The 576716-nt window shown below is 40.5% G+C and overlaps 14 protein-coding genes, 1 long non-coding RNA gene and 4 other non-coding genes across 30 annotated transcripts; 15 read left to right on the top strand and 4 right to left on the bottom strand.

The window, feature by feature from the left end:
• Positions 1-20923: 20923 nt before the first annotated feature.
• On the bottom strand, positions 20924-41088 carry gdap1 (ganglioside induced differentiation associated protein 1). Its single transcript, XM_074693363.1, has 6 exons — positions 40927-41088; positions 39799-39991; positions 39146-39316; positions 38828-38922; positions 22482-22596; positions 20924-22353 (listed from the first exon to the last, which is right to left on the bottom strand). Exons 1-6 carry the CDS (start codon positions 41086-41088, stop codon positions 22001-22003), a joined length of 1089 nt encoding a protein of 362 aa, XP_074549464.1. The 3' UTR covers positions 20924-22000.
• Positions 41080-88374, top strand: LOC141807391 (junctophilin-1-like). The gene is made up of 8 exons (XM_074693362.1): positions 41080-41228; positions 42714-42807; positions 42928-43434; positions 46015-46783; positions 70709-70827; positions 83496-84235; positions 85629-85725; positions 85878-88374. The coding sequence occupies exons 3-7, from the start codon at positions 43056-43058 to the stop codon at positions 85707-85709; spliced, it is 2088 nt and encodes a 695-aa protein (XP_074549463.1). The 5' UTR covers positions 41080-41228; positions 42714-42807; positions 42928-43055; the 3' UTR covers positions 85710-85725; positions 85878-88374.
• An 8594-nt stretch (positions 88375-96968) lies between these two features.
• eloca (elongin C paralog a) lies at positions 96969-101449 on the top strand. The gene is made up of 4 exons (XM_074692957.1): positions 96969-97081; positions 97473-97500; positions 97667-97810; positions 100977-101449. The coding sequence occupies exons 2-4, from the start codon at positions 97497-97499 to the stop codon at positions 101165-101167; spliced, it is 339 nt and encodes a 112-aa protein (XP_074549058.1). The 5' UTR covers positions 96969-97081; positions 97473-97496; the 3' UTR covers positions 101168-101449.
• A 1273-nt stretch (positions 101450-102722) lies between these two features.
• On the top strand, positions 102723-116664 carry ube2wb (ubiquitin conjugating enzyme E2 Wb). Its single transcript, XM_074693767.1, has 6 exons — positions 102723-102749; positions 103556-103647; positions 108764-108866; positions 112871-113026; positions 113118-113193; positions 114445-116664. Exons 1-6 carry the CDS (start codon positions 102735-102737, stop codon positions 114456-114458), a joined length of 456 nt encoding a protein of 151 aa, XP_074549868.1. The 5' UTR covers positions 102723-102734; the 3' UTR covers positions 114459-116664.
• A 3552-nt stretch (positions 116665-120216) lies between these two features.
• Positions 120217-232338, top strand: stau2 (staufen double-stranded RNA binding protein 2). Its single transcript, XM_074693725.1, has 15 exons — positions 120217-120367; positions 121994-122201; positions 123800-123930; positions 124222-124381; positions 126331-126466; positions 149761-149920; positions 155901-156008; positions 163555-163767; positions 164017-164154; positions 168782-168913; positions 172118-172175; positions 180786-181147; positions 197805-197918; positions 229829-229894; positions 230947-232338. Exons 2-15 carry the CDS (start codon positions 122003-122005, stop codon positions 230980-230982), a joined length of 2013 nt encoding a protein of 670 aa, XP_074549826.1. The 5' UTR covers positions 120217-120367; positions 121994-122002; the 3' UTR covers positions 230983-232338.
• Positions 232339-240305: 7967 nt separating this feature from the next.
• Positions 240306-250952, bottom strand: rdh10a (retinol dehydrogenase 10a). Its single transcript, XM_074693903.1, has 6 exons — positions 250342-250952; positions 249754-249989; positions 243963-244061; positions 242718-242863; positions 241897-242028; positions 240306-241792 (listed from the first exon to the last, which is right to left on the bottom strand). The coding sequence occupies exons 1-6, from the start codon at positions 250625-250627 to the stop codon at positions 241669-241671; spliced, it is 1023 nt and encodes a 340-aa protein (XP_074550004.1). The 5' UTR covers positions 250628-250952; the 3' UTR covers positions 240306-241668.
• Positions 250953-252505: 1553 nt separating this feature from the next.
• rpl7 (ribosomal protein L7) lies at positions 252506-257757 on the top strand. Its single transcript, XM_074693641.1, has 7 exons — positions 252506-252583; positions 253086-253185; positions 253320-253486; positions 253803-253940; positions 255775-255884; positions 256354-256569; positions 257710-257757. Exons 1-6 carry the CDS (start codon positions 252513-252515, stop codon positions 256560-256562), a joined length of 795 nt encoding a protein of 264 aa, XP_074549742.1. The 5' UTR covers positions 252506-252512; the 3' UTR covers positions 256563-256569; positions 257710-257757.
• LOC141807879 (small nucleolar SNORD12/SNORD106) lies at positions 253639-253727 on the top strand. Its single transcript, XR_012599876.1, has one exon. It is a non-coding gene; the product is annotated as a small nucleolar SNORD12/SNORD106 (small nucleolar RNA).
• On the top strand, positions 254078-254169 carry LOC141807878 (small nucleolar SNORD12/SNORD106). Its single transcript, XR_012599875.1, has one exon. It is a non-coding gene; the product is annotated as a small nucleolar SNORD12/SNORD106 (small nucleolar RNA).
• LOC141807875 (small nucleolar SNORD12/SNORD106) lies at positions 256049-256140 on the top strand. Its single transcript, XR_012599872.1, has one exon. It is a non-coding gene; the product is annotated as a small nucleolar SNORD12/SNORD106 (small nucleolar RNA).
• Positions 256607-256699, top strand: LOC141807877 (small nucleolar SNORD12/SNORD106). The gene has a single exon (XR_012599874.1). It is a non-coding gene; the product is annotated as a small nucleolar SNORD12/SNORD106 (small nucleolar RNA).
• A 120-nt stretch (positions 257758-257877) lies between the features above and the next one.
• Positions 257878-262047, top strand: cunh8orf89 (chromosome unknown C8orf89 homolog). The gene is made up of 7 exons (XM_074693642.1): positions 257878-258440; positions 258538-258583; positions 258747-258838; positions 259205-259343; positions 260497-260604; positions 260705-260760; positions 261336-262047. Exons 1-7 carry the CDS (start codon positions 258236-258238, stop codon positions 261473-261475), a joined length of 786 nt encoding a protein of 261 aa, XP_074549743.1. The 5' UTR covers positions 257878-258235; the 3' UTR covers positions 261476-262047.
• Positions 262048-273520: 11473 nt separating this feature from the next.
• sbspon (somatomedin B and thrombospondin type 1 domain containing) lies at positions 273521-277557 on the top strand. Its single transcript, XM_074693125.1, has 5 exons — positions 273521-274193; positions 275361-275555; positions 276188-276266; positions 276735-276911; positions 277218-277557. The coding sequence occupies exons 1-5, from the start codon at positions 273965-273967 to the stop codon at positions 277333-277335; spliced, it is 798 nt and encodes a 265-aa protein (XP_074549226.1). The 5' UTR covers positions 273521-273964; the 3' UTR covers positions 277336-277557.
• A 165-nt stretch (positions 277558-277722) lies between these two features.
• terf1 (telomeric repeat binding factor (NIMA-interacting) 1) lies at positions 277723-283870 on the bottom strand. The gene is made up of 10 exons (XM_074693124.1): positions 283606-283870; positions 283161-283256; positions 282685-282812; positions 282405-282491; positions 282139-282288; positions 278874-278977; positions 278752-278778; positions 278558-278661; positions 278414-278460; positions 277723-278285 (listed from the first exon to the last, which is right to left on the bottom strand). Exons 1-10 carry the CDS (start codon positions 283790-283792, stop codon positions 278124-278126), a joined length of 1092 nt encoding a protein of 363 aa, XP_074549225.1. The 5' UTR covers positions 283793-283870; the 3' UTR covers positions 277723-278123.
• A 460-nt stretch (positions 283871-284330) lies between these two features.
• On the top strand, positions 284331-377391 carry LOC141807259 (uncharacterized). The gene is made up of 4 exons (XR_012599836.1): positions 284331-284685; positions 314916-315007; positions 351538-351613; positions 377036-377391. It is a non-coding gene; the product is annotated as an uncharacterized LOC141807259 (long non-coding RNA).
• On the bottom strand, positions 286814-391707 carry kcnb2b (potassium voltage-gated channel subfamily B member 2b). The gene is made up of 3 exons (XM_074693123.1): positions 391260-391707; positions 389439-390147; positions 286814-292522 (listed from the first exon to the last, which is right to left on the bottom strand). Exons 2-3 carry the CDS (start codon positions 390021-390023, stop codon positions 290564-290566), a joined length of 2544 nt encoding a protein of 847 aa, XP_074549224.1. The 5' UTR covers positions 390024-390147; positions 391260-391707; the 3' UTR covers positions 286814-290563.
• Positions 388368-440649, top strand: trpa1b (transient receptor potential cation channel, subfamily A, member 1b). Of its 2 annotated transcripts, XM_074693120.1 has the most exons (29): positions 388368-388502; positions 412647-412834; positions 416435-416602; positions 417046-417208; positions 417327-417502; positions 418106-418213; positions 418402-418510; positions 420106-420251; positions 421475-421611; positions 424374-424422; positions 426986-427085; positions 427172-427272; positions 427772-427947; positions 430913-431077; positions 431857-431971; positions 432448-432614; positions 432947-433037; positions 433214-433273; positions 433366-433461; positions 435175-435245; positions 435406-435562; positions 437207-437296; positions 437542-437711; positions 437815-437944; positions 439053-439235; positions 439379-439447; positions 439576-439677; positions 439756-439874; positions 440180-440649. In XM_074693120.1, exons 3-29 carry the CDS (start codon positions 416507-416509, stop codon positions 440391-440393), a joined length of 3360 nt encoding a protein of 1119 aa, XP_074549221.1. In that variant the 5' UTR covers positions 388368-388502; positions 412647-412834; positions 416435-416506; the 3' UTR covers positions 440394-440649. The 2 variants fall into 2 exon arrangements, with proteins under 2 accessions (XP_074549221.1, XP_074549223.1); XM_074693122.1 differs by lacking the exons at positions 388368-388502; positions 412647-412834 and adding an exon at positions 413739-413835.
• A 4870-nt stretch (positions 440650-445519) lies between these two features.
• On the top strand, positions 445520-446368 carry msc (musculin (activated B-cell factor-1)). Its single transcript, XM_074693825.1, has 2 exons — positions 445520-445951; positions 446131-446368. Exons 1-2 carry the CDS (start codon positions 445520-445522, stop codon positions 446212-446214), a joined length of 516 nt encoding a protein of 171 aa, XP_074549926.1. The 3' UTR covers positions 446215-446368.
• Positions 446369-457297: 10929 nt separating this feature from the next.
• On the top strand, positions 457298-544573 carry eya1 (EYA transcriptional coactivator and phosphatase 1). 11 transcript variants are annotated; one of them, XM_074693638.1, is made up of 19 exons: positions 457298-457470; positions 485216-485288; positions 511618-511745; positions 512368-512433; positions 513734-513811; positions 515677-515743; positions 516122-516267; positions 517122-517259; positions 521581-521663; positions 522197-522383; positions 524096-524238; positions 524976-525059; positions 528364-528453; positions 538201-538259; positions 538369-538529; positions 538745-538859; positions 539174-539295; positions 540020-540120; positions 542553-544573. In XM_074693638.1, exons 3-19 carry the CDS (start codon positions 511622-511624, stop codon positions 542631-542633), a joined length of 1845 nt encoding a protein of 614 aa, XP_074549739.1. In that variant the 5' UTR covers positions 457298-457470; positions 485216-485288; positions 511618-511621; the 3' UTR covers positions 542634-544573. The 11 variants fall into 11 exon arrangements, with proteins under 11 accessions (XP_074549739.1, XP_074549741.1, XP_074549732.1 ...); XM_074693631.1 differs by lacking the exon at positions 457298-457470 and adding an exon at positions 478259-478533 and having other exon boundaries at positions 516125-516267; XM_074693632.1 differs by lacking the exon at positions 457298-457470 and adding an exon at positions 478259-478533 and having other exon boundaries at positions 517137-517259.
• The last annotated feature ends 32143 nt before the right edge of the window (positions 544574-576716 follow it).

Here is a 576716-nt window from a genome sequence, read left to right as displayed (position 1 = left end):
TGAGGGAAATTTTTTTTTCATAAATCAAACTCTTTGTGTTTCTGTCATAATCACGCTGCGCACGCACTCAGGGAGTCATTTTAAAATCTTCATCAATGCAACAGTTCTGGATCCAAAATGCAAAGCAACAAAAAATTTCTAGAAGGAGCTCCTTTTAGAGTACCACTTAAAGAGCATGCCTCGTGGGTGCCTTAAGTCGTCCTTGCAGGTCACCAACATTTGCCTCTTCTTCTACAACTTTTTTAAAATCTCAAAGTGTGTTCCAGTTTGCTTCAGTCTGTTCTGCTGATTTTGCCAAATGCATGCAGACGACGTATAAAAGTGTTACCTAGATGGCAGCAGTGTATCATGTTCTTAGAGGTCTGACTCAGAGGATGGAAAACACTGCTTTGCACTTTGTTGGTCAGAGTGTGATTCCATATCAGTGCAAATGTTTGTTAGTACTGTCCTGTCATCCTGAAATGGAGCCCTCACACCAAAGCTCCAAAAGCGTAGAGCCCCTCGATGCGGTTCTTCTTCTCACCATGAATGCCATGGTAATAAACACAAACACACACTGCTAATTTCAGCCAAGTGACTTGTGGTATAGACACTATTTTTCCTATTTATTTTTATTTTCACTTATCTATCATTTAATTACCTTATTCTTTCTTATATTGTGAGATTGGAAGAAACTGACTGCACTTGAGCTTAATTTCTCTCCAGAGTTGCAAAGAGGCTACTTTTTCATATCTGTGACAAAAAATGACTTAAAGTAGTATAATCTTGTTTCTTGACTTGTTGCTACCTAAAAAGTGATGTTACTGATACCCTCTGGAGTGCACACTTATATCATTTAAATCATTCAAAGTTGATTGAATTGACAAGAATCAGTCCAGACCAAACTCTAGTCTGGCTCCTTCAATCTCTCCCCCTGGAGGTTGGATTCAATAACTGCAGCAAGTTTCTCACAACACATCCTCTAACTACTTTAGACTTATGTGTCAGTGTTTTGTAGGGGTCTTATTAACAACTGTGTTTTCCTTTAGATTGCTTGATAAACAGACTCCAAGCACCCGTCCCTCATCCTCTGATCAAATGGAGTTATAAACTACAACAGCCTCCCCCGAAGCACCTGAGAGGAAGTAATTCACTGCGAAATCATTACCATCACTTGCCTTACCCTGTGGGGTCAGATCACTTCATTTCCTTGGCTGTATTCTCCAGTTTGAGAACTTCAAGCCGTGGAAAAAATGTCTCCTAACACTTGGCTGGTGTTAATGGGTTCAGACTACTCCGAGAAAACAGACCTCTCTAATCCTCCATGGATACAGCCATGTCAATAAAAGCCTCTCCCATTTAATGCCTTTCTTTGTAACAGTGAAATACTGCTGAGTTAGAAAGCCTAACAAGAAACTTTACACGCTCTTTTTATTTTCACTTCAGGCAAAGTTTTCAGCCCTCTCTTTTGTCTCACTACAAGCACATTTCAAATTGGCTTCTGATGAACAAACAGGCTTGTGTGATGATCTTTTTGTTTCACTTTAGATGGACTTCACTGTGCAGAGAGCCTCTTTTTGTAACTGCTTCAGCCTGGTGTTAGCATGGCATTGACATTCGGGACCACAAAAACTTCTTACAGAGAAAATGTGCTAATGTCAGCTCTTATATTTATCAGTTTTGCATTTCATTCAAAATATCTACCATCAGAGAATTATTTTCCTTATAGTTATGTTGATTTATGTTAAAGTTGTTCAGTCACAGAGAAACGTGTGAATTGACTCATCCTCTCTGAAACAGTAAATCCTTTTAGTTCTGTATTTTGAGAAAGCTTTCAACCTTCACAAGAGAAAATGCAGACTTCCTTAGAAGTACTTGTGATGAAACTTTAAAAAAGTGACTTATTTTACTGTCCTATTTTAAGTTTGTTTCCTCCTTGAAATGCTGCACTACTCACCTTCACTTTGCCAATCATAACCTACACCCCTCAGACGTCTATAAAGCAGACAGATCTTTAATCCTTATGTGAAATGGTGTATGGGAATGTTTCTATAGCTCTGAACTGATGCCACTATGCATAATCAATGTTAATGATATGCAGTAAAATGTGAGCTGGGCTGCTTTCAAATGCTGTGAGGCTCAGTGGATTGTTCATTTCGAAACAAGTGTTTCTCATTATGTTGAGTATTGTGCTTGGCAGTGGAACCGCAGAAATCCTGCCAATGCAAAATCTGCTTTCCAATGCCTGCTTAGAATACCATATATAGTTTCACCTGTTATCCAGCTCAATTCTCAGAGATAATCCACACAGTCAGCATGTTTTCATGTCTTTGTTAAGTTCTTAGACACGTTGAGGCTGATTTTCTCTGAAAGATATGGGTTTCTTTTTTTTACATAAAGTTAATTGATTTCAAGTGTTCCCTTTTTCATCCAGATTCAGAACTTAATCCTTTTGAGCTTTTGGTTTGTCCCCAGTGACCTCAACAATTTGTTAGTGGCAGCACCATAACACAGTTCCTTACGCTCTGGAGCTTTGATAATTATGCATGAAACTTAGGGTAGAAACACTAAGACCAAATCAATGAAGATGAGATTAACCCATGTTTTTGAATAAGTCTTGTTGTCACTTCCAAAAAAAAAGAAAAGAAAAAGCAGTAAAAAGTTATTAATGCTTTCTTTTTTGGCATTGTCCTGTCGTCTTGCTGTTTTAAAGTTTGCAACAGGGACGTGAAGAGTTTTTCAACTTTGATCCATCTCTGTGAATTGATTTTGAGACACACAATGTACTACCCTCCTTAAAGTGGATTTCCTGTCAAATCAAACTGTCAGACAAAGTTACCCTCAGGAAAGTATCTTCTCAACTAACAATACCCAGATTGCACTCATGTGTTCAGTCACTGCCTTTACAAAGTCACTGAGTACATCCAGTTAGGTGGAGCACCAGTATGACTCAGCTAACTTGATCTGTTCAGTTCCTGACACAAGTTTTCTTTGCTCTTGATCTTCAGTTTTTAAATTGGTACCATGATTTCACACTTGGCTAACAGTAACAGTGTTGATAAGTAGAGAAAAATGATGCAATACAGCAGGATTGGATCTAAAAATAAATCTGAACAAGTTTTACGTTCTTTCTTAGTTAGTAATGTGATGTTATGTAACTATTTCTTGGAAGAGAGATGTATGGACTAAATTTATCCATTATACAGAGAGCCACTGACAAGAAACAGCACAGATAGGTCCAAGCTAAACAACTGAAACACTAGCTAACGTGACTTTGTCAAGTGCTGTGTGTAATGTTAAAAATGCTTTCATTTCACCTGTTATTGGATAGCCCTCTCAGTAATGGAGAAACTTTTGAGCTGTTGTCCAACAAACAAAGTCCTTGACAGTTTGCCAACAAATATCACTTTCTGTTCTTTGGAAAGAAAAAAGTTGTAGTTTGTTGCACAGCATCAGAATGGAACTGGTTACAGACTTATATCAAAGCACCTGAATATTCCAGCCAGCACTGTTAGGGCCATTATTCGCAAGTGGAAAAAGCACCACCTTACCATCAACAGGCCACGCACAGGAGCTCCTTGCAAGATTTCTGACCAGGGAAACAGAAAGATTGTCAGAAGAGTACTCAATGAGCCAAGAACCACCCTGAAAGTGCTCCAGAAAGACCTGGAGGCAGCAGGTACAATTGTTACAGAGAAAACAATAGGCAATGTACTCCATTGCCATGGCCTCTATGGACGCTCAGCCTGCAAGACCCCATTCCTCAAGAAAAGGCATGTTGAAGCTGTTTTAAAGTTTCCTAAACAGCATCTTGACAAGCCTGTAAAATTCTAGGATAGTGTTGTCTGGTCAGATGAGACCAAAATTGAACTTTTAGGGTGTCGTACTACATACCATGTTTTGAGGAGAAATGGCACTGCACATCACCAAAAAAAAAAAAAAAACAACAGTGAAGTTTGGAGGTAGAAGCATCTTGGCATGGGTTGTTTCTCATCTCATGGTATTGGCAAACTTCATATAATTGATGGAACAATGAATTTATATATATATATATATATATATATATATATATATATATATATATATATATATATATATATGTCTAAGAAAGGTACAAATGAGATATAAATCAGAACTTATCCTAGAATTTACTTTGCTGTCATATACAAGGAAGCAGCGCTTCTTGGAATCAGTATTGTCAAAAAGAAGAAGAGAGCAAAGTGACAATATCTTTCAAAACCTTAGAGACAACCACTCCTGCCTTAGAGGCCAAGATGCTACAACACAGAGATTGATCATGCAAATGAGAGATTACATGCAAAAAATAACAGCAATTTAATGTCACTGATGGAAACCACACTAGTATGTCATTTTATTTACATGAACTAGTCTACAACAACCCACCTTTGCAAAAGACTTAAACTAAATAAAGTGAAGTGCCAAAGTTAACATTTCAAGCAAAGGCCATTTGGCTGTATGAGTAATCACATGCGATCTCAAGCCATGTCTGTTGATGTTATTATTGGCCCTGTCATCCATCTGTGATTTAAGAGAATTTTTCTCTGTGCAAAACTAAAATCGGCATCAAATGAATTAGTCTTTGTGCTGTGTTTGTGTACATCTTGCATGTTCAGCAAAAGCAGTATCTGATTGGCCTCGCTGGATTCAAACAAATACACTGCTCACAAAATTAAAAGTCTTTTTTTTTCCCTAAGACTCTGGCATTACAGCCTCTTTCTAAGAAATGAAAACCAAAACACGATCTGGTTTCGCCAAAAAACAAGTGTCAGCAGTAATCTTACTGACAGTGATTAATGCAGATGTGTGTTATTTTAAAAACCACAATGTTTTGAGCGAGAAAATATTACCTTGTGATTGTAACTGTGTGTAAAAGTCTGATGGAAACATGCAGAATTAATTATGTTCCTCAAAATCAGCCTCCATGTAGATCAGCTCTTTTAAATTTTGCTTTTTTTTATGTCATATTCTCTCACTGGGGGTTTAGTGTCCTGGATATCTCATTGGAAGTTAAACCACAAAGCCCATGCTTCCTCTGTCAGCTGACAATCAAAGAAAATACCTGGCAAAATCATCCCTGCTCTTATTTATGTCCCTGTGCTGCCTGTGAACGAGCGCCAAACACAGAGAGACAAGCTGGACAGATTACCTGACCTCTTTAAAGAGCCACTACAGGATCATTCAGTGTCTCTTCCTTCTGCCCTTCCTGTTTGAAATGTTTGAAAAGTACAGCTGCAAATCTTCCGAGCTGCAAGCCAAGTATGTTATGGCTACTCTAAATATATTGGACACCGACATTTTTGACCTAAATATGCAAGAGAGTCAAGAGACAGCGCAGACATTTTTCAGGGTCTCTGTTAGTTCTTGTCAGTGTTGGGAGAGTTTAAATGTGAACAAAGTGGATGTCTAGTCCAGCAGGGTTTTTTTTTATTGTACGTACAAGAAATGAAACTTGAAATGAACAATACATTATGATCTGGCAAAAAAAAAAAAACTGAACAAAGCAACAAACAGTGACATTAGGAGATGTGCAGGAGGGGCCAATAAAACCCATAGGGGCTTGTCAAGTGGCCCTCTGAGGGACAAGAACACAAAATACATATACATACACACAAACACACAAACATACACTCACAGGCCACTTTATTAGGTACACCTTGCTATTACCGGGTTGGACCCCCTTTTGCCTTCAAAACTGCCTTAATCCTTAATGGCATAGACTCAACAAAGTACTGGGAGCACTCCTCAGAGAATTCAGTCCATATTGACATGACAGCATCATGCAGTCACTGCAAATTTGTCGACTGAACATCCATGATGCAAATCTCCTGTTCCACCACATCCCAAAGGTGCTCTATTGGATTGAGATCTGGAGACTGTGGAGGCAGTCTGAGTACAGTGAACTCATTGTCATGTTCAAGAAACCAGTCTGAGATGATTCCAGCTTTATGACATGGAGTGTTATCCTGCTGGAAGTAACCATCAGAAGATGGGTACACTGTGGTCATAAAGGAATGGACCTGGTTAGCAACAATACACAGGTAGGCTGTGGACTTCAAACCATGCTCATTTGGTACTCAGGGGCCCAAAGTGGGCCAAGAAAATATCCCCCACACCATCACACCACCACCACCACCAGCCTAAACCATTGAAACAAGGCAGGATAAATCCATGCTTTCGTGTTGTTGACGCCAAATTCTGACCCTACCATCCTGTCATGATTGGGTTTTAAAGATCATGTTCAAGCTAGTTTTTGGTCACAGTCTAAATGTAATGAAGAGATACCATAGAGAGGACAGAGAGGGTAAAGCCAGAGAGAAAAGCTTGTTTGGATAAAAGCCCATCCCAACCTGGGTAGGCTGAATGCTATACCTCCCTTCTTTGTCTCTAGATTTTAATACCTACCCCTACAGACTCACTTAAATAAGGAAAGAGCAAACTGAGACAAGTGAAAAGAAAGAGAAGAGAGTGTTGTGGGATTTTTAAAATGAAGACAGAGCTAGGGGGGAGAAGCCAGCTCTCCCATTTCTGAGCAGCCTGGATGCTCTACTGTTATTTGAACATCGGAAGAGAGCAGAGAAGGAAGAGAGAAAGATGAAGTTGAATGTTTTTTTGTCTTGTGTCAGTTTTGGTTCCCACTTACAGAATTCCCCCTTATTCAGATTTACTGGAGAACAGTTTACTACTTAAAGAAGCCATCAACATACCAAAAACAAACCTCCTCTTAAATATACTGTATCTAATGTATGCAAAGGTTGGCATGGAAACCATGAAAGGTCCCATTAATCAAAAACCAAAGTCAGAATCTGATGTGTTGGATTCAAAGGGCAACATCCGGTTAGTAAAACTGAAGCCTATGCGAAAGTGCTTAAAGTCGCTGTTCTTTGAGCATCTGCTTGAGGCTGGCTGCAGACAGACCAGAAGTCACACCCAGCCATGAAAACAGACTTTTTGGGCATTAAAAAGCATATTTACAGCCTGGTTCAAAAAACAGCTTGGGTCTAATAATAAACAGCCGGCGTCACAGCGAATGTGGCTGCGGTGTATGGTTGGATTCAGGATCCCTCAGATCACCAGTATTTTTCATGCACAAACCGACAGAGATGAGGGAAATTCATGCATTGACATAGTCTGTGACTAATTACTTTCCTGTTAAACAATGAGTACCTGACTAACGTTATATAATCCCTTAGCATAATCTGTTAAATCACAGGTGTGTGCAGGTGGCTGAATGAGACATTAATGTAAAGGGAAATTTGCCTCCTGAAACAGATTGACATGAGCTGTCAAAAACTGTATTCAACATGCAAAACAGCACCTGCATCAGTTTATCACTCTGACACATGAACAAACCACAGTCACCAACATCAATGTTTTAATGTTTAGTTGGAGTAGAAAGGAGTGCAGAGTCACCAGTGAATCTGAAAGAAGGAACATCACTGCCAAACCCTGCGAACCAGGTGGGTGATCACTGATAAGGTTTTAATTTACAGATGGTGTAGTGAGACAAACCAAAACTGAGATTTAGAGAGAGTAGATTTTATCAGTCCTGAAATGAAAGCTCGGAACAAATTGTAATGAAATGTCAAGCATGTAGTCTTGCTTCCTCTTAATCTTTGTGATAACCTTTTAAAGGTTTTTTATAGCACAGTACTTTATCCTCTTTCTGTTCTTTCGTCAGATCTTGATCAGCAAACATCTGTCATGTCAAACAACTCTTCTTACAATCCAGTGAAGTCCGCCTGCACAGTTGGTGTTGCAGTGGTTACTGCATACAATTTTACCAAGATGGCTCTTCTTGTCCCTCTCTACACAATCATCCTCTATCTGGGTGTGCAAAAATGGAAGCAGCAACGCTCCTTCACAACCTCAAGCCACTCGGACATCTTTACCTACCATCTGTCTGCTTTTGCATTTTTTGGTGTGTTGGCTTCAGGCCTGTATATTTATACTATGATGGCTTTTGGAGTTCCCCCGCCAGCAGTGAGCTATCTTGTTTACATGAACTGGTATGGAGAGAACTACATTCACATCCTGACCTGTGTGGAACAATACCTGGCTGTTGTTCACCCCATCGTCTACATGAGGCTAAGAAATGCTCGTGGGGTCAGGATCAGGAACATCAGCATTGGGTGTGTTTGGCTGCTGTCTTTAATAAGTACTGCCTTTGCTTCTTTGAACCTAAACCCTCATGTGCCTATCATGTTCTTGGTACCATTTGCCATCGGTTTGGTTGCTGTGTCCTTCTGCTGCCTCTCGGTTCTCTGTGCTCTGCTTCGTACGAGTTCTGGGAAAAGAGGCCGGGTAGACCAATCAAAGCAGAGGGCGTTCTACACCATTACAGCCATACTGGTGGTGCTGTGGCTGTGGTTGGGTGGGATTCTTTTTTGCTACACTTTGTTCCCCACACTTCCTGTAAGACTTGAGGTGATATGTGTGATGGTGAGTACGTTTTTCTGGTTCAACCTGCCCAGTGGTTTGGTGTTACCTCTGCTGTATCTACACAAAGCTGGAAAACTCTCATTTTGCCGTCATAGTTGCTAGGCGCCGCTCTGTTGGCTATGGCTGCCTTTTGCAGCAGCTCTCTCTTCTTTGTCCATTTCTTGATTTTTTTTTTGTCTCCTTTTTGTAACCTTTGTATTTGGAGTGGATCATTACTTTGTATGGCTCATTTGTTGGTCATGGACACCAAACTTTTTGTGGCTTCAGCAATATTTTTACTACTTTTGCTCCTGTGTTTGTCTGGAGATCCTACGTGTAACCATGACTGCATTGTTTACATGTGAACTCAGTTGGTAGCAGCTTGTAGCATAATGCTAATTGGTGTAAGGCCTGATGTCTTCCCACAAGGTGAGGAGAAGGAGGTGAGGACAACATGCTGGTTCTCAGGTGTGAGCTAAGAAGTGATGACATGGACCTGTCCCTCCATCCATCGTTATTGGGAACAAAAGATGTATCTCCAATAAGATGGACGAGCTAGCCATGCTAACCCAGCAACAGAGAGAATACCAGAGGGCATAGTAGTATCATGCTATTCACAGACATGGCTAATGGAGCTAACATCAGACACCAACGCCACATTGGAAGAGCTTCACCTGCTGTGAGCAGACACGATACGGGAGACAGAGATGGAGCATGACTGAAGAAGCTCAGTCCTGGACCCTGTGGAGGTGGAGGCTGGCTGAACTGGAGAATGATGGACAAGCTGTCATCATCTATTTTCTTATGGACCTTTTTGCACTTTCTTACTTTTGTTTTCTTGATTGCTGCTGTGACTTCAATTTTGTTGTACTTGTTATAATGACAATAAAGTTCTATTCTATAATAATGGGTAATGTGACATGTCAGCCAGTGTGTTCCAACTTTTTTGCCCTGCTTTGATACATCTAAACAAACCGTGCACTGGAAATTACCTCTTGGACCAGCAAGACACTACCAACTGGATCAAACCCCAATCCTGTCCTGAATATCTTAAATTTGTATTCATGTGCTCAAGAATTGTTTATTTTCCTCTAATTGTCATAATAAATATGATTGGATCCTCGAACTCTGCTTTGAGGTTTTCTTAACACTGGGAGCGCTGGAACTCCATCACTACGAGAATCGCCACACATGGTCATTTTCATCACTAGATTCCAAACACTCCAATGCGTCTTTCTGAGCGTGTAATTAAGTAATTTGCACATCTCAGGCCCAAAGTAACACCAGCTTTAAATTTGATCACACTTAATAACACATTTATCTCCGACATCATGTTGACAAAGACTCACCACCGTCTAAAGCTCACAGTATCTTCAAGGCCTGAGCAACCGCCATCTTTCCCAGCGGATCCACAGGAAAACAACATGGTCCTTGCAGTCTGACTAGGTGGCAAAACAAACTCAGTAGTAGTAGTAGCAGTAAAAAATTATTCAGTCTGTATATGTAATACATCATTTTTCACAAGAGAGACATAAAAAAAAACTAAAAAAAAACGTTTTTTGGAAAAAAAAGAAATTTCTTGTATTAAGTATTGCCTGAAAAGGCATTGGCAGAAGTAGGTTGCTTATCACGGCCTAGCCTATGTTTCAATAAAATTAACAAAATTAAGCCACCAAAAAACAGATAAACGTTATAAGCATTATTCTGTAATAAAACAAGTCAGAAAATTTCACAATATGTGAATTCAGAAATACAGGGTCTGTGTTAGCATAACAATCTGTCTCTGTACAGCCCTTTTTTGTAAAACAACAATCAAATTTAAATTTGTTTTACAAGTAGATCCCCTCAATTCTACACAGTAAGACATTTTGGCAAAATTGCCACTGACTTTGAGATTTTACCTTTAATATAATCAATATGTTGATTTCATGTTAACTTACAATCAATCACAATCCCAAAAAATTTTGTTTGGAAAACTCCCTCAATGTCAGCATTACTAATACTAGTTGTAATACCCTTGTGTACTATTTTGGATTTAAAAAAAAAAAACCACATATGTAGTTATTTTGATTTTTTTTAAAAACCCACGAATTTAGGGCTTTTTTTGTATTGTTATTATTTAGAGATACTTTATTAACATCAGAGATTTTCCAGCTCACTTAAAATGCCAGTCAAGGAAATGTGGAATATGACATGAAATTAAGAACGACTGGACTTGACATTGATCCATACAAGCTACCAGAGAGCAACTGTGACACTTTGCCTTCAAAGAAATATGCATCTGAAGTTGCACTTCAGCTTCATATCTTCACAGATTTGTTTGACATTGTTGTTTCAAACCAAGACTTTACAGTGCTTTCAGCGTTATCTTTTTCATAGGTATTTCCCCAAACTATTTTCATGTTTTAAGTCAGAAAGTGAGGCATAAGCATATCTAGACTGACTTGACAGTTGTGTCAAAACTATTTAAATGATTTTCAATATAAAAACTCTTCAGAGTTTACAGAAAATCACTTTTATTTGTCAGTTTTACAGTCTAGGAAGTTAAGATGGATACCATCTATATGACCACTTACGGCAAAATGAGGTAGATCAAGTGAAAATTTTTGCTTCTTAAGTGAAATCTCCATAAAATCAATGGCATATTTAAATAAAGACACATTTACCAAAAATTCAGAGATCCTGAAGGTTGTAATTCTGTATTTTGAAAGTTGTGAAAAATAAACGCAACAGTCAGAATGACCATTATGGCAGTTTTATTGTGAAATAGGTGTCATTAATTTCACTTATATTTTGCCCAACACAGTTTCCTTCTTCCCTCTTGAAGAGATCGAACTGTATTACTCTGGAGAGAAAGTGTTTTCAAAGTGAGGGGTAAACTTATGTATGTCAGGATATCTGCTTAAATGGCCTCAGCCCCCTGACATGATATGTTCACTGCGACTGTCACAGCAGGTGGAATAACCTCCACCAGCCTCAGGGACTAGATAGATGTTACGTCAGAGTGGCAGAAACATTAATCAGTGTCAGGCCAACGTATTGATGCTTAAGTGCACACACTCAGACACGTGCTGACTTTTTTAACTGAAGTTCCTTTTTCATGATTTCATTTTGCAGTAGCTACTTTTCAATGCAGAATTTTTAGTAGAACTCAGATTTTCTAATACTGTGTGTTATCTTCTTATAAAACAGCATAAAACATCTGTCAAATCATAAAGCTCAAAAGCTGGGGGACCAATCCCTTCTCAACCTCTAGACTTCTGTTGTCATAACTGTGGTTAATTTGTATGGTAATGGCAAACTCATCATACACAAAAAAATTCATTAGCACAATAAAAAGTCTGTGTGGTGTTTGACTTGGCCACATCTGTCTAGTTGAACAGAGATTTATACTGCAGCAGACGACGTTGGGTATCATCTCTCCTGCGCCGCTGTGTTTATGTAGGCCACGTTTAAATATTTGAGGAGCACATGTGGGGATGAATAGTGCCACAGGATTTCATCATAAAGCTGTGAAGGGCAAACCTCGCGGGGGGTCATTGTAACAGAAGTGTCAACATCACGAGATACCCCACCTCCGTCGACTCAGCAAACAGTGTCGCAGACGCTGGAAAAAGGCTGTGAAGGCTGCTTTCTGGAAAGGTCTGTAGGTGTTTCTTAGAACACCTTTTGTAGTCCTCAACAGGCTTTAGACATCTTTTCTCTTTGGCTCAGGGAAGGGCGTCTAAAGTAACCATGAAAAAAAGACTCGGTGAGATAGAAGAGAGTACATTCAGAGAGTGATGCAATAAAAGAGCTTATTGGAAAATCGTGACAAAGAGTAAAACAGCTGCTGCCCTGTTCCCAGAGGTAGCTCATCCTGTCAAGTCATCCCTGTGTCTAAAGGGTCATTACGTAACTTTAGGAACAAATGAAGCTCAGTATTGTTTCCAACATCTTTTCTGTTTGTTTTGACTAATAAAAAGGCAGAAATAGTGTTGTTTGGTCAGATTTTTTTTATATCATTTGTAAAACAGATTGCTTAAATATTGCTGCTCCTCCCTAATGATTCATTGCCCATCAGCATTGGTTCGATCTCTGTTGTTGTTGCTTACTGTTACCATTTTTGTGTTGGTGTATCTTACACTGTTTATTTGCCTCCATCTTGCCTTCTACTCCCTTAATCATCCTCATACCGATGGTCTTTCCTCATCTGTTATTTGCAGATGGCAGTCCATCATTAAGTCTGGTTCTACTAAGTTTCCTGTTACAAAATATATGAATAAATAAACTTCCTGTTGCCAAACACTTGTGCCATCTATTTATATATATATATATATATATATATATATATATATATATATATATATATATATATATATATATATATATATATATATATATATATATATATATATATATATATATATATATATATATATATATATATATATATATATATATATATATTAGGGCTGGGCAACGATTAAAACTTTTAATTGTAATTAATCGCATGATTTCCCTGATTAATCATAATTAATTGCATTGTAAATTCAAAATCTAATAATGAATTCAAAAGCAGTGTATAGTGCACTTTAATTGGAATGTTCTGCCATATGAACGAAAGTGCCATAACATCTGTCATGCAAACACTAAATCAGTACTTGTTATACAGTAATAGTTAAATCACATATTTAGTGCAAATCAAATTTATAAAATGTAAATACAAAATTAAAGCTTATTGCCACTGTCAGGGCATTAAAGTGATACTCCAGGATGGAACAAGTTGGGTCCTATCACAAGGTTTAGTGCAGAAATTACCCCTACAGCAGTGTTTTTGTGCAGCAGAAGCCCAGAGCACTCACACCAAACACCCCCTCCCTGCTCCTCTGCTGGTTTCCTCTGCACTCAGACGGGGCCATTTTTTATTTGACCAAAAACACAAATAAACGGACTCCCACCGAAAAAATCTGATATAGGTCTGCATTCGCGCTTTATTTAGAGAATTTTCAGCACATTACTTTCACACAAAAATACCGCTAAATAAGGCTCTAATTCTCATCCTGTCTCTTCGTTCTGGCAGACTACCTGCGTTTGTTTATATCTGGCACGCCGTGCGCCCAGACTGATACACTAAGCGGCGAGCGCCTTTAAGTTCAGTGGCGTTGCCCCTCTTCTCCATGCTTGTTTTAGTTACTCGTGTTTTTCCGCCAATTTCACCTCCGGTTCTGCCGGGGTCAGCAACAGACATTTACAAAATAAAAGCATGTGAGCAACATGCACTAATGTGCGATAAAATATTCAATGGCGTTAATAGATTGACGGGTTAACGCGAAAATAACGCGTTAACTTGCCCAGCACTAATATATATATATATATATATATATATATATATATATATATATATATATATATATACATATATATATAAAATCAGAGCCCATTTTTTTGGCATGGCTCCCATACAGCTTCTGATTATGTCTAATTCGTAACCTTACGTTTTAGCCAAACCTTGCAAATATGAATGATTTGTGCATTCAGTGTTTTTATAAGAAGCCTCATTTTGTGCATTCCTTCTGATGCAAAAGCAGGCATTCTTACCGTTGTTTCATTTGATTTTTGTAATAATTTTAATTTTAGAGTGAAGTAACTGTGCTCTGCTGTTCTCTCTGTCTTTTAACTGCACCCAGAAGCTGCTGCATTTGCAGGTGTCACTCAGATTAATGTGTTTTGGTGACACAATTCACTCACTATACCTGACTGAGTCTGCTGACACACAATGGTATGATCCGATATTTTCACATGTGATTGGCTGCATGGCTGCCACGCTGATCAATCAAAACAAAGTTCTGCTGTGGGCAAAGCTGAGGTACTGAGTGAGAGCTGAGCAACGAAAGGCAGAAAGTTCTTCAGATTCACGACCAAGGTCCAGCTTTTAGAGCTGTTTCACTTGCACATGACACATCACCAGGGCAGAGACGATTATGCATTTTTTTATGGGCGCAACCCAAGTAGTCAGTTTTACTGCTCATCCCACAAATCCACAAATGTATGTTCTTTGAAAATCTGTGAAATTATCCACCAAACATACATTTCCTGACTTGTAAAAGTTTTTTTCTGTTTTTTGTTTTTTTTTATGGTGACCTGTGTACATTTTCTTTTTTTTGTCTTTTTCTTTTTTTTGAATTGGACATGGTAACATTTATTTTAACTCCCTCAAATTTTATTTGAATTGATCATTAATTTTCTCAAGATTTTCAGGGAGTTTCAGTATATAGACAGAAGTCAGAAGACAAAAACACACCAAAAAAAGTACAAATCAGGGCTTAGGATAGTATGCTGCTTTGCATCACCTGTTCAATATTTCTTGAGACAAGGGTTTAAAGAGAGGTAAGCGGTGAGCAATACAATCAATTACTGTCCAACTCAGTCAAACTGGGCAAGATAATCAATAAAGGCTGCCAAATGCTGAAAAGTTTTGTAGGGTTGCCCATCAAGCCTTACTGGATTTTCTCCATGTGCAGTCCAGATGTTTGGTTAGTTAGCCAGGTCCTGAACTGGGGCACAGTGTCAGACTTCTACAGGTTTAATACCACTTTCTGGGCAATTTGTGCATTTTCTGCTCCAGGAGGTATGATCAAAAAAGTGAAGTCGAACATACAGGCTCAGTCTATCCATATTAATAGCACTAAGCCTGCTAGCCTGCTTGCCTGGCTCTTGAAGGGAATGAGAGCAGGAACTCGTCACATCCAAAACACACCTTTAAACAATTGACAGATTTACTCCTGCTACTTGAGCCTCACTTAACATCTAAGCTGTGCACCGCTTCACATTTGGTTGGTCGCACTCTAACCATTGACCCTGCACTTTAGATAATGTCGGTTAGATACTTGCATTTGGCTCTTTCTCCTTTAGTTGACTGTTTTGCTTTTGCTGCTTGCGGTCCAGTAATAAGTTTGGTCCTGTTGAGGTTTATACTTACTAAAACAAAGTTTTCCTTGCCAATATGACCAAGTGCTCACCCATTGGTGGACTTTTGTTGGATCTCTGTTGATCACATTTCAAAGAAGTACAGTGGTGCTTTTTATGTTAAGTGTTGTGAGAAAACTGTGATTTTGAGCTTTATAAATAAAAGCCGATCAATCACATTACTGCAGGTAACTCGGGTCCAACTCAGAATCCTACATCTCGTACGTATCATAACCACTGCAGCTTAAGGCATCTCATTTCAAAAAGCGTCTGTGGAAGTTTCCATGCTCCCTCTCTCACACCCTCCGGGGTAAGAGCCACATCAAGCAAGCTTGGCTGTGAGTTTGTGCTGCGTGGGTTTCTGTTTACCCAGCCTGCCTGTCTGTGGTTGTCCACCACAGCTCGCACATCATCACCCCACTGTCCACCTGACTCAGTAAGAAAAGACGGCTTGAAACGCTGCTCTGAAATAACGATCAAACTGTACACTACAGTCAAGAAAATTACTACTTGTCTTATTTTCTTGTAACAGGGCAATTATAACTTTGATTTCTCCCTCAGAACCACACTTTCGTGCTTTTTCCACCCACCATTCTCAGCCACCCATACCACATTGTACCACAACCTCTGTCTTGTTCCCCCTCAATGTTTGTTTGCCTGTGGAGATGCTAGTCTGCTGGGGTTTCCATGCAACTATTCCATCACCCCTGACGTAGGCAAAGAAAAAAAGATTTTAGAGTAAGGGCGATAGAGAAAGACTCAAATGAGTCAGTGATTCCTTCTCACACAGTGGAGAGTGTTTATTTGAATGTGGGTGGAGAAACTGCGTATTACTGTCTATTAGCGGTCTGACCTCACACCTCTCATGTTCTGTAACGTACACAAAGTGGGGTTTAAAGACTCTCTAATTGGAATACAAATAATCCACCTGTTGTCCTACGCTTTACAGTTAAACATTAAGACCCCAGCACAGTCTGTGAAAAACAGTGAAACAGTCTCCAAGACCTCATCCAATGGATTTTGGGGAGGTGTTACGAATGTGTTGGCTTTTTTGATGTGTGAATTCTTCATTTTTCTGTCTTGTGGATTTATCTTGTGCTTTTATGTGTCTTAAGTATCCTCTGTCTTAATCTAACTGAATTTAAGCCAAAACTTGCCTGCTGACTGAATGAATGAAGACATCAAATAGCATCCTTTGTGAAACAGACTCTTGGTCATTTCGTCCTGTCTTTGGGTCCTCACCTCATCTCGTCACGTCACGTCATGTACTTCAGTGTCTCTTTTCTTGTGTGTTTGTGGGTATTTTGGGTCTAGATTCCATCTGTGTTTTTGGACTATTTTTTTAAATCTAATCTGGACCTGGGTCCTCCCACTTCTGTGTTTTGCGTACGCTGACAATTTGAAATGCTCCAACTAACTCAGAGCTTGTTGGGACAGGTTGCTGTTTGAGCACCAGTCACTATATTTTCTGTCTTCATTAAAGCTAACATAAGGCTATGGGACCAATGCAGGCCTTGATGCTTAAATCCAATTTTTGAATTTGGCAGTTTGAACTACACTTTTAAATGTGGCCTGTCTGTGGACTGAGATGTAAACAGATGTAAACGGAAGAGTGTTTACGGAAATGAACATGGCAGCAGCTGGCAAATTTGTGAGCGGGTTATGTTGAAAAGTACTTTAAGTGTGACTCCTGACTTCTCCTTCTTCTTCTTTTGGGTTTGTTGGGGTGTGGTTATCCAACTTATCCATGCATTACTGCCACCAACTGGACTGGAGTGTGGATCAAAAGATTAGGTGTGGCACAAAACTCACCAGAATTACATCAACCTGGCTGTTCAGACCGCGGCCGCCTTAAAAAAAATCCAACATTTATCCAAGTCAGTAGCACGGTTGAAAGTGGCCTGAGGGGCCAAGAGGGGTCGTTTCAACAAAGGTTTCAGGATGAAACACAAAAGCTGCTCAATTACACAAAAACTGTGTTTTAGGAAAACTTTCAGAAACAGCCTCCAGAATGGAAATTTTCTACAACACCTTAGCCACCATTGCTGGGTAAACAGCAAGCTACAGTTTTCACTGGAACAATGACTTCACGCTTCACTTTGCGCATACAACAGTTCAACAGTACTGTTGTTATGATCATCGTAGACTATCATGTTGTGCCTGTTGCTGCTGAATCTACTGAATGTGTGGAATTTACTGACTGCCTTTCAATAACATGCCCTTATGTTGCACCACTACGGCTCTTATCATTCACCAATATGCCAGGTTTTGGGGTGAAACGTGAAAATGAGGCATGAATCAGACTCAAAAATGTCAGATTCATTGTTGTGAACACAGCCTTAGCTTGGGCTTATGATGCCCAACCTTTTAACCAGATGAAGCTCCCCAATCCTACAGCAGAGGTAAATCCCTTAAAGCCCTGAGAATACTTTTTCTTTTTTTTTTTTTTTTTTTTTGGGGGGGGGGGGGGGGGTTAATGGAAACAAGAGGAAGAAGAAGAAGAAAATTTGCAACTGTCAATCGGACAAGCTCAACCAGAAGACAAAATTGCACTTAGCTGAGAGAACTCATTCTTTTACCATGATAGGGAGCAGGCTTACTGACTCTTCTTTTGCCCTTAAAATCATTTTTGACAATTACTGAGCTGAATTCTCAGCTGGTATTGTAAAATGAAGAACTTGAGCTTGAAAATAAAAAAGTGTTGGTTTAAAATGATTTCCTAGCACTGACCACAATGTCCACATTCAATCGTTTTGCTACCAAAAATAGTAATGATCATCACTTACAGGAAAGGCAAATTCATTGAAATGTGAAATTCCTGTCGTCATCCAGCCCCAACACTGCTCGACAGAGCTCCTTTCTGAGCCCGTGACTTGTCTTTATTGTGCATATTGCAATCTGGTGATTCCTCCAAACTAACATTTATAAACATACTTTTGGCAGCGAAAATGAAAATGATTGATAGTTCATCAGGAAACCAACGTGTTTTTCCAGATTGCGTCTCACAGTTACGGAGTTGGTCTGGGATAATAAATGGTCCGGGAATCACACATTAGTAAAAGCCTGAGAACTGAACATTTATTACAAATACGGGAAACATGTCCTGTAAATGTCTTTGCTAATCCATCAAACATGTCATGAGCTACAATAAACAGCGTGCTCTGTTTGGAGCAGTTCACATATTTTGTTGTGTGTGTCTGGCCAAAGTGTGCCAAGGCTTTTAATAAGTTCTCAGCTTTTTCTAATGTAACACTGAGGCAGTGACAATAGAGATATTATTTTTGGTTAACAGCGTGAGTGTGAAGCCCGGCTGCAGTGAACCACCTGTTTACAAGAGGTCAGATGGCTCCAAATGCAGCTGTGACAGACAACAATCTGAACTCAGATTCATTAAGTATGGATCTGTTCATATGACATGCAAATGTGTTTTCCCCCTTTCTCCTTAATACAAATCAGAGGTGAGGGTTGTTCAAGGAAACACTGCCCTCTAGTGGAAACAAGCAGGTATGTCTATTTTTTAACAGTCCAGATACAAAAAATGTCTTTGAAAACTGTCATCTGATGGAAAGAAAAATAAAATTGAAATGATAAATTGTAAAGATAACATGGAGTGCTATCATTGAGCTGTTGTTCTGAACTCCCTGTGGCATAAAATAGTCAGCAGTGTGTGAATGTGTTAATGGATAGGTTGACTTATCCCAGCCTCTATCTTCAGTTGAAGAGTGTGGTGTAAATGGGTTGAAAAATAAAATTAACACATAAAAATAAAACCTGTCATGAGGTTAAAAAAATTACTTATTTAGTTTCTTATATTATTTTTTAAGACATTTTTATCATTTACTTTCAAACCTTAGAAACACAGCTTAAAACTCTTTTTTTATTCCTTGGCCTTTAATTGTATTCAATATATTTTCTGTAATGTGTGTCTGCTTGTCTTGTTTGTTTTTATCTTTTTAAATTTTACCTTTCTGTTTGTTGACAACTGTGGTTGTTTTAAACTGCCTTATAAATCAAGTTGGTTGGTTGGTTGGTTGGTTATCTCAAGAAACAGTTATGATGTCCTTGATGCCAACATGGTTCAGATTATGTTGCTGCAAACTTTCAAAATCATAGGTATGACTTTTTAAAAAAACTCTTTTAGGGGCTTAACATAGAAAACAAACTGTGATCAACACAGGTGTAAAACATTTGATGCTATAGCCAAAGATGAAGAGCTTTTCAGAGGCACTTAAGAGTCATTCATACCTTCAAAGGTTTTTTTGCCTCATGTATTTTTTTAATGCATACTTTTAATATTTATTTTCTATACAAAGGTCAGGACTTAAACAGTTACAGACCAACAAAGCTCATTAACAGATTCACAGCAACAGAACATATGCGGAAGATTAATGCATACTCATACTTAAATATTCAATTCATTGCCAAAAGGTTTCATTTTTACGATAAAGGGATACATTTGGTTTCACAAACAAGACAGAAACAAACACAATACTTCTCATATTTACCCAAAAAAGTCCATCAAATCAAATCCAGTCAAGTCAATACTAGGGACAATGATTTGTGCCCCACACCTGCTTCCAAATGGTTTCAGACCTAAGCTTAGTGTTATTTGATGTATCCTTTATTCACTCCATAGCTAAAAGATTAAAAAAAACAGCTATCTATGTTTCTATCGAGAAACATTCTGGTTTGTGAATTTTTCAGTTTGACATATTCATTCTTCTGGCAGCCAATGAGGCTAAACTAACTGTCTTCCTTTCTTTTTTAGTTTTTATTGTGCAGCCCTGTGACCCAACAGACACACAGATAGACATGGAGCAAAATTTACATTAACAATCACTTAAATTAACTTACATAATTCTAAATAATAATAATAATAATAATAATAATAATAATAATAATAATAATAATAATAAGTTGAAACAAACACCATTTTTCAGGCATATCTCAGTTAAAGTGCTGTCAAACATCTTTGATCTGTCAGGGAAAAAAAAGACTTTTTATGACGTGCTTTCTTCATAATTTGACAAAATTAATTCAGGACCTTTGCAGATTCACATCCTAAGAAACATAAACAAGCCTATCCTGTCACTCAAAGTTATTCAATAGTATTCCTGTTGTGAAATTACTCCAGATTACCCTCTGTCTTCACCCATCAGTGAGTTTATGTTGAATTCTAATTCAGTTTCCAAACTTGCACATACCCCAAACCTATCTTGAAGTTCTCTCACTCTGTCAGTGAAAAACAGTCGAATTTGTATACTTCCACTTTATTTATGACTTTGACAGTTATCCCTTAAAGTGTCACCCTGGTGACACATCCCTGAAAGAAAAATGATGTCATTTTGGTTGCCATTTGCAGGGGTACGATTTTCCAGAGCTGACACACCAGTACGAGCTTTTGGGGCCTTTGACAGCTCACCTCACATGCGGCTTTAACACGTGTGAGGCATTTTCTTTAACAGCCACAAAACTCAGCCCTCTGGACCCTGAAAAACAAAGGCCAGACTTTGTTGAAAGATCCAGCAGGTCGGTCTGTGCTTTATGTGAGGCTGAGCTCACGTGATGGAGGGGGGGTTTCCCTTGGAGCTGAGCATGTGTTAAATGTCAGTGTTGGCCTTCAGGTTGTGACTGGGCAAACGAGTGGGTGTTGACTTACATCCAGACCCTGGCAAACGTGATGACTGAATGTAATATCCTAAACGCTAGGATAAAATATAGCCTCATAAATTGTGCTGATTTAGTTCTTTTTAATTGCATTTGAAATCCAAGTCACGGGAAACACTGCAGGATGTTTGGGAGCAGTTTAATTTTTAACAGACATTATGAATTATGGAGACCTCGAAGTATTTATTCAACTTTTGCTAGATGGATCATTTCAAATTACCATTCAACAGTCATAAAGTACACCAGGGGTATATATGCAAGTACAAGAGCTCCTATAGGTCAAAAATCAAATGTGGAGACAAGTTTTGGTGTATAGTATTTTAGCAGCTTCATCACAGAAAACAGGTTGCGGGCCTCTCGTGTCCTTTGAACATATGTAAAATAAGAAATAAAAAAACACATATTGGGAAAATTAAACACATTAGCCTGAATAATAATCATAAGACCCACAAAGATATTTTTTGTTACCTAAAGATGGATGTGCCTAAGATTCACTCTGAAAGCTTCAAAAATAATTCACATTATAGATTTGTTTTTCCTCCAGCCAACTATTTATTTCCATTAATTTCAGTACACTTCCATTTTGCTATTTGTGGTGTGCAGAATCCATTCATTTCTCTTCATTGACAAGCAGTCAAGAAGTGAATTAATGTGTTGTCATATGGGTTATAAAGAAAACTGCACATCTAATTCATCCATACTTGTAACCTTATTGAAAACAGTGCTGTCTGGAATTAGCGTCTTACCTTTAAGAGCAACAAAAACACATATTTGGTTTAAGTGATTAAAAAGTAAACTGTGAAAACATGTAAAAATGCTCATTTAAGTGATCCTATTTCAGCAGTCACAATCAGGAGTTGTTCAACTCTTCACAAATGTAACCATGATGTAGTCGACATTTCTTATATAACTCTGCTTCTCTTTATCTTTGTCTCCTTTCAGTCTACACAAACCGCGCTCAGCCACCTCAGCAGGTGACAGTCAGCCTCTTCTTCATGTACAGGAAAGCAAGGTAAGTGGCTCCTCCGAGGATACCAATCAACAGAGTGGTGCCGACAATCACCGGTGCATTCTTCCTGGCCACGCGAAACGCCACAGGAAGCACAGCAGAGATCAGGATGTTGTTGACGTGGCTGAGCACTCTCCTGAAAGCTGGCCGCTCCACCACACGCTCATAGTATGTCTCCAGGTTCACGCGGTTCCCGTTGCCCCAGTAGCGACGAGAGAGGCCAAGGAACTTGAGGCGGTGTAGGGTGACAGCAAGAGAGACGTCAGCCATGCTGAAGAACTCACCACACAGCCAGGACTGACTGCCTTCTTCTACAAGACACAGAAATGAACAGAGTGTGAGAGTCATAGAAACACACAACGGAAATTCTGCCTTCTAAAAATATATTGTATTGTTTTGCTCAATAGCTGCTGGATGATGAGCGATTGTGGTTGTGTACCTGGTGTTTCTTCAACCCTCCTCTGTAACTCAGTCTCCACCTGGTCCATCACACTCTCCAGTTCATCCAGAAGCTTCTTCAGGTACTTCATATTGTCATGATCAAACAGCTTAGACTGCAGAAACATTTTCATGAACTAATCAGTTTTATTTCATTAGACACTATAAACTCATACCATGGAAAAACAAGGATTTACATATTATTAACGGGCTGTTAAACTGAGTGATACATAAAAAGGTTGCGACACTGATTGTTTACTTAAATTCTCTTTAAATTCTTGTCATTTCATGTTAGCTAAAACAAAGCACTAAGAAAATTAAAGCTGCAAGCAGCATTAGACGGGTCCTCGGGCTCCTGCCGGTTTTCCCTCCAATGTGTCCATCAAAATAAGACGAACATTTCGGCGTTGGTTTCATCTCTCTACGACCTTCCTAGCCCCAGTTAGGGCTGTTTTGGTGTGCATAGGTGGAAGTGAGCCTTGTGGTTCTGAGAGAATATTATGGGATGTTGGGGACTCAGTTGATACCATGGCAACGTATCCTCTGCTGTGCTGAATGACATCACCTGCTGCATGCTTGGAGTTCTAATTAGCGTGACAGAACCCCAAACAGAGTGGAGACTGAGAGTTTATCAGGCACCTAATGTAAAGAAATCCTCACAGAGTCCCCAATTTTATCCCAATCTGTGTCAGAAATATCGTATTTGATAGAAGAGCTTGTCAGGAATCCATCTTTGGCATTTTTAAAGCTGTACGAGTTATACTTTTTTGTCTAGAAGCCCAAATGCGTCACTAAAACGCTGGAAAAGTGCTAGAAATGGATTTTGAATTTTAGAGAAACGGCCGAACTACTTGTCCTGTAGGCCACAATGTTGGCTTAATCTGTGTAAAAATATCACATGGTTGTAGGGAATTTTGTCAGGAATCCAACCATGTAATTTTTAAAGCTCTATGACTTCTAGTTTTTTGTCTAAAGGCCCAAATGCGGCACTAGTAGAAGTACTAGTAGTGAGTGTTTTGACCTGAAATCTGTTCTCCTCATCTGCTAACATGGAGAAATCCTGAATTGGCCAAAAGCGGTCGGCGACTTTGAGGGCTCGCCATTCGAAAACCGGGCCCGAAACAACAACTTCCTTCACAACTTTTGTAGAGCAGGGTCTAGTCTGTCATGTGATGGTAGTCTCAAACCTGTACCATTTTTGGTTTGAGAGGAGAAAATTTTTGCAGAAAGGGTTAAAAAAAATTTTTTTAAATTTTGTGAGGCAAATAGCCGGCTTCTTGTTGGAGATAGGTCCAGGGTAGCAGCGTATGATTTTTGCGTCTCGATGACACGAGCGTTTTGGTGTTGGTTTCATCTCTCTACGACATTCCTAGCCCGAGCTAGGGCCCTTAGCGTGTGCCTAGGTGGCGCTATAGAGCTTATTATGGGATGTGGGGGGTCATGTTTGGTATTAAACGAAAATTTTGGGCACATAGAACCTGTGTGCCAATTTTGGTGAGTTTTTGAATATGTTTAGGGGTTCTAATAAGCGATTTACTGGAGGAGGGAAAAAGAAAAAATTAAAGCTGCAAGCAGCATTAGACGGGTCCTCGGGCTCCTGCCGGTTTTCCCTCCAATGTGTCCAAAGAAATGAGACGAACATTTTGGTGTTTGTTTCATCTCTCTACGACATTCCTAGCCCCAGTTAGGGCTGTTTTGGTGTGCATAGGGTGGAAGTGAGCCTAATGGCTCTGAGAGAATATTATGGGATGTCAGGGAGTCAGTTGATACCATGGCAACGTATCCTCTGCTAAGCTGAGTGACATCACCAGCTGCTGCATGGAATTCTAATTAGCGTGACACGAGTGTGACTAGAGGCTGGAGGGAGTTTTTATCAGGCATCTAATGTAAAGAAATCCTCACAGAGTCCACAATTTTACCCCAATCTGTGTCAAAAATATCATGTTGATAGGAATTTTTGTCAGGAATCCATTTTTGGCATTTTTAAAGCTGTACGAGTTTTACTTTTTTCTCTAGAAGCACAAATGCGTCACAAGACAGATGGAAGAGTGCTGGAAATGGATTTTTTATTTATGAGAAACGTCCAAACTACTTGTCCTGTAGGTCACAATGTTGGCTTAATCTGTGTAAAAATATCATATGGTTGTAGGGAATTTTGTCAGGAATCCAACCATGTAATTTTTAAAGCTCTATGACTTTTAGTTTTTTGTCTAGAGGCCCAAATGCGGCACTAGTAGAAGTACTAGTAGTGAGTGTTTTGACCTGAAATCTGTTCTCCTCATCTGCTAACATGGAGAAATCCTAAATTGGCCAAAAGCGGTCGGCGACTTTGAGGGCTCGCCATTCGAAAACCGGGCCCGAAACAACAACTTCCTTCACAACTTTTGGAGAGCAGGGTCTGGTCTGTCATGTGAAGCAATTTTCATACCTGTACAATTTTCTGTTTCAGGGGAGAAAATTTTTGCAGAAAGGGTTACAAAAAATTTTTTTTTAATTTTGTGAGGCAAATAGCCGGCTTCCTGTTGGAGATAGGTCCAGGGTAGCAGCGTATGATTTTTGCGTCTCGATGACACGAGCGTTTTGGTGTTGGTTTCATCTCTCTACGACATTCCTAGCCCGAGCTAGGGCTCTTAGCGTGTGCCTAGGTGGCGCTGTTGAGCTTATTATGGGATGTAGGTGGTCATGTTTGGTATCATTACGCAATTTTTTGCAATTGTGAGGTGCGTGCCAATTTTGGTGAGTTTTTGAGTATGTTTAGCAGGTCTAATTTGCGTTCAAAGACGGTGCGGAATAATAAGAAAAAATTAAAGCTGCAAGCAGCGTTAGACGGGTCCTCGGGCTCCTGCCGGTTTTCCCTCCAATGTGTCCACAAAACGAGATGAACATTTTGGCGTTTGTTTCATCTCTCTACGAAATTCCTAGCCCCAGTTAGGGCTGTTTTGGTGTGTGTAGGCTGGAAGTGAGCCTTATGGCTCTGAGAGAATATTATGGGATGTCAGGGAGTCAGTTGATACCATGGCAACGTATCCTCTGCTATGCTGAATGACATCACCTGCTGCATGCTTGGAATTCTAATTAGCGTGACACTAGTGTGATCAGAGTGAAGAGGTGGAGTTTATCAGCCATCTAATGTAAAGAAATCCTCACAGAGTCCACAATTTTACCCCAATCTGTGTCAAAAATATCATGTTGATAGGAATTTTTGTCAGGAATCCATTTTTGGCATTTTTAAAGCTGTACGAGTTTTACTTTTTTCTCTAGAAGCACAAATGCGTCACAAGACAGATGGAAGAGTGCTGGAAATGGATTTTTTATTTATGAGAAACGTCCAAACTACTTGTCCTGTAGGTCACAATGTTGGCTTAATCTGTGTAAAAATATCATATGGTTGTAGGGAATTTTGTCAGGAATCCAACCATGTCATTTTTAAAGCTCTATGACTTGTAGTTTTTGGTCTAGAGGCCCAAATGCGACACTAGTAGAATGTGTGTTTTGAGGTGAAATCGGTTCTCCTCATCTGCTAACATGGAGAAATCCTGAATTGGCCAAAAGCGGTCGGCGACTTTGAGGGCTCGCCATTCGAAAACCGGGCCCGAAACAACAACTTCCTTCACAACTTTTGTAGAGCAGGGTCTGGTCTGTCATGTGATGCAATTTTCATACCTGTACCATTTTTGGTTTCAGTGGAGAAAATTTTTGCAGAAAGGGTTAAAAAATTTTTTTTTTAATTTTGTGAGGCAAATAGCCGGCTTCCTGTTGGAGATAGGTCCAGGGTAGCAGCGTATGATTTTTGCGTCTCGATGACACGAGCATTTTGGTGTTGGTTTCATCTCTCTACGACATTCCTAGCCCGAGCTAGGGCTCTTAGCGTGTGCCTAGGTGGCGCTATTGAGCTTATTATGGGATGTAGGGGGTCATGTTTGGTATCAAATTGCAATTTCACGCGATCCTGATGTGTGTGCCAATTTTGGTGAGTTTTTGAGCATGTTTAGGGGGTCAAATTAGCGTTCATTGACGGGGCGGAATAATAAGAAATTAAAGCTGCAAGCAGCGTTAGACGGGTCCTCGGGCTCCTGCCGGTTTTCCCTCCAATGTGTCCAACAAAATAAGACGAACATTTCGGCGTTGGTTTCATCTGTCTACGACATTCCTAGCCCCAGTTAGGGCTGTTTTGGTGTGTGTAGGCTTGAAGTGAGCCTTATGGCTCTGAGATAATATTATGGGATGTCAGGGAGTCAGTTGATACCATGGCAACGTATCCCTCTGCTAGGCTGAATGACATCACCACCTGCATGAGTTGAACTGTAATTAGCGTGACAGAACCCCAAACAGAGTGGAGACTGAGAGTTTATCAGCCATCTAATGTAAAGAAATCCTCACAGAGTCCACAATTTTACCCCAATCTGTGTCAAAAATATCATATTTGATAGAAGGGCTTGTGAGGAATCCATTTTTGGCATTTTTAAAGCTGTACGAGTTTTACTTTTTTCTCTAGAAGCACAAATGCGTCACAAGACAGATGGAAGAGTGCTGGAAATGGATTTTTTATTTATGAGAAACGTCCAAACTACTTGTCCTGTAGGCCACAATGTTGGCTTAATGTGTGTAAAAATATCATATGGTTGCAGGGAATTTTGTCAGGAATCCAATCATGTCATTTTTGAAGCTGTATGACTTTTAGTTTTTTGTCTAGAGGCCCAAATGCGGCACTAGTAGAAGTACTAGTAGTGAGTGTTTTGACCTGAAATCTGTTCTCCTCATCTGCTAACATGGAGAAATCCTGAATTGGCCAAAAGCGGTCGGCGACTTTGAGGGCTCGCCATTCGAAAACCGGGCCCAAAACAACAACTTCCTTCACAACTTTTGTAGAGCAGGGTCTGGTCTGTCATGTGATCGTAGTCTCAAACCTGTACCATTTTTGGTTTCAGAGGAGAAAATTTTTGCTGAAAGGGTTAAAAAAAATTTTTTTTTATTTTGTGAGACAAATAGCCGGCTTCCTGTTGGAGATAGGTCCAGGGTAGCAGCGTATGATTTTTGCGTCTCGATGACACGAGCGTTTTGGTGTTGGTTTCATCTCTCTACGACATTCCTAGCCCGAGCTAGGGCCCTTAGCGTGTGCCTAGGTGGCGCTATTGAGCTTATTATGGGATGTCAGGGGTCATGTTTGGTATTAAACGAAAATTTTTCACGATTCAGGGGTGCGTGCCAATTTTGGTGAGTTTTTGAGCATGTTTAGGGGGTCTAATTAGCGTTCAAAGCGCGGACGGAATAATAATAAGAAAAAAAAAAAAAAAGAAACGCAGCAGGAACAATAGTGCCCTCGGCCTTCGGCCGAGGGCACCTTCTAGCTTGCTAGAAGGTGCCCTCTTCCGTTGGCCGAGGACCCTAAAAATTAAAGCTGCAAGCAGCGTTAGACGGGTCCTCGGGCTCCTGCCGGTTTTCCCTCTAATGTGTCCAACAAAATCAGATGAACATTTTGGCGTTTGTTTCATTTCTCTATGACATTCCTAGCCCCAGTTAGGGCTGTTTTGGTGTGCATAGGGTGGAAGTGAGCCTAATGGCTCTGAGAGAATATTATGGGATGTCAGGGAGTCAGTTGATACCATGGCAACGTATCCTCTGCTAGGCTGAATGACATCACCACCTGCATGCTTGGAATTCTAATTAGCGTGACACGAGTGTGACTAGTGCCTGGAGGGAGTTTTTATCAGGCATCTAATGTAAAGAAATCCTCACAGAGTCCACAATTTTACCCCAATCTGTGTCAAAAATATCATCTTTGATAGAAGGGCTTGTGAGGAATCCATTTTTGGCATTTTTAAAGCTGTACGAGTTTTACTTTTTTCTCTAGAAGCACAAATGCGTCACAAGACAGATGGAAGAGTGCTGGAAATGGATTTTTTATTTTAGAGAAACGTCCGCACTACTTGTCCTGTAGGCCACAATGTTGGCTTAATCTGTGTAAAAATATCATATGGTTGTAGAGAATTTTGTCAGGAATCCAACCATGTAATTTTTAAAGCTCTATGACTTTTAGTTTTTTGTCTAGAGGCCCAAATGCGACACTAGTAGAAGTACTAGTAGTGAGTGTTTTGACCTGAAATCTGTTCTCCTCATCTGCTAACATGGAGAAATCCTAAATTGGCCAAAAGCGGTCGGCGACTTTGAGGGCTCGCCATTCGAAAACCGGGCCCGAAACAACAACTTCCTTCACAACTTTTGTAGAGCAGGGTCTGGTCTGTCATGTGATGGTAGTCTCAAACCTGTACCATTTTTGGTTTCAGAGGAGAAAATTTTAGCAGAAAGGGTTAAAAAAAAAATTTTTTTATTTTGTGAGGCAAATAGCCGGCTTCCTGTTAGAGATAGGTCCAGGGTAGCAGTGTATGATTTTTGCGTCTCGATGACACGAGCGTTTTGGTGTTGGTTTCATCTCTCTACGACATTCCTAGCCCGAGCTAGGGCCCTTAGCGTGTGCCTAGGTGGCGCTATTGAGCTTATTATGGGATGTCGGGGGTCATGTTTGGTATCATTACGCAATTTTTCGCAATTGTGAGGTGCGTGCCAATTTTGGTGAGTTTTTGAGTATGTTAAGCAGGTCTAATTTGCGTTTTCGGAGCCTGTGGAATAATAAGAAAAAAGAAACGGACGGAATACAATAGTGCCCTCGGCCTTCGGCCGAGGGCACCTTCTAGCCCTTGCTAGAAGGTGCCCTGGCTCAGGCCGAGGACCCTAATTAAAGCTGCAAGCAGCATTAGACGGGTCCTCGGGCTCATGCCGGTTTTCCCTCCAATGTGTCCAACAAAATGAGACGAACATTTCGGCGTTTGTTTCATCTCTCTACGACATTCCTAGCCTCAGTTAGGGCTGTTTTGCTGTGCATAGGTGGAAGTGAGCCTAATGGCTCTGAGAGAATATTATGGGATGTCAGGGAGTCAGTTGATACCATGGTAACGTATCCTCTGCTAAGCTGAGTGACATCACCAGCAGCTGCATGCTTGGAACTCCTAATTAGTGGGTGACATCATCACAGGAATGCAGCAGCCCAAGGGGAGGATCCCAAAAAAGGGACAAACTTCTCATCCTCTAGGCCAGAATGTTGACCTAATCGGTGTTAAAACATTGATTTCTGGTATGACATTTTGTGAGGAATCCAACCATGTCATTTTTAAAGCTGTGCGACTTTTACTTTTTTGTCTAGAGGCCCAACTGCTTCACCTAGGGCTCCTCTCCCATCTGTTAACATTGCGTGGTCGGCAACTTTGAGGGCTCGCCATTCGAAAACCGGGCCCGAAACAACAACTTCCCCTACAACTTTTGTAGAACAGGGTCTGGTCTGTCATGTGAGCCACTTTTCATGCCAGTACCATTTTTGGTTCCAGGGGAGTTAATGTTTGTAGAAAGGCAAAAAATTCTGAAAACTCTTATTTTGGCGGGCAAATTGCCGGCTTCCTGTTGGAGCTACGCGAAAATACCTCCTATATTTTTTGTGCGTCTCAATGAGATGAACGTTTTGGTGTTGGTTTCATCTCTCTACCACATTCCTGGACCGAGCTAGAGCCATTTTTGTGTGTTTTTGAGTGGTTTTTAGAGGTTTTTTGGCTCTAGAGAGATTATTATGGGATGGCGGTGGTCATGTTTGGTATCAAACGTAAATTTTGGGCGCCCATAATGTGTGTGCCAATTTTGGTGAGTTTTTGAATATGTTAAGTGGACCTAATAAGCGATTTACTGGAGTGCGGAATAATAATAATAATAAGAAAGAAACGCAGCAGGAACAATAGTGCCCTCGGCCTTCGGCCGAGGGCACCTTCTAGCCTTGCTAGAAGGTGCCCTGGCTCAGGCCGAGGACCCTAATTAAAGCTGCAAGCAGCGTTAGACGGGTCCTCGGGCTCCTGCCGGTTTTCCCTCCAATGTGTCAAACAAAATCAGACGAACATTTTGGCGTTCGTTTCAACTCTCTACGACATTCCTAGCCTCAGTTAGGGCTGTTTTGGTGTGCATAGGGTGGAAGTGAGCCTAATGGCTCTGAGAGAATATTATGGGATGTCAGGGAGTCAGTTGATACCATGGCAACGTATCCTCTGCTATGCTGAATGACATCACCACCTGCATGCTTGGAATTCTAATTAGCGTGACACGAGTGTGACTGGAGGCTGGAGGGGGAGTTTATCAGCCACCTAATGTAAAGAAATCCTCACAGAGTCCACAATTTTACCCCAATCTGTGCCAAAGATATCATATTTGATAGTAGGTTTTGTCAGGAATCCATTTTTGGCATTTTTAAAGCTCTACGAGTTATACTTTTTTCTCTAGAAGCCCTAATGTGTCACAACACCAGTGGAAGAGTGCTCAAAATGGATTTTGGTATTTTAGAGACATGTCTGAACTACTTGTCCTGTAGGCCACAATGTTGGCTTAATCTGTGTAAAAATATCATATGGTTGTAGGAAAATTTGTCAGGAATCCAACCATGTAATTTGTAAAGCTCTATGACTTTTAGTTTTTTGTCTAGAGGCCCAAATGCGGCACTAGTAGAAGTACTAGTAGTGAGTGTTTTGACCTGAAATCTCTTCTCCTCATCTGCTAACATGGAGAAATCCTAAATTGGCCAAAAGCGGTCTGCGACTTTGAGGGCTCGCCATTCGAAAACCGGGCCCGAAACAACAACTTCCTTCACAACTTTTGTAGAGCAGGGTCTGGTCTGTCATGTGATGGTAGTCTCAAACCTGTACCATTTTTGGTTTCAGAGGAGAAAATTTTTGCAGAAAGGGTTAAAAAAAAATAATTTTTATTTTGTGAGGCAAATAGCCGGCTACCTGTTGGAGATAGGTCCAGGGTAGCAGCGTATGATTTTTGCGTCTCGATGACACGAGCGTTTTGGTGTTGGTTTCATCTCTCTACCACATTCCTAGCCCGAGCTAGGGCCCTTAGCGTGTACCTAGGTGGCGCTATTGAGCTTATTATGGGATGTAGGGGGTCATGTTTGGTATCAAATTGCAATTTCACGCGATCCTGATGTGTGTGCCAATTTTGGTGAGTTTTTGAGCATGTTTAGGGGGTCAAATTAGCGTTCATTGACGGGGCGGAATAATAAGAAAATTAAAGCTGCAAGCAGCGTTAGACGGGTCCTCGGGCTCCTGCCGGTTTTCCCTCCAATGTGTCCATCAAAATAAGACGAACATTTCGGCGTTGGTTTCATCTCTCTACGACATTCCTAGCCCCAGTTAGGGCTGTTTTGGTGTGCATAGGGTGAAAGTGAGCCTAATGGCTCTGAGAGAATATTATGGGATGTCTGGGAGTCAGTTGATACCATGGCAACGTATCCTCTGCTGTGCTGAATGACATCACCTGCTGCATGCTTGGAATTCTAATTAGCGTGACAGAACCCCAAACAGAGTGGAGACTGAGAGTTTATCAGGCATGTAATGTAAAGAAGTCCTCACAGAGTCCATAATTTTACCCCAATCTGTGTCAAAAATATCATATTTGATAGTAGAGCTTGTGAGGAATCCATTTTTGGCATTTTTAAAGCTGTACGAGTTGTACTTTTTTCTCTAGAAGCCCTAATGTGTCACAACACCGGTGGAAGAGTGCTCAAAATGGATTTTGTATTTTAGAGAAATGGCCGAACTACTTGTCCTGTAGGTCACAATGTTGGCTTAATCTGTGTAAAAATATCATATGGTTGTAGGGAATTTTGTCAGGAATCCAACCATGTAATTTTTAAAGCTCTATGACTTTTAATTTTTGGTCTAGAGGCCCAAATGCGGCACTAGTAGAATGTGTGTTTTGACCTGAAATCGGTTCTCCTCATCTGCTAACATGGAGAAATCCTAAATCGGCCAAAAGCGGTCGGCGACTTTGAGAGCTCGCCATTCGAAAACCGGGCCAGAAACAACAACTTCCTTCACAACTTTTGGAGAGCAGGGTCTAGTCTGTCATGTGATGGTAGTCTCAAACCTGTACCATTTTTGGTTTCAGAGGAGAAAATTTTAGCAGAAATTGTTAAAAAAAATTTTTTTTAATTTTGTGAGGCAAATAGCCGGCTTCCTGTTGGAGATAGGTCCAGGGTAGCAGCGTATGATTTTTGCGTCTCGATGACACGAACATTTTGGTGTTGGTTTCATCTCTCTACGACATTCCTAGCCCGAGCTAGGGCCCTTAGCGTGTGCCTAGGTGGCGCTATTGAGCTTATTATGGGATGTCGGGGGTCATGTTTGGTATCATTACGCAATTTCACGCGATCCTGATGTGCGTGCCAATTTTGGTGAGTTTTTGAGCATGTTCAGGGGGTCTAATTTGCGTTCTCGGGGCGGGTGGAATAATAATTAAAGCTGCAAGCAGCGTTAGACGGGTCCTCGGGGCTCATGCCGGTTTTGCCCTACTATCATGGTATTGGCCCCACTGTGTCCAACAGAATAAGACGAACATTTTGGTGGTGGTTTCATCTCTCTAGGACATTCCTAGCCCCAGTTAGGGCTATTTTGCTGTGCATAGGTAGAAGTGAGCCTAATGGCTCTGAGAGAATATTATGGGATGTCAGGGAGTCAGTTGATACCATGGCAACGTATCCTCTGCTATGCTGAAGAGAAATAGCCAACTTCCTGTCTGGGGAAGGTCAGGGTGTCAGCAAGTAATTTGTTCGTCTTAATGAGATGAACATTTTGATGTTGGTTTGATCCCTCTAGGACATTCCTACTGGCTGCTATGGCTGTTTTAATGTGTCAGAATGTGGACAGAGGGAATATTATGGGATGTTTGGTATTATATTAAGGAGTTTGATGCTTGAAATGTGTGTGCCAATTTTGGTGAGTTTTTGAGCATGTTCAGGGGGTCTAATAAGCACTTTAATGGAGGAGAGAGTCATTGTTGCCTCTGCTGAGTCATGTGACCAGCTGTGTGGAACCCCTAATCAGTGTGTGACATCATCACAGAAGTGCAGGAGGATCAAATTCCCCAAAGGACAAACTTCTCATCCTGTAGGCCAGAATGTTGACCTAATCTGTGTAAAAATATGATTTTCTTGAAGAGCGTTTTGTGAGGAATCCAACCATGTCATTTTTAAAGCTGTGCGACTTTTACTTTTTTGTCTAGAGGCCCAACTGCTTCACTGAAGCTCCTCTCCCATCTGTTAACATTGCGTGGTCGGCGACTTTGAGGGCTCGCCATTCGAAAACCGGGCCCGAAACAACGAATTCCCCCACAACTTTTGTAGAACAGGGTCTGGTCTGTCATGTGAGCCAATTTTCATGCCGGTACCATTTTTGGTTATTGACAAGTTAATGTTTGTAGAGAGGCTTAAATTTCAGAAAACTCTTATTTTGGCGGGCAAATTGCTGGCTTCCTGTTGGAGCTACGCAAAAATACCTCCTATATTTTTTGTGCGTCTCAATGAGACGAACGTTTTGGTGTTGGTTTCATCTCTCTACCACACTCCTGGCCCGAGCTAGAGCCATTTTTGTGTGTTTTTGAGTGATTTTTAGAGGTTTTTTGGCTGTAGAGATATTATTATGGGATGTCAGATTTTATTTGTTTTGTTTTATCAAATTTTTTGGCAGTCACAATGTGCGTGCCAATTTTGGTGAGTTTTTGAGCATGTTAAGGGGGTGAAATTTGCGTTCAAAGCGCGGACGGAATAATAAAAAAGAAACGCAGCAGGAACAATAGTGTCCTCCGCCTTCGGCGGAGGACACCTTCTAGCCCTGCTAGAAGGTGTCCTCTGCTCAGGCCGAGGACCCTAAAAAAAGAAACGGACGAAATACAATAGTGCCCTCGGCCTTCGGCCGAGGGCACCTTCTAGCTCTTGCTAGAAGGTGCCCTGGCTCAGGCCGAGGACCCTAATTAAAGCTGCAAGCAGCGTTAGACGGGTCCTCGGGGCTCATGCCGGTTTTACCCCACTGTCACAATATTAGCCCCAATGTGTCCAACAGAATGAGACGAACATTTCGGCGTTGGTTTCATGTCTCTATGACATTCCTAGCCCCAGTTAGGGCTGTTTTGGTGTGTGTGGGGTGGACGTGAGCCTAATGGCTCTGAGAGAATATTATGGGATGTCAGGGAGTCAGTTGATGTCATGGCAACGTATCCTCTGCTATGCTGAGTGACATCACCAGCAGCTGCATGCTTGGAACTCTAATTAGCGTGACAGAACCCCAAACAGAGTGGAGACTGAGAGTTTATTAGGCATGTAATGTAAAGAAATCCTCACAGAGTCCACAATTTTACCCCAATCTGTGACAAAAATATCATATTTGATAGTAGAGCTTGTCAGTAATCCATTTTTGGCATTTTTAAAGCTGTACGAGTTATACTTTTTTGTCTAGAAGCCCAAATGCGTCACAAAAACGCTGGAAAAGCGCTGGAAAAGTGCTAGAAATGGATTTTTTACTTTAGAGAAATGGCCGAACTACTTGTCCTGTAGGCCACAATGTTTGCTTAATCTGTGTAAAAATATCATATGGTTGTAGACAATTTTGTCAGGAATCCAACCATGTAATTTTTAAAGCTCTATGACTTTTAGTTTTTTGTCTAGAGGCCCAAATGCGGCACTAGTAGAATGTGTGTTTTGACCTGAAATCTTTTCTCCTCATCTGCTAACATGGAGAAATCCTAAATCGGCCAAAAGCGGTCGGCAGCTTTGAGGGCTCGCCATTCGAAAACCGGGCCCGAAACAACAACTTCCTGAACAACTTTTGGAGAGCAGGGTCTAATCTGTCATGTGATGGTATTTTCAAGCATGTACCATTTTTGGTTTCAGCGGGTTTAATTTTTGCAGAAAGGTTTAAAAAAAAATTTTTTTTATTTTGGCGGGCAAATTGCCGGCTTCCTGTTGGAGATAGGTCCAGGGTAGCAGCGTATGATTTTTGCGTCTCGATGACACAAACATTTTGGTGTTGGTTTCATCTCTCTACGACATTCCTAGCCCAAGCTAGGGCCCTTAGCGTTTGCCTAGGTGGCGCTATTGAGCTTATTATGGGATGTCGGGGGTCATGTTTGGTATCAAATCGCAATTTCATGCGATCCTGATGTGCGTGCCAATTTTAGTGAGTTTTCGAGCATGTTTAGGGGGTCAAATTTGCGTTCTCAGGGCGGGTGGAATAATAAGAAAAAAAAAAAATTAAAGCTGCAAGCAGCATTAGACGGGTCCTCGGGCTCCTGCCGGTTTTCCCTCTAATGTGTCCAACAAAATCAGATGAACATTTTGGCGTTTGTTTCATTTCTCTATGACATTCCTAGCCCCAGTTAGGGCTGTTTTGGTGTGCATAGGGTGGAAGTGAGCCTAATGGCTCTGAGAGAATATTATGGGATGTCAGGGAGTCAGTTGATACCATGGCAACGTATCCTCTGCTATGCTGAATGACATCACCACCTGCATGCTTGGAATTCTAATTAGCGTGACACGAGTGTGACTAGAGCCTGGAGGGAGTTTTTATCAGGCATCTAATGTAAAGAAATCCTCACAGAGTCCACAATTTTACCCCAATCTGTGTCAAAAATATCATGTTAATAGGAATTTTTGTCAGGAATCCATTTTTGGCATTTTTAAAGCTGTACGAGTTTTACTTTTTTCTCTAGAAGCACAAATGCGTCACAAGACAGATGGAAGAGTGCTGGAAATGGATTTTTTATTTATGAGAAACGTCCAAACTACTTGTCCTGTAGGCCACAATGTTGGCTTAATCTGTGTAAAAATATCATATGGTTGTAGACAATTTTGTCAGGAATCCAACCATGTAATTTTTAAAGCTCTATGACTTGTAGTTTTTTGTCTAGAGGCCCAAATGCGGCACAAGTAGAATGTGTGTTTTGAGGTGAAATCGGTTCTCCTCATCTGCTAACATGGAGAAATCCTAAATCGGCCAAAAGCGGCTGGCGGCTTTGAGGGCTCGCCATTCGAAAACCGGGCCAGAAACAACAACTTCCTACAGAACTTTTGTAGAGCAGGGTCTAGTCTGTCATGTGATGGTATTTTCATGCATGTACCATTTTTGGTTTCAGAGGAGAAAATTTTTGCAGAAAGGGTTAAAAAAAATTTTTTTTATTTTGTGAGGCAAATAGCCGGCTTCCTGTTGGAGATAGGTCCAGGGTAGCAGCGTATGATTTTTGCGGCTCGGTGACACGAACGTTTTGGTGTTGGTTTCATCTCTCTACGACATTCCTAGCCCGAGCTAGGGCCCTTAGCGTGTGCCTAGGTGGCGCTATTGAGCTTATTATGGGATGTTGGGGGTCATGTTTGGTATTAAACGAAAATTTTGGGCGCCCATAATGTGTGTGCCAATTTTGGTGAGTTTTCAAATTTGTTAAGAGGACCTAATAAGCGATTTACTGGAGTGCGGAATAATAATAATAATAATTAAAGCTGCAAGCAGCGTTAGACGGGTCCTCGGGCTCCTGCCGGTTTTCCCTCCAATGTGTCCATCAAAATAAGACGAACATTTCGGCGTTGGTTTCATCTCTCTACGACATTCCTAGCCCCAGTTAGGGCTGTTTTGGTGTGCATAGGGTGAAAGTGAGCCTAATGGCTCTGAGAGAATATTATGGGATGTCTGGGAGTCAGTTGATACCATGGCAACGTATCCTCTGCAATGCTGAAGAGAAATAGCCAACTTCCTGTCTGGGAAAGGTCAGGGTGTCAGCAAATAATTTGTTTGTCTTAATGAGATGAACATTTTGATGTTGGTTTGATCTCTCTAGGACATTCCTACTGGCTGCTATGGCTGTTTTAATGTGTCAGAATGTGGACAGAGGGAATATTATGGGATGTTTGGTATTATATTGAAGAGTTTGATGATTGAAATGTGTGTGCTGATTTTGGTGAGTTTTTGAGCATGTTCAGGGGGTCTAATAAGCACTTTAATGGAGGAGAGAGTCTTTGTTGCCTCTGCTGAGTCATGTGACCAGCTGTGTGGAACTACTAATCAGTGTGTGACATCATCACAGAAGTGCAGGAGGATCAAATTCCCCAAAGGACAAACTTCTCATCCTGTAGGCCAGAATGTTGACCTAATCTGTGTAAAAATATGATTTTCTTGAAGAGCGTTTTGTGAGGAATCCAACCATGTCATTTTTAAAGCTGTGCGACTTTTACTTTTTTGTCTAGAGGCCCAACTGCTTCACTGAAGCTCCTCTCCCATCTGTTAACATTGCGTGGTCGGCGACTTTGAGGGCTCGCCATTCGAAAACCGGGCCCGAAACAACGAATTCCCCCACAACTTTTGTAGAACAGGGTCTGGTCTGTCATGTGAGCCAATTTTCATGCCGGTACCATTTTTGGTTATTGACAAGTTAATGTTTGTAGAGAGGCTTAAATTTCAGAAAACTCTTATTTTGGCGGGCAAATTGCTGGCTTCCTGTTGGAGCAACGCAAAAATACCTCCTATATTTTTTGTGCGTCTCAATGAGACGAACGTTTTGGTGTTGGTTTCATGTCTCTACCACATTCCTTGACCGAGCTAGAGCCATTTTTGTGTGTTTTTGAGTGGTTTTTCTAGATTTTTAGGCTCTAGAGAGATTATTATGGGATGTCGGGGGTCATGTTTGGTATCAAACGAAAATTTTTCGTAATTGTGAGGTGCGTGCCAATTTTTGTGAGTTTTTGAGCATGTTTAGGGGGTCTAATTAGCGTTCAAAGCGCGGACGGAATAATAATAAGAAAAAAAAAGAAACGCAGCAGGAACAATAGTGCCCTCGGCCTTCGGCCGAGGGCACCTTCTAGCTCCTGCTAGAAGGTGCCCTGGCTCAGGCCGAGGACCCTAATAAGAAAAAAGAAACACAGCAGGAACAATAGTGTCCTCGGCCTTCGGCCGAGGACACCTTCTAGCTCTTGCTAGAAGGTGCCCTCTGCTCAGGCCGAGGACCCTAAAAAGAAACGCAGCAGGAACAATAGTGTCCTCCGCCTTCGGCGGAGGACACCTTCTAGCCCTGCTAGAAGGTGCCCTCTGCTCAGGCCGAGGACCCTAAAAAGAAACGGACGAGGAACAATAGTGTCCTCCGCCTTCGGCGGAGGACACCTTCTAGCCCTGCTAGAAGGTGCCCTCTGCTCAGGCCGAGGACCCTAACAAGTGTGAGGCTCTATTTATAGACTGCAGTTCATACAGGTTCAGTGTATCTTTGATACACTGGGCGGTCCAACGAAATATTAGAGTGAATGACCTTTTTGTTTGGTGGCAACTTTTTTTGGGCTGGGCAGTGTATTACCTGGCCCTCACCACCCAGAAAAGTCAATGGTGACACAGGCTCCACAAAGTCCAGTCTTTAGCCAGTTCTAACCAAAAAGTAGAGTTCTCCATGGGGTTGTCATTTCAGCAGTTTCAGTGAACCGGCCCTCTGCTGAGTTAAGTTGCTCACCTTCAAGCGCCTTTGTTTGGCTACATAAGCGTCTTTCAGCTCTGGGTTCTCCTCTGCAAGTTTCTTCAGCTCAGTTTGCGTGTTTCCAATCTGTGCTGTCGGACAAACAAATCAAGGAGAGAAAAAGAAAAATACATTGATTGTTTTTATGATTTTCATGATTAGGAAACTTAGTTTAGGAAAGAGTGTGCGGAAAAGTTTCAACACTTCCCTTTTATGCAAAAGACAGCTGAATATCACAGGACTCAGTTATGGCAAAAAAGTCTTGGAATGTTCTTGAGTAGTTTACAACTGATAAGACCAGGCTGAATGTCTTACTTCGTATACATGTTGCTGCGTATGCAGGTATGTGGGAGTCCACAGTGATCTCAGGGTGGAGGAGGCAGCCATGGGTGTAGGCATCCATCTGTAGGGAGTCCAGCAGCTCTCTGTAGTGCTGCACTCTGTGATAGTATGTACTTCCTTCTTCAGGGATGAGCTTTGGAGTGCCTTTAGAGACAAAAAAAATATTGCAATAATCAGAGTCACACTTTGTGAGGCTGTGGAGATGCAGCCAGTGAAGAAAAGAGGTCAATGTACGCTTTCAGATTGTCTTAATGAGAATATTTAAGGGTGACGCTATGAATGCCTTTTTGGATGTTACAACAGATGATAATCACACAGATCACTTTTAATTGCACAAATAGTTCCAAGCTTACCAGATTCTCTCTTCTTTTATGTGCATTGCAACTGGATGACACCCTTGAATGAGTTATTATGGATTGGCAGAGAGAAACCAAAAAGAACAGAAAATCAAAAGAAAGTGTTCAATGACAAAAAGAAACACAAAAACAAAGCAAATCTAAAAAATCAACTTAAAATGTAAAACTTGTGTCAAATGGAAACACAATAAACAAACAGAAATAATAAATGTCCAAGCCCAGCATGGTGCTGCTGTGGGAATTCTCCAGCATATCGAATCAGTAAGTTACCTTCATTGAAATTCTGCTCCAGGTAGTCCATGATCTGTGTGGGGTCACAGATGACATTGTCATTGTGGACTAGGACTGGAACCTCTCCAGTGGGATTCAAACGCATGAACCAGGGCTCATTGTGTTCACTAAGAGGTAGGCTGACGTCATACTCTTCACAGCGCAGACCTTTCTCTGCTATGGCCAGACGCACCTGTGAAAAAACATGTCTGTTAAAGTGCTCATGTCTGCAGCATAGGTACATCAACAACGTTTAGTTTTTTACCGACAGCAACACACAAATGTAACTCTTTTATTGTATTGTATGAAGAGATAACTGGCATAAAAAAAACAACATTTTCTTCAAACGGCAAAAAAGTTCAAGTTGAGTTTGTTAGAGGTTAAAAAACAGCACATTAGAAAATCAACAACAGAATGACTTCAACATAACAGGATATGCTTTCTGGAGTGGCTCAGTCAGAGTCCCCACCCCAACAGTTGTGCAGGTCTGATCAGAAACTACAGGAGATTTTTGATGAAGATGACTGCTTCCATACTTTTCCCATCCTGCTCTGCAAATGTTTACACTCTGTTTTCAATAAAAACACGAAAACATCAAATAGTTTGTGTAGTATTAGTTAAGCAGACTGTGTTTGCCTGTTGTGACTTAGATGATGATCAGAACAAGTTTTATGACCACTTTATGCAGAAATCCAGGAAATTCTAAACAGTTCACATACTTTTTCTTGCAACTGTAAATACTACACATAAACTTAAACAAAAGTAAATAACAGATTTTTTTTCAGGGACACGTACTGTCACACTTAAACAAATAATGACCCTTTGTTTAACATTATGTATGAATCTCTTATAGTGGATCTCTTTAAGGAGGAACAGAGCCTGCTCTCAACACAGGTAACTATAAATTCTCTAAGTCTCTAACAGGCAGCTTTTGCTAACAAGCTGAAACTCCTGAACAGTAAACCAAACACTAATGTTCCTGCGTGGAATGAAAACACTCTTTTAAAGATTCAGAAAACCGTTAATGGGTGACATGGATCTAGAACATTCCCCATTTAACAGCAAGTACATTAAAGCCCTGGTGGGGAGCTGTCCATTGATTCGTGGTGCTGAAACGTCAAGACTCACCTTTTGAGAATTAAAAGACTGCGTCCAGTGGTAAAGCGTCAACTTTGACTCGCTTTGTTTTGCAACTGTATCGCATTGTTGCTCTAAACCTTGTTCTAAATTCGTCTCAACCAGAGCTGCTTTCTCGTCTTGGGTTTCAGCTAGGCTGCCTTCGGACGCCATTTTATCTGTTAGTGTTTTAGGGGACAAGTGAGGACAGCACACCACACTGACAGTCAACAGGAAACACCCCCTATCGGCCGGGAGGAGGACAGCCGTTGTCTTCGTTGAGACATTATCGTACCCAGAAAAAAAATAACCAGGCAAGATTGACGAGTTATTATTGTTATTGCTGTTGTTTTGGTTGTTGTTGTGAATGTTATACTTTGTCTTTTCTGCTCCCTTTTTTAAATGTTTGTCTTCTCCTCCCCTCTCCATGTCATCGTACTTGTTTCCGGTCGAGTTGCTCCGGGCATTTGAATTATTGACTGTAAATAACAATTTGTTTGAATTTAACATATAGTCTTCGGTTAAAATTCACATTTTTATTAAGATTTTTTTTTTTTTTTAAGTGTTTAGAAAAGGTCTCCCCCCCCCCCCCCCCCCGTCCATACACACACACACACACACACACACACGCACACACACACACACACACACACACACACACACACACACACACACACACACACACACACACACACACACACACACACACACGAAGAACAAAAAGCAAATAAAAAACGAACAAGGATATAAACAAACAAAAATAAAACTACATTTATAATAATAATAATAATAATAATAATAATAATAATAATAATAATAATAATAATATTGTCGTCATCATTATTATTTTCATTATTTTCATAAAAATAAAAATATAATAATGTACAGGGTGAAATAAATACGAGTGCATCAATAATAATGGTTGTTAAATTCACATTTTCAACGTGCCACTTTAAGCCGTTGAAGTTTCTTTTTACTGAAACTACGGAGTCAGTTTTAAAAGCTATACCTTAAAAGGAAAGACCAGACCAAAATCTGAAATCATATGTCACTCCAACAGTTCAGCACTTAACAGCACTTAGACAGCAGAGGTCGCTGCCATCTGTTCCTTCAAGCCACTGTAGGTCAGCACAAGTTGGCTTCTGGTCAGCTGTGAAACAAAATCAAATTTTAAAAGCTCGGGTTGTGTAACGTGAAATAAAGTATTGCTGACTAACTGAACAGATTCATATTTTTTATGTTTTTTATGTAAGACTAAGACAACGTTTTTTTCAAGCGACACGTACATTTGCAAACGATGCCATTCATCCTTTGTAGATGCACTAATGTTTATTATGAACACATTTTGAGGTAAATACATTTTGAAAAGGAATAACGTCTCTGAATACAGCCAGCTATGCCACTGTTTGAAATCTTGTATTCTTTTTTAAAGTTGTGGTAGACGTAAAGGCATTTAATGCTACATGTTTGGTGCGTAATGCTGTAATTTCTACTACATATTAACGCATGACAGAAACCTCAGACGCTGCTGTTATATAATTATGGTCAGTATGGTCGAAAACATGAATCCCATCCATTAATCAAATCACCCACTGAGCCATGATAAACAAATGAATATCATATCTTAGTTAGCAAAACGTTTTCTATGTTGCCTGTGAAAAGACATAAAGTGAGATGCGTTTTAGGATGACTTGAAGAGGTGTCTTATTTTGGGGGAGTTGAGGTTTCCAGAGAGAGGGAGAGGAGAGTGGGAGGTCCCTGTGGTGTGACGTTGCGATTGGCCCTGTGTCTTTCTTTAGCAGGGATTCGGCGCTTCTCTCTCTCCCTGTGTGATCAGTGGGTGAGAGGGGGGAGACAAGCAACACACAACGGAGAACCCGGCGTGCGCCTCCGGTAAATGACGCCCACCATTCATACCTTTACACTTACCATTACGCATGCCTTTTGAATTGCATGTCAGTGTTTGGAAGCACCATCCTGTTTCCTCATCACCCTATTTTTGTGCTCCTATAGTCATCTTCTGGCTTCTTCTTGGCTCATCCTTACACCTTACCACCGGTCCTGGATCCCTCAACCTCGGTCCTGGAGACGCCTGAGTCTGCAGCAGCGCACGATCTGCTTTATTTCCAGCCTTTATCTGAATGACGGGCGGAAGGTTTGATTTCGACGACGGCGGCACTTACTGCGGGGGGTGGGAGGATGGCAAAGCCCACGGACACGGCATCTGCACCGGACCCAAGGGCCAGGGCGAGTACGCCGGGTCTTGGTCGCACGGCTTTGAGATAGTTGGGGTGTACACCTGGCCCAGTGGGAATACCTACAAGGGCTACTGGTCCCAGGGAAAGCGGCATGGGCTCGGTGTGGAGAATAAAGGCAAGTGGATGTACCGCGGGGAGTGGAGTCACGGTTTTAAGGGTCGGTACGGCGTCCGGCAGAGCCACAACACACCTGCTAGATACGATGGGACTTGGAGCAACGGACTGCAGGATGGATACGGGATCGAAACCTATGGAGATGGCGGTGAGAAACTCTGTCTTGTTTGTGTGTGTGTCGCTTTAACGCTGGTGCTTATCGGTGTGTTGTGTTGCCTATGTGCGAGGATGCTCGGAGTCATACTGAGGGAGGCTGATGGAAATACATCAGTGCATGAATCTCCATCTGATATCATCTGACTGGAAACTGAGATTGCGCACTGCGCACTGTGGTCAAGCATCATCATTAACTTCCCCAGCCCCCCAAAGATATGATTTATCACCCCAATGATGCACACACTTTAAGAGACAGGCTTCTGTCTGATTCCGATAGCCAACTCATTTGGCAACTACCGGTTGCTCCTCATATGACAGAGAGGGAGGAGAGAGACTCCTGCCAACTCAGGGGCACCATGTCCCTACTAGAAGGAGTTTGGAAATCATAGCAAATCAGACTGTGTGGAGCCAGTTACAGCCTGACTATCACGCACTCCTCTGTCACTGTCACATTGGAGACTTTATGGTTTTACTACAGCTGTTCAAAACTGGATATTCTGTGTTGATCTCTACACTTTCAACACAATTTCTGAGCCCAGAAATACTCAAGTCTAGAAATTATAGCCCAACTCTTACTTTCCTCTCTGACAGTTTAAAATTTCAATCTCGAATGACACACTTGTTGTAGACTACTTCTATAAATCCCAATGGTTTCAGTGAAACAAAAATCTGAGTGCAAGTGTCAAGAATTTCTTGGAAATTATAGCCTGACCATCATCCACTTTCTTTCACTTTCACATTTGAAGCCTGGTTAAGTCAAGGTTTCCTGCATAAATCTCATCACTTTTCATGAAAGAGACTTTTTGTTTTGTTAAAATGTTTGTACAATTTCACTTCCCAGTTTCTATCAAGCTTCACAAACTTTGAGTAATCCAGCACTACTGAAAATACTCAAACTTACAGTTCACACAGTAAACCGTGGGAAGTAATGTAATTGATAAACTGCAACCCAGAGGTCAGTGCATGCCTCTCTTGATCTCCAATCAGTGGTGTTTTCGCAGATCGTCTCAAAGCCTCATGATCAGTGAACAACCATCCTGATTGGCCCACAATTCAAGCGCTCTCAAGCAGTACTGTTGGTCTGTTACGACTCGTCCTCTGGTTTTCAAACATCCCAGTCGGTGGGTGATTTGTGAGCATCATCTCTCTAACAGAGGCCTTATGGTGCAGGATAAATGCCTCACATATGACAGTTCCAGAGGGGCCGGGCTTGGGAAATCAGCTGATCCTAGAGGATCTACAGAACATCTGGCCGTCTGACCCTGCAGCATCCTGATAACTTGATCTGCAGGGTCACTGATTTGAACTGCAGCACAGAGCCAGCCTGTTAATCTCACACTGTTTATCCATCTAAATTCCTGCTGGGGGCTAGTATATCATTCTCTGTTCTACAATCAGACCATTATGGCTTATTTCATTGTGTTTGGTCAATGAGATTGGAGCACAGGATTAACAAGCCTTTCTTATTATCAGGATTGGGATTGTAATATGATGCTACGAAGAAGCTACAGTAGGCTAGCACATGCTCATTGGGCTCAGCAGCGCCAAATGGGATTAATGAAGTATTCCTCTCATTATGTGACTCACAACGATTCCCTGCCGTCAGAGACAAACGGTGAATGTGCCTACTGTCAGTGGGGGAGTTAGAGGCTGCCTGAAAATAGGCTCCTAGCTGAGTGATTCAGATTCATCCCAAGTGATCCTCGGTATCAGTACCTTAATCAAATTTCTGTGATTGAGTTAGTTATGCTCACAGTCCCTGATCTGTGGGGAATCAGGCAAACATTTCATCCACCGACATACTGTGCTTCACCCTTACAGTGAGGCTCCACTTTGTGCTGATGTAGAGATTAACTGTCCAACAGAATGCAAGGTAGGGAAATGAGAAAGCCTGTCAGTGTCTCTAAAAGTACCAACACAAGAAGAGCCTTGCTGAGGTAAATGTTCCCCAAGTTCAGCAATTCCGACATATGTAGCCACAATTGTATCCAGGACTTTAGAATTTGTAGTACCTCTGTCTTCCTCGAAAAGTTGGTTGAAATTCCCTCACTGCAGATATTTTTGAGGCTTTCAGGTAATTCAGATAAAAGACAGTCCCTTTTCTGGAAGTGGGCCCGGTGAGACAGGCAGTCTGCACACAAGCAACAAAAAACACACTGAGGCAGCAAATTCAATGTCGTTTGTTCTCTCAAAATCATTTTGAGACCACTGGTGATTGTGCTTTATGATGCTAGCCAATTCTGAACTTCTCTATTTGGATTAAATCTGTGATAGAGAGAATATCTACCAGAAAAGTGAGGCCCGACCAAGCAAAGCAGAAGAATAAATGAAAACATTTTCACTGAAAGGCACATGATCTGTATGAAAATAAAGGTATTGTGAGTGACAAGGAACTCAGTCTACAATGTTCTTACCTCTTTACACACCAGTAAATACATTTCAATACATTACCATAAATCAAAGACTGTGGGCTATAAAATGAGATATATTGGAAATGCTGTTTTATGTGACCAGCTGTGCCCCATAGTTGTTGTTTTAATGATAATCTGACCCGTGTCTGCCTGTCCCTCAGGTACCTATCAGGGCCAGTGGATGGGTGGGATGCGACATGGCTATGGCGTGCGTCAGAGTGTTCCCTATGGAATGGCCACAGTTATCCGCTCTCCTCTGCGTACGTCTCTGGCCTCCCTGCGCTCCGAGCAGAGCAACGGCACGGTGCTCCAGGACCTCTCCTCCCCTGCAGACACACCGACAGGCAGCCGTGGCGGCTTCGTCCTTAACTTCCACTCAGACAGTGAGGTCGTCACTGGCAAGAAGAAGGGCCTCTTCCGCAGAGGGTCTCTCTTCGGCAGCCTAAGGCAGTTGCGTAAGTCTGACTCTCGGACCTCAATCTCAAGTAAACGCAGCTCTGCACGCAGTGACGCCGCCATGAGCCGCATCAGCTCCAGTGACGCCAACTCAACCATATCCATCGGTGATGGCGAGCTGCCAGATGAGGACCTACCTCTGGAGGACCATGTGGATGCCACCACAACTGAGACATACATGGGCGAGTGGAAGAACGACAAACGCAATGGATTTGGTGTTTCAGAGAGATCCAACGGGATGAAGTATGAGGGAGAATGGCTTAACAACAAGCGCCATGGGTACGGGTGCACAGTTTTTCCAGATGGCACCAAAGAAGAAGGGAAGTACAAAAATAACGTGCTGGTTCGTGGAATAAGGAAGCAGTTGATTCCTCTTAAGAACCCCAAAACCAAAGAGAAGGTGGATCGGGCTGTGGAGGGGGCACAGAGGGCTGCAGCCATTGCCAGGAGTAAAGTGGAAATAGCAGCTTCCAGGTAAAGTGTTTACGTGTTCACGCTTCTGTGTGTTCATGAGGGTGTGTGCTGTGTAAACAGAAAACAGACAGGGTGGACATTCTTAAGAGTTTGTTGCCACCAATGAAAAGTCAGAGCAGTGGCCTTTTTGACAAACATCTCCTGGTCTGATTGAAGGCTCAGTCTTGTGTAAGCAGAGCCCCATGACAACAGCACCGACCTTTATACATCAGCAGCACTCAAGGCTTTTGTTTAGCCGGTGTGATCGTCCCTGGAAAAGGTTCTGTTTCTATTCTCTGCCCATATCTTGCATTCTCAGGGAGAGGGGTGAGGCATCTTGTGTAAGGGAGAGGTTTGTGTGTCTACAAGTTTGTGTGCGTGAGCGGTAAAGCCATACCTGCGCCCTGCCAAGTGCGTCTCGTGTGCCCAATAACGATACCTGCGCCTCCTGCCAAGCATTGCTCTGATGTGGCATCTGCTCTTTAACAGGTGGATGAGATGTGACCTTTTCATTTAAAGCCTCCCTCCTACTGGGACACAGTTCAGCGTACGCAGCATCACTTTGACATCCTCTGGTTCCATTGCATCAGGGAATTATTAGACTCAGGGCTGCAAGGATGTGTACAAGCTGTGAAAAGGTCTCTGTGCAATCAGGCGTGTTTGATTTTTCACTCTCACTGTCTCTCTCGCGAGGTGCAAATGAATTTTTATGCACAAAGAAAAACAAAAGGACAACTGATGCTGCAAAACATTAGTCATTTTATTTTATTTCTTTCAACACAAAGGATGTTGATTAACATACTAACAGAGACTGGTAGTTATGAGGTAATTACCCAGTCAACATTAAAAGCAAACTCAGTGGTGCATAATTTACTTGATCCCTATTTAGTCTTTAACTTGCTCAGCACAGTTACATTTGAATTCATATTTTGTAAATATTTTTCTCCATGACTCAGAAATGTGTTTGATAAATAAGAAACCTACCTATTCACAACTTTCATTCACTTGTTTCACACATGCTGACTCTCACTTGACCCATTTCTCAGATATTTTGCCATGGACCAAATAAAATTGTTTTGGTTTTTTGGGGGGTTCTTTTGGCATTGGACAGGGCAGCTAATGAGAGGTGATAGCCATGGAGTGTAGAGCATGGAGAATGACATCCAGCAAAGGGTCACGTTATTTACACTGTAGATTCTGCACATGAGCAACATAGTTTAACTGCTAGGCTAAACCACCACCCCATAAACCAAAGGCTTTGAGAAATTCGACCTAGTGATGCTAATCAGGATTGCCTAAGATCATCACGCTGGAGCATGAGTAGCTGAACTAGGGGTAGTAATTTTCACATTTAAAACGATACAGTAAAAAGCATTGGTACCATATTGTTTCGTATCAGCACTTTTGTGTGTTCATGTGGTAATAAATATATATTTTTTGATAAAAAATCCTCAAAGGTTTTCAATTGAACAAACTTATTTTTTAATATGTACTTCCTCACAGTCACAATGATGCATTTAGGTACCTTAACATGGTAACGTTTGATTTTATGTGAATGGATACTCAGTATGACAGACGGAAATCGGTCAGTACCAAGCGGCAACCTCCAGTCTAAGAATGGAGACAACGCGGAAGCGCTAAAATCTGCGGTTCCTTGAGTGTTTGCTTGAGGCTCGCTCCGGAAGTACCGGAAGTCACACACCAAGCCAAAAAAAAGCCATTTTCAAAGCAGAAATTAACCTATTTACAGTCTCTAATTTTACAATTGGCACACACTGTACGGGGGGTGAATTTTTTTCTAACCCGGCCGTTCAGAGGATATTAAGATCGCGAGCTCCCCCAATAAGAGGCAAAGCTCAGGGTCACGTGACCGACAGGCGCCCTGTGGCTGGACATGTAGCCCTTGCCACTACCAATATGGCCGCTATAGCCGGTGTGCTTCATTTTTCGTCTCAGAAACAGACAGGTGACGTCAGCGAGACTACCTCCATGTTTTATATAGTCTATGGTCCGTACCCATAAAAGTACCAAATTTGGTACCCATCCCTAAGCTGAACTAAATTCCTTAACTATCTGATTAAATGTTTTGAAATGGTCATCAAAGTTGTCATGGAAACATGCTGAATTTTCTTTTTTTATGACAGTCAGCCATTGGTAGGCTGGGGATGCACCGATCCAGCTTTTTGAGTCCCAAGACTTACACAGATACCTCAGCTTTTGTATTGGCCAAAACTGATGTGATCAGATACTTTTATTTATGTAACATTCTTTATTCCTTAATTTGAGGATGAAACTGAGAATTATGTTATGCTATGGTTTCGGCTATTTATCACTGAGATTTGATCTTCACCGATATTGATACTTTGAGTCTGACTGGACCGATACCCGATACCAGGAATGAGTCGCTGCATCTCTATTTTTAACATGAAAAGTGAAAATGTGATCTGCTGGTTAAGCCAAAGAGTAAACCAGGGAGTCACCACTTTTTATAAGGTTCATCCCCTGGGCACATTGAGTCTCATTATCACATCATCTCACACCAGTCGTACCGAGAGTTGACAAAATAGAAGTTGAAATTTCAGAGATTGGTCGTCAGTGAGGTACATCATCTGGGGACCACAAGCATCTCTGATCAACCGCAACGTTCATAATGACACATGAAAAATCAGGGGATTACCAAAACATCAGGGAGTGAAATTTCGAGACAATCCATCAGAATGTTTTCAAGATACAAATAGAAAAACAGGGCAAAAATGAGTGTTTTAGGGCATTTGGCTGTTTTTAGGACATGCTACACAACAATAGTTCATCACTGTGTGATTTGATGAATCAAAATGTGTATCATTTGATCACTGTTTTAGGAAATGATTAATCTGTTGATCCAGTTTTCTGTGAATCTGCAAACTAATCTATTCAACTGATGAATAAAATATACACTCTCAATATTGCATAACACCGGAGACAATGAATGGTAATATTCTGTCTCGGTGATGAACCTGCTCATTTACTGTAATACAGTAGCAGAATCCATGAATAACTGCTTTTACTATAATATCCAAAAATGTTTTTTAAATACAATAAATCCTATCCTGCTGAGAGGAAGAGAAAGGCTTAAATCTGCAGAGTCCAAGCATATAAGATAGAGATTACATAAGGTGGATTTAACACACTAAATACTTAAACTACTGCATACTGTTTGTTTCACAGGAAAACAAGACACAGTTCTGAAAGACAGAGGAAGAACTATGCATTACAGGAACAATTCACAGCCGAATAAAAGACGTGACCTGATGCATAGTGCGAAAGCAGCAACAGTGAAAGCACTCAAGCTGATACAAAGTGTTTATGGCAGCAAACAAGGTCCCCTGTACTGTTGTAAGTGATCAAATTACTGTCTGGTATTTGCTGCTCCATCATGTGCTCCTGAAAAGAAAATCTTTCCTTTTAAGAGGGTTTTTTGTTGTTGTAAACAGCCATGATGGCAGACTGTAACTGTTGTGTGTAAGCAGGTTATGTAAGTCTCATTATACAGTGCAAGAGGAAAGATGCACTCGTATCGATCCAGCTCTGGTCACATGATGCTCAGTCTTTGAATGTGGAGCGAATGCGAAGGGGAAAGAGGAGAGGGAGACAGGGATGGTGGAGGAGACAGAGACAGAGAGGAATGGATTGAAGTGAAGGAGTCAGGGGACAAGATGTGATTCAATAAGACAGGGGGTGCAGCGAATTTGCTGAGCAAGTACTTCTGGGGCAAATGAAAAGAAGCAGAAATTTAAAAACCTTCACAGAGTGGACACAACTGCCCCTCCCTTTACAGAAGAGCTATCCCATCAGCCTCCAGGGTGGATCTGATGACCTCACGCCTGTGACCAGCCAATCGATACAGAGCTGGCGAACGCTCTGTGGCTGTGACCCCCATTCACTGTTAGTTTGTCAGCCTTATCTATGTCAAATGGACTTCTACACACACACAAACGCAGTATGCTCTTGTGTTTGTGAGTGTGTATTTGGGTGTGTGTGTGTGTGTGGTGGTGGTGTCAGGGGCCTGTGCACTGAGATAAGTGGCTGTGCCTTTGAAACGTTTAACGTGTCATGATGCTTCCCTCATAGAGCGTTTTTGTTACAGAGCAGCATTTTAGGTGTCCTGGTGGCTCAGCAGGATGATAGTTTATACTCAGTGGAATCTCCTGTTAGATCTGTCCTCCACTGAAAACCTCCTCAGGCTCACTCACGGTGCTGTCCTTTTAAAGCAAAAGGCATTTAGACAAGTGTTAAAATCCAGTCCTGCAAAATTAGCCAAAATGTCTACATATTTGATTTCGAATGCTTTTTCTGACTTCCTTATCTGAAGTTGATGAGGCACTCTTTCCCACCCTACTACACTAAACATGGTTTAAATGCCAAAACAAATACACGCTTAGCCAGTCCATGCATGCAGGCCAAGAGTGTATTTCCATTTGAATTCACTGTTTACCCTGCAGGCCCTGTGAAAGGTTAACCAACATCAAACAGCCTCCACATAGAAAGGCATTAAAATGATGCCTCTTTCTATGAACAGCAATCAGCAAAACTAATGATTGATTAACGTATGGAGCGTTTGCCATCCTGTTGTTTCTGCCCCTGCTGTGACAGCTGTTTGGATCCTTTGTTTGTCTCACACAGATGGATTCATGCAGAGGGATTTTAATACTTTGGTGCATGAAATAAAATAGCTCTTAGCATTGCTCCCTGCTGTAACCCAGAGTAATATAAAAGGAATAACGCTGCTTCACCAGATTGTAGAGGTGTGAAGAACAAAACTACAGGAAGACCACCAACAATGCAGTTTTTACTGTCATTAAAGTCTCCTTGTACTTAGTGTATAGGGAAGTCAAAGGATTTTGAGTTTACTTTATGGAAAAAAGTTATATGACTACCACTGAGGTAATTAACCATATTTATGGTTTCAAAAGATGACTTTATAAGTATCAAAGTGCAGCAACTATCAACAATTCAATCAACCATTATATTGCACCACATGCAAAAATAATTTATAACAAAGTGCTTTACATAAATAAAAATCAATAAAAGAAATCTGACTTTCCCATTTCCCCATTTTTATACAAGGCATGAAAAATACGTCACAGTTTTTAGGCTTGATTAAAAAACATGAGCTAACTAATTAAGGCAAGTGTTGGAGTTTGTATTATTCCAAATTTTGATACCAATATTTTCACTTTTACTGCAAATGAATATCGGCTCCAAATATTGGTTATGGGCCTCCTTGACTACTAAAAATCTGTATCCGTATCGGCCCTGAAAAAAACATATCAGTCTGTCTCTAGTTTGAATAAAAAAACAAAATAACAATGGTAATAAAATCCAGAGGTAAGAAAATACTCATTGATCAACCAGATTTCAAACACTTATAGATGATCATGTGAAATTAAAGACGATATGATGATAATACTCTGATGGATCCAATGAGATGGAAAAATGAATCAGTAATATTAGAAACTTATAAATTTTACATAGAATTAACAGGTAACTGATTAACAGATGGACTTTAAAGTAATAAGATTAAAAAAAACTGTATAAATCATTTGTTAAGGAAAAATTGAAGCATTTATGAGGATGTTAATGTTTCAGCGTAACTCTTTTCAGACTGAATTTTTACCCACAATGCAATGTTCAACATTTAGTTTGTAGTCATGAATTTTAAGTTTACATGATTTATTGAAGAAATTGGGCTGAACTGACTCAGTTTTACTGTATCTATCATACAGTAAAACTGAGTCGAGAGAAGTGATACCTCTGCTTGTCTCACACACTCCTAAATACATATACACACATCGACTATCTATGTACCTTCAGCAATGTAGAGCCCCCCTCTCTCTGAACAGAAACATCTTACACATATACACACTTAAGACCGATGCACACACTGAGGGTACATGGGGTGTCTGCTGCTCTGCTGGTGTGTCAGCAGTGAGTACTGACTAAATAAGGCAAGGCATCAGTTGGCTTATCAGCACCAGCCAGGAATATATACCCGTCCCACCACTGATATAGCAGCCTGCCATCTCTCTCACACTATCATCTCTCCTGAATGTGCATGTGAGTGCATGCATGTGTGTGTCCATTAAACTGAGAGGAAGAGATTTGAAGAGAATAGGAGAAAGTGTGTGTTTGGATATGGGAGGTGATAAGGTTGCTATCACTTGGCAGGAGAACAGTGAAAGTGTGCAGTGTGTGTGTGTGTTTTGAGGGGGTGTTTGTGTCCAGGGATGTTTGTTTATCACCTGCTGTGTGATGACCTCAGCCACTCAGCACCTGCCCTTTTTGGAGAGAGTTATAGATCAGCCTGTGTTTTAACATGTGAACAAAATAATCCCAACCCGCAGAACATCATGCAAGATTCCATTTCTGCTGTCCCTTGATGCAGATGACTTCCTCTGCTCTAAATACGGGTCGTGGTGCATTCGGGTTCATTTATTCTGTGTCTGCATCTGCGTCTGTTTGATGTCAGTGCTTGAGGTGCCACTTATGGACTTCACATGAAGTGGCGCCACACACCTTTTGAAAGTATGTCAAGTTGGTGCCTTTATGAAGTGACAGAATGTACAGTAGCAACAAGGCACCGAGCATATAGTTACTGTAACTGTGGGGAGGATCACACTGAGATTGAACCAAACCACAGCATTCAATATATTTGCTGCTGACATGTCTCATATTCATTGCAATATGATCATGTGAGGTCAGACATTTATTGCTGACTTGAAAAATAACCACCCACATGAGCCACAATTTATCTTTAACAGTAAATTTAATGACCGCAGTCAGTGCCATCTTGTACATAAGCTATAAATAATGACGCTGCTGCAAAGGCCCATGCATCAGGACTGAGTTGTTTTATCAAATTACAGGTCGTAACATAATCTTATTCTGTACTTCACCACATTTACCTTCAATAAAGTTATAGTTAGCCGGCTGAGAGATGTCAGTGAATGAAACCCTGTAAGCATCTTAATGAAAGCCTAATGATGTGTTGAGCTGTGAGCGGTGGCTTGGAGTCATTATGTGTAATGAACATCAATCAAAAACTTCCGTTATGTAGTTTTTCCCTTAGACTTTGGTCCTGCTAGCAGCATGATTGGCTCTGATTGAATTCATTAAAATATCCAAGGTCAGCTGTTGTGAAGCAGCACCTGTTTTCTATAAGTTTGCCTTCACAGCACTAACAGTGGGTCACATCAGGTGTTTTTCAACCACAGGAGTTTTCCTTATGTTATGACCACAGGAACTAGGGTCCAAATTTAGGTCTAGGGGAATTGATCTAGCCCTTGAAACAGTCCTGCCTCAGGAGTAGTACCTAGACCTCCAGAGGTCTAGGAACTATGGGGGCCAGGGCCTGCAAGCTGAATGTTTCTGAATGGTGGAGCCCCCACAGTGTTTTTATTTCTCCCTCCATCCGGTCACACTCATCTAGGATTGTCTTGGGGTTAAAACCTCCTAAACAGGACATATTTTGAACTTTGGAAGCTTTTAGCTTAGAATTAGTGTAAACATTAATATGCCTCATATGTCTTTACTTTATTGATGCCTTAATTTCTGTCTAATTCCATAATCACGTCAAACTTTCTCCAGTCTTTGGTTTGTGGCTAGGTGTCTTAAAAATGAACAGTATTCTATTCCTACCTGGCACATTTTTTTTTTAATTCATAGAATCACAACGCACTTAATCAAGATGTATAAAATGAAACCTGGTGAACATGCGATAGTACTCCTTTTAATTTCTAGCCATCAAAGCCACTCAGTTTAAATGTGCATCTCAACATGCTACCATCAGCCTTCACCCCAGTGCTCCACTGCAAGGCGGCTGAGTACAGACTTATTCAGACCACTGTGACACAATAGTGGCACAGATTCATGCAACGGTGTAATATTGTTTATATACACTTTCTGTTTCTACTTAGCATAGGTCTGTCTATTTTAAATATTTTCAATTCAAGGATTTAAGAATGTGAATTTAAGTCCAATCTGTTGCAACAGAGTGGTAAATATTTCAAGCTTTGCTCAATAAAAACTCAAAAAGAAGAGGTATTTAAAAGAAATAGACCAAAGTTTTAGTGAAAGACACTGGGCTTTATTCGCTAACAGTGTGTATGCGCAAATATGTCCTTAAACCGAGCATATGAACTACTCTCTGTAAAAGAAAAAGGGCTTTATTAGAATTCAAAAATAAAAACTGTGAATTGACCGTGTATGAAATAATCATTACACTGATGCCTTTTCACCCTTATCATACTTAAAATAATGAATCTTAAATTATTATTTTTTTTTTTGCAATTAAAAACATGACAATGTTCATACTGGAATGCCACGCACCCGCCTGTCAATTTAGAGCGATTTTGATTACCTAATATACTCTAGGTGATCAGAACAAAATTAGCTGGTGTGTCAGGTTTTTCATGTGCAGAGTGAATTAGGCCCAATGTGCTTCATTGAAACTGAAAAAAAGCTACAAGACATATTTTCTGCCTTTGATCACAGCTCAGGATTCTTTAGGGGGGCTCTGGGATGGACATTCACTTTTCAAGAGGGGCCGAGGCACCCCTTGCCAACCCTTTGGATCCACCCCTGCCCACAGCACCGTAACATAGCATTACAGACATGACAGGCATGGCTGTAACCTTGTTATTTGTTGATCATATCATTAAAGGTCCTAAATATAAGAGAGAGAGCTGAGTAGATACAAAACAGTTAATATGCGTCATTATGTTTTAATTCATCACTGATGTAGAAAGAAGTCAGAGAAGAAATTTTAAGAGTACGTTTTCAGTAGAAGCGGAAGATGCTATTTTTCTCTTCTTAATATTTCTTCTCCCTGGTGGGAGGCGTTGGGAAGGCGAGAGGAGAAAGAAGCAGTTTAGCAGAAATCACCATCCTACATGTCCAGTAGCAGGACTTACCACAAAAAGAGAAGGTTTCATGAGGGTAAAGAAAGTGCCCTGGATGTACAGAGCGTTGTATCTCTGAGGGTTTGGAGGATTGGAGGATTTGCTGCTTTGTATTTACACTGTATGGCAGCTTTAGTCCCTGGAGAGTAGAGCAGAATGGCCTGTGGGAAATGTCTGTGTGTAAACGTGAGTGTAGCAGTGTGCCATGTCGACAGCGGCGGTGATAGGATTGAGTTTCACCGACATGCCTTTTGCACTGTGTGGCTGTGGTTTGTAATCTCTCTGAGAATGGTACATAGTTTTGCAGCTTCTCAAGAAAGGCTGCGATGAGTCAGGCAGGCAGGCGGGCGGGCGGGTGGACAGGGAGAGGTGGTGGAGGGGGGAGTCATGTGAAGTCCAAAGCTTCTATAAAGAGGTTAACTCATGTAGTGGTATGCCTGCAATCATTAAAAATTTAGAAGAGCGTCTTGTTGAGAAGCTTTACTCCATTTCGTCAACAATCTACCATTCACTTGGTTTATAAAGAATTTTCCACAAGACCATACTCCCTGCATTATGTAACTGTGAATGTGTTGCACTGCTTCTTTCTTGTAGTGCACTAACTGTGTATGTGAGAGGTGTATGAGAGGGAGAGAATCAGTGGGGTGAGTTAAATATTGCATTAGATACACTGACTTGAGATGTAAAGACATTATTTAGTATGCCAGAGCTCCATGGAGATCTGTCAATGTGTTTTTATGTGTATTTGAACCCTGATTTGACTGGGGAAAGGAAATTATGTTAAAAAAAAAAATCTAAACACTCTGCAAAACCCATCTCAGAAACACATTAAGATGAATTGTGTGCCTTGTACGTGAGCATATGTGGTTCCTGCAAAATGTGACAGCTACTATAGATAAGGAAATAACACTATATGGCACATGGTAAGATTAGAACAGGCATTAGCTAACAGTGTGCTATCTTAACTGTATGTAAAGTAACTCTGAAAGACAGAGAGCTCTCAGATTTAGTCAAGCGGCCAGGCTTCAAGTGCCTTTTACTATCTATGATGAAGATGATTTTGTTAATGAGAAATGTTTCACCAGGCCGTGGGCACTTACATGTAAAGCCAATAACTCATAAAGTAGCATCTCTGTAATGTACTGAAGTTTTCAACCAGTTGTCCTCTAGAGCAGTGATTCCCAACCAGGGGTATATGTATCCCTAGGGGTTCGCAGACATATTGCAGGGGGTGTGAGGAAACATTTAATAATTTGTTTTCAGCTTGAGAGTACTGAGATAAGCCCATCATTACAATGGTACTTGTGCACTACAACTAGGCTGTTTTCCAAACCACCCACTACATACTACATGTGAATGTAGTATGTAGTAGACACTACATACTACCTACTGCTTTTGCATGTAGTATGTAGTATGGCTGTTCTGTTGGGTCTGTTTTGTAGTATACTATTCTGGTTTCCAGAAGGCCTTTGGAAGGCAGAGCTACAGATGATGTTTTGGGGGGGTGCCTTTAATATAAATATACAAAACAAGCAATTGGCAGATCTTGGCATTTAGTTATTTTGTTAATCATACAAAACAGAATCATCATTCTTGATTTCTAATCTTACGCCAAAAGTTATACGGTTTACTGAAAATAAATCTGAAAGGGATTTTTATTTTTTACAGCTGATGAAAAATTACTTCTATATAATCCATGTATGGTTTGAAAAGTGAATAAGTGGTTTATATGGGATAATGATGTGTAGAAGTAATCACCTCTTTACGACCGAGATGACAAGATTAACTGGTGTTTCTTCGTATCACTTCACTTCTACCTCACAGACCGTCTAACGTTAGTGTTGTGTTGTAATTGTAATGCTGATAAATTCCAGTAGATGGTGGTAATTCACCAAAACCTGTCACTCGCATAGACAAACAGCGTTAGCGCCGTGCATTATGGGAAACAGTATGCCAGGTAGACTGGTCCGTTGCATACTGAGAAATTTTCCTGGATCAGTAGGACATCTGAGGATTTTTAGTATACAGCAGATTTTGCAAGTTTTAACATAATACCTGCTACAAACTGAATTTCAGCCATAATAGTAGGCACCGCTAGTGTAGTAGATGGTTTGGAAAACAGCCTTAGTTTCCCCAGGGAGACAATAACCTGTTGCACAGCTGCACCAAGATCAAAACAGTTCTTTACCTATTATCCCTTGGTCCGAATATTACTTTAAGTGTTCTGTTTATAATTTTGAAAGTTTAAATGCCTGTTTAAAGGAGACTTCAACAAAGCTCAAATTTTTTGTGGTAAATTGTACAAGAGTAACATATCAAAGGTGGGTTGATTATTTTGATTCTGTGTTTATTCATTTATTTATATAACTTATTTATTTTAAGGCAACACATTATTTATTTTTATGTTCAGTTTGAGTTAAAAAGAAGAAAATGCCACTTTTTTTGTCAATAAATAACATCCTAACTCAGTCGATTTTTGTTCTGATTTTTTATCTCTAATGTATCAGTCAGATTTTACAAGCACTGCCATGAGAGAGGTTTCCATGGCAATGCACATACATGAACAGAGTGTGTTTTTCATGTAGGTTGGAAAAACAACATGCACCCTCTCTGCCAGAGCCATCACCACTGATGGGGAATGAACCTGTTTACCTTCTTTTTTTTCCAAAACAAGCAGACTGACGTGAATAAATTCACGAGTCATTAATCTGTAGTATTCCTGTGCAACGGAGAGTTAGAGCAGACTTCCTGTTGACCTCATCGTGATTGTCTTTCATCTTGATCTCATGTAAACAGTTTTTATTAAGGAAGTTACCCACAAGGGTGTTTGAAGATTTGTGATATATAAAGGACATTTTCAACCATGACATTTCAAATTTTACATTGAATAACAATGATGGGTCATTGTGTAAGCATCATGATTCTACATTTTATTTTCCGGGACACTGGTCTGCTCATGTTGTATAAAGTGACTCTTTTCCTGCTTATTCTTCCTGTTTTTTTTTTTTATTATTGTGTTTTTATGCCTTCTACCAAGGCCGTGTGACTTTAACCTCTGGATACTAATGTGCCCCGCTAAATCTGTTCAGCCACTCTGATTGGCTAGCTAGGCAGCTTGGCCTCCAGATGTTCACGGATTGGATTATGGAAGTATCACTTCTCTCGTTGTTGTCAGAGTATTGCTTTTTCCATACACGCTGAAAACCCTGTCTTATACATGCAACCACTCTTGTTGTGTCACGCAGACATGAATCTGTGGATGTGGTCTTGTTTGATGAGTGCTGATTTTTGTCTGTAATCGTTACTCCAACTCCAGGATATTTTATTCATAACTGTCCCTTTTTCATTATATTCTACTGTACTATAAGGTTGCAGTGTTTTAGAACTTAACCTACAAATAATTATCTGTTACAGTTGATTTTAGAGCCATGGCTGTGAAAATGCAAATATTCTAGCTTTAACGTCACTTAGTGTTGTTCTTGTGGTTGTTCTTGTGTGTTGTCCACTTGGTCTGTGTGGGATACAGCGTACGAACATTGCATCACAATTTCTTCTCTGTGGGCAGATGTAACCTAACACTAATGCTTCCTTGGCTTTGCACTGGAGAGGAAATTGATGGTTGTGTGTGTATATGATTGTGTGTGTGCACACACTCGGCTGGATGGTGGTGGGAGATTGGAGGAGAGAGCACAGACCATAATTAAAACTATTCCTTAAGCTCAAGTGGTTGCCAGGCAATGTGACCTTTACTCTCACAGGTTCAGCTCGGATGTTGAGCCTCGTAGTTAAATTATACCCACCACGGAGTGGCTGTTTGTGTGCCTCCGTCTCTCTACCTGTGTGTAAACCCTCTATATTATACGCACTTGTTTACATTTCCATCCAGACGTATCAAATTGTTGCTTATTTGTGTGTAGTACATGTAAGTACAGTAGTGTGTAATGCCAGCTTGTTCATTTGCAAATTCATTAATACAGCCAGGATGCCTAGTTGGACAGCTTGCTCAAGTGTCTCTGCTGGTTACCATAGTTACTGCCTCATCGCCGTCATCATCGTGTCAACCATTTGTTGATTTTCTTCATGAGGAAGTGGAGTGAAGAGGCGTTGTTGGTTTAACATTGTGTTTATTCATCCTATAAGGCTTGTGCAACACATTCGGCTTTCAGATTTACAAAGGAGAAATTACATTGGAGTCACCTTAGCGAGTCCTCAGTGCAGCCCAAATCTTTTATTCCCAGTAGACCTCATTATGGACCTTTCTGCTAAGAGTCCTCCTTTTTTAACTTTTAATGCAGATTTGAGTCATTTGCATACAAGGTGGCTCACATTTCAAGCTTCTGCCTGTATGTGTCTTTGCATGTGTATGCATAGTAGATATGAGACATTTGCATAGTCGTGTGACAACATTTGCATCAGTAGGGCTCAGTGAATATGACTGCATTTATGTTGAGCATGCCCATGTTTGTTTGCCTAAACTATCTGAATCTTTGGGTGATGATACGATAGGATGTGATAGAGCAGGAAATTACAGTATAAGATGGTTAGAGTAAAATACAATAGGGTAGGATATGATGATGCAATATAATTACGATTTTTGGGGTGCCGATTTGATTTAAATTATGATTCTTTGATATTTCCGTTTTTTTTATTTTTTTATTTTCAGGTTGCTTTTTTAACACCAGACCATGTGTAAAAGTTAAATGATGATGATAATGTCTATAGACTATATCAGGAGCCATATTTTCCCATAAAATATTTTCCCACCTGAGTCAGAGAGAAGCATTTCACCCTCTGCTGGAGAAAAGTGGTAACTTTTTTTCAATCCAGTTTATAAACAAAGACTGAAATGAAGAATTTGAATCTGAAAAAATGTTTCTTTTTTGTCAAAGAATCCCAATTTTGATGTTGTCAAACAAAAATTCCTGATATATAGATTTTTGGTTTTTTTCTACCACCCCTAGATAGCACAGAATACAATAGGTTAGAGTAGAGTGTTAGGGTAGACTATGGGAAATGATTAAGAAGGATGCAATAAAGTAGGAGACAATTAAGTACAATATGATAGTGTAGGGTATGATAAAGTACAATATCATAGGATACGATAAAGTAGGATATCATAGGGCAGGATACAATAGAGTAGGATATGGTAGGGAGGAGATGATAAAGGAGGATACGATAAATTAGGATATTGTTAATAAGGATATGTTAGGGCAGGACAGGATTGAGTAGAACATGATAAAATAGCACAATACAAAGCCTTATCAATACCAGAGGTGTAATTGGGATAAAATATGACATAATATTATACCATACACTATGTTTCTTTATTTTATGGATACATTGGATCCTTTGAATACAGCATAATAAGGTGTTTAAGAGTTTGATACGATACAACATGGTATGTTATGACATGGTATGTTATGATTGTCACAGTATGATATGATCCAATATGGCAAAATAACCTTATTACATTTCCATGATTTTATATTGGGATACATTAATTCAGCGTCAATTTTAATTGTAAAATTATGATATACAGGAGCGCAAGTGGCCCAGCAGTTTGGGGTGTGTTCCATTAAGGTTCGCCCCACGTGGGTGGCCCCGGGTTCGAATCCAGCCTGTGACCTCTTTCCCACATGTCATTCCCCAGTCTTGCCCTGTTTCCTACTGTATCCACTGTCCTGTCCTCTCTGATTAAATAACTTTGAGGAAATAAAATCACTGCTACATCACAGGATTGTAACTTGTATTTTTTTACGGGAGACTATAAAATTCTCCTCATTGGTTAAGTGCAGTCAACTCAAATTGGAAAAGAAATTTTGCTTCTGCAAAATTATTGATAGATGGATCATTGTGTTGTATAGGATGATAATGTATTGCTGTATAGATACCTTGTCCTTCTCATGATCTTTAAAGACTGCAGAGGTCTGGCCAATGAGAAAGAAGGGGGTCTGTGGAGCAGGAAGCCTTTTTGGAGTGTTTGTGAGAGAGACTGAAAAAAGGATTGTCTAAAACAATGTGAGGAAAAAATACTTTTTTTTAGCTATAATCATGTGAAGCTACTACAGGGGCATCAGGGAGATAGTGTAAAGCCTATAAAAAAAAAAGACACAATACCCTCTCTTTAAAGTAGATTTTGAGCTGTGACCATTAACTAGTAATCTTTGCATGCAATGAGGCTGTAGACAGACACAAAGCATAACTGAATGTAGTTATTGGAAAATAAGTTATAAATTATAAATTATATAAAAACATATGAGTTAGGATTGGGTTTAATCAATAGAAATGAAGTTCACAGTGTTGACAAGGCTAACTCAGGTGTGGTGCCTTGAGATGCAGTTTTTGTTTCTCTGTTTCTTTGCTGCTATGAGAATAAATTCACTTTTGTGTTTTGTAACTTTTGCTAAATAAATGTAAAAGCTTTAATAGAGGCATATTTAAGGTTGCACTGCCTTGATTGATAGGTGCCTCCACTTTTATTTAGTAGCTGTTCTCTCATAAGTGTTATGGATGGTACGCCTACAGTTGCATTAAAAAGCAAATCCATGCTTCAAAGGCTCATACATACTCCATCCCTGTTTCCTGCAGTGTGTGGTTTAGCCAGCATTGCCCCCCTCCCCCTCCGGGTCATTAGCTGTATCAGCTGTGGCCATGTTTCACCAGCAGTGTTGACACAAAGAGCACAGAGCAGAGGTCTGAATCCCTGCCACTGCCCTTCACCAAAACCAGAGGGATCATCTCAGAGAAGGATTCTGTGTCACTCTCTCAGCAAACTCATGTCAGCACTCAAAGGAGAGCTGAACTTGTACCACACGTGCATGTTCACATGTGCAGAATTGATATGTTATGTATCATTATGTTTATGCGTTCTCACAGCCCACAGCCATATAAACAGGCATATACCTGTAACTGTGTGTTTTTGGACAGAGGCCAGGTAAGGTCTCAGGGGACACTTTAGAGCAGAGTTTCTGAGTAAAGAACACACGTAGGAGATTAGGTCTGTTTATAATCCATGGTGAAAATGTTCGTGGAGTTGGGGGATTTCTTTCCTGTTTAATCAAATACCAGCTCTGCGTATTCGTCTTCCTAGAAGTGAAGTCTGTTTGGGTGCTGGTCTTCAATCTGTCTCGACCCGCTGGTTCATATTCAGAACAGATTATAAAGTTTTGTACCAAAGCTAGGAAAAGTTGGCATCTGGTTAGGTTTATCTGCACCAAAAATTATTCATTGGCAAGGATTTTTTTTTTTGGTGAACTAGTAACCTGCAGTTATGACTTCATATGTAGCATACAGACCTAAGAGTGGAATAAAAACCTTATCTTGTTGTCAACAAAAAAGCGTAGTGTCTCATATGGTCTTTTCTTTTTTTCTTTTTTTTGCATTTTTTAAAATTACATAATATAGTTATATTCCGCTTTTGAATGGTTATCGTGTCTATTACTTTCTCTTTTGTCCTCTTCTTCTACAATCTGACAGGTCTATTCATTTCCTCATCATTGTACTGTATCAGTACCTTGCACCCTGCCAGATGCTTTCATCCTTTCATTTCATGTTTTTCATATTCTCACAGGCTTTATTCCATAGCCCTTATCTAATATTTATCAGTATCTACAATGCTTTTTTTTTCTTTTTGTGCATTCAACATTGCACAGTGCCCTGCTGCACCAAACAAATCATCAATTTAAGGTAAAATCTTAAAGAAAACATACTACTCCTGGTGTACTATATGGCCATGCAAATCACATGAATTTCTACCAACTGATCTTAGACAATGCTTTTTTTTTTGCTTCTGCCAAAAAGAGAAAATGGATAGAAAGAGGGAGACAGTGACGGTGAATCTGCCCAAAGCCCCAACTTGCCAAACAAGGATGTCCTTAAATCTAAAATTCTTCAAGTATAGTACATAACCAAAGCAAAATATCCTCATTATACAGCACCATCGCTCTCTCTTCAGGATAAAGTTGGCTTATCTCATAATAACAGCCACTCCATCTCCCATTATAAGCCTCATTTGCTGGAGCCATTGTCCCCCCCACCACTGCTGCCCCTGGTAATGTGAGCCCAGACCTCGGCCCAAGAATAATTCCTGAATAATTTCAGTGTCGGTTTTAGCTAACCACTAATGGTGTTAGTCATGCTTGAGTAATCCTGAATTAACACCAGCCGGGAATTCAATAGCATTGCCTGCACAGATATGAGAGATGTGTGCAGGGCAAGCTAAGTGCTAATTTGTGCAGATTTTCTGTGATGTTGTGGGCTGCTCTTTTGGACCTGGGGACTGTTTGGGCTAGATACAGGGCAGTAATTTTTGTTGATGTATTATTTCCTTTCATAGCAGATTAGTGAAGTCAGACAGGGATGGAGTCTTCACTGTGGTGGCTGTATCTAGTTAACATCATGCTCAGGGTGAGAACCCTGGTGCTTTTTCATGTTCTGCTAAGATCATAAGCTTTGTTGGAAGTTGTAAACCTTATTAATCGCTATTATTCGGGGATGTCTACTAAAAGAGGGAGCATACTTGAGACTTAAAGTTAGCTACGGTTAACTATTAGCTAACAGAACCATCAACAACATATTGTCACATTGTATTGTGTTGTCAAACAATAGGGTAAGAAGGCATGTATGTCTTTATAAAATTTCTTGGCTCAAATGATGAATTACTTTGCAGAAACTAGATAGCTACAGCACCATTAGCAGGAAATTAAAGTCTTTCCTCTGGTATCAAAAAACAATGTAAAGCTGTAGATAATATTAGGCTATTAGTGTTGCTATGTTAGCTTGCTAAGTAGATAGCATGTGCTGAAAAAAAGTCACTTGCCAAACAGTTAGGTTAGAGGACTAAGTAGTTTTCTTGCAACCTCTATGGGCTAAATGTTACTTAAATATCTCAGGGCTACTAGTGCTGCTGTTGCTAACCAATTTCTTTGCCTACTGTGGTGTTACTCTCTTAACTTGTATGAATATGCTAACAATTCAGTGTCCCCAAAGCGTGAATTCCTGGTTTAAATCATGTGTAAGGAATAAAGACCTTTCCCTCTGTGTCCTGTAACACTGTTAAAATGTTGCTAACTTTACCTGGGCTATTGCAGTATTACTGTTTTGGCATGCTAAGTATGCTAGGCAGCTTCTGCAGTTTAAAATGTCCAAAAAGAAAGATGAGGAGGATGTTACAAATTCCAAGCTAACAGCAAAAGTGAGTTTAAACCTCTCTTTTAGTCTCAAGTAGCTAACAAGCAGCGTTACTGGGTAAGCTATGCTAACAGTTTAGCCTGAGAAATAGATAAAGATTACAAGACAAGTATTAACTCATACTTCTATTAGCTGATCAACAGTTTTGGAATATGACACTTTCTCTGTTTGTGGGTAAGAAATAAGGGGTGAGAGTTTAAATGAATATTGTTGACTCCTAATGTTTACAAGGACAAGGTCAAGCATCATCTTTTATCTTATTATACACCATACCAGTCAGCATTCCAGTTACTAAGCTTGGACAGAGGAGACGGGGAAAAAGGCACAGGGGGTTGATTGGAAGACACAAAGAGGGTGGAGGGGACCCATAGACGAAGAGGGTGCAGATCTGTGTCAGCATATGTGAGGGAGATTCTTCAAATAGGCCATAGCTTGGGGTTTAATGGACCGAGGCCTTACACAGGGGAGTGTGCGCACAGGACACAAAATTACTCACACACTCATACACAAATAGGCACATAATACACATACTTTATTCTGTGCATGTGAAGGGGTAGACAGACCTTTGAGAAGGATGCACCGTGCAGCATGGGAGCTTGGGTTTGAAATTTAAGCCTGCAGTAAAATTAGAGGAGCTGAGATGCATGCCTCAGCAGTTCTAAATACCCAAAGGTCTTTGGACTCCTATTTACTGTCTCCCCTCTCCAGTTCTGTCTTTATCTACTTTTCATTTCCACATTTTTCTTTTAAAATGTTTTATTTTCCCCTCTTTTTCTGCCTCACACTCATCCTATACCCTAAAAACACATTCTGTAGAGAGAAAAGAGCAGCCGCTGCAAAGCCTGCCAAACTGACTCAACACTTTTCGCACAATTCATTTGTCACAAGTGATGAAAAAAACATTGATCTCACCAGTAATCAATGTAATCTCTCAAAGCCTCGGTCCAAGAGCTTCAAAGTCTCTACTCTCTCTGCACTCCATCCAAATTTCTCCAAACTGCTGCGTTTTGTAAGATATTTTTGCATTTCAGCCAGCAGGTGCATTTAGGGATTCAAATATCTTCATTTGCTTAAAGTATCCCCAGCACTGAACCGCAGAGGAGCATTTGCAGGACCGCAAACTAGACATGAACAGGTGTTGCTTTATATGCAGCGTCAGATTGGCCGAGAGTAGGGAAGCTGCAGACTGTCTGGCCAGCTCAAGAACTTTTCAAAGGTCAGTCATGAGCTTGCACAATGTTGTTTATCCAGACTTTTCAATTTGCAATTAACGGGACAATGATTTTGGCAACATATCGGATAAATTATAAAGATGCTTCAGTACCACTCTATACTCCAGTGTTACTTAGAAGACATTGGGGGTTCAACAAAATATCCATATGACAATACATCAATGTTTTGGGGAACAGACCCAAGTTGATTCCAGCACAATGATTGCACATTTTATTGAAAGCGTCGGGGAAATGTATGATACTGGCATGCTTTGGACAATGGACAATTTGCAAAATGTAGATTCTAATACTATCCATGTATTAGAGATAGACCTATATGGATTTTCCAGGGTCAATACAATACCGATTATTTGTAGTCAAGGAGGCTGATAACCGATATTTGAAGCCGATATTCATTTGCAGTCGAAGTGAAAATATTGGTGTCAAAATTTTGAATAAAACAAACTCCAACGCTTAACTGCTTTCAAATGCCTTCAAGCGTATGTTTATTTAACAGCTCCCAGGCTCAGAAGAATGTTTTATAAAGTTAAAGAAAATATAAAAAAATAAATAGCTATACTTTTCTACAGTAAAAGAAGTTTTCCAAAATTTCAATGAAACAGCAATAACTGTAATAACTTCACTGCTGAGTGACTGTTACCCAAGCCATGGCTCTGCTTGTAAACAATCAGATGGTACTGTGGGTAGGACGATGCTGGGGATTGAGTAGTGACTACAGACAGCGGCGTGGCTGCATCAGAGCTGGTACTGACTGTATGTATGAGTTTTGAAGAAAATTATTGGCAGGAGCCATACGGGAAATGTGGCGAACTTTGAGCCTCCTCACTGACGGTTATAGGGTGCCTGCCTGTCGGTCAGCTTAGCATCTTAGCAGATTGAGAACCCCCCACAGTGTGTGCCAGTAGAGAAACTACCTTGTCAAAAGGAAGACTTTTTTGTCCCAGGCTGTAAATATGTTTATTTCTACTGTGAAATTGGCTGTTTTGGCTTGGTCTGGTACTGCCAGAGCAAGCCTCAACGAAAAGCAGATTTTAGCACCACTGCATTGCTTCATATTTTTAGACCAGAGGTTGCAGCTCAAATGTACCATATCCTTTGGTATTGTATCACATTTGATCGTGACACAATGTATCGTTTTACACTATATCGAATATCCTGTTGCAATGAATCACCCTGTATCGTATTATTGTGTTGTATCAAATCATATCATACATCAAATTTCTATTCCTGTCAGATGCACAACTTATAGAGGTGCAATAATCTTTTATCTTTCATTCATTTTCTACCCCTTTTCCTGTTCAGGGTTGTGGGTGGCTAGAGCCTTCGCTGCAAAAACTGAAATCTTATCAAGTGTTTTTGTCTTATTTTCAGTAGAAAATTCCTTTTTAGACTCAATATGAGCCAAATTCACATGACCAATCCAGAAAAATGTCTTGTTTAAAGTTATTCAAGGACAAAAATGAGGTCTGAATTGCTTGTAACCAGTAAAAAAAATCTGCCAATGGAACAAGAGAAAAGTTACTTGTATTAAGACATTGTTCTAGTCTTAAGGAAATTTTCAAGCAATTTTTTCTTGTTCCATTGGCAGATTTTTTTACTGATTACAAACGATTCAAACCTCATTTTTGTACTCTAATAACTTGAAACAAGACATTTTTCTGGATTGATAAGTTGAAAGTGGCTCATATCGAGTGTAATAAGACAATTTTTACTTAAAAAAAGACAAAAACGCTTGATAAGATTTCCGTTTTTGCAGTGTTTCCCAGCTGTCTTAGGGTGAGAGGAGAGGTACACCCTGGACTGGTCACCAGTCAATCACAGGGCTGACACAGAGAGGCAGACGACCTTTCCTATGCACACTCCCACCGCAATTTAGAATCACCATTTAACCTGATGAGCATGTTTTTGGACTATGAGATGGAGCTGGAGTACCTAGAGAGAACCCATGCAAGTAGGGGGAGATCATGCAAACTCCACACAGAAAGGCCCACCATGATCAAACTGGCGGCCTAGCTATGAGGCAATAGAGCTAACTACTGCACCACTGTGCAGCCCCAGGAGCAGTAATCAAATTCTAAATGGTTTATCTTTGTAATTGTTTGTCTCAGGCCATGTCACTGTCATTTTTGACTTGTTACTTGAATAGAAGAAGAAATTAGGTGAGCCAGTAGCCTAATGATAACACAATTCAGCTGCAACTCTGTCAGCCCAAACAAATAGCATAACAGAGAGACGCATTCAGAATGTAGAGCAGCTCTATTAGGTGATCTGGTGAATGTATCTGTTATGGGCACAAGGAGGCCTCAGAGGAAAATTCACCTGCATGTAAAGTCATCTGAATCCTGAGCACTGAATTAAATTTTGAAGGACTGATTTTTTAACTCTACCATCAGCTTTGCTGTTGCTCCTCTATTTCTTTGTGCACAACCGTGCAGCAAAGAGAGTGGAGCGATCTCCCCGACTGACGATTTAAATTGTGGACTGTAAGGTGACAGTCCCAGGTGAAGCATTTGCTATTTTGAATTAAGTGTGTTTAGATTTAAGGAAGAAAACCTTCCAACCCTTTTATCTTTCCGCCTCACATGCCCACGTTTTCTCGCCTCTCATTCCACTCTCCTCTCGTCCCACTGCTCTATCACACTCCCATCATTCTCTGCCTGTCACCTCCCGCCACCAGACATCCTGTCTGTGCAGAGTCTGCAGTGCTTCCTGTGTCTGCCCGTGACTTTCGGCCTGATCCTCCTAAAAGGAACTGTTAAGATCCTTTAGGATATGTCACGGGCATGCTGTATGCATCTGTGACGCATTGATGCCGCCTTTCACTCAGCTGCACATTTCACACATTTCAGAAATAGAAGCATGTATGTCCTTGTGGCAGCATGTGTGGCAAGTGAGTATCTACAGTTTGTATGTTAGTGGTGATGTAACAGGAATGCTTTCATGTTCATTTTAACATTGGAAGCCATGAAGCTAAAATAAACCACGAGTTATACTCCTGTATCCTGTGTTTGTAAATCATGGCAATAAGCTATAATTGGGTGCCATAAAAATGTCTTCAATCACAATTCTTTGTGAGCAGCTGGTCAGTCCTGCTCGTAGTCAGAGCCTGAAAGTGTCCTCTGTATTTGGGTGATACAGGGGCTTATTTCTAGAGCGGAAATGGTCTGTCTCTCTCGCCAGCATATGGCTCCTCATGCATTTTAATATCCCTCTGTCCTGGCCCCGTCAAAAACACGACTGCCCAGAGTCCAAGGACAGAGAAGTATGGTCTGAAATGGAGACATCTGTCCATTGGGGTCACTCTGGCAGAAAGACAGAATGAGTGAGAGGAGGGAGAGAAGGGAGGAGGAGGAGGATGCAGGGGGTGACGGGATGGAGCATCAATAAAGAAGGATGGAAAAAAAGCAGGCAGCATTGATTGAAAGAGAGGAGATAGTGAATGAAAGAGGAAGATGGATGAGTGGGGTTAAGCAGGGCGCGAGCCACAGCTGTCAATACTTACAGTGATACTCGGACAGCACATCTGGGCGCTTATCATGTCTCGCATGTTGCGCTGTCATGAATTGTGTAAGTGCCCCGTTCATTATCAGCCTGCTAAAGTGATAAAAACTCCTTTTTTACTCATATTCTGTTAAATTTGATCTTTTTTTCAACGAGGTCTGGCGGTGACACAGCATGTGTTACCTCGTATGGCTCTCAAAACTGTGTTTTTGTGTTTGTGTATGTGCACGGGCATGTGTACATGTGGCGTATCTTTCGGTAGAGTTTTCAAGGGATTTGTTAAGCAGGTCAGCGCCCTGGCCTCTGTTTGTCCAGCCATGCTACCCTCCCATAATACCTCTCAGTGCTAATGCTGCGCTCACATTGATTCCAAAACGTATTACTCTTCGCCCTTGTGGTTTCGGAGCATCAGTATTTTTGTAGTAGAGGTGGATGCTAGGTTTTTTATGGCGCTGTCGTTTAGATTCTGGGGTTTCTGCATGTTTTGATGGATTCATGCATTTTTGAAATCTTATTTGTTTTATTTGCTCTCCATGTTTGAATGTTCTAATGCGCCTCATCATGAGTCACCTCTAACAGTCACCTTTAGTTGGCGTGGGATTCAAACCTAAGCCCTCACCACACCACCTGCTGTTTCTACATGATATAATAGGGTGTAATACAGTCATATGTGTCCGCATGTATGTGTGTGTGTGCGTGTGTGTGTGTGTCTGTACCCTCTGGGCACTGCTCCCATGTGGTTCAGCAGCAGCAGCACACTGCTCCAGACTGGATTAAGGTCTTGCTTGGATGTGGCCGCGCTCCATTTGGAAAATCAGGATTTGGATTTGAGATAGAAGCACAAGGGGAGGTGTTATGTCATCCCCAAGGGAGGGACAGAATGGTTGAAGAGCTGCTCAAAGATGAGGCGCAAGAGGCAGGGATTGAAGAGGGGTCAAAGAGAGTAGCACCAAAAAAAAAAAAAAAAAAAAGGAAAGAAAAAAAACATAGTTGAGGAACTACTTGGTGTAGTTCCTTGAAGTTGGTGCTTAAAAAAAAAGAATCTGAGTTTCACTTCACCTTTCTCTTTGTCTTTTTCTTTACAGAACGGCTCATGCCAGGACAAAAAGCGAGGCCGCAGAGCAAGCCGCCATCTCTGCTGTGCACGACTCTGAAATCGCCAGGGCAGTTGCTAGGGAGCTTTCTCCAAACTTCTACCAGCCAGGTAACCATTAACGACACACACCTGATATTCAAAGCGTGCCCTGAGAGTCAAAGTGTGGGCATGGAGCAGCTTTAGCAGGTGAGGTGTCCGACAGAGCTGTCAAAAGCAGGAGAAGTTGGTCTGCTGGTGCACTGTGGGGTCAGGAGGTCAGATGTGTTCACTGCTCTGAAGGGAAATTAATATTTTGAATATTTCAAAGGGACTTTATTTGCATACTCAATTACCAGAATGAAAGAAGGGTTTTTAAGCTCAGTTTTAAATATGTTATGAAGGGGATGTAGAAACCAAGTCTTTGCAGTATTTAGAAATCATTTGCAACTCATATATTCTTGCTTCACAAAACATGTCCCGGTGATGTTATCTCGCCAAGTCTAGGAATAGGTGAGGAGGTGGAGTTGGAGTGATGGCCTCAACACTTACAGCAACAGCAACAGAGCTCCCATTAGTCAAATGAGCCAAGCTCATAAACATCCCTTAAAATGCATCACTCACTGCCTTCATTCAATCAAACACGAGTTAACTCAAAGTTAATTAGCCAAACAATTAGAAATAAGGTCTCAAGACCAGTATATACTGCACTAATCTGTTAACATGTTTGATTCTGCTATAAAAACCCACCTTTAAGTTTCAGGTCTACTTGCCTTTAGAGGAACTGCAGGTTTTGCACTTCCCCACTGGCTTCATATTTCATCACAACAGGTTGCCGCTTACTTGGTTATGATTTATTGGACTTGCAAAGGAGATTTCTGTGTTTTATTGCCTCATGCAGTCGAGTTGTGATCCAGCTTTATTACTTTACAAAGACTCAAGCTGACACCACAGGTCTGTTTGAAAAATAGAGGTAGTGCATTAGATAGTTTAAATGTTTCAAGAAAAAAGTTAAGAATAAGGTTAAAAAGTAATCAGAGAAAATACACTGTAGAGTACTTAAAAAATGTATTAACACCTGTCATAAAAAAGAGGAAACCACCCAGCATCAAAAAGTGCTTTAACTCTATTTTTTTAGAGATTTTCTTTGCTTTATCGTTGTTATCTGGACTGAGGAGTTTCAAACAGATTGTATGTTTTATTCCCAAATTTGAGTCAGAAAACTGGAATTCTAAAAAAGTCAGAAATTAATTTCGAACAGATTTTTCTGTTCTGTTCAAGGACACCGGTTAATAAATATAATTTGTCAATTATTAAATTAATATGTGATTTATTTATTTTATATATAAAAAAATTACATCTAGAAATTATAGATAACAACAATTATATTTTAGTTCTGGAAATATTATTTTGATTCAAGAGCTGGCACATCCTAGAGGATTAACCATTATAGAAACATAAAAAGTGTTTTCGTAGTCCACTAGATTGTGTTAATTTAGGGCAGTGGTCACAAACATCTCATATTAGGTGAAGGACTGTATTTATTTTTGTGATTTTTTTTTTCCAAAAAAACAAGTATAGATGTGAATATTTAATTAAATATAATATATTTATATTTATATACAAATACTGTGAATACAAAATGAATGTAAAAAAATAAATAATAAGAATAAATAAAATAAAATACAATAAATGTTATAGTAATTAAAAAAACATATGTTAATGTGAAAATATAGATAATAATAATATTAGCAGAAAATAAATAAATAAATAAATAAATGACAGTGTTAAAGCAAATAATAAATAAATAAATAAATAAATAAATAAATAATAATAATAATAATAATAACTTTATTTATATAGCACCTTTTAAAAACACAAGTTTACAAAGTGCTTTAACATAAACATAAACGTAAGCACACACACAAAAAAATAAATAAACAAATAAAATAAAATAAAAATAAATAAATAAAACCAAGCACAAAAACAAAACACACAGTTCAAGACGCACTTGTGGAGAAAGACATCATGTATGAGGGCAACAGGAAGCATAGTCAGGGACCCAGACTATACAGGAACCATACAACGTAAAATGAGACCATGAGGACTGGGATAAAAGCTAAAACATAAACTCAGTGAGATAAAGGAGGAAAAGGCAATGGAAAGTGCAATAAAAGACAGTTACAAACATCAAATATAAATATAATAAAAAAAAAAAATGAAAGATAAATATAAACAGAATAATGATGTTAGATAAACGAAAAATAAGAATAAATAAATAAATAAATAAATAAGTAAGAGAGCAAAAAATGAAAGAATGAAAGAATGAAAGACGAAAGACGGCATCACATAAAAGCCAGCCTATAAAAGTGGGTTTTTAAAAGTGATTTAAAAGAACCAACAGACTCTGCATGCCTTATCTCCTCTGGCAGGTCGTTCCAAAGTCGAGGAGCTCTGACAGAGAAAGCTCTGTCACCTTTCGTTTTGAGCCTCGACTTTGGAACGACCAGGAGACCTTCGCCAGAGGATCTGAGGCTGCGAGCTGGCTCATATTTAATTAAAAGCTCAGAAATGTAAGTAGGAGCACGTCCTGTGAGAGCTTTAAAAGTGATCAATAAAATCTTAAAATCAATTCTAAAACTGACAGGAAGCCAGTGGAGGGAGGCTAAAACTGGTGTGATGTGATGCCGTCTATTAAAACCAGTTAAAAGCCTAGCTGCTGCATTCTGTACTAGTTGGAGGCGAGAGAGAGATTTTTTGTTTAAGCCAGGTAGGAGGGAGTTACAGTAGTCCAGTCTGGAAAAAATGAAGGCATGAATTACTTTCTCAAGATCTGGAGGGGTGAGTATTTGTTTCATTTTTGAAATGGAGCGCAGATGGAAGAAACAAGACTGGGTGATTTTATTGATGTGGGTGGAGAAGGTGAATAAATAAAACCCATTACCAGCATGCAGAACTACAAACTACAGCTGTATGTTACATCTGAAGTCCACGGAGGCTCGTTAGAGAGGAATCCCAAGCTTTTATGACAAAATCTTTGGCTCCATGGACTCCAGCTATTGACAACTTGAAATAACATTGTCCAAATACATCAGAACACATACTCAGAAAATCACTGTATACTTATATAAGCTGCAGTTACCTAAAAACTCCATAATCAGTAAAGTAACTGAGTATTTTTACTTCTTTTCTTTTCCACCTCTTGTTAAAAAAGTGCTTCATCTGAAACAAGCAACAACAACCAAACCATTATAAAACTCAGCTTCCCTCTCTTCTCCATGTTCCTTCTGCTCGTTCCTCAAGAAAATGTTTTTTTCCACTGAAACCATGTGTTTAGCAACTTGGTTACTAGGACTAAGTTGGGTATAAATAATGATGTTTGCACCATTTTCAAAGATGTTTACACAGGCTGCGTCTGAGTCACTAATGAGCTTGTTCTGGGTGCACAAAAGCGTAGGGTTTGGTTTTCCAGGACTGTAATCCAAGACTAGAGGAAGTGAGGATGATTTACAACACCACAATGAAGGACTGTGTCTGTGCTTAGACAAAGCAGAGCCAGTTTGAAGCTTGGTACAGTAATCTGGATGAGAGCCTTGTCTGTGCTTTCAAAGGCCTGTTGTAGCTTAAATGTGCAGAAATTTGCAGCCATAAATCTTGCCAAAAAAGAAAAGTGTGAACGCATTTCTGTTCTTCTCCTGGTGTTCTGTTCAGATCAAATCAAACTTGTGTCCAAGTAGAGGCACAGGAATGTCTTAGAGGTATATGTGTGGTGTTCAAGCACCTAGCGCTCCTAATACCGAGCTGATCTCATCTTTCCTCTGCCTGAAGGTTTAACAGGCAAGCTGCCATGCTTAACTGCAGCTCACACAGTCCTGGTTGTCGACTCTACTCTGTTTAGTTCATTTACGAGGTAAGCTGAGTTTTACAAGGCAGAGCTGTGAATATGATACTACATAAATAGTGAGGGGTACCAATCCTTTTTTGTTAGAGTTTGTGATGCAAGCAAAGGCAAAGGTGGAGGAAGAGGGCATGCAGAGGGCACCCATATGTTTCAAAATATGAGCTTTGCTTCAAGAGAACATGAATCTGCAGATTTTAATCACCAGTCTTTGGTCACATAAATTTCAACATTGCCCCAATATTTTAAGAGCTGTTTTACTTCTGTCACCTAAATGTCATGTATATTCTGCAGCTTTTAGTCTCAGTCCTATCATTTAGGCTCATTCTATCTAACTTTATAGTGTAAGACTTTGTAAACTAGCCTCACCTCTTCCACCCTGGGTACAATATATTTAGTCCTATGAGCTAGCCGACCTTGGGCCCATGCCAAAAGCTGCTACAAAATAGTGGGTGACAAATAGATTGACAATGGGACCCATTCAAGCATGCCCAACCACTAAGCCTTAGAAACGGTCAGCCCAGGCCAGAGACATCCCGCCGCTTGTTTGTGTTGTGGAAAACAGTGGTCATGCTTGGCAGACCGGGGGATCTCTGGGGTTCACAAGTCTGTGCGTCGAGTGTCCTTACCTTATAAGTCAGATTATGAATGAGAAAGTGGCTGATGTCATGATAATGTGCGGCGCAGGGCGACATCTGAGCCGTGAGCGAGTTTGGTAAGCCAAGCCAAAGGCCAGAAAGGCACCTGCAAAGAGCTGAATACCATTTTCCATATGTCAGTTTTATTTCCAGTGTATGTAAATCTTGGTCTTGAATGGCCTACTTTGGCTGAACCTGCTGCTTCATGGTCTGCCCCCTGCCTTGTGTCGTGTTTTAGGATAAACAGTGTCCCCTATTTGCAGCTTCCTGGCAAAATGACCGCCAAAGCTGTTTACCTGAAGGAAAAGCGTTTTGTTCTATGATTTAAAAAAATAGCCAGTGGGTGTAGAGTTGGGTTTTATTATTCTTCCACAATTTATTTCATCCAAATTCCAAATGTTAGAGTGGGAACAGCTCTTTGTCTCTAAACTCAGGTTTCTCAGATATTCCCCAGGACAAACCCCCAAATATTCCCACTGAACCTCATCCCTCAGCGTCTTTTAAGTCCTCCAGAGTAACAACAAGAAGTTTAAACCCCTTGTTGTTTGTAATTGGCATTTCAGACTCATAACAGATTGTCACCCAGACTGGGAGAGTGCACTACAAAAAGGGGGTAGGGAGGGTGGGGGGGTCACAGGGAACAGGACCCTGACCTTTACAATTGGTTCACATACAGCACCCTGGAGTGGTGGGGAGCAGCAAGGGTTAGCGAGGCAGGGCCTGTGCTGTGACGTTAATTGGGCTATATTTGGTGCTTGCTTGGGTCTAATGGAGACATAGCTGAAATCCTTATGCACTGAGAGGAACCCTGCCTCACGCTCGCCCCCTCTCAAGGGCTGACGCTGAGCAGCTGTCCCTTCCGTCAGCCGCTCACCAGGGGAGGGGTTGGGTGAAGGGTTGAGGTGGAGGGGGTTGTACTGGGATCCTGCTCCGCCCTGTTTGACCCACTGGAGGTACACTTTACCAGGTGGAACCATAAAAGCCGGAGCCTGTCAGGGGCTAAACCCAGACGTTAGCAGGTGCTGCTTTATATTCATGGCGGCAGGTGTTGTGGCGTAAGTTTCAAGACAGAAGATCAGAAGTTTAAAGTCATGAGGCAACTTCATGAACTTTCAAGGATACAGAATCCTAATTAGCACAAAGCCACTGATGCGACCCTTTATCAAACATCTTTTAGATGCTTTGTTTTCTGTCCAGTTTGTGGAAAGGGAAATCATTAATTGGCATGAGGAAATAGATCATAATGCATTTGCATCAATAAAAGGTCAGATGTGTTGTATAAAGACAAAAGGTCTGGAGTGTTTGCCTCTGATTCCTCATCTTTCAGCATGCCACCTCTCCATCAATCATGTTATTTTCTTGTAAGAAAAAGTGCCCTGTGCATCTGTTTCCTCTTTCTAACATTAACATGAAGACATCACAAAGACTTTACCCTGCCAAAAACACTCGAGTGCACCTTGTGCGTGTCTTTGCAGAAAAGACAAATGTAAGCCTAAACATGTGTATGTATCTCTGAGCAGTAGTACAAGTAAGCTGTCCAAACAATGACAGCTCTCTGTGTCCATCTGTCTGAGTGAGTAGGAGGATGAAAGAGAAATCACAACCCACAGACATGACTAATACTCATATTTTACAAAAGAATACAAACCGGGAAAAATGCAAATGTCATTCAAAGTCAACCCCTAAGTCATGTTTCAGATTTTTTATATGTGACATACAATCAGCGAAAGACTCGAGCAAAGTGTATGCCTTAGGGAATCTGTTTATCTGTCCCTAAACTTCTCATCTGACAATAATGTTACACAATAATGACAATAATGCGTTTCTGCGTAAACCCAGATTTTTTCCTCTGCGCTTTTTTCATTCTGGGGTAAGGCGTCATGTAAACAGGGCTTGAATCAAATCACGTTAGCATCTAACACCTGACGTTAACATTAGCACTACTGAGGGAAATGGGTGTGAGGTAATATATTCATTTGTGTAGTTTTGTCTTTAAATTTGTAGAAGGTTCTTTTTTTTTGCTAGCCACTAAGTTTGGCTGTGTAATAAATTGAACACTGGCTAACAGTACACAGCGATGAGCTTTGCTATCATAAAGGGTGAGAAGAAACAAAATACATGTACTTATGTGACTGCAACTTTTTTAGCATTATTTCACCTTACTACTTTTAACATAGCATTAATTACTGAGTAATGATAACACATCAAGGTTTTATTATAATTAAAAGAGCTGTGAATATTTTCAATCTAAGGCCCTGTTTACACGGAGACTCCTGCAAAGATTCTTCCTTTGCATATCCAAAAGCCACCTGGGTTTACATGAGGACGGCGTGAAAACAATCTGCGTTCATACAACTCCAGGAGGACAAGTCACAACGATGTAGTGGCCATGCCAGGCCAGTAGTTGGCGATGTGGACAGTAAGCAGCACGTATGTTGCTCGGAAATCCGCCATCATTGTTGTGGTTGTTCTTTCTTTTTCTGACGTTTTGTTGTGTGAGACGGTCGGCAATCCAACCATGACGCGCATTACTGCCACCTACTGGACCGGAATGGCTCAACTGGAAATGTGGCTGCGCACGCAGCCTTCACCTGAAACTGCGAGTGCGCATGCGGTGACATCAGCGTTTCACCCTGAAACGCTCTGCTCTGTGTTTACACGAGGCTGGATGGAGGAGCGGATTAAAATCTTTCCACTCTGGGGAACGTTTTCAAAAGATTGCGTTTTCACTGAAAACGCAACGTGGTCTCATCTAAACAGAAGGCCAAAACGCTACGAAATGTTTACGGAATTAACCGTTTTCGGCATTATGTAAACAGGGCCTAAGAATGCATTTTGTGATCTCTCGATCAGTGTTTCATGACCTCCCAGGGGGTCCCAGTCTCCACTTTGGGAACCATAGGCACAAGAAGTAAATTTAGTATGGAGCAGTCCAAATAGGCAAAAGTAGCACAGACTCTGACTTTAACCCCTCAGTATTGAAGAAAATAGCTGTAGGTGAGAAATCCTCTTTTTGCAGTGTTGCTGTAGCCTAGCTTCAGACATTTCATTTGATCTGTAAAGCTTGATTTAAAGGTATAGTCACTCTTGGCTTAGCCTAGCTTAGCTTAGCTTACTACATTTGACAAGTAGTTGCCCAACACTGACCATAGCTGTGCCATAGCATATGATCATATGATCTGCCACAGTACACAGTTTGGTTAAATAATACAAGGTGGCAAAATATTGTGTTTTTGTAAGCTAGTTTTTTTTTTTTTTTTTTAAAGCTAGGTTTAAGCTAATTGTGAAATGTAATTATTGCTTACATCATTTTGAATGCTAAATTATTTTTTTCATTTTCAATATAAAAAAGCACTATTATTATTTAAGTCAGAGGTTAGCAGCTCAAACCCGACATAATCCACACAGCAACAGCAGCCTGTCACCAGTACTTGATTGTGAGGGTTTCATGAAAGGTAAATGTAATTGACATACTCAAGCTGAAGCTACAGAGTGACCTTTCACCTCTAGGGTCTATAAGCTTTAGCCCCCTGTGATCAACCGTTGACCTCAGAGTGATGCTCTACCAGATGTGGTTAGAGCACATTCTGTACTCCTGTAAACACACATACACATATACACACTCATACTGTAGCTCCCTTTGTGTTACTGCTGTTCATCTTATATTAAGGTCAACAGGGGTTAGGCTGGGACTTAAACAGCTGATCTGTTATGTTTTGTACAAGTATCTGATAGTGTATGTGTGTGTGCGTGTGTTGCTCAGCGCATGTGCTTTGCTAAGAGATCACTGGAGCAGAAAATGTGCTGAGGATTAACATGAGCAGAACTGGCAACCACAGCTTAAACAAAAGCCTGTATTCTTATATCCTCAAAGAGATAATGATGAGGGGAGAGATAAAAGAACAGTAAATATTCAGAGGAGATTTTCTTAAAAAGGAACAAATATGTTATTATATTTGAGGAAACAGGAATATTAATGATGTTTTTATCTGTGTTTATTTAAGTTCATATCAAATATTTTTGTCTTGATCATGACCAATAACAAGGCCTACTTTAATGACTCCACTGAGGAGGGGTGGGGGCTGCAGACTCAGCCTAGATGATCAATGTTCAGATGAAAGAAACACCACAGCCATTTGGGTAATTGAGTCCTTGTACATGTTCCAGCTGACCTAGCGGGATTCCTTGGGAGGGTACATCCAATAGATCTTCACTCAGTCATCAGAGTGACATTTACACACGCTTCTGTGTTTCCAAAACAACAACAGCTACCCATAGTCTGAGATAAATCTCATCTTTTGGAATTGAACAAAGTTACAGACGTCTAGTGTGGTAGATTTTATTTTGCCAGTGTAGCACTCTTTTGTGGGTGTGAGCCCGCGGGTCCTCTTAGTGCTGTGAACCATTCAGAAAATGCCTGGAACCCCTCGCAGGAATCTGTCCCCAAACAGAGCGAAACTGCTTAGGCCGGCCCACAGAGGCCTAACTCTTATTGAATTATGGTGTGAAATGAAGCCCAGCAGATACATTAAGCCCTGCAGATGTTCAAATGTCCCCTTGTCTCTTTGTAGTGGGTCTTATTAGTTGTTGAGGTTATGAAATAAATTAAGAATGACACGCAGCCAAAAAATACTTTGGGCTTATGAATGCCAGGGCCCAAAAAGACTTGGCGATACGACTGTTTGCTCTGGAATGGGATGGGATGCACTTGTTCTCTTCTGGATATTAGGCTTCAACAAATGCCCCTGGGGTGATTTCTAAATAAATTTGAATTAGAGATAGACCGATTGTTTTTTCAGGGCCAAAACCAAAACATATTATTATGAGTCAAGGAGGCCGATTACCAATGTTTGGAGCCAATATTCATTTGTCGGAAAAATGAACAAATATTGGGGTCAAAATTTTGAATAATACCCCAACACTTCACTTTGTTTAAATGCCTTTAATCATATGTTTATTAAACAGCTCTCAGGCTCAGCAGAATTTCCCGTAAAATTAAATGAAAATTTTAAAGCGTTTTAGTCTACCCAATAAAATAAATGGATCCCTAAAGTTTTCTATAGAAAATAAACTTGAAAAAAAAAAAAAAAACAGCTCTGCATGTAATCAATCGGACAGTATGGTGAGTCAGACAATGCTTGAGACAGAGTAGTGAATGCAGACAGAGAGGCTCATCTGCATCAGAGCCAAAGTAAAACAGTTTTAAATTTGTTGTTTTTTTTCTTTATCGGCTGTTGGCTTAAAAAAAAAAAGGCTGATGCCAATTTGCCTCAAAAGATAAAGAGCAGGATGAAAACCATCCAGTCCACAGTGAGGAAGAGTCATGACAGTGTTGTGTTGAGACAAATTAAAGCACATTGTTTACATCAGCTGCTATTGACCCCCTAAACCTGGGGTCTGCAACCTTTACTATCAAAAGAGCCATTTTGCCCCCATCTTCCACCAAAGCCGCAAAAACATAACCCGGCTTGTAAAGTTTTATAAGTTTTATTCTTTGTCTGTTTTAACCTAATATAACAAAAGAAAACCCCAAAAAGAAGAGTTGTGTGCACGTATAGGCCTACTTTGAAATTAACTTAGCACTGAAATATGCAGGCTTACTTGATTTACTTCCTTATTTGTGTAAAATATGTGAAATAAAAACCAGCACACTTGAAAATATATACAGCCACAGCTTAGTAGCTTTATAAAAAGTAAACGGAAAATTAGGATTATTTGTGACTTTAGTCCATTTCAGTGTGCTGTGTAATCTTCTCTATGTCAGGGCTGTAGGATTTGACTTAGATCTCAATTTTTCCAAATCAATCTCTTTTATTCCTCTTCAGTTTGGTGCTTTTTGGCAAACACAGTGATTTTTTCAAAAAAAAGAAAAAAAAAAAAGTTACATTATTTTTGTTGTATGCTAATTTCTCGTTACATATCATATGCATATTTTAGTTGACAAGCTATCAAAACTTTTTTTTTTTTTAAATTGATGATAAAAAGGTATCACCTTGACCTCTAAGAAAATTGTACAATAAAATAAACAAGAATTACATTGAGAAGTAACATTCATTCATATTGATGTTTTTTTTTGTTTGTTTGTTTTGTTTTTTGTTTTTTTTTTAAAGCCAGAGGGAGCCACTACGAGGAGGCTAAAGAGCTGCAGGTTGCAGACCCCTGCCATAAACTGACAGCATCTATGCACCAAGTTGGCAATAAGCAAAATGGGCCTTGTATTGCTTCCACCCTTGCAAACTGCTTTGCAACCGAGCCACTAGCCCAGCTCCTTGTTTTATGCTGCACCTGATTGATATCCACTCTGTTGTGTGCCTTTGGGGGTCTTTGCTGCTGCTCTCCCTACCCTGGCTTTGGCATTTTTCTCAGATGTGGGGGTGTAGGGAGCTCTGAAGACAAGGCCAAACTGCCACGATAACTTATTGTATACAAAATTGAATTATTTTCACAAAAGTGGTCCTGACTGAACTGAACTGATATTATATTATTTGATCCCTGGTGACTGCGCACAGTGGACCTGACAGAGTTTTTAAAAAGTAGAAAAGAAAAAAAGAAGAAGCTTCGAGTTAAGCTCATTCATTCAATTTTAATGTCTTTCTTCTAACATTTACATTTAAAGTAGACTTTTGTGAAATTCTGCCTTTCTCTCAGTTCGTAGTGGCTGTATGGACCGCAAAGGATCCTTCAGCGCTCGCACCGTCTGATGCACTTCACACAAAGCAGCATTGTCTCTGTGTTAGTCACACTGACGCTGCCTATTTTAGACAGAGTGAAGAAAAACAGGAAAACAAAGAGCCTGATGTCTCTAATAAATATTAATTCAAAGCAGAACAAAGGAACAGATAAAGTGTCATTTTTCTCACATTCAGAAAAGCATTGACATTCAGATTCAAGCTCTAATGTCCACACATTAGAGAACACAGCGTCTATAATAGAGATTCAAAGGTATATAATGTGAAAAGAAGTGCTCCTTTATCCCAGCTGAAGTAATTCACTGTAATTGTGTTAAATAACCAAGGACTACAGTCCATAAACTCCTGATTGCGTGTAGCAACAGCAAGAGCTTCCTCAAACAAAAAGAAAGGCATAATTGCACCTTAAGGTCGACTCTTTTTCTCTGTACAAGCGTGTTGGTTGGATGCTGGGAATTGATGTGACAAGTGCTTTTCCAGGAAAACAACGTACTGATGAAAGAGAATAAGTGATGATAAAGAAGAGCCTGCAGAGGAGGCTTGTTTTGTGAAAAGGGTGTCTGTGACCTTGCATTAATCAGCCTATTTCCCTGTCTCCCTCTTTGCAGGATTATTGAATATATAATGTTGATTCATGAATATTTTAATTGAAAGTTCAGCTCTGCTTAGGGCCAGCTCTGGTCTATATCTAGCTAATGGAGCACTGCAGAAAGGCAGGATTGGGAGAAAATTAAGAGGCCTCTGTTCTGTTAATCTCGGACAGTTACTTCTGGATGGGGGATGTCAGAGTACTGCAGTGGTTTCACAGGAAGTGGTTGAATCTATTGCAGTATTGCTGAACTATATTTGAACCTTGGATAATAAGGCATTTGCATTTTTGTTAGCCTGTATGTTTTACTGCAATTTGTGTGAGCTACGCAGTCGTTAGACCTAGTTTGTGGGGGGCCCAGCTACATTGAAGTCAATGCAGTTATTCCCCAAGCTGGTGAGGTGTATGGAGGGTAATGAAGCGATTAATCTGAGAGCCTTTTTTTGATATCTCATTTAATATCTATCATGTAAACAAGGGCATTTAGTTGCATTAAATTATTTTAGTTCTGATACCAATCAAATGACTCTTGAGGTCGATGCTGTCTGATAGAATAGAATAGAATAGAATAGAAAAGACTCTTTTAATCGCTGAAGGGGAATTCAGCTTGCAGGGAACATCAGGCTTAGCACTGGTTAGCATCAAGTTGACTGACTGGCTACAAGCTGCTAAAAGCTGATCTCATATGTAAACAATGTGACCATGGTTCCATGTAGGATCTCCAGACAAACACAGAAGCAAAAATAGAATCACCACTGCAGACGTCGTTTTTTTTTGTGTGAAGATGTAAAGAAGCTTTTACAGTTTTACTATAACCACTGAAATGTTTTGACCAAACGGGCTCTCAAGGGAGAATGTTGATTCTCCTTTTTCTCTGACTTTATCAAAGGTAAAGCAGACACACAGGTTAAGGTGTGTTTTCAGGTTAGTGAGAATTAGAATGAATGTAGGTTGCTTATATGTGTCCTCATCTCTCTCCTCTACAGGACCTGACTACGTCAAACAACAGTCAAAGGAGCCTGTGGAGATTAAAGAGGTCCCTGTGGAAAAGAAGGACAAGTCTCCGAAAGATTCTCCCCACTTTTATCGAAAAGGTACCACCCCTTCTCACTCCCCTGCGACCAGCCCCGTAGCCACCCCTCCCCCCTCGCCTCACTCCAGCAAGAAGAAAGGTCAGCTCGCCAACAGCACCAGCCGCAAAACCAGCAAAGAGGAGAAACCTTCCCGCAAGATAAGCAAAGAGGAAAAGTCAAGTCATAAATCCACCAAGGATGAGCGGTCTAGTAGAAAGCTGAGTAAAGAAGAGAGGCCGACTGTAACTGATGGCCCTAAAGCTTCCCAAATACACCTCGAGGCTCCACCAAAACCTGCAAAGATTCAGCAGCCTGCTGCAGCATCCGCTCCTCCTCCTCCTCAGCCTCCTGCAGTTCCAGTGAACGGCGAGCTGCACACCGAGTACCACAGTTACTATGTCAAGGCCCCCACAAGGGCCCCTCCACCCCCCGACCCTGAGGAGGATATAGAGGAAGAGCCCAGTGCCCTGGCCCTGGCACGCATGCCCCCTCCACCCGCTAAGTCTTTTAGTACTCCCACTCCTCCTAAGCCAGCCTCCATACGGGAGGGCAAGAGTGAACCGAAACTCAGGAAGCAGGATTCTCTAAAGCCAAAGAGCCTCGCAGACACAAAGAAAGCCAGTATGGAGATTGCTGAAAGCATGGAAGAAACAGTAAGTATGAGGGGAGAAAAGTTTTACATGGAATCGTTCGATATTCTAGCAAATAGGTTACTTCTGATAAAAGAGTTTAAAAACCTGTATGAGATGACAGCTCCTCAGAAGCGAAACCAAAACACGTGAAGCTGAAAGAGAAAATGTAACAAGAGTCTTTGAACCTTCCATGACCATGAGTGTCTCCTTCACAATGACACCACAAGATGTGGTGCAGTTTTTTACTGTCGATACAGCAGCCCAGAAAGTTAATCTCTGCTGTGCAGGCTGTAGTAATATTGTAATGTAACATTAGCAAGAAGACAGTGCCCATTGTTATGGGTATTTTGGCTTCACTTCTCAACGTCTTTCTTCACATAAAGTGAACAGCTTACCTCAGCACAAAGACTGGAAAACAGCTGGACCGGCTCAATCCAAAAGTAAAAAAAGATATGCTGGATCAGACTGAAACAAAAAGTTTAAGAACACAAAAACAAAAACTCCTGATTTGACAACTGAATTTCTGGACACTTATATGCAACATTTCAATGACTATGTTAACATGCGCATCATATTCCTGAGTTAATCAGAACAATGACAATATTCTGATTGTGTAGGAGGTATGTAAACACCTTATTGTAATTGTAATACCCTGATTAAGCTAATTTTCAGATTATAAAAAAGGGCCTGTCATATGCCTGTATCGACCTGAATATCAGGTCATGTCACGGAATATGCTCCTAAGTAATGCACATGTTCAACATGGCGAGGAAGCAGAAGACCTTACACTTTTGGAGACAAACTCATTCAAAATAATTAAAGAGTTGCATCAATGTGTGAAAGCACCACAGCAATGATATTTTTCAAAGAGTGTACAACAAGCTTTGGTTGAGGAGATGAATGAGATCAGGAGAGTTCTAGTCACACTTTGATGAAGAATAGATAAATATATTACACAGTACAGCGCAAAAGCAAGGATCTTGCATTATTTGGTGGAGATGTCAACACAGTGCATGCAAAAAAAAAACCTAGATGACGTTTTGTCACGACGCTGCTACTACTGCTGTTTATTTGGAATATGCTGATTTACATGTAAACAGTATTATTCCAGTAGCTCAGAACTCTGAGGATCATTTTTTGGGATATAGCCTTGACCAGAATATGGACCTTAATAGGAACATGGTGTGGTGCAAACATTGTCAAACACTAGTACAAAGAAAAGATTAATATGTTTGAGTTCTTTTTTTCAATTGTGTTTCCAGTCTGTATGCAAAGCTAAGCTAACACCTAGCATCAATGTCATATTTCTATAAATGAAATGTAGGATGTTTTTAATTGTTCAAATGGCTCAAAATACGCCTGCTTATGATAACGATGTTTGTTGAATTTGTTTGTTTGTGTCATTTCTTCACAGGGCCCTAACTCAATCCTGGTTGCTATGGTAATGCTGTTAAATATTGGCCTTGCAATTATATTTGTCCATTTTTTGACATGATGATGCTGTTTCTCAGGTAAGTCCATTGATTTTACCTGCCACTTATACCATTAAACATTAATAGAGATGAATCTGGTTTTACTCATGTCTCATCTGTCATGTTACAATCTGTGTCTGAAATGTGAGCGTTGATCAGTCAAATCTAAGCAAACTGGTTGTCTGTTGCAGTGAAACCATGGCAACCAGTACAGTTGCATCACCGGCCTTGAAAATGAAAATGGCGCCAGTGAGACACGGGGTGGCCGTGGGTGTTGAGGAATCAACGTGACACCGAAGAAAGAGAATCGGGAGGGAGGCAACAACACCACCAACCTGTCATGGGCCTTCTTTAAGGGCCAGCCCCGTGAATTAGCTCTCCTTTGGCTTCTCTAACAGCTGAGGTGAAATGTCGTGTCTAGTGAGATTTAAAAAAAAAAAAAAGAAAAAAGTTAAAAAATGCAACCAAACATACACAAGCTGAAAAAGAAGTAATTGAAACCCACACGTATGCTGATCCCAGCACTGGTCTCTGTAGCCCACTCCCACTGCCTTGACAGGGAGAGCGGTGGGCTGACGGACTTTGTTGGAAGAGTGTGGAGATGCACTTTTAGATGACGGGAGCAAACAGCTGCCTTTCTATTTTGCCATCTGACGTTTTGATGGGGAGATGTGAGCCCGGCGGCCCAGAGTAAGCAGAGGGTGGGTGGGTGGTGGGGCACAGTCGCAGCGGGAGCGTGCGTTTTCTGGGGGTTCACACCACTCTTGCAAGAGAAAGCTGGGCATGGCCGTCGCCTGCAGTCAGTGCTCGCACGGTCACTTTCCAGTCTTACTCTGTTTACCCAATCATCACTGCAGCTTTCTCAAGCTCCGTCCATTGTTACCCTGGACACTCTGCTTTGACACACTCCCCCATGCATGGTACAGTTTTTAACATTTTTGTTTGTTTTCTGTTTTATTGTAGCTTTTTTGTTCATTGTTGTTCTCTGAATGTCAGTTACCTGCAGTCATATGTTTGTAGTTCAAAAGGAAATTTGAGTAAATATATTTCCCCTTTTTATTTTGAAATTTTACTCATTTCAACCATTAAGTTGTAATTTGACATTACACGTTCATGCCACAGAAAGTGCAATATGTTTTATTTTTTCAAGGAAAGCTTATAGTATATTTTGCCAAAAAAGTAGATTTGTACCGTCATCAAAAAAGAAAAAAAAAATCCAGTGTTCCTTTTATTTTGTCAGACTCATAATTTGAATGACTGGTGTTGAGAGGTGGTGTCAATTACCAGCTGGCACTGTGTGTAGGAAGCAGGATCACACTTTAAAAGCTACCTAGCTCTGTGAGAGTGAAGTAACAGATGTCTTATGTTATTTATTAAATTCAGAAGGAGAATTATTTCATTGTACATGCCAAGACCATTTTGCTTGAATTCCTTCATTTTATTCTTTGCTTTCATTTTTTTTCATCACACCACAAGAGAAATGCAAAGACGCAGTCCACGCAGCTGCTTCTTTCAGCCCAGCAGAGCTCGCGTGCTTGTGAGACAGGATTGAGAGAGTCCTGTGGACGGTTGAAGGTGAATTTATTCAGGTTAAGGCCATGGGGAATGTGGCAGCAAGGAGAAGGAGAGATGCCTTTTTAAAAGTCTTTAACAGTACTACTGTTTACCTCAGAAACAGATGAGGAAGGGGGGAGGGAAAGAGATGCCATCCTTGTCTTAACTTTGTCGTGCGGGGGTATTTTGACTGTTGCCATCACCTGTGTCATGCTTTTATCTTGCCTCATCGTAGCTGTTTGTAGTCTTTGTTGCAGGTATGGCATGAGTTTATTGATTTATGAAAAAAAAAGTGGTTATTTATATGATTGACATTTAGTGTCATCACTACCAAGATTTATTATTTATTCATTGTACAACTGATGTGTTTGTGAACATTGGTAATCACAAAAAAGGGCTTCAATATGGCTTTTATCTTTGAAACTATAACTGGACAATGTTGTGTTTCACACTGGGCAGCACATAGCCTTGTAGTTTGCAACCTGACCACACAAAAAAATAAAACATAAAAAAAACTGGAAACTGTATACTCAAAATCTAAATCGTCAAAACACACAGACCAAGATATTAATAACTCAAAAGAATTGTAAGATTTTAAATGTGATGCGCCGTAAAACAACTTTTCACCCTTTCTGTGCAACACCCTCTTTTTCTTGTTTGAACTGTCTTCACGCAAGCATGGTGAAGACCAGAGTTCCTGGAGGGTTTAACAGAACAGCCTGTTTATGGGGATATTTTTTGAAATGCAACATCGCATGTTGGAGTCATTTATATATAGATTATTATTATTATATACTATTTGTAAGGATTTTTACAGAGCACAATCCAGAATCTGGTATGAGTTGGTATTTTTCTAACAATTTGCACACCTGTATTTTGACAATGAATATAACTTGTTTGTAATTGGTAATGTAATGCACATATGATAATGTTTGACAGTGGAAAAACAAATACTTTATTTCTAATTGGTTGTACTGTATGTACCATTTGGGGATGTGAAAGGCAGATGTACTTGTTTAAGTATTTAAGGATATAAAGAGGAACTGCGGGAGACTTTTGATATCTCAAGGTTCATGTTACCCCACTGATTTTGTGCGAAGTCTTTGGAGATGAAGTTATGTGTATAACAATAAAGATGTTATGCCTTGGTAAACTACATTTTGGTTATATATTTGTGTTTCATCACTTTACGTATTGATGAAAGCAGCGGCTGTTGACACTCACTACTCTTAGTTTTGATGATGTCACCACAAACCATGAATCAACAAGGTTATCAGTGTATAAAAAAGCGGCCTGCAAAGATTATACTAGAAAAGCACTCAAAGAGCGCAGACCTCTGCCAAGCATATTGTAAATGTCATGCAACACTATAGTCCTACTTTAATGTTATACTCCCTTTGAGCAGACTGTCTGCTACAATTTGGTGTCAGTTGCAGGTTTCTATAATAATTTGTTACCTGATAGTGCTGAAAATTATGATGACCCAGAACATATTTCATATTCCAGATCTTAGTCCAGAATGTTGGCAGGATCTGGATCGTACTTTTACATTTGCCAGAAACTATTGTTACCTTATCCCTTGGAGGCTTAAAATCAGTTTCAAGTTTACCACCATAATCACATGCCTATTATTTTATCCCAAGACATCAAGCCATTATTACAACCAAGAGTGAATGAGTAGATAAATGACTGGACAGACATGAAAAACTACATGTGTGGAGAATTCATTCAGCTGCGACTGAAGACCCAGGTCACAAACAGAGCATTCATGTGCACACATGTCCAGGATGTTCGGCAGATTAGAACAATTTGCTCTTGTTTTGTCTCATTGTGGATTCTTCACTTACTCTTGCTTGAAACTGTATTGTGTAGAGATTATAAGGGAAGCCCTTGGAACTGCTCCTGTCCGTAACTTAACATGAACATAATGAGGTATAAACTGAAACTGCCAAGTAAATATTTAGTGATAACCAAAGCATGGCATTGTGATTTGGAATTAACACATTTGACCTATTACTGCGTGTATTTATTTATACTTATATATTTTCTTTAAATGTATTTTGTGTGTTTTTTGCATTCTTACAGTTGCTAAATTGAGTGGTGGTTGTAAATTTAAACATAGCACATACAGTAATTTTAAAAAAGTTATATGGGACAAAAGCATTTGATACGATCCTTGGTATGTGTAGAATAGCCATTGTAAGTAGGCATTGGTGGGATACAAAGGTCATCTCAGCTGCATCAAGATCTGACAGAGAATGTTTTAAAAAAAATTGCGACAACAAGCATCAAGGGGTTAAAATAAAAATAAAATTGCTATGTGGTCAACTTTAACACAATGGTCTCAAAGAAGTTGAAAAATTCTGGTTAACTTCAGGAAACTTTCCTAAAAAATCCTTTCAGGGTTTTGTTGCGGTCAACTTTAATGAATAATTCTAAAAAATTTTGGCTCAGAAAATTTTGAATTTTTTTCTTGTTATCAACTTGAATGAGTTCTCAAAATTGTTCTTAATGATCTTGAGCTTGATCTAAATGATAGTACTGGGTCCAATATATTTGAGGATATGGTTTTACTTTAAGTAATGGACACGTTTAAAATAAACTAAAAAATGCTTATCAGAATGTGAATAAGTTACAGAGGCTAGCTACAACAAATATTTAGTGTCTATATTCATGACAGCTAGACTCAAGACAAATTCCTGAAAATTCATTTATAATGTCATTTAAAAATATTGCATTAGATGTATTTGCTTGCATGTCTTCTTATAACAAACCAAAATATTCAAGATTTATACATTTATATGACCAGGTAAATGCAGTTAATATAAATTTTCAAAAAATTCTGTTAATTTTGAAAAATTCCCCAATTTCCTGTATCTATTTCCAAATAATCACATATTCTAACCTCCTGGGTTTTGTGATTAAATTTAATGTTTTTTGTCTAGTGTATCCAATAAATTATTATCTTAAATTATGACAGTGGTGTTAACAAGCCAAAGTAATCCAAACGAAAATAACAGTATGTAAACTTGCATAACATCCTGCACTGAATCAGTTAATGCAAGGGTTTCCATTTGTCTTACAGCAATGTTTTAAATTCCAGTCTTGTGTTCACTTCTCAGAGGTTCGTCGTCTAATCCGTGCTTAGCCTCGTCCCAATCGTGGCCCCATGTTGACCTTCTCATAATGAGATCTCGGGGGGAAAGAGGAGACACGAAATCAAAGTGTCGTCATCGGGGGTCTCACATTAGCGGAGCGTTCGCAGGCTGGTGCCCCAGTTTGTCTGGGGTCAGTTTGTTCTGTTTCCACTGTTGATCAGCCTGGGATTAGTGTCCTGTTACAGCAGCAGCGGCACCTGCCTGGAATCAGCGACGCCATGTCATACACTTGTCATGACCTCTGACCTGACAACCACAGACACTATCATTTATTCATTTATCTTTTTAATGTTAGGGCATACAGTTGGAGAAAATTAAGCTTCAAGTCATTCAAAATTCTTGGCTTATCCTTTTTGACTCCATCCCTTTTTTAGTCATAACTTCCTGTCACAAGTTGCTACATTCTTCTGTTGCTTACTTAGTCGACCAAATTAAAACATCTGGTGTCATTACAGCCACTGTTGGTTACAGTATCATAGCTTCATTAGATCTTGGCATGTGAAACCTCTATGTTAATCAGGACTTGTCAGTAATAGTATAGAATATCTGTTACTATTCTGATAAGGCACAACAGGCTGGCTGAAAATGTGATTGGCGAAGCAGTCCAGTACAAATATAAACCAAACCCTTATAAGTGTATCCTTCCCTCATACAGGCCTTTGACTTATTGCATCAAGAGCTATAATCCTGACCTAAAGAGTCTGCTTTTTCTGTAAAAGGTGGATGTAGATCAACTGTCTGTTAAATAAATTTGATATGAATTAATTACAGCAGAACAATGGTCTGACACATACATCAGCTCAAACCTTATCAATCTTAGTTATTTCTGTCTGTATTTAATACACTCAGGGATTTCGAAGGCTGTTATCTTGTGGGCCAGTGAGTGTCCTTACAGCCTTGTCAGTCAGGTTTTGAGATTTTCTATGGAAGCAAATTTGTGTTAAGAAGAATAACAACCAAGGGCTTTTTCAGTTTACCATATTCAAATAAAGCCATGATAATTTTATTTTAATTTTATGATTTATTCATCTATTTCTCAGCATTTTCCAACCTAAATAAGGGATTTGACTTTAAAATTTGTAAAGGGTAATCATTTACATCATTTTCTAATTAGCTGTATCATGCATACAACTATAAACCTCAATGATTTACTCATTATCAACAAATTTTAAATTGAACTTAACCTAGGTTTTCATTTAAATATCCTTTATTTCATTTGTAAAACAAGTTATTGGGCCTGTTTTTGTTGTCAGTCATCAAATGATCAATGAACATGTAATCCGTGATGTTTGACCAGTTAATCACAACATACTGTGTTGTAAATTCCCATATGCAGACACCAAGCATCAACCTCTGGTCTAAGAAAAAAAAAAAGCTCCTGAAAAACTTCTGTTGCAACTATTTGCAACCTGTTAAAGCACACACTGTTATGTACACTGTTCACTGGGTGAATTTTTTTTTTAACGCATTCATTTTCAAAGCTTGGAAACCAAAGAGTTTTACCAATATAAGGCCCAATCCCTTTGCCTCATCCAAACTCAAACTAAACTTTTTAGGCTCCAAAACTCTATAACATAAACAAATAGGCAACGTCATACTATACATTCTATTGTAAACATGCGTATGCTAACACCCCTGGCACGCTGGCAGGTTTCTACAGCAGCATGGAATGGATAGCATAACAACACATGTGTTTGTATTCTGTGAGTAGCTGTCAAAAACTGAAGGGTAAGGAGACCAGATGAAAAAGGAAAAGGTGACAATTTTCTTTGTTGTTGTTGTGTGCGCTACAGTATTCAAACTGATGGATTATGACATTAAGACTTGAAAAATTGAGTATAATTTGTTCACTTACTGTCTTGTTCACTACTTACTTTAATGTCCCTGTGGGCCACCATAATTTCACCAACAGCAGGGCTGAGTAAGTGTGTTTCAATCCACAAAGTGACTGCTAGATATCTTTGAATATTCTCTTTTCTGTACACACTACCTGTAATCAAACAAATTTTCTTTAATCAAGAATATGTCATTTTTATAAATGTGACATTGAAAACATGTAACGATCACAATTTCTGTGATGTAGATAAATCCTTGACTAAGTTTTGCTTTTTAGTTTGGCAATTTTTGAATATTAAGGCAGACTTTGATTCGCTGTGTGAATCTACTGCTGATTGGCTGAGTGATAATAATTCATTCAAGTGTTAAAAGCTTAACATTCTCATATGACGTCATCTTAAATTGATTTTTTCATGGAGTACAGGTATTTTGCTTCATACGTAAACCTACTTAGAGTGAGAGGAGATTCTCGTGTATATATTTAACTCCTGTCACTCTGACACTGAGCCTCCACCTTTAGACTAAATGAAACTTGGTTGTGTTTCTAAAATTGGATTAGGGCTCGTAAGCAGTGAGGGGATATCAGTGCCCGGCGTTTTTTAAAAACTGTTGCTAAGACATCAGTATTAAGGAGATCCCCTTTCCATGCCTGGCATAGCTAGCTTAGCTTAGCATCACTTCATCTGTTATATTTACACAAACAAACCTCAGCTATAAAACCTTAAACCAGTCACTCTGTCATTGAAACTATTATCAATGCTTTATTATTCAAACATACACATGCTTATAGTCCCAAATGTTGTTTCTATGCATGTCAACAACTGCAGAATAAACATGAGTCACTAAAAGCCTTTTCAGCAGTAAACTTAGCATGCCATGTTTACTTAATGACATCTGAATTATGGCAAAGGTTTTATCATAAAGGACTTTGTTGAGTGACTCATTACAGTTCAAACATGTAAGGCCTCAACACAGAGCATTAGCCTCAGGCTGCTGAATGTAAATGGTTGTCACATCCACTCATGTGTCTGTTTTGCCATTTGAAGCTTTCATCATGTGTGGCGGAGGGCGGATCGACTCTCATTCTTTCTACAGAACAAACAGGAGCATCTTTTCGAGCACTTTTTCAGAGAATTTCACAGTTTAAGGTTTTTCATTATGTTTCATTCCTCTGTTTGAGCAGAGCACTCCATCTTAATGGCTGCATGAGTTGGTGGCTTTGAATCATTATTGTACTGCAGGGTGCACCATTAATCACGCTCATACTAATGCTGCTCCAATGACTCAGAGTACATTGTGTTACTACTTTGGCTTCTGTAGGTGTCATTTTCAGATTTATTTTGATAAAAGACATAAAAACAGTTATTTTTTCTGTGACTTTCAATGTTTGTTTGGTAAACATCTCTGCTACCTGTGCACACATTCATCCAAGAAACACAATAAAGAGATTCCACCTGCTTTTGGGTACATAAGTGTGACACACTACAGGAAAGCAAACCCACTGTTCTGTTTTCACACATTTTGAATAAATGCATATTTTAATTGCATTATATATCATTTTTTTAGCCTTTTGTAATAGGAGTGCCATGGGTAAATGATGCTCCTTTCCAAAGCAGGTTCCTGAGATTAGGCCCAGCATGAGAATTTCAGGGCACCGTGACTCGCTGCAGGCAAATGTGACAGCACCCTCAAATTCATTGTGACAAGCCTCTTCCTCTTTTCACTGAAGAAAAGCCCAGAGACACTCCTCCCCCATCTTCCCCGATCATGACTCAAATTCTGACCTGGTTTCATTCAAGGCCCCCACAACTTGGCTATTGTAATGTTCATTAATGATCCCATGTATAGACATCTGACCGACTCTGGGTTGTTCAGGGCGGCAGGGTTAAGAGGTGAAGGCTGGTGAAATCAGGGCAAATCATCGTTCACTTACCTGTTTTAGTGTGCTACTCTAATGGTTTTAGTAATTCTGTACCAGTGAAAAAAATATGCAAAATATTCAAACAACATATCAGCCAAGTTTCTGCAAGTTTCTTCGAGACCGATATCAGAATTACAGGAAAGCAAATACAATAACCACTAATGTGCTGGGTATCACTTTGGGAGGGGGACAAGTTGATCATCTTTGTGTTTTTTGCACAAATATCATCATGTGCAGGTAGCAATGTATGAAATGTAGCATTTCATACATTGTTGACTGATTGAAATGCAGTCTGCTGTCTTTTCACTTACTAAAATGATCAGAGGAAGAAGTTGAAATAATTTAAAACATTTATGCAAATTCAGATTGGATTATAATTAACCCATATTAGCCTCATATCAGCCCACTGATATATTCTTTGGGCTCTAGCCTGTACATTAAGGCGACAACAAGAAGGTTTGTGGGTCTCATCCAAAGCCAGGTGGTGGCCTTTCTGTGTGGAGTTTGCATGTTCTCCTTTGTGTACAACAAGTTCCTCCTACAGTCCAAAAACATGCTCACCAGGTTGGATGGTTGCTTTAAATTTCTCATTAGTGTGTGTGTATGCATTTGCGTATGTGTATTTGTATCACAGGCCAGTGTGTACCAGTCATTTTGACTTCTTTTGAATACAGTTATGGCATTCTCAGATTAGACCTGTGCTTTTGTAAATTTACTACTTTGATTTGGTTACTTTAGGATTTCATTATTTTTTGTCAAAACTTAGTTTTCCAGCAAATGTATTCTGTTCTGAATAACAACTTTGTTTCTGAAATCTTATTTCTTTCTTCTTGTGGGCATGAGACTTTGTCAAAGTGTTTAAACCCACCTAACCACACATAAGAAACAAACCAACTTTTAATTCATTATGCTAACAAATAAAGATGAATGCAAGCCTTTTTCAAGGTCAGCTTTTGTGTCCACAATAAATATGGCAGGAGTTGCGTCCACTCTGATTTATATATCAGCTTGATAATGTTGGCTCACTGAGTTATAAGTCTTGCTCTGAGTTGTTTATGTCTTTCCTTTGAAGAATTAAATGCATAATGCATAGAGCATACTTTAGATGCACACCAATGTTAAATTGATAATAAAAAAAACAAAGAGCATAAAGATGGACATGTGCCTTTTTCCAAAACAGCTCAGTGCGTGCAACAAAGTGTGATCTGTGTTGAATGATATCACTTGGCATGACAAGAGACTTTGCATGCATTGTGTGTGTGTGTGTGTGTGTGTGTGTGTGTGTGTGTGTGTGTGTGTGTGTGTGTGTGTGTGTGTGTGTGTGTGTGTGTGTGTGTGTGTGTGTGTTCAGGAAGCCCTGTTCTGAGGGCCCACAGGCAGCCTCCCCAAAATAGAGCCGAGAGCAGCTGCAGCTGGGTTGGGTCGTATCAGGGAGACATCAAAGCGGCTGCCGCCACCCGCCCTCTCTGATCATAAGCACTAATGGTGTAATGGGGGACTGGAAGGTCAGTGATTGTTTTTGGTTGTGAGTGTGTCTCTGTAAGTGTCTGTGTGTGAGTGTGGGAGAGAAAATCAACTGGCAAGAGGCTACTAGAACTTTCTGGAACATACGCTAAGAGCATAGCTAAGCCTAGTATTACTGGAAGACAAATACCAGGTCAAGTGTCACCTCTGCAGAAGCCAATGTTTGTTAATGTGGTGGCAATGAGCACTTTCAATTAAACACAGTGTTGAACCATGTCTCTTGACCCACCTGTGAGTCAGACTTTGATCCCTTTTATTGAAGTGTACATAAACAACATTATAAAGGTAAGTCATCCTCGGACTCCTTATATTACACCCCTCAGAGAGCACCTTAGGGTCAAACAGCACAATTTACTGGCATGCTTGGTACTCTTCTCTTAGTGTCACAGCTCAGATGACTCTGAGTCCATTTGTAGGTCTCACATTTCAACAGTCATCACTTTTCCTGCATGAAAAGAACTCCAGGCAGGATCAGGGCAAAGTCACAATCTGAACCTGACCGTGACTACAGTATGTGCCCACTTCTCAGCTGTCTCTTTACCTTACAGAGGACGTCTTATGGATGGTAATGTGTGGTTGTGACAACAAATATGTCCCTCATCTCTTTAAATTCAGAAAATGTGTGGCTCTGCATGGTCACAGTACCATAACACAGGTGGGTACTCAACTAAGTTAAGTATTCATGCTATTATAATCAAAACAATGTTAACTAAGTTCAAGTGCTTGCCTCTTATAAACTAGACAGATCGAAGTGTGTGATAGTGCAGACTGCATACCTTCTACCTTGCTCATTCTTTCTTGAATCCAGATTTATGGCCCTGCTAAATGTCTCTGTCATGTCCAATCAGCACCTGCTCTCGCTCATCACAGTCAATGGAGACACTCAGCAAGGGTAACCTGAAACACAGGCGCCACCTAAAGGTTTCATTCGTCAGTGTACTTTCTCTAAAACCAGTGCAAATTTGACGAGTCATCTTATCTCGTTATTACCATTAAAAATTAATCCTCTTATTTCCCCTCTTTCGCAAACTCATTATGTAGTTATATTAGACGGTTATGGGGTTGGAAATATTCGACATCCAAAAATACCCCCTACAAAAACTATAAACTTTAGGTTCCCTAATTAAGGGAATTATTGGTGTAATTTTATCAAAACATCAAAGCCCCACCGTAGAACGAAAGTCGATCACTGACCAGACACATTAAGCTTAATTTAAAACATTCAAGTAGACATTTTCGACAAAGTGGGTTATGTTATGGAACAGTTTCTCTGAGCTTGTGTAGTTCCACGGAAGTCCTTTATGAAGCACTGGTGTTACAACATAGTCATTCCGGGTATCAACAGACTGGGGGCTAACGTTAGCAGAACCGTAGTGTCCACTCCTTTTTCTTCTACCGAGTGGTAAGACACATTGTATTGCTTTTATTTCATGTTGTTGCGTATCAATGTATCTCTGGGCTATTATTCAACGTGGTTTTCAAAGATTAGGGCACAAAAAGAGGAATTTATGACGTTAACTCCCTTTTTTGCTATGCGTTAGCCAGCTAGCATATGTTAGCTTTCAACGACTGCTTAGAACCCGAAGGGAAATGCAGACATATAACACAAAAAGAGGGCCTGGCCTCTTTAACATTCTCTGTCCTTTGTTGACAAGTGTATTACAACCATCAGGTGGCAGTTTTTTAACTAAGGTTAAGAATTGGAGCCGTATTGCTGTCATCGTCTGAATTCGTCAGCTTAAGTCGTTAATTTAATGATGCTTGATGAGCTGTTTTCACTTGTGTTCCTTCAGGGTTATCAGACATCCCGAAACAGGATGGGTAAGTAAGACACCGCTCTATCCTGTTAGGTAATCTTTGCAATAGCTATACTTTTAAAAGTTACTCCACGTCATTTCCTCGCATCGTTCAGCACGGTTGATTTAACGTTTGTTTTGCACATTTGGCACACACCTGCTTGAGACTGTCAGTGTTTGTTGCTCAACAGATGGTGAAGAGAGAACCTACGGTGGCTGTGAAGGGCCAGATGCTATGTATGTGAAGTTGATCTCTTCAGATGGACATGAATTTATCGTGAAACGAGAGCACGCCCTGACATCTGGCACCATCAAAGCCATGCTAAGTGGGCCAGGTGAGGAATCAGATTATAAACCGTACTACAGTGTAAATGTAACAGGCAGCACCTACTTGAATTTTGGAATTGGTTTGAAAGTGAGTCTGAACATCCAAGACCCAGACCAACCAGTTTTCAGCCTGCCAAAGTGCTGTCTGTACAGTGACATAATGTTAAAATACTTTTAAAAATACAAAACCACAACATTGTAAAACACTGTTATAGTAATATAATTTAATCACTGCGCATGCACTGCAAGAAGCTGAAATCTTATCAAAGTGTTTTTGTCTTATTTTAAGTAAAAAATTGTCTTATTCTACTCGATATGAGCCACATTTAACTGGTCAGTCCAGAAAATTGTCTTGTTTTAAGTTATTTAAAGACAAGAATGAGCTCTGAATTGCTTGTAAAAAGTGAAAATAATCTGCCAGCATAACAAGAAAATTTTGCTTGAAAATTTGCTTTAAACTAGAATAATGTCTTAATACAAGTAATTTTTTCTTATTCCACAGTCAGTTTTTTTTTAACTTGTTACAAGTGATTCAGACCTCTTTGTCTTTAAACAACTTGAAACAAGACATTTTTCTGAAATAGTCTTCTAAAAAAACTTTTTCCACTGAAAATAAGACAAAAACACTTGATAAGATTTTTTTTTCTAGTGTGGGAGATGCACTCCCAGTAGACATTTAATTTGTGTAACTATATGATGAACTTACAGTACTTACTGTTACAGAATCAGATACCCCCATGTCTCTAAAAGTTTATTAGATTACTACCAAGTTGGTGGACTTCTAAACCAGTTTTTGACATCTAGTCGAAGGTAGCCCAGTTCTTTTTCAACATGGTTTGAATGGAAAAATGCTGGATTTTGTTTTCTCCTGAGAGAAAAAATACATGAAGGTCAAAGGGGGGGAGGTTTCAAGCTGAAAAAAATGTTATGGTGTGGTGTTTTGGTTGCTGCAAGAATTAAGTAGGAGATTAGCCTGCTGGGTTTACTATCCTGACTTGAAAACTACAGTTGTTCTTTTCAGCTGCTTAAATGAGTTTCTGGATTTAAACTCACAGAATTTCACTATAATTACAAAACCTTTGAGTTCCTAGATGGCTCAAATTCACTAAGTAAGGAAAACACATGTTTGCACAGACTGCATTCGTTATAGATATGTAGGGCATAAAGTCAGGGACAATGTTTAGGAATGTGTAGGTAACAAGGACTTGTTACTTTCAAATATGTAAGCTGATTGGCTTATTTGAGAGTACAACTCATTTAAAAAATGCAGCATAAAAGTAACATTTAATTTTCCATTTAGCTGACTATTTACCTAATAAGAAAACTGTAAGTTTGATTTTTTTTGTAATGCACAGCTGAGTCTAATTGGTCCCCGTCAGGATCCATTTAATTATGGTTTATGAAAACTTATCATTAGAATGGAACTCAGACTTTATTTCAGACTCATGCCTATTGCATGTAATTGATGTGTTTTTTTTTAGCTAAACAAATACTCGTGCTTTTAGTGCTCAGTGAACCCCCCACTACTGCCTCTACCAACAAATCACCCACTACGTAGTGCCTCAAGTCTCAAAAATCCCAAATCCTGAAGATATATATTATATTAGATATATATTTGAAAATTGGCATTGGCAACATGTTTTAAAAAATCTTCATGCCAATAAAGCTTATTTTGAATTTGAATATGTCCATCAAGAGCCAGGACATCACTCTTGTTATGAAGTGGGCACCTCTTTTCGCTGGTTTTATGTTCAGTTAAGGCCACAAAACCTTGGAGGGGCTAAATAGTGTCCCAGAGCAACCTCCATTCCCAGTTTTCACTGTGTCTACAAACAGAACACCTCAGTTAACAACCCAACCCCCAATCAGTACTGTACCGTATAAAACATGGACGTAGTGTCTGCAATATCACCCGTCTGTTCCTGATACAGTGAAATGAAGCCAATCCATGGGCTCAGGCAGATTTGATATGATACCAGCTGTGAGCTTCCTTTTTAACAGCTACAGAGTGACTGTCGGTCACATGAGCTGAGCTGTGTCTCTGATCGGACAATCAAATGATCTAATTATCTTCTAAACCGTACAGTGTGTGGGGATAGTGAAATCAGTGTTTCAGACCCAAGCTGTTTTGTTTTGTTTGAACTAGGCTATGTGACCTCCGGTCTTTCTCCAGCTAGCCTCAAGTGGATCCTCGATAAACAGCAACTTTTATCACTTCTGCACAGGCTTCATTTTTCTTAACTAGATGTGGCCCCTTGGTACCTACACATTCAACAGACCCAGGCTATGTCAGGCCTCAGATTGGCACAAACTATTTTCTGCAGCACGAGAATGTTTACCCCCTGTATCTCCCAGTCATTACAACCCTTTAGGGTGTCCTCACACTGTCCTACTTCAAAACCTACTTTCTCTCCTCCACTCCTTCTCCTTCATCTCTCATGGCTGCACTCTTCCTTGGTCACACCCTGAATTAACCTGTCGTCTCCTACTTTCAATCCATGCGGCTAAGCTTTTCAACACCTGTATTTGCAGCCATGTGTAACGTCCTTGGAACAGACTAACATGACTGTGCTTTCTTTGCCAACACTTTGTTCTGATTTCAGAATTTATTTACCCTGGAGGGAATTTTCTGTTTGTAGTGACCTGGAAAGCAGCAGTGCTGTATTATTGTACAATGCCTATATTCAGGTGTGAGAGTTTATGTTTTTTGAAGCCATGACCACGGTTGCATTAGAACTACCATTCAGGTTGTTTGGAAGGCATTTCTGGCCAATTCAACCATGAACAGAGTTGTTGCTCAGCATAGAATAGAGCCCTATAGAGTGCATTGATTGTATTAAAATTGGTGTGAGATTGGGTCTGTTTTGGTTCAAAATTAAGTTTCTATCTACCCGTCCAGTTGGTGGCACCATGCTCCTACCATTCAAAATTTTGCCATCTCCTCTTAAATACTCCAAAACTTTTTATCCTTTCTTTTTCAACATCCTCATAAATAATAAAAAAAGTGCACAGAAAAATTTAGTTAACTAATCATTAATAGTTTCTCTGTAAATTCCAGGGGGAGATAGTGTTGTGTATTCTACTATATTGTGCTCTATTATTTTGACTCATTAAATGCATAACCTCAAGTTGTACATGTTCAGAATTTATCTTGACTTTATGACCCTGCTGCAGGTCAGTTCGCTGAGAATGAAACCAACGAGGTGAACTTCCGAGAGATCCCCTCTCATGTCCTCTCCAAGGTCTGCATGTACTTCACCTACAAGGTCCGTTACACCAACAGCTCAACAGAGATACCTGAATTCCCCATCGCTCCGGAGATCGCCCTGGAACTGCTCATGGCTGCAAACTTTTTGGATTGCTAAAGTTACAGAAACAATGTAGCAGCTTAAAACACTTTTAGAAGTTTTTTTGGGATATTTAAATTGTTTGCCGTACACATTAAGAAATATGTCACTTCAGTTTTTTTTCTTTTTGCACTTGGCTTTTTGTCATAATTTTAGTAGTACCAAGATTTCATTTTAATGTAATAAATTGATATGGCAAGCTGCATCACTTGCCCCAGAATGTGATAAACCTGCCCTTGCCCCATACCTTTTTCCTCACCTTTCCAGCCTAATAAAGATCTGTTTGGTGAGCAATTTCTATTTTGAACTTGGTTCTTAAAGAAGTACATCAGAAATCCTACCCACTTATAAAGCCATACCAAAGTAATACTTAAGATCAAATTTTATCTAATTAGTATCTGAAAAAGTGGTGAATACTGGTAGGGATTCAATGTGTAATGCTGGTACAAGGGGTGTTTGGAAGGTCCTTTCCCAGAAGGGCATAAGACAGAAGAAAACATGTTTATGACTGTGAAGACCATGCTGATCTGACATTTCCCCAGAGTTGGATTGGATTTTGGAAGACTGAGGGTCAAGACTTGACCTTTAAAGCCCTCCCTATGATAAAAAGCTAGACAGTGCCTTTTTTTTTAAGTGTTACTTGGTTTTACAGTTGCAACATAGCTCATGATGTGTTGGGTTTTTGCTAAGCTAATTTTTATTGATATTTTTTTTTTACTTAACAGGGCACGTTACACACATTAGATACATCAGAAAAAATACCCCACCTCCATCCCATACACAAAAAACTGACAAAAAAAACAACATAAAGTTAAAAAAAAATACTAAACGGTTATGAAAAAACAGAGGACATACTATGCACTGCACACACTCAGAATAAAATAAAGATAAATAAAAGCAAAGCTTAAATTGGCTGTATTTCTAAAACAATTTCAGGGCTAAAAAATGCATGTGTAGTACATACACATATACAATAATAAACTAAAAGCTGTGCTTACAAATATAAATACACATTCACACTTGCAACACATTTTTTAGGGTCAATAAATATGTGGCATTAGCATTATAGCCACACGATTCCAGCACTTCTTTAATGGCAACATTTCTGACAAATTAAAAAAATTTCACCCTAACTTTAACAGACTCAGGGGCCTTATTCAAGAGTAAATAGATACTGTAACCAATTACATAACTGCAGTTTAAAGGTCAACTGGGGTGTTTTTCATCACTAGACTGCAGGTTGACTAGTTTGTTTGGTTTTACTGGGTATCAGGGATGTGAGGCAGGTCTTGCCTCCTCCTACTATAGCAGCGGTCATTGACCTCCGCCTCCTTCATGTCCTGTGTGACCTCAGCGGATTTGAATACCGCTGGCATTTACTCAGAATTATTTAATAAAGAAACTATGGGTGGACATAGGACATGTCTAACAGTCCGACGATAAAAATAAGCGCGAACAGACCGGAATCCTTGCTGTGACGGTGCACATCAGCGGTTTGTTTTCTTCTGTCAAAACAACTTCTCGTGTCACGTGACTCCCTGACGTACAGTCCTCCACTCTGCGCTGATGCAGGGGGGTTTCCATCATGGCGTCGATGCAGGTAAGAATACAATTACCAGCGGCCGCATATTTACTATTTACCTGACCTTCATTGTTGACTTTTCTACAAGCTCATTACCCACTTTATCCTCGTTCCCGTCTTTCTTCGAAGTAGCCGTGACATGTACGTAAAAGCGATAAAATTCATCAGCCAAGAAGCGCTAGGGCTTTGCTAGCAATACAACTAGCCCATCATCATCACCCACAACACCAAGTCAAGGCTAACATAGAAACCAGCTTCCTGTATACAGGTTGGATATATCCAGTGGGGATGGGGTTTATTCGTCGTAACATATAGGTGGTAGCTCAATGATTACGATGCTTCATGTCGAAATTCATTGCGATTTCTTAAATTAGTGCTACTGCTGTTTGGGTGACGTTGACGTAAGCTAGCTAACGAGACAGTGCGCAGATTGAGTGGTTACAGTTTGAGCTGAACAGGTGCATCGCTGTCACATTTGTCTTATCTGAAAAACAATATAGCCGACTATATGAAATAAAATGTGCTGATGGACTGCTATCGGTGCTTACGTATGACCCTTATCCTTACATGTGTCATAAATAGTTTAATTTATAGATGAGATGAATGAGTCGTATCGGTGAGGGTGGAGTTTGACTTGTAGGACATTGGCAGTACTCGTGCCGGCAGTAAAAGCAATAAAATATTAATAATTTACGTCGATACAGTCACAAAATGAAGGATGGACGCTTATTCAATGCTATTTTTTTTTCTATATGATATTTATGATTGGTTTGTACATTGTCCTGTTGATGTCATAAGTCAACATCTCACTTTGTCTCCAACAGAAAAGGCTACAAAAGGAATTATTAGCCCTGCAAAATGATCCACCCCCAGGAATGACGCTAAATGAAAAAAGTGTACAGAACACCATTACACAGTAAGTTTTATTCAAATCATCTTTTTCATATCCCAAGACAGAAAGCACTGACATGAACACCTCTACCTGCAGCTTTCTTGGAGTCCAGTGACTAATATCAATGACTAAACACAAATCGACTGTGGCTCTGTTAAATGTCATGTCTCATCGTCATGATGGGGTAGTGTGGTGAGCATGCTTGCAAAGAAGGAGTTATGACAGAATCAGTAGGAGGTTTTAACACACACACGCACACACGCACACACACACACACACACACACACACACACGCACACTGACTGGTGAGGAGGAATTCGGGTCATTCCAGACACTGGCAGATCTGGCCTCTCATTGGAGAGTCTCTAATGCACAGTGTCACTATTCATCCTCATGAAATATTTAGCTGTTGGCATGCAGGAGTTGGGCTAGGGTAGCATGGAAAGGAGGCTACTTAGCTGACCTTTCTGTCTGGGGTCCTTGATGTTCCCTTAAAAGCCCATGATCATATTGACCAAGTGAGTCAACTGATGTGTCTGTGTGATAGAGAGAAGAAAAAAAATGAAGTCTGTGGCCTTTAAGATGAATTTCTTTCTGTCAGTTAAATGCTTTTTCAGCTGCTGGACGGCAGCTCTGACTTGGAAAGTTGCTACCCTGGTTGCACTCTTCAACATTAAAAAGTGTTAGTATATTTCCTCACTGTATTCTGCTCCTGATTCAAGAACATTTCGTAACAATGCAACAACCATCACGTCTCCTGATGAGATAACAATGGTCTGATTACAATGAACAAATGTTTTGTTTTTGTAGGACTGACAAGTCCCTGAAACCAGTTTGGCTAGCTTCCGTGTTCTGTGCATCCCAGGTTTGACTTGGTATTTCTGGGGTGTGGCTTTTAATTTTTTCACCTCTGTGGTTTAAAGGTCTATGAAGCCCGAGGGTAGTGTAGTGTCATTGTCACTGACAGGAGTCAGGATCTACTTGTTTTACTTTGGCTGGAGTCAGATACAGATACTGTGTTCCTGCTTTATGTGTAAACCAAGCTAATCTCCCTTTTTTTTATAAAAACAAACAAGACTGTTGTGCATGAGGTGGAGATAAAGTGTTCTAGGTGTTGCTAGACTTTGTGTTTCAATTCTGGCTTTGCCGCTGGCTTAGCTTGGGGCTGTAATGGGTCAGTTATTACAAACAAGGAAACAGCTGTTTTTTAAGCACTGCTTGGAGATGTTCAGATGCCATTCGTCTTCCTGAAACGTTCACCTGGATTGAAAACCTGTTGACAGTGAGTGCTCATCCAACATCAGTGTTACAACCTAAGGAAAGGAAAATATATATTGAAGAAAGTCACATTATTCCATTTGATGCAGGGCTGCTTCTTAGGGTACGAAATACATTTTACTGAATAATGATTTTAAGTTCATTTTAGAATGAATTCTCCTGTTAACTCTCACTTTGAGCTGCATCCAAAGTATAGTTTAACTTTGAAGCTCTTTTAAAATAAAACAGGTAGGAGCACCACTTTGGTGAACAGAGGTTTTCCTTTCTCTCAGCTTTCCCCTTTTCTTAACTCTCTGTTTTCTGACTCTCATCTGACCCCATGTAGCATTAGAAACAGCTGAAACAACTCTTATTACTCACATAACATATTCTGCACAGCCTTTGTGTCGTTTGTGGGGTTGTTTTTATTTCCATACCGCACTGATTTCAGTTTACTCCTCCAGAGTCTGTGATTTCAGCTGCATCCCTCATTCTGTAACAAATATTCCTGATCTTGATTCAGATTAAGAATGCTAACAGAGCTGTTGTTGTTACCACAGTGTCAACAGGCAGAGATTGTGCGTCCCAGACTCCTTTCTTGGGATTGACTCAGCGTGTGAGATCAGGTTGTTCCTTGAGTTGGTTTAACTGTCATGGTGATGATTTGCTTCCAAGAAATAGCAGAAGCATTGACTGATCAGAAACAAGTATAAAAGACAGTAATTCACTCGTTCATGATAAGATGCTGTCTTGACTTGGCAAAATGTAAACAAGTAGAGAGAATAAACACTGAGGTAATTTAATTGTCGACGTTAAGAAAACAAAAATAAGCAGGTGTTGAAAAAAAAATAAATTTGGTGTGCAGACAGTTTGTTATTCCTTCTGCATCTCTGTCAGTAAAGAGTGTCAGAGAAATTTGAATTTTTGATGTGAAACTGAATTGTAGAATTCTGCTAACTGAAGAGGAGGATAGCTGCTGCCTTATGAAACCTTGTTTACACGAACAGAAAACCTAATCTATATCAAGTGGGGCACTTAGAAACAAGCAATGCTAACCCTAGCAACAGCAGGGCTTACAGCTGCTTGTGACATTTTGTCTCCTGTTTGAGAGTCAAAGAATCTTTGAATTTTAATATGAATTTGATTTTTTCTTGCTGTCATTGTAACATTATGTTGTGCAGATTCATAATTGATTGGTGTATTTTCCATTTCCAGATCATGCATTTCAGGCTGTATGAGATTTCGTCCCAATATTTGCCCCCTTCTCTGATGCTTCAGTGTTATCTCACTTTGCCTGGTCATGTAATCTCCAGGCTATCTGGGCAATTTGAGCATTGTGTCCTCAGAGTCCTTGGCTGTGTTTAGCGGAGCTCCATCAGGTGTAACTCTCATACAGTAAGGCTGTCTTCATTTAATCCAAGCTGCCCCAGCTGGAAGAAAAATGAAGTTCTTTTTAGATGCTTTGACCGCTGGACTTTATAAGGGAGCAGTTACAAGCTGCACTGACCTTGCACGCTGGCCTAAATGATCATATGCCTGAGGCTAGATTTGAAGGAGACATCTACCAGAACAACAGCCACAAGTCTCTTTGGTGTCCTTTTTCTGGAAGAAATTAGGCCAGAGATTGTGCTGCTGCCATGAGTGTTCCTTTTTCTTCTCCTCAGAGGTTTCTGCGATGAGAAGCCACTGTCCATTTTACCACTAAAGCAACATCCTGCCTGTTTTATGGCTCCAGAGAGGCTGCGCGATGATCAGACAGGTTGTCCTTCAACTGAATGAGCCAGCAACCCACTGCGTTCACAGCCATCCCTCATTCCCAGCAAGACACTGAATCCCTCGCAGCTCTGTCAGCACAGTTCTGTAGCAAGGCCACGGAGGCGAAAATAGATTTGTCCGCCAGATCAATACGAGTATCACATTATTTCTAAACCACTGTCATAACCCAGCTGGCTATTCAATGGCACTGGAATGAGTCAGACTTCAGGCTTTTGATTACACACCTACTGCAGCATTGGCAGCTCACACAGTGTGTGATGCTTTTATGAAGATGTGCTCCATGCAAGTCATGTTGGTCTGGTTTCTAACTGAATGTACTTCACAATGAGGAGATGGAACATACAGAGCTTTATTTATCATCAGGGATCAAGACTTAAAGACTGTAACCATGACAACTCTGAGAGGAACGACTTTTACAACATTATATGTACACATACCTGTTGACTTAGAACATAGGCTGAATTTGTTGAGAACATCACTTGTTTTTTTGTTGGGATTAGTTGAAGGTGATATATTCTTAAATGTATTGGATTGATTGATTTTTTTTTTAAACTAAAAATGATTATAGAAAAAGATAAAAAATCAGAGGGTGCGTGGGTGGGTACGATGAATGTCCCTACCAAATTAGGACACAACCAAACCTGTAGCCCTTGAGAACATTTAGACCAACGGACATATGGATTTTTGTCATCTCTATGGAGATGCTGCCTTTCAGTATCACCAATAAAACAACCCCTCTGTATCAAAAGTATAGTGATGGTTTGTTGTCAGAGGAAGTGATTGCTGAAATTGTGAGCTAGGAAATTGTATAACTATGGTATAGTTTGCTCTATATTCTTGAATACTGTTTGGCAGGAGATGCAAGTTTAATGACTGGTATTTTGAAGCAAATAAGTCATTTTGAAAGACGAGAATCCAGCTGGAGTCTTTGATATAAAGTTTATCTGCAACAGGGTTATCAGCATCTCAGAGAGCCGAGCTCCCTCATGGTTTAAGGTCATAAATGATAGCCTGAGCTGTTTGAATCTGAGCTGTAAATTAAGTTTAAAGGGGGCATATCATGCTGATCTGTGATTTAATACTTACATATAAAATAATAAAGTTGAAAACAAGACCTTTCACCCCCTGAATTCTCAAAAAATGAGATATTGTATTTTTTCTGATATGCTAGAACGAGATTTGATGCCTCTGAAAATAGGTCATTGACATTTGGCTTCGAGATTTCGACCTTCATGACGACAAGAGGATCCTTTCTTTTTATTGGAGTAATCTGATAAAGCAGCTCCTCCTCTGTGATGTCAGTGAGTCACACAACCGCCAACGAGGGATACACCCACCAAGAGCCGAGTATAAATAAAGCTCCCTACTAGCTCTGATCAACTTGACTGAGTGCTAACATAGTGACGAACTGACGATAGAGGCGATCTTTAGACTACACTTTCAGCATGATGGATAAAACAGACAGAGAAAAGTGAAGGAGCAGGATTGAGCCCTGTTATAGAAATAGTTTATTGGTGAAGTCTGCCTATATTTCCACGTATAAACTATACATGTTACAGTACCGGTCTGACTCACCACACTGAAGCGTCCTGAGATGATCTGTGTCGAGGTGGATTTTCTTCCTCCTGAGCTGCAGAACCGTCCGGGTCTGACTCGGGGTCCAATACAAAAGGACGTATCCTACACTGCCATTTTATTAGTGCTATCAATGCCTTACGGTGAAGTTTTGGCAAACAGCAAACTCGCTCGGTCTGCTTCATCCAATATGGCGATTTTGTAAATACTGCCATGCTGCAAAAACCGCCCCCTGGCTCTACCCCCTCTGCCCCTCTGATAGAACTGACCAATCAGAGCACAAAGGGCTGTGACGTTGCGAGGTTACTTGAGAACGCTATTGTGGGGAAATGAAGGAACAAAATGACTTGTACTGAGGGCAGAAATGCTTTACAGGCATCCTAGTCTGGCATAGTGAAAAGGAGAAACAAGCATGATATGTCCCTTTTAACATTTTGTGTGTGTGAGTGTGTATGTGCTTGGAACTGAATGGACTTAAATCACTGTATGCTCGTTTTATTTGAAACTAATTTTCTTCTGCCTTTGATTTCAGGTGGATTGTAGACATGGAGGGAGCCCCTGGCACACTGTATGAAGGAGAGAAATTTCAGCTGCTTTTCAAATTTAGTAGTAGATATCCATTTGATTCACCTCAGGTAAGAAGAACTTTCTCCACTGAAGTGGTCAGCAAGATTTTGCTTTTGTTTTGTCTCATCTTAGAAAGCACTACATCAGTGTAGACTGTGCCATTGCTTTAAAGGCTGAGCATGCACCTCATTAGTCAGCAAATCTTGTTAGGTGTTGAATCTTTTTAAACACAAGACTGAACAAAAAGTTCTCAAGTAATAAGAATAAAACACCAGTTTATAAAGAAATTTTTCAAAAAGCATGAACAAGTATTTCCCCAGCTCAACAAAAAAACCATCCAAATACAAAAGACACCCTCACTGTGAAAATATTCAGGAGAACTAAAGTCTTGAAGGGTTTTTTTTACACCTCTTTCTCTACTATAGACCATAATGCACTTCATCCATCCAATCTTTGATTTCAAACATTTCCTTCTTGAATTGTTGAGATGAATTCATATATCACATTAAGAAACGTGTTCATTTAAAACAAAATTCATAACAACTAAAACAGTCGACGTGGATTTTAGCACTCGTTAAAAGTTAAGAAAGCTTTTCTGTCTAAATGTCCCTTATCCAGTCTCAGTAATTCAAAGAACGAACGTTTACATCATAAGAGAGGTTACAAAAGCGTTCTTGCAGGTGCACTGAACTGTGCCCATTTCCAAATTAGATCAAAAGCTATGAACTCTCCTCTGTGTCCACCGTCTGTCTGCCTGAAATAATCACAGGAACACACAGTGGCTCTGCAGTTGTTGCTGGAATGAATTTAGGCTCGGAAACATTGGAGCCAGGAATCACTGACGGAGACACCGGCACACAGCATCCGCTCAAGCCACGTTTGAGGGGATTAGTTTAACTCAACAATCTTGTTTCACTCATCAGGAGCTTGGCCGTCTATAAATAGAGAGTGAGTCGGTGTAGAGAAAATTAGATAAACTTAGTTACTACGCTTTCGAATGGGAAGGACAGGTCATCTAGGTCTTCTGTTGGACAACAGAGTGAAGTGCGGCGCAGTGCGTCATAAATACTCTGAGGTGGAGCTTTGAACATGATGTGATGATAGATTGTGTGCTGTGCTGCTTTCTTCTGCATGTTCAACTTCGAAACTGCCACACAAAATATATTTTATGCTACTTATATCACGTACATTTACACAACCATGGTTAAAGATTTTGTAATAATGTGAAAATGAGATCTCTTCTTTAAGATAACACAAATGCACCGAAAGGATAAGTTTCGTGGCTGCTTGCAAAGCAAAGCCAGCAAATTGGAAGCATGTATTTATTAGATTATTTTCTCTACCAAAAATGTAAGTAATTGCTCCTTTGTGACTTGTTTAGAATTTCAATTTTTAAAACTGTCTTTTCTCTTCCCTCTGACCCTCTTTACCTCTTAGTCGCTTCCTCACAGTGTGTCTCAGAGTGTCATTTCAATACCTTCAAAAACAACTTAAATTTATTCATGTGGTCTCCTGGAATCTGTTTAACAGCATCCTAAACATCCTAAAGAAGGCTCATTGTTTTCTGTGAAACATATCAAAATGCTTACGTTGATCAACTTTTACCAAGACATATTTGATGAGCTGCATTCAGAAGACAGTCCGTCTGTCAGTCTGTCCCTTTACATGGGGACAGTGAAATAAGTCTTCATCAAACACAAGGTGCAGATTGTGATGGGCAAGCAAAGTTGTTATTCAAAAATAAAAATATCTAGTGCCAGATTGAGTCCCAGGGCGTACCTGCCTGTGATGTAGGGCTGCAACGATTAGTCGACATAATCGACGACGTCGACGAAAAAAATTCATCGACGCAAATTTTAATAGTCGACGCGTCGTATTATTGTTTTTATTGTTGTTGTCACATGGTGAAATCAAATACCAGGGGGTAATACTCATTTGTAACTTCAGTTCACAGCATGAGGTGCTGTGTTATTGGATACTTTTATGGGAAAAGATCACTAAGTTCATACGTGAGGAATATTGATGAGGAAAAATCTCCACTTCCAGAGAGCGCTGTGCGCTGACCGAGGCTCTGACGGAGCCTGTCAGCTCCCGGAGTTTAGCGTCTGATAACGTGATTTAGAGAGTCTCCTTCACTCTCTGTTACAGACAGTTTTTCAGGATCTAAGCCACAAACTAGTGTAAAAAATTCCCTTAACTTTTGAACAGAGAGGAAATTTATCACTCTCAAGCTCACACTGCAGCGGTAACACTCAACGGGGAGGAGGAGGGGCGGAGTGCGCATGAGCGAAGTGGAAGTAGCGCATGTAGAGAAACTAAACAAAACGCGTTGTCATGGAGAGCTGGGAGAGAGTCAGACGGGATCATACAGAGCAAAGCAAGCCCCAATGAGCAAATTAACATTAGAAAACGAGCCCAAAGTCACTAATAAGCGGTCTGTCCAACACTGCGTACAACAACTTAATTTCCCTGTTACCTGCTTCATTCAGTTTGAGATTTAGCCTATTTATTTTTTGTATAGCCTAGTACTTATATTTTTTCACGTCATCATGAATGAAATAAAGACAAACAAACAAACAAACGTGACACAGGGCTGACCAATCAGAGGTGAGAACCTAACTCTGGGTAAATGCAGTGAAAATGCAACACACAGGTTGAATTATAAAGGTCTGCACCTTTTAAAGGCCAAATTAGGTTGAAACTCAAAATAATCGTGATTAATCGACTAATCGAAAAAATAATTGATAGATTAGTCGACACTAAAAATAATCGTTAGTTGCAGCCCTACTGTGATGCTTAGGTAAAGTGTACTAGTTGGAAACTCTGGATGTTCATATTAATATTTAAGATGTTGCAGACACACAAGCATGACTTATAAGCAGCCTCCTGAGGGCCAGGGCAGAATTGGAAAGGGATGAATCCAGCCTGCTGGTTGACTAAGCCGGCTTTATACTGTCTGTTACACTGCCATTGAGAAACGTGATCATTAGCCAAGTCTTACCAGTTAATAACATTTTTATGGCGGTGTTTTAACATTGTTATTGACTTTTTTAAAACTTTTTTTCTTGGTTGAATTTTTGGCTTGTCTGAACTTTTGTGAATATCTTCCAACTAGAGTTTGTTTGTCCCATGACTTCACTGTAGATGTGTCCTTCTGACTCTAACTTAACTTAGTATTTTATTGAGGCTATGAACTCTCAGGCGATGTGCTCCACAGAAACATGGTGATTATGGGCTGCTTATATGAGGAAGCTAACTTTCCCCAAAGTATTAATAAGGAATCATCTAATATTTCAAAGCTCCTTGTTGTTATATCTTTTGATATAGAAATAAAATGTTAAAATAACCAAGCTTTAATGCAGCTTTGAATTTCAAGCACAGCATATATTACCTTCAGGGCCTGTCTGCTCGGGCTTCAGAGCTTTAAGTGAATCAGACGTTTCAGTAAATATTTTAGCTTTTTGTAAGCAGGCTTTGTTCACTTGTCTTGATGTTTTCATTGTAGTGCCAGCTCCACTTTGTGCTCCTATCTGTAGCACTCATCCTGTCAGCTCAGTGATGTAGACGCTGCACTCTCCTGTGAGGCCCTGTCTGGTGCCACACTGCCTCAACCCATTGTTACCCTTCATCACCCTCTTTACTCCCTCTTTCTCTCTACCTCAGCACTTCAATCCAGAGTTCCTCTCCTTTCATCACACGCTCTCTATCTACATGTTCAGCCTGACTCCTGCTCCCTTTAACTAGACAGTGTCCCTGCTACTTTGTGTAGACCATAGCGTCTTTTTACATAAAACATGCCTCCTCTCTCACCCTACTCTGGCCCCTGTGTCCTAATCCCAGAGCCTCGTGTCATCACAAAGAGCCAAACCTGAGCTTAAACTGCAGCCATCATTATTTCCTGTCGCAAAAATCTCATATTTCTTACAAGTGCTCTCCAAAGTTTTCCACTTTGGAAAGTACTTGTCCATGCCAAAAATGGATTTTGGAGTATGTGCTCAAACAGTAACTTTTCCCTGCTCAGTAGCTGATCTCAATAACCCCTGATGGATCTCTCTTTGTGTCACTTTTGCAGGTAATGTTCACAGGAGAGAATATACCTGTCCACCCTCATGTGTATAGTAACGGTCACATCTGTCTGTCTATTCTAACGGAAGATTGGTCGCCAGCTCTCTCAGTGCAATCCGTTTGTCTTAGCATTATCAGCATGTTGTCCAGCTGCAAAGAAAAGGTAAGAAACCTGTTGTGATGAAAATGCTGTAAGTTTTCCTTTTTAAAACAACGCTTGAGTTAAATGTTAACAAAGTGTTCTTTCTCTACAGAGACGACCGCCTGATAACTCCTTTTATGTAAGAACGTGTAACAAAAATCCAAAGAAGACAAAATGGTGGTATCATGGTGAGTATTTTACATTGCTCATTGGTTTTTACTTTTTATTTAACTTGAGTAAAGCATGAGGGCCACCTAGGAAACAAATGTAAACATTGTGAGGATAATGTCTTTATAAACAATTTGAAATAAGACTTTCCATCTTTTGGAATAGACTTAGGTTCATATAAAATGTGAACCTGATGCACCAAAATATTCTTTTTGATATTACATTTGTGAAGTAAAAATAATATCTAAGAGGCTAGGTGTATGTAGAAGCTATCCTTAAAGAGGGGTATTGTGTTCTATCATATTTTAAAAATGGTGATGAATTGACGATGCTTGATGTCCTTACTAGACCCGTGTAAAGTTCCAAACCACTGCTTAATCTGAATCTGTAAACGGCTCAAATAGGCCATTCTTTAAAAAAAGTAGAATATAGAAAAGCAGTAGCACAAGATCTTCACAAGATCCTCACAGGACTTGCTGAAAGGATAAGATCATTGTAAAACTATCTCCGAACTGTTTTATGACACATTGGAGAGGCAGGCTTCAAACATCACAGTCTGCACATGGCTCTAATCTCTGAAAGGCTTACAGAGGGCTGACCAGTCATAGAAAATGGGGTCTGTAGAGCAGGGAGTCTTAAAGAGACGGCAACTAAAATGAAATGTTCATCCAGAGGCTGAATTAAAGGTTTTCTAAATCATAAGTGTGGAAAGAAATAGATTTTTAAAAGCTCCAAATCCTGTCAAGCTTATTTAGGGCACCAGAAGGACAGCATCAAGCATGAAAAAAGAGCACAGTACCCTCACTTTAAGTTTAACTGCAAGATGCTCAACAATCCACATGTAAGGACAGGCTGCTTGCTGCTTTTGTAATATTCCAAACCAAAATAACATGAAGCCTTGTCATAGCCTCAAACTATGGCGTTTTCTTAATATTCTGACTGTTTTTTTTCCCCTTTTTTAATTGACTTGATTCTTATATAACTCTGAAAGCCTAACAGATTCATTCTACTATAAACTCACTATGCAATCAATACAAGACTTTTCTCTTACAACTCAGTTCTCATGAGATAACACCTGTTTTTCCTCATAACTTTATTTTAAATATTTCAACTTTATTCTCATAATGTTTTGAGTTTCATCTTTAACTCTCTTTATCTCTCATTTAATCTGGCCTTCATGTTAAAGTGTACGACAGAAAAGTAATTAGTAGTAGCAAGTTGTTCTTACATTTAAGCATCTGTATTGATAATTGCATTATTTCTCTTTACAGATGATACATGCTAATGTACAAACTTTGTAATAGTCGTAGAAGAAAGAAGTCCTACTGACCTACGTAAAGCACTTTTTAATCATTCAGTCTTTGAACTCTGACCTTTGACTGGAACAATGGACACCATGCGCTGGAGGCTCTTGACTGCATTTCCCCCAACGGATGGTTGGATGCATGTTTCAGGCGGTTGTAATATATGAAGAGCGAAAATAACGTTTAGAAGCACCCGAGATGGATCGTTATTTGAGCAAAAAGGTAAAAGGTAGTAAATGCAGCACCAGACAAGGTGGATTTGTGGTGAGATAATTATAATTCCTGTTTTCAGATTATTATTGTTACCTTTTTGTTTCTGTGTGGGTGCATTTTAAGGTCCTTGTGTTGTGCAATAAGAACTGATGGATGCATGCTTGGGCCTACAAAGAGAAATCCAAATCTGATTGTTTTCTGGAAGGGATCTGACCATCATAACCCCGAGAAAATGCTTCATCTGGTTTTAAATAATATGCACTGTGAAAGTAGTTTTTAAAAAGGCACTAGTGGTATGGTATCCCTGAGTTGCAGTTGTTCTCTGAGCAGTCCTCCACTTATTTATCAGGTTTAAGGGGTTTGAGTTTGCAACACTGTAACAAGAGAAAATCAGTCCAACTTGAGACCCAGCTGCAGCTCTTCGTGCTGTTGGACAGAATGTCAGTACCGATGGGAATAAAACGGATGTGATGACAGATCCTTAAGCTGAGAACATCCCCTTGTAAAACATAAGGCTGAACTCAAGCGGCAACCCCAGCCCTGAAGACGTGCAGCAACCTCTCTTCCATTTTTAAGAATGTCCGTACAGAGAACGTTGTCGCACAACCCATTTTTATTTGTATGATACTTTAATTTTTTAATTTCATGCTTTAATCTTCTAAAATGTTTGATTTAATGTCTTGAGTTGTATTTTTTGTACTGTTTTTCAACTAGTTGATATTTTGAAAAAGAGGGGGGAAGGTGTGTGTTAATGGGTCAGTATATGATGATTTTCTTTTTTTTTTTATTGTTATCTTATTTAATTACAATCTTTGTTCTCCAGAACGGTAACGAATGACAAAAATAAGGAGTGTCTTTCTAGGAGAGGTAGAGACGAGGCTATTGTGATTCCCCCTGGTCAGAGTTTTGGCTCAGGTACTTTTTTCAATATAAAGATCACCTCTTAAAAGATACCTATCAGATATTTTGAATTTAACTATATTTTCACCAAAAGAGACTGTTATGTTGTAAAATTATAACACGTCTGAAACTATTGTATATAAGTCTTGAAATTGTTGGATGCCGTGAAAGAAATTAGCAGAGGATGCATTTACTTTATAGCAGAATGATAATAGGAGTGCTTTATTTCATTGGACGTTAGCCTGCATCTTTTGCTAATTAGGATGTGTACAGACAGCAACAAACACTACTGTTGGTTCAAATAGAAAAAAAAAAGTTTAGTAGTTTTACAGTGGGGGTGCATGCAATTTTAGACCCTACTTTTTCTTATTGGCATCAGACATCGTGACAACTTTTAGTCTTTCCATAACTTAGATAATGGTTTTATGGGATGGATATTACAAAGCTCACCTCCAGAGGCCGTGCGGCTCTGTCATTTCAGACTGTAATCGCTCCATTCCTAAACAAATGTTTTATTGCCATCCAGTCAGAAATACTTGAATTTTCCATCTTGGGTTGTTTGTATTGCGTTTTGCTTTTTTTCCAGGGTCTAGGTGAATTTCTTGAATGAACATGAGTGAATGTGATGATACTCTATACTGTAGAGGAGATTACCACAGCACACCACTATCTCAAAAACTATATTGATAAAGACATCTATTTAACCAATGATTTTTTTTTTTTAAAGCTTCATAGTAACAGTCTTGTCTGCTGTCACCATGCTAGGAGAAACAGACGGTTGGTTGTGTAAATGCAGTCACAGCAGCATTTGTGTGCGGGGACACGAAGCCTTCATACTGTGGCTCAGTGGAGATTTGAGACACATGCAAGCAAATATGTTACAAGGGTTTGGTTGTGACCTTTTTTTTTTGTTCCTAGGTTTTTATTTTCCTTTTTTTCAATGTGGTTTGAACTCTTAGCTTGCAGGTTGTTGTGAGTGATCAGCACTAATGAGGGTGTGTTATTTATATTTGAAATTTTGTTCTGGGATGTGCAAGCTCCATGTAATAGGTGCCTGTTCATTTTCATAATCAATAATAAAAGCAAAGATTCACTTTTATTCAACCTTGACTTGAATGTTTTCCTTCTTTTGGTCTGTGAAAGCCTTTTACAAATTTTATGCATACATGGATTAATACTTAAGACTCACTCTGATGGGACTGTGGGCTTAACTAAGGGTGTCGGCAGCTTCATTAAAAATGCAACTGAGAGTGTTTCCGCCATGTTTCAAGGCCTGAAATTACATCAAGGATGTCAGGACACTCCATACAGAAAATTGAGCTACTTTGGCAGAATCCATTTCAAGGTATACATAAAGTAATGTTTTTTTTTCATGTTTATCATCAAAACAGGCTATTTGTAGAGTGTTCTTGCTGCCATAATGTGTAATGAGGGGTTGAAAGAGAAACAAATCACCCAGATGCATCAACCAGATGTATGTTATATTATTGAAACAGCAGTTTTAAACCTGCTAAATCAATTCCTCAGGTAAATAATCAAATGTGACCAGATTTCAGTAAAATACCTCTAACACTCAAAGCAGCGCTTAATCTGAAAAATAAGAGTGATTAGCAGAAGAGTATAAATTGTAACTGGGTTTGGATAACCTTTCTCCCTCTGAGGGAGCAGTCTCAACAGTTACCTAAAAAAAAATAACTGCTCAGTTCTTGATCCCACTATCTTTTAGTCACACCGGGGTCTCACATCGTCATAAGTGATTGTAATAAGTGCCAGCCCTTTTCTCGACAAGTAATTGCACATAGGTGAGATCTGTCAATCCTTTTTGTGTATGTAAGAGATAAATGCAGACCTCTTGCACCATCTTCAGTGTGCATGTCAGGATCTTTTCCACCACGTTGCAATATCTGTCTCATTATCTGAGTTGCGAGAATCTAGAAGTGCATCAAGGGAGGAAATGAATTGTGTGAAACCTGTCCTGTCTATACTCCAATCTCAAAACACCATTGTACATGAAGAGGCCTGTTAGAGCCCAAAACAGTTATTGCATTTTGGTTTTTATTACATTTTTCTAAATTACATTTTGGGCTCAGCAATTTTGTTACATTATCAAACACTTATAACATCTTAGGATTTATTACATTTATTTCATTATATTTTAGGTCATTTATTACATTTTTGTTTGTTGTGTTTTGAGAAAGGCTGACCTATAGAATGATATATGACACTTCCCTGATGTTTTTAAAGATATATGTAAATGAACACTGTTTGGCACTGTTAAGCACTTTGAGACCCATCTTACCTTATCGTCATGATTTTAGACCAAACGCTATTGACTGTCTCACAGATTGGTTTCTTACCCCCTCTGGTGTTAACCAAGGTGATGTTTCATCTCCAACATCATTTTTCTGTCTTTATCAGTGATTAAGCCAGAGAGGTTAAGGGGTTTGGTAAAGTTTGATGTGGTGTACTGTTGAACATACTTCGTTATGTGGGGAATATTTATCTGTAGTCAGAAACATGAACAATACACCCATGTTAATAGATAGTGCAAAAAAAAAAAAAAAAAATTGAGACGGTATGAGTCGAGGAAAAAGTTATGCCTTTTTTTGCTATATGGAGAGAGGGATACTTTTCTGTTTGATGCAGAGGAAAACCAACTTGAGTTTACTGATAAATTACAAATACCTTGGTCGTTTTCTAGTTGAACGAATGTCTTTCCTACATGGTATAAATTTTAGCTAACTCAGCAAGAAGAGTTTTTGTGGACGTTATAGGAAAAACAAGAACATTTAAAGATCTGGGAGCCTATATCCAAACTATCAACCATGTGTATTTCCTATATTAGACCATGTGTATGGTGTATGGGATTGTGAAAGATATCATAAGAGCATACAAGTTCATGATTGGGCAATTTGTTTCTTTTTCTGGGACTCCATAAATATGCACCTGTTCTGGCAGTCAGTCCGGCAGTCATTGGAGTGGGACTCCTGTGAAGTATGATGGAAGGTCAGCATGGTAAACCTGTGGTACAGGCTTCTTGAGTCACTCTACTATAGAGTGGATACTAAAATTTTGCATTGGGAGTTCTGTGTAAAATATTTATGTGCACCAGAGTTAATGAACTAAACTTTGTTAAAAGTAATTTAGCTAAAGTCAAAACTGAGAACTGATTGCTCATAAGAAGGACTACAAATGGAAAAAATATTTTATTATAATTTTGCTTTAGATCAAAGAGTACCATGTGCAAAGATAAGATATGCTGACGCTACACATTGAGAAAGAGGTGTATAAAGGGGTGCATAGAGGTGTGCCTGAAGATTAAAGGGTCACATTTGGATGCTATAAGGCAATGGAAACATCCGTTTCTCTTCTTCTTGAAAACTGATACAACATAAAAAATAATAATTGCATGGTTTGCCAACTCTTGTTTTGCAAATTTTTGTGTCAGGTTTTATGCACATTAGTCTTCACACAACATAGACTTAAAATGTCAAATACCCTACTGCAAAAACTGGTTTTTCACCAAACAGGCACCTGAGGGTGTACTAAGGACAGGTGTCTAACTTCTACCAAAACAAGGTTAAGCTGTAGACCAGAGGTCTTCAACAGGGGTCAACAGCCCCTAGGGGCTCCATGACAGTTTTAGTTATTTAGGCAAATTTTCACATTTTTAAATATTTGTCACTCCCTAATCACTGTACCCCACAAATATTTCAAACGAAAGTACAAATATATGAACCTGTGTATTTTCTGGATAGCTCAGTATTGAATGCACTACAACGTTGTGCATCTATACATGGCACTAGGCCCAGTTCAACATAAAACACAATTTAATTTACAATATTTTTGTGTAATAGGGGGTCCCTGCTCCATTTCTCCATCAGTAAAAGGGTCCTTGTTAAAAAAAAAAAAAAAAAAACATTGCAGACCCCTGTCATGGACTGTGTATATAGAAAAGCTGGTTGGTGGCACCATCTTGTGGTCACAGTGCACAAGTACTCTTGACAAACTACCATTTCTTGCAACTCAAATCCCTGAATCCACTGGAGTGGATGTGGACCCTTTCAGTGTCGACCCATACTCAACGCAAGCTGTTATCAGGGAACAGCGGAGTATTTTAGGTTTTTGTTAAAGATTTTGACCAAAATTAATTAAAAAAAAAGACAAAACTGGTGACATTAACATTTGTTTATAATAATTTGACTCAAAGAAGAATCCTAAACAAGTACAGAATTAAATTTAAAAAATCGAGTAATTCAGAATGCGTGGTCTTTATAAAAAAAAAAAAAAAAAAAAAGAAAAAAAAACTAAGTATTTAATAAACTTATGTTATGGAACTTCAGCTATATAGCAATGCCTTTTTTTTATTTTATTTTATTTTTTTTCAATGCATGTGTAAAAATTTAAATGAAAGTGTGCCAGGATGCTAAATGCCATTTGCTGATAGTGTTTGCTCTGAATCAAAGTTACAACTGTTCCAGCCTCCGAGGAAGCAAACCGGGACTAAACCATTTTCACCACCGTGGGGGTGGTTGATTCATTCAGGATTTATCTTGGCCGTAATGGTCTTGAAGCGACGCCAAACAATACTTACCATATGCGAGTCAATAAAACACGAAATACATGCACAAATAATCGGAAAGGCCAGTCATTTGCCTGAAATTTGCATTTCAACCTTTTGCCCAGAAAAATAACGTGGTCCGTTCCCTCTTCCATCCAGTTCTCTTTAGTGTTTGCCAATGTCGGAGGTGTAACTGGGGTCTGGCCCTGGACAAAGGTAAAAAATACCCTAAATTACGTGTCCATTTGTTGTCAGATAGTCACTTTGTTCTTCGTCACATCGTGGGCTGTCTGCACACGCTGTTACCGTGGACTGAAATTCCCCAGGCTTTTTGTGAAGGATGGGGCGGTACGGAGATGCTAGCAAGAGGGGTGCTCGGCCGATCAGCCATGATGAGCGCTAACCGGCTAAACTAGCTTTGCTGGAGGAGGCTATGGGGTGTTTATTCATCATAGGAAATCACAGAGACAGCGTCATGACAGCATACGTGCTTGCAAGTTCTGTTAATTCGTTTTCAACAGCTGACATTTGCAGGGAACGCCGATTTCTTCTGGGTAATGCTAGCTTCCTGCTAAGCTGGACGAAGCTGTATTATGAAGGTTCAGGGGTTGCAGACAGCCCTGTTAGTCATTCAGTCAAACCAAGCTAAACACCACCTCTATGTTCCAACTAGATATATGTGTATAAGTCGGACATGCATTTATCTTGCACTTTTAAGTCTTCCTAATGCATGTTGCGGTGGGAAATGAGAGAAAAGCAAGACAAATTGTGACCTCGAGAACCTCAGGGCATGCAAGATGCAGATGGACGTAAATAATCGATAGTATGCAATGAGTAAAGGCGACGGATCAGATTAAAAAATGCATTGGATTTTCAGGTAATAGTAGATTTCAGCTGTGTTATGGAAACGCCTCAGCCATAGTCTTATTTGTATGCACTGGATTCAGCTGACACCTGTTTTCTCAGCCTATAAAAACACTTTTTTTCATTCAAGAGTAAAAGATGATTTGCAATCTTAGTTTGCTTCAACACTAAATGTCGATCTAGGATTATGACATTTTTCTGGAATTGCAAGAGTTAAATTCCATCCTTACGCTTGACATGTAGTGTAAGGTGCTGCATCTCTCTGGGGTCTCTTTTTCTGACTCTGCTCTGACCTCCCTGGCGATGTGAAAAGAATTTCCCTCATTTCCCCTCAGAGCCTTCTACATATTTATCTTGACCTGTAGTGACGCCATCACAGCAAGACCCAGAAACAAGGACCTTGTCTTTTAAATGCACCTGTTTGAATTTGATGCTTCTATTGTTTCACTTCTGCTGATGAAAAACACATAGAAGCATATAATGTCTCTGCAGCAGTAACCTTGTGTGTGTGTTTGTAACTTTCTGTCTCTATTTTTTGTATCAACCTGTTCATGTTCGTGCCTCTCTTCCCTTGCACATTTAAAGCATTTGAGTGTCTTTTTTTAGGCTGCTATCACAGGAATCTCCTTTTTTTCAAGGAAGCTTAGCAGCAGTAACATGAGCAGAGCTCCTTCAAATAAAGCTTCATTGTCTGAGTGTATTAGCTGCCAGTGGATCAGAATGTGAGATAGGCCTAGAGCTGCTCAGTTTGAAGTCTGTTTTCCCGGCTTTGCCCACAGAAGTCTGTTAAATGACAGCGAACAGCTGTAAATCCTGCAGAAAAAGCTAGTGCAGACAGGTTACTTGAGTACATGTGCAGACAAATACAAGCTTAATAAAACATTTTGAAACTTCTTTTTTATTTGCAGAGCACGACGTTTGCTTACAGTTTTGGTCTTTCTGACAGATTTAAAGTCGTTCATTGATGTCTGCTTCTAGGAAAAGAGCATGGCTCAAGTGAAAGTACAGACCTCAGCACCCCTGGCTGGTCCTGGCCTCTCCACTGGAGTCCCCCCGCCGGCCATGGCCAGCCCAGGACCCCTGGGTCTGCAGCCCTCCGTCAATGGCACAGGCCCGGCCCCCACACCCGCCTGCCCTGCTCCTGCAGTCGGATATGGGGACGCCCCTGTGTCTGCCACACCGTCAGGTAATAGTAATCATTATTACTTTAAAGACACATCTACATCCATATACGGCTGGGTGACTGCCTGAATCCATTTCATCCCTTCTCTCTAAGTCCTGATTAAACATCCAATACACTTCAATACCAGTTTGTTCCAACATGAGAAAGACTCTTTGTGAGCTTTTAATTGTACCAAGAACCTTCTAGCCTGTTGCAAAACTAGAAATTTCAACACATAAAACCAAACCCAAAGTCATAAAATATTTTGTGTTCAGCCTTATGTCAAACACACAAGTAGGAAAAACTAGTTGTCCACTGAGGTTGCTACAGACAGAATTTCTTCCCTAAAGTTCATGATTTGAAACATTGTGCCAGGCTTTCATGTTCAATACTGATATGTGGGCTTTGGGTATCAACTGATACCAATACCATTCCAATACCAGTGTTAAATAACAACCTGCATCCCCTACTGTGGGATAAGAGTCTTAAGACTGGTAATGTTTTGGGTTAAAGGCAAAAAAATGAGCATATGGAATTACTGAAGTTAATGTTTATTTAAACTAAAAATGTTTCAATGTTTACCAGCAGATTGGTAAAAACACAGCTTCTGAATGTATAAAGAAATTGCTTGATATAATAATTGTAATTGTAAACTTTAATACCCTGTAGACCGGAAATGTAGCAAAAAACAAAGAAAGTGGATCCGAGGTAACAAGGTATAAAAGGCACAGAGCTGGTTGCCTGGATCGGCACCATGGATCAGCACCAATACCTGATCCAGCTTTGAGGGGCTTGCTCAGGCCATATCCAATACCAGGATCGGGGGCGTTGCATCCCTGTATAGAAACATCATTGGTTAGAGACCTTAATGTCAGTCCCACTGAGTTCTGGCACAAATGTATACCGTGCATTTATTCAGCATTTTACACTCCAACAATTTTGTAGTCTGTACATCTTTACCTTTGTGTTGGATATTTTGGATTCAGTCTTCTATCCTGCTCATGTCTACAAGATTTGTGCTTTTAAAGTTCTTCAGTCCCCTCAACAGGGCAGCTCTATTTACTGCTTTTGTACCAACCTCTCATGTGGCAAAGGTGGGTTTTGGTTTTAGGCGATCAGTCTCTGGATTTAATGATTCAATAATTCAATAAGAATCAAAGGAAAAAACAAATTGAATTGAAAAAAATGTTTGTTCTAGCCCAGCCCTTTGGAGAATGTGTGTTTACAAAATGATAAGACAGACAAATTGAAGACAGGGGTTCTGAAAGACAACAGAATACACACTCTGCAGTCTGACGTAACTGAGAGAAGTCAAGAAAATGTATCATAAAAGAAAGAACAAGTTACAAAAGATCAACAAGAGAAAATGCATATGAAAGGAATAAAAGTGGTAATATGGGGGGAATCTCAAAAAGTAGTTAGAGCAGTAACATGAAGCTTTAAAATTAAACAAATAAATGCATAAAATGTGACAACAGCACTGTGTAACAACAAGATAACATCAGAGGAAATGTCAATAAGATGCAGATAAAAACATAAAAACAGGTGAATAAAGAAAAAGGTGGCTCAAATATATCTCAAATAATTTTGAGCTTAATGTTTTTCACTGTTTACCGCTGCAGGCCCGCCCCAGGAGAACATGGCAAACCCTAAAGAGAAAACTCCAATGTGTCTGGTGAATGAGTTAGCCCGTTTCAATAGGATCCAACCACAGTACAAGCTCCTCAATGAGCGAGGCCCTGCACATGCTAAGGTAAGGCATGGAGACATGTTACTATGGTTGATTCTGTGTAATATGAAAAATAGGATTGTGTTTATTTCTGGTATAAGATTCATGTAACAAGACAATAAATTCACCTGATCTTGAAAATGTACAGTTATTTTTGATTTTTAAACATCCCTGTAAGTGGTTTTGTTTGCTGGTTTCATGAGTGGGTCTTAGTGTATTAAGCGTATTGAACCTTACTCTCTGAGTTTATGAGGGATTTTGGTTCAGATGATGATAGTAAGTGTCTCCCTCTGTCTCTGGGTGTCACTGTCGCAGATCTTCACCGTGCAGCTGACTCTTGGGGAGCAGGTGTGGGAGGCAGAGGGCACCAGCATTAAAAAGGCCCAGCACTCCACAGCTGCCAAAGCTCTGGAGGAGAGTGTCCTTCCCAGGCCAGCGCCCCGCTCCCCAAAAGTGGACATCAACAGCAACCCAGGTACATCAGCTTGGAGAGAATCAGTGAAAGATTACATCAAACCACCTTTTGTGTCCACTTCTTTTGGCTGATGTTACAGAGATACACATTTGACTCTTTTAATGATCTGTGGTAATGAGATGTTTGACTAATTAGTTACTAGTGAATGTTCAATACTTTTGAAAAAGTGATGAAACTTAAGCACTTCTTGGAGCATGAGTGCTGCCTCAGCTTCAGCAATTCAAAGATTTTGGCAGAAAAAAAGAAATGGACCCATTCAACATACCATTAAATGGTCAAGATGGAGCAGAATTAATCATAAAAAGAAATCTGGATATAACTTTGAATACCAATGGTAAGAAAAACATATTTGTCAAGTTTCTTGAAATAATAAGAATGTCTTAAAAAAGGAAACAGGTAAATCTTTCTGAACACACTGACAGATATTTTTATTTTTTCTAAGCAATCCAGGTGTCATTTTTGAAATAAGACGTTTTTCTAGACCTGCCTGTGACTCATATTAAGTCCAATAAGACAATTATTACCTAACAAAACTGAACAACTCTAGCATGTATTTTTGCATTGCCATAGTTTTAAACTGAACTCAGGAGTCTCTGCATCATGCAAACATTAAGCCAAGTACTTGATTCTTGACATAACCACTAAAGGCTGACTTTTCAAACCTTCACACTTTTAGAGACTGCACATTTGATGATAACCAAAGACAGATTCTTCAGCAGAGTATCCGCATCTTTTTGCGCATTATGCCAAATCTCGCGTGGTAAACCGTGGCTTTGGTGTAAACAGACATAGATGAGCCAGAAGAAGCTATGACCGTGTTTTTGGCCTCTAAAATTTTTTTTGGAAAAAAAAACCAAACTATTATGAAATAAAGTCATGGAGACGGCAAGAACATGGGCTGTATGCAGTACTCTACGGGTTGGTGGTGAGTGAAGTCCTCACAAGTATTCCGGATAGATTTCTTACTTCCTCTCTGGTCAGTCAGCTGGTACATGTGACATGACATGCTGTACCTGCTCGGCTCCTCTCAGAGCACCCCACATATTACAGGATTTCTAGTCACAAATATTAAACATTTTCATTCATTCACAGGAAAGTAAGACACAATGCCATTTGCAAGCACCAGACAATCAGGCCTTTGCTGGATTTGACCGTAAGGGGGAGATCGGGACAAAAATCAGCCTGATAATCCTGTGTGTACCCGCCTTAAGAGGGAGGAAAGTATCAACCTCCTGATAATTTTGGGGTTGCATTCAGTTGAGGGTGGTTTTAACTTTTCTTTCAGGTTGCATTGGCACCTACAAAGTGTTCACTGAATTACAGAAATGAAACATGAATTTGGAAGAAGATTGTGAATCAGCTCATGAAGAAACTGTTCTGCTTTGGGTGGCTTGACCTTTGTATGTGATCACACAGATGATGGCAGGTGTCAAGAATGCAAGAGAGAAAATAGCACTTCTATCTTTTCTTGCTGTAGCTTCTCTCTTCATCATTTATGCAGGGCTTCAGTTTTGTGGACTTTTTGCCTCCAGGCTTGATTAGATTTCAGTGACCCATGTATAGAACAAAGCAGGACAGACTCTTTCACCAAAGGCTCAGTACTGGCTTATGTTTTTTTCTGCTCAAATTAATTCCCTCAGTCTGTGTCACCTTATCTGCTCTCTGAAATATTACTACTGTAGTAGTTTAAGACCTCATAGCAGTCACTTAACAGGATTAGTGAAGCTCTGTGAAAGGTTATGCAACATCCGTGCGGATCTGAGGGATTAACAGTGCATGAATCAGACAGGTGGGAAAGGTACAGATACCCTCATGTTGTCCCTGTGTAAAAACAAATAATACATGATTTTATTTACTTCAGTGAATCTCAGCTTATGATTAATTATTCAACTTCTTCTACAAGTTTTATTAAATGAGTTTTAATTTTTCAAAATCGATTTGACCAACAGGCAGCATAACACCCACAGTGGAGCTGAATGGTCTGGCTATGAAGAGAGGGGAGCCAGCCATCTACAGGCCTTTGGATCCCAAGCCCATGCCCAACTACAGAGCCAACTACAACTTCAGAGGGATGTTCAACCAAAGGTGAGCTCCACAAAATTAACTTGCAATGCCGGCTAAAGTGCTGACTGTGTCACTCCCAAAGCTGCAGGATGTAGACTCTGGCGTAGTCCACAGCAGGGATGAGCTGCCAGCAGTGTCTATTCTTAGATAAGGTCCTGTAATTCTTAAAGAGAGTCTCTGTGTCACATTCACTTTGGTCTTTTAAAAGTTATGAGGCTTAAAATTATTGAGGCAGATGTGTATTGAGAAGAAAAAAATGTCTAAATCTTAAGATTTTTTACAACTTAGACAAGGTAAGTAGTGGCTAAAAGAGGTTTAAGTGACCAGTGAAAGGGTCAAAGTAGGGCAAATCTCACTGATGTGTTAGGGTAGTGAAGGCTGGTCTGTGTGATGTGATCTAACGTACGAGCTAAAAGAGTTTAGTTGACTCCAGAAATATTTGATGCTTGCTCTGATGGAAAGGTGTCAGTGCTCTCAGTGCATCACAGCTTGTTTAGTGTGACTGTGTGGCGTCAGACAGGTCAGCGTGACCATTCTGACCCCCATCCACTGCTGAAAAGTCTGATACATTGAGGCTCCACGTCTCAACTTCAAGGACTTGAAGAATGTGCTGCAAAGTTCTTGGTGCCAGAACCACAGCACAACAACAACTTCAGAGGTCCAGTGGAGTCCATGTCTACTCAGATTAAGGCTGTATTAGCATTGACCTGATGACAGGGGGCCTGTCAGTACAAGGCAGGTGGTCTCACAGTCGCGTTATGGCAAAGTGGTGTATGTAGCAGTATTGGCTAAGTTTTTATTTTAATTTTTTTGTTTTTATATTTTTGTGAATAGTCTCAGTTTCACTGTAAATGGTAGGTTTCACCGAGGCTTTGTCCTGGCTGACTGCACCACACTGGGCCCGAGATAAGAAAAAAGGTTGGTTATCCTCTACATTTTAGGCCCTAGTGTCTAGAAATCATAACATCATGATGAGGATTTACTTCGTCAAGTCTCAAGAAGAGAAAAAAAACCTTTCAAAATAATTGTTTTTATTATGAAATGTAGATTGATCATTTCTGATGCATTCCGGGGAGCTAGAAAATCTAGATTCTCACAATCCTGGTCACATGACTTAAAGAATTTAGGCCTAAGTTGATTTTTTTAACCTAGAATGTTAGATGTAGATGTTTTTTAACAGTCCTCAGGTTACTGCCAATGGGAGTTAGGGTTCTCTAACTGTGTTGCTTTCTCCCTCTGTTTTGCTTCTGTTATGAACTATTTCCCCTTCAAACAGCTTGTCTATACTACTAAGATCACAAATGTGTAGTGATGAGTTGGTTTTCTTTTCTTTTCTTGTTTTCACCAGCCTCTGGCTCTAATGGGATATTTCCGCTAACAGTGGTTGTAGGGCACCTGGAAACTGTTTACTTTTTGCTTGTAGAATATCACAAAACTCTCACATTAAAAACCTCTAGTTATCACCAGTAAGCATAACTGCTAGTTGCCAGTACAACAGGTGCAGTACTGTGATATTTACTGTTGGAAAACAGAGACTTCTTCTCACCCAAAGCCATCTGAGAGTAACGTCTACAAAACTATAAACAAAAAATGTAATTAAGTCCATGCTTTGCTTTGTAGAACTAGAAAGTAAAAGAAGCAGAAGTTGTTCCCTCAGATGCTTTTAACTTAGTAAGGACATGGTCTTGATTTATCTCTGATGGCCTCAAACTGCAGCGTTTCTTTGATCCCAGAGGCTCAGATGTGTGTCAGACGTGGTCCTCCGCTCCATGTGTTTCCTAAACTGATGAACGTGGTGCCCTTACAGGGTCCCTCTGCAACTTAGTCTCTGTCAACTTTCTGTCTTCCCTCCGTTTTTTTGCTTTACTGGAGTCATCCAGCCATTTCCAAAACTCCATAAACATGCCACCGAAGTGCAATTAATGATTTCGCCTCCCTCTGTGAAAGAATGTTACTGAAGGCTTTGAATGTGTTGACTTACCTAGAATGAAATTGAGGTACGGCTTTCCTCTGTTTCAAAGGCATTCATTTTACAGCAGTCCTGTGTGTTTAGACAGATGGTTTCACTATAATGTCAGCTTTACATAAATATTATTCGATCACTGGAGTTTATGCTGTTATATGTATCTAAAATAAGGTTGGGTGATTATGACAAAAATCAAAATCACAATAATTGCACCTTCTATCTCGATTTCGGTTAATGCATGATTATTACAATTTCAACCCAGTTTATTTTGTAAATATTTGTATAATCTTGAAACAAGGCACTGAAATGAGCATGCACAGATCAAAAGTTAAGGTTTATGTATTGAAACAATGTTACTAAAAACACACATCATCTAGAATAGAAATGTTTTCGGCAAAAAAAATCACATTTCCTAAAAAAGGAGAAAATTTAAAAAAAGATTTCTTGCTAGCAAAATAAGTAATTTTAATACTGTGGTGTTGATATAGAAAATAACTTTCTTCTGCCGGTTTTCTGGCTTCATGCTTTGCAATAGTGTATTAGCAGAGGGAGGGAATTACAAGGGGGAATTTGAAATAATAGGCATAAACATGAAAGTTTTAAGACAGAAGCGCGAAATGTCATTTCCAATTATTTTTTTATTAATTGCCTAGCTTTTGTCTAGAATATGATATATTTTTAAATGCAGAAGTGAGATGATCACAGTTATGCTTCATAGACACTTAGAGCTCACATACTTAACCTGATGGAGTATTTATTCTTGAGGTTAATATGGATCATGTCATTTTCAAAGATGGCCTCCAGATGGCAGTATTTCCTCACTTTCAAAACCTTAAACTGCTGCTTTTCTCAAGTATTTGAGCACCCATTTTGTAACAGGCAAAGATGAAATTGTTCATATAGCGCTAAGGTTTTAACAGTGTGGATCTATGAGACTGATTCTGCAGTCTTTACATATGAAGCTCTTTAAAGTAACAGACAGAGGAACTTCACAAAGACATCAAAGTCTGCTGTGCTTTCTCCCTAAACTTTGGCTCGTGAAAGTCTTGCTGTAAGGTTTTCTGGTGCCAGACGTGTGGGTCTTATTTTTAAAATGTGAGCATCTTGCCAGGAGAAGTCAGTGATTCAGTTAGTGTGTTGGGTAACTGAGTCAAGTCAGCAGACGGTCTAGCATCTGGCTCACATCTTCTCCTATCTGATCCATGCATGAAAAAACAGGGGTGAAAGACAAATGTCTGCATGCTAGAGGAGAAAATCTGTTTCCCAGCGTCTGTCTGTCAATGTCATATGTCACAGTGATGAGTTTCTAAACACACACAGTGTCTCTGTTCTTCATGGTCTCTTTTGTTTTCCTATGCCACTTTAGCTTTACAGTGAGGGGTGAGGGGACGTGTGTGCATCTGAAACAGAAAAGACCTCGGAGCGTATTTTATCCCAAGGTCACTTATGTTTCCACCAGGTGTCTTTCTTTCACTGAAGTCGAGCCCTGGATTAATGAAAGCGAGACCTTCTGAATACGAATTCTCTTCGTCAGACGACTGACTATGTGGTGGAGTGACAGGCCAAATCTACAATCAGTCACCTTAATGATGCTGCAAGGAAACGAAGGTTTCCATATGCCTGTGTCCTTACCTATTATGATGAATAAGAGTGATCCGGAGTCATGTTGATGGAAAATCTGCCCATTAAAAGGGCAGCCTGGCTCTGATCCATCAGCGCTCTAATCACCACAAAGACCAGTATTGATTCATTCAGAAAGTGCCCTGATGAGGAAATATGGCGTTAATATGAAACGTGCATTTATCAGTGTCTTAATGAATCTTATTTATGGTGAAGGGTCCGTGCATAATTTCTTACCATCCAAGTCTACTTTTGCGATGAGTGCTTAATCCTTAGATCAGATTCAATAACCACGTCTTGATGATTTCGAATTTCTGACTTTTTCACATTGGTTTCTTCTTTCTTTCTCTCTTTTTTATTTATGCAACCTTTTTTGGGAAGAAAAACACTTTTAGGATTAAAATAGTCATTTCTAAAAGTGTTCCAGTCAAGACAAACAGCAGCACTGTCAATGTGACTAACAATACAAAGTCATACATGCTAACAAATTAACAAAATTGCAGAATCAAACTAACCTAACTGTAACTAAACCGTCAGTTTTAGTCATTTTTAAAAAATGCACCAAAGTGCAAAATCAGCAGTGTAACTGTAAATTTTCCCTGGCTTTTTAATATTGTCTGGAGAGGACCTGGCGCACATACTGTGATGTCAAACCACAGCAATGTAGTGCCAACTACTGGTGAGGAGGACTTACTCAATGAAAGTTCATTTTTTTGCCTTGAGTATCTGCTGCTGGAATTGGCACCCGATACTGATACGAGCACTTGCCCATCCCTATTGGTTACAAAGGGCCAATCCATAGTGCAGATCTGTTCAGCTAAGTTCTATGCTCTTGCTTTTGATTTACGGAGTTAGAAAAGCTTGAAGTTTCCATAACATAAACATCAGTAAAGAGTTTTAAGTTAACACTTGGAACAACACGCATTTTGTGGCGTTTCCACTGACTGAACCCGGGACAGATGCCCAAATAACTGAGATGAGCTGTCCCACTTTTTAGGACTCTCCCGTTGGGGTGCCAGACTAAACTGATCCGATCCAAAAAGGTGAAGCTACAATACTGCAGACTGCTAATGTGGGTCTTCCATCTTCCATCATTGCTCTTTGTTTACTGTGTTGCTTTTTTCTTCTTCATTGGATTTTTTAGCAGGGTACACTGTGTCACTCAGCTATGGCGTCCCACTACTACGTAGCTGACATGGCTATCGGCCTCTGGCTTACACGCCACCTACCACGAGGGGGCACGGTTGGTTGTGGAAAAAAAAACAGGATCAGGCTCAACCGATCCAACCCGTACCAAATTGTACTGATCCAAACAGAACTGCTTAGTGGAAACAGGGCTCAAGAAAGGTTCCTGGGACTTAAGATTTGAAGTTCCTGTACTCTAAAATGTAGATTAGGAAGGGACAGAGGTAGCCAACCGTCTTTTTTGGACTCCAGAAAACCCTCTTAAAGGTTTGATTCTGAAATGGAAAGCCTTGTGTCAGTTTTAATAGTTTTAAAAGCTTCTTAACACTGCTGAGAAGTCCCCTCTAAAATAGCAAGATATCAGGCATGAGATCCACACTTGGCTCGTGATATAAACAGAGGTTGAATTTCAACTTCTGAAAAGCATGACTTTTGTTTTGTCTGCGTTTGAAACAACTCATGACAATAAAATGTTAAACTGTGTTAAAAGCAGGCTCTAACTGGATTTACTGAAACAGTCATTGGAAATTTCTGCCCACATGATTCTCATAAGTTATCAATGAATCAAGAAAATACTTTGGTTATTAAGAAATCCGGTGACATCAACTATCTCTGCAGACAATCCCAGATTCCCTGGTTATCAGTGGAACACCTTTTCTAATGACTCATCCTGGGCTCTTCCAGTCTGTCCATGACGCTCCCAGCTTCCCTCCTGCTCCTCCGGTCCCAGGGGCATGGGGGTGCACGCATCCTGCATTCTGTCACAGCTGGAATTTTCAGAGAGGACTTTCCCTGTGTGGAGAAAAGGAGAAGAGTCAGAGGCCGCCCACCACCACCCAGCCCTCATTTGGTTATGACCAATACGTAATGTCAGCTGGAGGAATAGTGGGTTGAATGACTGGGGGTGCTTTGCTCTGTGACATTTCCTCCTGTGATGATGCTCAGATACTGATCTGGCAGTTGCTGCTTTCTCTGCAGGGAACAGTATGGATCATGTGCACTGGGAAAGATTCTGTACAAACAGTTGCAGTTTTTGTCTGGTTCAGAAGCATTATAAGACAGGTTCTTTTTAAAACATTGACCTCACTCACTTCCTCTGACGAGTACTGAGACTTCATATCCTTTTTCACCCAATTTCTTTCTTTTTTTGTGTCAGTTTTGTTGCTCTTATCAAACCTTTCTTCTGCTCCACATGGAAGCAGTTTTCAGTAAAAAGCTGAAGACACACAGTAAGATACCTGGCATGCATAGAACAGCAGAAAGACAACAATAAAAGAAAGACAGATAGAGCCGGCAAAAGCAGTCACATCCTAACACTTCTTGAAACTTCTTGAGTCCTGGGTCTTGACAAAGTCTTGACAAAGAACAGCAAAATTTGCCTGTCATGAAAACATGTTGGTAATGTACGAGCTTTCAAAAAAGGTTCTTTTGGATGTCTCTTTTAGATATTTTAAGCAAGAGAGGCTTTGTTACTGCAGATTGAACTCAACAATCCAAAGTTACAGTCATGCTTTTCTCATTTTTCTCTCATTCACATTGAAAATCTTTCTCCAACAGTTCATCTTTTCCCCTCCCTCTCATCCCTTACCCCACTTCTTTCAAGCCTCCAAGCAAAGGAGAAAATTCTCAACATGTCACCAAGACATGTTACATGTTGAAAATGGAATCCCATGAACTGCTTTAGGGCACTAGTATGGCTTAGCAGTTAGGTAGCCCTCAACTGGCTGGCTTGGGATTACATCTAACTTGTGTAGGGATTGGTACCTTTCAAATTTTTGTGTGTTAATGTGTTAATAAGTATTAGTTTTTAAGTTTTTCTATTTTACACATCTATTCTTCATTATATAACCTTGCAAGGTTGTGTTCATGTCCATCATGGAAAGTCGCCTACTCTACCACTCTCACAGTCACAAGGATGCGTTTAGGTACCAAAACATGGTACCCTTTGATTTTACGGGAGTCATTACTCGGTACAGACAGAACTTGGTCGGTACCTATAAAAGTACCTAATTTGGTACCCATCCTTAAACTTGTAGCCCCTCTCCTGCGTATGATTTCCCACTCTCACCGTGTTTCCTGCTTGTTGCAATGTCCTGTCCTTTCTGGATGAATAAGAGCTATCGAAGAGCTGTTAAGGTGTTGTGAAGTTTGTTATCTAATGATCTATTCAACCTAACCAGGAAGTCCTTACCAGCAGACCTTTCCAGAACATCCTTAGAAGGAGTTGTATCACCAACCACCTTAGGATCGACTGTCAAGCTGCTTTGCAATTATTTCCCCAAAAGAGAAGTTTGGCAGGACCACTGGCATTGTGCAGGGTTCAAAACTGTGATTAACTGGTGCTCTCATACTCTCGCTTAAATGATGTTAACTGTTCAAGGAAATATGGATAGGAACTCCAAAAGTAAAAAAATAATAATCATGGAAGAGGATGTGCTTCCTTTACTTGAAAAAAAGGTGTAAGTTTGAGGTTCTCTGGATAGGGGTACATTAAGTCTTAAACCCTGTCTCCATCAAGGGATTCAGTTCGGTTTGTCTCGGTTTGTCTCAGTTTGGTACGGCATGCATTTTGTGGTGTTTCAACAGACTAAAACTGGGACAAGTCCCCAAATTACCTATCTGCACTTTTCAGTACTCCTCTGTTGGGGTGCCAGACATACTGAGCCTACCCCAAAAGGTGGAACTAGAAACACTGAAGTCTGTTGATTGGTTGAAAGAATTCTCACCTCCTATGAAACAGAGGTTGCTGTATTTCTTCTCATTGCACACAGCCTTCTCAGAAACAAAGCTTGACTGTGCTTTGTATGGAAATCACTAAGAACCACTAACGGCCTGCTTAGGGGCCGCTACACAACAACGGTTTTAGGATGATATGCAAAAGTACTGTTGTGTTTTGGCCTTTGGTTTACATGGAAACAGCGTTTTAGCTAACCTAAAAAGGAAACTTTTTTAATACTCTGCTCTGCTTGCACTCTGCTTTGAGCATTGGCATGCAAAAGTACAACAGTACTGTTGTTACGATCATTATGGACTACCATGTTGCGCTTGTGCTGCTCAGTCTTCTGAATCTGCTGACTGTCCTTCAAAAACATGCACCACTTCTGCAATTAGCATTAGCCAGTACACCAGGTGAGTGGCCCAACTCTACTTCAGTGTAGATCTACCAAAAGCTGCTTCTAGACAAGTCAGTTATAGCGCCAACTACAGACCTGCCATGCTTACTACAGCATTTTCACTCCCTTAGCGTTTCCGTGTAAACAGAATTTTTTCACTGCCTTTTTTGTGTTTTGTGTTGAAATGTTATGTAAACGGAGCCTTAGTGACAGCCTAACATACACCGTAGTAAACTGCTTGTGTGTTTGCATGCTTGTGATAATGATTCATAGAAGCAGTTGCCATGGGAAGATAGTTATCCTTGAAAAATGAATGCCCTTCTCATGCCTGCAGGATACCAGAGTGATACCAGACAGCAAAACTGCAGCATGGACACAAAGAGCACACACATATTCTCAGACACACAATCACAGGTATACCCTGTCATCTGTATCTCTTATAGGGACGAATGGGCTCACTGAAAAGGCAAATGTGCCCATGAGTGCTTTTCTATAGTGAACATTTCCTCTTATCTTTTCATATGTCGTGGGATCAGATTTCCCTCAGGTCTGCAGAATACACACAGTCATCTTTTTGATTCAGTTGTTCGTTTACAGTTAAATTGATGATTTTATAACTGTCCTCTCAGACTTTAAACCCCATATAGCCTCATCAGGACTCTCTGTGCTCTTTCATCCACTCAGGCACAACACAGATATGGTTTTTCTTATCCATCCCATCATCACTGCTGTCCAAAAACAAAAGAGTCCTGCCAAAGATCACAAGGTAGAAACTTCAGGCAAATAACTCTTTTATTACATTATGCTCTTTGAATAAAGAAATCACTTTATGTTAGAGTAAATCAGATGCACTCTCTCAGATATTTCATAAATTACTTCAGGCGACTTGCCAGAACAAAGCATAATCTGTCCAAATTGTACAAATGGGTGTAAACTCATAAAGCAGTGTTTTATTGTGCAGCCTGGGGGTGGAGGAGTGCAATACAGCTCCAACATAAACAAATGCTTGGAATGATTTGTGCTCAACAGACTCAGTGACACAGAAGTCTGGTTTCTCCTTTCATCTCCTCTACTTTGAGTGGAGCTTGGTGTTTGTGTATCCATGTGTGTCCTCCTCTTCTCTTTTTGCCTTGATGTATTGAGCATAAAAACCAACTTGAGACTGCGATGAAAGACGCAGGTTATAAGAGCAGAAATACCTTTTTCAAATCCTGCTTTCCATCAGTTTCCATCACAGAACTCTTGTCTGCATGTTTGTGCTAAAACTACTCAGTGGTATTTTCTAACCAAGAAATGAATCATATTCTCTTGGCGCCCATTTTTCTCTTTCAGAGGGGTGACACTAAGACTTTGGACAACGTGCCTAGCAACATTTTCTGATCGGCGCTCTTCCAGGACAGACTAACATTAAAAGTATCATTTCAATTTATGGCCAAGATAAAAAGTTAGCCTGCGAATTTATTTGCTAACAAGTTACATTAAACTGATAATTTACACTAAAGGCCTTTGCACACAGAGTCTTTTTTTTAGTCTGAAATGGATGCACGATAAAAAAGAAATTTAGATCCCATGATGTGTCAATCATGTTTGTACACTCACCACAAAACTTTTGTCTGTCATTACTTTTTTTTTGCATTTTTTCGCATATGCCCAGTTCTTTTCCAGAGTACTATTCCGAGACACTGTATGCTACTAGTAGCATCACATTTTTGAACTTCCGACACCATCTACCTATCCATCTATCCATCCAGCCATCCATCCATTTTCTGCCACTTAATGGGGGTCGGGTTGCGGGGGCAGCAGCTTAAGCAGGGAAGCCCAGACTTCCCTCTCCCTAGCTACTTCGTCCAGCTCTTCTCGGGGGATCCCGAGGCATTCCCAAGCCAGCCGAGAGATGTAGTCTCCCCAGCGTGTCCTGGGTCTGCCCCGGGGTCTCCTCCCAGTGGGACCCTGAACACCTCACCAGGGAGGCGTCTGGGAGGCATCCTCATCAGATGCCTGAGCCACCTCATGTGGCTCCTCTCAACGCGGAGGAGCAGCGGCTCTACTCCGAGCTCCTCTCAGATTGCCAAGCTTCTCACCCTATCTCTAAGGGAGAGCCCCGCCACCCTACAGAGGAAGCTCAATTTGGCCGCTTGTACCCGTGATCTTGTTTTTTCGGTCACTATCCAAAGCTCATGACCATAGGTGAGGGTGGGAACGAAGATTGACCGGTAAACAGAGAGCTTCGCCTTCCGGCTCAGCTCCCTCATTACCACGACACGTCCGCATTACTGCAGAAGCTGCACCGAACCGCCTGTCGATCTCTCCGGTCCTCTCCGCTCCATCCTTCCCTCACTCGTGAACAAGACCCCGAGATACTTCTGCACTTGGGGCAGGATCTCATCCCCGACCCAAAGAGGGCACTCTCCCCTTTTCCGGCTGAGGTCCATGGACTCAGATTTGGAGGTGCTGATTCTCATCCCAGCCGCTTCACACTCGGCTGCAAACCGATCCAGAGAGAGTTGAGGGTCACAGCTTGATGAAGCCAACAGGCCAACTTCCGACACATGTTCTGTAATTTTGGGAAAAGTTTGCCTGTGTATGTGTACACATGTGCGCACATACCTTAAACATAGAGACAGCCGCTGCTCAGGATCTAACACTTGATCACTGCTTGATGGTTCAATTTTCATATCTTTCCCTGAGAGGTTGGTCATGGAATGCCTTCCAAAAACAAAAAAATCTGTTTACAGGAGCATATTTTATCCATTATTGTGAAAACAGAAAAAATAATAAGGGTTAGATTTGAAATATAACAATGAGAACAGAAAATGTTAAATTGTATTTGTTGTATTTTCTTTGTTGCCAAAAAACAACCAAGGGGTCTCATTCATGTTTATTGTAGCATCATTAATATAGGAACTATAGCATTATCTCATGATAGGTAGTCTAATTTTCTCCTGATAAGATAACTAAAGTATCTTACTCCTTTCCCATTAGTGTAGGGTTAGGGGGCCTCCGAAATCATATTTTGTGGGTCATGGGCAGAAAAGTTTGGGGACCTCTGGACTGAGCAAGAGTTGTATATCCAGGAGCTTCATTACATTCAGAATACTTGATTTTGTGAACGTTTGAATCAATATTGAAATAAAAATGTTTCCAAGCATTAATAAATCTTTTTTTTTTTTTTACTCGGGTCCAATTGCTGACCACGGCCATGCAGTAACTAAAGTTCATTGAAGCTGTCAATGCTAACCACTAGCATATCAATGCATCTTCCCATTAGCATCAAGCTAGCACTATTTTGTTCATGTTGTTTTTGGTAAATAATGTACAACTCCCAGGGACGACCCTTTTGCTGCATGTCTTCCTCCACCATCTACTCCCCACATTCCAGCATCTCTTCTTCTAATATTTCATCAAGTATCAAAGTATTTGTAACTTCTCAATTTGATAAGCAACCCATTCAACATTTCGTATGCATTTATTTGATGCATTGCTGTTCAAAACTTTCAGTTTTATGCATTGTGTTTCTACAGAAAATATGACTTAAGGAAAAGAAAAAATAAACACTTTGTATTAATTCTGTAATATTACAAATCTAGTTTTTTTTCATTAATAAGTGATCGTTAACATTTCCAATGACTTCAGCTGTCCTATCAGTAAAAGCACAAAAAACATAACTCAAAGAGAAGTACTAAAATAATGCAAATGGTTTATAAAATTTAAAGTTTGCATCAGTATATTTCCCAATTCATCTTTTGCTTGTTGAAACAGTAGCTGTTACATCACAATGAATTCTTTCCCTCTTTTGTTGTTATACTACAAGTGTTCAGTCTCAGTTTGTTGTGTGTCTTTGAGCATGTATCCATGTAGCGTTGCAGTATTGGTGCTGAACAGTTAGTGCTTATCAAGAGGAAAAACCCTAATGTGTCAGATAGACTGCTTTCACATTTCCCAGCACTGCTGCCCATAAACTCTGCTAAATAACCCCTACTTGATAAGATCCATCCTCCGTATTCCCATGTTTAAGATACTTCTGGGAAATTCCACCTGAACAGATAAGAGACACCCTAAATGGATCTTGGGAGCATCCTTGTGACTCAGAAAGCAGATGCATGAAACACTCTTCTGGTTCTGTATGAAGAAATGCACCATCAGCTGTTCTTTAAAACAGCATTCATTTTCCAGTTCAAGTGTACAACCAGGTGTTTGGGAGGCAGGAAGACTGTTTTCAGACTCTTGAGTTTTACCCACATTTTGAACTCACTCCACATCCCAATCACCAGCACTACCCTGTGGTTGTATGTGCCACTAGAAGAGTGATGAGGAAAACAGAAATATCACGAAATCTCTGACGAATGTGTACTTAAGTTTGAATCTGACCAGCAGCAGTCAGACTGTTGTATAACACCTCCAAGGGTTCACACTATAATATTACCCTTCCAGGAGCGATCATCTTGTCTTTTTTAAATACTTTCTAATGCACACCAAAATTTGTTCTGTTAAGTGATGCTGCTCTTTTTCTTTGGTGGTCTGACCAGCTTAGTGCTCACAAGGAATGTGAGCAACTGTATTTTACATTAAGTGACTGGTTTGTGTTGCCTTGTCAGCAAAGCAAACCACACTCCAACTCAAAAAAAGTTGTGTTAATGCTGTCTTAGCACGATGGGATGTTTCATTTAAGTTTGGAGAGGAGTGTTTTTAACTGATCTTCAGTAAATCAACATGAGGGAGTACAGAGAATGGAAGCAAATGAAATAGATTTTACTAGTTTTGTTGACGGATTAACTAATTCTCCAATTGTTGACTCACAAAACTGATTAATTTGATGACTTCTCACCATTTGTGTTTCTCTTCCAAGACTTCAGAGCTAACAATAGAGTACAAACAGTCTGACATCATTTATGCTTGAAAGCTGGCAACAGAATCAAGAGCAGAATTTAATTTCTCAGAAAAAAGCAGTGATGTTTTGATATGTTACATGTTTTCCACTAAAGCGTCCTTCAATAACACAGAGGGAAATCATTTGCAGGCCAAGCAGCTTGCATAGAGACCAAGTCAGAACAATTTGGCAATAACAAATTCATATTATTCCTCTCAGAAAATGGCACAGGAGCATTTTTCCAACAAAGCAACCCGTTTACCCCTCTTTAATGACAATGCATTAAACTCAGCAGGCCACAGTGTAATATTGTTAATAAGGGCAGCAGGCTCTGATTTGAAGCTGAACCTGATCCAGCTGAGGCTGAGCGGTTGGCACAAGAAGGGCACAGAGGAGTTGTTTTTAGTTTGATGTGTCACAAAAATGCACGCATGGTGTAATTTTTTGCACAAACTGGCACGTTTCCTTTCACTCCCTGATATTTGTCAGCGCTAAGCAGTCAGAGCTATCCACGCAATGCCTGATTTCTGTAAAATGATTACAGACTCTTTTTCCAGTGGTTGCTTTTATTACCCGTGTGTTGATATCAGCCCTTCTTTCCTGACTTAATACGCCAGTTTGAATTCTCTCATTTCCTCTGGAGCATGCTACCTGTCAGACCCAGCACTGTAAATCTATCATGTTTGGAAACAGTACTTGATGTACGACTGTGACTCAGCTGTAAAACGGACAGGAGGGCCGGGGTTAGTTTACACGGGGCCGTGACTCCCTGTGAGCTTGGCGTGGAGGGAGGGCACGAAGGCAGCTCACTGATCACAGAGCTTGCACAAAGAAAGCTGTAATCTCTTGTTCACTCAAAATTGGAAGCACAACAAACAGTAAACTCAGAGAGCACTGTCAGGTTGGACAATTTAATTAAAATAAGTTATGAAAGCTCCACTTTTATCCACTATGTCTGCGAGTAATCCTTGATAAATAGCTGTTGTGGGTACAGGCAGGGACAGGAGGAGTGCATGTGAGACTCCAGCTGTCTGTTGTATACACACGCAACTACATTACAGAGGAGGGACAGGAGAGGGGATGAGATAGCACAGCGTTCCCAGTGTGAGGAAAAAAAGCAATAAATGAGAGCACATTTCTCTCTACTGATTCATTAATTCTTCATTAATTGAGTTTCTCCTTTATGATTGACAGAGTAATGCTCAGACACTGATGTTTTAACAAAACAGAAACCGTTTTGTCTCCCTGCACCTTTTTCTGTGAATGAATGTGAATCTGTGAGTCAGAGCTGCCTCAGGAGGCGTCTGATTAAATAACATTTGTTGCGGTTTCTCAGGGACCGCCACAGCTTTTCATTATCACTTTGAAAGTGCCTTCAAACAGGCTGAAACACCTTTTACCACTTTTCTTTGCCTCCTTTGAAAGGTGTTGCATAATGAACATGTGGTGATAAACACTGTAAAAGTTTTCGCTTCAGGAGCTTTTTTATGCAAGGTATTGAAGGGCAGGGTGATAAGCTGTCTCATTGTGTCAGTGCAATTAAAGGTTGTGTTTATTAAAAGTGGATAGAAAAAAGTTAACCGACTGAGCCTCTAGAGGGCTGACCAATCAGAGGGAAGGGGGTTTGAGTCTAATGGCTGAAAATACACCAGGTTTGTCTCCGGTTAGGTCCAGCTTAGTCACAGCACTTGATCAGATAGATTTCTGTTCAAATCAATTTACATATACGAATCTGCTCTGTTGCGGTCCAGCTGTGGCAGGTCGCAGAAGATACGTAGCCATCCAATTTCTTTTACGCATCAATTCACTGGTAGGCAGATTGAGTGGAACAGGAAGTTGTGCAGGGAAACCACCTAAAAGAAGCTCAGTGACCTCCAAAATAAAACAAACTGTGTCAAAATCAGATTGTATTTAGTTTTACTACAACAACAAACTGACCTAAAGAGTACAACCAGGCCACGAGTCAACAGGTTTGAGGTTTTACTGCCCAACATGGATGAAGAGAGACTTATCAGTGGAGTGAGAAACGCGAGAACTCCTCAGTCTTGCAGCTTCAGTTGTCTGTCAGTCATGCGGCTTGCTGGACTGAACACATCTGGTGTGACTTGACATCTGTAGTGAACATGCAAAGAAGCGGGATTTGACCTGACCTGGTGTATTTGAGCCATTTAAGAGACAGCAGCTGAAACAAAACATTTCAGACAGAGGTTAAACTAGAGTTTTCTACAGCACCACTGGGAGAAAAAAAGATATTTTATTGAGCTTTGAAACATGTGAATCTACTACCCGGGTACCAGAAGTAGGGTCGGGCGTTAATCAAAAAATAACAAAAATCAGCAATTTGAGATTCTAATCGATGTAAAACTGCTGTGGCAATTATTTTAATTATCCCCCTCTTGGTAATTTCCGTCTAAATTTATTTATTTATTTTTTTTTCCCACAAATCGTCATTCAAGCTAATATGTTTTATCAATTTCATTGCTTCAGTAAACAACCCTCTACTTTACATCTATGCATGTCCATTTCAGTTACTTATTTCAGAATTACAGAATAAACTGAGTTGAGAGGAAGATAATCATGAGTTAACCAAAATCGAGATAGGTTAATTGTGATTTTGATTTTTACCATAAACAGTTTAAAGCCCCTACAAAAGCACAGTACCCCCTCTTTAAACTATGACTCCTTTAGCTTCAGCAGAGTCTACAACTGGCACTTCCTGTGAACCTGTGTAGGTCTTTGTCGTACAATTCATACAGAATTTGTAATCCTGCTTTCGACTAGTACTTTGTTTAACTCAGCCAATGCTTACATTAATAGTTACGATGGTTGTAACTGCCTCATCAATGTCCACGTTTACATCCATGGTATTGCTTTTGTTAGCTTATAGCACCATCTCCTGAGTAAGTTCCTGTAAGATTATAAAATACCTCTCTCTACATTTTCTATTAGTTTATTGGTGAAACTGGTTTGTAGGATGTAGCTCACTTTGAAGAGGGATCTTAAAAGCAAAATAAGAGATTTTTCTAAGATTTATTCATCTATATGTGGTGATAAATATCTATGTCAAACAATACTGGAAAAATTCAGCCAAGCTTTTTATTTTTCTGAATTTTTACCATTCTCTTTGTCTGAGCATGTCCCTTATTCATTGTCAGCCCAAGGCTCTCAGTGCACCTACGACCCAGTGAACTGGGTGGGATAAGGCTTTTCAAAAACAAATGGACAGTGTCAACACTCCCACATCTTGATTAGACTGAAAAGGCAACAGTTTTATCCATCCAGGTCTCATCAGGCTAAACAGCCACTATAACAAAGGAAAAGTACTGTGTTTACACGGGCACAATATTGGTTTCATTCTGCTGATGTCATTGTCAAATAATCCAACCCAAAAGAAGCAAAACACAGCTTACAGTGCAATCAAGATCAACAGATGTTTATTTTCAGCATTGTTGTCATGCTAAACGCATTGTTTGTTTTTCAATCTGAAATCTGATTTTATTTTTCATTCATTTTTAAACACCACTCGTCTGCTTTTGTTTCATGTTTCGAGGAGAAATATTGCTTAACAAGCAATCACTGACAAAGACATAATTTGATGTAAAACCACAGCTCTGCCATCACACTGAATCAGCTTCTCCCATGTGGATCAGCGGTCTCTAGCCCCAAACAGAGGCCAAAGGTTTTTAAACCCCCCCCCCAGCACCATGACAGTTGATGTTTGAGCTCTGTGTTTACTTGACTACATGCTCTTTTTTCTCACACCATTGTGTATTTTCTACATTAGTTTTTGCGTGAGGCAGAAGGAAAGAAAAGCAATCAGTGATGGACACCGGGAATGAAGTATGGATGTTGGGAGGGAGAGAAAACAAGTGAAGTTCTGACAGGAGATTGGAAGAAAGTGCAGCTGGTGGAGGAGAGAGACTGTCCAAATCTCTGTCACCCTTTTGCTCCCAGCAAGCTCTGTCCCCTTTACAAGGCTCTGACTTTGGAAGTGTGGGTTCATGTGAGTGTGGCTTCAGTTTTGTTTGTGTGTGGAGCTGGTAGATTGTTGGTGGTCAGGCTCAGCGACACTGAAAGATGGAGTTGGTCATCAGCTCCATCAGTCATATTCTGTTGTTGTTTTGTTTGGTTGGCCCACATTTTCCTGTCTGCTGCTTTTGCAGTTGTAGAAAGCACATGTTTCTAATCTTAATAAAAGAGCAGACCACAGATATTCTTTAATTAACCACTTACAGTAGTCAGAGGAATTGGAGGTCTTAGCTGAAAAATGCAGCTCAGTATTTATGCAAATGCACAACCAATTACTTTGTTTTGCTCTGGCTACCAAAGAAGTTGCCTCCCCTTTTTAAGCAACTTTTCTGGCTTTTCATGGATCTTTAATGGAAGTACTTTATTCACTGATCAATCAAAATACCATATGTTTACGCTAGCAAAATGCTGCAACCAAAACCTAAACATGATGGAATAAAGATTAGAAATTGACATTTTCAACCATGTACTATTTTGACCCTGACAGCATGCCGTAGTTAAGGTGCCACAGCAGTGTTTCCCCCTACCCTTATAAAGAGAAGGTCGTGTTAATTTTATTTTCCATATAGCGCCAGATCACAGCAGAAGTGATTAAAAGTTACCTCTGTCATAAATCAGGTCTATACCTTGTTTTTTTTTTTATCTAAAAGACTAAATAGCCTTATGATATTTATCTAATTTTCATGATGGGATGTTGTTTGTACATTGTTGGGTTTACATTTCTTCTCACGGACCTTCACCAAGCGTGAAAAAGCACGTTCTGCCCCACAAGTTCACGGACACACAAACGTGTGCGCATTTACACGCACATAAAAGCTCATTCTGTATAGTGGACAGAGAGCTGGGAAAACCACCTGAGAAATATTTGTCAACGCTTTCTTTGTGAATATGCAACACTCACTCTTCTGTGCTCACACCACCAAAACATGCTACCCTTTGATTTTATGTGAATTTGTACTTGGTTCTTCAGACAGAATTTGGTTGATACCTTGAAAATTACCTAACTCGGAACCTACCCCTGCCATGAGCTGCTAGTTGACCATGAAACGACTTTAACTACTTTCACTTTGCTTTTATGTAAATATTCAAGTCATTTTCGTCAGTTTGTTAGTTTAATTGTGTTTTCTATAATGTCTTGCTATAGGGATGGGTACCTTTCACATTTGAAACGATACAATACCGATGCCCGGTACCTGACAATCGGTACCTGTACTCAACGGAACCAATTTCCGGTACTTTTTTGTGTTTATGTGGTAAATATATCAATTTGTTTATTGATGAAATCTATATTTTTCAATCTAATATATTTATTCTTCAATATATAACCTTGCAATGCTGTGTTCATGTCCAGTATGGAAAATCGCCTACTCTACCACGCCTTCACAGTCACGAGGGTGCACTTAGATATCTGAACATAATACCTTTTGATTTTATGTGAATCGGTACCCGTTACTTTTGACAAAATTCAGTCGGTACCTTTAAAAGTACCTTTGGTACCTATCCCTAATTGCTTAAAATGACTAATTTATTTCCATTGAATATAACAGTGTGCTGCAAAAACTGAAATCAGTGAGATGGTGGTAACTTGTTTACTCATGCAACACATCTGACATGTGCTCTAAGGGGGAATGAGTGTTTTCCTTTCTATGAAAAGTTTCCTACGCCAAGAAGAAAATAGTTTCCAGCCAAAATGTCACCATGTCCTTTATAGTAATAATTACAATACCATGTCTCTCTATTCCCAGTCGAACTGCGTGTGGGCTAAGGAGCTCTGGTGCTTTTTCCTGCATCCGTCTCTGTGTGTGTTCGTAAAAGTGTCTTTGAATGATTAAGATGAAATAGTAACCTTAACCAACGTATCCCACATAAAAGAGAGCTGCAGGGAAGCTTCTGCCCTCAAAGTCAAATTCATTACTCACCGCTGAACGCTGATGAGTTATCATTTGATTGAGCTGCGGCATCCGTCGGTTTTTCTTTCCCTCACACATTCGCTCATCCCCAGAGTGGCTGCAGATCCGCACATACACACACGCACGCGTCATAAACCAGACACAGCAGTGTTTTTTTTTTCTTTCTCCTGTTTTTTCTTCACACCCTCCCTACAGGTGTCCTGGTCCAATTCCCTCGCTGCAGTAATAATAATAACAAAAATAATAATTGATAACACAGACCAGGCTGACCCAGCCAGCATGTGCTGATTTTTGTTCTAACCACAAAGCGCTGACGTGATTTTTTGGCCTTTTTTTCCTGTCTGCGTTATTTTGATGTGTGTGCGTGTTCTTGCCTGTGCTCTTGGCTGGCTCTCTTGTGTGTAAGCCACCACTTTCCCACGTTGTAGAGTAGGGTCTCCCACAGGCCTCTCTCCATGTCTTTCTCTTCTCTCCTTCTTTGCTTCTCCCTCTCTCCTTTCCTCTCCGCTTCAGTTTCTCTCCTCTCTCTTACTTTCCCTCTCCTCCTCTTTGCACCTGTACTCGGCGCTCCGGCCCCAGCTGCTCCCATCTCAGCTCAGCGCTGTTGGCCGGAGCCCATGTTGCACTTGGCATGTCCTCTGAGACCCTGGGGCCACACTTGACGTGCAAGGGCCAGGCGGGCCCCCGCCCAGGGAAGACTGGGAGCAGACGGATGAGAGGAGGGCTGAGGGCTGGAGAAAGACCCGCTGAAATGCTGGGAGTAAAACGCTGACTCATGGTTAGGCCTGCTGGGGTAGGAGACGGAGCAAAGACATGAAAAGGTGTTTCCAGAAATGACAGATGTGTTCTCAGGAGTTATCTTGTCAGCCTTACTGTAAGTGGGGGAGGCAGTGATTCTGGTATTTGAGTGTAGAAACTCTCAGTCGGTCAGACTTTCAGTTTGAAGCTCCTTTGAGTAAGACAAATACTACTGTATTGTCATTTTTAATTCTTGTTACAGCTGCCATCAGGTTGGTGTCAGAGTGATTACTACCACACTGACAAAGTGTGGATTTGATGAATCAGCATGATTGGATGTGATTCTCAGTGCGTGATTAATCACTGATGATGAATTTTACAATGAAGGTAAACCAGATTATGTTCAAGGTAAAATTTAAAATGGGCTCAAAACATTTTTATTTGTGATGCTTTTGCTTGGTGTTTCTACTACCCTAAGGCTTTGATATGTAAGCACCTTTTATTTTGAAAGGGTGTCAATGAGACAAGATTAAGGATTAAAAACACAAAAGAATAAACAGAAACACCAGAAAACACTGCAAATGAAATATCAGCAAAAATATGTGGTCCAAAATGCGTAGCTTTTGCATCATCACAAATATGTCTTCTACATCTTTCTTTTTTTCTTTGTTACCTGCAAAGTCTTCTGCTTCAGCCCTGTCCATACCAAGCAGCAACTTCCAGCCTGAAACTTTAAGTCAGTGCGGAAGTGCTGAAGTCTGCGGTTTCATGAGTGACTGCTTGAGGCTGGCTTCAGAAGTACTGCAGCAGAAATAAACATTTACAGCCTGGTATCAAAAACGTCTCTCATCTGAACTGCTAATTTCCCTATCAGCACACTGTACAGGAGGTGGATTTTTTTCTAACTCAGCAGTTTAGAAGATATAAAGCTTGCAAGTTTTCCCAATCAGAGGCACAGCTCAGTTCATGTGACTGACAGGTGTCCTGCAGCTGTTAGTGTGGAGACTCAAAGCCCGCCCCACTTCCAATATGGCCGCACCAGCTGATTTGCTTTAAAAATCAGTTTCAGAAATAGATGGGTGATGTCAGGGAGGTTATGTCAGTAGTTATAAACACCAAAGAGATGGTAACTAGGCCTGTTAGAGCCTGATATGTAAAAACTGGTGGATGGTATAACAAAAGTACTGTGTCTGAAATATAATTAAAAAGTCATAAAGCCCAGAATGTAACAGCTTGTTACATTTAGGGTGAGATATGGCAGCACTTTTGTTAAATTATTTACCAGTTATAACATTTCGGACTTAAAACTTTTTTTAAAATCTTTTTGTCTTGTTGTTATATTTAAAGTCATTGTTACTGACTGTGCTCTAATAAGGCCTCCACTGCTAGAAAAGGATGTTCTGATTCATTTTTACTCATGGTGAATCATCATGAAGTGTAACGAATTATGAATCCCCATCAAATAATGTAACATCCCTATAGTTGGCCACTCTACCAATAGGTTTTCAGTGGCTTAACCATTAGCAGAAAGTAGGATGGCACATTTTCAGAAATGCTTCAACACATGTACCGGGCAGGATTAAGAGATTAAGATTGAGAAATACTGCTCTGTCCAAAGCACCTGCCATCAAGGTTGGCACAACCCAAAAGTTCCTTGAAGGGGACTTCAAAATACCCTGATCAAGTTAAAGATCAAAACTAGTTTATGAAACTTAATTTATCTAACTCCTTTTTTTAAAAATAGTTTCATATTTAAACATTCAATACAAATCTTAAATTCAACGTAAGGATAACAATATTTTACATTTTTTGTCAGTGATGTGGTGTCGGAAAAATGAGTCCCCCAACTATGTGGCATTAAATAAATAGATACATAAATAAGTAAATAATTGAATAAATATATTTACGATAAAAAATACAAAAATAAACGTATTACAAGTATTCAACTGTGTTAAAAAAAAAAAATCTATCTAACGCTTACTTTTGCAGTGTTGGCCATATTTCCTGTCATTTCTGTGGTAACTATAACTACACTAAAATTACTGTTGAGATCCAGGAACATAACGTCATTGCTCCAGCAGAGATTCATGACGCAAGATGGAGCATCTCATCAAACAGCTTGTAGACAATCCAACAATTTAGTCTCATTATCTTTCAATTTCCTTTGGGATAAAATACTAAACTCAGTAAAATTGTTCTCTAAAGCTTGATGGATGTTAACAGTGGACAGTTTGGATCATAGTTTTAATGATGCCTTTGTTTTCTTGGTTTCCATTTGTCTAACAGTCTCTCTGCTCATGTTTCTCTTCCCATCTGGGAGAGACTTGGGCTCATGTCCAAATCAAAACCACTGTACTGCTGATTATAGTGGTATTATGTTGCCAATAGGGTGGATGCCTAAACTGACCAAAATAAGAATCAAATTCATATTTTATGAAGATTAAAGTATTACTCTGTAACATTGGCAGACCTTATTATCAGTGTGAACATTACCCCAGGCCTTTCCCTTAGTAGAGCTAAAAATCCCCATTTACAAACATGTGTGACAGCAACAACATTTTTATTAATGTTAAAAATATCATTATGATGTGTTTCAGCGTAACATTCCACGAAAATTGAGGTATGGCAAGAAACGTTTATAAAAGTAGATGTTTCTTTTTCACATGACTTATAAATACATTGATATCAAGGTTGTAGAGTGATTTGTCCATCTTCCTGAGACTAGCTTTTAATAGCTGATGTATATGAATTTAACAGCTGATGTTGAGTTTTTCCAAAGCAAACATTCAAACTCAATATCAATGGTTTAAAAGGTTGAGATTTTTGATGCAGAAAATATTAAGTTTTACATTTGGTGTCATTTTGACACTCATCGTTGATCTCAAACATAATAACAAAGCGGTCACTGGACTTCTCGTCTATGTGGATCTGTGTCTTGAGAAAGTTAAGTTTAACAACACGCATGTGTTCTGCTGTGAAGAGGACTGCAGGAGTTTCCAGTGCACACTCATTCCCCTCTCTTACATGTTAGAGCTCCTAGGATTTTAAAGCTTCTTGGGTTCCCCAAATTCCAATTAAGTATTAAATCTCACATTTCAGTGCCAAGCAGGATGTTTTGCTATGGCTGAAAATGAATACATATGTACACTGCATTTATGTCAGGCTTGTTTTAATTTTCCTCAGCATGTAGTGAAGTAAGCTCTGTTAAAATATTGAATACATTTTGGCAGTGGTCACAGTTCCATAAATCCAAACTGCTGTTATCCATTTGTTTTCACCACATATGCTGGCTGTGTGTCCTTGTGTATGTAAGCGTATACTGGCAGAAAAAAAAAAAAAAAAGAAGACGGGAGACGGATATTAAAAAGTTTGGATTCCTCTCTTGTCTTGTTAGCTTTCCCACTATTTCTCTTTCCTTGTCGTCGGTCTGGCAGACATTCTCTGCCCTTCTACCCCCAGACCCAGGAGGGGGTATGACACACGCGGACTCGCAGACCCCTAAATCTGCTCTGTGACGGCTCAGTCCCGCTCTGTCAGGACCCAAAGAATGAGAGGAAAATCTATGATCGGGGCCAGAAGAAAGAGAGGAGGATATATATTTCTCGGGGCTTTGTTTGGCAACACTAAGATTAGATTCAATAGCGAGACATCAGTCAAGTGGTTGGCCAACAGGCTATTGTGCAGTAATTGACCCTGATGAAGTGGTGGGCCTTTAATTTGGGAACAGTGTAATCGGTTTGGATTGATAACTTGGCTCATAAAAACAGGGACTCTCCCATCTCTTGTTTTTCCCAAACATGTTCTTTATCAGTAATTGTGTTTATTAAAGAAATTTACAAACTATTACGCACATTTTTTAAATAACGTCTCCTTTCTCTCTGTCTTAGGTACCATTATCCAGTTCCTAAGATCTTCTATGTGCAGCTCTCTGTGGGGAGTAATGAGTTTATAGGCGAGGGACGCACCCGCCAAGCAGCCCGACACAACGCTGCCATGAAGGCCCTGCAAGCACTGCGCAACGAACCCATCCCGGAGCGGCCCCCACAGGTAAACAAACAAACATTAAACACTTATGTGGTTATTGTCTGAAACCCCATTACCACCAAGCAGTCTGGTTTAGATCAGTCCAGTTTGGTATGGGTTTGATCAGTTAAGCCTGATCCTGTTGAAAACTGTGTCCCCTCAAGGTAAGTGACTTGTTAACTGGATGCTGATCGCCAGTTACGTAATGGCGTAATGCCATTAAGGCACGATGCAGTGTACCCCGCTAATAAATCTAATGAAGAAGAAAAATTAGACACAGTTAACAAAGAGCAACGATGGAAGACATTCAGCAATTCTGCTTCTTTGTGATTTCCATGTGGCTCTTTATTTCAAAGTGGAGGAGAGGGCAATGTTGTAGCTCCACTTTTAGGGGTTGAATTGGTATATCTGCAGAATGGTACCAACAAGTGGAATGGCTTGTCTTGTTTATTAGGGATCTGTCCTGGAAATATTAAGTTGAAACAAAATGTGTCCCTTATCGAGGCAAACTGAACTGAACTGTTTGGTGAAAATGGGGCTTAAGAATTACTGGGACCTGGTTGAGTAGATTTTCATCAATCAAACACAGTTCAGACTGCTAAAAGTCAAAAAAAGTTTTTTTTTAATTTGTCAGTGGACTGCATCAATACATTTTCTACGGGGTTCAAGTCCAGCAAGTTGTCAGACCACTTAAGCACAGTAATATCACGGTCACTTAACCAGCTTTTGGTACTTTTTGGCAGTGTGGGCAGGAGCCAAGTCCTGCTAGATTATGAATTCAGCATCTCTGTATCAGCATCAGCAGAAGGAAGTATGGAGTTCTTTAAAATTTCCTGGTAAATGGCTGTGTTGACTTCTAAAAACACATTGGGATCAACACCAGTAGATGACATTGTGCCCTAAACCATCACTCAACTTTAAAAATGTTTGCCTGAACACAAATACCAAAGCTATACAGTCACCAGCTTTAAATTGTGCTACACAAGACATCCTGTTGCATGAAAACAACCTCCCTCAAGGAACTTAAGACCTAACATTAACTGTCAAGGATTCATTTTATAACAATTATAACAAAACTTATCAAACTTCAGGAAATCACCATACACACCTGCAGGAATTTTTTTGTATCTAAGATGTTGTTCTGTCGTTCATTTCATTTCTGAAAGGTCATTCCACTTTCCACTCAGATTGTCCTCAATCATCCCCCGCTCCTGTTTTCAGCGCTTCTGTCACCTGTACAGATTTTACGCCAAACGACCATCCCTCCACTCGGCTCTTCTCTTAATGAAAAGTCAAAGGATTTGTGCCTCGGATTTGTTGCTGCTCTCATCAGAGGGATCAAATGAAAGTGTTTTTCAGCCCATATTTTTTGCAGATGTGTGTGTAACAAGCTTTCGTGAGATTTCATCTTAATCCACTTCAGCTCTTATTACTCTGTGTGATTTAAGTCTTTCTGTCTCCTTGGTTAAGTTGACACCTGGCTCCAGTGCTTCTTTCCCTTCCAAGTTTCTCCCTACTTTGTCCTTTTTCTTTCTGCCTCCTCCCAGTGTCACTGTACCTTTCCAGAGTTTCCCCTCAGGCATGGCTGTTAACTGTTCTTATCGTCTCCCACCGGAAATCAAATTACCCCATATCCTCACAGCCTGGCATCTCGGATGGTTATTCAAAACGCTTTGGCTCTTCTCACTTGCCTGACTCGCTGTCTTGTGGCGTCGGTCTGCATAAATACGCTCTTTGTTTGCTGCTGCTTCTGAGTCTTGCTTTACAAATTGAGGCACATTGTGTCTACGGTATATGTCTGTCATGTTGTGTGTGTGTGTGTGTGTGTGTGTGTGTGTGTGTGTGTGTGTGTGTGTGTGTGTGTGTAAACCATCTTGCATGCGTAAACGCTTAGACACCCTGAGGCTGATGGTGTTCTTTTATTTTTACCACCACGACTTGTCAAACCTTTGATTTACAGAAGACCACAGGTAGATATCAGTGACGTGCAAATTGTGTTGTGTTTATACTAAGGTAGAGCAACAATACGTAATCTTAGGGAGCACAAAAAAACAACTTTGCATGGCTTCAGGCTGTAAAGACAGGGAAATTGGTGACTAACCTTCAAATCCTGCAAATCAGTTTACATGGTGCCAGTTATGTTAAAGGCATCATTTTAGGCCCCCCGGTGCTATATCCATCAGCCACAGAGGATAATGTATAATGATCAGGTGGTTACTGCCAGGATATGGCCTAAAACCAATTCCTCATTTTTTTCCAAGCTATATTGCAATACACAATATACATCTCAATATTCTGATTTTCTGATATATAGAAATTTTAAATTCAACCCTTTGATGCATAAAATGTCACCAGTAACGCGTTTCAAGCTGACCCTCAGATGGATATTAAAAAATTACTTGCATATCCCAAACCTGCGATTGACAAGATATGAAAGTGACTTTTTTCCTCCACCAAAAACACTCTTGCACAGGAGAGTTTTCTGGGTAAGCGGGAGAGTGCGCTGCTTGCTGTGGCGGAAGCACCTGCAGAAAGTGACAACGTGAAACTCAAACAAGAATTAAATACCAACGTCTTAAAACATATACATGATGGTTGTGATATAGTCATTGCATACTTCTCACCTGCAGTATATCTAGAGATGGGTACCGAATTAGGTACTGTTATAGGTACCAATTGAATTCTGTCAAAAGTACCAGTTACCGATTCACATAAAATCAAAAGGAACCATGTTTAGGTACCTACCGTAAATGCATCCTTGTGACTGTCAGGGTTAGTGGAGGAGTAGGGAATTTTCCATTCTGGACATGAACACAAGGTTATATATTGAAGAATAAAAATGTTTAATTGAAAAAAATATGTTTTATTATTAAACAAATTGATATTTTTTACCACATAAGTACAAAAAAGTACTGAAAATTGATACTGTTAAGTTCCGATATCAATTGCCAGGTACCAGGCATTGGTACTGTATTGTTTCAAATGTGAAAGGTACCCATCACTAGATCGAATATACTTGATCAACCCCCCACCTCTGCTTAAAAGTCATTCAGTCCAATCAAAATGATTGATTGGGAAAATATTTAATTGATTGAATAATTATGGTACCTTATATGTGAGATCAGTCCATAATGAAAATGAGAGAGCACTCATCCAATCACCATATTAAAATTCTTTTTATGCCCTTCTCAAGCATCATTGATACTGTGTTTCCCACATGGGTATGAAATGTATCCCATGTAAGAAAAGGCAAGAAAAGGTACATTTTTGTCTATAGGGGTCACCAAAACTGACACAAACCTTGAGCAGAATCTACATCGAATACTTGCACTAGAACATCCCATATTTTTGAAGTAATTTGATGTTAGCACTTCCTATTAATAAAGCAGTTTATTTAACTTCACAATACACAGAATTTTAGGCTGTTTGTGATGGGAAATCTGCATCTGGAGTTTCTTGGACATTAGTCGAACAGTTCATCTGAGGAAAGATACAGTAAAATCTGTGAAAATTGTGATTTGACATTAACAAGACTTTTCCAAGAACTCGTTTTCTCAATCAGCTGGGAGCCTCATCTTCCCATCCTTTGATGTAGAATCCTTTAGCCATGCTCATAGACATAGACAATGTGAAGCTTTCTGTACACTCACAGTCACTTTTTATGCACACAGCGAGCACTAGACTGAATGAGTTATTCATTTGCTTATACTCTCCCAAGGACTCTTTGTTCAGTCGACCAATAAAGAAGGGGAGACTCCAAATTTAGAGTAAGCCCTCTTTGTCTCTGTCAAAGGAAGGTTGCTGTTCTGCTTGGTCATTCCAATGTGCTAAAACAAACCTGCAGGCAGATGCTGACACTTTTTATTCAGCCTTGAGGAGAAACAGGGATCATAATTCATTTACGTCACAATCGTGAAGCTGTGGCAGAGGGAACTGTAGCTGTTAAAACAATTAATTCACAGCAATGATCTGATTATACAGTGTATAGATGAAGAAGACCCTGAGGACTGATTCCTCCTTGCTCATGTCATGTCTGCATGTGTTCATCAATAAAAAAAAACTTGTGACTAACGTCTCGTGCCACTGTGAGGTCTCTTCCCCAGTGCAGTAGGTGCATCCACCACGTGACAGCGCTTCCTGTGAAATCTAAGAGATCTCTTGGTATGATTCATGCGTCAGATCAGGTCACACAATGAGGAGAGAGGATGGAAGAAGCCCAAAGGGAAAGACAGCAGCCATTCAGACATAATCAGACAAAGAGCTGGACATGAGAAGATAAGGATCGAGAGACAGAGCTCTGCATTCCCATAGACAGTCGGCACCGAAAGCCCCTGTGGTGTATGTCTGATGATATGATCTGTGTGGCGTGAACAGGGTTGCTCTTCTTCAGGACTAAGAGCAGGATTCAGGGATTGATAGTAATCAGTCTGGAAACTTTTAAGAATCCATAGATTCAGTTCAACTGATCTAAATTTACACCAAGAAAGAAAGAAAAAGCAAAACTTTTAAGCCTTTTCCTTTTATTGTTTGTAACCAGCTCCACCTTGAGCCATTCATTGTTTTCCACTTCCAGTGGCAAAGCGTTTCTGGTTCTCACAAGTAACGATCCGGCTGTCTGAAAACAGAGAATTATATACGGATATTCTCTTATTTAACTGGACCACCCTTTTTTGAAAAACTTCTCACACAGTCCAAGGACCACCAGTCGTGTCCTGGAATAAATCCTAATCCCATATCAGATAAAGATCAAATCCAAAAACAGACAGGCTTCTCGTTGTAGCAGCTTGGCTGACACACACAGTGTTGGTGTGTAAATCTTTGTTTTGATACAGGGCTCAACTTTACGTTCAGTTTGGTCTGTTTTCTCTGAAAGGTAGAAAGACCAAATGTCTTATTTATTTAGAAACAGTGGCTCTTTGGTAGTTTTCTGTGCATTTGGTATGGGGAGTACCAAATGTATTGCCTCACTTTTGTGGAGCTGTCATGTTGTCTATCTTTTAAGAATAGAATAGAAAAGAATGTACTATATTAATGCCCGAAGGGAAATTCAGAGTCTTAACAGCAATGAATGCGTTTAGCCCCAAAAATTCAAGAATACATAAATGGAATGATAAAATAAGTGTTAACTTGAAGAAGAATGTTCATCAGAGACGACAGCTTGGCTAAACTCTCCACTCATCCTCCACCTCCACAGACTGGCCTTCTTCACTTGTTTCCTCTCCACTCTTAAGAGGTGAAAACCTTCCAATGTGGCGTTTGTGTCTGGTGTCAGCTCCGCTAGCCACATCTCTGTGAATAGCATGATGCTCCTCTGCCCTCTTGTATTCTCTTTGGTGCTGGGTTAGCACTAATAGCTCGTCAATCTAATTGGAAAAAGATCTTACATTCCCCATAACAATGGATGGAAGGACATGTCGATGTTGTCTCTTCTAAGCTCACACCCCAGCACCAGCAGGTCCACGCCTCCTTCTCCTCTGCTCGGAGGGAAACATCAGGCCTAGCACTGGTTAGCATCGACATGCTACAGGCTGCTAACAGCTGATTTCATATGTAAACAATGTGACCATGGTTCCATGTAGGATCTCCAGACAAACACAGGAACAAAAATAGTAGAAACAGCACTGCAGATGTTACCAGTTTGGTGTCAGTGGCCAACAAATGAAACATAAAAAGTTATGATGGACTCCAAATGTAAAGATGAGGAAAAAGAGAAGAAAATAGAAAAAATGGACAAGGGAGAGAGAGCTCCTGCAATAGGCAACAACAAGCAACCAGAAAGAAAAAAACAATCTATATTTGAGCTCAAGTAATGCTGTTTCTGTGTTAAGCGAAGCTTAAAAGTATGTAACAACAAAATAAACAGGCAAAACTTTCCTTCTTGGGGGGGTCACATTTTTAATTGTTACCTTAAGTGCGATTTTACTACACAGTTAATGAATACAAATCATTACTTACTAAGTCCTCTTTTACTTTTGTAACCCCTGCTTTTCTCTTTCTTCTTCAGAGCCCAGAGGAAAAAGCGGAGAGTGAGGACGGCAGTGATGCAAGCAAGTCAGAGATCAGCCTGGTCTACGAAATTGCTCTCAAGAGAAATTTATCAGTCAACTTTGAGGTGAGACACTTGTGCTGTAAATTACTACTCATGTTATTCCTGTAACAAAGAATGAATGAAGATAAGAACACGCAGATAGCAAATGTGTGAGTACTTGTGATTTATAGTGAGGTTTGGAGAAATGTTGTAATATGGTAAGTGTTACCAAAACGCAAAGGCGTATAACGAATTGAAGGAGTCATACTGATAATACTTTTCCAGTTTTTCTTGAATGATTACATTAGAAGGGCTTGTTTAGTCAGCTTTGCCTAATTTGTTCAGAGAGCGTCAAAATAATCTGTTCAGCTGTATATATTTCAAAGTGTTTCCAAGCTGATGAAGGACGTCAGAATGATGTTTGGTTGCCTGTGTTGGTGACTCAGCTGATAAGTTTCCTCAGTGATTCAGCCTGGTTAAGAACAGTATCTTAAGTGTAATTACACATTCTCTGTAAGACAGTGTGCTTCAGTTACAATCCTTTATTTTTCTTTAGAAAAAAAGATAGTAAAAGGATAACAAAAGAGAGTAAGAATGCTGTATATGTGATATCGAAACATTATATTCTCGGGATGTGACTGTTGTCACTGTTGGACAATTGAGTGAATAAGAAGACAGCTGACTTTCTGGTGATTCCTGTACAGGCACTCCTATCAGTAATACTTTTTCAACTCTTCAGCCACTGCTCCCAACATTTTCCAAATTCATGAAGTAGTGTTGTGTGTCCTTACATGACCTGCTGGGTCTGTTCCCCTTGGCTTTCGGCGTGTCTCAGCTGACTCACCCAATATTCACTCCCTGGTGGCCCCCTCTTCTTCGACTATACTCTGCAAGGTGCCAAAAACAAGGGAGGCTCAGTTTACTCTGCGTGCACCCTCCCTTCCTCCATCAAAACCTCTGCCTTCCACCTCTCCTGCTATCATCCCAAGAATCACAGTGAAGGGCGGATGCATGTTGAGGCTAGAAGGACAGTGTTGAGGGAAAACCAAGACAAGGATGGAGTGAGAGAGGGATTTTTTTTCTCACTTCTCTCCCTCCCTCTGACTTTGCTTGCAAATAAAAGTTTACACAACATTGAAGAAATTATTTGGAAAGCTGTCCAATCCTCCCTCTCATACCCTCCCTCCTCTCTCCCCTTTGTTCACAAAATGCATTTACTAATCGGAGCATGACATGTCCGTCCTTCCTGGAACTACTATTAATAATTTCAGCCAGCCAAATCTGGATTGATGCGACTCATCTGTCATGTCTTTGTCGCTGTAATTTACTGCAATTACGCCACTTTCATTTTCTGTCCTTCCAAATTGGAAGCTGACAGCAGCAGGTTTTAAAAGAAGCCAGATTCCTCCGACAGTCGCTCTTCTGCTTGCTGTTGATGTGGAGACTGGCTGTTCATTACCGCTGTCTGATGAGCAGTAAATCATTAACCACTCTCTGTTCCTCACTTTGTCTCACTTAAAGCTTCTCCAGCTAAATTTGATTGCCCAGAGTTTTACTCACTTTGTTGTGCTTTTTCTCTTTGTTGAAATTAAATGATTTAACGTTATACAGAGATTTGGAAATGTCTCATCTGTTTGGCTTGTGAAGACAATTTAATACCCTTCTTTCTTTACAAATACTGATTCCAAAACCATGATGATTAAATAGAGACAAATCCCTTACATTTAAAAGGGAAAACTACAGGGTTAATTGTGTTGGCCATAGAGATGAGTACCTTTCACATTTGAAACCAGAAAAGCACTCAGAGAGCGCAGACCTCCGCCAAGCATATTGTGATTGTCACGCAACACTTTAGTCCGTCTTTATTTTTATACTCCCTTTTAACAGACTGTCTGCTACAGTTTGGTGTTAGTAGCAGGTTTGTACGATAATTAGTTACCTGACAGTGTTGAAAATCATGATGACCCAGTACATATTTCATGTTCTGGATCTTAGTATCTAGAATATTGCCAGGATCTGGATTGTACTTTAACATCTGTCAGAAATAATCGTGACCTTGTCTTGTATTGTTTTGCAAAGCAATCCGACCATTTATCGTGGAGTTATAAACACATATGGTGAAAACAGCCCTATCTCACAATGATAGAGAATCCTTTAAAAAAAATTGCTGGATCCAAAAGGTGATCTGAATCACCTCCAGAATTGAATCACTTCTTCCTTATCCTGTTTTTGAAGATTTCCTGAAAATTAATGAAGATCCGTTTGTAACTTTTTGAGTTATTTTGTTCACAGACAAACAAACAGACAGACAAACTGCCAAAAACATAACCTCCTTGGCATAGGTAACAATATGGTATCATTACTTAACAGCACCAACTTTACTTTTTTTTGTATGTGTGTGTTTATGTCATAATAAATATTAATTTGTTATACAACAAAATCTCAAAGTTTTTCAGTTTAACATATTTATCTCTAAATTTATAAACTTTCAATGCCGTTTTCATGTCCAATATGAAAAATGGCCAGCTCTTCCACTCCCTTATACTCACAAGTATGCCTTTAGATATTGAAACATGGTACCATTTGATGTTGCGTGAATCAGTTCTTGGTACCTAATCTGGTACCCATCCCTAGTTGGCCTTCCTGAGTTTCCCTCCAGTACCAGTGACTGAAAAAAATAGACTAATTTGGGGGAAAACCACTGCTTGTTAACATAATGAACTACTATAAACATGGATGTAGTTTCAGTGTTGTCAAAGATGGTGGTCGCCATATTGGAAATACTGACTCCAACTTATTTTTGCCTTTATAGATCCGGTCAAAAAATTAAACCAGTTTTTGCTCTAACTTTGTGTAATTCTTCAAAACTGGAGGCCATTAAATAACTTCAATGTAGATGAGTTCTAAACACATTTGATTCTGCTGCTTTCATTTTTGGCTCCAGTGAGCTTTCTTTGGTTTTTGGAGCCGGCCCTAAGTGGACACTCAAGGAACTGCAGCTTTTTGGATCTTTTCCTTGGCTTCATTTTTCAGCACTGGCTGCTTCTCGATGTCGTCCTCCTGGCTTTAACAAGCATAGCTTTCTCTCTGCTGGCACCACTGCTTCTTTCCTCAGAACCATGAGATAATGTACCTGAAATCAGTGAATTTTCAGTAAGACTCAGTGCTGCATTCTGGAGCATGATGCGGTACAGAAAAAAGCTATCACAAACTTTTTTCTCCCCTCCATAAAGTGGACCTGATTTCATTTACATTCCCAGCATGTTTCATGTAGAATGCTCTCACAATACTGTGGCTAGAGATTGAGAGTGAACCACAAATATCTCCACAGGTCTCTAGATTATTTTAGTACTTGTTGGCCAAAGTCTGGCCTTATCTCCCACCCTGCCGTGTTGCTTCCATTTTCCTGTCTCTTTGTTTAAACACTGAGGAAAATCATAAAATATTTTCCCCCAACAAAAAATAAAATCACACTCGTACACCTCAACTTAGGAATTATTTATCAATGCACCTTACTCAAAATGGTAAACATTGTCTTTTTCATGAGAATACCTTTTACAGCAGACATTTTTGCTTCTCATCTCATCCTCCCTTTTACCAGAGCATGAAATTACCCATGAGTCACTGTTCGCAAGTGTCTGCTTTCCCATCCAACGATGCAACGATGAGGGTCGCCACCACCCTGAGAGCCAGTTGGCTCACTTAATCCCCCCGTCAGGCAATATCAAACAGATGTCAGCATCAAAGAGGAACCAATCTATAAATCACAGCTTGTGTGTTGGATCAGAGGCTTCCTATTCCAAGGAGGACACAGGAGAAGAGGGTCCGAGCCAAGAACCACCCATCTTACAAGGAGCAGCTTCCCCGAGGGCTTGTCCATCCACTGTCCTTACAAAAGAGCCTTTCTTCCCTCTACCAGTCCTCGCCATTGTTCTACCCTGCTCCCATAGCCTCCTCTTGCAGTGTACCTGAGGTCTCGCATGCACGGCTCCTCAGACTGCTCAAGGTATTAATGTCTCCCTGAGAAGCCGGAGAGCAGGCCTCCCATGTTAGAGAAGAGAAGAGATGAGGAGACAAGAGAAGGGGATTGTAAAAGAAAAAATCAACATTGAATTACAGAGTTTCCTGTGTACAACCTGATCCTCGTCATTAGGTGCTACATGGGTGTGTTTGTCTGTTAGTATGTGTGAAAGTGTGTGTGCACGCTAATGAATAGTGCTGAAATCCCATCGGCGTGGCACAGATCCTGTATCGTCTGCCAGGAGACTGACTGCAGCTCGTCTGCCGCCATCCTGGGCCAAGAGTGTGTGACATTTGTGCACTGACACACGCTTTGTTTTTGACTGCACTGTATATCTATACAGGCCATGATATCTATACACGCCACGTTTGAAGTTTGGATTAGTAAGTAATTAAATGACTCATGTTGGAGAGTAAAGATGAGTCTTAGTGCAACAGATCCTCTCCTTCATTTCTGCAAGTTCTGGGAAAGGAACAGAAGGGACAGCAGACGATTCAAGAAGGCAACAAAAGGCAGAGTCACTAAGGAGACATTCGAACATGCAGATTTGATGATCATCAAGGCATGTGCTGTATAGACCTGGACTGTTAACTAGATCATGTATTACAGTGGGCTTATTATGACAACTTTATTACTCTCTTTTCTCTTCCTGCCTTCAAAAACACTTTGGATTAAACAAAAGGCACTGTATTTTTGTGTTTTCATGCACATTCTGCAGTATGCATCGGCTAAGTGTTTAGATGTTGGAATGAGGAACTGAAAAGATGGTGGATAAAGATTAAATTAGTCATAGGGTAACTGGTGCTCTGTTATCCCACATGATTGTTGCAAAGGAAAACAGGACAGTATTTGATTGTGTATACAGACAGTTGTTAAAAACTGTCAATTTGTGATTGGATTAACTGGGAAGAATCTGTGTCTGCTGTGGCTGTTTGTTTCTGAAAAGAAAAGTCATTATATGTTACGTCTGTTTAGTTTATTTGATAGGGGCAATGCACAGTTCATCGTGCAACTTCTGTCCATCTTGAACAACCATAGTAACCCATGCTTTATTATCAAAAATAAATAAATAAATAAATTTTAAAAAAAGCAGAAAGAGACTGAGCTCATATTATATGCATATATTTAAAAGCCTTTTATGGAAAAGTCGACTGCAACAGATGCTATCTTTTTTGCCTGATCTATCTACTTAAAATTTGCTGCAAAGTTTTTCAAACATTAAAAAAAAATTCAGGTACAGGAATTTTGTAATAATATTAATAATAATAATAATAGTAATAATAACAATAATAATAATAATAATAATTATTATTATTATTATTATTCTCTCTCAAAGAGATCGTTAATAAATCGGGCAAAGCAAGAGGTAAGTAAGGGATATGCTTTTTTAAAGGTTTTTTAAAACCTGGAGAACCATTACTTATTTGTTTCCATCACTTAATCAAGCTTTCACTTGTGTAGCACCATTTATACAAATCATATGCAACTAAAAGTGACTTACAGCAGCTAAAATCAAGGAAACATTAAAATAATAACAAAATATGACGTATTAAAATAGAAATGGGAAAATATAAGTGGGACGTTTATTGGGTTGCTGGCTTTGTCCAGATGTAGCTTAATTTAACAAACATCACCGCTAATTGGTTTCACTGAACACATTAGAAGTAATTTCTTGAATCTGCGGAAGAACCAGGATGGAAACTTGATGATATGCAGTCTCACTGAGAGTGATGCTCTGAACCGTTTCTCAGCCAGGACCGGTTTCCAGTTTCTGGAATCCCCAATTGTTGCCTGCCAAATAAACAATGGCAACTGAGGTTTTACAGAGGAGTAACAGAGGTTTGTGGTCGGAATCAAATCAGGCGCATTGTGGTCACCCACCAGGAAGCAAATTTGTTCCTGTTTTTTCAGTCTACCATCTTTCCCAACCACTGAAGTGGGATAGCCTCATGTGTTTAGATGAGGCTGTGATGGACGAGGAGGGAAAGAAAACCTGAATGAGAGATTGATTTAGTGACTGCAGCCACAGATCAGCTGAGGACGCTTCCCGTCCTGCACATCCCATCATTCACTGCAGCAGAGACTTCCACAGCCCTACTTACGTCTTCATTCTGTAACTTGCTCTTTTTTTTCACAAGTGTAATCTCAGCTGGCCACTGATGAGCTGTGTCATCATCAACCCATTGACTGACTTAAAAAGAGTCAGATGTATCTAGTCCCATTGAATGGCGTAATGCACTAGAAGCTGCCATGTTACATTTCCCTTTTCTGGTGATGAGCAAGACCAGAGCACATCCCTTGGGTGGGGGTGAATTTGGCTGTTAGCATTGACAGCTAGTGCTACAAGGCTTCCCTGTATCACACATCTTTCCAGTCACAGTGCAGGAATGCTGACAGCCTAACAGGTACGCTGACAGCAAACATAGGCTCTTCACTTACTCTAGACCTTAAAAGAACCTTCCTCTTTGGCCGTTATGTAAACTTTCAACATGCAGCTTCACAGCAACTTCTAACTGCTGCATCTGCATTTCTGCAGAGGTGTGCATGTGCATCGATTTTTTTTTTTTTTTAATGAAGAAGTTTTTGTGAAGCCAAAGAGGGTCTGTACACATTACCCTTTGTTCTCCACGAGGTCTGGTATTAGTCTGTGTTGATGTGTAAAGCATTTGGGGAATGCTCAAGGTTCCGCTTATCAGTTTAATCAGTTTTATCGGTCACTGGGTTCAAATTAACTGTTTCTAGATTGCATCTGATTGCAACAATTTGTGCTGTCTGCACCACAAATTGAGCTCAAATCAAGGAGGAGGTGGAGAAGGAGGGGGCTGAGAAAGAAACATTAATAGAAAGTAGCCGCAGCTAGAGGAGAGTGAAAGAGGAAGTGTGCAAGCCATGAATTCATCCACATTAGCCGAAACACATTCTGCTGGACTCAGTAAGTGTGTGAAATCTAATTCTTCCTCCAGTGTGTTTGTCCTAAATAAGGTTTGGGAGAACCCCACCTGCTACACACACACTCATGTACACACATGCACACTGTTCTCGGACTTCACAGGAAGTAGATGTGATTGCAGAAGCATGACCTAACGCCAGCCGGTGTTTGTTTTAGGTCTCCCAGGTGACCAGAGGCTGGAGGAAGGAAACTGAGCCCTCAACACTAGAGACTGTCATCTAGAAACATGTTCCTCTTCATATGTGTGTTTGTACGTCACCCTGTGTGTGTGTGCGTGTGTGAGTGTGTGTGTGTGTGTGTGTGTGTGTGTGTGTGTGTGTGTGTGTGTGTGTGTGTGTGTGTGTGTGTGTGTGTGTGTGTGTGTGTGTGTGTGTGTGTGTGTGTGTGTTCTGTGTAAGAGGAACACGCGCAGATGGGTGGGTAGCACTGTGACCATCGAAAACAGATGTTTTGGACCACCTGGTGTAGCTGCTTGCACACTGCTTGCACACACTCCCTCACACACATCATGAATGACAAAAACACATTTAGAATTTCTTTCTCTCTTTTGTTCTCTGAAATCATTTTCTGTCTCTGACTCCTCAAAAAAATTGAGATCAATCATGTATTACACTCACTCTCCCACATCCCCTGCCTGTTCCTTCTGTCACCTTCTCCAGGTGTTAAAGGAGAGTGGCCCGCCGCACATGAAAAGCTTCCTGACTCGTGTCACCGTGGGGGAGTTTTCCGCCGAGGGCGAGGGCAACAGCAAGAAGCTGTCCAAGAAGCGTGCTGCTCTGTCCATCCTGCAGGACCTGAAGAAGCTGCCCTTTATCCCCGCTGTGGAGAAACCCAAGACACACTACAAGAAACGCACCAAGACCATCCTCAAGGTACTGCAGCTGGATTTGGACCTCCATCTAATTTCCTGTTATTCCACTTGTCTCTTTATCTTTTGCACCTGTCCACGACAGGAGACTATATAATCTCATATCCGCTAACTCTTATTCAGTACTGTTACATATTAGCAGCTAATACACTCACCTACCTTTTTATCAGTAGTTTGCAGACCATGCTGATGTTATGATAACGATTTGTGAATATTGGAGTTAACCATCAGGTGTCTTCTCTTTTCCACCCAGACGGGACCAGATTACGGTCAAGGCATGAATCCAATCAGCCGTCTGGCTCAGATCCAGCAGGCCAAGAAGGAGAAGGAGCCCGAGTACCTGCTGCTCTCTGAAAGGGGGATGCCCCGGCGCCGGGAGTTCATAATGCAGGTTGGCAGTAGACCTTAAGTAGATATGTGCTGCTTAGATAAATACATTCTACTCCAAATGGTCTGAGATTGAGATGGGGAATGTTTAAGGGGTGGAAAATATGAATGTACAAACAAAAAACTTTTACCCAATAGTTTACTGTCATGTCTGAGGCTGGCAAAGATACTGCAGCTCCAGCGTTCCATCCTGATCCACAAAAGGTGCATTTAGAAACTGTGTTGTGTGTAGTATTTACAAGTTTTTACAGGTTTCAGTGCCTAGAACATAGCCATTGCGTCAAGTATAAAAAATGGACTTGCATCAAAACAGATATGTCAGGAGCCCTTCTTATGTAATTACTCAGTCAAATACATAAATCAAGAGAGGGAGTTAATGGGAATGTGGATTATTCTCCAAATCTAGGAGTAGTTGCACTGAACCGCAGATCAAAACAGCATTTCTTGAATTTTTTTGTCTCTTAAGAACTGTAGCAATTACAGTAACATTAGGTTAAAAGACAAGAAAAGTTTGAAAAAGATAATTCAGAAAGTTCAATTTCTCTTCATTAAGATTCAAATCAAGATATCTATAAAAGTATATCTTGCCATTTTAACAATTATTGATCAGACTAAAACTACACAACATAACTTAAATGCATTTTTTCCTTTTCCAAACACACAGTGCTTATCAAATTATTAGACCACTTGTCCTAAAAATAAGACAACCACCCAGCATCGTGAAGTGTTTTGACTCTAACTCTTATTTTTCAGAGATTTCCCTTTTCTTCACATTTTTGAACAGGAGAGAGGAGTTTCGAACTAAGTTTATGTTTTTCTACCCCAAATTAAGCCTGAAAACTGGAATTCTTTGATAAGTCGGAAATTAAACAAAAATAAACCACGAAAATGAATCTTGTTCAGGAACATAAGTAAATAACTATAATTTGTTCATCAAAAAATAGAATGTGCTTTCGTTTTTTAGTCCTTTTTTGGTTCAGCTGATACTAGACAGTTATTTTGGGTTTAGTCCTGTGCACTTACATTTTTTGACTTCATTTGTCTTCTGTAGAAAACAGGTGCAGACTTAGCAATAAATGCTGTCAATGGACAAAGCCTCCCAAACTTGCATCAAATGTGGATATCCGTACTGACAGTGTGAATTGGTTATTCAAAATTAATTGCTGATATCTGACCCCCCCAATCACCCCACCCCTTTTTTATCCATTTAGATAATCTGACTCTATACATTTTGCTTACCATGCTTGTATTTGGGTTGTGGTTTCTCAAAACTGAAAGTTTTTCTGGGCAGAATTCTATTTTGGATATCCATGTTGTTTATTCTGGATAGGAAGTGGATCTATAACTTAAGGCCCGATACACATGAATGATCAGTGGCTACTATTAAAGAAGATCATTTAGGATAACTGAAGTGACAGTTTGGGACAGGAAGACTGTTGTTGTAAATACATGACAGAAAAGAACAGAATGTGTGTCCAGTCTATTTGTCCAATGTGAAACAAATGTGTAAACCACAGCTAATGGCAGAAAAAGAACAAACCCGTGTGCTCGGACAAACACAGCCAGCAGCTACATTATATAACCTCTTCACAGTAGAACACAATTTACATGGTTTTCTCAAGAGACTATGTTCTGCTATCCTATTTCAGTCGTGTGTCCCACTCTAACACTAACACAACATTCTTCATGTTGTTGAGCATAGTTGGAGTGGACTTAGTCGTAAGAACACTTTCATGAACTGCACAAATATTTCTGATGTCCTGAGGAAAAAACCTTCGTCTGTCTGCACTTTGTGATCATAGTGTGTCTATTATCAACCCACTAATAGACGAAAACAGCACAAGCTTCAACACACACAAACATAGCAGCAGCTCCATGTCATTTGTTCTTCATTCATATGAAAGGAGAGAATGAGAGGCTGTTATGTGAGGTGAAATATGAATGTTTAGACAGTTTAAATGGTTTTAGTGGGGTAATTCCAGTATGTAAGTAACAGCTGTAACATTTTGTATGTAGTAGATGATTTATATTTTAATTCCTCTTCTGTACGCTTTTAGTATCTTGGACCTCCCTGTACTTCCTCTCACTCCCCTTTCTCCCCCTCTGGCCCTTTTTTCTCATCCTCCTTATTCCCTCTCAAACCGTTTCTGTTTGATATTTATTATTTTTATTGTACGCATATAAAGCTCAGAAAGGCTGAGAATCCGTCTTTACAGCTCCATTTTTTTGGTGGAGACAGCCAACTGTTGTTATTTTATTAAACTGCCGTTTCAAGCTGTTGTTTTTTGCCGATGAGGCCCACAGACTGTCTTTTGCACGACTGATAGATAATAGAGTGTGTTGTGTAGTGAGGAGGAGCCAGAATCATTAACAGGGAAAATTTTCACAGTACTACAACAACAACAACCTTTCACCCTTAACTGAGTTGTGGATGATTTGCAGTTTATCAGTAATCCAGTAAAAATAGCAGCACTTGTGGGGAAAGGGGAATACCAAAGTCAACAGACACAGAGTGATTCAGCTTTTTTGCCTCTTTTAAATCCCCCTGTGAGGACTTCCTGAGTGAGCTTGAAAAAGGCTCACCTCTCTATATATGCTGGATCTTAATCCACAATTAATATCAACATCAAAACAGGTTATTTCAAAGAGTCACATCTTCCTGACACTGTGTGCTCGTGCTCATGGGAAATGTCTACATCCTGGAGAAGCACTAGCTTTTCTAGAAAGTTCTCCCAGCCCCTTTAAAGAAGCTCTCTGCTACTGAATGATCTGGAAAATTTGAAGTTTAGTAGGCAAAAGAGCTGGGACGATATGCTTTTCTCCTGCTTTGATTCTTTTCCCATTTGTGGGGTGCCGATTCAGTTAAAATTGTGATTCTTCAATATTCTGTGTTTTGGGCTTTTTTTAAAAATTATTTTTAGTTTGCTTTTTTAACACCAGACTATGAGAAAAAGATGAATGATGATAATAATGTCCATAGACTATATCAGAAGCCTTATTTTCCCCCAAAAATGCACATCACATGTGAGTCTGTTTTTAGGATTAATCCAGGGGAGCTGACATCTCTTTTTTTTTTCCAACACAGCTTATAAACAAAGACTAAAATGAAGGATTTAAATAATTAATAAGAAAGATTTTTGAACAAAAAATCACAATTAAAAATCTTTAGACAAAAAAATCCCAGTTCTTCGATACATTGTTTTTTTTCTCCCACCCCTAGTAGGCAAGTATAATCCAGAGATGTCATGTGAACTCTGAAATGTGGTTCCTATCAGATTAAAACAGTTTGTTCCAAGAAAAAAAGAAAAAAAAACTGCATCAGATCTTTATAGATCGTCACAAGACTTGCTGATGTGATAAAGCTGCCTCAAATGCAGTGGTCTGCCGATAGTCTGCCCCCTCCCCCCGACAGACCTCCAGAAGGCTGGCCAATCAGAGGGAAAGGGTTTTTTTCATAGCATTTAGCTTTAAAGAGACAGAAGTTGAAATTGAGTCTTTCATATAGAGACTGAAATAAATGCTTTCCATAACACCTGTTTAGGAAAAAAGTTGTGTGGAAACAATACCAATAGCCCCTGTTTAACATAATACTGTTGGAGTCACTGTGGAAAAGCAAGCTGAAAATCTTACTATCTGTGTTTTTAAGAACTACAGTTTGTATACGTCTCTCTTGTATCTGATGATCTTGTTTCCTTTTGTAGGTCATAGAATGGCTGCACTGTTAATATTAGTCTGTTTCATAACCAGCAAAAAATGCAGGCTTTGAGAAAATATTTTCTAAACCTCAAACATACATTTAAAAAAAGTGAATTTCTTTGATGGAGTTCCCTCCCTGAAAATTGGCTTTCAAGAAATCATGTAAGTAATTCAGTGAAGCAGCTAGTGAAAGGTCAAAAGCCCTGTACACTGTAAGGGGTAAAGGGTCATTTTGAGCTGTTCACATAGAGAATATGAATATGGAGTGTTTTGAAAATCTGCATGTTTAGCTAGAACATCCAGCATAGTTACTTTGTGTTCCTGTTTGGCATAGCACTCCTTTAAAGAACAGGCCAAATTCAGCCTCAAACCTATTCTGCTTGTCTCTCGCACACAAGAGGCTCTGTGAGTGTGTGTGTGCTTTCACTGAGGTTCCCTCACTGCTATAACTTCAACATTTCTTCAAATGATCTCGACAAAAAAGGAAGGACTCTATTTTGTTTGAAATGTTTTAGAATGTGTGAAAATCTTTTGAAATAAACAGAATAATGACAAGGTTTATTTCAGCGGTTCAGATATGTCAAACCACTTTGAGTAAGTTCACAGAGGCTCTGGCTCTCAGGATGTTATTTGTAGAGCCTAATAGTTTGTTTGCACAACATAACAAAGTTTGATATTCACTGTGAAATATCTGCTTACATAATGTGTGGACAGATTAAATGTTTCAGGCTCTCCGAAAAACAAACATCACCTGGAAGCTATGTGTGTAATGGGGGTTGTGTGAATGATGCGACCCAGAAAGAGAGCCGTCGCTAGAGAGTTTGGAGAGTGCGATGGAAAGAGGAAATTCTCGAGAAAACATATTAAGCAGAATGTGTCTGTGCAGCCATAAAGTCGAGTTTTGGATCTAAATTTTTTTTTTCATGTGTGTGCAGGTGAAGGTGAATAGTGAGGTCGCAACAGGAACAGGACCCAACAAGAAAGTGGCCAAACGGAACGCAGCCGAGGCGATGCTCCTGCAGCTGGGATACAAGGCCTCCACAGTGTCCCCTCAGTCTCCCACTGAGGTACGAACTCCACTGCATTTGAACTACTTCAACCAACTTTTAGCAGTTTGTATACAAGCTTTCCATGTGTTTACTGCCTGATGACATTAAGTGCTGGTAGTTTCTCATAAATTTTAAGACTAGAGCTCAACGGGGCTGCCTAGTTTGGTATCCAGCATTCTTTGAGCTGGAAAGCGGCCAGTTGCCTCTTTGAGCACCATCTTCTGGGTAAAATCTTTGGTGTCTGTCTTTGATAAATGTTATTATTTATCATGGGTATCGCTACATTTTCAGCTATGTAATTAGCATAATGTAAGTAAAAGTGATGCCCTCTTAAGACCTGCAAAAGTAAATTGAAATACTGGCAGCAAGATTGAAAATTTTTGTATTCTTACTCCAATACCTGTTACTACTTTAGGAGGCAAGGTGTCAGACCAGACATTTAACAGCATGCCTCAGCACAACCTTTTTTTTTACCACAGCAAATTGTCATAATGAGAAAACAACAGGGTGAAAGCTTTTGCCTGAAAACAGTCATCATAGAGAAAAGCAGTAGTATCACTTTCTCACAGGGGGCGCTAAAACTGACACAGAAAGTTCCAAACAGGAGCTTTAAATGCTGCAGCACTTGTGATGTAACCTGAAAACAGGAAAAGAAGCACATGGGTCTCAAGTCGGAGACTGTTGTTTGAGACTGTGTCCCACAGTTTAAGTATTTCTCTAATTTTACGTTAACATGACGTTATTAGGTGCATGATAATGTAATTTGTACATCAAATTACCTGCATGTCAAGGAACATGCATCCCCTCTGAATGAATTCCTGACATGTTTGAACACACTGAGATGAATACAGACGTTTGCAATTGGTATTCAACCCCTGCTACAGGGCAGCACCTGTGCAGCTGTGTGCAGAAGATTACATAAATCTCCACTCTCATTTTGTCTATACACTATCTCATCTCTCACACACCGTGCAGAATCCGACAAGAGCTGATAGCCAGCCAGTGTTCAGATTCATCACAGGTCCCCATGCTGCTGACCTGTTATGCAACGTGTTCAGCTTCTCTGAACCAAGTGTGTTTTTTTGTGAAGCATCCATTGATCTCCATCATCTTCATTCACCTCATTGGTTTTCAAGCTCAAGGGAGCAGATTCAGATAGACGACGTTACATAACCAAGCTTTGTGTAGAATATTCGCTGCTCCCCCGACAGCTCATTAGTCTGATATGTGCTGCTGCATACATCTAACTCAGACAGCTATACCATAGAGCCAAAGGATGGCATTTTGCTCTTATCGGGAAAACTGTGGAGACAACCCAACCCAGTTTAAAGTCAATATTCCCCTTTGTTTATATTCCCTACCATATATCATGACACATTACAATTTTATTTTTAAAATAATTCCTGAAATAAAAAAGTGTCCCACGTCTTAAAGAGGCAATCCTAAACAACACAAACAGTTTCCCTTTGCATCCTCCCATGTTTGGTTAGTTAGCCTCTTCAAACTATGATGGTTCAGTGCCTACTATTTCAGATTTATGAAAGCGTTTGGGAGGGATTTTATGATAGATTCAAATCAAACACAATACGATACAATATGATATACTGTATGATGTGATACTGTATGCATTGCAACCAAGCAGTCTAAAATATTTTGGCAAATCTGCAGTTCGTTGCTAATTTCTCTAACAGCCCGCACTGTGCAGGGGAGATTTTTTCATACTCAGCAGTTTAAAAAATATTAAGATGATGAGTTTGTCCAATCAGAGGCACGCTCTGCTGATTGGCAGGTAGGCGCCTTGTAGCTGTTAGCATGGAGGCTCAGTTTTAGAAACAGATGAGTGATGTCACAGAGACTATGTCCATTAATTATGCAGTTGATGATCCCAATGCAGAGAGTGAGGATAGATATTTATGATACAATGCAAAATGTCAAGCTACAATACATCAGGATGGGCGAGGTCACAAAAGGGTACCATAGAAGAAGGTATGTCATGGTACAACATACAGCATAATGAATGCAATGTGTGATGATACAAGTCAGAACGATGTTTGTTAGTTAATGTTGTGTTAACATATGGAATGATACTGTGTGCTGTACTTGGAATTGTACACCATACAACACGTGAACATGGTACAATACAGTTAGATACAGTATGATATGATACAATACAGTTCGACAACTAATGACAAGATATGATAAGATACAATACAAAAAGATATGATACAACAAAATACATTAGATATGAAAAGGTTTGTTAAGTATTGTATCATTTACAGGGCCTTGTATCCCTGGTGGCCATTATTTCATTATTTTAAGGGTGTCTTTAACCAAGTTTATGTCTAGGCTCCAGGAAAGAGATTGCCTCACTCATAGTTACTTATGTTCCTGTTCTGATAACATAATTGCTTTTATTTTGAAAGGACAAAAAAACAGCATCACTGAACTGGAAAGTTATGGTTGCAAGTTTTCTTTCTTTTCAGCTAAAGAGTAGATGCGACAATATTAAAAAAATAAGAGAAATCAAAGAGAGTTGTAGTGCCTCTGATGTTCAAAAAAAGTATTGCAACTCATTTTTCAGATGGAACATCCCACCTGATACATAGCTGTCCCCAGGCCTGACAAATCAGAAAACATCCCTAGAGTTTCTTTTGGTGGTCTCCTTCTTATTAAATTCCCAGACAGCCAAGCCTCCACTCCGTGGGATGTGTCGAACATCCTCAGATCTCTCTCATTCAGTCTCACCATCCTACTCGTCCTCCCTCTCTGTTTGGGAGCTCTGCTACGCTACATTCCCACCGTGGGATCGATGGTGATCTGTGCTCAACTGTGAAGACACTCAAGGGGGGCGCATGCAGTTGTTTACAGCCATGTCATCTCCTCAGCTGTCACACACATCACACATGATTTGCTCTGCAGTTTCACACACGTGTGTTTGGGGCTGTGTGTGTTTATGCGGGCAGACATGCATACCACAGCAGAAGTAACACTGAATAGGAGCCTTTTTTCAAGCAACTAAACACTGACAACCCCCCTAATTAAGTAGCTGGCGAAGTTAGACAGACACAGGCTCCTTAAGCATCCCCTCCTGTGAGTGCTCGTCTCTTTGTGGCCTGAACAGTAGGAAGGAACTCGTCTGACATGCGTGAAGAAGCTGTCTGTTCAAGAATCTACATCTCTCTTACCTCCCCCTTCTCTCTTCTTCTCTCTGCTTTGCTACAGATGGACAACAAAGGCTGGAACGGACAAAAGGCGTCATTTACCGAAGCAACGAGTAACAGTGAGTATCCGCACGTCTCCCTCTGTCTCTTTCCATTTCCTCCTCCTCCTTCCTCTTTCTCCCCTCTGTTCTGCAGGTGGTTTTAGCCGCCGAGATGGCCCGGCGTTTAATCTCTGTGACTGGTCAATGGGCTGCTGACTGTCAGCTTAATGGGCCGTGCGTCCTCGTGGGGAGCCTGCGAATTCAGGCTCATTCACGCAGGCTTACAGGGCCGGCACACTGGGGCCCACCAGGGAGTCCCTCCACTGCCTTCCTGTGCAAAAAAAATAAATAAAAAAGAACACCATAGCCTTTCACTCAGGATTAACACACAAGCACACTGCAGCAAAGATCCTCGCACACATAGACAAAATCCTACAGAAAGAGGCAGAAAACTGCCGGGCAGGAAATTTTAGAATAGGATAAGAGGATACACATTTAAAAAAAGACATATCTGAGTTAGCTGAGTGTCTACTTCAGCTGCAGACAAAATAAAATGAAATGGTTTGATGTGTTATCAAGCTATCAGCTCTACTGAAGTTGTGCAGAGAACAGACACTTCTAACAGGTTCACTGAAAAATGGAAAATTGGAAAATCCGAATCCTGAACTTAGTTGATAGATACAGTTAGCATGTAGCTGACAGTAAAAGACAAGTTACTTGTTAGTTAACACGCATTCAAACTGGGCTCCTCCTTCTTGACTCAGTGCCAGCAGCAGCACACACCCACTGCCTCTGACCGTGATTACGTGAACACACTCACTAGCCCAGCAACCACCTGCAGCATCACGTTTCTTACCTTAGAGAGACCTGAGAGCCGTGCACCTGACTTGGCATTTAGCACAAGCTAATCATCTGACACATGCCTGCTCAGCAGGAAGCCAACTCGAGTCGCTCATTCTCCTGTTCTGCTTTCTAAGTGCTTGAAAGCAAATGAAACACAAGCCAAGCTTCAGCCTTGTTAAATAGAAAGCTTTATCTGTTTAGATTTTCCTTTTCATTTGGTTGTGTTTTCCTTGCTCCGTGCTACGTCCACTATCAAAGCTGATCGGCATAACTTGCAAAGTCACTAGCGCACTAGGCGCTCTGTGATTGGGTGATGTAACCACACCTACTCTCCGCCCAGAAACGTCCTGCTACAACCAAAACATCAACATACAGGCTGAAGGTTTGAGGCAGACACAGACACTGACACACATGCATAGAGACCCAGAAGTTAAGATTAAGCAGGATTATTCCTGTAAAAGTTGACATTTTATTTTTTAGGGAAATCCTGCAGGATCTACCTTTAAATACTGCCCCAAATGTTTGCTTGGGTGGCTGTAAACCCTCATATTGCTGTAAAAATTGACATGTTGAAGCACTTACTGCCAGATTCCCTTCGTAACTGTTACATAATTCTTATAGGACCTCCACTTCTGCATGGTTTAGATCATCTAATCTTACCAGTTGGGCTCTGTTTGTAAATCCTTGTCGAAGATGAAAAGAAGCCTGGAACAAATACCACAACATGGATAAAGCAGCCTCACTAGTCACTGCCTAGTTTGATTTTATTTTTTAACTTGTGGATTTTTTTTTTTCAGGTAAAGACAGAATTGCTTTATGACAGGATATATATCAAATTTACATGGAATGTGACGGCCAGTTCATTTACAGCAATGTTCTGACTCTTCACTAAAAAGCATAAGGATGCAATTTTGTGGGAAACAGCTGGTCTGCATCAGCTGTCTCTGTAGTTAAGTCGGCTGTCTTCTCTGTAATCAAAATAAAAACGATAAAAAAAATCCTTCCTCTCACAAACGCTATTTCAAGACTACATGTTCTATTTTCAGTTTCCTGGTCTGCGGAGTCTGGCTTCAAATTTGTTTTTTCATTAATTTCTCATGAAGTTTAGCAAGTTGTTTTCATTACAAGTGCAACAAGCTATGCAAAGAATTCGTCGTCATGATGGTTGCTTAAGCAGATTTATGTGCATCGTAATATCCGAGCTTGACTTGCAGTGATGGCTCAGCTCGATGAAAGGACACACTGCGAGCGGCTTCGTGCTTGTTGCCAGCAGAAGTAAATGCCAGCAGCTTGAGAAAGAGCAGTTTAGGGGACGAATGAGCAGTCTGCAGTGTGGAGCAGCAGAGTGGAAAACAAACAGATAGCCTTATTAGAATCAAATGTGCTGTTGTCACTCGCCTCTAATGGGGGCTTTTGGCAGAGCTGCAGTGCTCTAACATGGGGTATCCAGCTTCAGTCAGGAGAGAAGAATGGATGTTACGTTTCAGCTTTCCCATGTTTAGAAGTACAAAACAGCCTGGTAAGACTAATCACCCTGACTTATTTAGTTTGCTTATTGCTGGTCCAGAATCTAAATCAAGGATCCTGAAAGAAACTGATACAACCTCTGCAGACGTCGTGTGTGATTTGTTCTTATTTCCTAAAAGATAGATCATCTAAATGATGTTTATAGATAAGTGCTTCCTGGCTGGGGTAAACTATTTTGCTGCTTGTGGTTTCTATGGTAGCCCAAGCTTCAGACATTGCTCAATACCTCCAGAGCGGAGCCCCCTGGGAAACGAAGTCTTCCTTTTTTGGTCATTGTTCCTATTGTTGGCTTTAAGCGTCGCTTTGGTCTTGTGCCATTCTCACTCATAGTTTATCTCACACGCAGCATGAGACCTAACTATCTGCTAATTTCCCTCTTTGTAGTTGTCCAAACCACACAACACTCACACGATGATAACGTCTGAATAACGTTTATTGCATAAACACCGTTTACAACTCATTCAAGCAGATACAGCTGCTCGCAGTTTTCTGTTTCTGTCTCTAGTTGCTGAATGAAAGATGTTTCTTGTTTGTCTGTTGTTTTGATGGATTGGGAGTTTTATTGAATAGAAGTGGGAATAACTGAATCAGTGTGCAGAACTGCAGCCTGTAAAGTAAGCTCTGGCCTCAGCGTGGTTATCATGTGATAAACAGCAGTAAATGTGTCAATTTGTGCTTAAAAAAATTGGGTTATTTTAGAAGAAACACATGACGGAGAATTATTTCTCTCTTTTTTCGTTCACTCAAAGCTTCTGGTTTGCTTCTTCTTCTTCTGGATGTTTCAACAACTTTTATAAGTGTTTAAATTACAGGCATTGTTTTACAGCTCAGTTCATTTAGCTACTTAATAAAACTTTACAAGAACTGAAGTTTAATTTTACACCAGCGAAGAAACTCTCTGGTGCTTTGAGTTTTCCAACTGTTTCAGTTTGCAAAACAAGCAAAGGAAGAGTCATGTTGCTGGTCATGAATAACTGATAAGGGTCAAATTAAGAGTTACTTTTGCTGAAACCTTGATGAAACGTTGCTCCTCAAAGTCCTTGCTGATCTTTCATGCAGCAAGTGGATCTCACTAACATAGGATGTTTCATAATGACGAGGGCTGGGACGATAATCTATTCTCGTGATTCAATTCTGTTATGATGGGGATTCGTGGATATTGACTACTTTTGGGATTTATAGTTTGTTTTTACACCAGACCATGTCAAAAAAGTAAATGATGATGATAATGTCTACAGACTACATCAGGAGAAATATTCTTCCATTAAATGCACATCACCTGAGTCAGCAAGAAACATTTCAGAAAAGTGGTAACTTTTTTCTATCCAGTTTCTAAACAAAGACTGAAATGAAAATTAAAAAAAAAAATTGACAAAGAATCCTGTTTTTGATATTGTAAGACAAAAATCCCAATTTATTGATTTTTGATTTTTTCCTCCCCCCAATAATGACTCATGTGCCAGTCATGAAAGTGATTACCAACAGAGGAGAAACTTGAGTGTTTGTGGTATTTAAAGAGGTTGCGTTGGGTTGCGTTACATTGTTGTGCTGCATTGTGTTCTGTTTTGTTGTGTTTGTGTTAGTGGCAGGCCTGGAGTAGCACTGGGTTAAAATGTGTCACAGAAGCTGACCATGCTGACCCTGGGCCGCCTGCAAGGGCAGCTTTTTTTTTCACATATGCTACGCCAAGGCCTGTCACGATAATCAATAAATCAATTAACTGAACGATAAAGAAAAACGTCCTCAGTAAGTTTGCCAGCCTCGATAAACTGACACGTGCATGCATGTTTGTTTTCCTCCTCTCTTTCGACCAAAGAGGCTGAATGAGAAAATGGCTCACTACATCTATCTTTCTTAACATCGGGGTGCATAGGTTCTATAGCGGATTTATAGTGGAGTGAGCATCTGTCAAAAATGCGATGTTTCGGGTGAAGACGGGGCTCCTCGCGCGTACACACGAAGAGAGCTGAAGCGAGTGTCCTGAGGGGTAAGGAGGAAACACACACTAATATGAGTGATGGCACGAAAGATTCAGTTCTTAAGCAGCCTGCCACAGTCCCAGTGTGGGAATATTTTGTTTTTTATCAGAATGAACAAAGTGTGAGCTCATGAACACCAACGAGCTGATATGTCGCATTTGTTTGAAAATAGTGGCGTAGAAGAAGAAGAAGAAGGGGAGGTGCAGCGGAGCCTTGTTCTTTGACAATCCACTCTTACTGAGGCTTTTGGTCTGCAGAGTAAATAGAAATAAAAGCGCCAAATGGTGGGCGCTCAAAGACAGCTACATTGCCAAAGAAATGCTGCCCTTCAATACTGTTGAAAGCCAGAAATGTTAAAAATGTTTGACAGACTGTACGGATTGACTGGGAAAAAGTACATGTTACTAACAATTCAGGTACTGTATAAACTCCCTTTTATTTAGGCTATAGTTTTTATTCTTGTTGTTGTTTTTTTTGGAGTTTCGTTTTAGACAGGGTCTATGTTTTATTGTTTTTGATTAGTATTAATTATTTTCATTGACATGTATTTTTTTCTAAAAGAGAGTCCATTTCATTTTCATTGTATTTTTTTTTCTTTCTTGTTTGTTAAATGTTTTATATTTTTTGTTTAATTTATTTTATTTAAAAGGTTCTGACCTTTTAATTACAGTTAAATACTCTTAAGAAATTAAAGTTTCTTGCTTTTGATATGGTGTACTCACTTTATTATCCCATTTATTGTAATTACATCAATAAAAAAATGGAAAAAAAAACAAAATAATATTGACAATAATATCGTTTATCGGCAATAATATTTTGGAAAATTATCGTCTAGCAAAATGTGTTATCGTGACAGGCCTAGCTGCGCCTGTTACTTTGACAACATGTTTGTGCACATGCACAGCAGTGATTGTAAGAGGATCATGAGAATGAGTACGAACCTTTATTATTGCATAGTCTATGGTACAAAGAATATGGACAGCAAGAAGAGCGAGGGTGCTGCTGAGTAATGATTGTTTTGGTGGTGACAAATTTTTCATGAGGACAGCGGGATGAAAAGAAACTCCAGATGGAGGGGATGAAAGGTTGTTTACATGATATTTGACAAAAATCTGCAAATATTTGGTCTAGTACTAGACTAAGACAAAAACTTGAGACTAGACTAAGACTAAAGGGTTTGGATGACTAAAATATGACTAAAACTAAATGTTGTGTTTATCAGAAGACTAAAAATAAATCAAAATTGGCTGTCAAAATTAGTGCTCACATGAAAAGCAGAGTAACATTTTCCAATTTCCTCAAAAAAGCATGTGTTCAGTTGTTTCTGGTGAGTCTCAGTTTCACTGTAAATAGTGAGCTACACAGAGGCTTTACCTGGACCAACTTCAGTGGAACACAAATTCATCAGTTTTCAAGGCCAAAATAAGAATATGATGCAGATTAGCACAAAGAAAAGATGAAAGCTGTATCAGGTCTGTCCTTAATAAGAGACGTGAAAAACTTTCTAAATGCTTGATTGTTGAATGGCAGTTGTATCGATCATTCCTGATGCATTCTGGGAAGTTGGGTAATCTAAACACAGATTTGTTTTGCAACACAGCATCAAGCAGACTTGTTGCTCAAGTTGAATATTTTTGATCAGGAACAGGCTGTTAGCTGCATTGCATGCAGAAATCTGTGGATGGGGATAAATGAATCCTCATCACATCACCCCCAGGGGGAGCAGAGATGTTGTTGCTTTAGATTTCATTCTGCCTCATTTTGCTCGCCATGTGTTTTTTTTTTTTTTCCTGTGTACACCAAAGCCTGATAATACAGGAATCAGTCATACTTAAGACTGCAAATGCACTACAAAGAAAAGCAGAACAGCTGTGATCCAAACAAAGCACATTCCTGCTTTGTGTGAGGCAAAGTGGAAGAAAATAGGTAAATGTGTCACAGGCTTTTCAGCTATGGCTTTCGTCTTTTGTTTTTACTCTCCAAATCAAACACACACCATCCTTCAACCACTTGCACGTGTGTGTGTGTGTGTGTGTGTGTGTGTGTGTGTGTGTGTGTGTGTGTGTGTGTGTGTGTGTGTGTGTGTGTGTGTGTGTGTGTGTGTGTGTGTGTGTGTGTATGGTCCCGTCCTTTGCCTCCTGCAGGCTGTTGGATGTTGTCCTACAACAGACAGGGTGGCTTAGAAACAGGAAGATAGGAGAAGAAAAAGAAGTAAGAAGAGAGTGATTTTTCTCCCTTCTATTCCCATGGGCATTGCAGCAGGGCTTTTCACTCGAGTTGCCACATTTCATTTCCTGCTGTGCATATTTGTGTGTGCCTGAATGTGTGTCTGCGCGTTGTCTGTGTGCATGTGTGAACTATGTGAGGGTCTTGCTCCACCGTGGTGATTTATAGCAGTGGGCTCGGGCCCTATCTGTTTTCGATCAGTCTCATGCTTGGCTCTGGCTTCCCTCCAGCGCTCCCCTGGCCCACCGGACGCCGAGTCAGGGTGGGACCCCTCAAAAAAAAGAAGAAGAAGAAAAAAAAACTGCCTGGAACCAGCACCACAAACACACTCTCCCTTTCCACTTCTCAGCCTCACTCTTACTCTCCTCTTTTCTGACTGCTTCTCACTTCACGTCCGCGGTTTCACAATCACACTTCGTTGATTTTACTTAGTCATTCTCACTTTCTCTCTGCCTTTGTGTCTTTCTCACTCTCCATCACTGCTCAGTCACATGCAAACATGCAAACATCCTCACAGAAACACCCACACACAAAGACACACTAGCATGAGCCACGTTCACCGCTGCTTTTCATCCCCTTACCACAAAAATCTTTGACCACAGCTGATGTCAGGTTGGCTAACACCTTTCTGTTTCTGTGTTACATTGGGAGCGCACAGGCCTACGATTTCTACTTGCGTAAATTCAAATTAAAGTTGTCATCATGATTGGGAGGGGGGTGGAAATCCTAGCAGTTGTGTCATTGCTGGCATGGGGCAGTTTGTTGTAGTATGAGTAATAAGAGCTGGATTTCATTGCTGTTTCCTTCAGCTTTTCTTCTTCTCTGGAAAGGAATGCAAACTTCATTGTTCACAATGGGAAACACTCTGTGCAGGTTCCCAGAAACCTTAGACAAGAGTTAGCTCTAAACCGCCTGTCTTTGTATGTGTGTTTCTAAGTGTGATGGTAATGTTAACTCAAACAGGAAGCGGCCTGTCAGTCATGCGCTCACTCCAGCGCTTTCTCCCAGCTGTTGGTCCATACGCACACACAAACAAGCGTGTGCAGACACACACAGCTGGTCTTCCTGTCTCTGGTGACCTTGGCTGGACTTTGGAGGCTCTGCATGGTTTTCACATCCACTCATTCCCACTTCGTCTTCTATCCGAGCCGGCTCCCAGCTCATCCCTCCCTCTTTAATCCTTCACATCTCTTCTCCTTTCACATCTTTTATTCCTCCCACTCACTTACACTGACCTCAGCCACAAAGTGACGAAAGTATTGAACTTCAACCTGTTGGTGTTTCCTGCTTCCACCTGTCATGACCATTTCGGGGCAGTGATGTCAGAATGAAGTCGGCCAATACAAACAACTGAGATTCGTCCAAATGGTCTGGATCGGAACAAAGTCTTGGAGCGCTGTTCTGCTCAGCTGGCGAGAACCAGAGAAAAATCTGGACGGAAACTAAAGCTGGTCAAAGGTGCTTCAGTCTCTGTTATCCAAATCACCCAGGATGTTTCCCGGAGCCACTGAAATATTCCCAAAAGAACTTTGATCTGAGGCCGAACCTGCTCCCGATTTCTCTTTGGTCTGCATTTCAAGAGACCTTATAAGTGAAGCATGCCCCTTAGCTGACGCTGCTGTTTCCCATCAAAGATGAAGTCATAGCCGCTCTGTTGATATTGGTGGATGCTCCGTTTGTGTCTCAGTGTTTGTGTTTGAGGATGAGAAAGAAAGAGGCCATGTGTGTGTTTCCCAGCAGACAGTTTGATAGCGCTCGGAAGCGCCAAACCGCATGAAACTGTCATCTACGTTTGGTGATGGTATGCCAGTTTGGAGAGTCAATATGCAAACTTGTTCACTCACAAATGGAGAGTCAGCAGCGCACACACACACATTCACAAACACATCCTAGCGTTGTGTGAAAGTGCATGGCAGAAAAATGTGTGCAAATCATTTCTGTGGCTAAAACTGACCTGTTTATTCTCTTCTGCCTTAGTCTTTTACCTTTGTTACACTCTGCTTAAAGTGGCCTCATCTGTTGTTTCAAATCATTTTTTTCTTCAATTTTGATTCATTAAATTGTAATCTTCTCTCCTCCTCTTCCCCCTTCCCCTTGTCTCCATCTCATCCAGCCCAGAAAGGCCTCCTCCACCTCAGCCCAGACGTCTACCAGGAGATGGAGGCCAGCAGGAAGCAGGGGGGCAGCAGCGCTCCAGGCCCCGGCAGTAACAGCAGCGGCTCTGTCAACTACATATCCAAAGACATCGGGCCTTGCTCCGCTCCGCTGCCCCCCGGACACACTCCGTACTACAGCGGCTCTGCCTCCTCACCCAGCCCGACCGCTACCATGGCCAGGGAGCTGCTGCTAAACGGTCAGTCGCCCACAGCTGACGCCTCTCTGAACATGAAGGGGAAGAACCCAAGCTTGCCCTGCGGCGTGTCGGTGCAGCCTGCACAGCAGCTGGACTACCTGGCTCGTATCCAGGGTTTCCAGGTAAGAAAGCAGATTTGCAACTGCAGCTACTGAAAAAAATAGGTTGCAATCAATAAGGTAACAGCTGAGATGTGGAAGATGTAAGAATAGGAGAGTCAAATATCTGACAGGTGGAATTCCCCAAGCCCCTCATCAGAAACATCTATGACAGCTTTACAGAGTTCAAACAATAGGAATCATAAATGTGAGCTGAGATGATTCAGACACATCATTTATTTTCTTCTGTTTCACTCGCATGAATTGATTTTAATCTTAAAAGTGTTCACAAGAAAAAATATTAGGATGAAAGCATGATTAAGAAAACAGATGCAACAGAGCAGACATACAAAACAAACATAAAGAGAGCATAAAACAAACCAAAAAAAGCAAAAGCAGAAATGTCCCTTAAGCCTTCTTCCATGAGAGGAAAACAGTACATTAAAATAAAGAAAAAAACAAAGCACATGACAGTTCCCCAAAATAGAAGCCACAACATCAATTTCCACCCCCTCCATGCAATCATATGGGACAGAATCAAACTTTAAAATCAACAAACATGTTTCTCATGAGCTGTCTGTCACAACAGTTAGTCCATATTTATCGATTTTTAATTTGAATCATTAATTTGACCTTGATGTCATGATTGACAGCTCTGTTGGAGACTCTCGCAGGATTCATTACCAAAATAGCAGAACAAAGGAGTCATTGCACAAGATTCATTGAGATTTTTACTACATACACGACTTAATTTAAACTTGATGAAAGCATCACATGCCCATCATGTGACATATGTTACATTGAAACACTGAAACGACAGCCCAGATGTTAGCGTGACCAGGTTTCAAGAGACCTCTACATACCTTTTGCTACTGCTCTCATTCAGAATGTCACCTCAGTTGATATGAGATTTTGCGAGGACAAGAAGCTGCATGCAGTGACAGACACACACATACAGACGTGTTTTGAGGTGAAGGTTGAGATTTTGTTAAACTATCACAAAGATGGGTGCTCCACCAGGACGAGTACATGAGACTTGAGAGAAAGTCACACCAAACAGTTTTACACAGAGGGGTAAAATATGAAGGAAAATGTTCATGAGATGGAACCAGAGATGTTCTGGGAATGTTTTTTTTTCATACTAATACCCATTTATACCCATTTGCAGAGCTTCTCTCAGATAACAGTGGCAGGATAGCAAACAGAATGTATTATCAGTAGAAAACCATTGATGTAGGTACCAGATACAAGAACAACTCTCCTTGCTCAGCAAATTTTTATCTTCTTTTTTTCAATTGCACCCAAAACCTGCACGACAAAAGTCTGTTTTAGAAAATGTACATTTATGACAATGGTTTGGATCTTCATCTGTACAGATGGGTATGCAGGAGCTGCAGGACTTTATGTCAATTAGTGTGTCGCAACTATCTTAGCTTAGCAGTGAGATAACATTTTCCAAAGAAAACTCTGATTCAGGATTTCCAGCTTAAAGTTTTAATAAAGAGCTGAACACACTAAGAAATGTACATCACTATCTTACGCAAGATTCTTATTCAACACATTCAACATGGTATACATCTCCTTATTTACCAAAAATGGTACAGGTAAAAAATAGTGCTAGCTTGATGCTAATGTATATGGGAAATTGCATGGATATGCTAATGGTTAGCATTATGGATTTGAAATGACACAATACCATTGCCCAGTTCCTGGCAATCAGTATCGGTACTTGATGCTTCCAATTTTCTGTACGTTTGTGTGTTAATATGGTGATAAATATTAATTTGTTTAATTTTAAATTCTCAAAGTTTTTCAAATAAACATTCTTATTTCTCAATATATAAACTTGCAGTGCTGTGTTCATGTCCAGTATGGAATATCGCCTACTTTTCCACTCCCTCACAGTCACAAGGTTGAGTTTAGGCACTTAAAGGCAGTGCCGTTTGGTTTTATGTGAACCTGCACTTGATACTACAGACTGAATTCGGTTGGTATCTGTAAAGGCGCCTAATTCGGTACCCATCCCTAGTTAGAAATCACCAGTATAACTTTGGTTTTACAACAGAATTTCAACTTTCATCACAGAAACATATCACAATTACTCTCTATAAACAATACTGAGAACTCTAAATGTCAAAATACCAACAGGCAAGATAGAAGAAACGGTTCATGCGGACGCATGGCTTCATGACTTCATGACTTCAACATAACTACGACAAGCTCAGTGTTCAACTCAAAGCGTTGCTACAACCACCTCAAGACACTAGGTTGCCTGTTTTAGCAAATAACATAACAAAACAGGACATCAGCGTCACCAGACATACAATTTTCACTCAATTTTATTTTATTAATCAATAAAATGTTGGCACAGAAAACCTGTAAAACCCACTGCTTTTACACAGAAAATTTGCAGGAGGAATTGATCAGGGACTCAATAAAGAATTGATAAGCAGAATAGATAAGGGCACTGGTGTCACTAAAATCTTATCAATAACTGTCCCAATTCATCAGGCAAGGTCCAGCACTGAAACAATGCTGACAGATGCCTTTTCTGTAGGACAAGCAGTGCGGGAATTTATTTGGTCCTCTAAACACCTGTCTTGTAAACATTTGTAAACTGAAGATGATGAGTCAGTTTTTCAGTGCAGATTTTTCTGGTAATATCACATTTGGATAAACTTGAACTGGAATCAAAGCTCACAGGTGTGAGCAGTCACACACACTCTGAACACCCTCACACTCTGTGTGTGACTTTGTGTCCCTAAAAGAGACTGGCCCAACGTCTGCTGGAACCAGTCCCTGCTGCATGCCATGCCACTGAAACCAGCGCCTGTTCATTTAAGCTGCAGATGCTTTTTATCAGTTTGAGCGAAAACATTTTATCTTAACCTGCTGAGGGTTTCTTTGAAAGGCCTTTGTTATTGCTCTGAGCCTTCCTGTGTGTGTGTAACCTGAGAGCTCTGCTGCCCAGCCAAGCCCCAAACACACTCGTACATATGCACTCACACACACATACACACACAGCAGGTTCTGTTTAGGGGAAATGGAAGAGTTGGGCTAAGACTGTGTGAAGTTTAAGCCTCTGCTGTTCTCATACTGCACAGACCACTTGGCATTAATATGAGAATATTCCATGTCTGTGTTTTTTAATGATCCAGAGAAATACATGCAAAAGCATCAGTGCTCTGGTGTGTGTGTGTGTGTGTGTGGGTGGGTGTGTGTGTGAGTGTTTGTTCTTAGTGAGGAAATCAGACTGTAATAGAGACTTTTGGACAATTTGCCTTTTATTGAGGGTATGTTTTGTATCATGTTGGTTTGAAATGTGAGTCTCTGCTGACCATGTTTGGCCGACTTTTTAGGTCTTATTTACCATAAATGTTTTGCGGTTTCAGCTTCACAGATTTTTAATGTTTATGTTAAAATGTGAAGTAGCCTGCTTTATCACAGCACGCCTAAAGTGCTGCTTTATGTTAAGCTGTCTTTTTTTGTCAGTTCACTCTGAAACAAACGGGCACTCGCATCAAATGCTTGATTTTTTTAATGTAATTTGATAATAATCTCCTCTCCTGATTAGTAACTTTCATTTTGTAATTTAACTCTGTCATCCAAGCGTGCGGATTACAGTGACTGCCCAACATGAACTAAATAAGCACTGAGGACATTCTCATAGTGTCTGTTTCATCTGCAGAGCAGCACAGACAAAGGCGCGGGCCTACCTGCTAAGCCCTTCTTTTGATTTGATTGGAAAATAGCCTCTGGTGGAAGCTCCGACTGGAGCAGTGTGTTGTACTCACGCCAGCTTGGAGCAAGGATGCTGGCACTTACTCCACTTTATTTGTGTGTGTGTGAGAGTAAGTGTGTGTATGTGTGTATTTCCTATTAATTTGGCTGGCGTGTTGTTGGCACAGCGGGTATGTGCGCTGGAAGTAGGGCAGAAACAAAGAAGCAGGAGGTAATAGACAACACATGGACTCAAATGAAGCACTGAGTAGGAACCGCGGAGAAGATTCTTCCTTTTTCATTTCCTCGTATCTCTTCCTTTACTCGTTGTGGTTAATTCAGACAACTTTGTCTCGTCATGATCCCTCCCTACAAAAAATACCTCAGCGTCTGCCTCTATAAAGAATCTGATTTCGTTTCTTATGTCATTTTTGAAGCATCAAGGGTTTGACCCTGGCATTGCAGTCACCAACTTCCCATTTACCCTGCCATCACATCACTTAATAGAGTTGTTAAAGACTGCCTCCCTTTAAAGCAAAATCTGAGGTTTTATATAGAACATTAATGATTGATGGAAGTTTAATGATATTTTTCCCATGATAAACACCTGGACGAAGACATTTCTCCTGCTCCAGAGCTTTTTTCATCCTCTCTTCATGCACCACACCTGCTTCCCTGCACTTGATTTCAAACAACCTGCTCTGCTGTCAGAAGATAGAAATCATTATTGAGCTCTGGCTGTTTGTCCTCATTGAATGTGGACTGGCAGTACTGGAGCAATTTAGTGGTTGAGCGGGTTAATGAAGAAGAAGGATGTGAAAGGGGCTGAGAGAGAAGGGAAGTGTGGATGAAAGACGTGAGCGCCTTTGTGTGTCATCTGATGCTCCTTTTATTCATGCACAAATTATTCCTCAGTCACTGTCAGAGAAACACAGATACATCAGCAGTCTGTTTCACAACCTATAGTGTCACTTGATAATAATGATAATAGTAAATTAATTCGTAAAGCAATTTTCACCAAATTTGTTCCAAATTGTTTCCAGTTTCAATGAATTTTTCCCATTGAAATGAACTGAAATGGATAATTCATACCAGACCCCCCAAAAAACACCATTATTTTCTTTTGACATTTTTTTGAATAAAAAAAGTGTACTTGTATATAACAATTTGATAAAAGCGCTAGCGGTGGGGTATTTGAAGGCTCGAAACACCCAAATTCATCTCTCAACTTGGGACACTCATAAGTCTAGGTACCACTGTACTCAGGTAGGCTGTTGACTTTAAATCATGCTCAGTTGGCTCTAAAGGGCCCAGCGTGTGCCAAGAAAACATCCCTTACACCGCAACACCACAACACCACCAGCAGCGGCCTAAACCGTTTTATGCAAGGCAGGATGGATTAATGTAATCATGTTGTCTACACCAAATTCTGACAATACAATCTGAATGAGGCAGCGGAAATCTAGACTCATCAGACCAGGCAGCGTTTTCCAATCTCCTATTTCCCAGTTTTGATGAGTCTGTGTTGCATTTTTTGAAGCATTTTTCCATTCTTCCCCAATCTGAATGAATTAAGTTGCTACCATATTATTCCCTAATTAGACATTTTTGGTAGCGAATAGTTGAACAGGCGTGGCAGGTGAGTGTATTTGACTAAGTTTCCAAGACTCATTAGTAAGATTGTTCCAAATTAATCAACTTACAAGTCATTGAAACTAAACTTTTCTTTTAAACTCAAAATCATGAACAGTTGTACCTGTATTTCTCTATTGTCTTTAGTGATTCTAATTTTATTTGTTTGAATGTAATATTGTGCAGCTATCATGCTCTGATCAAATTACCATACAGTACTTTGTTTTAGGGTTAGGGTTAGAAACACAAGAAACAGAACCCTAGAGCTTTAATTTTGACTGAGTGTATCATGTTAAGATGTTGCATTGCAAATTGAATTAACTTTTTATTTGGGAGTGGAAAAATGTTGTATTTAACCTCTTAATGATTCCTCACTCTGAGCCATGGCCTCTATAAGAACTCCTTGATTTGGCATGTGAACTGAATGCTGTCACTCCACCTTTGGCTATACCACAATATATAGATGAACCTAGTAAAACCACAAGTGCTTAAAAAACAATGACACAGAACAGTAAGCAGGCATCTCATTATTTTTCTTGCAAATGATACAGCAAGCCATATTCTTAAGTAACTGGCAGGTACAGTGAATGTAGCACCAGCATGAATCAGAAATTACACCCCTCCTGAGGTTGTGTTCTGTTCGTGTAAATGGAAAATATGACGGAATCACTTTGTGTATTGTAGTGGAGATTTAGAGCAGCCAATAGTGTCTCCATGACCTGCATAAAGCATAACCTCATATATTAGTATTTTATCGTCTTATTTATATAATAATTTTTGTGTGGCTGAGTGGAAAACTAAAGGTTCTCTGTGAAACATGAATCATCACACATCTACATGGGTCAGATGATAACTTCTAATGACACCGGAGATTGCAACGTTTAAGAAATTAATATCCTCCTGCACATGGCCTTCAAAGGTCAGGGTACTGTACTCCAACAATCCAGGTTGTGTCTGGGAAAGTTGAATGGTATCTACTGTGTCCATCAGCTCAGTCCACCTGTTAAACCCAAACGCAATAAGACAGCAGAGATAGCAATCAGCTGAGTTATGTTATCTCCCCGTGACGGGCTTAACTGGAGAGGTGGATTTAGAGAAAAGGGAGGGCCTGCGCCCTTCGCCATGCTGGAATCAGAACTTCTATGTTGGAAATCCCATGTTAATGAAAACACTATCCTTGGCGGGTGGCTGGTGTTGAAATCTATGCAACACAGTTCCCAGGATTTCTCACACGTCCTCGGTGTTTGCTCTTCTCTCTCTCCCCGCTTCCTTCTTCGGCTGTGTCAAAAACCACTTCAAATGGTGCCGACTACACCTTCCACCCTGCCTGGTACTCTCCCTTTTTTCCCCTTATTCTTTTTTTCAATGTGTTCCTGATCTCCATGGCTGACTCTCATCTCTCTGTATCAACATCAAACGCTTGGTTTTGAACAAACGTTCAAAGACTTCAACAGTTTGTTTCCAACTTCCATGTCATCGTCTCATTCCTCTACTCTCTGTTTACTTAAGGATTTGCTTTAGAAAATACATTTTGGGATGCCTAATCCCACCAAGTTTGATTTCTGCGGCAGGGTGATGGCTTCCAGCTGTGCTCTGCGGCATATTTGTGTGAAGAGCGATCTTCGAAAACAAGTTTTGTCGGTGGTATAAATCAGACCGTGAATGCTGTGCTGGCTCGGCGCGCAGTCTCTCTACTTACATGGTGGCCCTCTGTGTGCGTGTCGGTGCATGCGCCTGTGACTGTGTGTTTGGCAAAACTGAATGATGATGTTCTTTCACCACAATCAAGCCCATTTGCAAACCCTTAAATCAAATACCCTGAAGTGCCAGCACAGCAAATTGCAAATTTGAATATGCAGTGTAATCTGTTTAGCTCGCCTTTGTTGTTTGTATTTTGATAGTATTGATCATATTTCATGCTTTTCTCAATGCTAAGCAGGAATAGCAGCTTCGTGCCAGCACAGGCCCAGAATAGGCAGATGGGGAGGTGCAGGTTGTGTAAACATGGCGCTTTGTTTAAAGTCCAAACACTTCACATTATTAAAGTAGTCCAACAACAGTAATATTTCACATTATCACCTCTAGACAGGCAGCCTTGTAACATCTGAAAGTTATAAAAACTAAATCATTTTTGTTGCAGGCTGCAAACGTGCTTATTTTAATTCTAAAAATTGTTGTTTTGAATTGTTGTGCGTGATGATATTGGTACTTCTGAAGCCGACCTCAAGCAAGCACTCGATGAACTAAGGGTTTGTGTCTCATGGCTTGGCGATACCGCTCAGTGAAGTGATTCAGACTCTTCATTTTTCATTCCCAATGTGCTGTAGCAGTGAGTGACATCTGGTCATGAAGGGTACACGCACTCTACAGAGAAGCAGGGACATCCATTATCCATCATCTTGACATTTGATTAATAAACCCCAAAAATAAAACAGTCCCACTTTTTTTGTACTCCATTAAAAAAATTGTCACATATCAGGGCTCCAGAGTGCGACCAAAAATTTTAAGAGCAACTAATGTCTTTTGTTGGTCGCACCGGTGCACCTGACGCTGCTGGGTGAAAACTTGTTTTTTCTCTGTGTTCTTCTTTGACTAAACTCAAGGAAGGGTTATACCATGGTCTAAACCAAAAAAACTGCTCCTCCTAGTGATTGGCTGCAACATAGGTAAAAAAAAAAAAAAAACCTAGCTCTCCAGTCATTCCAGATAAGCTGTGGTCAAACTTAAAAAAAAAAAAAATCACCTCGTAGAAATGTTTCTCACGTCCAATTGTTGTGGTGATTTGAAGATATCATTTGGCTGTCTTGTATTCAAGCCCTCTTTTTTATGAAAATTTTTGTTTTCATTAGTTATACGAGGTTAAAACCAAGGTTTTACGTCATGTTTAACGATGATGATTGTCTTAGTTTTGTCAACTGGCTCCACTCAGATTCTCCCAGTATCCCTTACAGTCTGTACTGTGTAGACTCTGGCTGCACAATTGCTACCAATGGCTGCGCCTGAGACGGGGTATTTTGGCTTCAAAACCGTACAATGGTAAATGGCAGAGCCACGCTGTCCACTCTATATACAGTCAATGGTCCCCATGTTAATATCCCTTGAGTCACGTAGAAAACTTTCATCTCTATCTCAAGGATTGTATCCACATATAAAGTCAGCTGATATTTACCTGAAACTCCATCCTGACCAGTTTGTGCGGATTTTAATAGTGATTGTTGCGGCACTTGCGCTCTGTATTACATGTGTGTTTTACACCAGCTGATCGTTATAATGAAGGCAGTGGCACAGGTAGGGGTGACCAGGGTGTGCACAGCACATGTAATTACCATTTCTTCTCTTCAACTTAACAATCTATTTTAACAACCTTAAGAAAATATGATTGTATAGATATTATATCCAACAATGATTTTAGTTTAAAAATACATTATACATAAATGTGCATCAGCCAGTCTAATAAATTAACAGCAGTTTTTGAGCCCAGACTAAAAGATGGACCTTTAGATTACACAAAAACTTGCGAGGCCTTAGGGAAACACTGATGTTGTATACAACATTGCCAAAGAGGAGTCGCAAATTTGAATTAAAAATTCCTCTCATGAGAGAAAAATGGTTTAATGTGAATTCAGTTCATTGAAGCACTTTAGGAACAGTCACTTTGTTTTAGAAATGTTTTATTTTTCTTCATGTTTGGGTTTAAATTGTTTAATTTCAGCTCAGTGAAGTACTTAAAACATTTTATACATTAAGACAAATATTTCTCAACACCTTCTTGTTTTAATTTGGATGCACCTAAATTTTGTGCTGGTGCACCTTAAAAAATGCTACAGCATGGTTAGACTTAAGTGATATATAAAACTCAGCTTTTGGCATTAAATAAGATATTTTCCTTCATGAAAAAAAAGTAAAAAAGCAGTGCTGTTTACTTTAAGTTCGTATGCAGACAGAAATGAAAGCTTGCTGCGCTATAGATGACATACTGTTGTTGATTTAGCTGTGACAAGCTAACTGCTGTTAGAAAAGTATAACCCAATTATGATCATTATCAAGAAAATATTGTCCCCATGCTTACTTTTTGACACTTTCTGTTTTATTTTAATGATATAATAAAATCTAGGGAATCAATTAAATTTATTTGAATAGTATTCTTCACAAGCAGACTATTCAGTTCTCCAGCCAGTCTAGCCAGTCTATGAAGTCATGAATAAAGGGCTTGCTCACTCAGAATTTGGAACTTTTCTCATCCACATTAGTCTTCCCCCTGTGATTAAGGGGAAGTGCCCTTAAAGTTTTGAAGTGGCAGCTTTGTTTGCCCTTAACCTTCCGCTATTAAGAGAAGTTTGAGGTATATTAACAGTGTGCTTTAAACACTCTTGACCCTTGAAGTTCCACTGAAGTGGTTCAGACTGGACCTCTAATTGCTTCGTACCAACAATGACAGCATTCCTCAGCTGAGAGGTTGTGTTTATTTTTGTCAAATCAAAGTTATTCCCGTGCTCCTTGACTCTTTGCAGCCTGCACAACGCTTAGTCTGGAATCAAGATGAAGTCCTGAAGTGCTTGTGGCTTTTGCTTGAAAAACATCACAACATACCTAATACGTATTTGTTTTTTCTGTTACCTTGGCAGCATTGCGTAACAGAGTCCCGGAGCACCACCGTGCCATTTGCATCTTTGTTCATTGTTTATTTGTTTGCTCAATTTTGGGTGTGTACATACATATCCGAGCACTCAACATTGAGCATGGCTGCATGAGTGCTACGAGTCTGATTGCTTTTTAGTTTGTGCATGTTCATGTTTGTTCGAATGAAGAGGAGCATTTGAAGACAAGCCATCAAGCTTGAGAAGCCAGATGTCAGAGGTCGTTCCACATTAGTGCCGCCGATCAATCGCAGGCCTTGCGTAACTCTCCCGCTCCTTTGTCTCCAAAGGAAGTGGATTAGAGGCTGTTTTCTGAGCGGGGACCTGGGATGATTAGTTCGGCCTGTTTAGAATGCATGCACTCACAGATGCATACAAACAGGCACTCAAAACAGACGGCCGGGATGGGAGGAGAGACGGTTTGTTTTCGAGATGCTCGTTATTTCAGTTTCTGCCAAATCATGGCGAATGAGATGATGCCACAGTTTTCTTTGATGCCTTCACATCAGGCAACTTCCTTTCCTGCCTGCAGGTCAGAGTCACTGGAAAATCTCCTAAGTAATCAGAACTTTGATTATTTCATCAACAAGCCACCAACGTAGTAGGACCTCCAAGTCAAATTTGGTGAATGTCCAAATTTGTTGTTTTATCTCGAGTTTGGCTGACGGAGGGAGCAAGTCTTGTTTATAGAAGTCGCATGCAATATAATCATTTCATATTAGAGACCAACGACTCTAGTTTTTCAGATCTGGATCAAGGTCTCAAAGATGATGATGAAGATGGATTAAAAAAAACACAATAGAAACAAGATTAAGAGTTGAGAGTCATGCTAATAGTTTAAACAAGCCAGTGGCTCTGCACAGCATTTTCCTGTAACGTAACACTAACTTTAGAGTGCCAACAGGCCAGGTGTTACCTTAACTTCAAAGTAAATACGTTACAGTGTTACCCAGCTCACCATCCTACTTTAAAATTATAACATTTAACATTTATTTAAACCTAGCGCAGAGTATGATGGAAGTGGGCAGGAAACGAGGGTTTGCAAGTGTTACCAAATATGTGAAAACTTGTGAGCTCACCTGAAAAGGGTTCGGGTTTTAGGTGGAGCCACAGGGGGATCAACATCTTTAAGTTTCAAAGAAATCTATTAAGGAGTCAATGAAATATGCCACCTGAACTGACAAAAATATTCTTTGACTAGTTACCAGCAAATATAGAATGGCGAATTTGCTTGATATACCCATCTACACTGATTCTTTTTTTAGATTGCCAGAAACTACTTTTTTTTCTCAATATAAGAAAAGAAATACTTTTCCCATCATCATTGTAAACTTAGTAAAACAATTGAACTTAACTTCTTATCTTGAGAAATCTGGGAAAAATAGTATTCTGCCTTTTACAGCTTCTGTAGTTTCAGACAGACAGTTTCTCATCTAGGTTTAAAAAGGGGCTGTGAGGACTTTCTAAGTGATCTTGAAAAGGTCTCCCTTCTTGATATATGCCTGATTGTAATCCACACTTTAGAATGAGATTTTCAGCGCCAATATAGGTTATTGCTAAACGCTACTTCTTAATTTCAGATTTACTGTCTCTGTGACAACACCACGCCGGCTGACAAAGTTTAGAAGTGAGAAGAGAGATCTGTATTTTCTCTGCTGAAAACAATTTCTAGGATTATTTTTGTAGTAATGGTGGACACTGGAGCCTAACTACCAGACAGAAAAAAGAACAGAAGAGCGGAAGAAAGCTAAACAAAAGAGCGATAGAGCACGGGCTCAAAGCTAAAACACAAGCTAAAGGCTAAAACATGGGCCAAGCTGGTTTTGATAATGTTCTTTCCAACCCACATGCAGCAGTTATTCTGCAGTGGTCTGTTCAAACTTGAGAGTCTATCAATAAATTGAAGAGTGAGGTTACGTTAGCAGGACATAACCAGGATTCACTAACATTACACAGTATGGACATGTCTCAGAGCACCAGGCTGCCAGTATCACTATACATAGCTGGCTACTTAACTCTGGTACAAACTGACAAAGTTTACTTGTTGTCACGTCCGCTTGCAAATATGTTGGAGCATTTTGGCCGCTACACATATCCAGCTACTATATTGGGGTGTAAACTAACAATGTTTGCTTGTTGTCATGTTTCAAACAACAGCGCTACATAACTATTGGTAAATACCTTACCTTATTGTGTTGTTTACAGTAATAAGTTGTCTAGAACAAAGAAAATTAGACTTAAAAAGAAGTTGTGATCTCCATTCATTTCAAAAACAAATGCACAACTTAAGAGTCAAGTCTTAACAACAGTGAGTGACTCCAGGCCAAAAGGTGGCGCTGCAATCCAGTTAAAACAGATCCTCCTCATAGCATCTTTAAAACAATATTTCCTCAAATGTGGAAAACAAGAAAAGAAAGTTGATTCTATTATTTCTACTTGCTATAACATTGCGGTTTTGGTTACATAAGCTAGTTTGCTTAGCTATACTGAATTCTCATAGTCAAAAGTACCTATAGTCACATGTTTGTATCAGCTTTGGTGAATACACCCTCTCAAACAATGGGAGACGTTGGAAACTCTGGGAAATGTGATATTTTCAAGCATATATCTCTTTCCTTTGTGAGGCTAAGAGGGAGCGTCTGTTTCCTCCTTCACCATCCACGGGCCTCACCGTCGGCTGGAGTCCTGACAGCTCGCGATAGATGAACTGACCAAGAGTGCCCTCTGATCAGACACCATGATTACACAATACATCACCAACCACAGGCCTCTGTGCTGCCTCAGTGAACCAGAATACTGGAGAATCACACATTAACTCTCAGAGATTCATGTCTCTATTCCTCTCAACAGCACAAAATCTATCCTACACCTCTTCACACAGGTCGAACATTGAGTGCTGCAGTGCTGAATACTGTTATGCGTTTTTAAACATCTGGAGTAAAATCCTGTTTCCAAACAATTATAATCTTCCCCCCTAAAAAGACCCCCACTTTGTTTTTTCCACCCTTCTGTCTTTCTTTCTTTCTCCTTAATGTCGAACTCTGGAGAATTTATTAGGGATTAACATGTCAGAGAAGGCTTTTTCCACGGCTCACTTTACTGCATTCATCATTTATACACATAACAGATAGCATTCCACAATTTATCGCTGTGGGCCCATCTTCTCAGCAGCAGGTGTGTGTGTGTCTGTGTGTGTGTCTGTGTGTGTGTGTGTGTGTGCACACATATGTCTGTTTGTACATATATGTGCATATCTTTGTATGCACATGCCCATATCTCCCCGTGCGCGTGTGTTATAAAAGAGCTGCTTTTCAGTGGGCAGACATCGATGTGTCTGGTCGACTGGAGCGTGCTCACTCTTCTCCACATATGATCATAATTCATTTTGAGAGGAGACACACACACACACACACACACACACACACACACACACACACACACACACACCTTGTTCTGGAAGCTTTCAGTCACAGGTCATATACTGCTGTGTCCACGTGTGTGCTGGTACGTGCACACACAAACTTACTCAACAAGCACACATGGTTGTTATGTATAGCAAGAAAATTACAGGCTACATAACAAAAAAAAAAGATTACAGACTTAATGTGTGGTGTGCTGCACATTTTCTGCTGATTAAAAGAATTAGAGATGAAGCAGAGCCAAATCAATATCCACAATATTTATTTATTAAACATATTGAGACATGAGTAATTTTTTTAATATGAGCTGTTCTGGAATTTATTCAGTAATCTAAAAAAACAACTATAAATCACTTAATGCACCTCATTTGCTATTGATTCTTATTTATGTATGAAATGTATTCATTTTGTTTGATTTGTCGTGCATGGTAAAACTAGGAAATCCTTTTTCCATGATGTCTGACTTGTCTTTGAAGCTTAAACCACAACCCCTTTTTTAATGCCTTCACTCAAGCCTAGCCATCTTCTTAGTTCAACAACCATGACCCACTCTAATTAGATAATCAGTTTGTGTAGGATTTTTCAGACAACACTAATGGAGATAGACCGAAATGATTTTTTCAGACAATCAATACTGATCATTAGTAGTCAAGGAGGCTGATAACTGATATTTGGAGCGGAAATTCATTTACAGTAAAAGTGAAAATACAGGGGACAAAATTTTGAATAATACAAACTCCAACATTTAACTTTGTTTAATAAGCATATGTTTATGAAACAGCTCCCAGGTGCATCAGCATGTCTTATAAAGTTAAATAAACACTTTTAAAAAGGTAGCTCCCTAATGTTTTCAGTAAATGGTTTTCCACAAAAAAAAACACCAACTCTGCGTGTAACCAATCAGTTGGTGGGTGACTGTGGGTGGGACAATGCTAAAGACTAGAGTACTGACTGCAGACTAAGAAGCGTGGCTGCATCAGAGGCAAAAATAACACCATTTCAAATTGATATCTTATCAGCTTTTGAATTAACAAAAAAGGCTAGTGCTGATATGCCTCAAAATGCAGAATTTTGGCCCCTATCTATAGACAGCAATGCAACATATGCTGCATTTGAAAAAGCCATATCACAGATCAACATGTGAAGTAAAGAACATATTACAAACAAATGACTTGATTTTCTTACAGTACATTCGTGATGATAATTATGACTTGTAGGTGCCTTATATCATGTATCAGATGGCACAGGTTATTTGTTCGATCCAAACCTGGAATCTAAGAATATGAAGCCTGTGCAGAAATGCTAAAAACTGTAGTTCTTCAAGATACAGCTTGAGGCTTGCTGCAGAAACACCAGAAACTACATGTATACTAATCCAAATAAACAGATCATTACAGCAAAAATAAACATGTTTACATCCTGGTCCAAAATCCCAGCTTGGTTCTTGGAAGCCATTTCTGTACAAATGTGGAGAATTTTTCTTAAAACTCCTAAACATATGCGTTTTGCTTATATAATGGTTGAAGTGACTAACAAGTAGGCACACAGTCGGTGTATGCAAAGAGACTTCGGGCTCCCCTACTTGCCTCATCCAACTCAAAAGAAGCTAGGCTCAGTTCAGCTTTTTCAATGTGTCGACGACAGGCTTCAAAACAGTGTATCAGAAACCAACAGGTGACATCACAGACATGGCATCCCCCTATTACACAATCTGTTGTTAGAGCCCAAAATGAAAACAAAATCTTCACATTTTGAAACGTTTACACCTTCACGGCAAATAAGCAAAACAACATGTTAAAAAAAAAAAAACTGATTTTGAACCAATGTCCATTGCAATGAGGACAGTAACTGATGTATCATATGCCATACCCACTGAGCTAAAGTGATGCCGTTGAGCTTTTACAGTAAACCAGCATAAAGTTATTGATGTTGAAATTAGCTGTTGGGGGCTGTGGAAAGAAAACAAGTGTCATGGATTCTTGTTGTTGTGCTGACTGTTTTGTCACAGAGAAACACATTTTATTAGTTGTAAATGAGAATTTTGATTCAGTCCCTTTTGTGTAGACACTTGTTTTATTTTAAAAGTTAAAAAAATCCCATACTTTTAAAGGTACTTGATTCTGTGGCTTCCCTTAAATCCTGTTTTAACTGGCTGAACTTTTTCCAAGGCCAATATATGTTATGTGATTGAAATTGTTGCGTAAAGTGGTAGGCCTCAATAGTGCCAATCTAATTCCAATTAGATAGTACCAATCTAATTAAAAAAAAACTTGTTTCATTCAAGGGCATTTGGCCTCTCCTACTTCTACTTTCCACAATCTGAGCTTTGTAAACTTTATGAATGATCATTTGTGGGGGTTTTCTTGTGTAAAGTAATATGTAATAGTTCCCATTTAAACAGGTGATGGCAGCATAGTGTAACCTGTTGTTTTACTGTTGTGGTGATTATAAAGAGGACATTTTTCTGAGGAAGAACATGTTTCTAAAGCCATCATGGTGTCCGATTGATACAGACACAAAGAAGTTGTATTCTACTCGATAGTCAAGATGCTGCTATCTTCATCAGAACAATGTGTTTTGCACTGATGTTTTCACTTATTATTTCCGTCCTTTGTCTCTCTGTGTCAGTCAAATTCATCTCCCTTTAAACTTCTCTTCGCTATTTGTGCCATTCATCAAGATGCACGCAGCTGTCCTTGGCATAAGTAGGCCAGGCCAACACATGCACACGCATCCGTACATAGACATGCAAATACACACGCATGCACGGAGCAAGAGCCAGTGAGAAGTAGGGCAGAGAAGCAGGCAGCGTTACCAGAGCCCTTGGATCAGAGGAGCAGCCTGTCCCAGAGGACCATCATGTCATAACAGTCCTGATTGCACAGCATTTAGGAATGCCTGCAGTGTTAACCTCTAAATGATGAGGGGTCGCCCACTGATGTCATCGCCACCCCCTCAGATGCCCCCCTCTAGCTTCACACACACACACACACACACACACACACACACACACACACACACACACACACACACACACACACACACACACAGTTATTCTTACATGCGTCTTCCATTGCCATCTCTGATGGTGTGGGGTAATTGTCCACAAATGCTCTGTGGTGGCAATTAGACATGCAAGATTTACTCTCCAGCCGACCATTTCCCTCTGAAAGCTGGAGATGCTTCAGTGTACTTGTCTGTTGTGCTTTGACTGATCTTTCCTGTATTTACTTTGGGGTTACTCAGTTTTCCCACCTTTGCCCTCTCCCCCAGGTGCAGTACAGCGATGCTCAGAGCGGTAAGGATTTCGTGACCTATTTGACCCTCTCCCCTGTGCAAATGACTTTCCACGGCACCGGGAGCACCCTCCAAGCCAGCCATGACCAGGTATATCTGTGTGTGTATGTGTGTGTGAGAGAGAGTGATTTATGGGAAAAGAGTGAGTGTCACAACAGACAGAGAAAGATTTCTGTCAGCAGATCTGACCATTACTTAATATGAATCTGTAAAATGATGACCTTTGTATTAAGCTGGCTGCATGAACCTGACACACATTTAGTGTTAGTTTATTATCCTTACATGATGAGTTATGGAATATATTAAAAACATAGTATTGTTCTTCATTCACCAATACTCAAAGATGAAGGGTGGTATACAGTGAAAGAGTGGTTATGCAAATTAGAATCTCAGCAGGGCAAGCAGACAGTTGATGTCAAAGATGTCTTACCTTGAACTCACCTGCACACTATGCATTATTCCACTTAGCACAGAGATGGTTTGGGCCCAGTATCTTCTGAGGCTGCCTTACTGTCATTAGTTCTCACTTAAATGACACAATGTTCACTTGTTTAGACTGTGAATGTTTGTGCCACAGTGTCAACAGACAGAGGTGAAATGTGCTGGAGTCCTTTCTGCAGATTTTTTTTGGCATTGCTTGTGTGATCAGATGCCCTTGTTTTTGCTAATGACCGTTGTTGTGGGGTTAAATCCAATCAGAATCAAGTATTTCAGACATTCAGGTAAACAGTAAGAAAGCCAGATTTGAAAAAAGGAAAGTAAATTGTGATCTTCCCAGAAAACCAAGTATAAGGCTGTATTCAGACCAGAAAAGTCCTTTGGTCCACTTGTTTGGTCCGGACCAAGAGCAGACTTTATTTTTTTCGTTTGGTGCGGTTCGTATTCAGAATGCACTTTCTGCAAGTGGACTATATTCTGTAAACACATCCACGTGTGTGACGATCGGTGCTCACATTGGACAGCACTGACAAAGGCGGCACACAGAATACAGACCCGGAAATGGAGGTAAACATGTGAGTTTGTTGCTCTTATTAGAGCGGCAAAATCATTGTCAGTTTCAAGAGCAGCTCCTTCAAAGCAGACTTAACAACACCGTTTCAAATTTTGGAACAGCAAATGAACGAATGCACGCAGCAAGGATACGCTATGCTCTGTGTGTCCTGACCCACAACATGCTAGCAACAGCGTGGCTAAACAGAAGACGGAGGATCAGGTATGAACCAAAGACGGTTAGGTTACGTGGCTTTACAGGCCCAAAAGGTGCATGTATCCTGTAGTTAGTTCGGATGGACCTTGGTTTGTATTCAGACCTGCACCAGAGAACCGCGAACCGCACCAGAGTTCGTTTGGAAGCTGACCGAGACCACCTCAAAAAGTGGGTCTCGGTCCGGTTGTTTGGTCCGCACCAGGGTTCGTTTGTGTCTATTCACACCTGCATGAAAAGTCCACACCAGCGTGGGAAACGAACCCTGATCCGTTTAAAGTGGACCAAACAGTCCAGGTCTGAATACGCCCTAAGACACTGATGTGTACAATGTGTCAAAGAAACTCACACAGAGTGACTCCTTAGATCCAAAACAATTAAAAAAATTGAAATTATTTTTTTTAAAACTATGACTTTGTACTTTATAGTGTGTACAGTACTTATTTTAACTACACATGCAAATCAGCAAACAGTTTAACCACTCGTCTAATATAACGTGTCTTCATAATGGTGGTGAACACATTTTCCACTGACTTTAATAATAGGTCTAAAGCACAGCTGTCACCTAGCCATGTAATTGAAAATACAGAAGTTGAATCACATTCAGCTTTAGGCTTACAATAAATTGATCAGATAGTCATAATGTAGCACCTGTTAGGTGTGAATTTTTCTATGCATCAGTTGATTGTTTATTGATTGATAAATTCAAACAAAGCTTGATGTTTTAAGTAATTACTGTGAATGCTGCAATCATGACTGGAAATGTCACCAAAAGCAGTGTTGGCTTGTCACTTTGACCTGACATTACATATTGTTGAAAAAATCAATAAATAGATCACAAACCTGACAAGTTATAACTGTTAATTTTTTAGAGTTTGATGATCCAATTAAAAATGCAGAACATGGTTTAAAAACAACAGCGACAATGACAGAAAGCAGCCTGTTGGTCTGCCTCATGGCACACAACAATACACGTACAAGTAATAAAACCACACCCAGGAGCAAATAATGAGGAGTACAGTGTACCAAATATTAGGCATTACACGCAAGGTTCCTATTGTCAATCAAAATAATTTAATATATGGGAAGACCATAAGTTATGTACCAGTGCAGTGTATGCCTGCAGGTCTGCGATGGCCCAGTTATCTAATTCAGGTGGTCTCTCCCCTCTGTCCTGTTTTTATGCCTTAGTAAAAAGTAGCACATTCTGTGCATATGTTGCACTGTATATAGGTCATATTGTCAGACCATTGCAGGAATCTCCCTATATTAAAAGATAAGCCTTTGCTCTGCTGCTGTGTTATTACTCATGAGGACATCAGAAGCACCTGTGATAACAATCATTTTTCTGTGTTTATCATGACAAGCCCCTCTAATACCAACACACAGACATCAATTTTGATTTGCACTCCATCAAAGGTATTCCCATCTCAAAATCAGAGACAGTACCTCTGCTACGTTTGGCGTACCCCCCTGCCCCCCTGGTTTCTTACTCTGTCTCACATACTCTCTGTATTCAGAAGGAGGCTCTTTGTCTTGTGTTGCCCAAGCAGAAAACCAGTTGCTTACATTCTATCATCTAAACATAGGACGCCCCTTTTATTCAGCAGTCTTCAAAGCTTTAATAAAGCGCCGACCGGGCCCTGAATGGGACAGCTGACAGGGGGCTAGTGTCGCCACCACTAGCTGAGAGCCAAGCCAATATAGGGCAGGCAGGTCTGCGTCCTCAGGACCTGTTGTTGCCAGGAGCACTGGGGCATGACCGACTGTTAGAGAGGGCCTTTCTTTTTCTGTTCTCAGTACAGTGAGGAGGACGACCACAAAGGGAGCACCTAACAATAAGGGGTCACCCTCAGAAGCCCCCAAACCCCAACACTTGTTAAACAAAGTAGGCCTCAGGGGGTCACACATGTGGTCAGTGGAGGACACTAGTGCCTGCAAGGATGGAAGTGTTATTGACACACTTATAAGACCAGCAGAGATACCTGTGAGTCAAGTGAAGGTTTTTATTTGGCCTCCTGGTATCTCGTCTCGTCAGATCCACATGTTCTCTTTATCACTTGTTGACCTTGGCACCCATGCACACTCTCAAACACACACCTTCCTCTGTTATCTGTGCAGTTAGACACATTATCTGATAAGGTAGAGTAGATCTCATGGTGTAGTGGTGAGGAGATTTTTGTCTACAGTGTGTCTCTGTTGTTTTACCTACTAAACTAAAAATGTGGTGACTGAAGTATGAATCTGGAGGAATTTTCTGCACCATCATGGAGGTTTATGTCCGGGTAATGAAGGTCATTAAATCAAGGAGAATTTTTCTTTTTCTCACGAGGTTGGGGGAAGACATGTGGTTCCTGCAAGTACAGTGCAGGGGAGGGGCAAACGTATAAAGGTTAGCACTGCAGCTACATAAGCCACTTGTTTGCCTCCCTCATTTGCTTTCTCAGTCAAAAATGACCTCGGCGAAAAGGTTTTCTGTCTGTGACCCTGATCACAAGACATCCTCATGATGAAAATGGGACCTAAACTGCCTACCTCCCTCCCTGTTGTCTCTCTTGGCCTGCAGGCACATTGCTGTCCAATAAAAAGAAGCTGTCCTGATCTTTCTCCCAGTTTGAATGACAGCATGAACTTGGTTGTGCTGATGCCATCACATAAGTTGTAGGCCCACACCAGATATTTTGTCAGCCATGACCAAGACATAAAATCAGCAAGGATATACTAGAGATGATAACTGTGGAGAAAAAGCACATGTACAGGTTTAAACTGGGCAATGTGTTAAGTTATTATAGCTTACTCTGCTTGTGTTTTTTTCTACATTTTTAGGGCGCGTATTTAAATAAAATTGCGATCCTTCGATACATCTGACTTTTGCCATTTTTATTTTGCTTTTTAAACACCAGACTATGTAAAAAAGTTGAATGATGATGATAATGTGTACAGACTAAATCAGGAGCCATATTTTCCCAAAAAATGCACATCACGTGAGTTAGAGAGAAACATTTCGCCCTCTGCTGGAGTAAAGTGGTATTTTTTTCCCAATCCAGTTTACAAAGAAAGATTGAAATAAAGGATTTTAATTTAAACAAAAAATATTTTTTTGAAAAGAGAATCCTGATTTTGATATTGTAAAACAAAAAAACCCAATACACACATGAATCAGTTTTTCTCCCTCCCCTAATATTGGAGTGGCGTCTTGGATCTTGGAAAGATTTTAATTTGACCGACTTTCAGGTTTACTTTGTGTTGCTCATTTTGGCACACGTCTAAAGGCAAAGCTTTGGAATGCTGACACTAGGAGGGCAGTATTTCCAGCCAACGTGTTTTCACTCACGCATCCTGAGGAGAGCAGAACAAATGTGCAGCGATACAGGATTAATGGGTCAGGTACAACCCAGACTTTGATGTGACTGAATAAAAGTCCAGTTGGCACTGTCACTTCAGTGCATACCAAACAATATGTTTTGCACGGTATCAAAATATGGGAAGCATGTGATTCACAATTATGTCAGGGATATGCAGGTGTAGGCTGGTAAAAGGGTGGAGGAGCACCTGATGAAAAATAAAGATGTAACTTTATATGGCTGAGGTACATAATCAAATCATTACATCCAGTAATTGTTTCACCTTATATGCAACAGGAGTTTGGAGACTGAGGTTTGTAACTTACTTTTCTCAGTTGGCAACTTCCAAAGTGATGGACATTCTTAAAATTAAAAAAAAAAAGTTTTTGTCTCAGATTTGATCAATTTGAACGCTTCCTAATCACATTGTCTGTTTTTCCAAATTCAGTGGGTCTGTGTTGTTGGAGTGTACCTGAGACAAAGATTTGGATCACATCTTAAATGATTTTTCTTGCTGTAAATTAAAGATAAAGGACAGGCAATATTTTTATACTTGTGATAACAGGAACAAAACTGGGTTCAGAATTTGGGGCATGCACTAAAGCCTAAAGATTTTGCACAACCCTTTTCTGATGAAGCAGCCAATGAATGTAGCCCAACATGCAGGTCCTCCCACAAGCCCTGTGATTGGTCTGCAGGGTTGCTGGGTTGTATCTCCTCCATTCACACTATTTTCTGAACAATCGTTTATTGGCCCTACATTGGCCTACGTAGGCCGAACATTGGCTGTGCAATGGCCATACGTTGGCAGTATGTTTGCCGTCATTGGCTTTACATTGGCCGTACAATGGCCTGAAACTGACCATACATTTGCCTTACATTTGCTGTACATTGGCCGTACATTGGCTTTACATTGGCTGTAAATTGGCTGTACATTTTTCTAACATTTGCTGTACATTGGTTGTACATTAGTTTTACATCGGCCTTACATTGGCTGTACATTGGTGTTAAATTGGCTGTACATTGGCTGTACATTGGCCATACATTGGCTGTAAATTCCAAGTCCGGGTATGTTTCCAATGTAGTCTTCTTTATAATAACTTCATTTTGGTCATGTGTTGCATTAATCCACTTCATCTTAACAGTATAACCCTGGAGTAGCCATTGTTACATGTAGAAGAACAAGCAAGTAGAACAAGTAGTGAGAAATCACAATGCCTACAAGCATTTAATAGGATCAATAGAGAAATATAAACTAGGCTCTGCTGTTAGCTGTGTGCCATTTTTTATTCTGTTTCTCAGAACTAAATCCAGTATGTCCCATGGACATACATGGAGTTGTGTATATTAAGTGAACCAGATCACATGAGAGTGGTGGAATCAATCACCCATGTCAGATACAGCATTCGAGATCTGAGAGTCAAACCTTAAATCAGTCATCTGCTGGACAGTAAAAACAGTAATGATGGAGAGCAGTCGTGTTCTCAGTCTTAGTTTTACAACGGTCTGCTCTTTATCAGCAAGTGCACACACATAAACACACACAGAAGCACGTACACATAAACAATGTTTAGGTTCCATAATCCTTGGCCTTTTGGAGGCATTCCTGGAGGGCCTGTATGTGTGAGAGATATACAGCTGAGTGCTCCCTCTGACCTTATGTGCCATCCACTCTGTGCCATCTGCCAGACACATGTTAGCCCGCAGGCTGCAGCAGCAGCGCCTGGAGAGGGAAATGTTTGTCAACATACTCTCCATTTTTGCTCAAGCTATTCTGGGGTTTTAAATGTGAAGAACATCCATAATAGGGAATATCCCTGCTTTTTCTAAATGCTGAGCCTGTCTCATATTTTTCCTTTCTATTTTAGACTGCAGGTTTATTTTTAGGCCACCTTTTTTTAAAGCAATGTCAAAATTACAACTATTACCCACTTGTAACTGCAAACTTTCAGCATGGCTGTCAGACCAGCTCTGCAGAGTTTGTCAGTGTGCTCAGCTGAATCTGAAATCACCAAGTTGATATCTGTCAGTCACAAGAGCAAGATAAAGACGATGTCTGAGTGATTTCTGAAGGCTTTTCCTTTGACATATCTGCGCGCTCTCTGGACAGGCTGATTTCTGTGTTTGTTCTGCAGAGCTGAAGTAACTCTCTGGCAGTCTTTCTGTGGCGGCAGTGGGACACCAGGGGGGCCATGGCCCACTGAGCTGTAAGTGAGGTGTTGCTGGTCCAACATGAGCGGTCTGCAATCGAAGATGACAGGGTGACTGTTGTCTGCCACCAGACTTCTTGTGTGTGTTTGTGTGGACGTTTGTGTGCGCGCAGGGCTTGGTTCGCGTGCAGTTATGTCCTCAGCTGAGCCAGCCTGGGTCCTTGGGGCCCTGTCTACCAGATTGTCAGCTGTGGCTGCTTGGGTTTCCTGCAGCAAGAGAACATTTTGGCTGATTTGATATGACATGGTAGACATAGTTTATCAGGATTAATATGTGTTTTAGACAGGCTTTCAGGTAATGAGGCCTACTTTCCTGGATTAATTCTTTCTAATTTTACTTCTTGTGGTTGTACTGGGCCTCTGAGGTATTCATTACCTCAACTCTTTTTAGGTTAGCCTCACTTTAAACAGGCTTTTTTAGCTGTGGATGTTCATATACCTTCTTTATCTTCCTCATAGTGATTCTGACACTTGGATTTGAGTATTGCTGGAAATATGTCTTGGTGGTTGGATTAGCAGATCTGGACTGTCAGTGTGCCAGTACCAGCATGATTAGAAAATTTATAATTTCTGTGCTCTGATTAGTAGAAATGTACCAGTACATTGACTGACATGTCTGCCAAAAGTTGGTTAGCATTTTAAGCAGCAATCCTATGGATCAACAATGCTGCTTGTTGATGACAATAATGGTGCCAACACTTGCAGTAATGTTGATATTGGTCCAATTTTGGTATTGACTGGTATTGATACCAATACTGGCTCGGGGGTGTTTTTCAAATTAGTACAGATACTGATATTGACTGGTGGTCAAAACAGTTTTGTTATTGGTTCCAATTCTACAGAAACTGGTTTTGGTGTACGTTTTTAACACCTGTATTGATACTGGTGCTAGGATTGTCACATCAGCCCTGTTTCCACCAAGCAGCTCAGTTTGTTCATCTTGGTATGGCACACATTTTGTAGCATTTCCACTGACTAATCAGATCCCTAAATGACGGAGACGAACTGCCCTTCTTTTTGGGACCCTTCTGTTGGGGTTCCAGACTAAACTGATCCAATCCCAGAGGGTGGAGCTACAACACTGCACTCCGTTCGTTGGTCAAAGGAATCGTCACTTACTGTGCGACAGCGGCTGCTGTATTTTTCCTCGCGGCACACAGCCTTCTCTGTGACAAAGCTTGATTGTGCTTTGTAACAAAGAGCCACATAAAATTACAAAGAAGCTTTACCAATTCAACCATTACCAAACAGTTCTGATCCAAACTGGACTGCTTGGTGGAAACAGGGCTATCGATGTCGGTACCACAACTGTTACATACCAATACTGGAACCGATTTATGGACAACTCTTCTAGGAGCACTTCTTTTTTAATCCTCTTGTGTAATGGCCCTTACATGGCTGACATAACCTAATCAAAACTCAGTTTGGTCACATGCTTAATTACCATGCAATTATGTTACCCAACCCACCCTCCAGAAACAAAACACTCAACAGTTCCACTGAATTAATTGGGCATCTGACCTTGTCTGTGGTATTTGGGTTTTTGCTGCCAGCTGAAGAAACAAAGAATGGAGGAACAGAGCTGGAAGGGAGTGATAATGAGGACATCTATTTACATTTTGCCCACATTCCTGCCTTCTCTCCAAGTTTGATTATAGAGGGGGGAAATGGCACAAGGAGAAGGTGGTGGCAAGAGGAGAAATGAAACTGATTCATGCCGTGGTGACTGCGGGAAGTTCTTCACAGATCCCCTGTGGAGCTTGGCGAAACAGCAGGAGAGGAGTTGTAGAGGGGCGGGAGGTTGTACAGGTTTTTGTGTTTGAAGTCCTCCTTCCCGACTGGGGGCACAGACGTTACCCAAGGCTGGGCTCCTCTCAGGGGGTCCAGCAGGAGTGTTACCCAACCAGGCAGGCAGCTGTCGGACAAGATCTCCTCCCTTCTTATCTGTCTAGCCTGTCTCCTCTTTATGTGCCAGTGTTGTATAACCAAACACAGCACCTGGACACATCTTAAATCACTGTATGTGGAGAAAACAGCGGATTGTGATGTAATCTGCTAAGAAAGTTCCTGATGAATTTAGGATAAACATTTACTACTTTGTTTCTGATTTTTGAAAAAGAAGATTTTGCCACATTTCATGTAAGGTCACAAACAGCTGAGACAAGTTGTCGGCAGATGTAGGCCTTTGGGTTTTTTTTCCTCTGTTTACAACACTTGTGTTTATCCACAGTAGAATGTGGGTGAAGCTGAAGATTAACATATTTGAAGCCTTTTTGTTCCACAAAGTAATTTTGGATCCCAAGGCAGAAAATTCAATTCAGTGTAATTCAATTAAATAAACTTATAAATCAAATTGAGAGTGAATACCAGCGTGATCGTGCTTGTATTTAATTATTTACAGAGGGATATGCAACAAGATTTTTTTCACATATTGTGGGAGGCTTAGATATGAATATTTAAGACATGCTTGTGTACCTGGTACAAAAGGCATTTTCAAAGTTATCCTACAAGTATATTCATATGAGTAGTTTAACAAGAAAACATGTTGTTATTACAACAGAATTAGTCTAAATGGATTTGAGAATTTGAGTCATGTGTCTTGGCCTTTAGGATATGCTGCTGTAGTACATACTATTGAATTCAAGTTGACATCAATTGAAATGAAGTTAGGCTCAGAGTGCATATCTAGTGCACTGCTTGTGACCTGGACTCATGTGCTGATATTTTCCAAGCAGGACAATGGAGTGTCTCTTTTCATAACACACTACATTTTAGTATTGTGCACTGCATTGTTGTATTTTAGCAAACAGTACTATAACATACTCTAACACTCTGTAATGAACTATATCCTACTGTACTATAATGTATCATATCCCATTACACCCTGTGATACAATATTTCAACATCTTGCCTCAACTCACTGTATTTCTCTGTATCCCATTGAATTCTAAAAAATTGTATTATATTCAAAATTGCCTTGTTCCATATATCTTATCACAACACATCCTATCATTTCTTCTGGTGTTGTATCTTCTTGTAGCCAATCATAGCATGTGATATCAATTCAAATGGTGTCGGAGTGTCCAGCCAATATCAACTGTATACCTAGGGGTAGGTACTGAATCAGGTACCGTCTGAATTCATTCAGAAGTTCCGCGTACCAATTTACAAAACATCAAAAAGTACCATGTTTAGGTACCTAAATGAATCCTTGTGACGTTGAGGTACTAGAAGAGTAGGTGATTTTTCACGCTGGACATGATCACAGCATTGCAAAGTTATATATTGAAGAATAAATATGTTCATTAAAAAAGAAAAAAGAAAGAAATTTTATTATCAAACAAATTTATATTTTCTTTCCACATAAACACAAAAAAGTACCGAAAATTGGTACCATTAAATACTGATACCAATTGCCAGGTACCGGGCATTGGTATTGGTTCAAATGTGAAAAGTACCCATCCCTATGTACACCACCGTGTTGTATCGTTTCCTGTTGTATCGTATCATTTTATATCATGGAGCATTGCATTGCATTGGACACTGTATCCTTCTATATTCTATTGTATTATTTCATATCATATTGTACCACATTTATTGTGTTGTATTGCTCTTATATCTCATATTATATCCTATTGCATCAGATTTTGTTGCAAAGGGACAAATTTTGCAGAACCCCCAGCCTTCTAAGGGGCCATTTACACAATAAAGGTTTCAGGGTGAAACGCAAAAGTATTGTTAGGTTCTAGGCCTCGTGCTTACATGGAAACAGTGTTTTAGCCGACCTCAAATGGAAACTTTTGAAAATGGCCTCCAGAGTGGAATTTTTTTGAAACGCTGCCGACACCGTTGTCATGTAAACAGTAAGCTGGCGTTTTCAGTGAAACGTTGACATCACGCTCTGCTTTGCGGACAGTACAACAGTACCGATGTTACGATCGTCGTGGACTACCATGTTGTGCTTGTGCTGCTAAATCTGCTGACTTTCTTTCAACAAAATGTGAATCTGTTGCACCACTTCTGCACTCAGTATTCGCCAATACACCAGATGATCAGTTCAACTCTACTTCGGTGAATATCTCCCAAAAACGGCTTCTGGACAAGACAGTTATAGCGCCACCTGCAGGGTGCAGCATTTTCACTCCCTCTGGGTTTCCGTGTAACACAGATTTTTTTCACTGCGTTTGAGCGTTTTCGGAGAAAACATTGTGCAAACAAGGCCTAAAACTTAATAACAACAAATCCATTTGCCTTTTGCTTCCTCACCAACACCACCTCATCCAGAACGCCCTCTGTCAGACTCACTGGATTTCTGACGCTCTCCTTACCCAAACTCACCATGTTCCAGGCCCTATAGGGAGACAAAGTGAAGCATCCATGGAGCGATCCATCACTCCTGCCTGTCTTCTTTGCATGCCCTCCTCAGGAAACACCTTTCAGACCCGGGAGATTAGAGTGTGACGAGAGGGGAGAGAAGTAGTGAAAGAATGATGGAGGAGGAGAAGGAAGAGGGGGTAAATGGTTTCAGAGAGGAAAAGAAAGGAGATGGGGCACTGGAGAGAACTTGATTGAGTGGGGAAATGCGAGATTGACGAGGACAGGGGATGAAAAAACGGGCCATGGAAGTGACTATTCTTTCTTATTGCACTCCAGAGGAAGCAGTGACCAGCAGGGAGAGAATACACATGAACTTGCCCATTAAGGGACGTGTTGATAGCTTCAAGTGGCCCCCTTGAAACATTAGCATGTCTATTAAGGGCTGACATAGTGTGGAAATGAACACACACACCCACACAAATGCAAACACTTAAACTGTATTTGTTTTAACTTAGTTATGCCGCCAACTGAGAGAAGGTGGTGTGTTTGTATTCTTGGACAAGGATTCATGAGCTTAAGTTGTAACTTAACATCAAAGCCCCTTTCAGATATTCCATAGTTAGCATTAATGTGATTATATTATAACAAGCTACTCTTATGTCTGAATAATCATCCAATACACTTTCACAAAAGCCCCAAAGCAAGCTTAACCTGTTGAGACCCAATGCAACGTTAACGCATTTTTTTCCTTTAAAGCTGGATGCGAGGTGTAGGTCTTTTCAGACAATCTCATCATTTTCAAGACACCTGACTTATGACATGCACTGTGATTCACTGAAATACGTGCATGTTTTAGGATATATTTTTTTGAACAGGCTTTCTTTATAACAGGCTTTTGACAGCTAAGATGGGCAACAAAATCTGAAAAGACCTACATGTTGCATCTGGTCTGAAAAGGCCACATATGTGGCACCCAGCCTTGAAGGTTTATTTGTGTAGAGTTGCATCCAGTCTAAATGTGTTAATAAGCCAGCTCCAGTAACATATTCATTCTAGTCTATCAGGCTGACCTTAAGGCTACCACAGTGAAGGTTTAAAATTTCAAGATTCAGAAAAGGTTAAATGCATTGATAGATTTATTTAAATATTCAAGATGGCTACAGTCCATCATCTAGCTTAGCTGTGATATAATTTCTAAATATAAAAATTCTAGAATTAAAGGGAAACTTGTGTTATTTTGTAAAAGTCTTTTTTTTCTATTTCACTTTCTAAAAAAATAGAATATTTAACAAGAGTATGTAGAACCCTTATCCTTAAGTGAGTCAATAGAATATCTAGATCTAGATACTAAATCTTGAATCAATAAAATTGAGATGGTTTTCTACCAAAGGCTTTTCCATAACATAACTGATGGTACGTGTCAAAGGAAACACCTCAAGTTTTACAGTTTGGTCCTGTGAAAACTCTTCATTTCCTTATGCAGTGTAGATAAAGCAGCTGTATTACTAATACTCTGCTATGATCAATTATATTCTTATAAAGAATGATTTAGCAGGCTTCTCCAACAAGGAACAGGATGAAGCCACAAGTGCTGGCTTACTAGACGATAACAGATAATAAATTTGGCTCTAACCTTGTGAAAACAAAACAGAAATGCCTACGTCTGCACTCCAGACTGTTGGGATGTGTTTGGAAAGTATGTGCAAGAAAGTAACTTGACACTTGGTGAATGTCAGAGATGTGTAAAATTGTCAGTGTTTGATTTATGTGCTGAGAATGATATATAGTCAAATAAAGTTAAAAACAAAAACTGAATAACCTTGATATTTCCTTAATGTTGGCTTGAGGTGTGATGCAACTGAAAGTCTTAAAATCAAAAGATTATCACAATTGAAGTTGGATGTTTTCTTTTGTAAGACTCTTTATTTTTTCAGCCTAATTTATACCTGTATTCATTTCATTGTTCTCTCTACCTGTTGTTTTATGGACCTGTCAGACCAGGGTGATTACTTAAAGGCAACCAAAGGTGTTACATTCATTATCACCTCTGTGGTAAGAGGAGCAAGATGTTTTGGCAGAGGCCTCACCAGCTCCAGTGCTGTTAGGCTCTGTGTGTGATTTCCCACACACACAAATTTGGTGTGCCCTCTAAAACCAATCACACCTCCCCTCACTCACCACCCTCTGTGGGAGGAATTAGCGAGCCGGGCTGCTAATTCACCACCTATCTACCTACCTACTGCTCTTTGTATCATCTTTGGCTCATTAGCTTAATGTCATTTGATACTGAGTGATAGCCCGCCTCGCTGAAAAGGTCCCTGAGATAAGGGACTGGTATTTCATCCTCTGCTTTGCAATCTCCAGGTGACAATGTGTGAGATATGACACCTGTGGAGAAACACCTTTTCAACAAACCAACACTGGCTTTTTTTTTTTCTTCTCCTAAGGTTAACACAAGTTTGTTTTGCAACCAGCATTATACACGATTTAACCGGTTCAATCTGCATCAAGACGTTCTAAAATACTGCGGAAAGCTTCACAATCACATATGCAGAATCAAATAAGAAGCTTCTAAACTACCACTCAATCGTATCCTCCTCATGGATAGTTGCGCCATGTGTCAAACATCTTTTGTGCAGCTCCTCAGCGGACATCTCTGGATCTGAAGCTCTTAAACTTGATCCATGACACATGTCTTGTGGTTAAGAACATCTAAGAATTAATCATCATAGAGCGCTCCAAAAGCAAATCACACACTGACAGTAATTGCAGGCACACCTCAGGGGCTTAAAAACAACCGCACATCTACACAGCGCAACACACACTGAACAATAACCTTTATTGTTGGTTGTTTTTGGACTCTTTTGCTGCTTCCCTGACTAAATGAAATCAGATATTCCACACACTTACATGACATTTGTTTGTGAAAGTTGTTTTCTTATTTCCATCACACACACACCAGGATTACAGAATGTCTTTTGAAATTAAAAGCTGTCACTTAGATTTGGAGAAACTGTTAGGCCTGCTTGACACAGGATAACTGCACGTGTTTTTTTGACCCCGACTGCAACCTGCAAGTCAAGAAGAGGAGATTTTCTTACATGATTCAGACTCTTATAATGGAAAGGTAACAATGCTCCCCGTGGTGGGGGTCCGGTCGCTTGTGTCCCACATTAGGATCAGGTCTCAGTGGCTGCGACCTGAGTTATGGAGATGAGCGTAGCGACTGGGGAATGTTTTTCTGTCTGTCTGAGCCCCCCCTCACTCCTTCTCCCCCTCCCTCTACAACCACCTTCCTCTCATCTGGATGTTAACGCATTCTCAGGCCTCAAACTGCAGACATTTTGAAACACTCAAAACAACAGCCACATCGGGGGTTAACACCAGTTACGACTGAGGTGTCACACACTCCTGTGGTTTAAGTAAACACTGTGTGTGTGCGTGTGTGTATGTGTGTGTGTCTGCCTGCCTGCCTCATAACAGTATCCCCCTGATCTCCCAGATCTCCTCTGTAAATAAAGTCACAGGCAACAGCTTGTGCTCTGTTTTACATGCAAATCTCTTCCTAACACTTTGCATTTGAAGGAGATCAAAGATTAAACAAAGCACACTGTCACTGCCTTAATGTGGGAGCAAGGGAAACAGGAGATGCATGGCTGTATTTTTTTAAAACAAAGATCAGCTCTCCTCCACCATGTCTTTGCTAGCTTTGCAAAAGCTCGTCTTGCTCTCAGCAGTTCTTCTCACATTTATTCAGGAAGCATTACTCCTGATTTGGTTTTGACAGATTATGTAACTCCTATACTCAGGTTCCTGCGTTTGTGTTTCATTATGTATTAAACTGTAAGTCATATCCTCCCAAAGGCTAACCGATAACCCTAAAGTGGCACAGTTCTTGCTCCTGCTGGAGCAATAATATGGCACAATGTGGGAACACCTGTAAAACTCTGAAGTCTGTTTTTTTCCATGGTTTTAAAAAGCCATATGTCTTATCTTGAACTAAAGAGCTGCTGGTCACCAGGTTTCAGCATGGTTTCACTATATTACTTCTGGAGACAATGGCCAAAAACCTCAAATTAGCTAAAAAATAGTAACAAATGGACACATTGGAGGATTATACTGATGATGCGTCACGTGAACCTTTGGCTTACTTTTTCTAATAGAGCTGGGATAATAATAATAATAATAATAATAATAATAATGATAATAATAATGCATTTTATTTAAAAGCACCTTTCAGGACACTCAAGGACACTGAACAAGATTAAAAACAACCACAATAAAATCAACAGTAAAAATAAAATCAATGATAATGATAAAAAAAAAAAATGATGTGCTTTTCTCCCGATTCGATTCTTTTAAAATTGCTGCAGTGCAGATTCAACTTAAATTGCAAATCTTCGATATTTCCAATTTTTGCAATTTTTAATTAGCTTTTTTAAAACTAGTTAGTGTGAAAAAGTTCAGTGATGACGATGGTGGTGACAGACTATACCAGGAGCTGTAATACCCCCAAAAAAATGCATATCACATGTAAGTGAGTTTTTAGAATTTATTCACGGGATCTGACTTCTCAACTTTTTTCCCAACCCAACTTATAAATAAAGACTGAAATTAAAGATTTCAATTTACAAAAAAAAAAAAAAAAAGGAACAAAAAAAATCTTGATTTCAAATCTTTAAACTAAAAATCCCATTGCTTCAATACACCATTTTTTTCTCCTGCCCCTAATATCTAACAAATATTCAGTCAACAAAGCAGAGTGAAGAGGGCTGCAAACTTCACACAAAAATTAGAAAAGAAAGAAAGAAAATGAAGCTTTAAAGCAAGGGTATGCAACCTCGGGCACGGGTGTCATAACTGGCACACAAGGCTATTTATGTTGGCACGCAAAGAATAATTAGAATGAGACAGAGGACAAAAATAAAAAAATAAGTAAAAGAGATAATAAAACTGTTGTATTCTAATTAACACAAGAAATTGAGCACACTATAAATGTTCTTATGTAAAAATTTAACAAATAACTTTAAATAAAACTGTGTGAATGTGTCTCGGGACGTCAGTCTGCTAGCTAGCATTCACATTTATTTAGCGGCAAAACAGTGTTAGCGAAGTATGCAAAACAAAGCAACCCATTCAAAACTGTCTGTACTGTTAAAAACCAGGCAACAGAAGGATGTTAAACCATTTCTCACTGCAAAACATGGAAAACCATTCAAGGAGAGTTTCTTATTGACTGTCAGTGATTTGATGAAAGAAAAATAAGTCTTGGCACTTTGAGCAGGAGTGTATTTTAAAGTGGCACGAGTCATGGAAAAAGTTGCCTACCCCTGCTTTAAAGTATCACAAACTAAAAAATAGCATCATAGCTTATCTTTAAAATCTGTTATTTTTTCATTATCTACAAACTATGATGAACTATTGATTTATTGGAAAAATGTTGTTTTCTTTCCTGTTTATACACCTCAGGAGTTTCTTTTTCTTCCAATGATTTTGATTAAATGCTCCGAGCGTCATTGATGGCGTCACGTGTGCTGTGTAGAAAGACTGCATCCCAGGAAACCGTCAATTCAATTTCAAATGTAACTCATCTGGCTCTGTAATGAATGCACGGACTGCAGAAAACCACAGAGCGCTGAGAACAATTTAAAGATCATTAATTCCTCCAACAGAGCACACACTCCAGTTTAGCATTAGAGGAGGACATTTGTGTTTGAATTGTTTCTGGAGGTGTTGTGTAAACTGCACTTATGCAGCAGAGGAAGACATTCTCTCCACTCACATGCACGCATCCAGTTAGAGTGATGTGGTAATGACTTTGCCATAATTGTGTGATTTATTGCTCATGCTGTTAAGTGAGAGGTATAATGCTGCATAGTTACTAAATCAACATTTGTTTTAGAGGCCCTCTTTTCCTCTGGGACTCTCTCGATTCCTAATTTCCCTCAACATCTCTATTAACTCTTTTTCATTTGCCTTTTGTTTCTCTGTCGTTTTTCTCTCTTTGACTCCCGCACTCACCCCCGCGTACACATCTCCCCTGTGCCCGTTGAGTAAACGTGGAACCGTGTGAGCCTTCAGGAGGACTTTGAAATGAGACATGGCTGGGACATCAGAGGACTCTGCCACTCTCAATGAAGCCTGCTTGATTTATAAGAGCGCAGGGACAGGGGGGTTGTTTCCAGAGGCACACAAGGCCACAAGGTCCTCCATTAGTACCCTGACCCCTGTTTCATGGGACCAACCGCTGCATAGGGGGAAAGGGAGGAGAAGAATAGAGGGATGGATGGATGTTGGACATGGGGGGCTTTTCTTTTTTACACAACAGAAAGTCTGCTATTTACATTTTCAGCACAGAGAAGGCTGCAGAAACGAGAAACCCAAGCAGTCTGCGTGTCCTGACTTAAATGTCTGCTGCTTGTACCTGATCCCCCACTTGGGCCTTTCTCTTAAACCCCTTTTTTTACAATTCTTCTCACTGTTTTACTGTCTACAATCTAATTAGCTGTGTCTTAATCATGTGTTAAAGCGCAGCGCCTTCCTGGTGTTTATTGTCTGTTTGCAGTGCTGTAAAAATGTGTGAGGTGGCTTGTAAAACCTCACAGAGGATTAAGCACTCAGCCTGCATCACTGACGTATAATGGGTTATTGCCATTTACTGTTATTGCAGCAAGACTTTAGCACTGGTGAACTTCGTTTTGTTTTAGCTGTTTGTTCAAAAGGGAATTTGAATCAGAACATAAAAAATGTACAAGAGAAGTCACATTGCCAGTCAAGATAGAGTCTTGTTGTTGTTGTTGTTGTTGTTGTTGTTGTTGTTGTTGTTGTTGTTGTTGTTGTTGTTGTTGTTAGGGGGGGGTTGACTGTCATTTTTTAATAATAATTTTTATAAACTGATCTATTTTTGCCTTATAGACTTTATAATCCTGCTAGCAACAGGTTATGGTGGTTGAGCTCAGCCAGCAGTAACTCTGATCCCGCTGCCTATGACCAATTTGCCCAGATATACCTCTGTAAGTCTAAATCTTAGAGTCTTTTAAATCAAACCAGCGCACCAAAATGTTAATTCACCAAATAGTACGCCATTACTTTATTTACCTGACGTTATGAGGGCCAAAAGCTGCGTTAGTCTGCTCCACCTCACCATGCGAATTTCCATGCTTTGTGCAGCAGAAACTTGTTTCTTATGAGTAAAATACAAGAAGCAACAACCACTTTAGAAATTTAAGCCTATGCCAAGAGTTAAAAGTTGCCGTTCATCAAGGATCAGCAGAAAGACCAGAAGTCACATACACACCCAGCCAAAAATCTGACTTTTATAGCATTAAAAGCATATTTACAGCCTGGTTCAAAAACAGCTTGGGTCCGAAAGGCTTATTTCTCTATCGGCACACACTGTTGGGGAGTGTGTGGGAATCTTTTTTTCTAACTCAGCCATTTAGAAGTTATTACGACCATCTGATTGTCCAATCCAAGACACAGCTCAGCCCCCATGAATGACAGGCTCCATATAGCTGCCGAGTCATATCCAGTATGGCTGTGTACAACGATTGGCCTTGTTTTACTGTTTCAGTAACAGAAGGGTGACGTCACAGAGACCACGTACATGTTTATACAGTCTATGAGTAAAATACCAGAGAACATTGAAATGTTGGTTGCACTCGTGCTGGTTGCCGAAATGTCTTTTATCCATCTTTTGTTACATACACTGAAATATGGAGATTTACACATCAAGGATTGGATTTTAACACACTGTTATTAAACATGCAACACACATGAACCTGAAATACACAGGGTCCTCTGTCAGTGTGGTTATGTTGAAATGCAAGGCACACAGCATTTCAACATATTGTCCCCCTGTGACTTTATTCTTCCTCTTCTCTTTCTTATTCTTTTGTACATTTTTTGCTCGCTACTCCTACAAATTTTCACTGTTCAAATTTTAAACAATCCAGTACATTCAGGAGAAGTGTGCTAGTATTTTTCACATTTTTAACTCTTATACTTTTCAAAATATTCAACATTTTGTTAATTTTTTCCCCCATTGAAATGAATGGAGATGCCGACTTATTATTCCGACCTTCCAGTGTTTGCTGCAAGGAAATGTGCCCCCCTCTAGTGCTAACTTTGTAGTAACAACACTTTTCAAAACAAAGAGTGAAAGTCAGAGTGAGAGCGTGAGGATTGGTTGCCTCGTTAAAGGAAAAGTCAGCAAAACAAACTATCTCTCCAGTTACTTGCCTCATTTTCATTAACTTGATCTGTACTTTCAGCCTCTGCCGCCCCATTGCATCTGAGTTTCAGAGAATGTCACATTGAAATGTGTCTTATCTGGTAGAAACTGTGGCTTGCATTACTTCATTTCTTTTTCGACGTCATGCTGCTTCAGCCTGCATGTCTGCGTCAATCTGTGTCTGTGCATCGGGACAGCCCTTCTATGTTTGCAGTCTAAATCCACAACATGGCTTTGGTCCTGTTAGGATCAGCTCTCATTGTTTATTAACGCTTTGTGAAAGGCCTGCAGCTTTAAACTCAGCCTGTAATGACATTATGCTAACGTTTTAAAGAGACATGTGTTTTCAGTGTGCATCAAGTTACATTTCACCCATCGCACTACATCTTCCGCTGGTTAGAGCAGCCCCCAGACCCATCCATCAGAAAACCAGCCTGGTTCGAGGAGATGTAACCTGCCTCTTGATATAAGCATCTTGGAATTTATTGTTTTCACTAAACACGCTGAAAACATAATCTGTCTCCGGTCTACACACTGCCAGTTGCCTTAGTAACACAGGAGGGTTTTCATAACACTACAGGGGCTCCTTTAGGTGTGATGGGTCTTGATCGACCAATCACACATCGAGCTGCAGGCTCACTCAGTATTTCTCAGCGTTTGGGTGCAAAACACAGTCTATCCACGTCTTATAGGCCCAGAGAGTATGCTGGGTAATGAAAAACAGGCACAAAACTCGTGAGGATCCATAGCAAATTATAAAACACGGCTACAGGTTTTACAGGCGTGTCTCCAGTGTGAGTGAGGTGGTACAAAGCTGACCCAGAAAGAAGCCGAGGGAGCTGCAGCGAGGAGATGAGAGGAAGGAGGTGTAAAACGCTGTCTGGCTGTGCGTCCTCTCTTGTTACCGGATGTCCTCGTTCACTCTCCTGTACTTACTGCTGTGTCTCTTCATGAGAATAGAAAGAGCTTGTAATGGAGGGTCGAGGGTTATTGCATGCAGCTGGATGCTGTCAAAATGAGACACTTAGCCCCCTCTTCCCTCACCCTCAACCATCTCTTGCTTGTTTTTGCCTCTTCACACCTGTAGGTCTCTGTCAGTCCTGTCGGCTGCTTTTTGTAAGTGTAAATGGATCAGTTTAGCACAAACTAAGTGCTTTTTGAATCACTTTTTAGCATGTCATGTCTTTGCCTCCTTCCTTTTTTGGTTTAGTCAGAATTCAACAAGCTGCTGAGCAAATCCGTGGCTCAAACATCTGCTTTGTAAAGTAAAGTTGCAGCTCTGATGACTCATCAGACCACTCTCCTCTTTATTAGAGCCATTTCTGAGACATACAATGTCCTAGCTACCATCACTTATGCAACGGTGAAGAAATAATTGGACTCCATTTAAAACGGAAGCCCCTCTTAACAGACAGCAATGCTCTTTGACATCCATGCTGATATCCTCACTAGTAATTGTCACGGTCCTCTGCAGTATCTCTTCCAAGTTTGTTATCTATGCAAACGCGAGGAAGTGATTAAGACCTTGGAATCTACCTCTTGTGTGGGCTGCGTTTGCCTCCGTGATGTGAATAGATGAGATGTTTCCCTCTAGTTAAGCATCAATGAGGCAACAAGCAAAGCCATCACATTTGCATCCTCACACAGCCTCTAATTGTGCCGCTTCCCACATTAACTTCATCAATAAGAACGCTCGTTTGTTTGAATTTGTCAAAATGAAAAGTAGAATACGGGGATCATATTGTCGACCTTTGACATCAAGAAGAAGAGGGAAAAAAAGGAAGCAGAAAAGAGAGAAAAGAGACGCCCCTTGAGACCAATCACTATCTCCCCGCTGATAAGAGAGCTAGTGCCTGAAGACTCGCTTTTCTTCCAGCTTTTTGTGTCCTTCCCTCAGGGCAATTTGAGTCGAACTGTCCAGGATATAGGAGCTTCTCCCTCCGGCACTGATAGGTGGATCTTTGCAGGTGGAAATGAGGTGATGTAACACTGCTTTGGAACCTCTGGGGAATCTGATGGAAACAGATTTTAATCACACAGCTCAGACCAGAGGGGTGTTTCCTCAAATCTCCCACTGTTACTTTGCTTTTAACCCTGGAAGTAGATTTATCCCCTTGAATGTTCAGTACTCAGTGAAGTACATTTAATCCTTTACATGACAAGTAAATCATAGGTTACGGATGAAACAGTTGTCTCTTTTGATGAGTCATGAAGTAATATTCAGCCCAGACAGTGTCTCATCTCCCAGGTTGCATCCGTGCAAAGCCGGGTGTTATATCCCTGAAAACTCAAGGGTCATTCTTTTGGGATTTCAACAATTCAGCTGAGTCAGTGGTCATGTTGGTGACTCACTGGCCTTGAAGCTGTTTTTCTTAATGTCTTCTGAAGAAGTCGTCCCATCACTAATGCATTCTCCATGCCCTATAGCTCATCTCTGTATTTAGTCACTGATGCATCAGCAGCCTTGGAACAAGTTAGCCCTGTATAGGATGGTTAAAGATAGTCCCCCTGTGTAACTTCCACTTTCTGTGGGTGGGAAGTTTCTTTTTCAATGAAAATGCGTCATCATCCTCTTGAAGTGATGAAAAGTGAAAGTGTCACAGTTTCTCCTCGCGGTCAGACAATGTGTCATCTTGCCAGTGTTTGATGACTCAACACATATTATTTCATGGTTTGGAGGCACATAGCACACTCGCACACATCCTTTTGTTTATACCCTGTTTGTTTACAATGAGCTTTTATCCAGGGATACATTCTAAGTACTATTTCTGCTCATTATAATCTTAAAGGATTCATACACTGCTTTTTTTTCACAAGTGACTTAGTTTCAAAAGGCGGTATAGAACAACATGATTTGACAGTATATGACTCAACATGGCACCACACAAAACACAGTGCTTAGCCCATAATATTGGGATGACTGCAAAAAAAATACTTTTGTATATCTGATTAATAGCAGGATACAAAAGTGGCAAATGTAGGATTTATGTGCACTTTTATTTTGCTGTGATATGGTTTCACTGAGATTAGACACAGTTATTTATTTATTTATTTATTTTTTGTAATATCACATAATGTTAAGGGTCTGCATATTAGAAATACAAAACCAAAGGTCATCAATGAAATAGTTTGAGTACTCTTTGAAAAATGTATATTGAAGAATACACAGTTAAGTGCCTAACACAAAGAACTAGCTTATGTGTAAACCTGCTCGCCTCTTATTCTGGAACACTAAAGCACACATTTTATTATGTCTGCAAAAACAAGGCTAAGCAAGTGTTTATGTATTATTTACAATACAAACAAACTTACCATGGGCCTCATTCACCTCACAAGTCCAGAAAAAGGTTTAACTTAAAGAAATTGTAAGACAAAAGTGACACCTGATTTGTGCAATGAGTGACACAAATCTGCACATGGGGTTTTTTACTCACTTTAAGCAATTCAGGCATTTGTTTGTTTTTTTTTGTTTGGTTTTTTAGCATCTCAAATTAATATTTTTTTCTGGACTTGTCAAGCAAATAGGGCTTTTACTGACTGATAAGATGTTTTTTTAACTAGAAATAAGATACTTGATGGATTTCAGTTTTGTGGTGTATTTTTTCTTCCTTGATTGAAAAGTTTTGAAAGCTGAACATTTTTCAACGCCTTTTCGACACTGTCAAACATCCCACCATCTTCTTCTTGTATTGTGACAGCTGTAAACTTCTTCTTCAAATTACCAGTTGTTCAAGCTACCCCATTCATGTCTAAAGATGGGTACTGAATTAGGTGCTTTTATAGGTACCTACCAAATTCTGTCAAAAGTACCGGGTACCGATTCACATATAACCAAAAGGTGCCATGTTTGGGTACCTAAATGCATCCTTGTTGTTGTGAGAGAGTGGAAGAGTAGACGAATTTCCATGCTGGACATTAACACAGCATTGCACAGTTATGTATTGAAGAATACATTTGTTAAATTTAAAAAGTTAAACTTTTTATTATTAAACAAATTGATATTTTTTACCCCATTAACACAAAAAAGGGAACGAAAATTGGTATTGCTGAGTATCGGTAGCGATTGCCAGGTACCGGGCATTGGTACTGTATTGCTTCAAATGTGAGAGGTACCCATCCCTATTCATGTCATTACTGTGTCTGTGAAGAGTTATAAGTTGTGATGCAGTGAGTCAGATATGCAGGAATATCTATTAAGAGCACTGTAGTTACAATGACAATGTGTGACTATTTATTCCAGTCTCAATATTTTGTTACCACACAGTTTGAATCTAATGATTTGTCAGCAAACCAGTCGCCTGAAACCCAGAATAAAATCATAGTTCCTTAGTTCTAGAGGAAAAATTATTTGTTTTTTTCCATTCAGCCTTATTGTCCTTGGTCTCTCATAAAGACAAACACTTGAAGTTGTGTTGCTGAAGATTAAGGTGTGATTTCAGGAGACCCTACTCCATGAAAGTTTGTGTCTGTCACTGAAACATTGTTTTCCATTGAAAATGAAAAGACACCAAGTAAAACCTCTGCCAGCACTTTCACTGTCCTCAAATGAACATTTGAAATGCTTTATTCACTTGCCACATGTTCGTGAATGAAATCATTTAAAGTTCCACCCTCTTATGTTTGCTCTTCTATGATGCTCAGTCAAACAATATTTACAGCCTGCTGGCATATCCATTTTGACACCTCATCCTTCTTCACTTGATGTGAAGCTGGCTGCCATTGACTCAGCCCAACTGGATGAAACTATTCATTTGTCAGTCTAACAGTTCCCACACAAGGCGTTGTGTTTTCTGTCTTTTATAAATGAGTGGCAGGAAAACAGCAAACTTCCCTCAAATGAAAAAGGATGTTTGAAGGCAAAGTCAAATATGTCTGAAGTCTTTGTGACTCAAACTTTAATACGTCACTAAATAAAAAAAAAACAGAACAGGTTGAAGTAAATATTTTATGTTACATAACACAATGAGGTAATCACACAACGCCAAAGACAAGTATCGAAGTCACGTTTTCAGCTGATATTCCATCTCTGAGTCCAGAGAAAACTATTTAATTAGTTTCCATAGATATTTAGTGATTACGTGATAGCTTTGTAAAGGGGTCAAACTTTATGTTTACATACTGCACTGGCTCCACATGCCAAACAGTTTAACCAGTTGGACCTGCTCTGTGTTTACTTTCCCCTCATCCGATGATTTTAATGATGTGTTTTGATATCAGAGATGAGGAAGCTTAGTGAGGTGGCTGTTTTCTACGCTGAGTCTGATCGCTGCGCTCTGGCCAACTGTTATCATAGAGGCTGTCTTCAGCTGTATCTGCTTTTTCTCCAAGAAGCTTTGCTGACAGGGCAGGAGTAAGGTATGCCTCTGCCCCTCGCCCTTTGCCCATATGTTTTGTATTACGCCCTTGGAGGTGCCATCCTCAGCCACTCAGTAATGGGAGGGGGATAAAGCAGGCCTCTCCGGTCCAAATGACGCATGACATGGTGCTGCGCCCTGGGCTCTTATTTATGTCTTCCCATGTCAGCAAAGGCTTGCTCCCCTGGGGAGCCCCACAGCCATTACACAATAATCCAGCCATCAAAGCTCATCTCAGACTGAAAAAAACGTACACACTACCTTTTGTCGGAAAGCTTTCTGATCACATCAATGTGGCAGCACACTTACAGGGTGGAGAAGTATGCCCAAATCAAACAGATATCTTCAGAGAAAAGTTTATTCAGCTGGTCTGTGCTCACAGTTGCCACACTGTTTCAGAAGAAGTGGAGTGGTGCATATGAAGTGCTACTTCAGAGGAATTAACGTCATGTCAGGCTGCAGCTAGGCCAGTGCCGAGCACACACTGCCTCTTTTATCAGTGCGTCTGATGGGGAAGAGGATGTGAAATCTGGAGAGAGAGTGAGGAGGAGATTTGGTAAGAGGATCTGAATATATTTTCTCTGTAGTTACTCAAAGAATCCATGTACATATCACACCGCATTATCAAATAGGAGTATACACTGGCAGCACTTATGCACACACAGGTGTTCTCCATGAGTTATCCGGGAAAGCTCCAGTGATCTCTGTCCAAGGTTTTGATGTGGGTAGAAGGGAAAGAAAAGAATTTAGATGAAACGAAGGCCAAGGGATGAGGAGAAGCTTGGGAGAAAACGACAGGAGGAGGAAAAAAAGAGAAGACTGTAGTAGATAATGCTGAAAGGAATTAAACGAACATCAGAGACAGATGTGACATAATGGCACGGTAATGACAACACAAGACAAAGAAGAGGGCAGGGGCTCTCGCTTCCCTCGTATCTCATATTTCTTTGTGCTTTGGGGAGTGAGTGTAAAAAGAGGGAGCACTGTCACGGTTTTTTGTGGCCTTTTGAAAGCAGGACAAGCCCTCTCCTGAACAGTATATCCTGCTTCAGAACCTTTCTGGCAGCAAGGCACTCGTTTGTCCAACATCCCAGCCTGCAAAACACCCTGTTTAAAATTCACTCTGGTCAGTGTTTAGTCTACTGGAAGTCCCTTAGATCATCCTCATCAGCAGCCATGACGCGCCTCCTTTATGTTCCGAGTGCTACCTTCTCACAGCACCTCCAAACCAGCTACTTGACTCTGTTGAGAATTATTAAGACTTGACTTGAGAGCATGTTACTGCAGATCAAAAGAAATCAAGCAGTTCAGGGAATGATTCATACAACCAAGCATTGTACCCAGATTTAAGAAGAAATTTAGCCAGACGTGGTCGTCAAATGATGGCAGGATGAGTGTCTACCAATGGGGTACTTATCTCCAGCTAAGTCATGGGTCTCGAGGATTGCTGTTTCCTAGACCAGCCAAAGATGACCAAGAGAATTTACGACTCCCTTTTAGCCTCTTGTTTCCTTGACTCACGTGGGAGTCCAAACTTTTGGCGTGATCAATACCAGGATCATAGCAAAGGTAAGCTACAGCTGCTGCCGCTGATGCTCTTGGCCTGGACACAAGATAAGGAACTCTTTTGAGTCATTGAGCTGGACTAGACAAAGCCAGAGAAAGCCCTGGATGTGCCTGGAAGAACGAGGAATACCCATCTGTACCACCAAGACTGGGTCACTGGGTTAAACCCAAAGCTCCTGTCTGTGCTTTCATCTGGTCTCCAGCAGAGCAGAGGCAGGATCTGATCTGATAAAGCCATGAAACATGCAAACTGGGGTTCCTCTTTGTTCTGTTTCTCTGAAGACCCACAGGAGGAGAGATGTTAGTGTGTGGGACTAAATGATGTGTTGGGGGTCTTTGCTTCATTAGGACCTCCCTGGTGTCTTTGATGGCTGTTGAAGGGTGAAGTGATGGAGGTTCAAGGATTGTAGCCTCCAGTCTCCCGTCATGTTTCTGGTTCCTTTCCCACCAACCTTTTATTTTCCCAGCCTCTTGCTTCTGACATGTCCACACCGTATCCCCTGAGCTTCACCCACTGCTTCCCCAGAACCCTGAAGTCCAGCAGTCAGATCTGACAGTGGGTCTGATTTGTCAGGGTCAGTGTTATCCAACAATCCATCAGATCCTTCTGGCTGATACCAGGCACTCCTCAGGGACTAGACCTTTGTTTGGCTAGGCCGCTGACAGAAGCGAAGCCTCTGTCTGGGAAGCCATTAAGAGCGCAGCAGGCCCAGAAAAATGAGCCTCCCTTGTCAGTCCACATCAGGAGCTCGGCCACGGTCACAGATCCTTCTCAGACGTGTCACATTGGACCGCTGTTTGTCAGATCCTTTGAACTAGAGGTGGGTTGATAGAGCGATGGATGAGCCCATGTGTGGAGTGAACACTGAGCCCTTCAGGTTGGCTCCTGGTTTTAGATTAATGATGGGCTCTTATTGTTATCTGATGTTGAGTGAGGAAAGGACTCGTGAAGATGGACTAATGAGGGAGACTGCAGAACATGTTTATTGGCAAATTGAGGGGGTTGAGGTGTCTGTGTGCTGTGGATGGTACTAAAAACGCAACGTGAAACGCAAAAGTTTTGTTGTGTGTCAGCCTTGTGTTTACATCGAAATGGCGTTTTAGCTGACCTAAAACACAAACTTTTGATAACGGCCTCCAGAGTGGAATTTTTTCTGAAACGCTGCCAACACCATTGCGGTATAAACAGTAAGACAGCGTTTTTAGTGGTAACGCTGACGTCACACTCCACTTCGCAAGAGCGCATACAACAGGACAACAGTATCGATCTTCACAAACTACTGTGTTGTGCTTGTGCTGCTCAATCTTCTGACTGTCTTTCAAAAAAATGTGGATCTTTTACTCCACTTTTGCACTTAGTATTCCCCAATATGCCAGATGATCGGCTCAACTCTACTTCGGTGGAGATCTCCCAAAAGCATCTTCTGGACAAAACAGTTATAGCACCACCTACAGGCCCGGCATGTTGACTACAGCGTTTTCAGTCCCTCAGCATTTCCATGTAAACGCAGATTTTTTTTCACTGCGTTTTAGCGTTTTAAGATGAAACGTTGTCATGTAAACAGAGCCTTAGAGTTGTTTGAGTTCTTGACCTGAAACAGTAAGCAAGTACGCTAATCAAAGCTGTGAAGTTCAGGACGAGTCACATGTTTCAGCAAAACACGATGACTTATCTAAGTTTCCGTAGGTGTTTGGACAGTAGACTCTTGTTCCTTGGTGTTTTATACCACTATGCTTTGATTTTATGCCATATCTTCAAACCTTACACCAGGTTTCTTTGGCTGATATCGGACCCCTTTTTGGAAATGTTGCACAAACTAAGTGTTGAGGAGTTTGTAGAGTTTGCAGACAGCTCTCTTAACAGGAACGACATATCAAACCCCAAAAATCTTAGCACTACTGAACGTGGAGCTTTGTCTCAAACGTGGATAAATAATAAATTAATTTCAGAGCCCTCCACCTCACCATTCCCCCCTCATTTAATGACTCTGCATCCTCTCTGCAAATTGTCTCCAACCCTCCTCTCATGCTCTATTTGTTCCATGATCAAGATGGACCACCTCCACCTTACAAATCACAGCCTCAGACTAAACACACTGCCCTGGTGTTGATGCATCAGTGTATCGGCTGCCTCTAACGATGGCCCACTTATCTCATTAGAAAAATAATGATTTCACTGGCTGCCATTCCCACAGATAGGCCCTGTATTTGCTTTAGGCTCTTCACTGCTGCAGCCCTCATGCCTGCCCGTCGTATATCAGCAGCACTGCCACCATCAGGCGCCTGATTTATGGCTGTTTATCTCCACTCACAAGGCCCCCAACCACCACCACCACTACCACCACCCTCCAACAGATGGGCTTCAGCTATTTACTCAGGGAGAGGAAGGTCCCAAACTGATCAAATACAACAAATAAAGGGTAGTCATGGTGGAGTTGGTTGTGATTACAATTTATTGGCCTCTGAAGAAAGTGGACAGATTCCTCTTCCTCTTGTTGTTTAAAGTGGGACTGGATCACCTGTGCTTGATTGATCTGGCTGTTAGTTTTTAGTCTTATCTTAATTACTTTTCTGCTTGGGTGGATGTGGACAGCTCTGGTGGGTTGGAGGAGACATGATGAAACTGCAGACGTATAGAAAAGCTTATGTGAAGCGTCCCCTGATATGATTTATGTTTATTAACAGTGTAATTGTTAAAACATTCCCTCAGCTGTCATGTTCTACAGGGTTGTCACCTTAAATCTCTGTAAGTATATTCACGCTCTAAATCTCGCCGGCTGTCGGATCTCCACAGAGAAAAAAAAACACATCGCACCATAAATTGTCTGCTGCAGACTTCGAGGGGCTCCAGTTGATTTCTGAGTCTCTAGAGAAAGTAATAACCCAACAGTGTCAATTTTTCAAACTGGTCGTGCTATATTGTTGCAGATTTTTCAGGACGTGTAAGCATTCATTTTTTTCTCCGTTTGATGGATAGAAACCAGATTTTGACCTTTGCACCCGTTGCTCGTAAATTATGATTCCTGGTTTATGTTTCTTATAATCTGAAGTTTAATGCGATGGATATTATTTTGGGCACAAGCACAGAGATAACTACGCAACATCCTCTTCTATATATTGCATTCCTTGGAGACATATTTATACGTCGCACATTATATGCTCTAAGAGGAAACATTAATCACAGATTAATACTGAGATAATACACCGAGTGGTTTTCACATGGAGACATCTCTGTCTCTGTGTGCCAGAGTGTCTGAGCTTTATTCTCATGAGGAAAACCAAGTTTGTCAGCCCCACATAGCTGATATAACTAATAAGAGCAGAGTACAGATTAACGTTGGTGGGCTCTTAAATGAGGAAACTCAGTCAGTCGTCACGTCTCACTCATCCACTGAGCAGAGCTGCGAATGCCTTATCTCACCTCTGATTAAGCAGTGATGAAGTGTTTAAGATCCAGGCTGGTTTTGACTGATGGAGTATCCCATTTGTGTTGAATAAGAAGCAGAGGTGATGTCATTGTGTCTGTTAGTTCAGTTGTTTTCCTTTTTTAGCGTATTTAAAACCGCTTTCAGAGGAATGAATTATTTAAGGAGCATATTTGAGGAGTACTGATGGAGAGATAGAAATGTTCCTCACTTATCATCAGACGTCCAAATGAGTCTTCTAAATCTGACTCAGCTGCAGAGAATGAAGGAATGGATACAGCATGGTTTGCTAAACTAAAAATCAGGGACACTAACAAAATGAGCACACTTTTCGTCATCAACATTTCACTTTTTATAAATGTATATCTTGGAAAAGACTGGCTCATCTTTTTGTGATTCAGATGTCCTCTGACAAATAATTTAAAACTGATCCTCCAAATGAAATTCTTGGAACTAGTGTGCTCTGAATGTAATATTTTATATTTAACATTTGACACTAGAAGAAGAAGTGGAGATCATTTGTGCAATGGCAGGTTGGTGCATCAAGACTTTGTTGTACTGCAGGTGGTGATTCTTTTGATTAATCAACACACAGCCTTAAATCCCCACTTGGTGTGTAGTCAAAGAAAACATGTTGTCCAAATCAGCTGAACCAGACTGTAACTATGTTATGTGAAAATGCAGATCTTTACACATCTTTGCAACCTGTTAAAGACCTCATCAACACCTTCATCCTAGTGTCTCTTAATCAGCTCTAATTTAGAGGTGATACAAAAGTGGCTCTTGGCTGTGACAGACAGATTTTGATCGAAGGCTCAGTTCAGTGGGCGTTGCTATCAGTCTGAAAGGAGCAGATTAAAGTTAGAGTTTGAAGTGGCTCAATAGGCAAAATATTGTGATTTTGACTATTCTTTCTGCCTGCAAAACACTCAAAGTCAAATCCTTTGCTGTTCAAATTTTTTGTTTTATATAAAATTTTAAGTTTAGAATTATAGTTGAATACTTTAAATTCCACTGGCACCACACCTAAAATACTGACCACACCTATTTTGGGGTGATTCAAAAGTAGGTTTACACTGAAGAAGAAATCTCGAGTTAGAAAAGTGCTACATCCCTCAAATTTTGCTTGCTGTCACTGCAAATACTTCAATTTTTATAATTGCGAAAAAATAATAATTACCTAAAAATTTGTGAATGAAAACTCCTCTCACGGTCAAGCTTCTTACAGACTTTCCTGCAGTAATATCTGGGAACAGCTCCTTAAGGCTGGTACTAGTCACTCAGCAGCCAGAGGCTCTTTGATCACGTGCTCTTGATTCAAAAGAAAGTCTTCAACAAAATAATTGATTCTGTTGCCCAAGAACAACACATAAACAATGCTGGTTGCAATAGAAAACTTTGAGAAAAAAAGGAAAAATGTTGTGATAAGATTGATCGATTTGCAGAAAAATACACTTTCCTGAAAGTAAACTAACTTGAGATAATGTAATATATATATATATATATATATATATATATATATATATATATATATATATATATATTTATTTATTATTATTATTATTATTATTATTATTATTATTATTATTATTATTATTATTATTATTATTATTATTATTTAAAAAAATATTATTTTTTCCCACCATTGAGCCACCCTCAAAAAAAACTCTCTTTCAATATCGGTCCCTTGGTCTGACGCCTACCCAATCATAAGTGTCAGGTATCAGAAATAACTGTCGAGACTCGTCAGTCTCGTTGCTAATCTCATTTGATTTTCTTTGTCACAAAGAGGCAGCGGCAACACGAGACAGGTAGTGATTATGAGCTAAAAGCACCAGACTATTAATTCATAGTGTCATTTTACTGTGAAAACTTTCATTTGCAACAACAAATTTAGTTTGATAAATTCATGGCACAAAAAAAGTCAAAATTCACACAAACATCCTTTACTTCTGTGTTCTTGGTGTGAGTCTAAGCTCTGCAGATCATATTATTCTACAAGTTTATTCCATTTATGATTTATTAGTGTTTCAGACATTTTGCTGTTTATTTAGCTATGGTCAACAACAATACAGATGTCACACACATTGACTTAGGAAAATGCAGAGCAGCCAAAACATAAAGTGGAAATGTTAACCCAATAACGTTAGATAAACAGTGGGTGGAGAGGAGCCAAAGACAACACAGAGCGAGGGGAAAGTGTCCTGCTGGCATCAGGTTTCCCAGAGTAAGTGTTATTTGAAAAGCAGCTGAAGGGTGACACTCACTCTCCTCCCACCTAATCTTCCTCTCTCCTTCACTGGCTTGCTCACTCACTCCACCATCTGTTGTCCCCTTTCTTTCTCAGGCTGCTCTAAGTGCCTTGAAACAGCTGTCAGAGCAGGGACTGGACCCGGTGGACGGCCCCATCAAGGTACGGTACGACCAACTGACTCACACAATCCAAACAGCATGCAGAACACTGGAGGTTCAAAGCATCGGCCCCGTCAGGGTGGACACGGCGTCCTCAGATAGGGGCCAGATGTGCGTGTGTGCCAATCTAGCTTGTTGCAAAACCTCAGCGCTGCAGGCTGCCCCCATCATCATCTCCCTCCACACCCACACACACACGTCCAAACATTTCCTCTCCACATTCTCTCCTCCATAGGAAAGCAAAAGTAGGCGTATATATTTACATGCAATACTCTCCTGTTAGCGCTGCATGCTTTGCATGATTGCTATCATTATAGTCATGATAGAAGAGAGGGCTTTCTCCACCTCTGTCTCCTCAACGACGAGGAAGGAAGGATGACGGCGAAGTGGGGAAGAAGTGGTGGGGGGATTTTTTTGGAAAGCAGGGAGGAAATCAAACATTTCTGGAGTATTTTTATAATAGGTGTGCCCTGGGAAAAATAGTTTGGGCAGGGCTGTTCTCTTACAGCTCCGTGTCTCCTTTAGGAGGAAAGAGGAGTGGAACAAAGAGAGGAAAGACAGCCGCGGCTTAATAACAGCTTCATTTACGTCACTTTGAGGAGAGGTGCAAATATGGCTGCAATTACACTTTCACCTGAGCGTTTAATCGCTCTCTTCTCACTACAGTAGTTCCTCCTTTGGTCTCTACAACTCATTACTGAAACCATACTATTTTGTTAACATTATCATACATTTTTTTCTTCATAGGAATCAGCTACTTTTTTCTTTTCTTTCACTTTCTCCTGAAGCGCACCATCTCTGCTCAGCTAGTCATGTTTGATGAAAACCACACAACAGGGGCTCATCTGATCAGTTCATGTGAAACAGATTGAGGTCAAGGACTCCCTAAGTGTCCAGGAGCAGCACCCTCTTATTCTCAAGAAGTTTACATTTACGGGAATCGTTTATCGCATTTCGAAAACACATGAAGCAAGAAATCCCCATCACCACGACCGATCATTAGCTCAGACCTTGACTAAACCTGACCTGACTTGGTTTTATTTGTCTTTTCAGACCAGTGAACCATGTGGGAGGGAGGACGGACATTAAACAGACTAACTCAGGCACCACCACTCAGGTCTGCAAGGATTCAAAGGCTGTCGTCTAGGAGCTGACAACCCCAACACCCCTTTCCTTTCGGCATACACAAACCCTGACATACCCTCCTCCTCAAAAGCCCTTCACCCTGATCCCCATAACCTACAACCCTACTACCCACAATTCCCACACCCCCCCACCTGACCCGTCTAACCCCAACCCCACGATTGCCACTGTATCCTGCAAAACCTGTCAACATGCAATAGGGTGGATGTGCACCGAGAAATGACCGACTAAAACACCATTACCTGAGTCTATGTGAAGACAACGCTATCTTATCATGTTTATTGATGGTTTCAGTCCAAATTTCAAGTCACAAAACAAACTAATGAGAAAAATGCATGGTACTGTATGAAATCAAGGGAAATCCAAAGTGATGACACTACTAAGACAACTTTCCCTTTGGATCAATGTCTGTTGGTATGGTTAACACAAATATGTACATCATGCCATTGAATACAAAAGAAACATTTTAGGGGAGAAACCGACCTGCGTACAGTAGCTTATTTTTGGAGGGTATTCTGTTTCCGTTTCTTCTTTTTTTTTATTATTTTATTTTATTAATCTAACAATGCTTGAGTACTGTATTTAAAATTAACCAATGCCAGTGCTGTGAAAGTTGTAGTTGTTGTCTTCATATATAGTCACCCAGCTTACCTTGTATGCTGACATAAAAAAAAAAGAGTTCATCTATCTATATGGATGTGTATGACTTGCAAGAGTATCATATACCGAAAAATAACACAGAAAAAGTTTTTTCATGTGGACAAAAAGGACAAAACTGGTGTTAGCAGTAATCAGTAGAAGTGTTGACCAACCCAGGAGGGAAGGTTGGACCAGCCTTTTGCCTCCTAAAGGGTCTAACTTTCCCTGTTTAACACAACCCCACACTGGCATAGCATCACTGGAGCATCACCCGAGCTGCAGCGGAGGCAAAGGGGGCCACCGTCTCGACAAAGATGCCAGTAAAGTTTTAACCGTACGGTCCAGAAAGTTTTCGTACGGGCGTGAGCGCATGTCCTCCATTCCAGTGATTTTGTGTCAGTGAATCATCCCCTCCTCTGCCCCTCCCCGCAGTTTTGTCGATCACATCTACACCCATTGTGTGTGTTGTATTGACCCGCCAAAGCATCAACTGGGTGCTTTTAATGCCTGCATTTAGGAGTGCTTCTTTGAACCGGAGAGAGCCGGCGCCTGATTCGCAGACTCCCTCCCTCCAAAGGCCGCTTCACTTTGACTCACTTTGATCACTGACTTTGAGGATTTGTCTTCTTCTTCGCTGTGAGTGCAACGTGTAATAAGGCTGTTTCTGTTACTGAAATGCAGTAAAAACACCTCAGTTCATGTGGAAAAAAAACTGTCTCTGTGTGTTTTATTTATCTTTTATAACAGGTTTAAACACAACACCTCACCCTGACTCACATAGCACAGCTGGATAATGAAATCACACCTTTCCCTGGGTATTTAGAAAAACAAGCTGTTATAATATAAAACAAGTGAAAATGAGAAACAAAGTGATGACAACATGCAAAGCATATTGTTTAGAAGACGAAATAGCCCCTCAGCATAAATAAAAGTTGTGTATCTTTAACGTTTACCTATCAAATGCTTGATATTTCTCTCTTCAAGGATACTTAAGGGATTTCTCTTTCCTACATTATATGTTGCTCTTAGCTGTTTTCCCACTGAATCTTATTCCAAAACATTTCCACAAAGGTTCCATGATTTTACACATCTGCTGCATGTTGTAGTTGTTGGCAGGTTTTAAGTAAACAGCCGTAAATTCTGCTTTATAGTCTCACTCTTGCACGTTATTGTCAATCCTGGATCATTAACACACACTTCAAACGTCATGTGATGATGGAACACATCAGCAAACAGACAAATAGGAGATTAGAGGCTTTGGACTTCACTTCTCTGGTGGTTTCATGCTGTGCAGACTATTACACAGATGATTTAGCTCTTCTGTACTTCATTAGTTTTTCACAGTTGAAAGAAGTCACGTAAAATAAAACAGAACAAAAACACAATAAAAACTTCAAATAACAGCAAATAAAAGCAAAAAAAACATGCTCATGGCTTTGAATGAGAAATTTTTGTCCCTGAAAATAAACCTTTTGCCTTTTAGTGACATACATTAAAAAAATAACGCAAAAGACTTGTAATTCACACAATTTCAGTTTTAATGCCTGAAAACACTGTGTGGGATTTTACATCCATCCAGGTAATTGACAGCATTTACATTTCCAATGGCAAAGGACAAAGTAATACAAGCAAAAAAAAATCACCTTTAATCGCTGAAGAAGATAATTCTCATTTCTTTTGAAGCTCTGGCTTTTCTTATTTATTAAAAATTGTCACAAATCTATAATCCAGTGTTGTGAAAAGTCTTGTTTTGTTGACCCTAATGGATGAAATCCTCAGTTTTTGTTTAGAAAACTACATTTCCCATGAGGATCATTCCCCATTACCGTGAAAATGTGACATCCCTGAATGGAATCGAATGAAATAACATCTGTTTTCAAAATAATTGATTTCTTTATTTTTCAGGATGCAGAGTGATGAGGTCATCTTTTGAGATGCAAATCTTAAAAATCCTGATTTATTACCAGAAAGCGACTGCATGTTTCATTTTCATATTACTCATCATAGCAAAAGCACCATAAAGTGTGCACCAGTGTCTGGAAAATGTCAATATGCACAACTCTTTTGTCAACATAGATTTCACACACCAGAACAAACATTAAACCCTGTTCATAGCTGTTCTTCTTCAACATTAAAATCTGCCTGATTCTAATCCAGAACTTTAATTAAATCATCAGCGCCAAAATAAATTATTACTAAATGCTACTTCTCAGTAACCATGGCCAGGCAGTCCAAGCTCAGACCATGTCCCCATGACAACACACCACTCCAGCCAACAAAGTTTAGCAGCAAAGAGAGATCTCAGTGTTTTTCTCTGCTGAAGATGATTTCTTAGATTTATTTTGAAGTAACATTGGACATTAGAGCTCGACTGTCGAAAAGAAAGAGGATGTCAGAGCTGAAGAAAGCTAAACAAGAGGGTGATAGAGCACGAGCTTAAGGCTAAACACACGTTAAGATGGTTTTGATAGTTTTCATTCCAACCCACATACAGCAGTTATTCTGCAGTGGTTATACTGCCAGGTTATGTTAGCTCTGCTTGGTGAGGTTGGAGCTGGTAGACGAACACATGTTAGACATGACCATACATTACAGACATGTCCCAGAGCACTCAACTGTGAGTACAACTAGATCTGGCTGGTCACTTAACTATGTTACAAACTGTGTTTACAAAGTTCAAACAATATTTCAAACATTAGCTTCATGTAACTGTGAATAAATGCATTACCTCGTTGCTTTGTTACTTTGAAAAGTTGTTATTTAACAAGAAACGTTGAGTTAAAAAGAAAACCTGCTCTTTTATTTCCATTCATTTGCTTTAAAACAAACACGCCTTGGTAAGAGTCACGTCCTCACAAGAGCGGGTGCTAGCACTGATGGGAAACTGAGTTTTTAATCCCACAACCTTAAAAAATACTTAAACCAAAGTTATGACTTTTTGCTGCTCCAGAATCAAATAATCTGCAAAGGTTTAGTTTGGATATCCAGCAGTTATTTTACACTCATGTTTAAATTTTGGGAAAGCATAATCTTTCCTATTATGCAATGCCATAGTCATTGAGTGTCTTGAATCATCATAAACAGAGGAGAGTCAGAAAGACTGAGGTGGCATGCTGGTGAATTTTACCCTGACTTAATCAGTGGACAAATTCAGAATTGATAGCTTTGACTTTTCAAAAGTTCTTACTTTACAAATAATTATTTTAAAGCGTTTCTCATCATGACCTCCATCTCTCTTTGAGTAAATCATTTTGCAGCCCTCAAAATGTTTCTGCAAAATGAAGATGCTTCTACTTGGTGTCGAGTTTAGATAATGTGCTCCTTTCTGAGCATATACCTGAGTTGCATCTGTCCAACATCTTGACTTTTCTGTCTGCACGCTTGTCCGGTGTCTCCTCATCGCCAGGCCCTCTCTGCTCCTTCCCATTAGGGAGATAAATGAGCGAAGCTGGACAGCGGTGGTCTAATTCAACTCCACTGACTAATGGACTCGGCTGGCAGCTACATCTGCTAGCCATTGAGGAGCGCCAAGACTGTTCACACACACACACACACACACACACACACACACACACACACACACACACACACACACACACACACACACACACACACACACACACACACACACACAGCAGATCTTTATTCCAGAAGCTTGTTCAGGTAGTGGCGGAGCAGCTTGAGGCCGTGTTAGACCCAAGATGAATTGCTCTGCTCCGACCAGCCAATATGGGAAGTGGATCTTAATGCCCAAAATAGAACAAAATCAATGAGGCGGTAGAGCTTGTCCATACTATGCAAAAGAAAACGCCAGAGACATTGATTTTTCCTGTTGAATTATGTGCCACTGTCCACCTTACAGTCCTCTAAATTAATAAGCCGATGAAAGAGTGAGGGGAATCCTATAGCTGCAGATGAATGTTTGGCCGTTTATGCCAAAATCCTAATTGTTGTCTTCCTGGATGAACATTTTGGATGCGTTTAAATCAAATCCCTTTTCACACAATAAGATCATTTTGATGTACACACACTCTTGGAGTGTCTGCACTTGCTGCTGATAGCTTCTGTACACAGAGGAGATCGAATCTGTCAGTACAGATCGCCCTCATATTAGAGCTAATCTGCCGCTTAGCAACTTTATCCCTCCTCCATTAGTCACGGCAGACGAGCTCTCAAACTGTTGAAGGCCGAGTGTCTGACATCCCTGTGATTTTCCCATGATGCATTGAAGAGGTTGGAGAGGAGAGGTGCTCGCAGTCTGCTGGACGGGCGTGTTTTCTCTGCAGAGCAAGAAATCGATTTGTTCTGTGGAGGGATGAGTGTTTGCTACCACACTGACAGATGTGAGGAGGATTACTTAACACCAAGATGCTGTTTAGATTCAACAGTTTGAGACCTCCTGATTCCTCGTTGAGTGGTTTCTGAAACATAAAGCTGTTGATTGACTTATGAAAAGTCATGTTTACTGATCTGTTTGGTTGGAGTTTCATAAGAGCTCAGTTTTGGCTCTTAGACAATACCAGAACTGTGAAGAAATGATCCTCTGTGGAGAAATTTTGGAGATGACGGAAAGTCTCAGACATTTGACAACATGACTCTTTGACCCAGATTGAGAAGCCTTCAGGCCATCACTCATGATCTGAATTGAAGACTTTTGTTCAGGGGTGGAAACCCAGACTATAACAGTCCTCTTTGATACATCTGCTCAATGGTGGTTTTATCATCAGCTTTTAAGGAATAATCTTAGGTGTCTGTCTTACGTGAAAACAATAAAACCATTTGTAAAGGAGAGCTGGGAAAGAATGTGGTTCCCAAATGATGGGTTCAGACCCAAAAGTGAGTAGACGGTTTCAGAAAATCTGTTTATAAACACATGTGCCACTAAACGTGATTGCTTACAAACCTAGGGCAGAGTGCAATACCTGGGCAGGTTGGTCTTAACTTTAGCGCCACAGATTGCTTTTTGTTCTCTTTTGGCCAGAAGGCTAATTTTATCAAGATGGAAAGACCCCATACCCCCAGTATATGGCCAGTGGATAAGGGAGGTCATGTGTCCTGTCCATCTTAATAAAATTAGATATACGATTCGAGGTTGTAACAAGAAATTTTTTGAAACCTGGCAACTGTTTGTATCTTTTGTTGAAAACATGGCAGCTACCAACATGCCTCTATAACCCCTTATCTTATTCCCTTTTTTTAGATTTAATTTAATTTAGTTTAGTTTAGTTTATGTATTTATTATTATTATTATTATTTTTTTCTTTTAAGTGTCTGGCTGAATATTAATGACCCTGTATTGGAGAGAGGGGATTGGGACAGGGGCATGTTTTTATTAGTCCCTGGCCGTCCTTTCTGTTTGTTGTTGTTTATGTTGTTCTCTCTACACAAAAAATAAAAATAAAAAGACTTTGGAAAAAAAAAACAAAAAAAAAACTTAGGCACCACACATAGCTACAACCTAATCGTTGACACAAATTTTCCCAGACTGCTTCAGACCTGACTCGGAGTAGATATCAATAACTGGTTTCTGTTGTGAATCGATTAGAAATGGTTCGACCTATCTAAATCATTAGCCTCCATGCCTAATGATTCCCTTGTTTATTCTTCACATTACACCAGAGCAGCAGGATCTCACATCAACGTCACGTGACGTGCCACACGTCAATCATGCACGTCACTCAGCCGCAGAATTTCTAAGATAATATTGAAGCGTTCAAAAGCCAAGTCTCCTTTTTGTACACAGAAATCAATGATGAATCTGATTGATAAGCACAACCGATAATTGCATTGAAATCAATAAAATCTAACCAATACCCATCCAATGTCTTAAACCTGACCAGTGGTCCTGCCATGTGCACCCACATGACCCTCCATGAACCACAAAGCTTTGACAAGTAACACACTTCTTTCAACTCTCTGCTCTCATTTAACTATCTTAAGGACGAGATATGGATAATAAAAACCAAAACTCAAAAGTCCATCTACTCAGAAACATGGAAAGTCTTAAATTTATGTTTAGAACATGAAAACATCATTACTGCAAAATACTAGGCATTACCTTCTCTGTTCTCATCTCAAACAAGTCTCCTAGTCTGACTCTACAAACTTTAACCTGCTCAATCCTTGGTCTAAAAGAAACATCCAGATGTAACACAAACAAGGCTTGAATAAGCTGGTAACTCTCTGCTCTAAATAGGTCAGGAGGTTACACCCAGGCCTGCACTTGGCTTCTGTTTACTTCTTTCAAAGATGACACGTAGTGTATCTTACTGGATGGGTAATCCCTGCAACAGCTACATCTACATTGTTGAAAAGTTGATGAGTTCTACAGTAGTTTAGGTCATATTGCAATGTCTGTCCTGTTTCTGTAGAAAGAAAATGGAAGCGGAGGGGGGGTTCAGCTTGGTAAACCATTATGCTGTTGTGTTTCAACACTGTGAGAGACTGCATGAACAAATAGTTTAATGGATACTGTTCCTCAAAGTGAAAGTGCAGACAATTTTTAGTACTTCAGTAAAAATCAATTCACAGTACTTTGAAATGTTGAAACCAATTTCAACACTACATGGCCATGCTCCTCGGGCCCTCAATGCAGTTCAAAGCAGATATGACTCTGAAGTGGAAATCATTGCATGACCTCTAAATTGCTCCTGAAAACCAGTGTCTGTGAACAGCATTTGCCACCACATCCTCAATCGCAGGTTCAAACTGAAACCACGCAAAGAGGAAACCACATACAGATAATGTGAAGTGACAAATAGTCCTGTGGTCTGATGATTCAAGATATGACATTCTTTCTGGAAATCATGGATGCCAAATCCAGTATTCAGAGAGAAGAAGGACCACCCGGCTTGTAAGCCAGCTTCGGTGATGGTATGAGGATGCATAAGTGCTCATGGCATGAGACATGAGGACCTTACACATCTCACCGCTAATGCTGAAAAATGAAAACAGGTTTTGGAGCAACGTGTTTGGTGGAAGACCTTGGATATCTCAGCAAGACAATGCCAAACCACATTCTGAATGTAATACAGCATGGCCTGTATTAGAAGCATCTGGTATCTAACTGCCCTACAGTCCTGACTCATGAGACAAAAATATGATCAAGGTGATGCTAAAATGTTGATCAGCTGGACTGTTAGATCAGAAAAGAATGGGACGTGTCACTTTGAGGACTCCAGGAGCTGGCGTCTTGGACTCACAAATATTAACAGAATGGTAAAATTTCAATTGAACAAAAGAAATTATTTGAAAACCATCAAATTGTGTTTTTATTGAGATTCTATCCATCATTCCAATTATTTTAGGTTTCAGAGCTGGTTTTCTGAGTTTTTAATGTTTGTGAAGTCAATAAATGGTCATGAAAATGTTTATCAAGACTATTTAGAAGTATAAATTCATTATCAGACTGCTGAATCCCAACTTGCTATTTTTTTTCCTCAGAACAACAACCATAAAAATCTCAACATGAACAACGAAAATACTTGAACTTTTGAACAAATACCAACATGACCCAAAACCAATGCACAAACAGCTCAGCAGTTGAGCATGTGAGTCTAACTGTGGCTCATGACATCTTGGTGTGACACCGCGCTGACACTAAGTTTGACTTTTCATGCTTTTTTTTTTATCCATGCCTTAGGGGAAGTACAAGGTCAAAACAGTTCTTCAGTGTGTAAATCCAAATCCAAAAGAAAAAAAAAACACTTGACCTTTTTTAACCTCTGTAGATTACTATAAGACTGTTTAGTCATCCTTTCCTTTGAAACTTACATCACACACTGAGTTGTAACTTCTCTATATTTACTTTCAAATGCAAACAATATTTTACCCAACAGCCAACACCCATATCTGAAGGCGGCCTGAGTCACGCTGTGGCACAATGTGACAGGGGAGTAATACCGATACCAGTCAGAGTTGTGAAGAATAGGAGTGGGCTGGTGCTATTTTTAACAAAAGAGACTGTGTCCAAGAGGTTCATCAGGAGATTCCCCCTGTCACTTATTGTGCTAATTTCTTGAATTTGAAATAACTTTACAATTTTACGAATGTAACCTATTCAGGTCATCTTTGGTTCCAAGTAGGGATCCAACATCTTAAGTTCTGATACCAGTACCAACATGTTGGTTCTGGTACCAGCCAATACTGGTATTGATCTGATACCAGTATAATCTAACATTCTCTGTTCCTTAATGGATGAGACTGAGAATTATGTTTTGGGACTGCCAACTTTGTAAATCCAAACTATATATATATATATATATATATATATATATATATATATATATATATATATATATATATATATATATATATATATATATATATATAAAAACTTGAAATGACTGTAATGTTCTTTTATGGGATCATAAATGTGCAAAGTTGTGGTGAGTTAATCTCCAACACCGACAGAATTAAACAGAAAACCTCAGCAGTGGATAAGTGACAAATTATACTTGTACAAATCCTAGCCCTCTGTCCCCAATATCGGATTAATTGAATCCAAGAATCAGGTATCGGTCTGATGTAGGCTCAAAAAGTACAGTGCATCCTTTGTTAAAGTCAAAGTAAGCTGTGCAAACAGTAGAACATTTCCAAACTCCCTGTTCCAAGGTAATAATGACACACTGTTTAATAATCTAAATCACTTTATTAATTTAAGTTAGGTAGAGACACTAAACATTGGAACCACATTTGCTCAGAAAATTACAAAAAAAGAGGCTTATGTCATACTGTCAAAATAAAAAATGGCAAAAATTAAGAGGTAGAGAATTTAGGCTCATCACTGTGACTGGAGGAATGACGCAAATTGGAATGTCGTTGAAATTCAAACTCTTTGTTGTCCCAAAAGGTATATAAAATATGTATACATCAAATACGGTGAGGACAGTCCATTTGGGATACCGGGGTACTTACAACAATAGAACATTTACATTTCACTTAAACTGGACACGGTGGACAACAGACAGGAGTCAAAGTATGACTTTGGGACATCAAGAATGCATTTCTGCACTTCTTCAACCACACATTGGTACTGGAACAGCAGTTCACCAACACGGGGTTATATTTTTAACAAATAATATTGGTAACAGATAAATTTACAATATAAACACCACAGAACTTGGAAGAAAAATGTGGAAATAAAAAAGAACTTCCTCTCAGTTTCTTCCAAAGCAGTACATTCTGAATGCGTCACACGTGCTCACCCAACGCAGAACATTGACACCCTCACCCACTTTTTTCATCTGAGAGTTTCATCAGCTCAGACCTGGTGTAACAGGACTATCAAAAGGACGAGTCAAATTACACAGTGAAGATCTAATTAGCCTCAGTCTGGCCTTTCAAAGTCCCATTGGGAATGTGTAGACTTCATTATAAACACATATGCTACATGTCTGTAAATTAAGTATGTAACCGCAGAATAAGGTAAACTTTTATTGAGAAGATTGGTCTTGTTTTGTTGAAATGTCACAAGCTTATCTTAAAAAAGAGCCTCTGTATGGGGAGACAAAGGGGAAATTGATATGCTGTGTTGAACCTTCCTACACAGAAAATGCTGGCAGTGTAGAGAAAAAAACAATCAGAAATTACAGTGCATGTCTACAAAAATAAAATAAGTGATTCTTTTACTGTTTTTACAGTAACATACTGTATATCTCCACAATGACACTAAATAAGGCTGGTGACTACATTACGTAAATAGTTAATTATTGAATACCTTTTCTGTATGATTTCAAAACTAGTGACAGAATATACATGTTGGTTTCTTTAAACTTAAAAAAGACAAAGTCAAATAAATCCTTTGTGTAGTACACAGCTTTCTTTGTTCCAGAGGAACAATATGGTAAACCTTTGCATTTGCTCAATGCAAGTGCACCAGTCTAGATTCAGTCCCCCTTCTTTCTTCTTCCTCCATCTTCTCCCATTCCACAGTGGTTGTTTCCTCATGCGCGCAGGTTTTATGTGCCTCTGTTCGGGTTATAAACAGCGCCCCTAGATCCCATTCTTTGCCTCGTTGTTGTTCATGGCCTCCTTCCTTTGAGCTAAGAATGGGTACATGCACTTATCAGCGCCCAGGAACCGGTACATGCAGACGATGGCCTCAAAGGGCAGGATGCTGTGGAGGTAAGGTGGAGAAAGATCAGAAACACATGGCGCTGAACAGTTATTCAGGGATGATTAGAAACAAACAGAATAGAATAATGGAAGGAAGCAGCCCACCTTTTCATGAAGTTGACCATGTAGACGATGCGAGGTGTGCAGATCATGGGCTGGTCAGTGAGGATGGCCCTCATGGCCTGTTTTACACAGAACTCTGGCTTTAGGGGAGGCAGGAAAGGCTCGATCTCCTTCCTGTGTGGAGAAACAATTCGTTTAGATGAGTCTGAGCTAGCCTGAAGTTAGGGAAGCAATTCACAGAAAAGGCTGAGGTCGCCAAAAAGTAATGGTCAGGGCATAAATTTGGAGAGATCAAAATCAAGTTAAGAGAAAGTGGCTTGAAATTTGTTGGACGGAGTTTGATATGAATCAGAAACCACAGGAAAGATTACTTCCAATAGTTTTTCTGTTTCCTTTCGGTCTTTATTCAAAGCACATTTGATTTTGTCAAGCATTTTTGTACTTCATGCTGGTTACAAAGGTTGTTTGTAGTCCTTTGGCTCAGTGATTGCTCAAAAGTTATTGTTCCTGCTGGGGGACAGTAAAAAGAGCATGCCACCTGGTGACTGTGACCATCAAACAAAATGAGACGCTAACAGCAGAGGGGGCAGAGGGGGGAATCACAGGTGCACCTGTTAGGGAGGCTGCTCCTGGGAAAGTCGCCCTCTTTTTTTTTTTTTAAACCAAAGCGCTGACCAAAGGCATAAAGTGACTTTGTAATATCACTACAACAACAAACAGTCAGCTGCAGCTTTGAAGTTCCAAAGGTGTTTGTGAGACAGTTTTATACGGTTCAAATTAAAGGACGTAAACTCATCCCAGGTGCAGGGACGCTTTTAAAAGAGAACTGCGCACACAAATAGAGCCCCACCGCCCCCGTGTACCTTATCCTGCAGCCTTTGAACATTCCCGTGTCGACCAGGTAAGGGCACACCAGAGTCATGTTGATGCCGTCCTTCTCTGAGGCCTTCAGCTCATGGCTCAGCGACTCGTGGAACCCGATGGCACCGAACTTGCTGGCGCAGTAATCCTGTGGGAGTAAAGGGAGAACAGCTTAGCCCTGTAAAAGTCTGTACCCAGGGACCACAGAGGACATTATCAAACATGCCCTGCGGGCTCACAGGGCTCTCCTCTGCTGTTAATGATACAGCCTCCAAAACCTGAGCAAGCCTGTCCGCTCTTCTACTGTTTCATTAGCATTCTTCTCCGGTGCATCAGGAGACTGCTCGGCTTGGCGGGAAGGTTTTGATGTGGTTTGCCGTGGAAATAATCTTTCCAAAAAAAAAAAAAAGGGGGGCTTGGGCAAACACAGATGCATGTCGATAAACACGGGGAGGATAAAGAGATTTGACTGCGCCCACATGACAGACAAGGGCTTTGGTTGCCTGAAATTAATGTGCGCGACTGGAATCACATTTGAGGCATTTCCAGGAAGCATAATGGCTTACAAAAACTGACTACATTTCAGAGCCTTTGAAGGGGGGACTTAATCATTATGGATGAGTGCCTGTGCTACAAAAGCAAAAGTGCAGCTATGAAAACAAAGAGAAACGGAGAAGTAGTCCCCGCTGACGATCTGAGCATGACACCGTTCTTAGCAGAGGGATGAAGGAGAGCTTAGCCTCTAGAAATATCAAAGTGAAACTCTTCCGAGACAGCTACCAGTTTACTGGCGCTGTAGTTAAGGAGATAAATGACTCCACTAAGTATTTTTGTGTGCATTAAAATAACAAAAAGAATCTGAACTGGGAGAGAAAATATAAGAAGGAAAAGCGTATCCATTGAGTGCTGTGTGAGCTGCATACTGAGTGAGCATCGAGTTGTTCACAAAGCAGTGATGAAGATGTCTCTGTCCCTCGGGGAGCTGTCAGCTCATTTTGGCCCTGGGGCCAGAGCCCAATAGGGCCCCAACACCCCCACTGCTGCAGATAGAGGAATCTATAAGAGGCTCCCCAACGCTCATGTGTGTCCCTTAATTTAACGGGTAGAGGGACAACTAGAGAAAAGGGGCCTAACCTCCCCCGGCGCAGTGTGCTCGCTGGCACGCTGAGCGTTTTGGAGAAAAGCGCTGGATCTGGATGGTGGGAACGATGGGGATGTGTGTATGTGTTGTTGTGTATGATACCAACCTCCACTCCAGCTGTGCTGAATAAACCCAGGGAGCTGGCAACCGTCACAATGTGGCCGTGATTCAGCTCCAGCATCTTGGGGAGAAACGCCTTGGTGGTCTGCGGGGAAGGACAGGAGAGACAGAAGGGCAAAGACAGAAAAAGAGGAAGGTTAGTTCACTTGTGCAGTTTGTCTGTGCCAAAGCCCTTTGATCCTCTGCCTCCCTCTCCGTGTGTTTCTCCCGCTTCTCCATGGTGATGCAGAGAGAGGCGTCTGAATGAGAATTCATAACAGGCATGAAAATAAAGATCAGTCTGAGTTCTGGAGGTGCAGCATTTAAAAATAAAAGCTCTTTCCTGGTAGAGGTGAATTAGATGCTGGAAGAGGAGAAGGATGTGGGTTTTCCCCTCTTCAGGCTTTCCCTGAACCAAACAGGTATTTGGTGTGTGCGCTGCTGTACAATCTGTTCTTTTCCCACACAGATCTGGTGCCCAAAGTCCACCCTGGCTCTAAAGACCTGGTGACAACACCAATCATAGGCCTCCGTTCACTCAACAATACAATTCAGCCTGTCGTCTACCAGCACAGCGCTGCGCCCTGCCTGGAAAAGCAGAACAATCAGCGGTGAGATGAGCGCTGAGATGAAAGAGTCAGGCCACGTGAGAGCCTGAGAGGCTTCAACTGAAGCTTGGGCGAGGGTTAGAAAGGTGGTGAGAAGAGAAACCCCGCGGAGCAGAGAGTCACGGAAGGAGAAAGGACAAGAGAGTTGATTAAGCTATGGATCTGTTCCTCATTCTGCCTGTCTGCTGACTTTGGACACAGCATGAGCCAATCAGCAGGTGTGACATGTGACAGCAATGATAGGAACTGACCAATCACTCTCCCACTGGGAGGTCTGCAAGCAAGCAGCAGGCCTTTTGTTGGGAACTCTGTCGCATCTATTCAAGACAGATGAGCTCGAGTGAAGAACAATGCTCGAAGCCAGCAACACTCCTTCAACTCAGTTTTCAAATACAAGACAGAGGACACATTAAATCACAATAACAAGATTCCCAACGGTGCGACTATTTAGGCAGAGAGCTAGTCGTCAAAACAAGTCAATAAATTTCAGATCCAACACTTATCCACCAATGAGCAAGTATTTGCAACAGTGGGAGAATCAGCCCCTCTTAACAGGCAGAAACCTCAAGCAGAACCAGACTATTTGGTGAACATCAACCTTTAAAACATAACACTCCTGAAATATGTATTCTGATCTCATAAAAGTAGAGGATTCTGTGGTTGTAGTCTGTAAACCTGGCTGGAGCGCTTCAGCAGCCTCCTTTCTAAATATTTGCTGGATGGAAACAGATCCAGAGAGTGCATGGTACCAGCTTGTACAGCCATGAAATCACTGGCATGGGAGAGGAAGAAAAAAAAAAAAGCCTCATTAAAGCAGCACTAAGAGATTGAAAGCACCGGACCTGCTGACTTCTGCTGCAGTGAAATTTCCACTTTGCTTAACATCTGTATTTAGACATCCTTCTCCGTGTTCTGAGATAAGTGAAACTGGAAGCAATAAGTCAGATTTAAGCAGAGAGAATGACTTCACTGTTGTTGAGTTTGTTCTTCAGCCGGGTACAGTATAACTGATCTGACTCGGCTCCAAACATCTGCACTTTTCCAGGGCATAAATTTTCAAGTTCCTGTAACATTTAACTCATTGAATGATGAGGCCCAAAGAGGGAGCGAGGGGAACACAAAGCCCTGAGTAAAAGCTGAGAAAGGCCTCTGCAAGCCAGAATGGCAGTGGATGACAGAGGGAGTTGCGTGCAAATGAAGCATTAACTTCTGATATGCCCGTACCTGACTTGAGCCAAAGTTTCCCACTCCTACAGCAACTTTCAGAGCACAGAATGACTTGATCTGGCACAATACTGTACGGCTGAGGCCAACACTTAGATACAACTGGACAATTTTGCTGAGTAGTGTGAAAATAACTGGAACTGATGGAGCAAAGGCTGAGTCTCTGAGCTAGAGGAAGGTGCTGAACTTGAGGAAACATCCCATCTCTCTCCCTCTCTCCCAGCCTCGCTCCATATCCTGCTTCTCATGGCAGCTCTGGCATGTGGGTATGACCCCCGCTGACCTCTCAGACACAAAATGTGTGAAGGCAACCAGGGGCTCGTGTCCGACATCAGAGCAGCCGTAATTGGGTTTCAACGCTTCCTTGTTCCGCTAAATTACCCGCTGACACAGTCGGGCCTCCTTGGCCTATGTGGGGGTGCTTTGCCCGCTGCACCCCCTAATTGGTGCGTGCCCCCAGGAGCATTTAAGCCACACAAAGCTTCTTGCAGCTGGGGTGTCAGGACGCATTAGTGCAACAGGAATATGAACAAAATATTGGCCTTTGCGTCGGACCAGATGGCCATTTAATTGGGCTGACTTCTCCCCGGACGAGAGAGAAACGCCTGAGTTCGAGAGCTCGTCTGAACCTACAACAGATTATGGAATTTGAGTGGGCTGGGTTTACTGGTCCTCAGGGGTGATGGATGTAGATTGGTCATATTGTGGTGGCCATGCTGGTCAGTAAGCCCCTGCTACAATTGACTAAACTTCAAACCCACCTGCTGGTTTTACAATTGGAATCCAATTTACCTGGAAGGGAACTACATCAATAAGCCAGGGGGGAGTATCGCCATATACCCAAACACTGAAAGGCCCTGTTGTGAAGAGCGCTGTCTGAAGAGGTTACGATTCAGTGTGATGAAACCACTTAGGGCCAATTTTTTATCCTGTGATCTGCAACAAAATACCCACCTCTAGTGCTCTTTAAAGTGGATGTTTTGTTTTCTTCTTAGAGCCCCAAAAGAACTAACATCCAACAGAACAAATCACACATCCTTTTCAAACCAAAAATGCAATTTTTATGATTTCAGTTGCTCAGATGTGAGGATTGTATGACATTACTTGTCTTGTTACACAACCTAAATATCTAACTAGTTTGCATGATTGGTTCAATCTGAAAAGACCCAAGTTGGGAATTTCGATCAGATTCATAAGTAATATTCCAAGCTGCTCACGGTCTCTCTAAGCCGTCCTCTGGGGTTTGAACAGGTAAGTGCTCATGGAGAGACTTCACATGAAAGTGGACCTTTCCCGATCCAACCAGGGGTACAGGTGCACCAGGCTTTGGGAGGGGCCCATATAAAACCAGTCAAGTAGGACCCTTCTGCCTGGCTGCCTCCTTTCTCTGGCTACAGCAGGAATGCAGCCTGCGGAACTTGGCTCCTGTCGCCTGGCATCTTGTCAAGCTGATCCACAGACAAGAAAGCAATTGTCACATAAAGTGGGTCAGCAGCAGCAGCTTACCATTACCCTCTCGCCTTCGCCTGTGGATGGGCCGCCGCCACTGCCTTCCTTCCTCTTTCCTCTGCTCTTTTCCCGCCACGTCTCTGTCATGTAATTGGACCAGAGCGGTTCCATTTCCACTAGAGGCCGCAGAAACACTGCTCATTGTTCGTGAGCCACCTGTTGGATAACCAGCTCAAGATGCTGAGGATGATTTTCCTTTCATGTCATTCCACTAGACAAACACTCATCCTCAAACGCAAACTCTGGGGACACTTCCTGAAAGAGCTGCACACTCCCCGTCCGGGAATGACTAAAACTGAGGCTCACACATCACAGATCTGCAGCTGGACTAATCAAAGCATCATCAAACAAATTAAACGCTACGGCCCACTGCTTCATAAAACACTAATAAAGAAGCAAAGGACTGAATCATAGCTGTTTGTGGCAGAGCCGGATGAACAGAGCTAGCCTCACTGACTGCCATGCAGCTGCACCCACTGCCTCCAGATCGGGTTGGGAGGAGTCAGAGGGGCCTGAGGAAGGATAGAAGAAGTGTGGGGTCTGACAGACACACACACAGACTCGCTAGAGTTTCCATCCCTGCTTTACTCCTACCGCACTACCCAACAAATGACAATTTGATTAGTTTTGTTTATGATACACTCTTTTGCTGGATTGGAATATCTATAAAAACTGCTGGCATGTTGTTCTTAGGGGTTTACTTATATTACAAGCTAGTATAAAACCAGGGTGGCTGATTTTCATGGCTCCTTAGCTGAAGACCTTGTGATGTTTTCTGAAATTGTGCCTATATCAAGCTGAAAGATAAACATGCCTTTATGAAAACATGCTGTAGATAATGCTCAGCCTAAGCAGATGGAGACATCTAAAGGGAAACAAGAGGATAAAAGCTGATGAATCTTTTGTCTAAACTTGTCAGCATCTACCAAAATAAATTGCATGACAAACCACACTGTGGCCTTTACAAACCTGCAGTTCAAAAGGGACAGAAACAAAAGTTTGTGTAACGTACCACCTGCACGCAGTGACCAACCGTACTGTGTTTGTGTAAGAGAGGAAAGTGGACAGATCCCTGTTAGTCTAAGCTCTATTCATCCAGCTTGTGTCTTGTAATGAGCCACATCCTCCATTCTGCCTGTCGCCATTCATTAAGATGCTCTTTCATCTGCCCCCCACTGCCACCCCCTACCCCCTCCGAAAGAAACCACCCTCTCTATGGAGTATGGGTGAACACAAACACAGACCCCTATTAAAAAATCCAAAAATTTACCGCCCAACTACTCCATCAGGACCTCAAACCCTGAGTGTAAAAGATAGTGAAGATAGCAAGAGAGGCACATGAATGAACGTCAATTAAAAAGGGAAGAAACGCACAACCTGTCTCATGGGCAACACAAGAGATTTGCATGCCCAGTTAGAGAGTTTTACAATCCCCGAGGCTTCATGGTACCATTGGGAATTCAGTTCATTTAAAAAAAGCAGAGCCTGAAGGCATCACCCGCTTCAGCGAACACATTACTCAGTGTAATGTGACAAATCGTCAATTCAAAGACACATCCTCTTTCTTTGCAGTGTACTCTGCAGCAGGCCTTTAAACCAATTTGTGCAACAATCACTACATTTGTCCCTCAGCTGTGGCTGTAGCCAAACAATGTAATCAATTATGGTTACAGGTTTAGTTAAGGCGGGGAGAGGGGCTTCCAAGCTTAACCATCTCAATCCCTTCAGCCTTTTCGCTTCTTGGTTTTCTCATTAGCAGACTGCAACATTGACTTCTCCACACACTTAAATAGCACACAAAAGGTTTTTTGTATAGTGCCATACATTTGCATATCATAAGTGTAACATGTTTACTCTGTCAGGCTCATACTGGCAAATATTCACAAGAAAAAAAGAAACTTGAGTAAAATACACAACGAATATATACCTGCAAACATAAGTCAGCAAGCTGATTGGATTTCTTTCCAACCCACATACATACCTGCAGCTTCCATCACACACAGTCAAAGACTGTACAGATATGTGCGGTAAAGGAAAGAAGAAGAAAAAAAGCTGAATACCAATGGGATCATCATAGATTTCAGGCAACCCAGGAGCCAATGAGTGACGGCAAAAGTTAAAGAGCCAAACCCGTGACTTTCTTCTGACAGGATTAAAATAAACAAAGCTGAAATTTGAGTGTGTGAGGCGACTATTTATGGTCAGATTTTCTGAATCCTGGGGGCACACATACTGACACACCTTTGATTTTCTGAGTTTGGCACACACAGAAGGAGAAGATTATGAATAGGCATGCAAGACAGACTGGGAACATTCCTGAGACTCTAGCTCCACTGTAAACACATTTGATAACATTGTGCTCATGGAAACTGATGCAGACTAAAACCGTGATGTTGTAAGCCCTAATATTCGCATAAGACTCTGGATACTTTTTCAGTGACTTGTTTGATTGCTCACCCAGAAGTGTGCGTGGCAGTTCACTATCATGGTGCGCTCGATCAGCTCATCAGGGCACTCCAGAAGGTGATGGCCAGAGACAACGCCAGCGTTGTTGATGAGAATGTCCACCTCTCCCACTTCTCTGCGCACCTTCTCAGCTGTGGAGTACACACTCTCCCGCTTCCCCACATCACACACATAGGTATAAACCTGTGGCTGGAAGGGAGGCACCTCCTCTACACCTCCAACAGGTCCTGCAAGAGAGAAGATGAAGACACAGCTTAGACAAGAGATCAATAAAGATGACAGGTGGTCTGTGTGCTTAGGAAATATTACTGGGGGATTTTTTCAAATGCATTTAAGCTTAATGTTGTGCACAAGTCCTAAACACGTGTGAGGAAGTGGAAATCTGAGATTTTCTGCAGAGGCACATGTGACACATTGCAGCCCCCTTCAGGTATATGTATAGGACTTCATTGTAACTGCGCTTCTCATGATGCCTGAAGCATGCACACACACAAACCAACACCGAAACGCGTCAAGAATGATCAAGCGTTAAAACATATGACAACGTGAGTGCTGGAACAACAAAAAAGGCATTCTTACCGTCTTTGGTAATGGGAGTGTCCAGTTCGTGGTAAATCTGCCTCACCATCTCCGCTGTTTCCTCGTTGCTTTGGCTGTTTATGTCCCATAACACCAGAATCGCTCGTCTCCGGGCGAACTCCTTGGCGAAGAGCCGCCCGAGGCCGCTTCCAGCCCCGGTGATCACACACACCTGTCCCGCCACGCTCTTCTCCTTGGGCCGCACAACCCACTTCGCCCCGGCGGTGACAAATGCCCAGAGCACCTTCAAAATGACCACGAAGAACTCCGCGAGGATTATCATCATCTTGGCAAGCTTTTAATTTATTAAAAAGCAGCGAAATATCTCCCTGTTATAACCTGTTTGCAGCGTACAGACAGGGTCAAGCCGACAAACTTGGCTCACTGTGTGTGCAAGAGAAGCGAACAACGCTCAAACACAAAGTGACGATAAAAAAGCGGAGAAAAGCAACAATTCAGAGTGAACACAGAGTTCATGTGCTGCTCAGTCAGAGTCCAGTTGCAGTGAGTTATTGTGAGCAGCTACTACAGACTGTGCCTCCTACTTCCTCTGCCGCTCCACCACTCTTCTCATCTTCAGCCGCATCTCTGTCGCTATTTATTCAGTCCACCCATCAACGCTGGACCCAATAGGACGGAGACTTGAGCGCCTGTCAGAATAAAGCGGCTACTCTCTACATAAGCTCAGAGGTGATGTCACTCCGATGATTTTACCTAACACTTATCTGTTGCGGTCCTCCCCGACTCATCATCTTACATGAAGAGTGGGCTTTATTTTTTGTGTAAGGGCACTGCAGATGTCTCTTTTGTGATTTCTTTTTTAATATGCTTTATATATATATTATGTGGTGTGTGTTTCTTTCCGTGTCATGAAATTTTCCAACATGTGTGAACAACGTGAGTTAATCACATTTTTCAGTAAACAGTGATAAGGGCTCAGCCTATCCCTTCAATGCAGGTCAATGTCCGTCTATACATACGAGAACCTAACAAAGTCGACCTAACGAAAATCAGAAACTCTTGTGTTTAATTGAATCTACATAAAATTAAATAATGATTTAGAACCATAAATCAATAATCTCAGGTTCAAACCATGGTGATCAGCTGTTGCTCAAAGTGAAAGAAGCTCGACAAGGTGCATTTACAATCTGACCAATGGCGAGCTCCATATCTTTGTAACAGGCTACGTGCTGTTGTTGTTGTTGTTTTTTTACGTGACACAAACATGTTTGTGATAACTTGCAAATTTTAAGCAGAAATAAAAATCACTTGCACATTTTTATTTTTCTTGTTTGTTTTGTTTCATTTATGACATATTCATTTGAGGTGTTTTTTCCCCCTGGTATGGTGGGCGCATCTTGGGGCCAAAATATTATTTCACATTTCCCTTTCAAAATTCAACTACCCAAAATACAGCAAATACAAAATACAGCTACAATCTGCTGTGAATTTGGAGCAAAAGGTTAACCAGTGAATGAGGCCCAGATCAATTAATAGATAAGTAGTTAATTTATAGAGTGGGCCGCCTGTCTAAGCTATAAAAGTCCAGAGAGATTAGTCCAAGCAAATCAAAATCAGAATACTAACGTAGCCTATTTAATTAACCTAAAACGTAACGGTTCATTCCAATACACAAACTGAAACTAACATTGCATTTCTGATTGGTGTTAGTTTTTTTGTTCCATGTGACAGCACTTTTTGTCGTTATCTCTTCAACATTATTTTACAACCTGATGTATAATGTAAGTGTTCCAGCAAAGGAGCGCCCCCGTTTTGTAGTCTGGGTAATGAAGTGTTTGCTCCCTCTGCCGGAGACACTAGTGTACAACCATCACCTGTGGCATTTTACTGGGGCCGTTATGTCACACAACTGATTTTAATCCATTTTTTTTAAAGTGCCATTTGTGTCCAAGCTTAAAACGAGTTTATATATTACATAAAGTCATATTTACCTCAGCTAAAGTCTTTGCTAAATAGTTGTTTCAACCTGCTTCCACTGTCCAAATTCAACGAAAAACTATCCTAAAAGACAAAAACTCGCACCAATAGAAAATAACAGTTTACCAAAAAGCATTTAAATTAGACACCATTCTTTTCAAAAATGTAAAGATAAAGAATTTTTACGTTTGGGAATAGCGAACGAATATAAGTCAGGCAGCAAGAAGGACACCATGTATCCTTTAACGCGGACATGCGCAGTCAGATTTTTCTCTTTCTCGGTGGACGCAATGGCGGACGTAGAGTGAGTGTTTTATGCTACCTGAAAATCTATGAACATCCAGTGTGAAAATGACCATCATGGTTGATTTGAAATTATTTAAAGATTGTTTAGGTCCCTTACTCATCAACACTTATTGTATTGGTTGGGATTATTGTTCTTTTTGTGATGTAGAGCACCTTTTTGAAATGTATGTGGAGTAGCCGTACAACATGGCAGTCTCAACTGCTTGTGCGTTTAATGAGAGGTTTTATCTCCCCATGGAATAGAAATGAATACTTAATAAAGCTTCAGTAATGTCACAGACTACAATGCAGCTTTTAATGCTTTTTACGCATTAAAGTAGACTCTGGAGAGGCTTTGACAACACGTATCGAAGCCGGTACACTACAGGTTAGCAAGCTATCAGCTACTCGTGGCAATCGGAGCAGTTTGGCTTGCCTAAGTGAGGTATTCCGGGATTTATTTGTTAATTGTTCAGACTGTTATTGTTTCTGACCCCGTTGATTTCTGTGTGTTCTCATAGAAAAAAAGTTCCGGCGGTCCCTGAGAGCCTTTTGAAAAGGCGAAAGGCCTTCGCTGCCATGAAGGCCATGCGCGTCAAGAAGATGCTGGCCGAGAAAAAGGTGAGCTCTGTGCTTATGTATTATCACGCTGTGAAAGCCACACTTAACGAAATAGGATGCAATGGGACGCGTATATTACTGCCGATATGGTTATCTGCTTTGTCCACTAAATGTTGTGTATCGTGTCTTTACAGGCTCGCAAAGTGACCAGGAAGCTGATATTCAAGAGGGCTGAGAAGTACCACAAGGAGTACAGGCAGATGCACAGGCGTGAGATCCGCCTGAGTCGCACTGCTCGCAAAGTGGGAAACTACTATGTTCCAGCTGAGCCCAAGCTGGCCTTTGTCATCAGGATCAGAGGGTGAGCATCACATTGTTTTTAAGAAACAACTCTTGTACTATTAAGATGCTGACTGCAACACGTGCACTGATTGAATTCCCTGATTTGATATTTTTATTGTGATGGTGGTGTTTTACCTCATTGGTTCATGGAAGCAGGGCATTTGATGGTAAATTGTGGTTAATGATGTACCCTCTTTCCCCGGCATATCGACTGTGGTGATATGTGTATTTATTAAGCCAAATATGTCTGAAACCACAAGAAGTATAATCTTATACAAAACAACACACAGCTGTGGAACAACTCATTAATCATCGCCCTCATTTCGTATTTTTAGTATCAATGGAGTCAGCCCCAAGGTCCGTAAAGTTCTGCAGCTGCTCCGTCTGCGCCAGATCTTCAACGGTGTGTTCGTCAGGCTGAACAAGGCTTCAATCAACATGCTGAGGATTGCTGAACCTTATATTGCTTGGGGGTAAGATCAAAATGTTTTATACTTAATTCTGCTCTTAATATTGAAAACCTGTGTTGTGGTGCACTGTCGTCGTGTTCCAAGCAGAGTAGGAATAAATGAGCTGCTTTTTTTATGCACAAAGTTAAATGTGTCCCTGGAATGTGGTTGATGATGCTGAACTTTTTTCCCCATCTTATCGACCATGGTGAATATAGACTGATACTAAGCCAGTTTAGTCTGAAACCACAAGTACAGGACACTGCAGAGCACCAACACATGCAGCATTTAGAGACTTGCATTATCCCAATTTTTTGTGTCGTAGTATGTTACTCAAGTGTCATCACAGTTAAGTAGAACAACATAACTCCATATTACCAGCATAGAATGATGCTTTGCTTTTTTAAAAATCTCCGAATATAAAAGGAGAAAAGTGCAGTTAATCAACATGGGTGTGATTTATACCTTACACCTGCTAAGGCATGTCCACAAAAAGTCACCTCAGTGTTGTGTACCTAACATAGTGTTTGGCCAAGCTTCGCAGGGTCGGCTATCTTTTTGGCATCTAGTTTTTCTTGACAGTCTTGCTCAGTTATCCTGCCACATGGTTCTGATTGAGATAGTACAGGGATAGCACAGCTTCTTGTGAAGGTGTGGTTACATGGGTGAAAAGGAAGTCAGATATTTGTACGCATATTCACTAGGGCTGCAGCCATTGAATATTTTAGTATTCGAGTATTCTCCTGAAAATCCCATCGATTAATCGAGTAATTGGATAAAATACATTTTTGTTTAGTTAAAAAGCAGTTATTTTTCAAATGAAATTTTTTCTCTTTAAGAAATAGAATTTTCTGATACAGCATGTCAATAAGAGCACTTGCTTTGGTAGCTCCAAAATTTGTAAACACACATTTTTTGTGCCTTGTGCATCTCATCAAATGTTGCGGACCCAAATGGCGCCCGTTTTGTAGAATGACCCATTAGTCTCCAAACTCCAGAAAAGAAGCTAGATTTGTTGCTAGTTGCTATCTTGTATGAGAGGTAGCTTGAGGGGTCTGAAAACTCTCTTAATATGGCCTCAGCTCTATTTGAAATACTACTCTTTGATCTTTTTTAAAATCAAACGATTCCTCGAGGCGGAGAAAATTACTCGTAGTTTTTGTAATCGAGTACCTTGAATAATTCGAGGAATCGTTTCAGCTCTAATATTCACATAAAATACTCAGGGAGCATCTCATGGGTGTCTCTGGAATAGTACTGTTTGTTTTTCTTCAGAAGCATTGTGTAGTTTGTTTTTGAGTGTGTTGAAGAAAAATCTGATTGTTTTTTATTTAGGGCAATGAAAGGTGGAAATATCTGCATTATTTACGAATGCTTTTTAAACACATTAGTGTTGCAGATGTCCAAAGATGTGCCCTTAAGGATCCTAAGATTTATACTGTGTACATAAAGTCTCTGCTTGAAATAGTGGTACAGTTAGTGGAATGTGCAGACTTGGCATTAAGTGATACATGATGAATGCAGTGTTTGGAGTTCAGCCTTCTGTGGAAAGAAAAACTGCAGCTACACGCTGTGAGGATGAGAATCCATATGCATGAAGCACATCTGCTAACAACCTTTACATGTGTTGTCACAGTGGGTGAAAAGCCTTTGTCACTTGGATTCAGAATCTAATTTCACTTCTCAAACACGAACTTAAGCTCTCACTGAAACCTCCAATCAAACTATCACAGAGATTTATTTCGGGTAAAGGATCAAGTTAGTGGGAAAACGAGAAGTCAAACCTTTGTTGTGGACATGATATATAAGAGCACATTTTTAGTTACTTTTGTACCATTTCTGACCCGTTGTCTCTCAGATACCCCAACCTGAAGTCTGTGCGTGAGCTCATCTACAAGCGTGGCCATGGCAGGATGAGGAAACAGCGCATCGCCCTCACAGACAATGCTCTGGTGGAGAAGGCCCTTGGTAAAGACACATTTTAATTTGAAACACCAAAATTGCAAACCTGTTCATGATTTGAGATGAGCCTATTTCAGGGAAGAGGTTGGATCACTGTTGTAAATCTGAGTGTTTGTACCAATTCGCTAAGTAAAGCTTTGAAAGCCTGTACCTCAGAGGCACTAGTATGACAAGTGGTTGATGATGCACACTTTTTTCCCCGTCATATCGACCATGGTGAGAAAAAACTGAAAACTAAGCCAGTTTTGTCTGAAACCACTTGTCAGCATTGATACAATTTGTTTTAGTAAATGGAAATTCAATTTTAATTATCAAACAGGTTTGTCTTATGGTTACCTGTTGTAAGGTAAAATAGGTAAATGAACCTTTGAGAACGGCTAACTGATTTTTTTTTCTATTTACCAGATTGATAAAAAGCAAACAGTTGGAGCTTTGAACTATAAATTTGTTAAGCACGTTACTTTTTGATCAACAGGCAAATACGGCATCATCTGTGTCGAGGACCTCATCCATGAGATTTTCACAGTTGGAAAGAACTTCAAGCCTGCCAACAACTTCCTGTGGCCCTTCAAGCTGTCATCACCCCGTGGTGGAATGAACAAGAAGACCACACACTTTGTGGAGGGGGGAGACGCTGGTAACAGGGAGGATCAGATCAACAGATTGATCAGGAGGATGAACTGAAGTTATGGTGAGTTACAGGTCCTGACTGCAGACATGGTTCATATGGTGTGGTTGATGATGCATATTCTTTTTTCCCCATCTTATCGACTGTGGTGAAAACAAGCTGAAAATAAGCCAAATATGTCTGAAACCACATCTAAGGCCCAGTCCCAGTTCTACCCCTTAGCCCTTTGTTTTGTGTGTGCATGTCTAGTGAAGGGGTGTCCCCCTTGTCTGTAATGTTAAGGGAAAGGCTACACAGCCCTTCAAAAAGACAAACTGGACCCCACTTGAGACCAAGGAGTTAATATGAGAAATTTCCCATGATATTACTTTTTTTTTTTTACAGATATCCAATCCTTTCCTACTTCACATTAATATTAGAAATGTTTTGAATTTTTGGCTGTATTTTGAAATTGCTTATTATGACAATCTACCGAATGTAGCTATAGCTAGTGAGTAATACATGTCAGACGAGGGTGACGGATTCACAGCAAACTGTAGACTACAATGAACTGCATTTTATGAATGATTAGACAGCTAAGCTGCATCCAGGAGCTGTATTAGCTTCATAAGCTATTATAAGCAAACGTTGCAGTATTCAGAAGCTGTATAATATAGCTTCTGACTACCATAACATTCGCTCAAGTTTTGCTTTTCATAGCTTAGCTGTCCCATCACTCATGTAGTGCAGTGCACCTTGGTGAAGTCTGTTTGCCACCTTAATCTGACATTGGTTCCTCATCAGTTTGTAAAAATATGTTTGTTTTGGAAGTGAATAAAAAGTTGCTCCGCCTGTGACAGAGCGAGCTTCTGGGAGCGATAACGTAGCAGTAATCAAGTGGCACTTGAGATAGGCCCTAAGCTTTGATCTTTTATTAAATATAATAGACTCCATTGCATGAAGGAAGTAATTTAAGGACAATATGATGGACGTAAACCAGTTGAAGGCAATTTTAAATGTGTTGTGTATGTACATGGGGCTGAGTGTCTATTTTTTTTTTTTTACGTCACTCTTGTGCATAATATTCAGTTAGGTTCTGAATCAACTTGAAAGCCAGATTAACTTGGTTGCAAAGAAACAAGTACTTGCATTACACTGAGGGTAATACCTAAACATTTGTTCTTGGTGTCTGGTTCCTAATCTGTTGTTTTATTTTTCCTCCAGGTTTTCAAAGGACTCAAAGTGTACAATAAAAACGTGGAAAAAAAATAACACTGAGTTTGTCATTCATCATTTTTTCATTCTGTTTAAGTACAGTTGTTTGTCATACGTATATTCTCTATAAACCACAATAAAATGATTCACTGACTCCAAAATGAATAAGCCGGTTTGTTCCCCCATTAGCAATGATTTTAAGACTCGTTTTGGTAAAATAACCTAAAACCTCTTTTTTGCCATACAGAAAATGGATAACTAAAGAATGTGAGGTGTAACGCTACAGTGGATGGAAGTAATAATCGATTTCAATGTATTTTCTTCCCCACAGCCTGAAACGTGGGCGAGTTCATTAATGTCATGTTTAAACCAAGTAACAGTTTAGCCTGTTTCTATGACAACACTGTGACTCGTTAGCATTTTGCTGCTGCAGCCTAGCATTGCTGCACGGAGGTGACTCGCCACCTTACATTCTTCATCATAATGACTTTTTAACCAAGCAGTTAAGGTACCTTTATATTCCGACGGCGCCAACATGATGACTTTCCAGATTAACCCCTCGTTACCAACCGCTAAGGCTTTAATATCGCAGGGAAGCTCAAATTGCAGCCAACGCGGCCCTGATGCGGCTGAATATCCAGGGTACAGGAACTTCAGAATGGGAGCTGGCGGAGGACCGGCCGCTTTCACACAGAATAGGCTTTTGAGGAGCCAGTTTCCTGCGATACAACCCCTGAACAGTAAGTATGGTTGACCCGTAATGCCTGCTACACATCCAGATGCTGCAGCTAGCTTAACAGCATGTTAATGGATGCTGACCATCCGTCATCTCTGTAGAGTCCAAGGACTGGAAAGACCTGGTCAGTGACTTCATTGTTGGGGGGTAAGAAGTGTCTTTTCTATTGCCTATACAGCATCCAGATGAGTACAGTAACGAATTATTACATTGTTTCAATGTATAGCATTATTTACGTTACTGAGTGGTATTAATTTCCCTGAAATCTCTGTGTTAGTATGGCTCTTTTATTTCGCTTTTTTGTGTGTAGGTCACCATATTTAGCCAAAGATGTCACACTGGAATTGGAAAACACTGACCCAAAGAAGGACCACTATGGCAGACAGCTTTTTGATAAAAGATGTAAGAAATGCAGAATATGGGCTAATCAATACATTTTTCAGGTGGTGAATGTGATAAAGAAGAAGAGAAGTTGCAATTGTGTCTGTCAGATATGTGTTTGGCAGTTTTGACCTCAAACGTGGATGTAATTTGAGGCTCCTTCCTGTTTTTAAACGTACTGTCCAGCAGGTGGCACTATTGTCACACATAATAACTAAAAGTCTTCAGTGCATTTACCTAAGCACTTACAGAAATTAATCTTGACAATGAGATGTCACGTTATTCAGGGTTATAAGTTATCTACTGATACTTTTTTCTCTCAGATTCTGTTGAATATCCAATCAGCTACTTGGGCTATGTCTCTTATATATTCTTATTTATCTTTAGGCATGAGGCTGGAGAGAACCAGAACTGAAATTCCTCCACTGACAAGGGACTACCATGCAAACAGACCTGGCAACCTGCAGCCCATCAAACTGTCCAAGGAGTTTTCGCACAGCCATGCACAGCGGCCCTTTACCCTGGGGTAACCGCTGGATTCATGTCTCAGCCCAGTGGTTTGAGCTGTTCTCTTTATAGCATACTTCCAGAAGCAGCTTCAAAGATTGCAGTAATGAGACTGGGGCACTTTTTGATAAATGACAGTGTGATAGATGACAGGAATATAAAACGAGAAGAGGGCGGACAGATATGATTAATATTATAACGTGTTATTTATCTGTCACAAACAGAAGGGTTCAAGCTGTTCTTTCGTATTTAATATTCTGGCGACATGGGGTGGATGATTACTGCTTCAGTTGTTATATTGCAAAGTCAAGAGATAACAGTAATGAAATGCCATAACTTCTTCATTTGTTTGAAACGGTTATGTTTGATTTTTTTTTTTTTTTTTTGTAAATAACAAAAATCAGTTTAAACAGTATGAAAAGGGTTGGAAACTTTGGTAAATGTCATTAAAGATAAGTTGTCTAGGAAAGAAAAAACACCTTAATAGACAAATTAAGTTATTCCTCAAGACGATTTGGTCATGTATATCTGTAACATAATTATACTTAATTTGATTGAAAGTAGTGCAAAGACAAAATATGAGGTGTCTCCTCCCCTCCTTAGTGCAGAGGCTACAGTATCCATGATTTCCAAAAAGAATGCTGCATTTTGATTTGTCAGATAGTAGAGTAGTTTTTCTCATCATCTCTGACTGTCTCTGAACTGACTTGGCCCGGTAAAGTTACTGGTAATTCTGGATCATGTGAACAGACAGTCTCTCACTGAGTGATGCACATCTTTCCATCAGTGTTCAAGAGAGACTCTGGGTGTCATTTCTTTGACAAGTCATGATTCTTATTGACTACAGTACTGAATGATTCCTCAGTTTGTTTGTTTGTTTTTTAATTTTGTTAGTTTTTTTTTCAAGCCGGACTATTTTTTTAAGCGTTTTGTTTTCCCTCTCCTATTTTTTGGTACTTGTTGCTGGCATCAAATTTTAACATCTTTAATGAAAAAAAAATTCAATTATTAACTTTCAACATTGACATGTTGTCTTAACAGTATCCTCTATTAACTTTTTGGCTCTAAATTAATTGAAAACCATCAAGTTTTGTTTTGTATCAACATTTTAAGCTGTGTTCCAGCTCTATGGAACTAGGCTTGAAAATAACGTCCTCTTTTCTGACTTCCAGGTGTCCTGAAAGATACGAACTCAACACAACTTCAGAACTTCTCTTTCCGCCCACTTTGGTCCTCAACGGCCGAAACACCTTCTCATTTGGGAACTGCAAGCTCAGCAGGTACTTTCACTCATTTAAACTAAATGAGACCAGACCAATCAATAGTTCTCTTAATTATTCCTTAGCCCTTCGTGTTTTCTGCCTTATTTCTGTTCTGCAGGCCTAAGGTGAACTACCCTACCTACACTCTGCAGACTGTTAGAGACAATCAAAAGAGTGAGTTTTTCTGAAGCTCTCACTGTGAAGACAAGTTTTAAAATGCATGGCCAGTTGGTCTTCAGTCAGGTATTTGTTGTGGTCTTGACAAGTCAAGTTAGAATGTGCTGACAGTAAGTGAAAGGGAAAAGGCGGCCTTCAACCTATCCAGGTGTTGATGCTGATTTATTGGCGGCAAACATGTCTTGTTTTATGGATTTTGTTTCTTCAAACAAAGTGGGAGAAGGGGTCACACGAAGAAAAGGTGTGTTTAGTGTTTCAGCTGGTGTTAGGGGTCCTATTTTGAAGGTTTGCTCCAGTTTAAACTGCAAAATACTGCCTTTTCTCTTTCAATTCACACTTTGATTACAATGACCTCCATCACACAAACAGGGCTTGATGTTCAATAGACACTGCATACCAAATGAATTCTTCTTTAAAAAGCATTTATTGTTATGTTTTTTTTTTTTAATCTGTGATTACACTGAGCATGATAGAGACACAGCTAAAACCAATCATCAGGGGTTTTTGTTCTAATGGTCTTCTCTCCCTTTCATTTATGTCTCTCTGTCCCACTCTTTCTCTCTTGAACATAGACCAGTCCTATCTAGACCCAATGGTCGGGGCGCCTCGCTCCTTCATCCACAGGGTCACAGAGCTGTCCTCTCTGGAGGGGGAGACTGTGAGACAAGAAAAACTCAAGAAAATGAAGAAACACAGGAAACCTCCCTCCTGACAATCACCTTCTCCCGAGACAATCGGGTTAAGGATCAAAACCTTAGAGTCTGTGCCAATGAGGTCGGAGCAGAATAAAACACTCTGGGCCCCGTGCTCCTTTCGGTGTCTTCTTCTTACCGCTTGTTTGTCCTCAGTGACTTTAGTTTCCTGCTTAACATGGCTGATCTTCACATTTTGGGGTTCCTGACCTGAGCTCCTCTCCTTTAATACATATGCAGTATTTACTATGGGGAACTACAGCTTTTGCTACCAAAATAAATGCTGACACTTCTATATGATATAAAGTATTTTTTATTCTGATGTCACAGCTGCATGAACAGATATTTATTTTACCTCTCCAATGGCTTGTAATGGCTGTTATGTAGTACTGCCGTGTATCACCAGTATGTTACGGATGCTGTTAAGATTGGACCTCATCGCAATAGTGTTTTAAGCAGTGCTGTTATATATTTATGAAGCTTTGTTGAGTAAGAGAAATATCTATGAACATATTATATAGTTTAGCAAAACCATTATTGTGCCTTGTTACACGTCTTCCTGAAATTTAATAAATTTATTTTTGTTATTTGATTCTTTTTGTCGAGAACTTCTTACCTGTTGGGGCTTGTGATATCTGCGAGATGCAGCTCACGGTAGAAGCACAACCTGGTGTAAAAAGCTTCCCTGTGTTGACACATACACCACATATTGACCATTACAGTTATGTGAAAACCTCAAAAAACCTGAAGTGAAATATTATCTTCATTGCAGATCTACAGAGCAGGCAAAAAATGTGCCCCCAGATAGCAGATAGCAATGTGGTACTTTCCCACTGAACACATTGTTTTGTAGCTGTATGGGGGACAGTTCATGCTTCCTAACAGTCTTCTCATTGTTTTGACAATTGTCTTTTTGTTGAGAGAGGAATGAGAATATCATCATGGAGAATCTTGATTTGGCTGCAGAGATTAAAATTTTCACCACTTTAAACATTTGTGAAAGCGCGGTTTGCTCAGTGTTTGCTTCCCTTCTTTCATCTTTGCAGTTGTAACATTATCATAGAGCAAATTACTAAACCAGACAGGCAAGCAATGTGGTTATATCCCACAAAATGACTGAATTTTGAGGAGTAAAATTCACCTGCTGCCACATGGTGAGAATTCCTAATGTTTGGCCAGGAGTGTAAACGATACGTCACAGCTGCAGCAACTCAATTTACACATGTAGCTGAAGGCAGTGGAGAGAATAACTGCAAAACTCCACAGTGCAACAGGAGATGAAAGGGACAAGGTAATAGCCCATGTATCAGAGGTGAGCCTGGCCTTTAGAGTAAAGAAAAGTAAGTGGAAGGGCCTTAAACTTTTATTTTTCTAAAGGCCAGCAGGGGGTAACTTCAAAGTTTGACAGAGAAGTGTGTGAAAATGACCCTCCCTCTCCACTGATTTCCAGTTTTCTTTTTGACTGAGGCACATTTTTTTTTTTAGAAGTTTATGATCTCAATCGTATTTGAATCACCACATGTTTTTTTTTTTTTTTTTGCTACCATATCAAACTGTACACCAAGATATAAGTATAGCAATTTCTTCAGATGCAACATAAAAATGTAGAATCTTCATAGTGGAGCTCTTCTAGTTCCCCTTTGTTAAAGGTTTGAAGTCTTGAATTTATCGATCATGTATCAGCAGGCTTTTACATTTTCTAGACCAACACGTGGTGTAAAGAGTACAAACAGATGATTTTCTGGCCTCCTGGAACACATCAGTAACAACTGATCTGTTCTCTGTGTAAATAAGAAGTGTTTAAAAGCAGTTACCTTATTTTTTCATGGGCATGCCAGACAATATCTTTATTTGTTCTTTTTACAAATGTGTGTCATGATGTCCATTATACTGATTTCTTTAAAGGAGTGTCTGCATCATGTTTCAGTAATAACACTCATTATTTTGATATAGTGATTTTTAATGTTTGCCCAAACAGCCAGTATTCACATTTTCTATGGCAAAGATTCACACTGAGTTGTGTATTTGAAACACACAAAATGAGGGTTTCTCACAGAAACTGTAAGCTGAGTCTGTTGAGTCCAAGTACATCACTTGTGTCTTTTAAACAGCAGATATCATGCTATACCATATTTTGAATTCATTAAGTAAGTATGGTGTTTATACTAAATGAGTGTATATTTTCAAACCACTGATTCTTCATATGCTGTGGAAATCTTTGAATCTGTCTGTAAACTGCTCAAAATGGTCAGTTAAAAAAAAAACTACTTTTATACAACTTATTGAAATGATGTCATCACATCAGGCTCTCCTGACTGGTTCATGACATGTCAGAAGAGCGGGACTCTTAACACCACAGTCTGCCCATAGCTCTGCCTCCAAAAGGCGTCCAGCAGGCAGGCCAATCAAATGGAAGGGAGTTTGTGGAGTAAGGAGCCTTAAAGAGACAGCTACCAAAATGAAGTGTTTCGGACAGAGACCAATATAAAAGTATTCTGAAACATCCTTGTGAGGAAAACTGGGATTTTTTGAGCTTTGTATCTACTACATGGGTACCAGAGGATAGGGATGGGCACCTTTCACATTTGAAATGGCACGGTACCAATGCCCAGTACCTGAAAATGGTACCAATTTTCGGAACATTTTTGTGTGACCATGTCGTAATAAATACGAATTCGTGTGATAATAAAATCTCAAAGATTTTCAATTTAACATATTTCTCTAACTTGCAATGCTGTGTTCATGTCCAGCATGGAAAATCGCCTACTCCTCCACACTCTCCGTACCGTTAGATTTTAACTGAATCGGTACTCAGTAACCCGGAAGGAATTTGGTTGGTACCTGTGAAGTACCTAATTCAGTACCCATCTCTGCCAGACGGGCAGTATAACCCCTGAAAAGAAACACAAAACCTCAATTTTAGGCAACAAATCAGAGTGAACTAACAGTGTAACTGACTGTTTACAGTGAAATTGAGACCACCAGAAACAGCTGATGGGCTTGTAGAATAGAGGTGCAGCAGTATGTATCTAACCCCACATCAAAGCAGACAAAGCAATGAGTGACACCATACTTACTTTACCTTTGTTCAGTTAAGCTTTGGGCACAAAAAACCCAGAATGTACGAAACTGGGCTGTTATTAGGGTATCATTTTAGGGTTAGGGTTAGGGTCTTTACCTTGTAAAAACAAATGTGATGTTGTCAAATGTTTGTGTTCCCCTCTCTCTGTCTCTGTGGATGGTGAGGTGTGTATTTCAGGGGACGCTCAGTGGCCTAGAAACACAGAGCCATCCCCTTATTCATGCTAAGTGAAGGGGCCGTATTCATGCTCAAATGGAGGCTGGAGCTCCCTCCTCTTACAGAGATTTTACCGTCCCTTTCAAGTGTAGTGAAACAAAATGACCTGGAACAAACAGTCAACAATGAGGGCTTTAATAAGAGCTGTACTGAGGCCTGCCCACTGGCGGTTTATCGTTTCACTGTAGTCCCACTGAACTCTTAACCAGGACACAGTACGGCACTAATTCAAATCAGCCGAGGCAGTTGTTGATAAATAATCCTGGACACATTTCTGTGCTTTTGAATGTTTGATGAAACATCTTTGCTGTTTATTTCTACTCGTTCCTTTGTTAACTCTGTTTTTCTGACAGAAACACGAGCTGCAGGTGGAGTCTAGAGTCCCCAGCTCAACTGGTGCCATAAGTGAAGAAAAGCCAGGTTGTGTTACTGTTTTCGCCTGACTTGACATTGTGCCAGTAGAGTCTATCAGCAGGGATCAGAGAATGTAGCCTGTGTGCCAAATTATAACTTTGCCAGCACTTCAAATCAAATATGCCCTAAATATGTTTTGTGTCAGTCTGAAAGGAAAGAGACAGTTTTGGTCTGAACACAATGATCTATTTATATCTCATTCACTAACACAAAGATGGTGAATAAAGTTTAATATTTAAAGTGCAAGAACAGTTACTAAAGCTAAATGTATGAAAGGGTATTCTGTCATATGAACATTTATAAAGCTTTTTAGTGTCTTCAAAATAATTTTGTTGTAACCCAAATCTGATGGTTCAAATGTCATGATTTGCTCAGTGGCCTACCTTGACATAGAATAAAATTGATTATTGGTGTGTGCGTTTGTCTTGACTATCACCATGTGATATTCAAGAGCATTTTCCCAAAGTATTTTAATTCCATCTGAGTACCATGAAATATAGATTTTCACACTAGCCTGCAAACCCTATTAAATCAGTATTGTTGAAGAAATAAAAAATACTGTGCTGACCAGTGAAATAGAATTAAAGTCATTAAACACAGTGGGAAATTGCTTTTACTGAATAAGATGAGTGGAAATCGATGGGGGAAAAAATACATTTCTACAGAAACAGCACAACACATGAATCAATCATTTTCCGTGAGGACTTTCAACATTATGATTAACAAACAAAAAAAAAAACCCCGTCAAAATTCCTCTCCATGTGCTACAAAATCAAATAAAGACAATCAGCATCAAGATCGACTATTTCCTCTAGTTGTTATGAATGTCAGGAACTTCCACTTAAGTGTGATTGTCAGACAAAGAGATTAATAGCATTCTACATTTTTTTAATTTGTCCACAGGTGGCACCGAAATCAACAAGAACTTAAAATTCCTCATAGGAGCTTTAACTGTATCCTCTAAGGACCTTGAAAAGTCTCAAAAAGTCTAGAATTCTCTTAAAATCTCTAAAAGTCTTAACTTAATAAATGAAAGATCCTAAAATGTTTCAAGATTACTTTTATTGAAAACAAAGGTGCAGACTTCAGTCTCTTTTTTAAATGTTTTGATTTTTAAGGACACTGTAACAACACAACTACAAAACCAAACAAAAGTACCCATGTAGCCCAGTCAGAAATGATCTAGAAAAGGGGTCTGCAACCTTTACTTTCATCAGAGCCTTTTTGCCTCAGCTCACCTGGATTGAAGTCATTCAAGAGCCAAAAAATATACTGTATCTTCACAACAAGGACAAAAAAGTATAACATTCGAAACAGAGAAAAAATCTATTGAATAAAAACCTAAACAAGAAGCTTTTTTTGTGTAAACAAAATTATACATGTGATGTTTGAGTTTTTTTTTTATTTTGATAATTCTGCAAAAAAAAGAAGAAAAAAGAAAGACAATTAAAACATAAAATTGGGAAATTATGGAATTTCAAAAAGTTGCCAAAATTTTATACATTTGCAAAGAAATGTAAAAAATTTAATTAAAAAATGATAAATTTTCAAAATAAGAGAAAAATTCAGAAATTTGCAAAAGAAATTTAAAAAATGGAATTTAAATATTTTGCAAAAATTTGCAGAAATTCAACACATAAAAAAATGCATTATCTTGAAAAAATTGATCTCTTTTCTAAATTTGAAAAAATGTCAAAAAATTTAAATTGATAAAATTTGAAAAAAAAATTGAAAGCCTTTGTTGCAAGTGGTGATGCATATTTAGTTCAACAAAATGTTAACACATCATTTTATTAAGTGACAATGTCTTTAATCATCAACAACTTTTATAAGAAAAATAAAAAATCTTTATTTCAATAATGTTTTTATAAGCTACAAAGAGCCACAGCAAAGGAGTTTAGGAGCCGCATGAGGCTCCAGAGCCGCCCATTGCAGACCCTTGATGAAGAACAACAAGCTAGTGTGCTCAGCATGCCCCACAGTGTGTTACAGCCTATAGCCTACAGTCTATGCTTACACCAGAGCTGTGAATACATTCAAGTACTTTGGAAGTAGTTCCATGGCTCCAATTTTCCTTCATGTCCTCTGTACTTTTTGCTAGTATGGATGTGTCTTAATTTGTATTTATTATGGTCCTAAAAAAGTCTGAAAAAATCCTGAATTTGACATGATGAAACCTGCAGAAACTCTGTTTCAAGAAATGCCTCTACAAAATGTCACAAATTTGCTGTTCAGCCTTGAACATTTAAATTATCCTTGTCAGTGAAAAGCTTGACAACATTTATTATGTCTACCAGTTTGTGGTCGACCTTTCTTTCTTTCTTTTGCTACTTAACAAGTTTAGGTCAATAATATTCCTCTTTGTTTTTTTATCAGCTAAAAAGCCTGTCATAGAAAGATGTTATTAACACAACAGACCTCCAGGCTATCACCCTCAGATAGCTGACAGATTCTGTGTCCTTTTTCATCCTCTAAAGAAGCCTGTTAAAGGGTCTTTAAAAAGAGTTCCTCTGTGCTCAGTTACAAATGGTAGAGCAAACAGGCGACATGTGTCAACAGGAAACTTCTGGCCCCGTAGCGACTCATGGGTCTGTGTGTTCAAACAGGGCACTCACAGGTCAGATCCTAGCTTCTGCCGTCATACAAACACAGCTGAGCAGAAAACTTTATCAAGTCTGTGGTCAAGGAGCTAACTTATGTCTTTGTTTGTGATCTCTGTTTATTGCATGAAGATAGTAAAAACTGAGATAATTTTTTATCTTTTGAGAATGTTTGCATGCATGATTTTACAGCTGCAGGGTGGAGAATTCTTTTTCTTTTATCTTCCTACCATAAAATCCCTAACTTCAAAAGTATTGATGGCCAGCTATATGGTATAACTGAGATAAGATATGTTTGCCAGTAATGAGCGAGTCAAAGCGTGGCTGAAGGTTCTGTAAAATTATTTCTGGTCTTTGATGTATAGCTGCTTCTATTGGTGATATTTATACACTTGCCCTTGGCAGAGCAACAATGCAAAAGCCTGGGTGCCCTAGCCTTTCCTCTGGCCTGTGACATTTCACAGTGTGATTTATGAAATCCACGATAATAGATGCTCCCTCTGCCATAGTCATTACCTGAAGTCTCATCTCTCTTGGTGGAACAGGTCAGTCGCACTACCCACCCACGTATATTGTCTCATCTGCCTGCCGCTGCTTTAATGTCCGCATTGATTTACACACATATGGAGGTTTATGCCAAGATGGCTGACTGATGAGGGGACAATTATCAGTGATGATGTCAGGTCCGGGGGGGTGGGGGGTTTCATCAATATCCCTGTCTTTGTTGTCATTGAGTTGGCACAGCTCCAAAACTGACACGCCTGTGAAAGCTTTAACCAGGGTGCCTTCACCCCCTTCTAGAGGAACATGTTACCATCCATAAATCATCAAACCGTAACAACCTGAAATAAATGGAGCATCAGTGGTGAGAGGCACAGAATGATGGATCATGTCGAGACTCAATTTGGGTGATATAAACCCCCCCCATGTAAGAATTTCAGTATTCTACCTGGATTCACCTGTTCAGCCTCTGCTATCTGATCCTTTGATCAGTCCCTGCCTGAAAAATGTGTTTGATGACACAAGCCAAGTCAAACATTCAATTTCTCAACTCTTTAAACAATGACTCATACACCTTACTGTGCCTATGTGTCATAGAAATGTACACCATACAGAAAAAAAAAATCACCTGTTGATATTTTACAAAATTGCCTCCTGCTGGACAAAAACTTCAAGGTTACACACACAGAGTACTAAAACTCTGTTACACATACTTAGATGAAGAGACGCACGCACACACATCAATTACACTGATGGACTAATGGAGGGAGGAAGTGCCTGAGCAGTAAATATAAGAACAATGGTTCTTCATTCATTGAACAAAAAACTGGCTGCCCTCCTGAGGGTTAGGGTTAGCAAATCAATTCCTTGGCTTCATCTTTCATGAAATAGTGGAGTTACATAATGAGTGATTTTAACACTTATCAGCTTTTTTCTCTGATGATGATATAGTTGCAGGGAGTGATGGTGAACTTGTTACCTTTTCTGGTGAAGTAAGTAGAAACAGAGCAAATGTCCAGCCAAGACCTCACTTACACATCCTGTGTTGTTTACAGTCCAAGTAATGATTTTGAGATCAGATATGAAGCTAAATTCTCCCCTTGAGGTGTGTCTATAATGGACTCACAGCCATTTCTTTGCCTGGCTATCTGTCTCTATTGAGTCTCAGTTTCACTGTAAACAATTGACCTATGGCTAAGCCATGCCTCCTGCATGCACATTTTACAGGATACTAGAGATGATTTTTGGAGACAGAAAGATTACACATCATCTAGAATTTACCTTATGAGTCTAAACTAGACATTGGAGGGATTTATTAACCATTTCATTGTCGAGACGGTCAGTAAAAAGCTTCAGTTACAAGCTAAACTTTACAGATCCCAATGCAGAGTCTCAGACAACAAGAGAGAGGATCAACATTGGTCATGACAAAAATATAACATCCTTTTTACCATCTTTATCAAGAGTGTGTTTCTGTCAGTTTGGTGCTACAGGATTAACACTGAATTATTCAGCAGAACACGTGGCAACCTTTGTTATCTTGGCTATTACAGATAAGTTAATTAAGCTAAGCTCCAGAAGCTAATGTTAGTTTAGCTTGAGCCCTTTAGACAACTACTAACAATGATGTACGACCAACAAAGAACAAAAAGTAGAACAAAACCAGCAAATGAACTCCCAACAAACAAAGAGACATGATGGACAACACAGCAAGAAGCTAACGTTTGGCTTACATTAGCTCACATTATTGAAAATCGCAAAGCGTCCGCCAGACTGCAGTGGTGGTTGTAGTGTTAAAGATAACTTTATATTTCTTTCCAGACAAGTGAAAAAATGCTGCCTCGAATAAGCTTACCTCAAAACAGATAAAGACATCCTTGTTCATTTTATTGATGTTGCGGTCAACTGTACAACTTTGTCAAAAGAAGACTCTTTTCTCAGTTAAGATGTGGCTTAGGAAAGGGTTAAAATAATGCAGTTTGTTCTAGCAAAAAATGTATTTTCATTTAGTAAGGGTTGCTGACTGAGTTTTATGAGTATCCATGAATCTTAAGAAATTATTTATGACCAGATTACCACTGATGAGAGCTGGGGTGGCGGATTGCGTTCTGCTTGTCATACTAACTATTTTATTCAGCATAAACCAAAATTTACGGACACAGGGATTTTGGATCCCCACCCAGATAATTTTATGCTGAATCTGTAATTAGAAATTTTTATCTTTGGTTATTTATATTACATTATAAAGTGATAAAAACTCATAACTTTAAGGGGTCACTTTGATCAGTTACTGAGCACCTTGCAGAAAAAAAAAAACATTCACAGCAAGTTTGAAGACATACAGTACAGAGGCCTTTCCTTCTTTAAAGGGTACTTTAGTGTTTATATATACAATCTCCCACAAATATCTACTGGTGTGTACCTACCTGAGATACAGGATCTGTGTTATCTTGGTCAAAGGTGACATCATCAGCATACCTTTACAACCTGTGGTGAGATGAGAAGCAGCATTCTCCTATTTGTCAACAAAGCTTTTGAAACTATAGCAACCCAGGTCAGCGGTTACCATGGGCATGGCCACAGTTTGCATTCCCCATGTAGGCGAGATGGAGCGAGGATCCAACCTATCTCCTTGACTCCCAATACAGGAGGTAGCAGCATGAACACTCAATAGCTTTAATCAATTTCTCTTTGTAATCTCCCTCTTTCTCTGTTTGCTATGATTAGCTGTGTGTGTGATAGTTATTAATGTAGCCTGTGAAACAGCAGCCTGTGACAGGGTTTGAAGACCAAAAACATACTTAGTTCCAGGTCCCTACCTTGCGACACATTAACACAGGCTTAATCTCTTTTTTTTTCTCTACACTAAGAAAACTTCAAGCAGGTTGTGTTACTGCAGGGAGAGATGATCGTCTTTGACAAGTGCACAGTGAGGCCAGGAGGTCCGGGGTTGGGGGCCTGTCAGATGTAAAACACACATGCTTTGATGTGCACTTCCAATGTGCTGCAGCCATAGCAAACTGATGCAGTAGTAAGTTGTGCCTCAGTGAACAGATCAATTCAGCCCCTGATATTCAATTTTGTTTGTTAGCTGTGATGACACTTTATGAATGTGCTGACAAGACTCAGTAAATGAATTGTCAGCAATTAGGAAATGAGCAACATCATCAAAATGCACGACTTCACATAAATGTCAAATATCAGACGCTAAATCTGATATTTGTTTGGTGAAAACACTCTGGGGTTTGGTTACTCCTGAGGTCAGTCTGGGTTCAACTCCCTCCAACTTTACTTGACACTGATTCAGACACATGCTTTGCCGTGATGCTGCTGCTGTCGATGATTACGGTGAAGATGAAGGCTATTATTGTCGCTTGACCTACCTGCTTCTGGTGAGAGGAATAATCAAAGGACCCAAATGGACCCCCCTCTGATCTCTCAAGGCTGTTTTTCAGGCAGAAGTTTCCAGATTCTTACAAATATCTGCTCCTTCTATGGTAGCAGCCACGGGGAGGCCCCCTCCTCTGCTCACACTCCCTGCAGAGGCCTCGATTGTTTCCCATGAGACAGAGGAGGAACCACTCACTAACCCACAAGAGTTCACAACATCCTCAGACATTTAGACTCCTTGTGCAAACACAGTAGTGATTAATGCTGCCAGCAGCCTCCAATTTATAGGATAATTTGTCCTTAGATTTATCCGAAGATTCAGCGGTGATGAAGGCGCTTCCTTTGAACATGAAGAGCTGCACCAACATCAAACAATTCCTTTTGTCTAAGAGCTCAAATAGAGCAAAGCTGCATGTTTTGTTAATAACTTTTACGCATTAAAGTCCCTCCCATTATACACTAACATCTTGATTTGTCTCAGAACAGCAAATCTAATCATCCTGTTAATCAATCATCTGTCAGACACAAGCCCCATCCTAATAAGATAAAACAATTAGCTTTGCTTGGCTGTCATTGGCGCTTCTCTGCAGCATTACAGTATACCAAATAAATTCATCCTTCAGTGGCCTGCCCCGTATGTCCAGAGCTATAAATTCAGGCCACACCCTGGGCTGCAAATAACATGTCATCTACACTGCAGCGGCTCTTGACTGATTCATTAGCCCTGCACCTCACTGAAACTGAAATAATTCACATGTTGTTTGCTGGATATCTCACTGTGGTTTAGCAGTAAATTAGCAGAAAGACAACATAGAATTTGCTGCATTATGGGTAAGTAGGAATAAATTGAGTCACAGGAATATTTAGAATGGAAAAGAAAGTTTGCTTAGATGAGTGCACAGATGAGACAAGCCACTGCTAGCCTAGCAAGAATGCACCTGTTGTGTACTTACTGTCATACTGTAAGTTAGCACTGAAAAAGCAAGTGACTGATATAAGTGGGTACACATTTTGTGAAAATTTTCTTTAGTTTTACATCACTTTATTGCTAGTGATATATGGGAAGATAGACACTTCTTTAACATTTGTGAACTAGGAAGTAAGTAAGAGCTAAAAGACTGTTAGCTAAAATTAGCATGAACAACAGAGGCAGCCAGCTTTAGCTTTTCCACAAGGATAATAAAGGAAAAAAAAGAAAAGAAAAAAAGCATTATTCTGAATGAAAATGCAAATGATTTTTTGTACTTCGGTGAACAATTTAGAACTTTTAAGGTTTTCAAGTTAGACGTGCAGTTTTTTGCAAAAAAGTATGACTCTAAATGGGTTATTCCTTCTATAATCTTTTAAAGGTCTGAACTAAGTTAATATTTGTAATTTTTCCGGTATAGTGTGCAAGGCTAAGCTAACCGTTGCTCTTAGCCAAAGCTACATGTATCTATGGTGTGCTTGGGGGCATCATTTGCTGACATACAAGAAAGAAAACAACCCGAATTCCAGGAATGCTAGCAGCCAATATGAAAGGTAGAACATGAAATTTAATCTGAGTATAAGCATGAACAGGAAAATCCTGTTTGAAAAGTTGTGATTTCTATTCTTTCACAGCAACAATAGCATTAGTAAAGAAATGAGAAAAGGTAGAGAGGTGAGAACCAAAGGGTGGCTTTACAACTCTCAGCAGGCCTGCTGGCACAATTGCCTGGACACCTGCCAACTGCTCACATTCCTCCCTTTCTTTTTGGACTCACAGATCTTGGGTGGCAGAGAGGGCTGGGCAAGACTGGCATTACGGTCCAAATAATTCTGCATGGAGGGGGTAAGGAAGACGACAATAAGACAGGTAAGACCGTAAAGAGGAAAAACAGAAGACAAAACACACCCTGAACCCACCAGCTCAGCCCTCCCTTGCCCTCACTGTCTCCTCCCTTGTGTGACTGCTGAAGGGAGGTGCTCAGCTGGGAGCAGGGAGAGTCAGCCAGCAGCTCCAAGGGGCAGACACAATGTGAGATGCATGGGAGTCCGAGCAGAGCTGGAATGGGGTGTTTGGTGCAGTAGGTTGCTTTGCAGGTCTGTTTTCTGGAGGGAAGGCAAGGGGCTGGACACAGGAGACGGACACAGGAATTCCAGGTCACAAGGGCTCCTGTGGCAGAAGTGTTGCCTGGGTTGGGCTGGTTTTCCAACCTCTCCTTCTCTTAACCATGAGTATGACATAGCAGCACCAAGGCAGAGTGAACATATGAAGGGGAACTTTGAGAAGTGACTGAAGCTGGTGTTTTACTTCAGAGGTAGACTTCTGGCCTGACCTTTCCATGATGGGATCCTCTGTGGGCCTCGCTTGTTTCCTGCTGCTTGTTTCCACTCTGGGAAAGAACTATTTCTTAGTGTGTGGAGGTTGTTTGGGGAAATGCTGCAGAGGCAGAGACATGAGCTGCACAGCTACAGACTGGAGGATGGATCGAGTGTATGGGACGTGCTACTGTGACGAGGGCTGCGTCAGGACCAAGGACTGCTGCTTTGACTACTTCACAGAGTGCCCAGGTGAGGAGTGAATGGAGGGGCCTTCTGAATCTCCAGGAGAGGCACTTTTTGTTGTTTTTCCTCCTCTGAACTATGAGATAAGCTATGACACAAGATAACCTAATGAACTTGTCTATGACAGAAAGTAAAGATAGCAGAACAAGAAGGATTGTTTCAGCACCTTGTTGTTAGAGATCCAGCAAGGGTGTGTTCAAATTCAACTGAGGCATGTGAAATTGTTTGCCTACATTCATCTACACTGATGGGCAGCCTTGTCAAACTCTCATATGAGCTGTATTCTTCCCTTTCTGCTCTTACAAGTCAGTGTAAACACTCACTCTTCCTCTTTGGCATGTGTCATGTCTCTTCTATAACAAAAAGCAACAATCAGAGCAGCAAATAACCCTGGCAGCTCTGCGTCTAACCTCATTTCAGTAGACTGGCCCACATAATGGAATTAGTGCAAATATTTGAAGAATGTGATTCTGTCAATCAGTTGTAGCAATTACAGTTCCAGTCAAACAAGCCAAGCATACCTAATACGTGCGATAGGCCGGTAGACACCAAATCTGCACGCTTAATACATCAAAGCTTGGTCATCAGGCAGAGAGAGGAAGTGAAAAGAGAAATCACAGGACCTGGTGATTGAATGGTTGCTCACTTGGCATGCTCTCAGAGAACATGTAGCAGAGCAAGAAACACTAATTCTACAAGTCACAATCAATGCTTCATTGAGCTAAAGTTATTTCCGTGATATTTAGCTCCATTACAGAGTCTCAAAGGAAAATTGTAATTATGTGAGCTGCAAGAACTCAGAGTCAGTGTTGGTGTTGAGCATCCAGGGCTGTGTCCACATGGGTCGCCAAGGGTGGCATTGGCAAGCTAATTGGCCAACTGTTGCTCCTGGACCGCAGAAGTTGTAAACTACATATTATTGCTACTTTGTTGTGTGATAAAGTAAAGCCAAAGAATTATATCCAGGAGTCTAACATTCGTGTGTTAATGTGCAGAAAGAGCAAATCAACAATATCACTTTGGTTTATATGTAACACCCCTGCATAAATCAGTGACCCACTTGGGCTGGTTCCAGTCAAACAGTGTGGACGTGCCCCTGCTAATAGCTTGTGATTTCCTTGAGTTTGATTATTTACTACAGGAGTGTATATCCTGTTATTATTTCCTCTCCAGCTCAGGACTGTGCAGTAAGCAGCTGGAGCTTTTGGAGTGGCTGTGCCAAGCCCTGCAAGACCTCAATGCGAGTCCGTGTCCGTCATGTGGAGCAGCAGCCTGGAAACAGCGGAGAGCCCTGTCCCAGTCTGGAGGAGAAGAGCGGCTGCAGAGAGTACAGAGACCACCAGGGCAAACCATGCGGACTCAACTCAGGTACGCAGACACAAAATACTCTCTGGTCCTGCATCTTTAACTTTAGGCCATATTTTGTTTGTATTTAGTTGTTTGATACTGATATCGGCTTTAAATACTTTGTTAATCAGAAATCCACACACAATCCACACAGGTACCAATTAAGCATCCTGGCATTACATTCTTATAAGGATGCCAGATGATGCATTAATTTGAGTGACAAATTATGATGAAAACTATTTTTTTAACATCTAGTAAATGATTATTGGACATGGTATGAAAGTATTACCAGTTTAAAGAAGTAAATCACAAAAACAAAGTTGATTCTTAAGAGTTTGGTGTCACAGAATACAGAGCTACAGCCCATGCTTGTCATTACCGTAATGAACCATGTATCACTGGGAAGAGCAAATTCTTAGGTTTCCAGTTATGTTTCAATTTTTCTGATTGAACAAACTGTGACAGAGTTACAGTGATGAAACTCCAGTCAAGGTAATATCGGCACTATCTTGAAGTAGTAGTCCAGTCTGAGTACTGATCCTGTTAGAAGTAAGGACCAAGTTTAACATCTGATCATCTTGTTTGCAAAGTTAAAACAACAGCTTTGAGGTTTCTCTATTGAAATCAAAGTATAAACAAGTGTCTTTTCTCAGGTCCAGCACTAATCACAAGTATGGAGTTCAGCAAAGGAAGGCCCAAACATGACAGCTATGGAGTCCCCCTGAACCCAGGGTAAGTTTCATACCACGCTTAAAAATGCAAACATCTCTTAAGTTCTGTGAGTTGAAAAGTTTGCAAACACTCTGGGGGGTTAACTTTATTTTAGCATTACACTGTGTAACCTCACTATTTCCTGAAAGAGATTACAGCCCAGTGTGTTCTCCATCTGCATGAGCTGCCAGTGTGTGTTTGCTCACCTGGACGTCTGTCTACAGATCATTAAATAAAGCAACGCTGTGACATCGCCCACAACCCTTTGAAATTAAATATCAAGGACTGTTACATAAAGGAACATGCACAAAAGGTTTCGATGACGGTGTATGAGTTATTGTTTTCAGCTCATGCTGTAACCATCAGCAGTGAGTCTGTCTATGCTGCACTGATCTAATAATTAAATGTTTACTCTAATCTTCTAATCTGATTCTTCACATCACAAGACTGACTGCGTGACCTTTATGACCCTTCTTTCACTCCCCTCAGGTTTTGTGTGGAATTCACTCTGGAGTCCCGGACGCCCCACTGTACAGTGCAGAACCGACCCCACACACACTGGATGCGCTACATAACTGAGGGCTTTAAAGTGTGTGTGGCATGCGAGCCTCCTGCCATGCGAAACAATAGTGGCAGCTGCCAAGGAGACGGTCAGGAATCAGACAAGTATGAAGCTAAAACCCTTTAAGTGTGTGTCCCTTTGGCTATGTTGGTTAAGGTTTTCTTGTTTGATAAGAACCTGGACAACTGAAATGAATGACTTTTTTGTGTTTTCCATCTATAAATGCGCTGACAATCATGTGAAAAGTAAAAAACAGACTTTATTTTGATCAGAAAAGATCTACAAAAACAGTTTGAAGTAATGTAGCGAGGCAGTAAATTTATGGAAGGGGAGTTTTTGAACAGATATGAATGTGAACTCTTTGCTCAAAGTGCTTCTAAACCAATCATCGTGTTGGGTCTGTGTTGCAGAGAAGCGTTGCTCCACTGGCAGGCGGTGGGGAACCATCAGTGCAGCGGGACATGGAGGAAGGTCCAGAAAACCCAGCAGTGCAGCTGTCCCCCGCAACACAGCTTCGTCTTCATCTGATCCAAACTAAGCACCTCAGAACAACCCTGAGCTAGAGTCTGTGATGCCAGCTCATCAGTGAAGCATAAACACTGAACCTGGATCAGATTTCTCAATATTCAGGACAGATTTAAAGCCCCAGGTTGATTTTATGTTGTCATATTCATCCTTCACATGGATATAAATTCATGTTTTAAATCCCTGCAGTCATGCATATTTCCATTCATGTGTATAATCTCACACAGAGGTGTAATGACACTTATGTAACATGTACAGTATTTCAGGGTTTTCTATAACATATAAATCACCAATCAAACTGATTCTCAAGCTTTTATTGTAACAAATAAAAATGTATTCAATGTACAAGTTTCATTTGATCATTTAAAATAATGTAATTTCATTTCTTTTATTTTTCTGCTCAGCGTATTATCTCATGTTGGGTGCTGAGTGGTCATGTTGATAATAACTTTCTTGGTGCAGGCAGAGCAGAAAGAAACAACAAAACCAAAAACTCAAAGCACAGATTTCAGCCTTGGGAGGTTAAATAAATAAGAGAACAGAAAATCCCTCATTTCATTCCAAACTAAAACAAAACAGCTACACTGTACAAGCTAGAGATACAGGTCAGCTGTATCTCATCATAGAGGGAATGTGCATCTTATTTCATTGTGTTGAGCACCCTCTGCTGGTTTAGTTCCTCGGTGCAAACAAAGCATCGACAAATCATGACAGACCTCTCTGGCAACCAAGCCAGAGAATTAAATGTAAGGAAACTGCTACACTGTACAAACGAGACACCCTCTCCTTCTTCAGCCTGCTTGGTAAGTCCTCACCAGGACTCTCCAGCGGTCTTTGAGCATGGTGCCGGAACGTCCTCCAAAATCATAATCCTGTAATATTCGAGACCACTTCCCTACGCCGTGACGTTCAATACCTTTCTTGAGGTACTGGTCCAGCTCTGGCGTCCATTTCTAAAAATAAAATACATTTAAATGAGTTTAATGTTGTTTATGTTTCACATTGTAACTCAAGGTTTGGTTTGAATAATAATAAAAAACTAAGCTTGACTAAATCAGCTGTGTACTTTAACATACAGCACCTGCCGTGCAGCTTTTGTTTTATGGGTCGCTGACATCAGTGATGTTTCTGGTGATGAGAGGTTTAACATTCTCTTTAGTGTTTGACTTGGAAAAATGTGTAAGCACTTCACGTTTACAGATTTTTCTAAACCAAGAAAACATACCGGGCTCAGAGAGTCTTGTGACACAGATCACAGCTTTCTTGCATGATTCAGGTGTCCACACGTCGGGAATTCTTCTGGACATAAGCTTCCGTTTTATCCCGTGGCTGTGTGATAGTGAAACATGTTTTTTTCACCCCTTGCTTTCCACGATGAAAAGCCAGACAGTATACATCTCTATACTTATTTCTACTCACTTCACTTGTCCAGTGTCCAGTTTTTCCCTGTAATATGTAAATATTGAGAATGTTGTTTAACACTCAGTCACCCACTCCCTCAATTCTACAGCAACTTTTATGATATCAACTTCATTTCCTACTTTGCAGGAGAATCCTTGGACGATTCTATTTGGTAGCTGTCCCGCTTCCCCAGATCCTTCAATGCTCCATTTTTCTTTGATGACTGAACCACCTTTGTAGCTGCCTGCAAATATAAAAACAATCAACAACACAAAGGTTAACATGAGCATTTTTGTTTTACATTATCTGTATGATGTCTTCAACGATGATGCACTTCCAGGTTTAATGTGAAAACAAAACTAATGAGGCCTGTCATAACTGTACCCCTCTAAAGTGTAACCTTGGTCCACCATCTCTGATGGATGTGAATCGTTTTTGAAAAGTCCGCATATGAGGTGAGTCTTTCAGTCCCCGAGGAGGACTCTGCTGTATGTGGCAGTTTGCCCTTCCAACTAATTTTGATGACAAATAGTCAGTTAACTGTGACCGATGAAGTCACAGCAGCACCTTTAGCAGGTGAGACAGCATCACTCAAGAGGACAAGGGTACAGCTCAACACGTCAGGAAATATACATCCCTCCTTTGCAAGGTAAAATAGGTGTTAGTATTAGAGATGCAGCAAAAACCCACCAACTCCTTTCATACTTGCTCTGAGTGAAGTGAAGCATTTCAGTTTTCAGGTGTTAGCAAGGAGGCTTTATTGTTTTTTTTTTTCTTTTACCTCGTACTTTATTTCTTTTTGGTTTTTTTGGAAAAACTGAATAATTCGATCTTGGTGTTTAAGAAAATATGTCTCACTTTGCTGCAAGAGCAATATACAATAATTCAATGAACAACTTTCAAATTGTTCAACACATTAATTGCGCAAAACTAACCATGAAGAAGGTGAGCTGGACATTAGACTGAGCAGTGTTAATTTTGACTGCAAGTTCTGATTCAGTCTTGGTCTTTTGAATAACACACCGTTCAGTTTTAGTAATCTGAAATCTTTTAGTCTTAGTCTAGTTTTAGTCGACTAAATACCATAAGAGTTTTAGTCTTGGTCTACTCCAGGGGTCTGTAACCTTTACGTTCACAGGAGCCATTTTGCCTCAGCTCGCCTGGATTTAAGTCATTCAGGAGCCACAAAATCAACTGTATCTTCACAATAAAAAAAAAGAAGAAAATTCTATACTCATAAAAAAATCTAAAAGACAATTATCTAAACAAGAAGCCTGTGTTTACAGAATTATACATGTGATGTCTTAAATTTTCATTTTTGCCATTAATTTAATTAATTTGCTGATAAAAAAAATCAAAAAGTTTAAAAAATGTGCAGAATTTAAACATTTTGCACTGATTTCATAAATTTGCAAAAGCTTTAAAAAAAAGTTACTCAAAAATATTGCTAAATTTGTGAAATGCAAAAATTTGCATTTATAAAAAATTTCAGAAATTCAACTTTTTTTTAAAAAAAAATGCAAATATCTTTAAAAATTGCAGAAATTTTCTTCCAACAATTCTGAAATTTTAACGTTTGTATAAATCCCAAAAAAAGAAATCGTATAATTTTTTTTACAATTTCTTACATTTTGAAATAATTCTTGAGCATGGTAACATACTGTATATATTGCTCTACTCACTTTTCTTGTCTTTCTTTTAAAATCTGTTTTTACTTCCAGATTTGCCTTTTTGCAGATTTAGTTTTCTTATCAGGTCAGTTAATCTTGCAAAATGTGATGCTTATTTAGTTCATCAAAATGTTAATGCAAGATTGTTTTTAGTGTTAGTGTCTTCAATCATCAGTACCCCTTGTAAGAATTTTTTTTTTTTTTTTTCAATAAAAAAGATTTTTAAAGCTACAAGGAGCCACTGCAGAGGAGTCAAAGAGCCGCATGATGCACCAGAGCCACAGGTTGAGGATCTTTGGTCTAGTCTCAAGTCTTTCAGCCTTAGTCTAGTCTGAGTCGACCAAATATTAGCAGATTTTAGTCGGATATAATGTAAGCAACCTGACTGTTCTGAAAATCTCCCGCAATCTGGTCTTAGGTCTCCTCCTGTGTTACTGCTGCTGCTGCTGAGCTATAGCCAAAGACTTTTACCTGTTAAAATTATCTGGCGTCACATCATACTATTTTCTAAATAATTTAAAATACACAATCCATAAACTAAGACTTTGGTTTGCAGCCAACTTATTTTCTTTTATTATTATTCATTTTATATATATTTTCGCCTAGTCCGTTTCATCCTCTACACCTGGAGTTTCTTTTTCACCCTGCAGCTCATCTTGACAAAAAAGTTACTAAGTTTGGCACATGCTGTGGCCTTTTCAGTTCTCCATATTCTTGTGTTTGTACCATAGACTGTAATAGTTAAGGTTTGTACTCCTGCTAATGATCCTCTGACAAGCACTGCTATGCGTGTGCGTGTTGTCAAGGTAACGGACAGCTGGGTATGAGAAAAAAAAGCAAGAGCTGCCAGTGCAGGCAGCCCAGGGACAGTGTTATCAGCTTCTATGATACATTTCAACCCAGTGCCAACCCGGGCCTGTGCCCCTCCCAAACATTTTCCTCTCGTCTTTACTCATTGACAAAAGTGTCAGTTATATTTCGTCACAGTCTTCATCGTCACGTCTAACTTTTGATTTAGTTTTAATTCATCTACCCATGAAAAAGATTTTTTGACAAATATTTTTCTTCATGGTCTTTATCCACGAAATGAACACTGACTTCCTGCAGAGGGAGGAGCCTGCAGTGTCTTAGAACGAACTAAATTTCAAACTTACATTTACTTTTGACTTTAACTGACCTATTTTTTCTGACACCAGCCAGTTTGGTGGAGAGCTGTAAACTCCTTTGCATCTGAAGGAGCCATCTGAGATAGCATCTGTTTATCTGTGCCTCCTGGATGCCTCGCTCTGGAGGTTTCGCAAGATATCCAACTGGGAGGAGACCCTGGGGTAGAACCAAAGCTCACTGGAGGGATTATACATCCCATCTGGCCCAGGAACGCCTCAGCATCCCTGAAGAGGTTGCTGGAAACATTGCTGGGGAAAGGGACGTCTGGGTCAACTTGCTCAGCCTGCTGTAACAACCCTGTCCCAGATAGGATACGCTATAAAGAGTGTATTACACAAAAGAAAGTTATTCAAAATAACTTAATCTGTGTATCTTCAACTCAAATTTCTCTTTTTATCAGCCTATCACATAAAAACTCAGTAAGTCCTAACATTAAAAATGTCAGAATTTGCAAATGTTAGTGTTTTTAACTGGTGCATTTAGCATATAACAAAAAACATGCTAAGTGTTTTGGGTAAAAAAAAATACGCCATTGCACATTTACACAATATGAGGTGAAGTGCTGTACCTTAAGAAGGTAATCCGATGGATTCTTCTTCAAGTAGTCATCCAAGAAGGACTGTATTGTCTCACGCAGGTGGCTGAAGCTGTGGCTCTTGAGGAACATGTGGTATGTGTCCCTTTCTGTCACTATTGTTGACAGCAGAACCATCATGCGCTGTTGAAAAATGTTAAAAACAAATTATTTAAGAATTATTTCTCTATAGTCTTGATGTTCCAGCATCGACCCTGTCTTTGTTTAAAAAGAGAATGAAGAAAGACTTGAGGACAGACCTTGGGCAAATCATAGTTTTCTTTAAACCACTTGAGGGCTGAGGAGGCAGTCAACCCTTGGCCGTTCTCCAAGCTAACAGCTACAGACTAGAAAAGATGAAAATTCATCCAAGCGTTAACACCCAGGGGGGAGTCAAAGCATCCGTTTAAGACATCAGGGCAAGGTTGTTTTTTTTTCAAAAGCTGTATTATCACCAACAGACAAGGATCTATTCAATTACATTTGATTGATTGATTAACATTGGACATTAACAGACGTGTCTCACTGATGTTTAATTACCTGGATGAGCAAAAGGATGGTAATTTCCTTGAAGATGTTTTTGTCGGTCACAGTGTCCTCTAGTTCTAACCAGATTTTTGCAGCAGACACCAGAGGCATCAAGCAGTCATCTTCCTCGTATTGGGTATCTGAAGGGAAAAACGTTTATGCGGCGTAACAAAGCAAATAATTTTAAGATTTGTACATATGTTTGCAGGGCAAAGAAGCACTGGATATCTTTTAAAAAGATAAATGTTAGCTTCAAGTTACTGCTCTGTTAGTCTGAGTTGTCACAACTTTGACTTTATGCCTTCAATTTCTATTATGGATTTTTACACAAGCTTTAATGTCTGATGGGATCAGTTTGAAGAGTAAACATCCTCAGGCATGAACTGCAATCAGAGTCACAAATAATGAATGCCTCCTTCTTTCATAAATAAGAATCTGTGGAAAGCGTAGAGATAGATAACAGGAAGATCTGTTACAGCACAACTCACCCAGCTGCTTCCCATGCATGACTCTTGCAAGAAAAGCACAAATCCTTAGTTGTTTTTTGTCAACAGCTCCCTTCAGGGACGGACTCTGGCAAATGGCTACAGAGAAACAAAGATAGAGACATCAGAGTTTCACACTTTTACTGGGGCTAAGCACGGATACAATTACAATATGTCTGTAAACAACGAAATAAGTCTCTTTCTTTAGTTTGTTATCCAAAAATACAATAGATAAACAGTTTTTTTTTTGTCTATTCCCTGGCTGATTTAAGTTAAACCCAGCTTAGATTCATTTGGAGCTATAACGGTTATATCAATGTGCTTAAAAAACATTAACTATAAGCAGAGCAGTTTCTTTAATTGACTGAAACCTTACAGACAACTCCAACAGATGGATAATTGAAAGAAAGTAACAACAAAAAATGTAAACGACTTCACGACACCTTACCTTCAAAATTAGACAAAATTTCATCAAATGCATCCACATTGTTCTCCTTATAATGCCGACACAGACCCACGAACATGAAATCAAGTGTCCACCGCATGGCGACACCGGTAACTCGTGGAAAGTCGATGCAGTCATATATCCCGTTACTATCCTCCACGACGTTTTTACTGTTAATATATCTCTCCATACTTCTGTTGTCTTTTCTTTTCTTGTACTGGAAACAGTTTTGCTTCCACTTCTTTAAATAAAAAAAGTTCGATTTCCGCGCGCCTTAGTGGTCGGGCGTTGCCTCAAATGCATTGGCGCCCTCTTGCGTTTTGGAGGTGTAACAATGAAAAGCTTTGAAATAAATAAATAAATTACTTGATTAATTAATTAGAGAAGAAAATAATGTGAGACTGATCTGAAGCTTAGATTTTTGGATCAACCGTAGCCCAGAGGGTGACTCCAAAGCTCGTTGCAAGCATTGTAACAGAAATACAAGCATGATTTTTGACGAACATGGCAACGAAAAAACAAACAAAACAGAACCCCCACCCCAATAAAAACGTTGGTCTAGTTCTGTGCCAAGTGTCATGACTGTTACAGTACCGATGGGTTTTAACAGGAGTTTCTTGAGGGGCTGAGATTAGGGCTGGTTTTTTATTGAGGTGGGAAGATTTTTAAGTTGTGTTTGGGTAGGAAACTGTAAGGTAGATCTGGCAACCCTTCATGATTTCTTCAGAGTGAAACGTCGCCATGCACGTGTAGGAAACACTCCACCCTGAAATTGTGTAATCTTAAATCTAACCCAGTGTTTTTTTTTTTTTTTACTCACAGTCACATACCATTCAAAGTATGTGTATGCCCCAAGATTTGAGTCACTTCTCCCAAAACCAGTATTAGAACTTGCTTTCTGAACTGAACACACAGCACAGTCAATGGTCCACTGATACACTTGCTGGCCCAAGAACGTTGTCCGTTACTCCCAGAAGATACTACGTCGTGAAATGCAGGCTTTTATGACCTTTTCGCCATAAAAATTGGACATTTTCAACTGATGGCATGGAAGGAGACTACTTGGGAAGCTACATTAATTTGGTAAGTCAGTACGTTATTTTTGCTCTCCGCAATGTGCCAAGCTCACCTGGGCTAGCAGACACCGTCTAGTTGGCGTGTGTAGGTAGGTAGGTAGAATGAGACTGTCTCCTTAGGTGTAGCAAAACAGTTCATTTGTCTTGCTCATTTTACCTTTTCTGTCTGTTATTCTGGTAATTGTCTGTGGTTGATTTTAATACTTTGAATACATTTTCATCATCAATTCAAATACTTTAATACTTTTTTTTTTTTTTTTTGCTTTGAGCAAGTGTGTCCTCCAAAGTTATAAATATTTATATGAATGCTACAACCTTAGGCCAAACCATTGCTTCCAAGGCAGTTACCTTTCGTCATTTTCTGTTACTGTAATATTTGCCAAATTTCACCTGAAGTGCCACATTGTAACAGAAATGAACAGTAAAAATTATCATTATTAAAGATGTTAAGCTACACACATATTAAATTGGCACGTTAAGAGAGGCACCCATCTGCAGGGACTGAGCGTCGCCACATCGTCAACACATAGCAGAAAATGCAAGCCGGAAGTTGGTCTTCTTCTTCTATTTAGAATAGAATAGAATAGAATAGAAAATACTTTATTTATCCCCAAGGGGAAATTCAGGAGTCACCGCAGCATTTAAGAAAACAAAAGTAAGAGAGAGTATAGAAAGTGCAAAAAGGTCCATAAGAAATTAGATGACGACATCCCGTCCACCACTCGTCCACCACGCCCAGCCAGTCTCCACCTCCACAGGGTCCAGGACTGAGCCTCCCCAGCAGTCTGTTCAGTCTCTGTCTCCTGGATCCTGTCTGCTCACAGCAGGCGAAGCTCCTCCGATGTGTCGCTGCGTCCGATGTCTGCTCCGTCAGCCACGTCCGTGAACAGCATGATGCCGCTGGGTTATTTTTTCACTTTTTCAGCTGTACGACACCATGCAGGAACTCGGGCGCCCTTTAGAGCCAATAATACCAGATCTCAATGAAACACAAATGAAATGTCGACGTAATCAGATTTTGTAGATGTTATGCTGTTGACATGTATTATGTACGGTTCACATGAAATGGTAATTCATGTAAGAAACAAAACAGAAAACAAAAATTTACACCAGAAATACAACAAAAAATGGTTAAGAAACACAACAAGGGGTATAGCGCCAGTCTTAATTCCGTTAACCATAAACAGGAAAATAAAAACATATTTTGCTATGGAGCCCCGAAGAAAATCTCAAATATGTCCAACTTTCAGTTTAATGAGAGCACTGTAGCGCCAAAAAAGGTCAAAAAGATCACAAAGAATATTTTAACTTTTCTTTTTCTTGTGTTGTTATGTGTGCATTTTTGTGCATCTTTGTTGGATGATTGTTGTATCTTAGCCCCTGGCTGCAACTATGTGTATATTGTTAATTGTACTTTGGTAATACTAAAAAAAAGAAAGAAAGAAAAGAACTCAAAAAACAAGAGAATCTTCAGTACTGTAATACTTTAATTGCACATTTTTACATTAAAAAAAAAAACGTGAAGAAGACCAACTGCCGGTTTGCCTTTCCGCTATGTGTTGACAATATGGCAACGCTCAGTCCCTGCAGATGGGTGCTCTTGCACGTAAATGTTACTGAAAAATTAAACAGTATCTTCACTGAATTTACTAAGGACAGTACTTTAAAAATCGGTCTTTAAAGGTATGCACGGGAAGCTTTAAGCCATAAAATTAACCCCAAATTTTCTAGGGAGGGCAAAACAAAAGAGAGCATTGTCTTTAATTGTTTCGCTATCAAGTGATACAATACAACAAACAAAAACACAACTTAATTGCATGTCAGCTTGTTTTGGTTGCCCTCAGAATTTTGGTATCCCTTTTTGGTTACTCAACTGTTATCTTTTTTTTTTTTAATTTTATGATTTTTTTAAATATTTTGCTCCGGGGAAATAAAAGTCACCAGCTCAAAGTTAAATTCAAAGTGGTCTTCCCTTGTGTGCAGAAAAACATTAACACTTAATATGTTTTACCTGCCAATGCATGTGAATTTTTTTAAAGTGCTTCTTATTTTGAAATCAATGAGATGATCCCCGATATGCTAAAATGTTCCCCAACCCTGCATGGCTAGCCTTAAAATAACAAAAACGGACACACTTGAGTTATATACACATTTATTTGTTATTCTGCATATGCTAATAGACGTAATGGGGAACAATGCTTTACAGAAATGTTGACATACATGTACCATAACAAAGTGTTCTGTGGTCACATAATTGTTTGGACTACTACATGCATACAAAGATGTTGCTTTGTACAGAAACAGTCTGTAGCTCAGAGTGTGTCTAATGATTATGTTCTCCAAAGCTGAAAAAAAAAACAAAATGTAGGAGGCAGAATACATATAAATAAGAAGAAATGATGCGTTATGCATTTTAGGGAGCAGGGTTTAGTAAGCACGCATGAGTCACATGGACAGTACCCATTCTCTCAGAGAAAATAAAGACACAATCTTCCACTCTGTTCAGTATCACAGATGATAATGCCATTGTGAGACAGTAAGACAGAGAACAGTTCATTTGCTGCCAGCTCACACCATTAATTTAAGTTTCCACACAAACATCATCCCAGGGGATTATAGCTGATCAATCCAAATCCTTTCTTTGTCTACCCTACCTGTCAAAATGAAGGATTACTTGAGGCTAACACATGGTTACTAGAAATCAAAGGATGAAGTAAAAACATTATGTTAGGGACAGAGAAAACTGCTGTAATGTTGCTTCCAAACCCCAAATAATAACCACCGCTGATCCTGCTTTTACTTTGGAGGAGTACCAAAGAATGTGCCCGTCTAATTAGGGAGCAATAGTTTCAAAACAGCTCATGAATCTCTGGGTTCAATTATGTTAATCTGGGCTTACAGTATGTACATAAACAAAAGGAAAGATGGACCACAACTGAGCACTGATGTGACGTTATCATATGGGAGGACTCTGTCTCACTTCTCTTTGCTCTGATAACCTTTCTTTAACCTGGCCTTCTTTCAATCTATTGATCTCTGTTCCTGAGGGCATGCCATGGGGTTAGAGCCTCTGAAGCTGTAGGGATTTGAGCACTCAATGTTGTCAGCATGGGAAATAATCAGATGTATCAGTTCAGGGCTGTCTGTGGTAAGTTAGACACACGCGTCTACCTCTCAGCATTTACACTCTTAACGGTCCAACTTGTTTCTGTCTCTTTGTTTGTGCTGCTTCCTGCCTCACTGAACACTGATGGGGGTGGACACTGGATGTGGTACACAGATTTACCAAGGAGGAGGGAGAAATATTGCCGCTCCTTGCTCCAGGAGCCAAGACATCAATGTGGATTTGACAACATCACCTTTCAAAAAGTACAGAAGTAACTAGTTGACATTGAGCTGTTAAAGGAAAAACAGAGAATCTATCCAATCAGAACATCAGAGAGTTATAGAAAACCTGAGAACTCAATAGCATTACTTGTATCTATTACATAAAGACCTGATTTCTCCTATAAAATTAGAATTTTCTGTACAGTGCTATATGAACAAAGCAAAATGACTCGCTACCTTCTCATAAACTGCAGTGTTATGAAAAGGCACGCATCATTTCAACCACCATATGGCAGGAAATTGTGGTCGTGCTCCATTTTGGTTTAGAAAAAATAGAATCATTCTCAACGTTAATTCACAAAAAACATAAAATCCTTGTGTGTGGCCATTGAAATTAGATTATTTTTAACATTTTCCACAGACATTTGTCAGATTTTTTTTAAATGTAAATCTAACAGCAATATAAAAGGCCAAAAGCGGTCAATTTGGATGCCCCCTCCCGCTCACAATCAAATTTGAGGTCCATTGATATCTGGCATGAAGGTGCTTGACAGCACATGCCAGCCTTAGAATATGAAAAAGTAAAATTTAAATTCTCATTTGCATTGTTTGTGAGATTCTGGTAGTTGTAATACTGTTTTTGCCTCATATTAAAGATATAACATTTGAAAAATACAAGTAATTTCTGCCTGTACACTTACAAATCCCTTAGACAGAAAATAAAGTGCCACAATTCTTGGCCTGCATAGATTTGCAGTATGCGGTATTGCACATTCCACACCTCTCTGTGAGAACATAAAGACATGAAAAAGAAGAGAAAAGAAAAGAAACAATAAAACAAACAACAAAGAATTCACCCACTTTCTCCCGGTCGGTACCGTTCGGGTTTGTGCGGCTTTCACAAACACAAGTCTAGTTCACTCAGCCAAGTGTCATGCTGAAACGATAGACAAGTATTCCAGCTGTAAAATTGGAATCAAAGGCAACATAAAACAGATATTTTCAGTCAGTGTAAAAACAAGAAAGCGAAAAAGAAGACAAGAAAAAAAATCTCCTTTGGATTTAAGTTTGACTGAAAGAGTTTTGTTCACAATAAAACACAATAAATTACATATCAAGACACTACGGATATACAAAAGAATGCTTTTAACTTATCAGCAGGATCAGATAAAACTTGCAGTTGTTGGGAACAAATCTCAACAAAGACATCAGGGCGCTGAGGATAGGACAATGAACACAATGCAGGTAGAAAAAGAAACTAAAAACATAAAGAGACAGAACTACTCTTAAAACATATGTCATCACTGTATATGTTTCTATGCAGCTGAGATAGATAAAAGCTTGTCACTGTGCTTGATTTGGTCCATTGATCCACAAGGAATATGGTCATCTTTTTATTGTCGTCTATCCCTTTTGAATTGCCAAAATAGATAATTATTGTTTAAAGCATATAGGTGTATTGATGATCAGAACTACTGTGCTGAATTGATAAATAGTCTTTACTCTGTTTTATGGAATCTCACTTACCTACATAAGAACTTTTCTACAACCAGTCTAGACCTACTTATTTCTTAATTTATTCTTGGAACTACTTTTATGTATATATATCTTATGTCAGAGTATAAATAAGGTTTAATTTTGTGATTTGGATGGAGTTAAAAGGCTGAACAGGGAACTAATCGTCTTCAATTTTGTCCTAACTTCTGATACTGCGTGATAGATTTCTTCATTTTTTGAAGCGGCAGAATTGGATAGTTCCTGTCCTCACTGGTTACATACGTATTTGGCAACTACATGTATTCAGAGGAATTATGGTGTTTTGTCCTTCTTGCCCACAGTTGTTGATACGAAGACTGAACATTGTATGCTCAACTAATAGTTCAACAGTCATTATTGAAACCAAAACAATAATGTCAACGTTACAGTTTCGTACACCATTTTTCACATGAAAAACATTACAGGGTCATCATGGGAACACTTGCATTTCCACAAAAGGTAATGATATGTTTTTTTTAATAGGTCGCTACAATGCAACACCCAGTTTGAGGGCTCTCAGTTAAACCCCCCCACCCAGTCCCTTTCACATTGCGAATATTTGAACTTTCGGAGAGTATTCCTTTGCCATCCTGTGCATTGTCATTGCCGTAGATGTCCTAGTATTTACAGTGGAGCGCTTTCAGCAAACTAAGCACCGTAAAATATCTGTCTTTTTTTAAATGCATGCTTTATACAGATAAGTCCCTCTGTGCATTTCCTTCATTTGCTAGAAAAAGGAGACAGTCATTATGTACATTTGGAGGATCAAAGTGTCTACTCAAGTTGATGAATTCCCTCAAGAGCCTCCTCTCTGAGATGACTTGTCCCAAAGTCGTCCTCAAATCTGCACAAAGCACTGCAGTTTCTTTTTTAGCAATACACAACAACACAAGTAAAAGGGACTTGTCATGCCATGCAAAAATTTCTGTCACTACAGCTTGCATCCTTGATGTTTCTTCCTGGTTGTCCACACTATGGCTGAGGTTGCAGTGGGTCTACAGTCTCTGCACAGCTTCTCACAGTCACATGCTGGTTTCAACGGTTGGAGAGAGACTGCCCTCCCCAGGTATCAGGTGGATGTCGGATGTAAACATGTGGTTCTCCACTTTGTGTCCACTTTGGTTGCTGTCAGCCTTGACATCCTCCTCTGCACCAACCACACCTTGGGTGCAATTTTGTGCAGCTGTTTTTGGCGATAATGGTGCACTTGAAGCGCCTGCCACCTCCATCAGATGCTTCTCTTCATGGTTCTCTGAAGACGGATCATCATCGCCAGGTGGGGTGTCCACAACCAGCCTCTTTGGGGACGCTGCACTGGGGTCCTCCTCAGAAATTGGGAACAGCTCTTCTGCCATTGGAATGAGTGGAGATGTCTCTCCATCTGGTGATTCGTCTTCCAAGATGCTGGAGCTGATGTCTCCAGGAGAGGTAGTGCTGGGTGGTGTAAGTGGGCCTTCAGCAGAGGTTTTGGTGAAGTTTTCCTTCAATTCTTGTATTTTCAGAGGATTATTCCCTCCTGGTGAACTTGGGGTGTTCTCTGCAGCACTATTGAAGCTCTCTCCCTCCTCTATTTGGAGCTCTGATCCCTCTCTGGATTCATCTTGGACTTTAATGCTTGGAGAGCTTTGTTCTGCAATGGTTCCCAGAAAGTTAAGATCCAAACCAGGTGGTGCTCTGGGGTGTCTGTTTTCTGCCTCACCTGAGTCTGCACTCTTTCTCCGAAAGTCTGTGGAGCAGCTTGCAAAATTATCTTGCAAGGAGGGTTGTACTTCTTTCATCTCCAGTTCTACTTCTTCTTTTAATGTAAATTCAGAGCTGTGCGTTTTTTTAGGCGAGCCAGGGCCGGTCACAGTTGTGCTCAGAGTGCTCATGGAGCTTGTAGTGTTGAGGTTGGTAAAAGACTGTGACTTGGTCATCTGGTTGTACATTTCCTCCAGTTTTTGAGCACTGAGGTGCTGTGGAGCTCTATTTGTCCGTTGTGGACTTCCAGTGGTGTTGATGGCTGTGTTACGTTGAGGGGAGCCTTGCAGCAGAGACTCTGGGTTTCTTTTATCAGGTGATTTTAGGTTAGTTTCCGAGGAGTGCTTCCCTGAGCCACCCCAGCGGCTTGGCGTAAGGTGGTTGTCCAGAGAGGATTTTTCCTCTCCTTTCTCTACCACCACGTCCATCAGCTCCATACTGCGAGCAAAGGCATCTTTTAAGTTCATTGACACAATGCTGCCATTCCTCTTAGCTCTCTCAAGCGCCTCCCTCCTCTTGATGGCCTTCTCCTGCCTCTTCTGCTCCTTGTAGAACTCAGAGAAGTTGTTGACAATGATGGGGATGGGTAGGGCAATCACCAGCACTCCAGCAATGCAGCAAAGACCGCCCACAATTTTTCCAAGTAAAGTCTGTGGGTAAATGTCCCCATAGCCTACTGTTGTCATCGTAATGGTAGCCCACCAGAATGAGGCAGGGATACTGGTGAATTTGGTGGCATCTTCATCTTTCTCAGCAAAGAACACCAAGCTGGAAAATATCATGATGCCCATGGCAAGAAATAAAATAAGCAACCCCAGTTCATTGTAACTCCTCCTCAAAGTAAACCCAAGAGACTGGAGTCCTGTGGAGTGCCTGGCCAACTTGAGGATCCTCAATATTCTCATGATCCTAAAAATTTGCACCACACGGCGCACATTTTGGAACTGTAGTACACTCTTGTTTGACTCAGTTAGGAAGATGGTGACATAGTATGGCAGAATGGCCAGTAAGTCAATGACATTCAGTGGGCCCTTGAAGAACTTCCACTTGTTGGGAGAGGAAAGGAATCGAAGGAGGTACTCCATGGTGAACCAGGCAATACACACAGCCTCCACGTGGGCCAGCTGGGGGTTGTCATTTGCATTGCCAAACTCATCAAAGACCTGGAGGTCTGGTAAGGTGTTGAGAGAAAGAGCAATGGTGGAGAGGACAATGAACATGATCGAGATGATGGCCAAGATCTGGAAAAAAAGCACAGAAAGGGAAAAAAAGTGTTAACTTCATTCTGAGAACTTTCATTGTCTGAGCAATCACTTTTTTCTCTCTTTACTGGTGCAGTTTCTGTTCATAAAATGCTGGATAAACTAGAAAGTCAGACCAAAAGTTACTGTAAAAGAAAAAAATAATGACTGATATATTTTATACAAATGCTCTGACTGAGGATGTATTTGCCTTGAGAGTTTTATGGATGTGCTTTGATAAAGAGGGATCTCTTTGAAAAAATATAGAAATACAAAACATATTAGAAAAAGGAAGAAATGCTGCTAATGAATGTATTACACAACAGATACAAAAAGAGAAATCTAAATAAGGTACATTAACTAGGCCAGATGTCTATTTTTGAAAGAGAGCAGTGTGTGTGTGTGTGTATGTGTGTGTGTTCTATCCACAATAGATCAGCACTTTGGCTCCACCTGTTGGCAGAAATAAAAAAAACTCCCCCTCCCTGTCTTAAAATATAAAATATTGCTTTCATTAAGTGAAGTACAAAGTTTTGGAAAACTGTTAACAAATCTTTCTGAAATCTATAGTAAAAAATGTAGTTCATTGATAAATGTTTACTGTGCCTTTTGCTTTGTAAGGGAATTGGTAAGTACATCCTGCATAATCCTGTGAGGTCAGCGCAGCATGAGGCTGTGTCTGAGGCTGCAGAGTTTTACTTTGACTTGGATCGATAGACTTTGATAGATTAAATCTGGCCATGGTTGTGTGAGTGAAATATGGTACGTAGAAGAGTGTTTGACATAATGTGTGATACGTGTTATGAGTAAGTGTTCCTTGTTAGTACAGAGTTGGAAGTGTTACAAGCTCTTTCATCATGTATCCCAGGACACTTCTTCTTTAGTACCTGTCCAGATTTTATCTAAGCCTCTGCCTCACCAAAGAGCTACAGATACACCTCCTGATGATACTGCAGAGATTAATTTCTCAACTAACACAGGTAAAAAGGCTATTTCCTACACAACAGTGCAGCAGCATAACCTCAACAACCAACTGAAACCTAGCACATGGAAAAATTAGCATTCTCTTGCGTGAAGTCCTCTATGACCTTAGCGACACAAAGCCTATTAAAATCTAATGAACACAGATTGAAGAGGCTCAGTCAAGATAGGAAAACAAGGCCTGCTGAATACTAATCAAAAACTGCATTCAGTTACAGAACACACTGATTATCTTGCGTAGATTTACACCGTGCCGTCTGACAGTCACTTCATCCCCTGTGAGACTCCACTGATTCAGCAATAATCACAGTGGTGAAGATCGGGCCAGAGCTCAAGGATTTTGCAGGATTCAGGGTTTAGCTGCAATTTTGAACTACCCATTAGCCTGTAGCTAACACTGACACTAATAAAAAAAAGTAGTTGTGACACCGCCTGAATTCCTTCCATTTGGTGGGAAAACAGGATAAAGACAGGGGGTGTCATGGCTCAGCAGAGGAAGTGTTATCACTAAATTACCGTTTGTGCTGATTATGCTAAACCTATTAGCAGCTAAGTAAGGCAATCTGGGCAGGAAGACACACAGTAAGGACACAGATTTCTTCCATTCCCTTGAACTTTTTGGCAAGTACATTTGAAGCTCAACACCTGGTGCCAATCCACTCAGGTCAGAAGACCATTGCTTGTTTTCTTGTTGATGAACACCTTGGCAAAGACGGTAGATTAGTGTGTGAGCTAATGATTTTGTTCAGATTACAGGCTCACTTGTGCTCACTGACACAGCTGATTTTTTGGATAATGATTTACTGCCTGGAAGTGTAAGCAAAAGGTCACTTGTTCTTTAGAAATAGGCTACTCTATATTTAGATACACCGTTAATACTTCAGAAGAGACAGTTAATCCTCTGCTGTTACACACTTCTGAGCAAGCGAACCCTTAAAACTGCACCCTGAACAGCTGAATGAATCGACTTATGGGCATGCATGCATGCAGACAGAGAGAGAAAGTGATTAATGTTTTCACTGACCCACACCCATGCGATCTCACCTTCCCACACGCCCATGCACCCCCTGCTTATGGACACCAGTAAATAGCATTTGAGGATGAGCAAGGCTTGAAGTGGCTTGCATTAACCTACTGTAATTGAGTGGGAGTTGTTAAGAAGATCAATTACTTGGACTCAGTCTTCATTGGCCCTGATTTGCATGTGCAGTGGCATTAAATATAGCACCAAATGCAGTGAGAGGCGGCTTAAAAGACGGAAACAAGTGCAGGCAGACCTGTTGACCTGGAAGTGACCTAATGATTGGAGGAATCCATCAGACAGAAAAAGAAAGAAGGTATGGCACTCAGCTGGACGCCCTGAGCAATCTGAAGAGGTGCTGAAATAGCTTTAACGACTGGGTTTCATTTTAAGTACCCTGATCATTTTAATAAAGTCATCAGTGCTGCCACTCATGCATAGCTACGGCATTGTTTGGCATGACTACAGGGAAAAAATATCCTGAAGTATTTGTCTGTTTTACGTTGGTTTGTCCTTGAAGAGTATGACTTGTCAGGTCATGGTCAGGTCAGTCATGAGACATGATGAGCTTAGACAGAAGCGAAAAGTCTTCAGATGATTAAGTTACATCTGTTTTAGGTGTCCACCTCAAGCTCCTGTGACCCTTTTACTTTCCCTGCACTACTTTTACTGCAGTGAAACTTCAAAACCTACAGTGAGACAGAAGACAGATGGTTAGAGTGAGAGTGGGGTAGGGAGGGAGAATCACTGCGTGTCACATGACTTTTATTTTTATACAGTACACTGAGGATTTCCCTGGATACTTTTGTCTTTACTCCTGAGCACGTAATGCAACATCTTTAAAAATAAATGACTTGATGAATGTCGTCACAAAAACAAAAACCAGCTGGCTCAGTTCCTCAGGGGACAGCTTAAAATGTGGCGCCAGCAACAGTGTGGGCAACAGTGAAGGAGAATTTTGCTTGTGTATCAAGGGAGTGACTGTGCTCTGGCCAACAACAACTAGCCGCAGAATTTCAAATCCCATTGCATCTTTGAGGTTGCATCCGATCCTCTGGGAAGAAGAAGTGAAGAAAAAATTAGATACAGACAAGTTAAGAGCTCTTTAGAGCGCTTTAGAGCCACTTTTTCTATCATCAGCCACCTGTCATCTCCACCACTACCCTTGAAATCATAAGAGTCTCCTTACTTCATCCACTTTTAGTTCCTACAGGAAGCAGTCAATAAGCTGCTCTCTAAATGCCTTGTCATCAGTGACAGCCTTGTGGTTGCGCAGTTACGCCCTTCTTCACTTCCTCTGCCTGGGTTTCCATCATTCCTGAGCTTACGGCATGGGTACTATGGGTAAGAAAAATATCCTGCTGCTCACTGGTGGCCCATCCGGCAGCTTGTGGGAGGTTTATTGATTGTGTACGCATCACATTATGGACACTGAGCCTGGCCCGGCAAGTACCTATTGATTCCCTCTGCTCGGAGCTCTTATGGACCATGATCCACCTCTTAGATCCCAACTGACCCCCTCCTTCCCTGGCTCCCTCTACCCCTCCTCTTGTATCATTAATTTGCACTGGACAGATTGAGCCATTCTTCAGGTATGATAATTTTTTGCTGCAGAATCAATACAAGTGATTATGGCTATGCTAATGGGGATTGATCCTGAGACTTGTGTGGTATTTTATCTTCTGAGACTGTATCTCTTCAAATGTGACGACCCTGTCAAGGCATGTATGACGGGCTGGGTGTCATATGACCAAATTTCTTTGGGTATGCATTGAACCACTCTCTTAATTGATCAACTAGCTTTAATGTTGTATGTATCAGTGTGGGATTTAACCTCAGTACTCAGACTTGTGGTTTTATTTGCCTGGAAAAAAAGGCTTGGGAGGACTGTAATGGAAAGGTTTGACTCCCAAATGTGCCCAAATTGCAGTAGACAGCCATTACTAGCCATTAACGATGGCACAGAGCAAATATAGCATTGTTAAAGAACTTGGCACTCTTACTTAAAGAGAGATTTATCAGGCAGGGATAGTGAGAGTATGACTTGAATGGGTGCGCCCTTAGAGAGACTCAACATTAATCAGCAAAAAGGGGGAGACATATTCCAACCCACTCTATCAAGATTCTGCTTTTTAAGTGCCTTTCTCCTATGGCTGGTTTCCAAAAGAGGAAAAGTAAAAGGGGGTGGAGGGGGGTAAATTTGGTTGCTGTTCCCTGTTTTGTGCCACAGCTTCTCAGAGCTTCAGAGATTATTAAGATTTGGGCAAAAACAAAATCAGCTAAATTCCTTGAAATTGGCACAATATGTGTGTTCAACTAAAATATGTCCCAAGCTTTTTTTTCCCCAAACAACTTTGCAACAACATTAGATAACAGAAACCACTCCAGTGTCCATCTGGCTATCTATTTTCAGCAGCCCTAGTGGGAGTTTGGTGCATCATAATGAAGGCTTGTTTTCTTTTTTTCACAGTAAACTTCTTAACTGTTCATTTATCTTTTAGAGAAGTCCATAATTGAAGGGGGATATGACCCATTTGTCATGGCTAAATGAAACATATCATGTCACTTCCAGCTTAATTCATCGTCCATCACTTAGACTTTATGAGTTGTCTCTCTGTGTTTGGCAACCTTCATGAGGAGGAGTGATGATAAAATCATGATGAGTTTAAAAACACAATTTCAGGGTCAACCTCTGCCGTACAATTAGTATGCACATCTAATTTTGCACGTCAATTACTTAGAACACTTTTATTTGTTAGCCATCACTGAACTCTCTCCCACTTTTATATTATCCTTGCTGGAGGCATACAACAGCAGGCATCCTTTGGGTTTCATCATTGCATACAGGAGTTTTGAGGATCCCACTGCAGCACAAAAATGGGCGGAACTCATTGGCAGTATTTGAAGGAAATCAGTAACCAGATCACATCCGCTTGAGAACAATCCACACCCTCTTGTTTCTATTTGGCAATATTACATTTCTGAGGAAGACTGCATAGAATAAAATAACAATTTTAAGAAACACTTCTATATTATTCATGAGTGTCCCTCCACTATCTGCCCATTATTTTACTGTTCCTTCAGCCCAAGTGCATTGCCTTTGTGCCTACTGTACTTTGTTTTCTCCACCAACTGTCCTCTTTCCTCCACATTCAAATAAACACATTGTTCACATACTGCTACTTCACCACCCCCTAGCCTTTCAAGGCTTTATTTATATTCAAGTGATATTTGTTTGTGTGTAACTTTATTCATTTTCAAAGATTCAGGGAGGAAAGTGGGCTAGCATTAAATATTTAAAGAGTGCGTTTGTCCGTCGGAATCACACAAACATGCCTGCACAGAGGAGAGAAACAGGCGTGTGTGTCAGCGTGTGGCGCTCCATTACAGCTCAGATAAGTTCAGGTTGAGTGATACGACAAATATAATACACATACAAGCAAACAAAACGCGCTGGCAATTCCCCTGTTGGCGTTTAATCAAATGATAGACTACCTGGGTCCAATTAAGACGGCTAATTCAATACACAGACAACACTGGGAGGGAAATGTGCCAGTGTATGAATCCCTGTGAGCGCTGGGAGTTGGCAAGCAACACAGAAAAGAATCCTTCGTAGTGCTGCAACAAACCAGAAAGTTTGTTGTTTTCATGGGAATATGATAAAGTTAGGATGATAGTTTGGAAATTTGTAGTCAAAAGGGATTCAAGTTAACTCGAAGAGAAAGTTGAAAAGTTCAGCGAAATCAATGCAGTGCTTTACCTCAAATAATAACAGAAATGGATTCAGAAGTCCAGCAGAGGCATGAATTAGCTTTACACCTCTCATTTTCTTTTCCGGGGTGACCAAGCAGATTCCTTTAGACAAGACTTTATTTTAAGACAAAGTAAAGATAAGACTCCCTCTCCTAGTCCACATCCATCCTTTTAGTCTTCTGTTGATTTCAGCTTTTCATGATAGATTTTGAAGCTCTTCTTGGTCAGTACAAACTGAGATGGTGTGGTCTAACTTTCTTAATGTTTCAAGTTTAAGCTTTAAGACAGTAGATTTGTAACATGACATGATGATAAAAGAAGGTAATACTGACCAAAAAGTCAGCACTTCCCTCTGATACATCGCTCTGTTTCAACATCTCTGTTCCCACATCTCTGTTCCCACACAGTGAATTTCCCAACATCCTAAAATGGATTTTTCTAATTACTCTAATCTCTGAAACAAGATCCTCCCTTTCCTTTTGAGGTCCTGTGTTCACTTACAATGTCAGAGACTGAAAAGAGCTGGTTTGAGGAGGATCAGAATGATTCTACTACTGTGGTAGAAAGATAAAGAAAAGTGTGTTGCCTTTGAAGATGTAGGATTTTAAAGAACACATCAGTTATTAGCTATGAGATTGATTTAAAAGTAATGATGAATGAATGTACGTAGAACACTTGGAAAAATACATTGTTGGAGATTAAAACTTAAATCTTCTAACTTCTGAATGTGTCAAATTGACCAGATATAAACTAAGAGTTATGGGCATGCCTCAAAAACACTGGCATTAGTTTATTGTGTATGTCCTTTAGATGATCTAAAATGATTAATTTCATTATCTTTTTTTTGCAAAAATTTAAAATCTGATTAAATGACTCACCTAAAGGTGAGAAAACTCCTTGAAAACAATCACAATTGAACTTAGTTTATTTGACCTGGATAACAGCGACATCAAAGCCTAGGTCAGCAGACAGAACCTAGGTCAACAGATTACTAAGCTAAAATGTAACTACATTACATGTTAATGACTATCAAACTGCAATGCAATGCTATCAGTCATATGTGCCTGTTCACATCAGGGTAGGACAGTGGTTCTCAAATTTTTTCAGACCAAAGACCACTTATTTCAGCTTGTGGACCACCACGAGCTGAATAGCCCCAGAAAAACACCCAGAGAACAAACTCATGCTATAAACTCGAATCATACATGTTACAACTTGCTAGGGCTGCAACTAACGATTATTTTGAAAATTGATTACACGCCAATTATTTTTATGATTAATTATACATTTTATTTCTTTAATTCCCTTTATTTAGAAAAAGTTTTTTTTCAAAATGACAGAGACTAGAGTAAAAAAGTGCACTCATTTCCTCATAGTTTGGTGTTTTGTTTGTTTTCTTTTAGAATAAAAATGGACCTCAAAATCTGAGTATAACTATATTACTGATACATTATTCTAAAATACTTAAAATTTTTAGTATTTAAATACTTAAGTACTTAGATTAAATTAAATTACTCAATTATTTTATCAACCAATTTTTGTAGATTTTACCAATTTGCGTAGTAGCCGAACAACTTGCACCCCTACCCCCTCTTTTTTCGTGAATGTTTTATTTAAAAAAAAACAAAAACAATTTCCTCACAGTCTTTGCGAACCACTAGGGGGCACTGGCGGACCAGTAGTGGCCTGCAGACCACAATTTGAGAAACACTGGGGTTGGAGACGGTTGAAGCTATTACCCGTAACTGGAGCTTCAGCCCTGACTAGTGGCCGGTTGCCGAAGGTAAGTCCGGACAGATTATCTGACTGATGTTTGAATAACCAGAAACATAAGTGATATAACTAGCTGGCAATTCACCAATAGATAGGCAGACTTGAGCCGGCTCAATGCTCACACTCATGGCTTATGTACAGCTCAATAGCTGGACATGTAACTGCCTGCCAGTGCAGCTTTTAAAGAAAGTAAAGGTTTTTCCCTTGATCGATTTAATCACCTTTGATTGTGAGTCATAGATATAATGAGCTATAAATAGTCCTTTTCTCTTTTTTGTCAGTACAGAAACAACCTTATATAACCCTCTTAGCTTGTGTTTATCTAAAGTTTGATCCAACATGCAATGGTCATGTGCTCTTTCTAAGTATAAAACAAACACGTCTGTATCAGTATTAGGGGATTATGATTTTAAACACACATCAGGAAAGGGCCAGTTGATTGGTGGAGAACATTCAGCAATCCTGAACAGTGTACCTTTTAGGCTATAAATAAGCAGCAACACAGCACAACAGTACTCAGGTAAACTTAAACATTTATGAGTGTGCTGCTTCACAACAAATAAATACTCAAGCAACAACACTTCCTCAAAAAGCCTAACTTTGCATCACAAGCTATCCAGGCCATTTCTGTTCAACCTTCAGAGAAAATCTGCATCTGTCCTTCTCAATCAAGCGTATTGATGAGTTTATTTAAAGCTCTGATGGGATCCTTGAGCCATCCGCTGACTGAAATAGATACTTAATGCTTCACCTATCCAACTCTATATCCTGTAACGCAGCCCGCTCTCTCAGATATCAGGTTTCTACACCCAGCAGTCTTTAGAAGGGATAGGATTGCAGTTCAACAATACTTCATCACTGTATTAGAAAAATATTACCCACGTTGCACTGATGCTATTTCGGCGTACGGCTCAGCAGTTTTATGAATTAAGTGTTGGAAGTATAAGTGGTTCCTGCTGCGATCAAGCTTCTGAGGAAGGACAGTGAGGAAAGTCAAGCACAGTGTGCTGCAAAGAATTTAATGCAAAGAAAAAACTGGGATTCAGGACAACATCTTGGCGAGATCATCACTTTTAGCTCTTTTCACTTTGGCAAACTTCTAATCATACTGATCTTTGTCACTTTCTTTATCAGGCTCTCTCTGTCCTCCCCCTGTAATCTGTCCATCACTATTGCCCTCGTAGCCACTGTGCAGCCAGTCACTGGATGTGACTTTCACATCACGAATGTCCACAGAAAATAAAAAAAAACAGCTACTGAGAGGATATGCAGTCACAGGCAGGTGTTGTTAATGCACAGGGGAACAGGCTGCGCTAACAGCAAAGAAAAGAGGCTATTACACCACCAAAATTCAGATATATGGGAGAGAGATTCATTTAGGAAATAGAGGTAATTTATAACAAGTTTAAAACCTGCAGTAATAAACAAAAGATACTACTCCTAGTGGGAGAGAATTCAATAAAACTAATTTTCTTGTGGTAAAATATGTAAGAACTTGCCGTGAGCCATGAGGCAGAGCTGAGGGTTTGCTTATTTCAGAGCCTTTGTCTTACTTTGTTGCTGTGCAACTGCTTCACTAATGTCTCCTCATGACAGTAAATCTCTGTGATGATGATTAAGATTACTGTACATTGATTTGTATCAGAAACCAATTTAAAAAATGTCCCTTCACTGCGAGGAGAGGCGGTGTAAGAGCGTGAGTGCAGAGGGTTGTGCACTGCATGCTGCTCGTATGTGCGTTTCTGGGCAGAACACGCCTTTGGCCGCAATGTCGTGACAACATTATTAACCTGCATGCCTCCTCTGACACTGCCCCCACCCTCCCCCAAGAGAGGGGAGAACAGCAGGCAGACCCTGAGATGCAGCCGTAACACCCACACATGATCACACACATGTACGTTCACATGACGATCTCTTGTATCTGTTTCAATATGTGCAAATAAAATCTACACACATGCTAATTCTGCTTTTTCTGCATATGCACAAGATGAATTCAGAGCAAAGCTACTGCACCAAAGGAGAACAAACACTCATCTTGCACATGTTTGAAGTATTTCTTTATGTGTCAGAGACATAAGGGCAGATAAGGCTCAGTGTAATTACCGCTAAATGTGCTAGCCTCTGTGCCTATGCAGCAATATCCGTGTTAATCACCAGACCAAGGCCCCATAATCAACACTTCCTCCAGGCGCCGACCAGAGGAAAGAGGAAGAAAACAAACACGCACCCCGGACGCTGTTAATATTCATGATACTCAGAATGCTGCGGATAGCTCGCCAGGCGCTTGGCTGCTCCACAGCTCGCCTGTACGTATGGAGATAACAGCACAGTTAGGATCTTTTACAAGCTTCCTGCTCCCCTCCAGCCCCGAGTCTCCTGATAGCATCATCCGTTGGAGCTGGGAGGTTGATGGAGGGAGGGAGGGAGGGAGGGAGGGAGGGGTAGCAGGGGTGTGAGGACATATATGTGTGTGTGTGATGCTTTCCAGCAATATTTACACGGAATAAGAATTACTCTCCTGTCACCTCTTTTCTTCACAGATAACACCGGGAGAACCTCACAGGAAAAACTCCTCTCCACACCTCCCACACACATATGAACACAGGCGATTTTGGATACACACACACACACACACACACACACACACACACACACACACACTGATGCATGCAATGTTAATGCTTACAGGAATGCCCCCTCCTGTCTTAAGCTCCCACACCAACGTTTTTCTCTTTTTCTAAAATACACACTGTCACTTTCAGCTGCACTCAGCGGGCACCCATAGCTCACAGCTCTATACTCTCACATGAAAAATAGACCCCCCCGCCCCCTCTCGTACCTCGATCTGTTCTCCTCAATGACTACGCGTCACCTTGCTGTCTGAGTCAAACTCCGTAACCATGGCAATGTCTCTCCTAGCACTCCCAGCACAAGTGGAGCAGCAAGCAGCTTTATGACTTAAACATTGTTATTTTTCTGTGATGCAGAGCCTTTGCCGTTCAGCCGAGTGATTCGCAGAGGGCCTTTGAGCGCTCGGGATGACGGAGAGGTTACTTAGCACATTGAAATTCTGAGTTAAATCTGTGGGCTGCAACAAATGCTTCATCATGAATTCCAACAATATGTGGTTTGGGGAGCAACTTTTGCTTTAAAGTGGAGCAAGGAGGAACATAAAGTGGCATCTTAGATTACCCACTGAGCTTTTAATGACCTCAGACATCAGCGGGGTCACTGTTGGGTTAGTGAGAGTGGTCAAAGAGTTTCTGCTCCCACAAGAGGGAGCTCCACCTCTTTCTGGAGCTGAATCAAGGAGAGAAAACTTTTCTCTGACTTTGTGATTTGATTCTCTTCTTTTCTGCTAAAAGGGCCAGCCAGGGGTGGAGAGAAAACTGTGAGTTTTAATGCACAAAGGCTGAGTTAAAAAATTCCCTTGACTACTTCCCACATCCTTCATGCAGAGGATAAAAAATGCAGCCTCTCTGTCTCCTTCGATGTCTCTCAGATGGGACTGCAGGATAAGTGGTGGTCACCAAGGAGTCAGCTAATCCTAATCAAGTGTAAAGAAAAAGGAATGAAGTGCAACCCTGGATGCTGTGTGGTTCTTCTTTTTTCATTTATATTCCCCGCGACACCAGAATCCAGCATCCAGCATCCAGCCTAACATCATCACTCCAAAAATTTGGACTGTCTCACTACTGGCTTCAAAAGTGCCCACTGTGTCAATCTCAATTGTACCTTTTAAAAGACTGTCTTTCAAGCTATGTGCTGTCGTTGCAAAATTCTCCTTGTGGCTGATTTATTTTTATTCAGCTTCACTTTCAAGGACAGGCCCCTGCCTCCATCACTGTCCGTCCTCAGCACTCCTCCAACATCTGCACACTCTCAGTCTTCTCCCTTGTTTCGGTGAATCTTCGTCCTCCTTTCCTTGAGGGGGGACCGGGGTAAATATGTTAACGAAACTTTGTTTACTGTGAGAAACACACCAAGCTGACAACATGCCTTCCTTTCTAATGAGATTCACCCCGGCGATGTTTGCATGAATAAATTCATGAGTGACACGGGAGGGGAAAGAAGACAGGCACAAGAGCAGCCAACTAAGTGAATAAGTAAATTAAGAGTCAAGGAGCAGACAGCAAGAACAACAAACAAATAGCTGACCAAAGAGGAAAACTAATTAGAAGCTACAAAAAGACATAAAACCCTCTCTTTTTAATGAAACTGTCATCCTGCCTCATGGTAATTGATATTTCAGGGCCTCTGCATGACTGAGGGTGCTTTTTTTTTTGGACCAATTTATGTTTCGACTCTCTTCATCCCAATTACCAAACAACACCTTGACATCGCTGTCTGCTTCTGGGAAAAGAGACAAGTGTAGCCACACTGGTGTAAACAAGGTATTAAAGCTTGTACCAGTGGCTTGTGAATAGAAACCTTTGTTTAAGATCTCAAACAAATAATGTTGAAAAAAAAAAAAGATGGATTGCATGATGGCTCCCCAAATGCTCAAGCATGATAATTAAAGCTTCTCTTACAAACTCAAAGCAGTTTATGTCATAAGTTCCACCTCCTCCATGTCAACAAGTGGAGCATGTCAAAATTTAAACTCAAAATAATTTTTTTCTGTCTTAAGACACATCCAGTCATCTGAGAGAATCCGTTTTGTTTAGTAATTTGATGCTGGAAAAACTATCAAAGCACAATGACAGATAGCTTTGCTGAAAAATATAGCCTCTGCTATGCTGTGTGCACCAGACTAGCAATGTAGAAGAAATTGGATGATAGAATAAGCATTAAACATTTACACAAGCGTCATGAACTAGTCGTTAACATGGGTGTACATGGGTGTAAAAGAATCTAAAGCCCCACTTCCACCAAGAGGTACAGTTCAGTTCATCTTGGTACGGCACTGACTAGTCCCAGAAGAGTTCCCCTAATAACCGAGACAAACTGTGCCTTCTGTTTGGGGTACTGGACTAAACCGGTTCAATCCCAGAAGGTGGAGCTAGAACACTAAAGACCATTGATTGGTTCAAAATATCATCACTGCGACAGCAGCTGTATTTCTCCGCGCAGCACACATTTCTCGGATCATTGTTCTTTGTTTACTGGGTCACATTTTTCTTCTTCGTTCGATTTATTAGCAGTTATTAGAGGTGTCCCAGTCCGATATTGATATTGGATATCCGATATCAGCAAAAAAAACAGGTATCGGTATCATATCGGAATTCATCTAAAATCTCCGATATAAGCAGTTTCTGTTACCCATTGGTTAATAATAAATGGGTCAGTCTTTCCTCATACCTACTGTAGCTGACTACTGTTCTTTGTTTGAATAATATCACTTAATCATGCCTTTTCTAACAACACAGACATGCTACAAAATAAGTAATAAAAGTATGCATGTTCAATGCTGATATCGTATCGGATTAATATCGGTATCAGCCAATACTCAATGCTGCAGTATCGCTATCGTATCGGAAGTGAAAATGTAATATCGGGACATCCCTAGCAGTTATTACACTATGAAGCACTCCTATGGCGTCATGCATTTACATAACTGACCTGGCTATCGGCATCCAGCTTACACTCTGCCTTCCTTGAGTGGGCATGGTTGGTTGCGGAAACAGGATCAGTCAAAGGACGCAGCCATTTTGGCAAACCGTGCAATGCTTCAGCATGCTTCTGCCCCAAAGCACGTTTTGAATGGCCAGTGTGACCGCAACCGCGCCGTGCTTGAGCAAGATCCACTTCTCTGCTTTGGCACGCTTCAGAGAGGTGGGCTTTGGCATGGTTTACTTCTTGCACAAGCACGAGCACAAGCACGTGGACAGCGCGTGTGATCCATGACTTATGATCACGGCAAGTGCATATCTCGAATCAATTTAAACGAAGCGGGTTGTTTGAGGGCTGTGTTGAAAACAACTTGCCATAAGTCCAAAAGTCTCTCAAGTTGTAGCAGTGCTCTCTGTGTCTCATTGTGCTGACCCTAATGAGATCGCACTACATATAAACAGATGCTTCACAATGACGTAGGCAGGTCATGTGGTGCATGTGTGAAACCCGCTAAAGTCTGGTTTATATTGGAGTAGTGTGACCGCTGGCCGTGCTGTCCAGCTGGGGAACAGCGCTGCGGGGGGGGGCAATCATGCTTGGGCCTGGCACGGTTTGGATGGCCAGTGTGACCCTGCCCTAACATACTAAACTGTACTGATCTAAACTGGACTGCTTGGTGGAAACAGGGCTTAATACACCCAGGAGGAGTCTTTGCATATTGATCCACAAGTCTGATGTATACCTAGCAAAAGTGGCAAGACTTCAGCACTATAGACCCACCTGATGATCCCTTGGCTCCAAAAATGTCACCAGTAAGAAATGTTTACATCAATTGTATGGGGTTGTTTTGGGTACACTTTTGTTTGATGGAAGAAGGTGAGACTTGTCACTCATCTTCTTACAAAGTTACTTCTGCAAGGCAGCAGCTGTTGCAAGAAACATCAGGAAGGATTTTCTCTTTCTTTTCCCAGTGCAGCTTGATGAAACAAACTCACACCCACACACACACTTACTGCCGTTTTAATAAAGCAACAGATCAGCTGAGTGATTTCAGCAATTATCTTAGCCGGGGCAGCCCCTCATACGCAGAGCAGCACATGCTGCTCTCCCTCCTCGCAATGTGCCATGATGTTTACCACGGTAATGACTCATGCTGGATCAGACTCAGTGGTCGTTAGAAACAAAAGAACAGCCCACAGACCACAATAGAAATGAGTCTTTGGGTGAAAAAGGAAAAAAAAAATGGTATGAATGACTGAGCAATTGAGCTGAGTGCTGCTTCATGGCAGAGGCAAGCAGGGAGCGCTGATAAGGGAGCCATAATAACAGGCCGAATTTCACAGGCTTTGTTCCGCTGCAAATGAGAGCGATGATCACCAGGCTTGGGAAAGGCACCGGGTGACCGTTTCCATGGAGTTAGAATGAGGTGTGTGTGTGTGTGTGTGTGTGTATCTGAGTGGGTGGTGGTATTGTGCATAGGTCAAGGGGAGGCTGGGGTATTATTGATAGGTTGCCTGTCCTTGAGAAGGCCAGATTGGGACACTCCCACACTTCACGGGAGATTTCCTTTAATTAATCCAAATGAGGACACACAGTACACAGGCACACACACATACAAACACACATGTCTGATGCTCATAACAGTAGCAAGGGAAGGGCTGAAAGTGTAGGACTCAGAGTACAAATTTAATTAGACAACTTTAAAGCCCCATGATAAAATTTATGAGTGAACAGTTAGCATGTACGTTAGCGTGTTTTTGAGTGTCAGCGCTTGGAGCTTCATACAACACATGCATTTACATTCCTGGCATGCTGTTTTAAAGCAGATATCCGCCAAGTTAACTTTCTTGGTTTGGCTTTGACATTGTAACATGCTTATTTTACTAGCAACTGAGTCACACACACACTGTTTTAAAGACATGACTTATAACAAGGCGTGTGTTCATTTTGTAATTAAATGGAATCAGATCAGTACAAGTTTTCTTTGTTCATGACAACTTTTACCAGGTATAACCTGCCGAGGTAAGGTATTCATCAACATTTATGTACAGTTTTGTTTGAAACGTGACAACAAGTAGACGTCAGTTTGTACAGGAGTTTAGTAACTGGCTATATGTAGTGCTACTAGCAGCCCAGTGCTCTAAGACATGTGAATAATCTTAGTAAATCCTGGTTATGTCATCTACCAAGCAGAGCAAACGTAACCTCACTCTTCATTTTATTGATAGACTCTCAGTTTGAACAGAATGAACATTAGGACAAACTGCTTGCCCTGTGACATAACCTTTAGCCTGCGCTTTGTCACTCTCCCGTTAAGCTTTTACTCTGCTCTTCTGTCCTTTTTCTGTCTGACAGTTTTAGGCTCCTGTGTTCACCATCACTACAAAATTAATCAGACAAATCATTTTCAACACAGATCTCTCTTCTCTTTACTAAACTTCATCAGCTGGTGTGGTGTTGTCATAGAGACTTGAACATGTCGTAAACCAATCTGGTCCTGCTTGACCAAAGCTATGAATTAGTATTTCGAAATAACTTATATTGGTGCTGATAATCTCATTTTACAGTGTGGATTACGATCAAGCATATACCTAGAAGGGCGACTTTTTCAATGGAAATGTATTTTGTGATTCGGGGTTTGGTCAAACCAAAAAAATTAGTTGTAAAGATAGTCACAGAAGGAAGTACGGATAACAGTGCTAAAGCAAAAGTCAAAGCTTTTAAAACGTTTATAGACTCAGGCTTAGTACCCATTTTATGCGGTCTGTGTCTGTCTCTTAAATTCACAGACCTGAGCTTGTGATGTGACTGTGAGTCAGCGTGGACTTACAGTCTGTGGCCTTGTCAGATCAGGTAAACGGCACAGTAGGTCATAGCAGGTATTGGATTAACAAATCTATGTGTTTAAGATGATAAGCCCCACAACATTTCCTCAAACATCACAAGAGTTTCCCTGCAGGTAAGGTGAGAGGGGGAGGCGCCTGGTAATGAAAAGCGAGGTGTGCAAACAGATTATTTGTCTATTTCCACTCATCTGAGAGTATGAAAGAGTACAACTGTATTTATACCCCTACTAAAGATAGACTTCAAATCCTATTACAATTATCCTGAATCATCCGCAGATTGAATGTAATGAATTCCCCTGTGGATTAGACTCTCGCAAAACTGCAGCTCCCCATAGGAGGGAGAGGAAGAGAGAGCTTTGGTTGTTGCACCAACACAACACAAACAGCGGATTCAGTGTATTCTTTGCACAACATGAGTTAAGTACGCCGCTGAACCGTTATTACAGCCCAGTGTGAGGCTGAACATTTACGAGCAGACGCTGCGAGAGGCAAAAATTACAGCTGAGCGTTTACTGATAATAATAAAGTCATAATGCCCCGCAGCTGATCTGCGAGGATGAATCAGAACACATAAAAAATTCACATGTGGGGGTATGACGTGGTTTAGTGAGAAGAGTGTGCGCCCTTCATGGAGCAGACTCAATCTAATCCCACATGTTGGCAAGCACCAAATCCCAGGCAGCTCTGTGGCTGACCGTGACCTTATGAACTCTCAATGGAGAGAAGTGCAGACGGCGTTACTGCTAATATGTCTCACCGGCATTTAGAAAAAAAAAAAGATTAAATTAAAGTAAAACCCAACAGAAGTCTGCAAATGGTTCTAAAATGAGAATATTAGATTTGCTATGTGCATAATAATACCTTAAGCGCCTATTCGTTAGCTGGTTGATTGTCAGGAAGCTAATACATTTTACCAGAAATAAGGACAAATTGACAGCTCTGGGTTCTAAAATTTGAGGATTTCTTCACATTCACAGTTAAGTCTTTTTTCTAACATTTTGAAGACAAAAAAGTTTTTGATTCGTCAACTAAACCATTAAAAAGCAGAACTAAAACTGAAAACATTCTCTTTTCAGCCAAACTGAAGCAAAGCATTTTCTATCTGTACATTTTACAAAGATTAGACCCAAGTTGTTGAACTAACACTGAAAAATACAGAGTAAATAATAATCTTGAGTGCCTCCAAGAAGACTGGGTTGTCCACTTTATTCATACTTAAATCCAATAAAGAGGGAACAAACAATTAAACCGTCACACCCTGACATTGCTGGATGCTTAATCCTATTACTGAAATAACGGCTGTCTCTACATCAGCAGGTTGTGAAGTGGATCAGCAGTGTTGACAAACATGATGTTAAGTTAGAGAACGATCTTATAAGGTTACACTAAATAGGAATGATAGAGAGAGAAGACACAGTGTTGAAGCTCCCTGATGGTGATGAAATTAAAGGAACATACAGCTCTTTTCCACTTTGTTTCAGGAAGGGTGTGTGCTGGTTCAGATCACCAGGGCTTTGGTCTCTGGTCCTCTGTTAATACCGTCTTAAACTGTGTAAAGTTGTGTCTTTCAAGTCTTTATCACTGCTTTAAACCAAGATGTTTTCTTTAGCTCAACATTGTCTCCAAATTGTCCTGATATTTTTAAAGGCTTGTTACTTTGTGATTTGAAGCGTTAATTTTCTTTGTAAGGTGGTTAAATACTTTGCTGATGGGATGACGCACTGCCAAGGCTTAAAGTGTCAAATAATCACTACTGTTACACGGACTAATAAAAAGCGAACACTCTTACCTTGCAGAGGACAATGGCCTTCATTAACATTGATTTATCGCAGAGAGAAAACATTGTAAAACAGGGTGATGGAGGATCAAAGGTAAATTAAATCTTGATTAAAAGGCACTGTGAGGAGATTTTAACAGGTTTCGAAATAGTATCATCCTTATACTGCTGCCTTTTCATGATTCATAGTAAAATGGCATTATCAGGAACAAGATTGGTTATTTCTGTAATATTCCTTTATGTGAGTGGCTGTGTGGGGTCAGGTGTTCATTTTTAAGTTTGCAAGCAGGAGCAGTTTTGGTGCTGGTCTTGTTTTTAGACAGAGGGACACTGCAATCAGGCTTTGTTAGGTAAAGGACAAAAAATATACTCAAACAGGATTCAGTAATGATGTGTTCAGTAAATGCTTCACTGCTCTTATTTGTTGCATTAATCAGATATTTATTAGGAGATGACACTGGTTCTGTGACTCGAAATGCAGCAATCAAAATGTGGTGGTTGTTGAGCTACAAGGTTTATGTAGCTGCAAATTAGACATTATCACACCACTCCGTATTAGGGCTGGGTATCGAACCTTAATTTTACTTTTTTGGCACCAACTGTAATGCTTCCGTAGCACTGAGTATCAAAATATGCCTTGTTTTTTGTGACACGTTTTGGTACCCAAAGGGTTAATCACAAGCTCGAGATCTGATAATACCACTGGAGATTGACTGTATCGTTACATGTGGTTCTGGCATGCAGACAGTGTAGCCAACTTAGAGGCTTTGTCACTATATTTAATGTCTTTTCAGACCCCTTGTCAATCTTTTCTTCTTTTATTTTATTTTATTATAAAAAGTAACTCACAACAAATCTAGGGACTTTCTGGAGTTTGAAGACTGACGTGAAAGCATGTATTGATCTCGGGCATCCTCTGCTTCTCAAAGAAACCACGGGAACTGAGCCCCTCCCCTATCTATAATATCTAAAATGCCCGGACAAAGGAAGATGGTGGGGGTTTTTTTACATTAAAAAAAGAAAGTTCATTTATAGTTGTAAGCACATTTACGGTGTACTCATTCTATACTGACCTGTCACTTCTTTGCAACTGTTCTCCTGCACAGGCAATTATTTGTTGTTTATTTTTTAGCATTAAAAAGACAATCTATACTCCATTTGCATATTTCTACAACAAATAGCAAGAGCCACATCTTTTCAACACTAGGTAGTGGTCCTCATGGGAAATATAGTACCCATCTCAGAAAAAAACAAGAGGTCACCAGAATTAAGAAACATGAAAAACTCTCACTTTTGACCCGTCAAGTCACCTTCAGAAATACAACTCTTGCATAACAGCCAACCTCACCATGACCTGCTCTCCAACTACATCATAATTAACCCTAAAAAATAGACAGTCATATAAATTGGTCTCAATTGAAATGAGTTCAGGAGAGATTCAGCACTCAACACAGCATCTGCAAACAAGTCACACACCAGTGGTGTCTATGTACTTTTGTTTGTGTCTGCTGGAACACCTACCATAAAAATATTGTGAATAGGCTTATGTGAAGGAGGCCGGAGCTCTGCATGGAACCTGTTAGTTATTCTGTTAAAAAAGAGAAAATCTTTGTGCCTTCATGAAAAGTTTAATGGATAAGTTAAGGGAACTTTGCTATGTATAATTCATAACTGTGGTTTTAGTTCTTACTGAGCATGTGAAAAAGTTTGAGAATTGTTGGTAAAAGTTTCCAAACTTTTGGCCCAGCAATAATTGGCCTGCTTTTGAGAACTTGTGTTTTTCACGTGCTTGCCTCTGCTCTTGGAATCCGTGCAAGAAAACACTCAAACAACACTGCACATTGTGATTTTACTCGAGCTGTCTTAGCTAGAGAAACTTAAGGTCAAGATAATTGGCAGTGTCTCCGCTGGTGTCACTGATTCAGAGTCTTTTTTTTTTCCGCTTTGTTGCCTCAGCTGTGTAACAGCAGGTAAACAATTTATAACAGTAACCCTCGAAACAGCAGGGGAGCTCTTCTTCTTCATAATTTAAGCTGTGGTACAAGATCCTAAGTCCCCTCTGTCTCGCTCTGTTAGTGATGCGCATCGAGCTAACACCTCACAAAGTGATTCTCGGCTCAGCAAACAAACATAACCACTCTTTACAACACTTAACTTACCAAGATTGATTCGCTCCGGGCAGGTCTTGGGAAACAGCACACTGCCTCACAAGACACACACCCAAATTGAATATTCTACAGTATAATGAGTGTAAACTCCTGCCCCTGGCCTACAAGGTTGAATACATTCACTTTTTATCACGAGAAACAGCATAGCAACAGAAGATCTAAAATTACTCATGTCATTACACAAATGCTGTATTTAAGATATTATCCAGATTTTAAAACTCTGACATTAAATCAAAATGTAAAGGCAGAGTCGTCGCTGTTCATGTGGGAATAAGAGAGGTAAGAGTGCAGTTGGGTCTGAAGGAACCTACAATTCTGGCGTATTATTAACTAACACTAATGAGCAGTATTAAAGCCTCCTCTTGTCTTGACCTCCCTTGGACTATTCTGCTTCACAGCCGAGTTCAAATACAAAATTTATGCGACCAGAACGGCCCACAGAGGCACATCACACGCTCAGAAAATCCCTCAATCAATCACAAATATTGATTCTTATTCATTAAGTCCAGTCACAGGCCCTCCCAGTGTGTTAGGACGTTTAGCTCTGAAGATTTTCATCTGACTTAATTGGAATCGGTTGGTGGGGAAACGTGGTCGTACTAACTGGGAGGTTTGTGTTTGTAAATTGGATTGAGGACAGTGGCTTGTACCAAAAGGATTACTGATGCAGGTGGTCAGATCTCTTTTTCACAAACCACAGTTTCGACTCTCTACATTGTCACTTTGCAAACTTCTGTGTCTTTGTTTTAGTTTCCAAAGCAAATATCCTCCACTGAAGAGAAACAAACTGTGACATGGCACCAACGTATCACAAATAACATGAAGTACTCTTGTAGCTAGTAAAGATGATATTCCTTTAGGGATACTGAATGGCCGAGTGTGGGTGTGTCAGGTTTAAAAGCTTTCCTGTGCATCCCGATGATGATGTCATAGCTGGCATCAGTGGTTCCTTTGACAAACAGGAGCAGTGGATCCTACGGCTGCCAGCGTATGTGGCTAAATTAAGCCCAGGGACAGACGACCACACTCTGATGTCACTTGGGGTCTAAGAACAGTTGCCACATGAACAACAGTGGCTTTAACCTTGGCACCCAGTTTGCATTGCATTCTATTGGTGCATTCCCTGCGGAGTTTTCCCCTCATTCAAGTTTCCCCTGCACAACCTCGAGCAGAAACCTCACTTGCACTCCTAATACTGTCCCTGATTCACCAGCCCCCTGTCTTCTCTGGTTTGGGTGACTATGAAAATACAGGACATCATGCAGGTGTGGAAGGCAAGAGTCCTGCTCTGAAATCTTATTTTGATAAAAATGCAATAAGTAATGATGGTGCTTCTGCCTTAGACTGGATTTAAACCAATAAGTGACATCACCCATTAGTTTTGTAGTGGTGTTTTGATGTCCAAAAATGGTTGCAGTCAAATTGCAGATTTAGCTCCTGTTCAGTTGTTACAAATACAGAGGTATAGACTTTTACAGTTCTACAGTTTCATTTAGCAGGCGCTTTTGTCCAATATGACGTACAACACAAGCAAGAATTTTACAAAATATTCACTTTACTGAATATTCACTAAGAGCTGGGTCTGAGACCTTCTGTTTCATTCTACCCCTGAGGACAAAGAGGAGAAGGGTCAGATTAAGTGCCTAAGTGTTCTCTGAACAGATGAGTCTTCAGACTTGTCTTAAAAGTAAAAAGGGACTCTGTGGATCGTACAGAGCTTGGTAATTCATTCCATCATTTGGGCACAGCAGAGGAAAGGGTCTGGCTAGAGATTTAGAGCCACGCTGGGCAGGGATCACCAGGCGTCATTCACAAGCAGAGCGTAGTGGGCAAGAAGGAGTGTAGACCTTGATGAGGGACCCAAAGTAGGCAGGAGCGGTTCTTGTAAAATACTTTTAAAAATAGGTATTTTAACACAGGCTCTATCAGGGTTTACTTGGAGTCAGACTCAAGTAGACACTACAAAAACTGCACTTATAAACACTTTTACATCACCTTCACCTGTCAGCACCCCAAATTCTAGTCCATGCATGCTTTGCAGTTGTCGATCTGACATCCATCTGAGGGGAAAATAAGACTCTACCTAACGATACCACTGTCTTGTACAGGACTTGTAAAAGTTCAAGTTTAATACATCCACACCAGAGAGAAGGGCTCAAGCTGTTTTTCAAGTGTCAAGTCCATTTTCTTCCATTAAATACCCACAACTCCTGCAATAATGTGTCGGGCTCAGAGTGCTGCCAAAACACTTGTCCTTTCACTGAATACTGGGCCTGAATACATCCTGCAATGACTCAGAGTTAATGGTAAATAAAATCCTCATTTGAATCTCACTGATATGGATAAACCAGACTTTTGTTGCTAGACGAGACTACCTTGGGGAAACTCTGGAATATGTTCAATTCTAGTTTTTCAGGCTTCCAACACCAAGAAATTCTCTTTATTTAGAATTTATGCAGAATGTAAAAAGCACGTTCAAGATTGGTGGTGGTGGGGTGCTAAGCTTTTCTTTTTGTTTCAGACAAACTACAGAAGGTGTGTGGCCAGAAGAATTGGAACAGCTGATAAGGAGCAAAGCTGGTTGCAAAGCTGTAAAAAGTAACAAGCTTAAAGGTAGGGCCTGCCAAAATTTTTGTTACTTGTCAGTAAACACAATTTCAAACTGGGTCTTCCTCTTTGGCTCAGTGCCAGCGGCAGCACACACCCACTGTCTCCAACCATGACTACGTGAACACATATACTAGCTGAGCAACCATCCGCAGCATCTACATGGTGGAGACTTGAGAGCTATGACTTGGCATGTTAGCACAAGCTAATCACTGGGTTATTTGACTTTGTCTTCTGCTGCTCCCCAAGTGCCCGAAAGCGAGTGAAAGTTGAATTAAGCTTCACCCTCATTTGGTAAAAAGCTTTATCCGTCTGGCGTTCATTTCACTTTGGGAGTGTTTTTCTTGCTCCATGCTACATCCACTAGCTGCTCAGGATAGCTTCATTCACTCGCTAATCAACACGCAAAGTCACTTGTCCACTGGGTGTGCTGTGATCGGTTGATGTAGTCACACCTCATCTCCTCCCAGAAATGTCTAGAAACAACCAAAACATCAACATACAGGCACAGGAGAGGGTTCGAGGCAGACACAGACACTGACACACATGTATAGAGGCCCAGAAGTGACAACTGAGTAGGATTATTCCTGTAAAAGTTGACATTCAGTTTTTTAAGAAAATCACGCAGACTCTACCTTTAAGCTCCGCTCTCATGAAAGTCTCACAGGTATGACTAAATATAAATCATGGAGTGGGGAATGTTCACAACAAGTGTAATTCAGGGGACATTACTAACTAGAGAGAGGCACTTTGTAAAGTAAAGTGGGCTACCAAACATTTTCTCTGTCCGTTCAGACAGTCCTCTATTTTTCACAAATGATGTTGATGGTTTTGATTCAAGTCTAAGGAGTGCAAAATTATTTTATAAAATCATTTTATAGGGAACAATGAGCAGCAAGTGGTTCAAACAACTGGTGCCCTAAAATTCCACATACTGCGTGAGCTCATCGCAAAGTATTAGATCCAACGGACCAGATTGTGTCCTTCAGACCTGATAGCGGAGTCATGCTTTAATAGCCATTAGTTCCCCTTGTAGTACGTCCCCTTGCCTCTACTCCTCCCACCTTTCCTCTCAATTAAGCTCATCATTACACTCCGAGTCCGAACACATTGTCTTGCATCTAGCTGACACATCATCTCTTGTGACTGTCTGACTGGATGAGGAGTCAACACAGTGTGACAACATCTTTGTTTTCTTTGACGTCTACAGTGAGGACAAGAACAGAGACAAGCTTTCTGTCTGAAGATCTGACATGCAAACCCCTGATGACTCTTTGTTGTTACAGTCAAAATTATTAGGAACAAGGCAGATATTAATGATAGTAAGTGGCACCACTCATATGCTGCATTGCGCTGGAGCATATGGCTTCTGGGGGCTTCTGGGTAAACAAGTGATATTCTTCTCTCCTCTGTGCGCTGATGTGTGAGACTACGCCTGGAAATGAGGGAAGCCAGAGAACACACACCATGTGGATCCCTTCAGGGTGAAGGGGGTTGGAGCATTTTAAGCACTTGAATGCCCACATATTGCATGTGTGTGCAAAAGCACACAAATAAGCATGCAAGCATGCAACACACACATAACACAATGACAGCATGAATGTGCTGAAACATCATTTTTTTCTGGCATTTTATTCCTAATTAGCTAAATGAATCCTTTCCTTCTTCCATATAATGATGTGAAGTTAACCTCAAAGACCTCTGGAGGATCCGACCCTGATTATCAGAGAAAAATGAGCATTTAAAATAGAATATATGACACAGACTGACGAAGCACTCCTTCCTCAATAATCAATCTCTCTCAATTATTTATCTGAGGAGCAAACAGAGGCAGCGTTGCTTCTCCGTCTCCCATGTGTGCCATTACTTTGGACCAAATGGATTCATGGACATAAAGCGCTGATCCTCCTGTGAGGAACAGCTACAAATATTCTGGGTATTGGCTGGCTCTATCTTTATTTGGGTCTGCCTATTGTGGGTCAGCACTTTGGCCGTCTTTGGGATTTACGGGAGTTCAAAGACTTATCATGGCTCCCAAAGAGAGGCTGTGGGGGTTGGGTGTGTGGATCAGGTGGATGTTGGAGGGACAAACACAAACAGACCATTAGCTGAAGCAACACAGACAAATTAGGAAAATGGTCATTACAGTGTTTGAGTTTAAATAATTAAACTGGTTTGTATTTCTTTAGTTTAAGTGTGACAGTCAGTGCTGGAAATAACAGCGTTAAAAATAATGGTGTTACTACTGTTGTTACTTTTTCAAGTAACAGGTAATCTAATTATTTTCTATTTCAAAGATTACAGCATCGTTACTGTTACCGACGGTGAAATGTGGCGCGTTACAATGTATCCAACCTGGCTTGCTCAGTCAGGCACAAAAGAGGAGCTGCAAAAAAATGTGGTTGTCCTTCTTTGGTGAGGTGGTAGAAGCAGGCAGACAAGATGATTGGTTCGATCATGTTGACACATTTTTTAACAAAGAGCTGATGCTTACAAAAAGTTCTCAGCAACAAATATCACACAGCTACCTGTGTGCGTCTGTGTAACCTGCAGTCAGAAAGGATCTCCTGCAGCATGTTTGGATCAAACCAACTAGAGGGGTGGATGCTTTTTGAGATTTGAATATAAGGCACGAGAAGCTGACTTGTTTTGACTTGAAAAAGTATTCGAGATAGCAGGACCATACTTAAAGAAAAGGGGTTAATCGGGAGAAATTACAAGTCAGGAGTAGAGCAGGAAATAAGGTTAAAAAGTGGGAGAATCCCTCTTAAATCAGGAGTGTTGGCAGGTCTATTCAACCTGGCTTGCTCAGGCAGACACAGGGCAGGAGCTGCCAACTTAATGCATGAGTCCAAACAGTCTGTCAGGTTAACACTGGCGTTTTCAGGATGGAATTATACAGACACTACTTCAACATCATAGATGTTAAAGGCAAAAACATACGTGTGTACATTATGTTCAGGAGCAAAAACTGCTCAAAAACTGAATTAACGCAAGAATAACTTACCCTAGTAGTAGGGATGCACGATATTATCAGCACAATATCGGTATCGGCTGATAAAAGCTTAAAAACACGTTTATCGGGATTGGCAGATATGAAAATTTCTGCCGATAGGCACAGCCGATAAGGTGCTATTCAGTTAGGATTATTATTATTTTCCATCTGAAAAATAAGCTCCTTAAATAAAATGTAGCACTTCATTTATTTGCACTGCAGAGCTCTGTGTCTGTCACCAGGTTGTTACAGTAGCTCTAAAATAATCAAATGCAACTTGGTTTTGTTTGAAAATGCATTGTGCATTTAAAGTTCATGTGATCTAAAGAAATTATTTTTCTGTATTTCAATACTCAATATCTTGAGTTTGAAAAAATTATACATTTCTTATTTATGGTAAAATCAAATGTTTTTTGTCTTGTTTTATGTGTGTTTCTTAAACAAATAAGACCGTCACAATTAGAGTAACATATAAATTCCAGTACAGGATAGACTTAGCTTTCTTTACAGTGAAAAAAACAAACTAACTTGTGATTATCGGTATCGGCCAAAAGGGGTTTCGATATATCGGCATATCGGATATCGGCAAAAATCCAATGTTGTGCATCCCTACTAGTAACTTGTTATTTTTATGAAATGTTACTTTCCTTTTTTTACTTTTAAGGAAAGTAACAAATAAATTTAACTATTAACTTTTTAAAGTAATTTGCTCAACACTGGTTACAATGTGTAGATTTATGAACAAGGTATGAAAAATAACCCTCAAGTGAGAGATGCCTTTCAAAAGCTGCCATGAACGTGATGAGGGTAAGAAGTAAAGCAGGAAGGGGCATGTTGAGAGACTGAATCAAGGAAAGATGGAAGAGAAGGAAAGAGATCACGTGCTTGACTGTCTGAGCAAATGAGTATTAATATCCCTCTTCATGACAAATGAGCTGCACACACACTCTAACAAAAATAGGCACTCCTTTTTCGAGCAAATTTCCTCAGTAGCTTATTTCAGATTCACATCTTTGGTGGAAACCTGGGAGTCAAGCTGTATGACCGAAAAACCCACTTGCAAGAGATTTGCAGCAAGTGTGAGAGACTTGATGCTTTCCTGGACTCTACACAAAAATGTGTGTCAGTTCAAAGGAAGAGGGAGTCTCTTATTACCAGAAAATACAGCTGATAGGAGTACAAGTGGGAGGACGGAGGAATCTCCCCAAGAGCCAGCCATGCATCCACGCCATATATGGTGCCTGAGAGTGTCACACTCAGTTTAGCCAAGTTTCAAGCACAGAGTGAACATCATCCACTGCACCTTGGATAACAAGGTCTTTCCTAACTGTTTTTTTTTCTTCCTCTGATGGATTGTGAAGGTTGGCATTTACTGAATCAGCTCTTTTTAACTTTGCCAGTGGTGGCTCAGAGGAAACTCCTGGATTTCCCCTAACTCCAGCTGGTGCTCTGTGCCTGTGTGACCAAGCCAGCCCATTTGGCACCTGGAGAACAACAAAGTCAGTCTGTTGCCCTTGTTGGACATCAAACTACCCTCAGCTGTAAAAAAAAAAAAAAGAGGCAACTGTCCTCCAAGCTGCTAAAATAAGCTCAAGGCATTCTGAATCCTGGCTGAGCAGCTAAAACACATCCATTCAATGTACTTTATGATCTATGCTCCCTAAGACACACTTTTTCACATCATACACACCCTCATCTCTCTCTGTCTTGCAGTTTCTCTCTTCAGAGTTATAGCTGAGCACAAGCACAAGTTAGATCAGTATTTTCGCATACTGCAGTTCGTCCTGACTGCCGCTCTCTCCACTGATCCACAGCAGCGTTGGTGGGTCCACCCACACGCCTTCTTCATCATCAGTTGCATCCTGACTCCTCCAAAGTAGTACGTCCTGTGAGTGAGCCCATTATCTATGCCAACATTTGGCCACCATGAGCCTTCACAGTGGATGTTTGTGGGGTTGAGAGTAACTTGACATCAGGGGAGCTGTTCCATTTTTAGGTACTTGCATATTCACAGGTCATAGCTGCTGCTGCTTGGGATGCTCTGAGCAAGACATCAATTCACATGGGGATACAGCTATACAGACTGGATCTGAAACCTATAACAGGAAATGCAAACTGCTCTCACATAATAGCAATGAAAAACATCTTGAGATGGTGAGCTCCTGTTGCTGTTAGTAAAATGATAAAAGCCTGCTGGATGGAAAACATGAAGTGGAAGGGGGAGCTGTAGCAGCAGGGCTACAGCAGAGGGAGGACAGAACTTGACATGGACGTATCACCTCTCCAGTGATGCATGGAGCACTTAGGCCCAGGGCAACTCCTCTTGACTGCCTTCAACTCTCAATAAAGACAAAAAGAAATCCCTTGTGGGTGACCACCCTTCTGCCTCCCTCCCATCTTTTACTCCCCGTTCTGCTTCCTTAGAAGAGTCCACCTTTAACCCACCAGTGAGATAGGGCACCATTGCCTCCTCCCTCTCATGCCACCGTTCATGCAGGCAAAAAGGGCCGATTGATGGGGAGATTGTGGCCTTTCATTCTTCGAGCCCACTGCGGTGCTTACTGTGAAGCTGTAATTAGTGTCAAGAACAAATTTGTTGGTGCTAATAGGGCTGCAAGCTGTGGTGCTAGCAAGCACAACATGGTTACACACAGAGCGGAGGGACCAGATGTAGCTACTGCTGGCTGATTGATCGGCAGATTGGGAGATAGAATTGAATGGGGTTACAGTTTTAGCCAAGGTTGGAAGAAACATTTAAGTCTGAGAGTCTGGATCTGTCAGCTCCTTTTCACACTTCATTCCCACTGATATTAAAAAGGAAAAGAAAGAAATATAACAAGTCATTTTGCAGTGTCAGTCATGGTCCCCAGAGGATAAAGTCTAACTACTTTTTGTGCTCCCCTTACTGTCTTTCTGGTGTTACCATGAGCTTGACATTTTTAGGTTTTGTACAAAGAAAAGAACTCTGCCGTATTAAATAGTTTTTGAAAAAAAGTGCAAATGCAGATTCATGGTTCCCAGAGGATGACTCCTTCTGACTCATCTTCCTTCCCTCTGTTTGGCCTTGAGCTATTGTAAGGTTCACTTGGTATGAATTTTGTCTGAGATATCTTTCAGGGGAACTAGGGATGCACTATATTATCGGCACAATATTGGTATCGGCTGATAAAAGCTTAAAAACACGTTTATCGGTATCGGCAGATATGAAAATTTCTGCCGATAGGCACAGCCGATAAGGTGCTATTCAGTTAGGATTATTATTATTTTCCATCTGAAAAATAAGCTCCTTAAATAAAATGTAGCACTTCATTTATTTGCACTGCAGAGCTCTGTGTCTGTCACCAGGTTGTTACAGTAGCTCTAAAATAATCAAATGCAACTTGGTTTTGTTTGAAAATGCATTGTACATTTAAAGTTCATGTGATCCAAAGAAATTATATTTCTGTATTTCAATACTGAATGTCTTGAGTTTGAAAAAATAATACATTTCTTATTTATGGTAAAATCAAATGTTTTTTTGTCTTGTTTTATGTGTGTTTCTTAAACAAATAAGACCGCCACAATAAGAGTAACATATAAATTCCAGTACAGGATAGACTTAGCTTTCTTTACAGCGAAAAAAAAAAACAACAAAATTTGTGATTATTTGTATCGGTATCGGCCAAAAGGGGTTTTGATATATCAGCATATCAGATACTGGCAAAAACCCAATATTGTGCATCCCTAAGGGAAACTGTTTTGAAATTTTGTAGAGTCAGTCATGGTCCCCAGAAGTTGAATTACACATCCCCCTACTGAGCCTCTGGTATCATCATTGGCATGGTTTTAGCGTAAAAAAAAATCTCAGTTTTAATCACACTTTTGATTTTGAAAACTTTCTGACCAAGACTCATGGTTTCCAGAGGATTGCTCCTTCTGACTCATGTTTCTTAGCTGTCTTAAGCCGTGTACTATGACCAAAATTTACGATTACATGAATACTAAGCAAGATGTCATTGCAGCTACCAGAAAATCTATCATAAAATTTTGTACTGTCAGTGAAGGTCTCAAGAGGATGAATTTAAATGTTGAGTTTCCCTCAATGCTCCTCTAGTGTTATGAGTAGCAAGATTTACATTGATGTGAATTCAAACCAAGATGTCCTGACAACTCAGGTAAACTGCTGTGACATTTTGTACAATCATATATTTTCCCAGAAGTTGAACGTATGTTCACGATGATAAAAGTATCTTGGTTATTTTGGAAAAGAAAAACACTCTGCTTTAACTAGAAGGATTTTTAAACAATTCTAACAGAGATTCATGACTCCCAGAGGAAGAGTCCTTTAACTTAAACTGTCTTTCCTGCCTCTCTGTGGCCTCAAACCATTAAAAAAAAATACATTTTTTGAAATTTGGCTGAAATATCTCAACAGTTGTTGGATGAATAACCATCAAATCCTGCTCAGACATCCATGTGCCCTTAAGGAAAAGAATTTCAATTATTTTCTTATCTCTTCAAGTTTTCTCCCAACTCTATAATCAGGTCAAAGTTTCAATTTGTTCAAATTAAATGTGGTTTATGATAACCCAACAGCAAACTGCTGACATTCCCATTTCCCATAGCTTTCCTCCTCTGAACACACTCACAAACATCTACTTCAACAAAATATTTTTCGGCTTACACTCTGCTGCTAATGGCACAATTTCTGTTACAGTGTTTTGTCTGTTCCTGTGTACCAATCAGAGACAGACTGGAAATTCATTCTTGTTGTGGGCATAACGAAAAACAGCAGCATCCTCAACCAGTGTAAACAGTCATGAATTCAAATATTGGTGAGGACTTAAATTTGGTTGAACATAAATCAGCGACTCAACTATGTAATGTGATAATAGAGAGACTAAGATTTTACATAAAAAGCAAATGACAATGAAATATTAAGATGCGATGGGATAAAGAACTTATATGGCTGACTAAAGATTATGCCAAGATGCAGATAGGAAAGCCTTGATGGAAAGATTTATGTACAATGAGATTTTCTCCACTCCGTATAATGATGAAAATAAGAATGCAGCGTGCAGTCCGAGTGAAACCAGGCAATGTTAATGGAAACTCGAACAGGCACATTTTCCTCATTTTGGAGCAGAAAAACATAATTTTATGTCCTTGAAGATATAATAACCGAATCAATCATTTTCATTTTCGATGCGGAGAAAAAAATAGCACCTTAATCTATCTCCTTTTAGGGCTATAAGCTTTCTATTCAGGAAACCATTTTAACACTCTCAATATAGCTTGTGCTCCAAGAAAATAGATCTATGAATACTTCCAGCTGAGGCGATCCCAATGTCACACCTTAGCCATCCTATGGAGGCACATTATCCAAGAGGGTATTACTCCAGTGTATTCAGAAAGAGATAATCCATATGCGGCAATCTCTCAGCAGATATATATGCCTAAGGAAAAGCCATTTCATACACCTATCACATTTTTATTGCTTATGAGAGAAGAACTAAAATCCCCTACAGTGAACTGAGGTATAAGCTCCCGTGTGCTTGATTGAGCAAAAAGCTGTGTTTGTGCAGCTCAATTCACCTTGTGGTGCAGAAGATGAGTATAGTTCAAGAATTGGCATGCAAAGTGCTTTAAGCAGAGGGATCCCTTTAAAGAAAATGCAGCTTAACGGTTGAATAAACTCCAAAATGCATGAAAGTGAATCCACACAATCCTTAAATGTTGTTTGAGCCTATTCCAGCCAAATATTTAACCTAATTGTAGATTCTCAAAGCCCTTTCATCCCACCCACTTGTCCCTCTTGTCCTCCTTTTTTTTCTTCTATCTGATGTCCCTGTCAGCACTGCCTACCTGAAATAAAGTTAGTGTGTTTATCTGACAGTGGAGAGGATGTCAGTACTGATTAAAGCTCAATCTTCTATCACACAGGAATACAAATCGAGCCAGAGGTGACAGCCATGCCCCCATCTGAGAAGAGAGAGGTTTCTTAAATCTCTTCTTCTTTTTTTTATTATCCACTCTTCACTGGAAAATAAAAAGGGATATGACTTTTCCATTTGTACATGCAGTGCGGCTATCATTTGGTATTCATCATTTTTGTACAATTTTAGTTTCCTCGTACTGATTAAAGTCTGAGGTGATCTCTGCTAGGTGAGAAAATGGACTCTGTGTCTTTCTGTGTGCTACACGGTTAATTGGAAGTCTGAGTTCACCTCTGTTTCTCTTGGTAACAGAGAAGGAGTAAGAAGGCAAAGGTCTTTTTTCCTTTTTATAAGCTGCAGGTACTGTAAAACCCAAGAGTTAAACTAATCCCTCCGGCTGCACACTCTGTCTTCACCCACTGTCTTTCGTGGATGTTCAGATTGATGGTTTTCCTAACTCCCCACAGAGAAAACCACAGCATTCTCTACGAGAGAGACGTTTAAGAAATATCCAAATACAAAGAGAGCAAGAAATACATTCTTAGTGGATGTCCATTACAAATACCCATACTGTTGATAAACTGACATGAACGGCCAATGGAAAAGTTGGTTCATTGGCAGAAAACCTAAATCTTATCATGTGTGTGTAGAGTAAATGTTTTGTAATGTTCATGAACAAAAGATTAAATTTGACTCTGAGCACATAGAGTTGCAAGAATGGTCAGACTCTTTTCAGTAAATGTAACTCAAATAGATTTCACTTCTACAAATTTCAGTGTAGTTATGGTTACCAAACAAGTAAAGTCGACCGATGTTTTATCTGTCCAAACAATTAATTTCATTTACACCACTGGCTGATAGGGATGGGTACAGAATTAGGTACTTTTATAGGTACCAACAGAATTCTGTCAAAAGTACCGGGTACCAATTCACATAAAACCAAAAGGTGCCATGTTTAGGTACCTAAATGCATCCTTGTGGCTGTGAGAGAGTGAAAGATTGGGTGACTTTCTATGCTGGACATGAATGCAGCATTGCAAGGTTATTTATTGAAGAATAAACGTGTTAAATTGAAAAATTTTTAGTTTTTCTTATTAAAAAAATGGATATATTTTACCCCATAAACACAAAAAAGGAACGCAAACTGGTATCCTTGAGTACCGGTACCGATTGCCGGGTACTGGGCATTGGTACCATATAGCTTAAAATGTGAAAGGTACCCATCCCTACTGGCTGAATACTTACGTTTTTTATAATTACCAGTAACTATTGACAAGCATAATGGTTGAAATTTGATGCATTGCCCATTGCTTTAGCACTTTGTATCCTAACCATGTATTCATGGTAAGTCCATTGACTAGATAAGATGGGCAACATGACAGTTTCCCAAAAGTGAAGCCAAAAGACCAAGGTGTAACATGGGTCAGACCTTTAAACCAGAACTCACACCCATACATGTTTTTCAAAATTAGTTTCTGGTATCATTCTTATCTTTTTTTTTTAATTAATGTCAAAGTGCTCATATTCCCGAGAAGTCAAATTTTAATTTTTAATGATGTGACGCTTGAAACACAAAACTGGCTGCCATGTTCTACGGTTCTACAGTTTCATTTAGCAGACGCTTTTGTCCAAAGGGACGTACAACACAAGCAAGAATTTAGACAGAAAGAAAACCTAGTCAACAAGCCAACAAACCATGATAAATTGCTGCAACAGTATACTTCAAACTTCAACAACATCCAGTAGTAGTGCCAAAAATCATAAGAGCTGAGTCTTAGACCTACTGACTCATTCTACCCCTGAGGGCAAAGAGGAGAAGGGTCAGATTAAGTGCACAAGTGTTCCCTGAACAGATGAGTTTTCAGACATCTCTTAAAAGTAGAAAGGGACTATGCGGGATCGTGTAGAGTTAGGTAATTCATTCCACCATTTGGGCACAACAGAGGAGAAGAGTCTGGCTAGAGATTTAGAGCTGCACTGGGCTGGGAGCACCAGGCGTCTTTCACAAGCAGAGCGTAGTGGGTGAGAAGGAGAGTAGACCAGGATGAGGGACCCCAGGTAGGCAGGAGCCATTCTTATCAATGTTTTGTAAGCCAGAAGAAGAGATGTTGACAAATGAGGCCACTGAAGCACAGTAATAGCAGAGTTAATTCAGAGAACAATGAGAAATGTTAAATATAAAGTCATAGAAATGGCCAAAACTGTAAGTGTCCACTTCAACTAACTGCAGAATCTGTTTAAGTCCCTGAACTATGCCACGCCGAGAAGTCTTTACTCTGCATCCAGCGTGAGTTTTGGGAAAATACACGAACACAGTGGTTCTAAGAGGTCAACCCTGAGATGCACATTCTGGTGCCAAAACCTCATAATTGCAAAATGTCAGTGCCTGTCTTCTAGGGGTGTGTTTTGGCTTCACTTTTGAAGAGTGATAGAAGTTTGAGACAGGCCATTCGTCTCATACAGTCAAAAGTGGCGCTCATGATGCATCGTCTTCATGGTGGAGAGATGAAAGCTGTGAAAAGATGAGTAATTTTTCAAGGCAGAAGGAAGGACTCAGCATTTCTGGCATCACTGGTGACTTAATTGTACCCCCAGAACCCAGATGGTTGGTGAGACACAGAAGCAAGAATTTTTGACAAGGTGGCTGGAAGGGCAGAGCAGATTACATAGGGGTCTGTTAGTGGTATGCGACAACTCTACGTCAGCGATGAAGTTCTGATATCGTCTTTCCCACTCTTTATTCCCCTCGTCTATTTATTTCACTGACCTGTGGCCCGCTGTAGTCTATCCAACATCTGCCCACAGGGGAGCTAAGCAGATTAATTGAAAGATTTGGATTTCTCTTCCTTTGGCCTGGCTGACTCTAAGACTTTCTTCGTCTTTCCCCTTCTCTTGCTTGCAATTCTTTTGACCTTTTTTTCCACGGCCCCTTGCCACCTCCTCCAGCTACACGTTTCACCGCTCAGACGGATGTGAAGTATACCAAAGAGTACCATCACAGTATTGTTTACGGCAACATATCTCTGTTGATTTGAAAGTTCTGCTCTGCCTTGAGCAAAAAAAATGTGTTTATCATTTAAAGAGGAGATAAAAACTTGCTGGCAGGAGAAATTACAGGGTTTGTGTCTGTGTGCAAGATGAGGACACAATGAGCTAAATAAAAATATCAAGGGACATAAACTTGTGATCAATCCTAATGTCCCCTCAGTGCAGTGAAAAACAAGTTTTACAAATTGCAAATGTGCTCATGAGATTTTATACTATAGTATTAGTGATTCTGAGGTTGCAGAACAGTCACATTATTCATATCTGTATGGCTCTCCAGAAGTGTATCCCACGTACAAATGCCCAACCTTCAATGAGACTGAAGGACGCAACTCTTAGGAGCATTTCCTGCTTTCATTGCTCTGATATTCTAAGACAGGGAGGTGATGGGTTTCGAGGACATGCATGAATTACAGCAAAAGGTAGATGGAAAAGCTGGGGAACAGGGGAATAAAGGGAGCTGAGGAAATTATAGGGAGAAGAGGAAGGTACAGCTTGTAATCTGGAGTTTTGAAGGTGAACCTTCAAGGTAGCTATTACAGGCTCTGGGCACTTTGGCTCAACTCCATTCTTCAGCTCACACGTGATCCTGTGTGTCCCCGCACTCACACATATACACAAATGCAGGTCTAACACATTTGTACCCACATATGAGCACACACATACACACACTAGTACAAGAGGAGGAAATCTCTGCAACACAAAAAACTTTCCACTTTCTGTGAAAAGGTCAAGTTGCTTGCTACAGTTTCTGAGTTAATTGATTGTCATTCATTCAACATTAAAGGGCTTCAACTTAAATTTCCCGATGATCTGACGAGCAGCTTCAAAGAATGTCAAATGTTACGGCTTATAAAAATGACATTTTGCCAGAGAATCCTAATTTCATACCATATTAGCAGCGCTAAATGTCTTTAAATGTCAACTGAGGCAAATCCAGATCAGCACCCTTAAACTGCCTCTAATTTGATATGTTCTGTTCAAGCTAATGACTGCGCAAATAATTGCATTAACAAAATTAGATATCGGCATGCATTTACAATTAGACCAAAGCATTAAACCCCAATTTCTATTTAACATTAACTCACAAGAACACACACACATCAAAAACTACACACTGCAGAGTTAAATTCTGCACACATGTACAGACTTACACAAAAAAACACACACATGCCCATGGGTGCCATAATGAGAGTGTCTTGATTTAGTGTATTGATCAGCTGCTGCAGGCTGCAGAGGGTCCTTGGAGAGCATGGCATCACATAAAAGACAACATTAGAGCTTATCAGCTGGGGCCAAACACAAGGTGACCTTCACTTTACTGCCTCATGGTCCAGCCGGTTACAATTAGTCGCATGGGAGGGGAGATAAAGTGTGAGTTTCACAGTTTGGCTGTTTACGCAGTCTGTGTGCATGTACACGCTCACCCTAAAGCACTTTAATGTGTAAAACTAGAGAAAAGGTTAAACTGGTACATTGTGCTGAAAAATTAGGATGGGAACTTTGTGTTTGGGCTTTGGGCGATTATTTTCTACTACACTTGGGAATTTAAAATATTTCAGCTGAAAACATTAAGGCAACTTACTCATTATGATATCATTTTTTTATTTCAGTGACAGAAAGGTTAGAATTTCTCATTTCACCTCATCTTTCATGGCAAAAACCAAAACACTAAGGGCATAGTCACATTTATTGTTGTTCTCAAGCACAGTTGGGCCCCCTCAGTGCCACCCCACTAACTAGTACAGTCTGCAGTCACTCTACTCCAGTATGAAGCAAACTTACATTACAACTCGACACAGATGGCCCTCCTATGTCATCATGAAGCATCAATTTACAAGAAGTGCAGTCTCATCAGAGTCAGCACAATGGAGAACACAGAGAACAAAGCTGCGACGTTAGTTACTTTTTGGCTCATGTTAAGTTGTTTAGGTCTGACACACTCTAACAAGCTCGCCATTGTTTCAAATGACTGTCGAGAGGAGCAGTCACAGCAATTATGTGTCATGGATTATATGTCATGTCCCTGTTGGTTACGTGTGCTTGTGCTTGTGCAGGAAGTGTTCCTGGCTTTGTGGTTTTTGGTTTGCTTTTTTTAACACCACACAGTGTGATAAAGTTAAATGATGATGATAAAGTCTACAGACTATATCAGGAGCCATATTTTCCTATAAAATGCACATCACGTGAGTCAGGGAGAAACATTTTACCATCTGCTGGAGAAAAGTGGTAACATTTTTCCAATCCAATTTTCAAACAAGGACTGAAATGAAGAATTTGAATTTGGAAAAAAAATTGACAAAGAATTACGATTTTTATAATGTTAAACAAAATATCCTGATATATCGATTTTAGATTTTTTTCTCCCACCCTTAATGCCTGAGCATGTCACACCTGTGGTCTGGCCAAATTAACCGGACTTAATGGTTGAAGTGTGCTTCGGCAGGATACTGATGGGCAGTGTGACGGAGCCCTAAGTCTGCTGCCATACATGCACCAATAAAATGGCTTTAGCAAAGAAACTCTTGTTAGACTGAATTCAAAAGACGTCTTTACTTTTAAAATTTTAAATCCAGGTATATTTCATAAGACATGGCTTCACCCTGGACTGAAGTATTTATATTTTTATCTCTGTAGACCTGAGATGCCTGTCACATGTTGTTTAAAAGCTGGATGTAAAGAAGCACACGTGACATGTCAAGACACTTATAAGAATTACCACTTGAATGCTGTAATGTGTAATCAGTAAAGGCATACGGACGTTAACCTGCAAAAAAAGACCAGGTAGATTGGTAGAGCTAACTCTGCTAGTGTTAGCCAAGTACATCAATCGACAGCTGCAGAGTCTTTGACCCAATTTAAAACCGTCTTTCTTGTGCAAAATTTTGACTACTTTTGAGTGCTTTCTTATCTCTGTGATTTATATTTCCATAGAAATGATCCAATAGGAATTACTGGCTCTAAAGCATCTTTTATTTCAATTGGAAGATAAAATCTCTCAAATGATGTCAATGGACAGATCCACTATTATAAAGACCCTTTGCTTTCATTCTTTGTTACAATCTAAGCTATGCTTGGCTTGACGCTTCACGTGTGGCTGCACATTCACTGAAAATGCACCACAACTGTGATCAACATCGACTTCCCAAGAATAAAAAAAAACTGTTATATAAATGTTTGATAATAAAAAGATAAAAATAACTACAGGATCAACACTTTTGTATCACAATCAGCAACCATGACGCTGGCAGAAATATTCTGCACTTGCAGTTTAAAAGTACATCTTCATCCCAGCCAAGCACCCAGCCTACCCTTACATCATGCACAGACTGGACTGAACAGCTTGTGTATACAACATCTTTGGACAACAAACAGCATAAAATAACATCATTAGAAAGCTCCTGCAGGAGAACTCAACATTTTTTACTCTGCAGCAGCCTCTCTTGTTCTTCGAAATGACCATATGGCTCATGCATAATTACGTATACATTTTGAATTTATCACTCCTGCAGAGTCATCTGCTTTCTCCCCCACACTGTGAGGCATGGAGTCAAAGTGGAACAAGATGTTTCCGATACATCCAAGCAGCGAATTCATTCAAAATTTCCCCATGTGTCGCTATATGTAAGATTGATTGCTGGCACAAAAAAGACACAAAACACACAATCTTTATAAGCACTTATGCTTATGTATAAATGCAGCTCCAGAGGCCAACGTGGTCTGTTCCCATAAGGAAAGGGATAAAAGGGACATAAAGTACATCTCTCTCCTTGACCTATGCTCTGACAGGGGTTTGAATCACGACTGTATAATCTCTCCTGGGGACATGACAGATCTGAGCGGCTCAACAGGAGACAACCTTTTGTCAGGGGAGTGGAGTGATAAATACCTGTGCTGCCTGTGGCTGCTCCTATAGATTGAACTGTGCTTCTGTGTATTGTGAATCTCAAGATTGAGATGATCATTTTGTTTCCAACACATCTCAATTTCTGTTTTTCACTTGAGTGATAAAAACAGGGTAAAATCAGCTGTTAATGCAGCCTGCTGTTACAACTCGCTCAGAGCATTTACAGATTTTTTTTTCCTGTTTATTATTGCAAATCAGAATTATTTGTGCCATTGCAGTTTAATAACCATCTCATAAGCCTGGTGGTGTAATTAGACAGAAAGCATAGTGAATATTTAACCACTTTCATGTGAATTTGAAGGCTGAACAATTTGGGTGTTTTGCACCTTGTTTTCTGTGTTTCCTACAAAAACTGCAGCTCTACTTTTTATTTCTCTCTTTTCATCTCTTTATTTTCAGAGATTTATAAAGCCCCAGGGAAAGCACCTTCTTAACAAAGTTAAAACTTTTTTTTGTTAATATGTATGACCGTATCTTCAGTTCAATTTACACCCACTGGCATCTTTCCACTGCATGCTGTAGTGCTTCCCCTAATTCGCCTTGTGCCCTGTCGAAATATAATCTAAGAGATACACCAGTGGTTTTAATTTGTGGCGACAATATGCTAATTTGAAGAGCTATCTCTGCAGATGTCTGAGTTATTGGACTGCTTTGGGTATTAAGAGCCTTGTTGCGAATAGAGATGATACAGCTGCTTGATATGGTTAGAATAAACTGCTACAGAGCACATTACAGTCTGTGCCATTCAGTTCACTGTTCATCAAGATTTCTCACCACAAACTTCAGTGGACTTCTCTTAAAAAACGGTTTCAGAGAAACAGTTAAACACGATTCCTTGAGGAGGCACAGCTTCAGATTGACATATGGTGACCTATGACCTCATGCTGTAATATAAGACACCCACTGACATGTGAAGCTCCCCACAGTGACAGTCAGTCCAAAGGGTATACATATTTAACCAGTGTTTATTGAATAATATGATAATATAATACGATTATCATCTGTCTCTTATATCAAGAAGCCTGGACTGATATCTTTTTCCATCTGCAGAAGAGGCTGAAGGCTGATGTATTTAGGTTAGGGCACTATTTGAGTGCAGTGTCCTCCAGAATGAGAGGCCAGTACTCCTTGCCAAAAAACAGAAAAATACCACAATCGATTCTGCCACAGCTATTCCAGGGACAATGACAAAACGGGTGTATCGAATTTTCCACATTTTGGTTCGGAGAGAGATGATATTATTGAAGAAAACTCCAAAGTGTTTCCTAGGAATGGTTCGAGAAGACGTTCTCTTGATGTGCTTTTTGAAATAGCAGTGCTACAGAGTTACACAACCACCTCAGCGAGCTCATTTCTTTCGTTCCAATGATGTCAAAAAGGCACCTGCTATATGTAATACATTTATCAAAGGCATTCAATTACCAGCCAAAGCACCTCTGACCTGGAGTCTAGCAATGTAACGCAGAGCTGACATCACCACTTTCAATCCCTCCAACTAACTTTAAGTACCTCAGATTTAATTCTGTGCTTGCGAGTGTGTAGGTGTATACTCATGAGTATGAGGAAGTGTGTGTGGTAGTTTGTAGAGCTATAATCCTGTCTCCCCTGCTATGATTTTTCTTTCTCTTCCTCTACTCCTTTAATGAGGTGTCCATGGTTACAGGATTTTGCAGGCCCCAGTGCAGGAGGATGTATAAGGCATCTATGGAGGCGCATATTACCCAGTGTGCCTCCTGAACTGGTTGCTGGAGTCGACGGTAACAGCCTTTAAGGATGAACAAGCAATTGCAAGAGTGGCTCTGACAGTCATACTTCCTTTTATTGTCTGTTTTCTCTTGCCTCTCCCTGTATCTTTCCAGAGACGGGTTGTAAAGGAATATGAGAGAATCAACTCTATTTGTCTGTTAGGTTGGGTGATTTTTCTTTATTTGGCTACTCCCACCTTTTTTACATGTCTCCTGATTGGTGCAAAAGCAACACAAGTCAGCTCTTGTTTGAGGTGCCTTTAAGCCACGCTTGATGATCCATCCAGTCATGGGTGCTGAATCTGCCGCTCATCTTGCCTGGCACATGAAGCTCAGTCGCTTAATGAACCCTACCCCTTTCCACAAAACATTAGATTCTTTATTCATCAATTTAATGAAAGGAAAGGAATTTCTTAAATGACCAAGGGGCCGTTGCATGGAATGGACGATTATCCCGAAAGTTAAAATAGAAGTGAATTAACTACTCCTGCTTTCCACTTCAGTCTGCAAAGAATGATCCCACTGAAATACACTTCAGTAGTCCAGTTCATGCACCTCTAAGCCATGGACTCTACAATAAATGTATGTAGTCTCTGTGACATCACCCATCAGTTTCTGAAACAGAGTTTTGGAGCATGTAGTTTGCAGGTGTCTTCTTGGAAATGGGATCTGCTTTGAGCCACATCACTAACAGCTATAGGTCCCCCCGCCTGTCAATCTGTCAATCAGCTAAGCTGTGTCTCTGATTGGAACAAAAATGTAGGACGCTTATGAAGACACTGATAAGTGTTACACTGTTCCTTTGAATAATTCTGTATTCCCAGTGCTGTTTTGAGTTGGCAGTTGATGTTCAGAGCAGAGGGTCAGCATTCTGTAGTAGGAATATCTAAGTTACTCAGAGGACACTCAGGGGCCGTTTACATGACAACAGTTTAAGGGTCAAACACAAAAGTTTTGTTGCATTTCAGCCTCTGGTTTACACGGAAACGGCGTTTCAGCCGACCTAAGACGCCAACTTTTGAAAACGGCCTCCAGAGTGGGATTTTTCTGAAAAGTAACTGACACTGTTGCCATGTAAACAATAAGCCGGCATTTTCAGTGGAAATGCTGACGTCACACTCTGCCTTCCGCAAGTGAATACAACAGTCCAACAGTACCGTTGTTACGATCGTCGCGAAATTGTGCTTGTGCTGCTCAATCTACTGTATCTGCTGACTGTCTTCTTACAGAATCTGTATCTGTTGCTCCACTTTTGCATTTAGTATTCCCCAGCACACCAGGTGATCAGCTCAACTGTACTTCAGTGGAGATCTCCCCGAAGCTGCTTCTGGAGACATAACAAGACAGTTATAGCACCACCTACAGGCCTGGCATGCTTACTACAGCGTTTTTAGTCCCTAGGCATTTCTGTGTAAACACAGATTGTTTTCACTGCGTTTTAGTTTTCAGATGAAACGTTGTTGTGTAAACAGGGCCTCAGACTTGTTTACCATCATTACGTCAAACTTTTTCTGATCATAAGTGATTTTCTATTTGTATCCATTCCAGATGGATGTCACACAATATCAAGAAAGCAGAGGAATGATGTTCCTTCTTTTCGACATACATGTTGCAAGTTTGGTTAGACAGCTGACATCCTGACAACAAAAGAGCTTGTGCCTCATAGAATGTTGATAAGACATCAAACATTTCATCTTCATTGTTCTTTTAATCTTTTTTTTTTCAATTTTCTCCTGAAATATAACCAGTGGTTGCACCTTTCACAAGAAAGCATCAAAGGGAACAGTTTTATAAGACATTTTTCACTTGAAGTGAATCGTCAGGTTAGGTATTGACACTGTTTAAGAGATAATTCATTGAATGCTTTTTTTGGGGTTGTCATATCATGCTGTATTGTAGTTTACAGCTACATGGTAACAGGATAGCAACCTATTTCACGTTTTTTAAGTCCCTCTCAACTCGACATAAGTGAGACAACAGGATATATATCCTGAGCGTAATCACAAATAAATAGAACCATGAATCAGGTGGAGTTTAATGTTGAACTAATTCCCCTTCCTCACATAATCAAGTTGCTGCAATGTGCCAGTGTACTGCATTACCAGATCTTGCAAAACAAAGCCTAAGCTACATGAGTTATTCAAATTATAAAGTAGGGTTTTGAGTGAATCATCTAAAGCTCCACAAAAAATGAGGCAACAAAAACACTCACATTGCATCAGCCCAGGTAATGCTCAGCTACTTCGTGTGAGCTTTTTTCCCTGGGAGTAGCTGCTCTAGCTTCATTGGAGCTGGCACTGACCTGGTTTAATGACTTTTAATGGGGGTCTCTTTTTGTCAAACATGATTGATAAATACAGCTTTGAAAATCTGAGCACAACGCCAGGACCTGTTACCTTTCCAGCACACTGCGGCTATAACACTAGTGATAAGAGTCATAAATATAGATTTGTCACATTAATTATACTGACTCCCAAGGTTGTGTTTTATCAGCTGTGTTTCTCTGAATCTGTATTTAGATCATGAAGCTCCATATGGTAAAGCAAAGTGCATAACAGGACACACCAGAACATACAAATCCCCGTTTGGCATGGAGTTGTGTCTGTTTTAATGAAAAGTGATAGGTTATTAATTATACAGACCTATCCAGCTATATGAATAGGATGAGTAGACACAGCTATGACTCTTCATGCCAGCTGTATTTGCATAAAATGCTTCATAAAACTGTCTTGTTTTATAATGATAAGCTTGTCAAAGCAGGTTTCAAAGAAGACTAACACAAGTTCTTGCTGTGGAAAACAACAATTCTATTTCAAACACAACTTTGAAGGAGTGTGAAAAAAAGCTGCAGGGATGTTTCTTTTGCAGAGTGTGGGTGTTAAACAGAAAAATAATCCTGGTGGCGAAACACAATGCAGGTCGCAGCTCTTGGAAATGATCCTGCAGAGAAAGGTGTGTGGAGTGAAGTCCGCTCTGGTTCGTGTGAAACCGTTGCCTGTGGAGGCCCAGTTGGTGACAGTTACAGAAAAAAATGGAACAAGCTTGGTAGGAGAGTAATTCAGAGGTGAAATTAACCCTGGAGCCAAAGGGAGCATGACAAAGAAGGAGGCTGGAGTAGGTCGCTTTGTCAGGGACACGGCTGCAGGGTAGTGATTAAGAAGAGACAGTCAGCAATATGGAAATGGGAGAAAGATTAGGATGTCGATCTGTTTTGGTCGGGTATCGTCAGGTGAGGCAAGAGCGGTCTAGAGGTGAAGAGAAAGGGAGAACATCTGGGCAGAGAAAAACTTCAGCTCAGTCAGAGTTGGAAGTCCGATAAAAAAGAAAGCATGAAATGAGATTTTTGGTCTTTATTAAGTTTATCTGTGATTGCAGGTCTTGAAGTTTGGTGATATAGGGACCAGGGCTGCATCTCGAGGGGCAAGAGATGGCATGGGGCCCCTGTGGAAATATCACAAGACCTGTAGGTGCCACCTCCAAAGCCTGAAGATTATTGGCTGTTTTCCTTAATAAAGGTGGGGCTTATCTTAAAACCAACTACTTGGACTGAAAAAAAGTCTGCTGTTAACTTTCTTTACAAGTAAATGATGCAGAATCGTTTTTCAGTCAGAGGAAAAATATCTCAGATTTCTGATTTATGAAACAGATATGAAGAAGAGGAAACAGTACATCAAAAGAAACAGGTGGTGAAGCATTCATTCTGTAACTGTTTTGTAAAACACAACAAAACAAAAAAAGTTTGCTGTTGATGGATAGGGTTAGCTAACAGCACACTGACTAGCTCATTTAGATTGTTGTCTCAGGCTAAAGCTAAACAGAAGTTACAGCGCCAATGTGCAGGGTGTATATCAGGGGTGGCCACATGTGGCTCTTTGCCTTTCGGTGTGCGGCTCTTCGATCCATTTATAATTTTTTTTTATCAAGTTATGAGTAGTGGTGTGCCGATCAATCAAAAATATTGGTATACTGATGCCAAAGTTGGTTTTAGTGTTGATCAATGTTTGGGTGTACAGATTGATACTGAAGTTTCAGTTTCTCTTCACTAGTACAAATTTAAACACACTAACAAACACAATAAATCTCACTTTGAAAATTGGAAATGTTTTGATTTTCATTTTATGTCATTTTGTTTATGTGTGAGAGGAACCACCCCTGGTGTATATTCATCAGTCCATGGCAGAACAGCATTATGATCCAAATTGTGTTTATACTTTGACTGTAACCTCTGGTGGTCATAAGCATCAGACTGCATGTAATATGGTAGTGCGTAGTCTCTGCGACGTCACCCGTCTGTTCCTGAAACATGAAGCTAATCCATGGACGCAGCCACATTGGATATGATGCAGGCTTTGAGCTTCCTTTCTAACAGCTATGGGTGCCCGTCAGTCACACGAGCTGAGCTGTGTCTCAGATTGGACAACGAAATGATCCTAAAATCTTCTGAACTGCTGAGTTAGAAAGAAATTCACCCCGATACAATGTGTGCCAATAGCAAAATTAGCATTTCAAACCCAAGGCGGTTTTTGAACCAGGCTAAATATGGTTTTCAATGCCGTGAAAGTCAATTTTTTAGGCTGGGTGTGTACTTGGTTTCTGGTCTTTCTGCAGCCAGCCTCATGCAGATTCTCGATGAACAGCAACTTTTAGCACTTCCGCATAGACTTCATTTTTGTAAACCGTTGTTGCCTCTTGGTCAGAAGTGATATTACCAGAGCTGATAAAAAGAAAATGTAAAATCTTCTCAGGGGTGACTTTGTCTGTAGACTCATTTGTACTCCATAACAAGTGATGATCTATATGTTACATGAGGTGTTGTTACTTGTGGTTCAGAGACTGGTACCCCCAAAAAGTTAACCTATTCTGTAGCTCAGATATGGGAACATAATGTAAATTAGACAGTTAAGTTAGCTGTTTTTTTAACCTTATTTTGCTCCTTGGATAAATCCTCTTGTAGTGATACCATTGGTATTGGCAGACACTTTTAACCATAGTGGTAGATTTGCCCACTTCCTCCTCTTTTCGTCTAAAATCTCCATAAATTTAAAGTTCACAACCTCAACAAGCAAACCTGATAAACAAACAATAATCTGCCGTCACGCCTTGCAATCATCTTCACTTTAACACTGCTTTCCCACTCCTACATTACAGCCTCTCATGTATGTGATTCAATTAAGCTGCAAATGCAGCTAGTAACTGAATGTCCATGTAGTATCCCCTGAGACTTAAATGAGCTTGAATGTTATTGTCTTTGTGGGCTCTCTTTCAGATATCACAGAACAAACAACATCTACACACTCTTTCTGATTACAGGGTTTGTATTTCTGTTGGTGCTGTTAACAAGAAACTGGAAGACCTCTACAAGAAACGGGATAACACTCCTCCCGACTTACTTCCAAGTTTGTAATTCAAGCAGCATTTGGTCTTATCTCAGCTCACACTCCATAAAATCGAGAGATAAATAATTAAATTTATTAGAACCCAGTCGATACGTTTAAAAGGTGACAGAGACAAGTTTTCTTTCACTTCCCACACCATCACCTTTTATCTATCACTGCGCCTGTGCTCTGAGGTGAAAAACGGATCGGGAACATCATGACATCAGCTCACGCTGGGACACACACAAACACACAAACACATACACCACCAGACCAGAATTAATGAGGTAAGAATGCCAGCTTAAGGCTTGCATGGGATAAATCCATGTATAGATGAAGCAAAGCAGGGGAAATTCAATCTGTTGTCCTAACCTTTTCTGCAGAGGCTAACACACACTAACACACACACTCCTTTCTCCTCCCTTTTTCATTTGTGATCACTGGTGGCCATCGAACGTTGCAGAGTTTAGCCGATACAGCTTCCATCCATCAAGACCAACCAAGTTATTGAGGGAAAGCAACCAACCAAAAAGTACCTCAAACCTAATCTTGATGTCTTTAGACTGGCTTACTGAGGCTTACAGAGAGGCACCCCTCCACCCCATCTTTCTTATTGTAATCACAGTATTATGGTTTCAAGAGGGTGAGTTGTCATTGGCAGAGAGTGAGAGGGGAAGATGAAAGTAAAATATAATCTTCCTGCCTTCTACTTTCAAGACGGCAGGTCAAGCCCACTTCAGCTTGCACAGTGCACTCTTATGTAAGTGACATGTCATCGGAAGTCAACAAGTCCTGCATTGATTTGCCCTTACAGCAGCAGGAGCATCCAAGGAAGGAAATTCAGACAGTTTGCTTTAATGACTGTATAGTCCAAGGCTTGCACAGGTATTTTACTCGGCTGTTTGAAACAATATTTCAAACTCAAACTGACTGCAGTGTGAATAAAATGTCTGTGTTGGCGATTGGTGATCCAGAATATGGAGATTCAGATTTTGATCCAAAAGACAACTTGGTTAAACAACTCAAAGATGAAGTCTGATCAAGAAGTCAAAAGTCACATCTTGTTTATATGGTGACGTAGATATTGGATTAAGGTCTGTTCCAGCCACAGACGAGAAACTTAAAAAAGTGGAACTTGTGATTCATTTAAAGCCACTTTATTTCTAACTAGCTCTCAGGTATTAGTCCCCTTCATCAGCATCCAGGCTTTTTCCTGCTATCATAGCCAAATGTCAAGTGGAGTCATTTGTTTACATCTCCGTGCTAAATGTTTAAAACAGCTTTATTCATAATGTCTGTCTGCATCCATATTTATAAGCTTTAGCAAATTCATATTCAATGTTTTTCACATTTTTTTTTTCATTTGGCTTAGTTTTATTCTTTAAAAACAAAATTAAATACTGTATTTTAAGTCAGGGTCTAAGACTCCACTGGTGTAGCTGTGATACTATATATGAATCATAAATACAAAATTTAAGATCATAAAGTACAATTTATTGCATTCTGTTACTTCACAAACCGAGACAGTGGTAACACTTATTTCACATCACTAATATAGATAAAGGAAACTGCCTTGGGTTATAAAGTAATTCAATTTTTAAATATTTTATATGTCAGTATTGCAATCAAGAAAGAGTTGGACAAGCCTGTAACTTAACTTTTTTTTCGAGCCCAACCAGTTTCTGAAATTTGAAAAGTCACATGAGAAGAAAAGCGATGGTATCAGATTCCTGTCATGTGGTGTCATGTGTTCAGTCAGAGCTCAGTTTCAGATCGAAATGCTAATCTTAACCTGACTCTATTACAGGAAACACAAATGTACCAAGGAGCTTATTACACACTGCTTCTCTTACATCCACTCATCACTAATTTCCTCTTCAAACTGCAATTACCGTGTCTGCCTTTCCCTATCATTGAAATGTCAGAGCTGCTGAGCTGACAGAGTTTTACATAGCAGACAAAGAAAAGTAAATTAAAGCCATGCGGGTCAAACACAGCTATGACATATAAGTCTATAAGAAGCTTAAGGTATCGCTGACATGTTTATAGGAGAAGGCTTTCTTTTCTGGGAAGCTTTCCACAAACATCTGCCCACACCAGGCCAGGAGGGACGGCTAAGCCACAGCTTGATACATGTGCTCACACACATGCATGCAGATGAGAGAAAACAAGAAATTGTGTTTGTTTATGTCCAACTACACCTTTTGAACAATTTCCTGTACATGTTAGTGTGCTTTGTATTACATCTCGGTACCATATCAATAGACATTTCATGGTTCCATAACCTACTGTGGAAACAAACCAACATATTCCACTCTACGGAAATCGATGGTCCCCTGGGCTCGTTTCACCAATCCCCTTCATTTCACCCTCCTTACTGCTGTAACTCCCCACTGCTGATATGAAAAAAAAAAAAAACAGAAACAAGTCCATGCCATGAAGCGTATCTACGGGTATGTATGCATGGCAACAGTTGCCCAGAGCTACCAAAGCTAAGAATAACTCAATTTTGGAGCAAGGGCTTCAGAAAAATCATTCATAAGAAACCTTCACGGTTCCACTTAATGAGTCTCTGCTCTCACGCTGACAGTTAATTTTAATGAAATGCAGCTCTTTTAATTTACATAATGATCCCTTCACAACAAAATTAATAACAATGATGCTGAGTATCAATCACTCCTAATTAGGATATCAGAAAGTCATTTGATTTCCTTATCTTTATGTAAATTTTCTTATTTATGCAGGAGGTGGGAGCTTTTTATGGCACAGGAAACAAAGGGGAAAAGAGGAGAGTGGGGAAATTTTAACTTCAGTGTTTAACTTATGAATGTTGATTTTTTTTTTGTGAGTGTCCTGAATAGTTTGTGAGGAATATAACCCAGACTTCTGCAGACTCACACACACACGTACACAGCTGTCAAGAACTCACTCCCGCCTGCAGTAGGTACACGACCATGGCAACGGCTAAATGCCACAGCACATTGTACCCGGTGGGAACTCACAACCACAAATCCAACTAAATGTCAGAAGAATTCTCCAATAAAGTGTCTCATAAGTCTGGGGAAATAAGGCGAACACCTGTGTCCTTTCTGGCTGGCTTTAATAAATCTGGAGATTTAGGAGGTCACATAATAAAGGAGTCTTCGTGCGTACATGGGTCAGAGTGGAGGAAACATCTGAACACCAAAAAAAGAGAGTTAAAGTTGCAGGAACACAGCAACTGTTCTCATGGATTGAAAAGCATAAATCCATGTAAGCATTCATGCTGTTGACCTTTTGCCATCTGTGGTGTTTTTTTTCTCCTCACTTTACCGTCCGCCCTCTCTCTTCTCGTCATCTTTCCTGTCTTAGTATGATTATCCGTTGTTGTGCTGACTCCCCATCTGGCCGTCTGCCGTCGGCTCAGTGAAGGTCTGAGTGACCATGGCTGCTCCAGTTGGACCCACAGACTGGTTAAAAAGGCATCATGGCAGCTCCTAAAATTTGAGCTCCCTCTTCTGACGTCACACAGCCTGATTTCTCCATGTAAACAGATGAGACGTGAGTTAGACTTCTGTTAGTACAGGTAGTTGTCATTCTGGATTACATCCAGGTGTTCATTTGTCTGTCAACATTTGGAGCCTGAATGCAGCAGAACAAGATAAGAGGAATACCTGGCTCTCCCTGTGCGTCAGCTCTGCTATCATTAGGCTGACCCTTGCATCCTTCTGCCCCCCTTCCCTCTTTCTCTGCTCCCCTATCATTTTCTCACCCACATTCTCCCACAAGGGAGGGACAATTAGGGAGACATTAGACTGGTGAGCCAAACCGCCTTCTTTCTACACGACCTCCCCCATGGGGGAAGGTGGACAAGTCAGGAGAGGACGTGGGGCTGAAAAGGTGCCAGCAGCACACAGCTGCACCCTGTCCTCAAAGGCTGTAACCTCGAGAAAATAACACAGAAATGAAGAGAACAAGGAGAAGCTGGAGGCCAAAGAAGGAGAGAAAGAGAGATGTGTGACACAGGGGTGGTGCAATCATCCCACTGTGACACAGCGTCGGTCCGATCGTCAGACTGTGTCCACAGTGGAAGGTGGAAGATGAGGTCAAGAGAGTCACATAATTTACGGCGGTACCTCGCTTGTCTGGTAGTGCACCAGCTGCAGCGGCAGCCTCACCTGTCTGACTCATGCTTTTTCCTCAACAACCCCTCATGTGCAGGTCGACAGGAAGAGTACTGTGTGTAATTTTAGACTTCTGTTTTCAGTTTTTGTCATAATACAGTTAAAAGAAAAAGCAAAAATAATTGAGAGACACTAAAAAAACATGACTTCATCTTTAACTCCTGCCAGTGAGGATGATTCACACCAAATATTTTCATGTTGACTGAACAAAGTTCCTCTAAAATAACGAACACAGATCTTTTTATATCCAGTGAAAAACCTTGATGAGGAAATTCTCTCTTTTATTTTAAAGGTAATACTTCTTAAAAATGCAGTTTGTTTTCTTCTTCAACTGTTTTTTAATGTGTCCCTTGAGAAAATATGGGAGGAGGGTAGGATCCTTCAAGCTGTTTTCTGTCCTGCCTGTTCACTTGTGTCCTGGAGCGTCGACTGTGTCACTTTGTTAGTTGGCTAATTAGCCAGGCATCGTTTTCGAGATAATTTCACTTTTGGTGCACATTCCTAATTCAACATTTGTATTAGCAGCTATTGAGTTGAAACTAAGAGAACCAAGAACTAATACTAAAGTAAGCTGTTGTCTAAACTTCGTAGGAAATCTCGAGCAATGGAGGATAAACTCAACGCCATGTCAGGACTTCTATAAACAGTTCTAATAATTACTTAAAGAAATGTCATTGAATGAGGAAGATATAAAGGAGGAAGTGCAAGGAGGGCAACTTTATTAACCCACCAACAGTATGGATCAATGAGAGGATGCTTAAGTTTTTGACTATGGCAACTGAAACTTGCTGATTAAAGGTGTGAAAAAAAACAATTCTTTATAAAAACTGGCACTTTTTCTTTTAAATAATTAATTTCTCAAAAAAAAAAAAACTATATGAAGGTTGGTGGCAGACTCTAAAGCCATGTTAAAAAAAGTTTTTAAAAAAAGTGCAGAGCGCAAAAAAATTAAAATAAATAAATAAAACTCAAAATGTAACAAGTTTTTACCCAAAATATAAGATTTTTTTTACATTTTGAGTCAGTTAATACTGGGTTTTATAGCATTTTTTAAATTACATTTTGGGCTCAGCACTTTTGTTACATTATCAACAGGTCATTACATTTCAGGCTTCATTAGATGCTAGCGGATGCTAAAGTTTTTGAAGACGGCAACTGAAACTTGCTGATAAAAGGCATGAAAAAAAAAACCAAATCTTTATTAAAACTGACACTTTTTCTTTTAAAGGATTAATTTCTCAAAAAAAAAAAAAAAAAACTATATGAAGGTTGGTGGCAGACTCTAAAGCCATGTAAAAAAAAAAATAAATAAAAATAATATATATAGTTACACAAAAAAAAAAACTCAAAATGCAACAACTTTGTACCCAAAATGTAAGAATTTTTTTTACATTTTGTGTCAGTTAATACTGGGTTTATTGCATTTTTTTTACATTTCGAGCTCAGCACTTTTGTTACATTATCAACAGGTCATTACATTTCAAGCTTCATTAGATGCTAGAGGATGCTAAAGTTTTTGACGATGGCAACGGAAACTTGTTGATACAAGGCCTGAAAAATAAAAATTCTTTATTAAAACTGACACTTTTTCTTTTAAACAATCAATTTCTCAAAAAAAAAACTATATGTAGGTTGGTGGCAGAGTCTAAAGCCATGTCAAAAAATAAAAACAATATATATAATAATAATAAAAAAATAAAACTCAAAATGTAACAACTTTTTACCCAAAATGTAAGATTTTTTTTACATTTTGTGTCAGTTAATACTGGATTTTATTGCTTTTTTTTATTTTTTATTTTTTACATTTTTTGTTACATTTTCAACAGGTCATTACATTTCAGGCTTCATTACATTCTTTATCACATTTTAGTTTGTTGTTACAGCTTAGGCTCTTATAAGCAAGATTTGAGGCCTGATTTGCCCCCCTCAGTGGGTGAAGGGTTGAGAGTCTTATTGGGGCTCATTATAATCGCAGAATAATCTTCAATTGTGTGATTTCAGTGCAGCGATTTTCCCCCTCCCAAACAAGCCTCCCTGATCTGTAATCATGAATATGAAACATTTTCAATATTAGCAACTTCTTGTCAGACAGCCTCTAACCAATACTGGCAATAACCAATGAGAGGAGCAGGCTGGGAAGTGGCTCCACCAGCTGTTACATCAGGAGCAGACAGGGAACATAAAACTGTAGCTGGAGCTACGTGGAAAACTGAAAAAGTAGACATTATACCATTTTTGTTGCTGCATGACAAAATAGCTGAAGATGTTGATCACCCTCAATATTTTGATCTTTTAAAGTCACGTCCGATCACACAGGCTTTTGTGAGATCTCATGTCTGTGAAACCATTCCCTCAAACTTTACATGTGAGGTGAGGCAGCCAGGGGTCATGCAGTTTGTGTGGTCCCAAGGATTGTTGTGTTAAAAAATTAGCCTGATACATCCTCATGTGTGTGTTCTTCCACAGATTTGATATAAGTCAAGATGTAGGAGGATAGTAGTGTGAGCCTGGCCTTATGTAGTGTTAATTGAAGAATAATCACCATGGCTATGCAGGTTCAGCTCGAATCCATGAGAATATAGAGGAAGTTTGAGGCACTCTGTTCGTACAAGGTGAGGAGTTACTTAATATTCTATATGTGAATGTGGCCCCGAGGCTCATTTTCCTTCTCGGTGTGGTTCACCCCTCTATGATTTGCGCAGGATTTAAACAGCATCAAAAGATATTTACGGAGGACAGCTTTTCCCAGTGATAACTTCAGGATTTAAATGAGGTTTCTCTCTGACTCTGCTGCATTTTGAAATCTTTTTATTGCTATTACTTGGGTTCTGGCATCACTTGCAGTGCTGCGTTATGTTACCCATGTTTGCATAACTCCTCATTTACATAGGGTTGTAATTAGACATCAGCCAACCCATTTACAACCTTAGCTGACATGTGCATGCCTCACTATTCATACATGTGACTGAACCACCCCCGTGTCTCTCCAGAGCTGTGATGCACATGGAGTCAGATACATAAATATGAACACTTGCCTATCCATGTGCAGACATACACACAATAAAAAAAAACACATCCCACTTAGGCTTTCACTCCCTCTTCAGTCCAAAAATTTCAGTGTTTTGGAAATCATTCAAATGCCTCCAGACTTTGTGTTGACTCTGCCGGAGATTTTCAGAGCAGGTAACGAAGACGGAGAAGGGCACTAAAGAGGAATCAGAAGTCAAAGAAGGGTGAAAACTGACAGCTAGTGCAAAGAAAGATGACAGGCGGAGGAATGAAGGAGAGACGAGGAGAGGAAAGGGATAGAGAAGAGGGAAAGAACTCTGGTGAGTAGATAGAAGAGCAGAGGAGTGGGTACAGTAAAAGCTCTCCTCTGTGCTGGCTTCCTGCCAGCCCCTGGACAGAGAAGCCGCTCGCTGCTCTCCGCCCACTGGCCGCCTCCTCATCTGAGCGCTCACTCTGCATTAAGCGCCCCAATCAAATATTCATTCTCCAAAACCAGCACTTATATAACCAATACAACAAGTGTGTCTCCATGCTGACCCGGCTGAGCAGAACAATGTGTAACACCAAGTGAGGAGCAAACAGTCATGTGAGCAGCGAGCAGAGGGTCAGCGGTGCCAGCAAACTCAGAATAGATGATATCCTGGCACAGCAGCTAACAAGCTGTGGCTCTGAAGTGCACTGCTGCAGCTAATTAATGAATAAATCACTTCAGAGGAAAAGGAGGAGGTGAACTTCACCATGCCGGGTAAAGGGTAAGCACGGAGATGCTCAGGTTGTTTTGTTTGCTCTGATGATGAGAGCATAACAGCTCTGAATGAAAGCTCTACATAACATGATGACAAGAACACTGATACTCTGTACTTGCTTGGGGTGAAAAACACAACATATTACCATCACTTAACTGTTAATACAGCTTAAATCCTGCATTTTTCACATCATTTTTTTCCTTTTCAGTGTTGTTTTTAATGTAACTGCCACAAACTGTTGATTGTTTTAGTCTGAATGCTGTAAGCAAAATGTTGAGCATCATTGTGCACAACAGCAAATGCACAAGTCCTTCTTCAAGAAAACATCAAGGAGTCAAAAAGTGACATCCGCAAATGTGCCAATACTGCTCTACAGCATTACTAGTAAACTAAAACTACAAAAGATACATCAAAAGGAAAAAAAACTGCTCTAAAGTGTGTTTTTCTAAGGCAGTGAAAGTTTTAAAACTCCCCCAAGTTTTTTGTTTTATTCGAAGTAGAAGTTTTTCTTGCGTTCGAAACAACTGAAAAGGAATATGAATAGCTTTGAATGACCTACAGCAAACAAGACCATCATCAATAAAACAGATTACTTTCATATTAAAGTAATAGGTGCCCGAAACCCAGCTGCAGGGTTTCATAACTTGACCACAGGGAGGCAACAAACTTGCTAGGACCTATCAGTACATCAAAGAAAGTTTAAAAAAAAAAAGCCAGTTTCGTTCCTTTTTTATTGTTTTTCTTTAACTTTCTGAATAAACCAGACTTATTTTACACTCAATTAAAATCTAAACCTCTAGGTCATACCAGCACATGAGATGTTTTTTTTTTCGTATTTGTATTTATCTACCCTCCGAACCCACATTAACAAACAGCACTGAAGGGAATGTAAGACCTATTGCCTTGGCTAATATGGGAAATGCAGCAGACTCAAGGACCAAAGATGAAAGTTATTTCCCTTCCTGGTGTTTTTGCAGCATATTTCCAGAGTAGTTCCTCAAAATATATTAAAAACGATTCAACGGAGGAGTTAGAAATCTGACAATTTGACTTTAATCTCCCAAACAGTTGAACCACTCTTGTAAGCTCAATTTGAAAATCTTACTTATTATTGTGAGAAAATTTAAACTCCACATAGGCTCAGCCTTGAAACTACAGAATCATAATTTTAACCTTTAAATTCAAGTCTTTACTAAATTAAATGTGAAAAAGCTTTTGTTTTTAAATGAAGCCCAAGGTCCTTAGCGTTGAGTTGCTCAGCACTCAGTGTTCCTACTTCCATGTACATCAAGTGATTCAAAAGTAATTTCTTTCATTTGCAGTAGTCTAATAATAAACCACTCTTACATACCAGCTCCTTCCTGTTCTCAAATCATCATATCAATCCTTCCTGGGTGTCACACTTGTCCTGCACCACCTTGTCCCTTTAACAGTGTTGCACCCGTCTGATCTAATCTTATCACAATCCCACTCATTACAACAACGGCAGGACCCGATGGCCATTACATTCTGTCACCATGGTAACTAGCCTTATCAGTTGACACCATTGACGCCTTTGTTATTTGTCAATTGACCTCGATTCTTCTGCAGGATTTGACCTGTGAGGCGGTGTCGTCTCAGCAGAAAGGCACTAATCCAGGACAAGAGTCTGGGCCTGATACGGCTGTGTGAGATCTGCTGAACAAAGACCGATCATTCACCCTGATGAAATATGATTGGATCCCATTCAATTATAATGTGAAGTCTTGACAGAGTAAATTACACCATACTTAACATAATTCAGAGGCTGAATAAAAAAAAAAATCCCATTAGTTGTGAGATAGGTTACATAAAAATAAGGAGTGCCAGGAAATTCATCATCCCTCTACAGCTCTGAGTATTTCAATGATTTGCAGAATAATACAATGCACTTTTCTACACACATAAAACAAAGCGCTTTAAGCACTGACTAATACCATTTGAATGTCAATAAAGAAGCATGGCATGTTTACTTTCCCTCCTGTTCTACAAAAATGAAGCCAAATGCAATAATGTTAGGAACAAGATTTTACAGAAGGGACTAGTTGGTGGAGCATCTGTTTTACTCCTGCCTCCTCTGCCAATCAAAACAATCAATAATGGATAAAATGATTGGTGACATTGTATTTCATTGTAATTTTACCCATTAAATATAGTTTTGGAAGTGCCATACAGTCCATCCTCCAATGTCTTCTCTCTATTTTTCCTTGTAGTAATTTCTGTACAATCAATAGCAACATGTTTCAGCTTCACTTTGGGGAGCTGTCAAGTCATCCACCTTTTATTTCATCAACGTTTATGACCAAGTCTTTGTGGTTGAAGTGTTTGTCAGATGCCACATGGACTCCAATAAAAGCAACCGCTGTCCAGTAGCATCAATTGCTACAAGCCACAGATGTGCTTCCTGATAATTCCTCAAAGGGCAGTTAAGTTCAAATATCAATCTAACCTCAACATTTTCCAATCTTTCCTGTAGGTCTCACCTTTATGTTACATTAGAGGATTTGAAGTCCTTACAGCGGGCTTTGGCAGTTTGATGTGTGTTTCCTCGTTGATCTGTCTCCAACCTCTGTCTCCGGAAAGTGGATGAAACAGAGTGCCCATCATCCAGACTTTCATAAGCTCCACGCTGCTGTGTGTGGTGGTTGGGGATGGAGGAGGGGAGCCACAGTCTCCTCTGCTGAGTGGTCAGTAATGGCGATGTAATTCAATCCAAGTGGGCCTTTCTCTATCCACTCAAAACTTCCGGTACCATCCTTTCTTGTTATGCGGGTGGGGAAGGTTTCCGGGAAAACACACCAAGACATCTTAAGTGTCTATGCCAACAAGCCAGTGATGCAATGGCAATTAGAATGCAATTAGTGCTGCGATTGTTCTTAAATTGAATTGGGTTTAGGGCTGTGGAAATAAAGCATACAGGACACTTCTTAATCTTGGGACATAATGCTGGTAGCTCTGCCCACTGAGGAAAGGCAGCAATGCCAGGATTTAAGGACAGTCTGAATTTTGGGCTAATCCCCCATCGGAACACGAGATTAGGGCTGTGTAGGATGAGCTCTGAGGCATGGGAAAGGAAAGAGAGGAACAGGAAAACAATGAAAGACAGGTTTGAAGTTCAAAAGGAAGCAGATGGGTTTTTGTTTTGGCATTCGTAAAGGTCAAAATGATTCTTCCCTCACATGGACCATGTTTTTTTTTTCTGCTCCACCCCAAAGACAAAAAAGGAAAGATCACATGTAAAACAAATCACAGCTGCCTCTGAAACACGCGAGGTTTGCTCTCTCTTTTTTTTCTCTTTATCTGAATCAAACTTTAAATATGCTACTATTCATAGACATGATGACATATTTGCTCCATTGAAGCCACACTGCAGGCGAGTTTTACTGAGCCAAATATGACAAATTTGGACAAGAGCCAATCAATGAGAGCTGATATTTAGGATTACATTGCTAGGTCTTCAAACTTTGTGAGACACTCTGGTGTTTTGGTGTTTGTTGAAGTGAAGTGAAATAGTAACTTGAGTCACTATTGAGCATTTTATTCTGAAAATCAACTGGCTGTTTGTTGTTGTGTGGTGCCTGACTTCCTGTCCTGCTTGGACCGCTTGGCAATATAAGACTGGCTAACTTAGTTCTCTTTTGGACTCTGCTACATGTCTATTTATATCTCTGTTTACATTTCCCTAACTGTTGATGTTGGCAGTTTTTTTCTTTTTCTTGCTTGTTTGTTGTTATTTTTCTGGCTGTTGTCTTTTTTGTGATGTTTTTTTTGAGTGTGTGTATATTCTGTGTGATTATATATGAAAAACCATAAAAAAGTGGGGAAAAAAAAGACTGGCTAACTTTGGTGACATAGTCTTTGGCTTGAAGTGCCACTTAACCTAACTCTGGCTTACTAAGAATTGTAGCTGTGCTTAATACAGTGATCCTGCACTGTTGATACTATGAATATTTGCACAGCTTTTACAATAGTGGAATCACAGCTGTGCTAATATTAAGTACAACAGCTCATGTGGGACATTGCTAACATATATCCTTTGATACACAACCCATACAACCTCCAGCAAGATTTTTTCCTTTTATGAACATAAAAAAAAAAAAAAAAAAAGAACATAACCCACCATTAAGTCAAAAAAATACAGATTGTCTACGATATTAAGTATGCATTTGTCAGCTTTTCATCTGTTGAAGGAAGTCTTGGGGTTGTAAGTGAAACAGGTGCTGTTGATGTGAACTTTGTGTGCTGCTTATAGTTCAGTAAGCACGTCTTACTTTAGGCTACTTGTCATGAGAGAATGTTTATTAGGTGACAGACTGTCAGAGCTGCACTGACACTTTCAGGTCACTGAGCTGAAGCATTTTGCAAATCTACAAGAAGTGGTAGGGTGTTAAAGTAGGTGCCAGGAAGTGCTTTGCCGCTAAGAAACAAAGCATAGCTTCTGCTGGTGGTGAAGCTCAAAGGACACCAAATCTCAGTCTCCTTCAGTGGTGTTTGATTCTAAAATTGGAGACAGCATCATCTGAGGTTTAGCTGCGGTGAAGGACAAAGTTTACAGACCTTAAAACGGACGAAGTCACTGCTATTAAACAAGACCAGCTCCTTTGTTGTGCTGTAAAAGCTAAAAAGCACCTAATTACACATGTTGAAGGTTAATTGTTGTTCCTAAACAGCTTTTGAAATAAACAAAATAAAACAGAGTTTAAGCCTGATGTTCTAAACATAAACAGTTAGGCTTCATCAGCTTCCTCCTGGCTGCAATCTTACGAGACAAACCAACTATTACGTCAACGCCACACTCGTGTTTTTAGCTCTGCTTTCAGCATACTCTACATTTATAAGTGAGGCTCTGTTCTGCTTGGTCTTCCCTGTCAGAACAGTTTAGCCTGTTCTCATATCTCTGCTTATTTCTTAGAGGTTTTAAAACAAACTGTGACAAAACAGACACTCCCAGTGTGAGCGCACATACAAACACACACACACAAACAGAAAATGTGTGGTGCAATCCCCTTTGACTAGATTAACCTCAGCTGAACGCTTAGCGAACATGCAACCCTCACTCAGACAGGTTGTATAGCAACTCTGACCATGGTGCTTGTTAAACATGACCCAACTCTCCCTCACACACACACACACACACACACACACACACACACACACACACACACACACACACACACACACACACACACACACACACACACACAATAAATAGAGAAATCAAAGTGAGTAGCCTTCAGTACATGTGTAATGATGTTATGAATTATGGATGTGCTGCACCATTGTCTGAAGAGAAGGTGGAAAAGGCGCTGCAGTGCCAGCTGATGTGTCATATCACAGAAAGGGCTCTTGAACTTCACTGTAAATGTTACACCCTGTCAATAATGTAAAAGCTTGAAGTATGTACTTACAGGAACAGATACATGTGCTTCTTCTGCCTCTTCATGCATGTATAAACGTGTAATTTAGTCAAGTCCTATAAACTATGTCTTTGTTTTGGTGACCTTCCCTCCCTGTGTGCACATGTTAGATGTCACTTTATGTTAAGCCTCAATAAAGTAACAGGTAGGCTGGATGCCAACAGCCATCTTCTTATTAACTGTCATTGTTGTCTTTTCCAGGAGGGCATTCTGGGAGTGCACATGGAAGACACGATGAACCCGGAGACTCCACGCTTCACTGCTTCTGCATTAAACGGTGAGACTGAGCAGCTTGTGCGAACATAGAAAGTTAGTGATGGCTTTGCGTGGACAGTTTATCTTGGAAGTGTCCCCACAAAAAGGAGCAATATAAGCGGCACACCAATGCTGAAATTCACTCAATTCAAGAATCAAGGTTTAGAGCAATGTAGGTTTAGACCAGTGGTCTGCAAACTTTACCTTTAAAAGAGCCATTTTGCCTCTAGTGAAAGGTTATCTAAACAAGATTTTAAAAATTAAAAAATAAGAAAAAATAAAATGAACAAAAATGCTTAACTTTCAAAAAATTTGCTGAACCTGAATAATGCAATTTCAAAATTTTGATTAATTTTCAAAAATTTTAAAAAGTTTCTTAAAGTTGCAAAAAAGGGATTTAGATAAAAACTTTAAAAATGAAATATCTTCCCAAAATTTGGAATTCTTTACCAAATTTGAAATAATGTAAAAAAAAAATTGAAATAAAAAAAAATCCAAAAATTTCAGAAAAAAAAATGCAAAAATCACAAAAAAATGAAAAAACTGTATTGAAAGAGTTGATACATACTAATTACATCAAGCTGTTAAAGCTGCAAAGAGCCACTGCAAAGGAGTCAAAGAGCCGCAGGTTGCAGACCCCTGGTTTAGACAAACAGTATGAGCGACACAAAACAGAATAATTAAAGTAACTATGACAAACATCATAATAATTATACATATGGTTAGTGTAAGTAGGTTAAAGTACATTTTAACCTACTTATTAGGGATATATCAGGAAGTGCATCTCAAGGTAATAATGGAGCAGCATATATAAGCACAGCATGGTGGTAATGAATGAATTCCTTCAAATCCATTATGCTGTTCTGTTGTATCTCTTCCAACAAGTGTATAAAGCTTTTGCCCGAACAACACACTGGTGAGTGCGGAGGGCTGCATGTGGTGAAAAAGCTTTCCCCGGTGATGGCAGCAATCACTAAGAGCTTTTACCATCTCTATTTCCCATAACAGACTTTAGGGAGGCTCCGATATCCAACAATTAGCAGCAGAGTGTATCATTAATGTCCACAAAAACATTCTGGCTAGCCACAGCGCGCTGTATAATGCAGGGATGATGTATTATGTATGGCATGTCGGTCAAACTTTGTATTGTACAATTCAGGCTGCTTTAATTTAAAAAAGAGAATAAAAAAGCATGCTTTAAAATAAGCAATGCTGCAAAAAATGTGTGTCACTGCCAGTATATGATGTGGCATACTGTAGGGTGATAATGCTGATACTAAATTGTAGGATGTAAACAATGTGAAGTTCCACTATAAAAGTAAATCGATACTTATTCAAAGTGAGATTTATGAATGCAGGAAGTCAAAGGGAGTGTGCCAGACTTCATGCACGCTGTATGGGTTTGGATAAAGTAGGGGCATGAATCATTTTCACATGGCAAAAGCCATGGATAAATCATAATTGGCCTACACTGAGTCACGCGCTGGTGCCGGCTACCAGACTGGATCTACAAATTGCAGCAGAGATGGACAATAGTGGGGGTTATGATGATGGCTTGCTTCTGTAACTTCTTGAAATGGGTCTCATCATAGGGCACCGAAGAACTCTTTGTCTCTGTTAACAGATCCTTTCATGCAGTGTCAAACCTGCTGCGCTGCGTGTTGAATGGGCTGGCAGATCCTATATGTCACACAGTAAGGAGACCACACATACACACACTAGAAGTGTCGCGTGTGGATGAGAGGAAAGTCATCAAGTCCTTGACAGTTGCAAAAATAATTTCCCCTATAGACCCCATAGAGACACTCACACACACGTCCATGCTCAGTGTCCGCCCCATCCTGATAAGCACCGTCAGTGATAATGGCCCTGTTAATGAAGTGAAACGTGCTGGAGACCAGCGGCTGATGCAGCCGATGGTTATCAGTGGGTGGAGCTGTCAGTGGCGCAGTAATAAAGTCAATATTTCCTGGGACACGCTGCTGAGATGGGGACGAGACCCGGCGTGTACTCTAGCATCATCTTTGCATCTGTGGCTTCTCTGTACGTGTGGTTGAGATCATGCGTCTGCTCGTGTGATGTGATAATCCAGCATGATAATGACCAGATGAACACATGGTGCACATGACATGTGTGTTTTGGCTATTAAAAGAAGCATTACGGCAGCTTCCTGCAATCAACAGCCGAGCGTCATTCAGCTGCTCACACTAATGATGGCTTTCATGCAGCAAATTACAACATTCAATTGTAGCAGGGGATCATTGCAGGGCATCTTGACCATTAGCAAGTCCACAAAGTACACATCACACAAATTTATCCCCCATTTAAAAACAACCACAGAAAGGCAGCCATCTCTCTTAGCATCCTGGGGTTTGATGGGATGGTGGTTTGGGGAAAGCTCTTTAATCTGTCGGTTGATATTGAACCCCATTACATCTCTCAACCTCTCATTTAGATTGCCAACAGCGCTGGACCCCTTAAACTGTTTCGTCATAAGATTTAATCGATGCTTTCATTAAAACCAGCCTATGGGCAGATCCCACAAAGTTCCTCTCGCGTCCTTTTATCTGGTGATGAAACCCTTCAGGTGTGTCAGCGTGTCATATAACTACCTTGCGTTAAATTAGACTCAGGCTAATGTCACCTCAATCTCAACAGGGTGGCTAATTACTGTCACCTATCTCTTTGTCCCCCCCCTGGAGATGGTAGGTCATAGGGAGGGTCAAGGAATAGCAGCCAGTGTTACATCTCCAGAGGGGGTTCTTCTACAAAACAACAAAGTTGATGGTGGGAGACTTTCTAAGAACTAAAACTTTTTCCTCCTTGGAAAAAAGGAAGTATGGATTCACCTGACAAATGTAATGCATTTGAATTTTGCCAAACCTTGGGCGCCATGGTGTTCCCAAAATGTCGCATTACACTGATGAATTACTCTGAAGCCTGAAACGGGGCATAACACATCATTTACCAGCCTATACATCAAAGCTAACACAACTATCAATCTTATACATGCAAGGTGACTGACAGTCATCTGCTCACACCCATCCTTGATCAGCATCAGTGTCATCCATAGAGAGGAAATGACACATCATTCACCATATTACCTGCTGTTTCTGTCAAATTGAACAAGCACAGAGAAATGGAGTGAGGAAATACAGGAAAGGGAGAGATGAACAGGGTGAAATGAAGACTAGAATGTTAGGCGGGAAAAGGAGATGTGCACATGGACATAAAACCCCCATTAATCAAGGGGCCGTCCTGCACGCCTCGTATGACAAGTGTAACAGAATAATGGTTTCTGCACAGAGGAAAATACAGCAGGATACCAAATTAATGCCAGCTATAGGAGCCAACTCAGTGTGTGCAACCCTTTGCAACACAGGACTTCACCTTATGAATAAGTCAACAATGTCACATGTTTGAAAGAATTTATGTGAACTCATTTCCCAATTTTCTCCTCCAGTTTTCAGCCTCCACTGCTTTTACAGCCCATACACAAATGACTGATTTGGCATAATCATGATAACATATCACTTTCCAATGCACCTGGCTTTTCCAGGAAGGCCTGTGACAGAAAACTATTATAGCTGAAGGATAGGTTGTACTTCATTCAATGCAGTTCACTGAACTGCAAGAAGTCTTAAGAGATACACAGTGGATCTGAGTATTAATGATGTTATGCCCGTAGGCACAAAACTACAAAAGAAAACAAAAAAAATCCACACCAAAGAAAGGATTCCTTTGAAATACCGGAGGACTTAAACTCAAAATAAAATACACAACTGCTAGACCAGCCAACTTATATCTCAAACTTACTTTGAACTCAAGCTTCAAGTTTGAAGCTGTTGGTATAAATGTTCAACTTCAAATGTGAAAGTGAGTTGAGGTAATTTAGCATAGTTGTGTTGTTGAACACTAAACCACACTAGCTACTGCTTTTTATGGAGGCATATGATGCAAGTATTGTTCAGTGTGAATCTTGGCTAATTAGCTTGTTTGCTATGTTGAGAAATGATAACAGTCATGCTGCTGAGAAATTAGCCCTAGGTAGCTCAAAAGTTGTCTTATTTCCGCATCAGAGCTCGTCGCTAACCCTGCTAACGTCATCTACATATTGGGGGTCGAGTTTCACTTTTTTGTTCAGGGTTTAAGGAGGAGTTTCCTTCACCCTTTTCTGTGTGGACATGATCTCTGGGGGTTAGCTAACATCAAGCTAATGTTCAGCTAGCAGCCAAACACTAAAAACTTAAAACTAGCTTCTTGTTGAACTCTAATATTTTCAGTTGACAGGTGGCCCATTGACATCTTCATGTTTTACTAATAAGCTGTGTTTGATGCAAAATGTGTCTTGGTGTTCAGAATTTGACATGAAACAAACAAGAAGTGGTTTAGCTCCTGTTTGGACGGGACCCCGAAGCATAAGCTTAACAGAGCTAACATTCAATGTTACCAACTTCTCTGTAAGAAAAGAAGCTATTTGCTGTCTCGGAAGTTGTTTAATGAAACCATCACTGAATTTGCATTTTATTTTTAGCTATTTGCATGTTATTTTCATTGACACTGTAGGAGAGAGGAAAAACAAAGTGGGAGAGACAAAATTTGGATTAAAAAAACTTAAGAATTGCAAATGGACTTTTTTCTGACATTTTTTCTGTCAAATTAACAACCCTCCTCTGTAATCTGTGTTAGGACCGGCAGATATCCCTGTTTTCTACCATTTAGTCATCTTAAAAACAGAACTTATGTTATTATTCAGGATTAAGTTGTAAACTAACCTGAATTAATGTGTTAGCTTGTTTGCTTTAGCTGCTGTCTAGTCCAATAATCAAATCAATTACCATTTTCCTATTTGTAGTGGTTGATATTTGTCTAGCACCATCTGCCAAAAACATTTTGAAGTGTTTATCATGAGTCTAGTGTTTGTATGTTTTAGAGGAGATTGGTGCAAAGTGATTCACTTGCACTACACAAAGAATAACAAATTTACCAACTTCCCTCTCCTGGTATCGCATCCGGCTGTTCAGCACCGCATCAAACCCCTCCATTTGTTCATAATTGATGGTGTGCTGCATTCTGGGACTTGAACAGGAGGACGTATTAACGTCTCATTGTTTGGTTTAAACATGAGACATTGTGTTTGAAGTGGTACAAACATGGGTTAACAGCGCTGAGAGGTGGAGAGAGGAGGAGAAACAGAAAACAGATTGGGCTCTGTATTGAATGAGAAAATGAGAGCTATTACTGTAGCTTCACACACGCTTCACAGCCCCCAGTTCTGCCCTTCCTGTGGGTTTTAGATGAAATGTCAGGGTATTATGAGGTTTGATGAGGTGAGGGGACATATGTGTGTCCTCACCTTGGTGCGTGAACATAAAAGAGAAAGAACAAATGTACAGTAATGGGGGCATGTGCATATATGCATGAAGTACAGTTACATGATCTGTTTAAATATAGCTTAACTAGCGTTCTCTGTGGAGCATACTGTGGGAGCCTTTATGCATTTCTTCATGGAGGTGTGGGTGTATATCTGTATGTGTATGTGTGTGTATATGCCCCAGCTTTGGTCAGGTCACGTAATATAGAGTTATTGTTCTCTTTGAAGTAAATACAAGAGAGGAAAAATAATCTAAGTGAAATTGCTTTTCAAACTGCCAACACCATCTCTCTGAGAACAGGCTCCCAGTCGGGTTAAGTATACCAGAAAACATATAGCTAACCGTCCTGTTGCTTTATCATCGCTGCTCTGCTATTGGGTCCAGCTCAATGAACCTCAGACAAAAAAAATAAACACAACAAAAAACTGAAAAAACAACAACCCAATAATAAGCCACAGTGATGTTTCAAATGTCACAGAGTAAACAGTGCGCACATCCACATCTATAGCATCCCTCCGAGTGCTTCCTCGAACTCCCCCAGAAGTCCATTAGCTTGTCATTCGCTTTCTTTACAGTCATTCAGCTTTTGCACATGGCCCGTGGCAGTGTGGAGCAGCTTGCTCCACATGAATAACAATATCTGATTATTCAGACAGAAGCCAAGTGACTCAGCTGTCTCTACTGTATTCTATCATCTAATCTCCCCCTTCTTTCTCTCCCTCTTTCTCCCGCATGCCTCCTCACCCGCTTAAGTTCTTTCTCTTCTCTTTGTCTTGTCTTTTCTTTGACTTTCTCCTTTATTAATCTTGCAGGTTAGAGTTCATGTCCATCATTTCTCGACTCCCTCTCGGTCCTCTGTCTCTCTTTCTCTCTCTTCCTCTGACTGCTTTTTTATCTTGTGTGTACATTCTCTGATGGGTGCAGAAAAGCTAACTTTGCCAGCGGCCATGTCGGCTCGCTGTTGTGTGGGCGGGATCACAGAGGGATGAGGGGGAGTGTGCCACATTCGTAGGACAGGTAGAGCTCAGCGGAGTCAGTCCTGCTGTCGAGACATAAAAATAAAGCCTGGGAGAGAGCGCCCACAGGGAGAGCCCTGTCTGATTCCACCTTAGAATATACCCAGCCAGCATATGGATATATTTAGACAAAACAGTCTTGTTCTTACTTCTCCTACTTCTACTCCTGCTCTAAACTATGAATGGCCAGCCAAGTAAACAAGAGCCAAAATTGCCTGTAAAAGGAAAAACTGTTCAGTCAGCTTTTATTAATCCATAATTTGCATGGGAAATCTTGTTAGCTTTCAGTCAGGATTCATTTGGCAGCATCTGTGGTTACTGGTTAGCGAGCAAGCATTCCAACATCAGTGAAATATCTCTCTGTAGAGCTACTTTAAAAAAAATAAACCTCAGCGGAACCAGATCTGTTTGCAGCTGAGCCAAATAAACTCAGCAAAAATAAAATTAACAGAACTCAGGAAAAAATAATTGGATTTGGAAAATATAAATTGGATTTTTGGATGTGCACAGCATGAATAGGTAGCAACACTTCCGCCTGTCTCTTGCATTTCTTCACCTTCCAGCTCACAATTTAAAACTTTATGCTGTATTTAGAGCTGTGTAAATATGCGAAAACTATCTCTTGACGAATACACTTACAGGTTGAATGTGTTGAATCCGAAAAAACAGCGGAAGGAAACGCTCACTTTGTGTTAGATGGGACATAATACAGCTCCAAAACATCCTCGGAGATTGAGCAGTAAACAGAGAGGCTGGTAGAAGTTACATCAAACCACACATTAACAACAAGGCAGCATCTCAACAGTGCATGGTTTGCTGTTATTCCTTTGTGCAGGAGGATAACACAAAACCCTTAAAATATACCAAAGACAATCGCTTTCAGCAGTTGCAAAATAATCATTTGAATGCAAACTTACAAAGTTTCACATCCAGCATACTAACGAATCAGCTGGAGCAGAGCGAGGTGTTCCTCCGCTGCTTCAACAGAAATGGAAATGTACGCCCTGCCCTTCTGACTTGCTTGCATAAAAGCTGGATTCATTTCAATGAACTGACAGGGCGGACAGTAAGGCAGCCCTCACAGTCATGGTTTCTGAGAGGTAGCATGCTTTGATAAGGAAATCAGCCTGCAGAAGGCTGTCCAAGTCAGCCCGTTTCACATCTGGGCAAAGTGCACCTGAACAAAAGAGGAGGGACTCTGACCAAAGCTGAACCAACTCTACATCAAAAGAGCTGCGTCCTGTCCTTTGCCTTTTAAAGACACTCTTTCTTCTCTACCCTCCTCTCACTCTCTAGTGTATCTTTACCTTTCCCTTGATCAGCCGTTTCTCCCCTGATGAAATACTACTCCTCCGCCCCGTGTTGACGACTGTAAAGTGAAGAACTTATTTATTAGCATAGATGCAAGGACAGGTTATCCCTGAACCATTTCATTGCACACCAGCCCTCCTTCCATTATTCCCATAAATGTACAGCGTCATGAGGCGTTTTTTTAAATGCAGCGTCTCTCTCACACACACACAGACACACAGACACCACACATGTACATATACATACATTACACACTGTGTCTTTCATTTCACCTCCCCTGGAATGAGAGACCTGTTGACCTGAAACATAAAGCTTTAATTGTGGTGATGGAGTGCGGCCCTGTGATGACAGAGGCCAAAGGAATCACTCTTACAGCAGGGTCACTGTGTCATTAATGAATGAGGAGAGAGAAGCACACTCACAGCACAGTGGCAGAGACACGCTGAAGATCCTGTGAGAAGTTCTAGATTGTTCTTGTGACTTTCTAAAGTGAACTTAGACAATAACAAACAGGACTGTCAACTTGTTACACTCTTGTGATCGGCGTGATATTGCTTCCATGCTAACTGGTTTCTAATTGGTACTTTTTTTTTTATCCGCAGACAATTTTGAAAATTCATTATGAGAATGAGATGTTGATGACACTGTTTCACTGGCAGTGTGTGCCACAGAAGTCTGCCTGTTGCCCAGTGTATCTACTTGAAACTAATGCCATTTTAAGGCCAAGCCAAATTGGTTTTTGCCAAGGTTTTAGATGGAGTGGAGCAGAGCTGCTTCAGGGGCAAGGGCAAAAATTAGAGATGCACTGTTCCAACTTTTCTGGTTCTGATACAGACACCTGGGCTTTGGGTATCGACTGTTACCGATCTGATACTAGTGTTAAATAATAACCTGCGTACCCTACTGTGGGATAAGACTGGTAATGTTTTGGGTAAAAGGCAAAAATTGAGTATAGAGACTTACTAAAGTTAATATTTATTTAAACTATTTAAAATTTAAATGCTTACCAACAAAACAAAGCTTCAAAATATACACAAGTTCTATGGATGGCCCATGCACCATGGATTGGCCCCTTCCCACCAATACAGAACCAGCTTTAAGGGACACCAATACACCAATACTGGATACCCAAAACCAGGATCAGTATCGGTGCATCCCTAGCAAAAACAAAAAAGGCCCATCCTCAAATGTCTAATAAACACAGTTCAGGCATTTGGGAGTCCTCCCCTTAAAAAAATGAGCATTAAATTTACTTCTAAAATGTAATTCCCAGCAGCATGGTGAATGTTTTCGTGGCCATTTGTGGTGGGAGATCAATTATATAAAAAGAAAACATATAATATGTAATTAAAACATATTAATTCAACTCTCTGCATAAAGCTTGATATATTATTTTAAAGAGTGAAGTTAAAGTTCTTTATCATTTATCAGATATTAAATGAACTGATTATAGGTCTAAATGAAAAAAGACTTCTTTGGGCGCTAAACTTGACTCACAACCTTGTGGCACAACCAGGTATGAAAAAAAAGTAAGTTATACCAATAGCAAAAGGGCAGATCATCACAATATACTTGCCCAAAGGACATCCAGACATCCTCCTTTACATTAAGTTCACCAGAAGAGCATCCAGAGGGTACTTTTTAGAACATTTTATTGACTCGAAGAGCATCCAGAGGACACTTCATCCCATTTTGTCCAACGAAAGGAGATCCAAAGTACACTTTCTTTACATTTTGTCCCCTGTAGGAGCATCCACAGGCTTTGTTTCACATTAAACCGACAGGAGAAGCATCCAAAGAGCTCTATTCTACGTGTTATACACTGGAAAGCCTTTCACAAGAACTACTTTTATGTGTTTACCACCATAAGGGCTCTGTCTCCTCATTTTTTATTTCGTTTTTCTATGACTATTCTTTATTTTTATTTCATTTTATTTTTCTGTATATTTTTTGTATCTTTGAGTATTCTATATCTTAACTTTCTCTAGATTCTATTCGATCTTAAAGAATGTACAGCGAGTAATTATTTTCTTGTTAATTGTTGCACCAACACACCAAGTCAAATTCCTTGTATGTGCAATTGTACTAGGCAATAAACTTGATTCTGATTCTGATTTAGTATTGGGCCATCTCTGAGTGTGGAATCCTCTCTCTGAAGTTCACTGCCAGAGTGAAGCAGAGCCTACCATGTCTAACAATACTGACATTTCAGCTCAGTCTCCTACCCAATAAGCAAAATGTTAAGGAGGAATAATTTAATTCCTTGGTATTAAACGTGTATTAACATTATGTACACCAAAAGATCCAAATACAGCCTGATATGATTGTATTGTTTCAAATAATCAAGCTCTCTCCAATACTCCATATATCAGCAGCTGTACCAGCACAGTGCTTCATAATTTTTAAGAAATTGGTTTTACCACACCCACGGTGCTCACTGACTTTCCATTAGTCCTCTAACTTTTTACAACAGAGACTTCAGTTTCATGTCAGGACTAATCAGTCCACTGTTAGGAAGTTCTGGACTCAGGCAACGTTTAAGCAGTTACCAAATGCTGAGTCAGGATGTGTCTACTTAATAGAGGTGGGATAACAGAGCTATCCTGCTCTACCAAATGTTGTGCTCCAGCTCAGTGTCTCGGGGCTCTGTTTGATAATTACCCTGCTAATGAGAGTAAGGGGGGCCAGATCAAATCAGTCCAGATAATGGGGGTTAAGTGAATTGTAAAGACCAGAATGTCCGTCTGTATTCTTCTGATGCACTAATTACTGTTCAGCATGGCTAACACAAGGCCATATCATGATCCTCATTGTTGTTGCTCTCTCCAGAAGAAAAGAGAGCGGAGAGACTTACATGAAGATCAGGATCTGAGAGGTATCAAATGTCAGGCGGGAACAAAAGATTCAAGGGAATATTTCATGCCAGGCCAGATCGAATGTGAAATATGATACACAAGGCCTGCACATGCTCCTGCATACAATAGCCAGTCCTTTTGCAAGACCTCTGATCCATGCCTGTCAATCATGGATTAAACCTGCTCGCTGAAATCAGTAGCCACACAGTTCCTTTGGAAAAGCCATCAATAATGGAAAAAGCTAGAGAAGAAGAGACAAGTAGACAACCTAGTTATGATGCATTAACCATGAGAGGGTCTCCCTGCCTTGTCTTCCCTTCCTGCTCACAGGAAACAGGAATAGATGGAAATGAGTCCGGGTAAAGACAGAAAGCAGGTGCTCTGGCATCGCAGAAAGGCCGGGGATTGATCGGGGGAAATGGAGAAGAGGCTGTGGGCACTAACCGAGGTCTGGGCCACCGGCCAGAGCGGACACAGCTGCACAATTCCCACTGTCCTCGCCAGGTCTGGTGGCGAGGCGCCTCCATCTTGCGCTCTGTGTGTCTAACACGCTTGATCTGCCAAGTGCTCCTTTTTAATTAACTACTCTATACTGCTGCATAATTACTGCTCTAACCTTCCCTAATCAGTCGCTCGCTGGTGCATACCATATTTTCCTGCCCTTGTTCATTACCTGAATGCATCCCTAATGTAAAGCCAGCAGACGAGTCAGCGCTTACCGTTTCAGACAGCAGAGAGCAAGTGGAGCTCTGCTTTGTCTAACTTTGGCACCAACTTGAAACACGAGCCGAGTCGCAGACAAACACTAGTGGAAATATTTTACGAGATGCTATTGTGTGAAAGGTGTTTACTTGCTGCTTCTGTTTGGATGTTTTCTCCAGCTTGTGCACGCTCTGTCTCTATAATCAGGCAGCTGTATCACAGGAAACCAACATAATTGTATGCTTTCTTTTCCATTCAGCCCATTTCAGTGTGAAGTGTGAAAGTATCTACTGTTGTCTTGGTTACATCTTCTTCTTGTCTTTTCTGCCTCTAAAAATAACACTGAGGGCTCTGAACTCAGAGGAAGCCCCTGTTGGTATGAGTCAACAGTTGGAACACGGTGTAGAGCAGCAAGTAGCAGAAATGAATGACAGAGTGGAAAAGAAGGACTTTTGGATCCTGGTGAAAGAACGTCTCATCACCTGTATTGATCCAGATTAGAGGGTAAAGTTTGGACACAAGAGATTAATCTGAACCTTCCCGTCAACTGTATCAATAATGAGGCTTAGTGAGTAAACTTAAACCTCCAGTGCATTAGTAAACAAATACACAGGGCGACATGACACATTGGCATGTGATTCCCATACCTGCGGCAGCCTGACCTTCTCTTAAGCCGCTGCATGAGCAATATGACACGAGGAACCTGTGGATATGGATTCCAGGGTCTTGCTGCTGATCCTGGCTGGCAGGTTGGATTAAAGACAGAATTTTAACTGCATTTTGTACTGGGTTGGTCTGTTTTTAGAGTCTGTGTTTACACTGAATGTGTTGTTCAACCTGCTTTAGGGGAAACAAAGGCTAACTAGCATACAGACTGATCAAGCAGCTATACAATGAATGTCAAATCAGGTGACAAGGTAACACAACAATACAACAATAGCTTGATTGCAGGTTTAAATGTTGTTTTAATTCAGTATATAATGCAAATAAGTCTTCAAAGCTAACCCAGCTTTAATCATTAAAAGCCAAATATATATCAACGTTACACCTGTAAATGAATGTACTTAAAGATAACACATTAAAAGCAAGTGTTAAGGAGTATTAACAGGGATAATCTGCTTTCACATTTGGACAAAACAGCCAAAACACCACTCTTGCCCTGTTTCCTGCTCTATCTGCAGTCCCCTCCTATACCACAAAAGGCATGAAAAAGCCCCAAAAGTATCTTTTAAAAAAGATTAGCTCAGCTTTGTCCACAGGGAGCAACATCATCAACACAAATCACAAGTTTATCCCAGGAGCTCTAAATTTAATCAGTTGTTTGGTCATTTACAAAAGGTTAAACTAAAAATTAAAAATATTCACCATCATCAGAATACAAAAAAATATGTAGATTTTCTAAAATTCCTTAATACTTTTAAGCTTATTACTAGAAATACAGATGTTTGGAATTTTTGAAAAGTAATTTATTTGAATCCGTAAGCTTGGGCTAATATGTGCATATTATCTATTGACTGTCTGTAAAACACATCTTAATAGTTATTAAGCTTTAGGCAAATAACAGTACAGATCTAATAATTTGAAAGATGATAAAGGCCATCAAATTTAAAGTATAAAGTCTTACGTTCATGAGAAATAAGTTTTAATCATACATTATTAAAGATTTGTTTTTATTTATTTATTTATTCATTTTTAAATCATAACTTTGCAAAAACAATTGTCCATTTAAACTCAATCTTTGGAATCTCAAATTTTACTCCTCTGTACTTAGGCTCCCTAATACTACATGGTATGACCCCACTTAATGTCAAGAAGTGACTTTGGAATACAGCAATATTAAACGATCTGCCAATCACATGCTAACAAAAGCATCAATTAGCTGAATCCAAATATGTGAGGCTAGATGTGACCTGTGACCCCTGTATAAAGTTATTTATTTTTTCTTCAACATGTCGTGCACCAAAAAGCATGTGGGATTATAAGACTGAAAATTTACTCTGGAAACTTTGTGTACTGTTTTTCCAAGACCAAATGAGTGTTTGTGTTGAACAATGAGAGAACACAGTTCAAACACAATCCTGAACCCACAAAATAAACACTTTAGCACTTATTAAGCACTTGCTATAGCTTTAAACTGAATTTGCTCAACAGTTAAATTTTACGCCCCATCTACAGAAGCCAGAGTCCTTGAAGAAGGTCAAAACGGTTCAAATCTGACCCACACCTTCTGTCATCACCTGTTCTTCCTTTCTAGTTTTTCTTCTCTATCCACTGTCCTACCCCTAAACTGAAAGCATGAAAGAGCCCCATTAAATAAAAGGTGTCCTCTGTCACTGTGTACAGGAACATCTGAGCATGCTCTGAAGTAACCTGTTTTACAGCCTTTTCAAGGTAATCACACAGCGAAACACACATGCAGGTGCTCTAAAGCAAATATGTTTACACACAGTGTAAACAGAGTGTGAGACACAACCGCATGCAGGATTTTCATTTCATTTATCAACATGCACCTGCAGCAGCATGGAAAATTAAATATGTATTAGACATATTCATTTTAAAGATCATAGGAACTACATGTTCTTTTATCTTGCATGTTTTTGCTGCTTTGCATGTAAAAACATGCAAAGCAGCAGTAAACATGCCTTAACCATAGCGGTTGCTGCATCCTGCAGAGAGGCTGCTCCCAGCGTTCCCTCTGGGAGATGTAACTGCCTGTCTGGGATGGGCGGGTGATGTCACTGATGCTTTCCGGTGCACTGCCCCTGTAATGGAGTCAATTTAGCTTCATGCTGAGCCATTTCGGTCCAGCCTCACCCCATGAAGGACACATTAGTCCCCCCAACTCCCCGCCCTCCATCCCACCATCTCTCGTTTCTTTTTCTCATCTCGTGCTTTCACTTCTTGCTGCTTCCTCTGATCTCGCTCTCTCCACGCCTCTTCTTCTTTATATCTTCCATTTCACATTTACATCTTTTTTCCAATGCTACAGTCCATCAGCTTTTTCCATATCTCAGCCCATCAATACCTCCTCTACTATCTGGGCTGGCCATAACTATGTCCCACTCTGTTTCCAGAGAAGCATTTTTACGTGATGGTCTCATAAAAACAGCATCAAATAGTCGTTTTTTGATACTAGTCAGAGGAATTTAAAGTACAGATAGGGAATGTGAAAAACACATTCACACAAATACAACGTGGCATGAGAGTGTATTTTGGAATGAAGTAAACATCCCTTTCACTGGGTTTCTGTGTCTTGGAAGCACTTGTGTGGGAGTGTGTTGTTTAAACACCCCACTATCTGAAGCAAACACTCCTCTTGCCTCTTTTTGAAGCCGCTTCAACTTTAACCCCAGACAAGTTACACATTCTCTCTCAATGTTTTCTCTGTTTTTACTAGAAGCATAAACACACATTGCAATCCGTCACAGTCATTCCCTCTCTGTATCTCCAGAGATATGCTGTATAATTTACTTTTTTTTCCTCTGCTCCGGCCAGAGCTCAACAAGCCCTTGAACACAAACTCACACCACTCACGACCCAGCCTCCAACTACATCCCCTCTATCTCTGCCTCCTGCATGACCACACAAAGAAGGGATTAAGTTATCAGGATGATAAAGTGATATCCATACACTTCTGGAGCTGCGCTAAATTTGACTTGTCACAGTGGAAACTGCACTTTAAATAGCCCACTCTGTGTTTATGCCAGATTAGTACCAGGGCATGGACGGCTCACTTGCTAATTTGCCTAAATTGTCTTACCCGGTGGCGTCAGATTATGTGGTGTGATGACTTGCACTCTTCCTGCACGGGCCTTTGGGCTTGTTGCGCTGAGTTCAATGAGGGGGAGAGGATAAATACACACAGGAACGAGAAATTCAGGCCGTGATTTGTTGCAAAAAATAGCAACAATAGTGTGAAACATTAAAATGCAGCATAAACTATTATTTTGGATGATTGAGGCTACATGCTGTGTCCACCACAGGGGAGGAGTAAAACACAGGGCAGTTTTCTTCGCTGGAAACAGGAGCTGAGGATGGTGGGTGGGCGTGTGGGTGGAAGCAAATAGAAGCCAGAAAAAAAGGGATTGACATCAAGCGAGGGATAAAGAAGAGAAAAATAGATAAAGTAGCAGACTGGAATGAAATGAGAGGAATTGAAACAGGATTTAAAGAATTGATGCCCTGCTGTTTTATGGCATCAATAATGGACTGGGTGCAGGTAAAGTGGATCACTGCCCTGAATGCAAGATTAGAAATTCCCTTATGTGTAGAAATTTAAGCGACCAAGTCCCAGAGTGAACCTAACACCTTGACTTTGCTCAGGTTTGCTGTTTGTACTGCTGCGCATTATCTCTTGTCACACTTTCAGCCCAGTCAGCTGAATGCAAATGTGTCTCTTACTGTATACAAACAAAGATACAAGCTTTGAACTTCAAAACAGAGGTGCCATGACTGCTTGGGTGAAAGAGAGTTCAAAGTGGAGCGGAGATGCTGTGAATTGGCCTCAAGCACCGCCTGAAATGTGTTGACGTGTTTTGGCAAGTCAAACATCAGAACAAGTTAGCCCCGTGGGCTCAATAAATAGCTTGACGACATGACATCGACTGCAAAGAGAAGCCAAAACATTAAGAGGTTCCACTACTGGCTGGCTGCAGCAAAGAGCATGCAGCCCACCTGCTCCATGTCAACAGGTGAGATATGGTTCAAAGTTTAAATCGAAACACATGTCAAATAAACTTTGTTTAGAGATTTTTAAAGAGTTCTATACTCTGATAGTTAACTTCTTTTCTGTTTATTTGGGGCTTTTAAAAATGAGTATAACACAGACTGACACCAGCACAAGAGTTACTGAAGTTTCTATTATTAAAAAACCTCAAGTCTATTTTTCTTTGGACTGAATCAACCCTGAATTAAATTTGTTTTATGAATTTTATGAAGGATTTCTCTCATTATTTTGGAGAGCAGAATGGGTGGGACATTATTAACAAACTGCTCAAATATCACCAGCACAGCATCTTACATGTCAGGTATATTGGCTTCACTTTTTTCCAGTGTGATAGTGAAATCGATGAATGGCCTCCATTCTATCCGTTTTTAAGACACCATCCTACACTCTAAATAAGGTCACATGCTCAATATGTTAGCACCCATTAATGGGGATTTTGAGGTGGGGACGCCTTGACCATCTGTAGTTGGCATCCAAAAAATTAACTAGTTTTAGATGAATAACTATCAACACTAGTCTGATGCCAGTAGTGTTTCTGAAAAAGCAAAGTGTCAGTGGTCAATATTTTTAAGCAATATGTTTTTTTTATTGCATTTGAATCAAAGAGCATTTGCAAACACTTAAGTCTCATTACTTGGATTGAATCAGTGTAAGAATTGAAAATCAGGATATCACTCAGTAGAAAGGGGATTGCTATACATCCACAAAGGGATAGAAAAACATACAGTCTGTCTTTGTTGCTTCTAGAAAGAGCAGAGAGTAACATGTGCTTTGCAAACGTGGTGCACCTCAAGGCGTGGGTTGAACACACATGGCCATTAAACATTTACCCCAATCTGCTGTGACCAGGAGAAGCAGGGCGGGGAGAGCCAAATACAACATTATTTCATTTGACAGCATTATTGATGAAAGCCTTGGATCGAAGCAAACATCAAATAAATAGAGTTAGGAAATTATTTAGGGACTATTGATTGCACCTCAGTGGTGTGTTTTTCCACCTTGTTCAGTCTTCTCTGTGGTGGAGGAACAAAAACTCGAAGAAGATATGAGGAGGAAGGAAAGAAAAGAGGAGAGAAGGAGAGGAGATGAGCCCAGAGGCTATCTGTGAAATCTTTTGGATCGCAGCCATGTTCCTGTTATGGAGTCAGAGTCACAACCTACATCGAAGTGGTTTCCCCCGCGAAGCTGGGACTACCACACTTTTATTTTTTTATTCCTCTGCAGTCTGTTACTCTGACACATAGTAGCTCATCCCTCTCTTTCACTGTACGTTTTCTATGATACATTTTCTCCATTCAAACTCCCTGTTTCTGTCTGTGAGCACTTTGTTGCAATTCAAGTACACTACCATGGCTATCAATATTTCATATCAAAGTACATCTCCCGCACTGACTTCTCCTTTAGATACCATTCACTGTGGCTGCTGGATGCATCTGAGTGCTTTGTCAGAGCTCAGCGTAGAGATCGGGTTGATAAGATTGGAGATTTCATTACCATACCATTGTAGCTGATGAAAAAAAAAAAACCTCTCCGTGCAAAGTGTTCATTCAACCAGGGCTCATGTTTAATCTAAAGGACTGAGATTTTGTTTGGCATTTGCTATTGAGATGCTATTAAATATATTCTTATGAATGGAGCTGCAGAGCACTGGAGGTGCAGAGTGCTTTGCATGATGCTGTCCATGCAATGTTCTACATGAGTGGCTTCACTGTGCTGCATTGGCACTCTTACACAAGCATGCACACATGCACATGCTCTGTACAGACATGTATGCAGCATGCACTAATGTAATCTGCAGGCTGTGTACTCTGCATCTTTCAGTGCCGGGACCTGTGGGGACCAATAGGGAAGGCACTTAGGCTCTGTGTCTGCAGGCATGTATGCAGCCCACCTGAGCAGGCAGAAATACACGCCACAGATACAAACATGTACAAATAAAACAAAACCTTCTGGCTGGCGAGTTTACTTTGTGAAATATGAAAGTGTGTTTGGCTCAAGAAGAAGTTCTCATAAATTACTTCAGCCCAACCAAAAAATGTATTAGTAGAAGATGTTTCTGGGGCAAAGGTATCATTCAGTATGCTAAAGGTGCGGCTCTTCAGACACTTTCTCAAAATCACAGAAAGATGATGGAGACACCATAATAAGCAGGCATGGTCTAACATGTGACATCACCCATTTTTTCCTGATTTGGAGTTTTGAAGCTATCGTCAACATTGACCATATTGGAGATGCTTAACTTAATCTAGTTTAGTTCAAGTTTGCATGAGGTAAAGAGGTGGGCCCTTAGCCTTTTTGCTAAAAGCTACAAGTCAGTCAAGTCAGCCGCGTCATTACATGAACACAACTCATATATTTATTAACTCTTAAAATATTGAGTTATAAAAACACAACCATGATGTAAACATTTTAGTTTTGCTTTAAACAAAATCCTCTTTTAGCTTTTTGTGTAGTTATGTTTGCCAACCTCAAGCTAAATCTCGAGATCTTTTTAGCTCTCTGGCACAGACTGCATAATTTTAGACCCGATGTTACCATTTGAGTGACAGCATAACAGCAGACCTTTCCACATTATGAGACCGAAACAGCTTTGTACCACAGCTCCGCCATTATTATGCCTTTTTACTTTTGTATTGATATCACAGCAGTGTAACATTTGTGCCCCAGTGTGTTTTTAAGGCAGTGCAGAACCATAAGATGTACTGACACAGCAGGGGCTCACCAGGAACTAGGGCTGGGATGATATACTATTCTTGCGATTCAATTCTGTTACGATTTTTGGGGTGCCAATTCTATTTAAATTCAAGTTCTTCAATATTTACGATTTTTGCAATTTTTAATTTTTTAAACCAGACCATGTAAAAACCTGAAATTATGGTGATAATGTCTACAGACTAAATCAGGAGACATATTTTCTGATAAAATGCACGTCACGGGAGTCAGAGAGAAACATTTCTCTCTCTGCTGGAGAAAAGTGGTAACTTTTTTTCCAATCCAGATTATAAACGAAGAATGAAATGAAGAATTTGAATTTGAAAAAAAGAGCTTTTGACAAAGGATCCCAATTTTTATGGTGTCAAACAAAAAATCCTGATACATCAATTTTCGTTTTTTTTCCTCCCACCCCTAGCAGTAAAGGCTAGTGACTACAATGCTGGTTTTGGGTCCAATACTTCTTCTCTCAGCTATGTTTTGGTTTCCACCAGTTTCAGAATAAGAAGTCAAGATGTTCAGACACTAAATCTCTGGGTGTTTCTCAGTTAATGCTTTCTCTCCACATTACTATACTTTTTTGTTAGTGTTTTTATTTTACATTTGATTTTTTAGATTAGAAAATGTCTTTACTGTCCCAGTTTGGGTAATTTGATTCGCAACAAAAGTCAAAAACCAAATTCATACCATAAAAACAATACGGTTCAACACATAAAAACATAGATATGAATAGTACATGTCATCAGGTGAGTTATCATGACTAAATATGTAGCCTACAGTGCAAGGAAACACCTAAAGCTCATTCAGAAACCCTACAGCTGAGTGATCAAATGATCTGAGATATCTGTTGGATTTGGCCCTCTTAAGGAAGGTATACCTCTGTCCAGCTTACTCAGCATACAGAGGGTGATGTGGGTCAGCTAAGATGACCTTTGCCCTCTGAATGGCTCTCAGAAGGTAAAGGTCATCTTCAGTTTATTTATTTTTCAAATATTCCAAAACATTTAAAACATCATGTGTGAACTTAAAAAAGGAACTGTAGCCACACTTTTCTGCAGCAGTAAAGTTTTTGATTAAATTTGATTTTCTCTTTTCTAAGCTTTATCTACTTTTTATTTAAAACGTAAACACTTTTTTACTTTTAGCCTAGAGTTCTTTGATTTGGTGGGATTCATCTTTAGATCATGGTAGTGATGTATAATTCACAGGCCAACACGCCCTGAAGTAAACCCTGCTTCACCCTGCCTCTGCTCTCACTCTAAAAAAGACAGACACTTACAAAATTAACATCTTTCATTAAGTCATCTGAGAAGTTGAACCTTTAAACCGTTACGTTCTCACAATAAAAATTATCACCATGACCAGTGGACTCTCCCTCTGCTGGTCATTGAAAAGAATGGAAGTTAAGACACTTTTTTGACTTAGTGTTTCTTTGGAGGAAACTGATGCTGCTTTGTAAACAAGCCTGATGAAACCATGTTTGAATCTGAACAGCAGTACATTTTTGAACCACGTCCACCTCCACCTGTCCCTTTCCTCCTATTCTGTCCCCTTCTCAGTCTGGACACGGAGAAGCCAATCCCTCCGGATTAGGATGTGAACCCCGGCAATCCACAGTGTCCCTCAACAAGTTTAGCCCTCCCCCCTTAAGCCTCTGCTTGGCTTTCTATTAGATGGGTTAAACAGACAGCCGTTTTAATGAGCCCGCCTCTGGACTTGTTTAGTCTTAATCTGATATATGGCAGCGATGCTAATTGATTCGCCATCGTCATGAGCATGTGATTGTTACGATGACAGACAAGCAGGATGTCACAGCTGACACAGGGCTGTTAATTTCTGTCCTCAGACTCTGTGGTGTCGTCAGAGGAGATTAGGGAGCAGCACATCAGGTTGGGGGTGTGTCCACCTGTCAGTCAGACGGACGGGAGGCCGGATTTATACCTCTCCACACCACAGTTAATCCCAGCAGGGGGACAAGACTCAGGCGTTCAATTAGGAAGAGTAATTTGTGGAAATTTCTTGCTTTCCGTGAGATGAATTACTCTGCTGTGATTAAATCAGGGCTCCTTTTAAACAACCAGAAAAGTGAACATTGTTAAATGAATATTTATCAACTTTTTAAACTATTTCACATAAACAGAATTCCTTTCCTGCAACTTTCCACTGCATGAGAGTGCACTGTTTGTCCAGAGACATTCCTCCAAATCTAAGGAGATCCAAGTGCTTTGTGAAGCAGTTAATCTGCTAAAAACATACAAAACATAAAAGATGAGAATCTCAGAAATAGATAAATGATGATGTTGGTGTTAAATAAATCAACCAAGAGTCAGCAAAAATTTAGATTACCATCAGTCTTTTGATGCATACATAATTCCACGCCTTCATGAAAATGAAACAGACACCATGTTGTCTTTTTCGTCTTTCATCTTTCTTGTTTGACTTCTCCTCCGTCAGAGCTCTCTCTGCATATACAAGTGCGCTTAAGACTGCTTAAAATTCCAATTACTGTTCCTTTTAAGACGTCTTTTCTCATACACACACACATGCACAAAGAGCCAAAAAGGTCATCCTGAAAGAGGAATTTAACACAGATTAAAGGCCAGGGCTTCTTCAGCTGTGACACGTGAAGAAAGGGAATAAATACATATTGAAGTAATAACAGTGGAGATGAATCACGCATCCTGGGAGGATGAATCACTGCCGTACCCGATTTAATGCTTCACAATATAATCCGCATTAGCTTTTACCCATTCACAAAGCAGATATGTGTATAAATGAAACCTCCTAATCTCTCATTGTATTCCCCTGGACTAAGCGCTGAGGAGAAAATCTAGATTTCCAGGTTTTATTCTCCACATGATTACACATTGTTGCTTACTTAACGTGTTGTAATGTGGCCAGACTGGTTGTCTAGTTGGTATTTTTAGAAGTGAGACTCACTGTACAGCTGCCTCTAAGTGTTGAGCATTTTTAATGCTAAGCTTTATGATGTCTGTCTGTTGCAAAGATTACTTTTATAGCAGCATAAATGTAGTTTTAAAGCAGCATGAATATGATCCAAATAGACCAAGAATACTTATTAGAGACGCGGGGAACAACCACTCAAAGAGGCGAGAATAGCAACACTGGAAACGTGACAAAGGCCGGCACTACTTTGCCTTGAATCACCTGTCATCCATCAGCATTATTACTGTTATTCCCTTTCAGACACTATGTTCAATACTGAGGAACAGGAGGTGAAACTAAGGATGCAGCCTAACAGGCAGCCTTAGATACCGTCACGCTACTTGAAGAAGGATTTATTGCAAAACAAGTATACTTTAGAAATCTTTAGCAGAGCTTGTGCCAGAAACAGAAGCCAGCATCACTAAGTCTGGATGTAACTCTGAGTAGGCTTGGCTGAATCATTTGCGAGCACATATAACAAATTAAACACAAGTAGGTGAAGTTCAAAAGATACTTTTATACAGAGAGAAGGAGGAAGGACACTTAAAAAAGGACACAAGTGATTCTGGAGCAAGGGTGAGTGATTAAAAGAAGCTACTGGAAGATGATAAAGGGCAGAAAAGAGGAGGTAAACAAGCATATTTCTCATAACAGATGCAGATAATAGAAGAAGGGCATAAAGAGAGTCAACTTTATAGTGAGTCACTGAAGGTGAATCATGAACAGGCATAAAGGAAAGAGCTAAACTGCTGTGAAAGAAGCACAAAGTTCAGGAAAATAAATAAAAGAATCCAGACATAGATGCATAATATGTGCCGGAGCAGAGGGAGTAAAAGAGCAAATATTAGACACATGCAAGAACGCAAGTGTGCTCAGTCAGTGGTGTGTGTTGGTCAGCTCTTAAGTGTACATGCTACACAGCACCGTACTCTGAAATACAAAGAGACAGGTGGAGACTTGAGCACACCGGTCAATACCTGGGAGTTATCCTATCGATTGGCAAGGCTTCAACCAAATGTCATCACCCAACAGACTCAAATCTGCCCTGATCCTGCAGTGATGGAGGACAGATCCCATGTAAGCTGACAGCACCATATAAAAACACAGGAAAATATGTGCTGTGATGCGTGTGACAGCTTCAAGAAAGGAGAGCAGAAACTCGTGCACAGCTTTTTGACCTCTAACTGAATCAGACATTAAAATGCTCATAAACCAAGAAAAACACAAATCTGAGACCCTGGTTCTTTGGCCCTTTGCTGGGCTTCCTGTCATTGACACATGGTCACATGGTGTGGGTGTTGTCGTCACTGTGTGCCCTCAAGCTAGCCAGGTCCTTTTCCTCCAATGGCAGTAAGCTGATTACAATCACACTGGGGAGCTAAATGACTGTATCAATGCCTCTTGTCACCTCGACCGACCAGACGCACAGATGGACTTTTCCAGTTGAAGGCACATTTAGCGATGTGTTGACTGTTTTACTCGTTTTATGAATGGCTTGGATGTGAACTGAATGGGAAAGGTAGAGTGGGGCTGAAAAGAAAAGGTCGTCAGTCTTGTGAAATAATTTGCACAGCAGCTGTTGGGGGAATTAAAGCTGTGACCTTTGGGTTCCAAAGAGGTTTTAGTAAATGGCAGAGATCCTGCTGTCTAAAGAAACGGCACTGAATAAGGTGTGTCAATCAATCTGTTCAGTAATTTCATTTTTTAAGCAAGCGTGAACTTTTTATTCATAATGACACACCACTGTGTTTTGGTCATCTACTAACGCCTGCATCTAAATATCTGCTTTTAATTTGTATGCACTTCAATGTTTTCAGGGCTCAGTATCTCAAGCACACAGTCATTTCCAGCATCAGCAGTTTTGCGCAGCTGCTCACACTCTTTTCTTTGGCTGGTCAGTCAAAATTAAGAAAAAGCAACACCAACTAGGATTAACCAACACGACAAGAATGGTGGCAACACATGGAACAACTAGCCACTTTAATTTTGCCAATGCTATGACACAGATTCAACCAAATGTTGTTACATTTTCTCTATAGAATGGCGTCTAAAACAGCAAACATGAAGCAAACAGAGTATTTTAAAACACATTTAATTGTCACGGCCACTGGAGGCACAAGTTCCTGTGTAGCTGCTGCTTTTTGAGTTAAATAGGTTGCTATAGAGACAATTAAATTGAATCAGATTGCTTATTTGTTAACTCATAAAATTAATTCAGTAAATTATTAGACAATATATTTTTTATGTTGTCCAGTCCATTAAGTTTGTTGACTGGAACATGCAGCATGAAATAATTTTAGCTGAAGGCTAAAAACTGTCTCTTCAGTTCTGGTTTTCTCCATGATGTGCCTTCTGTGAGATGAAAGCTTATTGTAGACATCAGTATGAATCAAGGACTATTTACTGACCGGCAGTTGCATCCTGGGAGAACTTGAGCAGAACTGTCTGAAATTGAGGTTGAAAATGCTGCCAGCACTGAAAAATGTGTTTGGTGGACACAGGCCCTTTATCTCAAATGACTTATTTTGTGCCACTCTGTTGTGGGACTAAAAATTGTTCTTAGGAATATGACATACGTATAACAGTTATATTTCAAAGATAAAGCACAGTGGTAACAGAGAGATTAAAATAATGCTATAGTAGGGGCACGACCTCAGAGCCTTGTACCTGTAGCAACAGGCTGCATGCTAACATGTTAGCATCTCAAAAACACAAATGCTAGTATTCATAAGTAAAAAACTTTGCTACAGTCACCTGAATTTAGCTTGTTGGTCTTGTTTACGTCATCAAATTGCAATTCTGTTCTATTTTTATTTCCTTTTATCATTTTCTGAATACTTCCATATTATTTTGACTGTTATTGTATTTATTTTATTTTTATTTTTCTATTTTATTAATTTATTTTTTGACTATTATGTAAAATTACCTTTATATTTGTAAGTTCAAGAATAACTCTTTATAAGATCATTATTTAATTATCTAACGGTACAGCAATACTGTTGTAGGGATGGGGGAAGGGGGGAAATAGGGTTGTATTGTGCTCATGTAATTCCATCTGTATACTCCTATGTATGATTTGAATATGTCAATAAAAATACTTTGAGAAAAAAAAAATTGCGATTCTGTTGAAATTACCCAAAACTGGTTACTGGTCTTTGCATCATGTTTGGGGATATGAGGGCAGAAAAAAGATCACTGAGAGCACATTTTTCATTTACATCCACAGGCAAGCTAACACCTGCTAGTTAGTGGCTAACACAAAGTAAACAGCATCGATGGGAATGTTAGTTTTGCAGGTTTCTTAATAAATAATGGAAAAATAGAAATAAACTTGGACAAGTCATTCATTTTGGCTCTACTGGTGATGCTAGCCAAAAGCGGGGAAAGCTAAAACACTCTAGACATGATAGATCAGCCAGATCACGAGCAGCAGCAATAAAAGCACTTTTTGGCTCACATCTCAAGAAAATCTGAGCAAGGAAACTCTTGAAATAGCAAAAATATTGTATCCCCTGCCACAGGCATAAATACTTTAATACTGTGCTGAAACTTTTATGACTGAGTTTGAGGATACACTATCCCAGATGAACTTTTTTCTGGATGAATGTCAGATAAACTGAAATTTAAGGTGCATCCAGGCATTTGAAGCAGTGCTGAGTTACTGTGGTCAGCACTGTGGAGCTCCTGTGGCTCAGTAGAAGACACAGGAGGCCCACACACACACACAAAACACACGCACACACAAGCAACAAAGAGCAGGAGACATAATAATAATTTCTTCTGTTGCTTCCTGGGGTGTAGGAAGACAGCAAACAGCTGGCAGCACGGCCAACAGTGACGCCAAGAGCGTGATGACACCAGAGAGAAGCGATGTATGAAGTTGGAGGCCGTCCAGGAGAGGAGCTAAAACAGGAAAAGGGAGAAAACTAAAAGCAGGAGGACGAGAAGGTGGCTGGTAATGAGAGGGAAGTGAGAAAAAAAGCTTTGCCCACTCACAAAACTCAAGATTTTTCTCTCAGTCTCCATGTGGCAACTGACAACATGCAGCTTCAGCCTTTTTTCAACCTCCCACTGATCCACATTATCTGACTCTTTCCTCTTACACATCCTCAGAGGCTTCTTCTTAAAGCAGAGGTTTTTAATTAATCTCTCATATCCCTGCAACACCAAGGCCCTGCTCTGCTGCTTTGGCTCCAGAGACCCTCTGATCGGCGTCAAGAAAGGCGAGACACTATTCTTCTTCTTTTTTTTTCTCTCACATCAAGACATACTTAACTTTAAGAATCTGTTTCTTTATTTTCTCTGTGCTCAAACAGACGAGAGCAGATTTTTCCGTCTAGGCGCAATTAAAAGTGAGAGTATTTTCCACGCTCATCATATCACAGCAGCGGCTGCAAAGAGTATGACTGTGTGAGCTCATTTGAGCACTCTGCCACACAATAGGAGGTAATTTCAGTGTCACTGAGAACTACTGAAGCATTGTTGGGAGTGACACAAACAGAAAAATTAGCGAAAACACTCCAACACAGAGGAAACTATCCCAGTGAGGGCTGAACCATACCAATGATGCACAGCACAAGTGTTTCCCCGAACATTTGCATTCGGGTTGGTTTGTGGGGGCTGAGCTACCAGCTGCTCTGCCTCTAACACAGCCTGTATAGAGATGAATTGCTCCCTGGGTGTCGATAAGTCACCATAGCACACTGCAGTCACCATGGAAACTACACAAACACAGCATTTCTGAGGACACAAGTAAAATTAAGTTGTTTACACGTGCCTTTTTTTCATTTAGAGAGCTCCTGGAAGGGGTTTTCTAGGTTAGAGAAGATCGAGAGCCCTCCAAAGGATATCCCCTTTTGTTATTGAGGATTCTCAGAGTGTCATCCATCAGATTGTTCAGATTGTCACAGGATTTAGTGCATGTAAAGCAGCCAGATGTATAAAGAAGCAGAGCTCCTCAGTGCAACAGAAAGTGGAAACACCTGAGGAAGCACTTCTTCGACCTGCGCTAGTAAATCATAAACATGACTGATATAGAGCCAAATGTAGAAACACCCACAATGAATACCAATGCACTCTCATATCACTGCTTCAATGATGGAGCGGTGAGCAGGATCACAAATCAGCTTTTTCACCCCAAGAGTAAATAAAAACAGGAGTGTGAAGGAGAAGGAAAACAGAGAGCAGAGGCTGCAGGAAGTCAGAGGTTTAGGAGGAAACGCACAATGAAAAAAATCCAAAGAGAGGCTTTGAAGGCAGCTTGGGTGGCGAAGAGAGAATGCAGAAAAGGTGAAGCATAATAAAAGAGAGATGGCACAGAGGGGAGTGAAGGAGACAACAGTGTGGCACTCACTGTGTCGTGGCACACACAGAAAGCTGGCTCAGCAGTATCTGAAGGTTCACTGATAAAGAGGTGTGTGTGTGTGTGTGTCCGCGGGAACCTCAGCTTATGTGCTGAACTACCGAGGGCATATTGTGTGTATTAAGTTTAACGTATGTGCAGGGATGTGGAAGACTGACTGTTAGCTGTGAGTACATAGTGTGTGTTTTTGTGTGTCTGTGTGTGAAGTGGGTTCACTGAAGCACGTAATAGAGACCTGGTGTTCGTAGCGTTTAGAATGATGACTCTTCTCTCCCTGTCCCTCCCCTGTCTTCCCCTATTTTCTGACTCCTTCTAAGACAAGGAAAACAGCAGAGGACAGGTGGAGAACACCTCACAGGAGGAGGGGGCAGCAGTGGAGGCAATGAGGAGGAGGAGGACAGGGAGGATGCAAGGAAAGCAGGAAGAAGGAAGGAACACATTAGCCTCTTTCCCAGAGTGTCACTCAAGCTGGCAGTGCCAGGCAGAGCTGACGCTCGCTGCTGGTTCACAGCCACACCCCGCCTTCAATAGGATTTATGTCTCGCTCTGATGGCGCTCAGACCCAGGGCTTACTGCCAGTTTATGCCTCTGGACTTCTTGCAGGATGAACAAGCATGAAGTGTGTAACTCATGCAGAGTGTGTAACAAGAAATGGTAGGCTAAGGAGAAGAAGCAAGGTTTGGAAAACCTAAAACATATGCAGACAAACTCTTAACTCTGGAGCTACAGTTAGCTTAACGTTGTGTGGCTACAATGGCCGGGTATTTTCTAAATTGAAACTTAATAACTTACACTCACACTCTAAAAATAGCAACACTTTACGTAATCAAAGAGCTGTATGTTTTTCTCTGGAGTTGGAGGAGACCAAAACAGAGCTCAAAGGAGACAACATCTTTCCAGTTCAACAGATAAACACAACCACAAGCCATAATGAATGTTTATGACATTGCACTGCAAAGCATTTTCAAACAACTTTACTTTATCAAAGTAAAGTTATTTCATAAGCAGCTTTGCTTGAAGCTGAGTATGGATCAACAAAAAACACCCCTTGTTCAGAAATGTCCAAAAAAGCCATGGTGATCAGCTAGAACATTAATCAAGTTTTAAATCAGAAAATCAAATCTTGTCATCTAATCTGTTCCAGCTACTGAAATCTAAGGAACTGCTCCTCCTCATAGTTTTATATCCCAATAACCCAGGGGTGAATATCTTTAAGTTTTTAATCCACTGGTCTGACAGAGCAAGCATTTTGAAGATCACCCTCTGGCAAATTAACATTTTCCCCAGATCAGATGAATTGATTATGAAAATAGTCCTCTGGAGCAGCAGTCCTAGTCATAACAGATTTGTTCTTAGGAAATGTGAGGGTGTTTTCCGGGGATGACAGTAGAATTACTAATAAGACTTCAGCCATCAGGCCTCTCACACCATCTGGCTGCTCATTAGCCTTGGACCATTCTGGACATGTTGTTTGTACTAGACTTGTTTCGAAGCAAGTTTATCTATTCCCCTGTATCTAGTTTTGCTTCTTTTCCTTCATGTGTGCAAATAACAGTGAAGCCAGCTTTGCCTCTTGACCCTCATTTCATGATATCCTTGTTCATGAAGCATTGTGTGCATGCTCAGTAATATGCCCAAAGTGCAGCCTGCAGCTCTGCCGGGACATCCCTGCCGCTGAGCTGCATCTTGACTGTAATTCCTCTGCATGCCAGTTCCTTCTAATAATCATGGAAATGGAAGAAAGCAGCAGCAGGTTATTTGTGCAGAGCAAAGCAAAACCAGAGGAGGATGGAGGTGTGTTTCCCTGTTACTGCAGACATTGATGAATGGCTATATCTGAAATAATTAAAAACGTACAAGAGCGTGGTTTCTACGGATCAATTCTGAGAATCAAGCTGCATCAATAGGCTTCCTTGTGCTTCGTTTTCAGAAACTTCTCTCGCCTCTCTTTAGATGTTCCCAGTGAACCCTGCGGGTGGGACTCACAGATTCAACGCTTTAGTTTAATCAATAAAGGGCTGCAGTGTCCTATCCTGCTCGTCTGTTTAAATATAACCTAGAGATACCTCTGCTGGAGAACCCATGACATCCAGTCAGCCTCTCACCAGAAAGACTTTACAGAAAGTCTCAAATGTACAATTTTCAACACTTTCAAAATTAAAGGGCGTGTAATTCCTCCCTTGTGTGTTAATCCCTGCTTTATTTTTGCATCAGCACTATCATGCACCATTAAATGAGTATAAACTGGCTGAATACAACATAAACACCTATAATGCTAAGAATCACGCTGTAATACACCACTGATTAGTTTTTCTGAAGCTATATTCTTATTTTACACTTGATTATATCTGATCTGCTGAACTGTGAAGCCTTTCTTGTCATAAAAACTATTATTTTGCTGCAAAGTAACAAAACCATAAATCCCCAAAAAACAGCACAACTGAGTAGAAAATGCTTCATCTGCTGCTTCTATAAGCAGATAATTGTCCTTATGCGGAAATCCAAGTTCTGGGTGCATGAGACACAGAGCAAAGTAGTCAGTATTCACACAGCACATCAGCTGTGTATAAAAACAACCAAAGGCATTTTATGGTAGCTTTAAACAAATGAAAAGCTCACGAAATAAAGAAGCTTTTAGTAAATAAAGGAGAGGAGGTTTAACTTGGAAAACAAGTTTTTTGAAGCCTTGATTTAGTTCATTTTGTTAAATCATTGGAGACATAATTTCAGTTCAGTTTATTATCCATGTTAAAGGTGCAGTGACTTGATTTAACTGTGTCATGGAACATCCACATGATAAATGCAGCTTCCTCCACCCATGCACTATAAGGACTCATGTCACCTATAATCTAGGAGATTCACTCTTATCTGATTATGATTGTGGGGTAAAGAGGATTTAGGTGCTGCTGCCTAAATGCTAGGCTGTACTGATTAGAGGCCTGGAGGAGGGCTTATGTAACCAGGAGACCGCAGAAGGTGCGCTCCTTCTAAATGACAAACTCCTCTCCTGTAGTACATCCGGACTCACGAAAGGCTAAATTAGATAATGTAGTGCCGTACTTACTGCTGCAGCTTGTTGCAGCTCTTTCTATAGCAACAGGTTATCACCTTGAGCGCAATAACTGACATAAAAACATCAAAATTTGATTTCAACAGGCAAGGTCAGCATCCAGTTGGCAGGCTTTTCACCAAATAAGCAAAATGTTGGGGGAAAAAAGTGTTTGCCAGAGAACATTTTTCTCCTAAAATGCTGATGCTTATTGATTTAACCTTCTGAAGATTGACCACAATCCACAAAGAGACGAAAGGATGATAGGAAGACCTCGGCTTGAATTTGACCCAAGGGCATATAATGGGAGAACGTTTGACTTTAAACTGACTTAAGGCCTTCAGTCTTATTTCCCTATCACCGCCTCCCTCCATCTTTAACTCGCACACTGTCAGAAACTGCATCAATACCCACAAAAGGCCAAATGCTTGCCTCAGTGCTGTAAAAGCCTGGGAGGAAATGGATGGATGGAGGGTAAGAGGCTGTCAGCAATAGCGATCCTGGAACAAGTGCGGTAAAGTTAGGGCACAAAGGTGGGCTAATCGAATTTTGTCAAGTCACAGATAGAGCTAATTTAACTTCTTATGCGCCACTTGTCCAAAACTGACCACCTAAACAACATTAGCTGACTTCATTTAGAGCTGCTGACCTCCTAATTCCTGTTCCTGAAGTGTAAGCGACTGTAAAGGCTAAGCTAAAAACTATATTCTGAAAAAACAACATATTTTTTTAACTCAGTAGCCACCTTCAAATGAAAGTTAAGATTAGCATTAAGCCACCTTTGGACAGTATTACTGTCAGCTTAGTGGCTTAAGGTAAAACACACTTAATGTTAGATTTGAAAGGTGTAAAATCTGTCTGTTTTGTTTTGCTTGTGCCAGGAAAATACTGTTTTGATCCTGATGTTCTGATGGTTAGTCGAATATGCTCTTGTACGAGTGGTCATTTAAGGCGTCTCAAGCAGCAGTTGTCCTGTGTCTTCTTCCCCACAGCCCTTTGTTGTTTTAAGTTTTTTGTTAACACTGTTTAAGTTTAGGACATTAAATAAAAAGACAAGTTACAGCTTTACGGTAACCTTTCAGCTAGGCACTCAAATCATGGTTAATTTTGTTCAAGTAGGGGTTGCACTAGCTAAAAACAGCATTTGGACACTAGCTATCATCGGCTAAGTGGCTAAAAGTTTCTCTTTCTGATTTGAGTTGTCATATTATAGAATTAGAAAGGCATTAAACTAGCTAACTTGTAAACAACGTACTTCAGCCTACTTTCAATGATATGCATGTTAGCATGCAAAGTTAGCTAAACAAAAAGCAGATAGGGCTTTAAACATTACTTTTTGTCTGTCTATTTTTTTACTAGTACGTCTCTACAGTACAGCAGTGAATCATTAAAACAGCGTAGTTCCCCATCCTGAGTGTGACATCATGGAAAAATGGCCGCCGTGTGGTGGATAGTGAATTAAAAAAAATAAAATGAGAAAAAAATGACCATTATTAGCATTAGCATTTTTGTCCAATACAGTGCTGTATTCTGCTGCAGCTTGATCATGTGGGATCACCTTTAGATGTTTCTGTGCTGGACTCAATTTGGCTGCTCCAAAGCGTGGGAGGACCAAACAGCACAAGTCTGCGTCCATACAAACCCATTGCTTAGCATTCCCACTAGATAGACTCGATTATTAGATAAGGAAAGACTAATGGTGCACATCCACATTAAGAGCGAGCACAAGGCTAGACACAGCTGATGTAGAGAGGAGTGAGGGAGATAGAAAACCCAACTTGAAAGGTCTGGCAAGTAGAAACATTGATCTTTTTAAAATGCTCTGAATCTTCAGCCATTATTTCCCAGGACTGCCCACACACTGAATGGACTCTAAAGTGAGGAAAACCTAAAGAGGGGAATGGTTTCTGTCTTAGAGTGAAGGTGTATTACAGCTTGAATATTTCATACCACATTGTTAATCCTCTAGAAAGCTTATATGGTAGCTCTGCATGAACACAAATCAAAGCACAAACACGCTGCTCCTGCACGCTGGGCTCCACATATATTAAAACTGAGCACAGTATGCATTCATGTAAAAACTAATAGCATAAATTTATGATACCCACACCGCAGCCTGACTCATGTGTTAATACTGAACCGCTCACTAAATCACCAGTTGTGAAGCGAACAGTTGGCGACATCCTGATATTTATATTACACCCCCTGCATATCATGCATTTCCTGAAAACAGACGGAAATGCATTTAAGAAATCTGATTGCACTCCGCGGCACATTGACAGATGACATCCAGCTGAAAAAAACACAGTGGCAGGTTTGAATTACATTTGCATTCATGTTATGTGCACGTAGCTCTTTCTTTGCAGAAAAGATGATGTGAAGTAATACATTTAAAGAGGAGAGATCAAAGCAGACAGTCGCTTTATTAGAGACTCCATTAAATAGGTACAAATATTTTACCAGCTAGGTGCTTGTCATGCATGTTGGCTGCAAATAGGATCTCAGAAGCACTTTATAATGCTTGATTATGCATTCTGTGACTACTAGGTAAAAATCAATCAGTATTTTTTTTTTAATCAATGATCTCTTACGATGACTTATTTGTACTAAGGGATGAAGTCTTGTACTTAAATAACAAGAGTTATTTGTTTTGGTCATGCCATACAGGGAGAATGTACCAAAGAAAAGTGGAGAAACACATAAACAAACTTTGTCTTGCAGTAAAGCATAATTAGTGGGTTGCTGAGTAATAACCTTTAATGAGTGGTCTTATGGCTGTAAAGAGTATTGTCCTAGTGACTAATAAAAAGGACTTTTTATCGAGTAATAAAGAGAGACTATGTCCATGTCTGTGCTGGGAATTAACTTTCGTATGTATATCTTTTCTTAGTTTAAAGTGTAAAAAGTAGATGCCTTACAGCAATGCAGCGTTTTGTACATGACTCCTCATATGAGCTTTGCTAAGTACCAACTCTAGAGCTAAAGCAGTGACTCACTGTGAGAAGAAAAGGGTCAGGGCTTTACAAATCCTTCTGGCTCCATATCAAGGATGACACGTTCTAATGGATTAATAGAAATTATAGCCTACAGTAAGGAAACAATGGCAACAGCCATTTGATATTGGATACAACAATCTTATATAATATAATAGCTCATGACAGTCATTTACCGCAGGCTTGGAGCTGTGAAAATGATGCTTTTATGCAATTTTTATGATTCTGTTTTTAATAAAACCGCCTAAACACACTTTTAATGGAAGTTCAGCTGAGGAGATTCTGCTGTGAAGCTCCTGCAGGTGTTCTTGTCAGTACAAGGGCTTGAAAGATCTTGTTGTGACATTAGGTCCTTGCTTTTCTCCCCGGATGCACACCTTTGACAAGCCAAGCACCAGATAGAAGCAGACACAAAGTAACTCCCTGCCCCTCCTCCTCCATCTCCTTCTCCTCACGCCACTAGGTCACTCAGCTAAAAGTCATGCAGTAACACAGAAAAGCCATAGCATTAACCCATGTACCCTTTGTTTTGACCACTGTATTCATTATTCATTGGAAAAGCTTCGCAAGGATCCAGCTCAGCATCCTGGGACATAACAAACAGGACTGCAACTCTTAGATTACTCACTCTCTCTCAGGGCTTCTTCAGCGACTATCATTCGCAGCACATCTTTGCACTTGTAGCTTTCATAGCCTCTTCTGTTCTGCTTGTAGCAGCTTTTTTTTTTGGGTGCGATAGCTGCAACCTTTTCAATTCTGCAGGGGTTTGCACAAACTCCCACAGCATGCATTTCGGTTATTGCTGATAAATGTAACCCTAGCTTGATTGACCCTTCTGAAAAGGTCAGTCCTCTCATGCTTAACCTTTACTTTAAGGGCAGAGAGTTCCGTAAAGCAGCGTTAATATCTGATTGGAGAGGACTGTGAGAAAAAGAGTAAGTGCAAGAGTGCTCTGATTGCGTTTGGTAAAGGGCTCAGTCGCCTTGTATGAAAGTACAGAGCTGTGTACAAACCTGGTGAGGGTATTTCTTTGGTCAAGGGCTTTGAAGGGTTTTCACTGCCCCCACAAAAGACTTCCCTGACCTTGAGGAGCTGCCATCTGACAGCTGAACACCCCCTGAGAGTCCACTTTTGAATGTACTTTCAGCTGTGGATAACCTCTGCGCAGTCGCAGGGCAGAGCCGTTACAGTGGCGTTCAAGTTCTCCTCGTGGAGCACTCAGCAGAACATCAATGCAATTTGAATTAGGGTGGGATTTCCCTGGAAGGTTTCACAGGCTTCCCCCACATGATACTGATCAGGTCAGCAATACCCTGATGCGTCTGGAGACCGAGGGCCATATTAAGGAGGTAAATCACTTTAAACATCCCACAGCTTATCAAATTACCCTGCTGCTGTCACCTGAGTTTGCCTTAAGTTAGGTATTGGCAGCCTCCTTATAATTGATTCTTGAGATATATGGTTTGCTCATGGAGGCTGGAGACAATTATTAAGCTGAGGCGGGAGGCCTGTCAATCACAAATCACTGGGTAAAAAGCAGCCTTGCATTACTAATACAGATAGGAAGAGCAAACATGTTTAGATGCTCTGAACTGTCAGTACTCTGCCCTTTTACCATATGCTGTCCGTGCCATTTTAAAATAAACACATATAGCTCTATAAATTGAGATCAAGGTGGATCAAGATTTGATCTATACGTGAGATTCTTTGATCTCTGCTGATGATTCTTCACTAGAGTCCTTCAACATTCAGCTTCCTTCATTCTACACTCCACATACTTAAATTTACTCTTCAAAGGGACTGTGAGAACTATCTGGAAAAGCTAGTATTTTTTTCCAGGATACAGTCTCTATTTCCCATGAGCACTTAAACCAACCATCGTGGGGACTTAGCTCTTACCAAGGCATGTGTTTGTTTTGAAGCAAATGAACGGAGATCACATCGTCTTTTTAACTTTACTTTCCTCTGTTCACGACAACTTTTTTACCAGCTATAATGCAACGAGGTAATGCATTCATTAACAGTTACAAAGGACTATTGTTTGAAACGTGACAACGAGCAAACTTTGTAAACTCAGTCGTATCATAGTTTAGTTACTGGCTGCATTTAGTACTACTCACAACACAGTGCTCTGAGACGTGTATGTCAACACTGCGGCTGACGTACTTGCAGATTATGTCTTGCCAGTCATCTACCAAGCAGAGCTAACATGGCCTCACTATATATCACTTAATTTCACTGATACACTCTTAACTTTGAACAGACCACTGCTGAATGACTGTTGCATGTGGGTTGGAATCATAGACTGCAGAAAACATGGACGTAGTCTCACTGACGTCACCTGTCTGTTTCTGAAACAGAAAATGAAGCACATCGGCTATAGCGGCCATATTGGTAGTGGCAAGGGCTTCCCATACAGCCATAGAGCGCCTATCGGTCACGTGACCCTCAGCTGTGCCTCTTATTGGGGGAGCTTGCAATCTCAATATCCTCTAAACGGCCGAGTTTGAAAAAAAATTCACCCCCCGTACAGTGGGTGCCGATAGTAAAATTAGCGACTCAGACAGGAGACGTATTTTGAACCAGGCTGTAAATAGGTTAATTTCTGCTTTGAAAATGGCTTTTTTTGGCTTGGTGTGTATGTGACTTCCAGTACTTCCGAAGCCAGCCTCAAGCAAACACCCGAGAAACAGCAGATTTTAGCGCTTCTGCATTGTCTCATATTCTCAGACCGGAGGTTGCCACTTGGTTGGAATGAACATTATCACAAACCGTTTAACCCGTGTTTTAGCCTTTAGCTTGTGTTCTATCACCTCCCATTTAGTTTTTTTGTGCTCCTCTGTCCATTTTGTTTTTACCAGTCCCACTCCAGTGTCAACCACTACTATAAAACGAATCAAAAAAAAATTTTCCAGCAGAGAAAAACGCAGATCTCTCGTCTCACTGCTGAGCTTCACCAGCGCCGTGGTGTTGTCATAGGGACTTCTACATGCCGTAAATCAATCCAGTCCTGGCCAGACAGGAAAACCGAGAAACAGGATCTAATCTCATTTATAGTCGTGGATTACTTTCAGGCATATATCTCGAGGTGAGACTTTTTCAAGATCACTTAGTAAGTCCTCACAGGGACTTTAATCTTCACATCAGATTCTTAAAACTATGCACTCATTCATATTTTACAATCCAGTGATGTATTCACCCCCTACATTGTTGAATCGATAGACAGATTTTGGATCTGGTCATGTTTCTTGAACTGGTTCTCCCAATTCAACAACCTACACTTATTATTCATCAACTGATCCTCATCATTCTTCATTTGTGCTCATGTTTCTTGAACCTGTGCTTCAGATTTTTTATTTAAGGCTCATGGTTCTTGGATATTATTCTATAGTTTTTGCAAAATCACTAGATTCCTGTAACTGTCCTTTATTTCTTAATCTATACTCTTGATTCTTGAATCAATGCTCTTGATGCTATCTACACTCTGTACATTTGAGCTAATGAACATGTACCTTCAATTTACATTATAGTATCCTAACTCTGCTGCATTTTCATAAACCATGCTGATTCTTTGCCCTGCTTACTTGAATCCACATGCAACGCCCCAAATCTGTAAAACCAAATCTTCAGTCTACACTCTTGAATCGTAAGCCTGCATTTTCTCCTCAATGAGAGAGTCTGCAGCAGCGCCGCACATGGTACACAGAGAAACAGGAGCTGTTTTTATTCCTCTCAGAGTGTGTGATGTTCCTTGGATTTCACACTGGTACCCCGTGCTTATGATCCGCTGACATGGAATATAATCCTGGGGCCAACCCTGTCCTGTGCTGCTCGGTGATGAGATCAGGATACTGGAGACCTAAGGTAAATTACCAGTGATTGGATTTCATCAAGGTTGACCTACCTAATTGGGAACTGAGTCAGACCAGGGATGGGGTGAGAAGGAGGAGGAGGAAGAGTTGAAAGAGATGTCATCATTTTAGCGAGCAATGACACTGCTACACTGTCGTTTTATTTCTGTAAGCTTGCTCCTGGATGAGTGAAACCTGCGTTGGATTGACGTAGCCCTCTTCTATACGTGCTATTTGTGGAAAAGGGAAAGCACTGATGACTGGCTCAGTTTGCATCAAACACAAGAAATGTGCTCTGAGTAAAAATAGTAAATGCCTTCAGACACATCGCTTTTCCTCAACACACCTGCAACAAACTTTTGACATCATCCTGTCAAATCCAAACTGAGAGACTAAGACTGAGACTGACACATGACAGCACACAGAAAAAGAGACGTGCTCCAATCCTTTCAGGAGAACTGTCGTGTCACAAATCATTGACAAATCTGCTCAGCACTGACACACTTAATCCCTGCACAGAATTCAACACTGGCGGCTGACGTACTTGCCAATTAATTTGTCAAAGCAAGTGCAGTCTAAATGTAGCTCCTGCTGTGATTTCACGATGAACTTTTCAGCGCCAGCACTATACATTTAACTTAACCATGATGTCTGCTTGCATGCTACCTGCTCACATGCATTTTTTTCTATATTTAGTCCAGCCCTAACAACTGTTGCTCCACACAAAGCTGAGATCCAGGCAGATGGGACACCCGATGACAGAACACAACACGCCTGTATACGACTCAAATAAATGGGCTCATGCTTATTTTTTACAGGTGGAAGGAGGCCTGTGAGAAAAGGTGTGCTTGTAATGTGTTGTGATCCAGGCAGAGTGTTCTGCTCTGAGTGTGATCAGGGGGTGTGAGATGGGGGCGGTGCAATCACACATCCCGTTTTGGTTCCCTACCTTGGCAGCCACGGAGGAGCTGGGCTTCTCCAGGAGATCCCACAGCTTCTTCCTCTTGTCTGGGCAGCAGGTGTTATCAAACTCTCCCTCGCCTTCCCTCTCCCTCATCGTCTCGGCCTCCCTCCGCAGCTCCTCGTTCATCTGCTCCTTTTTCTGGTGGTAGCGGGCCTGGCAGCAGGACTCCAGGTAGATCTCGTCAATCCCCCAGTAGTCTAACTCCTGGCCGAACGAAAGGGCGCACATCTCCTCCATCATGTGTAACTTCCCAGTGCGGTAAAAGTTCAGGATGGAGGTGAAGGCCCCAGGGTGGCGATCAAAGAAGTACTCGTTTTCGTTCAGGCTGTAGTCGTCGCAGACTTCCATCAGGGACTCATGGGTGTTGCAGTCTCGAAGCTTACCCAGTCGGGTTCTGGGTAGCCGGTCCAGCGTCCGCCATAAGACCTCATGGTTCAGACCTCCAACATTAAGGCGCACTCTTCGGGAGCGGGCTTTGGTTCGGATGATGTCGATGGGTTCGGGGGGCAGGGAGGGGGTGGTTCGGATGCTGGTGGGCTTGAGCCCTGCCGGTCCAATCCTCTCAGCCATTACAATGGAAAAAGAGACTAATTGAGGAAGATGGTGAAATTACAAAAAAAAGGAGGGGGTGGAAAAAAAGAGGGTCTAAAGTTTTGAATTAAGTGGGATCCTCTTTAGAAAAGTCCCTCCATGACTGAGAAAACAAGTAAGAGACAAGAAACAGTCAGTGAGATGACTGAACAACAGATCACTTACAAGTTCAACAAACTGAGCAATAAAAGAGCAGCTCTTAAAATGTTCATGCTCTTTGTATCACATGTCCCACCAAACAAAAATAAACCTGTTCCTTTCAAGCAGCACGAGGACACAGGCACAAATACTCTGTGTTTTCAGTCCGAAATAGAAACAGCTGCACAGCTATTGATCCCTTTCGTTACATTTCGAAGACAGTGTTAGACAGAATCAATGATTTTGTTTTAACACTCAATATGGCTGCTTTGCTTTGCTTTGCCCTCCAGCTCTGTTGTGACTGTAGTGAGGGGGAAGCAACTCCAGCTGGAGCACTACTTTCTATGCAGCCCCACCGCTCCAAACGGGACTCACTGAGTGGTTAGTCAGGAAACAAATAGACTGAAAGAAGCCTTGAAATCCACTGATATACTCTCCAGGGGGCAGACAAGTTTGAGAGCAGTTTGAATTTTTTATGGAACTTTTTAAGGCCTAAAAATGTTTAATATTTAAAATCACATACTCTATCTCAATGGAAAAACAAAAAAAATCTTAACTTTATTCCTTTTTTTAGTTAAGCAGAATGACCAATATTCATTCTTAAATTTGAATGAAAGTTGTTCACATCCAAGTCTTTCGTAATTAAAAGAAGCAGGTTGACATTTACTCGGTGACATCCTCTTACAGGATTGAATTAAGCGGATGTACATGAATGCAACAGTTTTTAGCGGTATTAAGCAGAGCCTCATCATTGGTACAATTTGCAACAGAGCAGCATTTTTACGATCCTAATCGTGTATGTGAATATCTAAGTATGAATGGGGAATAAAAAAGCAGAATCCTATTAGAAATCTGTACGTCCTAACGTGTTCTGCAGTCCTATAAATCCAGAAACACTGCATACCTGTTACACTACAACGTCTCCTCTCCTCCTCAGGTTTTTGTTGCCCTTACACCTTGCACAGAATGTAAATTAGTCTAAAATTTGAGCTCAGGCAACACAAAGGTTGGGCTTTCTGTGTTGTTCAATGTGGGTTCCAAATTCGTTTAAAAGTCACAGAAAACAGTTTCCCTCACCTTGCCGAGATGAACCACCTTTTGCATGCAAACTCCTCTCGTTCCTAAGGGAGTAGCGGATGAAAAGGGAGCCGGGATCCCCCTCCAGTCAAGCGGCCACAGCTGAGGAGAGAACTCCGCGGTCTCCGCGTAGAGAACGCGCGTCCCACATTTTGTTGAAAACGAGCCGCGAGGAGAAGGAAAAAAGCGTCAATGTCTTCATCTACAAAGGGTTATCGGGACGAAACCAGGGCTGTTTGTTTCGCCATTGAAGCGCTGGGGTAAAAAGAGTCCTGCCTTGCCTGCCTTCATCCAAATACAGCCTGGCGCGTGCGGAAGGAGAAGACTGGCTCTCTGAATCACTGTGTGCTGCAGACGTCGCGCGCGTAAAAGGCAACGGGAAGGAACGGGATAAGCGAACTGCGGAGTGTCCCGCTGTACACTACACGAGGAGGAGTAGAGGGGTGCCCGCGGGCTGCACCACGTCCCACACCTCACTGCAAATTGATACCATTGTTTTCTCTGAGAATATATTAAACAGAACGGCATTTGTGAAATGGGTGAAGCTGGTTGCTGGAGTACGATGGAGTGTTGGCACGTTTCTTCTTAATGTTAGTGTAATCATTTAGAAATTTGAGATCAGGTGGTGTTACACATAAAGGCACACACAGAGGCACAAGTGGTTCAGGTTTTGGATTGTTGTTCGTTGTAAATGATGTAGGCTGACAACTTGCCAGGGGCGACTTTTAGTGAAAATACCGTGAAATGTCATTTCCCCCTCTTTTTTTTTTTTTTTTCTTAATCCCGAGCTTTTATTTTAAAGCACTGTCAAGAATTTCCACTGGGAAAAAAATGTATTTAAAGAATAGATCAGGGTATTTCTCCAACCTCTCTGGAACACAAACACAATAAATTCAACCCCCCCTCCTCCCTCTCACACAGCCATTACAAGCAAAACATCTACAACCTCAAAGGTAACAAAAGAGATGCTCCTTTTGAAGCAAGCACAATATGTCACCTCATCTGGACACAGCAGAGCTGCAGATGGCCCGACCCTTTTTCCTGACCACTTGAGAGAGCGGTTAGCAGCAGCAGTGACAAGGCTCCAAGTAATCAAACCCCATCTTATCTATCAGCCATCAATATGTAATGATCTCCCCCCTCCCCTGCTCTTGAATGAATAAATAGTGATATTAAATTATGTATCCTATATTATCCCTGAGATCATTACCTTCAGAGGTGGAGTGCCCTCTTTTTTTCTCATCTCTTTCTATCCCTCACTCTCACTTCATATGACTACTGTTCAATACAGCACTAATATTTCCTCCATATAGAGCTTATGTGTCAGTTGAAATTTTCCCCTTAGGTAAGCGTTTTTCTCTGCAGAAATTTGATTACACGCTGCATATGTGTAATTGATTCACTCGCCATGTTCCTTCCTTCCAGTGACAAGTGATCAATACTGCTGCATTGAGTGGACAGAGCCTTCGTGAGTGTGTATGTATGTCTTAACTGTGTGGGCGCTGTTGAATGAAGGTCAAAGGTTTTAGTTGCCTCCACATGTCCATATACAGTAAATCTGTTGAACACAGACCCTGCAGTCCTACGTCTTATTTATGGCCTCACGCATGGGCCTGATTAATTATTTGAATGTGACTTCAGCACTCTGGCTCTGCAGCCACCTCTTTGCCATGCAAATTTGATTTGAATATGGCAAAATGGCAAGAGGAGTCCCGTGAAAATATGCATCCAGGGTGCAAGTATCCATCGTAAATGCACATTTGCTCATAAATTGAAAGTTGGCGTGATATTTTTTCATACGTTGACAAGATGAAGACATTAATTTGACAGAGTTCAGGGCTGTACTAGAGAAGCATCCCCCTGACCCCTAACTGACAGATGTAAATTAATCTCTTGGAGACAACAAAACTGCTGATGACACACCCGTTCCTCAGTGTAAAGGGAAATGATTGGGGGCAATTGGCTGTGTCCCCTTTCATTAATTATTATCAAACTGGCAGCCAATAACCAGCTCAGGGAGTCATGGTGCAAGACGTAGTAATGATACCAAATAATCTGCAGGGCAGGATTTTTTGCAGTTGCCAAATCAGGCAAATATATAACATGAGATATTGGTCTTTTTGAAGCAGTCCCTCTTAACACCACCTGCGTGTACAGTCACTCAGAAAACCTGCAGCAAGCACTTTCTGTTAGGTGTATTTCTCTGCCCTCAAAGTAAGATAAAGACCACTAAATATTTCTTTTCAAGAAGTTATCAAAAAGGATGATGTTTCTCAGGTTCTTTTGTTTGATTGTTTACTATTGTGTACCATTACTGTAGCCTTTTTCTGGTGTTGCTTCTCAGATGCCGGTAGCCACCCTGTAATATTTGTAAGTTATGAAAGATGGTGGGAAGAGCATAGTCAGGCTTTGTGATCACATTCTGCCTTTTTCTGCAGAAAAAAAGGGTATCACCTGCTACATTCTTACATCAACTCACACCTACTTCTTGCTGAAGTTTTGCAACTTCTTGTGTGAAAAATATTCAGCTGTTAGCATTCGCACATGCAGCTTACTCTGCGACTTTCAGGAAGTTGTCAGAAGTAAGACAAACTAGCATGTTGGTGTGGCTGACAGTGATGGAGTCTACCACGAGGTCAATTAACCTTTGCTGTCTGTGTTTATCAGAATACATCACACAGTGTGATGGGACAATGGGGATTAATGGTGGATGGCAAGAGCAACAACAGATTTAAAGATTAACGTAAGGAGAAACATTCTGAGAGGATGCAAATTCAAACACAAAGTTTCTAAAAAGAAAGTACAACATTGGTGCTGGGAAGTAAACAAAAAGGCTGCAAGAAGATTAAAAAGTGTGTATTAACAGTGAGTCCATGCAAATTATAAAAAGTGAGGACATAAATCACAGCCAAAAAACACTTCTAGCCTATAGGAGGCGCTGTGGCAAACTGGATTTGGTGGAAGATATTTCTCAGTGAAACATAGTCACAGAATGACATGTTATGTTTTTAAATGCATCGTCTTTCTGTGAGTATCTTCTTGACTGCAGCGATGCTCTTGAGACCAAATTCCCAGGAAAGAAAGTCAAAAAGAGGAGCTCTCAAAGCTCAGAAGCTAAGCTAACTCCACAGTCATCTCCAGCTTCTCTCTTTGAGAATGGATTCCCATCAATCCCAGACTAAAAAAGAGTTGACTGACTACCTCAGCTGCCTCATCTCTTTGCTGTCACTGCCTGCTGTATTTTCCCTTTCCAATTTGTCATAAAATGTGTCCACTCCATCATCCAAACAACACTGCGGACACACTTACAGTCCACAGCTCCTGCCTCTGACGCTGAGAGACACGCTGTCATCTGTTCATAACGCCTTCATTAGAGAGATACACTACAGTTCACAGTGAGCTCCCCCCAAGAAGCTGGATGTATTCGCTCATAGATAGAGAAAATACTGCTGCATTGGGCGCCTAAAGTATTAAAGTGCTGTGTGGAATGTGAAATGAGTCTGTGTGTGGTGGAAGAGATAGAGAGGGAGAGAAAGAAATGTGGATGGCTGTAATTTACTGTGAGCTTCTGCAGGAGCTGGAGAGCAAGAGTCACATTCAGTTCTATTACAATAATAAGCATTCAATCAGTGCTGGTCACCTTTCTATATATAGAAGCTGCTATACTTTGATGGAAAAAAGGCCTGGTGGTCTGTGGGATTAAAAATGCAAGGCTTGGGTGTGACATCTTTTCAAAGGTGTCATTCATTATTTCCTTCAAATTCACATTTCAGAAAGGCCAAAGCTGACTTGATGTGAGAACAGTGCTGGAAGACTCTGTAAGGTACAGTACAGCGGGTACAAATGTGTGTGTGGCCATGTCTGTACCTGATTGTGCGAGTGTGTTTTGTCAATAACGGGGAGGAAACACGCCAAAGCAGCAGCCTGTTTATTCTCCTTGGCTATTTTTAGCGGCTGGCCATGTCAAGGTCCACACAATCCACCCACCCACAGTGGGCAGCAGTGGCCTTCAATATAATGGTCTGCTGCAGACCCGGGTCATTAATCTATGTCATGTCTTCATTCATCCCAGACAACACACCTGTTCACTTCTGATGCTGCCAACAACGGGGAGCGCGTCAAAAATACACACAACACGATAAACACGCTTTGGTATTTTGTAGTGCAAAGTATGGCAGGAGTACGCGGGGTGTCCTGGGGGGCTTAAGAGTCTAAGTCTGTACCGTGTAACCGTGCATCCACTAAATCCTGGTTATAATCCAACCAAGGACCTTCGCAATATGTCATCTCCCTCTCCAGCCTCCTGAGTTTATCGTCACTCCCTTCTGCCATCAATCAAAGTGAGGAAACACTGTTAAAAACAATCCCTTAAAACAATATATCCTGCCTTAATGTGCATGTGTAGTCTATGGAGGTCCAGCTGGAGCCTTGTGCTAGCAGGGGACACACAAACATGATTGATTACAACTCCAGCCCGCTGGTTATGTTTGCATACATCCAGGGCAATGGATCAGTAATTGAATTGGGTTTTCTTTATATCCTTTTTTATTGGGATTTCCGCTCGACAACTGCTCTCGTATTCATGTTTTCTAGCACAGCGGCAGCAGCGCACACAGGTGCTTTAATCTGCTTTGCCTCCACAGCATCATTGTTTACCAAACACAAAATGCCACATCCTCTGCAGCTCAGCATCAGTGTAGCCTCCAAAATATCAGTGTTTTTTTATTTTGCACCACTCATCAGCATTCACCGGTGTGAATAATGCCACCTTGCAGGGGGGAGACAAGATGCTCAGCACTGTATCTTAACCTGAAGTGCTTGTGGCCGCATGATAATGTGAATATAATGCACTTGGTCTAATTGCTGCCAAAACACCCGGACTTGGCAATTTGGCCGCTCCTGCTGTCAGGAGTCATCCAAGCATTTATGTAATCGGGGCAGGTGTGGCACTGCTGGCTTGTTCCAGTGATCACTGCGTGTTGTAGCTGAAGTGAAAGACAGGAAGAAGAGAGAGCGCGGGTTGAATAGCAATGAAGTCACTTGTGGTGTAGCTGGCACATTAGCAGGACTGGAACACTTCGTATATTCACTCTGCACCTGAGTTATATTTATGTTTTGAACCTGAAAGTGAACTTTTATGCTCTGCTTTTCCTTTGATTACAGCATGCTTTACTGTAGTAAGCACTTTAAAGTTAAAGAAAACCAGATAACCAGGCCCTGCAAACTCACACTTCTTTGATACCATTCTCCTTTTCTTGCTTATGCCTTCAACACAAGAGGCTAACATCCCCAAAATCCCCTCTATTTGCATCCAGCTGCTAATCTATGCAGATCGTTTCTGTAAATCACTTGTGCTGATGTTGCAAGGTAGCCTTGTTTATGCCGCCATAAGTCAGAGTCGCATTGATACTGATGTCAGTTGTGTAATTGGGTCCACAGGTAGTGTTCTGGTGTTATGAGTCCCTCTGCAAAATAATGTGAAAGATTAATCATTTGGACAGGAAACCAAAACTTGCCCATTCCTGGGAGGGATATTGTGATGGGGGAAATTCTATCAAAGAGACCCAAAAGAAGAAGAAAGAAGAGGAGGAGGAGGAGGAGGAAAATGGAGGACTATTCAAATCAAAGATGAAATGCTGACTGTGTGTATTTTCTCACTAATGATCTCATCTTACAAAACAGGCAGAATTGATTGAATAAGATTAAGAAAATCTGAGACGCTAACTAGTTTTAATCCACAGTCATGACGATAATAATGCATTTTCAAGCATTAACCGGCATGGATCGGGCTGTTTGTTTGGGTAAGAGCCTCATGTTGCACAAAGGTGTTTCGGCCTTCTGTAATATTGATACCATACTTAACTGCTAATGTGTTGCGAGTCCAATTTTGTGGCCTTTTGGGGATATTTTGTATTTAATGGCTTGCTTCCTGGAAACAACATTTTCTTTATTGTGTGTCCCTTTCAGGTTTCTAGTGTAATGTTTTACTGATGCTCTAAAACTAAAATATGAGCTTTTATTGGGCTCTCTTTGTAGTTTTTCCTACATGCATTAATCTTTCACATGCTTTTACCTGGTTACATGATGTATGTCCTGCTCTGACATACCAATATCTGTAGGCGTCTACAGACACACATTGTCCCATGTCAAACTAGAGCAGGTGATGTAGCCCTATCTTGTTTCCCTGTCCTGGTTGTTGTGTACCTGTCAGCGTGGGTGCATGGTCACGTTGAGGAGGTTGTACAATACTGTTTCTAGGCTTTATGTACAGGAGATGGCATTGCAGTGACATCCAATCCCCTGATCCCGTCAGCCAACGGGACAGTATATATGTGTGTGAGTGACTGATAACCTTGGGTATTAGCATTGACCAATTCATCAAGTCACTTTATGTGCCGCAATCTGGCGCACATAACTGACATGTTCAATCACTATGAGTCTGCAGTGGTGGTGATGGGATATCGTTTCATCCAGCTCGTGTCCTTCAAGGTTACACATATTGGACTTTAAAGATAATGCTAACTGCTGGACATGTCAAGGCTCTTGATGGACTCTGAGACAGGCCGTCTGAAAAGGCATTCTGATTTTATGTTTTCTATTAAAGAGGTCATCGCTGCTGATCTCAGTCTGTCCTTAAAGTGGGTGTCCAATAGCAGACCAAACCAGTCTCAGGTAACTGGAAGAGGAAGCACTTGAGACTAGGGATTAAGCCTGGGTTACCAATCTCTTTCAGTCTGTTTTTAGGGGAATGAGCATCCTGGAATCACAAAATCAATCATCATGATTAGTCTTAAGGTAATGTTTTGACCTGATCTTGAAGTCTAGGTTCTCTGGATTTAGAAAAACTATGGTGAGCTAAATGATCCTCTATTCTTAAGACCAGGCTGTATTGTTGTAATTACAGAAAACTGTACAAAGAGCATTAAAAAATGGGTGAACTGTGAGTTTGATGGGGCAGCAGTTCATTACTTGGGACCCTCAAGGCCTTTTTGTAAGTTAAGGCATCAATGTTGGGGAAATTAAAGAAAAAGAAATACTAGGCAGAAATTTCCTGTCTTATTCCAAAACTGCACCGTCAAGGGAAACGCTTGCCTTGACAAACAGGTAACTGTGCCCCTTATGTTTCTAACTTACCACACACAAACACGTGAAAACAAACAACAAACTTTTTAGATTGAACTTTCCAGAAGTTGGTGATTGTGTTGTGTTTGCCACCAATTATTCCCAGCAGCTACTGATAGGAACAAAAAAAAGAAGGAGCAGTAGCAGCAGTCGATTCATTAGCCTAAAATATCTCAAAGGGCTGATATAAACAAGGTTTTGTTTATGTCAGCTCCAAAAGGTTTAACCTTTATTAAGTAGCCATATTGTCTAAGAAACCCTTATTTCACAGTAATGGTCTACAGGAAGTGTCCCTGGGAGATTAAACTGTGAGCTCAACACCAGTTTGGGGATCAGAGTGTTGCACTTTCATGGCTCAGGAAAGAAAAGATAGGGTTTTATTTCACGATAGACCTGATGACTGGACTGATCTCAAGGATAAGACAAACCTACTCGAGTATGCTGCATAATGTAATGTAAGGCTAGCGTGTATATCTGCTTATAACACATCTTACTCCTATTTCCTTCTTATCTGTGATCCCTCTGTCTGTACCTATCTACGGAAGCCCTAAATTGTCACAAGTGAATATATAGTTTTCTCAAGAAGACTAGGTCTTGGCTTATTTTTCTTATCATTTTAGAAAAAAAAGGTTTTTCTCAAGTTAATGAGATAATTTGTCCCATTACCTTAGGAAAATAATCTCATTTTAAAGAGATAATTAGCAAATTTTTAGAGACTGAAATTAAATCAGTGGTTTGATCACTATCTTTAGCCAAAAGAAAGCATCCTCAGATACCTCTCAGCCTCTCCCCACATGATTATGAAAAGTGAAGCCTATTTCTGTTATTCTTTGGGCTTTTCATGAAGTAGCAAAAGCTGTTTTCTTGCAGGAAAAAAAATGGAAAAAGTAAATGTTCTTTAATATGACCCTTTAGGGCTTTTATACTTACCTCTATTTTTGTTTGAAGCCCCACTTCAGTCCTTCAATTACAATTATTATCTTTAATTATAATTACAATGTGACTCAATAGTGGAACCATACAAAGTGAAGTACAGGTATCCGTAAAGTCCCTCTTCAATTAAAAAAAAAATTCTTTAAAAGAAAATTATCAGACTAATACAAGGAAATTGTTACAAAATGATGAGTGGATATTGAAGGTTTTTTTTTTCTTTCTTTTTTTTCCTTTTTTAAAATTGAAGAACAAATTATGAAGGTGAAAGCTTAAAGGCTTAAAGGGTCGATGTTTTCCTCAGATGTTCTTGGTCATCCACCCCTGGCCCCATAAATTTCTTGTGCTGTGCACAAACCTAGAGATGTGACGGTGGATCTCTTCCATACTCAGTTCTGTAGTTTTGCTGAGTCTTTCAATGGACCATGACACACACTTTGGGCTATTTTCTTGAGGAGAAGCCATTTTTTAGGGGCCCATTTAACAGTACATCTGTCATCAAAAGGATACCTGAAATATACAAGTGCAATGTGATTAAAAACTTTGGTAACTACTGAGAACACAGAACAAGTCTGATAAAGATATCTCATCACTTGCCTTTGTAATATATTTTTTAAGCTATAAAGACTCTTTATGGACACCCTGTACATTCCTGGATTTGAATGCTTGCTTCACAGTAGCACTCATAAATTATAGCGGACAAAAAAAAGCTAAGGCCCTTTAGGTACCTCCTTTATGATACAGTGTATAATATGAGATATGATTTATGATGTGAGGTATAATATGATTTACAATCCACCGCTGTACAGTATCACACTCTATAATACGTCTGCAGATTTTCTTGGACTTAAATGCCAGCTTCATGGTAGCACTAATAAATTAAAACAAACAAATGAGCCGTAGCCTCTTTAGGTGCCTCCTGTTGAGCCAAGGACAGTCCTGGTCAATTGATCCTTTCTGTGAAGCATCTGTTAGGTGATGACAGCCAAATATGTATCAAAGTTGTTTAAAGTGAATCACAGGGCCAAGCTATTAAGAAGTATCTCAACATTTTTCATCATAAGTGTAAGGACTCTGATTATCTTAGCATTAAGTTGATGTTGGGTAACAGTGCACATCTTCATTTCAATTTAACTTCACTTTTAAAACTCTTCTGAAGAGGCAGGCTGAATGGATCCCATCAGGAACTAAGACTGCCTTTTCTTCATCCATCATGCGGCGTGCCTGGCAACTCAGCGCAGCTCTCTACGCCCTCTACCCAGAGCAAAGGTCCAAGCCCCTGTCCAAAAGCAGAACCATGATGAGAAGTATCAGAATGAGTTATTGCCGTGACCATAAAGGAGAACCCCTGAGGACAGATGGCAGTCCTTGGATCATTGCGTCCACATTAACCTTCCTGTGAAGGGATCAGGCGCAGGCTTACTTTCACGAGGGAGTTGGGTCATTGTTCCAAGAATACATTTTCTGCGCTTTTTGGAGGACACAGATACAGACCTGCGGTGAGAAGCCCCCTTTGGCGGAGAAGCCCTTCCGGACCTGGCAGATAGACAGAAAAGGGATGAAGCCCTCAAAGGAAATGTCAGGCAGGCCTTTGGCAGCGGTGGTAATGTTATCCCTCTGAGGTTTGTTACTCACACCTGAGGGAAAGGTTAGCACGCAGATGAACACTATCTGTTTGATTACCGTGACAGAGGCAGAGGTAATTAAGTTAATACAGTTTAATTAAGTTGAGATGGATTCAATAAATGTTTCATTGTGTCTCTGGTCACTGGCAGCACACTGCAGCATGAGATAGCCATGGCACCATTGCGTGTTGCCGGATGGCTGCTTGGACGAGGTTCGGGAAATGAACACTTCCACAACCGGCGATTAAACATGTATGGGCACAAGTCAGTGGAGAGAAGCAGAGTGATCTATCTGATAACTCATCTGGAAAATGGATTGTTTTCCCTCACTGATTACCTAAACCATCAAAGTAGAAGTTTTGTGATGTTAATCATGCTTTACAGTATCTCTGAACGAAGCAAAAAAAAAAAAAACCTCCAGCTTGATTTGAACAAAGCAATTTAAAAGCCATCATCCCTCATGCTGTGAGGATAGATGGCTTCCATTACTGTACTGAATCAGAGTGTTTATGCAGCACAGTGGCTTTGTTGTCAAGAACACCATCAACTTATTTTTCAATCGTGCATTATGCTCAAATTGGGTCCTTTCAACGTGTCACACGATGATTAATTTTAATCAAAAGCAAACATCACCTCTCTTTCCCTCAGTGTTAACACACGCTTTATAAAAGAGTTTGATCCTGAGTGCACAAAAAGTGCTTCTGAACCCGTTTTAGCTTACACTGCTTCAATGTTAGCGGTTGTTTACTGTCCTTTTCTAAGACACTATTGAGAGCTGTCTTTTTTAACAGCTGCATTCATCAGTACAAGCTTTCAGTCATTTGAAATACAGCTCGCTGAGTTGTATGCAAGGTGTGTAATTGTCTGCTCTTTAAGTACCCTCGTGGTATTTTATTGAACTAATTTATTCCGAATGGAAACCCTAGAGGGTATAAAGCCATCTGTTTGACATTGCCAGCTGGACCCTGTCCGATAAGAGACGTTTTTACAGTGGGGTTAAGCTTCAGAGTATAAAAATACACAATGAGGCATGGTTGAGATGTGTGGTGACTGTCGGAAATGATGGTAGTATAAAACTGATTTTAATGAGGAGATAGGCTTCTGAACTCATCCCGATTAGATCATAAATTATGATCTCAATCTCGTTTGTCCTAAACTAAAGACAGTGTTTGAATAAAAATCAATAAACTCCAGAGCGCAGAAAGACGCTTGAGAACAAATGAGATAACAGCTAAACACCTGATGGAAGATAGAGAGGAACTTTGTGCGATGCCAATGAATAAATTATTGTGCTGTTTTTTTTTTCTTTTTTACTGCAAGGTCAGCTCTGGTGCTCGGCTTCTCCAGGGAAACCTCCGCCAACACACATGAACTTACACACAAACACACACAGCCATACACACACATATGCAGACCCACACACTGGTCAATCAGAGGCAACCCCACCAACACACACATCAGTGCAAATGTCTTCCTACACAGATATGCATCTTATAAGAGCCTGCACGTGAACTAACTTTACAGCATAAACATGTCACGTGTATCTATGGTGCATAAATGTACACACAGGCATTTTGAACCCAATATGTTTTCATGGGTTACACAAAGGACATCTTCACAGGAATTCCCCTGACCTGTGTATGTGAGAAGCTGTTTGCGGCTTGAATTAAGGGAGGGGTTCAATATGGCTTTAAAGAGAAAAACAAATCACTGTAAAAGAAAACAAAAAAGGCAGAATCAGTTCCCTGTACTCTCATGACAGTTGTTTTACTTTTGATATCCCTTTTGTATTTGGAAGCTTCAATGCTGTATCTGACTGGAATCCCGGTCTTGAATAGAAATAGAAATAGAAATAGAAATAGAAATAGAAAATACTTTATTTATCCCCAAGGGGAAATTCAGGAGTCACCGCAGCATTTAAGAAAACAAAAGTAAGAAAGAAAAAGTAAGTAAAGAAAAAAGTAAAGTAAAAAAAAAAGTAAAAAAAGTTTAAAAAAGTAAAAATTGTTTCGAGAAAGGTTTGATTTCCATTATTTTGGATTGAAATGTAACTTAGGGTCAATGAAACTTAAAAACACCAGGCCCTTATTTAAGTATATGACATCAACTCTTTAGAAGTCGCCAGTTTAGCCCTGTAGTTTTAGCACGCCCCATGTACTGAGCTTAAACACAGCAGGTTTTACTCACTGCCTCTGCCTGTTGCTGAATGTCAAAGTACAGAACTTCCCTTTTTTTCAGATTTCCTGTTAAATTTAAGAAAACATGCCCCCCAAAAAAGAAAAGCAAAAATTAGCGTGAAGTGACTTCCTGGCTAATTTTGCAGTTTTGCGCAAAATCAAAAAACCTGCTTCAAAGTGTCGTATGATAGAAATGTGGTACATTTAGAAAAAAATAGGAAGTGGTTAGCTAGGGATTGCACCTCTCAGCACTTTATATGACACAATCTTGCTAGCATACTGTTAGCCTGGAAGGAGTTGTATGACACAACCTGGTGTACGTATTACTGGCCCAGAAGTAGCTGAACGCTAACATTATCTTTTGAATGTGTATCACAATACTGCCGGTAAAAACAACTTAACTTTACAAAAACAACAACATTTAGAAAGTTTGAAAATAAATAAATAGATAAAATAACTGCAACTATGACACAACAGCCGTTATAAGCATTGAAACCTCCACTGCTAATAGAGCTAGTAGCTACAGAATACACATCTGCTATCTTAAAGCATGATTTAATGGTTAGCATACAGTTAAGAGGCTGCATAGAATAATTTAGGTTGCTAAACTGGCCAATGCTAAGGTTTACAGAAAATGGGATATTACCTTTACTTATGACTGTTGCAAAAAAAAGTGGTAGAAAGCTAACATTAGCTATTATCAGAATCAAAACAAAGATTTATAACACTTTGGTCTTTTCACATCATTCATTACAATATGGAAACACTTTCAAAAAGTAATGTTAAAGTAGAGACAATAATTAGCTGAATGCTTACACAGCATCCCTCGAGGTTTTCGCTGTCCATTATCCGTCTGTTTACTGAATAATTATATATGTATGATGGCATCGTGAGACAGCACTAGCAAAGTATATCATTACTGAGCTTCAAACTGTGAGAGTGATGTTAGAGGAAAAAGCTGCCTTGTGAGCATGGCAAACAAATTCAGATGCAGCAGAAAAAAAAAGTGTTTTCAGTGTTGGCTCCTCACAATCTTGCTGGCTCAACAATTTTACTTTTTTTATACAACTTCACTTCAAAATCTCCCAGATTTGAAGGTGACTCATCGGATAAGATGAAAATGTAGCCTAAGCTTTTGCCTCTATGGGCTAAGAATAAATATATTAACTCACATAAATATCCCCAAAATAAATGGGAAAGATAGAGAATGATTAAACTTTTAGGATTATTTATTGTGTGCTGAGCAGACATGCTGTGAGTTATTTATTTGTGGACCATCAAAAACATTTATGAGTCTGTTTCAGCAGTATGCTCGAAACAAGAAGTCATAAATCTCCCAGTGTATCCTCACTCCTCTCTTCTCACTCCCTCCATTGAGCTGTCTCCACCTCCCTGTCTCTCCCTCCACCTCCTCTTCCTCTCAGCCCTCATTTTTCAGCACCTCTCATCACTCCAGTGAGTGCCAGCGCTCATAAAGATTTGCCATCAATTTGAACTTCATCAATCCTGATTGGATTTTGTTGGTGTAGGAGCTCTGTTTGATTTGGTGTTGCCTCTTAACTAGTGGAGTGGAACACATTTCAAAACTAGTGTCCTTGATACGGCAGTTCTGGGGGAAAAAATGTGGATAATCTGTGGCCACAGGGTAAAAAATGTTTAATAAGAGTTGTCACTGTTTTCAGGTTTATGCAGCATCCTCGAGCACAGTCACACATTTGTCAGGATTTCCTCTCTAATTAAAAGTGTAGCATTCTGCCTGTTGTAAGCACATGATGTTCGTGAATTGCCTGTCAAAAGAGTTTCAGTAGTTTGTGTTGAAGTCCCTCTGCTTGTGTGTTCTTGTTAAATCTGTGTAGTCTCCACAAGGTGGTGTCATGCTCATTAGCTTTGTGTTGCAGCTCATTTTTTGAAAGCCTGTCTGACTCCTGCACACTTGGGTGATACAACCCCTCCTTTCCCTACATCAACATCACAAGCTGAGAGAGAAAACAGCAGTGAAGTAGATCTGCTATGTGTATTTGTTTTTTTTTATTGTTTATCACAGTCGTTTCAAACTGTCTGCAGACTCCTCTCATCCCGTTGTATGGAAAGCCATCAGTGACAAAACCGCAGAGAGAAGTTCAGTGAAGTGAGACAGCGAAACAACCAAACACTTACAAAGGTTTCAGTCAGCAGAGCTGGCTGTGTTGACCTGTCGGTCGACCTTCAAAATAATGGTTGTGTTGGAGTGGAGACAGTTCATTACCCACAATGCCTGTCAGTCAACTGCCTCATACATCCTCAATCACTCAGGGTAAGAAAGCAGGTCATTTTTGAGCGGTTCCTCTCATCTCTATCACATGTTTCACATCTTTCCTCTCTTAAATTTAATTCAACTCCCCCTGGATTCTTGTCTTCACTTATTATCATCTGATTAAACCCATCCCACACTTATCTTTTTTAAAATCTAGCTTTAAATCTGTAATTCCCAGCTGAACACAAAACAAATGCTGAGTGCTAATGCAAAACAATTATGAGTAAACCGCTCTGGTCTCTAGTGACCCACTGCCTTGTGGTCAGTTCTGATTGTGGCTGAGTTTACCCACGCATATCCCCTCTGGTGTCAGCGTTAACAAGCTTTGTCTGAGCAGAGCAAAGGGAACAAACCATGAGTCATGATCGGCTTACTGATCCTTAACTAGTGTTTCTAAGCAGTGAATTACGAACACTGGCTTCGAGCGGCCATTATCATTCCACTGCTGCCGGAATGATCTGCAGCTATGAGTTGGGAAAACACATAAAGCTATATGAGCATGATTCCAGGTTAAACTAGAAAAGCACTCAGAGTGCAGACCTCCGCCAAGCATATTGTGATTGTCATGCAACCCTTTAGTCCTACTTTAATGTTATACTCCCTTTTAGCAGACTGTCTGCTACAATTTGGTGTTAGTTGCAGGTTTGTACGATAATTTGTTACCTGGCAGTGTTGAAAATTATGTTAACCCAGTGCATATTTCATATTCAGGATCTTAGTATCCAGAATATTGCCAGGATCTGGATCGTTCTTTTACATCTGTCAGAAATTATCTTGACCTTTTCTTGTATTGCTTTGCAAAGCAACCCGACTATTTATCATGGAGTTATATACACATATGGTGAAAACCCTATCTCACAATGATAAAAAATCCTTAAAAAAAATCCTGGATCCAGATCACCTCCAAAATGTAATCAATTCTTCCTTATCCCATTTTGAATATTTCCTATAAATTTCATCAAGATCCGTTTATTACTGTTTGAGTTGTGTTGTTCACAGACAGACAAACAAACAAACAAACAAACAGACAAACTCTCCCAAAAACACAACCTTTTTGGCAGAGATAACTCGTGGTGTATTTTTATATGACTTCAGAGCAGGGAGGTCACTGTTCACCTTCTAAGTGACAGAAATCACTGGTCAGCCAAGATCTCTGCACCATAAACACAGGCTAAAGTAGCTCCACTAATGATCAAACCTGGGCTATTGTGTGCCCTCAGGCTTGACTTATGTTCTTCCTTGGTTAGTCACTATTTTTTCATACTGATGCTTAAGAAAACCCCTATGTTGGCTGGTTTCTGAGACACTTTAAAGCTCTCTTTAAAGCCTGGTGCTGCACAAACCCCCTCCTCTGATTGGCCAGCACACAGCAAGGCCTGTTGGGGGCAGAACTTTGGGCAGACCTTGGTGTTTAAGGCCCAACCCTCACAGCATGTCACAAACCAGCTAAGAGATTTTAAGGCGATGATGTTATCATTTCGACAAGTCTTGTGAAAATGTTAAGGACATCTTGTGTTGAGTTTTAGAGCAGTCTAAAGACAGATTCTTGGTTTTCTACAACATATGAATATGTGGCAGTTTGAAAATTTTCCGCACCTTTGGACAGGACATCAATTTATGGGAAACCATAATACCCTCTCTTTAAATTTTGTCATTAGCTGTGTCCAAAGGCAGCTATTGTGCTATTAAGTTATTTATTGACTCTGAAATGCTTGAAATCTTGTTTTGCTTGATTGACATTAAACATCAAAGCAGTGTCAGGTACACATCATTTAAATTAATTAAAACTAGACAGCAGATGATTGACATTTAGATGGTGTTTGTGCTTTTTAATGCAATAATGTCGGTTCATCATAAACTTTGTTTAAACTTTGAAACTAAATAGCTCAAAGATCAACTTTTAGTATTTTAGGATGCTACAGTTTCCTTAGGCCTGTGTCATAAACCCCATCAAGCCTGAATAAGAGTCACACCTGTTATTCGAGGACGATGATTTAAGATACTCAGCAGCAACAGTTGGAGAATCATGAGTCTTTTTCTTATTTCAGATGAGTGTGAGTGGGTGTCTGTTCTGATGTATAGAGAATGGACACAAGCCAGGAGCCCGTCACACCACCTGTTCCAAAGTTCACATTTGTCAAACTTATCCAAGTTTTTATGAAGCAGAGATTTAAACAACACTACATTAAAACTGTCAGCACCAACTAAACCACTTTTTATGCTCCTTTTTTATTTATAGCAGCTTAGAGTTAAGTGTCATGTTGATTTTTCAGGAATGCAGCTTGTAGCTCATCTTTAATCCAGCCAAAGCTTGATCTCCCTCTTCCACCATCACCAACAAATTTAGATACACAGATGAAAACATAAAGCATAATAAATAAAATGGCGTATATAAGGTTGGTTTTCTGAGATCTTACTTTTGTTCTTCTGACTTTGTGAACTGCTAACAGGCTGGTGTCTGAGGTGTACATTTACTGTTAATGATCTGCACAGAGCACGGCATTGACAGATGGATGAATGCAATTAAAGAGGATTAAAGGTTGGCTCGGGGGAAGTGGTCCACCAGGTACGTCACTGAGCAGAGCTGATAGAAGTTAGATAGAAGCATGTGAAGTGCATCGATTGCTTTCCGGAAGCAGCTGCAACATACATCCTTTTCCTTCACAGGGGATATTGATGATTTGTGTGACTTGAGAGTTATTCTGAGTGTATCTTTGACTTAGAGAGTCACAAAGCATGATTACATGGCAGTAACATCCAGCACCAAAACAAGCTTAGGAAAAGAACCAAAAACAAAAACCACACAATTTGGAGAATTATGCAAAAAAAAAGAAAGGATTACAGATAAAGACCAATACTCCTGTAACAAGTGTTGAGGGCACGGCCTCCCAAACTGAGCAGATGGATGGCTAGGTTGGAAATGATACTGTCTCTGACCTCACAAGCCGCAGCAGCCTGTAGCCCATGATTGTTTTTCCAATTTGACCTGTGTGAATCCACACGGATAATCACTGACTCCAGGATCAAGGATTTAGCCCTCAGGGGGGTTTCCGGCAGTCATAATGCCCATGGCGGTCTCAAGACAACGCAGTAGAGCTCACCTCAGCTTAGATAAGACCAGCTGGGGCTCGGAGAGAAAGAATAAAAAGAGAGAAAGAGACAGAATGATACAAATAGAATCCAAAAGTCTCCTGGAGGGAACGAACATCATCTCTGTATCTGTTAACCTCTCTGCCTGTCACGCTGTGAAATTTTTAGATTTTGTAGCAGTAAAAACTGTCATGTTGCCTGACAAGGAAAACTTTTCAAAGTTACTTTCAGAAAAAAAAAAAAAACTCAAGCCGTAATTCATGCAGCAACAGAGAAGACAAGTCAATATCTCTATTCTGAAACCCTGTAAATAATTGATCATAGCTGTTAGCTTTAACTCAAGCTGAGGAGCAACTCATGGTCTGATGTCATTCTCAAAAATCATAGTTTAAAAGCAAATTATTTAATATTTAACTATCATCCTGTCAGATTTACTTCCCTGGTTTCTGGGTGCTCTTGTAGTTCAAAACATGCACCACATGTACAGAAGCTGAAGACCTCAAGGCCGCGGTTGTTGGTTTAACTCTCAGGATTAACCCTGCATGTCTTCCCCCTTTGCTTCCTAGATTTAGTGTCTCCTTTCAGCTGTCCTGTCCAAAAAACAAAGACCAGGTTTTTCAGCACACTTTAAACAGCCATATATGCTTTTATATGGAAGCCCAAAGAAGACAACATTTAAAAAAACATGACTGTCAGGAGGAGCTCTTGCAATCCCCACTCCACTGATGGGCCTCACTTTATTCATGTTGGGCTGAAAAACCTCAAACCTGTCAACTCCTGGCCTAGCTGCGCTCATCATGTCGGTTTGTTGTTTAAGTTAAGCTAAATATGGTCTTATTTATTATAGTCTTATTTACACAGTTTGTATTATTTTGAATGTCGCTGGCTCTTTTTAGGAAGTTTCAGAGCACAACTTCCTGTCCCTCTCGATCTGCACTATCCCGAATTAACACGTCACAGATTAGGCAGCAAGAAAAAATAGGAAGGTTGCGTATAGGCAGCAACCTCGAAACCTATCTTGTTCAGTGCCGGACCAGTATTGGTGTATTTTGGCTGTGACAGGAGCTTTAAGGTTCTTTTTAGAAACTTCAGAAAACTTCAGGAAAAAATGCTGGAAAACTTCACCGAAACATCTTGTAGGTTTTTGTTTTTATCTATCTATCTATCTATCTATCTATCTATCTATCTATCTATCTATCTATCTATCTATCTATCTATCTATCTATCTATCTATCTATCTATCTATCTATCTATCTATCTATCTATCTATCTATCTATCTATCCATCCATCCATCCATCCATCCATCCATCCATCCATCCATCCATCCATCCATCCATCCATCTATCTATCTTTCTATCTATCTATCTATCTATCTATCTATCTATCTATCTATCTATCTATCTATCTATCTATCTATCTATCTATCTATCAATATTGATCAGGGTTCTTCAACTCCTACCCGAGAGGGCCCAGAGGCTGTATGTTTTCTTTCCAACTAAAAACTCCACCAGCAGATTTCACTCATTACCTCCCCTTTGAGCAGAGAGCAGGGACTAATCAGTGAAATCAGCTGGTGGAGTTTTTGGTTGGAAAGAAAACCTGCAGCCTCTCGGCCCTCTAGGCTAGGAGTTGGAGATCCCTGATATAGATAGATAGATAGATAGATAGATAGATAGATAGATAGATAGATAGATAGATAGATAGATAGATAGATAGATAGATAGATAGATAGATAGATAGATAGATAGATAGATAGAGAGAGAGATGTGTTTTCGTTTGTTCTCCATTATTATTCAAGGTCAACTTTCTATAAGATGTCTCAACATTTCTTACCTCTGTTGTAAGCACAAACACTCTACTCCTGAAAAAGTGCTGCACACTGAATACTAAATTCTTTCGCCTAAAAGTTTGTTCGCTAATGGCCCCCTCAGCCTGTGTTGTCTGCACTGAAAAGGTTGTCAGAGGACAAGTGATTTAAGAAGAAAAGCCGACCACGATTGTGTTTACATACAATGAAGATAAACCATAGCGAGGATCCAGAGTAAATTACATTTTCAGATGTGTGATGCCAGCCCTGCCGTGCAGTTATCCATCATTCATTCAGTATCGTAAGGGAAAGCTTAGAAAATCGTACTTTTGTACTCCTGTGAGTATAAACACCATTCACAGTGTTATAATTGCTCAGGGGAAATGAGAGCATAATGCATTTTTTTATTCATTAGAGGAAAGCATTCAGATGTGTGTCTCCGGCTTAAATCCGAACCTCAGGAAAGCCTGAGAAGCAGCCTTTGAGCTCTTAATTATATGCTTAGAAAGAATCTAATCCCTGCTATGACTAAAGAGATTCCCTGTGTTAACATTTACATTGAAATATACATCTTTGTCACTGTGCCGTGCTGCCAGGCTCTATGCTGGCAGGGAGGACAAAAAAAATCACAAACTAAAAATTTGATGGAGTCTGTTTTGATGGAGTTAGAGTTTTTGTTTGATTTAAGTCCCTGATGTGAAAAGTCAGACATGCTGAGTGTGTTTGCAGGCAGGGGACAAATAGAGTGTCAAAAAGCAGGCTGGCAGCGGGGCACACTCCCCAAGGACGGCCCCACTCTTAAGAGGTTACTTCATCTATAAGTGATGGAACACCAACGCAGTGCCACATGTTACCACACACACACACACACACACACACACACACACACACACACACACACACACACACACACACACACACACACGCTCACACTCACACTAACCCCACTTAGGCTGTTGTGGATTCTGATTGACAGCTCTGCAGGTGAAGCACTTTGCATATCGCTGCTCTCAGCCACTTTTTCCTGTGTAGCAACATGTTAACCTGTCCTTTGAATATTTTTACACCAACAAGAGGCTTTTCTACACCAACACGTCACTTACAATTCGTCAAGAATGATCCTCCATGTTGCCGGAGGATGTTCTGGTACTGACAAAACACTCAGTATGTAAATCAGGGAAGTGGTGCAAAATTGGAAATAACTTTTAATGTGTGTGGGTAATAAGGGTATCAAATGCATGGGTGAGCATATGGAGTAGCATGTAAGAGATGATGGTTTTGCTACGTTTATGTCCTCCACATAATGTCATGAATGTATAATTCAGTCGCCTGTAGCTCTCAGCGCCTCGGTTAGAAAGTGGTCAGCAGTTGCTGGATGGTCGACAGGTGCAGTGAAGCATCCGAACGTGACAGCCACTTCGCTAAACACACATGCCCTCTGATTCATCAACAAAACATTCAAATCATTACATCCAAAAACACATATTGACTGAAGTCAGCCCCTGAAACAAATCCAGTCAAACCACATGCATGCTCATCCTCCTTGTCCTCCCTTTCACCTGTGCTTTAAATAATGGCTCCACGCAAATTTCCAACGCAAACACAAGCATATTGTCTACACATGTGATACCTGCACGCTCAGGTGGAGACATTATGTGCCTTTTTGTGACACTGGCTCCACTCCTGTTGTGTGTTTTTCCTGCAACTATTCTCCCTTACAAAAAAACATCTCACAGGCAACCAGAAAGAACAATAACTGGGGCCAGATCAGTTTACAGGTTTAAGGTGAGGCCCAGAATCCAGGTGTAGACACCTAGAGACTTTATTATGATGGAAACTTTGTTGTTTGACAGTGAAAGATGGATAAATAATGACTGTAATACAATTAAATAATTGTCTGCCTGTTTCCAGATTCAGCTGTTGATTAATCATTGTGAAGAAATGAGGGGTACATCCAAAAGCAGGAAACAGGTGCACATTTTCTCAACAACCTAAATTCACTTTCCTACTTTCAATATTACTATCAGGTCAATTCTATTTCCTGTGGATCCCATGAAGTCCCATTATGTAATTTATCTTATCTTGTTTGCACAAGATAATTCATTTACAGGGGTCATTATCTATGCACATGCAGCCATGATAATGATCCTGTTTTTCATAAGTTGCTGTCATTATAAGTAATAAGCATGTTAATAAGTACACGACTAGCACTGCCAACAGACGTAATGAAGTCCCTTTTTTCATTTCTGCTTCATCATGTTGGCTTTGAACTCTGAGCTCCACTATCTGACCTGAGACCTACTGGGTTTATACTCTATTAACATTTCTTTCATGTTTTCCAGATCTAAACCGCTGGGTGATATATAGACCAGTGGCAGAACTTTGAAATCTACTCTACAGCTGACTGGGAGCTGGTGTAAAGACTTCAGAGCTGGAATAATGGGCTCTGATCGCTTTGTTTTGGGCTGAACTCTGGCTGCAGCATTCTGAATGAGCTGTTCGCCCTTCTCTTCAAAAAATATCCACACAGGTGATGACATTTTTACCCTCTCTGCAGCTTTTTGTGGCTGGGGCTGTGCTGTTTTCACTGCACTTAATGGCACTCCTCATACCCCTAGAATTATTATCAGACAACAGTTTATTGGATCAACATAAATTATGTATCCCTAATGAAACAGTTATTTCTTTCAACTTCTGTGCCTGAAAAAGCTTTAAAAAGTCTCCTGTAGCTTTTAGACAAAGTAGAGAAGTTACACTTAGTGGTGTTAACATGTTTTTTTAATGTGTTTATGGCATGTCAGCTCCATTTAGCGTGGTCAGGAAACTGTCTTCAGGCACAGATGAATCTTACTCCCATGACGATAAGACTTCTTGACCATCAGTGTAATCCAGAGTTAATGATATACCTTATCTGATAATCCTGCATGATAAAAAAAATCCTTCCGGAATATTCCCTAATCCCTGTGATCAACAAGCCGTGGAGGATGTCTTTCTTTTTGTCCTGTCAGTTGTGCACTGAAAAGCAGCAGAGGAGGTTATCTGAACAACAGGAAGTAAAGGGTTTATTGTTGTTGTTCACAAAGTAAAAGTTTGAGTTGGTGCATAATTATTGTGAATATTTTTGATTAAAAAAAGATTGAGTACTGAGATCAGTTTCTCAAACATGGCAGTATTTTTTAACATGTGAAGTTTAGAAATAGTAGAAAAACTACTTTTCCCTTTCTTTTGTCTGTGCTTAAAACTCACATCTCACATTAAATCCATTTACACTAACTTCATATGATGGAGGCAGAAGTATCATGTTTTCTTCCAAATGTACTGCAGACAGTCAAATTTCCTCTCACATTACAACAAGGGCCGGCCTCTGTCTCTATGAAAAACATCATAAGGGTTGTTTGGTCACAAGGGGCAGCGTCTTGTCTGCATTAGGAGATGGGTGATAGCTCACTCCACCACACTATTTAAAGCCTTATTGCAGCTCAGAGGAGAAGTACTGATTGCTCAGCTGGACACAGGCATCACACAAAAACAGTAAGTACATAAAATCAGAGCAACTCTCTGCTTTTCTGTGACAACTATGAGGGAAATTTAAGTTTTCAGAGAATTCCTTGATGCTAGTTTTTCTTTTTTTACTTCAGAAAACAAAATTTAGTTGAAAGTTTTATTGAGGATGTTTGACTATTTTAACTTTTGTTGTAAAAATGTGAGAATAATTTAATATGTGGCCATACAAATGAGACAATGCACAAACTTGTGTATTCTTTTCATTTTTTGAAATGTAAGTTTATCATCTCATGTTTTCAAGTTTAATGCCTTTGTGGTGTGATTTTTTTAAATTAAATTTTGATAAATTTTGAGTTTTTATAATGCATGATTTATTGTCTGCTGTTAATGATTTGGCACTTTGAATTTGGATGACAATTTACCAAACATTAGCTGCATATATATATATATATATATATATATATATATATATATATATATATATATATATATATATATATATATATATATATATATATATATATATATATATATATATATATATATATATATATATATGCAGCTAATGTTTGGAAGAAGATCAAATTCTAAACTCTTCAAAATTTCTATGGTACATAAAAATTTTCTGTTTTCTTGCAGAGAAAATATCTATAATGTGCATAATGTGGGATATCATATGTAAATATATAATGTTATAGATTGGTACACTGTTGAATTTAAATTGTAGGAGCAATCTTTACGACAATGACAATGTAGTTGTGTTAAATGTGTGTCTGCAGCTGGTCTCACAAGTGTATGGGGAATGCGTTTACCACCGTCCATTAGTGCACTTCCTGCACACTCGCCCTCTGCAAACAAATGAATGGGAGTCTCAATTACACAAACCAATGACACTTATTTACTGCTGCTTTTCGGAAGTGATGGGGAGGATGACCAACAGCTGGTCGTCATCAAATCCACAGATTTAGAAGAAAATGTAGTACTAGAGAGAACATATGGAAGAGCTGAGGAGCTGATATTAAATTCTATTTTGCAGAAGATCTGTGATGGAAACTGTGTTTTATTTCCAGCATGGGTTACTTGAATGTTTCCGCATCATCAGGTCTTCTTCTGCTATTTTCAGAAACACGTGAAAAAATCTATAGTCTGTGCATGTACCTGCTGTGGGGTTCTCCACGTATACTGTCTCAGCTCCCTGGAGCAAAAACCACATGTCCCAATAAGAGCTACACCTTTACAGTATGACTCCTCTTTTTTATTTACTGGTCAGGGAAATCCATTGGTAATCTGCAGAGCTGCCTGAAGAGAAGTGAATTAGATTGATCGCCATGGTGGCCACAGCACACAGAGGTTACAGTTAATTATTGATCTCAGATCTCAGGAGAGCCTGACTGCTTACCTTATAGGAGCCAGTGGAAGATCAGGACTGCCTGGGTTTTGATCTTACTTAAATATGGATAAAGAGAGGTACAGAAACAAAATCTGGTAAATTAAAGTATATTAGTGTTATTGAATAAAAAAATCCTGTCAACACAAAGTATTTTTGCTGCTCTTTTGGCATTAATATCTAGTATCTGAAAGCCCTTGAAGTCCCACTCAGGGATATGTCTCACCTTCCAGCCACCAGGTTATAACTAATTTCCGTCACAGTTGTATAACTTCCTTTCACTGTGTGAAAAAAACAGTCAGGAACATACTTTTTTAGCTCCAACATGCTGCTTATCCTGATAACAAATGAGCATACAAAGTCTCACACAGCAGCTTTTGATTGGCTAATATTCCCCACTGCATTGTTAAAACCCAGGAATAAGTTAGCTGACACAGTTGATGAACTATACTGTGGAGAATTCATGGTGAAGCTAAGATTCACTTGCTAGCAAAGCATAGCAACGCAATTAGCGTAAATTACACTCAAGAGAACCAATGTGAATGCTAAAGTGTTCGGTCTTGACCTTGAATTTCCTCACAAACATATCAAGTGGTTCAAAAGCACTCACCAGGAAAAAGGACTTAATTTGATAATGTGAAGCTATCACGTATCAACACAACATGGGGCGAATGTTCCAATAATAGACGCTTTACCACTGTCCAAAAATGTTCAATAATTGTTACTTCAGATAACAACTTGTGTGCTCAAGATAATAGATTGTGCACACAAGATAAAAAAAGAGGCTCCATAAATAAAAGAGTCACAGGACAAATTAGAAGCAAGGTAGTAAGGTTCAGGGATCCCCCTCTGAAAGTCCTCCATCAATCCTCACAACAAATGTTACCTCTGATTCCATCTGTGATGTGATGATTACAAGGTCTTTCCTCAGTCTGGCTCACCCAGGATCACCTGAGGACACCTGGGACCCACTGGAACAAGCTTCCCCCTGCTGCGACAGATAATTGCTTTTTTCAACAGAGGGGCTTCAACCTCTAAACACTCAGTGGATGTGAATGCCCTTTTGGGTAGAGACAAAGTCATCTGTATCCCCTCGTGGTGAGAGCAGCCTATAGCTCAGGGCATTAGATCTAAATTTGTCTGGTTTGTAATGTAGGATTTTTACCCTCCGTTATGTGGCTCCCTTTGAATCAAATAGCCCTGGTTTCTATTTTTGTATTTGTTTCTGCCTGTGAACAGAAATCTCCATCCGTCGGCATCACACTTCATGTAGGCAACTGAGGTTCATCTATACCTAGCGCCTCCTGAGTGATGAACTTCAGCAGGGAGGTGGCCCGGCAGACCAGTTGTTACACGTATGTGATAGAGGATGAAGATCCAGCCCTGGCAAGCCTTAATGTTTTTGAGGTGAGGCTGCTTCATACAAATCATTCAAATGCATATTTGGAAATAAACAGACATATCAAACCAGAGAAGTCTAAAATGAAGCACTTTGAGATGTGCTTCTCTGATAATCTGAGGTGCATTTATGTAATACCCAATTGGTAATCCTGCTTTGTTTGACCTGAAGTCATTTTAAACTGCTGAATACAGATGTAACAGCAACCTATTGTATTTTAATCTTACATGAGTTGCAGGATTTAAATTAAAGAAGCAAGAAGATACAGACATTATGTAATGCACGTTGTACCAAAGAGAAGGTAATGAAAGCCGCTAATGCTTGTAAAACAGCCTAAAAACAGCCATTATGTCCTCTGAGGGGAAATCTGCAACAGAAAAATAGAGTCTGCGTACATAATCACCCTTTGTCTCTTTTCTTCCATCATGTGATCCTCCATATGGCTTCCTAGTTGGCGGAGAAGGGTGACCTGGCTCTCCTGGAGAACCTGGTGAGGAAGAGCCCAGAGGTCCTGAGTGAGAAAGATGAATTGGGAGCCAGTCCCCTTCATCACGCCGCTGCAGGGGGCTATGTCCCTCTCATCCAATTTATCAGCTCTGTCATGGACTCACAGGGTACGCCACACCTCTGTCATCCATCACAGGATGCACTCTGGCATTAGCAAAATATGTGTTATGTGTATCAATATGCAGTGTATCTTTATGGAGTGTTTGTGCACACACTTCTTCCCAGAGCGAGACAGCTGTGATGATCAGGGCAACGTGCCGCTGCACTGGGCGGTGGAGAAGGACAAGCCAGAGAGCTGCAGGGCCCTGCTGGACCTGGGGGCTGACCCCAACATCCTCAACACGGCCCTTCTGTCCCCTTTGCACCTGGCTGTCAGCCTGGGACACAACAACCTGGTGGAGGTGAGGACGCTGGAAGTCCTCAGCTGAAATAACAATTTATCAGATGTGGATTAGCTCCAGAGGTTTTGTGTTTTCGCAAGGTTATTGCACATGTGCTAGATTTATTTAGGTACAGACGTGTCATTTGGCCATTAAAGCAGGTCACAAGTCTTAATACGCCTCACTTAACCTCAAGTTTCATGAATGCTATGGAGGCTTATTTTACTCATGGAGTCAAAATAATTTGGGGGATGATTTTGGGAGGACACAGCAGCTCTATCAGTGTGTTATTCTGAATTTTGTACATATGTTACTGCTTTCTCTCCATATGGATAAGAGAGTCTGAAAACCTCCCTGTCTGCACATGGACTTCTCACTTAGGGCAGCAACTTCACTCCAAAGTCAGTCGACAACTGTTCACATATCTGAAAAAAAGCCTGACTCAACTGTCTACTTGGAGAGACCTTGTGCTGTCGTCCCCGCAGCCTTTGGCTGTTGTCCACAAACTGACACAGTAACAGTATGTGGGAGGATAAAGGAGGACACAGGGTGTATGTTAAGAGAGTTAGAGACGTGAAGATGAAGGCACTAACTGTTAAAGTTTTTATCTTGCTCATCCTGCAGCTGCTGCTGAACTACACCACCACAAACAGTAATCTACAGGGAGACCTTGGGAACACCCCACTGATTCTGGCCTGCTCCATCAATAACTGCGAGGCACTCAGCATATTGGTAGGAACAAGAGTGATGTTTTCACACTCATGTATTCATCCTGTCTACCTGCATCAGCCTGTAGAGAATAACTGTCCAGCTGTATGTGGCTGTTTTTTATTCTGACTGCCAGCCCTCTGCAGCTTTGTCTCTGACAAAGAATCATCTCTGTTTGTCTTTCTCTCCATCCATTCTCCTCTCTGTCAAAGATAACGCATGGAGCGCGCCTCTGCCAACAAAACAAGCTTGGCCATTTTCCTATACATGCAGCTGCCTTCGCAGGTGCAAAGAAAGCCATGGAAGTGATCCTGAAAACTGGTACGACAACAGGATTGATCTATCATAAGAAAATGTTAAAGTGCTGACAAACCTGAGAAAGTTACCACAAGGCCATGCAGCACATTACACTGATAGATAACAAGAGAATTTACCTCAGCTCCCCTGAGAGCTGGAAACTGCTTGTGATTCTTCACACATAGGCCAGATGCCACAGAGTGACAGGATGTTTATCCACAGTGGGAGGTCTGTTTGGTAAATGTTGTGTTATAGGAGAATGGTTTAGCAAGAGTACAAAAATATTTAGGTTTTTCCTGTGATTACTCACTAAGGGAAGTAATGGGCAGCCTAACATCAATAGACACAAGTACTCAACGCCTCCTTTCGCAAAAACAATAAAGACCCAAACCATTGTCTATGTAAAAATGGATGACACATCTCTACCCAAAAGTGAAATCAAGCTTCCCCCAACAGCTAGATCTTCCCTTTCTGCTTACCAAAGGAATTTCCTTACTTATCCATAAAGACCACAGATTTCTCTGGTCTGTGTAGTCCACTGTTAAAGAGGATTTTGTGCAGGCTAAAATCCAGCACTTTAAACTTCCATGACACTGCTGTCGAGTGTTTGTTATATTTTCTACCACCATTCATTCACCAGCGAATCTATGCACAGCACCATGGGAGCCAGTCTGTCAACAGAGCAGTTAATCACACTGTAATATCACTTTTTATTGCTACTGTAAATCCTCAGATATAGCCTTGGTCGGTTTTTGCAGTCATTGCCATCAGGCTTTTAAATAAAGCAGGCCTTTAAATTAACTCATTGGCTGCCAGTCATTTTAGCGCATTATGACACAAAGATTATTGTGCTCTATGACTATGTAAACACCAAAACTAACAAAAGAAAGAGTAGACTCTCTTCTTTCTTCTGGGAAAAAAAAGTTTGTTTCTACCTTTTTGTATTTTTTAGTACTGGGCAGTAGAATGTTGGCTGGTTTTACCAAAAATGCCTGTCTTTTTGCCAAAAAACAGAGAAAACAAGCATTGATTGGTTTTAAGCGCTAGTCTCAACCAAAAGCGGTATTTTCCCTGGTAACTATTCCAAAATTATTTGAAGATCACCCTTGCGCTGGTTTACAAGTCTGATATTGATGGACAAGCTCCACCAGACCATCCTCAGACCGCCCTGTTGAAAAACATAGCTGACGTCTATAGATGTCATTGGCAGTTAACAGTTATAATCCAGTTGATGTCTGTAGTTGTCAGTGGCAGCCAATGAGTTACTTTCTCTGTGACTGAGAAGTAAAATTGTTGGAATTATTCGAAGATTTGTTGTAATAAATCCAACTCGTTGAATAGCTACTTAAACATAAGTTAGCAAAAGAGCTAACTACAGCTGTGGAATAAAAAAGAACATCTTTTTTATGTTTTTCGTTTTGTAGCTTCACCCACATCCCATCTATTAACATGATTGATCTATTGTAGAGGATATTCTGTTAGCTCCAATTGTTTTGGCTTCATTTCTGGTTAGCTGTCATATCATCCATCTTTTAAAAGTACACTCCTGAAACTTTTCTTTCAAAGTATCATTTTTAAGTTTGTTTCTCAAGACTGTTTGTTTGATGTTCTACCGGCAGGCGAGAAGATCGGCCACCAAATTGAATGTCACATCAACTACTTGGACAAATCCAAGAGCAGCCCCCTCCACCTGGCTGTACGTGGTGGAAATATTGAGGCCATCCGTCTCTGCATTGCCATGGGGGCCAAAATTGATCAGCAACAGGTACTGGCTTCCAAGTGTTTGTAAAATCATCATCTGCATTTAGATTTACAAAATGTGAGTGAGTGAGAAGATTTTAGGTTTTGTTAAGTGTTGTGATTTCTGTCTCTGTCTTCCACAGCACCATGTCATACTTTTTCTAGAAGCTTTGGTTGTTAGCAGCAAGAAAAAATAAGTTAATGGGGAGGGCAAAAGTTGCGGTGAACATTCTGTTGGTTATGTTGTATAACTACTTGGCTCTAATTCATCTTTGAGACAGGCATCTGACATAAATGCAACTAAGGATCAGGTCACTGACAGCACATCTCATTTCACCTTCCTCAATTTACACAAGTTGCTCGTTAAACTGTAAACAACAACAGCTCACAGAAAGTGCATGCTGATCTTTTATCACATATCTAGATTACCAGTGGTAAAATAGCCCTGAAAAGTTGTCCGATATACCCAGAAGCTGCATCTCTGGCGGGTGTAAAGAAACAGGTGTTGAAATTGCTGATATCCTGAAACAAAGGAAAATACCATGTAAATTTGTGCATTTATTGAAACTGTCAGACCTTCATTTGGCTGTCACCTCTGATTTTCCTACCACTATAAACAACATAAGCACCTGGAAGCTGCAGTTTATAACTATCGCTAATAATGTGCCATCTGTCCATGCATGCTATTTCATATTTGCATTGGTTTTTTTTCTGTCTCAAACCTATTTGCCTACACCTGTTTAGCATTTCCCTTTTGGCACAGGGTGCCAGTCTCTACTGTTAGAACATGTCAGTCTTATCATAGCCATCTGGCAGTGATGGTTCTGTCCGGACCTGTGGTAGTAGTCAGAGCTGCAGCCACAGTAGTGACTACAGTAATGGCTTCGGTTGCCGAAATTGATACAAATTACCTCCACTTACACAGTGGAGCTGAGAGGAGCGATCACTGGCCTTCCCCCTCTTCCAGTCCTGGTTATCTCATTATAAGCTTGTGTTACATCCTCCAGTGCTCGGCCTGCAAGTCTTGGAGATGCTCGACTAATGTTACACTGGGGAAGTGTACAATATGTATGTGTGTAAATGAATCCTATAAGTGCTTGCGTGCATGCTAATTCACACTCTGGTCCATCTAATTCAGCCTGTCATAGTTCCTTTGTATGTATCAGGCGTAATCATGTTTGAAGAGCGTGTGAATATTTATTATTAACACTCATTATTCACCCCTGGTTCCCCTGCTTTTGAATTCAGAATGACAGATCTACACCGCTTCATTTGGCCTGCACCCAGGGAGCAACTGAGGTAGTGAAGCTGATGTTGTCCTCAGTTGACCAAGTGGAAGACGTCATTGACCTGACCGATGGTGCACATCAGACCCCCCTGCACAGGTAGGCTCACTCAATTCTTCTATTCTCAGTCTCCAAGTTGTTCACAGAGCGTGTCGATGGTAGTCAATTGATTATACTATCCTCACAAATCACTTCCTTTTATTGTTGTTCTGGAGAATGAAATGTATTTGTCTGAGGCCTGATGTTATCCACTGGTACTGCAACAAGCCCTTGGGGGGATGTTACATCAATATTGCCTATTTGACACCAAATTTTCTATCTCTATCAGAATGACCCTCTTCCCACCAAAGTGGGTTTTCTTGAGGCTGGTACAGTTTTGCTTTTCTTCATCTTGGAGTGCTGCATATTTAAGCACTTCTATTTTAATGGTGAAAAAAAAGTGTTGAAATGTGGAGTGGAAATCTGATGGATATTCACATTATCTGAATGACAGACAGCATTTAAGTAGTGTCAAGCAAACTTCATGATTTTCAAGCAAACGTTTCACTTAGCTTGCTAGGATTTCATACCCCCTGCACTTGTCTTCTCTAGTACTGGAATAAAGAAGACTAGCTAGTAAACATGAGTTTGTGAATATGGGCATTTATTGTTATGAAGTCAAAGCTAACTTAATAAGTCTTTTTCAATGTGATGTGTTTTCATTCACAAATGAATCATACACCCTATTCTGTCCTCTGGGTGTGTGTCTGTACCATAGACTGTATATAGACTGGACAGTGTGGCTCCACCATTTATCATTGTACAGTTTTGAAGCCAAAATACCCCCGTCACAGTAGTGGCCATTGTAGCAGTTGTGCAGCCAGAGTCTGCACAGTACAGTCTGCGATGAATTCTGGGAGAATCTGAGTGGAGCTGGGTGACAAAATTAATATTTTTTTTTCTTTTGAGAGTCTAATCACTTCATGACTCTACCTCCCAACATAGTTTACAATCCCCGAAAAAAAAAAACACAAGAACGGCAGCTGTCAATCATCGTTAAATGTAACGTAAAGCTTGGCTTTTAACATTGTATAACTAATAAAAAATGAAACTTCAGGAAAAAAGAGGACTTGAATACAAGGCAGCCAAATGGTATCTTCAAATCACAACAACAATTGGACGTGAGAAACATTTCTACAAGGAGTATTAATTTTTTATTGTTTGACCACAGCCCATCTGGAATGGCTGGAAAGCTGGATTTTTTAACCTTAACTGTAGCCAGCCACCAGGGGGAGCAGTTTTTGCGGAGACCTCAGTACAAGCCAAACAAGCAGGCATCCATTTTTTTTACAGTCTATGGTTTGTACACTAATCAACACTGCTAACACAGAACATCAAGAGATGGTCAGACGCTGTAGAGTTCGAATCTTATTTACAGTTTTGGTCTTTGTTCTGGGGACATTGGTTGTTGTCCTGTAAAACTGTAATAATGCAAAGCAAAGCAAGGACATAAAATTACAAGCGACAAATAAAAAATATTATATGGTCATTTTCATTAAATGCAGGGAATCTAATGATTTTGCAAAAAAAAAAAAAAGAAAGAAAGAAAATACAACTACAGCAAAATAATAAGCTGTGGATGTGATTGACTTGCAAGCAAAGCTTTCCAAGGCACAAACAGAGAGGAAAGAGAAAAGTAACTGGAGCTGCAGGGTGATCACAAAGCAATGACTGCAGCTTCTCCTGACACAGCCTCTACCATGTGAAGTTGGTGTGTCATGTGACCACACTAGCCAAAAACAATAGCATGGCATACAACACAGAAATTGTGATACCTTACATGACCTGCAGGGGGAAATTGGCACCAAACAACACAAACAACAAATTACACATCCTGATAGCTTTACTTAAGGGCTTCAACATTTCAATATCTATGTCCAAAACCTATGGAAAAAATCTGTCTTTAAACTGTATATATATAGATAGATAGATAGATAGATAGATAGATAGATAGATAGATAGATAGATAGATAGATAGATAGATAGATAGATAGATAGATAGATAGATAGATAGATAGACAGAGAGAGACAGAGAGAGAGAGAGAGAGAGAGAGAGAGAGGGAGAGGGAGAGAGAGAGAGGTGACACAATTTTGGGAAAATGAAATGTTATGATTACTGTTAAACTTTCATAGACAAGCCAAGTTTTACTGTGCTACTTTGCAGTCATGTAATTATAATATCCGTAGTTCCTCTGAACTGCTTGCTCATGCTGTATAAAGACCAATCCATCTGCATAATATCAATACTGTGACAAACAAGAGGGACATAGATATAAAACCCTTGGGTATGACGAGCTGAATAATGATTTTTTAATTAGGCACCAAATTATGATATGAATACATAAGTAAGCTCCGCTTCCAACTTTTGTTTTATCTGAGAGCTATTTGTATTAGCTCAAACAGCCGCAGAGTAAAACTGATATCAAGAAGGGGAGGTAAGGATAAAACTCTGTTTGCTTTTCTCTACTTTAAACAGTCGTGCTTCTGTCTTCAGCTAAATTTGTGAATTTTATGTTTGAGCTTTTCAAGTCTCTGCTGACCATCATTAAGACATGAAAACCCTCTTTCAATTAAACTTCTATCTTTGGAGAATGTAAACAGAATAGACGTTATGAAAATGAATAAATGCAGTGGGCTGCTGCAGTGGGAGTGCTGGATTTTTAACCACAAAAGGAAACGTCTGTTTGTAACATCATGCAGTGACTAGGCAGAATTATAATCAGACACAGGCCTGTGTTTAACACATGACAGTAGTTCAGGCCTCAGTTCACAAATCACATGTTGTGTGGCTGGTTTTACAACAACTGTGTTTACTTTTCCAGGGCTACAATATTTGACCACGCTGAACTGGCAGAGTACCTAATTTCATTGGTAAACAAGGCAAACACACACACACACACACACACACACACACACACACACACACACACACACACACACACACACACACACACACACACACACACACACACACACACACACACACACACACACACACACCACAGCTGTCATGCACCAACCCCACCTACAACATCAGAGACAGTATTATAAACCTATTGCCAAAAGTACAGGATCTACTTTTAACAATATTTGCCGCTTTGGACACACCTTTTGTCTTGATAGATGTCAGAGGTGCCATCGTTTGCTTGTAGACCATCTGCTACCATCTGTTCCAAGTCATAGGATAATTGTGGTTGAAGAATAAAATGCAGAGCCAAAGATTTATCTCAGAGACTATTACAGGAAATAAACTTTGAGGGGATTTAATTAAAATGATATCACAAACAAGCTAATGCTTTTGCTAAAGCTTATCATCAGCTGATATTTCATACACTGTACTCCAAATATTGCGGGAAGATAAGACAGTAATTTTGTTCTTACGTCACCCTCCTTGGATGAAAGCAAAGAGACAAATTTGAGCCTTATGTTGTCATTAACCTGTTTTTGATGCTATCAGTTATGCCCATGGACTACACATAGACATAGATACACAGAACTGACAGTGTGGCATCACTGTTTGCCACTGTATGGTTTTGATGCAAAAATACCCCTGTCTGAAGCTCCATGATCTTGCAAATTTGCCACTGGAGTCTGTGCAATAAAGAATGTGTATGGAGTCGCAGTAAAAACAACAAAAAAACATTCTTGGCTCTACTTCCTATATCCTTCCTATATCTTACTGTTCCTGAAAGACCTATGCAAGAACGGCAGCTGTCGATCATTGTGAAACATGACATAAAATCCTGTTTTTAAACTCTTATAACTAATGAAGACGAAACTTTTCAGAAAAAAAGGACTTGAGTACATTGCAGCTCAATAACAGCATATTGATGTGAGTAACATTTCTATAAGGTGTATTTGTTTCTAAAGTTTAACCACTTCCCCATTCAAGTGAATGGGGGAGACAGAGGGATTGACCTATACTGCAGCCATTCACCCGGGGGAGCAGATGAGCCAAGTGAGATGGCGACTCTATTGTTTTTTGTTTTGTTTTTTTTACATTCAATGGTTACACCTCTCTGCCTGGAGAGTGACTCATTTATTATAGCATGATTTAGTTAGCTAAGCAGTGCAATGGTTGCAATTCACATTAGCACAGACAAAAATATGTTTGATACCTCATGAACAAGAGCTGAGCTAAAATGTGAAAATTAAAGACATCTTTAATGAAATGGCAAAAATGAAAGGTCCCATATTATGCTCCTTTTCTGCAGTTTAATATGGATCATTGATGTCTTCATGAAATGGTAGTAACATGTTTTGGTCCAAAAAGCCAATAAATCAAGCACAGCAGCATTGTTTCCAGGCTCTCATAGCCCCTCTGTTCAGAACGCTCTGATTTAGTGGGCGTGACCTTCGTATGCAAATGAGCCACCGCTGATACCGCCCCGCTCGTCCGCCTCATTGAGAGCTGCACCACAAGCTCCGAGTGCACAATGTTTTGAAAACAGCGAAGTTCGTTTACCGTAAGATTACAGACTCAAACAACAGGCTAACAGCAGCTAAAGTTAGCATCCTGAACCTAACACAGAAACAGGGGGGACACTCAGGACAAGCTCTTACATCTGCTCCACAGCACACAGCATTTAAAATACTCACATTTCCAGGGTCAGAGGTTTGCTGGTGGATGGTTGGTAATGCGCCTGGATTCAGGACCAGTCTATTCGCTAGCCCTCTGTTGCACTGTCCAAAGTTGGAAAAGCAGTCGGCCGTAAAGTGACAAGCACACACATGCACAGTTTTACTGAGTGTAGCTGGCACATTTCCCTCATAAATGAACTCTAGCCACTTAGACTTGTCTTCTCCCGAGATGGGAAGCTTGTGCATGGAACTATGCAGCCGTTTACAGCCAAAAACAGAGCAGCGATGGCCCTTTAACTTCAGCATTCTCCTCCCTACTGCTGGAGAGATATCTCTCCAGCAGCAGGGAGGGGAGTGGGGGAGGAGGGGGTTCGGGGGTGTCTGCTCCAGTGGACCAATCAGGTCAGACTTGTTCCTGATTGGTCAAAAAAGGGAATCCCTGACGTCAGCAAATCCCCAAAATCAGCTTGTTTTAGATCAGGATTTTACATTCATAAGCACTACTAAGTGCAGGTTTTGTCAATAAATATCACATTTTGTGAGCTGGGAGGAAAGCCAAAGACCCACAAATTTCTCTAAAAGACTTAAAGTAATTTTTGCACAATATGGGACCTTAAAGGTAGGTAAGGTAAGATTAGTGTTATTAGGAATGTACCTGTTACACAAGACTCTGTACCTGTTACTCTTGATTTGACATTATGGGTAGTTTAGGCTAAAGGTGTTTGTTTAACTTGTGAGATTCAGTGCGGAATTTGATAATCACGTTACTTTTGGTATCACTGGTTTGAAATTATTGAACTACTGTGTGTGTTCCAGCTGGTGTGGAAATCAATAAGGTGTTTTCTCTCCTCAGGGGGCAGACCTTAACTGCATCGATTGTAAAGGGAACTCTCCCTTGCTGCTTGCTACTAGCTGCGGCGCTTGGAAAACAGTGACTTTGCTGCTAAGAAAAGGTGAGCCCCTTTACTGCACCATCAACAACACTCGTAAAAGTTCTAAACCGCCTGACAAAGAAAGGTTGTGTGTTTTTGTCTTTTAGGGGCAAATATAAATGTGAAGGATAGATGTGGTTGTAACTTTCTTCACCTGGCCATTCTGCAGCCCAAAGGTCTGAAAAACCTCCCAGAAGAAGTCCTTCAGGTATTCTAAAGCAATGGTGCCTGTTTGTGACTCGTTAAACTGACTGTGTTCTGCTAAGTCATAGTCATCGTTAAGACTTGGATTTAATTGCAATACTGTCCTTGATCAATTCGCCTTGAGCCTAGTTGCACACATTCAGCCAGCTGATGAAGTTCATTCTCACTAAGTCAGAGGATCATTTAAAACATTGTGAGCATTACCTAAAGCTTCAATGATGCCTTTAAAATGAGCCACAGAGGATACTTGGTATTTACACTGGGTATAGGAATCACTCTTATCTGTGATCAAGTATTTTTACACTACATCATTATTATTTATATAATCTCTGTGGGTGTATGTGTGTATAACTACAGCCGTTGTTATATAATTTGTTCCCTTCATGCTGCCAACTGCTGTAGCACACTTGATTTTTTTGTATGTGCGCTCAGTTAAGTATGCATATTACTGTACATTATTATGGATGAATACATAAATGCTGTGATTATTTGTCTGACCTCAGCATAGCAGCGTAAAGGCTCTGCTCAGCTGCGAGGATAACGAGGGCTGCACCCCGCTCCACTACGCGTGCAGACTGGGGATCCATGACTCAGTGAAGAACATGCTGGGCCTCTCGGGGGTGGTCGGCCTCGCATGCAAGTCCAAGGACAAGAAGTCTGCTCTGCACTTTGCTGCTCAGTGAGTTCGATTGGTCCCACAGGGCACGGCCTACCATACCGCTTGACTTAACAACTCTGATTTAACCTCAAAGTTGAACAAAACTCACAAATGTGATCAAGAAAATGTCATAAAAATATCATTGCTTTTGACATTGACCTGAGTGGGTTGAAGAACTACAAAATGTAATAATCAGAAAAGTTGTAGTCCTCATTCGTGTTTCTCATAAATCCCAGTGTATGGAAAGCCTCTGAAGCCTGAAAGAGGATCATTTTTGATTTTGTCCAAGGCATTATCTTGAGCAAAGAAGATGAATATCTTGTGGGAACAAGTCAACACACAAGATGAAAATCTTAAGCAGGCAGCTTATGTTGTGGGTAATAGATAATTTTATTGTATACTGTGTCAGGTTATTGTCTTGTGTGCTCAAGATAGGTATCTTGGGTTAACAAGTTATTGCACTGTAATAACAGAACTATTTTCTAGTGCAAACAGCATACCTTATCTTGTTAAAGATAATTTCTATAATGATATTGTGGAAACAGGATATTATCTTATTCACACAAGATGATTATCTTGTGGAAACAAGTCATCATATGGTATGCACAAGATGATAATCTTGAGCATAGGGATGGGTACCTTTCACATTTAAAACGATATGGTACCAATGCCTGGTAACTGGCAGTTGGTATCAGTACTTAGCAGTACCAATTTGGGGTACTTTTGTGTGTGTTTATGTGGTAACAAATATGAACTTGTTTAACAAAATCTCAAATTTTTTTTAATTTCACGTATTTATTTTTCAATAGGTAACCTTACAATGCTGTGTTCATGTCCAGCATGGAAAATCACTAACTCTTCCTCTCCGTCACAGTCACAAAGACGCTTTTAGGAACCAAAAGATGGTACCATATGATTTTACGTGAATTAGTAGTCGGTACTACAGGCAGAATTCGGTCAGTACCCATAAAAGTACCTGTTTTGGTACCTTTACCTCTATCTACCCTTACTTGGGCAGACAGTTTATCTTGTAGGAACAGAAAGATTATCCTGATATGTATTGTGAGAAAAATAATTGTCTTGTTTTGATAAGATATTATCTTGTGCAAACATGCAATTATGGTGTGTACAAGATGATTTTCTTGAGCAAAGAGTAGAAAGTAGATGATTCTTGAAAAGTAAGTAGTCTGAACAAGTTATCATCATGTCCACTGAAAAAAGATATCTTGTAGTATAAATTACCATATCACTAGAACAAGATGATTGTCATTCCCAAATGTTGCGTCCCCTGTGAACGGGATGATTTTCAATTATTATCTTGTGTGAAGTTAACATCAGTAGAAACAGTAATAGTCTTGTTCAAACAAACTTTTGTGTCTATGCACAAAAAGGAAACTTGTTGTGGTTTCGTTCTCTCTCTGACATTGTTTGATGAATTGCGCCTAAAATGCATTCATGACTCCACATCCAAGAACAACTGATGCATTTGAAGCCTCTCACAGTCTCCTTGTAGAATTAATAGGCTTCAGAAATTACTAGAAATTAAGAAATATAGTAGCTTGTTGATAGTGAGCCATCTATTCTGTGGTGATTAATGATGACATTGCAAATTAGTTTGCAAAGCATTAAAAATGTGGCGAGCTGATAAATCCATCCATCCATTATCTTTAACCGCTTTTTCCTTTCTGGGTTGCAGGAGGATGGAGCCTGCCCCAGCTAGTGAGCTGAAATATCTCTTGTCTAAATCAATATCATCACAAAAGCGTTTGATACTGAGATCTGAGGTTCAAGTGTAGGCTCTTTAATATCAGCACAACATGAGGCACATGTTTGGTCTGCAGGGGCTCCAGGGGCAGAGCGCAAACGTAAGTCATGAGGTGACATTAATATAGAGGCTTCATAGTCGCATATCACTGGCAAATAGTTGCAAATAATGGCTGAAAACTACTAAAAAACTCAACACTGCTACATGATAAAGTGTTGTTCACATAAAGTTAAAAGTATCACCTTATGTGACTTCTGCAGCCTCTTCAGTATGCGCATTAAAACTCAGGAGAAATTACTCACCATAAAGCAATATTTTAAAGAGAAAATATTGCTCCTGTCAACATCCTCCTGAACTACGAGAAAAATCCATCTTTATGGCATTTTAGCTCTCATTTTGTCACTTTAATTCAAGTTATTCTGCACGAGAGCTGAATATTGATTAGTGACAACACAAGGGAATAAAACTTAAATAAAAAAGGCCTCTGCTCAGGATCTCCCTGAAGGTGAGGCTTTGTCTTTGAGATGAACAACAGTGATTGGATGAAAAATGAACACCTGGCTTTATGTAGAACCTTTACCTCACAAGTTTTAATCCAGTTAGCAGCACTCAAAAGCCTTTTCATGATTAATTACCATGACATAGCAGTTACACAATGACCCAGAAGAATTTTCACAAGAATAGATTTCAATTAGCGAGGCACATGTAAAGAAATGTTACTAATAGTATGAAGTGAGTGAACATTCAACATTACTGTTATTGATTTTGCTATCATGAACACCTCTTTCATTAGAGTTAGAGGGCAAATGAATGCCACAGTATGATATCATGCTGCAGGTTGTACAGCTCATTCTCTCCCCCACCAATCCCACGACCCTGACACAAAGTGCTGCTGACCTTCTTAAAAGGTTCAGAGACAAAGAAAGATCGCAGTACAAGCCAATGTGTCACCAATGCAAACTGGCATTAGTCGTTAACATTCCTGAACACTTTAAACCCATATTTTACCCACAGGTTCAAGTCCTGCTGCAGCAACATTAAGTGTCTGTAAGCATGACACTAAATTGTGAGGATGTAGTTTGCCGTAACTGCTCCTGTGGCTCTGCTGTGCTGTGGACTGTGCACAAAAAGCATTTCCATTTCAGAGATCAACAGATCATAAGAGTGAGAAAAGTTCCTTTTTGAAAGCTAATGCTTCACTTCATCCCTCTCTTCTTCAAGGTACGGGCGCATCAATACGTGTCACAGGTTACTGGAGACCATCACAGACTCTCGCCTGCTAAATGAAGGTGATGAGCGGGGCCTGACTCCTCTCCATCTGGCTTCAAAGGAGGGACACACCAAAGTGGTGCAGCTGCTGCTGCGCAAAGGAGCTCTCTTTCATAGGTGCACACACACTGCATGGACACACATATAAGCACAGTGCACTTTACTATCATAGTTATAAAGTGTTTGAAATTAAAAAAGCTGTGTTTGTAAAATAAGATATTGGGCCAAAAGCTGATACTTGAAAGACATTAAAGTCATATATTTCAGTCATGGTGAGTCCACTTGTTATATTGGAGAGGACTTTCAGCATCCACTAGCTAACAATTCTCTGCACGACTAAGTCATTTTCCTTGAAGTCAGTGTTGATCTCTTAACAGAGGAGACCTGTACTGTCTTCTCAGAGTCCTGATGTCTACGCATTGATGTCTGAGCATCATGAAACTAGATTAAGCTTCATTTAATGCTCCATGTTCCTTGTTTGAGCCCAGGTGGCTGGCTCTTCTTCCACTTTTAGCTAACATCTAGCGTTAGCGTTAAGTTGCAGCTCTATTCTGGTTCTATCAGGACAACTGTCTTAAAAATGTATAACTCTGAACATTCAGACTTTTGTCACTGAAATTACAACTTTGTTGTCATTAAATTTTAGCTTCATTCTTTTCATTATATGACTCTGATCTTGTACAGTTACGACTTAAACTTCTCATGACTCTGTTAATGGTATCTCAGGATTTATAGTCTTTGATGTGGCTATAACACTCAGTCATCCTCGTCATTGTGCCCAGGGATTTCATCACAAGCCTGAATCTTACTGCTGCGGTAAAGTGGTTTCACTTCACAGGAAAGTTCAGGTTTATGTTAAATTATGTTTTTCTAATGTATGTTCATCTTTTTCACAGTGATTATAAAGGTTGGACATGCCTGCACCATGCCGCGGCAGCAGGGTACACACAAACCATGGACATCCTCCTCTCAGCCAACCTGAAACTACTGGATAAAATTGATGAGGACGGGGTATGGATGATTGTTACTTTAAATAACTGTGTCACTTTTCACTGATTATTGTTTTTTTTTTATTTTAGTAAAAGGATCCAAAAGCAGATGACTTTTGGAATACATCTGTGTTCATTTGAGTAGGATTGATAATGGTAGCCCTTGTGTTACACACTATTTACAGTAAAACTGAGACTCAACAAAAACAGCTGAATATGTTTTTCTGGGGTGAGCCAAGAAATGAGTTTATGATTTTTAAAGAACAATCTGGAGGCACAAATTTTGCTTGACCATTCATCTGGACATCATTATTTCTCATAGTCCATAGTCCCATAGTCGTTCATCCCTAGATATTGCCGGCAGATTTCCAGGAAGTTTTTTCATCATTTCTGTCATTTTCAAGAAATTAGCTACTAATATATGGAATAGTGATATTCTTACTACAGAATCCTCTCTGATTAATTATGACTGTCCCTTATCATATATCCATACATCAGAACACTGCACTCCATGTCGCAGCAAAAGGAGGTCATGTGGCTGCAGTGCGGCTCCTGCTCAACCGTGGGGCAGATCTTGTTTTGAACAAAAACGACACATCATTCCTCCACGAGGCAGTGCAGAACGGGAGAAAGGACGTGGTCAACGCAGTGATTGACAGTGAAAGGTACGAAACAAAAACTAGACAACTCACACTGCAGGTAGTTGGAAAAAGCACGATTTTCCAAATCTGTTTTCACTAGTTAACAAAAATATCCTGTTTCTGCTCTTTGTACTGGTAATAATACAACGGGTGATTAAGACTTAAGAGCAAGATCTGAAATAAAGCATTTTGTGGAAAAAAAAAAAATTGCCCTAGATTGAATATTGTGAAAAGCAGCATGGTTCTCTGTTTGCTGCAACTTTTTCTGCAAAAAGACAACAGGTAACTCAAAGGTTTAAAAAGTTGTATGCATTAATGCATGCTATCGATTTTGTTTGGTTTTTTCCTCATTACAGATTGGGTGAAGCTCTGATGCTGTTCATCCCGGGCTCCGGCCAGCGATGTGCCATCCTAGATATGATTGAGTTTCTCCCTGAATCCTGCAAGGTTGCAACTTAGCAAAGGACAAAATATACATGTCGTAAATCTCTGCTAAACCATGCTCACAGCAGTCTCAATCACTTCCTTCCTGCAGTTTATCTCTATCTTCAGATAAGTCATTTTTTCAAATAATGTGCACCTTTAAAATTCTCTGTCATCGAGTGTTTCTGCTTTCTCAACAGCATCTGTTGGACAGCTGTGTGAAAGAATCTGATGAAGACCACAACAGCCCTGAGTACCATGTAATTCAACTACAAGTTGCACAGCTAAGAAAATCGCAATGATATCTTTTGTGCCCAACAGTTTGACCTCAAATTATTCTTCTTTTTTGTAGATCGAATACGACTTTGGATTCCTCCAGGCTCCTATCGTTCAGATGAAATATGTGACTGACAAGTCCACAAAGACACCTCCACTGGCTGCACTCAACGTGAGCAACTTATCCTCTTCAGATAGCTTTTAGCTGCAGGAGAACATCAATCATGTACCCTTTAAGTGGCTAGTAAGCAGCTAAGTTAACTTGTTTGTTGGGATATGATAACTCATAATCCCCCCTGTGTAAAAGTTGGCAATTGTGCAGGGATTTGGTGAAATTGGTGTTGCATTTGACCTAAAAGGTGAAACTGTTGTAGTTAGTGCTGAAAATGTCAAAATGTTAGAATGTGGTGCTCTCCATGGTGCTGAAACAGCAGATTAATAGTTAGTCATCTTACTGAGTTTTTTTCACCTCAGCTTTTTCTTCTAATTGAGAAAATACACTGCCTGGCCAAAAAAAGGTCACACACTCTAATATTTTGTTGGACCAGTTTTAGCTTTGATTAAGGCATCCATTCACTGTGGTATTGTTTGGATAAGCTTCTGCAATGTCACAAGTTTTACGTCCATCCAGTGTTGCATTAATTTTTCACCAAGATCTTGCATCAATGATGGTAGAGTCTGACCATTGTCAGTCAGCAATCAGTCAGTGAGGCTAACAGGAAAAAAAGGCTTTAATTTGCTGGGGAGCATAAAGATTGGACTCTGGAGCAATGGAAGAAGGTCATGTGGTCTGATGAGTCCAGATTGACCCTGTTCCAGAGTGATGGGTCATCAGGGTAAGAAGAGAGGCAGATGAAGTGATCACCCATCATGCCTAGTGCCTACTGTCCAACCCTGTGGGGGGAGTGCTCTGATCTGGGGTTGCTGCACTTGGCCAGGTCAAGGTTCAGCAACAGTCTGTGCTCAAAGAATGAGGTCAGCTGACTACCTGAATATACTGAATGACCAGGTTTTTCCATCAGTGAGTTTTTTCTTCCCTGGTGGCACGGGCGTATTCCATGATGACAATGCCAGGTTTCATCGGGCTCAGATTGTGAAAGAGTCGTTCAGGGAGCATGAGACATCATTTTCACACATGGATTGGCCTCCACAGAGTCCAGACCTTAACTCGATTGAGAGTCTTTGGGATTTGCTGGAGAAAGCTTCTACCATCATCAATGCAAGATCTTGGTGAAAAATTAATGCAACACTGGATGGAAATAAATCTTGTGACACTGCAGAAGCTTATCCAAACAATGCCACAGTGAATGCGTGCTGTAGTTAAAGCTAAAGGCGGTCCAGCAAAATACTGGAGTGTGTGACCTTTCTTTTTTGGGGGTGACTTTTTTGGACCAGGCAGTGTAGCTATTCAATATTTCAAATTATATGTTGGTACCCCGGGTATGTCATTCCAAGTCACTTCCTAAGCACACCTGCAGGTGGAAAGAAAAAGGTGTAGACAATAAACCTGCCTCATGTTAATTCACAGAGTGACATTGAATGTAGCAGTAATTAGTTTACAATAGATTAGATCTGAATGCTAATGATCACAGATGTAATTAGGTGACTCTGCAAAGCCTGGGTAAAGGGCTTGTAGCTCACAGCTTCCTTTAATACACAGTGGCTTTGAATTATTCTATTTGTTACAAACACAAACAACCTCCTCGGCCACGATTTGTCAGGAACCGCTCATAGCATGTTTGTGCCTGCTGATGTCATTTTACATTATGCTCGTGGAGATCGATACGATGCTTTCACATTTAAATCTTTTAGGCTCTGGCTGTCAGACTGCTTGTAGAAAATGTGCCATTAACAGCAGACTATTTTTCTGTTTCTCTATCTGCAGGCGATGGTGAAGTACAACCGCATTGAACTCCTCAACCACCCTGTCTGCAAGAAGTACCTGGCAATGAAGTGGTTTGTATTTGTAACAGGTGTAATCCTTGAGGCTGACAGGTTTTTGTCTGATTTCATTGGAAGACAGACGATATGTTCTTCCGACTGTTTTCTTCTTTACTTTTACGTTAAAGATGTTCTAATTTAAAACCTTTCTGCCTCCTTGTGTTTTGATCTACAGGGTTGCTTATGGGAGCACAGCTCATATGCTCAACATGTTCCTCTACCTGTTGGGTCTTCTGCCCCTCACTCACCTGATCATAAGCCTGAGGCCCACCTTGAACATCACTGCTACAGGAGAACACCATATCATGATGAAGCCTGTGTCTTTCTATGAGGTACAGATGACAACAATGATCAGCATTTGAGAAACTTTAAGTTCTTGTGAGGACTTTCTAAGTCATCTTAAAGAAGTCTTACTGCTATATACATGCCTGATGGCAATTCACAACTTAAAATGAGATTATCAGCACCAAAACAGGTTATTTCGAAATGCTTTTTCTCAGTATCTGTGGTCGGGTAGACCAGGACTGTACCATAGACTGTAAAAAAAATGGACGTCTGTTTGCTCAGCTCAAAGTGAGGGCTTCACAAAAACTGCTCCCCCTGGTGGCTGGCTGCAGTACAGGTTGAAAAATCTGGCTTTCCAGTCATTCCAGATAGGCTGTGGTCAAACTTTCAAAGATTAATACACCTCGTAGAAATGTTTCTCACGTTCGATTGTTGTGATGATTTGAAAATATCATTTGGCTGTCTTGTATTCAAGTCGTCTTTTTTCTGAAAAGTTTCGTTTTCATTAGTTATAAGAGGTTAGAAACAAGGCTTGTGTATTTTTGGGGGGGATTGTAAAATATGTTGGGAGGTAGAGTCAAAAAGTGATTAGACTCTCAAAAGAAAAAACAAAAAAAACGATTATATTTGTCACCCAGTTCCACTCAGATTCTCCCAGAATCCCTCATCGTCTCTACTGCAGACTCTGGCTGCAATTGCTACCAATGGCTGTGCCTGTGACAGGGAAATTTTGGCTTTGAACCCGTACAATGATAAATGGCAGAGCCACACTGTCCACTCTATATACAGTCTATGGACTGTACTGAGTTACAATATGAAATTCCTATGACAACACCAAGCTGGATGATGAAGTTTAGCAGTGAGACGAGAGATCAGTGTTTTTCTTTGCTGAAAATGATTTCTAAATGATTTCTTTTCAGTTAATCTAAGACCTTTGTGTAAATTGAAGCCTTGAAATTACTTTTCCTGTTTTTTATCACAGTTAATTCACATAAATTACCTCCTGTGCATGGAATGTTTTTTTTTTTTAATTAATAGATTTACCCCATGGTCCCAGAAAAACAACAACATTTCTTACATAAAAAGTAATGTTTCCTCGAAAAGAGAATTATAACAAAACGTGATGTATGTGTTCAGCACTTTGAAGAAGACAGAACTAATCCATCAATGTTCCCCATTAGACTACATCTGCAAAGAATATAGCCAAGGTGCCATGAGTTTTCAGACTGATCAAGTTTAGCTTGTTTGTTCTTTTTTAAGCTACAGAAGAGTGTCACATGCCCCCTGCTGTAACTTTGCAGGGTTCATATTTGCAACTATCTGACACTGACCTTTAAACCTGAGGGCATTACTCAGCAAGACATTTATATTATTTTCATACCCTTTTATTTATTTATCTTTACCTAACTGTAGCTTTTTGCATCTTGTCTCAGTTAAAAATCTTGCCATGGTCCATTATTAAACTGGTGCCACAACAGTTTATTAGGCAGTCTTAAAGATTGAGTCTTATGACGCTTTTGTTAAGTTTTTATCTAGGCATTTTCAAATTAATCTTAAGAGTAGATCTTTAAAAATATAACAATTAATCTACTAAAACCAGAGTGAACTAAATCATTAAAGCTTCAATGAACCCAAGTTGTCACTTTTTGTTTGTCTGTAGATTGATTAAATGTCCTTTTTTCATTACACAGCAAAGTCCCCTCATATCTGTCAGCATGGTGATGGTCCTGATCATGAACATCTACTCCATAATAAAAGAAGTGGTGCAGATGGTCCAGCAGGTACTGTAATGCACGTGTCATTACCTCATAAGAAGCATGTGCCCATAAATCAGTTCAGCGTCAGGTCTGTGTGGACGCATTAGCAATCAGGTGTGATGGATGGAGTAACCTCTGATATAGATGAGCGCTGAATGACCACAGTCACCTCCACACTGCAGTCTGTATGATGATGATGACGACAACAAAAGTTGGTCCATCACTGTGTTTTATAATGCTGCTGTTTTTCTCCTCTCCTCACTCTCAAGCGTTCAAATTACTTCAAGGACGTTTCCAACCAAAGTGACTGGATGTCGGCCATTTTGTCCCTGAGTTTCATCATTCCTTTCATGCTCAATGTAGATTCTTCGCTGCACTGGCAAGCAGGCGCAGTCGCAGTTTTGTCCTCCTGGATTGGATTCCTTCTTTACCTTCAGAGGTGCAGATTTACATCAACAAATTCATAGTTTTTAACTAATTTCAACAAGATTTATTTTTACAGTGCAGAGAAAACTAACTGTTTTCACCCCCGGTTTCTTTAGATTTGAGGGAGTTGGCATTTACGTTGTGATGTTTGGAGAGATCATGAGGACACTGATGCGTATTGTAATGCTATTCATTTACCTGCTGTTTGCATTCGGTTTGGCCTTCTACGCTCTGATGCTCAACCAGGTAGGAAAAAAGAAACTAAAATAAATTAAAGTAGTTCTGTCAATCCCAGAGGCTGCAGTATTGCAAAAAACACTTCTATCACTATAGGCTGTCATCTCATGGGAATGCTGATATCATGTTTTGGCTTTTGAAGTCCCTGCAAGCACTTTATGAGTGATGTTAATAAAGTCTTTCCGGGGTTGTGGTTGGTTAGGGTTAGATCTGTTTAGGGTTAGGGTTAGGGTTGGATCAGTTTAGGGTTAGAGTTAGGGTTAGGGTTAGGGTTGGATCAGTTTAGGGTTAGGGTTAGGGTTGGATCAGTTTAGGGTTATGTTAGGGTAAGGGTTGGATCAGTTTAGGGTTAGAGTTAGGGTTAGGGTTAGGGTTGCATCAGTTTAGGGTTAGGGTTAGGGATAGAGTTAGGGTTGGATCAGTTAGGGTTAGGGTTAGGGTTAGGGTTGGATCAGTTTAGGGTTAGGGTTAGAGTTAGGGTTGGATCAGTTAGGGTTAGGGTTAGAGTGAGGGTTGGAGCCGTTTAGGGTTAGGGTTAGAGTGAGGGTTGGAGCAGTTTAGGGTTAGGGTAAGGGTTAGGGTTGGATCAGTTTAGGATTAGGGTTAGGGTTAGAGTTAGGGTTGGATCAGTTAGGGTTAGGGTTAGAGTGAGGGTTGGAGCAGTTTAGGGTTAGGGTTAGGGCTAGGGTTGGATCAGTTTGGGGTTAGGCTTGGATTAGTTTAGGGTTAGGGTTGGATTAGTTTAGGGTTAGGGTTAGGGTTGGATCAGTTTAGGGTTAGGGTTAGGGTTCGATCAGTTAGGGTTAGGGTTAGGGTTCGATCAGTTACTGTAGGGTTAGGGTTAGGGTTAGCCTAACATCGTCAAAGAAGTATGGTCCTACCAACCAGTTCAGAAAATAATTTTTCCCAGCTAGCTATCTAGCCCAGTTTAACAATCTAGGCTAGTGAGCATCTATCTACTTATTTATCTATCAAGATACCAATTATATCATATGATTTAATTTCTCATGATTATTGATGGTTCTACTGTTCTTTAGAAAAAACTCAAATTTAATGATTTAAACATCAGTAACACGCTCAATAAGACTAGAACCTGGCACTCCTTTTTCATCTTCAGAAAGAATTTGTCAACGTGCCGCTCTCAGTGATGCAAACCTTTGCGATGATGGTCGGAGAGCTAAACTACCAAAATAACTTCCTGGAACCTTACCTGAAGAAAGAGCTACCTTTTGCCCCCCTGACCTACATGATTTTTGTGCAGTTTGTTCTGCTCATACCCATCCTGCTGGCGAACCTGATGGTAAGTATGTGAGGTCATTTCTATCCATCACTTGGGACTTGTGGACATCAGCATCTCATTAATCGCATTTTATTCAGAGTTTATCTCTTTTTTTCATTTTGATTCATTTTATCAAGAGTTGCATTGATTTATTTGTGTTGTAGATTGGTTTGGCTGTTGGAGACATTGCAGAAGTTCAAAGAAATGCTGCCCTGAAACGAATAGCCATGCAGGTAAATAATGACTATGTTAATCCATAAAAATCCATGAAAACAATCCCTCTGATCAAACAGAGCTTATCAAAAAAGGATTGTTCCACAAAGTTTTATCTATGTCTAAAAATCTAAATTTCTAAACCCAGATTGACCTCCACACTGCTCTGGAAGACAAGCTGCCTTATTGGTTTCTGAAACGAGTCGACAAACCCTCCATCACCGTCTACCCCAACCGCAAGTGCTCCAAGGTAGGCAGCATGCCTGGAAAACAAATAAACCAAACAAATAATGATCTTTCTTCTTGATTAAAGTCGTTTCTTTGACAGCGTTTCATTTGGCGCCTGATCATGGGTGATGAGGGCACAGAGGAAGTGTGGAGCCGAGTGCAGGCCAAATCTCAAAGCTGCTCTGTGATACAGAATGAGCTCACCAAGCAGAAGAACAGGTAAAACTCTGGAGGATGCTCATGACAAAAACATTTAAGTTAGTTTTCTGCTTCCTTGAACCTTAGATATCTTCTCCACATCATTAGTCATGCAAAAACTGAGATGTATGAAACGGTTTAATCACAGTCTTTGGTGATGCAGTGGCCCCTAGTGGCTACAAAGAAACAAAGTGTGCAGCAGGAGTGCTCTGACTCACTGTGCACCTCCCTATATAAAGCACACTGAAGCACTCAGCTCTCTGTACGCCTGGTTATCAATCTACTCCAGTTTACAGTGGCTCTGTCTCTGACGCGTTCCCCTTCAGGATGAAGGAGATGTCGAGCATGATGGAGAAGCAGCACGACCTCCTGAAGCTCATCATCCAGAAGATGGAGATCACCTCGGAGGCTGATGAGCACGACGGCCCTGTGAACGTCAGGGGCAGCATGTGGCCGAGCTTGAGTCAGACCAAACCAAGAGTGCACAGCATGTCTCGCTGGGTCCCTCTGATGAAGGCCATTGAGGCCAAGAAGAACTGAGGAGTGCTACATAGTCAAGAAACAATAGTCAATCAACTCTTATACCTTTACATTAACAAAGTCAGTTATTCAAAAGTTATGTCAAGACTTGGATTATCACTCTGCTACAGCACAATATAGTAAAACATGTTAAGATTAAGCTCTAAAGTGAACTATACATTAATCTTATTTATCAAAGTGGTCGTCTTTGTGGATTTAATGCATCTTTGTCTGTTATACTCACTGCTAATATGATGTATGGATGTGTTTCTATGTGCAATATGTACTCATTTGTGCCACATATATGACTCAATATTTCTCTTTTTGCCTTACCTTGTCTTGTACTGAAACATGTCTGTGATCTATTTCAATAAATTATTACTCTCACTCGTTCTTGTGTTTATTTTTTCTCAGTTTTCAGTTTGTAGTTTGTTTCTCAACCCACCTTTAAGCAAAAATGATACAAAAGTCTTAACTTTCAGCACTGTTGTTATTTACTCGACTGTCTGTGTCATGGTAATCCAGGAGCAGGAAAAAAGTGGTGGAGGACTCATTTGCAGATTCAACGAGAATCTCAAAGAACAATTACCAAGAAACTTCAAAAACACAAGAACATGACTGAGACAAGAAAATCCAAAACCCAGAAAAACACAAAACACAAACCTAAAACTGAATCATCCACAACTTTGGAGATGCACTTTCTGTCTCACTCTATCACTTTAATTGCAGGAAAGGAAGTTGCTTTCACTGTCTCTATCAGTAATAGTCTGGGTCCAGTAATTTCTCAGGTTGTTTTCACATCAAGATTAAAAAACCTCTTTTGCAAGCAAGGCCTGGCCAAGAGAGGCAGCAGCAAAAACACATTACAGACGGGAAACACAAAAATACAAAGCCCAGTCAATAAAACACAAGATTATGGATTAAAATCAAGGATTCATTCTGGGAAATTAAATGTTAACTGGCAGTAATACCTTGCTTTACTGTCAACGGGGGATGGTGAAATGTGTTGGACTCCTTTCTGTAGCGATGTGTGCGATGAGGCTGTACTTATTGTTATTTTTGCCGTAAGGAATAATACGTTTCAAAACAGAATCCTGACAGGGTGAGACGAAGTACCATCAGGATTCCATTTTGCATAAACCCGCTCATCATGCATTAGAGTTTCCAGTTTATTCACCAGCCACCAACTAAAGATATATAAGGGTTGCTAGGCGCCGCACTGTTGGCTATGGCTGCCTTTTGCAGCAGCTCTCTATTCTTTGTCCGTTTCTTGTAATTTTTTTTGTCTTTTTTCCGTAATCTTTGTATTTGGAGTGGATCATTACTTTGTATGGCTCATTTGTTGGTCATGGACACCAAACTTTCGCGGCTTCAGCGATATTTTTACTACTTTTTCTCCTGTTTTTCTGGAGATCCTACATGTAACCATGGCCGCATTGTTTAGATGTGAACTCAGCTGTTAGCATCCTTTAGCATGTCAATGTTAAGTGGTGTAGGCCTGATGTTTTCCCACAAGGTTCAGGAGAAGGAGGTGAGGACGACGTGCTGGTTCTCTGGTGTGAGCTAAGAAGTGACGACATGGACTTGTCTTTCCATCCATCGTTATTGGGAACGTAAGATCTATCTCCAATAAGATGGACGAGCTAGCTGTGCTAACCCAGCAACAGAGGGAATACCAGAAGGCAGAGTAGCATCATGCTATTCACAGACATGGCTAACGGTGCTAACATCAGACACCAACACCATGTTGGAAGAGCTTCACCTGCTGTGAGCAGACAGGATACAGGAGACAGAGATGGAGCATGACTGAAGAAGCTCAGTCCTGGACCCTGTGGAGGTGGAGGCTGGCTGAACTGGAGAATGATGGACAAGCTGTCATGATCTATTTTCTTATGGACCTTTTTGCACTTTCTATACACTTTCTTACTTTTGTTTTCTTGATTGCTGCTGTGACTTCAATTTCATTGTACTTGTTACAATGACAATAAAGCTCTATTCTATTCTATTCTATTCTATTCTATTCTATTCTATTCTATTCTATACAAATGGACACCAGGTATCAATTTGAATGTGATTATATCTTTAAAAACAATATCCAGCAGCTTAAGATAGGGCAACCTTATCAGCCTACTTGTAGTCTTAATAACCATGAAACTAAACTTATTCATTATGATTAAATCTCAAATCTTAGGGTTGAGTTGAACAACTTGCATTTTTCAGTTGTCAGTCTTAACACATGCAGAGAATAACATCAGCATCAGTGTATGTAAAGTACAGGAGCAGGTTGCCCCTGCTATGCTCTTACAATATATGACTCAACTGTTGTTTTAGGTTTTGACCAATCAGAACCGAGTATGTTTACCAGCCAGATGATAATGTTGATAAGGGTTTGGCTGAATGCTCATATTACTTTCTTGTATACTGAGATGAAGATGAAGTTGAAGATGAAGATGAAGATGAAGAAGTAGTAAAATGCTAATTTTGATGTTGCCTAATGAGAGCTTAAGCACTGACTGAAGCTGTGGATGATGTTTTATTCTTTTTTTCTTTTATTTATTTTCTTTAATTTATTTATTTGGAAAATGGCACCCTTATCCCAGCTGCATATGAATAAGAAAGTCTCAAATAACATCAGTCATGTGTCGTTCATTTAAAGATATATACATCCTGGGGGGGAAAAAGGAGGCAGCTGAAGCTATAAGTTTTTTACTTTCATGTAAAAGAAACCAAGATGAGTGTTGTTCCTCTCTGTGCTATTGTTTCTCCAAATCAGGTCCATGTTTACATTTAGTGTCTCTTATTAACTCGTGCTGTTTGTGCTTGATTAAATGAATGTTACATCATCATTGAAAATAAAAAATTTCAAAAAAACCTTGATGAATTTGTCCCTCTCTTTTGTGCACTGAAGTAGCTTCATGGGAATCACAGGAGGCTTTAGAAAAGGCCTCTGACATCATCATCCTGCACCTGTCCCTCTGCTTCTCCAGCACCGGGCCCCGTTTGAGGTCAGGACCTCTGAAAGTCTCTGCTGAGAGACGAATGCTAGCACTCCCTTTAAGTCAAAGTTTCCTGTGATATTTATTACTGTGGAGTCTGAATTTAATTATTCCCAGAGCAAATACAACAAGCATGTAACCATCAATTACACTCATGTTTTTAAAAATATTTCCAAGCTCCAGCTGAGGAATGACTAATGATAAACTTTGTTTTATTTCAGCCTGCCTCCTGCTGACAACGAGCGAAGCAGCAGTTTGAAATATGTGTCAAAATGCTGGTCTTTCTCCTGTTTTGTACAAAATGATGACAGAATATAAAACAAAGGGTAAACTCAGCCTCTGTATCTCTTAGATTGGTCCTTCAGGTGTGTCAGGCTGTCTGGATCGCTGATGGATGCAGTGACAGAGGAGGACATGGCAGCCGGCCTGAAGCTCTGACTGTAATATCTCAACACTCATGACTCACTCAAGGATAAACCAGGGGAAAATACTCCTATATATGGTTCTGCTGATGTTGGGTCTTTGTGTGAAAAGAGATTGTGGGAAATGGGGGAAAGTTTGTATGTCATGCAGCATGATTGGGCTGTAGAGGAGAGAAATTTAAGCTGTGGGCAACGTAAAAACAGCACAAACCCCTGTGACAAGCACTTCAGCACTGCAGAATTCCATCGAAACATCAGGACAAAGAAGTAAAATGTGTTTTTAGAGACTCGGTTGCTTGGTTATCTGATAAATGGAGCTGGTGGAGTACAGTACAGCTTTCATAAGGACAGTAAGTCCCCCTTTTCTCCTCTAACCCTGGCATGGCAAGCTACCAAAATCCAGCATGTATTTCAGCTGCAGTTGAGTAACTCTTGGCAGAGCCTGGCTCCTAAAAAATCTAGATTTCACACATATTATGTAGAGTAATAGCTATCAGGGACTTGGGATTTTCTGGGAATATGTTGAGAAAGCAAAAAGGGGTTTCTGTCAGTGCTGTGTGTGAACACAAGTTTCCATTTATCCAGAGATATCAGGCTGACACTCCTCCCAGCTCTCCTATAGTTTGGACCCAAAGCTTGTCTTGTTTTTTCTTTTTTACTTTGTTGACTTCGAAAGATATTCTGTCTGTCTTCTGTTTCTCAGAAGCTTTTCAGGCACTATGGTATCTCTGCAAACACATGTAGTCACTCAGAGGCCAGGAGCAATCTCAGTTTCTTTACCTCTTTCCACAACCTTCACACTTTATCTCAATCCTTGCTTAGAAAATGTTCTTTGCTGCTGGAATCGCTGTGGATGTTGTCAGGAATGCTTCAAGTTTTCAGAACAAAAAGAAAATCTGGACACAATGCACACTCAAAAGGTTTTATGATTCTATGGGAAGAAGTAACGCGTTGCCTTCTTGCCTCTGCCACACCCTTGTCATGCCAACGCTCCAGATGTCATGGGAACCGATAACAGCTGGCGTTGGTGCACGCAGGCTGCGTGTGAAAGGCCGCTCCATCTGCAGAAACCCAATCCCTCTGTGAAAGCAACAGAGGATTAGGCACTTTTGATAAGGTCATCAAGACATTTCTATCACCTAAACACATCTGTGGCACTGAAAAACTTCAGAAATGTTTAGTTTGTGTACATTTTCACATGAAGCAACAAAAAGTGTGTATTTACAGTTATATAATACACAACATTTCAAAGGGATTATCTCTGTATAGGGCAAATCAATCCTGAAAGTAATTTAGCATGTACCTCCCACCAGATTTAGCTGTGATACTCTGCGCTATTACATGGATTAGTGTCATTATCAAGCTGCAGATGAGCCACTGAGGTCCTAATAAAATACACAAGGAGACAGTTGTGGTCCCACTGAGGTCATGGTGGCTTTGAGAAAAAGGGGGAGGAGAAATGCACAGAAAAAAGTCTACAGATGCCAAGTCCTGGACACTTAAATTAGAGGTGCAGCCAAGAAAGGAGGCATGTTTGAGTTTTGGGGAAGGCTGCAACTCCCAGACTTGATCCTGGGAAATTGATTCAGTTCAGAAATAAGTTGCATGGTTCCTTCATTGGAGTTAAATAGTTTTGTCGTTGGGCATAGCACCCTTATAGTTAAGATTTCAGCCCCTGTTGTCTCCAAAGAGCCTCTCCTGTGCGCCTCGGAGGCACAGGTGGTGCACCATGTCCACCGGCTCTGCTACAAGTGATGCAGAGGACTATGAGACATGTCACAGAAGGACTGCCACGATCCTGGAAAGAAGAAAGCACGAAACCACCTGCTATAATCCCAGCCGGTATTCTGGCGAGGATTTAAAGGAGGACGCCGTGGAGGGGAGGACAAAGCACCAACAGGAGCGCAAACTCTCCAAAGCGCACCACCAGAGGGACGCGCGCCAGACGCAGAGGAACGCGGCCAACGCCAGGGAGAGGGCGCGCATGAGAGTGCTGAGCAAAGCGTTCACCAGGCTGAAGACCAGCTTGCCCTGGGTTCCTGCGGACACCAAGCTGTCCAAACTGGACACGCTGAGGCTCGCCTCGAGCTACATCTCTCACCTGAGACAGCTGCTGCAGGAGGAGCGCTTTGAGAACAGATTTGCGCACCCGGTCAACCTGGTAAGACGACACGAGTTTTCAAAGCAGGCAAGATAGAGTGATTAGCTCAGCAAACATACTAAAGGTCATTATTTTCTATGTGTTTATTTATATTACTTTTTGTCTGTTTTTTTTTAGGTGTTTGTTTTCTGTTGGGCGTGTTCCTTCGCCGTGTAACATGTTTCCCTTTGCTTTAACAGACTTGGCCTTTTATGATGACTGGACGGCCAGAGGACGGCCAAGACATCTCATCCACTGTCAGACTGTGTGGAGCCACAGCTTAAAACTCTCCTTAAAGAGGCCATTTTTGGTGAATTATCTTCAGGTTTGTGGCACAGTGTCGCCCTGTGCGCACAAAACAATGACTTTGAACTCGATTTGAGCTCCAGCACTCAGAGACTGTGCATATCAGAGCATGTCTTTAGAGAGTACAGACAAATCCCCAAGTCTCTTCTTATAAATGAATATTTTGTGCACATGTAGCTAGTGTTGAAGCATGTTTACACTGTGTGTAAGCTCGTTTACTTCTGACTCATGCTGATTCTATGTAAAAATGTAAATGTGGGCCAATATAATTTTTCAGTCTGTTTTTTGGTAACTTGTAATTGTTACAAAAATAGATCCAACAATATTTTAGATATATGGTACTGTTTGAGTAGCTCTGCCACCAGGAAGTATATAGACAGTTTTAAGTGTGTATGCATGTTTGTGCAGGCTTTGACTTTACTTGATTTAATACACAGGAAAACTTTTCTATAGTTTGCAGAAACAGTTTTTATTTTGTTTGTATGTGTGATATCTTTACACTCCACATGAAATTCTTATCCATGAATATCTTCAATCCTAGCTCCATACCAAATCTAAAGCTCCAATAGGGAGTTTTTTTTTCTTAGTTATTAAACAGACTGAATATAATATCAGCACCTCTCAGGGGCGCAAGAAAACCCAACAACAATACTATTAGCAAGAAGATGGACATCATCTGTAGTATCAATTTTGACCCTTGGAATCAGTCTGCATAAAATAAAAAAAGCATTATAAACAATAAATTATGCAACAATTATGCATCATATGCCCCTACAACAGCCCCAGTTTCAGAGGAGAAATTTTTCTTTCATTGTTGGTTGGTGCTTTCTATTAGGAAAGTCCTGTTTAATCTTGCTTTAAAGTTAAATGTGAGATGATAATAAATGCTAAAATATTGCTAAACATAATGCAAATGATACATTATTAAGGATTGAATTTTATACTAACAAGTGTATGCAAACAAAAACTATTAGGGTTAGGTCGGGGCTGGGGGTTAGAGATAGGAGTTAGGGTTTGGGTTAGTGTTATGTCTGTAGGTTAGTGTTACAGTTCAGAGTTTAGGGTCAGGGTTTGGGGTTAGGATTAGGTCTTTAGGTTAGGTTAAGGGTTTGGGTTAGGGTAAGGTCTGCAGGTTGGGGCCAGAGATAGTATGGGTTACTTTGCCATATTATAAATTCAATTCTAGCAAAAATAGATAAATAAATGAATAAAAAAAAGATGTGCATTATCTACATTAGAAAAGGCTTCTAAGTTGTTGCAACTAAAGCAGGTTTCACGTTTCATTGAAACTTAATTTTCCAATTTGTCTCATGAATGCAGCATAAGACGGACATTTTTTTTTTAAAGATGTGTTGGAATAAGGTACGTTTAGCAAAGAGATTAGAGGTTCTGTTTGGTGCACAGGGTCAACAAAGTCATACATACTGAAAGTTCCTAACAAGAGCTTTACGTCTAAATTCAATGCAAAACTTCAGGTAGACTCTTATCTGTTTAATTGCAGTTTATTGTGTGTTTGCTCTAAACAAAGTCATGCTGGTTTGTAAAAGGCTGCTAGCTAAACCATTAACTTTAACTGGTGCTAGCCTGCAACTGTGGCACTGAGAGGCCAAGAAGAGAAGCTGAAAAAACATGATATGGGGTGGAAATTTTTTTTTTTTTTTACAGATTTTAGTTAATGGAGGTAAAGTCTATTTGTTTTTTAACCTGGTATACCAAAAAAGGTCTGACATAGCTAAACAAGTACATAAGAAAACAAACCAAAACCAAGACGAAGTGCTCCACATATTATCATTCTTTTCAGCTCTATTGTGAAATCTGACACAATGCAGATGCAGCTGCATTTGCTGTTACACTTGTTTAATGCATATTTGTACACCATGAACATGATAAGTAAATGAGAAAATTGCGTATATCGTCATAAACTGTGAAATTACTGACACAAAAATTCCCCCTAAGTGTCCGTGCCAGCAGGCCTCCACAGATCCTGAGCTGTGCCATTAGACGGCTGCAGTTGTTCAGATTTCAGTCAAAACAAAAACCTCCTGAAAGTGTTGGTCAAAAGTTCAGGGAGAAGTTGCCAACTCTCTTTAACACACACATATGAAGCCAACCTTGCTCACACACACACGCTCATAAACACCCAGACTTTCTGTTGGACAGTGATCTCTTGATCGGATTCCTTTCATTCTGTTAAACCCTCTAAATGATGTGAGTACAGACGGATAGGACAGACTGACAAAGCTCTGAGATGGACAAAGAGACGGAGAGAGGAGAAACTTTTCATCAGGTTCATGTGGCGCTGCAGCTGTTGGTGTGTCGGTGAATTTCCCAGAAGTCTGAGCTGCTCTCCTGGGAGGAAGAGAGAAACCGCTCTGCTGGGGCTGCACAGCTAATGAGCTGCTGCTTTCTTACACTCGGCCTGCTCCGTCCTCGCACCATCAACTCCAAATGTGCCACCGACAGAAAAGAGAGACTTGTAAATGTCTCATGTGCGTGTTGACTGCACTGAAAATGAGAGGACATTCATCAAAACATGACATGTCAACTAAAAATGATGATGTTTGGCTCTGCATTTACTCACAGCGAGCTGATGTCAGCTCGTTAGAGGAAGAATTTTTTATCTCACAGATAAGCCAATAAAAGTTGGTGGCAAATTTACAGCAGTCCTAACTGGGGTGTCAAAAAGTACGGAGCTAATAAGATGAAAATACATTGATGTGCTTCCACTCTTTTAATGTTGCGTTACATGAGCGTCATCTAGTGGTTAAACATTTAAAGCTACATGAAACTCAGAGGAGCAGACAGCAGAGTGATGAAGCTTCATGGATGATTGAAATTTTCAGCCTGACTTTAAAGCACCCAGCATCATTTTTGATAACACACATCTTACAAAAACACAGAATAACATTCCTGTTATTAATATTAGATTGAATCACGAATCAGTTTTCCCCCAAAGGCTTTGAAATCTCTGAAAGTTGAAGCTAAAAACCCTGCACTGAAAAGTCAAATCTTAGCAAGGTTATTTGTCTCACATCTGGTCAAAAATCTCATCCCACTTGGCACAAGTCATATTCAGATGACAAGTCCTGAAATCAATTGATAGAAACACAGTTTTTGAATCATTACGAAGAATCCAGGCCTTATTTGTGGCTTGTTAAGTCTTGAATTAGGATTCATAACTTGGCTTTACCAGTGATTGTAACCTATACTGAGTGTATTTAAATGATTGGACCAGAAAGTAAACAAAAACACTTATTAAGATTTGCGATGTTGCAATGCAATTCTTTGAGATTTCCCCCTTGGTGCAATTTGACAATTATTTTACACACTTTAATTTCCTGCAAAAAATAAAAACAAAAATCTTTAATAATTATGTTTTTGGCAATTGATGTTATAAGTCAGTATTCACAAAGCTGTGGTTTTTCTTCCTTAGGGTATACATTTGTATTGTACAATATAGAACTATATCATTTTTGTCCAGCAGAGGTCAGTATATCTCCACAGAAGTCAACATGGTCACCACAAAAAGGAGACTTATCTTGTAGAGTGCAGCATATTAAACTATGGATTCAGGGAAAGTCATCAACACATTTTTCCTTAATTTTTACTTCCAAATATTGTCAACAGTTAAAAAAAAATCTGTTTTAAAAACGAAGATTTGCATTCAATAAAAACGTAACAGCACAAATGCTGTAAATGCTCTTAGACACAGCCTTCCCTGTCAGAGTACATTTTTAATTATTGGTTTCAATCTATTTCAGGTTAAAATTTGGTTAATTCCAGCTGCATTGCCTCGATATAAGTCAACAGTTGTAATATCTCAGCCTGTCCCACTTTTTACATGCCTTCCTGAACTTTTCTGCTGAAGAATTTGCATGAACAGGAAGGAACCTTGGGTCCAAAACCAACATCAGGGGTTCAGTGAGGTTGCCTTTGTAGCAGCACCACAAGCTTTAACTTCAGCCCGTACAGTCAGCAGGAATCCAGCTTCCACACTTTAATCTTTCCAAACCCTCTCTCTGCATGTTTGTCATTCAATATCCACTCACTCAGTGCTGCTAATGAGGGAAGGGATATGTAAATCCCAAACTAGTTCAATCATGTGTGTCTAATGTATACACTTCACCATAAGTTCCTCTGTGGTGACCAGTCTTTGTTTATGAATACATTCTTTCCAGGTATGAAAGTGTTGACCCCAGGTTAACCTGGAACACACATTTAAGGTAACAGTTGTGCTGTTTTTCTTCAAAACTGCTGGAGATGTGATCTTTTCTTTTTAAGCAGGTTGCAGTACAGCATAGAGATTGAATTTGGGATTACCAACTCTGACCCCTTCAAAGTGTGTCCTAAGGAGGTGGTGGGAAATGTGTTCTTTCTTGAAGGTGAGTGAATGATGAAGATAACAGTTTTAAATGTTTCATGAGTTTTTATTTTTGCTTGATCTAGGCTTTTTATTCCCCAAGTTTTGATACGTTTGACAGCTTTGTTGAGTTATTTTAAGTTTTCTCTGTTAACACCATCATGTTGCCAGAGGACGGATTAATAACAGGCATCACATGCTGCCCTCTGCTGGTGTCAACCTGCCACAGCTGAACACCGGAAGAATTGAATTGAAAAAAAGACCAAAAATGAAGACCGCACAATTTTATTGTAACTTTAGGTTTTTTGTAACAACAGTATACAACTTTTTCAGTTTATTATTCTCTAATCCTGTTTTTATGGATGGAGGATGTGTATTTTTGCTAACGCTAGCAGTGTTTGTTGTTAACAAACAAAAAAACATATGAAAGACAAAATCACCAGTGTAGCCTTTGGTGAGTATTGTCAATAAGCTGATTCCTTCAAGTTAAAAATGTAGATTTTTGCATTCTATTTTTTAGGTAACATTCAGCGTCAACGACAAAACAAACTACAAAAATTTCTTTAATGAATAAGTATATCCGAATATTAATCAGTCATTGAGGTCATAGAGAAAGATAAATCCCCAGAGTAGGCCCTCAAAGGTACCAATATATCAAACAACATGTTTTTGTTTGTTTGTTTGTTTGTTTGTTTGTTTGTTTGTTTGTTTGTTTGTTTGTTTGTTTGGGTTTTGTTTTTGTTTTTGTTTTTGTTTTTTTGTTTTTTTGTTTTTGTTTTTATGGAATCGCCAGTATCCAATGTTTGTGTCGATGTGAGTGATTCAATAATTACAGGTACATTTCAAGTTTATACAGTATATTTTTCAATTTTAATAAATATTGGTTTAAAGGAATTACCAATATTGGCCCATTTGAGTGATAAATCACTTCCATTTGATACAGAAATTTAACAGATTCCATAATTTATTTAACAAAAAATTGCAAGTCATGTATTGGAATTCACCATTTTTGTGCTGCCTCATTTCTTACATGTTAGGTTTGCTCTTCAAAATTAACTCTCGAATATGTATGTGTATATCATTTTCAGCTTAATTTGTTGAAAATAATTATTCCAACAGGATAAAACGGTTTTAAAACTTTTTTAAATGATATGATTCTCTTTGTGTGTATCCAAGAAATCTGTGTCAACTGTGTTACCGATTACTAAAAAAAAAAAGAAAAGAATAAAACATAAGTAACATTTCCTCTAAAGTCACATGACCCAAATCATTTGAGGTCACATCCCTTTTGGTGGGAACTTTGAAGAAAGTGTGGTATGTTTCATTTCCTCCTCATCAATATTTCATCAGAATGGTTGTCTGTACATGGTGTGCAATATCTGTTCATCAACTGTGTTGTCAGAATTTCCTTGTGTGATTACTTTAGATGTTACGATGACCAAAATATAAAGAAAATGCACAGATATATGAGGTGATCAAAGTTAGGTGGTGACATGTTCTTCAAAGTTTGTAGGTACCATAAAGTCCAGAAATGGGGATATGTAAGCTGTGTTACCCATCACCTGAGTTTGTTTCGCTGTTCTTTTCCTAATGTGTCCTGTCAGCTGTGTTACATGTGATTTTTGTGCCATAATTCTTTTAAATGTTGGCCAAACTGTAATAAAAATGATGGGGACATTCTTTAAATAGCAAAGTCTTACATGATATCGTTGAATAACTTTAAAGTCAGTGTAATATGGCTTTATGTTGAAAAAATAGTAACAACTTTTGTACGTAACAGTTGAAAAAAATAACAATCCAAGAGTTTATTCTGAATTAAATATTTAAGAATTCATCAGAGCCTAAGCTCGCCAATTATCGTAATCAATTGTTGTATTATGTAAACAAACAAAAAAAAGCAGAATTTTTACTCTTTCTTGGTATACCTTCAGTGTAGAATCACCTATTTTTATATATGCATGTTTTTATGTTTGTATGTATTTACATGCCTTCTGGTGTGTGAATGTGACAGAGAGACAGAGACATAAAGACAGAATGGAGATCTGTCTCTTGCACGAGACTTCCTGTTCCTCTGTGGAGATGACACACTCTTCTGTTAGAGAGGTGATCTGGTTACAGCGCGGGACTGGCAGCCTCCTCTCAGGAGAGAATGGAGGCTCTTTGTGGCAGGATAAGCTGGACACTGTGAAAGGGAAGGTCGAATCATCCACAGAAAAAAAAAAAGACAACAAAAGAAGATTGGGAGGGAAGATGCGTAAACTGGCGATAAAGGGCGAGGAGGGGGAGGAGGTTGACAAAACAACATCCTCACACAAACCCTGTGGCTGTTTTTTGGCCTTGCCCTGTACTTCCTCAATAACTGGGCCACAGAGTGAAGGTGAATACCAGCTCTGGATGTTGTTTGTTGTCTTCTTCGGTGGCGTCCTGGAGCCAGTGTGAGCGTAGAAGAAAGAGATATTTGTGTTTGCTCTCGGGGCATGTGGAGTTATCCCTGTTTACGAGGGCTGGGCGGTGCCCCCTGGCCTATTATGTTGTCCTCGCCTTTCTGTCTCTCTCACTGAGAGATTTACACCAGCAGCTTCTTTCAGACGGCTTGTTTTACGTGCACATTGGCGGCATATTTCTCCTATTGTGTCTGAGTCTCTTGATATGTAAGATGTGCTGTGAGATATGCTCTTGCAGGCATGCAAACAGATTTACGATTATGCACACACGTGAAGTTAAGAATTACTTTATTTGCTTCAACATGAAAAATTTCATTCACAATTTTTGTTTGTTTGTTAGATGCTATTTTTGAGCAGTTTTACTAAGATTTTACAAATAATAAATGAGTCAGTGACAAGACAAATGAAGGGTTCAAATTTGAAGACCTGAACCTTTTAAACCACTCTAGATTTTGTTCACACAGTCTGAGCTGTTCTATTTCTGTTCCAGTCACCCCTCCGGTGCCATATTCTCCCTGAGTTCATCTTCTGACATTACAAAGACGACCACAGCCTGACAATAGAGATAATATTTTTCCCTTCACAATGGTCTCCCAGTCCCTGCTCTGGGCGAAGGCTCAGCGGCTGTAGGCAGCCCGGGTTTTCCCATCCCTGTCAGACAGCGGCCCTGCCCAGTGGAGAAATGAGTCCCAGGTTGCTTAAAGGCCCAACCTGTCAGCGGTCCGGAGGGATTAGCCTTTCACAGCCTCCATATTGTTCTTCAGGCCACAATGGGGCTGCATGGGGCCCAGCCCTTTGTCATCAAGTCTGTTGTGAACTTCTGCTGGGGCAACAAAGGTGAAACACACCTGCAACTATGGATTAGATCTTTTTCTGCCCTCCTTTTTCTTCTCTCTTGTCTTTTTCTTTTTCTTCCCTGACACGTTGCCCATGGCAGTGTTGGCCACATCAAAAGTGAGCTTAGAGACAAAAAAAAAAAAAACAGGACAACCCTAAGAGACAAGATTTATGCATACAATTTATTTTCCTATTTTTAAAGCTTCAATCATTTTTGTTTCAGCACAAAAATGACACTTTTCCCCCCATGTTTTTACAAGTCCAAGTAAATGTCAGGTAGGATGAATTTCCCAGGCATTACTCTTATTTTGACATCGCAACATCACCTTTAACCTTGTGAAGAAAATACTCCGTCAAAGTTTCTCTGATGGTCACATCCAAGCAACCAAACCCCAAATCCAACCTCTTTTCAAAGAGGTTTGAACTCTCCATGACCACATGAGAAATCAAAGTGATTTCATGGTCCTTGTGCAGAACGTGATGTCTTAAAAAGTCTTGGTGGAAGAAGAAAATTGATTGAGTTGTGGTGGGTTTTTTTGTTTCTTGTTTATTACTTTGGGGGAATGCTTTTCCTGTGTACACAGGTGCAAAATCAAAAATGTGCCTTTTAAAAAGAGAGGGGGATACATTTATACAATTTACCTTATGAATCTGTGTTATGTGGTTGAGCTTTTGTCCAAATTTAGGTAAACATTGTATCTTTTTCTTATGTAGACAGCAGCTTGGAAACTTCTCTGTGGGACCATATCTCAACTAGCAAAGAGCATAAATACTCAGCATCTTTATTCAGCATATTTGAATCATTCATAATACCTTAAGCTCACATTTTCTAGATAATGTCTTTATATCCATTTTTTTTTCTAAGTGCTCTGAACAAAGCTGTGGGACATACATGTTTAACAGCAATCTTATGTCTTAGGTTGCTTTCATGCATGATAGCGTTAATTTCTGTGCAAAGAGTAACATATTAGACAAAGCGCAACAATAGATTTCTACATGTTCACAGTGCCTATATAGATAGCCCTTAATAATCCAAAGTACACATAATATTTGAGCATTGGTATATCCTTTTACATGACTGGCTGGACTCTGTTTTGGTGGAAAGTTGATCGGTATAGAAACACCCTCACCAATTGAGCAGTGAATCTAAATGTGCATTAACCAAAGGATTGTATTATTGCTTAGATATTGAAATTCCCGACGAACAATTTTTTTTTTTCCCAGAATGTTCTAGGAACAAAAGCTCTGATGTTTCTGATGATTGGTTAAATTGACATCTCTCAACCTTCCCCTAACCTTTAGGGAATGTTAGTTTTTGGTTATCTTTTGGTTGTATTGAAAGTGCCCCACCACCTTTAAAACCCCATAATTATTTTTATACCTGTACTTTGAACAAGTAGTCAGTAATGGATGAAAATGCAAGTCTAGCAGGACTTTTTATTACGATATATTGAAATACAAATAACACAACAAAAATAATCAAACTAATTACAATGCAAGGCAATGAAAAGATAGCAAAATACAATACAAATACTTGTCCAGTTGGTGTCTTCATTCCTTCTTAGCTGATAAAAATTTAAAAATGGGAGCAAAAATAGGCATGTCTGGTCAGGTGTGTCCTCATCCCTCTTGAGCTGGCCTTAGAAGAAAAAAAAAAAGTTTGAGCATGAGTCCACAGATGCATGACAAACGACCCCAACATCCCTGATTTTGTGATCACCACAAGTGGTTTAATGATTTCTAAATCATTTAATTATTTGTTACATTCACCAGCTGAGACAAATAGAAGGATTCAATTGTTCCCACACCAAACAATCCCTACAGGCTTAGTGTTAGAGACCTTCAATCAGACGTCACATATTTGGGATTAGTTTTATGGTGCGTCCAGTTCCAAATTGCTGAAGAGGGGATTGTCATCATGGCTCATGATGGTCTCTTCGGGCTAACCTCGGGGTCACCATCATACACCGAGACACAGCTGACAGCAACACTCGGCCAGTTAACGCTGTTTGATGGATCGCCTGTGCGTGTTAGCGTGCAAGTGTGCGTGCAGGTTGGTCGTGTGTGTGTGTGTGCATGTGTCCCTCTGGAGAGCCTGTATGGCTGGATGGTGTATCAGATGGCACGTTAATTACTCAGCCTTCAAAAAGGGGGCTGTCCCGTCCTGAACTGAGCGGAGAGCTGATGGCTGTGTGGCGGTCGGAGTGGCAGCCCGTGGGGAAAAGGTGTGGGGATGAGGGGGCACATGTGGAGATCTGTGAGCAAACCGAGTGATCATACACACAGACACGCAACCAGTCACACAGGTGAGTAACCAGATCGTGCAGGCATCCAAGGCTCGCTCTTCCTGCCTCATGTTGTGACGGCTGTCGAAAAGGGACAAATAAAATAAATCGACAATTAAAATAAAGCTCTATTACAGAAATTCTGCTAATGATGAACCACATAAATAAAGCACGTTTTTAGTCGAGCTATTAAAACTCATAAGCAGCCCTGACATTCATTGTTTTAGAGACGTCGTACTTACGTAAACATACAGCTGTATGTTTTATGCTAATGGCTAACCGTTGAGAGTTGCGCAGGTAATGGGCTGTTGAATTTTAGAGCTTAACAGATTCTTCACTGCCTGAAAACATAAATTTGAGAGCTAAAAATTGTTGTATTGTAATTTCAGTCCTCAAATTTGTGTTTCGATGCAGTGAAGAATCTAAAATAGCTCAAAAACTCACAGCCCATTACATGCGCAGCTCCCAACAGTTAGCATTTAGCATAAAAACATAGTAGCACATTAAGATTTTAAAATAAGAACATTTTTTTTAAAAAGAAGTTATTGTCCAAAACCAATTTGGTTTCATGTGTTCAACTAGAAGCTTATTCTGTTATTTCTCACAGATATTATGCTAGATTGCCACATTAACTTGTGTGATTTTTCCTGCTTAGCTGAATTTCAGTTTCATTTTTTGAGTCACAAGACTTGAAAGTTTAGCGAACATTTCCTAAAAGCTTGGTATTAAAGTACTCTCAAACTGTGCCAAACAACAAGCAGTAACTGGAAAACTTAGGTGTTATAAATACACTTGTTGCGTAGTCTTTTAACTGGCTCATACCTACCTAAACACGTTTTTTAAATATTTATTATAGCAGATTTGAACTCCCATGCAACATCAATTTTAAACTGTGATTTCCATGAGTTACCATATAAATGTAGGATTGTGTTTTTCTTCTAATGGTGCACTGATTTAATTGTGGGGTAGCTGTATTTCCGTAGTCAACAAACAAGACAGTTGGGATGAACGCTGGCCTTTGACCCTGCCTGACCTGAACCATCCCCCTGCCTTTCTGTCTGCTCACACTTACAGAGCTCAGAGTTCCCAAAGCCCTCTCAGACCCCCTTCTTCTCCTTCTTCTGTCCGTCAGATCAAAGCCTGCCTTGGTTGAGAGGGACCTGACCCGTGGGAGAGGTGGAGGACCCTGCTGTTTGGCTAGTCTGCGGTGTGGAAAGAGACAAACAGGCAGCCCCAAGGACAGCCAGAGAGACCCCTTGCTCCCCCACCCCACACTCCACCCTTGGGCTGATGAGGCTTTAAATCCATGTAGGTTTTCTCAAGGCTTGGTGCAGGACACACACATACTCTTTATTCATCACTACATCACAGTTATGATACAGATTAATTGATGTTATAGAATAGAGAAACAACCAACATCAGGATAACTACTCGTGCATGATGTCCCTGAATTGAATGATTGTAAAGAATATTGCATTTTTCTCATGTTTACATTACTGGTAACTGCTTTGTTGTCTTCCATCGTACTGATTCAAGTAGATATTTTGGTGAACTTGATGAATTTAATCCTGATTTAGAACTAGTCTATATCCACAGAAGTGACAATTTTTACCACAGTTAAAATTTAGGAACATGTTTTAAGCCAGTGGGAAACACTTATCTGAAAGCCCTGTAGAATTTGCAATGACATTAAAATAACAAGTATGGTAAATATATTAAATACATTAAAGTCTAAATATTTTACTGGCTTAAAAATTAAACCTCAAATATAAAAAAGTACAAGGCTTTTAAATCACCCCTGTCAATTTGGTGCACCGGCACGGTGGCGATAAAAGCGATAAATCAAGATTTTTTTATCACCATAAATCACCCAAGGGGCACCACAAGGCTCAGTGTTTGGCCCTACTGTGTTTTCTATCTACATGGCTCCATTTAGTTCATCAATACTTTTTAGCCATGGTTAAAAAAAAAAGATTGTCAACTAAGAAAGTATGAGAAATATTGTTCAGTCACCGTGTAGTATCTTTCTTGAACTGAATATTACATCAGACTGCTGCATGAGCCTGTGGCGTTGATTAATCTGTGTGATAATAAAGACACACTACAAACCCTTGTGGGTGTGTAATCACCATAATCGCTTAATAATTATGTTGTATTCATAAGGAGCGGATGTTTCATGATCCGTTTACTCACTTTATCAACACTTGATTAGATCTAATCAGTCCTCAGTTATACGGAGTTGTTTTCTGTGATAATAACGTCCAGCTCTGGTGGTGATATAATTTGCCCTTTCATTTATATTGGAGTTTTTAAATGTTGTTGGCTCATTTGCATCCATATTGAAAAAACAGAAACTATAATATATAATATCTAATGTCAACAATCATAGGCTTGTATTTCACAACCTCTCTTAGCTGAGACCCATAAAATACACTTTTGCAGCATGAAATTTCCTTTGAAATCCCAGAGACACCTGATGCTTGTTTGAGCTACTTCATGCGTCTCATACTTGCCTCCTCCATGTTTTTATTAAGCACCGTGCAATTTCAGACCCTGTGCTCCCCTCTCTGCTCCCTGCTGCCTCTGGTGTGCAACAAAAAGACAAACTGTATTGCCACTCATTGACTCTCCTGCACTTCTCTGTCTCTCCTCTTTCATTTACAAGGTGACAAAGCCTCTGCGGTGTCTCAGTGCAGCTGGCATCACCAGTAAACGGGGATCTCCCATGTGATCTATCATGTTATCTCCAGTGAGGCCATTTAAAGCTGTATGTCTTTTCCACATGGCTCAGACAAGTTTAATTACCCTGCACTGCTTCAGCTGTGACTGAACGCCCACATCTCTGGTTCACTATGTGGGAACCAGGATGGAGGAGGATACGGACTAGATGCTCTAATACTAATATCAACCAGTTTACTTTAACACTACTGAAAGAACATCAAAGTCTGGAGGCACAGGATGCTTTACTTTATCACAATCTGCTACATTTCATTAAACATGTCACAATAGCAAGGTTAATTTTATTTTTCCGATTGTTTTCTGTTTTAATCTATTCTGTCTATTCAGTCCATACTGTTTTACTTCATTTTGACCCCACTTTTTATTCTAAACCTTGCCTCATTTAATGGCCTAATTACCTTAATGCATACTTCATGGTTCAGTTAAATCTCCCAGTACCTCCAAATCCTCAAATTTCCTCCCAGCCTTTTTTGCTAATTGAAACTCAACCATGAATTGAAATGAAATGTGGGGCATGTGGTGATTTAAATGAACTGTAGAGCAGCTCTGCATGAATTTTTGTTTTGCATCATAAAAGAAGGGGATGCCATATTTCTGAAAGTTTAGATAATTTTAGAGATGGAAGGATCATTTTATTGACTTTAATTTAAAAGGTTGTTAATGGGGAAACAAAGCGTCTTTTCTCTGTTTTCACTTGTTAATACCTTGCAATAGAATAAATAGATCTTTTTTGTCATTGCACAATGTACAACAAAACTGAAGTGTAAGTGTAGACAGGAAACAGAGATAACAAAGCATAAATAGTTAAATAAAAACACACGAAAACAACTAAATAAAAAGCAGCACACCTACACACAGAGTGCATTCAAACTTATTTCACAGTAAACATTATTTTGCATTTAGTGAAGTTATTGCTTGAGGGTAAAAAGTGTTTTTCAGTCTGTTTGTCCTTGTTTTCCTTGTTTTCCTTGTTCTGAATCTTCAATTCAAAGAGGTCATGTCTTGAGTGTGAGGGGTTGCTGAGGATATTGTGGGCTTTATTCTGGCACCATGAGTTTTAGAGCTCATCCAGGGAGGTGAGGGGACAGACGATGATCTTTTGGGCAGTGTTGATGACCCTCTGGAGTACCTGACTTTCTGCTGCTGTGCAGCTGGCATACCACACACATGCAGTGTATCAGCATGCTCTTAATGGAGCAGCGGTGAAAAGCAGTTTTTGTTGCAGGTGGTTATTCCTGAGGAGTCTCAGGAAGTAAAGTCTCTGCTTTGCTTTCTTGATTATTATGTATATGTTGGTGCTCCAGGTCAGGTCTTCCTCAATCTGGACACCCAGGAACCAACTTTACAGCTCTTCAGACCAATTGTTTGACTTGCTTTGCTGCAAAAAAAGCACAACTATAATAGCTTGCCATTAATAAAAAGAATATGGAGGTTTTAATGAGCGTAAAATGCACATATATCTATGTTTACACTGAATGTAAATTTAAAAGAGAGAAGTAACAGGCAGTGTTGTGTTCATTTGATACTGCAGTCTGGGCTCAGCCTGTGTCAGGTCTTCTCTGGCTCTGAGAAGTATGAGAAGGTGAGACACTCTAATAGGATCAGCCAGTGTGACCTTTTCACTCCTCGCCTCCCTCCCCATCACTCCATCCTGGCAACACTGGCGCTGGGTGGCACCCAAGAGCCACTCGGCCTACAGGTATAGGGTTTCAACAGCCAGGGCTCACATGTTTTAACAATTTCCTCAGTCCTCTGTGAAATTATGCAAATATTTTAGTCCAGTTTCCTTGAGTCTGGAACACCAATTAAGAGTGTCTGTTTGGTTTTCATGACAGCTGTTGAGGAGGCTTGCAGACTTGTGGGCCTCATGCAGGAGTTGCAGGGTCCTTACTAGGTAGCTGGGACCCTGGTAGTGCAAGTCCTCTACTGCTGCAGCACAGAAGTGAAGAGCTCCTGAAGAGGTGAAACTTGGGCATGAACACAGGGGATGTTCTGATAAAAATATAAATGGATGTCAAATTAAGATTTACTAGTCTGTCTTGAAGTTTGAACTGAACATGTAAAAATGTTGGGGAATCCGCAGATCATTTTCCTGCCATTGATTATGAATTTATAAGAAAGTGAACCTTAGACTGTAAAACCTTTTAGGAACATCAGGGCACATTTCAGGCTTTGTGAAACCACAATGAGGAGCTCTAATAGCTCATAAGAGCCAGCGTACTCTTAACAATCACAGGGTCTTAGCAAGGATGTGTTTGGAAGCTAGTTCCATTTGATAACGTTACATGATGTGGTATAAAAGCCTAAATTTATACACAAACATTAGTTAAAATGTTGCTGAATGCTAACACTAGCATCTGTATAATAGTAGCAGGTAGGTTGCAAAATATGCTGTCAAACTAAATTGTCAAATAGCCCATTAGCTATTGCCAAAAAAGCCAATGTTAGCAATCTTAAAATGTTGCAATAAATAAGCTAAATGTTACTCAGAGCTCCTATAACCACATTGTCTGTTACACAATTCAGTAAAAGTAGAACATTTCCAAAGTAATTTAAGCTCAAGAGTAATGAAATGTTAGCATTAGCTTTAATCTGATGACAGCTAATAGATTCTTATCCATGGTGTATGACAACATCAATATGTTTGATAGCTAGCCAGGGTAAGAAGATTGCTAGTCTTAGCATTCCAAAAGCACTAACTGATAAAACAACAAGCTAGTTCAGTGTACAACACTTTTCTAGTGTTACATAATTAGAAGTGGCTGTAGAGAAGATTGCTGAGGTTAGCAAAAAACAAGCTTGTTCTGTTTATCTTCTAGCTAAGAAGTCACTGACAGCTAGCACATCTAATTAAGTAGTGTTGCAAGATATATTAGGAATTCCATTAATTTCAAAAATATGACTGAACTCTACCATTAGCCATAATCTAGTTGTAACTAATACGTTGTAAGATATTCTTGTGCAAAACAACAGCAACAGTTTGCTAAACCATGAGCTGTTATTTGTTAAATAGCTGCATGAGAAATCCCTGGCTAATGTTGTGAAAGAACAAATACTGAGGAACAGTGGAACTCTCTGACCGGAGCATGAGCTAGCATGCTGTACATTTCTTCTTTAGCTATTATCTTTTCTTGGTTGTCTTTTCTACAATGTTGTCCTATTTTCCATCACTATTTACGTTAGTGGTTCATGTAGTATTAGTGCATGGATATGTGCTGTGTTTTAATACAGTCAGGAACACAGGAGTGTGATGACATAGCATTCAGGCTGCCCACCCTGGTCATCATAAAGAATCTTGAAGAAAATGGCTCTGATACAGTATTTGAATGTAGCGCCCTTGAAGCAGCAGGTGCTGTGGTAACTGATGGGGCTTTATAAAAGTACAGACAATAGCAGGGGGACAAAATCAAACATGTGCTACTGCTGGAGGAGCAGACTTATGTGTTTTTATTCATTCCCACACCAGCGCTCTGTCCAACTTATTTCTACGTCACTGAAAGTCTATCTCAGCTTTAAAGACCCACTGGCCTGAAAAAATTCTCCATCATTTTGAAAGAATTTGATCCATGGGGATTGTGGCGTCTGGATAAATGTTCACGGCACTCTATGAAGGGGAATGAATAGAGGTCACGGCACTAAAGTATCTACTGCAGTTCAAAGGTGGACATGAATAAGAGTCCTGAAGAGAGATTCATCTTGGTCAGGAAAAGAACTCTTAAAAGGAGAGCATGTAATCCCAATGTAGGGCGTGACGGACCATGTCGTTATTAAACGGTATTGTTAGAGGAAATAGGAGAGAGGGGTCAGATTTGATGTAAGCCGCTTTATTTTGACATTTGAGACAAGTCCTTCAGTGGTGTTGGTGATGGATCAGAGTAAACTTTGATGAGCTTATCCATCACTATAAATAATTGTGTGGAAAGAGGTGTCACTTACTTATCTTTACTTAACAATCATAAAACAAATTATTCAAAAATACCAACAAAAAGGATTTTAATGCCTTTCATCGTGAAATAGTAGAAGTTTTGTAATGTTCCTGTTATCAGCTACAACAATGTGACTCATCTTTGGAACAAAAAAGGTGTATTTCAAACTTTTTGAGCAACTTAAAAGGAAATGTTTCCCTCTTCCCAGGGGGAAGTCATGAGAGTTATCAGAGGCCTCTGAAGTCTTGCAAAGGTGATTATTTTACGTTTCACGCACACAAATTAATATCCTGTGTCCACAAGGTGATATCTAATGTGTGTAAAATATGTGCTTCAACCAGCTGCAACCTAGCTTCTCCATGCTTGGTTTGAAATTGAAGGCACAGCTTGGCTAACAGGTCAATGAACACTTTTGTAACTTGTTGTTACAGTGTTTTGGTATTTTTACAAAGCTAATTTATGCTAACTGGCTTCTTTTGGCTTGGTATGTACCATGGAGGAATGAGAGTGGAATGAAAAAGCTTCTGTAACTCACAGAAACCAAGTAGTGAAGCATATTTACCAAATTTCAACAGCTTCAACTCAGTAATTTTGTACTGTTATAAACCCTCCTTCAGAGAAATTGTTAGATTAAAGACTAGAACTTTGCCACACAACTCTGTCTTTTCCCCAAATGAGGAAATAAACGATAGGAAGGCATTCCTATCTCTTCACTTTGTCCACCCCCTCACTTCCTCCATAATTTGCTCCCACCCCCAAATTTTCTTCCCTGACCACAGTTGTCTCCCAGAATTCTTAGTGTGGTTGAGCTTTTCTGCTCCAGGTGGTCTGTAGCCAGCCACCTGTGCTGTCTTTGTGGCGCTGTCATCTGTCTCCGGGCAGGCTTTGTGGGGTTGCCAGTGTGAGGACAGGCCTGGTGAGTGCTGATGACGGAGATAGTGCTTTTTGCTGCTTCTCCCAGACTCTCACAGAACTCCAGTGTTGCCGGACACTGGGAGCGATGTTTACATGCACAGCCCGTCAGAACAAAGAATCTTGGGAAAACGGTTTTAACTTGTATTCATGTTTTATTATCTTCAGAGTGTATGGAGAAGAGTTTGATCGATCTTACTGACAGTTACTGCAAAGCATGCCTCATCATGAAATCCTCAAACTTTCATATTTTCCAAATTGATACCACTCATCATGCCTTAAACCTGACTGAAAGCCACATGCTTTTGTGAGACTTTAAGTTTATACAACTTAGAACATGTAGCTAGGAATGCACAAAGTAGCACAATGCGTACAGTTTTAGGTCCCAAACCAATGCATTTACCCAAACCTCCACTTGAGGGAAACATTATGCAGCTGTAGTATCGATTTATTTCTCTGCCTCACATCTGACAATCAAGCTGCATTGCAAAAGAGGCAGCTGAACCAGGTTATCAAAAGATGCCCTGTAAAGATACATCAGTGAGAAAAATGTATGGTTTGTGAATTATTTTCAGTTGGTTAATTTCGATCTTATTAGGTTTTTCGTTTTTTATTTTAAATGTTTGGTGTTTCTTTTAAAAATCACTGGGCTTGAATGTGTTCCTGATAGTTTCAGATGTATTTCATTATCAGTCCAGTTAATATCTAATAGAAATATCATGTCTGCAGACATTTTTGAGGTTTTCCTGACATCCCTGTTGGTCAAATGTTGATAAAGGTAAGAATCTGTGTTAAATATGTGAAAATTTATTCACAAGGCTTCAGGAAAGTCAAATGGGTTAGATAGAGTAAGATTTTTTGTGCAGCATTTTAAGTTCAGTTGCTGCATAAATAACTGTTTAGTCTACGTAAAAGTTGCCTGATGAATAACTCGTGAGGTTTAATTTTAAAGAAGAAGGAATTCAAAGAAAATGTTCAGTAAATAAACAAATTAAACTGATGGCTGCTCAGGGGTCAGAGTTTAGGCATTTCTTTATTTACCATTACACCAGTTGATATGCTCAACATCCCAGGACGCATGACCCCCCCTTCCTTCTCCCTCAGTTACAAATTCAGAGTTTTATTTACTCCTCATCCGGAGTGGAGAGTGTTGATAAATGACGGCGCTGCGCCCTGGGACTCTCCTGTTTAAGGAGCAGCGAGGCGATTTATGAGCGCGCCCTCGCAGGCTTCACTGTGATTAATCGACGCCATCCTCCGCGGCCACAGGCGGGGCGGGGGCAGCAGGCCTTCCACTGTTTGGATAGGGAGATAACATCAAAGCAGCCTGCTGCTTGTGTTAAGAAAATACTGCATTCTGGGTCAGTGCAAATGAATCCAGGAGGAGCTCCAAACTGTTTTTTAATGGCATTCCCATCGATATATATTATCACTGTGCAGAATGTGAGCGTGGAGGTCACACATGACATTTGCAAACGCCTTTGTTCTGTAACCCCAGAGCTTCCTACAGGCTATGCTTGACTTTGATGATTTAGATGTCTATGTTGGGCTACATGTATGGGTGAGAGGTTTGCTGAGGAAGTGTTGTCAGTGAGAGTAAAAATTAAAAACTGTTCAGCACTAAAATTATTCATTACCTTTGGTTATTTTGAAAGAAGTAGGAGGACTGTTAGTGTCTGTAAGTGACATAATGATGAGCCGGGAAATTTGGTTATTAGGTTTTGTGTTATGACAGTATTTTAGTGTGAAAGTGGAATCTGTCAAAAGATTCAACATGTATTCTCATTACAACCGTGTCTGATAAATATTTTGAATGGATTAATTGTTTCTCATTCAGCTCTTTTCCGTGTTTTCAGCCTAGAATCAAACATGGAGTGCCTATGCTCTAGTTTAGCACTCTATAATAGGACTGGGACAATACGCTATTCCCGCGATTCGATTGTGTTACAATTTTTGGGGTGCTTATTCAATTCAAATTGCAATTCTTCGATATTAACGATATTTGTGATTTTTGCGGTTTTTAGTTTGCTTTTTAACACCAGACCATGGAAAAAAAGTTAAATGATGATGATAATGTCCACAGACTATATCAGGAGCCATAATTTCTCATAAAATGCACATAATGTGAGTCAGAGAGAAACATTTCACCCTCTGCTGGAGAAAAGTGTGAACTTTTTTTCAATCCAGTTTATAAACAGAGACTGAACTAATGAATTTGAAAAAAAAAAAAATTTGACAAAGAATCACGATTTTGATTTTGTCAAACAAAAAATCCCAGTATCGATTCTTGATTTTTTCTCTAACCCCTTCTCTGTAACATGTTGTACTGTAGTAATCAAATGGTTGTGATATACTCACCAACTCAGCATCCTGGGCCTTTCTTGTCATCACAGTCAAATTTGCATAGCTTCAGTAAGTGAACGTTGAATGTTTTGGGGTTTTTTGTACCATAGAGAAAGATAAAAACGGTTTCTTTTTGATGTTTCTGGACCGCCCTGTAACATCACACAGCCTTTAAAGAGCAGTTTTCATGATCTTTAAAATACAAAATATTACATTGCGTGTTTTAATATCAAGGTTTTAACTACTGCTTGAACTTTTTTTTTTTTAGAGTAATGTCTCAAAATCGGACACCGAATCTGGAATATATTTTTGTCCAATCCTGATTTTGCCAGTTAAAAAAAATGAAAAAAATGATCAGGTCTATGACGTTTCAAGCCATTTTCACCCTGTCCCCACACAAACATTTACGCTGACATCATGGCTGGTGCTCACAGGTTATTCTTTAATTTGCTGAGGGACAAGTTAGAGTCAAATTGTGTCTGTCAAGCCAAGCTACACTAATTGAAAAAGATGGCATTATTGATTGATGATGAAGTAATATATGTAATACACGTGTGTCTTATCTGACTTAGGCCTTAGCCGGTAAGGAGATGCTCGCTAGCAGTAGTTTTAAATCACTGTATTGCAAACTGTATAGATACATGACTCTGCCTTGCGTTCTAGCCAGAAGTTTATTTCTGCTGATGTGGTATTTGTGGAATTCACAGATAATTTTCGTGGAAATTTGGAATTTTATTGTGATTTTTTGGGATACTGTATCATTTTGTTGGCATTTGGTTTGCTCCAAAGGAATTAAAGTGCTCAGTTTTTGTGGACTGTACATTTAGTTATTTTGATGCTGATTTTGCATCCAGGATACATGATTTGTTTAATGTGGTTCTTGTACAGAAAGCTGCTGTGTAATAAACCACTATCCAGTTCCCCCACTCTTGCTGGTTTAAGGGGTAAAGCCTTTGAGATATTTACCTCCTCCACACCTGCACCTGTGTTCACAGGTCACACTGATGAGCTGGTTGCTTCAGGGCTGACACTAATGCTCTTTTGATCTCTCTTCAAAATGACCTGCCCACCACCAGCTATCAATCCCTCTTCCAGTCAGAGAGAGATTTTTGTCCCAAGGAAATGGCACCTGTAATACCTGAAACAATGGTCATCAATGTGTCTGACTGCAGCAAATGTCAGTCAGTGATTTGTTTGTCAGGTCTGTCCCATCAAGCAATAAAGTTTATCAGTCCTGGGCAAAGCCTCAGTTTTTAATCTACACATACTAATTTACACATCAAAATAGTTTCTCTCCTTTCCCATTGTTACAGTCCCATACTCTTTGAGCCAACTGGGAACCACTCTGCAAATTTCCGCTCTTTATTTGGTAGATCCAACTGCTTCCCGTGGTTTCTAAAAGGACACCAATTTAGTTGAATTCAGGCAGAGTTGAAAGGCTCTCTGTTACCTGTCCACTGGGGTAGAACCTCTGCGGTGGTTGCCCTTTCCCATGCTTCCAGTGCGGGACCTCGACCACAGGCAGACAGAGGGGACACCTGTTCCCTCTGAGAAGTTGGCCAGCATCTGAAATCTTAGTGTCGGCCCTGCCTATTGAGGGCAAGCAGCATAGTAAAGCTCCCTCACTGTGATGGGGTGGAGGAAACCTGAGGAGCGAGCAGGAAAAGGGATGCCTATAGCCTGATGAATCTGATGCAATTTGCCAAAACACAGTGCCTCCCTCCACAAGACGATTACACACACTTGCAATAGAAAAGCCATTGTCTGCTACCAGTCTCCACTTATCTGTGTATTCTTTATCGAAATGCAGACACACAATGGGCTGCCTGTGCTGCAGCGAAGAGCAGAGTAAGGGGGAAATTAAATGTTTCTGTAGCCGTTGGTGTAAATCACCACAATTATAGCCTGGTAGGAAAAACATAGGCCTCCCCAGGAAATACCTCTGACTCAAAATCATAAATTAATGGCACAAAAACCCATCAAACTTTATACTTTTTGTGCTATTTGTTTGTTTTTGGCCCCACTTTGCGACTATTCACCTCCTAAAGAAACAAAACGAGTTGATTTGAGGCCCAAGAAGGACTGCATGCCCCATTGGACATGATAACTTTTTAAATATGTGGTTACACAGAGCGTGATTCTTGTCTAACACTTTTTTCCCTTCGTGCTTTCAGTATAAACCGAAGCCTTGGCGGGTGCTACACTATTGCTTTGGGGCATCTTTTGTTGAGGAAAAAGTAAAAATATTTCTTCTTCTCCTGACTGAACATGGGTCACGAGGTCACACGCGGTGCTGCGAGAGTTTGTCCAAGAAGTTTCCGCATAAACCCCTCAAAGAGCCTCAAACTGTCTCCCTTCTCACTCCATATATCAACCTCCCCTGCTGAGAGTGAGTCACCTTCCCCACATCACTTCTGAAGCTCTGAAAAACCTGAACCACGTTTTGTGATCACTGTTGAACCGAGCAATCCTCATGCAGGCCCCGGTTGACTCTGATCTTAAAGACTGTCCGCATCCTTCCCTTTTTTTCCTTAACTTTTGTAACATCTTTCAAGTGCACCCTTGCTGGTTGAGTTGCATAAGTTACAGCGTAAAAATGTCGAGCACCTCAGGACTCAGCAATGCAGGAGATGGTCATAGCGAAGGAGGATGGCCACCGAGGGGCCATTACTGAGGCCGAGGTCAATGTCTTAGTGCTGCATTCAGGAGCCGTGGGGAAATAACTGGCAGCTCTGGAGAAGAGAGCGAACACAACAGATGCATGTTCCTGAAAACTTCAAAGATGGCTTCCTTTGATTTTCACTATCGAACATATGTGCAGTAAGAATACTTTATCTGACGGCAAAAGGAGGAAAGTGCTGGGGCAGGATGATTTACACAACAGCAAGTTTAAGTTTAGAACAAAGGGATGAACACATGCATCTTTAAGAGAGGATGATTTAAACAGATTACATAAAATGAATAAAAACTTCATTTATAAAGTTCCTTAAAAAAGTTTGTGACAAGAAAAGGTAAAGGGAAAGTCTAATCTTCAGTTTTAATGTAGTTACATATTAAAAGTCTATTCAAAAACTCCACACTTGAAGAAAATACTGTTAAAAATCCACTTTTTAAATAATTCTTGGGCTTCTCTTCATTAACGTGTCTCTAAGCAGCACAAGCTGCTTAGTTTGGTGTCTCAAAAGCGCATTCCTGTCTGTAAAGCCAGTCCATGTTGTTCACAGTCTACTGACAGTTTAATGTTGCTTTCTAATTTATACCCCCTACCCATCCATTGACTGAGCACCAAAGTGGGAAAAAAAAGTCTTTTACGAAGCAATAGAAGAGGGAATGTTATTTGGGACAGTTCGTTAAGCTGTCCTCACCTTTCCACCTGACCTGCACTTGTTTGAGATGTTTTCTGCTCCAAGCATCCTTCCTGTCCGAGAAGCATAGCAGTGATTCATGGCCCTGCATGTGTGTTGAGAGGAAATATAAGGCACCCGCTAAGAATTATCGATCCTGGAAAACAGCAGTGAGGAAGGAAGAAGTGGTGAAGAGGGATATGGAGGGTTGGTTGGAGAAAAATGGACATGAGTCTGAGAGGTGGATCAAAGATAATTATTCTGCCGGTAAACCTTACTCGAGCCAGATTTACATCTTACCACATGAAGATGTTGCTAAAAAGAAAAGACACTTTAATAATTTAGACTTAATGAAAAATAAATAATGCTCTTTTGGATTATTCTTGTAGCCCCTGCATTAAGGAAATATCTCACCATTTATTTCAACATTATCAAACATGGTGAAATAGCCCCTCTTTTGCTGCATAGCATTAGAAAATTCTGATGTTAAGCTTGTAATTAAATTCTTTTTTATCATGGATTTGATGCAGTTAGGCTAAACAAATAAACATAATTAAGTTTATAACATTCTATTTCCATTAAGTCTAACAAAATGCTGCTAAAAACTGCACACTGCACCTTTAAAGCTCCTGTAAAAAGCTTCTGATTAAAGTGATTTTTGCTCCCTCTTTCTATCCTGTTCCCCTGTGATGACTGTATCCTGGACATGTGTAATTCCTGTCAAGAAGTCATTTTAGGTTATAAAGAAGCATCTCTTTTCATATCAGTCTGTTTCATTTCCATTTTCAAAAGTCCTCTGGGGAGCTTTAAGCAACAAAATACCAATGGTGTTGTGAAAAATGCAACATTACAGTAATATAGTGTTAGACATTAAAGATACCATTAAAGTAACCATGATCATAACAGGTTAAAAGTAGATACTTTTAACACTGCCCACAAACTCCAGGCCAACCATCCAGCCAAGCTGACAGACACTCTGCCGGTGGTCCTGATGGACAGTCCGGCCTCTGGCTGCATTCTGCGCTCCAGAGGCCATTAGCTTCTTTTCCTTCCAGGAGAAAACAGACAATGATGGGTGCTCTGTGCCAGAAAGAGGAGGAGTGGAGCAGAGGAGGGGCTCTAATAAGATAACTCCCCCATTAACCCAGGGGAACTGCCTTCCAGAGATGCTATCAGTCTGAGCACACGTCTCCATCATGCCTGTCTCTCTGTCTCCATAACAACCAAAGTACACACTCAAAATCAGGATGGGCAGTATCTGTCTATCATCCTATCAGGCAATATAATCACAGAGAGGACTCTCTGTGATGGAATCAGATCAGCTTTATTGTTAAACTTCGGCAGCAGAGGTGGCAGTAACAGACTGCAGACTTTCTGGGTTTACGTCATTCTAATATCCACGTCGTGTTTACACTGCAAACATCTGCTCACAGGCACTGAGCTCTACAGGAATTGTCCTCTAACAGGCAAATCACTCACTTATTTTCTTAAAACAAACATCATCTCCATAGTTAGTGTCTGTTAAAGATAACTGACAGTACTCATAAAATGTCACATGATGCCATCCTGCCCCCCCAATTTCAAAATATGATGTAATCAGTCTCCAATTTGGGGTGTTTACAGTATGGATGCTTTTATTGCCAAATGCTTGACTGCAAAAGAGGGATACTGTGATTGCAGACGAGGAGAAAAAAATGATCATAGTCAGATCCAACTTGCTCAATATGTATAACATTACAAGCATTAAGGAGATGCTAGATTATAAGCCAAATGACACTTAAAGACACTTGTTTTTCTTCAGTTCTTCTTCCTGCTTTGATTAAATGTGCTGCATGCTCTATTGTTTATTGGAAAAGTATTAAGAACGAGTGTCTCCGGACACCTTGAGTGGATAACCATATGCTGTCACAGTAGACCAGACGCGCCTCATATTGAGAGCTTTGTTGACCTGGGAATTGTGTAGGAGGAGGTGGAGAGCGGGGGTGGAGGGGCACGGGGGACTTGTGAGAGTTTTCAAGAGGTACAAATCAAGGATTTAACTACTCCAGCCCTCGCCCCTAGTCAGAATATAACGGCCAGTGTTTACATTTACAGGGCAGAGGATAGGAAAAGTGATCATGAAGAAAATCCTGCACTGCGTTATGATCGGCAAAAAGATGCTTTTTTGAAGTGTGTGTAAAAAAAAAAGAGCAAGAAGTCAGAGAGAAAAAGACAGATATTGCACCAGTGCTTTGGTTCTTTATTGGGCCACACATTAAATCAAAGGCAGATGTTCCCTTTCCCTTTGACCAAACCACATCAGCTGTCGTTCCCCTTGTTTCTCTTAACCCTCCCCAATAATTCCTCAAAAAGGGGGAGAACCAAAAACCAACCATCAGTAAACATGCAGACTCGTCAAATTCCATTAATGTCAAGCTTTACAGACAACAAGCCAGCCAGCCCCTGTTCCTTAAGCTGGGAAACCCCTTTCTAGTTCTGACACAGACTACAGCTAGCATGCTAGCTTGGGAGAAGTATTGTTATGGTTTGACATGCCAGCAGTTCTCCCTCAATATGAAACAACCCCCTGGACTGTCAGACAACTCTTGGAAGGAACATTGTCACTTACCCTGTTAAAGTTCTGCTGGTGGTTGAAATATTTGGGCTATAGTAAAGAGATGGTTCATAAAATAGCAATGCAACTGACAGAAATAGAAAGGCTAATTTGTCATTTAAAGCCCACAGAGTGTAAAGCCGTTCCTTACGCGTTTCTTCACAAAAAATTCATAACGTGAAAATGTGTGAATCCAAACAACAGCAAATGTGTGCTGTTAGCACTTTTTGTTCATTTTGGCAAAAAAAAAGAGTTACTAGCTTAGAGAACACAAGGCTACAGCTAGTATGCTAGAGAAGTGTTGTAATATGTTGCAGTAGTTCTCTCTCGATGTAAAAATAACTGTCATACAACAGGAAGAGCACTGTTAATTTCTCTGATTAAGTTTCACTTGTAGATCAAATATCCATGCTGCATTCAAAAAACAAATATTTTTGTGAGTAAGTTATGTAGAAAAACAAAATAAAGTGCTAATTTTGTAAAAAAAAAAAAAAAAAAAAAAAAAAAAAAAAAGTAGCTGTAAGTGTGAAAAAATATGCATGAACTTGCAGAGCCTATGTTGACACTTTCAGCACCCTTGCATCCTAGAAACAGATTAACTGCTTGGTGCTCAAAGAGTCACTGGATATGCCAATTTTGCAAAAAAAAAAAAAAGAGAGTTTGTTGGCCGCATTTGAAGTAGCTTTTTAAACTGGACAGTCGAAGTCAAATCATGTAATTGGTTTTAAAATGTACCCTTTGAAAGGATGCTGCCCCTGAATTGGGACACACCTTATCATTCCAAGTAAGGTAATTGTACACTCTTGGTGCTAACATCCCTTTTGGCAGCAAACTGGAGCTGCTAGCTTCGAGGGCAACCCAAAAATCATACAGACAAACCTTCACAAATCCATTTCTACTTACATTTTCATGGGAGATAGACCTTGTTCCCTACCATTACTTTGATTGCCTGTATGAAAATGTAACATTTTGTGTGTGCTGCACATTTATTTTCTGCCTACCCTAATGGTGCCCAATCAGTTCCACCAGGTCTGTTCCAATGGGGTATAGGCGGCCTCTACCCTGATTACACTGAATTGTGGGTATTTCCTGCCTCTAAGCCTCGCATATGGATTGAGTAAGGCAGTGGCTGAGGGGACTACCGTTTCTCTCCACTACATCTTCGTTTCTTTCTGCCTCCTTTTTTTGCATTGGAAAAGCAAAACACTTTTGTTTTTTCTGGCTCTGCTGTCAAAATACTAAGCTGGCCTTTGGCTCGGCGTCTGCCTGCACATAGCCAAGGAAAATCCCATGAGACAAGTGTGGCTAAATGCAGTTTAATCCACATGATCACTATCCGTCTGCGGACTCAACCACACCTATAGCTGACCTATTGCTATGAGGCAAACACATTTTTACTCAATGCATGTTTCCCACTTCAGGGTATAGATATTTTCAATACAGTGAAGTCCCGGTGAAGGTTTATTATTAAGTCAGCTCCACCATATGGGCTGTGACCTGTTTTTATGGCAGAGGTTACTTTGTCTTTATTAAGAAACAGCAGGGTGGATGCTTTACAAATCCAATAAGACTTTTCCTCCCTAAAAAGAAAATTATTACATCATCATGAAACACTACCTCCTGGTAGATAGCACCTTTGAATGACAATGTGCACATAAATGCTTTTAAAGCAAACACCCAGTCTGCAAGCAAGTTTTTTGACATGTTTAATGTTCTTACAAGATGTGCTCTTGTCTGAACATTCACCAGTTATTGTATAAAACCACAGATATGTAAGACAAACCTGGCAGAAAATGGTGCCAGTGTGAAGTAAAGGATGAGATTTAAGAGGTTGCTTGCAGATGGCACACCGGTCAAATCATATTACACCCAAGACAAGCCAATAAGGTAACCTTTACCATGCCTGTTTTTTCTTATATTTTTTTTTTTACCTCCACACATTATTTCCTACATAAGTGAGTTTGATTTACAACACTAAAAGTTTTTTGTTTTGTTTTTTTAAAGTGAAAACTCAGAAAAGGTAACATATCTCCCTGCAGTGAAGAAAATTTTCTATATAATAAAAAACTGCCAACTTTGGCAAGGTCCTGATGCCTTTTTCAATCAGGAGGAGCATCTCATAAACCATTCTGACTGAGTAAAAGGGTAAGGAGAGGTCTTACATTCACTGCCAGCTCTCTTCATCACATATTTAAAAAGATCCTTACATGCAGAGTAATTGTACCGAGCAGTTTTGGAGTACTTCCCCCTGCTACAAATTTCCCATACTTTATGTTCTCCCATTGGACCTGGCCTTCGTAAGCTCTTCTTGTGGGAGATTTTGGCATTTGGTCCTGGTGCTTGTATGTTTGTATTAAACATTTTTTGGAGTGGACGGCTCATTATTTCTGCACTCCACTCTCAAACATTGGCCGTGCTTCCTCTCCGAGTAACCGCTGATAGAGGAAAGATTGAAGTGCATTTTTCAGGGTTCTGCATACCTGCAGGGGTGTTTGATTTGGCAACTGTACAGGCTTCCCCTTGAGGGCGTATACCACCAGAATAATGTATCAAAATATTTCACTTGTTGGCAGGATGTCAGCAACTCAAACAAATCAAGGACCAAATTAATTATTAAAATGACACATTGCTTCTGATCAATATTATAAGTTCATTAAAAACATACTTAATCTACACTCTAATGCATATTGTGTCTTGTAATATATTTTTGATCATATCCTGCCTTTTAAATCAGGCTTCCAAGATTTTTTCTGCTGGTCTCCTCCAACCTGGCTCACACTGAAAGGTTTTATAAAATTTTACAGAAAATAAAAATGTGAGACCCCACACATGACAAAAAATGATGACAGGCTAAAGAGTTGTTTCCTTATAGAACTTGGCCGTCACAGGAAACTACACTCTTAAAGATTTCATTCACCAAAAACCAGAGTCCTGAATCTCAAAACTGCAAAGCTTACAAAATCTTCCGAAGTCAAACAGGACTTAACAGTAAACAAACACAACAGATGGTTGTCAGGCTAAAGTTGCTAACTACTCAGCTACCTGGGGGATCTACTGCATTATCTAGTTCAGCAATATGTATATTTGATTTACTTGTCATTTGGATTGTGCAATGTGTGAAAGGCATGGCTGTTGATGAATCAGCAAACTGGTATTCCATTACCGGCGCACATTGAACGCCATGCGTCACGTTCATTATCACTGCCTTGACTGCATTTGTTGTGCTTCCTGATTGACTCTGTGACAACTCACAGAGTGCTGACTTCAGGGTACCTCCCACATAACACGCTATTAAATACATAAAACTTTAAACACAACAGGCCAGAATCTTCTTTGAAACAGATTGATGAAGGTCAAGTCGCTCTCAACATACCTCGCACCACGGAAGAAAACAAGATGAAAAAGGAATCCCTGCTTCTGGATAAGTTTTGGAAGTGATAAAAAACTTTTTTTTTTATTACAAAGAAAAATATCAGTGCTAAAAATGACACTTTAACCCTTTATCTAAAAGACTGGCATTTTCATGATTAAGTTTTTAATGGGATTGTGATTTGGGATGGATGAATCTATAATGTTTTCTGGTCCTCAGCTCGTCATTGCTGTCCTTCTTTTCTCTCCATATATCACTGTTGTGCCTGTAGCTAACAGGAAAGACAGGGTGATGCCTGCTAAATTACTGGAGTACAAAACATGATTGATTGACTTGTTGTTGGCCTGCCATGACCACTGGAATGTACCTCTTGTGAGAGATACCTCCAACACTGTTTGTACCTCCTCAGAGTACCTTGGCGGGGCAAAGGTTTTATTAACCTCATCGTGTGATTTCAAAAAAGTGAGAAAAGAAAATACTTTAAAGAAAAACAACTATCACCTTGTCTTTTTATTAATCAGGGAAAATATGCACTTTTCTCCAGTTTGGGTTATTTCACTCTGCGTGTAACGTGATAGGAGGCTAATATAAAACACCTGACCTCAATATGAAATGCAGCATATAATGTAATAAAGTGCATTGTCTGATTGGTTATGGTAATTCTTCATTTAGCCACAATAACCTACAGCTCAGCCGCCTAAAATCCAGTGAAATCACCTAAAACAGATGTTGCGCAGAGGTTCCAGATAGTTCTATGAAAAATGCCTCGTACCCCCAGAAACCCAGTCCTCAGGAGTGTAGGAGTATCTATAAGCAGAGAGGAGCATCAGAGCATTGTTTTATTTTACTGTGTGGCATAAATCAAAAATTATAGAGGTGCTGAGAATAAAAAGCATCTGACATTTTTAGCGTGACAGTTCCGCCGTTCCCGTGTTTAAGTGGCGTTGGGAGCTTTGTGGAGCTAGGCCGAGATCTCCTCCTGTTAAGCACACATCCTGTAGGCTTTGTCCCTTGGCAGTGACCTGATCCAGCAGGAGGAAGCAACCAATCAGGAAAATATTAGATCAGCTCTGGGAAAAATTAATAAAAAAATTCTCTCAAGTCTGCCTCACCTACTGGAGTGAACCCTGAGATTCATACACGAGAGTAAAGGCGTGCACTTTATACGCTTTCATCAGAGCGACTCCATTAAACTCCCCCCTCCACCGCAGGTTCAAATGATCTATGGACATCATGATACGCTTGTGGAAGGTGTTGTGTTCCTTACTGCCCATGTCTGGACAAGGGTGGTCTGTGCAACAGGATCCTTTGACATCACAGAGAACATGAAAACATGAAACATAGTTATTGATCACAGCGTCCGCGCTAATCAAATAGCACTCTGGTTTGTTTGAAGTTAAAAATGGTTACAGTGGGTGTTTACTGTTGCACTTCAGGACCCTGCAGCCGCTCCCCTCTCAAACATACACAGACAGAAGTGTTATTTGTATTGTTAAATTTACATTAAGTCCATTTTAATTGCATCAAGCCACTAAACAGATCTTACAATAATGGGCCTGACAGAGAAAATTGCAATCATCTGTGAAGAGCCTGCGGCGGTGTAATGGACAAACCTGATTAATTTAATCTTGTTGCACTCCATTATGGCTGCACTTTATCATTTCAACAGATGGAGCACCAAGAAATTAAAAAATGCTCTCAAGGATACGTGGCGCTTTGCATCCACTCGAACCCCGTTATCAGAAGGTGTGTGGGCTGCTCTGTGGAAATGAAGGCCTGGACTGGAACCTTTGGATGAGTGCATTTTCCAACCCAAATGAGATTACAGGGAGAGTCAATTGATGCAACAAATCATCAGAATTGTCTTATGATGTATTGCTGAAGGCTGTTAACTGCTGTCCATCCAATCTTACAGCCCGATGAGCTGATATTATCAAAGGAGTAATATGACGAGTGCTTTACAATGTGGAGGCCATTCACAGAAGTACGATATTGCATTCATTCAAAGCAGAAATAGATTTGAAACACTAGAATACCAGTTAGTTAGGTATATATTCATGTGTAATGCTTCTATTCTTTCTTCCAACAATACCTACAGAATAAAGAGCTGTACTTGTTTTGATACCACAAATATTGTTGAATTCTCCCCTCATTTGACCTTTTTTATTCAATATATATACCTCAAAATTAGTTGTGCCATATTCCCACTAAAAAAAAAGGTTACACTGTACATTTGACAGTGTAGTCATTATTTTTTCAGCTCTGATGAAGCAGTTTCTCTTTAAGACCCCTTATCATAGGGACTTGTGTGTTTATAAGTTATTATTTAGTTTATATTTTCTCTTTTACCTACATGAACTTTTTTTTTAACTGTTTAGGCACAAAAATCCTTAGATAGGTAAAAGAAGATTAGAAATCTTCTAGAAAATATATTCAATTTCTGTTTCAAATGTTTTTTTTTTCTCCTTGATTGCTTCTTTAGAACTCATTTATCTTATATTTGCATATGGACAATTACAGAATTTATATTTTGAGAGATTCCTGAGGGGTATTTTTGCTGTGGTGAAACCTATGGGTGGCGCTGTAGTTCATGTCCGAAGGATAATGGAGCGATAGACACTCATGCACGAAAGCACAAATAATAACTCATCATCTCTCAAGTTCTGTAACAAGAAATGAAGAGAGTTGTTAATACACATTGTGAAGCTGAATTAAATATTTTAATCACCTATTTTTTTTTCTTTTGCAAAGCTTTATTTTTATTTTCAGTTAATATAATTTCAAGCTGTTTCATTTTTTCTTCAAAAACCGTTACTGATAACAGTCTATCATATTAATTCTCTCCTGGGTTCAGTTTCCTCGTGCCCGGTACATCTGATACCGGTGGGCAGCTCGCGCGCACACGCGGATCTATCTTGTCAATATAGTGTAACCTTCCGACTCTGCTGCGTGCTTCAAAAAGTTTTGGGCAGACAGAAGCGTTTCTTATGCTTGTTTTTTGTTTAATTTAGGGTTTATCGGTGGCAAAGTCTCTTAGAAGCGAGACGAGTAGAAGGAGCACACGTTGACGGGTCGGAAGGCGTAAAATTCATGTTCCTGGACGAAGAGACTTGTTGCATGAGGCGACAGCGGCGTTACAGCACGGTAGGCACTAATGACACGAGTTAGTTTGTGTTTGCCCTGCGTTTCTTTTACTGTTTCAGGTTGTCTGTCTTTTATAACTGGCACTCGTTTGTTTGGGAACCGATAGCGTGGTGTGAAGACGTTTCTAAGTGGGCGGAGACAGCAGCAACAGACGGACAATGAATCAAAGATGTAGGATTAGTTCTGTCATAAGAATCCGTCATAAAGGTTTGGGATCCATCCGCAGCCAGGTACCAACTGACGAAATTAAAGCTTATATTCGACAAAAAATGAAAAGTTAAATGACATTTGAACTGTGCTTTTATGTCATTTATTTTCACACATTAATCAGTTTGTTAAAACAACGTCATTTAAATGTTACTTTCAGTGTTCGGCCAAAGGGAGGAGTAATTTACATAAGTGCTAATTATACAGCAGAGCAACATTAGCTTACCCTGTAGTAGTTTGCTCATATCTACTACATTTTGACTCATTACAACCGTCTTATTTGTAAACCTGTAGCTGCATTGTGTAACATTATAGTGCATTTTTGTCTCACATTTTCCTTCAGTGGCACAAACACTTAAGAATAACATAATTTAACTCCCCAAAATAGGTCTGTGCAGGCAGTGCGAGCTGCATACAGCACATTTATCAAAATATCATTTGCCTTAAGTTAACATCAGTTGTACCTGGGCTTTACTCTCATTCATTCTGCCCCAGGCAGCAGTCATTTTTCTGTCTAATTACTTCCTCTTTCACTGTGCACCACACTTGACAGTGATGGATAACAGGTTAAAAATGGACATTTTCTCCTCAGTTGGTGTATTGACTCAAACACACATGATGTTCTTCCCTCAGACCAAAGGACCTTGGAAAGATTGTGTTCCCCCTCTGCTTTTCCCATTCCAATATGATATAGTTTGTCTTCATTTTCCTCTTAACTTGGGCTCATTTTCATGATGTATAGCTGAAGCACATCATCAAGACAGAAGTGTAGGTTATGTCAAAGTTATGCCATCATGATTACAGTCCAGAGTTGCAGAAGTGGGCCGTGTAGCAGCACAGCACTAAGAAACAGTGGATGATCTGTGAAAGCTGGTTCTTCTCTGATGAGATGGTGTTTTCTTTTACATAAAGAAGTTGTCACACTTCCACAAGTCTTTCAGTTTCCAGATGTCAGTTCGAGAATCTGCCAAATTTATGCACCTGGATCGATGTAGTAGTGAATCATTAGCGAGTATTGGTTCAGTTTAGACAAGAGGTCATACTGAAAGTGCAAGAGTGAATGGGTATGCAAACATTTTGGGGCAAATCTGATTTTTTCCTAACCCATCTCATCATGTTGTCATGCTTTTAATCTGTATAGATATTAATTCAAGTGTCTTTTGATGTTTGCAGTCAAACGATTCATGATATATAAGCAAAAGACACATTGAAATTCACAAAATTACAGACAAGAAAAATCCAGAAATACAGTGTACACAATGTTTTCCCTTTGATATGTATTAATTCAGCTTAACAGGGTTGGCACAACCTGTTATAGTTAGGGATGCATCAATATGAAAATTTGGGCCGATGCAGGTGTCCGATATTTATATTGCTGCTATGGTCAATAGCAGATATTTACCAATATTAGGCCTGTCACGATAACACATTTTGCTAGATGATAATTTTCCAAAATATTATTGCCGATAAGCGATATTATTATCAATATTGTTTTGATTTTTTTCCAATTTTTTCATTGATGTAATTATGATAAATGATAATAAAGTGAGTACACCATATCAAAAGTAAGAAACTTTAATTTCTTAATTAAAAGGTCAGCATCTTTTAAATAAAATAAATTAAACAAAAAATATAATAAATTTAACAAACAAGAAAGAGAAAAAAATACAATGAAAATGAAATGGATTTTTTTTAGAAAAAATACATGTCAATGAAAATAATTAATACTAATCAAAAACAATAAAACAGAGACCCTGTCTCCAAAGAAAAAACAAAACTCCAAAAAAACAAAACAAAACAATAAAAACTATAGCCTAAATAAAAGGGAGTTTATGCAGTTCCTGAATTGTTTGTAACATGTACTTTTTCCCAGTCAATCCGTACTGTCTGTCAAACATTTTTAACATTTCTGGCTTTCAACCGTATTGAAGGGCTGCATTTCTTTGGCAATGTAGCTGTCTTTGAGCGCCCACCATTTGGCGCTTTTATTTTTATTTACTCTGCAGACCAAAAGCCTCAGTAAGAGCGGATTGTCAAAGAACAAGGCTCCGCTGCACCTCCCCTTCTTCTTCTTCGTCGCCACTATTTTCAAACAAATGCGACATATCAGCTCGTTGGTGTTCATGAGCTCACACTTTGTTCATTCTGATAAAAAACAAAATATTCCCACACTGGGACTGTGGCAGGCGGCTTAAGAACCATATCTTTTGTGCCATCACTCATATTAGCGTGTGTTTCCTCCTTACTCCTCAGGACGCTCGCTTCAGCTCTGTCCGTGGAGGAAAACAAACATGCATGCACGTGTCAGTTTATCGAGGCTGGCAAACTTACCGAGGACGTTTTTATTTATCGTTGGGTTAATTGATTTATTGATTATCGTGACAGGCCTAACCAATATCATAAAAAAATATAAAACAGAAACAATCTCGACACAGATGATGTGTCGAGATGGTTCAGAGGGAAAGAGTGGCACAATGAGAAAAGACGAGCATTGAGAGCATCAAAGGATGGAGCATCTGAGATGAACAGAATCCAAAAAGTATGTTTTGTCTGTTTTTTGGATCAAAAACAAGAAGAAAGGATTAAAGAAGAGGGTCCACTCTTCTTAGGTAGTTTTGGTGTTTACGTCGTCATAGGAAACAATATTTTTGAGGTCCTTAAAGTGATACTCCGGGATGGAACAAGTTGGATCCTATCACAAGGTTTAGGGCGGAAATTACCCCTACAGCAGTGTTTTTGTGCAGCAGAAGCCCAGAGCGCTCGCACCAAACACCCCCTCCCTGCTTCACGCTTTATTTGGAGAATTTTCAGCGCGTTACTTTCACACAAAAACACCGCTAAATAAGGCTCTAGTCCTCATCGTGGCGTAAAACGGCGGTACCTCCGCTGCAGAGCCACAGCTGGCTACGAGACGCTCGCCGCTTAGTGTATCAGTCCGCGCGCGTAGCGTGCCAGATATAAACAAACGCAGGTAGTCTGCGTTCTCTAAACGGTGAGAACTAAAGCCCTATTTAGCGGTGTTTTTGTGTGAAAGTAACGCGCTGAAAATTCTCTGAATAAAGCGTGAATGCAGACCGATATCAGACTTTTTCAGTGGGAGTCAGTTCATTTGTGTTTTTGGTCAAGTAAAATATGGCCCCGTCTGAGTGCAGAGGAAACCGGCAGAGGAGCAGGGAGGAGGTGTTTGGTGTGAGCGCCCTGGGCTTCTGCTGCACAAAAACACTGCTGTAGGGGTAATTTCTGCCCTAAACCTTGTGATAGGACCCAACTTGTTCCATCCCGGAGTATCACTTTAAAGAGCGTTCAAGATGCCCTGAAAATGGCCGGCAGCTAATGAGTAAATATCGGCCCACCTTTACACATCTGATATTGATATTGGCATATTGTGCATCCCTAGTTATTGTAGGTCAATCTGAGAATGATTCATACATCTTGAGTGTTTTGTAACTGTCTGCTCATGTTTTGCAAGGAAGGCAGCTTATTCTCCCTTTTAAATGTTTGCATTATGGATTCAGAAAGATTTTCATATAACACCCACATTTAGTCAATTTTAGAAGAATACTCAAATTCAAGGCCACAGTCCCCCTCACCTGTCCCTGGACTGCACTGCTGAAATCTCATCTATTTTATGAAAGAATCAGAACATGGTTCAAATTCATAACCCAATAAATGACACATCTATTGTGACTTATAGCCATTACATTTTAAAGCTTTTTATTTTTCATAGGGTGTAGTCACATCCTCTGAATGATGTATTTTATAGACATCTTTATTGGTATTTGGGAATGCCTTGTTTTGTTTTGACCCAGTTTTATTTCTTTTTGCTGCATTTCATACTTTCAGTCTCTGACCTGAGCCTGAACAGCTGTGACCCGAAGCCTCGACGTCTGAATTCACTCGCCGTTTAAAAGTGTGGTAGCACAGCAGGAATACTGCAGTGTGTCATGTCTGCATCAATGAGGAGAACCATTTTCATTCACACATGTAGCAGATTCCCTACTGTACTCTACATGTGCTTCACGTTTTCTTTAAGACTCGACTTCAGAGGAAAGTTCTCCAGTCTGTTCTCCTCACTTTTGAAGTTACATGCTCCTCCAATTACTGGGGCCATGCAGTCTCCCCTATGGTGTCCTTGGACAGCTCTTTGAGTGCCTGAAAATGTTGCGGACCATTAATTCTGGATTGTCTTCATCTGTTTGCATAATTTTCCCTCTGTAACTATTTTCCTCCCTCTTTTTCACAGTCTGGGCTTTAGGGTTTATTTTCTTCTCTTTCATAAATGCCAGAGTCTTCAACTGATTTTGGGTTTTGTACATTTTTTTTCGATACCACCGACAGTTGTTAAACTTTAACATCAGTCTGTTTTATGGTGCACAGCCTGTCAGCTGTGTATCGTACACAGCCTGTGTGTTTTACAGCCTGTGTGCTGATGTTGCTTATTGAAACTCTTCACCTGCCAGCAGATAGGTTTACAGATGTATTCCACTATATTTCTTATTCTTTTTATACACTTTCTCAAACTATATAAACCCACAAACTCAGCAGGGCAGGTAATGAACAGAAATCTATTTTGTGTTAAGGGAAAAAATGTGTTTAGTTTCCTTTACCTTATGTATTTTAAGCTTTTTCTCTTAGACTAATTTGCTGTCAGGCAGGAGGTTGTTTTTGCAACTCAGGCAGACTCCAGAAATTAATTTATCCAAATAACCAAGTCCTCCTGGGCCATGGAGGTTGGGACACTGAATGGTCCTGGTAGGCAGAGCCGCCTTTTGAAGTCTGGAATGTTTTGGCTGACTTAGAGCAGGCGACTGGAGTGGAGGGATCATTTTCACTGACCCATGGGATTTTTAACCATTTTCATATACTGAGAACAAAACAGAGAGAGGAAAAACGCCTGAGCTGATTTGCATCGACTTTGCTATCAATAACTGAGGAGGCAAAATGAAGTGAAACTGATTTAAGGGGGGGTCTGATTTTTTGGAACAGAAAGTGTAACCTGTGTGGCTGCTGTGATGCTCGGCATGCTGAAAAGTATTCTTAAAACTTTCCAAATTCTCAGCCTGAGGCTTTTTGGGCTTTTGAAGATAGAAATAGAAAGCTCTAACGTAATGTCACTGCTGATTGGCTGGTCATTTGGACTGCAGGCAAAGTAAATAAAAGGTCCATCCTAATCATATAAACACTTTGATTATACACTTCCATGGTATGAAACCTCTCATTAGAGCCTCAAACGTCACATTATAATTTGTTATATCCATTAAAAAAATCCCCACTGTAGCTGAGTTAATGAAATCAATTCCTATTTATACATCAGATCCTCTCCAGGACTTTAATTACAACAAGTAAATGCTTTTATTAAACAAGCCTGAGGAAATGGCCGTGCAGGAAACCAGGCGCTCTTGAGTAACGGGCCACTTGAGTTTCCAGCGTAATAAATAATTCACAGCTCTGTGTGATGAGCTGCTGAGGACAGAAATCCCTAATGACAGCTTTTTATAACCTATGACTCAGCTGGCCATTATGCTTCTGACATCCCAGCACAGAGCACATTCCCCCTGCATGCTCTGTGCTCACTCTGCTCTCACTGCCCACTGCTTCACACTGACAAAAAGGAGTTATATTACAGAGTGCTATATGCAGGCACTGTATGAAGAAAAGGGAATTGAAATTGTTTAAAATGAGATTATTGCTGTTGAATGTAGTTTTCTGATACAGTAAATCTACAATGATAAGTGCTGAAGCTGTTCATTTAAAAATCTGTCCAAACTAACTCACAAAATGTGTTTTTTAAATTAATAGAGGAATATCAGAGTAGTTAGTGCTAAATGCACACAAATGACATGTCAGAGGTATGGAAGTCTAATTTATCATTATCGCTTTCTTTGTGCTCCTTTTCTGTTTTTGCTGTTGTTTTGTTTTTATTATTTTAAACAAAAGATACATCACTCCTAATCTCAGCAAATACAGTAAACAATTTGATTCAGATAAAATAAATAAATAAATAAACGCTTTTAGTTCTTCTTATTTTAGAATCAGGATAATAATTGTGATCACTGCACCAAGTCACAAAAAAGGTACAATAAATAAGAACAAAATAATACAAATTATTTATTTTTTATAACCCAGTTTACACTGAAAATAACACCTTGAAGTGCTACAAATAGGTGTTAAAGGAATAGAAATCAAGCTGAGAATAAAATAAAAAAATTCAGTGGGGAAAAAAAATATAAGAGCTCAAAAGGTGAAACTAAAAGTGACAACTGTGCAGAAAAAGTAAAAAAAAAAAAAAAAGAAAGAAAAAAGTTTATTGATATGTGTATATGTAATTTTACATTTTCAAACGTACCCCCTCTTGACTTTTCTTTGAGGTAATAAAATGCAGAATGCCAGGGTTTTGTTTGAAAATATCTTAAGTCTTCCATCATAAATGTAACTGTCATGATTGATTTCCTTCCTTTGTCACTTTCGTCTTTAGGTCCTTGCTGGAGAGAATGCACGTACCCTAATTCTTGCTCCTGCTCCCGTTCCAGCTGCTGCGTATGTTTGAGGTAAGACTGAATAATTAAGCTCCTGCTTTAGACCTGTGACTTATCAAGCGTTAAGAATATTTGACTGGCGTAATGGCACCTTAGCCCTCCCCAGGTGAGCTCAGTATAAGCAACATCTGGCCTGATTAAGTATTATGCAACTCCCAGAATGAAAGAGAAGGCCTCAGTATTGACTGATATCATTATTGTTATCATTTCCAAAGCTCACTAGGAATCGGTGGTTAATTTTAGATGCAAAAAAATGATCCAATTACCCAGGCCTCTGCTTGTGGTTGTCCCCAGAGTTAGTGCAGGGAAATAAATCTGGTGGCCTTGATGAAGTACCTGACAATAGAGTTAGCACAGCACTAGTGGTTTATAGTGATACAGCGGACATGCACAATTAGGCCCTGCGAGTAATTTACTGTACTGCTTGCAGGTGGTGACCCTCTACAAGCATGGGACCACCTCAGTAACAAATTAAATCATAAAGTCGAGCTGAGTCGCTGCTCTGTAGGACTTCCAAATAAAGCAGAGCAATCAAAGATTGTAAAGAGCCTGATGCATATTTCAGATTTGTTATATTTTGTTCTGGTGTAAGGAATAACACATGGCACCAGGTTTTTCATCCTGAGAGTGAACGATCACTTTTATACGTTGTTGATCTTTTTGCGTCAGCGTGCACCTTTCTCCCCTCACTGCTACCTATTAATTATGAAATACTGTAGGTCCTGGCCGTTTCTTTTTACTACCTCTTCCTGCTGAACTCTGTGTGAAAGGCTGCTGTTCTTAAAAAGATGTGTAAAAGTAAGAGTGGGGAAAGTTCCACACCAGCAGACCCCACTCTCTAAAGCATTATGTCATCCAAGTCAAAAAGGCACGGCTGAAGAAAAATAGCTTGTTTCACACATGATAGACACCTTAACACATGGAGCAAATGGAGCGAGGTATGTGGCTACCTCTCTTTACTACAACAGGGCTGCACAGACCTCCATACACTTAAACCAGGGCTCCAAACTGCCCCTAAACAGTCGCAATTTCCCCCTAAAATTTGGGAGTGCGAGGAATTTTTCCATCTAATTGCGCATTTGCAACCAGTAAATTTGCTGTTTTTTATTTTTATGAAATATTTTTGGTTGCTGACAAATGTCTGCTCCATGCTTCAGCCCAGTTGTTGAACCAACATTTTAGATAAAATCACAAAACACTCACACAGAAATTACAAGAGTTTACTGCTGCTTTCATATTAGTCCTATACCCTGTGTTTATTAGACACTGTAATGATTTAACTGTACTGTGCTGTAACAGTGAGGACAAACAGTGCCCTCTTCTGCCCGCCTGCCTGCCTGCCTTCCTCTGTCCCCGGCCCTCAGATTGAAACATTACTTCAGGTTTCATTGTCGTTTACAGAGTGGAGACCGCCGCTCTGTGTCTGTGGCTTATCAGCCTCTTGTACAGGTCAGGTCTGGGCTGAGTGGCAGGACCCCTGGAATAACTCTGACCACCCTGATCCCCACTGTCAGCACGTCGGCTCCAGTGTGAGGGGGGGTTTCATCGAGGCCACAGTACCACAGTACAGTGGTCCCCCCTGCAGAATAACATGCCTTAATGTGATTTATACTGAAAACTGCTAATTACTCTTTTATCAGATGATAATCTATTATTATGTCTGTCTTTTAACAAACCATTTATTGTTATGTGAGCTCTTTTACTGCAAGCCCTCAGCTACACAGCCTATTTTTATATGCGTCATTAATTCATGACGAATGCCCTCGAATAGGGAGAAAAGCTAATTGGCATACACTCCAGTGATGTAAGCAGCACCACACCACCAACAGCTGTGTGTGGCCCACAAACGCTTGCACAGCTATTTTCAAGCTCCTCCAATCCAAAAGAAATATACTGTACTGCTACACCTGCAATGGAAGCTGCTCGCGTAGAAAGACAGTGTTAGCAAAAGCACATTTAGTGTTTTCCCCTGACGGAGAGAGGATTAGCTCCGTTGAGCTCAGCTATTATATTTGTGACCCTCTGTCAAAACTAATACACCCGCAATTATTAAAACACGAAGCCTGTCTTTTCTGAGATGATTGCTTTTTCTATTTTTAGTGGATATTGTAAGTGAGCATTGGCCGGACTAATTATCACATGTGTCATTCATGTTTTTTAATCTGAACGGATGCTTTCGAGATGACAAAGAAAACACAAACGCATGAATTAGCTCCCGATTATGAGCGCTATTTCCACTCACCCAATCAGGGAATGTTGCCTGGGTTTTTTCCACAGATGCAAGTATAACTCCAAGTGGGACTACTGGAAAAATATTTGGCATTTATGCTACTGATGTTTAATCTCTCATTAGCCTCTAGGTGACATGAAACAGCATCAAGCTCAATCTTAGGTTTGCCAATCAGCGCCGGGTTGAGTGACAGGCACAGAACAGCACATCCCTTATGTAAACCCTTCCTCTGCCGCCACGAAATTAGAGTAGCTGTTGCTACACGCCGCCGCCTCCTGCTTCTACACAAATGAGAAAGTACACACTCCAGTTCAGAAGTTCACATTTTGGATGTGTGCCGGAACTACTTAAGGCCAGTGACGTTTTTCAGAGGAACAGGTGGTCAGAGTGACATAATTCTGGCTCAGTGTTTGGATCCTTAGAAATTAGGCCCTGCTGCTCTGCCAAAAGGGTCATTACTCTGTCAATATGTATGAGTGCGAGTTTATCCAACTTATTACCAACGTCAACTGATAAAAGACAAAATTAAGACGCTAACAGGAATTCTTCTTTATGCTGCTTCCTCATGGTTTAGATTTCTACAAACAAATAATTTTAAAAAATGATAAAGATATACGTCCATCTTCAGCATGTCTTAAGGCTTGGCTGAGAAAGCTATTTATTCTCATACACTGTTAACTCCTGGCACGTATGCGTTCGAGAGGAATGCCATTCAGAATGCAGAAAATATATTTAGTTCTCGCCAACAGACAGCAAAAGGCACCAGAGGGTCTAGCCCCTGTGTGAGAACAGTTATTTCTGTCGCAGTATGTACTTTCAATTACAGTAATCTGCTGCTTCACTCCTTCAAGAACATCAGGAGCAATTAACCGTTTAGACACTTCAAATATGACACCTGCAGAACGTAGCATAAATAAATATATCACTCTTTTTGGCATGAAATTCATTTATTTGCTCCATGTTTTTATTTTTCATTAAAGAATAGTAAAGCAGTAGATGTTAAAAAAATGGTTTTGATAACACTTGACTATACAACCCTTCAATGCAAGGAAACAGAAACTCAAATGAGTAGAATATCCGCAGGACTCGTGTCTGATAAATTCAAAAAAAAAAAGAAAATTGTAGTTTCAAAGTCTTAAAAATGTGCAGTGATGGTTTGACGGTTTGCGTTAAGCCCATTAATAGGTAGGTGCTTATAGACACTGGAAATACCCCACAGCTGCAGTCTGGCTGCTGCTCCATATGTGAGCCTCCTGTCAGACCTCACCACCGCACAGAGCAAGTCTCAATCGCAGCTTTACAGACATGTGTCCAGCAAATATTCACGGCCCAGAATGAAACTGCAGATGTTCTGCTTTGACTCACGACTCCATAATGAAGATTTGCGACCGTCCATTTGTGCATGTTTTACGAAGACGCAGTTCAGTCTCCAAACCTCCTTTCTGCCTGGTTTTATTCTGGGAAGCCCTGTGAGGTCTGTGCTTATATTTGGTGGAGGTTTTACCTAAAGCTGGGCAAATCTCAGAGCAAAGCCTGGTGATTCAAACAGGGATGAACAGAGAACAATGCCCAGATAAGTGAATTACCTACCTGGTAGGAACACACAGAGCCCATGACCTGAAGCTAGGCAACTGGCAGGAGTGTGTTTATATTCTAAAACAGTCGAGCAGCTCCTGCAAACACAACTTAGCAGGTTGAATTGGTGCATAATTCCTGCTGAGCTGTTGTAGATGTCTGTTGTTCTTACCTGCACAAACAATAGGAGGCAGATTGAATGGTCACTGAGTGGTTAACTGGAGGATCTCTAAAGGGGGAAAAAGTGGGAAGAATTGTTTAAACACTGTTGAATCCTTTAGTTGGAGCAACAAATCTATTCCATGTTGTCTTCATCATCTGTTACTCCAATATTAAGACTGTTTGTTACGATTATTTTCTGCAAATCACTCAAATTATATGACCTGAACTTATTCCTCTTAATCCCTAAACAAGAGGGAGACCACCTGATTAGTTGTTTACTGTTGTGTGTTTAGAAAAGGTATTAAAGCTCCTGTGAGGAGTTGTCAAATGGTAATTAACCCTACAAACATTAACAGTAACAGCTTTTATTGACCTAAAAGCTTTTATTGAAGACCATTAACCAAAAAACTTGAGTATTTTGATATTTTACTTTTTAATGCTTGTAACTTTGTAACTGCTGTGGGGGGTAGGTGTCAGTTGAAACCACTTTTTAACGTTCTTTACAGCAGATATTCAAAATGACTGATCCATTCAACGACCTGAGAAAAAGGGTGAGATATTTCTGTCTGAATAAAACAGCTTCATTCACATAAGGACTGCCTAAACTTGCCCAAACAAAGGTTCATCACAGGAGCGTTAAAGTTAGATCTCAGTTAGAAACTTGGTGAGTTAGACTTTCTTTCATTTCTATCCTGTATCTGGTCTTTTTGGTGACAGTACAGAACAGTCGTTACTTTGAGTCGACATGCTTATCTAAAGTCCCTGTGAAAAATTTCTAAAAGGTTTTGAAAAAGTCTCATCTCTCCATATATGGGTAAATGTTGCACATTAAAGTGAGACAACAAAATTGGTTGCTGACTAACATTATTTGGAAGTCCCTGTGACAACACCATGCCAGCCACTGAAAATGATAGTATGGATTTATTTTGTAGCAATTGCAGGCATTGGACCTGAACTGTCAAAAAGAAAAAGGACGTCACAGCAGAAGAAAGCTAAACGAGTCTGATAGAACATGGAGCTAAAACGCTACTTGAGCTGTTTGAGATAATGTTCATTCCAACACACAGTCAGCAGTTATTCTGCAGTGGTCTGTTCAAACTTGAGTCTATCAATAAAATGAAGAGTGAGGTTACGTTAGCTCTGCTTGGTGATGTTGGAGTTAGTCGATGAGCACGAGTAGGACTTATCCAGAATTCACTAACAAACTAATTTTACTTAGTTTGCTTGTTGTCATGTTTCACACAGTAGCGTTATATATCTGTGAATAAATGCATTACCTCTTCTTTTTGTATCCAGTAAGAAGTTGTCTGGAACAAAGAAAAGTATCATTGAATAGAAGATCTGCTCTCCATTGATTTTCTTCAAAACAAATTGTTAAGGCAGAAGTGTAGTTTTTCTGTGTGTTCTTTGTATGTCTGATGTTTATTTCATTTCCTTTGTATGTTCTTTTAAAAGAACATCTTGGCAGTATTTTATTTTGAAGGAGCGTCTTTACGGGAAAAAACGGGATTCACGTTAACACAGACGTCATCACAAAACAATTTACTCGAGGGAAACGTAAAAAGAGTACATTACAGATTACAAAGCTGAAGCAGAAAAGTGTGATTTATTTAGCACTGGCCGATAGTAGGTATGAGGTAAATAACGTCAAACGTCAATGTCTTTTATTTGTTTCTGCCTAGCTCTTACGTTGGTTTACTACACAAAGGAAAATAAAGGACAGTAAACCATCAGTAAGGCTGACTTATTTCGACCAGATGCTACACAAATACATGCCTTGGTAAGACTCACACCCTTGAGACAGTGGGTGCTTGTGCTCATGGGAAGCGGAGTCTTCATCCTGAAAAAAAAGAAGCTTTTCTGGATAGTCTTCGCAGCCCCTTTAACAGAAACTATGACTACTTGAGTTTGTTTTACTGACAAATACATGATGATTAGACACCAATTTACCGTCCTGACACTCATTAACCAAAATAATGGCAGCTAATGTGCAAATCTCATATATTCATCCACTTATCCTGTCCAGGGTTGTGGATGGCAGGTGCCTATCCCAGCTGTCTGGTTTCCAGTCAGTCACAGGGATGAAACACAGAGATCCTCTCACATGCACACTCACACCTACAGGCAATTAAGAATCATCATTGAACCTGATGAGCATGTTTTTGGACTGTGGGAGGAAGCTGTTGTAGAGAGAGAGAGAGAGAACAAACACATGCAGTAGAAGTACATGCAGACTCCACACAGAAATGTCCACTCACCTCGATCCATGATTTGAGCTGGTGACCTTCTTGCTGTGCCACCATGCAGCTTTCCTCAGATATTATTGTAGTTTAATATTTTGAACATAATAGTACAGCAACTGTACTTCCCCTGCTAGTTCTTCTATGTTTTGTTTTATCACATATTCAAGGGCCGCATAATCTACAGCTTCATATGGATTGAAACAACCAAATTATTCCCACAGGTTTCTCCTCCATATTGCATTTATCTTTGCCCTCAGCTTTGGAACAAAATCTGTTTAAATGATGAAAAATAGATTTCTTAGTTGGATCTCTGTTCTGTTGTCATGAGCCAACAATACCTGTACCTCCTCTCAGCACTCAAACTTTTTAAATGTCCTGGAGGAGCTCCCGTTTGAGTCCCAAACCTACAGAGATCTCTAATGAAGGCTTTACCTTCCAGGCAAGCATATTTCTCCAAATGACAGTAATTTACATATGATGTATTTAGAGAAGAAGAGGGCAGGCTAATTCTATTTAAAGATTTTCCTTTGTTTTAGGAGTCATTAGCAGCTAGCGCAAATCTAATTTTTACAATTTCATCAGGCCATCTTGGAAAGCCTCTGTGAGCTCATCAGAGAGGAGCATTTATTGCTAAGTGTTCTCTATTGCATTAGCACACAATAAAGCGGCCAGGGACTGCTACAGACGTTTATGTGGAATCCAGTTAACACTCTGCCAATTCGTTTTTTATTGGGACACAATCAATTTTTATTCATTTTAAAGGCAGAATGCTTTCTTTCATTGTGTGCCTCCTCCAGCTTATTATGCCCTAAACTAATTACTCAGTTGTTTTCACAAAATGCTAATGTTTATGTTAAAGATTTCCTCTTTGAGATGCAGGCCTGAGATGCATATACATGAGTTGAAACTGTCTGTCACATGTTTTTCATTATCACACATTTACCTCTGTGTTATTTAGGCATAATAATCACATTCATTTCATTTGTGTCACATATAACTCTTGTCTTTCTGCTGTGAATATTAGTTGCAGTTTTTTTGCATCATAAATTTGCCTTTTAGAGAAGTCGCCGTCAGAACAGGAAACAGCCAATTTAGACTTTAATGACATTACATGGATAGCAAATTGAGCCTTATTTTGTAAAGCTGAAACAATTCAATCATATTCATTTGTGATTCTTGGGATATTTCCGTTCCTTGTGCATTTTAGATATTGCACCACACAAGCTAAGCTGCTGTGTTTTACTCTGAGTTCTCTCCATGTAAGCTGCATGTGTGCATCCTCACTCCTGTGTGATAATTAGAGTGCTTAAGTGCTTCTGGAGACTAGACTAACCCAGATACCCTCTTCCTCTTCAGCCCCTCCTCTCATTCAGCAGGAAGGTCTTTAATGGCTCCCATTTGGCTCTGGTATCATTTATTGTTTGGTATCAGATGAACTCCTCGTACCCTTCACTATTTTCACTCCAGCACATTTGACCTAAGCTGTGATGCAGGCAACAGATGTCAAGTCTTACTCTTTGCCCTCTGATGCTGTGTAATCTGTATAAAAACAGGCGTGCTTTATTGGGTTTTACATTTTAATATGCACAAAGAATATTTGTGCAGCATCTTGTGATGACAGACGGCGACACTGCTGTAATTTGTGTCAATATTTTTTCCTCTCTTCCAGTTTTGGGATTTGTCCTGCTGCAGGCTCCGATATGCTTTCAACACATTGACGAGATGACAAGTTATCATTGATCCGTCCTGACTCAGTGGGATCCATTAAATAATGTATGCGCTCCTGTGCATTACCAATTCACTCTCCTGTCCTCGACCCATTAGAGGAGCAGGGCACGGGGCCCCTAGCGGCTCCAGGCCCTCAGAGGTCCTCAAGGCTTTCATTTAATTAAATTATCCCATAATGAAAACTCCAGTAATGAGATTAATTTTAATTATTTATCAGCGGCCGATTTGAGGGAGAGGCTGCGTTAATAATGCATGACCAGGCTAAACATTTTTCAATTCATCACCTTTTCCTTTTGTTAAAGGTGCAATTTATTAAGTGCTCTGCAGCTGCTCGAGGCGATGGTGCTGGAGATATGGACGACCAGGCCCAGAGGTCAGAAAGAAGGGCTCGACTGTCATCTGATAAAGTGCATTATGTCACTAAATCAGACCAAGATGTCAGAGTTAGTGAGTTAGTGAACATTCCATAAGTTTTTCCTGCTTTACTTTTCAGCTGTCACAGTTTCAGCTGTCCTCAAATCTTCAGGTTTTGTAGTTTCTTAAAGCTTTGTGGATTTTATATCAATACCTAGAGGCAGAGAAGTAATCAGACCTATGCCTGTAATTCTCTGCTCTTGTTTGTGTTCCTCCATCAGTTTGGCATGTTGATTCCCCTTGTGTGAGCACATTAGAAGACTTTGGTGTCCAGCCAACAGAATTGGGGAAGATTGTCGACTGTCACACAGTGTGAAACTGTAATTAGCTGGCATGGAAGTGTGTTTATTTGAGTTCCTGGGCTGAGAGAGGTAGGAGAAACAGCGAAGATGTGTAAACTGATACTTTGTCGGAAAACAATTACCTTTTGTGATTTAAATGAGCACATTTCACATCTTTATAACTTTTGTATCAGCTGACAGAAACGTATAGGCCGGCAGAGCAGGAGAAGTGGCCCAGGGCAGGAGACGAGAATGTCATTGGGACGGTGAGCCGAGTGCATTTATCAGGCCTTCATCAATAGTCGATTAATAATTCAGGCCGAGTCTGGGGCTTCTTTAGGGCAGGGTTTCAGCTAGCTTGTAATTTTGTAAATTGCATAGTCATCATGCTATGGACAGGCCAGGGTGCTCTGAGAGTCTCTGTGGAAGCAGGTCGGCCTTTTGGTTTATTTAGTGACAGGTAGAGAACAAGCTTACACCAGATGTGGAAGAAGTGTTGTCTGGTTTTCACAACAAATGCTCCTGGGGAACAAAGAGAACAATGCAAAGACATGCCTTCTAAAAACTACAATATTACTGCTTCTGTTATGCATAAATAAAATTAAGGAGTGATGAGCAACAGATGAGTATAAATGGATGTTTAACAAGCAAGAGCAATGAACTCAGTACTCTGCACGCAAACATTGGAAGAGCAGATCTCTCACTCTCTACTTCATCTTGGCTGCAGAATCTCAAATATAACCCAAGTCAAACTGTCAGTTAATGTTTAGATGGCAGCTTTTTATCAAACCATTCCCATCAGACACTGGTTGTCAGAAAACAAACGGGCATTTCTTTCTATTGTGAGTTGTTCAAGGTGCTTCTGTCCAGGTGCAGCATTCACAGAACAGACTGAGGCCAGCAAAGGAGCAAAACCCCTCAATTACCCCCATCCAGCTCTCTGATAAGTCCCATTCAACAGAGCGGGCCCTCTAATTGCCCTGACCAGTATTACCTGTTCTGCATTCAAAAGTGCACTATTCTTCCACATTGTTTCCAAGGCAACTAGAAGTTTTGGTGACCTATAAAAAGTTGCTACTCCTGTAACTGATCCTGAGGCTCGGCGGTTGTTTGTTTCCATGGCAGGCTGCAGAGCTATATATAGGACTTTGTAGCTTCTACTAGTCACCACAGAGAGCATTACCAACAATTTAATTCATTCATTTAGAAAGAAGGGAGAGACTCTTATGTTTATGCTGGATTGAAAGTTCACGAAAGATCTGACTGGATGTTTTGAGAGACAAAAAAAAAAAGCACCTGAGGCTTCAGAGATTGAGTCACAAAGTGAAGAGGAAGATGGTTTCACACTCTTCTCTCCTGTTTTCCAAACTGTCTGCTCTCCCCCTCAACCCAGGAGCAGCTCTGTGTAAAAAAGCGACGTAATGTTTGTTTTGGAGTTAGAGGCAGTGCCCCGGATGGCCGGGTATTTCTTTGTTGTGGTTTGGTTTGTGTTTTTAACAAAGGCATGTAGAGCTGCTGGTGTTGATGATTCATTCGTTCATCATCAGGGGTCTCCGACAGTTCATCGTGTCTCTGTTCACCATGTGAGAAAAGGTTAATCAGGGAACTCTTTATATTAAAGTGATAATTTATCTGTGATTCACAGGAGTTGAAAAGGTAGATTCATTATCAGAGGTGTCAAGTACAAAGTTCAGGAAAGGCTCTCCCTCGAGGCATTTGGCAGCTGCAGCAAACTTCACTCCAGTTTCAAATTCTGTCTCCAACCTCTCGCTGTATTTCTTCCATACATTCAGTTGTCTTTATATACATGTTAAAAGTACAGTTTAATTTTCTTTCTTAAACAGTTTCAATCTTCACTTTAAATCCTGGAGTCTTGATTATAAAGTCCAATCGATATTGCTTCTTGAAAACCAAATCTAGATACAGGAAGAGCCTTGGAGTCCACAGATAATATTTAAAGAGGTTTCACAATAGATGGAATGAGATGGACTTTTAAAAGAGGTGAGATATCAATAGGAATCCATTTAGTTTATGGACTAGCTACATTAAGTTAACTAACAATCAATCACCCCCGTCTTCAAAGCTTTTTAATGCACGTAGATCTGACATGTCAATACATTTCCAGCGTCATGCTCACTCTTAAGCCCATTGTTGCGGTTATTCACCTCCCAGAGTCCAACTGTTCCTGCACTCCAGCTGGGCACCTTTTCCTGCACGGTGCAGCGATTCCAGTAACTCTGCTCTGCAGCAATACAGTTTTAACGTCAAAGAGGATAAAACATTTACAGGAAAAACTTCTGGAAGTGGATTTAAAAGGGACAAATTATGCTTGTTTCTCCTTTTCACTATGCCAGACTAGGATGCCTGTAAAGCATTTCTGCCCTCAGTACAAGTCATTTAGTTCCTTCATTGCCCCACAATAGCGTTCTCAATATCTTCAGTTTAGGCCATTCTGAAGATCTCGTTGAAACGCCCCGTTTGGAGAATGACCTCCAGTAACCTCGCAACGTCACAGCCCTTTGTGCTCTGATTGGTCAGTTCTATCGGAGGGGTGGAGGGGGTAGAGCCAGGGGGCGGTTTTTGCAGCATGGCAGTATTTACAAAATCGCAGTATTGGATGGGGCAGACTGAGCGAGTTTGCTGTTTGCCAAAACTTCACTGTAAGGCATTGATAGCACTAATAAAATGGCAGAGTGTAGGATACGTCCTTTTGTATTGGACCCTGAGTCAGACCCGGACGGTTCTGCTGCTCAGGTGGAAGAAAATCCACCTTTACACAGATCATCTCAGGACGCTTCAGTGTGGTGAGTCAGACTGGTACTGTAACATGTATAGTTTATACGTTTATACTCGGCTCTTGGTGGGTGTATCCCTCGGTGGCGGTTGTGTGACTAACTGACTTCACAGAGGAGGAGCTGCTTTATCAGATTACTCCAATAAAAAGAAAGGATCCTCGTGTCGTCATGAAGGTCCAAATCTCAAAGCCAAATGTCAATAACCTATTTTCAGAGGCATCAAATCTCGTTCTAGGATATCAGAAAAAATACAATATCTCATTTTTTGAAAATTCAGGGGGTGAAAGGTCTTGTTTTCAAATTTATTATATTATATGTAAGTATTAAATCAGGGATCAGCATGATATGTCCCCTTTAAGAGGAAGGAATTACAAATAAACATTCTATATTTTCATGCTCTCTGGCTGCATTTTGGAATAGAGTTAGACCTGCATCTGTACATCCTGCCAGGATGAAGTAGAGTGATGTTATGGTCCCTCAAATTTATGAATCAACTTTGTTTACGGCAGTAAAATAGGAAATTGATGTGAAATATTCCTCTGTTTCCTGTGCATCTGTTGGTTAATGTTGAATAAAGGAGGATTACTAAACTTTCCCCTAAGATTATTTGTAAGAAGTTCAAGCTTGATGAAATACACCATCTTTTCACAAAGTACAAAGGGAGAGTGTGCTTTAAGAAATGCATTGCAAATTCCACTTCCTCATGGAGGAAGTCACCTTCTAGGGGTCCCACTGCTGCTCTACACACATCAAGAGGAAACAATCAGAAAGATGGGATATCATTCAGTCCAGTTAGTTTTGATGTCTTTCTGCATTGTGTCATCTGAATGAAGTTTTGATGTGGCACTGAAGTTAAACTGTTGTAGCCGTCATTTCCTCCTGGTTATTGCTATCCTTACTCTGATGATGCATTTCGTTTTCATTTGAAGAGTAACATGAACAGCTCTTCCTGCTCACTGCTTATTGATAGTGCCGTTTGTGCTGTAGTAAAAACACTAAATGAAAGGCTGTCTCCATTACTCACAGTGACGGCAGCGACAAGTACCAGACACATGCACAGAAGTCACCAAGAGGTGGTTCAGTTCAAGGTATTAGCATAAATGTCAGCGCTCTCCTCGCATACTCTCAAACTGCGATTACAGCATTGGTTATTTCCGAACTTCTTGTCATGCCTCAAGTCTGGCTGCAGTGTGATTGGAGGCAGCTTGTAGTTCAGCAAGCCGCTAATAGTTCACACTGTCCTCTGGGCTGTAAAAAAATTGTGCAGCTCAGCATGTTTCCTGCTGTTCTTTAGAACGAGTGACATTTGGTGCCTGGATAATCTGAGCTTCGTCTTTTTAAAGTGCCCGATAAGCCCAGCTGTTAAGGGGTTAAAAATTACTGAAAACTGGTGTCCAATGGGAATGTCCATTCATCACTGCTGATACCACAGAACAAATGTGCACATAGGTTAAATATAAATTATTTTCCGGTCTGTATTATTTCTGTTATTTTTGTGCAGGATGTGCAGCTGATTGGTAACACCACAGGCTTAAATAGCCTTGTGAAAGCTCTTGTATTCGTCCTTTGGCACACACAGGGCCAGAACTTGAATGTGGTAGCGTATTCTGTCAGTGAGACAAACCGCTGGCTTGCACAGCTCTGCCTCTTTTGTAACTGTATTTAGTTGCTAAGCAGAATGGCACAGACCCAATCTAAGTGGCTTTCATCTGGCCAATTCAAACAGACGTTTGACCCCAGACATTTGCCTAATGTGTTTTTGTTATGTGGACTCCTGGCTTCACAAATGTCACAGTGGCTGGACTAGTGGGGGTTTGGTGAGGGACTCAGGGGGGGCAACAGGAACAGGGAGGCACCCTAAGGGGGTGGGGTTGCAAAGCAGAAGTCTACAACCGCTGCATTTTGTGCTCTAACCCACTGGGAGTTGGTGGTGTGCTGAACATAACTTCCCCGTGATATGACGGGCCCCTCCCTCCCTCCTCATGGGCCCGGAGCCACTAAAGCCTGCTGATGAGCAGCCTGGCCCCCAGTGCTCTGCTGACCTGGGCCCAACTGCGCAGGCAGCTGTGGAGGAGACGGGGAGTGCCACATTTCTGGCCGCCCGGGTCGCGCAAGTCAGAAGCGTCCCAGACAGTTGGAGCAGCCCTGACAAATGCTGCCATTAGAGGGGTGCTGAAAATTTATTACCAAACATATTGGTATTTTAGGGTGCAGCTGACTTAGATTTAGTGGCAATGCTGATGAGGCTCAGTCTTTAAACTGTACACCAGATTACTCCCAGGAACTTTCACAACTCACAGCACCTACTCTATTAAGAACATCTGACATGAGCTTCAAAAGTCACTGTACTCAAGTTCACAGATTTGAAAGTAAAACACAAGTGTGCAAGATGTTAAACTCCATTACACAGGAATTAATTTCTTAACTTATGTTTAATTATCAAACTTAAAGGCAACTTCAACAAGAAGTTGAAAGTTTTTGTAATGTATTATACTGTATAAAATTTAAATATATGTTTTATATTTCTTTGTAAGGCATCCTGATGTGTAGTGTCATGTTGTACTGTATCCTATTGTGTTATATCTAGGGATGCATGATATATTGTTAGTAATGTCAGTGTTGGCCGATGTTTGTCATTTTTTTGACATATCTACATCGGCCGATGTGTAAAAGTTGGCTGATATTTACTCATTAGCTGCCGGTCATTTTCAGAACATCTTAAACTATCTTTCAAGACCCAAATAATATAGCTTTCTTTGACTATGTAAACTCCAAAACTACATAAGAAGAGTGGACCCTCTTCTTTCATGTCTCTCTCCCTGTTTTTGATCCAAAAAGGAGAAAAAAACGTACTTTTTGATCGCGTTCATCCCGGGCTCTCCATCCTCTGATCCTCTCCATGGTCATCTTTTCTCACGATCACTCTGCTCTTTTTCTCTGAACTACCTCATCAGCTGTGTCCAATGTTGATATTAGTAAATATCAGTTATCAGCCATAACAGCAATATTAATATTGGATATCGGTATAAAATTTTCATATTGGTGCATCCCTAGTCTTATTGTTATGGATTGCACTGCATTATATCCTGTCGCGTTCTGTCGAATTGTGACATTTGTGTTGTTTGGTTTCGTGTTATGACGTTTCGTTAAGTATTGTATCATACTGTATTGTATGCAGGGATGGGTACCTTTCACATTTGAAACTATAAGGTACCGATGCCCGGTACCTGGCAATCGGTATCGGTACTCAACGGTACCAATTTTCGGTACTTTTTGTGCTTATGTGGTAAAGAATATCAATTTTTCTAATAATAAAATGTTTAAAAAAATCAACTTAACATACTTATTCTTCAGTATATAACCTTAGAATGCTGTGTTCATGTCCACCATGGAAACTTGCCTTCTCATCCACGCCCTCACAGTCACAAAGATGCATCTAGGTACCTAAACATGGTACCTTTTGATTTTACATGAATTGGTACTCTGTACTTTTGACAGAATTCGGTCGGTACCTATAAAAGTACCTGATTTGGTACCCATCCCTAATTGTATGGTATTCTGTTGTAACGCATTCTAACACATTTTATCACATTCATTTGTGTTGTTTTGTGTGCTTTAGTGTCATATTATATTGGTGTAGTCTCAGTTACCTGCTAGTCCCAGCTACCCATCAACCCCCTCCACTGTCAGAGAGAGTGACGTATCAGTGTGGGACTTGTTTGTATTAATGTATTAAGCTATTAGAACTGTCTTTTCTCACAGAAAAAACACATCATGGCTTTTTTAGTGTTCATTTTAAACAAACTGCCCTTACCTCATTTATTTAAACTGAATTTACTCTTATTATTCTCTTTATCTCTTAACAGGCTATATATTCTCAGCCTATTGCCCTTGGTGATACTTCCAGCCATAGTGATGTCTTATTCTGAGTAATAGGTCTCTAAAGTGTGCTTGTTTGGCTTTTTTGGGGCCATTGGAGAGTAATAAAGTGTCTGTCTGAGGATTTTCGGGGTCCTCATAGACTTTCCCCAGGTGTGCCTCACTGGTCATAAAGTATAACTTGTCTCTGATGGTGTATGTGCCTGGCCAGTCCTCTTTAACAAAACACCAGTTGTTACACTCAGTTTTTCACTTATTAGATACATTTAAGACTGCTCTTTTAAGTGAAGTGATACAGACAAGATTTTTTGCTTTATTTTGTGTATTACATATATAGATATTTTTCTAAATTCAGAGCATGTTCTCCCTGTTTCGCTTGGATCCAAAATGGCTACGACAACAAAGTCCTGCTGTCAAATTCAGCTTCTGACGTTCTCTGAGGTTTACCATTTCCTTTGTTCCTCTTTGTGCAGAGGGAAGCTCCGATGTAATTTCATGTTGAGGTATGCTGCGTTCACTTTCATCACGGCTCCTCATGAGGCCGGCTGACCTGATGTTTGTTTATAAAGAACCCAGGCTCACTTGTAACTTTCATTCACCACTTGAAAGCACTCGACTTGCTACTAATTTATCTTAAGGGACTTCAAAATTATCTGTCTGCACTTTTGAAACCCTTTTTTTCTTTTTCTTTTTTTTCTGGTGTAACTTGTCATCATCAAAGTTTTTCTTCTGGGTTTGATGACAGAGCTTGGCAGAAAGATGAGTTAAAACTACAGAAAGACATCTTGACTTTTTTGGCTTAAAAATCACATTTGTTGCGCTGTTATTTTTTTCTCTCATTGTTGCTGTGTTTATTATAAAGTGAAAATAAAAACCAGAGCAGCCTACACAGGAAGATTTTGATAGAAACTAAAATGATCTTGAATTTTTCTTGATCAAGATGACTGAGTCTGTTGTTTTCCATTGGAAACTGAGCATGTGAAAAACTCAGGAGTACACAGTTTATAGCACTCACAGAGCCTTTTGACAAATTGCCATCCAGCAAACTTTAATGTGCCACTTGTGTCAGGGGCAAGGCTGGAGGGTAGGAGGTTTGTGTAGTTAAGGATTTTTTTTGTATTTTCCCCTTAGTCAGTAGGTGAACACTTCACCTGGTAATGCTTGTATAAATATGAAAACTGTTATTTTATCCAAAGTTATCCCAAGTTCAGATTTCCTTTTCTTGGGGGAAGGTTCGGGTTGTAACGCTCGGTTGAGACCCCTGTCAAAAAAGGAACTTGATCCCCCGATGTGTGACATTGTATAAACACTGTAGCGGTTCTAACCAAACAAATTTGCAGCATATGCATATGAAAATATCGCAACTGTGTCACAGGGGTGTCAGCATTTTGTTTCATCTGCACCACTTGATCCCTTGTCACAGCGTCCCTGCACCTTTCACTCTGTTTATGTTTTCTTTGTCAAAAAACGTACTAGAAAAAAAGAAGATTTCAATCTTTCAAAGCAGTGAAATGAGCTTTAACTCTCTGTTTCTTATCTCCAAAAGAGAATCAGCCACTTGGAAGAGAGTCTATTTCCATGTGTGAGAAGCTGAGTGGATAACCTGTTGGCAGTAGAGGACAGTGCAGATCTCTCCTCACTCTAAATTGCAGGCAGGCATCTCTGAAACCCCACATGAAGACCATTGAGTCCCATCAAGATAATCCTTAATAAAGAACGGCTTCGCATTTAATCTTAGCTCACTTCTCAAATTTCTGACTTGATATAGTTTTTGGCAAGTGGCGTTTTAGCACTGATGTCAGTCGAACGGTATCAGTGCATCTTTTGTTAAGCCTCCTTTTGGCAGATGAAGAAGGTCCTGTTAAGTACACAGTTTTTATAGCTGCAGAAAAGACGATTCAAGTGCTCTAATTTGGGCTTCTAATGAGGTATTATGTATTAGGAGCTCTAAAAGTGTGATAGTAATCCAGCAGTTTTCATCTTAAGTCAACAATTTAACCAACATTTGCTTGAGATACTCAGCATGCAACAAACTTTGATAGCACAACATGCTGTACTGTCATCACCGAACATCCACAGATACCGCTGGCTCTGTTGAAGCCCTGATTCAAAACACACCATGCAGCTCTGCATGCAGAAGAGTCCTGCAGGAAAATCTGAGTTTAGTCTTTGAGACATAAACAACACTGGATAATTATACCATGCAATTTGAAAATAACTCACTTGCAAAATTGCATCTGAGGCTAATTTTATACAGCTGCTTATTGAAAAGAGAGAGTGACAGACAATGCAAAGGCTCGGCTGGCATGTGTGCCCCTCCTCTGCTATTAGAAATAGTTACCTGAGCCTCCCTGAGCTTCTATTAGTCAGTTGAGTTATCTGTTCAATGTGCAAAATATTCCATGCTAAGATATTGAAACACGAGCGTACGTGGATTTACCTGTGGGCAGAGGAGGAGGTTGCACTTGCGTTCGCAGAACGTCCACATCATTACTGCAGTGAGTTTAAATCAGGAGCGCTGCAGCTCAGATCTATTTCTGTCAGCTCCTTGTTGACTGCTGCTACAGTGGCTGCTTGGTGCTGATCTGCTTTCAGTACGGGTTGTGAACTCTGAGGCTGATCAAGAAGAAATTGGCTGAATTCTTTGGTATTTTTCATCCTGTCATATTGTGACACACATCTTCAATTTTTTAAATCTTATCATCACCAGCTGACCCTGTGGTAACTGAGCGGACAAGAGCGCACACATAAGCCAGGCGCTAACACAGTAAACTATTCTTCTAGCCCTGGGTGTTCTCCTTCTCTCACCACCTCTTTACTTTACTAAATGTATGATTTCCCCTTCCTAGGTAATCATTTTTCAGTATTGCTGTTGTTATTTTACCCACAGTTTTATTATGTTGAAATCAAACAAAATTTCAAACGCTCCATTGACCTCTCAACCATCCGTTACACAGATTGATATTCTTGGGGGAAAAATGGCATGACATATTGAAGCAAAAAGCAGCACAAGCCTCATCACCAGGTTGAATAAATCACCAGTTCTAGCTCATCAGTAGCAGCATGGCCTTGTGAGGCAGCTTCGCACAGTTGAAATAATAACCTGGAGCAGACAGAAGGCAGTCATTACCTCGCACACAGACGCGCCGTGTATGTGTTGACGGAGGACTTCCACTAGTCTGCTGCAGCAGGAAGATGGACAGAGACAAGCTGCTCGGTCGCCGCTCAGCTCCCCGTCACCTAATCTAATGACCTAAGCTGTTGTTTACCCTCTCTGACAAAGCAAAAACCGACTCGTGAGGAAAAAGTGGCTTATGGTTGGAAAAAAAAGAACATAACAAAAACAAGAGAGAAGCAGGGGGAGAGGAAAAGTGAGGGCCCTTGGGGTGTGAGCAGAGCCGTGTGCTCCAGTGGACAGACAGGCCTGTGGAGAGATCTGCCGTTTCATTGTCTTAAGTCTCCACTGATACGATCTGGAGAGGGCTCTATTGCTTAAAGCTGTGAGTGAATGACATATGGGGAGCTGGTGTGAGGCTCAACTCCCCTGTGCCTCCTCCAGACCCAAAGTCTTCCTGTGAGAGAGAGTGCAGAGCAACTTTTCTGCTTTTTCAAAACGGCAGCAGCCTCCCTCTCCCTCCCCTCATTCACCGCCTCCCTCCCTCTCCCCGGCTCCCTCACTCCCTCTCTTTTTTTCCCTCTCCCTCAGACACTCACGAGTCACTGCCTGAAGCAGTAATCGGACAACTCTCTTTCTCACTAGGACCGGGTCTCCAGAGATAGCGCGCGGGGCTCCATGGGTTCCAAGCCTTAAAATGAAAAAGAAGAAAGTCATTTTGTAGTTTACATTCATTGTGCTACAGATCCTACCAAACACGACGAGCTGTTTTAGAAAGTTTGCAGTCCACTCTGCTGGACTGATGATCTCTCTGTAGTTGACTTTTAAAAAAAAAAAAAGACGATCTGAAAAGGGATAAACACACACGGATTCAACCATTATTGCAGTGAGTATGTCTTTAATTCCTACGTACTGTTCAACATGTTCCTCTACCAACCGGCTTTTCCTTACTCATCTAGTTTCAGTGTTTTGAAGGGTGTGTGTGTGTGTGTCACTGTGTGGACTCATCTTAGATATTTAATTCATATGCTTAAATTAAATTTACTTTTTAATTCTCAAGTAAAGGCTAAACATCAGGAAAACATAGGAAGCAACAATTTAATTATGGCTCTAACTTTTAACGTAAACAAAAATTTCTTTTTGCTTAAAAAACTGTTTAACACAATAAAACTGAGAAGAAAAATTAAATATTGGAATAATGGTAATAAAAATCAGATAATGGGAGTTTGTGGTCTTTATGTTTCACCTGTAGGATTAAAAAGAATTAGATGTTTAGCTACGGAAAAAGGAGGAGTGTTTTTTTTTCTTTTAATCAATTGAAAATTAATTAAAATCTGGTTAAAAAGTAAATTTAAGAAAGAAAGATGATGCTATTTTAAGAAAGCTCAAAGTTACAAACTCAGCAAACCTACCATTTATTCTTTGGTTATTATACATTTTTAATTTCACGTTTAAAAAATCTACACTCTATTTTTTGTGCAATTACAGATCAGTTCATGAAAAAATGTAGAAAAATATTCACACTTTTAAAATAATAATATATTTTTTAAATTTGCAAATTTATCTTCCATATAAAAAATAAAAATCAGAAAAATGCTCTTGTCTGCCATTGGCCAGTAAATCCTCTTTGAAACATATGTGATCTACTTCTCCAGCTTGCCCTAGTTTACATTTTTGATCAGGCGAGGCAAACACACTGCTCCCTGCAGGAGTCCTCTTCTTCTTCTCTCTGGCAGAACAAACAACACCAACACAGTTAAAGCAGTTGACATCTAATGCCATCTGCTGAGGCCAGGAATGCTGCAGGGAGACCTGAGAGCCTCTCAGAGACAACAGGCCTGGACTCCCGGCCGTGCTGCGTCTCCGCTTCGCCAGCGTCCCGCGTGTAGCAAAGATGACTCAGCCGCTGTAATCAGCGTGCTCTCTAATTGAAGGATGTTCTGGTTTAATGTAGAGTGTGTGATCGCAGCCTTACATTGCAAGTCAGGGGATTATTACGTGTGTGTGTGTGTGTAAAGCACTTTTCATCTCTCTAAATGTCACTTTTTCCTCTTTGCTTTTTCATCCTGTGATTCCTGTAATTTCAGGAGCTGCTGCTCTTTTTAGCTGTGAAGTAAGGTGTATGTTTGTAGATGAAAGAGGAAATAAAAGGGTGAGCAGAGGCAGACTACTGGCAGAGTGGCCTCCGCTCAGTGTAGACAAACATGACAGTGTGTGTGACTGCCTGCTGCAGCCATTCACTCACACAATAACCTTATTTATCCAATTAACAGATAATGAGGCGGCTGATTTGTCTCTGTTTACTCTGTGTATTTGCTTTGCGCAGAGGGAGATCAGGGTCCCTTCGTGCATGTGTACTAGCAGTGTGTGTGTGTGTGTGTGTGTTAGAGCAGGAGTCGTCGGCGGTGGCGATGGCATTGTTTGCCTAAAGGCCTGATGTCTTTCTCTGGATGTATCTCGCTGGGGCCGAGCCCTCGTTGTCTTCTCTCAGAGAGGAGATTGAAAACGGTGAAAGACAGAGGGTTAATTGAAGGAGGAGGAAACGGGAGCGCGAGAGAGAGACAGAGGAAATAGGGGACGTCTTATTAAGGAGGGTGATTAGTGGACAGTGGTTGTTTACTAAATACTGTGGGCTTTTTATTTTGTTAACACATCACTGTTTGGTCCTTTAATATGAGGCTGTAAGAGCAGGAAATGAGCTTTAAAGGATTTCTGTTGATTGTAATAACAGATCCTCAATCAATAATCTCGTCTTGTGATTGTTTATTAATGACAGAATGTTTACCAGAGCAGGATAATCAGGAAACCTGAAGTCTAACCACAGATTTCATCAAAATTAATTGTTTTTAAAAAAAGATAGTTACTTTATTTCCTCATTCATTGGATTTTCTCTCCATCCTGAGGATATGATAATTTCACAAACACAGTAGATCACTTTCCCTAATTTGTTAGAATTAAAATAACATACCCTGAGCATTAAAGTGATAAAACCCTCAAGATTTGTCACCGCACTGACTTTCATCTTTGTGTGTAAAGCCCCTCCAGGGCTGCGGTGGTCACGGTGGTAGGCAGCTTGTGATAAAATGTGCACCTTAAATCTTGTTTGATGGCCCCTCAAAGGCGAGCCGGCCCTTCTGGAAATAATCTTGAGGGTTGAAGAGCACAGTATTAACAGATTTAATGTAGCTATTGAGAGAATTGCTGGAGCACCATGTCAGATTGAAGCAAATTGCACATCAGCAAACGGAACATCTGTTAATAATTGTGCTTTTAATTACAACACAATTATGAATACACTGCTAGTGATTATGTGTGAAGCTCTGCTTTGACAATTTGTCGCCGCAAGTTTCATTTCCAGAGTGGTACAGTGCCTCTGTTTGGATACAATTTTTTTTCCTTTCATCAATTTTCAGGATAAAAAAAAATAGAGAGTAATATTTCATATTATTTTTGCAGAAAAAATGGATTACACATGTTTTTTCTTAAACTTTCTACTGCTGTGTTTACATATTTAAACAAACATCTTTTTAGCCTTTAAAAACAGGAGTTTAAAAAAAAAGTCACCTTACAAAATGTCAGACCACCTTAATGCTGTTTTTGTCTTATCAATACAACATCAACTCTCCGAATAAAAAAACACAGAGCTGTTTAACGTTACGTTCGTTGGCAGCTGTCATTTTTTCAACCTCGTATCAGGACACAAGTGAAGTGTAGCATTTTGTAAACTGTTCCTAAATCTACTCACATCTGTGTCCAATTGTTGCCTGCATCTACATTCTTTGAGAGTGGATTTATTTTTCCTGGGCCACCATGTGGATTCAGCTGACCAGCTTAAGTGGGGATTAGTTGTTTTAAAGTTAGATTTTGATTAAAGCATTGTTTTCTAAAAAGCTGTAACTCGCAGCACATGGCTCAGATAGACTGTAAAATTTCAAAAGGCAGCAGGATGTGATCCTTATGACAGAGGGGAGGAGTGAAGGATGGTAAATAAATAAAGCACAAGAAGTTAATATTTTACAACATTAAAAAAATGCAAAGTTTGTCTGAATGGTAAAAAACACAGTATTTCAAAGGTGAAGAAGAGATTTGTGCTGGGTCAGACAGCCTGCATGCTGGGATGATCTATGCTAAAAGCTCGGCTGAGGCTTTATTTACTTTTGGAAACGCAGGTCTTGGAGTAAGTAAAGCGAAACAAGGGGCCAGCTAACAACCGTGCTGGAGACGTGTCGTGGCACTTCTCTGTCTCCTCGTCTCGATGACACTTGCAGCGTCTCATCTCGCTCTGCTTTGTTCCTGTTAGCTTCAAAGACTGTTCAGGTTGAACTAAGATGCACATCAAAGTTTCTGAATGCAGCTCCTTTTCTCCTTCAAACAATAAATATTTATCTGCTCAGCAGAAGAGGAAGAAAGGCTTGTTTTTGCTTTTTAAATCCCTGTCCCCCAAAGCTCTGTCTTTTTTTTTTTTTTACCTCCCCCCTTCACCTGGCTGGATTCACCTGCTGGCTATGGCTCACACACCAGCATGGAATGGCTGCATTGGCCTGCACTGCTGCACAGAGAAACCAACCACCACACACACATTATACCACATTAGTCCACCACAACACACTCTCTCCACAGCCCTCTGATCGCTGTTAATGTGCTGTGGCAGAGTGTGTTTCTCTTTCGTCTTTATGGCTTTTACCTCTGTGGACTTTCTTTTCCATTGATATTTTTTGTCTTTTTTTTTTTTCTTTTCGCATCACATCGCATCGCCCGCATATTTCAGCGTTGGGAAATGCCAGGAGGAGGCACTGCAGTTGTCCGCAGCTTAAAGTGAGAATGGTTTTTCATTTTGCAAAAGAAAGCAAAACATTAGAGGTTTGAAAGGAGTCAAAATATAAAGTTGGACTGGTATTCATGAAGGCTTTCCTTTGGTGTGAAGAGCAAAGCCTGCACAAAAAAAAAAAAAAAAACTTAAGACCATGCAGCTCAGGTTACCCTGGCTCATGTAAACAGTCAGCCATAAAAAAAAAATCATGCCAGGATTTTGAAAAAGAAAAAAAAATCATATTTTCCTCCTGTCCCTGACCAGTTGAATACCTTTGACCTCTTTAGGACCCTGTATCCCCACGGTGGGCCGGTGTCGGCTCTAATATAGTGTTATAGCCGCACATGTATATGGCTCTGCTTGATGTCCGCAGCGAGACGAGCAGAGCGGGAGAGGACAGCGAGATGTAACTGTCAGCTAACGGAGAGTAATAGAGGCATTCGCAGCGTCATAGGAAACATATGTGGCTCCATATGCTCTGCGTGTTCTTGTTTCCAGTCTCGTTCATTGTCTGAGATGCACCACTGATCTGGGGGCCTCTAAAGTGCCCCGCGTGCGCATGTGAGTGTGTGTGCGCATTTGCACCACTGATCTGGGGGCCTCTGAAGTGCCCTGTGCGTAAGTGTGTGTGCACCGTACAGACATGAGTTATGTGTTTAAGAACAGAATAAAAAAAAGAGACAGAAGCCACAGAGAAAGAAAGGAAGGAGTTATATGGTGTGTGTGTGTGTGAGTGTGTGTATTGTTCTCCACTTGTCTTTGTGTCCATGGTGAAGTGAGGAGTTGTGTGTTTCTGTGCCATGGCCCCAGGCTGGGGCAGGCCTGCGGGAAGCAGCCCTGACGGTCATTAGGAGCTGTCAGTGTGCTGGAGGGGGGAGTGCTGATAAATTTCAGATAGTGTCAATTGCAGATGAAAGATCTGCTGAAGATGCTGGGGGTGTCACGCTTGACTTGCCTCTACTCAACAAGTCCCATCTTCCCTTCCAGGAGCAGGCTACCTCAAGCAGCAAAGCGGGTAGCCTCCCCCCCTAAAACCCACTCACCCCTTCTGCCTACCTTCACCCCCACACCCCCTTCTCCAACCACCCACCCCTTCCTGCTTACCTTGGCTAAGCCTCTTTGCATGTTGATTGGGGGAGGGCTAATCCAGTTTGCAGCTGTCGTAGACCAATGATGAATCACCTTTCCGTCATTTGGCTGTGCTCCCCTTGCTCAGGGAGGAGGAGGAGGAGGGAGGACCTGGAGGAGGAAACAACAGCAGAGTAGTGGCCGCGGCTTGGAGAGAGGAGACAATGTGTGCCTCTGTTCCCTCTTTAGCCTTCTCTTCCCATTCTGCTCCAGAATAACAATAATGTTTTCTCAGACAAGCCTTTTTGTGTCATGGATGGCTCTGGACTGTGACATCGAGCTGCAGTAACAAGGAGTGACATTGTTTTCTGCTGGGGCAGGTGGAGGCAGAGGGCAGGGAGGTGGAGTGTGGTTTGGGAGGACTCTAAGCCCGGCTGGGTGCAGGTAAGAGCAGTGTTGAGCCGCTGCCAGCAGCATCAGAGACTTGTAGCACTCTGCAGGGCTTCAGAGATTTTACAAAGACACTCCAGAGTAACCGTGCAGGTTTTTTCAGGCCTCTCAGACTGTCTCTGTGAGCTAATGAGGAAAAAGTTTGGACAAATGAGTCGGAAGAGGATTAAATAGTGAGTGTAAATCTAGAAATAGGATTATGCATGATTCTTAACGTGTTCACTTGTGACATTTTTAGAGGAGAAGTAAATGAATATACTTCTGGGAAAAGAGAAATGAGTCAGGCTGACTTAACTTTTAGAACCATTGTTTTCAGTTTTACACATTTGTCTTTTATCTGAGCTTTTTGTGTTTGTAATGTAATGCTTTAAAATATATTTTCTTTCTGATAATAATTAAATTTGACTTAAACCACAACAAATAACTTAATCTTCCCAGCTATACTACAAAGTATCATAATATCATAACAGTGAAATAACATCTTAAATAGAGTAAATGCTTATCATAATTTAATCTTTTTATCTGATAATTCTGGTTTCTGTGTGCCATCTGATAGCACTCAGACTGCTCAGAGTTTCTTCAGACATTCATCTTTGTGGCCTCGTGTAAAAAGCTGATGTGTGTTGATAGCAGAGACACTCAAAGTCTGGAATATAATTGGAAATGACAGCATAATGTAGAAAACATTTTGTCCTAACTTCATTAACGCGCTGTGGCAAAGTGGCAGAGACAAATGGGGTCTGGAGTTTGTGGCTGTACTTTTTTTTAAAAATCACTCGTCTTTATTTTCTGCTGCTGTCTTTACTCGATCAAATCCTCCGAGCACGCAAACAAGAAGATAGAATAATGTTTTTAGTGGCGTGGTCTTTTGTATAAACACAGAAACAATTAAGGAGCTTGCCAGAGCAAACACATGCCTCATGAGCTTCTCATCTGCCCATCACTGAGGCATGGCTGTCGTAGAATCAGGCTGCACTTTTAACAGGCACATTAAGCATCGCCTCAAACCAGCAAACATCTGTTAACAGTCTTTGGATACCACACAGAATGATACCAACACTGCACAGCAAATACAGCAAATACAGCAGAGTGTGATTCTTGTAATGAGAGAATCAGAATCAGTCTCGTCATAATGTTTACTGTTTCTCAGCCTGTTTATTTGTGCATATTTATCAGAGTGTGTGTGTGTCAGTTTTCATTCCAGTGTGATGACAATTTTTATATAAATAATACATTATTTTATATTGAAAAATTAAAAAACAAAATAACTGACTTTTACATTTTTAATGTAAATTCAGTTTCTTTTTATAAATTCTATACCATTATAAATTTTATTTATTTATGTATTTACAGATAATGTATCTAAATCTGAATAACTGGTTTGTACATATCGTGTTCACTGCATTGTGAATCAGAACTGCATGTCTTCCGTGAAACCAGAGTGATATGTGTAATTTGATTTGGTGTGTGTGTGTGTGTGTGTGTGTGTGTGTGTGTGTGTGTGTGTGTGTGTGTGTGTGTGTGTGTGTGTGTGTGTGTGTGTGTGTGTGTGTGTGTGTATATGTGTATATGTGTGTGTGTTTCTCGTCAGGTCTATGGAAATGCAGGATCTAGCCAGTCCTCACAGCCGAGTAAGTGGAAGCAGTGAATCTCCTAATGGTCCCAACCTCGACAACTCGCACATCAATAACAATTCCATGACACCCAATGGCACTGAAGGTATGTGCGTGCAGTACTTGTCTGCTTTAGTTCTCACTATGTTGAACATGCTTCAGCATAATTTATAAAAAAGGAGTTAATTTTATTGATAGAGATGTGATGTAGTGTTGAGTATAGAATTTAAATCTGGAGTTAGTTGTGATGTTGGATTGTTTGCGCCTTTTTTGCAGCGGTACATCGACAGACAGTGTTTTATAGCTCACACAGTTCAGCTCCAGTTGTTGTTTTCCTCTGTCTTTTAGCTGTTTATTTAAGTAACCATGTAATTATTCAAAGCCCACAGTATGGAAATGACAGAGTTTTGCATAAGGTCTCTACTGTATGTAGTTATTTACTCAGGTGATTCACCTGTGCTTAGATCTGTGCCTTTGTTTAGTGAAGCACTCATACTCATGTGACAAACCAACAGAAGAGCTATTCCGTCACGTAATCTTCAGCTCTGTCTGTGTACAACTCAGGGTTTATGTTTTTAATGTGTGTGTGTGTGTGTGTGTGTGTGTGTGTGTGTGTGTGTGTGTGTGTGTGTGTGTGTGTGTGTGTGTGTGTGTGTGTGTTCTTGAGACGGAAAGCCCACTTGGTGCAGACTTTCATGTGTCCCTCTGCCACTCTCTGTCTCCTGTAGGTGATAGCATCACAATGCTTACCACTGCAGACTGGTTGTTAGGTTCTAACTCACAGTCTGCTGCAGGTTGGTCGACTTTTAGTGACACAATGAAAGGACAATATTTGTTGTAAGTTAGCCCATCCTTTAACCAGATTTACTCCAATTAGTAATTTTAAACCAAAGTCTTAAACAAGATGATTCATCATCTGCAAATTCCTAAAGCTGCCTCAACTATTGTGCCTTTCATTCAGCTCTTTGCTGTAGTTGTTGTGGTCTTCTGTTTGGAGCATGGTTTTACACACTCTGGATCTGACTCCATTGTTACTGAATAGTCAGATTGTGAACTTGCGTTCTGTGAATTCTTTTGTTTGTTTCTTTTTTCATTTGGACATCCCGTTTTGTTTCCTGAACACAGTGCTTATTTTGTGCTCTATGGCTTGTGTGTGCTAGTTGATGCATGTACCGAACCACTATTCTACATTCGTTTGTTGCTCGAAAGAATCGCCCCATTGTCAACATGTGTTTCTGCACTGAACAAGCATAGCTGAAACATGTAAAACATGACAGCAAGCAGCTTCTTCAGCCATGAGGGATTCCACTCTCTTGCCCGCATTGTCAATTTGTTTTGCCAAAAAAAGAAAGAAAAAAAAATCATCCAAGCTGGCCTGGAGAGAAATGGATTGATTTCAAAGATTTCTGAGCTGTCAGAAAGCTGTGAAATTGTCTTTATAGATGTATCGCTGAGCTGTATGATGGAGCCAAGGTCAAACAGCGTTCGCTACACTCTTAAAAAGATTTTATACACCATACATTTCCTTGACATTTCAATTGTACTTTTACCTCCCTGTGGAGCTCTTTTTTATAAGCGATTCATGCTACATTGAAGTACAGAAAAGACAGTAATTTATCATGACAGGCAAATTATTTAGTGAGACAGCGGTATTTTTGGATGAGTGGGAGGAACTGTCAAACTGAAGTTGAATTTTAAACTCAAGCAAACAAATCTTTTAAATGTAGAAAATAACTTTTTGAGAGTAGAATTCTTTTTACAGATTGAATAAAGAAAAAAGTGTTTTGTAGCATCTAAAAAAAGATTTGAACAAAATAAGAAATAAAATTTAAATAAGTCTGAATTGTTCAGATATATGTGACGTATAAGTAATAGAGTTACATTTTCTCGTTTTACTTCAAATTGAGAATTGTGTCTCATACCACCCTGTTTTTATTTTAGCTGAGTCACTTTTTGCTGTATTGTCAAAACATGATTTGTTGAATGTGAAAATCTAAAAGCCTGTGACAGAGAGACTTTAATCTGATTTATTTTCTGTTTTTTTCCAGACTTGATTCGGTGCTTTTGGTGACAATTTGGCTTCTTTGTTCGCAGTTAAAACCGAGCCAATGAGCAGCAGCGAAATTGCCACCTCAGTAGCAGACACCTCTCTAGACAGCTTCTCAGGATCAGGTGAGGCTGGAGGAGGGAGTACTGTTTGTGTGTGTGCGTGTGTGTGTGTGCCTGTGTGTGTGTCCAGTGATGTGTCTGGCTCCCTCTCTCACACACAGACACACAGCTGCAGAACTGATTAGTGAGAGATGAGCCTTCAGATGGGTGACCGATAAACCCAGGCCTCAGGAAGAGTCCCTGCAGCTAAAACACAGATATAGTTCACGTGTTTGTTTGTGTGTGTGTGTGTGTGTGTGGCTTTTACCTTACCTTTGTCAGCATATTTATGTGCTGTGCTTGCTTGCACACACTGTATCTGTGTGTGTGTGTGTGTTTTATCCCTGCTGGTTCCCATGCCACTGAAGACTGAATTATGACCTGTAATGCACTGAGCTTGTCTGTCCGGTGGAGTGACATGGCGTCCCAGTGGCCCTCACTCTCCACGGGCTGTTACCCTATCGCCCTGTCAGAGCCAGGATTTTCACACCCTGCTCTCAGCACGGGAACATCATACACACACACTCACACACACGCACACACAGGGGCACGGCTAAATGAAACCAGGAGCTCAGAGTATAATGAGCATTGTCAGAATTGCTAAAGAAATAATCTCTAATGTGATAATTTTTTAGCTTATTGCTTTTTCCACCCTCACTGGTGTCCGTGTCAATCTGCAGGACACTTTTATATTTTCTGTAAACATGTTTCAAAAGTACCACATCCAACCGTGCGTGGTATTATCTGGCTGCTAATTTACCCGTATTTCCTTAACTGTTTAACTAACTATTTGATACTTCAAGCCAGAAGCGAATAAATCACTGCCATGACTTTTGTCTTTGACAATATTAATGAAATTTAGTAATCTTACACCCCATATCCTCCTCGGGGAAACCCAAAGCTGCGTTCAGAAGAGCAGGTTTTGTCCGGCGGCAGGTGCTGCTGATGTGGGAAAAGTGTTCAATATTAATAACGTGTGTGAGGGGTTACAGCGTACAGTTACATGCAGTTAGCACTCCCCCGCAACCAAATCCCTTATTTTACATGTCACGACCAATTAGACAGATGTTTCAAGACTGCAACACTGCACGGCAGTCAAACGGAAGAAATGCAGCAGGAATTTACTCATTATTGCCTCGATTGCTTCGATTTTTGAGTGAATTTTTGTGAGAATTTTCAATTCTATTTGATTTAAGGAGTTATTTAAAATCTTATTTTACAAAAAAAATGCTTTAAATGATTAGTATTATTTTTCAGGATCCTTCAAAATAAACTAGTTTTCTATGCTCAGTTTTAAGTGGCTCAAACTTTATTTCTCTTCTTGCATGGACACAGTTTTGGAATTGAAACCCACATGTAACATTTACAACAGCTCTAATTTAAAAACTTATTTAAGAGTTTATTTGAGGTACACTTAGAATAAACAGACATATAGTTCCTCCTCCAGATTGAAATCAGCTGTACCTCTCTGTGTTATTAGTGGCTAAACTTTAACACATGAACAGCGCCGTGGAACCGCAGAGTTGTACACTTAATGAAGGAGTGATTATGCAGTAGTACTCATTACCTGCAATCAGTGATGTCACTTCCAATGTGGTTGTGGCTTAAAAGGCTGGAGGCAGCTTTACACCAGCGGTTGTCATAGCAGCGAGGACATATCTCAGAGATACACAGGTCAGCAGAAAGACCTGATGTTCTTACCTGATTATTTGACTTCATTATTACTCTCCGGGTTTCAACCTTAAATAAGGTTAGCGAAATAAATAGAGTAATGCAATGTAATTACTATTTCCTTGGAATCCAGAAGTTCTATTGGCTTAGGATAATATTTACCTTATTTCTTAATGTTTAAATATGTGCTTGCCTCTTTTCTTTTCAACTCTCCTCAGCTATTGGAACCAGTGGCTTCAGCCCAAGACAAACTCACCAGTTCTCTCCGCAGATTTACCCTTCCAAGTAAGGCTTCTTTTATTTTTCTTTTAAAAATAAGCAGCATCCAACTTCATTTGGATCTTTAATTAGATCCTTCTGCTAGATCGGGGGTTTTCGAGCAGCTTTGTTTGCCAGGATGTCTGCAGCTTGCGCACTCTTAAATCTGTTGTAATTATTATCTTGCGAAAATTTCCTTCGCCATTTATTGTTCTTTCACTGTGTGTACGAGCTGTGCGATGCTATCTGCCTCACAGCTTGGCTGTGTGTTTGAAATGAAGTAGCACAATCACAAGGAATTTGTCAGTTAGCAGAGTTTGTGTTATGGTTGTAGGGTACAACGTTGTCCCCTTTCTTCCTGCCTTCCCCTCTCACTTTGTGTCTTTTGTTTCTTTTCTCAAATAGCAGAACATATCCGCATATTCTTCCTACCCCTTCATCCCAAAATATGGCTGCGTACGGGCAGACGCAGTACACCACAGGAATGCAGCAGGCCGCAGCTTATGCTAGCTACCCCCAGCCTGGCCAGCCCTATGGCATCCCGGCCTATGGTAAGATTTCTCCAAGACACACCTTAAGCTTTTCCTTCCTCGCTTCAAAATGCACGTCATCTATTAATGCTCTTTGTATCGTATGCATGCAAAGGAGGAGTAAATGACAACTAAATGTATTCCCTTTTTTTTGGCCTGGACAAAACCTTTCTCAAAACAAACTAAGTTCCCAAAATTCTTCCGTTAAATCAGAGCTAACTCCGAAGCAGAGTTGATGTTTGGAGCTTGCACATTCTCCTTCAATGCAATAAAACAGAATTTGCTTGTCAAGCTGTTCAGAAAGATCCAAAAGATTAGAGATAAAAATCAGAAAACAAAACCTGCTTTCCTCTGGCATCGCTAGAGAAAGCAGCGAGGACATGGCTCACAGAAGGCTTTATTTGTCCAAAGTCTTTGGAGTGTTTTGACCCCAAAAGACTCTCCAATATGTGGAGGAATTTACTCTGTTTATTTGAATGGAGTGCTGCAACCTACTGCTGCATAGAGGCTGCATCGTGACTGATTTAGTGTAAGCAACGGCAACTTTAACTCACAAACACAAGCAGAAGGTTTTATTACTTGTGCAACTTTTTAAGGATGACCTATTTTGGATGGTAATAACAATAATAACACAAATGGCAGGATTAAATCAACAATCATGGCTCCAGCAGGCGTTTTGGATTTACAGCCAAGTGAAATCTCCACAGTGAGATAAAAGTATTCTGCAGTAGCAAAATCTTTGATCAGATAATCAGCTCTCGTGCTTTGTGATTAGCTTGTTGTGCTAACAGACAGAAGCAGTGTGCAGTGTAATTTAAACCTGTGTTGACTGTTGTCTGTGCATCAAACCGATCTGGTGTCACTAACTGATTTAGGTCCATTGTGGGCAGGCATAAAGACGGAGGGGGGTCTGAGTCAGTCCCAATCCCCGGGACAGACGGGCTTCCTCAGCTACAGCTCTGGCTTCACCACGCCGCAGACGGGACAGGCCCCCTACAGTTACCAGATGCAGGGTGAGGACGACTTGAACTTTTTTTTGTATCTTTACAAAGAAGTTTAATCTGCAGTGTGGGATGCCTTCACTGTCTTTTTAAGATGGATGCATGCCATATTTTAAAGCAGCAGAAGCAGAACAGCTGAAATGGTTGACATTGTGTGAGGTTTACAAAACCACTAAGCAGATTTTGATCTACCAACAGTCTAAAAAAATGACAGGGAATGGATGCCACTATGTTTTTTCCTGTTTTGCTCTCTGCATTATCTATTTCTGTTCTTAAAACCTCAAGTACTCATCTTTTTTTGGTCTCCTTTTCTCTGTTTTTGTATCACTTTGTCAGTTTTTCTGCCAAGTGCTCTCTTTTCTTAGCCCACCCAAATAAGGTTTCTTAGACTCTTTAAAAAAAAAACACAAAAGGAAGAGGGTTTCTGTCCCTGATTTAATAGCACTCAGACCTCGACTGACTCACAGCATGGCCCTCTCTCTCACCCCTGAAGATGGCTGCATCCTGGCAGTCGTTTTGTGTAGCCACAACGGCTGCCTCTTTCTCCTCTCCTCTTAAAAGAATCAACACAGATGGAAAAATGGCAGCACTTAGAAGGCACCAGCCATGTCGCTCCCCACTCCCCAGTCTTTGTTTTTCTCTCCCTGTGATCATATTTGTATTTGTTTAAGAGCTGAGACCAAAGAGATTTATGGCCTTGGAAACGATAAAGATGAGTTGTTGCACCCTGCACTCCCCCTTTTCTCCTCCCACTTCCCCGTACTTTTAACTCAAGGGCCTTCTGCTCTGTGATGTTTCTATTACTTTCTATTTGTATCAGTTTAAACCTCGATCCCCTCTGCACGAGAGTGGCAGCACAGGCCAACGTTTACCAAAGTCTTCCTGTTCTCCTCTGCAGTGTCTAATGTGTGACAGTCGTAACATCTCCGCATGTTGCTGAAAAGCCTCCACAGCATCTCACAATAAATAATGCCAGCTCAGCAGCAGATGTGGCGTGGGGAAGCCTCTTTTCCACGCCTCTTAGGCAAATACTGTCAGCCACAGCCGGAGTTTTGCAGCGTGCAGTCGATGCACTTGAAAAGGGAGAGGCAGAGACAGAGCGAGACAGGGAGAGGAGAAGAAGAGGGAACAAGAGAGGGAGCATGTGCGGCAGAATGCAGAAGCTGCTATCCTGCTCTTAGTGGTTTAACTCACGATGACAGTATTATGTGCCCATTCATCTTCCAAGTATTATGCTGTTGCTCCGTCTCTTTCTAGCCCTCCATCTCTCTGCATCTCTCCCTCACGCTCCTACTATCTGTGTCCATCCTGAGCCCCATGTAGCTTTAAGTGTGTTAGTAATTGACAGCTTTGTCAGATGACAGATTGACCACTATTCTGGCCTTGAGTTTTTCTGACTGTGGCTCTGGCCCTTTGCCACACCATCATCATTACTCTCTCTGGCCTATTGATCTGCCTGTGAGGCCTCAGGCCTGGGTGTCCCTACCAAAGACCCTTTTTTTTTTGCACACATCTGATACTCCCCCTCGCCATCCGTGTCCCTGCCACCAGCCTGTGGCCAGCTGTCAGAGCAGAGGACGATTAGATTAATGTTTTTGCAGCTTGCTTTTGTTCTTGATGCCATGGAGCTAAAATCACGACGGCATATTTGTGTGAAGTCCCTTGAGTCAGTTTATGGATTTTTTTTAGAAAAAAAGTATAAAACATTAGAGGTGTGTGAAGTTGAGGAGATATTTTCTGATAGTTGGGCCGAGCAGATGCTTATTAGGTGAATAATTGGATTCCAGTGTTCTGTCTCAGTGCGAGCTGAGGAAGCTGAAGCCTCTGTCGTCTTTTTTAAAAGGAGAGCCCATCTGGACCTGATAGCCTATTCCCAAGTGGGGCATACAAACTTCTGCTACAAATATTGTGCACTGATGATAGACATAGCCCATGGCAAGGGGACTGATCAAGCAGAGCAAATGGACTTCCAATTGTGGAGCCAGAAGGCAGGAGGGAAGGAGCAGGAGGAGGGGAGGAGGGATGATGTCTGCTCTTGAGTGAGTGAACTAACTGGAGCAAGGACAGGGGGAGGGAGAGAAAACATGCCCCCTGGGGAACCACAAGACCCCCGCCTCCCAGAATATAACCCGCACCACCACTCCCAACAGCATGGGCTCATTCTCGCCTGGCTTGCAGGGGTCCCCTCGGCTTTTATGTGGCTCCTTGTTCTCCCCAGCAGTAACCCTCCAACCCTGCCAGTGGGAGCTTTTACGACTTTTTGAACTGTGCATTAGGCTAATTTGTTGTCCTTCGCAGCCTCACTCCTCCTGGTATCTGTCTTATTGTTCTCCAAGACTTTCACTTGATGTTGAACTTTCTGCAGAGAACAGAAAGTTTTAAAACTTCCCCTAAAGGCCTTGAAATATCAAACGAAATCTACAAAGACAGAAAGAGCAGTTATGATGAAATAACTTGTAGAGGCATGGATGGAGAACAAGGTAAAAATCTGCTGTGTGTGTCAATGCTGGAAGCAGAGGGTGAGAAACTGCACAAATAATTAAAGGGCTTTGGAAACTTTAGGAGTTTGGAGGTGTTTGTTTCTCTTCTTTAGCCACAGTGCTGGGTACAGCGTATCTGACAAGGCTCAACAATACATCTCTTTTTTTTTAATGTTGTTTTCTGATACGGTACCCTTCATGTTCCCCCTCCCCTGAGTTCCCTGCTCTGAAAGCTGCTTCACGTTTGTCACGGTGTGGGAGGGCCCTCCTGATGGGGCCAATGACCACAGGATGAAAGGAGCTCCCTTTGTTTGTCTTTAGGAACAAAGGTGTAATTACGCCCCCATTTAGAAACAGTAAATTCATCTCCCCCTTCGTTTTCACTGAAGCTCGGGATGATTTTTGGCTTTTGGAGGGACACTGAGGTGATGAGTGATACAACTCCTCAAAGTATCAAAAGCTTTACAGCTGTCACAGTTTATTATGTTACATTGTTGCATGTTTAATAATGAGCACGGATGAAAACAGTCTTTAAAAATGATCAAAAAATAAAGGGGGTCAGTCACTTTATACATGTCATATGTCACATTGATGCACTCCACTACTTTTTAAAACTCTTTTCAGACCCACAAAGTTAAAATACTCTTTATTTAACCAAAGAAGTGACTGCAGCCTTTAAAGTGTACATTTAAAAAAGCAACCTGCTGTTTTTGAAAAGGTATGTAGGATGCTTTTTTTCCAGCTTTGGGTCTTTAATATTTAGATTTCATCAGTAAGATACAACACTTTTCATTTTGATTAACATTAACCCCTTGATGCCTATGTACACTACTTTTGAATTCATTGTTAGATTTTGAATTTACAATGCAATTAATTATGATTAATCAGGGAAATTATGCGATTAATTACAATTAAAAGTTTTAATCATTGCCCAGCCCTACTTTGAATATAATATAACTTATTTCTAACTGTTTTGTGTCTCCATATAATTTAACATATGCACATAATAATGCAAAAAAAAAACACATGAAAACGATCTATTTTTTCAATTGTTAATTAATTCAGGCAGTAAGGAGTTAACAAAATATCAAAGTTTCTGCATCCACTTTTATTTTTCTAGTCAGTCATGCAGTGATAATAAAATCCATAAAACCCTGATGCTACTGATTCTCCTCCTGCTCTCTCTTCTCCTCTGTGATCTCCTTGAAGCTGCTCCTCAGCCCGACATGATGGTACAGGTGGATGTTTTGCTAAAGACTGAGAGAGGAGCCGTGTCCTCGGGGCCCACCACTGCTATAGCTCATGTCATGTATATTATTAAGTCATTAGATGCTATCAACCCCTTTGAATGATTTAATTACCCAGGAGGGCCTTACTTTGAGCAAGTGAAAGAGACACATACATATTCATTGGTGCTGGGTCTTGGCTGCAAACCCTCCCACGTGAACCATCTCTGTCGCACCACACTGCCCGTGCACACCCCTGTTTCTTCCCCCCTACACCCCCCAGTAGCTCACACACAACAGTCTCTTGTCTTCCTCACATTGTGCGGGCTTGGGCGACTTTTAGAGGCAGGTTCTGTCCACCCCTCGTCCTCCTCTGCCCCCCTCTGTCATTCATCAGGCCTGATCCAATCAATGATAAGGGAGGAAGAGGAGAGAGATAAGGCCACTGTGGGAGCACTCCCTCAGGCCTCTCTCTTCAACAAATAGTTGTTTCACAAAGAACTAACTTTTTCTCCTCTGAACAATGTCCCATTTTACCTCTGCTCCTGCTCCACCATATCTAATGATTTTTTTGTATGTAAAAATCTGCATGTGTAACTCAGAGCATCTATTGTTTCTCCCTTCAAGGAAGTACTTTTACAACAACGTCAGGATTGTACACAGGAAACAACTCCCTGACAAACTCAACCGGCTTTAACAGTGCACAACAGGTATCTGTACACTAACTCTGCTCCCTCCTCTTTCTGCTCTCTGCTATCAGTATGAAGCTATCAGTTTATATAAGTTTGAATTGCAGGCTTCTTTCCAAGCTGGAGATCTTTATGAAACATGCATACCCAATATGTTACATTTCATCCGTGACATATTCAAACATAAATCACTCCGGATGTCAAAAGCTTTGTACGCAGGATTAACTACTGTGCCTCCTCCAACACAAATGTCTTATGCCACAGAGGAATAAGAGAAAAAAACAAGACAGATCACTGTCCAGATGTAGGACAGAACAGACATGTGTTTGCATTTATGTTTTGGAATCTGGGCTGTAAAGTAGCAACACTGGTGCAGGGCATATCTCACGTTACTCTGCCAAGCCTCTTTCTTCTCCCCCTCAGCTCTGTGAGCGTTTGACCCTTTTTAAATCCTCCTTTTTCATCCAAATCTTCTTTTGCACAACACATTTCTTTATCTCTCATCTCTCTCTTCATCCTTCTTTCTTTTATACCATTTCCATCTCTCTCTACAGGACTACCCCAGTTACCCAGCCTTCGGTCAGGGGCAGTACGCTCAGTATTACAACAGCTCACCCTACACTTCACCCTACATGACAAGTAACAACACCAGCCCCAGCACGCCCTCCACCACCACTACCTACACCCTCCAGGAGCCACCCGTCGCGATCACTAGCCAAGCGCTCACAGAGAACCCTGCAGGTAGGACACAAACCTCAGGCAGTGGGATGTCTTGTGAAACTTGAATAAGAGGTTTGATCCTGCTGTGAGCAAAGGAAAAATACACTGACTTAACACTGCTCCTGATATGAAAGCATGAGCTGAAAACTGAAAGTATTTATCTCTACAGGCCCAGATTTAAAAACGTGCCGTCATGTGAAAAAAAGTAGAAGATAAAAACTGGGATCAGATTCACAAATGATTGTGATTGTATGAGACATTAATGCATCATCTGGCAATCCAGAGAAGATTCTATCTTAAAGAGTTTGTCCAATTTTATCAACCATCTCTCAAGACACCAAACTTTAACAAATGCAATTATATACTTTGTTTTCAATTATAGATAAAACATCTGTTCTGTTTGTAGTTGGAATCTGCTCTTAAACATCATTTGTGAAAGCCATACGTTCACAAGAAAGTGGTGAAATATTCCTCCACTTGTTCCATTTCTTAGCTAAGGTTTCTTTATTTTAGTCTTAAGAGGAAAGTTATCTTTTTTCTCTTAAAGGATTTTTCTTACAGTTTCCATTCAATCCTCTCAGGTTTATACCATCCCGTCTTTTTATAACAGAGGAATTCACATCATTTGGGGTTCAAGAGCACACAATCTTTCCCGTACTTTAAGACTTTTTTCACCCACAGCGGTTAAATTTTTGGATTGTATTCACTGTATCATTCTCTATATGTAATTTTTTTTGCTCTGACCTGTTCGCTCTCATGACCTCTAAAAATGTCTTTAAACCTGCATCCTCTGTCAGGTCCAAGGTTTTAATAGTTAACTAAAACGAAACTAAAAAGGAAAACTAAAATTTAATATACATTGCAGTTAACTCAAACTAATAAAAACTAGAAAAGAAAACAAAAACGATAAGTAAACTAAAACTGTATCTTGTGTTCACAAAACTAACTGAAACAAACAAAAATTAAAGACAAAATTTCCTAAGCTATAGTTTTTGACAATATTAATAGCCTTTAGTATTTAAATTAATCCGACACATTTTCCCAACCAATTTTACATTTTATTTTACATTTTACAGACAGTTTTTGGCAGTTGTCAGTGCTGTACGGCACCATCATAGCGACGTACTGGGACGTGCTTGTTTACTGCACTGACTGGCTGTGCGCTGTGCTGCGACAAAACGTAGAATAGCAATGAATCAGAGCATCTGTAATAATTTAATTTCATGTGAGTCTGACTTTATTGTTACAGAGTCCAAGTTTCTAATTATTAAAGCTCATATGATATTGTTTTATGTAATTTATGTTTATATTTTTGTATTAAGTTTATATTTTTTCCTGTGTTTAAGGCAGCAGCCAACAGTTCAGTATCAGCATTGACTGAGCAGTGAGCACAATGTTGGACTGGAAAATAAACTGTATTACAAAATATTTACTTTAACCTTTTTGAATCCTGCACCTGGTTAATAAGGTACGAAAAACTAAAACTAAACTAAAACTAAGCCTTGTTTCAAAAATTAAAACTAAATAAAAACTGGAATGCCCGCTCCAAAACTAATTAAAACTAAACAGTAATGGAAAAAAAATGTCAAAACTAACTAATACTAATCTATAATGGCAAATCCAAAACTATTTTAACCTTGGTCAGGTCAAATGGTCATTCAGACTCCTTTTTAAAAGCAGTTAATAGTAAATCTTTAATACTCTCTTTTTTATACTTCTTTCCCTCCTTCCAGCGGAGTACAGTACCATCCACAGTCCATCAACCCCCATTAAAGATTCAGATTCAGATCGATTGCGTCGGGCCTCGGATGGAAAGTCACGTGGCCGGGGAAGAAGGAACAACAACCCATCACCGCCGCCTGACTCCGACCTTGAGGTAGGGTGAGCCCGCTACCTTGGCGACAGACGGCCTCGCCCTGTCTGAGGCCTGCGAACACTAATCCACTCACTATATGGCTGCCACACTGGCTTTAACACTTGATGGGCATTAATTCTTAAATATTTGATTCCGCAGCTATAAATGCATAATTGATGATTTGTGGAATATATGACTCCACTAAACTTATGTAAAGATCTCACGTATACCTCGTGAATTAACAATAAGCCTTGAGATGAAGTGAGTCATCACTGAGGTGAATAATATATATATTCTAGTCATCAAATACTGGACACTAGCTGTGACTAACAATGGCAGCGTGGCACCATGAGGCCATAAAACTCTTTGATAGTGACCATGTGTCAGGATAATCTCTGGGTAATTCACAGGGCTCTTCATTAATACCATATGAATTTGAACAAGGTTAATAGCACCCATTATAGCCCTGACATCATAGCATGTTAACATATCGAGTTAATTAGTTTGTCACTATTGATTACTCTAATGTAAAGGGCAGGAGATGGAAAGCGTGCGGTGGGGTGATGGGAGGAGTGTTGCGGTGACCAAACCAAGCAAATGGATCCTGGTCCCAGTGGCACACAAATACACGCTCCTGGCCTATTGACCAGGAGGATCACCTTGCAGCCCTACAGAGTGCCCCATTGATTTTCACCTCTTTTTTTCTCCCTGTTTTTCTTTGTTTCTTTCCCCCTCCCTTCACCCCCTCATCCCTGCAGCGAGTTTTCATCTGGGACCTGGATGAAACAATCATCGTTTTCCATTCCTTGCTTACGGGTTCCTATGCCAACAGATATGGACGGGTGAGTGACATCAGACTGTGGCAGTAGTGGTGTACTTTATCAGCAAAACACATAAATATTAAAATGAGTGTTTTTTTAAAAAAAGGGTCAGAAAATGGGGGAAATGGTATCGAGTGGAGGATAGATTTCACTTCATTTTGAGTCCACAGTGAGAAGATTGAGCAGAACTCAATGTACAGATAATTGTTTCTTTTTTTAATAGGTCCAATGAGGCTTGGCAAGTATTTGAGCTCTCTTTGCAGCTGTTGGAGCTATGCACGGCCGGACGGGGCTCGGCTGCAGGGGCTCACAACAGTTGCACTGTGGATGTCTATTGACACATCTTAAGTGTTCCTTTCTCCTTCAGAAATGCCACATTGTTAGTTTAATTAAGTGCTTCTCAATCCATCCTTTTCAGGCCGCTGCCTCCCCAGAGACCAAGCCCACATGTAGTCTAGTCAAAACTCAAACCAGAGCTCAAACTTTCCCTCAAACCTGCTTTAATAAGAGTTCATTTAAAGTCTATTACATATGTATGCACAAATAAACACACAAACATATGTTATTAGCACACAGGCAGGTCATTTTCCCTCCCATGTCACTGTGTGTGCTCATAAAAAGACGAGTTTACTTTTCTAGGCTTTGCTATTTGTTGTCCCATGTAAATTGCCTCTCTAAATTTAAACTTTCAAAGCAAACAATTTGGGAAATAAGGCAGAATCCTATTCTCATGGTTTGGTTGGGGTCATAGGTTTCTATATAGCCTTCAAAGTGCTGCTTCCGCTAATATTTTCCCATTTAGGTTGAGTACACATGAGGGGAAAAAAATCATAAATACACAACTTTGAAGGAGATGGGTGACTCTTTTTTTTATTTTATTGTGTTCAAGACTAGCTTTTTTCCAATCACCAGTTGTTTTGGCTCTGAGGTGTCTGAGTTTGAAGTCAGAAATGACATATTGCTCCTCATATGTCGGATAGCTTAGCGTCTGCAGCCGCTGCTCTTTGCCTTTGTTCTGGTATGAAGGGGTGTTTGATGGGGGCAGTGTTTTGTTTTTGGGGTGAAAGAGGGCTGCCCCGCGACCCTCCACTGTTTATTTACTTTATTCTGGGCCCTGCATGCTGGGTAAAGAGAGAGCTGAGGCTTAGGGAGCTGTGGCCGAGTGATGAGGGACTCTCCAACCACACACACACACACAGAGAGAGTCCCCAGTGTGCTCCTCTGGAACAGGAAACGCTCCTGACTCCATAAGGGCCCGCTCCATCAGAGCTCATATAGGACGTAACAGCCGCTAGAGCCTCCCTCATTCTCTCTTTTCTCCTTTGTTCTCTTTTTCTTCCTCTCTGCCTTTTTTAGTCAACTTTTTAAACAAAGTTCCTCTTCCTCCCATGCTCCAACCTGCTGACAGTATTACATTTTTAAAGGGAAGCCATGCTAAGGCAGAGTAACCACAAAGCACGTTATCAGAATCACAGATCTTCAGTAAAGAAAGTGAGGACACAAACCTCCTCACAACAACCCCCTTCCTCCCTTCTCTCCTTCTTTCTCTCTCCTCCTATCTGTCATTTATGTCAGCTCCATCCCTGAGACACAGATAAAAAAATCAAAACATACTTTTCCCTTCTCACAGCTCTAAACTGTCTATAAATAGATGTGTATCCGAGAGTGTTAGCATCCACACTTTCCCTCCCTCACCCTGACCTCCCACCTACTCCCCTTTTTTTCTCACACACACAAACACACTGCTGCTCTTATCAGCTCTTTTAATTGGCATCAAGGCAGCTCACCCCCATAAAGCTGATGGCTGAGGCCAGCTGTGCTGCCATTGGGCTGCCCAGAGCTCGAGCTTAAAATGGGTGGGGATGGGGGGGTGTTGTTATTGGTGAGGGGGTTCAGGAGGAGGAGGAGGAGGGAGGACTTGGCGCCCCTGTGGATGGCACTGACATCTCAGAACAGGTGGTGCTGCAGCAGTGACAGCAGCAGCACTTTGGCCTTCTGGCCTGCTTGTATTCTTAACTCCCTCACTGACTGATTGTTTAGATTTAATTGGAAAGGATTCACTTGCACCGGAGAAGAGTGCCCTTTCCCACCGAACTGAGCCAGAGTGCTAAATCACAGAGCAGCGGCAGAGGTTAGAGAGCGGGAGGTGGCGTTCTGCTGATGTGGGAGGCTAATTATTTTTGATGAGTTCTGGCTGAAAGATTGATTCAAACTGGGAGGTTAAGAGGAAGGAGCGAGCTGCGAGAAGTGGGGATTGAGCTCTACTTGTGTGGTTTGTCCTCCTGTCATTTTAGTGAAAACATAAGCATTGTGGGGTGTGACAGCTAATCAGGAGAAAGCTCAGGTGTGTCCTCGGGTGGTTTAAGTTTGTAATCCCTGCTTCTGGTGCTGCTTGAGCCGTCTTTAAGGCAGTCTTAACCAGCTGCACGAAATCCACCCGTAAACTAGGATTGTCAATCTTCATCCTCTGCTGAGAGGAGCCAATCATAGCAAGATAAAACAAGTTCAAACTAAGAGTAAAACAGGAATCAAAGCAAGTTTAACTTTACAGTTTTTACACTTTAAAGATGTTTTTAAAGCTGAAAACTAATTTTCATCATCAGCACTCACAGATAGGAAAATATGGGGGATGAATACAGATAATTGATAAAAATACTTACTCAACAGTAATGTGTTTGTAAAAATCCCTTTTGCATTTTTGATATTTTTTAAAGGTGAAATAACCCACATTGTCACAGATTCATTAACTATTTACAGTCTTCTTCTCTCTTCTTTGGTGTTATCTTACAGACAGAGCAATATAACCACCATTACAGCACGTGTCACATTACTGACACACACACACACACAATTTGAGCTAAGTTTCAGAGAAGCAGATAGAGGAAGTTCAAAGTTATTTAACACTTAAAACAAAACACACAAGTCTGTTTTTCCAAAGGGAAAAGTCTGCAATCACATGATGCATCAGCACAAGTATGCAGAGAGGGGGCTATTTACGATGAGACTGTGACCCCGACTCTTCTGCATCGACCACCCCTCCTGAGAAGAGACATGCTTTTACTGCATTCATTCAAGTCTGTGGCATTTCTGATGACTATTCTGGTCCCTGTCGGAGGGTCGTAAACAGAGGCCCAAACTTTCAAGTCCACCTAATGTCTTCTTTTATGGGAACGGCCTGCTGAGGAATTTAAAAGGGATCCAGCGTTAATTGAGTGACTAAGGGGAAACAGCGTTATTTATTGTTTCACTTAAACGCTTTCAAAATGGAAAAAAAAGTTCTCAGTGTGCATAAGAGAGGTATTTATTTGTTTTTGTCTGTTTTCAGGACCCGCCCACCTCTGTATCATTAGGCCTGAGAATGGAAGAGATGATCTTCAACCTGGCTGACACACACTTATTCTTCAACGACTTAGAGGTAGGTTGTTGCTTTCTTTGAGCTCTCCTTCTCGTCTGCTTTTCATATTTATTAAATGATGATCTCTGTGGTCAGAGGAGTTCATATTCAAACAGGAGTGTAAGAGGAGTCTGCAAAGTTTGTACTGAAAGCAGCAACATTTGCTGCACAGCGTGACGCCTGTTTCTCAGTTATCATGTCCCATAGTGGTGAAGTATTACCTTGGAGCCCAGGGGATACCATGAATTTTACATGTGCTGTCAGTCGCCGTCATTCCTGGGTCACCAGCCCTGCCCCCGATCCCTCCTCCCCCTCCTATAGAGGCCAGCTCAATTTGTCAGGCTCTGGTGTTTTCTGTGTCCACTCTGTGTGTGTGTGTGTGTCTGTCTGTGTGTCACACTGTGCTCGGTGTCGCTGTCCACCCACGGCACAGACCCCTTCGTCACAGCATGAAATCCCCCTCCGTCTCCCCTCCCACGCCTCTTTGCCTCCCTGATTCATGTACGGCTGGTGTAAAATCTGCCCCTGGGGCACAGGAATAGAGGGATCAAGGATAGGGAGGTGTGTGTTTGTGTTGGTGTGGGGTTGTGTGTTTGAGAGAGTGTGTGTGGTGGGGTGTCTGAGTGTCTACTTCTCTCTGGGGAGAGCTCAGGCTATAAGCATGTGTCACATTTTTCCCAACATATTTAGCACAGATTTCAAACGGCTCCAAATCCTGACTTCTCTTTTCATTTTCCTGCTTTTTCTATTAATCTTTGTATGATTTCACTGACTTTGTTGTTGAAGAGATTTCTACACCTCTCCCCCTCCTCCTCCTTCGAGTCTCCCAGTGAATGTGAACTCGCTGTCCGATTACTCTCCCTCACTGTCCTGCTTTCTGCTGACCTCACAGTAGAGGAAATGTTTTGTTTGATACTTAAGTGTGAAGAGATCTGTGGCCCCTCTGCCAAGTCTCATTACTCACCACTGCGTTCTGCTGTGTTACATGAAACAAACCCAAGAAGGAGGGGAAAAAGGGAGAAAGAGAGACAGGGAAAAATGCTCATACTCTCCCAGACGAGTGACTGAGATTCCAAACGCCGTCATCGTGATCAAAGTTAATTGGTTGCAATTGGCTGGTTAAATATTTCCTTATGCCCTGGCTGTGTAGAATCTGTTGGAGCTGCACTTTATTGTACAGATCTGCCCCAATCATTTAAAAAGATGGCAGTTTGTGACGACACTTCAGTGTGGTTTTGCCCAAACATCTGTCCTGTGTTTTGATTTCTTTTCATGTGTGATGGAACCGTTCACAGACGAATTGGCAGCTCTGGCTGCTTATAGAATTATGAATAAATGAAACACGTAGGTTTCTTCTGCTCTTTCTCAGTGGCACAATTATTAGATTTTGTTTTGTCACTTTAAAGCTTTAGATTTCTCTCCTCCGAGTATTTCCATGGCTTAAATATCAATCTGTGGTCTGCTGTGAACTTCTTCAGAGCGTCTAATATGAAGCTGTCTCTGCAGACGCTGCAGTGATTGTCATTAACAATCACTGCAGAGGAGGAGTGACATTCTCTCGACGGCGTATTGATCTCTCCTCTTAAAATGAGCTCGGCCGCTCCGAGTGTTAAGTGCCAGTTCTCAGCAATGCCTAACCAGTTGTGTTTCCTCTCTTCTGATTTACAGTCCTCCACCTCCGATAGAGCTAAATAGAGTCCAACTATAAATACCGCAGCCAGCAGCAGTTATGTATTTAAGCATGTGCAGAAATGCATATGGTCCATCTAATTTAGTCGAAGCCATAAAGGGAGACCCCAGAGGCAGTGCTGAAACACAGGTGCAGAGTTAGTGGTCTTAGTGGTGTGTGTGAGCGCTCCATCGAGGTCTTAACACTGTTGTTCTGCCAGCCTCTGCACAAGAACATTACATATAAACTCACAACAGCACGTTTTGTCCCCTCACAGCTTCTGTTAAATGCTTGTTTTTGTAATTAAATAACCAGTTTCAAACAATGCACCAGGCCTCTTAACATTTACAGGCCTTTTAACATCACAATACGGCAGAATAACGTGCTCAGCCTGCAGTAGCCAGAGCAAACACTCAGTCCTCGTGTACAATGTGTTCAAGTGTGTGTGAGAGGGAGAGAGTGTGTGAGAGTGGAGGCTGGGCCGTGTTGATAGAGCTGGTGAGTGACGATTCAGAGGAAAGTCATAAAAAGAAAGAGGGCATGCCGAAGGGGTCAACAGGGATCAGTTTCACCCTTACGTTTCTCCCTCTCCCTCTTTCCCCTCGAACCCTTTTCTGGATCAGTGCTTTCCTTTTTCATTCACTGTTTGGTTAAAGACACATCAGAGGAGGCAAAAAGTAAACCTCTCCCGTCTTTACTTCCCCTTCCAACCAACACCTGGGATTTTCTTATTGATCTTCTTGTTTGGGCCTTTTAGGACAACACAATCTCTCATTATCTGTAGAAATTAGGAGAGGAGAAAAAGTCGACTGCCTTGCGGGCACTTTGAGGTCTACTTATTTGGCACTGTGATAACTGCATGTAAAAAGACCATAACGAAACACTGGCTACATCCTGACACCCCCACCCCTCATGATAGGAGTGGGAGGATGTAGTTAATGGAATATATATTATGGAAAAAATTTCCTTCTTACTTTGTTTTCAAATGGATGAATTTAAGCAATTATGGTCGAGAAGGGTCTCACATGTACGTCAGTTTCAACCAAACTTCCAGGAATTGGTAAATTAACAGTTGATGTTACAGATGTCTTATATCTTTATCATTTCATACAATGTTCGAGTTTTTTTGTTTTTCTTTTTTTTCTGTATTTTGTTTTCATTCTCTTTGGCCCTCAGCTCTGAAACAATATTGAACTGTCACCCTACATATGAAAGAAGACCAGGGTAACTGCACGTCCCTCTTACAGACTGTATGTAGTAATAGAGTAATAAGGAGCTTATTGTTAGAAAAAAGAAGAAGAAAATGTTTAGGGTTTTAAGGAGGAAAAAGGTTTCAAGACATCTAGATGTTTTACTAAGGACCCTTTATACCCTCTGTTACTGCATGACTTATAGTTTGTAAACTGCTCACAACTGTCCTCTAAATAAAGAATGAAAAAAGAAATAGTAGAGAAGAACTTTAAGTACAGTTGCTCAAAGTGAACTTGAATTTACTTTCAAACTTTTTTTTTGAAACTGTATTTAAAATTTTTTGAAGAAATGTGAGTGGCCCAAGCACAAATTGGGCAAACCAACACAATATCTTTCAAAACAGAAAAACACTCATTTTTTAATTCTCACACAGGTCAAACAGTTTGTCGCTCTGCACATGAAGGTCACACTACATTTTTTTTTAGCTGGAGAAAAATTATGAATATGACCAAACCATTATCTCCGCCAAGGATGTAATGGTTTCGGAAGAGTTTGTCTGTTTGTTTGTCTGTGAACAACATAGCTCAAAAAGTAACAAACGTATCTCGGTGAAATTTTCAGGAAATGTTCAAAATGGGATAAGGAAGAAGTGATTAAAACTTGGAGGTGATTCAGATCACCGTCTGGATCCAGGATTTTTTCAAAGGATTCTTTATCATTGTGAGATAGGGCGGTTTTCACCATATGTGTATATAACTCCACGATAAACGGTCGGATTGCTTTGCAAAACAATACAAGACAAGGTCACAATAATTTCTGACAGATGTTAAAGTACGATCCAGATCCAAGCAATATTCTGGATGCCAAGATCTTTTTAAACAAAAAAACTAAATATGTTTAATTTTTTAGTTTATTAGTTTAAAATAAATTCATTTTTTGTTTTTATGTAATTTCAAAGAGTCTTAGATTTTCCTTTAAAAAAGGAAACTTTAAAACATGAAAATAAAAGATGTTTTGTACATATGCTTTTCTCCATAGAAAAAGTGAACTTGCACCTCTCCTATGCTAGCTCTGTCATGTAGCTGAGCGTGGAGCTAATTGATGGTCTGTGCTGATGTGTTTAATGAAGCCTACTGAGGCTGAGCTCACTGAGCGGACTGACAGCTCGGCTCTGACTCAGGGTGTGAGTTTACTGGAGGTGCGCTGCTGCGGCCCGAACGCTAACACCAGGCAGTATGTGGGAACCGGGGGCCTCCCTCTCTCGCTGACCGAGCCCCCTGTGCTCCCTTCTCAGTGGGGTACGGGGGGCTGATGTCTCCCCCTTACCCTGGGTGAGAAAACAACCCTCCCTGTCTGGAGGATAAAGGGCACGGGGGCAAAGCACTCACAGGGAGCGAGAGGGGGAGAGGTCTCTAAAGGTGGGAACATTTTAAATCAGTTCAGTGATGCCTCCATGCTGTGCACATACACACCTAACACTGCAGAGTTTTTACACTCCACCTTTAACACACGCCATTTAAACAATCCTCATTCATCTATTATTCTTATTCTTCCACACATGTACCTGTGGACTCACCCTGTGACACTGCGAGCTGGAGCCTTTTATGGCTCCCAGTCTGCAGTCACTGGGTTGAAACCTCCTCTGTCACTCTCACCCAGCGGCCGCCTGTTAATGAGAGATGCTGTGAAACGCATGGTTACCTTTTTCCTCGTGGCTGAAACGGCTCTCCAGAGCCTCTTACTGTGGAGCCGTTCTGTTGCTTTTATTTCCCACTGCAGAGAGTCAGATCCTGTACTCGCCATTCCACATGATTGGTAGCTTTATGGTGTTTTCCTTGAAAGTGTATTTTTGTGGTTTTATTCCCAGTAAGGTAGAACATAATGCTAACTGTTCTTTTCACTGGATGAGGAAATCCAGTCGTTTAGTTGATAGGGTGCCATTTAACACTGCAGCTCTCTGGCACATATGTTTATGTATATTCCAAAATCTCCATCGTAACATAAAAACGATCAAGATCTGCACTGGTTAAAAACTATGAAACCCCTAATTTGCCGTTCCTGTTCTTCAGATTTTAATGCCGTGGACTAAAATAGTCTTTTTTCACACAGAATTTATTTGGTCAGATGGGCTTCTGTACGACTGCACACACTGATGTGGGTATTTCATCATGTGCCTGGCCACTGATGCAGCACTTCTGTCATTCTCCTCGACATAACTCCATCACGTCTCGAGGCGGGACTTCTGATGTGTTCTGGATCGAGTACAGAGGGAAAAACGAAGGTTTCAAAGCCACCCTGTCAATCTCCCCTCCACTGAGCTCCACCTCACCCCCACTCTACTGCACGCTTTCCTAACACAGCCGATTCATGCCTAAATAAGAGGCTGAGGGCGCACCGAAAATATAACATTACTGTCTGGTGATAAATGACGATGTTTCTTGTCTGAAATTAAAGGCAGAGTGACAGCACCTGCCCAGCGTGCTCTGCGGAGCGGGGAACAGAAACTTGCAGAGATCTGTCCAAACAACAGTCGGCTGGAAAGATTCAGCAGTCTCAGTGTTGAGGAGGGAAAATGCTGAAATGACTGAGATTTGATATTGTATTTAATGTCGCCCTCCTCCAGGTGTGGTTTGGACTTGCAACCTCATAAATAGGAAAAGTGAGAAGCAGCTCATCCATCACACATAACTCATTTGTATTTTTTGCTGCCTACCTGCAGGGTGCTTCTGTCTTCTCCAACTTTTCCACTGACTGGAAGAGTTTTTCAGACTTTGTCAGAATTTAGTCTTACAGAGCAAAAGTGCACTCATGCTCGCTCTGATCACCCCCTGCTCCTGATCGTGTGAATTCTGTAAACCAGCATGGACGACTCTGTACCTGTGCTTTGTTTGGCGCCGCTGTTTGAATTCCGTGGCTGTTCAAGCACAGATTGTGGATTGGAATGAAGTGGGCTCGAAGAACTCTCCCTTTGTTACCCACATCCTGTGTTTGACCCCCAGGTAATCACAGCCCCCCTGCACCTCCTCGCTTCACCCCACCTTCCCCCACCCTCTCCCAGACAGGGGTGCCTGTGGTGGGAACGAAGGAGGAAGTTGCTGGGGGTCACAGACCGCGGGGGGGATGACAGCCGCTGCCGGTGTAGTGGCGGTATTGAGAACCTGCGAACCATGGATGAGTCTTTTTCACATGGCATTAGCCTGTAGGGTCAGGAGGAATGCTGTGATGACGGCTGTTATCGCTCACAGTGCCGCTCTGACCACCCAGCCCCACCCTGACTGCTCACCTGAAGGGGGAGCTGACAAAGAGTGGACAGTGTCTACAAGCTGACCTCGACCATCATGGGAAAACAGCTCCTCGAGTTTAAATAGCTCCATCCTCTTTATGTTTTGGCAACACGCGTTTGTGACTCGCCACATCTTTCTTCCCCTGGCCTCTGACTGCTGCAGTCACCACTCAGAGCTCTTTCCAGGGCTGCAGGAAGACTCAGGCCGTCATCACTGATTGCTTAATGACAGACGCCACAGGAACAAAAAGGGCTCTGATAACTTCCTCTACAGTGCTGAGTTTTCAGCGGACTGGCGGAAAGACGGAGACAAGGAGAGGAAGAGAGTGACTGATGTGGAGATGGGAGCATCCTGAAGAAGAAGAAGAATTCAGTTTTCATACTTTTCTGGTGTTTTCATGCACAGATACAGGCGCTGTGGTAGCCAAGTGGACTCAGATAAAAGAAAGGAAGGCAGCTGATGAATTTAACAGAGCGACGTAGTGTTTGCATAAGGAGTAATTGTGATGGCTTCTGGTGGAGGGTCTTCACTCCTGAGTACAGTAGGAACATCTGGTGCGAGTTAGCGGTGATTGTAGGTTTTAGGGAGACCACTGTTTGCTTGGTGAGGGGAGAACGGAGAGATTGGATGGAAAAGAGATGTTCAAAAGGTTCTGAGAAATTTCTCAGGCTGCCTCTCAAAGTACCACCGTTTTGAAGCCTGTCATTCTTTTGTTGGTGTTACACAAACAAAATAAAAGCAGGATGTTATTTTCTCTCCGAGGCTTTCCACTGAGTCAAGTCAGCAAAACTCGTCGCCCCATAGATTTTCTTTCCATCGTGTCCACTCACGACTGTACTTAGCCGGCTCTGACCTGCAGCGTCCATGCCTCTGCGGTGTTTACGAGACCTTCAGAAGTTGCTCCTAATGAGAATGTGTAAGAGTTACTGTACGACATTACCCACAGCCACCTCCTCCATTAGCTTCTCCCAGTCCTCCTGGGACGCCAGTGCAGGAGTTTACACCATCCCCAGCTGGGAGTCGTAATTGTTGGAGTCTGCACAGTTCTCCAAACCAGCCCCCTTCACACACACACACACACACACACACACAGATAAACTTCTATCTGGAAGTATTTGAAGCCAGTTCAGCTGTTTAACTAGAATCATAATTTCTGACAGAATCAATATAATGGAAGGTGTTCAAACTCTAAACTGCTTTATTTTTCTTGGCTGTTAAATATTCAGACCTAATTTTGTTTAACTTTGAGTATTTGGAAGAGTCCATGTAAAATCCTTCATAATCAGCAGCAGGTTTAATAACTTCACTCTAATTACTTCCACATATTTACGTGTTGGATCATGATGGAGTCCTGAAGTAGAGCCATAATTAACGCTTTGAGTCATATCGCTTGCTGATCACTGTTTTGATCCATGCTGGCTGTCAGTCTGAAAGAAACACATGACGGGAAAAGAATAAACACGTCGAGCTATTGTTGTCAGGGGGACAGCGTGTAATTAGGCGGTGATGTAGAAAACAAGAGGAATTGAGGGGCTGCATCAGAGTGAAAGTGGGCTGATTGTCCCTGATTCATCAGCAGGTAATTACTGCATAATAGAAGCATTCCAGTCACTTGCACCAGAATGGGAGGTCTTTAAAAGACGGCTTTACGAGGTGCTTAACCCTGGCTGCTGTTTTTTGTTGTCAAACAAACAGACATGCCCGGACTACTTAAGGAATTAAGCAAACCAACACTTCTGGGTTGTGGGGTAACTTGTGAACATGAGTTATCCACCAGCTTTTTGGCCGCACATCTTCCGGCTGGGACAAACTGCTGCTTTCTTGGACCATTAAAGATCTGCTGGTGAGTGTCTGGAAACAGATTAAGCCAACCCAGCTAAAAGCCAGGCTCCAATTGGCAGTCCACGTCCTGGAACGTGGGGCTAAGAGCCTGCTCCATGTGAGGTCACTTTGGACCCTCTTCCCCCCTCCTGCCTTCACCCGCCACTCTCCTCCATCTCTACTTCTCCACCCCTCCTTATCGGGGTGCTGAAGCCCCGGAGAGGAGGGGAGAGGGGTTACAGGGTCAAAGTCTTTTCCTCTTTGGATCTTGGGGCTTGCTGGGAGAGGCTTGGCAAGAGAATGGCTGCATTAGAGCAGGGGTTGGGGGTCAAGATTTTAATTCTGTTAAAGAACAGCTGGTTTGAGTTTCTCCGCACGTCGCTCTCACCCTCCCTCTCCCCACAAATCCAGGGAGATGAAAAATTTGTTCAGAGGGGAACCAGTAAAATAAAAAAGGTTTACAGTCCAAAGCCCTTACCCTTACCCTGCTCCGGCATTAGAGAGGAATGCAATAACGTCAGCATTTGGCATCAGTTAGATTGACTTAAAACAAGGAAGTCCTTTCTGTGTTTTGGTGTCTGAACAACCGGATGAAACTTAATTAAAAATGGGGAGGGATTTTTCAAACCCGAGGCTGAAGGAATTCTCTCCTGCTAGTTTTAATTTCCACATGAAATTATTATTTCACACTTAACTTAAAACGGGTGAGTCAAACTTTTTGGAGGTTACGCAACTAATTTAAACATGTAGCTTTCCAGAGAAATTCCTCAAGATTTCAAATATACTCCTGTACACTCTAAATAAGCTGCCAGTTTGCCTTCACATCTGTTTTGAAGCCTTTCACTCTTCTCCAGTCAAGTCCTACACGATAACAACCACGTTTTTATATCTAAAATAAGCTTAGCTGGTCGCTCTGCTCAATCCATGTGCAATGTGTTGATCTGAATGCCAATGCAGGACTCCCTCACTTTTCAAGCTGGCTGAGAGGGCAAAGAGAGGAGGAGGAGGAGGAGGGGGAGGCACTAGCGCTCTCCTATAAATGGAAAACTAATAACAGATTTTCAGTCTGCTTTCTCCTGAGCTCTCTTGCCGGCTGCCTGGCCCCGGGGCTGTGTTGGTGTGTGGCGCAGCAGCAATCAGAGGTCATAATTTCATTGGCGGTTAGCATCAGGTTCAATTTTTCTAGTAGGTTACATTTACCAGAAAGTCTGGATTGTGTTACCGTGTACCGGTGGAATCAGCGCAGAGCTGCAGAATCCCTCCACCTTTCCAAGAGGAGCCCGGCACCCCCACAGGGGAAGAGGAGTGTGCACATATGTTTGGAGATGCACACACTCTTTCACAGACACACACGCTCATGAACAGACCATTAGTGCCAAGGCTTTTTATACAACCAGTGAGCCCACATACATCCTTCTACTGTATGTGTATATATCAGTGCTTTCAGGAATAGCTGCTCAGATTCAGACCTGTGGAGTGTTTAGAGTTGCTAGATTGAGACTTAATTGGTTATGTCTGTGGGTGTGCATATCTTTGGACCCCTCTAGTGGTAGCAGTGCTTCCCCGCTGATGATGAGGTTAGTTTTTGTTTGGACAGAGCTGCTGAGGGAAAGAAAAATGGGGGGGCAGATTCAGAAAAAGTCAAGGCGAAGAGGGATTACGGCCGAGATGTCCGGCCAAAGCACAAATTCCTGAATAAATATGTTGTTTTAAGAAAAAAAAAAAGCTTCTTGCTGAAAAAAGACACATCCAAAGGGTTCATGAAACCTTTGCAACTCAAGTTGTATGTTTCATGTGTTTCAGGAATGTGACCAGGTACATATCGACGACGTGTCCTCTGACGACAACGGCCAGGATCTGAGGTACAAGGCTGATTCACTCATGCCCCAACAGCCAAAACATACTTCACCATTTGCTAATTTCAACTCTGCGATCTGTGGTGACGGTTTCTGTCTTTGCGTTCCCTCTCAGTACGTATAACTTCGGTGCTGACGGCTTCCACGCAGCGGCGACCAGCGCCAACCTGTGTCTGGCCACAGGCGTGCGAGGCGGCGTGGACTGGATGAGAAAACTGGCCTTCCGCTACAGACGAGTAAAAGAAATCTACACCACCTACAAAAATAACGTCGGAGGTAATCCCCAGCAAGAAGCAGCGCCGCTCTGTTCAGATCTGTCCGGTAGAAATGAGTTGTGCCATGATTATGGGAGGCGTTTGTGTGAGAGCCCACGCGTGTTCACATGTGTGCTCTAATAGCACACACCACTCGGTCAGGGTTAAATTTTGAAAATTTCAGTGGTATTTTACGAGGTGCTGGTCCAACCTAAACAATGTTCCCCTGCGTTTCAGGTCTGCTGGGCCCGGCCAAAAGGGAAGCCTGGTTGCAATTGCGAGCAGAAATTGAAGCCTTGACGGACTCCTGGTTAACACTGGCACTGAAAGCACTAACATTAATCCACTCAAGGTAGGGCTGCAGTGAGGAAAATTGTACCCAGTCCCATACCCCACTTCTAAAAACACACATGTGGTGTAAATAAGTCAACTCCAAACTCCCAGGCTATTAAAGAAAACACCAATGCAGCAATTTGTCATTTGGTTACATTTTCTTGTCTGACTTTGAAAGATAAGTGAGCTAATAGATGTAACCCTGATCTTCCAGCGCTGGATGAGTTTTACACACTTTCTACTCTGATGTGCTGCACATTATGTTTGTCTTGTCCTCCGTGAGAGTGATTTAGAATAATTGTGTTGCTTTTCTCTGTTTTCTCTCTACTGCAGGTCAAACTGTGTGAATATCCTGGTGACCACCACGCAGCTCATCCCTGCCTTGGCTAAGGTGCTGCTCTACGGCCTGGGAATAGTCTTTCCTATTGAGAATATTTATAGTGCAACCAAAATAGGTGAGGACTGCACCTGAACTGTGTGATTTGCACATTGTGATTACATCAGGGAACATGGTTATTGAAGACTAAGACACACATGCTACCTCAGTGACAGGACAGAGGTGTGGACTGGGAGGATTCAGTCACCAGAGAGGGTTGATGTTCTTCCTAATCAGCCTGGGATTATTTTCCTGGAGCTGGGCCTCCACAGGCCTCTCCTGTTCAGTCCCTGCATATGAAACCACTTCTGCACATTTATGTCAGCACAGAGCCCCCCCCTTCTCCGTCCCTTTCTTTCTTTTCCTCCCGTCCTTCCCCTTCTTCACTGTTTCAAATGCAAAATAAACATCCAGCTTCACTCCTGCACCACTTTTCGGCCCCGTCAGTGCCTGGCTGGAGCTGAGTATAGCTCGAGGTTCCTTTGAGCGTTAAGCGCGCTGGTCCTCCTAACCAAAGCCTGCAGCGTGCAGGAGTGATTTAACTGCTTTAAGTGCATTTGTCCTGTGTTTTCGGAGCAGGAGGGCAGACTTAATGCTTTTCAGATTGGCTTTATCTTTGGCCTGATCTTATCACATCTCCTGGCTGAGCTCAAAGTGTTTACTCTCTGCCATATTCTGTGCATGTGTGGTGTTTTTAAAGGGGGCTCTTGTCACCCCCCTGCCTTTGAATCAACTTGTTTAGTGCGTGTGTGTCTGTTTGTGTCCACTCCTCTAACATCCTGCTGTTGACTCATCCCTCGCAGGCAAAGAGAGCTGCTTCGAGAGAGTAATTCAAAGGTTCGGGAGGAAAGTTGTTTACATTGTTGTCGGAGACGGTGTGGAAGAGGAGCAAGGCTCGAAAAAGGTAAGAAGATTGTAGGAACGTTGGGTGAGAAATACACAGAGATGAAGGAACAGGATAATGTTGGGGCTTGTTTGTGCTCTCTATGAGGTCAGGAGTTCAGGATGAATACTGACAGAACACAAAACATACCTGCTCCAAAGAAAGGACTCAGCGCTGCAACTCGGCCTCTCAGCAGTCTTACTTTTCTTTCATTCGTTTATCCTCTTATAGTGCGTCCAAGTACAAGAGAGAAAGTCTGTAGTGTGTAATCAGCGCTCTTCCTCTGCCGGCTCAGGTTTACATAGCAGGGGAGGGGAGAGATGGCATAATTATATATTCCTGCTTGGTGCCCTGAGCCGCGTGAATGCTGTGTGTGTGTAAAGCTCGGCCGGCCCAGTGAGGCACATACAAAGAGACTTCAATCATTGTTGATAGAATTAGAATATTTACAGCAATCACAAGCCTGTTAGTACAAGACGCAGCTCACTCTGAACTTCTCGTGGTACCTGTTGGCTCTTGCGTCTGTATTTGTAAATTCAGTGTTTCTGCCAAGTTTGAATGTAAACCAAATACCGCACACAGCAAACATATTCATTAGTAATTCATCAGAGCGTCTTTCACCGTCAGAGTCAGCGCGCCGCAGTGTCAGCATGAAGATGAGGAGTTTCCCTTTGAAAAGCCTCCAGCTCCTTTTTCACCTGTTTCTCAGTAAACAATGGCAGCAGCGTGAGGACAGATGAAGAGTGATTAGGCAACGATTAGGGAAGAAGTAGCAACCTTTCCCCTGGATAAGTGTGTAAGAGAATAGCTCTGTGTTATGAAAAAGCAAACACACCCTGGGAATAAAGTCTGGTGGGATGATTGTGGAAAAAGATGCAAATATTTTCACTCAGTCTTGAGCTGACGGCATGTGACATTGATGGAAGGATAAGGAGTTTTTTTTTTTTTTTTCCCCTGTTTGAGTGCTGCGAGTCCCACGACACGCCATGCGGTAAAAGGTTTCTGTGTCAACATCAGAGAGGACGTGAAATAACACAACAGTTTCAGCCGTCAGGAGGCTCACATCAGACGTGACGCTGTGTGGAGCTACAAAAGTCCAAAAGTCCTCTCAGCTCTCAGTGCTTCATCTGAAAGAGAGGGAAAAAATGCCTGAAACAGCTCCGCTCTCAGTTATTACCATCGCCTGGGACAAGAGGCACAGATAGCATCTCCAGCTTTTAAACTTAAAAGGAAAGACAATTTACAAAACAAAAAGCAAAGAGCTTTTTAAGGGTCAGTGCAGGCTCTCCTAAGCGGAACATATGCCTGGGAGAGGCCGTACCTTTGATAAGAGGGGGGTGTAATGGGCTCCACACAGCAAGTGAGCGGAGGACTCTACCTGACAGGCTCCTTTCATTCTCTGTGATTCTCAGGTTTCTGCCCCCGTCCTCGGCTCAGGAACAACAGCTCATTTGCACTGTCCTAAAAACACACACAGGCAGGCAGAAGGTTCATTCAACAGACACTGAGGAGAGTTTATTTCTGCTGTGGTCAAAGACAGCGAGCGGATGGGTTCAGAGAAATAAAGTACTTGATAATGCAGGAGAAGAAACAGGCAGAGAAGGAGGATTTGGTTGTACTATGAAGTAGTGAAGACTAAGGAGCTAGAGGAATGATGTCGTTAATACAGCTACATTTCCCAGTGAATGATGAGTTATGGTTATTAGCTGCTGTGAGGGGAGTGTTTTAGCATGTGTTGCTAATGCTACATTGGGCTGGGAGTAATTCTTATACCCATTATTTTGACTGTTTGTTATTTTCTTGTAGTAAGGAGACCTTCAGAATTTTAGAAAAGAGTGAATTATGCCCAAAAACTATTAAAACTACTTGTATAGTCTGACAAACAGTTAAAGATTTAGAAACAAAGCAACAAGTGTCAACATTTTTGGGACTGAAATTGTATGTTTTTGGTGGTTTTCAGTTTCTGAGGAAAAAGTACATAAAAATCAAAAACCCTAATTTTCATCCAGGAATTGTACTTATTGGGTCCTGTGTTTGAATAAAAGGAATATTTTTAATTACATTCTTGTACATTCTTTAAAGACGACTCATTAGATTATTTACAATACAAACTGCTATTTTTTTCCTTTTTGACAATAAATTACCCTCCATAAATGTGGCAAAATTAGTGAAAAGTGCCGCGAGTAAAGTGTGAAAAATTGTACATTTTGACAAACTAACCAACCAAAACTCAAACACATTTGATTAAAAAGGCAAAAAATCATATGTGATAAAAAAACACACATTTTAGGGGCTACAACCTTAAATTATTTTCCATCCTTTGGTATCACACAAGTGATGGTCAAAGTTTACTTTATTTTGACTAGTGAGTATATGTCAAGTGTCTGATTTAAGTTTTTCTGTCTCTTTAAGACAAAACTTGCCACATTTCTCTGTTTTCATTCCTCCCACAGCACAACATGCCCTTCTGGAGGATCTCCAGCCATTCAGACCTCATGGCCCTCCACCACGCTCTAGACCTGGAGTACTTGTAGCACTACACCACCTCTGTACGTCCGGCTCTGCCTCCGCCCTGCAACCTTTCACCTTCGCCCTGCAGCTCCATCCCATGCTTACTGCAGACCCTGCAGAACCCACCTCCACCCTCCTCAGTGCTGCCTGCCGTCTGTCTTCCTCTTCACAGGAGGAGAAGAAGAAGAAGAAGAAGAAGAGGAGGAGGAGGATGGGGTAAAAAAAAGAGGCTGAGCACACGGTTAATGTGCTGACATACAGTCACACTTTGTCTTAACCTAAAACTGTTTTTTTTTTTTTTTTTAAATCTGGAAGCGAAGGAGAGAGGTGAATTTACGGCGCTGCAGCTGCTTGCCCTGGTTACTGTGAATCGGCCGCTTTCTGGAGCTGTCAAAGTGTTTTACGGCCCCGTGTTTGAGCCGGGACTCTGTCAGGGTTCACACCTGTGAGGGGAGCAGAGCTACTGACGGCCTTGGCTGCCTCGCCACAGAAAAACACAGGAGCACGACTACTGGTGGTGGCATTTCTCCATCCCTCTGGCTCCCTCTTTCTCCCCTTTACCTGCTCCTCATCCCTCTGCTTTTGACTCCTCACGCTGTCACGTGATGGACAGAGACAAAGCGACTGCTCCTTTGTCGGCTCGGGAGTCCTGTGCTTCTTATTTATGAACGGAGACTTTGTGGGTGGCATTGCTCCACCAAGAAGGTACCTCGATGATAAAAAGACTTGTGCCTTTTACAAAGTACTACCACAGCAAGAGGAAGACATTTGTGGGGGAAAAAGAAAAAAGGGGGTTTTCTAATAATTTAAGACAAACAAAAACTTTATTTACAATGCTGAGACAATCGTGTATAGAGGAAATCTTTTTTTGTGTGTGTAAGTTTGTAATCACTGGACTATTCCTTCCTATATTCATTTAGGTACGTGCTCTTGAAAGGTGGCAACGCTTTTTCATGGAAGTAAAAAAAATAAAAAATAAAAGGCATCCCATGGCACAGGAGCGTGTGCGATGCCTGAAAGTGTTGATGTGTTGGAGTTTTGTTCAGAAAAAAATATGTAGATAACGGGATTTTGTGATAAAATGTTTTGTCAAGACCAAAAGCATGGATGTCAAGTGTCAATGAGCTCTCATCTGATTCTGCGATGTTTTCTCGTCCTGACAGGAAACTTCCGTCACACAGCTCTCCTGGATTTTAAAATTGGGATTTCTTTTGCTATGTTTCAGAAAGGTAGCTCACTACTTGTGTTCTCAACATTTCACCAGCTTGCAGCCCTGACCCCATCAATCTGGAAGCTAACTTAATTCTGATAAGGGTTTCACACATGGCGTGGAAGTGAGAAGGTGTAAATTCCAGCTTCCTGTGAGCCATTTCAACAACAAATTGAAATCACTCTAATATATAAAAGAGCAGGCTTGAATAGGTTTTATTATCTTTTATACAAGCGCTATAACAACTCTTGTACAGCCAGTGTAATTTTGTATGATGTAGTGTTTTTATTTGAACATTCAGTGTCCCTCTTTGAAACACATGAAGCCCTTTTTTGTAAAGCGTCTGTGGATGGGGAAACCATAATGAACATTTTGAGTAAAGCCACTATAGCTTCGAGGAGTTTGTGAACATACAGGACATGTGCTATCGACTGTGAATTTTTTTAAACGGAAACCGATTCGTCGCGTTTCTCATTTTCCCTCCTTTGCACATGATCACTGTCGGCCTTTACACTTCAATTTGGAATCCTTGTACCTCTCCACATCCACCCACCCCCCAACTCCTCTTCCTCCATCTTCTCATACAACTTCCCCCCTCACCCTGGAGGGGGGGTATCTACATATTGCTGCTAGATCAAGGTAATGGTAGGTAAATAAGGGAAATGTTTTATAGATTCATACAGCACGCCTTTTTTTTATTATGTTGCAATCATAAATGCAAACTGGAAATACTTTACACTACACGGGCCTCATTGTGAAACGCAAAAGATTGTTGTGTCTGCAAAATATGTGTACAGATGTTTTTGACATTATTATTTGATTGTGTTTAAGTTAATAAAACTGATTTGTGAACTGTTACTCGACCCCTTCTGTTTTGTTTCATGTTAAATCCAGAATTTTAAGAATTTTGCTGTTTTTTTAAACATAACACTTGACCTTTTAAACTACCACACTTTTTGTGCTAACATTTTTTTCTTTTCTAATTTTAAGCATTTAAAAAAATTCTATCTGTTTCTAAGCCCTTTAGTATTTCAAGTCTTTATATGTTGTGCTTAATATTTTCAAACCTAATCGTAAAACAATGAAACATTATTTTTTCATGCTGTAGTTTTTGCACTAAGGCAGTTTGAAAGCCATTTCAAGCCCATGAACTTTTCTAAAAGTTTAATTTTAGTAGAAAACTGTTTCAAGCCTTGGTCTTTAGAGGTTGGGTTAAAACTTTATAAAAAATCCTGATTTTTATTCTTAATGTATTCAAATCTAAAGGTTTTTTTTACTTCTTAACTTAGCAAAAAAGCCCTTAAAAAGTCTTAAAATTCTTATTTTTAAGTGTTTTATCTATTTCACATGCTAATATTTTATATTTTTAAGTATGTACGAGTTTTGAGTATGTAAGACCACAATTTTTAATCTTTTAATTTTCTGGGGCAGCTTAAATATTCAAAGTGTTTTTAAACATCTTTACTCTTTAAAGGTCTTTTTTAGCCTTACTTTTATAAAGCTTTTTTTAAGTAATAAATATTTTAGGAATCACATTCTAATCACTTTTTTGTACATAAACTAAAATGAATTAATATCTGAACTTGTTGATGTTTTATTAGGTTTCTACAGAAAAATATCAAAGTTTCTTCAAAGCAAATGCAAGGTCAGATATTCCTGATAGTTTAACCCAAATGTCTGTAGCAGCCTTCATGCATAATTAGCATAAATCAAATGCTTCAGGCCATAGAGGGCTGAGCTAGTTTAAATAACACATGAAAAGTATTTATGGGGCTGATTTTATGAGGTGGTCACAGTTAAGACAGTTCAGCATGTAACACTAACCCGGACAGGGAAGAAAAAGTCCAGCCTTTTAACCACGCCGGAGAATTAAGCATGCGTGGAATTTTATTTCGAGCCACACGGCCTCGTTTAATATCCAAATCAATTATGTTTTCAGATGGAGTGGGAGTGATGGCCGGGGTGAGGCGCGTGTGTCTGCCAAGCTGGACGCAGCAGGTCAGGCTGCTGCCACTGACCCCTAATGTGCTTTTCCCACTTCCACACAGCTGAAAGACTAAGTAGTGTCTAAGGTACTGGCTGTCTCGTGCTCTCTCTGCAGCACAGAATAGAAGTCTGTTCTCTTTGATAAGTTTTCCTGATGCTCAGGGACCTGGCAGACAAACTCAGACAACCAGACGAGACATTTTGTGAGAGAAAAAGTGGGTGTTTTGTGGCATGTCGGCCAGCCATTCTGGCTACTCGTACAAAACAGATGGGAATAAAAATAAGAGCTAGATTGTGTCTGTTTGGCCTGACTTGCATTTTCTCTCCTGTGAACCTTGATTTTCTGAGATTTATCATCCTTTGATATGTCTCAGACTCTGCATATAAGTGATCCTGTGCTTTAATCAAGCTTTACAGTCCCTGTGTAATTCTGAAGAGGCTTGAGCCACAATGAACTCCCACCAACCCCCCTGTGGAAATACAGGAGGCTATTACCTCGCAGGTCCTCTGTTGGGCATTCCTCTCCAGGACGTCCCAACAAAGCGCCAGCCCTCCATAAAACTGTACTGCAATAATAAACAACGCCGTTGGTGATTTACGGCCTTGCCCAGACAGTGATTTCATGCAGATTTCCATAGGGGGGGCCTCTGACGGAGCATCACAATTGAACTAATATTGTATTACATGCATATCAAACTCCCCCCAAAAAACCTGATCCGCCACATCTCTTTTTATGAGCAGGAAGCCTATTAATAGGCCTGTGTTCTCCTCTTGGTGGCTAGTGTGTCTCAAGTTAGGGGGAATTTGTCTTTGGGGTGAGCAGATGTCCACAGATTGAGACAATAAAAGAAGAAAGGCAGGAGGGAAAACACAAAGCTTCCATCCTTAGCAAAGCTGCAACAACTTTCTGCTCAATCTGATAACCAAAAACACTTTCAGCTCAGCTTGAGTCTGTCTGTCTTTATTTTTGGTTTGGCTGAGGCTGTTTGTCTTAAGGCAAGGATAGACAAACCGGCTGTCACTGATTGCAGCACCTCCTCCAGTGGTTTCCACATGAAGAAATCCTTCTTCAGAGTGCATGGTTCAGTTAGCTGCAGCAGGCGAGGGAGGGAGGGTGGCAAACCTGTTGTCATACTGTGGCGGGTGATGGTGCTAAACTAGGTCCTTTGTTTACTGTGTGTTTATTTCTCAGTTACTGGGATTTGACAGGCAGAGTGGGACAGGGACAGCTGGTAATCAGGAAGCTGTGGATGCCAGGGATCCCAGCCAGGAGTGTCAACTCCAGAGGGGCCTGGTGTCCATAGCTATGCCTGTCCTACGTAGACGAGGAATTCCCAACAGAGACTTGGCTGCGACACCGCCAGTTTTAAAAAAGTTGAACATGGGTAAATTTAGACATTCGGAGCGAAATGCCTGCTCAAAAACGGCTAAGCCACACATCCTGGTTAACATGAGATAAGGAATGTGCTACAGAGCCTTACAGATGAATGGGTTGGCCATTCATAGGGGCCAGATGCATTTTTCATCACAGCTCTATGAGTTTTTTGCATGTTAAAAAAACAGACAGTTCTTTGGGAAGTGGTGTTAGATTTTATTTCAAGCAAAGTGAGATCCAAAAGGTGGAAGAGAGGGCAAATTGTTAAAGTCTTAATCCCACCCTTTTCTGAAAAAAAAAAACATATTTTTTTTTTAAACGTATAGCAGTTATACATTATAACAATAACTTTTACCCATATAGCATTTTTAAAAACAAATGTTGGATGGATAAAATCAGGGGACAACAAAATAAACATTCAACAGAAAGAGAAAAGCAGTCATGGCGTGAGTGGGATATTAAGAATAAAATCATAATGGGAATAGATTTTTAAAAAGGAGGTGTTTTGGAAGAAGAGCAAAGCATCACGTGTGAAAATAGGAAGAGTTACAAGGATGTTGAACAATGAGATAAGAGACATAAAATCATGAAGATTTAAAAATAAAATAAAATTGATAAATACATAAACAAACAAACAAATAAGTAACATCAAAATAATCACAAATAGATTTTAGTCACTATGGACGGCTTAACTTGTTGTCGGAGCACCTGTGACGCAGTTGAAAATGTCTGTGCGGCGTTCACGGACCGTCAAGTGCGGAAGTTATCTGCTATGCTAACATGGTTTTGCCACAAATGTAAGCGTTAGAGGGAAACTATGGGAACGGTGAAGACGAGTTTCAGGTTGGGAATCATTAACACGGTAAGTTAACAGCAGAGGTAGTCAAAGTGAGTAGAAGTTGTTAAATGTGTCTTGTTTGCCTCAGGCGAATATTATCCGCGGCCTTAGCGTAGCTGCTAGTTTAGCTATAGAGCTATAAGGTCTAAGTACTCTGCTCTGGAGTGGTTTAACTCACAGTTTAAAGTGAAGACCATCTGCCACCTGCAGCACATGCAGAACACAAAGGTTTATCAGTTGATATAATGCACACAATTTGCAGATTCCTTAAAGGTATTTGTTTGAAAGCATTTTCTCCTTAATTTGTTTGCATAGACATTTTGGTGCAAAATAAGCACATGGAAGATCTATCTAGGTCCTCTATCAGAGGCCCTGTGAGGACTTCAGAAGTGATATTGAAACAGTCTCACTTTTAAATATTTGCCTGTTCATAATCCATGTTTAAAAATGAGATGATCAGCCCTAAAGTCAGTTATTTCCAAAAGCTGTTTTCCATGAACAACCCCAGACACAAAGTTTAACAATGAAAAGTGGGATCTGATTTTTTTTTGCTGAAAATGATTTTATTTATTTTGTTGTAATGGAAGAAACTGAAGCTGAAATGGTAAATAGAAAAAAGACAGGAGTAGAAGAAAGCTGAGCAGGAGAGCGACAGAGCACAGGCTAAGTTCTACAACCATAGACTGCTGAATTTATGGACATGGTCTCCGTGACGTCACCCATCTGTTTCTGATGCAGAATATTGAAGCTGATCGTGGCATACCAGTATTGGAAAGGCTGACTTACTAACAGCTACAGGGTGCCAGACCTGCTAGGTGTGTGAGCTGTGCCTCTGGTTGGACAAACTCATGATCTAAATATTGTCTAAACTGCTAAGTTAGCATTAAATTAACAGCAACGTTACCAAAAGCTATAGTTTTGAAAAAGTCAACTCTGCTCTTGAATTCTCCATTGGTTTGTCCTATGACTACATTGTACAAGCTTAGTTGTATCTACTCCCAGCGCATGAATGCCCTTACATTTATTGATAGTAAGTTATTGAAATAAATTATCTTATGCAATATAAATAATGTAAATAAGTAGCACCAGTGCATTGTAGAAAACTGGGGTGTGTCAGTGAGTTTTAAACTGAAGCTTCTTGTCAGTCATCCATAGCGTGCACTCTACATTCAATCGCTTTGATTGTTGACTGTTTTGTTTGAATTTCAGGCAGTTTTTCCGTAGAAGTCAAACCAGGAATCCAGTGCTAATATCTCCCGCTGAAAAAGTGAGTACTTGCCAAAGCTTGAAGTTTATTTTTGGAGCATATTCAGCAACAAAGGCACACTTTCACATAGCTGCTAACCACAGCTCATCAGCCACCATGTAGTTGTGTTTTAGTTGTTATGAGAGGGAGTTGTGTTGCCAGGGCTGGACCTGGAACGATGCTCAACCACACCAAAACTGCACCTGCGTCTGCGGTCAAAGACACACACTCCATCATATTTACTGAGCCCACCACACTGATGCCTTTAAGGGTGAGTGGCAGGGTTTTATACAGAGAGCTAAGGCCACCCTTCAGATGAGTGTGTTAGTATGCACGCGCATGACTTCTTAGCTAACTCAGAGCTGTGAGCTACCAGATCCCGTGGGGTTTATTTGCCTGCTGCCCCTTCAGACCTCCCTGTATGCTCTGTGTGTTAGCATATGCTGCATGTTTACCTGCTCAGAAAGTGTGTGTGCATGAGTGTGTTTGGGGGGACCTCGCTCTCGAGTGTTAATTGGGCTGGCTCTCCCAAGTCGGGTCTCGGAGTTGGGCCAAGCTCCCTCTGGTCTGGCAGTAGAAGGAGCCTCTCAGCCAGTTTAATAAACTCGATGTCATCCGGTTAATAAAACAGCGCAGCGTCCCACCTTGGCTTGTTTATGCTCCATAAGTCATGGGTTATGTTATTTTTTTATTCTATAAGGAGAAATGAAGGGAAGGTGAACCCTGTTTGAAGGCTGGCTGTGTTCAAGCTCATGGATTTTGTTTTCCTCCTGGTCCTCAAACTCTGTCCCACTGCTGCTTTATGTCCTGAAATATTACAGGTATTAATTTAATTATTTTCACCTGCAGATGTTAAAATGGGCCAAAGCTGCTCTAGAGGTGCTCAACTGATGTGCAACATGAGGAGAAAAAGACACTTAAAATTGTGTGAACTTGAATTTGTCTGGGTGCTATTAAAACAAAGAACTTTTTACAGTGCAGAGCTAAAACAGCTTTATCATGTGGAAAAAGCTGAAGAATTAGCACTCTAATTGGAGCATGTTTGGATCCATGTTTCTGAAAAATTGTCCACTCCCTTAACTGTACAGAACTTTGAGCTTACATAGTAAAAAGGCTGAAGTTATGAAACTAGAACGGTTTTTCTTCCAGTTCCTTGTATTTTGTTGTGAAGTTGGGCAACTCAAAGTAGCATTAAGCATCCTACCAAATTCAATAGAAAAACAACCTTCAACATTTCCCTCTGTTAGCTGGCATCGCTTTGCTTAGCTCCTCCTATGGTATGACAGAAATGTTCATCAAGTGTCGCTTGAAGCTGGCCTGAAAGTACTGGAAACCACACACAACCCAACCCAAAAAAAAAAAATTCACAGCAGAAATAAACATGATTACAGCCTGGTACAAAAAAAAAGACTTCTGTCTGAATAGTTAATTTCTCCAACAGCTCAAACTTTACATAGGGTAATTTTTGTCTTACTCTGCAGCTCGAAAGATATGAATATGATGAGTTTGTCCAATCAGAGGCACAGCTCAGCTGATTGACAGGCAGGCACCTTATAGCTGTTAATGTGGAGGCTCAAAGTCTGCTTCATTTTCAATATGGCTTCCTCCAGTGATTTGTTTCAAAACTCTGTATCAGAAACAGATGGGTGACATCACAGGGGCTACGTCCATTTATTACACTGTCTGAGGTGAGAGGGCTGCTGGCATGAGTCACATAGAAACTAGGCTTGTGTACTGAAGCCTCCAAGCTTCTGAGATCTGTGAATTAGATAAGATGCATGTATTGTGGTTCTTCTTTTCAAATCCTTACAGCTACATGAATCTACATCTTTACGGATTGCACCTCACTGAGGATGTTGCAGTCTACAAAAAAAGTTTCTCATCTTCCAGGACCTGCTGTAACATTTCATCACATGTAATGCAGCAATTCAACCAAGTTTGGCTTAGCGGTATAGGTAGAACCCCTTGAGGTTCACCCCTGAGCAGGTGGCCTGGGTTCGCATCCAGCCTGCAGCCCGTTTCCCACATGTGATTCCCCAATCTCGCCCTGTTTCCTGCTCTATCCACTGTCCTCTCCTACCTTATTGTAAAAGCAAGGTCACCGAATTTTAAGGAACTCTTTATAAATCTGAAATTAATAAAACACAGAATGGATAAACTTGAAATGGTACACAGTCCTTGAGTCTGCTACTCCAATTTTAGATTCAGATTCAAGCAGCGAGGGCAATTTGTGAGCTTACATAAAAAGAACCTGAAAAGACGTTTGTCAGGAAAACAGGCAACAATCTTTGACTCTGGATCCTCCACAGAAAATGCTATCATCAGGTTTCATGAGAAGTATTGCTTTGGTGGAGTGTACTTCCAATAGGCAGTGCTCTGTGGCTTATCTTAAGTAACTTTGTTCATATTTTAAAAGGTGTTTAATAATCTGTAAATGGGAATACTTTTGACATATTGCATAGAAAGTTGACATAGGTATCTTAAAATGTGGGAGGATTAGATCATTTAGCATAGATTGATACCAATTTTAAATATGATAAAAAATCCTTTCACTTTATTGATAAACACTAAGCTCTGAATATTGAAGACACAGACAGAGGCAGAAAAGAGCCTTAGGAGTGTTGTATGCCACATTTGTCTCTTAGTTTTTCTCTCTTCTCTTCCCCCAGCAGGAATGTTAATGCGCCGTTCCAGTTGGCTGAAATGGTCTCTGCTCTGCTCCTGTCTGAGCCCAGGAACACAGAGGGGATGGAGGGGGCGAGGAGCCACTGGGACAGGAGAAAATATTCTATATCCTGGGTGACTCCGCTCTTCTGGGGGATTACAAAGGCTTTAACTGGCGGATGAAGGAGAGCAAAGTGGTAAGTGACATTTCTGGTCTGGGAATATGGCAATCAGCAGCATGGAGCCGTGCCAAGTCTCCTGGCCTGGCCAGAAAATGCTAAAAAGGCTCGCAGGAGTGTAAACAAACGGCAGTGCGGGAGGGGAGAGAGGGAAGGGAGGGGAGCGTCCAGGGGGACAGATCTGTTAACCATCAGTGGCTGTGTTTCATCCTGCCGCCCCTCTCCAAACCCTTCAAGGGAGGCTTTGTGTACCTGCTCGGCAGACAGGAGCTGGGAATTTGGGGAACAGGAAACCAAGGCTTCTACCTCCTTCCCCTTCTTCCCCACACCTCACCTCACCCCTTCCCTTTTCCCTGAGCACCGAACTGCCCCCAAACTCACACACCCCACAACCACCCCTGCTATACCCTCTCGTATGCCACCCCTGCTCACTCTCTACCATCATACCTCAGCTTTAAAAAGACAGGATTAAAGAAACCTGGTCCCTCTCCCTGACCTTACCTGTCTATCAAAGAAAGGCTTAACATGCTGTTTATTGTTCAGTTTCCAAATCCAAAGAAAGTGTTTTAGGCAGTCGTCGCCTGTCTCGTGTTTGACTGTTCAAGGATTTACACACATTGCAAAGTGTGAAGGCCTGCATCTTATCAGTGGGCTGAATCTTTAACAGAAATTGATTTATTCTTCCTCTAAACCATCAGCCAGTGCTCAAAAAAACATGCATTTTTGAATTCTCTGAGAGGTAATATTATATTGTTACTTCAAGGGCCTGTGTCCACTAATGGCATTTTTTGCAATGGCAGCGTTCAGGGCCTTCTATCTGAAAGCCAATGTGACCGGCACTTATTGGTGCCAGGTTTGACCCATTTAGACTGGATACGACGTTTATATGTATATATCTTAAATGCTAGTGCTACACATGCTCATTTATTTCAGGGTGTTATCCATCTTAGTTGTCAAAAAGTTGGTAGTGGTGCTAACTCCTCAGCAACAAAAGCCGCTATTGGCTGTCCCTGAAGTAGCTAAAAATTGCTAAATGACGTCATTGCCTGATTTGCATAATAATCCATTTGCATTTAATTGTCATGGATGCTGTGGAAGTGAGGAGGAACATTGTGAGACAGAAAGTGTATTACAAAAAAACACTGTAAATATGGTGGGAACAGCATCCTTCTTATCTGGGCTTGGTGAAGGTAGAAGTGACTCAAATAGCAGTTGCCTGCTATGGCTGCATCTAGATGAGACTGCTGCTGGGCGTGGAGGACTTGTTCCCCTGTGAGTATTGTAGATAGGGGAGGGGCCCACGGCTTGTTGAGAAGAGTTAGATCAATACAAGCTTACACATCAGAGTCTCCAAACTCCAGGAAAGTCGCTAGATTTGTCACTAGTCACTTCTTCAAAAAAATCGCCAGAGGGGTCTGAAAAGTTGCTAAGTTGGCACATGTGAAATTTGCTGGAAAAACAGAATTTAAAAAAAATGACACAAACTTTCCATTGCCTTCTAATGTATTTTTCCAAATCACAGCCCATTCCACGGAAATGACGACTGTGTCTGTAATGACCTGCACATGGCATCAGGCCTGAAAACGTGTAAGAGTTGTATCTAGTTCTTGCTGCACTTTCTTTGAACAATGCCATATTACCTTCATATTTCTTTTATTCAATAAAATTCAACACAGAAACAACTGACAGATGTTGGGTTGTACCAGTGCAGAAAACGCTTTCAGTGGACACAGGCCCTGAAACCCTGAAATCATGTCTATATCACTCAGTGCAGCAGCCTTACAGAATCATGAACAGATCAAAAGATCAACGCATCACAAACTTTAACCTTGAATAGATTAACCAGCACCAAATAAACCATCTCTTCAAAAATCAACATTAACAGTTTTGAGAGTATAGCACCTTTAACGGGGCTTCAGTCATTTCCTGATTACAAACTCTTGATACGCAGGGCAACTTGGTGAAATACTCATCCCTGGCGCTGGTGCTGACACAGATCATAAAGGCCTCATTGTCATGTTGACTTGTCTCCCAGTATGCTAAATTAAAAAATGGATGTAACCTAACACGGGATGGTAGCTGCGATAAGATCAGGAGTCGGCCCGTGTCCCTGCAGGCCCTTCTCCTCCTCGCTACATCACAAGAGTAGGTACTACAGTGACAAGAAGGTGTTCAGGAAGCAGTGAACACCCTACAGATGAACAGATAATATTTTTTTGGCAAATAAATTCATTCCTGAACCTTAAATTACATTTTCACCTCCCAAAACACGTCTGCTATCCTACGCCTGAGGCAGTGTCTGTCTGACACACAGGGAGGGGGAAGAGGAAGCATGAGGTGTCAGCTGACGGAGATCCAGGCACTGAACTGTCTTTATTAAAGTGTATTTATGCATGATAGTGTTCTGTATATGTGTGTCTGGTGTGTGTGTGTGTGGAGAGAGAGTCGTTGTGCAGCGCCATGACAACAGTAGGGCTGTCTGATCCTCTCTCTCTCTAATTGTCTGTGACCTCGTAACCGGAGACGCACTCTCCAGGCAGGAGGAGGGCCTTTCACACGGCAATCACTTTTGGATTTGTCCTCTATGCAAGTCGTGAATACCACTGCCAAAAGGAGGTCTGTGTGTGTGTGTGTGTGTGTGTGTGTGTGTGTGTGTGTGTGTGTGAGTGCATGTGAGTGTATCCACCTACACACAGGTGTGACCACTTCTTTAGGTTGAAGGCCCCAGTTGATTGGCAGAGGAACATTATTTTTAAGGTGGACAGGCATGTGTAGACCCTGAACTATTGTGACTCTGTTAATCCAACACAAACAAGGAATAACGAATAATGTAAAAATCAACTTCTTATAAAGGACACTGAGGTTCTACAGTAGGAGGCAGTTGTTATGGTAGTCGTAATATTTTCCCCTTTTGATTTCAGGGCTGTATCACAGCTTGATCTGCAACAGATGAGGGAAATAAAGAGTATGAATTAAAGACACAAAGAGGTAAACACTAACTAAAACACGAAGAGGAAAACAATGTTTTCATCAAAGTTGTTACCTCCTTTTTAATTTATTAACATCTGGACCAAAGATCCAAATTATTCTTCACCACAACCCAAAATAAAAAAAAAAAAATCCCCAAACATTAAATTAGGGTAAAACATGGTGCTTATTTTGCCAAGAGAGCCATCATTGAAGATGATGATGTCATTTTCTTTATATCTTCTTTATATGTCAATTGACGTTACACTGCATTCAGTTCTAAGTCCAGTAAAGCAGGTGAGGTAGCAGTGATTCCTGTTTTGTTTTTGAGATAATCATATTGATTTTTTATGTGGAAATCCCCTTGGAAATGTTTTCAAATTAATATATAATCCAAATTTAAATTCAATTCATATGTAATCTCTTTTAAATTCAATACATATTTAAATTCATATTCAAAATCAATTTCAGTTCTAATTTAAATGAAATATTAATTCAATTCAATATAATCTGAGCTTTTGATTATAAAATTATACTCAAATAGCTTATTGCATCACTAGTATAAAATCCTACAGAGTGTAATTTATTGCCCCCTTTTTAAACAGAAATAATAGTAATAGATAAATGAAAATGAACAAAAATTCCATTCCTCACTTTCAATTTTGAAACACAGGATGTCAGCTTTTAGTCCTCAGGTGTTCTACCCTTCAAAGCATCATTTTTATTTAAATAACAATTAATCAATCATAGTGAAAATGAAAATAGAACAAGTCCACACCAGTCAGTGAAAAAAGGTCTGTCTTAAACAAAATATGACTCAACTAACATCCATTTTCCTTATTTAGTCATGTATTTGAGCTGGTGATTCTGCAGGAGCTGCATCAAAGTGATTTCTTTTTCCTAAACCTTTTTTGCAGCATCAGTTTTTGCTAACAGGCTTCCACTGTCAACTAGGTTCCTTAGCCATGGTTGAATTTAATGTAGCATAGCCTCCACGTCTCTCAGTAAATATTGGGCATAAAGCTGATGCACTACAGGCTTCAACTTGTTGGCATTCTGTGTGGATAACAGAAGCACTTAATGATCTTAAATACAAATATATGAAAAAGATATATCTTATATTTTATTTCAGGGTCAATAGTCAAACCAGTTGAGCCCTACATCCCTATTTATGACACATGAAAACTTTGCTAACTGAGGATGATTAGATTTGGTTTTGAGCTCCAAATCAAACCAGCACAACTGACATTTGTGAGAAATCTCTGGATCTAGACTTTGCTCTTGTTTTTTCTAGGGCTGCACGATTATCACAACCGCAATTGCAATGTCAGCACATGCAATTCTGATTTTTCTCCATGATAACCAAGCAAGTCTGTAGACTCATCATGACACAACTTTTTTTATTAAATCGCAAGCACAATCGCAATCCCAATATTGTCCACCTAATCGCAAATTGCACCTTTCCCCCAAATCGTGCAGCACTAGTTTTTTCTGAACTCCTGCTGTGTGGAAACATGCTGTCTCTGAAGGATGTTTGCTACTTCAGTGCCCACATGCCTACGTGCTGAGGTCCTCACTGCAAATGTCCAGCAGGAGAAATTGTGTAACATGGTATACTTAATCCGACTATCCTTCAATATACCCTGAGCAACAAAAACCTGAGTCCAGGTTCACATGAGCAGGTGAATTCAGGTGAAGCCTCCATCATGTCCTTATTTCACCTTAGAAATTCTTTTCAGTCTTTATGATTCGAGTTATTCAGAAAGTGGTTTGATTCTTTTACCAGATGTGTCCACCACAAAAAATGGTAACAAATTTCTGAGTTTAGAGAATTATGAAAACATCAAATGTTCAAAAAAAGTAATCATTCAGATTTTTGATCTTGGTTGTAGCTTCTGTAAACAAACTTATCTAACAATAGTACATCTTTGTTTACAAACCAAAAGTGTAATTTATTCTTGCGTTGCTGTCCAGAGGATCCTCTCTCCTCCATCTCTACCTTGTCCGTCTGTCTTTTCTTGTGTCTGTCTGCACAGCCCAGTCTGCTCTGATGTCTCTTTTTGTGCTCCCTCATAAAGGGGCCTCAGTAATGGCCCCTGTCACACACACAAAGGTATTAAGGCCTAAAGCCTCTCTCTCCCCGACGCCACTGGCAGCTGGGCCAGGGGAATAATTCGATTTGGTATTTTATGCAGGAAAAGAGCCTTTCTTCCTGAGCCACATTTGCACTTGGCTTCTCCGCGGCCCTTCAGCCCCCCTGAAAGACTTTACATGACATTAACACATTTCAGAGAGCATTACGGCTTGAAAAGAGATTTGTCTAGACAAAGACGTGGTTTATTTGTAGTTAGAGCTTCATTTCCTGCCCGTTCCTTCTCCCTGCACTCTCCCCCTCCGCACCTTTACCCTCCTCCTCCCCCCTGAGTGACTCCTGCCGGGGCGCACAATGGTTGGCGCCCTGACAGGTAAGAGGATTTCAATTAGTTTAGCTCGGAATGGGCCCAGAAAAACGTGATTAATGAAAGCAATTAGTCTCTGTCATGTCTTCAGCACACTCCTGCTAAATCACCGGACTGCTCCTCGCTGACGCTAAGAGCAAATTACATCACCCAGATCCTCTCTCTGTCGGCCTCTTTATGAGCTCGCAGTGTCTAAAGGAAAAAAGTGACTGAAAGTAGAGAAAAAAGGTTTCTCAGCCTTCTGATACCCATGTGTGTTTGTGTGTGCGAGAATGTGTGTTTTCTTTTGTTTAAGCATGTATCTCATAAGAATCCACAGGTTATGATGAGATAAAATACACAAAACTATTCAAATCATCAGCTTCTAAATCTACAAACATAATCAATTTTCTAGAAAATAATCAGCCATCAAGCACTATTTCCACTATCCATCCTGTAACTTGTCACAAAATTTTAAAACTTATCAATGTAGAGGGATTTAGGACAAGTTTTCAAACTTTAAGATTGGATTTGTGAATCAAGTGTGTAATGCTGCATTGTTATCCTCTGTCGCAGTATCAGGGAAACTCTGGACCTGAAAAAAAATCAAATAAGAGGGAATTTACTGAGCCATAGATAATGTTTTGCTAGCTGCAGGCGGCGTGGACCTCAGCCAACAGTAATCACTGCCCACTGGGAGGGAAACGGCCCCACCTGCTCCGAAACCTGCACAACATGCGAGCTTCCTCTTTTTCACAGTTCTTGCATGTGTTCAACACCCACTGTCTCTTTACCATCTCTGAAGGCGTGTGTTGTAAATATGGGGTTAAAAAGTGTTAGTAGGCTAGGGGCTTTGTGCACATGTATGCACCTGTGCAAGTTGTATTAAATGAAAGTATGAATGAACATGTCACCCTGCGGAGACTTCAAGAAATATGTCAGCGATGCACAGACTACTTCTGTGATTGGTGTTTGCGTCTCCACTCTGATTATTTGATTTATAATCATTTTAGGGAAGTTAAATTGGTCGGCCAGTCACAGAACAACCGCTCCAGACACTTGGTTTATTTAAGTTCAGTCATCAGTGCTTTCCTTTTGGCTCATCGTTGAAACACATCTCTTAATAAACCGCATCGAAGTGTTTCATCTGGCAAAAACTTAATCCTTCAAATCCTATGCTGGCTTGTCTGAGGCCTTTGGAAAGGTGTGCAGGGGGATGATAGGCCTCGCATATTTTGATGTGATCCTATTTCTTCATTTCCTGCTTTGGCTGGGAACAGGGGAGCAGCACAGGCTGCAGCTTGACCAGAGGCTCTCTCATTCTTTCTCTCCCTGTCACTCAGATCGGGGATATCAGTTTGACGGGCTCCTTCGAATTCGAAATGGGATGACTGGAGGTCTTTGGCACCAACCCTGGCCTGTCTTCTGCGCTGTTCGATGCTCTGAGTCCAGCTTCTGACACTGTTTCCACATTCCTTAAGCATACATGTGTGTATGTGTGTGTGTATCTGTAGCGGTTCATGTGCCATAGCTTGACAGTGGCCTGCTCCTTCCTGTAAATGGAGGCTGACCTGTCAAGCTGTCATGCTTCAGGACAGTAATATCTGAGGTTCCCCCTCTTTGCTCCTCACACCATCAGTCAGATATTTGGAAAGCCCAAATCACGGCACGTACACACACCTGAGTTTTTCTCTCTATCTCAATCTGTCACCTTTCTTCTTGCACTCTCTTGTTGTCAAAAGTTTTCCTGTCGCAGAGCCAAAGTCTAATTGTTCAAAGCTCTGTCAGCCTCTCACACTTTGATATTTTTCCCAGGCTTCAAAAGAGCACCACAACAATAGGTTTTGTGGCTGCAGGGCACGCCGAGGTAGCCAAGGCTATATTAGTTATCACGTCTTTATGTCTTTATGCTGGCTGGCATGGCTTGCAGACTTTAACTGACGGGGGGTGGGGACTTTTTTTGTCTAGGAAGGAAGCAGACCTGTTAGTGGTTTCTCAGGCAGCTTGTTTGATGCCCCGGGATATTTTTTGGTTTGGGACTGACTTTTTAAACCCTGGCTCACGTAAATACGGGCGTGCATGGTGTCAAAGCTCAAAATGGTGGCGTGTCTGTTCTGTGTTAGTAACAAAGTTGAGGTTTCTGTAATTGACACTCTCTTGATGTGTATAATTCTTACACCTTGTTACTGCCCCAACCACAAAGCACACTCTGTATTTAAGACTCTGCAAGTGAGCTTTTAAAGGACAAACTGTAGCGGGTAATTTGTTACAAATTCAGTGTTCGCAAGGTAAAACTGCTAGCTAGGCTATAAGAGAAACATTAACACTTTTATGTCTTCAATAAAACCCAGTTTTCTACTCTTTGAAAGTTGTAGCAGTCATAAAAAGACCTAGAAATGATTTCTTTCTTTTTAAGCATTAAGAAAAATATTACACATCAAAATTTAGTACAATTTTCACAATATGTATAGAATAGAATAGAATAGAATAGAACAGAAATTACTCTATTTATCCCAGAGAGGAACTTCAGGAGTCACAGCAGCAATCAAGAAAACAAAGGTAAGAAAGTGCGTAGAAAGTGCAAAAAGGTCCATAAGAAAATAGATGATGTCACTGTTAGCCATGTCTGTGAATAGCATGATACTACTCTGCCTTCTGGTATTCCCTCTGTTGCTTGGTTGGCTAGCTAGTCGATCTTATTGGAGATAGATCTTACGTTCCCAGTAACGATGGATGGAAGGACAGGTTGATGTCATTTCTTAACTCTCACCTCAGTACCAGCACAATGTCCTCACCTCCTTCTCCTCACTTTGTGGGGAAACATCAGGCCTTGCACTAGTTAGCATTGACATGCTACAGGCTGCTACAGGCTGATTTCACATGTAAACAATGTGGCCATGGTTTCATGGAGGATCTCCAGACAAACACAGGAGCAAGAGCAGTAAAAAATATCACTGAAGACGCAACCAGTTTGATGTCCACGACCAACAAATGAGCCGTACAAAGTAACTGCCCACTCCAAATACAAAGATGACAAAAAAGAAACGAAAAAATTACAAGAAACGGATAAAGAAGGGAGAGCTGCTGCAACAGGCAGCCACAACCAACAGGGTGGCACCTAGCAACTTATCTGGGTTTTAGGGATGTTCTGAAGCCTCTAAGTTAACGCCCACATGTCTGTGCTAGTTCAATATGACCCAAAATATTTTTTGTTGACAATCTTTTGAGGCTGCCTGGGAGAGTGACACAAGACTTAGGCTTGGTCTTAAATATTTTTGGAAGAGAAAGCTCAGAATCTAACACATCTCACAGCACAATGTGAAGACATTCCTGTTGTCATTTGATTACCTGGTAATGTAACTCTGTCGAGGGAACCAGCACTTCACAACAATAAGCATTAGATTGTGTTACACTTTCCTGTGTTTTACTCCACATAACATTAGTTCACTTTTCACACAGCAGTGGTTCAGTTTCTGTGTTTCTCTGTAACATGTATTGTTTAGTGTGCAGGTTGCCAGCAGCAGGTTAGCACCTACTCAGCCCAGCTAACATGATATGTGTTCACCTCCATGGGGGATATGTGCCGCTCATTCTATTTATGGATGCTGAGTAAAATGACACTTTACCCTCAAACCCCTCTGTCTGCAGGGGAAAAGGTGTCGGGAACTTCTGTAGAAATACAGAAGACATGATTGATTGATTGATGCCGTTTTCTGCCGTTTCATTCATCAATACATGAGCCTAAACTCAACACATACTGTGGAGCTCTATAAACATCAGTGATATCTGTAGTTTAATCAACAGTGCAGTGGATAAGTGGAAAAATCCTTAACAAGGTAATGCAAGCATGAAATTTGGCACAAATACTCTCTGAGAGCCACTCTTAAAAAAATAAAAATAAAAAAATAAAAAAAGACATTAGATACTCAAAAATTCAAGATTGCAACCATTTTTCAAGATGGCTACCAGATTAGTCAAAAAATTAAATGGTGTAATAGTTTACTTGGTGATATTGGTATAGAAATTAGCACAAGCAGTCTCCGTGAGTCACATCACAAGAAATAGCTTCACATGGAATTTAAAGATGGTGGCCATTTTTCGAGATGGGCTCAACTTTAGTGGAGCAGTTAATTGACATTTAGTTGGTGATGCAAGCACGAGTGTTGGCATTAGTGGTGTCTATGGGTCACTTGACAATGAGCAGTGGTGTTAATGGTGGTAGCTGTGGTGGTAGCTGTGGTGGTGTTGGTGGTAGTAGTGGTAGCAGTGGTGGTAGTGGAGGCGTCTGGGTTGGTGGTAGCAGAGGGTCATGGCAGGAGGGTTGGCGGTGGCAGTGGTGGTAGCTTGAATTGAAATGCATGTCTCTATCTCTCAGTCTCTGTTTATTTAGGACCATCTCCATCTCCTAGTCTAGGGTGTACCCCATCTTTTGCTTGAAGACAGCTGAGATAGGCTTCAGCCACAACCTTGAACAGGATAAGGGGTAGAAAGTGAATGAATAGAATCCATCTGGAACATGTTACTGGCTAACCATCTTCATCAGATTTTTACTTGAAATAATGGATAAGAATATGATTAGGTAACTTTATTCACATACATACATATATTATCACATACAATAAATTAAATAATAAAACGCTAGTTGTTGGTGTGATCTGTAAGCCTTGAACCATATGAGACTAGCCATTTCTATATGTTTGTAGTCATTTTGCTAAGCTAATTGGCTCCAGATTGAGTTTCACACTTGTCCTTGTTAGCTAGTTTCCCCTTGGATGTGAAATATATTAACCCAGCCCCCTCTCCACCCATCCATAAAATATGCTATGTGCCTTCAAACACCTTCAGCAGGTAGAACAATGTGTGAAAATGGTTGTGGTCTCTGGCTCCGACAGCAGCCATTGTTTTGACTGAGTCTCTTTTTAACTCTGTGGGATTTCCTCCAGTATCCCAGCGCTCCTGTTGAACAGGGAGCTAGTAAGGGGAAAGCAGCCTAACAAGCTGCCCACTCCGTCTGAAACCAGACTTTCACTCACTCTTGCAGAAAATGGCACTTTCCGCTGGGACAGAGGGGAGGTTTGGCTTCAGCTTCAGACTCAGATCGCGGTGAGCTCGCTGGCAGTAGCAGCCAGTCGGTCCCCCTAGGCTCCTCTTCCACTGCCTCGGCAGCTGGGAACTGTGGGAGTTACGGGCTGTGATTGCTGGCCCGGAGCTCAGACTCGCTGCTTTTCACTCACTCACCAGGAGCTCTGTTTTTACAGGTCTCCAAATGTGACAGGAAATGAGCAGCAAATGAGCAATGATGTCCCTCATCAAAACACACTACATATAAATTCTGTTTTCTCAGGGTAAATACATCAAAACGTTACATGGATGCTTGTATTCCTGGAGTTTAAAATCAGAAGTTTGATTGAAATGTAAATCAACATAAGGGATGTTGCATTAATGCCAGGTATCAAATATCAAATCTGTGTTTGTATTCAAGTAACAGTGAAGACAGTGTTTACACAATATCTGACCTCAAAATACAGCAACATAAAATCAGCTCTGCCTGCTCCAGAAAAGGGTATAAATCTACATCTATGGAGCCTGCTTTCCTTTAGGAAACAGCACTTTCTTTTTACTTTTTGATCCCACTCTGCACGTCATTCTTTGTCGTACAGGTGAGGGAAAAAAGGAGATTTATGTTCATGTATTTCAGAAGTCAAACTCCATTTATTTCTGCTTATGCTCCACATTGTCACTGTCTTCTTTTCCCTGAGGTCTCTCATTAAATGATCACATTTCAGGCTTAGACACATGATTAAACATACACAAAATGAACACGCTTGGCAATTTCCTTTGATAAGCAATCAGCCCCTTCTATATGGATTATAAAGAAGAGATTACTTCAGAGCATAGTCACTCCCAAATGCAGAGGGATCTTTTCATCGTGTCCGTGAAAAGACAAAGGAAAACACAGAGGGAGCAACGAGAGACGCCCTTCTTCTCCCTTACATGTAGCGCACAGCGGTGAAGTTCATTCCAGTTCCCCAGACTGGGAGAAGTATGTGGTGTCTATTTTGACACAGATACATGCCGCTCATTGTTGAACAAAGTCTGGATTAAGACTGGAAGAAATTAATTGTGATTCCAGAAGCTTCTCATTTCTCTGTGTATATTTTTGCAGAAGCTGCAGTAGATATTACTTCTTCTAGCCAAACAAAAAGCTCTAAACAAAGCTTACACAATCTGTACTATTGGGGGATTTTGAAGCCTCCTAAAAGTTCATACTCTGCTGTGAGTTATAGCACACATGTGTGCCAAAAAATGGTGCATAAAGTTTGACGATGTTAGGCTTTTGTTTCTGATATTGTTATTATAATAGAGTGTTATGGCCTTACAATGCATGAACCTATCACCACAGAAGTTATGGCTTCAAACAGGGTTTTTGCTCTTTAAAAAGGCAGTTTTTCTGGAATTATAAGTTGTAGTTTTTTTGGTTTGGCAGAGTCCTCATGCCAGGTTCTCACTGTGCCATTTCCTCTCATCCCCTTCCTGTGGTGACAGAGAATGGATTTATGTGCCTGGAGTCGCCCAAAAGACCCTCTACTGTACCCTCCCTGCAGAGCCTGTCACACAGGCTGATGTATTCCCCTCCACCCTCCTCTCCCTCGCCAAGCTTTATGATGGAAACTGATACAAACACTGTGATAGGGTTTCGGGATAAATTATTCACGCTTCCAATGCTCTCTGCCGCTGAGGACGTCCACTCTACAAATGGCCCCTTTTTTTAGACCTCATCCTTTTAATTGATCCGTGGCAAAGACAATACATGTGTGATCGAGGGAGCGGAGGTTCGCGTGGTTAAAAAGTACATATAACACTCCAGCAGGGCTGGTGTGTATTGTCAGGCACTGGCGGCCTGTGCTGTGGGGCATTAGGTGCCTTAAGATTTACTGCCTGGTAAATGAAATGGCTGTCCATCGACTGCAGGGGCGGCACATCAGCAGAGCGTAATGTCTCTACCATCTGCACGGATAGGCCTTTAATTGAAAAGAATTTCTGGACTGAAGGGGAAGAGCTGGACCGAGTCTCCCAGTCCCCCAAGAGAGAGAAGTAATGAAAAGAAAATAACTTCTCTCCTCTTTAGTGCCTATGGAAGCCATAAAGAATAACAGGACATGGTGATATAACAGACGCACTGCCGTAGTGAGTGGGTGAATAACTTTCATATTACAGCCGACCATCTGCTAAGACGGTTCAGGAGCGACGAAGCCAATTGGATTAAATATTACGGCCACTTTGCTCACTGTAGCTTTTAGGACTACTCTTAGGTAGCAGTTCATAAAGCATCTCTTTGTCAGATTTATTTAGACATGAAAGATGTGTTTTTTACTTTTTTGTCAGACGCACCCGCTCCATGCTCACTGTCTGAGTGAGGGATTTGTCTTAAAACAAACAGGAGGGAGGGATAGAGAAGGAGGGAGGGAGGAGATGGCAGACATCCTGGAGGCCATAGAGGATAACTGATGAGTCTAGCAGGACTGAAGGCAGAATAACAACACTCACCTTTAATGTGGCTTTTACCGTCGGGATTCACTGAGGCCAACACACAGCTTGAGCGTGGGTCTGTGTGTGTGTGTGTGTGTTTCTGATTGGAAGGGAATCAGGCAGGTTTTTCCTGCATGCAACAAATCATGACTCTTATTGTCTGATTGTTTTATGTCATAGTTTTGACATCCTCGTGAGGCACTCGGTTCACTCAACAGGAACAAGCTAGCCAACTCATCAGGCACAGCAGCTTGGTCGTATACGCATAGCACTACTTCTGAACACTGGCCTTTAGCTTATTGTCTTAATACGACGTTAGATTCAGGTGTTATAGATAAAGAGCATGAAGAGCTGGCTTTGGATGCTGTCTGCTGCGATGGAAAGGTCAAAAAACAAGATTTTTCTATCCAGGAAAAAAGAAGCCTGACTGACTTCTGTCTCTACGGAGTTGACATTCATCAAATTTACTGGAAGTATCTGATTTGTTTGACTTTTTTATGCAACATGTGACCCTCAGGTTCCACAGGAAGCGTATGTGTCACATTTGGTCAGTGCCACGCACTCTGGAGCCAATCCATGCCTACCCCAGCTAATGCCCGTGTTTCCACAGGAAGTTCCACGGCGTGTCTCAGCTCTATCCCATAAGTGGCTCCCTGCTCCGCCACGCTCAAGATATGTGCCGAGTCTAATTTTGACTGAGCCTGTGCCAAGCATGTGTCAGCCTGCACAGATCAGACCAACTTCAAGACCAGAAAGTTGAACACAGATATCCACTCAGTTTCAAAATAGAAAACGCTGTTTACAGACTCCCAAGTGTACATTAAATCGTATGGACAGGACTTAAATATATTATAATCAACAACAAAACAGCCACATGCATGTGGCACTATATATTGTCAGAAGGTTAGAGTTCAACTAAATAGCAAGTATTCATTTACAATAAACGCTTTTAACTCTAGGAAAAAAAGGACAATCATCCACAGCAGGACAGAAAATTCAAAGAATAAGATTAAAATGAACCATTAATCAACCAGGAAAATAAATGTAACCTGTTATTTTGTTAATTACACATCACATTCTCACATTCACTAAAATTCACTCTGTGTTGAAGTAAAAGTCATCAGAGACTTACCTCCTCCTTTTCCAGAGACGTGTTAAAGAAAGCACGTTATATGCATCATTATTTGTAAATCTAAACTTTACTGCATTGTTGCAAGTGGTCTGCAGAATTCTGCCTGAGGTTTAATCATGAACATGTTATGTCAATATTAGGGTATTACCTGTGTAATAACCGGTTCCTGAATGGAATTTTTTCTTGGTACTCAAGCCCGTCCAACACAGACACACATGAACTGCACAAACAGATTTCCGATCTGACAGTATTCACCAGCAGCATTTTTTACAAAGACACCCAGATAACACAACTCTTGTTTGGGAATGTTTGACCCTATATTGCGTTATCACTTCCAAAATCCTGTTTTAAGTAATACAACACTTGCGTGGCCCGCCTACATCATCACGAAGCATCTGTTTACAAGCATTAGCAGTGTCAGCACAATGAAGAACACAGAGAACGTGACTACAACTTTAGTCTCTTTTTGGCTTTTTAAAAGTTGTGTTGGTCCGACACTGCCCCTAACAGCCTCACCATTGTTTAAAATGATTATCAAGAGGAGTGGTTGCAACAATTTTGCGTCATGGATTATATGATATGTCTTAGTTGGGTGCACAGGTTTGTGCTCGTGAATGAAGTGTACTGCACCAAAACTCACTTCTTTGAGCCTGGAATGGTGCAGTTACACTGACCAAACAAAATTACCTTCAGGGTTGAAGTTTACTTGGGCAATGTATGAATGGCCAGTATGACTGGGCCCTCCAATAACTAGAAAAGCACTCAGAGAGCACAGACCTGCACCAAGCATATTGTGATTTTCACACAACACTTTAGTCCTACTTTAATGTTATACTCCCTTTCAGCAGACTGTCTGCTACAATTTGGTGTAAGCTGCAGGTTTGTACGATAATTTGTTACCTGATAGTGTTGAAAATGATGATGACCCAGTACATATTTCATATTCCAGATCTTAGTATCCAAAATATTGCCAGGATCTTGATAGTACTTTTACATCTGTCAGAAATTATGGTGACCTTTTCTTGTATTGTTTTGCAAAAAAATCTGACTATTTATCATGGAGTTATATACACATGATGAAAACTGCTCTATCTCACAATGATAAAGAATCCTTTAAAAAAATCCTTGATCCAGACGGTGATCCGGATCACCTCCAAAATTTTATCACTTCTTCCATATCCCGCATTGAACATTTCCTGATTGAGTTGTGTTGTTCACCGACAAACAAACAGACAAACTCTCCCCAAAACATAACCTCCTTGGTGGAGGTAGTCAATGACCAATGAACCTCAGTCTGAAATAGAAACAATTTTGCTTGTTCAGCTAATATCTCTGCTTAGTCATTTTTAAAAACTGTAATTCTCAAATGATTGACTAAATAAGGAGGTTTGTAAGATATAAGGAAGTATTATCTGGAAGTTCTTTACCGCTAACTGCTGGTTTCATCAAAGTTTGATTCAACATTTACTATTCAAAGCTTGACCATGAAGGTACACTGACCCTTGTTTTGTATCTTGATCTTCATGTTTTGAGTCGTAGACCAGTGACAGAGCTTCTACTGTCCATAGGTTGGAAGTGAAACTGTATTGTTTGATGAACATGGTGCCAGGACACTCATCAACTAAATAGGCCTCTGTGACAACCCTCCAGACTCTCAGGCCAACAGCTTTATAAGAAAATCAATCACTTACATCCACTTTCTAGAAAAAATACTCAACCAGCCAGTTCCACGCTTACTTCAGCTAACAAGTGCTCATACTGGATGAGGTCATCTATGAAATTATTTTAAGCTCCCAAAGGACTCCCCCACACCCAAGGTAAACAGATATAGATACTAAAGGTAAACAATAAAGAAAGTCAGATGTAGGCGTCATCAATAGCAGATTTTGTACTGTGGCTCATGAAATAAAAACAAGCGGTAATAACGATGATTTTCATCTATTTTTCCAGGTCTTTGTAAACGTCTGAAGCGTTGAAATTAGGCAGACAGGCACTCTTTGAGCACACTACTAATGTCTCTTGTGTGTTTTGGCTTTTGTTGCTCTTTACAGGCATCACTGTGGTGTTCACACATGAATGAGGACACACACACTCAGGGTGTGGACACACACAGATTTTGGTTTTAATCCAGGGTTTGTCTTTCTTTCCAACAGGGCTCATTGCATTCCTTTTAACGCTGGCAAAGCTGCGATACTTGTCACATTCTGGCTATGATTTTGGCGCGACAGGATAAGAGCGCTGACTCTGCAAACATGACTGAAAACGGTCTTGTCAAAAGAGCAAGAGCAACCAAGTCAGCCACAATCTCATGGCAAGAAGAAATGTAATCAGATATATCTCCTCTCGCTATTACAGCTTTGAACAAATTGCATATAATCAATTTTGCTGAACCAATAGCCGAAAATATGCAGACTCGAGCCAGTGTGGGTGGATGTGTGTGTGTGTGTGTGTGTGTGTGTGTGTGTGTGTGTGTGTGTGTGTGTGTGTGTGTGTGTGCAAGCATGGGTCACAGCTTGTCCACTGACACAGACCCCATTAGATCAGATGACAGCACTTCATAATATTGACACATTCACAGCACGAGGTGTGCTGTTCAGGAGGTCAGTGCGCTGATGATATACTGTACGCACCTGACGTGTCACAGGCTAATTTTGAATCTGTACACTGCGGCGCTCACTGGATTAAATGAGGAGGCTGAGACATAGACGTTTAATGTTCTACTGTAACTCTATAGAGATAATGCTCATAGACACACACACACAGTATGTTCATGTTTACTGGTGTCCATTACTCAGAGGGTGGAAACTGTGCACAGACATCTTGGGATGGACCTCAGTTTTGAAGTCACCATTTGGTTAGTTTTCAGTACAGTAAAAGAAACTTACACCGAATGTTCACTTTTTTCACCCTTTTCTTTTTTCTTTTTTTTTTCCTTTTTTCCTTTTGTCTCTTTTACAGTAGTTTAAATGCAGCATTATTAAAAGGGGATAGAAGGATCAGATAGAACAAAAAATAGGGAATTTTATTAGACAAGTGCCAAAATGCTGGCTACATTTATTTTTTAAATAAATTCAGGGGGCCCATTTCACCACATGGCAGGTAAATGATTGCTTCTGTCATGTCCAGACTTTTACTTTGGGCTTTGGTGTGCAAATCATTTACCCAATCTGAGAAAGAAGCAACAGAGAATGACAATCCGTAACATGACAGAGTTTAACGTTTAAGTTTTATCACGTGCAGGCACTGCGCCACATGAAATGGCTTTAAACTGGACTGTTTGACAACACAGTTCTTACATGGCATATTAGCTTAACAAGCTAGCACTAGTTTACTTTTTACTTTTAACGACTGAGTGGGTCAAAGTTAGGAAACACAGAACTGCATAAGTTATATCTAAAAGCCTTCTCCTTTGTAATAGAAATATACCTCAAAGCCCATTGTATTTATAGAAAATCATTAGTTTGTTAGCTTGTTTATTTCTCAGACTCAGTATAATGTAAAATAGGATGAAGACACTATTTGTAAAAATATCTTTGATGTCATGGGGATTCACAAGGTATCCAGCTATAGTTCAGTAAAAAGGCTTAGCTTTAACTGTAGCAATAACAATAAAACAAAGAACACGTGTATTTTAAGTATGTTTGAAGTAGGGCTGGGGGGTAAATGGAATATACTCGATGTATCACAGGTTTTTGCATGTGAGAAATATAAAATAACAATATCACACTCCTCCTGCCCACCCAGAAAAAAATTCCTGTGCATGCGTGTTTTGGTATTAGGAGAGGAGAGAAAAAGTCTCTCCTCTCTTATCAGTCGCTAGTTTTCCAGAGTGCAGTTGCTTATTTGGGTTTGCTTTGCTGCCCATATGATTCCTGATTCTCTTCCAACTCTCCACAATGAGAAACAAACATGACATGTTTTTTGACTTTCACTTTCGCTTTTCTGCGCACTTCATTTTTGCAAAGTAGCTATTTTTCACGAGTTCCTCCAGACATTAGTTTGCTGTGTTTATACTCTAACTACAGTAACTGCTTTGAGGGTCTGACTGTGTTGTTACCACTTCAGGCTTCTAATGGTCAAGAACAGAGGGAGTTTCTTGATCCACTGTCCTAATTAGAATAAAAACAGCTCTGCTTTTGTCATAATCTCATTTCAAAAATGCCCCAAAGGCTTCATTTTAATGTTAGAAGAGCTAGATTTTTCCCCTGGGGGACATTCCCCTAAACCTTCTCACTTATTGACTTTTTTTTTATACTTTAACTTATTCAGAGTTTTATTTGGGACATCTGCTGCTTCTGTTACTCAATGTAGCGATAAAATTCACTTGACTGAAGGTCAGGTTTGTTAAAATAGAGGCAAGCTCATATCTGTCAGCCCAGATCTTTAGCTTCAAAAGAGAAAAACATGACTTTTTTCCTAAAATAGGAAACACTTTTTTTTTTTTTTTTTTAGGAATACAGTTCTCAGTCATTTATTTTGGCTTTAATCCCTGTGATATGAATTATCTGAGTGCTAGCTAGCCAGTCTGGAACTATGGGTAAGTGCAAATGTATTGAGGGTTGGCTGGATGATGTCTGTTTGGATTGCAATACACCAATAACCCCCGACCATTGCCTATATTTATGGCGTTTTCAGCCTTAAATCTAATTCAAGGTGGCATTTAAGTCTTAAATAGTCTTAAATTTGACCAACCTGCAGATACCCTGTATTTGTAGTTTAGATTAAAAGAAACTGTAACATAACCAGTCTTATTGGCGGATTAAAGAAGCATGCCAGTCTTTTACAGACACTCTTTTAAACTGTATGAAGAATTCAGCTTATTTTGTGTTGTATTCTAAGTCTAATATTTTGTTGAAGTTGGAGTTTTTGAATTTGCCCCCTCAGAATAGGTCAGTCTACCTCAGAATAATTTGTCGGAGTTCTGAGGGAAAACGGTGTAATTATAATGTTGACGGCTCAGAGATGATCCAAACTCACCCTGAAGCCTCTCTCAATTATGTGTGTGAGGTAAAGTGGGCCCAGCCAAAGCCAATGAGGGTGTCTGCGGCTCTCCTCGCCTCCTCGCTCTTAAACAAACACACCAGTCAGACATCAATAGGAAGCGTCTCTGTTTTAACACGTCTGACCTTTAGCCACCGTCCCCGTCTGTGCCCACCGACAGCAGAACCTGCACGTCCCAGACATTCAGCAGTAATCACTAACACCCACGTAGCTCCACCACGCGAATTACATCGTAAACCCGGCGTGACCCTCCTCTACTGCACCCAGCTGATCTGCAAAGCATGATGGGCAGATGCAAGGATTTAGAGAGCGGAAGAGGACTAAAATAAATAAAACTGCTGCGGGATGACAGCGCGGGGCTTTAAATGGAGGGTGGGAAAGGAGGAGAAAAGGATGCATGATTAGAAGTGTGTGTGTATGTGTGTGTGTGACAGATAACATAGGTGGGGGCCCTGGTGGGGCTAACATAGTCTGTGTTATGCCATGCCACAGGGCCAGCTGGCAGGGTCCAAAGCTGGCATGACAGAATGTGACAGAGGATCCGGAGAGCGGGGACTCGGGGAATCCCGACACAATAATGCTGATGGCAGGGGCCAAAGCCCAGATTTAATCACAGCCATCACACACCTGCCAATAGAAAATTACACAACGGATATCAATGGCAGCCTCCCCATGGTGTTAAAGCCCCCAGCAGAGTTTGCAGGCTGGGCACAGCTGTCAGTCATCGGGCTTTAATGGTGGAGCGCTCAGCTCGCAGACGACACAATGGAAAGGATATGTAGGGAGCAGCGTCCAGTCACAGCTGAGGACGGCATGCAGTCCAGAAAATAAGTGATGTGACATGATGAGATTAATTTCATAGCATTGTTTGATCCATACAGTTGGACTGAAACGATACCAGTGTACTGAATGAAATCAGATAAGCATTATATCTTTTTCATGTTGGGCTGAATTTGATCACAGCGATGTGACAGTTTTTATCCTAAAAATCATCATTAAAGGGGACATATCATGCTTGTTTCTCCTTTTCACTATGCTAGACTAGGATGCCTGTAAAGCATTTCTGCCCTCAGTACAAGTCATTTAGTTCCTTTATTTCCCCACAATAGCGTTCTCAATATCCTCATTTTAGGCCATTCTGAAGATCTCGTTGAAACGCCCCGTTTCGAGAATGACCTCTAGTAACCTCGCAATGTCACAGCCCTTTGTGCTCTGATTGGTCAGTTCTATCAGAGGGGCGGAGGGGGTAGAGCCAGGGGGCGGTTTTTGCAGCATGACAGTATTTACAAAATCGCCATATTGAATGGAGCAGACCGAGCGAGTTTGCTGTTTGCCAAAACTTCACTGTAAGGCATTGATAGCACTAATAAAATGGCAGAGTCTAGGATATGTCCTTTTGTATTGGACCCCGAGTCAGACCTGGACGGTTCTGCAGCTCAGGAGGAAGAAAATCCACCTCGACACAGATCATCTCAGGATGCTTCAGTGTGGTGAGTCAAACCAGTACTGTAACATGTATAGTTTATACGTTTATACTCGGCTCTTGGTGGGTGTATCCCTCGGTGGCGGTTGTGTGACTAACTGACTTCACAGAGGAGGAGCTGCTTTATCAGATTACTCCAATAAAAAGAGAGGATCCTCGTGTCGTCATGAAGGTCGAAATCTCGAACCAAATGTCAATGACCTATTTTCAGAGGCATCAAATCTCGTTCTAGGATATCAGAAAAAATACAATATCTCATTTTTTGAAAATTCAGGGGGTGAAAGGTCTTGTTTTCAACTTTATTATTTTATATCTAAGTATTAAATCACAGATCAGCATGATATGTCCCCTTTAAAGAAATTGCCCGGTTCATCTAAACTTAATCTTTTTGCAAATGTGCATTTTTCTCTTGTACAAGCAAACCTTAAAGAATCAAGCTTTTATGATGCTGTTGTCGGTCTGAAGCGTAGCATACCCCCTGATTTTAACCAGATCTTTTTGAGTGTCTCGAGCAGGCCTCATTTCAATCATATATAATCATGCATGTACGCACAAAATTTACACAAACACACACACACATCTCATCAAGCTGGTAAGCACTGCTCGGACTTGACAGGTAACGGTCCTGTGGTTTGGATACCAATCAGTCTCTGAAAAATGTTTACATTTCCACTCTGCTGTGTGCTTCGACTCCCAGGTACCGCTATGCAGATTGCTCCACCACAATTAAGATCTATCAAAATCAGACTGATTTTACATACAGAACACACACTCACACACACAGAAACACATGAATACGCTACAGTATGCTGTATTTGTTGGCAGTCTGTGTTCAAGATATTTTCTCTTTCAGGTTGGAAAATCATATTTTAGTCATTCGATGTTTGAGGAATTTCTGTTGAACTACTTCCTCCTCTGGTTTTCTCTTCAAATCGAGCCACTGATTGTTACGTTTGCGTCATTTTGCATCGGATTAGATCAAGCAAAATGTGTTTAAACTTAGACCGCTCTCGCACGCTTAATTTCAGTTTTTCTTTCAAGTTTGTTTCACTGGACTGCATGTGTTTACGTGTGCGTATGTGTTTATGCTTCCGTGTGTTGCACCCTAACAACTATCACTTCTGACACAAAGTGGTTGTTTTTTTCCAAAGGCTCTGCCCTGTTTTACGCTGTAGCAGCCTCGCTGTGATGGTGAGAGACAACCTCAGCCCTGCGCTGCTCTCAGCCATGACTCCTGCAGTATTTACATGTTTACGCTCACAATTTCCATCTGTTGTTTCTGGAACAATCAGCAGCCGGGGCCTGGAGAGGAGCGGGGGAGAAACTGCTGTAAGTCGCGCTCAACTTGGGTTTCTTGATTGGGGAGGCTGGGCCTGATTATGCTCAACTTGGCCGAGAGGAGGGGGGTTGGTTTTCTTTCCTTCAAGGCTTTCTCTCAAGGTTTTTTGATGGAGGGCGGGAAGAAAGCGAGGGCTCAGGGGATCAGTGCGGGCTCGCCCTCTGAGAGGAGCTTCACCAGGGTGAGATCAGTCATGTCGGTCTGTAACCACGCACTCTGCTCACCCCGATCCAACCAGCCGGGGCTTAACTCGCTAATGGATTTTGGATGCATTACAAAATCAATTGCATGGTTCAATATGGTCAGAAACATTTCAGTGTTGAAAATTATGAGAAAAAAATGTATGTGTAAAAATCTGTGTCACCTGAGAAGTTTTTGTCACATCTTGCATACAATAAATTCCAAGATAGTGGATAAAGACATTCTAAAAAGTATATTGTTTTTAGTAGAAAATCTGAGATCCCAAGTGATCAAAATAACATTCAGTCCACCCTGTTTTTTAGAAAAAACCTAGGTTGTTCAGTGGCTAAACAATAACTTTTAAAAACAGATTTAGCCCTGATTTTGTCTTAAAATGTCGCCTTTTCAAAGAGTCATATTAAAGAAGGATGATGACTGGCATCAGGCTACTCTGAAAATGTCATTACTCTCCAGCTGAAGAGTAATTAGATCTTATCAGAGTATCAGCAGCCTAAAATGGAATTCTAAATAATCATTTAGATGTCAAAAGAAAACTATTACTGCTGAGAAGTAAAGTTAAACCCCCTGAGGACGAATGGGAGCTCTCAGAGAAAGGCTGATACTGATGACTGTGTGGATAGAGGGAGAAAGAAAGCAAAGAAACACAGGCAGGATGAAAGGGTGTGCTGGTCCCTTGTGATGTGGCAGCAGACGTAGCGGGTCCCAGCGTCAGCCTGGACCAGCGTCGGGTTTCCCCGTGCCGGAAGTGGCGCGTTTCCCCCTGGCGACAAGCTCTTCCTGCAAAATAAAGAAATCATTAGAAAGATGACAGCTGGGCCAGCCGACAGAAAGCCCAGGAGGAGGGGGTGGCCTCAGAAAGCTGCCACCTAGCATTTAGCCAGCTACGCTTGGTTTCACCATCACCTCTTCGGAAGGTAAACAACGCCGCTACGTTGGCAAAATCACCGCTCTCTGTGTCACACTCCATCTCATTCCTAATTTTTCTTTTCCATCTCTGATCTCAGAGGGCTTCTCTGACACTTCTCATGCTAGCAAACATCCTCAGACTTGATTCACTCCCTGAGGATTCTGGGTGGAGAAACAATGTGGGGGTCAGCCAGCGAACTGAGAAAAATTCCAACATCTGAACCCCAGATCATGCCTAAAGAGTCTGGGGACTCAGGGGCTCGGACTGTGGCGGTGACCTCTGGCAATCACGGCGTGTGGCAGCCACACTGGGGCCTCAGCAGCACGGCCTTCTGGGAGCGCAAGAGCCGCATTCCAGCCCAAAGTCCTCCCCAAGCATTTCCTCCACAAGCCATCCGCTCCCTTTGCTTACTCCTGTCTGCCAGACGATTGTAGCCAACGAGCCAGAGGACTTAAGGGTGCATTAAGAGAGATCTCCCAAAACCATCAGTACTTGACCTCAGCTGGGATGATTACACTGTAAGGAAGATATTCTGAGGTTGATCCCAAAAGATAGTCTCATCTTGTGCTTAAGGGGCCTACAGCGGATGAAGTGATGCTGCTCTTGGAGCAAATGATGCTGTTCTTGAATTTGTCTGATTATTATTTCAGGAGACAACGGAATCAATCAGGAAGCTGTGTTACTCCCTGACTTTTTATTTCAGGATTTTTTTCAAGCATCACTTTCGTCACTGGGAGTTCAGACCTAAAACTTCAGATTTCACTTAGAGAGATCTGGTTCCATGTTGTGGGAAGTGAGTTAAAGAGATCTTAACCAAGAAAAATCTCCCCCCAAAGCTCCAAAATATCTCCCAAAAACATGGCAGCCTGCTTTCAGCTAGGAGTGTTTTCAGGCACATAACTTCAAACAAAACCCAAACTAAAAGAAATGCTTTGCAGTGTTACTTATTGATCTGTACTGAAGACAGTCAGCGCCTGTTTCACTTGTAAGTAGAACTGAGCTTATATGTTTCCCTCAGTCGCTAGTCTTAATGCTAAGCCAGCTAGCTTTTTGCTTTAGTCTTATATTAAAAAAAAAATTCATCTTGAAAGAATCTGTTTACTTCTCTGTTTTTCTTTTTTCTTTTTTTCTTTTTGCTATTTTTTTAAACTATTTTTTTAAAACTTTTTTTAATCTAGATTTAGATAAAGTTAAATTTAGATTTTAAATTTAGATCAGATTGTAAAAAAAAATCTGTTAACCTCTGTGTTTTTTTTTTTTTTTTTTTCAGTTTAGTTTTTTTTTTGTTACTTTTTTTAATCTAAAATTAAGGTTAGATAAAATTTAGATTTTAAATTTTGATCAGATTGAAAAAAACTGTTCATCTCTGTGTGTGTTTTTTTTAAACTATTTTTTGCTTTTTTTAATTACTTTTTTCATCTAGATTAAGATAAGATTAAATTTAGATTTTAAATTTAGATCAGATTGAAAAAAACTGTTTACCTCTGTGTTTTTTTTTTTTACTAATTTTTAAATAATTTTTAGCATTATTATTTTTATTTTTTAACACAGGATTTTAAACATTAATTTATTAAGAATATTAGTTTATATATGTGCATGTCTTAGCTGTC

Source organism: Halichoeres trimaculatus, unplaced genomic scaffold (genome assembly GCF_033239565.1).
Source record: "Halichoeres trimaculatus isolate MK-OKI-2021-1 unplaced genomic scaffold, fHalTri1.1 fHalTri1_scaffold_18, whole genome shotgun sequence".
In the NCBI taxonomy this organism is placed as follows: Eukaryota; Metazoa; Chordata; class Actinopteri; order Labriformes; family Labridae; genus Halichoeres; species Halichoeres trimaculatus.
The sequence above is the reverse complement of the archived record's forward strand: the minus strand, read 5'-3'. Positions and strand labels throughout refer to the sequence as shown.

Excerpts from the sequence above, each read along its gene's own strand:
- msc (XM_074693825.1), top strand. The coding sequence starts at position 445,520 with ATGTCCACCGGCTCTGCTACAAGTGATGCAGAGGACTATGAGACATGT. Across the intron at positions 445,952-446,130 it reads TTGCGCACCCGGTCAACCTG|ACTTGGCCTTTTATGATGAC; the intron begins GTAAGACGACAC and ends TTGCTTTAACAG.
- stau2 (XM_074693725.1), top strand. The coding sequence starts at position 122,003 with ATGGCTCAAGTGAAAGTACAGACCTCAGCACCCCTGGCTGGTCCTGGC. Across the intron at positions 164,155-168,781 it reads GCCGGGAGTTCATAATGCAG|GTGAAGGTGAATAGTGAGGT; the intron begins GTTGGCAGTAGA and ends ATGTGTGTGCAG. Across the intron at positions 197,919-229,828 it reads TCCAAGCCAGCCATGACCAG|GCTGCTCTAAGTGCCTTGAA; the intron begins GTATATCTGTGT and ends TTTCTTTCTCAG.
- LOC141807391 (XM_074693362.1), top strand. The coding sequence starts at position 43,056 with ATGACGGGCGGAAGGTTTGATTTCGACGACGGCGGCACTTACTGCGGG. Across the intron at positions 46,784-70,708 it reads GTGGAAATAGCAGCTTCCAG|AACGGCTCATGCCAGGACAA; the intron begins GTAAAGTGTTTA and ends TTTTCTTTACAG. Across the intron at positions 70,828-83,495 it reads TCCAAACTTCTACCAGCCAG|GACCTGACTACGTCAAACAA; the intron begins GTAACCATTAAC and ends TCTCCTCTACAG.
- rdh10a (XM_074693903.1), bottom strand. The coding sequence starts at position 250,627 with ATGATGATAATCCTCGCGGAGTTCTTCGTGGTCATTTTGAAGGTGCTC. Across the intron at positions 244,062-249,753 it reads ACTGCCACGCACACTTCTGG|ACCACCAAGGCGTTTCTCCC; the intron begins GTGAGCAATCAA and ends CCTTCCCCGCAG. Across the intron at positions 241,793-241,896 it reads ATGGTCAACTTCATGAAAAG|CATCCTGCCCTTTGAGGCCA; the intron begins GTGGGCTGCTTC and ends TTACCTCCACAG.
- rpl7 (XM_074693641.1), top strand. The coding sequence starts at position 252,513 with ATGTATCCTTTAACGCGGACATGCGCAGTCAGATTTTTCTCTTTCTCG. Across the intron at positions 252,584-253,085 it reads GACGCAATGGCGGACGTAGA|AAAAAAAGTTCCGGCGGTCC; the intron begins GTGAGTGTTTTA and ends GTGTTCTCATAG. Across the intron at positions 253,186-253,319 it reads AGATGCTGGCCGAGAAAAAG|GCTCGCAAAGTGACCAGGAA; the intron begins GTGAGCTCTGTG and ends GTGTCTTTACAG.
- eya1 (XM_074693638.1), top strand. The coding sequence starts at position 511,622 with ATGGAAATGCAGGATCTAGCCAGTCCTCACAGCCGAGTAAGTGGAAGC. Across the intron at positions 524,239-524,975 it reads CGCCTGACTCCGACCTTGAG|CGAGTTTTCATCTGGGACCT; the intron begins GTAGGGTGAGCC and ends TCATCCCTGCAG. Across the intron at positions 525,060-528,363 it reads ATGCCAACAGATATGGACGG|GACCCGCCCACCTCTGTATC; the intron begins GTGAGTGACATC and ends GTCTGTTTTCAG.
- kcnb2b (XM_074693123.1), bottom strand. The coding sequence starts at position 390,023 with ATGGCTGAGAGGATTGGACCGGCAGGGCTCAAGCCCACCAGCATCCGA. Across the intron at positions 292,523-389,438 it reads GCTCCTCCGTGGCTGCCAAG|ATCTTGGCCATCATCTCGAT; the intron begins GTAGGGAACCAA and ends CTTTTTTTCCAG.
- cunh8orf89 (XM_074693642.1), top strand. The coding sequence starts at position 258,236 with ATGATGACTTTCCAGATTAACCCCTCGTTACCAACCGCTAAGGCTTTA. Across the intron at positions 258,839-259,204 it reads ACAGCTTTTTGATAAAAGAT|GCATGAGGCTGGAGAGAACC; the intron begins GTAAGAAATGCA and ends ATTTATCTTTAG. Across the intron at positions 260,605-260,704 it reads GGGAACTGCAAGCTCAGCAG|GCCTAAGGTGAACTACCCTA; the intron begins GTACTTTCACTC and ends TCTGTTCTGCAG.
- trpa1b (XM_074693120.1), top strand. The coding sequence starts at position 416,507 with ATGAACTTCAGCAGGGAGGTGGCCCGGCAGACCAGTTGTTACACGTAT. Across the intron at positions 416,603-417,045 it reads CAAGCCTTAATGTTTTTGAG|TTGGCGGAGAAGGGTGACCT; the intron begins GTGAGGCTGCTT and ends ATGGCTTCCTAG. Across the intron at positions 431,078-431,856 it reads AAAGGAGCTCTCTTTCATAG|TGATTATAAAGGTTGGACAT; the intron begins GTGCACACACAC and ends TCTTTTTCACAG.
- sbspon (XM_074693125.1), top strand. The coding sequence starts at position 273,965 with ATGATGGGATCCTCTGTGGGCCTCGCTTGTTTCCTGCTGCTTGTTTCC. Across the intron at positions 274,194-275,360 it reads CTACTTCACAGAGTGCCCAG|CTCAGGACTGTGCAGTAAGC; the intron begins GTGAGGAGTGAA and ends TTTCCTCTCCAG. Across the intron at positions 276,267-276,734 it reads GGAGTCCCCCTGAACCCAGG|GTTTTGTGTGGAATTCACTC; the intron begins GTAAGTTTCATA and ends CACTCCCCTCAG.
- terf1 (XM_074693124.1), bottom strand. The coding sequence starts at position 283,792 with ATGGAGAGATATATTAACAGTAAAAACGTCGTGGAGGATAGTAACGGG. Across the intron at positions 282,492-282,684 it reads CCATCCTTTTGCTCATCCAG|TCTGTAGCTGTTAGCTTGGA; the intron begins GTAATTAAACAT and ends CATCTTTTCTAG. Across the intron at positions 278,978-282,138 it reads CATCGGATTACCTTCTTAAG|GCAGCTACAAAGGTGGTTCA; the intron begins GTACAGCACTTC and ends TTATATTTGCAG.
- ube2wb (XM_074693767.1), top strand. Across the intron at positions 103,648-108,763 it reads GTACAGAACACCATTACACA|GTGGATTGTAGACATGGAGG; the intron begins GTAAGTTTTATT and ends CTTTGATTTCAG. Across the intron at positions 108,867-112,870 it reads ATCCATTTGATTCACCTCAG|GTAATGTTCACAGGAGAGAA; the intron begins GTAAGAAGAACT and ends TCACTTTTGCAG.
- gdap1 (XM_074693363.1), bottom strand. The coding sequence starts at position 41,088 with ATGGCGTCCGAAGGCAGCCTAGCTGAAACCCAAGACGAGAAAGCAGCT. Across the intron at positions 39,992-40,926 it reads AGTCTTTTAATTCTCAAAAG|GTGCGTCTGGCCATAGCAGA; the intron begins GTGAGTCTTGAC and ends GTTTTTTCACAG. Across the intron at positions 38,923-39,145 it reads CGCAGCAACATGTATACGAA|CACAGATTGGAAACACGCAA; the intron begins GTAAGACATTCA and ends TTTGTCCGACAG.
- eloca (XM_074692957.1), top strand. Across the intron at positions 97,811-100,976 it reads AGCCATGCTAAGTGGGCCAG|GTCAGTTCGCTGAGAATGAA; the intron begins GTGAGGAATCAG and ends ACCCTGCTGCAG.